Below are 576,716 nucleotides of genomic sequence, written 5' to 3'. Positions count from 1 at the left end.
CATTGATGAAAAGTTGAAGGACCTATGTTGCAATATGTAACTAAGAAAACTGACAGCAGCTTTCAAAGACATAAGAGCCCATGACAAGGATGATTGCAGTCAATAATTAAACCTATTGTAGGACTAGGCATAATCAGGTTAGTTTCCAGGCAGCAGATTGAGGTTGGATTTGAGGAGACAGCTAACTAGATATGTAGGGAAATAAACAGAAATAAGACATTGGAAAGACTTGGATAAACAAGCAACATAGATCATGTCCTAAAGAGGATGCTTTTTCTGGCTCCATTGTGAAGAGGGGAAATTCAACTAAAACATTTTAAATCTTGTCTAACAAAGTTTACAAACATTTTCTATTCTTTTGCGACTTTAAACACTGAAGTAACAGGTAAGGTACTCATCCTCAAACTCTCCTTCCCCCTCCACTGGGTTGCACAGAGAACACACCTGGAAAATGCTTTGTTGCAGAGTGTTTTACGTGCAGCAAAGCAAATGGTAGCACCTGCAATTCTGCCTCCTGCCTTTCCCTCAAAGCTCTGAGCCTTTCACCCGAGCTACTGTGGGAGGGTTTTTCCCAGTGCACAGGTTCTGCCTTGCTCTTATGCTGTTGCTCTCAGGTTGCTATTTTCACAGTCTTGCATCTGCAAAACTCAATATTCTTCTATCAGATTTCCCAGGGGAGGCAATGCATGAAACACATCTTCATTCCCTCTCTTTCCTTCCTACTTTCCTTTGTAGGTTTTAGTTTATATTAGAGGATTACTCCAAGTGGAAGTATGAGTCAAATTGCTAGGGAGAAAGTACAGGGAAAATTCACCATGTCACCTTTATTGTCATCACCTGCTGCACTGTAACTTTCACTGTTACAATTGATGTCTGCCATCAGCCATGGACACCCTCGTAAAGTTTTGTGCATGTAAGCCTGTCTCAGCATCCTTTGTCCAAAATTTTATATTATAGAGAAAGAGAAATTGCTCAGTGTAAGCAGAAAGTGCTACCTGAGATGCTGAAATTTTTATAAGTAGAACCTAGGCCTTTTTTCCTGGTGACAAAACAAGAAAAATATACTATAATGACAAATGGATAATGAAAAACCAAATTTTCTGTTCTTAATAACGATCCTTACCTATAACTGCAAGAGAAATAAACAGTTACAGCAAATTTTCTGTCAGCCCTACTGAAAACCAGAAAAATCTGTGAGCTTTGGCCATTTCAGACAACAGTTGCAGTTCCTTTTCAGTTTACAGCAGTAATACAGAATCTGTCACATTCATGGCTGGGCCAAAACCTGAACCTGTTTAAAAATATATGAAGAGAGAAAGAGTGAGTAAGACAGAGAAAAACAATTTTGAGAAGACTCAGCCAAAGGTGCCAGTGCTCTCAATTCCAGTGTGGTGAAGGAGATTGTGATGGGTGCCCTTCCTCTGCTTCACTGTGATCAGGATGGTGAACTCTTGGTATGAGCACCATGGTCTGATGTCTCTGAAGACAAATAGATTAACAGTCACAAAGGTAAATACTGCTTCCTTCAGCCCAGCTGTTTTCGATAGGAGTATTTTACCAGAATCCCCATAAGGGCTCGGTAGGAGAAAAGGCCCCATTCTTTCACTGTATTTGTTAATGACTTAGATCTGATTTCTGGCACTATATGACTATATTCATGAGCATCAGTTCTATCTGCTTACTGTGCAGACATGAATTATACAGAGTCTTTTCATCCAAGAAATAGATCTTTATGTCTTGACTAATTCACATTCAGGAGATTTGGTAAACATATCTACTGGGAGAGAAATAATGTCAAAAGCTTAGGAGAGTGACTTATAAAGAAAATCAGCCTTAGTTTTGCCAGCAAACCAAAAGTGCAGCAGAAACATGGTAACAGATTTCTTGCTGTGTAAAAATCTTTGATGAGGAAGGCAGTGAATTTTTTTTTCTGTTTATTGTAGATTTGACAAAGAAATAAACCTCTGAATTTCCACATGGTGTTTCAGGTTAGATAATAGAAAAAGATTTCTGTTTACTCCTTGTTGACCAAAACTTTAAAGAACACACACCAGAGTCACTTATCAGGCTTGGGGAAGGGATACTGAGTTCTGTCCGAGCAGGGTTGAATTAGGAGTCCTCTCAAGATCTCCTCCTACACCTATAAAACTTCCATGATGTAAGTTGGAATAGTACCAGCGACTAATAAACCAAATCTTCCCCTTTCACTCCTGCTCTCACTCATGTTCTCTTTCTTGCTCTAGCTCTATGCCTTTCTCATGTATAGCATCTGAAATATATATATATATATATATATATATATATATGTTCAAACTATTCAGCAAAGCCCAGGGGAGAATTAAGAGTCCCTTTCACATCTCCAGTGTAAGAGCATACTGTACAGTCTTTAAAAGAATGATTGGTAGCCTGAAGTTCAAAACATTCAGGAAATATCTGTGATTTACAGAAAAATAATTGCTATATTCTTTTTTTATATTAAAGCATTCTGCATATGCTGTGAGCTGCTCAGATGCTGAGGAAGGGTGAAAAGCTCACAGCTAAAGGGAATCCAAATCTTTTCTGTGAAGCCAACAGCAAGTTTTTTGACAGTAATATGACAGGTTGTTTCATTTAATGTTATTTTTGTATTCTGCTAAAAGATTTGGACATGTACTGGTAGGATTTTTTTAGCTATTAGGTCACGGTGATGCAACTTCATGTCTTTGGCAAAGGCTTATTGTCAGTGATCTTCAAGTATTTCTGTACTGCAACTGCTTCCTATCTTGTAGTTGCTTCTAGAGTATGCAACAGTACTTTAAGTCAGGAACTAAGAAGAATTTAGTGCCCTGTTTATCTCCTTCAAGGCACCATTAGCTTTGTATTAAGGCTATTACACCAGACAAGCAATACTCTGCTGTCACGGAATCAATGCTTGTGTTGACAGCCTGAGGGTATACTCACCACTCTCCTTGGTAATGCTGGCTCATTCCCAAATTATATTTATATAGACTCCTGTCACTTACTTGGTGTTTTCCAGATGCCATTTATAGCTAACAGTACTTCATATGGCACCTGAGGTAATTGTTACTCACTAATCTAATCAGAAAGACACTCACAGTGTACAATTTCACTGTAACATCAATTCTTGATTACAAAAGTGAAATACATTACAGCAGCTTCAATCTACTTGTTTCAGTCCCCTGTCTTTTGCCCAGATTTTTCAGAGGACAAGTGTGAACTACATGTTTAAGGTGATTCACTTAAATGAATTTATGAGTGGTGGAACATAGAATATACCAAGGAAAAAAGACTAAAATGTATTCCTAAGAGGAACTCCATCTTTGAATAGTTCTGTAAGGTTGAACTGGTAGACATAGAGCTGGACATACTGACCAGTAATTGCAATGGACAGAGTTACAATTTATGATGTCTGACAGCTTCCTGGCAGGCAGGAATATATGGAAAGAAGTTAAAGAACTTCTGTCTCTCTTTAGGTAGCCAGCTTTAGTAGATGTGGTCAGTGCAAGGCTTTGATGGCATTAACTGGAGCTAAATTCTAACTTAAATCTGGAGTAAGTGACTGAAAGAAAGAGTCATGCCAATGACTTCTGCTGGGCACCAGGTGGGGATATGTTGTTTAAAGGTTGAATAAAAGCTGAACTGTTTGATTGTTTTTATTCTAAATTAAAGAACATCTTACCATTCATGGTCTTCTCATTACTTTTTTTACCTGTGGGGCAAATAGTTACAAAACTGCCATTCATAGATTTTCTTTTAATACTGAATTATTTAGAAGCTCTGAAAAAATGTCTTCAAGTACAGCAGCCTTTCACTGATTCAGTCCTTTGCTCCTCTTTTTTACTAGAAGAGTCCTGAAAATAAGGGAAACAGCTGACAGCTTGGCTTGTTTTGATGAGTAATTTGTAGACTCTTCTCCAACAGGATCTATTTACCAGCATGTTGTGCTCTTGGCAGTCTATATAGCTATCACATTCTCATCTACTTGGACCACACTGTTGGCATCTTGGTTCAGAGAAACCCCAAGAAAACAAGAAATAGAAGCTTTATTTTTTAAAAAGTTAACATTTTCCACGATGTATTACTGTTTTATGCTGGCTATGCTTCCAGATTTTAGGAATAAGATTTCTGGGCACTGGTTTCACTTCCATCCCTGTGTCTTTAGAATGCTTCAGTTTTGGTTACCCAAGAGGAAGTCCCATACTTTATTTTAAGCATTATTTTAAAGCCCTAAGAATTTTTGGTTACTGCTGATGTCTTCAAAACCTTGAAAAGCCCCCTTCACTTAATCAGATTGCAAGAAATTTTGTGATGTTTTCATAAGTGTCACACTCTACTCTAGCAGTGCTTAACTAGTAATGCCCTACCTTGATAATGTGTGTAAGGATATATTAACTTCCCAATGTGTGTGTGTGTTTGTTCAGCTGTTTTATCATGCAATATTATATGAAGATCAGGCATTTAGCACACTCATTAGAAATTTCCTTCTCTTTTTTTTTTGCTCTTGTATTATAGACTAGTCATTGGTTACCCAAAGTTATGTTAAAGAAGAGTTCTCTCATATAGCTAATATCAGCCTCATAAATGCTGTGACCACATTTGAGGCAGCAGTGGAGGAGGGCAATGAGTGGAAGAGATCCCCAGAAATCTGTCAGCAAGGTTCAATTAAAAGCAAGGTTTTCAGGAAGTTTTCTAAGGCAAAATAACTAAGAACACAGCAGTAGAAGGAGAATTGGACACAAAAAATCCCTAGAGTTTTATCAAAGTTACACTATCCAAAACTGTTCTCTTGCATTTGAAAAAAATATCTACCAAGGCAAAGAAGCTATCTAAATCCCATCTAGCTGAAGCTGAGTAAAACAATTCTTGTCATGATACACTGAAATTGAACTAGGAGTTAGTACAAAACACTGCAAATAACATTAGAGAAAAAAAGAAAAAAAAAATCACATGTTGGGTTAAAGTGAGTCAACAGTACAGTTCTGAGAGGATAAGTCTTGAAAAACTATTGTTGAATTACTTTACTTTTTTATAATAAAGAATAGCCATGAAAATCTACTTTTATAAAGTATTAAGTAAAATTTTCAATTATGAATTTGATAGAGATGTGCTCACAAAACTTGATGATAGAAAAGTTGGGAGGCACTGCCAGTATAGAATTATGCTGCCCATAACAGCACTCTGTGACCTTGCAAACTGAAATAATAATAAAAATAAAAAATCTAATAAGACCAATTGCAAGGTCATTCCCTTATGGACTATTATCTTGAACTTTAGCTTTATAATGAGTTCTCATCAGCTGTAAGTGACAGAGAAAGACTTTAGTATATCTGTTCATCACAAGATGTCCACCTACGAAGGATGTGGTGATCCTGGAAAATATAAATGCATTTGCTGCCTAAGTCAGGTGAAGTATTTCCAAACAGGCAGTAGTCTCTTGTGCAGCTTCTAGGAGTACTATAAGGATAGAATTTCTTCTCCATATCAGTGATATATTCCCAGGGATAGGTTAGTGATGAGTTAATGAGGAAGTTTCATCTGGAAGAGTATGCAAGATGTTCAATAAAGATAAATTCAAATAGGTCAAGGCTAAGACAGGACTTACCAATGCGCAGAGACTGTCTCCTTAGTGAATACTTGACATGCTTGACATGTTTAGGCTAATGGGACAAGGCCTGAACAAGAAAATGAGAACTCTTCATCAATATATCAGGGACATAAAAACTAGAAAAGAACTATGTACATGAAGGCACAATGTTAGCATCAAAAAAAGGTACTAATGGGCTCTGGAAGACTCAAACCAGGGAAAAAAAATGAGACTCTAGAACACCCTTCAAGGAGGACTAGTGAGTGGGTGGAAACAGCCTACCCAATCAGTCTGCAAAAGACTGATAAAATGTTTATTTGAAATAGCAGGGGACTGTGCCTAGCCAGTCCTTTTCCATTCTGTACTCTGATGTAGTCCACTTATGTAGTGAAAGAGAATAAATCTTTCCTTAATAAATAAGGATCAAAAAAACTAATACAGAGATCAAGCTTTCTTTTCAGAACTGAGAGATAATATTTTGCTATTACCCAGTGACAGTACATTTTCTATAATAGGGTTAATTTTTCCATTACCATTGGTTATCATTAACATTAATTATTGATACCAAAGAATCATCATCAAGATATTCCAGCCAAAATCAAAGCTTCACTATTCTCAGAGACTGAGAATAGAAACATCAGAAGACAGTCTGGATTTGTCAGGGGGTTTTTAAGAACTGCAGCCTAACTTCCCAGCTATTTCCTCAGGCTGACCATGGCGTGTGTGTGTGATACCCACCCCAGTAAGGGGCACATTAATTTAATAGTATTGCTCTCATTATGCCAAGTCAGGTGAGGTCTCAGTTCTAGCAGTCAGAAAGGATAGAAAAAACTGTGAGGGAGAAAACTGTTTCAGGATTCCTGTCTCTGAAATTTTATCCCTAAAAAATAATATAGAGACACAAGGACAGGCACAGTAAAACAGACTGGAGTGAATTTGACAGCAGCCAGAAGAAACAAAAGAAATTACGGAGGAAAGAAATATGAGTTGCTTTCCTGCTCTTGTTTCCCAGGTTCTGTTAATCTGTAGTGAGAGAATATATTAAGTCTTAAGACAACCAGTAAATCTGAGCCTAATAGACTTTATTGAACCATAAATTTGTCCAGTCTCTTCTGGACCTCTTGTGAGGTTTGGCCTTCATAATATTTTCTGGCAATTGTTCCTATAGCTTAACTAAATGTTTCCTTTTCCTTATTTTCAAATCTCCTGCCTTTTATTTGAAGTTGTGATTTTCATATTACAAGAAACCCTCGATGGCTATTGCATGTTCATTATCTTCACATGCCTGAGGCTTTACGGATAAATTGAGGTACAGGGAGGCAGTTTGCCCAAAGTCACTGAGAAAGCCTTTAGCAAAGTGAAGGACAGGACACAGATATGTTGTGTCCCAAAGAAAAACCTCCCTGCCATTAAAATCTCCTTCCATACATTACATCCAGATGGCCACAGATGTTGTCCAGAGCCATCACATTTCCTCAAGGATAATGTTAATTGACAGCCTGAAATGGGCAATCTCATAATTCTGTTAGACCAAGTATTTAATAATGTTCCTTTTTAGAAACATCAGTCCAGCTAAAAATCCAAGTAATATCTTTTAAGTTACTTACAGCAGCACAAAAGCTATGCATGAAATTAATGGTCTGAGGTGTGTGAAGAGCCAAATGTGTTTACAGTGAGGCAATGGGTAAAGCCTCCTTGTTGAGTTATACACCACAATAATTTACACCCACATTCCTTTAGGCGTGGGTTCAACCCTGCTTTGAATTACACCTGCCAGCTCACTCTGCTGTGACCCACATTTAAATGCATATGAAGCTGCAAGAATGTCCTTAATGTGCTGTGCTGAATGGGGACCAGTATTGAAATCAAAGCCAAAAGTAGCACATCATAGAGGTGACCAAAAACCCAGTTTTTTGTCCCCAGGCTTATCAGAAAACTAATTAGTGTTTTAAGTTTTTGCCTATTGAACCTAGTGAAACTAATACTGATACAGATACATGGGACTACTTTCCAGTGCAGTTAGGATGTGGAATTCTGAAAGGAAATAAAGCTTAATGAATGTCTACAAAAGGTCTCAAATAAGTACTGCTACATTGTCAAATCAATGTTGTTTCCTTTGGACTGCAGCTGGGAATTTCAGCTTTGTTTGCTCTGCGACAAAGGGTGTCACTGTCAGCCTTCCACACCCAGATACACAGACATACCTGGGCTCACATAGACTGCACATTACATCTCCAGCATAACTAAAGAATGTCTCTGACTGCCTGACAGTTGTACTCATGTGTAATGGGGAGAAGATCTCACTCTCTCAAGTTCATTAAAATGATGAGATTGTTCACTAGGAGAAAGGAAAAACTGGGGAGAAGAAATGGGAAATAGCTAAGAAGCAGTACAAAACACTGATAAACCACCTTTTCTACTGAAAACTTCCCAGTAAGCAGTTTTCCAGCAGTTTTAGATTTGGTTTGCCACATCTGATCAAAACAGTAGATATTTTTTCTAGTAGTGTGGCTTCTTTTCTTATACTTGGTGAACATTAGTGTCCAGAAAGATAGACAGAACAGCCATGGTACACTGAAAATATTTTACAGGAACGTCTGACAACAGCTTTCTCCTAGCCTGAATAAATTTCAGATGTGCCTGCCTCGCAGAAACAAGGGGACAATCACGCAGAAATTGTTCTCTCTGTTTTTTATTGCTTTAACAAATGAAAAGCTGTAGAAGCAGCATTTGGAAGACTTATACAAATCAGGCTGTCTGCAAATGTTGATTAATGTCCTTCTATAAAAATAAAACTCCAACACTGATTAGCCACATCACAGTGCGTTTCACACATGTATTAAGACAAGGTCAGGAGACCCTGTTATGGATGGGATAAACTTTTAGAAGTTGCTGCTGATTGCAGTCACATTCAGTTTAACAATGCTGCTCCTCATAAATATCTTAATGAGTCTCAGGACAGTCTTCTTGCCCTGTGAGATTAGTAATATCCAGAAAGAGCAAGTTCCATGCTCAGCAGTGAAATAGGTTCAAACCTCCATCCAGTTTAATGGGCTGCTTAAAAAGCATCTCCTAGGATGCTCACTTTCTCATGTTGCCACCCCAAAACTGAGTTGGGTCATGAGATAAATAGGAGATTGTAAGGAAGGATGCTGTGTGTGGCAGAGAAGACTGGATTTTCTTAAAAATTAATGCTGAAAATAAAATTGCATTTTAGACTTGCTATATTGTTCAATAAAGACAGCACAAGCAAATATGCTTTATAAAACAAATCCACAGAAATTTAAGAAAAGTATCATATTTGCCAGAAGGAAATTAACATAAAGACTTTGATGAATCTGTTAATTTTGTGCCAAGAGATTCAACATATTCAGGGCAGATAATTTTGAAATTGAGTGGAGTACTGTATCTCTGCCCTGAAAGTCTGGACAGTACTGAAACACAAACACTCTGAGAAACCTCTACAGCTTCCTCTATCCATTTTATAGATAAGAAGCTAAAATAACATGTCAGAAATCAGAAAATGCCCAAGAGACAAGATTTTACCCACATTCTCTTAACCTTACACTTTACCTCAACAACACCAATCTTTCTCACAGGATTTTCTGATGTTCCCTTATAATGTATTTTTAAATACAAACAGAATGGTTGGGGTTGGCAGGGACCTCTGGAGCTCATCTAGTCCAACTCCCTTCTAAAGAGGTTCACCTACACCAGGCTGCACAGGATTCTGTTAAGGCAGGTTTTGAACATCTCCAGAGAAAAAGATTCCACAACCTCTCTGTAAAGCCTGTCCCAATGCTCTGTCACCACCACAGTAAAAATGTTTTTTTCACATATCCAGATGGAGCTTCATGTGTTTCAGTTTCTATCTATTGCCCTTTGTTCTGTGGCTGGATACCACTGAAAAGAGTCTGGCCAGTTAATTTAATACCAGCATCACGAATAGCGCTCCGTGTTTCTGAAACTCCTGACCGTAAATCTGGGATAACATCAAAACTATGAACCATCCAGAAACAAAGATAATAAGTTGTTGACTATGGCTACAAGAAGACTGCTGTAACTAAACATTATGCCTTTTTAAAAGCAGACTGCTGCTAGAATCGTGATATATTATAAAAGGAGAGCAGAATAACTTCATGGACTGCTCTATTTGTCCAACCAAAGTATGGGAAGTGGAAAATTATTTTCTCAGCAGAGAAAAATAAACAGAGATGTCCTTAAACAAGAGCTTTTGTTGGACAGTATGGGAACCTTATTAGCAGGCAGATAGGTTTATTTAATCATAGTTAATAAATTACCAGCAGGTATCAGATACAATGATAAAATTATGATCTTAAAATATATCCAGATTTGTAATGCCTACAAAAGTGAAGTAGCAGATAGCATTTTAAAGTTTAAATATTGTTAATCCTCAATAGATGGTGCTATTATCTAAGTTAATATCTCATCTGATTATGCAAATGAGCATAAAGCAAGTGTCTTCAGCTGTGAGGAAGGTCTTTGTGGTGCCCTTGTTTATGGGTACATGCTTGCAGGAGGACTTCCATTTGCTTTCAACTCCAGGGTAATGACCATAAACATAAGGAGGTATTCCAGTTGCACAACTCCCCCTAAAAGCTGACAGATTTCAAGTATTTTTGTTAAAAGTTGAGCTATTTGAAACAGAATTGTTGTCTGCAGACAATGGCATACCTCTCATAATTTCTTCTCCATAGTTGGAAGTGGTTGATATCTGGAGGTCATTATAAGTGCAAAATTCCTTTTCCCAGCATGACAGAGCATTTCAGGGTGCTCCTACATGGTTCATTGCTATGGAGGCAGGATGTAGCAGCCTTCTCAATGACTTGACTTATTAGAAAGCAGCTGTGTGTTTCCTCTGCCTACAGACTGGAATGAGCAATCATCCCTCCCAAGGCAAATTTTCTAGTAGTTCCAGGATTGCTGCTTTTGGTTACAGTATCCCATCATTTCAGCAATGCTCTTCCAAACACCTCCAGGAAAATAACTCAGAAAGGCACTGTAATCTGAATTTAGGCCTTTTATTTTATTTTTTTTTTGGTTGGTTGGGGTTTTTTGTGTGTGTGTGTGTGTGATTTAAATCTCTCCAATGGAATAATGTAACTATACCATCTAGGTTCCAGGACTTGGAAAACCTGAAAAAGATAAAGAAATAACAGGATGATTCAGGAAGTGAAGCATCAATGAGTAAGCCATCATCAATTTCCCCATTAAAATAGAGTAAATATTTGCTCATTCACTAATGGTTGAAATGTTCTTTCCTTTAATGACAACTCCAGAGTATAAATTAAATTAAACCATTAGCTAATTCCCCATTTTATATCCTATTTCCATCACATTTACTACTATTTGATTGCCTACTCTATGTTATCTGAAATACTATATACATATTGATTTGTGGACTTTAATATAAGATGAAGAGCACACTAAAAATCTAGCTAAATGAAACCACAAAGGAATAATTAGACTGTTAGAAATTGTCCTTCATCTCCTTTGAGTATTTAAGGGAAAACAAATTTTAACTATATTATCAGTAAGCCCTTGAATTTTAGGAAATAGCCATAAGCGAGCTACTGTAATTGTTAATCAATACAATAAGAAATCGCAAACATGGCAACAATTGCTGGTAACAATAATAAGGTGAGGTCTGGTCTTAAGTGAGGTTTGGACTCTGGCCTCCTGGCTCACCCTGAAGGGAACCTTCTGGGAACACCCCCAGAGCATCCTGCGCTGTGTCTGTACCAGGCTGGAGCAGCGATGCTGAGCGTGGCAGAGTCAATGCCATGACCACGACGCCTCACAGATTGCCTGCCCGAAAAATCTGAACTCTCCAGACCAGTGAGGGTCTTTGAGTTGGGCCCCTCACACAGGCTGGGCTTGGACTCACAAAGTCCTGTAACATTTCAGCCAGAATGATGGCTCAGGTATAATTCAGAACGATGACTGAGGAAGCACTGGTCACAATAAGTTGTTTTACTCTTTAGAAGAGGTACTTGGTACTAAGACACTTCCAGCTGCTCCTCACACAGCTTGGCAGGGCGCTGTGGGTTTGAACCCACAAAACCACAGGGAATTCAGCTGGAGTACTCCAAATTATTTCCGGCATCCAGCCCACCATAATTTACATTTTCTAGGGATAAAAGCCAACATTACTGAGTTTTCTACTGAAGTTACTCCTATTTGGTATGCTCAGAGTTTTACTCTTGGAATTAATCCTTTTTGACTATTTTGCCAAAATTATGAGTAGTTTGTGATTCTTGAATGAACTAAGATGAAAATCAGACACTGACAGTGGGGAATATGTTCTGTTTGGTGAGTTTAACTCATAAAAATTAACATCTAAAATATTCCACATATCTATCTAGACAGTTAAATCAGAGTTTTTCAGACCATTTTTCACACCAAAGCAGTGACTTATGTCGGGCTTAAAGCATGGCAAGAAAGCTGCAAGAAAATTAAAGCCTGGATAAAACCCTGTCAGGTGTATTTTATTGAAAGATTTGGGGTCATTTGCAGCTATCCAGTTATGACTGAGCATCCATTAGAACAAATACTCCATTAAAGAAGTTGTGTGCCTATTTGTATTACCAACCACAAGGATTTTAAAGTATCATTTCTGTAAGACTCCATGTGTAAATGTGCTGGTGAAATCAAGAATTTTCTAAAAATAATCCACTTCCAAAGGCCAAAAAAAGTGACAGAAGGACTCCTTAGACAATGAATCTGGCACTGCTCAGCACTGGGTAAAAATTTCCTTTTTCCAAAGCCTAAGGAAACATGAACAAAGCTCTAAAAGATTGAAACCATTGCAACAAACATCAACTGCTTTGAATGTTCTACTAACAGACAAATAGCTAAAGTAATAAACTCCAAAATGGAGAGATATGAGCAGTTTGTGAAAATCTCTGATGTGATAAAAAAGCTACTAAACTATATGGGCAACGGCTGTCAGGGTTTTGTATTTGGAAATTAAGCAGTTTTCTGATCTCCTAGCCATTCCTTTTTTTAACAATCTGAGCTGCATTCAAGAAGTAACCAATTTTATTATTCTTGAACAATATGAGATGATTTTATGCAGCCAAATGTAAGCAATGGATTAAGAAGCATGAAATTTTCTGTTCTTGGGCTGAGGTACTTCATAAGAACTGAAGGAAGGTGAGGCAACAGGAAGACTTCTCATGCAGCCTGCAGAAATTTAAATTACTGCATTGTGGGTACAAGTTGCACATTAGAAAGGAACATTTGTATTAGAAGGGGAGCTAGGCTCTTCCTTGTTTCTCAAGATATTTTTCTTTCCCAGTTAATTCAGGGCAAAAAAAAACAGCTCAAGAAGAGGGAAACTGCAGTGGAAGTCTGAGTGCCTGACTTCCATTTCCTCCCTTGTTATCTTCTGTTTAGTATTGATACTAAACTAAAGTTTTATGGAAGTTAAATTGATTTTTTAATATTTTATGAAATATCTTTTCCATAGGACTTTAAAATGTTATTAGGCTGAACTCTCTTTCACTTCTGACCTTTCAAAGACATCACACCTTGCATTGATTTTTCAGCTCTTTGATACTGGCTGAGCTGCAATAGTTCCAGCAAATAGGGAAAGAGGGGGAATCAAATGCCATTGCAAAAAAAATCTAAGTAAGATTACTAACAATTCAACTTTCCTATCTTTCCCCCTCAGCACACGAGACCTTCAGAGCTAAGTCACCAAGTAAATGTTCTCTTATATTCACCCCAGATTCAGCAGCTTTAACATGCTTCCGTCCCCTTTATCATCCACTATTGGCATTAAAAACATGTATTAAAATACATATCTTAGCTGAGTCAATAGGTAATACTAAACACTCTCTTTCTCATCTAAATGATTTTCTATCAGCTGCCTTGTCAGGCTCCTGAGAGAGCAGCAGGGGATCATTTGTAAATAATTATGTTGCACTAGTGATAAATTAAATCCACTTGAATCAATAGCATTTAGATTTTTAAAAGGATATAGCCAAGACACTATCAATTAGAAGAAATCCTGACTCAGTAGGCTTAGTTTTCATATCAGGTTCTTACTTGAGCCAGTCTCCTTGAAGATGGTGTGGGGTACTTTTATCTCCAACTTTGACAGCTGACTGATGGATACAAATACTTGACGTATTAATTCCTCGCTCTTTTTATGACTGACATGAGGTGCAGCATTTGTTTTCACTGTCCAGAAATAAGATGTCAGTGCTAGCTGAGATCTCAAAAAATGCCTGGGACACACACAAAGTGATGGGAATCTTCCAATTGACTGCCAGATCTGTGCCCTGGCAGAAGATCCTTGCACTTCTCAAGAGGCACTAAGTGTTCCTTATGCTGGCCACTGATTCAACCTGCTCATGCCATCCTAAAATTGAATCTCAAATAGATCTAATGAAAAGAGCTTATAGTAACTCAGACTCTATTCTCAATATTTTGTACCTAAAGTCAGCAATTTGTTTCTTCTACTGTCCAAATTCTCCATCTAAAGCTGTTTTAGCAGTACTGCAGTCTTTGTGGTACTTGGATTAAGAATTTACAGAAGTTACCCAGAAAACTTCCAGTATCATCTATGGGACATGATATAGAACACCACCAAGAGGATTTACAGCTCTGAATCTGGTGATCCAAGTGGGTATTCAGGGTTTTTTTCCCCATGTCTCAAGAGACAAATATTAATTATGTTAATGAAGGCACTAAGGGAGGATTTGTAGATATTGCAATTTGTTTCTTAGTTAATACCCAGGGACTGGGTTTGTTTCTGTTTAGGAAGCCATGTTTTAACACAGACACTCAATTCCAGCAGCCATGTCTTAGAAACAGCCTAAATCATAAACTCGGGCAGAAGCGGTGTCCTGTTGTTTTTATTATCTGATTTCAACTGTTGCCTTATGACTGAGAATTCTGAAAGGATGAGATGGTAGATTAGAGTTGCACTACCTTCAGTTTAGCATCCAGAAGATCTGAAGGGTGACCAAGTCACAAGTAATACCCACTTAATCTTCCACCGGTACATTTTGGGAACCCAGGTGGATGCACACCAGCAGGATTGCCATAAACTGCACGCTGTGCTACCAGTAATCCTTTTATTTATGTTTCCAGATCCCCCATCCTACCCAGTCATGTTAACAGAGGTGAAGAACACAGCTTTTAATCTCCTAGCTTGTGTGCCACTCTAGTATGAGTAAGCAAGCAGCAAAAACCTTCAAGGTTGAATTAATCATATATTTTGAAACCTTTCACAGACTCAGTTCAGGCTGTGTCCAGGAACATGAGATTATTTTGACAATATAATCTCTTAAAGAATAGAGGTCAGCAGCACTTGCTTCTTTCAAGAGGAATTTTGCCCCAGGGAGAAGTTCAGGCTCAAGTCCATTATAATTGCCATGAATATAGAACTTGAATAACATGGTGTCAATAGGATTTTCCTTGTAATGCTATTCACCATCCCCAACCAGGGAAATACTTTACAGAACAAACCTAGTCTGTCAAGCCTACCAGCTGCTCATAGCTTCTTAGCTTACAAATTTTAAAATGTTTAAGTTTGAGACACAACACTGTAAACACATCAGCTGAGAGGAACAGTTCAAATTGTGTTTTTAAACTTCATTTTGAATTTCTTGATTCTTATAAATCTTATTATAACCATAGAAAAATTTAGCTTGGAAGGGACCTTGCAAGCTCATTTGGTCCTATCCCCTGCTCAGAGAAGAAACAGCATCAAAAAATAGATTTGATTTATCAAGGTAAATCCTCCAGAATATTTAATAATATTTGGGCTTGGTTTTTCAGACAGAACATGCACTTTGGTACATATCAAGAACAGACCAGAAATTAATTTATGTCTATACTAGGTCACTTGTTGTAAAATATACTTGACCTGTTTCAGTTTGCATATTTGACCAGTATATTTAATGATGAATTGGAGTGTGCTCACAAGTGTCTCTTCTTAGGAAAGGGAGCCTAGCCCTGGTGTAGCCATCTCCACCTGCTCAGATGGATACAAGCCCAAGATTTGCAACCATTCAGTTACCACAGCAGCAGTTATATCACCTGTGTTAAAAGGGGAATCTAAATGGCAAAATGACACCATCAGCATTTTTCTCCAGCAACTGTTTACCCAAGGAATTGTTTTAAAATACCAAGTAGCTGATAATCTTTTAAAATTCAACTTTGACTATGTGTTTCTTACACTCCTAAATATACTATTGCTCTCTTAAGTACAATGGCCTGAACTATTCATGGTTTCTTTCACATTTATGAAATAGTAGAACAGCAATAACATACTCCTGAACTTCTTATACTTCTTATTGAGACATTGAGATGTGAGGTGGACTCAAGGTAGACAAACATTTATTTAATAAAAAACAAACCCAAAAACAACCAACCAAACAAACAAAAAAAAATCCAAAATAAACAAAATAATAAAAAATAAGCAAATCATGCAGGATGTCCATATGTATGTTTTGTTTCTCAGAGTACACATCACTTCCAAAACATCCACTGGCATAACATACTCTGTTGGCATTAATATAAAACCTAGCAGACCTGAATTCACTGAGCATCATAGATGATCAGACTATTTTTAAATTAGTTTGCCAAATAGACTACAATTAAATGACAAGCATGTTACTCCAGCCCTCAGGAGCAAGGAGTCATTAAATAAAATGTGGGGTTTAGATTTATTTTATTAAATAAATGGTTTTGTTCTGCTGAAAATTAAAATCTGGGTTCCCCTCAAGAAATGTGGTTTGATGTGTTCAGGAAAAGATGAAGGCACTTCAGAAAAGCTGGTACAATGAACTCCATGAGGCACACTGATATAAAACACACACATTCAGCAAAGAGGCACCAAGAAAATTGCAGTCCCACTGAATCTCTTTTTGCATTTCTCAGTCTGGGAAGTCTCTAGGAACTGCAATTCCGATCAAATTCAGTGCAGAGCAGAACTGATTTGCAATCAAGCAGACCTACCATCCCTATGCTTAACTCCAACTGCCTGAAAAAGAAAGGTGAAAGGATGCCTGTTGCCAGCTGGGGTTAAACCATGACAGTGTCTCATTATCATGCTGCCAGAACAGAGTGAAACCAATTGGGCATATTGCCTTGTACGTCCATGTATAACCCCTCACACAATCAGCAAAATTGCCTTACAGGTCTGAATCTCTACACAAATACCATTCAAAATGATTCATTGCAACACATTACAAGCCAGCAAAATAGAAAGATGACCTTGACTCATTATTTTTTTCTTCTTAGAAATTTCCAAGACAATCATAACATGCATTATGACAAATTATAAAGTCCTTAGAGCAGATGTGGAAAGTAAACCTCTGCACTCATGTGTTCGTGTCAGATTTTTACAGTGAAAGACAGCAAAATGCAGACAACTTCCTCTAGTGTCACTATGATTTAAACATTAAGCACACTTTTCTGAATACAACAATTGTCAGTGACTTCAAATAATCTGATTCATTGGTTTATATAATCAGGGGGTCTTAAATAACTTTGAGTTTGAAAGCAAGAAAATATTTATTGCTCAGCAGAATTATTTTAATTCTCCATTAACCTGTAATCTTATATTTTTATGTTACTATTTTTAACAAAATTAAATTAAAAAAAAAAAGAGAGAGAGAGAACCTGCAATCCGCAGTCATCTGTATTACAATATTTCACTGTGGTTTTTTTTGTGTTAAAAGAGTTCTGCATATGGTCCCACAGGACTTGGAACTCTCTGCCCTTGTATTTCGCTGTGATACAGTGGAAAGCATGACATGCTTACATGTTCTTATTACTGATTTGAAGAAGAGATAGACACCTGTAGAAAAAGCTATCAGGCAGAGGCAGAACATGGACAGTTACACAGCACATAAACTTTACAAATCCATCTTTTCTAGGGCTTGTAACAGGGGCATTATTCCTGCTCCCTTATTCTTGTGCAGCCAGAATTGCCCCAGGGCTGCATGTCCCCTGCACTGCCACAGGACACAAATCTTAACCATGCAAGACCTGGAATGCTTCTGTGAGATGATCAAGGTCTTCAGTGTCCAGCCAAATTCCTGTATCTGCAAGACTGACTATTTCCTATTCCTTGCCAAGTTAAAAAACATAATTGCTGGAAAATACTTGGCCTAGGAGGTTTCGCAATAGGCGTTGGTACCCCTTAAACAAGGGTTTGGTAACGTGTTTTGCACACTATCATTTTCCCCCTCCTTCTAGGATATTTCACCAAAAAAATAAAAACAAATCTGATCCTTTTTACATAGTAGAAATAACTCATATTAGAGCTTTTTGTTTGAGCAGAGGCAAAGGACATTAAGGGAAAGGGTAGAAGTGAGTGCTCTTTTCCTTCTTTGTAAAACATGGAGGCAGTTGCTTTCCTCTGTTCCCATCAAATTAATTTCATTACTATCCCAAAATGAAGTATTCTAGTATTTAAACTTACATCAGTTGAAGCTGCCAATATGTGGCAACATTGAGAAAAGAGGCCTGAGGGTACTGTTGAAAAACTTAGTTTCATGCCGCAAAAAACATTTCATTTAGGGAATACCTACATCTCCTATGAACTACTGGAACGATAGTTGGCTTTACAAGTAGTAATTATGGAAATTACTGTAATCAGGAAGCATTGACACAAAATCACAGAATTAATGTATGCAAACATGGTTAGTTGGTGTCACTCAGGACAATTTGTTTGATTAGTCCCAAGTATTTAACAAAAATAATTTGTTTCTGTCCACACATTGCGGTATGTCCATACCAATTGCAGGCTCTGTCATGGACTGGCAAACAAAATCAAATCTAATGATGAGGGACAGGGTATTCTTTGCTCTTCAAAATAACTAATCCTCTATAAGTGCTAGATTGCACTCACAGCTCATCTTCAAGGACCTGTTGAATGAAAGTTGATGCAGCATAATTTCTAAAACATCTGAGCTCCGTGAGCTGCAAATAGTATGAATATAAAATATTCATTTCCCTAGTATATGTTTAGAAAAATTTCAAAGAATACTTCCTTTGCCACACAAAATAAAGCACTAGGTCATTTTTATTGCTTTCTGCTTCAAGAATAGCAGGAGACTGATAGAAAACTACACTAAGTTCCATTTCTGCTCATTCATCTGCAGTTCACAATCTATTGTATGGCTTTTATTTATTGGCATTGTATGTCAATGCCAAATATGTTTGGAGGCTATTTAAACTTTTATTATGCTATGCTTCTATAGGATTAAAAAAAAACAATCTTTGTTTTAACAATGTCTGTATGATTAGTTGATGTGCCAGTGGTAATACTGAGCAGCATCAATGTATGTCCCCAGGTTGAAACAGATGTTTCTGTCTTCTGCTTTCCTTTAGTGTTTATCTAGAACAAATTGAATATTACAAACATTGAAGTATCACTGTTCATGTCTGCATTGTAACAATAAGGGTCTCTCAGCATTTCAACTTCAGGCTTTCACTTAGTCTTAAAAAGACATGGTAAATTTATCTTGGTTTTGTTTTGGTTTTTTGGTTTTTTTTTATTTGGGTACTTAAAAATCAAAGTTAGTTTGCAAGGATGGGAATATTTAGAACAGAATAGAATAGAATAGAATAGAATAGAATAGAATAGAATAGAATAGAATAGAATAGAATAGAATAGAATAGAATAGAATAGAATAGGTCTTCAGTAAAGTCAGAAGGAACCTACAATTATTCAGTCCCACTGCCCGACCAAGTAAATTTAAATCATGTTTTTAAGGGCTTTGTTCAAATGCCTCTTAAGCACTGGCAGGTTTGAGGCATCAACCACCTTTCTGGGAAGCCTGTTCAAGTCTGTGACCATCCTCTTAGGAAATAAAGGTTTCCTGATGCCCACATCTATACTGCTTCCATTGTACAAACACAATTAATACTGTAAGGACTTCTTACTCTATGCAATATATAGCCAGGAGGTAAAAGTTTTTTGAGAAAGGTTCAACTTTGTCTCTCGATTTCATTAAAAAAAAAAAAAATCAGAGAGGATCCACCCTGTTTCCACCCAAATCAATAAAAAACCCACAAAATTTCTAATGAATTTGAAAACTTTGTATAGTATTTTTGGGGGTACACAAAAAAAAAGTTAAAGAGCCATCCTACATAGATTTTTTTTTCCCTTGTGTCTCTCTGATTAGACTAAATTCATTTTGTCTGAGTCAGTTGCATTTAATAAGTAACAGCCTAAGTCCTTCAAGTCAAATGTTCAGACACTGACATGCCTCTAAATGGCACACATAAGGGCATGATTATCTGCGTGAGGTTTAAAGACACAAATACATACTTCAGCATCCAAAATAATTCTGCAAAACAGCAGCAGTTATTATTCAAGCTATTGATTTTAATGAGAAACAAAAGCCTTACAGTCTCTGAAAATCAGGACACTTATTCAGGTGTTATGGTTATTAGCCAACACCTTCAAAATTGGCTGCCTAAATTTAGGAAGAGAAATCAATATTTAAGCATCAGCCTCAGCAGTTAATTCTTTTTTCAGAGGTATTAACCACTTGCAACTGCTAGCAATTCTATTTTTCTGCATCTATAGGCCACTGTGGTTCTTTTGTTTTGGGTTTTTGTTTTTTTTTCAGAAATTGCTGAAGGCTTACTGTGATTTGATGTCCAACTTGATTTGGATGTTGATCCAACAGTTGATTTGGATGTCCAACTTCTGTGATGTGTTGAAGGACCAGATTTCCCAAGAACCATAATTTCTAATCAGGTATATCTAAGCTGTACTGGACTGGACACCTAAAATCTGTCACCTTTTCTTAAAATCTTGGGCCTTTGAATTAGAAATTAGTTTTTTAAAAAAATATTTCAGCATTACAATTGTAACTGTGGTGCTTTTCCCAGCTTTATATGAATGGTGATTTTGCCTTGCACAAGTTTATGAATGTGTTCTGGAAATCCAGGATAAGTTTGTGGGAGCAGCTGTGGGGTGAGGTCAGCCAAGCCTGGGGCCAACAGTGATGGCCCCTCCCAACAGATCATCATCCCACAGCACCCAACCAGAAGAACAGGGAGGGAACAGGGATGGTTCTGGCTACAACCTATCCTGGCTCCAGCCCAGGGATAGACAGAGAAGCTGCAGCTATGGACAGGTCTGAGGGGATGCCTTGGAAGGACAGGGTGGGAATGGAACATGGCCAGGAACAGACATTGCTGTGACTCAGTGTGGGATCAGCAGATCCCAGGATTTGCTGCACTGGTCAGGGCTTCCCTTAAGCACAGCCACTTGTAGGGGAACTTGTAGGATTTGTCAATGTCCTCCAGAGCCTCTGAGCAGCTTCATTTCCTTCCAGTTATTGTACACCCTGTAGATGGAAAGAAAGCACTTCTATGGGGCCATAATGCTGTATTTTAGATGGCTATCTTCCAATCAGACAAGTCTACCCAGATAAATGAAGAATCTTCTATAAATCTAACATTTAGGTACCTAAATAATGAGGCATTAATCTCTTCCCCTATTTACTTTTAGTGGAAGCAGGGGTTTATCTGATCCATAATATTTTGTCTTCAAATTTTCTTACTGTCACCCTTACATGACAGCAGCTACACCTTCTCTTAAATATTAAAAATAAAAAAGCTATTTCTCCATCAAAACTGACTTAATTATCCTATAAACCATTATAATGGGGTGTGTCTAGCCTTCAAATTTGGGTTATTAATCCACAAGGTTTTTATTTTAGCAATTCCTATGAAAATACAATAAAAAATTTGGTGTTATGTAGGCAGCAATGACAGGCTATAATTCAGATCAAATATAGCTGTATAAACCAGCATGAGGGGAGAAAAACTATTATAATTCCACACATACTTTTAACTCAACTGATTTTCACAATGTCAGAATTTGAAAAGAGAAGGAAATAAATGTCTGTTTCATTTTGATTGTGTAAAATTTCCCAGATACAAACTTGAGATATGCATGCTTGCTATCTCAGCACCACAGAGAGACCAAGCAAATTAAGCTACTAAAATAATAATATCAGGATACCTGGTAAAAACTACCTGCTCCAGATGCTTTATTATGTCAGAACAGCTCCAGTGTTGGGAGAAAGTGAACATATACCTCAAGAAAGAAGAGGCAACTTACTGTAACACTTGTCTCAACCATGATCTAAACAATCAGATTTCCCTTTGAGTAGCCATGTGCAGGGCTGATGGACTGCTATGCAAGGTATTAAACTTGTCCCTGGGAAACTTTAGGGCTGCACTAAAGGTCAATTTGACCTGTGGGACTTTTCCCGCACCTGAGATTACAGTGATCAGCATTTCTGTTATTAGTTGATTGTGTCAGCTCTGGAAGCACTATGGGTACTGTAGTCACAAGGCTGAAACAGACAATAAGGAAGGAAACTTCACAACTAATGAAGAACTAATTTAATGAAGGTGCCAAAAAAAAAACAGTGTTGCATATGTAAAGGGCAGGGAGAAGAAGAGATTGCAATGGGTTGTTGCAGACCTCTGCTTTTCATTTATCTCTTTGATGACTTATTTAAAATATTAATTAATACAGATTGTCCCTACATTCACATTTAATACTAAAATTTAATGTAAACTTATTCCATATTTCTCATCTTGTATCATGACACCAAGTCTACCTGTACATATGAAATGCATCTGGCTTTTGGAGCCCTACATAGCCCAGTCCAGCTGAGCAGCACTATCAAGATATCACAGAATATCCTGAGTTGGAAGGGACCCACAAGGATGATTGAGTCCATCCCCTGGCCTTGCTCAGGACATCCCAAAGAACCACACCATGGGCCTGAGAGCATTGCCCAAACATTTCTCGAACTCTGTCAGGCTTGGTGCTGTGACCACTTCCCTGGGGAGCCTGTTCCACGTGTCTGAAAGACAGAAACTTTGTGACAAGTTCTTAGCAATTATTCTGAATTAAAGATGTTCACAACAGCCTGATTTTAAAGATGTTGAGCATTCATGAACACAAGGTAAATATAAGAAGGCTTAATACTGATGGCGACCAGAGAGCTTTTGTTTTCTAGAATATATGAGATGTTTGAACATAAGTGATGAGTTCTGCTTCAGTTCCCCTTAGCAAGTGTCACTCTTATTGTAGCAGAACAGATGGGTAAGTACAGAAAACAGATGACCATGAGCAGGAAGCTCTGGAGAGCACTTTTTCTTGGGAGAGGTAGGAGAAATAACAGTTTGGGGCTGGGATTTGGGAAGCAAAAAAGATCTTAGGGAGCTTTGGGTTGTATGATTAGGGATGCTCTTTAAGTGCTGGTCCAGGTCTTTGGGCAGGTTTGAGTCCTGTCTGCCCAAGATGAGACTGCTTTAATGATTTGCTGTGTGTCTGCTATCCAAAAGAAGGTTAGCAGAGTGCAAGTGGAACTGGGGTGACACTTTTTTTTTTTTCCTGATGAGGAGTCAACCCTTGCCCAGACCCAGGTGAGATTTACAGGGAGTGGCTGATCCGCCAAGGGAATGTTGTGTACAGCAGGGTTTGCTCTTGGGACCTGTGCTGCAGTGAGCACAAGGCGCAGCATGTCACCTTGCTGCTTGTTTGGTAGGGGTTTTTTAGTTGTTTCCTCTCATGTTCTCAAGTATTTCTAAGAAGCTGCTAACTACTTTTACTAAAGTAAAAGGAAATGTAATACTAATTACTTCTTCAAAGGAGAACCTAAACTAATACAAGCTTCCAAAAAAACCTTATTTGCTGTTCCTAGCATAAGTAAATGCGGATTACCTGCCCAAGTGGCAAGTCTCTTTTCTTGAGGTGAGGAGAGTTGGAGTGGAGCAACAAACAGAGCAAAGGGTCCTATTTGAAGTCTATAGAGTTGCCAGATCATTCCCACCTAAGCTGTGTCTGATCACACTCTTTGTGATGATGTGTCTGTGGGAGGGCAACTTTAGCAGATCCCATGAGATTCTCACACGTACATGGGGTGCACAAAATGAAATGTCATTGTCATTATCCATGTTGTTCACATTAATGCAAGGAGGGACAAGGGAGATGTTTTGGCAGCTTAATTTGGGGTGACAGGATTTTACTGAAAGCATTCTCTGAAATACTGCCAGCTCCAGGCATGAAACCAAAGACACAGGCAAAAATCCACCATCTCTGTGAGTGAAAGAGATGATAGGCATTTTAGGAACTGGGAAAACTTGATAAAGAAAAATTAAATGCATTTTTAACATAATACAATCAGGCTGATGTCACTAAAATACACTACATCAGAAAGGAGTGCTTACAGCAGTAGCAGAAGAAAAGCTAACAGCATAAGAGCTCCTCTTTCAGACTTATGTGACCTTTGGGCTGGTTGTTGCTAATGCTCAGTACACCTCTGAGAAATGTGGTAGAATAATTTCAGCATAAGCACAATAAATAAGGAAGGTGAATTAGGCCACTTTCAGTGATATTCCACTGGTTTCATGCCAGTTTCAGGTGACAGGGCGAGGGCAGAACTTGCAAATGTTTCTACAGTAGTTCTAAAAAACCTAAACCCATAAAGATAGAAGAACTAAAATGCTCAGACCAAATGAAAATCTAATAAGTGTCAAGGAGAAGGGAGGTTGGAATTAAATTATCTTTAAGGTTAATTCAAATCCTAATCATACTATGATCTTATAACAGGCATCTCTGACACATGATGGAGAAGAAAAACCAGATGAATACCATGTTATCAAGTAACCAAACTTAGAGGAGAAATATAGTAGGAGGTAAAGGCAGAGAAGCTGCTGTGCAGGATGGGTAATATTAAATGTAAAAATATATAAATACTATGACAAAATTGTCAGGGAACCTAAGAGAAATCCACAGGATTTTTTTTTTTTTTTGTAATATCCTCCAGCACATAGATATTCAGCTTGAATAGATGAAACTATAAAAAAATTAGTTAAGCCAGAAAAGGGATTGAGAGCATAAGAGGGTCAGAGAACAGTCCAAAAAAAAAAAAAAAAGGAGAAAGACCATGACAAGCCTGAGGAATAGAAAAATAGTGCATCAGAAATTAAGATAGAATATATCATGATTAAAAAAGAAACAGAAATTCAAGAAAACAGCTTGCATAGCTCAGTAAGAAAGACACTGTCAAATTGACTGGTATTTAAGAAATAGGACGTTGGTTCAAATAAGGAGAACAGAAAAGCTCATAGAAGAGGGTGGGTCAAATGTAAAGCATAAAAACTGAGAATTTAAAAATTACTTGAAAAATGCTTTGCTCTCCTTACTGTCCTCCTTCAGATACATTAAAATCCAGAATCAGAGCAGTTACAGCAGAATGATGGCAAAGATGTAAAAGGAGCACTTTTGTCAGGACAGTAGGAGGAAGCTTATTGAATTTCCTTGCACTGATTGTCACAGTTGAAGACAATGGGGAGCTTTTGAGACCCGACACCTTTGCAGCAGATTGGTCTGAATTAGTGAGAGGAATTGTAAAGTAAACATCCAGGAGTCTCAGCCCAAGCAGACAGATTTGGTTTCCATAAGTCATTGGGAGCACATGGTGTTCACCCATGAGTCTCAGAGGAGCTCAGACTTTAGTTCTGACTGCATTTGCATTAATACATCCTCTCTAGATGTGTCCTGTAATATGCTTTAGCTTATAAATGGCTTCTGCAGAGTATCCTTAAAGAGAATTTAGTTATGTGGCCTATAGCATTTAGCTGTACAGGTTGTCACTCGTCCCCTTGTCAGACAGCCTAGTTCTGTGCAAGGTCCTTCAAGACCTCATCCTCTCCATACGAGTTTGAAGGAATTAGGAGAAAACCTGCCTCTGAAGGTCCACAGTAAATTCTCCCTTGCCCACACCACTTACATGCAAGATCCAACTTCCTGAGTGCCAGTCCTTCTGTGTTTTACCTTGAACTTAGCAGGAACTCATTAAACTTGGAAAAAATCCATTTTGCTATCTTGTCTCTTGGCTCTAAATGGGAAATGTACATTGACAGGCAATGTCCCATCACATCATTTCTTAGTGGTAGTTATGATTGTTATGCACAACTATGACTGTGTAAAAATACACTTAATATCACTATATTAAGGAGTAGTAATAATACATTACATAAAGTAATTGCATAACACATATATAATGCTGACAAATTCATTTAAGTAAATTAAGAATATTGCAGAGGAGCTATTTTCCAGCTAACTTGGATTAAAATGATCACTGTTGGAAGTCTAATTTAAATTTTTATGATTAGATTATGATAACTATTGTGAACTCAGTACTAAAAGTATATAGCCCTAAAAGTCTATACAAGCACCAATTAATCTATCCTGACATTTTCTGAGCAAGAAAATGTGTTTACCATGGAATATTTTATTAGCTCTTCATTTAAAAAAGGTACTTCCTCACAGGGGAGAGGTTTCTCAGACTGGACAATGAAGAATGCTGATGATGCCACAGACTCCTCACTAATTGGACTCACAAGCAAGAAAATCTTGGTTATTGTTTGTCACTTGGCTATGGAGACCCACAAGCCTCAGCCTAAAAAAGCTGTGGTCATAGATTTCCCACCCCTGATTCCATCTCAGTGACTAATTACCAGTCACTTCCCATTCAGAAGGAAAAAAAAAAACACTCTTCTACTTTTATTTGCTAGCAATGCATCATATATTTAAGTAAATATTGATTTTCTAATCTCAAAGATAAAGTAACACAGAATGGCAATTTTGAAATGGTGGTAGTGCACATAGTGACACACGCTCCATTAACCTGTCCTGCCTCCCCTGTGCCAAGGCTTGTTGTTAGTCTGGGTAGACTTGTTTCCAAATATCTGATTTTTTTCTCTTTATCTGATTGCACTCCAAACCCCACATACTTCTTCACATCATGTGTACCTTCCTTTTGGCATTCTTTGACTTTTGAGACAGACCTTCCCCCCTCTTCATGTCACCTTTTGTGAAATTAAGTAGTAAATTTGTTGTGGAAGAGCAACAGTTTATTCTTATCCATGTCCTGCCTGTGTCAGTATAAACACATCTATGGGCTTTATTATGTGGCTCAGCTTATTTACAGATAGACAATCAACCTATCAGGCAAGTTGTGCTGACAGCAAATAAAACCCGGTTCAAATATTGGTAAATTCCTTCAAAGGTTAGCAAAAATGTTATAGCTTCAACATTAACACAGAAACAGAATACCAAACATTTTCCCAAAGAGGGATTTTGAAGCAGCAACTTTCTATGTCTGGGTCTAAATATGAAACACAACTCCTTTCACAAAATTAAATTCAGAAAGTCAATAATTAGACAACAGAAACTCTCTTCAATTCAGCCATCTCCCCTCTCTCTGGCCCTATAAAGTACTTTTTGAGTGTATTTTCTCATCCTTTTTAATAGGTTAAATTTCATAGCTCCATTCCTCACAACTGAATGAATTTTTACCAGAACAAGTGAAACATTCCCAGTGCATGGTCAGCACCTAAATGAAAGAGGGTTGTAGATTGGACTGCAGCCATCTGTTTCTCTACAGGTAATGGAACAGAAGACCTTTCCTCAACAGTCTGCAGACCACAGGGCTACCTGACTATATCTGTAAAATCACACACACATCTTTTCAACACATTTGCAGATGGAACACACTTAATTGTTCTCCACTGTAGCAATATTTTCATCTATCTTTCACTTACAAATCATTTCACACTTTGCCAGCAGCACCATTAAGGTGCTTCCCTGAGCAGGTTGAATTGGGTTGGTCACTGAAAGGGTTCATAATAATCCAGGCTCCTGTCAAAGCCAACAAGGGCTTACACTGTGACCATGGCAGGTTTATTTAGTGGATAAAGGGCTCCATGTCTCTGTGCTCACCTATGAAAAAGTTGTTTGAGCCAGGACCCTGCTCAGGAGCTATGAGCTAAGACTCCATCTCTGCTTTTCTACAGAGAGGCTTAGAAAGGGAAACATCTGAACCTGCACTTATAGGGCTGATTTTTAACAACTCCCAGCCCAAACATAGGTGCTGCTGGAAGTAGAAAGACAAAAGTAAAGTCAACACTGGCAGATCAAAACCTGTTCTGTTTGATGAACAAACATAAGTAAGGCATTAGCAGAAAGAAACTAGAACCTAAGGATAACATTAGCCATTGAAAAAAAAAAAAAGAAATCCTTCATCTATCTGATAGACAGGGAGGTTAATTCAGCACTGACAATACTGGTACTACATGTTGGCAAAGTCTTTACAGTTGCTTAATTCTCTCAGAGCTTAGTGACCACAGTTTTTTAGGGAAGCCTGAACTCACTCTCCATTTGAAATTCACCCTATTTTCTTTCAGCTGACCCAACTTACTAAAAAAAAAAGCCCCAAACTTAACTTTAAAAATACTAAGACTAAGCAATGATCTAAAACTTGTTCATGACATGTCCTTCCTTCCCTTCCAGAGCACCAGAACATTTTACCTTTTTTTGTTTGTTTGTTTGTTTGTTTGGTGGTGGTTTGTTTGTTTTTTGTTTGGTTGGTTTTTTGTTTTGATTTGGTTTGGTTTGGGTTTTTTTGTTCATTTTAGAGCTTGTAAATCAGTAGGATAGAAAACATCTGTGACTGGATGACATAGAAAGGCAGATACATGAGATGATTATTACCTCTTTTGGGACAGAAGAAGCAATGAGGCTATCATGAAATGCAATTCCATCCACTAGGTAAGTGACGAAAAAATGGGCATCCAAAGCCTGAAGTCAGTCTGAAAAAGTATGCAATTTCTACTTTCTAAAATCTGTAGTCATAATGCAATAAAAAGACCAGTTGAATAAGCACATTCACTAAATGCTTCTGCTCTGATGATGAGCTGCCTGTTGTGTATAAAGTCTATTTAGACAACAGTGCCATTACTTGATGTAGCTGTTAGGCTGCAGAATTTCAAACCCAGTAATGCAGAGAAGGTAGTTCAAGTTCATATGTTCACAGATTCATAGATAATGGTGATAACCTATTCTGATTTCTGTGCAAGAACAACTCACTTCACTGGGGAAATTAAAAGGAGCAGTTGAGAATCAAGGTCCACATTATCATTCTACGAGCACTAACAAGGACATGTAAGTATGATATCACTTTGTCTTAATGTAGCTATGTATCAGCTGGGTGTCAGCTGCACTAAAGCACACAGGAGTTTTATTTTCTAATGATGCCATTGATTTTTGGTAGTAATACCAGTAGCAGTAGTTGTAAAAGGACAGAAGGTCTCATATTTGACCAGGGTCAGACTAGGCCAGACAAAAACAACACAGAAAAGTCAAACCCTTGCCTGAAAGAGTTTTTAGATTAATAAAAGGGGAGAAAGAAGAATGCAATATGAATGCAAGCAAGTTATCAGGAGAATCAGTGCAAATTCACTTTGCAGCAGGGCAGAAGTGGAAGGTGACAAGGACCAGTGAAATCTGGCTGGTGTGATGGATGCTCCACAGCTGGTGAACACTACCAGACCTCTGCCATTACCCACATGCAAATTAAGCTCAGTTCCACTGTGATAGGTACAGGAACAAACACGCTTCTTGCTTTCAGCAAGAGCTAGAGAAGCAGCATGAACTCTACAGGGTCTTGAATAAACCCCTATCTGGGTGAAAGAGACCACCCCCAGCTTCTGCTGGAATAAATTACTATTGCACTGCTTTGCACAGAAAAGGAAAGGATCGTAATTTTTATGACTCTAAGGATTTTTAGATTAAAGATTAAATTATACAATAGGCAGAAAATATTAAAACTACACATGGGGGCCATCTGCTTGGAGAGCAGGTGGATGTCTGACCTCCATAAGGTTTCAGTGATAAAGCTGATATACTACACTCACCACTGATCTCACTGTTGCTGTGTTATTAAAGAGCTGTAATGCAGCAATCATGTCACAGCAGCTAGGAAGCAAACTGGCATCTCATGTGTATAAGGGGTTTCAGAATATACTTGACTGTACACTTGGCTTATAATCTGTTATATGCCTCAGACTTCATCTTGTTAAATTGAGCAGAAAAATTAGAGAGATTCTTGGAAAGGTGTGAGGGACTGAAGACTGGTCTGGTGGCCTTCACCATGCACCTGGGAAAGATATATCTAAACAAATGTTAAAAAAATGTCACAATGTCTACTGGAAGATTCTAACTTAGGTAGGGATATGTAATGCCATGTCATTTTGATGCCTTAAGTTTTAGCGCTTACATTTTATATTTTTCAAATTTTTTACTGCCAGGAAAGGTATTAGAAGGGTAGCACAGCACCTCATGGCTTGTCACCCTGCTTTATAATGAAACAAGAGCCTACCTAAGAGAAGGACTTCTCATTATGAGGACAGAGTTGCTTCTACACAGTGAACCAGTACAAGACACGAAGATATATTTTAGTCTTATCCTTAAAGTACTCCAGTTATCACCACTGTCTTTATAAGCCAAAAACCTGTAATAATCACATTGCTGAAATTAATGTCTGTTCTTACATCCAACTCCCTTACACAGATCAGCCTGAAAGGTGCTAGCCTCCAATCTGGGTTTTCTGATTAGAGATTTTTACTGCTGTAGACTGAGTGATAAATTATGTTTAAAGTGTCGTTAAGTGCTCCTTCTAACAATCGTAGATGACAATACTTAATAGTTACAGGGAAAAAAAAGCTAATCAAAACCCTGCTTTGATCCCAACTAATTCAAGTATAGTAGCTTGCCTTTCCATCACAGCACTTTTCTGGGAGGATTCAGAGCTGAGTTGTAGACATACGTATCTAGCTTCTACAGCCAGCTTTTCCTCAAAGTTACACAGCATTCTAAATAAATCAAAATTCTATTTCCATCCACTTTCCACTTACCATATATATAACCACACTACCTGATCATAATGACAAAATAAACATTTTCACAAATGTTTCTCTATGTCCCTGGTGTTTCATGCATTAAAGATGCTACCAAAATATCCTGCTTCTATTAATTTATTCTTAAATTTACACATTCATTCAATTCTCATCTGTTCATCTCTTCTATGTCATGCATTTCTCCTTTTGAGGCTGAATTGTTCTTGTCATCCATACTAAAGTAATTTGCTTATCCCTGGCAGAGGTGAGGAAATAAGTTGGAGTATGCAATGAGAAGACAGACACTACTAATTAAAATAATTATTAATATATTTTCACTATTTTATATAACGCACAGTACTTATATAACATATAATGAACAATATAAAAAGATGCTTCAGAAAGTGTGAAGAGAAGGTAAGAATGTAAAGGTAAGACCCTAAAATCCACTCAAGAGATGGCTCAAGGGGGTTTGTTCAATTTTCCAAGCCCCTTTATTTATAGTAACTTATTCCCAAACTCTGCTCATCTCATAATGTGAATACAGTCATACTGAAAGTAAAAAAACCCTACAAAAAATAGTATGCAAGACTAATATTCCACTTCTCTCTAGAATGGAGTTGCTAAAGAAATATTTCATTTTCATTAGACCAGGTTTTTAAGATAAGAGTTAATCTATACAGTTTTAATCTATACAGTTTTAGCTGGCATTGAGATACTGAACTTTATTCCATTCACAAAGTATCAATAACTGAAGAGTCCTTAGCTCTATTCATTCGCTTATAGGGGCTGTCAGCTTTACTTAGTGTTTGTATGAGTACATCTACAATAACTGTGTCCTGGAAGAATGCAGAATAATTACAAGCAAAACACAAACCGTAGGAAGAAGGTCGAACATCTACACTTAAACAGAATTCTGATATCCACCAAGCAGAGAAGAGTTCTTGCAAGACCATATAGGGGAAAAAAAATTATTTGCTATGTCTCAGTTAAGGAATAGTTAACAGAGAACAAGGGATTTGTTGTCCTGCTACAAAAGAAATGCCAGTAGAGGGCTTCAATCAAATTAACTTTAAAAACCCAAAATTATTTGTTCAATAATTAATCTGACCCTTTAGCAAGAACTAAACCCTAATATATAATAGATACTTTCTTGAGAATTTTGCCATTAACTTCAAAAGCAGGAAGAGATCTCTTATCCTCCACTGTTTTGCTTAAAGTGACTTTTCTTCGACTCCCCTGGCTGCACTTGTTTTAGCCAAGCTCGTTCCTGTCCACTTTTGCTACAACTGTGGTCACAAGGCCCCCTGACCTAGCGCTCTACAGTATCTTTGTCACTCTATTTCTGATTCCCATAAAGCTGTGGCCATCACCCTGTTTTACCAGTCCTTTCTGCCCTCTGAGCTGACAACATGATGCCTCGCTGAGGGAAGCAGAAAATTCACATGACACTGTAGAATGACTCAGCCAGCATGTTTCCTTCAAGCACCTGCAGCAGCTGGATGCTGAAAGGGACCCAAAGCAACATGCTAAAGATGCAGACCTGCAAGTCACATTAGATGCAGGATATAATGGAACAGGGTGGCTTAGGAGCTCATAAGTAACTGCTATACCTCCTTCACCATTACATTTTGGTTCCACAACCCAGAAGTCTATTAAAGATAAGTAATTATCACCACACCTCCCCAGGAAGCATTCTCCACAAAATGGCCTTCAGACAGATTAATGCTTCCTTTTTCTGCAATAAAGTCTTGATTTTAAGCTTTTTCTATACAATTAAGGGGCACAGTAAAACATTTTTATTATCTTTTTGCTCAGACTGAGGCAATTATTGTGTTGTTTGTATATGCAGCAACCTATTCAAGTATTAGTAATTTTCCTTGTTATTAGCTTCTGTTTTAAATTGCTTGATAAAAAATTATGGCCACATTTGTGATCCCACAGTGTTTGTTTTCTTTTTTTTATGGCATGGCAACACAAATGAAAAGAGACAGCTAATGGCCTGGGGAGGAAGACATGTGGTCTCAACAGGAAGGCTGCAATGACAGGTATGAACACTCATTAAAGAGGTAGGGTGAGAGCACATTGATTTTCCAAAGAAAAAAAACCTTTTTTTTATCCTTCCAAAGATATCTTCCTGTAATTATCTGGTGCTGTGTTCATTCGATACGTGTTAATTGGAACAAGTTTTTATTTGCACAGGTGGCAGCTCAGGCTATCCTCTCACACTGTAACAGCACCTAGTTACACAAAACAGAGAATATGCAGCACAGCTTCTGCCCTTCACAGGACCACAAGTTTATGTAGCAACAGCCAGAGGTGGCCAACTGGCTGACAAGACTGTCACCAGGGTCCCAAATTGCTAAGGACATATTTGTGAACACAACAACCAGGATTGTCTATTCTAGTAAATGAAAGGGGCCAGGGACCATTCCCCAGCCCGGAGGCCCACTGGCATAGCACAACTTCATCCTTTTGGCTAAACTCTCATCTTCAGAAACAGTGACTGCATTCAGGCTGTTCACTGTGAACTGTCCCTTGTTTGTGCTGCCTCCCCAGACTTACCTGAGCATATTCTTGGAAAGCAGTACTTGCAGGTCAAGGCTCTGCTGGGACTGGGCTAACAGCTTGATGGTGAGCACAGCCCTTGCACGCGCCCACAGCCTGACACTGTTTAGTTTACAGGTTATAGGCATAACCATGGAAACTCCTCTGAATAATTGTGCAGAAGAGGCTCATGGATTAAAGATAAACCCAGCACTATAGATTTGCAATGTGAAGCGCACTTACAGAGATTTGTAAGAATTTGATGGATTGTAGCTGTAAAGTGCTGCTTACTCTGTGAATTTGAATTATATCTGTGTTATGCTATCATCAAAACAGTTTTTAGAAATTATAGGTCCTCTTATGTACTGGATAAAAGAACTTAATTGCTTAATGGTGGTTTTTAAGAAATCAAGATGTCTCTCAAGAAATAGTAAACAGCAATAGCCTTGTTTTTATGCCCTCCTTCAGTGATAAGGAGTGAACAGCCTCATAGGTAGGAAGTCAACATGCTTTAGTGCCCAGATTTCTGCTCAGACAGCACAAATTTTTCCAAAACATTGTGTCCGTAGCCTCTGCACACACACATCAGCTATGCCCTCACATCTTCCCACTGACCCTGCCAGCATGGTCAGGGGTTTTATAATGACAGACTAAGCTGAATTTTTGTATTCCAGGAGTCACAGCACTGCCCTGCTTCAGAGCTTGTAGTCAGAGCTCAGTTAGAGCAAATATTTGCATATACAGGTGCCTTTGCTGCAGATTTCTGGTGATGGAGAGTAGCTATGCACTCAGTTGCCAGTTTTGATACACTGCATCTGATAACTAATCACAGATTACTCAGATTCTTTCTGCAGCCACTCATTAGCTCGACATGCTGTACCCAAGCCTGAAATCTTTCTTAGCAATGCTTGGAAAATTGCAAATCTAGCCAGATCAGTTAAACACAGGTTTATTTGCTGATTTCTGCTGATCTTCTTCTCTAACCAGCATTACCTCTATGGGCATCCTCAGTACTTCACACACAGTATTTATGCAATTAGATGTACAACTTTCTCTTTTGATCTTAAGTGTACATATAAATTGATATTCTCATTCACAAATAGTTATATAGGCACAAATAATGTCCTTTTAGTGTGAAAGCCTACTATTACCAAGTTTACTCCTGCTTACATCTGTAAGCTAACTGATGAATCATTAGTCAACGTTTCATACTGAGGGATGTTTTTCTGGGAGTTCCTTTAAACCCCACTTTTGGATCTTTGAACCTCCTTACAGTCAGACAATTTTTTTGTTTTAATAGCAACACCAGAACTACATTAATTCCATACGCAAGATTGGCAGCCAACACCACAGTGCCTCAGAATAATTTAGAGGGGGGGGTCTAGACTAATCTAAAAGTAGGGTCTAGACTGAATTCAGATCAGGCTGCTCAGGGATTTATCCTGTTGGGTCTTGAAAGCCTCCAAGAACATCCTACAGTCTTTAAACCATTACCATGGGGAAAGAACTCTTCCTTCTGTCAGTACCTCCCCGTTCTCTGTCACACTCCCACCTACACCACTACACAAGGAAGGTGGGATGGGATGGGATGGGATGGGATGGGATGGGATGGGATGGGATGGGATGGGATGGGATGGGATGGGATGGGATGGGATGGGACCAACCAATAACCATCATCTAGTTCAGCTACCTGAGCAGTTCGGGGTTGACCTAAAGCTGAAGCATGCTGTTAAGGGCATTATCCAATGCCTTCTAAACTCTGTCAGTCATGGGAAATCCACCACTTCTCTAGGAAGCCTGTTCCAGAGTTTGATCACTCTACTGGCAAATAAATGCTTCCTTCCTAATGTTCAGTGTAAGCATCCCCTGGCACAGCTCTGAAACATTCCCACATGTCCTGTCTCTGGATACCAGGGAGAAAATCATCAGCAAAAATGCCAAGAGCCATCTTCTCATCTCCTCAGCACAGGGAGCTGCTGTTAGGTTTCCCTAAAGCTGTTACTGCTCCACTGCTGGGTTGAATAAATCCAGCTCTCCAGCCTCTCTTCACAGGTCAGGTACTCCATCTTTTATCACATTGGTGGCCCCCCTTGAGGTGATTCACTTTAGTTTACTGATGTTTTTCTTCATTAGAGGGGACAAAAAAGGTCTCACTGTTCTAGGCGTGTTCTAACAAGCACCAAGTAGAAAATAAATAAACACTTCCCTGTGTGCTCTGGCCCTGACCCTGTTCCTACATCCCACTGTGCTGGTGCCCTCCCTGCCTACCAGCCTCCCTACGGTTCAGCTTTACCACCAGCATGAACCACAGGGACCATCCTGTAGAGCTGCTACCAGGCAGGAAGTGCCTGCCCTCTGGTATTGCAGGTACTCATCCTTCCTAGCAGCAGCAGTTGGCAGTTCTTGTAGAGGTTCAGGAAGTCCATGTCAGCCCATATTTCTAAGCCTCTGGGTAGCAAACCTGCTTGAAAACATAACTGTTTATCTCATTTTGTTATCATCCATAAAACTGATCAGATACTGTCTGCCTTCTCTCCCAGATCACTGTCAGACATGTATTTGGTCTGTGTGGCAAGGGTTTGGCTGTGATGGGGCTACATGATTGACTTCTGTCACGAGCTCCTAGAAACTTCCCCCATGTCCAACTGAGCTAATACCAGCAGGCTCCAAGATAAGCCCACTCCTGGACAAGGCAGAAAATCTGCTGCACAACAGCAGCTGGAAGAGAGTTATAACATAGGGTTAAAATGTTTCCAAAATCATGGGAATTGTATAGATTCAGGGGATGGTAAGATAGGTTGGGTCTGGTAGGCCTGGGAATGGGAACTAGGCCCTGGGAAAAAATTAGATCAGGTGAAACTGCACCTGTGTAATAATCATATGATAAATGATACAATTGTTTGATAGTTGACTATAGTTACTGTTTAATTGTAATAAGAATCATGAGAAAAGATGTTTGGGGGACCTGATGAAATCTACAAGAATTCATGCTTGGATAAGATCAATATATACAATAGAACAATATGGGTTTAATAATTAATAAATAGTTATGTAATGAAAAGGGTATAAAAACATGTTCATCTCAAATCCATGTCAGAGTCAGATTTGGGTTTGTACCCCAGCTCCCAGAGCTCTTCAATAAAAGCACCTGCATATAATCATCCTGTGATTATGTGTGTCCACGCTAACAAAAGGAGCGATGATATGTGAGAGGAACAGCCCCACAGACACCAAGGTCAGTGCAGAAGGAAGGGCAGGAGATGCTCCAGGCACCAGAGCTGAGATTCCCCTGCAGCCCCTGGCGCAGCCCCTGGTGAGGCAGCTGTGCCCCTGCAGCCCATGGAGGTCCACACTGAACACAACTCACAAATTACTGAGCCTGATGACCCAGGCAGTGACCCAATCTTGTAGCTCACCTCACCCCCCCACCCCGTAATATCCCAGCTTGGATAGCTGGAAGGAAGGTGCCACAAACAATGCCAAAAACCTTGCTGAACTCAAGGTAGGTATCATCATACCTCTCTCTCATGAGTAATTCTGGGCTTTTATTCTTTAAAGAACCAAAATATTCCCTTCAGCCACAGCATGTTTAGCATGCCATATGCCTTTCAGAGTTCTTGCCCTGAGATTAGATTTCCCCCACAGCCTGTAGCCATGTCATTATTTGATCCTCAGTATAACCTTAATAACTTTATCATTGGCCATGTTTAAAACGTGCATTGCTGTCTGGAACACAATTCATTGAAATATCAAGACCACTGTGTTTCCATGACCTGCTGTTATATTCTTCCTAGCATGTTATGTAGCATTTATTATGGAGCTGCCAATCCAACAAAGAAATGCATTTGTTCACCTTTTTGTCACTGCTATCATCTGCTCTGGATAATGCAGTCTTTACAAGAATCACCAGGAGCTACAACTTAATGAGGTTGTGCTTTAGTTTATCCAGAAGCACATCAGATGCTACGCAATAGCATCACTGAACCTGAATACAACAGGAATGGGAGACTTTCTAGTAAATATGTAGTTCATTCTTTCTGCTAACAGCCTTTCTGTTGGCAGTAGTACCTACTCATATTTTTTTACCTTGTGCTCTGCCTAAAAGTGATGATCTGTGTGAGCTTACTCCTCTCCTACTCCTATAGCTGTGTCCAGCTTGCTTTGTTCACTGTGAAACCAGAAGAGGAGACATTTTCCTTGACTGTAAAAAAAGGAGAGATATTCTGTCTTAAAGAAATGTTTATAAGCAGGATGCTAAAGACAAGTCCTATCTTTTCTTTCTCATTTCCAGTTTAACTGTATGATTTGTATACACACATATATATATACTGTTGACACTGACTAGCAGTAGCTTTTTCATCCCAAACAAAATATGTGATCTGCTAAAAAAGAATTCATCACCCTCCAACTTGGATCTTAGGTCAAGAAGGGTCACTTAATAATCTTTTACATCAAATCAAATGAGAAAGTCAAGAAAAATGTCATTTCAAGAGCAGAACCTATTTTTGTTCATCTGAATCACATTTATAATGCACAATAAAAATATAGTTTCCCATTTCATTTCCCATGAACGTCTTTATCTTCAGCTTTATGAGATTTCTTATGGTTCTGGTTTAGTCTGGGTGGTGTGGACTGACCCCAGCTGGGTCTAAGGTTCCCACCAATGTTCACATTGATGGCATTTTTCTTCTTAAGTCAGCACTGCCTGTGATGGAATCCTGCTCCCCTGGAGCTGGCTGAACACTTGCCTGCCCATGAGAAGAGGTGAATGAATTCCTTGTTTTGCTCTGCTTGTATGTGAGGTTTTTCTTATTAAACAGTCTTTATACTAGTCCAGGAGTTTTCACAATTTTACCCTTCCAAGTCTCCCCTATCTTACCAGTGGGGAATGAGCAAGTGGCTGCATGGGGGTTAGCTGCCTGGCAGGGGTAAACCATGACACTTTTCCATGGTTTCAACTCTATATTCCATTCTAGTTTTTTCTCTAAATCCCACCAAGAACTTTTGTGTCCGGAACAAAATAATGAATTTTTACTTTCCCCCTATGACACCACTGGGGCAGAGGAACTGCTCCTTTCCCTCTCAACAAAATAAAATAAAACCAGAGCACAGAACAGTTTCCAATTCAAAGATATGTCTGAACTTCCTCCATTTTCACATAAGAAACCCGAGTATATGGCTTCACTAATTTAATTCCCACTTGCTTTGCTGTAATATACCCTTTGTAAATGTTAGAAGTCCATCTGCTTGTTTTTCCATCTGAGCCTTGGCATAGTTCCAGCTGCAGATGTGGCAGCTTCAGTGCAAAAGGAGCAACAGTTTAAACAGTCTCATTTCCAGACCAAATGTGAAATCTTTTCCCCTTAAAGGAAAAAAATATATATCCCAAATCAGTGTTTTGTTAACAGGTCCATAAATAAGAGCACTAAACAAGACAGGTCCATCAGAAATGGCCCAAACTCCCAATCTGGGAGCCTTCTTAGTAACTTACAGAATCATATTTCTTCACCTCTAATTCCAGAGATATTTGATGAGAAGAAAACTAAGACTAGATTCCAGATGTGAAAGATTACCCTAACGGTGTGTGTCTGTGGGGGATTGTTTTAGTCACATTTTGCCACATGAAAAAGCAAACTTCACAGTACCCACCCCATTCTGTGGAGAAGTAAATTCCCATTTTACTGAAATAAAATCATTAATGGATCATTTCAGAGAAGGTTGATGTCATTTACAGTACTGTAATATGTGTACATACCCAAACTTATCGTAAAATCAAGCGACTTGCATTTTTTTTGTAGTTGTGCTTTGGAAACCACCAGTGCTGTGGGAAGGAATCCATGCTGTGCAATGTTCTGGGCACACATCTGATCTTCCCAAAGTTTTGGGTTTTTTTTCAATTTAGGTGAAGCTCCACCAATATAAAATCTCTTCCCTCAGCCACCTGGGATGCCATGAAGATGCAGCTGACAATCCAGGTCTGAGCTGCATTCCTCAAGTGCTAGACTCCTTTAAGATGGCATGAATCAAGAAATAACTCTTGCAATCAGTAAAGCTTCACTGATACAAAATTTGAGCCACAAAGACTCCAGAATACACAGACAGGACTATTCAGCCATAATTACATCCACAAAAGCCCCTGGCCCCACTACACTCGCCCTTTCTGACAGGAACATGTTAGTACCTTCCATCTCTCTCCTATCTCAGCCAAGCAATCCATAAAAATGCAAAAGCCTTTTAGGGTGAATGCAGGGTCTTGTGTAGAGCTCTCTCTGCAAAAACCATGGCACAGGGCAGCAGAACAAGAACAAAATAGATTGCATGCGGAGAAGACAGCAGTTTCATGGGAAGAGCATGGTGCCTCTTTGATGTTCAGGTACAAATAACACCCCTGGACAGAAACAGGAACAGAACAGCACTGACCTGCCCTAGGGACAGAATCTTCACTGCCCACTTGGCTGAGTAAAAGATGGGAAAAGTACCATGCACTCCAAAATGGTGTACTAATCCAGAGCACTGTAAAGTGTAAAGTGTAAAGCAGTCTAGGAAATATTAAGGGAAGCAATTTCATCTCGACTTAAACCCTTCTACTCAGTATTTACGGTCGTCACTATCTACGTTGTGTGTTGGTTTCATGTTTCCAGCTGTTACTCCAGGCTTTGTGAAAGCCTGCTTTCCTCCAAAGCTGTGCTTACAGCATTTTTTGAGAATAGCAGCTAAAGCCCCTTCTTGGTGTGCACATTAGAAGAGATATATTCCAAGATTGTTTTTAAGATCATTCTGGTCTTTCACATCTACCTCTACCCCCTCCATCTCTCATTCATCTGGGAAGCCTCAGCCCCACTTCTGAGTATCTAGAGGCTCAGCCATGTTAAGGCCAGTCCCAAAGAACCATCTCTGATACACAACTTTCTCAGAACTCCCACCTGTCATTCTCTATTTAACCTAGGCTAGTTAAAAGTAAAATCTCTGTAACTTTTCCTCTCAAACAGTGTGCACTTCTGTATGCACTGAAAGCACTCAGTTCCTTCACAGCAGAGACTGACCCAAAAGTGCCCTTTCCAGAGACTATCAGATGTTTCAGCTCCATAAGGTGGCTTTATTGGCCACTGAGGGTTTTACAGACCTTCAGCATGGTACATTTTTTACGTTTTTATGTCCCCTTATAAATAAGACAATGCTCAGTTTCTATTGTTTTAGAATGGCTTCCTGTCTGGTAAAGATTAGAGAATAAACTGGGTTGCATTACCTGCAGCTTCTAGAGAATTGCTGGAATGACAGGGCAGGAATACCTGAGGCAGAGACTGCTTGAGCTCTGCCGTGAATAAAAATGGTCTTTAATTCTGGCAGCATACACAAGCATCACTTTTCAAATACAAAATTCCTCCCACTAGATACTGAAAATTGGACAAAGGCCAGCAACATTAAACAGAAGACAGCACTTGTTCTTCCCTCAAAGAAGGTCTGATTTGAAAGAAGTGGAGTACAGCCCTGATAAATCTCCCTTAGCTCTGGAGATGTAATATGTCATCAGCAGAGTGAGAGGGAGCAGGCAGGAGAAACAGCACCTAAAAGAGCCACTAGATATTGTGGTCAGGATCACACAGCTGAAGATCAGACAGTCAATCTGGAAATAGCAAGAGAGAAGAAATGCAAGGGAGCACAGTGAGAGGTGGTGGGCTATTAGAGTTAATAAAAAGAAGTCCTTTGACAGAGCAGGGGGACTTCTGCTAGCTGCAGATTAAAGCCCACCTTGCTGCTCTGAAGAGATGAAGCTGTTTAACTTGATGTACATTCCAGCTGTAACATGCTGATGAACAGCAGACAGACTACATGCCAGGCAGAGAGTTTGACTAGGCAGCAGTATATTTTTTTTTGCTTTCCTTACTGAAATATTGCTGAAAAAGGATATTATAAATATATCCATGTAGGGAAAAAAATATATTTTCATATCTTCTGCATTACTGATATTTTTCCTTGAAGAAAATCCTTACCTACAAAGAAATAGCTAACAACAGCAAGAGGAGAAAGGTGTGCTTCTGGTTTTGTATTTGACACATTCCAATATTGTAAGACAACAGAGAGTTGAGTTGAAAGTCAAATGTGTTCTGAGTGCATTCTGGAGTCTAAAGTGAAGAGGAATAGAGGCTAGCATAGAAAAAAATAGGGTTTTTCAGAGGTAAAGGTGAAAGGCAGGAAGTAACCTGGTAGAGAAGTTTGAGATCAGCTTTGCTGCCAAAGCTTTCCTGTGAAAAAGATCAGACATACAGAGATCTGGATGAACCCTATGGATGTCAAAGGGAAAAAAGCACCCTTTGAAGAAAAAAAGGAAGAATGTAGCATCTACCTCAACAGTATGATTAATATTCAGGTACAAAGTCCTCTCACGTGGAGCTTCCTTGAGGACTATGTTTCATTAGGGTCCATTTCAATATTATCCCTCAAAATATTCTGTGATTTTCCCACCCAAAATGCAGTGCCACCCAAGCACATGATAAAAGAAGCAGACAGAAGCAGGAGGACCCAATGGGTCCTGCAATTCCAGACACACACATGCTCCAGTGAGCCCCAGGTCAGACTGCATCTTCTTCCTTTTGATTGCCATTTCACTATTTCACCATCACTTTCCCCTCCATTTTCCCTTACTCACAGCCAGGAAAAGTACAGTTTTTGTAGGCTTTTATCCCCGTGTTTTCTTACATGGTGATATAATCATATTGCTCACTTTTTCCTTCTTCATCCCTTCAGAGGTTTCCAGAACATTTCTCCTAGACACTTTTGGGCTGCCTTGTGAAATGATCTTTGTATCCAGACTGACAAAGGGAAACAGTGGTTCTGTGACTGCAGGTTACACTGTAAAACAGAAAAGTTCATTAAACCCCATTTAGAAAAGTCAGAAAAGTGGAGCACAAGCCTCTCCTTGGGTCGACAACAGCCCCTGGGATTTTATGATCCGTTGAAAACGAAAAGGACCCCTTTTGTTTGGAATATAGGATTAATGGTTTTTCGTTGCTTACCTCAGGGGAAGCTTGTGTCAGAATACAAATCTGAGCCCATCTTTTGCTGAGACCCATCTCTCCTTGGACCAATCTCCTTTAATGACCTATCCAAGGAATAATTTTTCATGTACATGGCTCTTGATTTCCCTGCCTTCCCTGGGGTCTGCCAAATAAAAAAAATGAAATATTTAACAGCAGACAGGGCAAAAATTTAGACATGGCTGGGATTTATTTTAAAACAGAACTACCTCTTTGTTAAATATCACTTTGAAATCCTCAATTCTTTTTTTTTTCCTACAAGTTTTACCTATCATATACATTTTTAACAATCAGAAAATGCTGTTGTTTTTAGCATATATAATTTAGGTAACATGAGACAGCTTTGTTTTGACCAAGCACCTACCCAGATAATTAGATAAAACACCAGGATTCAGATAAATCCAATTTAAAGGGGGCAACTTAAAAAAAAAATTATCCTGTTTTTAACAGCAATTTTCCCATTTATTATTCAGGATATAATTCAATAAAATATGTACAAAACCAAAATGTAATAACTAGGATGATGTAACACTTTTGTAACAACTAAGCATATACTAAGTATACTTAAACAATTCTCTGCTGGAAAACTACATTTTTTAGGGCAGTTATAATTCTCTAGGCTTTCATTCTGAATAAATGTTAGGGATCATATCACAGTAAATGCCTGAATAAATAAACACAACTAGCACTAAAATATTAATATTATTCAGTCTAATTTCCTTTGATTTTGACATAACAAATTTTGAAAATCACAAAGTAGATCGCAGTTCAGTGTGTCACCTCAGTGCATCTAATATAAATCTAGATAAAAGGTTGTTTCATTTTTAATATATCAACTTACTTAGAATGCTTTCTGGCTGCTGACACATCAGCTAGATTGCAATGATCAATAAAAGCAAAGAAAATGCTGAGATATTAGAATCTTTATAATTCCCCTAGTCAATTTTTCACACAGTACTTAGTACCCAAGTTTTATGTCTAAACTTGCCTAACTAAAAATGTAATTCATATGATAATGAAATGTCAAGTAAGTCTTGAGCTAGAGATCTAGATATTTAAAGTATCTGATTTCATTAGGAAGCCACTTCTTAAAGATATAAGGAATGATCAGATGCTCTACTCATCTTCTGTCAGCATTCAAATAGAAGTGCATTTGTTTAACTAGAATTTAGCTTCCTCTTCATAAGTCACTCTCCAAGAGCACTAACATCTCATTACTGATTTACACTTACACATTATATTATCCTGTAATGAAGATGAAGCCTATTAGAACAGACAGTTCACTGCGAGTTCAGATGTTGAAGAAAAACAGCGATGGATTGCCTGGAAGGAGGAAAAAAACCTGGTTTGCAGATGTTAGGCTTGTTGATTTAGCATCCTGCAAGACCTGGGCAAATTTTTATCAGACAAATTCTCTCATACACCTCTGGTTTTAGCCTGGGATCTGCCTGGAATGCAAACTCTGTTAGAGCTGTCACATGTTGCCAGAGGGAAAATTGGACCTTTTGTACATCAACTGGTAAATCAAATCAAAAAGACACATCTTTATGCCACTAGATATATTAAATACTTCAACAAGTTTTATTTAATTATAATTATTATGGACACTTGAGAAAAAAACAAGTTTTGTTCAAAATAAGAAAGGTGCTGGTACAGCATGTAACCCCACAATGCTCTGATTTACAGCACAGAATACATAAAGCATTTCACAATACCTATGCAACAACAATGAGAAATTAGCATAGTGACAAATACTGCAACAAAAATGCAAGTTCAGTGATAACATCAACGATGTAGAGAACATTTGACACATCCAGGGAATTGTAACCAGACACTTGGAACTTATGGGAGTCCCTTCAGCTAATAATAGTGAGAACGATGACATGATCTGAGATACAATACAAAGATGATCAATACAAAGAAGATGAAACAATAGGAAAAGTCTCTTAAGTAAGATGATGTGGGAACCTGTTTAGACTATAACCTTATAGCTGGAAATTATAGAAACTACTGAGCTAAGTTTGTTTTGCTTTGCATTGTCACCTGAGGCTGCAGCCAGGGTAGCACTGATATGTCCTAAATGCAAACATGTTCAGAACATTTCTGATAATTAAATGGATGTCTCATAGCCTCGCATCTGTTATTTTTTCTGGGTGTTCTCCAATACACCTTTCTTTGAATCCCAGCAAGCTGACATCATGGTTATAATCACAGAGTCCTTTTAATGCCAAAACCCCAAAACATTTCAGACCAGATAAGGGATTATGATGTCTGAGCTCAGGGGCTTTGCTGCAGTTCTGTGTGCTGGTTCCATAACCTGTGATGGTGCACATTTTTTTCTTTTTTTTTTTTTTTTAATAATCACATCCAAGCAGTCACAGAAGATCATTTGATTCATTACCTACATTCTTCCAAGGAGAATATTCAAAGTACAGTCCCTAATTTTAGGCAATCACCTTCTTATATGTTAATCAGCCTCTGGTGCCTTCGTGAGATGGTGCATTTGTAAGTCCTACATGATACATGAGACAACACATATCCTCTTGAAAAACTGACTGAAAAACACACAAACCCTCCCATTTCCAAAAACAAGGGAATTATGCATAACATAATGTCTTTCCTTAGGCTAAATTATTTTCATTGCAAACACATGGATTATGATAGCAATGCTGACCACATAAAATGTCATCTAATTTTAGCATCAAGAAATGAATGTGCATGTTATAAAATGGTCACTCTTCATCTACTGTTTTTTTGTTAACAATCATGACAGAGCAGGAATGTTTTCTTTGCCTATCAAAATAGAGTTTGCATTTAGTGAGAAAAATAATTCTTTCACCTGGAAGGTAACTCGATAACCACTAATTAATAAGAAACAGAAAGATCTGGAGAGCTTAAAAATTCTAAAGTAATTAGGATTCTTTCATTTTGAGAACTTATTCTTTGCCCCCAGCAAACAGAATTGATCCTTCATTCACTTCTCAGCTAATTAGAAATCATCACTGAGCTTCTTACTAATATGATGCTCTTTCTTTTAGATTCTTTGTATAGCCATCTTAATTAGTAGTGGCACAGGAAAACACAGAAACAACTGACACTCCCACTGAAAAATTTGCAGACCAGCTTGGTGGAAGGCAGGCATTTCTCTAGCATATACTTTTCCTGGGAGGACAGATGTGACCATCATTCTGGAGGTAGGTCTCTTTTGATTTTCAGACTTCCTTGTTGCAGAAAAGTATTTGGCATTAGAGAAATTGTCTGACTGTCCATGCTCTATCATCTGCTCCCAACAGGGTTAACACCACAGAGAAAGGAAAGAAAAAGGATGATTGCACCTTGCTCCAGTTGTGTATGGATCAAAGGGGATAAACAGGCAGGCTGTAACACCATTTGTTCACAGGCAGTGCAAACACTACTGATATGGCACCATCTGATCTGCAGCATTCCATCTGCCAGCTGCAAGAACAAAAAAGGGAGAGCAATTAAGAATATTAATCAGGGCTTGAAGTGCTGCATGATTCATGATTCATGTGAAGAAAGACCAAGATATATCAAAAGATAATGTGTTTACTTAAAATAAAATAGAAGCACGATTTCTTTAGTCCTGCATATTTAATGCAATACATTTTTTCCCCTGACTGCACTGAACTTTTCCCTAGATCTCTTGCACTCACTTTGAATAGTCAAGCACTAGGTCTATCTCAATCTAATTCAAGTTGCTGATTACTGATTATTTAGAAGCACTGAGTTAACATTAGAGTATCAGCAGCTAGATTATTTCCCCAGGGATCTTCATTCTGGTATTTAACAATGTCATTTCATCCATTCCAATTAGACTCTTCTACTAACCCAAAAAAAAATAATAATAATAAAAAAAAACTTCTACTACTAGATACCTGGGTAAATGTACAAAGAATGTACAAAGTAAAACTGAGTATTAATCCTCGCTGTGAAATTGCTTGGGAATATTAGGAAAACCAATCTACAAGTTTCATAGAGAAAAATATCCCTTCTGTACAGCAGAGGTATTTCTCTAAAAACTTTTAGTTTCTGCTGAGCAGCTATTTCCTCCATGGATAAGTAAAGAAGAACACTGTAAAGATACTTAAGTGCTTAAAGATGCAGTTTGGTCCCAATTTGGATTTCATAAATCTTTAATAGACCTGTGTGCAAGTAGAAACCACAGTTCAAAATCTAAGGAAATAGAACATCTATTCAGAAATCCACCCAAGAAAACCAGCCTTCTGTTTGTATGAAAGCCCCAGAAAAAAAAATCTTTTTTATTGCTGCTTTCCAGGCTATATGGCTTTCTTGCTTAGACTGACACTTGGCACACAACAGGCACCACCAAATCAAGGCTCTTCTGCACATACATCCCTAAGCTGGACAAAAGAAAGGCTCAGTGCAAGCACTCTGCCTCCTGACCAGCACCACCCCTTGTACATATCAGGAGGAAGTGTTCATCATGGATAACAAACCCACGACACTCATGGAGGTTATTTGCTGCTCCTCAGAAAGCTGACCTCCAGAGATAGGCTGCAATGGCCACAGCCAGAGAACCAAAAAGTAGCTCAAACTAATTAAGGTAATTACTGAAGCTATTCCATTCCAAAACCAAGATCAGATTCCTGAGTCGAAGGTCCACATTATTTTGATTCAGTCTGTTTCCAGAAATAAGCAGGGTGCAAGATTTTAAAAAATCAGGTATTAAAGGAGCTCTCAGTTTGGAGCATAAAAATGACAAAAATTATTTTATTCATTTTTTTAAAGTAGGACTTTTTGAGGGTTTTTTTTTTCCCCTTGGATTTTAGATCACACAACAGTTTTACCTGTCAGGACAAATTAAGACAATGATGTATGTAATTTTCACATTAAAAAAAAAAAATCCTAGCTTTGAAATAGGCAAAAAACAGTCTTTAAAAGGAAATTAAAAAACCTCACAGAGAGGTCTTTAAAAAGATTAACCTATGAAAAGTGCTCAGAAGCTCTGCAGTAGAAGCTTGACAACCCTAGGCTGCCTTTGAAAACCATCCAAACAGAGGCTTTAGATGATTTGGAATCATTTAAAGAAGGTCTGCATGCCATCTTTAGCAATAAAATAAGGACCATGGCACTTGATATCTTCAGTCACTAAAAGCTGGAATATAACATTAAGCAGGTTAAAAGCAGCTGGCACACTAAAATTGAATGTGTAGATGAAAAAAAAAAAAAAAAAGTAGGGCTAGGTGGAGAAAAGCACATAGAATTACAACCTTTTATGAGCAGACAACATAGCAGTGGGAAAAAATACAGAGTATGGTATGCATTTATATGTGCCAGTTTCAAAAATGATCAGAGCTTTTGCCAGAATGAATGAAGTTTAACTGTACAAAATGCAAGGGACAGGTTTGGTATGATGACTCCCTTGTTCAAGTTTTCCTGTCAAGAGGGGTTGAGCACCCAAATGGCCTCTTCTTTGCTGAAAGAAAGAAAACCTACATCAAAGCAACGTTTCTCTTTTTTACTGAAATTCGCATATAAGGGACAACTCTTTGGAAAAGTTCAATAAGGACTGAACAAATAACAAATCTGATACAAAAAGTCTTCAGTGGTGGGATTTCTGAAAACAAGACTTCATTTTAACTTCTCTGGTCGCATTTTGTTTGCTGCACTTCCCACCACTGCATTTCTCACAGCCTCCAATATAGGAGGCTGCATTAACCCCACCTTCAAGCACAGTAAAATATCTCAGAAGTTAAATCATTGTATATTCTCAAAAAGGAGCTGTGTCCAAATGGTTGACATTCATCATCTGCCCTTCATCAGTCAGATATTTCTGTCTGCAACACCAATAGTGTCCAGAGCTTAAATAGCTTAAAGCCATAGGGCTGAGCACACCAGGGTAAAAATCCTGAGTGCATATTTAGACAAAACTGCTGTTCTGAAATACTGAGGGGTCACCTCAGGAAAATGTAAATACCTGTCACACAGAGTGGTGAAGGGACAGGGCTGAGGTTGAGGGAATGGTTTCTGTTCATGCCACATGATCTAGAGCAAGTAATCCAGAACAGCTCGTACAACCCAAAATCACAAGGAGTTTTTCTGTCATGTAAATTTAGACACCACGTTCCTCAGTTTGGAAAGTCCCATGTAATATATGGTACCTCCCACAGTGAAATCTCAATTTCTATACCCATATATATGCCCATGGAGTAATTTGGGCCTAATACTACAGCTGAAAGCAAAATACAGCTTAATTGCTGAGCACAGAACAATGGCAACAAACTCATATTTAGGATTTTAATACTAGTAAGTTCTTATATTTTGAATGCCTTTCTTTTCTTATTTCCCTACAGCTGTTTTGGGTTTTGCTCTTAAAGAGGTTGCAGACTTACAAGAGGATACTGATCTAACAAGCTTTAACAAGCTTTGATTAGAGGACAACATCCTGACTTCCCAGCTGCAAACACCTTAATGGTAGTCTGAGGTAGAAGGAAATTCTTATGCCACTATCAAGATCTTTTCTGTCAGTAGCTTTCATAGTGCTGTCAGATTAGAGTCCCCCTCGTTAACTGTCAGCCACTATCTGTTTTTCAGTGGAAGAGAGAAGGAAGGAATAATAATCCTCATATATATACTGAATGGCCTGTAGGAGAAAAATGTCACTTAATGACATTTGTACAGCAGATAATACCAGACAAAATAAAGGGCAGGAATGTTTTTTTTTTTTTTTTGTTGGTTTTTATTTTCCTTTTTTCTTTTTTTTTTCCTCCAGAACTCCTAGAAGAAATGTTTGTTGCTGTTCTCTCTGAAGCTGGCTTTGCAGGTGACTTGGAGGTTTTATTTCAGAAATTAGTCACAGATCACTGAAGGGATTAAAGAGTCCCTTTTACAATCCCAAGCACACTAGAATATCTTCCTTTGCACTTTGTGACTGACAGCAGTTTTCTTTCATCCTCAGGCAATGGACAAATTAAAAGACAATCCTGGTCCTTGTGTTTTCCCTCCAGTCACCGTGCACGGGCTTGCTCTCAGCTGTGTCAGGCTTTGTCATTACTGAATTCCTGTTGCTTTCCTCTAGATGGGGAAAGCAACTCCCCAGCAACTCTAAAAGTGGGGAGAAAAAGAATTTTCTAAAGGGTTTTGTCTTTCAGAGGATGCTTTTCTTCAAGAAAATTTTGAGCCCCAGTTGGTAAACTTTGAACTTAGAGTATCCTTAGCACCCTGGAAGAAGCATAAGATACCCCTGGCCCTTCAGGAACAGGTGTTTCCTCCTTCCAGGTTTTATTTCCACCATGGAATTCTTGTGTTTCTCTGCCTCAGAAAATAACTAGAAATACAGAATTAAGATTTAAAGAAAATAAGGGAAAAGTGTAAGCAAACTGCGTATCCACAACATCTTTAAAACAGTATACGGACAGCATTTATCATTTAACATTTCAGTGATCTTTAGGATAGCTGAGAAAACTTCCACCTCCCCTCTCCACTCAGCATATGAACAGCTCTAATGCTCATTAAAAAGACATGCAAAGGCCACAGCCAACATCATGGCTTTCTAAAATCACCTTCACTGATTCTACCTAGCCTGGCAGCAGAGATAAGAGGGCAGCTGGAAAGGATAAGAGCAGCGGCCAAAATCTCAAGAAAAGTCACTATGTTCCTAAATCAGAGCTTAAGAAGATTCCAGTAAAAGATTCAATGCTTAAAGGTTGACAAATTAGCATCTTCAGTGGCAAATTCTATGCTGCATCTTTTTTCATTGCTCTTGCCAGAAAACTAACTGGTAATGTCCCTGATATGGTTTGGAAGAACCTTGCTATTCTATACATGGAGTCCAGTAGTCATACAGGTAGCAGGTTTTTGCTTTGTCTATATTCAAAGGCTTTGCAAAAACAGATGTTGCAGTATATCTTTACAAGACAGGCCTTAAATGTAAGCTGTTTTAGCCAAGAGTCTCAAGAAAATATGACATAGATTTTTCTCTTTTTTTTTTTTTTTCTTAGCTTGGACAGCATTTATTCTTCTTTTCCCTCAGCAGTGCTGTCTGAAGCATCTTTTTTATCTTTGTTTTGATCTTCATGGGAAAACTGCCCAAGACATACATGCTCCCAAATAACAGCAGAAATCACCTGTGTTCAAGCAAGAGCAAGAATAACATGAGCTACATCACGGGCCTTCCTTATAATCAGCTTCACTCACTTCCTTGGTTTTCATACGTTCACACAACCCTAGGCTATATCATAGAAAGCCTAACTGTGGCTGCCTAATGAACTTGGGGGGTAAAAAACTGTCATGACACTTTACAAGGTCGTAGAAAATTTCATTAATTACTATGAAACCCTAATAGTAAGGGAGTGGAGGGAGAGATGGGGGGGCAGGAACCATACAAACCACAATATCTTCGGTCTTAGATTACATGAGAAAATAGCTTAATGGACCTCAAACTAAGAGGAAATAAAAGGAAAAAGAGTCACATGAGATGTCCACCTTGCAGCTAACTACCTTGCACATTGCCCACATGTTATATTGCAGTGTGCTCAAAAAAAAAAGAGAACAATGGGAAGTCCAATAGGCAGACAAAACTACCATGGTACATGATTAGGATTGTTTCTAAAGTTGTTGGACAAGCCTAAGTACCATGGGGCTGTGAATGGGATTAAAGACAGCCATGGAGGTAGCTCATCCACAGAGGACCAAGCAAGACCACCATGGTGGTGGTTCCTTGACAATAAAGGCAATAGCTGACCTGAGGATTATGCCACAAGACTGACACCTGGCAGTTTGTGACCTGAAACAGACCTGACCTTGGAGTTAATCCAATACTAAAATAGTTACATGGTTTTCAAATACTTCTGTATATCTGTTTCTAAATATAGTATTCCCTTTTTTAATACTGTTCTAATATATTCCTACCATGCTTGTGCATCCATATTTCTCTACTGTTGAAAGCCATTGCCCATTAACTGGCAAATAACAAAGCATTATACTCCTTCTCTTATCAGTCTTTAAAAACAGTCCTGTACCTTTCTGTGAAACTTTATTCATAAGTTTCATGGATACCTCAAGGGAAGGGAACATCTTTCTCACGGACCAGCATGGTCCTGGGTAGGTGACACCACATGTCAGTTAAGAAGAGAAGTTCTCCTCTGGTAAGTATTGGCCAGTGATGGACAAAAGGTGAACTGGAGCCTTGAGGAACCTGAAGGGTCTCCTGTGAGTTTGTGAATTATCTGAGCCATCATTTTTCTTCCCTTTAGCAGGAAGGAGAATATCATTAATTAATATACCCTTGATGGTGTAAAAACCAGCTCCCAGCAATGCACACAGGCAAGAAGAGCACTCACTTAGGTGCCATTCATATAGTTCAGCATGGGAAAAGATGCTCTGCACCATAAATAGACTCTTAATTGCCATAAACGTACAGCCAGAAGGATTGTGAGGGAAAATTCCTTGAACTCCCTCCAATCAAGATACTACAGTGAGTTCATTATAGAAAAAAAAAAAAATCATATAGAAAAAAAAATCATTAAAAAACCAGTCTTCATGCCTTGATAAAATAGAAGCTTAGCACCTTTGACAACTGATCATCTTCTGAAAAAAATCTGGAGACCTTAAAGAATCTAAAATACATCAAACTGAGGAGCAATTCTCAGAGCACCAAAAGACAGATTTATTTGTCAGAGTAAGTTTTGGAACCTTTAAAATTTAAACAGCATATTTTTTCCCATAGTAGTTGTAAGATGAACAAATCAGGGACGCAAGATAAAATAATATATTGGAAAACAAGTTCTGTTCTTATCAAGAGTCAGCAATTGTAACTATCAAGTTATCCAAATTTAAAAATATGACTGTAAAGATGTGTTACTTTAGCCTTTGAGAAGAAAAAACAAAATTAAAAAGGCTATATTAGAAATGTTAACAGATAACAGCATCCACAGAAACAGGGGTGCTGTAAATCAAGTGACACATCGTAAATCTAAGAAGACAATTTATGAAAGCCTTGCTAAAAATCAGTGTATCATTCCTTTCATTTCAATGTCACCATTACCCCGCAAATACAGAACACTTAGAGATAATATTTTCAGCAAGAAAAAAATCGTGGCCTCAGAACGTTACTAAGAAAAGATAACAGATTGGATTGAATTAGATTAAGGGGAAAAATAAACTCTGGAGGGCAAAACCTATACAAGCTTGTAATAAAAACATGCAAATCTCATGAATTGCACTAGGGCTGAACCCTCACTTCAGAATACCAGTGGTGCTACAACTGAATGTCATGCTTTTGCATTGGCCCAAAGAAGAGACTTCTCTCATTTTATATTTTAGTTTGGTTCCAGTAAAAGAAATGAGCACAGCCCTTTACCCTTTTTGGGAGTATGGGTTTCAGAGAAACCCAGACTCTGTGCCACATGACTGATGTATTCCTCACTTTGTGCATCCCACCACACTGGTCTCTCCACACTCAGAGTCCCTTTTGGATCTAAATTTCCACACTGATTTACTTATGTTGAAAGAGCTGCAGTACTCTGGTTCAGTCCTCTGAACAAGCATATAATGAGCAATGTTTTTTACAAACTTGCTACAACTCCTGTGACCATCTGAAAACCGATTTACAATATCACAGATTGGGCAAAATAATCATGGTAGCTAAAGATAATAAATAATTATTGTTGCCATCTGGATGCTTTGAGAAGTGTCCTTCTGAAGTTTGTACTTCAGTTTCTACTGGAGTAGAGCTGGTACAAAAGCAAAGAACAACAACAAGAAGTTAAATTTACATTAACAGAAGAATAGTTGCTAATTTGTAATCTACAAGGGGAAGCACTAACATTAGTCTAAATGCAATTTACACAGAAATATTCATGAAATTTTGTAGCTATTTTTCAGCTTGTCAAGCATATTGATGCAGCAGAATGGTTTCCTGATTATCAGTATTTTTACTTTCAACAATATACATCACATCCACTGAGAGCCAAAGGTTTGTTCTGATACCTTTTCCCTACCTCTACCAATACAGTTATCCTTAGAACCGACGGTGGCAGTGTGTATTAGTGTACTTGTGTATTTCCCTGCATTGCTGCACGCACTGTGGTTTGCAGGATAGGTTGATAATATCGTAGGAAATGTTTAGACCACCTTTAGCACTGTGCTGCTCCCAGGCATGGCAGGGGAGGGCTCAGCTCTGCCCTGATGCGCAGTGCTGAGCAGCAGCCCGCTGCTATTAGTCACACGCTGCAGCACGGGTGAGCAGAGAAAAGTGCTAGGGGATGACAGCTTTGGAAGCAGGGAGAAGTGGCCTTTTCTTTTGCTGTTCTGTGGCTACCCCTGCAGGCAAGCAAAACACAATCTTCCCAAGACACGGGTGCTTAGGGAGTACATGGCACTCAGATATGTGAGCAGGGATTCACCCAGTGCTCCTCAGAGCCACAGTAGATGTCTCTGGGGCATCAAGTAAGAGAAGGAGTGAATTAGATTATGTGGGAAACTGGAGGTCAAGAGATGAACCCCAGCTATGGGAAGGGACCATGTTACAGTCCCATTTTGAGGGAAATACTGGGTGTGAATATGATTTTTTATCCCTGCCAACAGATTTAAAAAAAGTCATGGGAGAGAAAAAAATGCGTATGGCACACAGAGGATATGCTCTTGTTCCACAAACACAGCAACTCAGTTTTTGTCACCTCACATTGATTTTATGACCACCAGTGCAGTGTCAATTTACTTAGGAGAACTGATCAAAGACCATAACTTCAGAAAATGTTTTTGTGAAGCAGCCTAATTCCATGTTATAGCTGTTTATACCATAGGGGCTCACCAAAACAGTGAGTCATCATTAACCCTCCAATTTATTACAATTACTTGATCAAATGGAGCATAAATAATCCAATTAGTATATTCAGATTCAAGCAGGCCCGCATAATGTTCTTAAAAAGAAAAAGAAAATAAAATAAGAAGAACAGAGAGATTTCTGCCTGAAAGTAGTACTCGTTGAGTGAAGGGCTGTTTGGCTCTGATTTTGCTAGGATGAAAATTGCATTGCTATGAGCTTTCACAAGTAGGACATTGCAAAGTTTAACTTCCCTTAATCCAAAAAAATGCCCTGATACACTCTCAAGTGAGAACATGCCTTCTTCAGGTGCCTGCCAGAACTGACTTTGGACACTCTCTGGCACTCTTAAGTTCTTGGGGCTCTCCTGTGATGGGTCAGGGGATGAACTTTGATGATCTTTGTGGGTCCCTTCCAACTCTGCATATTCTATAGTTCTATAATTTAGGTCCCCTCACAGATTCTTCTGTCCCGTTCACCATGTTCATTTTGCAGACAATATCAGCAGTAGAAAGCGCTCCAACAGGAGCAAGCAGGGAAGAAGCACTGTAATCGTTCGACCATGTTGGGCATAATCAATTTCTTTTGTAAGAAGAAACAGGTTCACACTCCAGTTCTTACTTCATTTTCACATCCCCACAGCCTCTGGACCATGTGTGAAGAAAGAGAGAAGAAACTTTTACCAGAGCAAGCAACAGAGATACCGAGCCAGGCAAAGGCCAGCCCATTGTGGCAACAAGTGATGAGTCTTTCCCTGCAGCTCCCAAGCCAGGGGTCTGAAGCATGTCCCAGGAGGTGCCACATGGCATGTCATGGGGTGTTCACTATGCACAGGTTGTACAAAGGAGATTGTCTTTAAAGAATAATTATAGTGTTGCCCATGACAGAAAAGAAAAGAGATGGGCTAATACAGAAGCAAAATTGGGACCCAACCAAAAAAACTAACAAACCCTGTTCAGCTGAAAGTGAGAGTTGCCGCCCCCCCCCCCCCCCCCCAGTCACCCCTCAGTGTACACTGAGGTGCTCTTTCTTTATTCCTGGCTTTTTAATGTGCAAATCAGATCTTTGGCATCCTTAAGGGCTGCTCAGACCACCCCTAGCTTCCCATACCCATGCTAGCGAGTCTGGAGAGGTTATCCCAGGGGTGCAAAGTGGCAGGCATAGTTTAGCTCTCCCTCGCACTGGGCATGGCATGTCTGCACCCTCTGGCCACTGGTTTCTATAGCTGCAAGCCACAGTGGGGTACTGGTTACATAGTAATGGTAAAATGAGCTCCCTGCCTTTGCCAGCAAAACTGCTCTACCTCTGGTGGTTACTGATAAAAGCCAGTAACACCTGGTATGCTAATGTCCAATATTCACTTTTTAGATAGCTGTTTGACTTGCAGCTTTTCAGGCAAGTTTGTCTACTTCACACTGCTCACTTGGAATCAGGGTTTCATCCTATTTGAGTCAATTACAGTATTTCTACTCATAGCAGGGGGGCAGCATCTCAGTCCAGCATTAGGTCGGCCTCCAAGGAGTATCTCTTAGCTAATTTATGATTAAAAACTTGCACCATATTTACTTGAAGAGAATGATCTGGAAGTCTACAGAGCTATTGGACAGGGTTGCCTCTTAATGTCCTTGATACTGAGTGTAGGTCTACCAGCACAGTGCAATGCAACGCAGAGCTGCCTGAAATAGCTGAGCATCAGAACAAATATACTCACCACCACAGAGATCTCTGCTTCACCTAATTAACGCTGCTGAGAAACAGGGCTGATTAACCTGGGCAGAGTGCCACAAAACCATGGCTATCCTGCTTGCAGCACTTCAACAAACTCATTAGCGCTGTCTTGGGCATCGTTGCACAGAAACAAATTTGTGAATGAAGACCTGAAGAAGGGAAGCCATCTGATAAATGCCCCAGCTCTCAGTGGCCCTGATTAGAAGCCATTAAAAAACTGGGAGGTGGGGGAGCACACCTGAATCACACCCTGCACAGAAGTTTTGTAAAATGGAAGGCTTGTTCCCCCTGCCTCCCCTGGCATAAGAAGTCATCAGGATACTACTGGGAATTATTTGCTGCAAAATGTAGATCCAGGTGCATGGTCCGTGTTCTTTCAGATGAAGGCAAAAAAGATCATCCCTCATGACAGATGTTTGGAAGTACACGATCTTTAAGGTCTCTTCCAATCCCCAACCTATTATTTCCTGTATCACCAGAGGAAAAGCTTCCCTCTGACAGAGCACTTTTCCTTCCTAATGATGAACATGATCTAATACTTATAGCTGACCTAAAAACAGGAACAAAGAAATATTGTGTATGCTCCCACTATAGCCACTGAAGTAGTTATGGTCCCATTTCAAGGAAGGAATGTGTAGGTGATAATAACCTTATGAAAATGAAATGAAATGGTGCTGTCACTAATTCCATTTAATGCTCTAACAACATCCAAATTAGATGTGCTTATTAGTTCATAACATTGCTTGTTATAATTTTTAATCTCAGATAAATCTCTCCACAATCAGAAACTAATATAATGAGCAAGTAAGAAAACAAAATAATTTGGAAATAAATATTCTTAATGGCAATCGCGTGTACCATGGCTGCAGACTGCCCAATGCTCTTGCCCTTTTGTCACTTTTTCCTAGTTTTTTGTGGCATGCTCTCAGATTTCCCTATAAAGGCCATGCCATACCACCATTACTTTATTTTAAAGGAATTTTGGGGAAATTAGCTTCTTTTGACATATTGCGCTATCTCTTATAGATGGTTAAGATGATCTGAAATTTCAGCATGCTGTTATTCCAGATTAGTTCACCTGGACTTCATTTGGTGAAGAAACGGAGATTTAAAAAAACAGTCACATATGAAAATAAATCTCTGCAGTTAAGCAATGCTGTCAAAAAAATTAACAGCTTTCTGTCACACTTTCCCTCGTATGAGTTCAGTTTGATTGGGGAAGGAAGGAGGAAGGAATCAAGCCATGATTCCACCAAAAATAAGTTTTGATTTTCTCCATATTTTTGTAAATAGAAAAGGGTGAATTTAGAAAGAGAAAGTTATCATGCTCAAGGAATGCTCCATTGTATATAAAACAATAAATTAGTAGGAAGGTTAATGCTTCTGACAAATGAGACTCTTTAAAAGCTTGCTGGAAAGGACTCCTTCATAGCTCAGAAAGATAAAGCAAGAGGCTGTTGTTGTAATGTCCTCTGGCTAGTCTCCATCAGTATTGCCAAATGATTTATTCAGATCACTGACAGCATTGAATCTCTAATGATCCATGTAAGTGAGTTAAGATTAGTAGACCGAATAGATTTAAAACAACAGAGAAAGCTTTCCATTGCACATGCTCATCTCAAATCAGCTGTTTCATGTTTCTGGACCTGTGTTTAGTTTGTATTTTGGACTAAAAGAGGACTTGTGTAATTTCTTCAGACTGTATCTGTTGGTGTCTCCACAGATAATGATTTCTTTAATTCTAAAGTCTAAGGAACTTCCTCTTTTCCCCTAACCATGTTTCTGAGCATAATGATCACTTGGTCCATCATGTCCAAACTGGATTACTGTATTTGAATCTGATCACAGTTCACTATCCCAGCTCTGCAGGAAACACCTGCCATCCTTCTTCATAGATGATGTCATGGCAATGACTTCAGTGAGTTTAGATTCTCATTATTTCAGTGTTCCTCCTATCAATATCAGATTAGTAAGGGCAACTACAGACCTGCGAATCACCAGATTTATGTGCAGCTCCAGGAAATTAAGATCACAGAGTTCAAAAAAAAAGGTAAAGTGGCTGTGAGTGTAGTATCTTTGGGAAATAAAACATGAAACATCCTGTATCATACTGATATGCAAGGCTTCCAAAGAATAGTAGACAAGATAATGGAAAAATAAATTGACCAAAGACTATTAAAAATACTTATCACAGAGTCACAGAATAGATTGGGTTGGAGGGAACCTCAAAGATCATCGAGGTCCAATCCTCTTGCCATGGGCAGGGACACCTTCCAGTAGATCAGGTTGCTTAAAACCCCATCCAAGCTGTTCTTGAACACTTCCAGGGATGAGGCACCCACAAGTTCTCTAGGCAACCTGTGTCAGTCTCTTACCACTTTCACAGTAAAGCTTTTTTTTCCCTGAAGTCTCATCTAAACCTATTTCCTTTCACTTTAAAGCCATTCCCCCTTGTGCTGTCACTGTGTGTCCTCGTGAAAGGTCCCTCTCCAGATTTCTTGTAGGCTCCTTTAGATAGTGAAGGGCTCCTCTAAGGTCTCCCCAGAGCCTTCTCTTCTGCAGGCTGAGCAGCCCCAACTCTCTGTCTTCATTGGAGATACTTACGTCATTTAGGTTTTTAGGAGGTTGTATGGCTGCAGGCATCTTATCCTCTTCTATCACTGCTATTGACCACTGTTAAATACAGGATGAGCAGCCAGATTCACCTCTGATCTGACACAGCATCAAGACCTCTATGTCTTAACCTGGAAGAGAAAATGGCACAAATTTGAAATCTGACTCCTTAAGGGGAAGCTGAAAACCACTTTCTTCCTTGCAGCCTTCCAGGAGGAGTGCCATGAACAGCTCCACCTGCCTCAGCTATCCTGTCCAATGTCCTCTCCTCTCCTCTCCTCTCCTCTCCTCTCCTCTCCTCTCCTCTCCTCTCCTCCCCATGGTGTTTTCTTTCACTCCAAAGGCTTTCAAACAACCTGCATGAACTGCAAAGCAAATCAACTACGAGCTGCTTTTTAATGACCATAATTTAAAATAGAAACAAATCAAAAACCTGTCAGTAATATTGCCAAAAAGGGAGAAAAACAGGTAAAGTCTCAGTGAAATTGCCCAGCATCTCCAGTTCAACTCAGGCTCTGTGTTGATGTGCAGCAGGATAATATCCTTGAGTAGGTTTTGAATTGCTCATGACAGAGGTATATTTCTGTCAGTTGGTGCTCTTATTCTTGTCACTTACCCTGTCTCCCTGTTCTCTCTGTGAAGCAAATGATGCCAGTCAATTGTCAGCCTTTTTCACAACAGTTTCTGTGTCCTCTTTCAGACCATACAAAGAGGTTCTTAAACTACTTTCTGATTTTTTATTTTTTTGCATAATTTTCTGCACTTTGGAGACAGGATTTAGGAACCAAGGTACTTTTTTGTCCCTGTGTACCAGTTTATCAGAGCACAGATATACTTCTGTCAAGCTTTATAGTAATGCTCAGAGAGTGGTCAGGAATAAAAAATTGAAATAATAAGGATATAATTTGCATTAAGAGTATGGTTTTGTTCTTTGTATTTCAAACTTTTTTTCTGTTGGCTTTTTTTTTCTTCTGTCTCCATAGGTCATAAACAATCCCATGAAAAAAAGAACTGTCCTTATCAACCTGAATAGCAACTGTCATAGTGAGCTATCACCTGACTGTGGTTTCAATGTCTTCATACCACCTTTTCCCACTGAAGATCTGATTATATAAAAAATTAAAATTATGTCAACATCTATATGAATCTTAGACTGAAAATATTCCCACTTTTTACTATCCACCTAATTTACTAAAAAACCCCCCACCTCTGTATTATAGTCCATTTTTTTTTCTGTGGACTTGAAGCTAGGTATGTGTTTGCATAACATTCTCAATATCACTAGAACCTACAGATTGACTTTTAATGCAATTTAATAACAGTTTGAAAGACAATTAAATTTCTACAAATTTCATGAAAATAAATGGATGGCCAGAAGCAGAGGAAAGATCCCATTCATGCCCTAGCTGAAGGAAAGTACACCAGTTTATAGACAACAGGATATATACCTCGAACAGAGCCCAAAGAGAAAAGGTTCAGATGAAGATCTTTCCCTCCCTTCCCTTCATCAGCCAAGAGATAAAAAAACCAAAGGACACCTCATATTTCCATTGCTTATAAAATTGGTCTTCTGCCCTCTACTTCAGTTAGCATTGCAAAGCCCAGCACTTAGCACCCAGAAGCAGAAGAAGGGAGGGAAGATATTTTGCCTCATGCCTCCCTGTAAATGTATAACATTAAAGCCTAAGGATGATCTACGAATGAGATTTAACATAGATCGTCCAGTGCAGTTACATTATTTACTTCCCTGCTGTTTATGGAAGTGGATCTCGGCTGCCCCCAACCTTCTAACTGCCCTATAATGCGAGCACTAAATTGATGGTGATTACAGTTATGCAGGAAGTTTCAGCACGTTGTTTATAGACTAAGCTGCTGGTATTAAAAAACCACCTTTCTTCTTGTAAGGAGGTGAATGCTTTATGAGTTGCAGATACAGCCCCTTAGCAAGGTCCAGTTGAAGATTCCCAGTCTGATTTATTTAGGTATTAAAGCTTCAGTTTTCCATATATGAAAACTAAAAACTGAATTCCTGCAAGCCAGTACTCATATGAATATCACTTATTTTTCTTCTTTTGTTATTTGAATGACTCACAGGCAATTAGTAATCTGCACCAGAGAAAAGATTCTATATGGCCAGATTGTGCATTATTAATTTATGCAGAGTACCATTTACTCACATAACTAGTCATGCTGATTTCAGGAGGACTACTCACAGGAATAAAAGTTATTTTGCTTATAGAGTTCTAAATTTCTATCCCAGGAGTATCATGTTTCTGGAAGAAACTGTTAATCTTCATTTTTTTCCTTGCTTTAGGCAGAAAACTGAACTGAGAGTGTAAGCTATCTTAATTAAATCTGATCTGAAGCTTTGCTTTTCTAGTTAGCTCATGCATTCTGATGTGTAAGCTATACCCTAATCACTCCTCAACACAGACTTCTGGGCGATGATATCTAAATATAACAATTAGTGCAGAAAGGAAAAAAAATTAGTTCAGACTAGACAATATAAGAGAAAGATAAACTCCAGGTGGCACAGTTATTTTTTGAAAGACAAAAACTGCATTCCTCACTGGAAGTCAGTGCTCATAAATTAGAATTCTATTTAAAATGTGTCAATGACATTTTCATATCTATTTATTTTAATGTCTATCAGCATTTAAAAATTAGTTGAGGTTGTATTGCTATTACAAAGGTTAAATGAAGAGATTATGAGTTGCACAGATGTTTATGGTTTGGGCTGATAGCTCTGGGACATCCCATTCTGGAGGCATTGTGTTCCAGTTCATTTTAACAGTAATTAGAAATACCCCCGTAACGAGGTGCTTGCTGCTGAAAACAACTTCATTAGTTTGGGTGATTTTATTGGTTTCCTTTAGGGTGAGGAATGAGTGCTAATAGTTGTAATTTAATAGGAAAATTACTGAAGCAAGGAAGATTCCACTGAACCTTAAATGAGGCATTAGACAGGCTTTTCTTTTCCAAATAATGAAATACAAAGGAAGAGCAGCGACCTTAAGAATTATCACATGAATGGATTTACCCTAGACCAGATGAGCAATTTTGTTTAAATATTTTAGATATCACTTGGAGCCTATACAGAAAACATCTATTAGCTTAACAAATTCTGAGGACATTTGGCTGCCTGCTTGAGCATTTGTACATGTTTTGAGTCTGAACCAAAAGCCTGCCTGTCAGAAAGGCTGTGTTCCCTTTCACAGAGCAAGAAGGATTTTCTTCCCCTAGCAACGTGATGTAACTCAGCATGGAGAATCTTCTTTAAGGTATCACCAGTTCCCACCAGGCAACCCTGCCCCAGTTATGCTGGATCCCATCCTCTTAGGGTGATGATGCATTGATGGTAAACTTGTTAGGCGGCCTGAGCTGAGCTATGCAAAGTCACATCATTGCCAGATATTTCCTTTCTTTGGAATAGGAAGTGTTGCCTACTCTCAGTCTAGGGAACATTTTCTTTCCTGGGTGGACATGTATGATTGAATTGGGTCTGGCTGAGGTGGAGTTCATTTTCCGCACAGCAGCTCCCACAGTGTTGTGCTTTGCATTGAAAGGAGCTGATAACATCCCACTGATTTGGTCCTGCTGAGCAGTGCTGGCAAAGTGTTGGGGCTGTCAAGTGGGCAAAAGCTTGGGAGGGGACACATCCAGGACAGCTGACGCCAACTGACCAAAGGGATATTCCATACCATATCATATGTGTTCAGCAATTAAGTTAAGAGAAAGTGGGGAGGCAGTGGTATTCATTACTATGATATTTGTCTCCTGGAACACCTGCTACATGTATGGAAGGCCTGCTCCCTGAAGAGTGGCAGGGCATCATCTGCTGATGGGAAGTAAAGAATATATCCTCTGTTTACCTTTGCTTCAGCATACAGTCTTTGCTTTTGCTTTGTTAAACAGCTTTTATCTTGACCTATAAGGTTTTTTTAACATCTTATTCTCTCCCTGCCACTGCCCTGCTAAGGAGAGGAGTGTTGGAGTGGTTTGGTGGGTACCCAGCCAGGTCAACCCACCCCAGTCCTAAATCACACCTTAACCTAGTCTCTGTCTTCCAACTCCTACTGAAAGTCAGTATGCTCTCCAACAGCTTGTTTGGAGGCCTTCTCTGACTCTCCTTTCTGCCTTCCCTCCCTCCTCTCTAGTCTCCCTCCTTCTTCAGCTTCTCAGAGATCTCTAAGGCCTTTCTCATGGAATGCTGCTCTCATTAAGAGCTAGACAGAATGAGGGTGCTCTGTGAAGATGCTGTGTGTGACCTGCTGAATAGCTAATTCAGGGTTCTAGCCAGAGAAAAATATCTTCCTTGATAAATTAATCCAAAGCCACAAAAGCAAACATTCCCTCTGAAGAGATTATCCACTGTATCACAGCCAAGGTCAGGGCAGAGGATGAGCACATGCCCAGTAGGAAGTTGGCTACTAGAGGTCAATGGAAGCAACAAACTGTCGTCAAAACCAGACAGCAACTGCTCAGGTTTCACAACAGCTTTGCCTCTCTTTCTGCCTTCCTGCACTAAATTCCTGCCAGAGCAGCTCCCTTGCCCAGAGTGAAGTTGTATTTCCTTTAGAAATGCCAGCCCCTTATCTACTAAATGAAACAACCTGCATCAGCCCTTTTGACCTTGAGAAACTAAAAAAGAGTGGTTCTGGAAGGAGGAGGGGAACATCATTGGAAGAAAGGTGCTATTATTAATATCTCCATCTGCTTTTAGAAGACTTCAAGTATGTTTGAAGACCACTTATTTCTGCATCTGGACACAAAGTGTGTTAAAGGAGGAGAGGAGAGGAGAGGAGAGGAGAGGAGAGGAGAGGAGAGGAGAGGAGAGGAGAGGAGAGGAGAGGAGAGGAGAGGAGAGGAGAGGAGAGGAGAGGAGAGGAGAGGAGAGGAGAGGAGAGGAGAGGAGAGGAGAGGAGAGGAGAGGAGAGGAGAGGAGAGGAGAGGAGAGGAGAGGAGAGGAGAGGAGAGGAGAGGAGAGGAGAGGAGAGGAGAGGAGAGGAGAGGAGAGGAGAGGAGAGGAGAGGAGAGGGAGCTTTATTTCTTGCAATAGATGCCTCTATAGCAGAATTTGATGTTTTCATAATATGAAGAACTTGATGTTTTCAAGAGTTTTCCAATGATAGCAGAGGTGACTTAAATTGTGTTAAAGTGCACTTTGTATAAGATGACATATACAAAAAATATTTTTAAAAGAGAAGGTACAAAAAAAATAGGTGCAAATAGAAAAGGAAATCAGGTGGAAAACAACCCCTGAGTAGACACTCTGAAGACAAATTCAGATAAAACATTTATAGGCACCAGCAAAAACTACCATGTGATGCAGTAAGAATTTGAGAAGGGACACATGAGGGGTCAAGATATCCCGAGACTATAGACATCCGAAGTAATTCAAAATAAACTCAGAAAGACATCTGATTTAGAAAGTCATAGAGCTCGACTCAGAGCTTTCCCTGTTATAAAACAGCTAAAGGCCAGCCCTGGAAAAGGGGGATGTAACATAGTGCTTACAACACTTTTCAAGAGTTAATGAGTGTAAGAAGATGTCCACAGAATGAACAAAGAGGATGATAACCAGTAAAAACGTATTAATAATGCCTTTTTGTTTTTTTTCTGATAGAGTTAAATTGGTTAAAAGCATGAAAGAAAATACAAAGCCCAGAACTATCACATCTTTGTCACAAACTAGATAACAGGGAAAAAAAAAAAAGCAGTTATCTTGATGGATATGATTCAAAGAGTCATTGAGAAAATGGCTAAAAAGTATTGGCAGAATTTTCTCACACAACCTTTGCTAATATTTCTTCTCTGAAACAGATAAAAAGCAAGTAGCATAAAACTAGAAAAAAAATGAGCAATAAAATATTTCTGTTGCTAATATTTAACATTCTTCAAAGATCACAACAAAGCCATGTTCAACTGTACTCACTGATTATTTTGTTTATAGCAAAGAAAATCTATCTAGTAAATACTTTCCTGGCCTGGAAGTGATCCAGCCACATGTAATCATGTTTGAAATTAAGATCTCTCATTGTGGTGATTGTAGTCTAATGGTACTGCTTATTCTGACAATATTATTAAGTACTAGTAGAGTTCATATCCCTGGATTTCTATTCATTAAAGAGACTTTCAGAGCCTTTCTTCCGTGAAAGCAGGAAGAAAAAAATCAACTCAGTTTTTAACACTCAGAAAATACTTAAAGAAAGAAATCCAAGAAGTGGTCTCAAATTAAGCTTAATTAAAGTTTCCATAAAGAAGCTTTTTTTCCACCTATAAATAACACAGCTAGGGAGGATGAAGTATATGGATATTATCTTTGATCTTTGCTGAAATCAAGAAAGTAAAACCAGATGTGTGCATTACTCTCCTTAGAAAATCCTTCCAGCCTAGACAGGATAAATTCAATAACTCATGTCCAGCATCAAGAAAGGGAAAAAAGAAATTAATCATCCTAATACTGAAATTCACACCAGCCTGATAAGCAGAGAACAAGAATTTACTGGACAGATGCTTATTCTCCCAGCACACACCATCTCTGAAAATCCTAAAGGGCCTGAAGAGACCAGAAAAGCAGACAGCATTCAGCTGAAGGTAAAGCTCTAAGAACAAAACACCTTGTGAGGCTTCCAGGTATGTAAAAATAAGAGCTTTCTCTGTTAAGCAATTCCTAAGTGAAAAAGAAAAAGATTTCTCACTTTCTTTTCTATCCTCCTTCCCTGACTGAGGTATCTGGGCTTGGCAGCAGAACCCTTGGAGTTACACAGAAAGAACCCAAACAGGGCCCAGAAAAAGGGGAGGGTGTCTCATATGGTACCCTCAGCATTGAGCAATCTCAATTTCCCTTGAGCCCACCATATTCTATGAACACTTTATACCGAAGTTTTTGATCACTATTTTGAGGATTTGCTGAAGGCAAAAGATAGGGTCCCATCAAATCTCCAGCACAGATCAGAAAAAACTTGCTGACTACATGACTTTTTCATTTCCTACAATCAGCCACTTCAGTGCCCTCCCATATACTTCCACACCAGAAACCACAGAAATAATCCTCTCCACAGCTCCTGATTTCTGAAACAATGTGTCTGGGTATTTTCCCATCTTCGGAGGTTTACAGAGATTTTCAAAATCTACCTCTAAAATTGCCTTCTGAAAGTTCTTTGAGTCTATGATATAAAGTGAAGAGATTTCAGATAGAAGACTTTCAAATGACAAAGTACAGAGTTTACTAGCACTAGCAAGTTTATTTGACTTCTTATTCATAATCTCCTAGGTGGGTAAAAAAGAATGGTTTCCCAGAACAGTTTGCAGTCTCCATCCTTGGAGTTGTGAAGATACAACCAGATAAAGACCTGAGAAATGTGGTCTGATTTCACAGCTAACCCAGCTTGGAACAGGAGGTCACACCAGAGTCCTCTCAGTCTCTTAAAAAATAAATTAACCTGTGTTCCCATTCTGGATTATTATATATGTCCAAAAAGTGACAATACATAGAAAGGAAAGAATATATATGTTAAAGACCGTTGAATTAAATATTTTACTCCCAAGGTTCCAAAATTATGAAGGTTTGAGTTTAAAGCAGTATTGATAAATTCTTGGCCCGTTTCAGCAGTTTTCCCTAGTCATTTGTCATTTGCCACAGTTAGAAACAAGACACTGGACAAATGGACCTTTGGTCTGACATAGTAGGGTTTTTTGAGATGGCTGACATAAGGGAAAATGAGGCATTGTTTATCTGTCAGACCAGTCAGTAATGTGTTGTCAGAGGTTCCCATGGAAGCAGCACAGCATAGTTCAGTATCAAGTGTGCTGCATAAATAATGCTTTTAGAATACTCAACCTGCAGATTATTAGAAAGACAGAAGAAAGTTCACATCACAAATCACACTGTACGGCAGGGAGGTAATCAAAAGACAAACTGCTGCCTCAATACCAGCAAACTCACAAGGATTTCAAAATGTTAAATGTAAGTTTACGGCTGTAACTAAATTCATCTCTTCAGTGCAGGAGTACAAGAGCAGAAAATGCTCTCAAAAATGTTTGAGAGCATTCCAATTTAACAGTTTCAAAGGTCGCACCTATTCAGTGTTTTAGTCTGGATGAAAATTCATGTTTGAAGCAATCACCTTCACCTCCAAGCTCCAGCAGGCACAGCAGAGTAGCTGGATTCCTTGCCAAGGAAGCCAAGGAGAAGCTGCACCTCCTGCACGCTGACCATAGGTGACTGCCAGGCTCCTGGGGTGGGCCAGTGTAAAACCTCCAAAATGTGCATGCTGTGAACATCAGTACCTCTGCAACAACCCCACAGGCTGACCCCAAATGATTCATGCTTCTGCTCCACACTGTGGCTGATTCAAACACAGCCAGAGATAATGAACTGTTACAATTGAAGCTCAGAAGGAAACGAGGTTCCCCAAATGAGATTCAGGGATTTGTCGTCTTTGGATCCTCAGAAATCTGGGGGACCTGGAGAATTCCCCTTTAGGCTGCTTTCTGAATACAAATTACCCCACGGATGGCCATGCTTCCCATCCTGCTGCAAATCTCTGTGTGGTGACCAGTGACAACAAACCCCACAAGCAGGAGCCTTCTTTGCTAGTAGCTTGCAGACAACTCCTCTTTACAAAGCAGGTGCTCATGATTCAGGGCACATCTCAGAAGAAACCCTATAATTGTCCTTTGTTGGCTTCCTCATACATATATATAAATGCACTGCTTGAGGGAATGAAGTGAAGAAAGAGAAGAGCTGTGATTAATATTAATACAATCACTATAAGTTTCACTCAAATCAGTAAATTGCAGATGCTGAATGTTTGAGAAATTCCTCACCCTTCAATCTCCAATCACCTCTTCAGCTGACTGTATTTATCAAACTCCACAAAACAAAGTACAACAGATCTGGTAAACTCTGACAGCACTGGAGATCTGACAGAGGAAAGCACGATGGCAGGAGGAGAGTCAGGGAAGTAAGACCCACTTGCATATTCCAGGGAGCACTCAGATGTGGTGGTAAGGGAGAACCCTAGAGTAATCAGGAGAAGCCCAAAGCAAAGCCTGGGCCAGCTGACCCAGCAAACCCTCAGAAAGTCCTTTCTACCTCTACCCAAACTGCCAACAAAAACAGAGCAAAACTAATCAACAAAGGATTAGATGAACTGTTTAAGTCAACTGGATTTACCATTTACCATCAACTCAAAGGTCCTGTTTCAATGTTCATTAACTCAGCAGCAGCTGGGGGTGTTTACCATGTCTGACATTACACAAACCTTCATCATAAGTGAAGGTTTAATGTGTGAAATGGTAACCTACAAATGTTTCAAGCAAATAACTTAGAGGTCAGTCATTTCATTCCATCTTGATTTTACCCTTCGGATTATTTGTACTTGTAATAACACCACGCAAAAAGTTGCTCTGAGTAATGTGGAGCAAAATTGCAGCCAAAATATACAATTTAACACATAAAATTTTTAAATTTTGGAGGGAATAGTCGTTAATGGAAAAAAAAAAGCAGTTTCAGGCAAAATTATTTTCTTTTCCTACAGCTGTAAGCGTAAGTTTCATATGCAGCAAAATAGCAAAATATCCCTTAAAAATACTTAGTAAAGCTTCATCTGGGCTGTTTTAGACTAACAGAAGCAATATAAAGTGCTACACTAGTTTACTGCAAGTACCAGTAATGTACTGGTGGCATTTGATGTCACAGACCTCAGTACACCAGAACAAAATATAGTTGAAAAACAAAACATCTTGCTATAATGCTAATTATTGGCAAAATATAATAGCTATGATTTCAGATCAAGAACATGATCATATCATGTTCATGATATGTAAATCCCTGAACCAAATCACAACAGGGACTTGAGCCTGAATCTGTTAGTCCATTCTTGAATTCTCAAATGATCAGTCTAGCAAGTATCCTCAGCTGATCTTCTCTAATATGCTTGAGTTTTCAGGGATACTTGCAGAGAATCTTCATTTCATTCTGTAATGGAAGCAATGTTCTAAAATTCTTATTACTTCTAAAGAACTGGAAATGCTGTCTAACAGTCAGTTTCTTTTTTCCCCAAATAAATATCAGCGAGAGTTTGCTTTTAAGAGAGCTCTGCAGTGTTAGGCATTCAGCTGGAGAAGTTTAAAAGAAATATCATTGGTAGTGCAGAACTTTTTTATGCTGTCATAAAGCCAGGAGAAGTCAATTAGGTCTAGTACTTCATTAACGATGTTCACAAATCACATTTATGGCAAGTCTCATATCTATTGCTCTGTTAGAATATGCCATTTGGAAAGACTGGTTTTGACACCCTTATATGATGGCACTGCAGCTACTGCTGGGGCAATTAATTTTTACTTGTGCTCTGGAGAAACCAAGCAAAACTTTCTAAGGCATTTGGCCAATTACACACTCTTTAGGGCAATGAAGCCTTTGCAAGAAGCTTGGCTTTATATTACCACTATGATCAAAGCTTTAATGGAATTGCTTCATGACAGAAGCCACTGGACTATTGAGAAAAAGCTGCAAAAATAAATTAATGCACAATTGTGAATCTGCAAAAAGACATCTCTTTCAGGTTTCTGACTTTTTATTAATGTGCTCCACCAAGCAGCCTCCCCCGTGTACAGTTCTAGCAGATATTACAAGAACACCTTTTCTTTTTGATAAATGATAAAGGCCATCCATGGGATCTTCATAATGGTAGTGTTGTATTCCCTTTGTTTTATTATAGTATTTCCAGAGGAAAGGTGTTACTCTGTTCTCACGGGGAAAACTTGGAAGATCTGGAGCTCCTTTATGGATGCACTGGCATAAAAATCTACAGAGGAACCTGGGGAATTGCAGGCTGTTCTGCAGCTCTGATACAGCACATCTCCCCCTAATATATGTGTCAGAACATTGTAAAAAAAAATAGCAGTGAAGTTTAAACACAGCAATAAGAATTGTAGTTTAGGAAGAGGCAAAACTTTGAAGATTCTTCCTGACTACGGCTCTGCTGTACACACAGCCCTCACACACGTGTACAGCACACGAAGTAGGGTGCTGAGCTTGCACAATTTCTTGGCTGCAGCCTCATCTGTGAAGTGTTTTCCATCACAGAGGATGTTAATGTGTTTCTTTGAAATGCAAGTAGAGGGAGTAAGGCACCTGCAGCAGACAGACTCACTGCAGCATCACCCCCTGGAGGCCCGTGAGCCTCAGGCTATCCCAGCACAGCAAGAGGTTCCCGATTTTCTCTCATTAACTTGCAGGACCCAAGACACCAAGAGCCAAGCCAGCGAGATACCTTGAGCTACCCACCACAGGTCAAGTCCCTCCCTAAGCAGGGGGCTGTAGTAAGCTTTCAAAGAGGGGATAAACAAAATCTGGGAAGACAAAACCAACAGGGAGTAGAAGGAAGTTCTCTTAACAGAAAGCACATCTTCACTGTTGTCACCTGCTTTTTCTGAATAAATCCCTTTTTTCTTTTTTTTTTTTTAAAAAGATCCTCAAAGACAAAATACAAGGGTAAAATCTTTGTGAAAACATTTCCTCAACAGTACAGACAAGAACCAGGCTCCAGAACAAAGCCTTCACCTGCACTAAATCTCCTGTCCTATGTGCTGTGTGAAGGTACTCAGGTGTGGTATAACTCAGAAAACACTCCAGTGTCTGCACAAGGAGACCGGAGGCACCTTACCCCTTGTTTGACTTTTCTGAGGTCCTGATGGGAACTCTGGATAGGCAAGTTGCTGATCTGGATCTTGATATGAACTTGCACTTTGGTGATAGCAAGAGCCACCTTGCTTGACTGTCAGCACAGATAACAAGTGGAAGAATTAATCATCTTAGAGACTGTAACCCCGTGATAATCACACACAAACGAAAAAATAAATCACAGCTTGTGTGAATCAACACAGACAGGTGATTGAAGGCAACCAAAAAACCACAGGTGAAATGCAAAGACTAAATTCATCCCATTACCTCGCTGCCTGAAGGGTCCCAAAATGTCAGGGTGCAGAGACATGCAACGCAAAGACACAGGTACTGTCAGGTTCCCACAGTTTTTCTCTGAGTCTTGGCATTCCTAGCTGCAAGGTCACATGAGCAATCTACCATCTAACCCCTTCCTCCTAACATAGCTCATGGTCAGTACTAACACAGAAAAGAAATTTCATTTATTTTGGTTTTGGTTTTGTTTGGTTTTTTTTAATATTTCATACAGGATCCAAAATATCCATGTTCTCTTTCAGAGCTGTGTTTTCCTTGTATTTGATTAGTTTGCCTTTACCAAGCAGACTGCAGAAAGGTGTAAGTGAAGATTTCGAAACATTCTTTCTTTTGAAATATCATTTTATGGTAGTTTATTTTAAGAATGACTTACATGTAAGTTCACATTTACTTGTTCCTGTTATGCTTTTCATTTTCAGGCCAGGAGATGAGCGTAAGGAAGAAAGGGCAAGGTGGGATGGCGCAGAAATGGTCGCCAGTGGCAACTCCTGGGGACCTAGCATTTCATCAGGATACCAAGGCTTGTTACAAAGTAGAAATAAGGAATCAGAAGCTCAGTCCTCATGATGGATTATGTTAAAAGATAAAAAGGCTGATTCCTGTACAGCCGAGAGACACAGCAGCCCAGGGATCAGGGAAGAGCTTTTGAAGTCTAGACAGGAGCTCTTATCCCTGCTCCACCACTCTTGGGTGACCCCAGTGAAGTGTTGATTTGCTAATCTTCAGCTGGGCAAGCTTGCTGCAGTATTTACTGTTAAATATCTGTAGACAAAAAGATCACAACAGCTGAAGAGCACAACACAGCAATAAGTGCCAAATTAAACCCTGCAAGATTCACAGGGGTTCATCCCTCAGCTTTGCACTGATTTTCAGAGATGAGTCTGTCCCACGCTAGAGAAGAGATAGAACATGGAGTAGGACTCAGCAACACATACAGCACAGCCTGAGGGATGCTCATCCTATTAACCATGAGCTTTAGCCAAATCAGCCCCATTTTCACGAGGTGCATTTGCTGGAAAAGCACAAGCTGCTGCAGTAGCAAAGCAAGGTCACACATGTTTCAGGGAAGCTACTGCAGTGTCTGGGCTTCCTGGAAGACTCATAAAAACCAGCATCAAGATACAGAAAATAATATTGTTTAATGGAGCAAAAGGTTATTCAGTGGTCCTCAGTGTGCAGTTGATAGGGAACACAGCTTGTTGCAGGCCAGAGAGATGCCCCTGGTGAGTGGACCACTGAGGCTTGGTGGAGGAGGGCTGCTGAAGTGACCACAGAGATCAATTCAGGCTCATCAGCTCCATGGTACCAGCCGCCACTGGGAGAGTAAGAAATCCCTCCCCTTTCTGGAGCTGGATCCTCTCCTAATGGTAATGAGACACTCAGAAAGAAAGCATTTACTTAGACGAACATCATCATCTGTCTAAGCCATGGCAATAATAAAGCTTCTGTTGCCAGAATTCACTTACATTGAGTGATGACTCGTAATGCATTTTTCCCATGAATTCCCTGAGTACCTTAACTTTACGGAGAGAAAATAACTGTCCCATCTCTAAGGAAATGCATATTAATCTTACAAATCTGCAGGACAGAAGAGAGGCAACTACTGCTGCCTCAGCTACAGAGCATGGCCCCATTTCTGCAGACCTTTGCAGTTCCTGTAGACACTGCCACAAAACACCCCCAGGGCAGGCAGCCACCCGCTTTGTGTTGGTGCCAGTTCTCCTCTAGACAAAGCCCCTGAGGCAGGCAGGCAAGCCAAGGAACTGACTTTCAGGATGTGTGAAGCAGGCTGTCGGTTCCACATGCTGTTGCCACAGGCTTACTGATGGCAGTTGAAATGACAGGCTCTTCAATTATTTTCAATGAGGAGTGTAAAATAAAAAAAAATAATAGTAATAATAAAAAAAAAGGAAAATCCACCCAGTGCCTTTAATGTTCTTTTCATGAAACCTAGGCTGATGAATAGCATGGGTAAACAAGTCACAGCATGCCATCTAGCTGGTCAGGTTGTCTGGAATGGCTGAGATAACTAAGTGGTGAAAGGAGGAGCTGCCTCCTGTCCATGGGGCCACAGACTGCATGGTGGCTGCAGGTCTGCAAAGAAGAAAGCTGGTCACCACCTCCTCTTCAGTGTGGCTGAACTAATGGGTATTGTCCTCTTAACCCCAACACCCACTCAAGTCTGTGAGGAACCATCAAGAGGGAAGGAAGCCCCCGTGACAAAAGTTTTAAAAGACCCGCTAGGAGGGGAAGTGTTTTACCTTTACTTGGAAATTCATCTTTTACCACATTTCTAAGACATTTCCTGGGGATAAGAAATGTTATTTTTTGCAGCCAGCTCTACAGAATTAATGAAAACCTTCAACTTCCCAGGACCCTGGGGTCCCCTAGGAGCAATCGTCCCAATTAACATGTTCTTGATTGCTTGTCATTAGGCTTTTAGAGTGTGAAAAAGTGTTGCAGAGAAATCACAGTTCAGCCACCTAGCTAATCCAGTGGAACATTTTTATTGTTGCATCTGAGTGAAGAAGCCATAAAACTGAGAGAGAGAAACTGTGCTGAATCTTTCCAGCTCTTTGAGCAAGTACCCCCCAAAGATTTTGCACGATTTCCCTTCTCCCAGCTGTAATTTAAATAGCCCAAAACCTATGGCTTGTGTAGGAGTTTGTTATATGCCTTATTCTCTTGTAACTTACACTTGAGGCCTGGTGGTGCAGAAAGTGTTGGCGAATTAAAGGCTCAAGGCACACCAAGGAGGCTCTTCCAATAATCCCAGGGTGAATCACGAGCTGAACTCAATTATTAATGGAGATAATAATTGTGAAGATGAGGCACAGTCTCTCTGTCTTTATCCCCTCTGCCTGCAGAGCCTGCACACACAGACTTTGTCTCTGCCCAAGGCCTGCCTTAAGCGTTCCTTAGCATGGATGTGATCATCAAACAGGCTTACAGGAATCTGCAGCACGACCATCCCATTAAAAATCACAAGGTGTTTTGAATCTTCTGTTATGTGGGCATTGGCCCAGCCTCAGCTGTGACTAGCTCTCTCAGTTGAGGTAGACCAGGTGTACAGGCCAAAACAGAAGTCACCTGAGGACTAAATGGATACATTCTGGGTTACTGAGGAGCCCAAAACCAGACACTGCTCCAGGCACCACTCATAAATTCCAAATAGAGGAAAAGAATAATGGTCCTCAACCTGCTGCCTGTGTTTTCATTAAGGCAGTCCAGGATGTGGTTCTGAATCGTTCTTCACCACAAGGGCATGTTGCTGGCTCTTGTTCAACTTGTCCATCAGGACTCTCTGAATGTTCTACAAACAAATCTGTACACACCAGCCAGTCCACACTGTCTGCTTTGTTTTGTAGATATATGCTGGCAGGTTCAGGACTTAATCCTGCCAGGCACAGTGTTAGATAAGCCTCCAAATGAAGCACTTTTTGATATTGTGTCTACCTCTGGGCCCACCAATATAAGAAGGATGTGGATCTCTTAGGCAGGTCCAGAGGAGGGTCATAAATACGAACAAAGGGCTGGTACACCTCTCCTATGAAGAGAGGTTGAGAGAGTTGGGGTAGTTCAGCACAGACAAGGAAAGGCTCCAGGAACACCTTCTAGCACATTCCAGTATCTGAAGGAGCTACAAGAGAGCTGGTGAGACTTTTTACAAGGTGTGGAGTAAAAGAAGAAAGGGGAATGGCTTTAAACTGGATAGAGGGCAGATTTAGATTAGATGTTACTATGAGGATAGACTGACACAGATTGCTCAGAGTAGTAGTGGATGTACCATTCCTGGGAGTGTTCAAGGCCAGGGTGGATGGGGTTTGAACAACCTAGTCTACTGAAATGTGTCCCTGCCCACTGCAGGGGCTTTGGAATTGGATGATGTTCGAGGCTCCTTCCAACCCAAAGCACTCTGTGATGTTATGAGCATATGATTCTGTGATAGATGCTGCTGTCCACTGAAACAATAAGGGCAGGGAGGAAAGCGTGCTTCAAGAGCAAGGCTAACCAGACAGCTTGAGGATACACACTGGAGAGAACTCCAGTGACTAGATGGAGAGGGAGCTTTCACCATGCTGTTGCAGCTGCAGGTCCCCCTGCCATTCGCATTGATCAGAACTGATGAGAAGAATCCTTCTGGATGTCACTGGGACATTGTGAGGGGACTGCATGGAAACATCCATTTCCTGAAATGTTGTGAGGGACCACATCAGGTTCCCATTGCTTGTCTTTTATAAGGACCACTCTATAGATTGGATGAAAGCCAGAAAAGGAGCCAGCAGATTAATTATTTATGTTCCTCTCTCAGTAACTGCTGAACATCCATATTGCATAATGTCAGTCCCTAATACTTCTAAAAATAAACAGCTTGAAGTAAGGCTTATAAGGCAAAATTAAAAACCTGACATAAAGTATCTTGACTCTTTTGTGTGGATACCTCAGCAGGGGAAGAGACTCCCGCCAAGAATGTCTGCATTTCCTTTCCAGTCCCTAGGGTTAACACGGATGAAAAAGAAGCAACCAACCGTGCCAAACTCACTCCATGTTACACCTACCACAAGGAAGCAGCCCTCCTCTGGACCCACTTAAGAGGTCTACATCCTTCTTCTGCTGATGACCACAGAGGCTGGCACAGTGTAAAAAAGTGCTGCATTTGGAGGGTTATTTAATACAGGCAGGCACAGATCACTGTGTCTGGCACTTGCACACAGTGAACAAAATGTCTAAACTGCAGCAGCCCCAGCTGCCCACTGACCCATTGACCCCATGCAGAAAGATGACTTCTCTATGCAGCACAGACCAAGGAAAAGCACACTCTTGTTCCACCTTTCTGCAGCTCTTCAGTCCCAGCAGGTGAAGGGCAACAAAGTCAATGACTTCTGATACTTGCTTATTTTCAACAAAGTTTATCTAGACTGGGTAAAAACCATGGTTGAAATGATCTTAAACTCTCCCAAACAAAACTAAGCATTTATGAACTGTTTCTTTGAGCTTTGCTTTTTTTACACAGGATTTACTAAGCATGACACTGTGCAACTCCCAGTGATTCATATTTACTCATTTGGACACTATGCACACACCCTTTCCTACAATTAACCGTCAAAATGTATGAAGACTTTCATTTGTACCTTTAGATAACTTCCTAATATCATACACCTAGGACTGTTGAATTAAAAAGTGACCATCAACATTCAGCTAGAGCATGACAAGGTTTCAATGTTTAGGCCTCTGGCAAGCTTAAATTTACTTTTACTAGTGTAAACATAGCCTCAGAGCTCCTTGACATGGCATTTCAAATCTGCCTTTAAAATTGCACCTGGAACACAACAATCCTATATAACAAATCAGGCATAGTGAGGACTAGCTGGAAAGTGGTTTTGCAGAAAAGTACTTGAGGGTCCCAGTGGACAACAGCATGAATCAGCAATAAGTCATTGCAGCAACAAAGGTAAAAAATCTCCTGGTCAGATTGAAAAGGGTGATCCTTCTCTATCAGCGCTCATGAGATCACATCTAGAGTATTATGACCAGATTTGTACAAGAAATAATAAACTGAAGGATGTCCAATGAAGGGATGCAGCTCTTGCCTTGTGAGAGAATTAGGTTCATTCAGGCTGGAGAAAAGAAGACTCAGAGGGGAGCTTGTTGTTGCCCATAAAAGAAACACCTAATAAGAGGATGAGAGGAAGCCAGAGGCAGGAACTTCTGAGAGACTGAGGCTGACAGCAAAAGGTCTACAGGTAGCAGTCATGAGACACAGCATAGGGAATTGTGATTAGACAGCAGGTAAATATTTTGAACATGAAAGTGGTCAATTATCAGCACAGGCTGTACAGAGAGGCTGCGGATTATTTGTGTTTACAGATATTCACAACTTGACAAGATCCTGGGCCAGTTGTGAGGAGGGACTTGGACTAGAGCAAGCACCTCCCAGCCTGTATCATTCTACCCTATGATGCTGTGACAAACCTTCCTAAAACTACCATAAAGAAAACTGCTTTAAGTCTAAGTACAACTAAATCATCTTTCATTAAGTATTTAGTGACTTAGAGGTACAACCAGATATTTTTCATCCTTTTAGTTTCCTTATATCATTTCATCTAAAAAGATGTTTCAGTTAGATGCTCCTTTTCTTGTCTGTTCATCTGAAGAAAAATCTTGACTCTACAGCTGGCTTCCAAACAGCAGATTTCAAAACTGAGCCCACAGTTATGACTGTGGACACTTTCAACTTTTGTCTGTTTTTGCCTTGCTTCACAGAGAGTGTGCAGTTACTCTAAGGAAAATAAAAGATGTGCATGACACTTTCTAGTCACTTCCACAGGGACACACAACACTCTAGTAAAGAGCCCATTGATAGGTAGAAAGTTGCATGGATGCAGCATCAGTGCATTTTAATTTCTTCCTTGTATTTTAATTTCTACAAAGTTAGCATAAAGAGACCTAACTTGGTGTAACAGAACTACATGCAGGGAGCTGTTCAGCTTCAGACTTCCCAAACTCCCAGGACTGTTGCATGAGTGTTTCCCCAACCTGTGAAGGCCCCAGGTGTAAATTTCTCACAGGCTCTTCTGAACATAGTGACTAACAACATTTAAACCCATCAACTTTTATGGAAGAGTATACTCATTATATATTACATTTTCTGCATAATGTACATGACAGTCCTATGGGAAAGGAGGGAGTTGTAAGTAGTTGTCAGCTCCTCCAGCTTTTGGACAAGCTCAGCCAGCCTTAGACCACCTCTGAGAAACTAGATCTTTCTTAAATACTGGCAGTGGGACCACACAGACTCCCAAGGCATCTGTTCCAGTGCTTAAATATCTTTATAGTTAGAAAGTTTCTCCTAATATCTAACCTAAATCTCTTTTTCTACAAATTAATCTGATTACTTCTTATCCTCTCCACAGACACAGAGAACCACTGATCACCAGCCTCCTTACACCTTCATTATGATTGAAAACTCCGGTCCTGTTATCCACTTTTCCCTCTCTTTTATAGAAGATATGATTCCTCCAGCTTTTTCTCATAGGCCACATTTATCCCTGTTGGGCATCTTTCAAGTTATTCTGCATTTCCTTAAAATATGATATCCAAAACATTCCTCCAACACAGATTTTGTAAATGTGAGGTAACCTAAATTAGCTAACATCATGTTTAATCTAGGATGTGGCTGTCAATGCATCCAGGAGAGATATAAACACCTTCTAAGCCAACATTACATTGTTGACCCATCTACAGTTTATGGCGTGGTACCGTCACCAAATTGTTTTGCACAGCGTTGTGAAGTCACTCCTTTCCCCTACACTGTACTGGAGCTTTATTCCCTAAAACATACTCTTTAGATTGGTCTTCAGAAAATTTCATTTTTGTGATTTAAACTATATTTATTGTCTGAAGCAGATTCATTCCAGTTTTAAGCCGTTATACCAAAAATGCTTGAGGTCCCTGTCAGATTGTTCTTCTAATACCTATATAGATACTTTTCTTATATTCCTTGCTATCTGCACTGTATTTCACAGTGTTCTCTTATTTTGACCATAATGATGGCAGCACATCAGAAATATTTGTTACAAATTTATGTGAGGTTCTTTGACTTCTGGATCTCTAAGAAGTTCTAATACAGCCACAAGTTTCCTGTTATATATCTACTTTTCTCCCCAGATGCAAAATTGTTTGGTGAGCTCCTTCTTTATCTTCTTTCCTTTAGGATTAGGAATTACAAGATTTTTGGGATAGCTTTCACCAGATACCTTCTGATTTTGATTCATGTTATATTAATAATTCTGCCCATTTCAATCAAAACAAATGCATGAAAAATTGTCCCAGCAGATTTCCAAACCCACAGTTGGACAGTGTGAGTCCAGCTAGGTTGCTTTATCCAGAAGACTTTCATTCCTGACTGACACCATTACTAGTCCTACCCTTGGAGTGCTCCTCATGTTGTTAACACACTTGTCACACTTCATGTGTGACAATCAAGTCATTCCCAGTAAACCTCTTCATGTGTTTACGCGTCCATTATTATTCCCTTCATCCACATGTTTTCAAAAGTCTTATCATCACTTCCTGGACATTCAAGTAAGCATGGAAAGGTCTCCTTTCTGTTTTATTGATATAACTATGATGTAAAGCACAGATTTTACAGACTGTTTGTATCTCATGTTTGTATAAAGCTGTGTGGTTCTACCTGACTCAGTGGAATGAGCTATGAAAATCACCAGCAGATGATGAACCAGTTCTTAAAAAGCATTTCCAGCAAACTACAGCCCTCTTCCACTGCTAGGCTCCTCCTCCTCCTCCTTCTCCTTCTCCTTTCTCCTTTCTCCTTTCTACTTCTTTCTCCTTCTTTCTCCTTCTCCTCCTTCTTTCTCCTCCTCCTTCTCTACCCTGTTTAGCCAAGATCCTCACTGAGAGAATAATTATTATTCTGGCTGAAAAACTATAGCCCAGCAATAGTCATCTTACAGTCTATATGTGGTTTGCAGTTTAAAGTGGAACACACTATTCACAGCAGCCTTCATATACAGTTATGGACTATAGCTTCAATAAACTTATTTTTAATATGTATTTTAACTATGTAGTCATATACTTACAAACAAAATTATTGTGATTTTTCTTCACTGCAAGGGCGCTAAATATGTATTAATCACTGGTAACAGAAGAAGGGAGGGCTGGCTTGTGTTTAGTGCATGTCTCTGCTGATGAAATAAGTTCAGTGAGCTCTACTGGGCTTTCTTATGAAGTTACTGCTGCATGTGAACAAAGGTAGTACAGCCTTTCCTGAAGCAAGAGTAATCAGCTTGTACAGAGCTTTTATCCAAGGAATATCAAATTGGTAACCCAATGCTAATTAACTCTCAGGGTGTTCCTGTGTGATACATTACTGTTATTCACAAACAAAATAAACTTTGCTAGTTTACAAGCTGACTGAAGTAATTAACATCACCCGCATGTATAATGCATGAATACACTCATTCAAAGACTCCCAGCTTTCAAAAAAGTTCAAGATAGTAACATGTTTATGGATTTCTTTTAAGTTAAGAGACAATATTAATTAAAAATATTTGCTGATGACCCTGCCACTCCATCCCACGGTTTAAAACCACAGCCAGAGCTGTGACTTCTCATGTTCAAAGAGCATTTTTCCCATCAGGCAGAGCAGATGCAGATGATCCTTGTAGAGAAAGAAGGCCATGCCCACCAGCGCTGCTGTGGCTGCTGCCAGCACATATAAGTTCATGCTGCTGTAGGCACTAGCATATCTTTCCCATGCTCCCACCCTGCCAAGGCACTGAGAACAACCCAAGGTCAGCAGACCAGGGGACTTGTGGGGTGTCCTGCCTCCCCATGGTTCACAGACCCCAGTTACTCCAGCAGGGTAATCACAAAATGTGTGGCTGTTTGAAACTCAACTGATCCAGCAGTGCCCATATGGACATGCTGAAGCACAAGTGCTAAATAACATTATTTTTGTTTGAAGCATAAATTATGAGCCCCAAGGAAGCTTGTCTCTACTACCAAAGATATGTAATAACTGCTGACAGTCTCACATGATATATAGCTTTATTTTGACATCTAAAGGACTATTTTCAATTATTTCTTCCTGGACAATTATGCTTATTCTAGCCCCATAATGCATTGTGTCAGTCATCTCTGGACATAAAACACTTTAATAGTGTACAGTAAGCTTTTTCCATCCACACAAAATATCTTTCGACTTATAATTACATTTCATAAAACTTCAGTACCATAATTTAGCAGTCCCTTTCCTAATGTTAGGTCTGCATTTATACAAAATTAAAAAAGGCCATATATATGCTTTATCTCTAAAGCTTTAATTTATTTCTTGTCTATACAAAGTGTCAAAAAACTGGTCGAAGTGGTGTGTTATAAGGCAAGAATTAAGCTAATATAATACCTTGACAAGGCTATTCCACAGCTGGCAGCAGCACAGGATTAGCTTGGGTTTGAAATTAGTTAACTTTACCATGTAACTTGCCTCATAGTAGGTCAATAATCTTGTCCTGTATTATCCCCCATTATCCAATGCCAAACTATTTCACAGCATTTTAGAAGAGGAAACAGCTGATAATTATGGCTATGCCAGTATTCTGCCAGTCTGTTCTGATGCAGATTCCTTTTATAAAGACCAGCAAATGACCAGGTGTCTCCAGGAGTGGGATAACAACATGGGGTTTATAAAGGCAGCTATAACAAGGACTGGAGCAGGCTCAGATACCTCAGAAGCGTTCCTATAAAGCAATCAAAGAAGCAGCACTCAAGGCAAGGCCACACAGATAGGGAAGTAGGCTTTTATTTTTGAAGAAACAGATTTGCCTCACCCATACCTATTCTCTCAAAATTCTCTCATTCCTCTATGGCTATAAGAACAGAGATGTCTTTGTATTCAAATACCTTGTCCTCAGTGCCTTATGGTGACATAAAGAGCGAGGGACACCAGCTGGAAAGTTCTTTCCAGTCTTCTGGATTCTTCATGAATGGTGATAAAATGCACGAACATTGGAGCCTTTGCAGCCTCTCTTGACAAAAAAGGCTCATATCCACTGTGAATTGTTTTGCACCAGCTTTGTATCTGTGATGAGGTCTGTGGTCATGGAGCAATTATCACTGCTTCTAACACTTCAAATTTTACTTGCATCACTCCTCTACTTTATCTTCCTTTTCTCAGTCTTTTTGACCCGCCATGACTTTAAAACACCATTACATTAAATATTACTTTGCCACTAATTCCAATGCCTTGGACACGTGTGCTCTAATTCACACTCTGTAGATATGATTTAAAAATTTATACACCTGAGAACATCCTAGTGGCAGTAAGGGTCTCACCTTAACATATAAAGCAAGAGCCCAGTCTCACCCAAATGTCATCATTCACAGCTTTCAGGTACAGGAACTGGAGATGCAGGATATGGAAACCATTCATTGTAAGAACAAGCAAAGCCATACAGGTACAGTGGAATGAGTTTGAGATATATTGCTCTATCCATCACCTCAAAGGAAAAAAATTCATTAATCCATGGCTCACACTGCTGAATAGGGGTTAAATCAGAGATATGAGCCTAAATTTTCTTCCAACAGACAAAATTTCATAGGAAGACAAGTCACACTGGAATTATTGGTTGCACAGGTACATCAGATGTTGAAAAGGAACTTTCAGATGTATGGTTAGGGACTTAAAATGAGCGTGACTTAGTTGATCTTGCTTCTGTTCATTTATTGGCTCCAGATTACACTTTTGGGTACTTGGAAAACACTAATTCTTCTGGTACTCAGGAAATCAAGGGTGTAATTATGATATGAAGTTTGTACAATCACTTTAGAACATTTCAAAGGCGAGCCATTTATAAGAAAAATGCTTCTTCCTGTTTTAAGGAATGTTACTATGCAGTTCAGTCCCCCTTGCTCCACAATTCTCAATTATTCCCATGCACATTGGTAATAAGATTTGAGATCATTAACCTGTAAATCATTGATTCAAATCTTGAAGAGTTCATTAGTGACTAGAAGGCATTAGTATCTAATGACTGGTCTCATTTCAGTGGACAAATAGTTGCTACCACAGCTGGCATTAGTCAATAATTGCAGTTCAAACCTAGGAAAGGTACCAGGTCCAGATTTCACTTCTGCCAATCTGACATCCCTGCCAGTTCAAATTATTAAGCTTTGAAAGTAATTTTTTTTCCTGTATTTTCAAGAGAAGCTCTTGGAACATTTGTTGGGAAATTACAGAACAGTATTAAAAAAAAAAAAAAACAACCAACAAACAAACAAAGAAAAATCTGCAAAGTATCTTTTAATGTTTGCATCTACTAGATACAATACTTTTTGCATACTTTTCTAGAGATTTCTGTCTTATAACTCAATCACTGTGAAAAAATCAGTCTGAAAAACTACAAAAGAATTCCACAGCTGGGACATTTTATAATGTCTCTCTCTCTCCCATGTGTGTATTTCTCTGCTTCATCAAAATTTGGAAATCATAGTGGTTCTGCTAATATGCAGAACCGCTCCACAGAGTATTTACAGCAAGCCTCATCCATCCTGCAGCAAGGCTGTGATGATGGGACCCAGGGGCTGCAAGGACTCTTGTATGCCACAGAGGTCAGACCCTTGTAATCCAGCCTAGTCCAACACAAGTATTTCCAGACAAATAACACTTCCAACAGCATCCAGCAAACTTGAATTGGAAGTCAGGACAGATTTCTGAGAAAAAATGCACCACTATTGCTTAGTTTCTTCTAATTTAAGCATTCGCTACTGGGAGCACAGCACTGTTTTAGAGTAAGTTTTGCTCATTTTCTTTAGCAAGACCAGAAGCACAAAGACCAAAAATTAAAAAAGCTGCGATATAGGAGCAAGGTAGGAGAAATTAAATATATAATGAATGAACCAAAGCACTACCAAGGGCTGTGTGTGGGTGGGGGTGTTTCTAGATGAAAACAAGCAGCAGACCCCAGGTGCCAGACCTTTAAGGCTGCCATCTGACTACACATGTACAGCCACTCTCATGTATTTACAATAAATTATTATATGAGTCATAAGCCACACACTGACCTTTGCGGTCCATTAATTTTATTCTTTCCTCCTGTTCAATTAGTGCAAGACCTTGAATCATTGTGGGTAACCCCAGAAGAATTGTAACTAAAAATTAATATAAAGCCAACGCGTGGTGCGCAAAGCTCTGAACTACTTTTGTCACCACGTGTTTATGATAATGAAATTGTGATGAAGATTTTATCGCTGACTAAAATACTTTTGAATGTACAGTCACTGACCTGCAAAGTATTCATATGGTGAATGTATTAGAACATTTGCCTAAAGATCTCTCTCACAGCTGAGAAATAAGGCAGGCCAGTTTTGAATAGGATTTAACGGACTAATCACCACCTACAAGTTTTGTGAATTGCAAATCCTCACACCTCCTGCTGCAAACAAGGCTTAGATATTCAGCATGCAAAATCCAATTAATAAATAATTTTAGGATGCATGTGTTTTAAGCTACTACATGGCAAAAGCATTAAACCAGGTCCTCATTTCTCCTGCACTTGTAATATAGGTCTGGGTTTGCAGACATTGAAAATACCACTCCAGCAAGGACCAGTTGTAGAAGTAACCAAATGAACTGAAACAGCATTTGCTTTTACCTCTATTACCCATCAACCACAATAACACTGTGCTGGTAAGAACCATGCCGTGCAGCAATGCAAACAGAGAGAGGAAATAATTTAGTGTGGGCTCCATCCTCAAAATCCTCAACACACTCAGTTATGAAGATGCATAATCAAGTCTCACTTATCTTCTGTGCAAAGGTTAAAAACACCTAATAGAATAAAAAGGAAATTATTTAATTATTCATTATTTATCATATGGCTGATCTGGCTCACCTGACAAAACAGCAGCAAGAGAAAAGAGAGCCAGGGTAGAGTCAGAGATGTGTTCTCCTCCTCACCAGGTATCACCCCCAAGGTTGAATTTTGTGGTGTTTATGGGATTTGTCCACTGCCCTTGCAACCCTCCTGCCTGTGTGGTGGGCAAGAACAGTGAAGGCCATGTGCCACTGCACAATGTGCCCTGAGCCTACAGACCAGCCAAAGCTCCTTCTGGATCTGGTCCTATCTGGCTTTGCTCCCTGACATCCTGGCTTAGGCTTTGTGGGCAATATTGCTCTGAACCTAACAGAACTAGGTCCTGAAGGACATAAAAGGCATAAACAGTTGCTGTCCATATTTTACATCACCTGCATAAAAATAGATCACTCCGCTCTCCAAAACAAGCAGTTAATCTTCATAAGCATAGCCTATATTTTCTGAAGGAGGAAGAAAGAATGCACCCTGCAAGTTTGTTATCTTTGGCATATTTTTCCTAAGCTGACTGATTGCATTAATAAGGCATAAGAAGATACATATATTAAAAATCCTGCATTTAAATCTTACTTTGTTTGATCTACCACAAACTGACAAATCCAAAAATTTCAAAGTTACAGATGATACTTTATTTCAGGAAAGAAATAGGAATCTAAGACAGAGACTGAGGGAGCAGAACTGTCTCTAGTTAAAATTCTTAAGTTGCATTAAATCAGGCAATTAACATTACAATCCAGAGGCATGAAGGCCGATTGTTTTCTCTGAATTTGTTTCCTTGGGGCTTGACAGTGACACTCAGACACAGCTCTCAATAGAGGGTAACATTTAGCTATGCCACATTAGGAAGGAGCCTTGGGAAGCAATCATAGGTTCCTATTTTGTCTTGCTCAAAGGGGAAAGCATTTCACTGCATGATTGAAAAACACTAGCTTATTCCTTTTTTCTCCACTTCCACTTCTCCACTCCAGTTGTGTCTAATGTCAGACAGTTAAGCACTTCAGAGGAATGTTCATTCCCCCATCACAACAAGGATGAACTTCTGGGAGGGACCTCGAGATACCCTTTACAGATAGAAAATTATTTCCAGATTTTCTGTTTCTGCTATGAAAAGAAACCAAATGAATGCATTTCTACGTGCCCATCCAAGAGCACGTAGCACAGCCTGTACCTGAGCCACTAAAATAAACCAGGTAAACAGTAGGTCTAGCAAATAAAAACATCAAACTGCTTTTAAAAAGCTATATAGCAATCTTCTGGGGAAAGGTATGCCTGATCACACGGAAAATAAAAGCGGTACATGATGCCAGTAGTGGCTTATCTGCAAAAGATGTAGTCAAAGCAAACCAGACAGACTGTAAAGAGCAGCCAGTTCTTGTCCCTCTGACTTGACTTCAGATTCTCTGTGCAAGCTTATGAACCCTGTATAATGGGACCAGATTAGCTCCGTTTTCCATGCTTTCTCTGGCCTTAAACCTTACAAGACACTACAAGAGAGGAAGAATTGGGCATAATACATATAAAACTCAAACAAGGCATTTTCCCATGCAGCCACCCAATTTTGTGATCTTTTAATGTCATATATTAACTTACATTTCATTCTTTGGTTGAAGCAAGAGCTTTAACCTTTACAGTGGTATTTATAAAGGAGAACAAAGGAAAGCTCCCCTCCCCCAATTTTTTATTCAAGCACACAGTCATACTGATGAAATTGCTTCCCCTGAAGTTAGCAAGAACACTCACAGGTAACAATTTGCAGAATGAGGTCAGAAAAGATGCTAAGTGACATCAAAAATTAATATACACACATCAAAAATGCTGATCTTGAATGGATGGTTCATAAAGACCAAGGGAAGGGAATTCTTTTGCATGTGCTCTGTCCAGGATCCCAGTATGAACAACACAAATCATGCATGCCAAGAAAAATTGATCATTCAAGATCTTTTTTTCAAAGAGGGTAAATGGCCCACTTGAACTCCTAGCAAACTTTGCTGGGGGAAGAAAGGAATGGGAATTTTTAAGTAAGCTATGAAATCATAAAATTTATGACTTGGAGCCCAAAGTTCTTGAGCCAGGAGTCCAAACAGATCTGTTGCTTTAACATTACATGTCCCAATCATATGGAAAGTGCTCACAGCACCTAAGAATATAAGCGACCTCCATGTCAGCTCTTGCTAGGTAATGTCTCTCTAGTGAAGTGTTCACAGCCAATAAAAGTGATAGCTGAATTTCACTTATTTCCCCTATGCATCAGCAGACTTCTACACTTTTATATCTCTGGAATGTATGCATTAGTAGATCCCTCTATGTACCCATCACTGTGGTGCTCAAGTGCTGTTCATTTTGAACCAATGCACACTATCCAAAAATCCCAATATCCAGCTCTAATTTTGCAGTTTCAGTCCATTATTAATTGTGCCATATGCTTCAAAAGTAGCCAGTGAAGCTTTCTTGGCTTTGCTCTCACTCTTCCCCATACTTGGACAAGTTGTTTAGTTATTTTAAATACAATTCAAACGTTTTTCTCAAGGTGGTGGGAAACCCTCTGCGCTTAAGACAATAAAATTAACAGTAACAGGTCTTTCTCATCTCCTTTAGTTATCAGACTATGAATAATTTTGTAACCACTTAAAATTCATGTACACATCTCCCAACAATAGCACACAGCCAGCAACACTACATGGATCTTTCTTGATACAGGTGTGCTACCTGCACTGTGATTTGGGTACATTTTAAAATCTGACTGATTATTCCAAATTCAACCTCTAAGTCAATAGAAACTGCACAGGATGTATGGAAGAGATTTGCCACAGTAATGGAACATTCACAGACCAGAAGCAGGTACAGAATTCAGAATTATGCTCAAAGTGTTTACAAGACTCAGTTTATCAGCCTCATCCGCTCAGCTGACAACTGCTGCCTCTGCCTATATTCTCCAGCTGGTGCTTCTTCCTCTCCTCCTGAAACAACTCCTTACTCCACTGATTGTCCCAGCCATTCACCCCTGCAGAGACAGCAGCTTTTCAGATTTGTCCAGGAGTCTGGCTTTGACCAGTTTTCCCCAAGCAGTCATTTCAGAACACAGCCTTTTCTTTTTGGTAATTCTTTCTTTCTCCTAAGTTGTTAAATAATTTTGTGCAAGCTCCTATCTGCTTTACCCTGAATATCCTTCTTTTCCAAAATAGGTGCCTTTGGCAAGGCACCACAACAGTGAAGGCCCCTATCCACAGAAAAGGTGATTCAGGGCAACAGCAGGGAAAGCTTCCTCCTACTGCTGGAATTTTAATACTGCCCTGAAGAGTTTCCTGATGTTGTTGCACTCTTGTTAAAAACAGCGGTCAGCAGCTGATCACTTTCTAGCACAGATGGACCCCAGGAATCTGTAGCCAAAAGTTATTGCTGAAACCATTCATTTGTACGTCTACAGTTTGCAATTCATGCTCAAACTCTTGCATTCCAGCAGCTTTTGCTCCATATCACTTAGATCAGCTAGTAACAACATCTGGCCTGAAGCTCAAAGCTCAGGTCCAGATGAATCAGTGCAGACTATGGCAATTTCTCTCCTGCACACTGAAGTCTTGAACACTGGACTGAAACGAAACACTTCATCAGTTTGCTTCCAGCATGTAACAGAGTGGATTTGGACGTTATACCAAATTTCTTGTGTACTTGCAGCACTGCCGCTGCAGAGCCTGTCAGGGAGGATCTGCTGAAAGTGCACAATCAGGGACAGACTGGGAAGGACCCTCACAAGTCAGCTGAATGCATGGAGAGAAGGTGGGCTTGCAGGCCCCTGGGGGTGGCAGGCAGCACAAGCTTTCTCCAAAACAGTGTTGGTGAACACACCTACCTGATGTTAGTACAAGAAAGAAACAGCCATCTATCCAATGCTTTCTCACTTAAGATGTTATTGTAAGTTATTATGGAGCAGTTTCTGCTCTGACAAAACAAGTCAGACATCCAACATCTCTTTTTCCACATTAGCTGTACCTATAAGTGAGATCTAAGGAAGATGGTGCCTTGCTGGAACTTGGGACAGCCACTAGTGCTCCAGTGACTGAACAGAGTAAAACTTCCTCGTGCTTATTTTACTTTGTTTACACAAGAAAAAAAGGAAGGGAAGTCTGTTACGTTTCTTAAAGAACAGGTTTATCTGGGTTTGTTTTACTTATACTGCTGTGCATTAGAAATAGTGCCATTTAGCTCTGTGGAGCTACCCCAAGGTAAAACTGCCATGAAATCAAAACCACGGACACGTATCTAGAATAAAGGTATCAAAGATCCCTCTCTTCACAGCAAGTACTGCTGAAAGTGAGGTTTAGCACAAGGCTATATCTGTACCTCTATGCAAATTTCAACAGAAGTCTTAGGAGTATTCTTTCCTTTTTTTCTTCTTGCATATTATGCATGCCATTCATCTATAAGATCCCAAAATAATCTAAAAGTCTAAATACAGGACTAACTAGAATTCTGAATACAAAGCAATAATTAAAACCCAACAAAAGCAGTGCTTAGTCTAAACTGTGAATCCCAGAAATCAGGATGCTCAGTTTAAGCTCCCTTGACAACCCCTTCATGCCTTCATTCATAATGTGTGCATAGAAAAGGTGGATATGAATTTAAAGTTGTCATGACAACTTTGCTTCTAAATTATCTATCTTTTGTAAATTGGCTACTTTGGGCTACATGCTGTTCAGCACAGATCTTGACAGAGGGTGAGTTTTTAGAAGCAGCTTGACAGATCAATAATTTGGCTTTAATTTTAACAAGAATGCATTTATGCATATATATAGCCAGAGAAAATAAAGACTAAACATATGATGAATGCAAGCATCAGCTAAACCAGAATATTTTGTGTCTTCAATCAATACAGTAAAGCTGGAAAGATTTTTTATTTTACTTTTAGCATCGCTGAACCTTCTTCTAGAAAAAGCAATCAGGTAAATGCCTGTACTGTCAAAAATCACATATTCATCATTTCCTGTCTATAGCCAACAACATAATCATTTGTTTTGTTAGAGGGAAAACTGCCTTTTTTGTTGTTGTTGTTGTTACAGAAACTGCCTCCTCCTGGAGGAAACAGGCTCTCAAACACTACATGGAGACTTTGCTGCAGGGGGAACTGCACATCAAACCTCTTTGCATAGCGTTAAATATTATTTCCTCAAATGTGTTTAGCCTCTGGACTTCAAAACAGAACAAGTCTTCCACAGACCACTCTGCTTCTGAGAGCATAGATTTCACTACCTCCACAATCTTTCTAAAGTTACAGAAAGCAAAACACAACACAAAAAAGCCTTCACTTTTTGTTCTGTCTTCTTGAAAGCTCCCACTGAAAAAGAAAGAAGTGCTCATTTGATCTTGTAAAAGATTTCTATTGCAAATTATGATTTCAAGTAGTAAAGTGATCTTTAAAAAAGGTATTTCCTGAAAAATGCTTTCAAAATCATAACTCTGAGTCAGAGAAGAGCTTAAATCCAGCATCTGTGTAGAGTGGAAAGCTTAAATTGTTTTCCAATTTGCCTTTTCCTATCAGCTCCTGAAAATGCCACCAAGACCTGATGATAAAAGAAATTCAGAGAAGAACTGCAAACCTACTATTTTTCCTTCCCTCTCGTTCACTTCAAAAACATAATCTCCATCCAGGAGAGCCTTTCCCAAAATAGGAGCTCAGCTTTAAGACCAGTGTGTGCATCAAGTACAAGTCATAGTGCCCATGACAGTTATGTCTGGGCACTGCAGTAATGCACTTAACAGGGAAATAACAACCACAACAGCACCACAATAATCCCAAACATCAGTAAATTCTACACCCATTCGAGACTTTCTCCTTTAATAGAGAGTTTATTCTTTTCAAGTAGACCCACAGCACAAGGTCTCCACCTGCTTTGTGCCAGACCTTCTGAAGTACACTTTTTCACAGCTCCTTTTTGCTACTAAGTATATGCAGAGCTCCATGGAATCAGAGTGAAGGAGATTTCCCAAGTGCTGCTAAAAGGCTGAATCGCTTCCCCCAGGGGGTCCCTTGTCACTTGACTAATATGTGAGCTGTTAAAAGCTGTTCAAATGACAGTGCTAAAAGACTGAACAAGCACCACGGAGAAAAGGCTGGCTAAAATAACCAAACCATGAAAATAAAATGAATAAAAGAATGGCAAAAAGAAAACCAAATAAAAGCAGGGGAAATATAAAGGCCAAGGATATAGGCAGAGCTGACAGTCATCTGAAATCAGCTTTCCCTTCCCTCTTTACTTTTTCTTCCTCCTTCCCCCTCCCCATTCCCTAACTCCTCCACTCACACAATTCTTTCACCTCTCCTGACAGTTTAGCATTACAAATCCTCATGCTGAATCTCATGAAGTCAAGCGGGCTCAGTGAAGATCACTGGGTTCAGTTTACTCCTGGTATAATCTCATCCAAATCCATGGAGTTACATGAGGAATGAGCTGGAACCGGTGACGTTTTCTGAGTTTTCTGATAGCCAGCTTTGGAGCTCTGTAACTCCAGACTGATGATACACAGTGAAGGGTTCTCTGAACACAGCAAAGGAAAAAGAAAAAAATATTAGTTCCTTGAATGGTTTTCATCATACTAGTTGCATTACATCTGTCATGTATCAGAACTGTTCCTATGTTTCCTGCACAAGATTCATAATAGCTCCAAAACCTGACCATACTTCACCAAGTTAGAAAACTAATTTCCCCATAGATGGAGAAATATATTTTTGAGGCAAAACAGCAAGGAACACAGTGTCCTTTAGAGCAATTTAACAAAAGAAATTATAGTATTCTTGGAAAGCATTTTGCAATCTCTGCTTTTTTTATCTGAAAAATCTCTACGGTTGTTTATTCATGAAGTGATAATCCTCTCTTTGTCTCAGTGAAAACTTCTTCCTGGGAGATAAAAAATAGTTTGTATGAACCTGCTGTACTGCTTTTGAGGAGTAATAACCAACTCACACCAAGGCTGTATTTTTTTTATTATTTGTACTGTAATAATGCTGGGAGCCCCTTGCTGGCACTGGATGTCACTGTGTTGAAATTGAGTATATACAGGATAAGACACCACCCACTGATATGACCAAAGAGATGAGCTGTTTTAAATGGAAAAGGCAGGGAAAAAATAATCAGAAAATAAGACTGCCAAAGACCTCAAGAGGTCATCTGATCCATAGGCAGGTGCACTTATTGCTAATCAGTGATTGCTCTCAGTAATTTCATCCATTTTACAAATGGAAAATAAAAGATTGCATTGTGCCCATGAAGCCAATTGCATGGCTGCAGCATTTAACTGAAAGTTTAGCCCAAAGCTCCCAAATCCTGGTCAACAGAGACCATGAAAATATTTCATCTTACCTGAATTTGGGAGTGTCTAAGGAAAACAATCATTAACCTGCTATCTGTATCTGCTACTATGAAACCATGAATTCAAATAACGAAAATCTGGCTACCAGTTACAAATTTTTTATGTGCTCTTCTGCACTCCGGAATACCTAAATAAAAGAACAAAACTCACAAATAGCCGTATATCCTTGTATCCACACCATTTAGCACACTGTATTAGATATTTACTTTGCCTGCACTATCAGTAAAACACACTATTCTATGTCATATATATGAAAGGTCCACTACACAAAAATTCAGACAAGATAAAATACCAAGATCAAAAGCACTCTCTATCTGACAAAGACTTTTTACATACTGCAATGCATCTCTCCCCATGTATTCTGTGAAGCAGTATACACACGTAACATCAGACAAGCCCATCCTTTCAGTCAGTTATTGCAGATACTGAGTTTTCTGTTTCAATGCAGAAGAAAAAAATAGTTCCAAGTTACAGACAGTTCTTTTTCTATCTCCATGTTATCATCGTTTCTCTTAGGCTGAAGTGTAATCACCCTCTTTGGCAGGTTACTGTTTCTACCTTCGATTTCAAGTAAGTTTCATACATCAATGCAACCAAGGCAAGATTAATATGACTTTCATTTTTAATATAAATCTTTTGATTTGTTGGTGAATGGACTGTTCTCAATATTGCTATCTAACTGCAAGGGACAATGTTGTTTATCATTTCCCCTCAAAAGCAGCCATCCAGATCTAGATATTACAGTACTTTGAATTTAGAAATCATGAAATATAAATGTGTTCCTACCATAGGAATTAAATGGATGTTTATTTTACATCTGAAGTACCTTTTACATTTACTTTTCGTCTATGACATCTGGATAAAAATCTCTACTAAAATAGACAGTTAATGCTGAAAAAAACCTCTGAATAAGATACATAGTAGTTCAAAATTAGTGAAATGCAGATCATAAGAAATAAAAATGTAAGCAATTACATTTAGTTACAAAACTAATGGAGCATTTCACCTCTTTGGAAACTCTGGGGCTTTTTAAGCCCCAACTCTCTGACAAAGTCTATATATTGCTTGGAAGAAGAAAAGAAAAAAAAAAAGGAAATCCTTTATAATATGTTGAAGTATTGTTTGGAATTATTGCTTAAAAACATTTTTACATCACATGAAACTGTAAATCTGAAACAAACAAGCCAATGTGACAGCTTTACTCACATTAAATTTCAGTTTTCAACCATGGGGTTTTTTCCAGTTTGGAAATGAAAAGACATCCCATACTTTTTGAATTTCATAGCAGGTAAGGAAAAGTGGTTCCAGTTTTCAGAGAATACTTACTTTTTTTTCAGCTAAATGGTTCCTTCTGCTAGCTCTCTTCTAGGCATACACTCCCAACAGCAAAGCTGACTATTAAAACACTCAACGTACTTAAACACAGCAGAAGTTAATGAAGGAATGTCCTTTGCTGATGAAAGCACATTGGGAGCATGAAGAACATAAAATCTTTCCCATGCCACAGAACTGAATTATCCCATACTTTTTGCACAGACTGGTATCATCCTAATGACTGAACATTAGGATGATACATTAGGAACAGACTGAACAAGCCTATTTACATCAGCTGAGATGCTGATGCTGTGGACATACCTACTTTAGCTTGAACCAAGCAACACTGCAGTGATGCTCTAAGATGAACTTTCCTCTGCCTTCTTCTTAAAGAGAGGAGACCCACAGGACTTGTAAATATTCAAACCAGATTACATTAGAGCATGCCTCAGAATCCTAAAGCTACTAAAGTGGAAGAGGACATCCAGATTCATTGGGCAACAGAATAAAATAGTGATGAGGCCTCCTCCTTACTGCTTCAGCAGATGTCCTTTAGCTCTACCAGAGATTCTCAAATGTCAAAGAAGTGTCACCTTTGGAACAGGACAGAACAAATAAAAACTTCTACCTACAATCTAAAATCATCCTCACTATAGATCAGGGCCAACTGTGTCCTAGGCTGCTTTCCCAGTAGCCTGGCCAACAGGTCAAGGGAGGGGGTGATTGTCCGCTTCTACTCAGTTCTGCTGAGATCCCGCTTGTAGATCAGATGTTAGGGATGGTTCAGCAAGGGACAGGAAGGGAAGGTTTAGTAAAGGGATAGGGAAGGAGGGTCAGGAAGGGATAGAAGGTTCAATGTCCTGGTGAAAACAGAGCTTGGGTCGCACAAAGGGAGGATGAAGCTGAGGCCTGTGCAGGACAAAGGCAAAGAAGGAGATGCTGGGCCAAGGGAGAAAAGTGGAGGCTGGAGTAGGCAGCACCTCAGTTCAGACCTTGGTCCATCCCACTGATCAGCTGCTGCCCAGTGGTGGCCCCAGAGCCTGGGGCACAGAGTGCTCCCACTCCAGGATGGCTACAAGACAATGCTGAGACTGGTCCTTATCTCAGCACCCAGGGTCACCCCTTGGAGAGGAATCTTCCAGACAGGTGAACCCATCCCTACCATTAGACCAAGTTATCCTGCATGCCATATCCTCCCTCAGCCTCTGATTACTGTGCAATTCCAATTGAAATTACCCCTTTGGGGGTCTCACGTTCCCCCAAGCCCACCTACGAAACCCCAAACTGCTGCCACTACTCCCGAGTGCCTGGCACCTCTGTTCCTGCTGCCCGGGCGAATGGGGCCACACTTTCTCTTTCGGATGAGCTTGGACAGGAGGCCTGCATGACCCCAGCCACGGAAGGGAAAGCGAATCTGCACCACCGCACAGCTCACTTCCATCGTCCTGGGCACCCCTCACCCTGGCACTGGGCATCACTGGCAACAGCCGGGCTCATCCCCTCGCCAGGCTCCCTGCAGGTGTTTGTCCCGCCCAGCCAGCGCCCCTGGCGCCAGCACAGCCGCTGGGATACCAGAGGCTGCCCCAGTTCTGGCGGTACCAGTGGTACCAGCTGGGGCCAGCCCGTCCCCACTGCCGGCGGCCACAGGGGCTCGGGGCTCAGGAAGGGCTGCGGCATCACCACGGGAATCAGGGCTGGCAGCTGGTGGAAACCCGCGGTCTCTGCGGGACGGGGAGACTCACTAGGGCGCTAAGGACGGGAGGGAAGAGGAAGAGGAAAAGGAGGAGGATGATCTTCACCCCCAGCCCGCGGCAGAGCTGCCTTGTACCAGAGCCAGCGGGGCCGGCAGGACCGCGCTCGGTCCCACCCTCATCTCGTCTGCATGGCGGGGTCCTCTCAGCCACCCCAGCCTGGGCAAAGGCCGGGATGCCATGCAAGAGCCTGGGAGCCGAGCAGAGCCCCCTGCGACGGGTGAGCGGCCCCGGCCCCGGCCCCGGCCCTCATGCGCTTCTTCTCCTTCCTGAGGGCGCCACCCAGCGGCTGCGGCGCGTGCGGCACCTCCGGCGGGGGCGCCGGTGGGGCTGGGGGATGCAACTTCCAACTTCTTTGCCACTATTGAATTGGATTTAGCTCCAAGGGAATCGGCACCATCCGTCTGGTTTCAGAATCCTGAAGGTTTTAGCAGGGTAGCCCGGGACGGCGGCCCCTCGAAGGCTCTCAGCCTCCAGGAGCTCCCTCGCGCGGTGTCTCCACCCAAGAGAAGAGCCCCCGACCCAAGGGAAGCGCCCTCGATCCAAGGGGAGAGTACATTAGTCCTCTCTTACTGGGGGCTTTGCCTTCTGCCCCACCACAGGAAAAGTGCCAGGATCTCTATGGAACCTGTATCCATTTTTTTTTTTTTCTGAAGACTCAAGTGTCTTGACTAGGTACAGATTTCTTTTTTCCCAGGGTTTAGAATTACTATTTGAAGGGCTCGTGGCTCTTCGAAAAGCTGGGACAGAGGTAAAAGTGACAGTTTAGCTGTGGGAAATACCTTTTTTAAAAAGGGCTGTTCAACAGCACTTTAAAAAAAATGCTGCTCTTGGAAGCTGTCTAATGTTCCCAAGAAATTCGACTACCACCACCAACTCTCTCATCCCAACCAAATCAGTTTATTTTTTTCGTATTTAAAATATTAAGTGTTCTGAGGTAGACACACTAGTCACATGGATAGCTGATTCTCTCAGACAGGAAGGACTGCACTGTTGTGCAACCATAGAATTATGAATAAGACCTGTACTTTTCAAAAGTTGTTTGCTATTTGATTTAAATACTGTTTTGTCTTGCACCACTTACTAGCTACACATTTTTTGTTAGAGTACTGGAAGGAAGGTGTGATCAAAATCAAAGTGAACTTGCTAAGAATTTCTACTCTATTGACTGAAAATATTTGTGCTGTCCTCACCAATGCTTTGTTTGACAGCTCTCCTAGCAAAACAAATTATGTCTGTCAGCAAAAACATTGGGCGTGCTGGCCCAATTTTATATTTATTTATTTATTTATTTATTTATTTATTTATTTATTTTAAGCATGATGTCTTATTACTCTGCCTGAACCTGTATCTCCCAGTTGATTTAAAAATGTGTATAACTCTGGGAAATCAGTTTCAGCATTGATGAGAAATGGCACTATCCATTTATAGGATGTTCAGTGTTGACATGGATACCTTAGTGAGTGCAAAGGAAAATGAAAAAGAGGCAGAATATCTTCTAACAGTTTGTCTTCCCTGCATCAATTATCCTAAGTTATTAGGCACAAGTATTTCTCTTTTTGTTAGTGTATGAAGTGAGAAATTAATGTTGCAAAACCACCAGCAACTGACAGAGGCCTGGTTTAGTTAGCAAGAAAATTACGGTTTTGATCCCAGATGCTGTAGCTTATGCACATTGCTGGCACAAGTGTCAGCAGCTTCTGACCTCAAAGCTGTATCCAGCAAGCCATCTGGATCAGACTCACAGCCCATTTAACATGAGCTAGGAACATTTATCAGGTCAATAAAGCTTTCAAAGTAGCAGCCATCTCAGAGTATGGAGCTTATTATGGACCCAGTCTCAGCACTGGAAGATGCCAGGAGATATTAGCCCTATTCCTCATGTATCATGAGAAGGAAGCTCTCCTTGGGGTGAAAGGCATGTCAGACAGCACAAGTAAGACGTAAGCAGGTGACTAGGATCAATGAACAGGAATATGTCTGCACCTGATAGAGTTTATTCACTGTTCCAAATGGGGTCTGCCAGCACAGATCAGCACAGGAGACAAGCCAGATGGCAGATGTCATTGCTCAGGCATAAAAGCCCTTACAGGACAACCTTGGTTCCACCTTCATTGATATCATGCATTATCAAACTGCAGAAATTTGACCTGGGTCAGACAAGAGCATGTGACTCTATTTATGTCACATTAGAAAAAAAATTATAAGGTATTTACATCAACTCCTTGCCACTTGGAAAAGATAGTCCACTGTAAAAGCAGAATGACATGAGACTAGTTTCTGCTCTGGAACAGAGTCCACTGGCACAAAGTTATCCCTCCAAAAGGGAAAAGCATTCCATTTGAATTGGCCAGATGAGCTTTGCATCAGTTACGTACTTGTCCCATGTGTCTGTCTCATTTTCATCTGATTTAGCCTCTTAAAATGAAGCTGCATGCTACAACTTCAGTGTCATGTGTGTCCAGCATTTTATAAAAGTCCTTTTTCATCACTGGAAACTCTAGCTAGGAGGTATTGCTTTTAGGATGCCTATAGAATTTATCTCATCCACCTTCAGATATCAATAAAGTAGGTGTCTACATCCAAGCTAGCCATAAGAGCCAAACACGACAGCAAAAAGAAAAAGAAAAAAAAAAAAAAAAAGGAACACGTTGACCAATACTTGCCAGGTTTAGTTTAGAAGCCCTTTTCACAATGTGATTACTCCAACCCTGGGAGCCACCATTCATCTGAAGGAGAACCAGCTGAAATGTAGTCATCCCTACGATATTTATATCGTCCAGTGAATGTCACAAAAGTAAATTAGAACAAAACCACCAGTTCCTTTAGGGTGTATCTGGCTGTTTACTGTCAGGTGGCTGCTACTTTTCCATGGTTGTTGAACTTACCAGAAATATTTCATTACCTGGTCTGGTTTTTAAACACTTCTTAAAACAATCTGCTAGACAGGAAGAAATGAGAGGGGGAGATCATTCAGGGAACTCTATCAGGAGACTAAGTGGACTGTGAAATACTCAAATACATGGTAATTGCCAACTTAATAGAGTATGTATTCTGTTCTGATTGGTAGTTGGGAGTAGTTTAAACGATTAGAAAGATCCCAGTTTGTCAGTACAGTAATCCCACAACTGCATTTTAAAAATGTCATGCCAAGACATTGGAAATTATAATTACTGAAGAAGATCACTGAATGTATCCTTGATTTTTTTTTTCTATTGAATAGCTAGAAGCATAAATAAACATTTTAGGGGATTAGTGATCTGTGTTTCATCAGTTAGCCAATGCCTGCTGAAACCAGTTTCAAGGTGGTCAATGATCAAGGCATTAAATATTGCAAATGCGTTCCAAAAAAGTTGTTCCAAATACCCAGGCATTTAGAATTACTCAGATGGGTTTCTTAAACACTAAGCCATCACTCAAAGAAACAGTTCCAGGATCTTTGTCCTCTTGCTTGCTTGCATTTTTACAAGAGGCAGTCTGTGGAGCTGTCAGTCTGCCTCTAAAGACGGCTGGAGACAGATGGAAGCTCTCTCTGTCCATGTGCTGAGCTGGGCATACACAAGCTAAATGCTGCTCAGCAGTTGTGTAGCTGTATTAGCACAGCAGTGTCAACACAGCTACACGACTTCTGGAGCACAACAGATGAGGCACAGCACTGTGCAAACACAGCCAAACAACTCCTGGATGGTGTAGCCCAGTAAATATTACTTTTTTCGCCATTCCTACTGAAAGGCCACGTTTTTTTATTGACCTGACAGAAAAGGGTGTCAGGGTTTGTTTGGGCTTGTCCTGGCCTAAGCTGATAATGAGCTTGTTTTATTTAACTGGGGGAGGAAATGTCCAGCAGTTGGGTTTGCTTTGATTCAGCTCTAGTTTATAGTGATTACAAGTAGATCTTGTGTGAAGATTAAACTACCTGTGATCCTAGAATAAAATACAGCTTGCAAGAATGCAAACACAGGGTATACTGGAGATCCCAGACTAGAAACACAAATTCCAGTGGCCAGTCAGTGGTCCCTACAGGCAGGCAGTTTTATATCTAAAACCACTTTAGATATAACAAAGGGACTTCAAAATTGAATAATTGAGGACTAAAGAAAATAAAGTCCATGTAATGCAGGCTGTATTAAGAAAATAGTGAAACATAAACCCAAAGTGACCCTAAAATAGATGAAGAAGGAATCTCCAACCATCAAACCCTGCTGGATAAGAACTGAGGACACTGGTGTCTGTTGACATTCCCACCAGCCCTGCTGCTGTCAGTCCCAGGACTGAAAGGTCATCTAGCTTCCCTTTAGATATTTACTGTGTAGACATCTAATTTGATCTAGCCATTCTGGCCTCGCTTACTAGTCACTCGAGTAAACCAGGTACTTTCAGGGCATGAATTATCTAATCTGTTTTGGGTTGACAGGAATTGCACCCTAGAATAATTCATATTCCTACATTGACTATAAAATGGTTCAAGGCAACTAAATCAGAGAGGAAGAGATACCAGGACTTCTACCTGTAAAAATATGATTCTTACCTTCTGTATTCATGCCATTCTGTTCATCCCTGTCTTCTTTATTTACAGATTATTTCACTGAGCAATGACTCACTGGACTGAAATCCCTTAGAAAGCATGGCCCCAGGATTTAATTATAAAACAAGACTGTTGGAAGTACAGATCACTCATTTGGAAGGATCTTGCATTGTACCAATAATAACAACAACAGAACTAATAAACAAAGGCCATAATTTCAAAGGTACTGCTGGAAGAAATAGATGGGAACTATAGAAAAATCAATGCCCTTCCAGGAGGCAATTCAGCATCTTCCTGAATTAGGGTCATATTAGGGAAATAATATTTAAATTAGGGCATGAGGAAGCTCAGCTACAAGCAAAGGTTAAGGCACAACTACATAAATAGAGGGAGAATTTTGGCAGCAAGTCCCACAGGAAATGAGGAGGACTACATGCATCTCATCCCTATTTTACACTAACCAGCACATTACTAGGGCATCATAAAGGACAGGCCCACCCTGAATCTGGGGCTTCCCAGCAGAGAGTTCTTTGCTGATCCCCCAACAGTGTGTTTGCCTCCATCCTGAGAGGAACCGACCATGTGAGGTACACATTACCACACCGGTCTCTGGAGGAGACAGCTTGGCTCTGTGCACTTTTACAGCCCCATAAACGACAATACTAACAATTTACTAACTTCTAATAAAGACCAGCTTCTTGGGAATTGCTGATGCCTCTATTTCTATAGGAAACTAATCTCTCTAGAAGCTTTGCTCTGCTGCTTTCTGAGCACATGAAAGTGCTGCTGAAATTCCTAATTGCAAATTAGACTTTTGACAGGGGAAGGCAGAACAGACGGGTTGAAATAGCCTTAAAGTGCTTTTCTCTTCCTGATGGCAGAAGAGTTCATAATCCAGACAAATTAACTGATTGGAACAAACAGCATTAAGGCAACACTGTGCGATGTTGTGGCTGGCAGCTGGTGGCCAGACACTAGAACATACTTAACCAATTAGCGCTGTCCCCTGCACCAGCCAAAATGCACATTTAGAACAACTGAGATGTGATCTGGGACATTTTGTGGTCCACATACAGCAGCTTTATCAGGTGGGCCAGGAAAGTGAGGTTCTCAGTGGATGAGTTAGCTGGGGTTGTAATAAACCTAAATCTGCTGGAAGTCAGTCTTTGCATATCTTATTGGCTGAAGCATTCCAGGTTTAGCTGAGCTGTCTTTTTTGGCTTTATAACACTTCAAAGAGATTTTCGAGGCATTTTGTGATTACTGATGCCTTTCCATACTTTAAAAAAAATAGGCTGAAGATCTTTCAGAATATTCTTTTTCCGACACTGTAACAGTTACACTTAGAGAATAATTATTCTTGGTACTTATACAGTACCTTCCATCACCTTTCATAACAAGTTCAAAGAACTAACAAACTAGAGGTTAATTTTCAAACTCAGTTTCAGTGACTCAGCAGTCCTAAAAAAACACAGTCATTTGTCTGTGTTTTCTGCCTACAGCTTTAGGTACTAAAGTCACTTATATCTGAAAAAGTGAGCTGTAGAGACTTGAGGGAGAGCTGGGAAGGAATCACAGATCTCATGACACTTAGTCATGTATCTTTGCCAAAAGACTGTGTTTCATCTTAAGCCTCAATGATTTAAGTGAAACTTTTTTTTTTTCCTAATACAGCATGGGAATGCTGGCTTGCTAACACCCTGGCAGCACAGCACACACAGTGGAGAGTCCAGAGATCTGAAAGCAGCATTTTCTCTCCCTAATGGCCCATGGCTTGGGAAAATGATTTGCCTTGGGTTTCTACCTGTCCTCAAGGAAGGAACGCACAATGGCAATGACACTGTTAAAATTAATCTGCCTATTAACTGAGTACATTACTTTAATTTCAGTTCTGAGATTAATGAACCTCATTTTTGATGCACAGACTCATGATTCATTCTGAATGTTTTTGCTGCCTAGATATCCCTATAGTTACCTACCCAGTGTGACCCTACTATCCAAACACTTCAGAATTATTAATGAATTATGCTTTCAACATAGCGCCATAAGGAAGCAGTACTCAAATGTATTCTCTTTGCAGAAAGAAATTAAACTGAAATGCTGAAATCCTAATTTCACACATTCTCAATGCCTTGAACCTGGAACATTTCCTCTTAAATCAAAAGCACTCTACCTGATTTTAGTTGTGTACATTACAGTAAGGTGACTCATGCCCTAGAAATGCCTTTCTCTTGTTTGCATCGACTAGGAAAGGCTGGACAGTTCAGCGGAGGAAAAAAAAATCTCTGCAGGGAAGGTGCTCGAAGTTAGCTTAAAAAAATACCAGTCAGTGAGTAGGAGAGAGGCTGTGGCACTCTGCTGCACATGCACTTGCAGACAGGAAGGAATCAAAAGTGTGAGACATCACAGGTTTCAGGAGAACTCCCAAAAGAAACTCTCCAGAGTATTCTGGCCCATTTACATACTGCACTACCTGAAATTAAGGGGAAAAAAAGGCTCTGGTAACTTCACACGTCATTGAAATTAACTCCCTCAGGAGTTTGGTTTGGCTTTTCAGCAGTCTGAAATCTGTTTTCACTTTCTAAACAAAATATTACAACAAAAATAGAAGTAGAGGCAAAAAAGGAGAAGTTTGTGAGTTTGGAGCTATCCATTTGAATCAGAAGTCTGTACTCAGTGGGTTTGCTAAAAATATATTAATTAAATCTATTTGGCGTTTTTGCTATTTTTGAAGTGTTTATCTATAAAGCAAAATATTTCAAGACTATTTCTAATTTACCTCTTGAGCTAACTTTAAAGCAGTAGAAAACAATACTCAATAAACTGCTTTCCAATAATAAAACAAGTTTACTGATGTTTACCAGATGCCTGTCTCTGACTAAATTCAAGAGAATCCAACATAATCATAGCGTCTACTACTTGTGCTCCAGAGTCCCTTACCACCACTCCCTAGGGTTATGTTACCCTTCTTGGTACTTGTCAGACTGCTCCTGACTGTGCCACATGAAACAACAGCAGTGGGTAATAGTCAGCGTCCTGTACAAAGCTTGGTAGTCTTTCAGTGTCAGTGGCATCCCTAATATGAGCCATCAGTAAGCAGCACACTTTTCCAAAAACTGCCTCAGGTGTCCAGATCGGTGTTTCCACACCTCTTGTCTTTCCAGAATGAGAGGCCCAAAACAGCACACAGGATTTGAGGTGCAGCCTCAGCAGTGCCCAGCACAGGGGGACGGTCACTGCCCTGCTCCTGCTGCCCACACCACTGCTGATCCAGGCCAGGATGACAATGGCCTTCTTGGACACCTGGGCACACCCTGGATCATGTTCAGCTCTGTCATCAGCACCCTCAGGTCCTTTTCTCCCAGGCAGGTTTCCAGCCACTCTACCCCCAGCCTGTGGCACCACCTGGGTTTGTTGTGACCCAGATGCACTTGGCCTTGTTGAACCTCATAAAAATGGCCTCAGTAGTATCAATCCAGCCTGTCCAGATCCTTCTGCCAGAGCCTTCCTGTCCTCCAGCAGATCAACACTCCATCTGCAATGTGACTGAGGTGTCATCTGCAATGTCACTGAGGATGCACTTGAGCCCTTTGTTTACATCCTTGGTATACATATTAAATAGGACTGGCTCCAGTACTGAGACAAATAATTCTATTTCATTTAGCCTCCATCTGATAGACCAGCCATTTGACTGGATTGAGTTAGATTGAGATAGGCATTATCTTACACATATAATGAAAATATTTCCAGTTATTACTGAAACTGCTAAGATCCAAATAATAACTTTAAGTGACTGAGAAGGAACTTTAGCTTACCATGACTCACTCCTCCAACTATCTAGCTGAGCACCTTCACATCCTGTCCACCTCTACCTCTGCACTGTATTCATTACTCTAATGTTTAAAACCATATGTAAAATTTACTGTTAACCTCTGCATATTGTATAGCCTTATCAATTATTCCTTTCCTTTCCTTTCCTTTCCTTTCCTTTCCTTTCCTTTCCTTTCCTTTCCTTTCCTTTCCTTTCCTTTCCTTTCCTTTCCTTTCCTTTCCCCAAGTTCTGCTAGTCCTGACATCTCATCGGGATTTAAGCATATGTGCAGTGTACTTCAGGCTACTGCTTTGCAGATCTGATGATGCAGCCTTCATGTAGGCAGTGGCTGTTTATCCCGAGTGGGCTCAGTGCATGGCTGGGTTTAGGTTTAGGAAAGACAAAGCCTGTGAGTGCCTCAGGAGTTAGTTTCACAGTGTATTCCCTGCTGGGTTTTTTTAATTCTTTCATATGCAGAGGTCAATACTTTTGTAGATATTATTCTTTTAAATCAACATCAGCTGACTTAAACTCAGATCAGCTTACACAAAGTCTGATGGTATTTGAAGCTGCAGGAGGAATGTGTGCAAGCAGGGAATTTCATACTGAAAGTTGGCCATTAGTGTAGATCCAGGCTCTGTTAAAGCATTTTGCAGCTTCTTTAGTGTCTACATACCACATGACAGTGGATTTACAACATGCTGTGACAGCCCCTCCAGCAGGACAGGGCCATTAATCTTCAAGCAGACTACTGAGATCAGCACTGATTTTGTGTTCAGATCCCCAAATCCAGGATCCTGTGCCCAGCAGGACTGTGATGGAATAAGCTTGTTCCAGAGCCACAGGCCTTGATCTCAGCCAGGACTCCCCTACCTCATATTTAATCATAACACTTTTCACTGCTCCTCTGCAGGCTGTGATGTGGTGACTGAAGACGTAGTCAAGCATTTAAGCACATGATTAACCTCAACTGCTTGAAGGGAATTGTTGACTTCAGGAGAGCTGCTTGTATACTAGGAGTTAAAATGCACTCAGGTGCTTTGCAGTTCAGTTAATTATCATTAAATACCTGCAACACAGCAACGTGAAGATGACACAACCAGAGGTGTACTGCAGAATACATCCCCTGGAGCAGTATAGCACAACTTGGCTTTAGGTGCACCTTTAAAGTACCTATTTCAGCATTAAGCTGAGAGGATATTTCACTATTATAGAAGACCACGATAGGCTCAATACGCAAAACAGGAATATGCTTAACCTGCTTCCCACACAATAACATTAAAACAAATAAACTAAATGAAATGAAACAGATGCCGGTAGTTAATTATGGAGTATTGAAAACTTTGTAAGGGAAGGGGACAGTCGTGAAAATAAAATAAAATAAAATAAAATATGCTGGGTTTGGTTTGTTTGGTTTTTTTTCCCTGTGAAGTGTGTGCAGGAACCCATGCTGGGGTCCTGTGTGCGGTGCTGAGGACACTCTCGCAGGCCGCCCTGCCGTTCGCGGGGAGCGGGATGAGGGGGATGCGGAGGATGCGGGGGATGCGGAGGCTCAGCCAGCGGCTCCCGCGGGGCAGCAGCGGCCCCTGCCGGCCCCGAGCCGCAGCCCCCGCCCTCGTCCCAGGGGTCACAAACATCTTTTTGTCAGTAGGAGTCCCCAGGTAAAGCCGGGACTGCGCCAGGGTCCGGCCCTTCCTTCCCCCGCTGATGCTGCACTGACAGCCGTGATTTCCAGGATGGGTTAAATTATGCAGGGAGAGGCAGGAACGGAGGGGAGATGTGAAAATGCAAGAGACACTTTCCGTGATTTGCATTTTAGTTTCTCGTATTGATTACTGCGAGATCCAGGGGGTGAATTAAAAAAAAAAAAAAAAAAAAAAAAAAAAAAAAAAAAAAAGCAGTTAGCAGGTCTCCGACTCCAAATATTTCCAAAATTATTATACGTTTTATTAATCGAGGTTAAAGTAACCTCATTTGGCCAGTCTTAATGAAAACATAGGGTGTGTGTTAACTAAAAATCACTTCAGCATAGCAAATTGAGATACACTGGAATTCAGGGCAAGCGCTTATCAGTGCGCGGGTTCCAGGTGCCATCTACTGGGCACATTCCGTGCTGGAGAGGGACAGAGTTGCCCATCAAAATGCGTTAAAGGTTTAAAGTAAAAACACGCACACACAAAGCTCTCAGTAGACACTAAAGAGAGAAAGGTGTTTTGACATGTAAATACAGCATGATAGAGCATAAGCATCATTCATGTCATGAACACCACTCCCGAGCACCTAAAAACTAAAGGTCACCTTGAAAAAGGATAGACTGTGCAGAAAAGCCAAATAATTCCTTGGTACTATAAAAGAGATACAAACAGAAAACATCAACACCACCCTACCCCACCTCACCTTTCCAGCCCCAAAAGTACAAACCAAAGGAAGCTTAAAGGAAACAGGAATGCATCACAACTTTGGCGCTCAGCATGAGCCATGCAAGGCAAGTGCACTGCAGTCAGCAGGGCTTTCTGTCCACTTCAGGTTTTGGGCTGGAGTCAGTCTAGCAGTCCTGCCTGGCTTTTCTGAGTAAGCATCCTTCATGACTGACGACTCAGAGTCTCTTTTTCAATGACCTTCTTTCAGCACTGCACCAGAACCAGAAGAGATCAACCCCGTAAATTAAGTAAGAGTCCCTGCCAGGGGAACCCACAGCAAACAGCCTGAATTTGAGGAAGCAGGTTCCTTTAGGACAGTGTTAGCAGAGCAGGTTTTTTGGGTCCTGGACTAATAACACCTCAGATTATTTTGCAAATCCAGCAGTCTTTTGTGAGCTACAGAGTTCTGGCTTTCAGGCTCCTTCTAAGATTCTTTGATAAGCTACAAAGCAAAGCTACCATGCATCTTAAATTCATTTATCTCATCAAATTAAGAATACACATATGGTAATTTCCTCTGTCCTTCTCCATCTCTCTCTCTCCCACACACATCTCCCAAGGCTGTAGATATATAGACAAACAATCAGACTTTTTTTGTTGGTTTCTTTCCAGTGTTGTTTCATTTTAATAGGACCAGTGGGAATTGGCTTACTTAATGAGAGAAGCTTTGAAACTTTTGTTTAAATAAATCTTATTCCAAACTGTGAGGAATAGGTAGAACTGGGGGGAAAAAATTACAAACTCCCTTAAATCTAACAAAAAGGTTAACCAAAATGGCACACTGATGCAAGGTACTAACCATTTTATTTGGGTAAATTTAATTGTGTGATTTCTAATATGGACATATGTGTAACTTACAAAAAGTTGTCATTAATTTATAATTCAAAACAAAATTATTTTGAAATACAAGTCAGGGATTTCTTAATTTTGAAAATACTAATATAGTCACAATTTTGAAAAATTATTTGAGCAATCTTTAACTTCAGAGAGTAATTTCATCTAACCCATTTCTATGAGATGTTTTGTATCAAAAAAAACTTCACTTTTTAATAAACCAGTTTCTCAAATAGTTACTAAACCACTACAGCTTTTTAGCAACTACTGATTTTTCATCAGATCAGAATAAAAGCAAACTCAGCAAGAAAGCAATTTCCTGAGACCATACTGGATAAATCCAGAAATCCATCTCTGTCCCAAAATATAATCAGTGTTATATAATCTACAATCACCAGAAAAAGATAAATCAGCACCTGTCAACTAATGAGGAAGGGTTATCATTACATTATTCCATACTAACAGCTCTTTCTCCTTTCCTCAAAAATCACTTTTAAAAATCTACTTTAAATACCCATTTGAAAAGACTGCTGCTATAAGGTATAAATCCCCATGCTAAAAAAATCTCTTCTGATTCTTTCTCTAGAACCACATTCTAACAAGAAAGCAGTAAAACTGCATACTTTATGAAAGAAAAAAATACTTTACTTTGGCAGTTAAGAAAAGGGCTTGTTCTGGGTCAGTTATTCTGGTTTTGTTGACACAGCAGAGGCAGCGTGTCAGATGCTTCTGAACTACTGTCACAGGAGAAGAGGACACATTCCCAAATTTTGAAGTTCACCAGAGATCTGGCCCCAGTCCATGGGTCAATTGTTTATTGCAAGGGCACTTGTCTATTTTGCAACTTTGCTTTCAAGTCAGGCAGCATCATCCTCTACCCTTGACCACACGCTTTTAATCTTAGATAAATGTACAAGGGAGCCATTACATATTCTTCCTTACCATTCTCCATGATTTCTTCTCTGTTTCTTCCTCCACTGCTTCCTTTTGCACCCTGGTTTAGGTGTGAGCAGGTGAGCCCTGTGAGCCTTGCACCTAGAGCAGGCTAGAAGACCTGCAGCACACAGCAAACTTACTCAGCCATATTTCTATAAAATATCCATCATTCCTGCTCCTACCACCACCATTGGTCACCATGATCCCTCTGGAAGGTGCTCCACAGATTTTTGCTGTTTGCTTACGTATATCTTTGGACTACAACAGTGCCATCAATTTTTGACTAAGCAAAATACCCTATGGGTCTAAAGGAGAGCAGAAACTACAGCCAGTTTAGAGTGCAAATCTCTCCAGCTGCAAAAAACTTCTCAGCACTAATCATTTAATCGTGCTCAGGTGGAGAAAGTGGCCACCCTGAGTTTGCCTGAATATGTGAACCAAGGTTTTTTTGCCTGAAATTTTCATTATAAGCACAGTACCAATCTCTGTCTGTATTAAGTTTTAGGTGTTTCTCTCAACTTTTACTTTCTTCGGTTTCCTAGCTAAAATGCTGAGATAACTGCCCATGGTCTTACTTGCCTGGCACTGTCAGAGGAAGAAGCAAGTGATTTAATAACTTAAGCCTACAGAAATGTTTCCAGCAAAATCAACAATCAAATTCCAAAGTTCTGAGATTTGATTCATGGTGTTTATAAAACTGTGGTTCTGTGACCTCCACTTGTCATTGCAATCACAAATAACTGGCTGTCCCCATTCATTCTGGTTTGTTTGTTTCCCATTATCCATCCTCTGTCTCTTACTTCATCCTTAAATCATATGTTCTAAGGAACAGAGACCATCTTTTCACAATAATCAACTGTGCAGAACTGGTAGGTTCTTCACTAACACAAGCAATGACTACTCAGAACAGCAACAGCGAGAGGAAACTGAATCACCCCTTCTGTGCCCCCCCCCCCGAGAGCAGTTAGCATCAGATCACTGTGGTTGGAGCTGCACAAGACACATGGGCAAAACAGAAACCCTCCAATTGTACAACTGCATTCTAGTGTTCTGCTCTGCAGTCTTCTATTTTCAAAGAATATTAAGCAGTTTGCAAATGTGATGCTTGGAATTTAACATGCCATTTTAGCCACCATTTTACCAACATCAAGTGTGGGGTACTTAAGTTTAATGGAACCAAAAAATGAATACTGTAACAAAAGCATAATCGCAAAATATGGTATGCTCTAATATTGAAGAAGGCACTGTATGTGAAGGCAAAAATCCCTCTCATTGCATATTGTTACATCCAAATGTAAGAAATACCAAAGCTTTTGGTATAACCAATCATAGAAAGCTCAAGTAAATTTTTCATTGTGGCCAGTTTTGCTCACAATTGGTTACGTAACCAATATATTGGTAGGACAGAGAGAGCGATTTCAGACAGAAAGAAGTTGCTTAAATCTTTTATTGGAACATATAAAGAGTAATAATCATTTTGTTTTAATAAGCCACATTATACAAAAATCAAGATGCAGAAGGGAATGCAAAAGCCTTTAACCAAATGAAAATCCCAGTCAGCATTAGTTTTAAAGTCAAGCTACTGGCTAACATCCATATCTAATAAAAGCAACTTTACCAACACTCCCCACCAAGAACTTTCTTCCCCTCCCCTAAAATCCCCATGTGCTTAAAAAGTAGCCATGAAAATTCTTAAGCATGTTGTATAGCTAACATATGACACCAGTTAATGAACTATGTACCCCTAGATCTGAATGGGAAAGTATGTCACATATGCTTCGATAACATCAGAAATAGAAATGTCATGGGAAAGGAACTGAGAAACTACATTAGCCTAAGAAATCAAAGACAAAAATCTAGCCCAGACCTCTAAGGGCACAGGTCTTTGAGGTCTTTACATGACCAACTTATTTCATCATTCACAGTGTTCAGGGGCAATTCAATCTGGGACTGCTTACTTAGTAAACAACTTTCTTTTTTTCAGGCCCATTTCACCTTGCTGAAAGTGCTGCTATTCTGCAGTAAGTACCGCTTGGACACGTGGGGAAAGGTGGTAGAGGCTGGAATATTTCTGATCTACAGAATCTCCAAAGAAGTGGATGACCTCAGCAGCTGAGATCCTGTGCTGGCCTCTACCTGTCTGTCTGTGGTTTTGACAATTTCTAGGCAGAATTTCAAAGCAGGAAGTTTGCATAACACTCTGTCATTTGGCTTTTCCGTTCAGCTGACCAAAGACCACATCCCAACCTCAGTACCATGTAAGCTGGGCTCATGTGAACACAAAGGCTATTTCTGGAGGGACAGAACAAGCACAGAGCAGAGGGGATGGTAAACTTTAAATACAGAATCAGAGTGAGGAAAAGCTCCACAGCATCATCTGAAGACCATACCTATGCTAAAGACATTGGATGAACATAGCTTGTTAAGAAAACAAGAAATTATTGTACTTACAAAGAATTTGTGCTTAGGAACTTTGTATCTGATTACTTACCAGGTACCAGCATTTGTGTCTGTCTTGTCAACAGCTTGCTTTTGGGTACTTTGGATACATAATACATGTTGTTAATATTTTGTTTACATATCCCCAATTATGCTGAAAGAATCTCAGATTCTATCCATGAAAGATAAGCCCTCTAAATCCAGTATTGCAGTGCAACAGGCCAGTGGTAAGCAGATACAAAAGAGTATCAGGGAAGGCTGGGAGAATACTGAACCACAGCAGATGTGCAAATTTCACAATAAGAAAAAATAAATTATTTCAGAGATCAATATGTAAAAATCCATCTTTAATTGTTTTAATAATGAAAGAACTCTCCATGTTATCTACATTTTTCATATGGTTGAAATGTGTAAATCTATAATTAAAATTACATTTTAAAATATACATCTGTTTCAAGGCAGGCAGACCTGCCCTCTCTTTTTCTCTTGTGTACCTTTTCACACATTTTTTTTTTCTTGTGTTGGTCTTTCAGGGTCTGAATCTGTGTGGCTAAAGTCAGTTGAACTTCTGTTGTTGGCTCTGTTGGAGCAGGTTAGGACTCCAAACTCTCTCTGTGGGCAATTGTCCTGATACGTGTACCTCTTCTTTTTGCCAGGATCTGAATAGAAACAATACCTTCACATGAAAGGTGCTTTACAAAAAACAGTAAATCTTGGAGAACCACCACGAGCACTGGGATGAAACAATCCTTTATTCTGACTTTGCTGTTATGCAAATAATTTAATAGATTTCTAACCTTTACAGATAAAACACGTAAACTGAAACTCCTTACAAACAGGGTTACGTCACCTTCATTCCCTCAATTAAGTAAGAAATAAATGGCACAACAAGAAATGTAGGGATGTCAGTTTGTGTAGACTTCGGTATCCTCTTTGCAGTACACGCAGGTTGGGTTAACCAGGCAGGTGTTCTCTTCATTATAATTTAAATACTTGCTTTTTGCATCTATAATACAACAAAAACATGAAAGCTATTCATCAAGCCAAGCCAAAAAATCAAGGCTAAGTTAAACCAGAAAGGCTTTGCAGGTACAGAGACTCTGGTATATACCATGGTAAGAAGTTAGTGCACGTACACTAACATGCAGATGAATGCTTTTGCCACTACAATTCATTCTAAGAGTCTCTTGTTTCTGCTGCCACAGATCAAATATATTCAAGAACCTAAGTACAGTTTTGTGGGTGGAACTCCATCCACTCTCAGCAATTTTAACAGCACAGCTATTCCAGTCACACATCATGACTCATCACATTCCTCCTGGCAAAAGACTGTACTCCAGCTAGAGAAATGCTGCCAAGAGGTTATGTTTGATTTTTGACCAAGAGAAAAGAAACCACACAAAAGTTGAAGTAAATTCTCCAGGAAGTATTAAAATGAAGGTAGAAAACTTTGAAAGTAGGATGAAATACCCCTCCCCTCAATGCACAAAATTGCTGAGCTTCACTACACAGTTCTTGGGGATGCTAGCAAGTTATGCCTTGGTTTGCTCTTGCTCAAAATTCAGCACATCAACATGGTCAAGTTACAGCCAGCATTATCTAAATGTTGACATCATTCAAACAGAATCTCCCCAGATTCTCCATGAACCAAAGAGATTGCTCCAGCAGTAGGAATGCCTCACCCTTATACCAGCACCAGATAAATATCAAACCCTATTTATTCCCCAGTCTCTTACTTCAACACAGAAGGTTGCAATTCATACCTTATGTGACTTCAAAAGAACAAGGTATCTTAATCTTAAATCTTAATGCAGTGAAAATAGAATAAAGTGAGTTTTACCAGAGTGAAACTGGATCAAAAGAGAGATGATCTTCAAATAATGATAATGAACCTTAACTACATGCAGCCTCGTACCCTTCTATTAGACTACATATGCTTCAGGCACTGAAGATAAAAGAATTTAACCTATTAATACAAAGGGCAAGGTAAACTACACATTTTATCAACTACTAGATCTTTTAAATAGCAGGGATGAGAGCTCCCAAAGGCACTGCTGACAACATCATGCAAGTCATCTAGTAATCGTGATCCAGCCTACAAGACACACAAAAAACTTTTGTATATGAAACATCACTTCAGAATCTAACAAGACCAGAAAGTTCTCAGTGTTTCAAAAAGAGATTAAATGTTAACTCTGTTAGTCTCTTTTGTCTGAAATCCACTCTATGAAATCCAACACCACACAAAGAGCCAGAATCAGGATTAAGGCTCTCATAAACCCCATTTAATTCCTTAAAAAAGCTTCTGTGCAGAAATGAATTCCAGTCTGTGAGAAAAGTTGTACTATTCATGAAAGCGGGAGAGGGGGCTTTAGAATTACTATGAAAACTCTGTGCTCCAGGAAATTTTTAAAACTTTTTTTTTTTTGAAACATACTTCTTTTAAATGGAGATGTATGTTCTTTAAAATAGGCATTGAAAATGGAATCTTAAAATGCTCTCCCTTAAAAAATTACTCCTATTAAAGTCAATTTCTCTGTTGCTACTGACTACAGAGTGATAACAACAAAATTACAAGAATCAGGTCAAAGTCAGTGAGTAGCTACAAGGGCTTTTGGGCAGGCTAACCATTTGCAGGGATTCTCCCTTAAATTAGGGAAATGGTCTTCCACTGACAAGAAACAGGAGGCAGAGAAATGCAAGATAGTAAGTCCTCTATGAAATGCTCTTCATGTACCCTGCAGGAGGCTGAGTTCTAGGAAGACAGAGAAAAAGAATAAAAGAACAAAAAAATGAAAATTAGATTACCTAATATTAAATTTCTACACTTCAAGTATAGTTTCACTTGGGCACCTCCCTATCAGTGCTAGCAGCCCTTTATGGTGATAAAACTGTTATTGTGTGGTCAATTTATGTCTCTATTTAATGCATGACATGAATGGACTGAGCAGGGCATTTGGTGAAGGGACAGGGAGCCCCTGGTGATGCAAGCACACTGCTGAGCTACTGAAATCTGTTAGAGAGCAAGAGCAATTTCAGTGCCTGTGCCAGTCCCAGCCAGGCTGAACCTCTTCATAAGTTTAAAAGTCAAAAAGAGCTTTTCAAGTTGGTTTTTTTTTTCATTTTGTTTTTTTTTTTTTTTCTTTTTATCCAGTTGGAGTAAATTCCAACACTACTGTTTGGGCACGAGCCAACCTAATGCTCAGTATGCCTGGGAGTCACGGGGCATTTGCAAATGCTGCACGGCTGCAGGAAACTGTCCCTGGGAACTGCGGGCTCTGAGCTTCCCACTGCTTACCTTAGGGAAAGGAGAATACCCCAAGCAGGAAGGGTCTGTTTTGTGGAAGCAATGTTCATATAACCCTGTACATCACTGAACCCCAGAAGAGCTAAAGCTCCAGAGAAACTCCAATGTGAACACAGCAACAGCCGAACAACTAACAGACCAGCTGGGAAACAGCAGAGCAAATACTCAGTGGCTAAAGCAGCCAGCAACAGAAGGGGCTACTGGGGGCTGCCACTTAAATGTTTCAGTATAATCATTTCTCTTATTATCTAAAATCATATGGGACTGGAATACCCCAGTAAAATATAAAACTCTGTACTGGGGAGATGCTGCCACCATCACTCAATAAAACTGCGACGGTACACCAGAAAATCAACTGCATTTATTTTCTATGAGACAAGTGATTTTGCTTAACCTGTACAGAACATATGAAGATACTTAGAGAGTTTTGAGGAAATTTTGTCTGTTTGGAAAAATTCTGTCTTTTGACTGAATTCTGCTACTAAAATCTAAGGTCGCACATGACCCCATGCTCTAGACTACTCTGGGACTGGGGCTCACTTGAAAAAAATCATCAGGAAAAGTCATTATATAAGCATTGTCAATAGTAAAAACTTTCCTTCAGAAGCCAGTATTGATAACTGGAACTCTTCATATCATTGAAGAAGGAAAAAAAAATATTTACTAGGTATTTTCTTTAGTTACATACAGTACTGTCATTGTAACTATGTTATTTCGGTCTGCCGTACTACAGAAGTAAAACTACCAGGATTCCTTCATGCCTTTTGTCACAAGGTGGCGACGTTGAAAGCAAGAAATGTGATGGAAACCAGGGAGAGAGCAGCAACCTGAAATGCTGACTTCCACCACACTTCAGAGAAAATAATAAATCATGGGTAAACGCTGATCCGTATATTTATGTGAAAATTCACGTACTGACTTTAAATAGAAAGCAATTAAATGTCAGCCCAGGACTATAAATCCCCCACTGCAACATAATCTTTGAATTATAACCATTATAACCCTTTCAATATAAACATTCTGCTGGGAATTCAACACACCTGTGCACACCTTTTCACCATACCAAATTCATTATGTAAATAAGATGAGAAATAATTGTCTTACCTTTCCAGGATTTCCTCTCCTTATGATTTTGTTAGAAGCTATTTTTAAAGAAATATATGGAAGCAATTACAAGATCTCATTAAAAAGAGTACAAAAGTATGTCAGCAGAATGAGTTCCAAGGTAACAGCAGCTTTCTGCCACATACCAAGAAAATGAGAGAAAATTTAAGACATGACTCTTGTTATTAAGATGCATCTGTAAGCTTATTAGCTCTGAACAGAATCCAGCATCCTATTCAAAGCCGCTTTTCGCAGAAAGCCAGCAGAAGCTCATTATTCACAGAATCACAGAATCGTTAAGGCTAGAAAAGTCCTTGAAGATCATCCAGCCCAACCACCGGCCCAGCCCCACCACCGCGTTCACCACTAAAACCTGTCCTCAAGTGCTACATCCACACGCCCTTTGAACATTTCCAGGGACGATGACTCCACCGCCTCCCCGGGCAGCCCGTTCCCGTGCTCCACCATCCTTCCAGGGAAGAATATTTTTTCCTAGCGTACGACCTAAACCTCCCCTGGTGCAACTTGAGGCCGTTTCCTCTTGCCCTATCCTGGCTACTCGCTCCCCTCAGGCAGCTGTAGAGAACGATAAGGCCCGAGCCCCGCGGCTCCCTCAGCCGCCCCTCACGGACGCGCTCCCGTGGCGGGGGCGCCTCGCAACAGCGGCGGTCCCTGCCTGCCCCGCTCGGGAGATGACGTACCCCACAGGCAGACTTTTCTTGGGAATGCACCGAGGACAGGCACAAACAATTACACGACGACGCTGCCTGAGACCTCCAGGTGTGGCGCCAGCAGGGCGCCTAGGCAGGACTCGAACCGCCAACCTCCGATTCTCCAGCTACTGCGCACCAAAACAACCCAACCCGCACGGCGGCGTGACTGCACTTCCGTAAACATCGCGGAGGGAAGAGTGACAGGCGCGGTGGCCAATGAGGGCGCGCGGAGCGGCGGAGGGGGCGGGAACCCGCGCTCGGCGGCCGGGGAGGCGCGCGGCGGGAAGAAGCGGCGGCGCGCGGGTAACGGCGGGAAATGGCGGCGCGCGAGCCGGGGCGGCCCCGGGAGTGGCAGATCTTCATCCCTTCAGCGCGGCCACTTGTGCGCGTCTTGAGTAAGGTGTAGCCTCTCGACAAGCTGCTGAGTTTCGTTTGGTGCTGGTTTCCGCGTGAGTCTCTTGATGTTGCTGCTAAGTCATGAGCGCACGGAGCAAAGCGTACTCTTCTCCCCTCTGAAGGGCACGATGCAATAAGTGCTTTGTTCTGCCGGTTTGTATATGTAGGCGTGTTGCTACAGCCTCCCGATGGGGGTAAAACCAGCTGTCAAAAGATACGAAACAAGAAATAAGAGAGCAGGGGCGGAAGTGCCGCCATCCAAATCCCGGGTGGATTGGAGACGCACTAGAAGGGCGCTCGTACTGCTCGACAGCACTGAGGAGGCCTCGTCCAGCTCCGAGGAGCAGGAGGACTCCACCACATCGGAAAGTGAAATAGATGAACAAGACCGAGCGGCTGCGAAGAGCGGCTTTGTTTCAGACGGCGAGGAGAAAGACCGCGCTGGGGAAGTGACAGAAGATGGTGACGATGAGCGCGTCGTGCCCGGGAAGCGGAGGAGGCCGAGCGCTTCTGTCATGTTCGACAGCGATGGAAGCGACGGCAGCGACATCCTTGTTAGAAAGGTTTCTGCCAAGCGCCGCTGTGTGATAATGGGTGACGGGGAGAGTTCTGAAGAAGAGCATCCGGATAACACATGCCCCGCAGAGAGTGTTTCTACGAGTAAGAGACACAACGTGCTTGCGAAATTGAAAGAGCTTGTAAGAAGACAGAGCGCAGCTCGGAGATCCTGCAGCAGTGCAAATTGTGAGGTCGGGGTTTTATCTTTGACATTTAGTTGGAGAAAATACTTAATGTGAGGAACGGTTAAGAGATACAAACCAATGGGATTTTCTGGCTTTGAATGCATGACAAAGTTCTGTAATATTTGAACAGTCACGTTAACTGGATAATAATGACTGCTGAAAATCTATCGAATTATTTTTATCAGGAAGCAGAATACATACTGAAGTGTCTTGGAGATCTCATGTTAGCTTAATTCCTGGAAGTAGACTGAAGAGAGGTACACAGAAATAGCTAATTTAAAGCTGAAAGTAATTGTCATCTGTGGATGATATACAGCTAAGGATGATGTATCCTTTGGAAATGCATGCTTTCTTGTTAATTGACCAAATGGTATTATGAGACAGTCAGAAATCTTAGCTGGTGTATGTAGTATTTTCTTTGTGCAAATACTGAAAATTCTTGTGTTTGAAGTACTTTTTTAATTTTAATTAGGATTCTAATAGTGAAGCATCAGAAGAAGAGGAACTGTTTTGTCAGCTGCCCCTCACACCATCAGAAGGCAGTGAAGCTGACAGTGGCAGCATAAAAGATTTTATAGTAGAGGAAGAGGAAAACGATGATGATGACATTGACAACACAGACCATGTGAAGAGTGAAAATCAGCCACATCAAAAGCAACCAAATCCATCAAACAACGAGCTGCTGGCACACTACATCCCACAGCGTAAGACCAAAATTAGTGATAATTCTTCATGTAAAACTAGCTCGTAGTACTGTAATAAAATTTAGTGGGCTAAATACAAATGCTAAGGAGTAGGATGTGATATTTAAAAGCAGATACCCAAAAGGTTTCAATTTATTATGAAAGCATTCTGATTTCCACAGAAAACTTCTACAGTCCTTCAGTGTCTAACTAAGGAGAGGGTATAAGTTGGGGGGGAAAAAGTGAAACCTTATTGCACAGGGTTTTTTCAGTTTGTTTGATTTAGGATGAAGTAGGCTGCCTGTGATGCGTTCATTCGTGTGGAGACCTGAAAGCATCATCCTTCATCTTGCAATCTTGTGGTTTATGCTAAGAGCAGCTATGTTAATCTGTCCAAATTCTGCTCTCACTATGAGTTTGGGGCTTGGGATTCTATGTTTTGGATTTTTTTTTGTTTGGTTGTTTTTTTGTTTTGGGGTTTTTTAAATGTGTTTTTATTCCGTGGTGGTAAGACTTGGGACCAGAGGTCTAGAGGGGTTTCTGACTTCAGTGGCCAATCTCAGCTGAATTACGCTGAGCAAGAAATCTCTTCAGGTTGTTCTTTTATGAAAAACAGTTTCTGGATGGAGCAGAGAGATTTGAAACAGAACTTCACACAGGTTATTTTTTTCCCACTTTGTTATTCAGAAGTAGGTATGTAGTGACTGGACAGTCAGCGCTACTGTAAGTAGTCACAAGTATTTGTGATATTTCTTCCCCAGTGAAGAACATCAGCAGAATTTGAAAGAAAGAAAAAAATGAACACAAACAAAATGCAAGCAAAAATCCCATGACCACAACAACCTGACCTTCTCTGATTTATATTATTTTCTGCTACTCATAGAACAAATTATTCCCTTCTTTTAGTGTTTGTAGTTCTTACTGTGGACTCTTCTTGCTGGAAGCACATGTGACTTCAGGATGCTAAAATTCTGTAGGATCGCTGGGGTGAGAAGCACAATTTAAAGGCAAAATCCTATGGGTGTGGGTTTTGTGCATTGAAATGATTGCTAAATCTGTTTTAAAATAACTTTAAAATTCAAAACTTGCAATAGAAGAAGAAGAATTCTTACAGGACTTCTAACATGGCTTACTCTTTTTTCAGATTTTTTTTCCTTCTTTTTGTAAATTTTGATTGTGTTGCTTTCTTCCTAGTATCTCGCTGTGATCATTATGTACACTTCAAAAGAATAGTAAAGGCTTTCCTCATAAATGCAATTGATGACTGTTTTCTGAGCTCATTATATGGTAAGTTGCATTAAATATATATATTAATGCATTCAAAGTTATACAAAGCCATTTATTTTAGGGGAGGGTGTTTATCCTGATCACAGTATAGAACTGAAGGTCTTGAAATCTGTGGTTTTCTTGATATATAACTTTTGTGGGGGAGAGCAGAGGGGAGTCTATCTGAAAATGATACATTAATCTTGGAAAAAATGTGTAGACTTAATCCTTGAGCACAGAAGGCTTGAAATGCCTTCTTGAGATGTAGGAATGTGTTTCTGTGTTATTAATCAGTAGTAACCTTTCCAGCATAAAAACCAAATTAGTCTCAAAGCAGATATCTCAATGAAAACATTGCAAGGTCAGCTGGTTTGTCAAAATCTCTTGTGCTTCACAGCTTTTTTTTTTTTCGTAGGAATTTGATGGATAATGAATGCTTTTAGTTATGGAGATGACTCTATATGAGACTTTTTTTTTTCTTTTTTTATTAACACATCAGATAAATAAGCTTCAGCTGCAGTCAGTACTTGTCTTATTCTTTCTGAGGAAATGCTTTTTGGCATTTGGCCCAGTGGGGCTGAATAACAGCCTCACACATAGTTTCATAAGCACTGTAAAGTTTGGATTAAGGAGAGGACTCTCGGTGTCAGATTGTGGAAGGAGTCAGTAAAGTGCCAAGAGTGGAGGTTTTGGTGTCATGAGGAACTAAGAGGGAATGGAGAAACTGAAGTACACCACAGACCTGAGAATAAAGGCTCTTGGAGCTAAAAATGTCTTTCATCTACCACTGCTAGTTCTTTTAGGTGTTTGGTTTGGTTTGGTTTGGTTTGTTTCAACAAGTAAAAACAAGCCTTTGAAAAGTAGTAAGTAAACACTGCCAGATTAATGTTGTAAAAGCTTCCTTCTATTTCATATGGTATCTGCTCAATAAAATGTAACACTTTATTGCCAAGTTGCTAGAAGTAAATGAGCTCTGTGGGTGAGCTGGAGGTTGTACACGAACATTGTATGAACAGAGCCTAGCATTACAAAAATCTATTTTTGTAATGTAGAATGGATTGTTCTGAGTTAATGGAAGTGAATCTCTTCATTAGTTTTGACTCAAGAGCAGCTACTATAGTATTGGAGTTCACAATTGCTTTTTTTTGGGAGGGATTTTGTTTTTTGGTCTGTCAAAGTCTCTACAAGCTCATATGGCAAATGTGTGTGTAAAGTGAATATGGAAAGAGTTAATTGCAATTATGGTGGCTATAACAACAATTAACTACTTTTATATAGAAAGTTAGATAGCCAGTGGTCCTTCTCAGGTCAGCTTTTTTTTGGATAACAACTTTGCTAGAAGGCATGGGGAGGTAGCTGAGTTAAATTTTATGTCTGTACACACTGAAGTCCCAGGGCAGTGTGCATTAGCCTGCTTCTAAGGAAGTCCTGCTCAATTCTTGGAGTCCAGCATGTATTTGGGAAACAGTAATAGTGGTAGTTTTACTCATCCTCATGCTTTTTTATTCATTTTGCCTGAGTAAGTATTTTGAAGTACTTACACTGCCTAACTCAAGGCACCTGACTGTGTTACTGAAGTCAAGGTCCGCTTCACTGTGGTCTTTATAAGTGACAAAGAGATTTGTCAAAATTTCTTCTCTGAAGTAGCTCAGAGCAGTTTGTTTTCAGGGATTCCAACCACTTCCCTTAAACATTTTGAACAACTTAAACAGATTGGTTGAAAAGCATGACATTCCCCCACATGCTTCCTCCTTTTCCATTTCTTTTAAATGGGATTGAGTGAATGGATCTCCCTTTTGGGATGAGAGCTTTTGACTTGTTTGCAGAGTTTATTCATATACCTCTTTTAAATAGTAAAATGTATCCCTTTATCAAGATGCATTAATCATTTTTATGGGTAACAATAGCAAATGTATTCAGTAACAGTTTGGTAAAATCATTCATAGTTCTTAGTATGCAGAAGCATAATGTCCTTGAAAAATTTATCTAAAAAACTTGTACGACATTGGGTGGTCAGCAAATTAGTAATGATTGTCACTGAACAGATGGAACTAGACAAAAGAAGTATGCACAAGATATGCTGCTCTCACTTCATTATTTGGACAACCGCTTCATTCAGCCTCGTCTTGAGAACTTAATCTGTAGAAGTCGCTGGAAAGATCGATACAAGGTGTGTAGACTCTCCTTTAAATGCTGAAATTCTCTGTAAAGGTGCAACAATCACTATAATTATATATCTTTTTAATAGCAACTGTTGATCTTTAACTTAAATATTTTGTTTGGATGCTTGTATAAATATCAGAAATATTTTACAGGCTGATTACCAGACAAACATTCAGGTATCAGAACAGGATGTCCTCAGCTACCTGAATGTGTCTCCTGCTAACTTCAGCAGATGACATTTGAGATTTTTTTTGTCACTTGCTAAATGTTCTAACAAATTTTCTTTCCTCCTCCCACAAGAAGGTAAACAGTATGTTCATCATGAACCTTCTACTACTACAATAAAATCAAGTCAGTGTAGAGCAATTAGTTATTGTATGTATATTACTAGAAGAGTATTAGTGTCATGGGTGTGATGATTTAATAGTCACTGTAATAATGAAATTTGGATCTCTTTCATTTCTCTTGGACTAATTTTGTGTGAGTACAGAGTACTCAGCAGCCTGGTTGAGGCATTGTTCATTTAACAGAGATTCCTGAATGTTATTTGGAATCTGTTTTTCAGGAGCGTGTGGATTGTTACCCAGATGTTCGCATAAGCTTGACAAATACAGAGAATATGTCTTGTCAGGCTTGTGAAATGAAGCGGTGTTGTAAGTTCAGTGTGTTGCTCTCTGGAAGGCTTTATAATAGTGAAACTTTAGAAGTGGATGACTTCATGTCAGACGATAAACAGGTAATTTCAAACCAGTACTCTATTTTTTTTTTCTTTTATCAAGAAAATAAGTCAGAAGTTTTTCTATGACCTTTGATTTTACCTGCATCGCAATGACACATATGCTGTTTCCTCCCCACGTCTACCCCTTAATGAAAATGCCCTTTACCTTTGTGTGTGCTTATAATGCCCTTAAGATTTTCCCAGCAGGAATCTTGCATTGATTAGTGGTCAGAAACACTGTAAAAGTAACTTTCCGTATGAGGGACAATCCTTGCCATTGAACATTTGTTTTCTATTTTGTTGCAAGTAAAATTTGTTCAGCATTTTGCTAGTTTGCTAGTTCCGTGCCTGCTCTGCCTCTAGCACTTAGACTGTCCATGTCCAGCAGTTCTTGTTTACCCTAGGTTCAGACATTGAGTGAAACAGTGCAATGGTCATCCTAGCAGTCCAAGTGTGACCTTGTCAGAATTTACTGCTTCATTCTTCAGATTTTTTCCCACATATGCTATTTCCCACATAGCTGTTCACTCAGGACAAATTATCTTGGCATCTCAGATGCATTAACACTTGAAGTTGCTGATCTCCTTTCAAGAAAACTTGTTCCTACCTACATCAGTACATTTTATTGGAGCCTTTTCCCCATTACTGCACTATCAGAATTACTTGTCCAAACTAGAGAACACTTCCATTTAGGTAGTCTTGTATCTATTTCTCTCCCTTAGTTGTCACTTCTATAACATTTTGGATTTTTTTTTTTTTACTAAAAGGCATCTTTCATGTTGTTACATAATGTTCCATTAGGCAGTCATTTTACGTGACTTGAGAAGTCACCTAAAATAATTTAATAATAGTCTAACACAATTTAATTTCACACCTGAGCCTTTTGAAGAGCCTCTTGAAAACCTTGACTCTCAAGAACCTGCGTGTTTCTGTTATTCAGAGATCTTCCTTCAAATTTACAGCTACACATAATTGTTATAATTAGTTATGTGTATGACCTTCAGTAATGCAATTCATGACCTCTTATGATAAATTCAAAGCACATGATTTGTCAAGAATAAAATATTGCTACAGTTGTTTACCAAGCTAATATCCAAGTCCTGCCTTTCTTCCCTTTCAGGAGACACAGATGGTATTTTATTTGTGAGTGTAAAAGAATTTTTGAACACAGCTGAAGTTCATCACAGTATTTGTTGAAAATAAAAAAGTTTCAGAACAAGGGGTTTTTTCAGTATATTTGGTAATGAGGTATAATAGAATTTCTTAAGCAGAAATAAAGTTAAACCCTCGTCAGACAGGGAGTATACCTTACTGAAGCCCAAACCTGTATTGTTTGGATGTTTGCAAACTCTTTAACTTAGATATTTGAGAGGTGTCACTAAGATTAGCATTTTGTTATACAGGACTCTGCATATAATGCAGGAGCTTGAAAGTCTGTGCCAGAGTTTGCTTATATTACACACCCTTCTGAGCAGCAGTTGCTGATACTCTGTTTTGAAAAGTATGTAAGTGCATGATAGTCAAAAAAGCTAGGCTTTTCCAGCAATGCTTTTCCCCTTTCTAATCCTGTTTATTGGAGGAAAACAGTAAGTCCTCTGCAGTCATCCCAGCACTGATAGTGCAGTCTGTCATAGTCATTCTTCCTGACATACAGATCACTAATTTAAAAATACTGAGTTTTTCATGGGAAGTGTGTACCTTACCTGACCAGAAGTAATTAGTGAACTAGAACAAGAATTTAATCTTTACCTAACTTCCATCTTAACTGTGGAAATAACAGTAGCAGTTCCCTCACTACTGACCAAATGTTGTCCTGCATAAAGTGTTGGCTGTTTTTCACGTTGGAAAAAAAACTTGAAATATCCTATGGAATACTGAACTTGCTAGTTCATTTTTGTCCTCTTCAGCTTAGCAGCAAAACATGAGAGCTTTTTCTACCCTGTGTACACTAGCATCTGGGGAGGTCTACTCTGTGCCTGCTCAGTATAGCTCGGTGGCTGTTAAGCAGACTCTGGAGAGAGAGCACTTGAGCACTTTCCAGTCATTTTTGATAGTGTCTTGTAATGCAACATTTGTGTTCTTATGGTGACCTGCAGTTTAGACTGCTAAAAATACTGTTCTCAACTTGTCCTGCCAATTTAGGAAGAAAGAAAAAAAAGGAAAGAAAAAAGGGCCCATGGAGCTACATAAAACTGCCATTTCACAAGCTTAATTGACTGATAGTGAAGGCAGTTCAGCACTGACAGATCAAACTGAACGTAAACACATAGTTGGACTATTTTCTATAGAGTTTGGAAATATCCAAGAAAAGTAGATGTGAAGAGAACAAAAACATACCTCCAACCTCCTTCTTCTGCATAAAACTTTCCTTTTCTCTCATCTCTGAAGTAGTCTGCTTTGCCAGTAGAAAGAGAAGAGAAACAGCTGTTCCAGTTTTGCTTAGGCTTGCAGTGATTGTTCACTGTGTTGCTGCCAATTCTGATTTCCCCCTGATCTGGGAGAATTGCAATGTCTAGAGATACAGGTGTCCCCCACACTTCCTTGCTCCTTATGTCACCTGGATTGCAAACTGTTTTCTACTCTCATTCTTGGTGATGTGTTTATAAACATGCTTAGAGGACACGGATTCAGTCACTACATGATTTGCTATTGTCCAGCCATGCTCCTACATTCCATACCAAGTGATTTAACACAACTTTGGCTGATAGGGCCAGCTTGAGTAGATAAGTTAAGCATTAACACAGAGGGACTGAGAACTGTGAGGGGGAAAAAATTAAAGTGAGTACAGTAATGAGATTCTTTCCACAGCTACATTCTGAAATAGCATTGTATTTTTTAGACTATCTTTCTTGCTTAAAAACACAATACATGGTTACATTTATATGGTATTTAGCTGTTTGCCTTTGGCATTTCTCCATGTTGCACATAAATAAGCTATGCAACACACTGCCACAGGATATTTTGGAAGGGAAAAATAGTATTGGGTCCCAAAATGGATTAGACAGGTACTTGGGGAAGGTTCTTTCACTTTATGGAACATGAGATTTGGGATGATACAGACATGTTAACTCTTGACTGCCAGAAAATGTGTGGTAATTTTATGATCATTCCAATGTTTGTGCTGGATCTTAACACTAACTTCCTGCATATCTCCTGCTGGCTGTTGTCACAGGGGAGAAAACTGGGCCATCAGTTTGCTGCAAGATGGTATCTCCTATTTTATATCACATAATGTTCCAAATGCCACACCTCATTGCTTGGGATACTTGAAAAGTTGTGCAATGCTCTACGAAACACTGCAGCTCAGTTCTTCATTGCTGCAGTATTTGAAATGGTGCTTCTGGAGATTTGAATTAATCAAGGCTCAGCATTAGCTGGTAGGTCTTGCACTTGAGAAACACATGTAGCACCAAACACAAGACTTAGTTTTTCATTTTTGGGGATGCTAGGAAATGGATCTGTATATAGCTATAATGTACATGATCAGTAGAAAATTAAAATTTAGTAATAGGCATTTTTTTAATCGCAAAATGTTTAAAATTTCAGTTAATAACCATTTACTGTAGGTCAGATCAAAAGTTCTTTTAAGTAAGTGTGTCTCTTTTGACTTAACTGATACTATGCCTGGTGATATCCACTGATAGTTAAGAAAATACATAACTAATACATATGAAATCTGTTTACATAATCCTTAAAAATATGCTTTTCTGTTAGTTTCATTGTGGACAGATAGAGCTAATGCTAGGTTGCACAAGTAGGTCAGGTGTTTTGGGGAACTGCTCACAGATGCAAACATTTGGTGATGCATTCAGAAAAGCTCCCTGAAAATGCAGGTTGTAAGCCTTAATTAAAACTTAACCTTCTTGTAGTTTGAGAGTATTCAGATTACTAGCAATAAAAGGTGTCACTTTTGTGGCTCAGAAGAAATAGTTTTGCAACTTAAAATTCTGTTTACATATATTTTTTTATATATATGTGTATATATATATATGCACATAATGTAAAACAGCAATGCAATTGCAGCTGTGACAAAGACAAGTGACAAGACATTAGTACAAAATAATGTCCTTGGAGGATAAGTTGATGAGGGTTTGGTTGTTTTTTTGTTTTGTTTTGTTTTTTGTGGTTTTTTTGTTTGATTGTTTGTTTTTTGTGGGGTTTTTTGTGTTGTTTTGTTTGGGTTTTTTTTAGAAAAACAAAATCAATTTCTTTACGTACATCTAAATTATGTTGCTTTTTGGAAAACTTGACTTCTGGAAACCAGCCAGATGTAGATTTCTTACCTGATAGGCTTTGTCTCCATGGGTTGAAGTAGTAATCAGTGCACCTGTGGGTCATTTAGAGAGGACAGATGACTCTTCTGATTTGCCATTGCATCTACTGGAGCTACTGTTATGGTGGATGTGGAAGAAAACATTCTCTTGTCAAATGCAGAATGTGCTTAAAGGCAGGTGAAAACTGAGTCCAATGTCACATATTCTTAGTGAACACTTAGGATAGCCAAAGATTCTTGTAACCAATACATTACTCAGTATTTTCACGGTAGTTGGTGATAGAGGATAACAAATCTATTCTAATCCATCCTCTGATTAGGTAGTAACAGGCACATTTTATAATTTGTTTACCTATAAATACTGCTGTGAAAAAACTGCGAAATAAGACAGTTCCATCTTTTCTGCATGGAAATCATAGAAGTAAAGCTGGTAATAGCTGGCAGATTTAGGGCTTTATTTTCTGCAGCATCATAGCTTAACTATTCCTCCCAGACAGTTGCACATTGATATTTGTATTGTATAAAAATTCAAGTTCAGATTTTATTTTTTGAAATTCAACCTTTCCATTTATTAAGTGGTGTGAGGTGTACACATTTCTTGAAGTAATATTGAATATTATTCAGTCTACAAAATGTTAAAACTGGTATTTAATCTCCCTAGGAAGTACTTACATATTAAGCAAAAGTAAGCAAATAATTCCTCTTCCTCTGCTTTCACAATATGATGTTTGTCTAAAGTGTTAGTGATTTTGTAACAAAGTTCCACCAGGAGATAGGAAAGATACAACCAATTACAAACATGATTGTGTTTGCAAGAAGACAGCACTGATAAGCTGCTGTTGCTTGGACTTGCTGGCTGCCTGCTTGCTCAAAAATCCTTCTGCTGTGGCTGTGAAAATTACACGGGTTTGTGCTAATTTTATGCATCTAGTGCCACTCCATTTATTTCATTATTCAAAAAAAATTCCTGGACTGACTGGGTAAATCTTACTAGATTAGCCTATCAGTTCTGTATGTTGTAAAGATAATCATGGTTCTATCCAAGGGAATGATTTGTTCATTCTGGCCTAGGTGTTGAAGGTTGGCATGGTGTGTGCAAATCGTACAAGAGTGTATCACAGCTTGAAACACTTCAAGTACAAGCTATACATGGATTGCAGCTCTCTTGCTGGATTGGATGGTGTTGAGGATGAACCCGTCAAAGACACTGTAGAGCGGCTTTTCAGCCACTTGGAAGAGAGTGGATGGATTCAGAAGGTATGATTGGGTTATTCCCTGTATTCTTTTCCAAGCAGATGAAAGTAAGTTCATATAAAATGTCGGATTTAATGGATCAGTTCTGAGTTATCAGCCATCAGTAATACAACTCAGCTCGACCATTCCCCCATTTCTGCTGATCCAGTGCTTCAGACAATGGTGTGCTGCTGTACTCTCACAGAGTTTGCATCAGCTTTTGGCTTGAAGCTTTTTGACAGCTGCATGATCTCTGGGCTGTGGTGGGCAGGCCCCTGTTTCATTTGAAAGCAGCAACACAACAAACTTGAGCTGTAACTTAGAAAGATGGGAAAGATGTACATGAGGCAAAGCAAGAATATTTCAGAATTCTGTTTACACTGAAGAACTTTGAATTGTTCAGAACCACTTCATGGACTATTTTAAGATAATTTGTAGTACATTTGCATTTAGTATGCTTTTAGATGTAGCTTCTAAAATGTTATTGACATGCTTGGTCATGTGTTGAACAAGAAAAAACAGCCTTTACATAATACAATAAATATTGATGAACTGTACAAATTTTATTTCATTCACAGAGATACAATGATCTTGAAGAATACATGGAAGATGCAGACAATTTTCAAGAAGAGAAAATTGATTAAGAGATCATATAGCTCTTTGAAAAACATATTTGAAAATGTGAATGGCCTACTTCATCCACATGCACTTTATCTGTGCCTGGACTTCAAGATTTCTATGTAGGCTGTTAACCTAAATTAATATGCCTTTAAATTACTGTTTGATAATGTGCTGTATCTTTTTTTCTCATCTGGGTCAATATAAACCCAAAGTTTAACTAAATCAGTCTTTCCAGTCTACTGCATTAAGCACCTTAACTTTCTTACTGTTAAAAATATCAGTTCAGTATCTATTTACTTGTGAAATAAAACTTCCACCTATTTAGATTCAGCTGCATTGTAGAGAACATAGGAGATGCTGAGATCTTTTGAAGTGAGTATATTTGGAAAGGTAAGGGTTTGTTATACAAGAACTTGGGACTTGCGTCTTACTTCCTTATTGCTCATTATGTGCAAGTCCAGTCAGTTAGAATGATAGTTACAACAAACAGGACTCAAATGCAAAGATCTATTTCTCCTCTGAGGAATCAGTATAGACAGTTGCAAGGCAACAGAGGAAATATTCTGCAGTAATGACTGCATTTGCAGCACAGTAGTCATTCCTCTCTTGAGAAAGTAGGTGATGAGTCACAGTATGGGCGTCATACAGACTGAGTCTGGCCTAGCCATCTGAATGAACACATGGGCCCACATTGCTGTCTCTGGTAAGCAGCTGGGGCAATCCACTGATACTTTAAACATCAGGTTACATTATGTAAATATTATGCAAAATAATGGCAGCAACTTGGAGTAACTGCAGTCCTAAGAGAATGGATTAATATGCCCATGCAAGATGAGCAAGAATTCTTCCAGTGTAATTTAACAGAAAACAGGACTTAGTCAGAAACAGGATGCATGGCTTACCAGAATTGCATGAAACCCAAATCAGAGTAGATTTTTCAAGGATTTAGGAAGGATTAAGTGTGGTGCTGTCCATTCTGAAAAATTGGACAAGAACTGCAAATGTGCACTTGCAGCCCAGAAAGCCAACTGTGTCCTGGGCTGCATCCTAAACAGCATGGCCAGAGGGCTGAGGGAGGTGATTCTGCCCCTCTGTTCTCATGAAACCCTACCTGGAGTGCTGCATCCAGCTCTAGGAAAGACTGGACATGCTGGAGCAAGTCTTGTAAGTTGATCAGAGGGCTGGCTGTAGATAGGCTGAGAGCATTGAGGTTGTTCAGTCTGGAGAAGGGAAGGTTCTGGGGACCTTTATTGCAACCTTTTAGTATTTAAGGGGGGCCTACAAGGAAGGTGGAGAGGGACTTTTTACCAAGGCCTGTAGTGATAGGACAATAAGTTTTAAACTCAAAGAAGGTAAGTATAGATTGACATATAGAAGAAATTTTTTACTGTGAGGTTGGTGAGGCACTGTCACAGGTTGCCTAGAGAAGGTGTGGATGCCCCACCCCTGGAAGGGTGTTAAGGTTAGGTCAAGATGGGGCTTTGAGAAATCTGGTGTGCTGGAAGATTTACCTGGCCATTATGATCCTTAAAGGTCCCTTCCAACCCAAATTACTCAGTGTTTCTGTCCCTGTATTTTGGGCTGCATATAAAAAAGAATCAGCTGTAGCCTAAGATAAAATGCCAGGCACAGCTTTTGAATCCTGTATCTTGCTGTATGCACATACTCTATTAGTCTTTTGTGGCTGAAAAACTTAGTGAAAGACTGTTAACACTCTTAATCCTCTTAACAGGTTATTCTGTCAGCAGCAGAACTAATGGAACCTGATTTCTCATAGATTTGTCCATAAGTTACCACATTTATTTTGCCACTTTGCTGAGAACAGATATGCTGATTGGGTAGGCATCTGCTGCCAGGTGTATTGCTTAACAGTGAACATCGGCTGCCTTTTTTATGTAGAAACTGTCCCTTAGATTTATCATTCACTACCCTTTTTCCAGCATTCATTGTGAGACATGAACTGCTTTTATTTTTTTAAGAACCTGAAATTCAGCAATGCTTTAAATGCTATTAAGGTGAGTTAGTAGCATCAGTACTCTTTTGTACCACATACAGATACAAGATATACAAAACCAAGATGAAAATTCACAGTTAAAAGTTTGAGGCTTGCTCTCAAGTAAACTTACATTGAAGATGTTCTTTTAATTCCTTACCTGTGAGTTAGACACATAAAATTCTGAGGTTCTGTATGTCTTGTATCTATCTCCCTGGTTACCAAAGTTGAAGGTTTCCTTCTCTATTCCTTTTCCTTCCTCATCTCTGTTCTTCAGGCAATATTGGTGGGAACACACCCATCAACTTAAAAGCACTCAGGAATCCATCTTGAATATATCCATTTTAGTTATTGATACCTCACTTCTTTCTGTTAACAAAAATCTCAGTAATTTGGTTTGCTTCTCTAGAACATAACATACATTTGGTGTAACTTTATTCTTACAAAGGGAAACCATTTTGAAATTAGTTCTGTACCATGTAATGGAGTATGTCCTCTCAGAGCCTTCCTGACTGGTCCTAATTTTTGCTATCATATGAATTTTCTGAAAACTCTCAAGACTATGACGTTGCTTAAAAATTTTGTTGTCAAAGTGAATGGCTGATCTCTCATTTTGCTACATTAAAACAATTCACTACCAAAGTAAAGAATAAGTTTGTGAAACTCTGGCTTGCTGATTACAGGTAATACTTCAAGAATACATAAAGTTTGACTGAAAATTGAAATGGTCAATTCTACTGATTTTTTGATATCCTAGACCTTGTTTCTCACCTCTTCTTCATTTGCCTAAAAAGCATGTGCTATCTATAGCATTTTTTTTTCCAGATCATTGTTTCTTCTGTTGCTAGCCGGGATACAAAAGTATTCTGATGGAACTTCTTGGTAGAAAGTGCTTCCATAGGTTTAGTAATCTTGGCTGTGGTATCACCAGTGGGACTAAGAAAATGCCTTAAATTGAAATCACTCATTTCTGTTTCAGTAAGAAACAGATACTTGATTTGTCAGGAGCTGATGGTTTTGTGTGTACTGTGTCTCTTAAACTCTGATATTCCCCTCATTGAGATGAGAGGAAGTGATAGTATTTTTGTGGCTGCTGTTCTACATGAAGTGTTTCTAAAAGACAGCAAATGTGAGGTGTCATTACATCACTTTTACATTTGTCTTCACCACAGGAAGTTAAAAATTGTTTAGAAGAGTAAATATGTACAAATTTAGATTAAATTTTCCAGGTCCGTCTGCAAATGGTAGTAGAGCATGAAGCACAAAGAAGACTCTTACCCCTGAGGCTTTCTATATATAGAAAAAATCACTAAGAATATTTCTAGCAGAAAAAAAAAAAATTGTGCAAATATCTAATGATGGGAGAAGTTAGAAACCTGACTAGTCTGTCATGTTTTTTTTTTTCACGTCAGAGAAGCTGAATGGAGTTAGGAGGTGAGAGAATAAAATGTTTTTTCCAGTAAGATATTTTAAATTGTTTTTAGTGTTAATTTTTAAAGCAGTAGCTCTAATTAAGATAAAGTACCTGTCTTAATGGAACAATGAAGAGAGCTCAGTATGCGATTAGACTTCGCATGGGTGATTAATGATCATACTTGGAAATTACTGTAGTTCCTGTGATGTTTTGATAATCTGCTCTAGTTTCAGTTCTGTAACTGGAGACGGTGATAATGATGAAGTTCACACAGGGTATTTGTGCACAGGATCTGGCTACTAACACAATGTTCTTCTGGGACAGGAGGTTCTTTTTGGTCTCTATTCTGTCCAGTTCTTGTAGTGAAGCATGAAAGGAAACAATTTTCTCCCTGTGTCCTTCAGTTTTTGGAAAGAAAGTTGTTTGCTAATAGTAGATAGCTGTTACTGTCACTTTTTCAACAGTGAAGGCTCCTCCAGTTTCCAAAAAGCAGCTATTTTTAGCACTTCAGCAGGCAATTACAGGCAATTCCCATGCTTAACTCTTCCAGTTTGCATTTATTTGGATAAATAAAGACTTCTAGTTTTACCCTTTTTTAAGTCTGGATAAACAGAGTGGGCTAGTGTTCATGTGTGCTACACAAACACTTGTAAATACAATACGGTTCCAAGAGAAATATCCAGCACACACAAAGTAGACTTTAAAAAGTTGCCTTTCTGATTCTCCTTTGAGAAGAAAGAAATACCAATTTCTAATCTGAATTTGCAGATTAGACAAAAGACTGTAAAAGTATTATCTACCAGCCAAGGAATAATATGAGAAATATGTAAAATTATATTAAAGTAATCCCATCAGTGGCTTCACTTCCCTGAATAATTGATGTGAATTTTAGTAGTTGTCTAGGTAGGTAAGTGGTGGCATGGGGTTGTTTGGGGTTTCTTCCCGTTGTTTATTAAATAAGATATAAGAACCATTTCCTTGGATTAATTATTATTAGTTCAGACAAACAAACTGAAGTACTCTGTTCAAGATTGCTTACTTTACAGTTCTAAGAGAGCAGGAATTGCAAGCACCTTGTGCCCACAATTTAAAGACGGGAATAACTGACTCAGGTGCAGTCACACTCTGCTTCGAAGTTAAACAATTTGCCAGGTTAGCAGCATCATACATGAGCCTAGCTGGGAATACCCCAGGAAATCAAAATGGCAAAGAACCCTCGCTGAAAAGTAAATAATGGAAATGGCTGAACATTCAAAGCTCCGAGTTCAGAAAGTCCTCTGTAGGATTGACATTAAGTATATGCCCTTCCAGTGGAGTTAATATAACTTTGAAGCAAATTGATACGTGATTTCTAAACACAGATGAACGAGGCATGTGCTGAGACTGAAGCATGCACTCAAGATTTTAGGCAACACAGGTTCAGCACAGTCTTTTTGTTCCATTTTTGGAAAGTTATTAGCACGATGGGATGTCTATGGTGAGAATTTCTGCCTATGAACCCAGCACAAATAAGTGCTCTTCTTATCTGGAGGGGGGCTGCTGGTTTGGGAAACTCAGAGCTTCAAAAGCAGTAGGGAATTCACACAAAGAAAAATGCTCAAGCATGACAGTTCATGTGAGATTACAATGTCAGGTAAAAAGATCACAAATTAGTGTCAACAGAAGGGATAAAGTAAATAATTGTTATTAATTAAAATTGTTATTAATTAAAAACCTGTTATTTGTTTTATCCCGAGTGTGCTTACAAGAATGCCACTAATCGCAAGGGATGTTGCAACGTGTTAAGAACTATTTTCTTTAAGAAAACTGACAGTCAACCAGTCCAGAACCGATGGCAGGTTCCAAGGGTTGGTGACATTCGCCAGGGTCTTCTGAACAAAACTTGGAAAGCCGAGGGATGGCTGTGAGTATTTCCTGCTCGGAAACACCAGGGGCAGCATTTGCTGCAGATTGAGCGAGCGGGGCTCGCAGCGCAGCCTCTCGCCTCGGAAAGGAGAGATCAAACCACAAACCGAACTCTCGAGATGCTGCTTGGCAAAAAGCGGATCTCAAACGTCTCAAGTTAAAATGAAAAAAATATCTGTTTTTGGAAAGATCACTCTCTGAGTTCTACGAAATCTTTGTGTGTTTGTGTGTGTGTGTTTGTGTGAGAGAGAGAAAGAGACAGAATTCCTGCAGCTGTCTTGGTAGCTTCCTGAGCAGCACCATGGATTTCACATTCCCACAGCCACTTTGAAAACACCAGCCAAGCCGTCATTTAAAACACTCTTGCTTATTCTCCATGAGATTAGTGTGTTATTGTTGCACGTGTGTTCTGTGACTGACCCCCCTTTAACACAGCAATGACATCTGAGCTGCAAAGAACAAATAACAGCCCAAGCAAGGCCTGAAGCAAAGGAAATATTGTCTACTATTTTACAAACATTATAATTTCATTTTATTTTCCAGCTGTGCCAACCTACTGTTTTCAACAGATGCAAGCTACTGTTACGTGTCTCATAACCCACTCTTCCTCAGTTGTTCAAGGTTAACAACAACAACAAAAAAATCTTTTTCCTGTTAGCAATAATGCCTTCCTTTGAAGGAAGCACAACCCCAAACCCTCTCCCCCAGACCTTATCCATCAGCAAAGTCTCAAGGTGTGTGCTGAAACAAACATGGGGCTGAACATGCTGAAGGCTCTAGCTTGGTTCTCACCAAGCCAGAACCTGGAAACCCACATCTTGCAATAAACCTTCATGTTTGTTGCCACATGAAGGAGATGGGGGTTATGAAAGTGATGGCTTTTCTATTTCTCGTATGTCTAATACTGCATATCTTCTGTATTCTGAGGGATTTTCCAGGAATGTGTCACTTCATCACTGGCATTCAAAGTATTTATTTGCACGAGCTTGGAAGGGGATAAAAACACCTGAGAGGGTCATTGGCAGCTCCTCCACATCGTCTGCTTAATGGTCTCAGTTTGCTGAGATGAAATTTGTGTATTTTTCTGATTGGACCCGTTGCAGAACTGAAAGAGATAATGCACTCACATCTACTAAGGGCTGAGCAGTCCCAGAAGACCTTGGAGGTTTTCCATCAGGGATGCGTCTCTGCGTGCTTGGGGGCCATTTTTATTCCCAGAGGTATTTGGGAATTTGGCTAATGCAGCCCCAGTAGTACAACAGCATATTGCTTTAATAAAGCCGGCCAGCTCCCAGCTATTTCTGCATCCTCCTTTGCAGCTCACCTACAACAACACGCGAAACCTGACGGCTGCCGGTCGCAGCAAGGCCAGTTCCAGAGGCCAGATCTCGCAGTCTAAAACTGCCCTGCTCTAAGCAGAGGAGCCGGGAGAGAGAGGCACTAAGCCTGCGGCTTTCCCGGGGAGGAACCACAGTGCAGGCGCTACGTGACTTGCCCCGGACACCCAAGAAGCTCCTGTCAGCGCGCGGAGCTCCCACATCCCGAGCCTGACCTCGTGTCGCGCACTCGTCCCGTGCATGCGAGCGCCCCAGAACGCACTGCTTATTTTTATACCGTCTGTTCCAGAGAAATCCAGCTGGTAGTGGAGCGCAGCGCCGTGATTTATTTGAGAACTCCCTCGTAACTCGCCTGAAGGTCTCGCCGCCGGGGGAGGACGGAGAGCGCGGGAGGCTGCGCTCCTCGGCAGCTGCTCCGCGCCCGGCCCCGCACCCAGGTAGAAGGCGAGTAGGAGAGCGGGGATTTCCTTGGCTCCCTCCCATGCACATACCTCCCGGGGGGCGGCAGCGGCCCCGACTCCTCTCGGCGGCCGCTGGGAGGCTCCGCGCCTCGCCCCGGCCTCCCGGGCGCCGCGTCCCCGGCCGCGCTCCCTGTCGGTGACACCCGCCTCCCGCCTCCGCTCCGCTCCGCGCCGCGCCGCACGGAGGGGCCGCGGGCAGCTCCGGCACCGGCCGCGCCGACAGCCCACCGGCAAACACCCGCCCGCCGGCGCGGGCATGGAATATACAAAACCACAAAGGAAAAGTGGCTGCTGGACTGTTCTGGGGGCAAAATGCTGGAAGTTTGTAAGTGCAACTCTCCGTTTGTGATTACTGTCTGAAGAGGGGCTGGGTTGCTTGTTCGGGTTTATTTTTCCCTCTTCCCCTTCTCCCCCCTCCTCCATGCTTTTCTTGAAACTGTACTTGAAACTGTTCAATATCTGGGAGTAAAAGGGAAAGTACGCGAGAGGAGTTCTTTGCCTGTGTCCGTAGCTTGCTGCTTATTACTAAGGGGGGAGATGAGCACTGAAAGCAATACGGATTTATCCAGTGGCTGAATTAAGTGAAGGCGAAGCGTGGTTTGGAAATCCGCTGACTGACATTGTTCCGGACCGGGGGATCTGTCTCTGTGATTTTTAGAGGAACTACAGTTTAGCGGCAGCCAGCCGGACACAGTCACCACGCCGCAGAGTGGCCAGCAACGAGCGGGCGAGAGAAACGAGAAAGCACAAAGACTGAACTAACCCGACCCTCCTCCTCTTTCTCCTCCTTCCCCGGCTCTTTATTCGCACATTTACTAAAGACTTAAAAGAGAAAGGAAAAAAAAAAAAAAGACCCCAACAAACCCGCTCCAGCTAACCTACGAGATTTTCGGTCTGCCGGGGGTTTCTCCGCGCCGCCGAACGCGGCAATGCCTTAAATTTTCACTTCAAGGAATTACACCCCCCGCTCCCCCGAAATAAAATAAACCAAATAAACCTGCCAAGTCTCACTCATTCCCGAGGGAGAGCTCCTTCGTCCGGGGATTCATTTTGAAGGCAGCGGCTCGCTTTATTTGGCTTTTTTTTTTTTTCCCCGTTCTCCTCCCCCGGCCGGAGCCCCCCCGTCCCCCCTCACCGGGCGCCCCTCAGCCGGGGCTGCCCGGCCCCGACCCCCGCCCCTCCCGCCGGCCGATGCTGGCGCAGCCCTAGCGACCCTCTCCCGCCCCCCGATCTGTCAAGCCCCCGCGGGGCCGTCACCGCCCGGGGGCCGGGCGGGGGTGGGCTGGGGGCGCGGGGCTGACCGCCCTCCGCCCCGTCGCCAGCCCCCGGGCTCGGGCTCCCGCCGCTGCCCCCGCCTCCCCCCCCATCCCCCCCGCCCTCCTCCATGCGGCAGTGAGGACCGACCCATCCGGAGGGCCAGGACCGGCAGCCAGCGATGGGCGACACGGCTCCCCCCCAGGCCGCGGGGCTGGGGGCCGGGCTGCTGGGGGGGGGCCCGGCGGCGCCCCGGGTGCACAGCGCCATCGTGGAGCGGCTGCGGGCCCGCATCGCCGTCTGCCGCCAGCACCACCTCAGCTGCGAGGGGCGCTACGAGCGGGGCCGCGCCGAGAGCTCCGACCGCGAGCGGGAGAGCACCTTGCAGCTCCTCCACCTCGTGCAGCAGGGGCAGGGCGCCCGCAAGGCCGGCAAGCACCCCAAGGCGGCCGCCGCCCCCGCCGCCGCCGCTGCCGCCGGCGCGGCGCCCCCGGACTACCACCAGCACCTCCTCGGCAACGGCGGCATCAACGGGGAGCAGCCGGCGGGGGAGCAGCGCGCCTCGGCGCTCCTGGCGGTGAGTCACAGCGCCCGCTGCCGGCGGGGAGGCGCCGCGCCGGGCCCCCGCTCGCTCCTCGGGGCGCCCGCCCTCCCGCGCCGTCCCGCGGGTGTCCGCGGGTTCGGGGGTGTCCGTGGGCCCGGGGGCGTCCGCGGGTTCGGGGGTGTCCGCGGGCTCTGCCCGGTCCCTGACGGGCGCTGGACCAGCGACGGCATCGAGTGTGTGAGGAGCGGTGGGCAGGAGCCTAGCTCGAGGGGCTGAGGGAGTGTGTGTGCTCTTCGAAGGGGTTTTGGGGCTGCTTGGGGTGTTGTTTTCGGTTTGTTTTGTTTTTGGTTGATTGGGTTGTTTTTTGTTGTTTTTTTTGTGTTTTTTTTTTTTTTTTTTTACATCACGCTGTGCGCCAAAAAACGTGCCGCGCGCCTCTGCCGTCGCGCCTTGCCTGGGCGGTGACAGCGGCATCCCTGAGGAGGGCACCGGCAGCCGACGCTGCCAGCGCGTCCCCGAGCAGGGGTGAAGAGTAGCGCTCGAGTATCACCCGCTCTCAGAACTGTCCCCCCTGCCCCTCTCCATCCCGCTCGCCAGGGCTTCAGCCTCCTATTTTAGGTCATTTCGCGGCCGTGCCCCTGGAACTCGGACAGTGCCGACGGCCGGGGCAGCGGGCACTGCTCCGAGCGCCGGCCTCGCCAGCGATGCTCAGGCTGTTATTGTCACCCAGAGTGGTCCGCGGAGCAGAGCTTACGAGAGTTTTCCAGGCACTGCCGCTCTGTGAATGATATGCTGACCTTCTTCAACTGGAAATTGCTCCGAACGTGTCAGGGAGGCGAAGCCTTGTCTCCTGTTACTTTATTAACGAGCAGTCAGTGCGCCGCATTTTTGAAGGCGTCTGCTCCGCTGTGCTGCCTCCCAACTCTTAATTCTCGGCACACATGCGAAACATTGAGAGGAGTGACTGCGTCCTGGTAGGCCCGCGGCTGCTCTTCGAACAGCTGAAAATAGATCGTTCCCTCTGCTCCAGACATCAGACTTATCTTTGTTAGTGCCTGACGTGTGCTAAAACGGGACCTTTGTGGCACTTTCTGCCTTCTTACCCGTGCGGTGCGTGGATCGACGTTTGGGGCTGCGTTACTCAGCATCATTCGTGAGGGTGATGATGTAAGCGTTAAATGCGATAACATTGTGTCCGAGGGGAGTTTAGGCGCTTTCCACCTGACTCAGTGTTCAGATTAAATCTCCCCACATTCCTCATCACAATCAAGAAAGCCATTATCTTATTTTTCCAGTGTGTATTAATGTAATGCTTTACACTTGCCTTATGGGAAAGAAAAAAAAAAAGGCTTTTGCCTAATAGTGTACGTCCCAGAAAAAATCACTTTCTGGAATCAGGCAACAGGCCTATGTGTGGTTTTTGTTTTGTTTTGTTTGTTTTGAATTTTATTTGTTTGTTAGTTGTTACTATTATTATGAAATAGCTGGAGACAGCTGTTTGGAAATGCTAAATGAAACAACTCCCAAGAAAATACTGAATGATTTTCATCTTTTAAGTGCAGAGAGGTTGTCCTTGTTTCTGAAATACCACTAATGGCTATTAGCCTGCTGCTTGCTGGAGATGCTGTGCACAGCCCTCGCTCTCTGTTGCATTTGCATTACCTCCCAGACAACTCAACACACATGTCCTTTAGAAGCAGAAGGTCTGACAAAGTCCCCATCATTTTTGCACGCTAGCCTTCGGTAATCCTGCTGACAAAGTGTGTGACTTCAGTGAGCATGACATTTGAGGCCCTGAACCATGTTTTGACACTGAGTAAATGCTGGCTCATGAAACAGCATTGTTCTAATGGTGCCACTGCACATCCTCCCACTCTATGCTTGACACTGACATTCCTCATTTGCTGCTCTGATTAAGAAACAGAAAGGCATTAGTTCAAAGTCACATCTTTGTGTAGTGGAGATAGACCTTCTCTTTACCAAGAGCTTCTTAGGTCATTGTTGCAAATATTAACAAGGAATAGCAAAACACAGGCTGTCAGGGTGGGATGAATTCAAGTGGCTGAGGGTGGTGCAGCTTTGAGGTACCACTGCTTTGTGTTCCTGTTCTTGAAAATTCAGAAGGCAGGGATGGACCAGGACAGGAAAGAACAAAGTCTTGCTTTTCCTTCAGCTGTAGCTGGAAAAGGAATTATCTCTGCCAGTTATTCCAAGGATACTTGAAGAGGAAGGATGAGGTAGACTAAGCCTGTTGTCCTGTGGGTTATAAATGAATGGAAAGAGAAAAATCTCTGGGCAGAATTCATCCTCTATGGAGTGATTCTCAAGAGGAAATACAGTGCCTTATATGCACTATTTCTGTAATTCCAGATTTGTTCCTTACAGCAGACGTGAGGTGCACAAGGTCCTGGAGCAAGGGGCAGCTCTGAGTTTCACTTATGGCAGGTACCACTCTGGCACAGGGAAGCACAAGACACTGAGCCTGTGAGACTGGACACATACCTGACTCCAAGGGGAATATAAAGCTCCACGTGCCTTGCTGTAGGTCCACCAGTTTAAAAAATCCCCACAGCTCCACACGGATAAGCGCAAAGGCAGTCATAACTCTCGCTGGGGAGTTCTGGCTACCAGGAGGCTCTTTGTCTGCAAAACCCAGCTGGGTTGTTTCCTCTGCTTTGCAGGTCCCACTTCTCTTGTTACACACACGCCTGCCGCCTGCCGTGTTTAGTGGCATTGGATGGGTCATTTACACAGTTGGACTCAAAAGTAAATATTTGACACTTGGTAACATTTGAAACAATGTTTCCTTGAACATATCAAAGAGCTTGAAGCTATTATCTGGCATTGTTGATAGTATTATTTGATAATTATCTTTTCCCAGTGGGCAGTTTAAAACTGGCAGAAGAGAGAGTTTTCAGAGGAGTTTGGTTTGGCCTTAATTTAACAGTGTTACTTTGATTTTTGAGAAAGTATTTTTGGCAACAGCATTTTCTAATTGGAGGCTGGGGATCAGATTTTTTTAGCTGGACCAATGGATGTGGGTGTGTGTGAATGAGAAATTTATTCTTCGGGACACAGCTAGGGAAGCTTTTGTACTTTCTGCCTTCCTGCATTTCCCAAGAGCTGACATTTGTTTATTTATATGGTGTTGTTACTTTTCATGGTGCAGAGTGGAACAGATAAAATATTCTTTCTCTTATACATACATCTATATGTATGTATATGCCCTCCAGCACTTAGCTGTTTATACTATTTATGTTATATGTAAACAGTTAGCTCTGGAGGGCATTCCTCAGTGGCTTAAGCACTGAACTGGTAATACCAAAGCTCTTGCATTGCCATTTCAAGTCTCCAGCAGCCAATTCATTCCATCGTCCTTCTGACACAGGCTGAGCACTGCTCATTTTGCTCTGTGGGAGCTAGGAACTCTGTCTCATGGGCATTAGTGTATTATTCTGGTAAGGTTCTTTCACTGCAGCCATCATCCCTGTGGTTCTGAGTGTGTTAAGCGATGTTTGTCATCAGTCACAGGTGACTTGTTCGACTTTAGCCCATCTCACAGTTGTGCTGAATTTATCATTGCAAGAATTCATTTAAAATAACTAATAAATACATTAATATTTTCTGTACTTTGAAAAGTGACTGTGAAAGTGGTCTGCTCCCCAGATGTAGTCTACAAACAAGTGAAAAAAGAAAAGGGAACACAATCCCATAAAAGTGATGTATCCAAGGAAGAGGGGAACGTGTTCATTTCTCCTGCTCCCCTAAATTCTTATCAACAGCTGTACAAATCTAGAAGAGTCAATGGGTTTGTCCCAGTTCCCAGAGGACCTCAGTGGAAAACAGGGTTGCCTGACTGGTACCAAGGGCCAAGACTGACTTACAAAACCTTGATTTAGGCAGTTATTTTATGCAGAGATCCTGTATTAATTTCCTTAGCACATTTTTTGTTTAATGATCCACACTGTGTTTGCTGAGGTTTGGCCTCCTCTGTGTTAGTGTTAAAGATCCTTGAGTATTTTAAAAGGAACGATTGTGCTCTGGTATCTTTGCCCAAGCTGATGCTTACCCCCCCATCTCCCAAGTTCTTTGTTTTGTTTGCTGGTTGGCTGCTAAGTTACCCTGCAGAAATACCTGCATTTTTTGGTTGTGGATGTGCATAACATTTGGAAGTGCTTTGAAGCAAGCAGGATGATGTGACCAGCTATGGGGTGAAGTGACATTATGGTGTGGTGAGGATAGATGAATTAAAGCACAAACCATTCTGCAAAGCTAGAGTGCAATCTTTTGACTGACACAAAGTTTGGTGCCAAAGCAATGGAAATGTTCTGTTTGTGAGGTAAAGGACTGCTGTCTGCTCCTTGGGCTTCTGCAGGAGCAAAGCTGTGTTCTGATAATCACAATTTATGTAGCTGAGTCAGGTAAAAGGAGTAAGTCATATTGCCTGTGTGGGTGGAAAACACTGATCTGCTGTTACGGGCCCTCTGACCTGCTGAGAGCCATTTGGTTAGGATGGGCATGGGTACCATTTAAAAATCTTTTTCCCCTACACTGTGAGAACATTTTCCAGGCCATAATCAAGAGGACTCCCTGGAAGCTGCATAGAAGCTGTTTTTAATGAGATTTTCAACAAGTGAATTTGTTAAATTTATGCTAGTATGTAGGAGCCTTTTCAGGCCTAGCTCTCCCATCAAATCACTTGCTCCCTTTAAAGCTTTTTAAGCTTTGAATACATTTAATGAAAGTCTCCATTCTGAAACTGTTTAACAGACTGTTTCCACCACCAAAATTTCTGTAGGCAGTGAGCAGAGGAACAGTGTCTCTGCCTGGACTAGATGTGCTCTCCAAGGCCAACCCGTGGGCTTATTAATGTCTGTGGCTGTTATGGCATGTCCTCTGACAGAGTTCTTGCATCCCCTGCAGTACTCAAATTGAGTCTCTCTTCTGTAGCACCACAACAAAGGAAAGTGATATAGCTTTTGCTTTTTCTGCTTTGAAAAGTGTGACTCCAGCAAAAATGTGAGCTGGAAATCTGAACCTTAGAAAGGTATGTCTGAGTCAGAAAAGCTGTTTTGCCAAAACTTTGACTTGCATCACTATTAGTACTTCTTCCCTCACAAAGAGCACTCCCTGCAGAAGGAGTATGTGGGGTTCAGTTAGGTTGCAGTGACCAAAAAAAGTCCCAGCAGCTACGTTGGTCAGCCAGCTAAGAAAGCCCACAGTGCCTCCCTTCCTCTTCCTAACTGCTATCAACAGCCCCTTCTACAAAGACACTGTCTTCAGAGGCCACTTGTAGACTGCTTTTCTTATTAAGTCTGCTGCCTTATGAAACTGAAACTTCACCACTATCTCATTATTGGAAAAGAATTGCTCCATGCAGGTCCCTTTGATAACTTCGGGAAGGGTGGTATCTCCACTGCTTCATTTATATTGCACTCCCTGTGTGGTGTAGAAGGAGCTGGAAGCTGGTAAGCCTCTCCAGGTAACAAAGCACTGGTGTAGAGGTGCCAGCTCTGCCAGAAAGTATCTCTGTGGTCTTGCGAATGTCTCTTGTTGTGCAACTACTTCCCTTCTATGCTGTAGCATTTCTGGTGGTACAATCTCACTAGCACGTAGGACCTTGGGCTCAACTTTACATGGCAATGACCTGACCCCATCACACCCTGGAATTCAAGTAGATGATTAAAGCAACCACTCTGTGACACTTTAGAGACCGCACAGTCAGCTGCGTGGTGCCTAGAAGAGCTTTGGCCACCTGGCCTCTCTCAAGAGAAGAGGAACAAGGTCTTTGCTGTTTTACTTCTCTCCAGTGTCCACATGTCAGTATTCCCCTGTATGAATTCCCAGTGGCGGTACTCCCAGCAGGAGCAATGGGAGATGTGAGGCTGATGGGATTCTTGACTGGTCTGTATTTTCCACGAATCTCAATTGCCATCTGTAGACCTGAAAAGGGTCTTACCTATATCATGCTGCTTCAATTTGGAACAGCTTTGAGCAGTGAAAGAGGCAGTGGTCTTGGCTGCAGAAAAGAAGGAGTTGGTGGTGAGTGAGATTTGGATCAAATTTTCATCTTAGCAGTACTAAGATACACATCTTTTTCTGTGTTTTTTTTTTCTTTTAAATAAAAGCATAAACTATTTATGCCCTAGATTCCCATTGGAGAGTTCCCTATAGCCACTTGAGAGCCAACTTGTAAATTTGTTATACATTGTCAGGTTCTTCCAAAGTATTTTTAGATGCAGGTAATCAGTCCCTAATTGTACTGTAGTGCCAACACAAATACCTAAACCAAAATACCTACAAGTCTCAAGCAACAGTTTTTAGGTAAGCATGCTGTAAACTAAAATCTAAGTGTTTCCACTCTGACTCTGGGATCTATTCAACAGATTATTCCTGTTATTTCACTTCCATAAACCTCAGTTTCTTCTATGAAAGATACTAATTATTATTTCTGTTAAGTGAATTGAGATGTGATGGAGAGTTTTATGGCTCAGAAGCCAAATTCATTGTTGAGGGAGCCTAAGACAGGAGTTTTGAATATTTGCTTTGACAAAGCCTTTGAGGATCTTAAAATCAAGCCTTTGACCCACCGATCTGAGTATTGGAAATAAAAACCTGAATGAGTCTTTTACATAATCACATGACTCCAGATCTAGGTTTTCATGGCACCATGTTGCCAATATTCGCCATAAAAGTGCAATATGTGGCAGTGACCCTTCTTTTTAGGAGAGAAAAGCATTTATTTAAACTTTCTTTTCATAATCATGAATGTGTATGCTTTATATTTTCTTGATTTACTTCCTCCTGATTCTGTATCAATTTGTGCTCAAATTCATCTTCAATTAAGTCATCTGTGCCCAGATTTCATATACTTGATGCTTCAGCAAACTGGGAGCAGAGTGGAACTGGAACTGAGAGTGTATACACAAGTCTCTCCAAGGCTGCAGCTGCTCCCCAGTGAAAGCAGGTGAGAGCTACCTTGCCGTGCATGGGTTGGTTTCCATCTGTTAATAATGGAGGATGCTTCACATTTGTGGCTCAGGATAAGAAAAACACTGAGAAATATTGCTTAATTGAATAATTTACACAAAATTCCAATGCACTAACTGAAAAATTGTAATTTACTTTAGTTTTAATTTGAAAACACCTCATTCCTGTGGTTTCACCTACAGGTGTTGGCATTTCCCTGGAGAAATTCCTTATATTCAGAAATGGCTCCTGTAGCTATTTTTATCTGTGTCACTCAGTTATAATTCTGATGTGCTTGCAAACCCAGCTGAATCAAGGTGGAGAGAAATTAGTACCAATTAGGAATCAATGTGAAAGTGCTTCTGACAAGTAAGGATGTAGACCTTGCAAACCCATTTACCTGCTGCTGCTTGAGGCTGAAGCTGTCTGAAAGACTTGCTAAGATCCTGGACTAGCATATGAAACCCCAAGAGGGTTCATCTGGCCACTCTGTTTTGAAACAAAACATGTTATTGTGCAAGAGTCATGCTGGTGGTACCCTGGTTTTATTGTAGATCTCTGCAGCCACCTCCCTAGAGTAGGTGTTGTACAAACACCCAGTGAGAACTGTGCCCTTCCTTGCTTAGCTCAGTGCCTCAAGAGACAAGATAGACAAAGAATGGAAGGAGGAACAGAAGCACAGAAAGGTCAAGTGTCTTGCCCAAGGCCAAACAGCAGGTCAGTGGCAGAGCTGGGAACGGAGCCCAGATTTCCTGACTCCTAGTCCAGCACTCTATTAATCATTTCTGCTTTGTGTTCCATGGCCTGTTACTGATCATAGGAAATGTGAGGATTACTTTCCAGCAGCTTCAGAATTGCTTCTCAGTTTTGGAAACTATTGATCATCCGCATGTTATTGAGATAAAGAAGTCATGCACTGGACTTGTGCATGTATATGCACTAGAGGAATCAGAACTAAGTATTCTAGGTGTCGATTTCAATCCAGGACACTGAAAAGTCATATTTCACAATTCTTTCTTCTAAGTCAAAATTTTAAAGTCTTCTCCCCCCCACCCCACCCTCCACCCCCTACATTATGTACAAATTGGTTTGTTTTTATAACATTACCTGTCACAGTTGAGCTCCTGTATTGGTGCTTGCCCTATAAATTATTTCTTCCTTGAAAATGAGTTACAACAGTTGTTTATTTAGCAGGCCTTTTCTTCTCAATGGAATTTACCCATGAAACAGTCAGAAAACCAGTAAGTCAACAGTCCTGAGACACTAGTGATCCTTACTTATTTTCATTCCTCACAGTAGGATGTATTCAGTTTTCAAAGCCTTTCAGTGGATTATCTTGATCGCAAGGTTAATTATACCTGTGAGATTTTTTTCTTCTGAAAAATTTTGACTTGAGGCAAAACTCTGGCTACTGTGATAATGACTTACTGAGAGTCTCTTGTAAACAATAGTATAATCACTTTCTTATAGTCATGGCAACAGTGTTTAAGCAATGAGCTTACTGAACATAATGTGCACTGTCTCCACTGAATAGTATTATTGCAGCACTGAAGTGTATGCTGCTCATTTTCAGAAGACTTATAAATTATTCAGCAAAACAACACTGCTTCAGAAAGCATCTTTGAAATTGTTGCATTCTGTATTAGCCAAAGAAGGACATTCATTGGTGCTGTTGGGGTGTGTTTAGTTACTGCACAACAGTGGAGTCTTTGGTCCAGGCTTGCTCCCATGGAGTTTAAGGGTGTCTGCCTCAAACCACTTGAGGACTGTGCTACCTGACAGCAGGGTCATGTATCCTCTGGTAATGTTTGCTGCTGTGGAGGGCAGAATGGATCAGGAGGATGCATCCTGCCCATATCCATGGTGTGAGATGTGATGACGAGGCACAGAAGGAAGAATTTGGTTTAGCAAACAGGTTTACTCAATCCCTTCCTTGGCCCAGAGCATCACCTGGATGCCTACTCAGTAGGTTGGGGAGAAACCTTGGAGAGTGGGCAACTTCACAGGAAGCTTCAGAGTTGAACCCCAAGACAAGAAGCTGTCCCTGATTTTTCTGTTTATTTTGTTTTTGTATCTCTCTTATTCAAATATCTAGACCTGAAGGAAAGACCTTGTTGGCAACAGTTGTTGTTCTGGGATGAGTCATTCCACCAGATTTTAGAAATACCAGTGACAGTTGGCAAAAATGCTGCATGGGCTGTTCAGTTTATGTTTTTCACTTTGGAAAATCAGACCATTTATTTAGGTCCTGTTGCTTTAGAAACCATCTCCAGACACTCCAGGTTCCTTTCCTTTCCTTTCCTTTCCTTTCCTTTCCTTTCCTTTCCTTTCCTTTCCTTTCCTTTCCTTTCCTTTCCTTTCCTTTCCTTTCCTTTCCTTTCCTTTCCTTTCCTTTCCTTTCCTTTCCTTTCCTTTCCTTTCCTTTCCTTTCCTTTCCTTTCCTTTCCTTTCCTTTCCTTTCCTTTCCTTTCCTTTCCTTTCCTTTCCTTTTTCCTCTCCTCTCCTCTCCTCTCCTCTCCTCTCCTCTCCTCTCCTCTCCTCTCCTCTCTTCTCCTCCCCTCCCCTCCCCTCCCCTCCCCTCCCCTCCCCTCCCCTCCCCTCCCCTCCCCTCCCCTCCCCTCCCCTCCCCTCCCCTTCCCACACCTTCCCTTCCCACACCTTCCCTTCTTTCCCCCCTCTCACTGTGTTTCCCCCTTTTCCTCATTGTTACAATATTTCAACATCTGCAATTTCAGTCTTGATTATGATCTGATTTGCCCCTCCTGAAACCGCCTATGGGAAATATTGTGGATGTGGCACTGTGGAACACCAACCTTATGTAGGATCAGGCTTTTTATTTCTGATCATTATGCTAGTTTATAGTCAATTATTTTGTTTTCCAAAGAAAAGCATTCTCTCTGCTTCTCTGACAGCTTTTGGTTCGACGTCCTTCCAAGCTAGATAGACTTGATGTTCAACATGCGGCCGCTTACCTCCATGGCCCAGTTCCCGGAAACACTTATGCGTGTGCTTAATTGTGCACACATGGGTAATCGCACTGAAATCAAGATGTGTCGAATTAAGCAAGTCAAGAAATATTTGCAGGGTTTGGTCTTTGTTCAACAAACAGGCCTCAGCCTGGCTGAAGTCCACAACATGCTACAAAAAGAATCCAAATTCAGAAGTAAGTCGTGTATTAATTATCAATTGACTTATTTCCTTAAACCAATTAATTCTGTACTTTTAAAAACTTTTGAAAACTCACTTTTTCCTGCAAATCCAATTGCCCTTCCTTTCACACTCATTTTTCCTCCTCACAGCTCAACTCCCAACAGACCTGAGCTGCCAGCCACATGATCCCCTTTTATAATGATTTGAGTTCTGACGTTTCTTTTTTCCTACCAACTTTGTGTATTACCATAATGGTTCCTAGGACATATTTTGGCCAGCTTTTAGGGAGAATGTCACAGTGTTTCATTTCTAAGTGCAGTATTAAATATAATCCTTATAATTATAGCACTGCCACTTGGACCACTGTAGTTCAGGCTATGTCAATATGTCGTCAAAAGCTCTCTTTTTCAGGAGCTGGAACTCAGTCATGTTGATTGAATTGAAATTTGATGGCCAGCAGCTGCAAACACACTCTGGCCCCATTCCCCCCTTCCTCCCTCACCCCTCCCCTTCTCCCTGCTTTCTAACCCCCCCCCCCCCCCCCCCCCCCCGCCCTTTACTACAAAATCTTCTTGCTTTCCATCAAAGTCACAGTTTAGGAAACAGAGCTAATGGCTCATTCCAGGCTCAGATGGTAGCCCAGGTGCAGTGTGACAGCCACCCTCAAACTAGATGACACCCTCCTTCATGGATTTGCTCCTAGGATGCCCTCAGTGCCACCCTCAGCAGCTAAGGAAGCTGTAGATGTGCCTGGGTTGAAGTATGTGGTGCTCCTGTGTAAGCAGACCTGGGAGCACCAGAGCCCTCTCCCCTCTCGTCCCCTTGGTCAATCCCATACAGACCTCGATATTCATCCAGGTGAGAGCACTGGGATGAGGGCAATTGCCAGCAGCAATTTCTACTGCAAGTTTAACACGCAACTTTTTCAGCCGGAGGGGACTGGTGGGAGGAAAACAGCTTTGAACTGGGGGAAAAAATAACTGTATCCAGTAGTTGCATAGCATGATCCCATCATTTTTGGTACTTAGAAACCAAAACAAACCCCCAGCATTCATAACGCAAGGTATCCAGGTTTAAAAGGTGCCACTTGGAAATACACAGTAACTACTTTTCATAAGGCCCTTTAGTCCATGTGTTTACAGGTGGACCAGAATAGCTCTGCAGAAGTTAATCCAGTCCCTTGAGTAAACAGCATGTACTTCTGAAACTTTCTATATAAACCAGCTATATGTAAGGCCTTTGACATACATTTGTACCACACACAATATATCTGAGGGACCCTGCTAGAGCCAGGATGGCTAGTGAGGTCGATAACCCCCTTGCTAGTGTACTGAATGTATGTTCATTCTGCCATGCCTCTGAAGGATGACAGCCTTTGGATGATGGGTGTGCCAAAAGGGCTATTTACTGCAACACTTTATTATGTGGTTCTTGCAGCCCTCTCCCAGGACGTACTGTCTGTGCTTGGGTCTCCCAGGCTGCCATCAAAGCACAGGCTCTTCGACACAGGTCAGAGGGACTCCTCACTCCAGCCTTGCACAGCCACTTTTCGTCGCTGAAGTCACACTCACCCCCTTCCCCTGGTAAAGTTCTTCTCCTCTGTCCCCCTCCTACACTTCCTAAAGCTATAAGCTGTGTCTTCTCCTCCACATTCACCCCCTCTCACCTGGGTTGTTGCCCTCCCATCTCTCCTTTCATGCTCCTGACACTGCTGCTTCGTAATGTTGTTTTTCTAGTTTGGAAAGGCCAGAGGGTCAGGCTAAGAGAGACATGCTGAACACATGTTTTCCACATGTTCTCCTCATCTTCCCTCATACTGCTTCTCTAGCTGTCTTTAGCTTTTTGCTTAAATGGGACATCTAATGACCATGACCATTCTCTTCTCTGACTAGTTTTATAAAGGATGAGCTCAAAGTTCCTGTGTCATTGTCATAAGAGACTTAGAGCAATAACTTCTGTGGGTTGATAAGGCATTTGTAGGTTCTTTGGCCCTTCACCACAGGCCATGAGCACTCACAGACTGGGCATACAGTGGTGAATGCTTAGGCTCCAGTTCAGAAAAATACTAAAAGAATATGTGTGACATTAAACATATGATTAAGTACTTTTCTGCTTGAGTGCTGCTTTGTTGAAGTGGATGCCATTCTGGAGGAGGCGTCTTTATTGGTCTGATTCAGAAAATACTTAAGAGTACACCAAGGTTTTCAGAATAGCAGTTCATCCACTATCTTGTATTTTTAGTAACTCTTAAATAGGGCTGGGTGGCACAGTCAAGGCAGAAAATGTGGAGGCTCTCCTGGTAACCTTTTACATTTTCACTCACTCTGGAAGCTGAGTGTCTCTGAACTGTAAACACGTTTTGGTAGTGCTACTGCATATTTGCAGCTCGAATGTTCGATAATGTTAAGTGTGTTGCATACCCAGGTGCAGATTATTTAAAGAAACTGCCATTAAATGAAGAGCAATTATATCATAGAAAGGAGATCTTTGTACAGATTTAACATAAATTCTATGATTGTGCTTGACAGGGAGTTGGACCCTTGGACTCTCGCATTCTTCTCCTGCATCCCAGTGATCAGTCTGGGAAGAGTTAGGAGTCCAAATCTTTTTGACTTATAGGCATCAAATCTTCTCTGTACTGAACTAAAACCAAGGAGAGCTGGACATCTAATTGTATTTTTGAATCTCAGCCTGAAATCTCTGGAGACTTTTGGAACATTTATCCCTGGGAGATTTTGCTTGAGTCAAGAATATAGACCAGAGTCATGGCTGAAAAAAAAAAAAAGCCAACATGTGACATCAGTGCATCAGCCAATGAGTCATCTGTCAGTGCCAGAGGACAAAGTATTCTTTGTATTTACCTAAGAAGTAGTTACCTATTTACTTTCTGAAACTATGCTTGTAGTACTAACTTGACATTTTGGTTTGCTGTACAGTGAAAACACTATTTTAAATGCCTTGTATAAAGACAGGCTTTCTTATTTCTTCAACAGTTAGATATACTAGAGAACAAATGTAAAAGGCCTGTGTAAATTTCCTTCCTTGCTTGTATGTGTGGTCTAGGAAAAATCCTGAATTGTGCTGGTAAGAGACAGTCCACTCTCTTTTCTTGCCAGTGATATAAGTGTTGGGCCTTTAGAGAAGGCTGAGTTATTATTATCATCCCCTTCTGATCTGTCACTGTTTCTGCTTTCCCTCTGTTTTGGTTTTTCATTCTATAGATATATTACTGAAAATGAATTTTAAAAATTAAAGGCAATAATTTATTGAAAAGGGCTTTACCTGTAAAGGACTCTAGGCATGCCACACACAGGCAGGTCCCAGCTGGGAAATCCAGTATTAAGGCTGAAACTCTGTCTCTCAGACTCACTGTTTCTCACGGTCCTTGCAAGGTGGTGGGATGCCTGGACTTCCCAGCACACATGGTAACCATCGATCTCAGTGTGGTGTCAAGAGGCCAGTGCTAAGAGCTAAAGGCAGAAGAGCTGAAGGGCAAAGGAAGAGAGTGAAATTTTGCTGTCAGTGCTCAATTGTATAGCTCTGTACAATCCTATGACATGTAAAGAAAGGAAGCTTGAAAAAATGACCCTGGGACTAAGAAAGCAAATTGATGCAGAGCAGGATAGCCATTCTTTCAAGAAGCAGTAAAATTATTTTTTGTCATTTTCCAAGGAAAAAAACCCCACTGATCCAATTTGATTGAGTCTCTCCAGCAGTGCAACAGGAGCTAGAGGCCAGATCTCCTATTTTATCAGGCCTATTACAAGACAATTGCAAATCTAAAACTTGTGCTTTTCTGTCCCTTGAAATACTTTGTCTCCTCAGAACAGGTTTTCTCCCTCAGCACTTAATCCCTCTTTAGCCATCACCTTTTCCTGCCTTACACACCACTCTGTGTGTGCACTTTGAAGGTTGTGTGGGCACCTACTTAATGTGAGTGCTTTAGAGGGGAGGCCGGAGCCATTGCCTCTCACAGGAGCAGTGAGCTACATCTTAAGACCTGGCTTCTTCTGAAATGGTTTGTAAAGGTACAATATTACAGGAGCAATGGCTTTGAAAGCAAAACAAAGCTGCTTACAGCCAGAGACATTTAAATCCTGCATGAACAACTCTGCTAGTCTTTTGTAACCATCTCTTATCTATCTGATCTCACCTAACACGTTAGTATCATTACTGCATTTATTATCCTTTTATCAAGGAATGGCAGGAAGGAGATGGGGGCCTTGGTAAAAGTGTGAAGGCAGAGGGGCATTAGACATGATGTCAAGCAAAGGTTAGAAGAGCTATTTTATTTATACAAGCTCTTTTATTAGGCAATGAGCATTGCAAACAGCAGATCTTCTTGTCCTTCTCCCATCCCACTGACTTTAAGGTGGTGAGGACCTGGTGGCAGAGACTTGGTGTGGGCAAAATTCAAATGCAAGGCCATGGATACCTCTGATCAGAAACAATATTAATGAGACAATTTTTCTGAAGAGGTCCTGTAGTTTCTGCACCATCAGATTTCATTTGGTTTCCTTGATGGGAATGAGTTACTGTGAGTGTTTATTTTCCATTAGTTTTACTTGTGGGACTGCTTGGTAATGCATGGTTAGGATGATCCAGTTAATCAATCCTCCTCCTTTCATTTTTTTGTCTGCTCTTGTATCACAGAAACATTTCCAGAAATTCCCTTTACACAACAGTTACTGAGGCAAAGGCTGTCTAGTTATGCTCCAGCAGAAATGCAGAATCCCAAAATGGATAAGGTTGAAAGAAACCACAGTGGGTCATCTGATCCAACCTCCCTGCTCAAGCAGAACTGTCCTAGATGCAGGATTGTGTGTGCTATGGCACAGGATTGCATCCAGTAGTTCTTGAATATCTCCAGTGAGAGAAACTCCACAACCTCTCTGGGCTACCTGTTCCAGTGAGGAGTTCAACTGATAAGAAAGACATACCCTTCAAGAAGTAATTCCCAAACCAAGCACAACAGGGAGGCACCCAGAGGCTCTTATGAGGGCCCACTAAGGCCCTTAGGTTTAGCTAGCATGGGCTGCTTAGCAGAAGACACAGTGAGTGCCTTTCCCACTCACAGAGGGCAGAAGAATGTCTGCTTATTCATGAAAATAGTCCTGAAAAAGAGAAAGCGAAATTAAGCTGGAGTGTTTGGTTCCTATTGGAACACTTGCAGCTTGCACTGGTGATGATGCCCACTGGTGTTTCTAAAGGCTGTCAGCCAGCAGAAGATAGCACACTGATGTGGTAGGGGTGGGGTGGTGCAGGCACAAAAACCAGAGCAACTGTTCCTGGGGCTGCTGTGGCTAATGGCAAGGGACACTTCTGACTGGGCAGGGATGAGCCATAATGTAGGATGGTGATATTAAAGGCTTCACATTTGCTTTCCCAGTGTGGGCTAAGTGATTCCTTGGCCTGAAAGGATCACTGGGCAGATGGTTGAGAACTTCCACCCCATCTGTCTGTAAGGGAAAGGAGTATCTGGTGTTGCAGAATGAAAAGGTCTGATCTACTGACAGACAATGGCTTTGCATGCAGAAAGGCACCTGAGCAGCTGGGTACAAAGCAGAAAATGGCCATGTAGACCCTTGGCTAGGGCAGGACCCTTCAGTTTTATACCCAGTCTCATTACTTTCTTGTGATTAACACCAGTGAGAGAAAGAAGCGAATCTGTACTGATAGCAACAAGGCTGTAATTTCACTTCTGATTAATAAGCTATCTGATCTTTGCTTTACTGGTCTCACTGGAAACCAATCTGAGTTTCTCCAGCTGAGGCTGCCCTATGGGGCTAACATCCTGACACACATCTGCAGCCATCACCAGTGGCACCTGAGGGAGTGACAGAAGGAATGCCATGTTCATCCTAAGGCTCCTCAGCCTTAGGAAATCTTATTTAGGAAATCTTATCACAGCTGAGGCAGACTAGTGCAAAGCTCTAGATTGCTTTCCTGGGTCTGTAGGTTCTGAGACTGCTGTGGCAGTGCATCACAGAATCCCTGGAGGAAGTGTCATTGTTGGGTCTCAGTAGGAACCACTGGGGTTGTGCTAGTGAGCCTGTTCATACAGAAGACAAGTGTTCATGTTTCCACTGAAGAAAAAAGGACTGGCCCCAACCTTAAAGTGGAATGCTATGTTCTTAGGACAAGGAAAAAAATAAAATTAAAAATAATTTTCATAGAAGAACTCAGTTTGGGTTTACTGGCTTTGTTCAGGTCATCCGTACATAATCATAGGGTATCTTCTTTTTTTTTGTGTCGTAGTTCATGTTAACACACAGAGACTTGCATGCTAACCAATGTTTTCACCACCACCAAATTCTAGAGGTCAGGGACCTCTAGAATTAAACTTACAATCCATCATAGTGTGGGTGGACGAACCACCTCTTTTGGGGTAGTAGCTGAGAGACTCATTTCCTTTGTGGATGAGCCACAAAATTTGATGCATAACACACACTGACCAGCACATTTTGCCCTGTACTGTGCAGATGTAACCCAGTGGCCAGGGTGAAGCAATCTTAAAATGACATGGAACATACCATCATTGGAACCTCATCACATTGTGGGTATCAAATGAAGTGCTTTCTCTTGCCAATAAGAGTTCAGCTCAGTGTTAGGGTGTCAAGATTTGTGTTAGTTGCAACAAATCCTGCCTGACCTATGTGTATGTCAATCGTGTAGAAAACTCACTCTCTTTCTTAAGCTATCCACACCAAAATGTCTCTAATGTAAGTTTGAACAAATTATTCTGGCTGGGGGTATGGTTCAGAGCACTAACTTGGACTGGCACACATAAAACCAAAGTGCTGTTAGTCCACCAGAATCCTGGTTTGTACCATTCACCCCAAAAGAAGGATGAATTCTCCCACAGGTTGTACTGGACCAAGACACACTGCAGAGCTCTGTGCAAGGGACTGTGGCCTTGCAGTGCCTTACCTGTGTCAGTGAAGAAAGACTGGTGGTGGCAGGATTTTGCAGTGGGGACTGACACCCTCAGGTCACTTGTCCTGCAGCAGAGGTTCACACCTTCACACAGGCTTACTCCAAGGCCAGGCACATTGAAAGCATGGTGCTACCTCAGCCTACATCTAAGGTTGAATACTTGGAATATTATTTCCATTTTGAACTTTTTCCAAATAAATATTTTTTTTTTCAAATGTTATGAAAATAGTTAAATAATTTTGTAAAGCCTGAAGAACATTCTTTTAAATTGGAAATGGCTGTTTGGGGGCCAATTTGCTTTAAAAATTACTTTGTCCACAAGGAGCTAGTTGGCCTATGGTATTTCCAGCCTACAAAGCTTTTTTGACTTTAACAAGGGCCTAAAAGCTAAACAGAAAAAAATCTCAGTCCAAAGAAATTCCAATATTGCTTATGTCAGGAAAACTGTATCCTTCTTGAGTTTACACTGCTGAGGTTTAGTGGCAGAGAACTGCCCATATGCTTGTCCATGCTGTCACACATACCCTCAAATTATCCAAAAAGCAGGGTAGCTTTTCTTGCACAGAGCAGGTTCTTACTGTGTCTACAGGGGAGTATAAAGTCTGTGGACATACCTGTCAATCTTTTATAAACTACAGATCCTCTAAAAGTTTTCCAATACATATGAAGGTTCATTTACAACTAATTTAAGCCTCATGTCAATTGACTTGCTTTTCTTAGGTTTCACAGACCCTTCAGAAGTAGTCCTCAGACCCTCATGGGTCTGCAGACCACAGCTTGAAAACCACTAGCTCTTAGTTTAAATAAGATACTTTGGGGCCTTTTGGGCCTAATTTTCTATAGCCTTGCAGCTTGTGAGGTCTTATATACCTATGCAAAGCATGAGTAAAATGCTACCAGATGAGGATGGTGGTGTTCAGCTCTGGTGTTGGCTTTTATTTGGACAGGTGTGAAGGATGCCAGTGCAAAGCAGTGACAGATCAGGGCCCCAGCACTGTAACTGCTGGAGCACCAGTAGCTGCTCCCTCCTCCATGAAAATCTTGAGCAGCACTACTCACAGAAGAGCTGGGGAACAATTCTATTTGCAGAACCATCATTCTGCTGTTATTCTCTGAAAGCCAGGCACTGGCCTGGCACATCAATAACCATTGCAAGGATCAGGCCATTACACACCTTGCAGTGGCAGGTGATTCATGCCAAGGGGCTCTACTCAGGGTTAGACTCTTACTTTGTAGTGCTGTTCGCACCCCTGTTCAGCCTCGGTGTGCTTACTCTTTGGTTTTTCATGTCTTGAACATGGAGCAACAATCTTTTCATTTAAGCAAAGTACAGTGGGAAGTGTTAAGTGTTTCAGTGCCTTTTCTTTCCTTTGATCTCATGGAAAGCTCCAAGCAGAGGGTTACACGATCTCCATCACTATCTCCTTTCATGCCCAATAATTAGCACAGGTCCATGGGCTGGGTGCAATGCTATCCTTCCCTGTGCTATGAGGGGAGAAGTAGAAGGGGCTGGAGCAATTGTTTGCTGTGTTGATGACTGTGGTGTTGCCATGGAAAAGCTGGAGACTTCAGGGGAGTTTGTGTTTTGTTGGGCGGGGAGCCAGCCTGCTCTGACTTATTACAACTGTGTGAGTGAGTGAGCCATGCAGAACTTTGTGCCTCTGTAGCAGTTCCAAGGCAGGGAGAAAAAGAAAAGGACAGGACTGCTCTAATAAGGAGTGCAGTGCACTTTGCTAAGGCTGATTGCATGAAATACAGAGATGCAGAAAAAAATACTTTGCTATTTTCCACCTTTTTTTTTCCTTTTTTTTTTTTTTTGGCAGAATGTGTCCACTCTCTTCTATGGACTGAATTTAGAGCAGTGCAAATAATAAAATCTCAAGTAATCCTCCTGGAAGCGAACAGAGCCATTTAATTGGCTGTATCTGTACAGAAAGGAGCATTTGGAGTTCTGCTGAGTCTGAGTCCATTAAAGTCTTTGATCTGTTCCAGAAACAAAAGTGGAAGCAGACTATACTGTTTTCATTACCTATTCTGAATGAAGTGAAAAAAGTAAATACACAATGTAAAGAGGGAAAAAAAATTAATCAAGGCCTAGATCCAGCAAAAAGCTATCTTCATACTGAGCTTCCCGTACTCTGAGTAGTGCCATTATTCCCTGGAGGTGGAATTAAAAGCGATGCATGCTTTCTACAGATCACTTTCTAAGGGCAGTTCTCAAAGCAATTTAAAAAACCAGCCAGTTCCATTACTCCCACATTAGAGAATGAATAACTGGGGCTACAGGGCTTATGCAGGAGAGCAGACCCTGCCTGAATCCCTGGTTAGCCACTGCCTTCTCACCATGCTCCCTCTGAGTGTACAGAAACTAGGTGTGGGATGTCAGGGTTATCCTGAAGCATTAAAATACCACTGCATAGTATATTTGTTGTAACTGACTATTCTCTACAATCCTGGCTGCCATGTCATGTTCTTGTACTATATTTAATTGAGATAGAGGCAACTTACTCTTCCTGAAACATATTTGAGAAGGTGGGAAATAACAGGATTTTTTTATGGACTCTTTTTGCTTTCAGGACTTCTGGATGTTTAAAAAAATATATATTTTTTTTAATAGGAAAGAACTGTTGCAGGGGTAATTTTCTGATCTTCTTTTTTGAATTAGAATTTCCTACCTGATTGTTCAGTGGTATAATAGATGGACCTAGGTATCCTATTTTAACGTACACTTCTCGGGGAAAGGTGTTCTAAATGTTCATCATAAATTGTCATCCAGCAAAGCTCTGGTTTCTAAAAGAACAGAAGGAAGCAAAATTACTTCCTATAGGGTTTGGCCAGGGAACATACAGGGAAATCTTGACTCTGCATGAGTCAGTGACAAACTTCTGGAGCTTGCAGCCCTCCTGTGATCATACTCAGAAGGTGAATCCTGCAAAACCTCTTGCCATGTGAGACTCCCATGAACTGCAGCCAACTGCATCACCACCTGCTTATTTCCAAAGGTAAAAAACTGCCTGGGTACCATCACACTCTCTTCTGTTAGGCTGGCTTGCAGTGTTCTGTGATTGAGTTGGGAGCTCCAGCTGAGAAGCTGGGGACGGATCTTGCCAACATGGGAGGTGAGAGAAACTTCTTTTGGTTTCACTGTGATTTAGGTAAGGTCTAAAGGTTAGGTATTACCACAAGATCCACCCACGGTTTGTCAGTGAGGCCATTGTCTCTTTTTTTGTATCTCATTGCACTTCACAGGATTTGTCTTGGGAGATGATTTTCTGGTTACTTGGTATAACAAGAAGTTACAACACAAAGTAGATTAACTTTGTGTTCCAAATACAGCAGGACAAATGAACTAGTGTAAATAATATGGCTTGATGAAATGTGACAGCTTACACCAACAGAGGACTTAGCCAGGGAGATGAGGAGTTGCTGCTTTAAAACTAAATGTCTGCTCAAAAAAGTTTATTTTTGTTCTGCAATTTTTTTTTTATTTATTTCTGTGACATTGCTGTTTCAGTATGGAAATTGCTGTCATCCCCACAGAGTTGTAGTAGCTACACATTCAGGGACACTCCAGAATAATGGCATCTGTAACTTTAATCTTTCCTCACAGCATGCTGTGCTTGGGATGCAGTGTGTGAGAAAGACCAAAAGTGAGGGATGCGAGAAATGTAGTCACACAGGAAACTGAAACTGCACTGTCATTCATTCCTGTAGTACAAAAAAACCTTTCTGTAACCTCAGTTTCCTGATTCTCGTGTGGATGGGGCCAGATTTGCCACTGGTGCAAACTGGTACAGCACTACTGACATCAGCTGACAATACACTGGTTTACTCCAGGAGATAACTTGTTCCAAGTCTTTTCAGCAACAAAACCAAGAGGACGACAGATGTGGATGAATCCAAAAGCAGTGAGGTCTTATGAAATGAAGGGATTGTTTTTAATAATTGGTGAGCGTGAAGGCTGGGCTTCTTAATGACACTTGAACCCATTTCTACCAATGTTTTTCCAAAGGAAAAGCTACTACTGAGTGCACAGTGAAAGTATCCACAAAGTTGTTTATCATTCAGGGAGTCATCCTTAAACTGAACCATGTCTTCAGAATGAATGTTTTTTTGTGTGATGCTCCATCTGAGGAGCTACTGAAGTTTCCTTCCTTAAGGCTCCTAATGTTTCTCAACTTTTTCTCCATTAGCCAGAGAGGAGTTGGCTGATATGAACTGCAGCAGCAATTTTCTGGGATCGTGCATGCTGTGGTGTCACAGAAATCTGGGAAGTCAGCTTCTGGAGTTCCTGTTTTATTTTCCTCCCCTGAGGCAAAAATGGTCTTAATAGTATTGAGTAAGACCCAGCTAAGGATATGTCCTACGGCAGGTCTTGGTGTGTTAGTTTTTAACATTTTCAGGCCCCCAGATATGGGTGTCAGTGGTGCTTATGTTCTTCTACAAGTATCTGGGAAGTTAAACTGGCAGAACTGGGGTGAGGTGGGAAGAAAAGGGAAGGAAACCTCTGCACACTCCTTCCTCTGGCCCCAGGGTATTTGTTCTGTTTGCATTGGGCTTGTCTGAGCCTCAGGGCAGTGGGCAGAGAGGAAGCTGGAGTGAAGCTGTTAGCTCACCTCAAACCTTACTGCATCCTCATCCTGATGCCTCTTTTTATTAGGCAGTGGTGTATAAAGCTTCTCTGTCTACAGTGAAGTACCCTCCACTTGGCTTACTGTTGTCTTCTTGCTAAAGTCATAACTTTTACCAGCTATCAGCATTTCAGGCTAGCCAAATGAGAAGGCAAGGCCGTGGTTTGGCAGAGGCTAATTAGTGACTAATCAAGGGTGCTGGCAGTTGTGTGGACAGCCCGGTAAAAAGAGGGATGAGAAGATACCCATGTTCCCCAGCCTCCCACTAAGAGAGCCTTGCTGCTTCTCATGGCCACTACAAACTTATGCAAGGGCTGTGAATTCCTATGGTGTTTCTTTACCTCTGTTTCAGCCAGGTGGAAGCTCTGTGGAGGCAGAATAGCTCATGCTACACATCAGCACAGCTGCAAGAGGTCACCTTCCTTCTCCTACACATCAAGCTGACCAAGGCATATTTTTTGCCTACTTGATAATACCTAAATCACTCTAATGGGGAGGAGATAGCAAAGATAAGCTTGTGAAGTGAATATGATGAAGTTTCTGGATGCCTTGGAACTTCTTTGTGCTATTTGGAAGTGCTACTTCTTAGAGGTTGACCCATATAAACCGAATCTCTTTGGATCCTGCCAAATTCTTCACTCAGGGTATTGCAGAGTGCTGAATTCAGGGATAGCAACAGCAGTCCTGCATTTCTTTATGCCATTTTAAAACAGGACATCAACCCAAAAGCATAATCTTAAATTTAATCTAGAAAGGATTTTGAGCTGTGCTGAAAGCTCAGTTCGGTTGGGATAGCTCACAGCCATTTACCCCAAATGGGTTACTTTTTGTTAAGGGATGGGTGCAGCAGCTGGCTGAGGGGCAAGGGACAAGAGATGCTGCATGTAGGACTGCAGCCACATGTCACATAGTGCAAGTGTGCATGGTGCACACAGCTGTATGTGAGTGGGAGTGGAGAGGGGAAGGAGAAAAGATCAGACCACTAGAGCACCCTGGGCTTCCCTGGCAAAATTGTAGACAACTTAAAAGGAGTAATAGACTAGGTGGAAACAGCATTAAAAATAATTGCATCCTGCTGCTTTGGTTATAACGTGTTCCTTGTTCATAACTCCATCCGTGACTCAAGTGCCCTGCAGAAGTCTGGACATGTGACAGCTAATAAATTCATTTATTGCGAGAGCTGTTTGTTTCAAATTCAGAACTGAAAGTTCATCTGCAGGTGCAGCAGGGCTGTGCAGAGAAGCAAACGCAGATTTACAGTTGTTGTGGCTTACTGCACTCTTCTATAACAAATCATTTTGTTCAGGAAAGAGGCTCTGCTGCTGGCCAACGAAGACATGGTCAGAAATTTGAAATACTGCTATGTTAGTTGAAATGGAAACATTGCTGGACATGTTAGGGTGGGCATTTTTTTGACATTTAGTGAAATCTGTCATAAATCAAAGATTCATTGAAACTGATCAGAATGTGCCTTGCTTTCCACTGTCATTTGCTATCTTCATCCCTTGCCATTGTGAGGGTGAATCAAGATCAGGATTTTAAAGTGTTCAGCTCCAAAGGCCAGTTATTACTTCCTCCTGTGATCCTGTTTGATTTTATGAAAATGAGTCAGTCATTTTCTGCTAGAATTTGGTGCAAGCTGAGCCTTTTTTCTGAGCTCCACTCTGCAAGACAAAAAAACATATTGCTTCACAGGCAAAGCAAGTCTGCACAATAGAAGACTTCCTTACAACTGGGCTCTGCCAAGTCTGCTCTTAGCCCTGCAAGGAGTCATGTTACTCCTCAGCAAGGTCATACAGGCCTAAAATAATCACCGATGTTTATCTTTCCCAGAGGATATTAAGCACCCCCAAACACCACCACAAGAACATAAATTAAAAAAAAAAAAGAGAAAAGAATTAAAAATAGTTTGCACCTCAGCTATCAGTAGAAAAGCATTATGCCTTTGCCTTTTCCGATTATTATTTTGTGATCTCACATCTGAAGTGCTGAATTAAACCAATAGTGGAGGAGAATCAGCTTTGCTGTTTTTCACTGATGTTATATCTCCTTGTTTACTTTGAAGCAGGCTGTGTACTTTTCTCATAATTTTATTGTTGTGCCTTGGCTCTCTGCTGTTTTTACACTACTTTTGCCATAGGGAGAACTAGAGGATGGCTTAGGGCAGTGCTGAGGCTGTGTTACAGCCTGGATGCTTGCCTGAAGGTGCACTAGCTGAATGCTTCATGGACCTAGATCTTTGCAACAGCCTTGAAAAGGAGCAAAGTCACGTCAGCCTGTTTCCACAGACAGAGAAGGAGGAGGCTTGGGAGGAGTGTGAACTGGCAGCTGAACTCTGCTCTCTTCCCAGCACCGGTGGCTGTCACACCGGAGCTCCGTCACCTCACCACTGCCTTGTGTGCTCCCAAGGGGTCTGGAGCAGCTCCAGATGAGCAGAAAGGCTGCAGGGTGGGCTGGTGATGAAGAAGGGAAGGGTTAGCAGGCTGTGCCTTGAGTCAGGCTTCAAGAGAAGAAGCAGGGACTGCTGGATACACAGGATCTAAGCCTGTATCACTGAGGCTTCCAAATCATAGGGATTTTATCCCAGTCAAGGGTGTCCAGTACTACTGTTAATGATTTGTAGTGCAGGAAAGCAAATATACAAATGTTTTGCAGGCCATATTCCCCTGCCTTTCATGTCTGTATCTCTGAACACCCATTTACTTCAGTCTTCCCTTCAACACTGTGTATTTGGCACATCCTCTCATGCCTACATCCCCAAATTCACAAGCCTCCTCTGGCTGACTGGGGAGCGAGAGACATTTCCTCGCCGCAGTGGTGTTCGTGGGAAGATGTGTGCTCAGGGGGATGCAAAAAGCTTCAGGCAAGTTCTTTGTGTTTTGACAGACTTTGCTGAAGGATTTTGCTCTGACTTGAGCCAGACATGGTACTGGCAGATGCCGTGCAAGATTCCCACGCAGCACTGGCAGTGCCTCTCGTATCTGACCCACGACCACTGCCCCTCCCTGACCCCCTTGCTTCTCCCCTCTCAGCCCAGGCCAGCGTTTATCTTGAGCAGAGAGAGCCCTTCCTGCCAGATTGCGTGGTGGTTCTCTGATGTGAACAGATGGGACTAGGGGGGCCGGCTACATCTGTTCCCTGAATTCTTCCACCTTCGCAATTGTTTGTAAATGGGTGAGAGCTCTGGGAGGCTGGTAAGCTATGGGTTTGGGCTCAAAATATTCTTTTCCTGTAATGTGCTCAAAAGTGAACCTGTGCTGTGTAATTAAGTTTGACACTGACGAGGAAAACACCTGCTGGTGCAAGCAGCTTGCCTCTCTACCCACAGAAGCACAGATTCTTTGCAGGACTAGTGCTAACACTTTTCTTCAGTCCAGTTTGGAAAGGCCAAGTGAAGAAGCATGCCTCGGGATACAGCACAGCTGTATCCACAGCTTCACAGCATCAGGGTGTCTTTTTTTGAGATTCAGAATGGATTTAATTCCTGTTTCAATTTCTCATTATGTAACTGATTTTCAGAAGGCTGCAGCTCTCGTTTCTTTGCAAGTACTAGTCATAGACAGATGTAAATAGCCAAAGAAGACTGAATCCTTTGTGGAAAATGGGCCATAAACTCTTACCTTTCTTATTTTTACATCCTTTAAGCATTTTCAGATTGTTATCATCCATGTTTGCTTCTCCTGTTTATTTCTTGCCAGATTCTCCATACAGTGCATGAGTTATCATCATAAATCATGCTGTCTTGCCTCCTGGACACAATTGCTTCTGTCCATCCTGTTCTTGCCAGGGAATGAGCTGCCCCCATCTCTCTCACCCTGTCTTCTGTCCAACACAGCATCACCTTATGGGTCACCCAAAGCCTTGAGGGCTGGAGCCACACATGCTGAGCCCTAGCAAACCCACTGACACCAGCTCTGAGCAGGGCAGCCCTGTTGGCATGCTGTCAGCTGAGAATGCCCTTCCAGACACCTGACATCAGGGGGACTTGGCCACTTGACCACTGCTGTGTGTCCATGCTCAAGTCCCCTTATGCCTGTCTCCTCCCAGCACAGCAATGCCAGGACATGGAAGCCCGTGTTCCGTGTGTTGAGCTGACACACCTGCAGACTCCCACCCTCTGGTTGCTGATGCTGTGCCGTGGGACTGATTTCTCAGAAGGATGGAGGTATCTACTTCCTGTAGAAAAGTGTGAAATGAGAGTGTGTATACCACTGAGGCTCTGGCTGTGCATGTTTATGGAACTCATCTGCTCTTCCTCTGTACTCTCATCTGCACTTGGACTCCACCTTGCTGAACGTGTGTGAGCCAAGCAAGTATTTTCCACAGGCAAGAAGTTGCCATTTTTGTACTCGAATTGAACTTCAGCTTCTTACACTTTTTAAGTGCAGGTTTCTTTCCATTTACAATATTCTGCTATTTTCATTGTTTCTTGATTTTTCTCCAGTTCTGTCAGCAGTTGGTGATTTCATTCCTGAACTGTTTATTTCTTCTTTCAGATTATTTGTAAGTACTAAAAAATATTCCACTTTAATACACTGATTCATGCATTGCCTCACAGGGCAGAACTCATTACATTTACATGCGAATTAGCCTTTGGTTATGAACCTTCAGCCAGTTTTCAAACCACATCACAGTGGCCCTATTCTGGCATACTGAATTATTCCTCTTTTAAGATTTTATCCATTGGTAATAGTGTGTGTTTTAAAATAAAAGGAAACACTAATTTTAAATCTATGCTGCCTATTATTTGGGTTTCCTTTTCCCTCTGGATGTTTAGCAAATTATTATGTCTTGATATAGTTTTCATTATTTTACTATGATGAGCGGCTAGATGTAAAAGGTTACAATTACTACAATCACTCCAGGATCAAAAAGCACTACTATGCTTGCTTTTCTTTGGTCTTTCACTTCCTTCCCACCAAGCAGGGCAGTCGGCTCTGCGGTCAAGCCCAGTGTTAGGGGACTCAGAACAACTGCCTTTCATTCAAAGGCGTAGTGTTCCCGGCTTAATGTTCTCCATGAGAATCGTGTTAGCTCCCTCTCTCAGGAAAACAGGAGTATCTGTATTTTGATCTTCCTGGTGATACAGATTCCAGTTTTGGCCCCATGAGAATAATTACTTACTCTTCATGTCGGAGTTAACCATTGTGTTTGTTCCTAGACCTGAAGGGGGCTGAGTTGCAGAGGAAGGCAAGGTTATATTCTGGAGTGAAATGGGTTCATTAGGTTTCAAATGCATCTTCAAAAATACTATTTCTAGTGAGTATCAACAACCTTTCACTGAGCTCACTGTTGTTACATGTGACCAGATTGGACAGAAGTCACTTTTGTGAAGTGTCTTCTCAGGTATAACACACATTGCTTATTTCTGTAGAGAACTCCTATAAACCTTTACAAAATGCCCAGGACAGCAAGAAGCAGAGACTATGATTAAACATGTTTTTGTCTTTCCATTAGGAAACAAACTATGGACCCATAATTCACACAGCTGTTGCTAAATTCTCACTGGCTTTTGTCAAATCTGGCTAAAAAAATGGCCAGTGATAGTGTTTTTCGTGTTGTCCAAAGAATCCAATAAGAAACCTATGATGCTATAAATTACATTTTAGGTATAGTGTTGGTTTTTTGAGCACAGAAACAGTGTATATCTGAGCTGAATGCAAAACCTGCTTTGTTGGTGGTTACAGGCTTGATTTTCCCAGTGGTCTGGGGGAGACTGGAGGGTTTGAATGGTGATCTGGGAATTGGTTATCCCTTCCTGTCTCTTAATAAGGCAGATGTCTGTCCTTTCATAAAACCTTGCAGGAGCTTTGGTTTTAATAAGGAAATCCTATTTTACATGCATCCATTGAGTTCTCCAGTATCTTCCTCCAAAACAAATCTTAGACATCTATAGCATAACTGATCTTCCTGGACCCTGTTGTGTCCATGGAGTAAAATAAGAACACCTTGGGTAGTATTTGATCTATAAACATCAAAAATAGGTCAGAAAAATTATACCTTAAAAAAGTGCTTATTCTTTTCCATTGAATGAAACCAAAAATCTTTAGAGTGAATGACTCCTTCCTAGAGCTCTACAAATAGGTGAAATATGGCCTGCCTATTAGTGTTTGCCACAGGAGGAGAAAGATAAACATGACCATTTAAGACAGAAGTGAAAGCTTTCAGAGTACTTCTAGAATATAAGTCAAACAGGCCTTGGAGGCAGCACTTGAGGGCTCCCTGTGGCTCAGCAAGCCACCAGGTGTGGCCAGACAGGCTGTGTGCCAGCCGAAGGGTCAGGAGGTGGTTGTGGAGCACAGCACGGAGCTCTTGGCACTACAAAGTGTGGTGCCAACATCCGAGACTGCGTGGAAGCACAGCCTGGAGCTAGCGGTCTGAACTGCTGCTGGCCACAGGGAGAGGGGGCAGCGGTAGGGACTGACTTGTCTGGTTCAAGGATATATATGTGCCTTTTTCTGCACCCACATGGCAGGTCTTGCACTTGGGATTTATCCCACTGCCTTGGTCTCGGGACTTGAACGCCCTCATGTCACAGTGACACTTCTATAAGGACACCAAAGATTTCATAAATGAAGGTCTCCAGCGTAGCTCTTGCTGTAGATGCCTATGCTAGTCAGCAGTAATGGTTTGATAAAAAGAATTTGATCCCTATCAAATTTAATGCACAGAACAGAAATTGAAGAAAAGGTACATTTTGATATGCAAAAGCAGAGTTTGTTTAGAGCCTTTTGAACATCTTAGTGTTCTTTACTTCCTTGCCAGGCTTTTAATGGTAGGAGAAAAGTATCACACTAGCAGCATTGCAAGCTTTATGATTTTGCCATGAGACAGTGTTTTCTATTTTGCTTAAAACCCCAGCTCTTAGAAACAATGGATTATGTGAAAATCCCTCTGCTCTGTTTGAAAAGCAAAGAAAATTTCTAGTGCTTTTTTTGTCAGAAAAATGATTGAAACATGACCCCAATTATATACTAAGAAATCCAAAAGCATGTTTGGAATTGATTACACTTCATATGTGCATGGTTTAAAGTAAATGGTGTGATTTTTCTTTTGAAGGGAGACATCTGACTCATGATTTCTGAATGCTTGGGGAGTGGTGCTATTACATTGGAGGATACCACTGGTGTTTCAAATCTGTTGAATGATTTCTGACACAAAGTGCTTTAGCTCCTTGAAGCAAAGAAATGTTTTTATTTGTTAAGATGTATAGGACAGATCCTGCTTTAAAAATATATGCAACATGCTTTTGTTTTGTTTTTGCTGAGCAGCAGAAACACTGAGCAGATACCATGCAAATCCCTAAAGATGAATCGTATGCCTTTTGGTATGCACAGAGAGTATCTGAGTTCACCGCAGCACAGACTTGACCAAAAGGTCCAATCCTGTGCATTTTCAGTTCCTTTAGGGATACTGAGCTCGTGGAACTTTCGTGCTTCCTAAAAAGCCCCCTCTGCCCCTTTCAGAATTAGAGCGGCTCATAAAGACTGTGTAAATGCTCCTTTTGGGCAGCATAATTCAGTGTCTGGGTCAGGCAGCAGTGCTGCCTGGGGAAGAAGCTTTGGTGTGAATTGCCACAATAGGATGCACTGGCTCACGTCTCCGTAGCTGAGTTCTAACCGAGGCTGTGAGCTAAGCCTTTCCCTTTGGACCCTTGCCTCCAGAAGTCTGTGGCCAGCCCAGAGGAGGCTCTGTGAGCACAGTCTGTGTGGGACATGGGAAGAGCTGAGCATGTTGTGGTGGGTCAGGTGTTAGAAAGCAAAGGCTGGTTGATGCCTTGGAGGGCAGTAGTAACTATTCTTTGTTAGGGCATCATTTTTTCAGTCTCTGGGTTTAAACAAAGGCAGATGATAGCAATAGGAGACATGGCTAATGAACCTGCTCCCTCTGGGAGCCCTGTAACACACAGCGTCAGCACCTGGTAGATGATGCCATTCACTGTGATGCCAGTATTTGTCCAGAACACATGGTAGGTCTGGCATTGTATGCTATGCATGCAAGCAATACTAAAATATCTTCTGTCTTTTCTTTGTTGTAAAAATATTGTATATTTTTACTAGAGAAAACTCCCTTCAGAATTACCTGTGAAATGGAATTAAGGAGTATTTTTCTTGCTGAGGGCTCCACAAGCCTTTCAGATTTTTTTTGATGAACCAAGCATTTGCAAAAACACATCCTGCATGCTTGCCAGCAATAAGGTGAAAAATCACACACAGGCTTTAGCTGTTCCAAAGGCCTAATGTGACTGGTGCTTGGTATAAAATTCATTGCACTGTTGGAACGATTATATCTAGGGGGAGTTTGAATTATGTTTTCCAGACTCACTCCCTTCTTCGTGTGCTTTCTTGTAACTCCTTTTTAGCTTCATTGTTTTGGATCAAAATTATCAGAAGCTAATCAGAGCCACAAATTAGAAGCAAGATTGCATAATCCAGGATTGTGAGATTTGGGATGTTTAAATTTTGCTGTGTTGCTAACAGTTGAGGTGCTGGTTGCTTAGCACACAGCAAAAGCAGATTTGCTGAGAGGTGCAGGAAATAAGTGCCTGAAGACAGTATGAGATGGATGAGGGTCCCAGCATGGTGTGAGGTACCTTTTCCTCCTCCACAGGAGGATCAGAAGAGGGGTGTGAGAGGGGCCAAGGCAAAAAGCCCCTGCCCTTGATTGATGTAGTAGGCTCACAGGTGTCACCTTTTAGGACCAGATTAATACTGAAACAGTAGATGCAAGGGAAGCATACCCTTGAAACACATCTTGTTCTGTGGACTGGGAACAAGTGAGTCCTGGCTGCCTTGAGTGGATTCACTAATGTCTACTAAGGAGTAAATAATCCTGCATCTTTGCCTCAGTGAGATAATGAATACACTTCTGTTTTCTCTGTCTATTGTCAATAGTCATGTACTTACCTAAAACGTTTTCAAATTCTTTTATATGTTCTTTTACATCTCAATGTTTGGTAAATTGGTACAGGTAAATGCAAGTTTTTTTGACTAACCTGATCTCCTTTTGTGATAAGGAGACCCACTTAGTTGATGAGGGAAAGGCTATGGATGTTTTCTACCTATGCAAAGCCTTTGACACCATTACCCATAATATTCTCCTGGAGAAACTGACTGCTCATACTTGGATGCATGCAGCGTCAAATGGGTGGACCCTGAGAGTGGTGCTAATGGAGTGATGAACTGGAGTGAACTCCAGCTGGTGGCTGGTCATACATGGTGTTCCCCAGGGCTTAGTGTTAGGACCAGTTCTGTTTAATGTCTTTATCCATAATATGGGAGAGGGGATCAAGTGCAGCCTCAGTCAGTTTGCAAACAATACCAATTTGGGCAGGAGTGTCAATCTGCTGAAGGGTAGAAAGGCTCTGCAGAGGGATTGAGCAGGCTGGATCAGTGAGCCAAGGCTATTTGTATGAGGTTCAGTGATACCAGGTGCTGGGTCCTGCACTTGGGTCACAACACCCCCAGGCAGTGCTACAGATTGGGTGAAGGGGCTAGAAAGCTGCCTGGTGGAAAAGGGCCTGGGGGTGCTGGTCAGCAGAAGCTGAACATGATCCAGGGTGTGCCCAGGTGTCCAAGAAGGCCAATGGCATCCTGGCCTGGATCAGCAGTGGTGTGGGCAGCAGGAGCAGGGCAGTGACCGTCCCCCTGTGCTGGGCACTGCTGAGGCCACAGCTCCAATCCTGTGCTCAGTTCTGGGCCCCTCACTGCAAGGAAGACATTGAGGGGCTGGAGCGTGTCCAGAGAAGGGCAACGGAGCTGGGGAAGGGTCTGGAGCACAAGTCCTGTGAGGAGCAGCTGAGGGAGCTGGGGGTGTTCAGCCTGGAGAAAAGGAGGCTCAGGGGGGACCTCATCACTCTAAAGTGCCTGAAAGGAGGGGGTAGCCAAGTGGATTTTGGTCTCTTCACCCAAAGAACAAGGGTGAAGGACAAGAAGAAACTGCCTCAAACTGCACCAAGTTGCACTTAGACAATACATTAGGAAACATTTCTTCCCTGAAAGGATCATCAAGCATTAGAACTGGCTGCCCAGGGAAGTGCTGGAGTCATCGTCCCTGCAGGTATTTAAAAGACATGCAGATGTGACACTAAATGACATGGTTTAAGTGGTGAATTTGGCAGCGTAGGTTAATGGTAGGCTTGATGATCTTAGAGGTTTTTCCCCAACCTAAAAAGTTCTGTGATTCTATGACTCACATATGAGTACACATGGGGTCTCATGTACTTCTTTTCCTTAGAAAACCAAGCAAGAAAAAATCTACCCTAGTAAGACAGGAGGCCAAGGAAAACTATAATGCCCTGTGTTAAGGAGAGCTTTGTGGTGGGTCTTCCTGGTTCCAGGGTGCATGAGGGCCTCATCCTGACTTTCTCCACACAGCATAATCCCATAGAAGACCAGCAGTGACTCAGCTCCTTTACCACTCACTGTGGGTACTACCTGTGGTGAATCCTCCCCACCAGGGTTTTTTAAAATTGCATTTTTCTTCCTTAGCATTTGGTGCAATGGAGTACAGCAGACACTTTGGTACAGTGCCCATTTTGAAATATGCCCAAGACCTCTTGAATACTACATTCCCTCACTAATACAGTTTTTATTAATTTAATAACCCTAAGTCACATTTTTACCTGATGTAGCTTGAATAGTTCTTTAGCAAGAATGCTGCTTCCACATTACTGCTGATGGCTGATATTGGTAGTATAGCTTCTCTCATTTCGATACCCAAGAAGGAAATTGTACATGTGTTTAGGACTGCAGTTAACCTTTTTGTAGGTATCAATTCAAAGCCTCTTTGATTGCTGAATCTGAGCCAGTGTTTAAGAAGACAAGCTACCTGAAAGGACTTTGTGCAGCAAAAACTATGGTCTTCAGTTTGCAAGTGAGTGCCAGCACTAATGAAAAGACCATGTTATTTATCTTCACTGATTTCTGCCTTGAGATAGAAAAAAATATTTAATATAGATCCTGCAATACGATCAGGTAGGTAGAGTAGATTGGCATCCCATCTAAAACAGAACATCCCTTCTTTTTTAGTATATATTTAAGTCAGTTTTAAAGATTTTGCTGCTTAAGAGTGGTTTTTGCTGAATCAGAGACTGGATCCTTTAAGAGTGCTGTCTTTGTGTGAGGAGCATATTCAAAACTGTAAATGAGAAAACTCTTTCTCTTGCTACTGTTTTTTGTCCTATTCTGACAATTGTTTGCTAATTAACTGACAATTAGCAGCCCTATAATTTATTGTTTATCATTTTGCCTTATTTTCCCTTTTGTTAAACAAATGATCTGAAGTCAAGCTTTATGGATCACACCTCTTTGTTTGCCATTGTTGACGGATCATTTTCCACTCAGAATGGAAATGATTAAACCATATAAGAAAGGATCATGCTTGCCGCCTATTCTCTGGCATCATATATGGAAAAATATTGCAGCTGGTGGAATTGTCTAGTTGAAATTAGCCTTTAAAGGAAAACAAAACAGAAGGGAATTGTGCAAGTGGGTTCATTAGGGCTTTATCATAACAAGGAGTGAGTGGTGAAGAGGGAGAAAAGATGATGGAGTTCATGTTCCTGCAGATTAATTTATCAGTCTTTATGGGCACATGAAAAGAAAATTATGGCTACCTATAAAGGTCTAATTAGAACATCTAGTGTAAATTCTCTGCAGCTAGTCTGGTACAGTTCATAAAAAGCTAACAATAAAAACATAATGATGTGTTGCATTAAATGGGCAATCTTCAGCAAATGGGGCTAAATTAAAAAAGGTCTATTAGAAAAGTAGGCCCTTTATAGACGTTAAATTGAGGATAACTCAATAAATACACAGGGTGTTTTGCTGTTTAGTCCTATAGTGACTAATGTACCATGGATGTGTCCTCCTGGGAATGTTTCTGGTCTTGGGAGTAAGTCAGAACTTCTGGTAAAATCTTTGTAAGTATCACCTTGAGCACTTGGGGATTATTTGCATTTTTTAGTGCTTCTTCACAGTTCTGACCTCCATTATATAGCCCAGTCCTGTTGGTGAGCATTTCTTGGTGGAAGCAATCAAAACTGGGACAACTTCTCTGGCCCAGCCTTCATATCCATGCCTGAAATGTGGACATATGAGAGCTTGGCAAAGGCATGAGTTAAAAACCTCATGTAAAACCTCAGTTCTGTCTGAAAGGAGTAATTCACAATTATTGTAATTTGAGAGTGCTGAGAGTGCACTATGAAAACTCATCTCTAGAAAGCCTCCAAATGTTAAGGCAGTGACAATAGAAAGGCAAATGAATTTATTCAAAATTATGTCAAAATGAGAATTTTTCTCAGGGATTGCTTTGAGTACACTATTGTCTTTCTGCCTTATGACTGATTTCCCCTTCTCACCTGCTCCAGACACAAGCTACCTGTCTTTGCTTTGTGGACTCTCTGGTCAGTCCCTATGTGCTCTGGTTTTGCTGCCACTAATTGATTTTTATAGAGGCCCCTTGGCAACTAACTTAGGTTTTGAGAAAGTCTTTCTGCACATTTGAAGGGAAATTGTTCAAATGAACCAAATATCAAGCAATTTTTCTCTCTTTATCTTCAAGCTCTCTGTAAACCGTCATGGACAGATCCTTAAATGCAGTTCAACAAACATGAAGGAGCCAAGACAGTTTCCCTTTTATTTTTGGGCGAATGGTGGTCTCCTTGTCTGGTGGTTTCCTTTGCTGTCTGTTTTAGACAGTCTACCATCAACAGAGAGGAATGACTTTTGGGAGGCTGCTGCTTTGCCATCATCTTTCTTATATGGTACCATAACATTAAAAAAAAATTAAAAATATATAAAGAAAGTCAAGAGTTGTGAGGGTTGGTGATGTTCACAGGATGAGTAAGAACTGTGAATTCTAGGGTCTTACCAAAATACTCTGCAGAATGTGGAGCTCCAGTGACCACTTCCTAGAAGTGCCTTTGAGAGAAGCAGCTCTATTCCCATGTCCCTGAGCAACAGAGAAAGAAAGTAAAAAACTGCAGAGGCCAAGCAGACCATAGAAATCATCGTTTTCTCCCTAAAGCTTTCAGTGCCTACACAAATACAGCAATCAGATGTGCTATAAAAATCTATGTGAGTGTACTTAAGGGGGAAAAAAAGACAAAGTAATAGAGTTTTGTGCATAAATTATCCTTTTTCTATGTTAATAAATAAATAAATAAATAAAACCAGACCTAGCCTTTATGTTTACCTCCACATCTTCGGAGGCCATTTTAGCAGAGGTCTCTACTTCCCCGGTGTGTTTGCCAACTTTGAGAATTTTTAGGTTGTGGATGATTGGTCTAATTGGTTGTAAAATAAACTATTTCAAAGAACTGGCACTCCTCACATCTGCCACTCTTGGCCTAATGTGTTTGTGATGTATTTGCTGCTATAGAAAAATGTTGCTGGACATGTGAGCACTGGAAAGCTGCAAATTGTTTTGCCTTTCTTTTGTTTCTGTTTATCTTGGTTTGCAAATATTAAGCAGACGTAGTTCTCAGTATGGATAAATGTGCTGCAAAATGCCACTCAGCTGAGGAGATCATAGATGTTTTTCAATTATTAAAAGCACATGCAGAAGAATAAACTCAGAGCTAATTTCAGAATGAAGGTTTGCAGCAGATGCATAACCCTTGTGAGGAAAGGTTTAGGTAACAGAAATGCTGATGTGTTTTAATTTATGTAGCAAAATCCCCAGAGACAAGGAGGATTGTACATTGGAACAAGTACCACATACAAGCTATACCTGCATGTCTGAGGGAGTGCCTGTTAAATGTCACATAGCCCAATTCTTCCACTTACAATGCCGAACATGCATTGGAGTTTCTTGTGTGTTTAGGTTGGTCTGAAGAGAGAATATGTCTCTACAGGTCACAGATGAGCAAAAGGTCTGGCCTTTTTGGTAAAAAGAGTCGTTGTTCTTTCTCACTGCATACTCTTGAAAGGGCTGGGGGGGTTTTCTTTTTTTTTTTTTTTTTGGTTGTTGTTCGTTTGTTTATTTGTTTTCAGTTGAGGTTTTTTGTTGTTTGGTTTGGTTTTTTAGGGTTTTTTTGTGTTGTTTGTTTTTGGGGGGTTTTGTTGGTTTTTGTTTTGTTTTATTTGATATTTTATTTTATTCTGTTTTATTTTTTAAAGCCTCAGGAAATGCAAGCAATTTTGAACACAAGGTACATCCATCAAAACAAAGTTCTGAAAGAGGGGCAGAGATAAGGGAGTGAGGAAAGATGTGACTGCATTGCCACTTTCCATCCCAACAATTTCTATTTAACAGCCTTCCTTTGAGAAGGGAATGGGATAAACTTTGATAAACTATCTGACTCAAGCCCTACATATCCAGGAGCCCTTACCAAGGGGATACAGGTTAAGACAAAATTTTAGCCATGACTTGGGATGATGTTCAGAGCAGTTTACCCTGCTCCCTCTGTTCAGCATGAAAATCCTGGCCTCAAGCCCAGGAGAATCTCACAGGTTCCACTGTGCAATGCGAACCCATGAGACACTTACCCATCCTCCTCCCAAGTCCTGCTTGGTGGTACAAGATGGCCAGGCTGTTCTTCCCACTGCAAAGGAGCAGCTGGACCACACACTTGGATGGAAAACCTGCCCCTCTGTGTACATGCCGGCACGCCACGGTTTGCTCATCAGCAGGCACTGGGAGTCTGAGGGCAGGGAGTTTGGGTTGTTTTGTTGTTTTCGGAATCAAAATATGCAAGTGACCTCCTTCAGCAGCATGTCACAGAGGACATGTTTGGGTTGGCTTTATGGTGCAGCAATATCTATAAATTTTCTTTCTTTTGTCAGTTTGTGTCGCAACTTTCATCTTGTTTGAGTGTTCAGGAGGGACCGCTGGTGTCTACCAGAGCCATTTGGAAGATTACCTTTTTTTCCCCTCTATCCTGTCAAAAGCAAAACAGTTAAAGTACAGCCAAATATACAAAACCTCTGACACTATGCAATGTATAAAATAAATATTTCTGGACTTTATGAAATCAAGGGAGTCTCAGATCCTTCGTAACTGACTACATAGTGGTATTTCCTTTTGTGTGCTTTCTGCTTGTTTGTAAATGTGTCACCTTCAAGAAATATTTCCAATACAGATCTCAAGGCTTACTGTAGGGGCAAAATCTTTTCTTTAGCTTGTATGACTTTGTGTTCTCCTCTCATACTGTGGAGGGGGAGGATGAACAGTCCTCTGCGAGCTGCCCTTGGATAGCATCCCTTCTTTGAGTCCAGACCTCCTGCTTACTTGCTGAGGACTGAGCACATTTGCTCCAGACAGACCTGGGCCAGACTTGCCTTCTGCTTGCTCTTCAGCCTTTCCAGAAAGGCTTACAAAGCCTTGTTCGTTCAGGGCTACAGCACCCTCAGGGGAGCTACACAACCATCATCTCATGGCCTAGAAAAAAAGATTATTTAGATGTATTGTTCTTTAAACATTTTGAGTCCCAACCAGACATTTAGGGCCAAATGCTGCTCAGAAGTTTATACAGGCACCACTGCAAGTATGCTAGTCAGTATTTCTCTCAGCGAGCACAAATCTTTTCCCTCTTTATCCATCTTTAAATGCCAATTGTACCAAAGATCTGGTGGAGGCTTGAAGATCAAGTTTGACATGAAAATAATCAGAATCAATAACAAAATGGTCATCTTATGTCTTTCTGCAACGGGCATCTTCTAGATGTGTGGAGGATAAGAGCTTCCTGATACATGGACTAGTGTTTTTGTTCAGCCCAATGAGAATTTATAGCAAATATCATGCGTGTTTCTGGGTTGTGACAAGGTAGGGTTGACTTCCTCCTTGTACAGTCTGCAGAAAGAGCAGGATAGCAGAAGACCAGTTGTGGTTTGTGCCTTGCTTAAATGTCCCAATGACTTGTGGGCAGCTTTAAAGTAGTCCTTGTAATGGATATGCCATGTGAAAACACCCAAAGCTGCTTGCCTTTCCCAGAGGAACCACTGGAAGCTCTTGACTGTGCTATTCCACTTCCAGAAGTGAACAGGATTTGGTCAGCACAGTCCCCAGCAGACTGTGGTGTTCCCAAAGGCACCCTGCCCCCACACAGTGCTGCCTCACAGCTGCATTTGTATGGGATGCTCCTTTGCTCTCCCTTATCATTCTGAATCATCTTCACCAAAGACCTTTCTTTCACAGACCAAAGTTATTCCAGTAAAGCTGTGTTTTACTGTCTCACTTGCAGACTTTGTGGACAATTATTCACAGGGAAAATATTTATCTTGTTTTTCCCAATCTCATTTCTACACCTGCCAAATCGCCTCACCCTTTCCAACTCCTTCTAATGCCCATGAAGATCCCATTGTATCATTTTGGTCCATTTCGTAAGCTAAAGAATGCATTGGATTGGGCAGTCTGGATTTACTGCCAATTATGACAGCTAATTTGAATGTCTGTTAGTATCTCTGGGACAATATAATGTTCTAATCTTAACCAAAATGGCATCAGACTTCTGGCATGGCTCCGTCATAGTTAGTGTCATTATTGGGAAAAATATTTACTCCACAATGACCAACTTCATTTGTTTTTTGCAGCGAATTCATACATTTATGATGGCAAGTTCCAATAATACTATTTCTCTATTAAACCAGCAGTCCTGAAAGAAAGTGAGAAAGTAGAAATCTCAAGTTTGTTAAAAAATATTTGGCCCCATCATGTCTGAGAGGAAAAAAATATTGTGAACATTTAGTCAGCATGTAATATACATTCAGAAACGTGGTAGTGAATGAATGTTGGATTCTTTTAATTATTTTCTTTCTTAAATCTCCTGGATTGTTTGGGGTTTTTAAGCCAGTCTTATGATTTTGTGGTCCAACACTTGCATTTTAAACTCTGGATATTTACAATAATATATGTAATTAATTTTATGGCTTATTTTAAAACAAGTTTTATAAACTGTGGATCTTAGACTGGCTGCCAGATATTAGGAATATATGGGTCTTCTTGATAAAAACTTGCTGTCACTGAAAAATATTGCAACAAATATGAACTGATAGGGGTTTAAGTCCAGCCTCTGCAATAAAATAATTTATGTGCAGTTTCCTCCTCTTTAATCAGTGATTAGAGTAGGAATGTGATGCATTTGAGGCAGTTGGTGCAAACTGTGCTTGTGGGAGTTACTTATTTGACATGACTAGGACTGGTTATGACCTTCACCTAAAGATTTCAGCTCATTACCCTGGGAATTGAATGAGCCCCTATGGTCTAATCTGTCCCCTCGGTTGGGGTGCTACTGCTTCCCACATGGCTGGTTGTAATGCCTAGGGATACTGAACCTCTTGTTACCCACTGACTCTGACATGAGTTTCCAGTGCTCTGAGAAGTCAGGCCCCACAGGGATTTGGTACATGAAAGCACCCTGTACTAGGGCATACTTTGATTATCCTAAGGGTACAGAGCAGTTTGGGTTGTTGCCTGTGGTTCTCTGAAGTAGCTGCTGTTCCCAGAACAGCTGGTAGGCTGGGAGGGAAAGGAGCTGAGCCAACCAGAGTGGAAAAGCCAAGAGAGCTCTACAGGGAAGGGTCCAGGTCCCAAGCCCTTGACTGGGACAGTGGTATGAAAAATCTGGGCCTGCTGCCCCAGGAGGCTGGTCTGAAGGAAAGACTGAATGGCAAAATTTACACATGATCCAGCATTATAATACATGGGGTGAATTCACAGGAGAAGCTCACAAAACAAAAACTGTGAATGGATAGAAGTGAAGCCTTGCCTTATTTACAGAAAGAGTTGATGAGTATGTTGAAAACGCATGAAAGTGAGAGTAAAATCAAACCAAAAAAGGGGGGATATGCTGGCACAGCAGCCTAGCCCAGAGTCTGTTTGTGCCTTGTGGCTTGTACAAAGCAAGGCAGCCAGGGGGAGAGGAAAAGAAAATTGCAAGAAGGACATCTCTGGAGGGATGTGTGTGAGCCAAAGGAGGTAGTGATCTTTCTTCTCAGTTGACTCCCAAAGTGTGTTGGTGGAAAGGCAGGGATAGCCATTATTACTCCATATTCTAGATTACAGTTTGGTGTACAGCTATACATCAACAGTGCAAACTAGAGACTTCCTAAGCAGTGTTCTGAAAACCAAATTACCCTTTTACTATCTTTAGTTTTTTTCCCTTCTGTTACACTTATCTCCTATTCCTCTCTATCCTGTTACTGATTCCACAAGAAAGAGACTCAGAGTGCATTATTCACAGCTGGGCGAATCTGGTGGCTCCCTGCTCCTGTTGTCCCATCCAGATGAAGAAGAAGGATTTTGATGGCAAGGAGAACAAGTGGAAGGGAGGGGTAGAACAGAAAGCTGCATCTGGAAGGTGGGAAAGGTCCAGGAAAGCACAGTCATATAAAGAGAATATTTTGTCTTTAGCACAGAGTATAATGGAAAAGGAAATCTCTGAGCAACATTATAAACATATCTTCCAGCCCTGGTTAAGCACACACATATAAATGGCTCAAGTTTCACTCCTGTGGATTATTATTGTATCAGCACAACCTTGAACTATATTTATAGTCTTGTAAGCTGCCAAGTTGCAACCTGCTTCTTGTTTTTTCCTGGTGGCAGCCAGCATGGCCTAAAGAGAAGATTGCAGCTGAGAGTGTCAGAGGAAGAGATTGGAGTCTGGCCACTCACTCTCTGTGTGGCCATGAGCAATTCCCTGCTTCTCTGTACCTCAGTTTCACAATTGGTAATAGGAAGGGTTATTATTCCCAAGGCACTTTAATTTGAAGCACTTTATTAGAGCTTCTTGTACCTTTACTGTTGAACACCTGGTTGAAACCTGGTGGTTACAGTAGATGACTGTGTGTGATAGCAACAGCTTCTTGTGAGACAAGAAGCCCTTGCTGACTGTGAGACAGAGCTGCAGAGGACTCTGGTGTTAGGTGCCTGTGTCTCCACGAAACCACCACGGCCCCGTGTTCACTGGGATTTTTGAAGGGCAGACACATAGGCTTAAAAGGTTCCACCATTTACAAAATGACAGATAGGATGCCATATCTACATACTGGAGGAAAACTAATTTTCATTCAGAGACAGGCACTAGAAAAGACTAATTACATTAACATTTTCTTTTCTAACACAGTTTATACATAGATAGGAAAGGCAAGAATTTACCAAAAAGGAGAGCAAAGGTCTCTCAGTGTCAGATCTGTGGGTATCAACAAACAGAAGTGCTGGTCTGAGGAGGTGGTGGCAGATGCCAGAGCTTGCCCTGGGGTGGGAAGCTGTGCTGATGAGGCCAGCTGCAGAGTTCACTGATTCTTATTTGTCCAGTACAGAATTTTCTCACATCTCATGTGACATGACCCTGTTGCCATTGTGCCTGGCCCTCTGGACAGAGTCTTGTTTTGCCAGGGTTCACTTGAAGTCTGAGGCCTGAAAGGTCACAACGTCACATAGTTATAACTTCCAGTTCTCAGACTCTCCTTTTTATTGCTAGCTCCCCTCTCTCGTTTCTAGGTTTCCTCTCTCCAAATGTGAAGCCTACAGAAACCCGCACTTCCTGTTTCCTGTAACAATTTTTGTCAGGTTTGTGATGTGCAGTAGTATCCACTTTGCAACTTCTATCTGATGGCAACAGAAAAGAGTTCACAAAATTAGTTGATTATATGTGGTTATATTATTTTTTAAAAAACAAATAGCTAGCTCTTTTTCTATTTTCATTCCCCTTAAAGCTTCAGTCACATCTCTAACCTTAGGGGCTACTCAGATATAGAGAGGGCTTTCCTTTTTCAGCACATTCCTATCCTCCACTGTGTAAATCTACAAGCCAAAAGATGATGCAATCCTGACAGCACAGCTTTTGTGTCGAAAGTGTGCTTTGTGCTAAGGCTCTTCCCCCTGGAGTCTTCTTTGTGCGCTCTTCAAAATTATGAAATCAGGGATCATAACTCAGCAGCTAATTAGAATGATGATAACACCTTATCCTTGGCAGCTTGCCAGCTTGCCTGCCTGCAGCAGTGGTCTTGCCTTGGAGTTTGGTCTCATTTCAATCTCCAGGCCCTTGAGCACTGTGACCTACTCCAAAGGTGTAGATCCCCCACCATGGCCCATTCCAACCCTGCAGCTGGGGTGCTGTGACCTCCCTCTCTGAGATCCCAATATCAAATTCAGCTTGCCTCTGCTCCATGGCACACTAAGGGAACACAGGCAAGAAGAGAAATAGTAAGAGGGAGTGCTTTAGGAGACACACTGACTGTACAGCCCTTTCCCATCACTGGGGGTACTGTGGCTCCTGCTAGGTCACATCCTATACTTTACATCTAGATCTGCATCAAGAGGAAATAAAAATCAGGAGCCAAGAAGAGCTAGGAAAGATGAACAGTCTCTTTAAACCTAGGAGTCCAATGAAATACTTCCCTTCTCCATTACTACTCATAAAAAAAAGGGCACTATTTGAGCCAGTTCCTGATTGTAGTTTTTTTGGGGTGGGACAAGAGAGAGGAAAGGCTGAGTCACAATTTCTGAGGAGTCAGCTCTTCCATAATGCTTCATCATGAAGGATTTTAAAGTGGTTTTGACATATGAATGAGTTAAACTTTACCACTTCCTAGTCAGGCCAGGAAAACCTTTGCTGAGTTCATTTACAGATGAAATGGAGCAAGTCTTTAGGTCAGAGTTTTCCAAGCTGGATACTTCATGTTAGACACCAAAGTCAGAAATAACTTTAAAATGTAGTGGCTTTTAAGTTTGTTTATCCATGCTTCTAATGCCACAGTAACAAAGAAGTATCTGGATTTATTTTGGATTTAATCAGATTGTGAAATTCAGTAGACTACTACTGATCTGATAACACCAGATACCTCCTCTGCCTCCACCAGAATTATTTATGAAAGGCTGAAGAGGAGGCAGATTTGCTATTTTCTACTGAAGGGAGGGTTTCTTACTCTACAGAGTAGTAGCATCCTCCCTTCTTCCCTCTCAGCTTCCCTCCCTCTGGTTTTCTGTGTCCAGGACCATGGTAAAAGCATTAGAGATATTGGAGCTTTCCACACCTCTAGCTCCAGACATGCCTTCCATCAGGTTTTCACTCCTTCTGCTTCTCAGAGCTCTTGCATTGAAGAAGCCAGTCCTGTCCAGTCACCATCTGCACACAGAGGACAAGAAAATTGCCATGAATCTGCACAACAAAACAATGGCTTGGACACAGTTAAGTCAGGGGAATTCTATGCAAAACCAGCCAAAGTTAAGTGAGTTACCTTGGAACTGTTCTGGGCCATGAGCCCTGATTGAGACTTCAAGGAACTAGAGCACTCCTTGAGCTGCCTGTGTGCAAGGCTGGGGTCTGCTAACCACCTGATCTTCACTGATCTGTCAAGGCTGCTCACCTGGGCTGGAGTTCTCCAGAGAACCGTCCCCTTTTATCCACCTCCAGTTTCCTTGCCTGGACCTTCCCCAGGTCCTTGCCAGCTGGACCTTGCCAGCTTGTACTGGCACAAGCTAAGGTACCCCCATCAAAATCTGTTCTCAGTAGCTTCTGAGTAGTCACTCTGGGGTGTACAGGACCAGGCACAAACCTTTGGCAGAGTACAAGACCTGCTGAGATGTCTATGTTCTCTTCTTCAAGAGTGTGTCCTGCAGGCAGTGCTGCGCTAAGGGGACTTTTGTGACAGTGGCATATTGCAAGGCACTATGAGTATCCTTAAAGCTCGGGGCTAAAGTTTATTTTGCCTCTGTATCCTGACTGTCTGAGCAGAAAGGCTGGCTTAGCTTGTAAATGTGACTTCACAGAAACATGGCAAAAGACAGAGATACCTTAAGCCAGTAAATGCTTCCAGATGGGGGCATTTCTGGTGAACTTTTTACTTCTGCCTCTAAATGAGGCACTGTTAGTTTTTTTACAAAGATTGAAAAGATTTGAGCCTTAGGTAGAGTGAAGTGTGGTGGGACTTTCTTTCTTTCTTTCTTTCTTTCTTTCTTTCTTTCTTTCTTTCTTTCTTTCTTTCTTTCTCTCTTTCTTTCTCTCTTTCTCTCTTTCTCTCTTTCTCTCTTTCTTTCTCTCTTTTTTTCTCTTTCTCTCTCACTAGCTTTCTGTCTTACTCTCTTTTTTCTTTCCTTTTTTGCTTTCAGAGTATTTTAAGTTTTCCTCCTTTCTCTTTTTCTTGGTGCAAAACAAAGCAGGTAAGAAGAAGGAAACACTGCTGTTTCAAAAAATGCAGCTTAATATATTCCTAGAAGCCTGTAAATAGAGAAAAAACAGGCAAAAGAGGGAGAGCAAGCAAGTTTTGACAGTAATAGCAGTGAGCCAGTGGAACATCTTGAAAGGAACTAGCCTTGTCCTAGGAAATTAAAAAGACATGTGTGTAGCTGTTAAGAAGCCTGAGAAAAGTGTCTGATTCTCAAGCAAGGCAGTCCTGCAGGAGGAAGTTTACAAGATCTAGGAGTAGTAGTATCCGTGACTTTAATCTGGTCTTGGAAATTATTAGTTCTAAGCATGCTGGAAGGAATTAAAACCAAACAAGGGGTTTCAGTTTAGAATCTGAGTCTTTGATGCTTCAGGAAAGTAATTTGATTGCATCAAATGGGACCCAGGGATAGGAACCTTAGTCCATAAATATCACCGATCCACATCATTAAAAAAATCTTCAATCTGAACTTTTTTTTCCCTTCTTCTTTTTGCAGTGCTAATATTCTTTGGACATAAGAGGCCCACAGCTGAATCAGCAGGGAGATTGATTTCTCTCTCTCCCTTTTAAAGAGGGAAAGAAGGTCCCTTTGGGTCAGGGTTAAGGGCTTGGAAGGGGCCTAATGGGAAAGTTCATCTCACAGCTGCCAGCAGTATATAGTACCAGGCCCATGGATAACAACAGGATGTGGGTTTTGAGCACTGTCAGCTCCTTCATGATATATTTCTTTTTAATTTTCTCCTTTTAAAATAATACACCGGCTAAGAACATTCTTTGTTATCATAACAAAATCTCTGCTCCAGTGACTCTGAGACGTTCCTAATTGTTTTCAATCTGTCAGGAGCACTTTCTGTTTGCATTTCTGCAACCACTCAAGAGATTGCTGTAAAGAAAACAAACAAAAAAAATGTCCTGGGCTAACTGAGGGGTTGGGTAATGGGTTACAGCACTTTCACCTCGCTCAGCGCCACTGAGCAGGAACCAAAACCTGAATTGGTTGGTAGTAACAGGAGTATCAGCTTCGTAACAGCCAATTTCGAACTGCTGTTAGCAGTTCTAGTCACCAAACAGGCACAGTGACAACGAGTGATTTAAAAATAAGCTCTGGTTATGGTGGAAGGCACAGGGAAAACACCCCATTCACCCAAGTGGAGATGGAAAGTGAAGGGGAAGAGTACACGTAGCTCTTTGCACCGTCATCCTGTGAATGACAAATCGAAGTGTATTTCCCATGGTGAAAAACACATCTGATCTAACCTTTCATGCTGTTTTCTAAAGAGTGATCTCATTGATGTGAGAGCAGAGTGATTTCTGGGAACAGCCGTGTTCTGAGTGGTTGCTGCTGACCCTACAGGAGCCAGTGATGCAGGGCGGCCTCATCCCTCCATAGGCACATCCTCAGCAGCACGGCGTGCTGGCCTTGCTGGCTGATGGAGGGAGGGTGGGAGCACAGGGCTGCAGGGAAGGCAATGCACAGGCAGCCCAGGGCCCCCTGCAGATATCTGCCAGAAGAGCTGGGACACATGGGCCATGGGAGGAGCACGGAGGAATTTTCCCAGCATCGTTCCCTGTGTGTGTGGGTGTTGCCTCCCACCATGGAGGCAGCGTCCTGTTATGAGTCTCAGCATTACATTACAGCAGGAATGATGGGCCCCCAGCCCAGGGGGAGTCCCTGGTGTACCACAGGCTGTGGGAGAGAGGTGCTACCTGGAAAAGCTGCAGAACTAAGATGGAAGAGCTGAGCAAGTGAGCTGAGAACGGAAGGCAGCGTCCACGTTTCCTTCTAGAAATGCTTGTGAGATGTCAAGCCCGTCCCTCGCCATTAGTGGTACAGGGACCAGTGGTCCCTCTGCAGACAGCATGGATCTCTTCTTGGGCTTGGTGTTAGGATGTAATGGTCATGATGACAGGGGCCCATAGCCAGAGAGAAACCTGAATTCAAACCTGGTAGACTTTGAAGGCAACAACAGAAAACAGAGGAGATGTGGATCAAGTCCATTGAGATTTATTCAGGATAACCCAGAAAGGTGAAGAATTGGTCACTGAGCTCCTCAATCACAGCTTGGGGCTGTAATTACACATTCTGCCAGAACTGTCCTCCCGTAGCTCTTTATCAGAGTTCCATATGTCCCTCAGCGCAGGAGTAGCTGAAGAAGAGTCGGGGCTGGTTTTGCACACATTAACAAAAAAGCAGAACCACAGGAACTGTCAGTCAGTATGTTTGGAAGGAACTCATCACCCTGGCATCTGGGGTATGCCCTGAGCTGCTCTCAGCTGACACTGAGAAGTTCACACAAAAACCCAGGAGCTCTGACCACCCCTGAGAAAGGCCTGAGTGAAGTGGGTCAGTGCAGAGGACCCAGAGCCATGAGCCTGAGTCAGGCTTTTGTTATGAAGGATGGGAGGAAGGACCTATGTCAGAAAGGACTTATCCTGTTGGCTTGGAAGTCATGACTCCTTTTGCTCTGCCACAGATTTCCCACATGTGCTTTAAACACATCTTTCAGCTCTCTTTGGCTGCCTATGTAAGATGGAAGGTGTTGCCTTACTCTCTCTCACCAGAGAGTTGTAAAACATGGTCTATTCCAATTTTCAGGGGGTCTCGTAGTCACTTACCCAAGTAACTTAAAAAACTTCAGCTTAAAGCAAGCCATCTTTAGGACCCCTGCTTGGTGTAAGTACTTGGGAGGAGCGCACAGTAAGAAAAAGACATGAGGTTCCTGTTCCCCACTGCTGCTCAGGCATTGCTGAGAAGTCTTTTAGTGGAATAGGTTTTCCCACCTGTTTTGAACCAGCATAAAAGGTTCTGCTCAATGCAGGGCAGCAGTTGGGTTCATGCTTTTCCACAGGAAATGCTGGACACAGAGATAAGCTTGTCCAAGTTAACACTGGGATAACAGCAAATCTTTAGCAAGTAGGAATGTGAAGCATGGCAGCCACTGTAGCCATGGGGTGTGTGAAGGCTCTGTCACATTTTTTATGGAGAAGCAAAATTGTTTTTCCTCTCACCTTCCTGGGAAAGAGGAGACAGATGGTTAGTTTGACTTGTCAGGAGTGTTGTTGCTACTTCTTCTTGTCCTCCCTGTGCCCTTTGGCTGCCTTTGCTCTCTGCAGCAGTGTACAGACATACACAGAGTGGCTGTGGGCAAAGGAGGAGAAAACAAGCTCTAGAACAAAACAGAAAGTCTGTTCTCATGCAGACTTAATTAATAATGGAGAGCTAGTGAAGTGAAATGGTATTAAAAACAAGATATTTCTTGTTGGAAAGAGTGGGAACATGCTGCAAAGAGGGAATGTGAAAGGTGAAGCCTTTCAGAGTTTACATCACTCTCCATAAAACAAACTTCAGGCTATATCACAGTTACTGCAACATTTAGTCAGGCAGTGGGATGACAAACATCACTTAAAAATAAACAAATAAATCATTTTAAGTCAAGATTTTTACCATCTCACATTATTTTGGTTTTTGGGTTTTTTTCCCTATTTCAGTTCAACATTTCAAATTTTCTTCCTTACTGCTGGTTCTCCAGAGAATTCAAATTCATACTGAAATGATAAGCCCTTTTCTCAAGTAAAGCAAATAAGGCCCATATAGCACTGCTCAGCAAATGCATGTCTCTTGGAGACATACTGCAGCAGGGACCGTGGCTTAGCAAGTCATTCATTATTCAGGGCCATCACACTACTTTCTGGCCCTGTGGTCCAGATAGGTGCTTTAAAGATGCAGTAACTCTGTATCTGTAACTCTGCCCAAAAGTTTCTGCCATAGTATTACATACAGTCCTCCTAAGACTGTGGTCCAAGACTTCCTTCTCTTTTATGCTGGTCATTACTCTCAGAAATGCATATGAAATTGATTTCCTTTTCATGACATTGTTTTCAAGTGACTCTTCTGTTTTCTTCTGCTTTGTTTTTGGCAATCTCAGTGGCTTGGGAGCTACATGAAATAAAATTCAGAGTGACTCCAAATGTTTCACTAACAAAGTTGTCAGTGCTTGCTTCTCCCTGTGTTTTATTGGGTTTGGATGTAGCAAGGAAACTGAAAAGAATAGGGGCATCAGGGTGGTAAAATTTAAATGCAAGAATGTAGTAATCAGAAGAAATGAGATCCTTTTGAGCTTACAGAAGTAGAACTAAGAGCAGAACCTAGTAGTCATTTGGGATATTGGGTGTTTTAACTGCAAAGTTCAGAAAGAGAACACAGAAGAGTCAGTTGCTTCCATATGCACTGCACTTCTGAACAGCAAAGTTGCCAAATAGTACAAGTCTCCCAACAGCTCTCCCCAGGCCTGCAAACAGCAAGCTTACATGCAGGGAGGGGGAAAAATGCAGTCACATTCCTTTCGCACTCCTACTCGCCTCTGAGGTTCTTCCACTTCCTTCCTATGGCTTTTTTTAGAACTGTAGTGTTTTTCTCACGTCCGGCAACAAAGGATGTTTTGTGCTGCTCCTGAGGTTGTTGGGGTTTTTTTGTTTTTTTTTTGGTTTTTTTTTTTTGAGTTTAGATACATGTTTGAAAATATCACTCTTGTTTGTGTGGAAGCAAAACTTTTCTCTCTGGTACTTTACATATTTGGTCAATTGCTGAGGACTTGTTTAGTAGGTAGAATCCTCTCACCAGAGTCAACATCTGTATTTTCCTGCAACCTTCTTATTTACTTGTGGAAACCACCATGCTGCAACCCTAAATGTAGAATGATACTGGAGAGTCAGTGATACTGCAGTGATTTTTCTGCCCTGTTAGTGAACAAGAAACTGAATCACTCCAGAATTACCAGGGTGAAGATGAGAGAAGAGCAGGGTGCAAAAATCAGTTCAGAAAGTGCATAGCTTACAAAATCCACAAAGGTCTTGTGTTTTTCCCAGTAAAAAATCCAGCGAGGAGACAAGAAGGAGCAGGTCAACAATAGAATCACAGTCTCCAGCCTGTAGAGTCAGCTCTGGCATTTTACAATAATGTAACATCATGAAATAAGAGTGGAGATACGTATCCAGGATTAAATCTTTGGGGTTTGTTACATTCTTGTCCCCAATCACTATAGTAGGGTCTTTGTCACAGTGATAAACTGACTGTGTTCACACATGTTGACATTATTCACTTTGAGAAGTAAAACTCCAAACATTAGTCATTGCTGTGTCAGAGACCCTAGATATTGGATATTCAAGCATTCAGTGTTTCCAATTTATTATAATTTGTAGGCAACTAGACAAGGTGGGGAGAAAGCCCATAGACAGCCTGGAATTATATAACAAATCTCCAAAAGCCCTAACATAATCTTTAAAACTACCTTCAGTTCCTCAGACAGGGAACATGAGTGATACAGTGAACCTGATTTTGACCTTTTGCCCAGCAGTGCTGCACAGGTATTATTACACTGTCGGCTTCTGTGGGACTCTTGTGCATAAGTGTCTGGGAAGGGAAGTATTCGGTGAAAAAACATAAGGACTGCTATCTCAGTGCCTGCTTAATTTTGATAGTCAGGGTGAAGCAAAGAGAAAATGAGAGGCTGTGAGTCTCCACTGCCTGGTGTGGGAATTGCTCCTAGGCTGTGTAGATGAGGCTAGAGAGAGGTACTGCCACTTGCAGACATCCTTCGTACTGTACATAAATAAAGAAATACCCATACCCGTGTTACTTGCTGGATGTTTTCTCCAGATTCCTGAGAAACACCAATACCAGCTCTCCAAAACAGTCAGCAAAATGCAGGAACCTGCTGGAGCTCTTACAAAGTGAGCCCTGATTAAGAAAACTATTTGACTGCTGCTTTTGTGGTGTGTCTGCCTTCCTATGCCTGCTGCCAAGTTTTCCAGGGTGGAAGGAGGAATTTTCCCCTATTATATTGCCAAAGCCTTGCAATAGTTTTGGAGCCTGCTTTGGTTGGTGTGAGCCATTGGGCATGTGCTGGGGGGTCATAATGCCTCATGCACAAAGTGGAGGAACCTGTACAGACCATGGATGTCCCTGTGACTTCCTGAAAGCTCAGCTAGGCTCTATTCCCTATCTTCTCCCCTAACACTAGACTGAATGGAGGGTGAAATGTCAGGTCTGAGTAACTTGCCCCTTGAATACCACCCTCACTATGAAAGACTAGCTCTAGGAATTTGTGCTGTGGTGCCATCAGTCCCCACTTTTCTGGTGGATTATTTCTCCCCAGCCTTCCAGAAAGCAACACATATCCGAGCCACAGGCATCCCAGCAGCCCAAGGCCGAGACAGACACATGGAGGCTGCTTCACACTGAGATGCCAGGCAGTGAACTGAGATGCCCGAGGCGTGTTTGCTTGTTTTATCCACCAGTTTGGCTAAGGGCAGTGACTCTGACAAACACTCAGCATGGTAAATATCTCAAACAAACACATCTGTTTACCAAAAGTGAGTCTGTCTTCCATTGGGCTTGGCTGACATGAGCTAGCAAACCTGATTTAACCCCAGCTTTTTATTTAGGGTAGGCACAGCAACTTGCTGCTTCTTCTGGAGAGGCGTTTTCTCTAAATGGCTGGGTGAGGCTATCCCTGGTGAAAGGTGGTGTCATATGGCTGTCCATGGCAAGACCTGGCTTGCACTATAACACCTTACCAGGAGAAGCTGGTTTTGTCACTGCAGTGGAATGTGCCAAAACAGCCCTATGAAAAGTCCTGTCTGGCTTTTCTGTGACCCAAACAGATCCCCAAGCCATCAGGTGATGGTTTCTAACCCAGCAAGCACCATGGCTTATGCCAGCCCCACACCTCAATGGGAGCAGGTGGTACCCTGTGGCCATAGCCAGTGTGCTGCAGTCCAGCAAGGTCAGTGCTTATCCAGAGAAACAGTCAAGGTAGCCTGGTTAAACAGCCTGCTAGTCTATGGTCAACTCACTTTGCAATTCAAGATGAATATAAAAAAATAGTAAACTTCACTATTTTTTAAATTTATACAGCAGGAATACCCTTACTTGTCCAAGTAACACTTTCAATAAACAACAGGGAACAGGGAAGCAACAGGGAAGGAGGTGATGTGAAGGCTTCATCTTGCTCCTATGCTGTCCTCCTCACCTCTGTTGCAGCCTCCTGTCAACCCAGGTCACACTGGCAGCCTGGTGTTGTTGTTCCTATTACTTCAAAGTTACTGGCATATATTTGTTTGGATCCCATTAGAAAAAATAAAAAGCTGCAGTTTAAACCACTGTCCCTGGAGGCAACTATGATCCTGCTTCAGTAAAGACAAGCAGGTGTTGCTATGACTCCAGCTGACACCTGTGCTGCTTCTCCACCACTGGGACATTTCCTAGATCAGGATGATGATGCTTTCATGGCCCTCAAGTATAGTCTGGCACAAAGAGATGAAATACACCTACTTTGCTTTTTCCAGAAAATATTATTTATGATCAGGAAGGATCCACCTTTCAAGGTAGGCAAGCATTGCAGGACAGACCTCCAGCAAGCTCAGCCAAGGCAGCACCTAGGGCTGTGGTGCTCCATCCCAGCCCTAATTCTGCAGGGAAAGGGAGTGTGAAACTGTGTGAGACTTGGCAAGTCTTCATGAAGCCATGGAGGAACTGTACTCAGGAGAGAAATGCAGCCCCTAGATCTACTCTACAAATCCCAAACAACCTCTGGATAAATTTCAGCTGAAAACTGGCTCTTTCATGCCTGCGATAACTGCACATGACAGCCAAACAGAGACCCTTTCATATTTAAAAATAGAAAAAGCAATTAATTATCGGAGTCAATATAAGCCAGGAGCTGGCAGAGTAGCAGAGCAGTGTCTGCAGTGATCTGACTGTAGCAGAGACCATAGTGGCTTTAGAGCTCATGCGCGCGTCAGCCCAGGGGGACACACCAGCATTCAGAATGCAAAGCTGCTCAAATACAGGCACAAAACAGAGTCATGCCCTAAAGCGGCAGGGTTGGTAAGCAGCAAAAACAGAAGGCAGCTTCTGAACCCCCTAAAGAGCTTAATGGAGTCAGTGCTACTTTGTCAAACTCAGCCTTGCTCAGATTTGGGCAACTCGAGCTGAAATGCTTGCTTGTCTGGCTTACTGTTCTCCAGTGGCTGTGTGCAGCAAGTGCCAGTGTGTCAGAGGAAAGCCTTGGAGCTCAGTGGGCAAGCCCTGAGAGCCAGAGCCACTGATTTCTCTTTCTCATAGCTGGATAGTCTGGTTCAGCAAGGAATGAAGCATTGTGCACCAAATCCATGCTCAGTTTTTTCTGTATCAGTATTTACCTGGTGCTGATGGGACTTAGGGACTCCTGGCTTTGTTGCCAGCAGTTGCCAGGACTTGGTAGCATTTGACCTTCTGTTGACTCTGAGTCCTTTGGACGTCTAATTCCCCACAAGGGAGCTTTCCTTATCCTCCAGGAAAATCCTATTTTTTTTTTTTTTTTTTACTAGAAAGCCCAGTTCTTGACACTTGCTAGCTACAAGCTGTCCTCATGGATTAGCAACCCAGTGAGGTAATTAAAGTCAGCTGCCTTAGACACTTCATTTTCTGCTGCGAAATGCTTGCACATGACTGAGGTCACTGATGTTTGGTAAGCCCAAACCATGTGGAGAATTGCAGGTCCTGAGCTGGAGGAGACTGTGGCTAGGAAACCAAGGTGGTGGTGCTGCAATGAGAGTCGAGGAGGGACCTTTGAAGTACAATCTTTGGGCAGCTACCTGGGCCAAAAGCAAACCCTGTGCAGAACTTCTACTTTGCTAACAATAATGAAAGCAGTTCCTGGAATGATTTGCTTGTCCTGACAGCAGCACAGTTTGGTTGAAATATGTACAAATAAAGAAAAAAAAAAAAGAATAAAAGACGAATTTGTAAGAGAGGCTCTTCCTTGGACTGGTTGTTCTTACAGCCTCGTTTCCCTGTTCAAATTGGTAATTCCCAGCAAAGCCATGATTCAAGTGCACGGTGACTGCTCTTTTAACATGATCAAAGGAATAATTATATGCAGTGGAATTCTCCAAACACAACTATTGCGTGTGATCCACCCGGCATGAGGAACCAGCTGCATGTCTGCAGAAAGCTCCCATTTGCTCTGCAGGCAGGCTGTCCCAGGTTGCAGCCAGGGACTCTCCCTGCCTGCCACCGCAGAGCTCTTCCTCAGCTGCCTTCCACTGTGTAAGCTCACTCCCTGCATTTGGGCTGCCTGAGTGGCAGGGGGATGTGGAGGTTCTTTGTTTCACTGTGTATTCGGGGGATATTTTCCTAAAAATCAACTACTGCTTGCTTAGTTTATCCTGGAATGGAAACTTTATTTATCTAAGCAGCAGCAGCAACAGGCACCCTGGGCCCTAGCAACAGTAAAGTGAGCTCTACAGGTGCTGATGGGAAATACTGCAAGGTGCTGTGCTTCAGCAGCAGATTTTGCTCATGGTCTCCCATTTTGCACCTGTCCCACCTCTTCTAGGAGCTGCAAATGAAAAATCAGCCTTTTCTTCATCCACTGAATTGCTTTTTCCTCCCCCTCACAGCATAGTGTAGTGTGTCCAGGGAAGGGAGGGCTTGCAGCGACACATGGAGGTGGGACCTCTCCTGGAGTGGAAGAGGTTTCTCTGGTGGCCTGAAGTGGGTCAGCACCAGGCCACCAGGGTGTTTGAGCAATATGGGCTGAGCTGAAAGTCACTGAGCCCCTTGACTCCAACACTCTTCTGCTACATCCCTCCCATCCCTCCAACACATTCTGCTACATACAGAAGCTTTGGGCTGTTGTTCAAGCCCAAAGCTTCCAACCTGCAGGATTACTGCTGGGGCATTCAGCCACTCCATTGCAATCTACCTGCATCTGCTTCACCCAGACCACACAAGCTCTGTAGGAAGTCTCTGGAGCTGTTCATGCTTTCCCTATTGATAAGGCTCACCTGAAATCCCTGCTGATGTGCATGCCTGAGAGGCAGCAGTGCAGATGCTGGTTCAGTTTGCATTTCATCGTGCATGTGTCTCGTCTCATCCAAACTATTCCTGGCATGGTCTTGTCTCTTTACAGTTAGGCACTTAGAATGAGTATCTAAAGCCAAGATTGTCCATGTCATTGATGCCTGGACATGGAGTTTTGGAGTGGTCTAACTCAAATCACGCCCTACACCTTGCGAAATGGAGTTTCACTTTGTTGATGTACATAGTTGGCTTCTTTCAATTATTCCTTAAACTAGCCACCAGGTCAGATGGGTACTGTTAAGATGCTGTTGACTGCTTGGTGGTCTACACTGTATCACATCCATCAGTTTTTCATATCTTTTTCCACATGAGACTGTAGATTATCTAGGTTGCTTTTATTAATAGGAGACAGATGGGAATTGGTTGTTAAGTTGCAATCCTGAAGCGTAGGAGCTTCATAGCCTTTTTAAAAACGCATGGTATTAAAGATAATTTGAAACAAAATTAGTTTCTGGCATTTAACAATTAGTGAGGCAAAATAGATACTTAATAGAGAGGGAGAGTAATTCTTTAGTCTGAAGAGTCACCTCTGAACTCCAGGCTGACATTCTTACGTGTGGTACAAAAAGCCAGACTCTTGCATGCTCTAAATTTGCCATGTTTGCCCTGGCACTGCACAGCTCTCATTCCAGTGGATTGCATTGCCTTTTTTAATCAAATGATATACTGCACAGGAACAACATGGGAGGAGAAATACTGGAATCACTGATATATCTAGGACCTTGTGCATTAGACAAATCAGATTTTGGAGGGCTTACTTTGCCTATGTCTGTTAGTTGAACCTTCAAAATTAAAAGCCAGAGGCACTTTTCAGAGCACACACAATTGTAAAATGAGCTGCACACACAACTCTAAAATGAGGACTTTTACACATAGCTGAAGAAGAACTATACTGGGTCTGAAATGAGTCCATCAACTCCAGGATCCTGTCCTAGTTCTGGCCAGGAGTGGATGCTGGAGGAAAAACATATGAAAACAGACAAATATGGCACTGTCCTTTACCTGATGCAGTTGTAAGGATGGGAGTTCGAGGAATTCTGTCGCAGACAGTACCTTTCTGTTTAGTAATTCCAATGGACTTTCTTTCCCTCCACAAGTTTAACTTCTGGCCTCAGCTACAGCTGATGGCAATGAGTCCCACTGATTAATTTGCATTGGATGAAAACCTGCTTACTTTGTTTTGATCGAAACCTGATGCCTGCTAATTGTATCTAATGTCCTCCTTTGGAAAAAAAAAAAAAAAAAAAGAAAAAAAAGAAGAGGAGGGATGGGAAGCTCCCAACTCACCAGGTGACAGGTGCCCCATTACAAGGCATCCACAACTGGCTCATGCTTCACCTCATGTAGTCACTGAGTGGCTCAGCCTCCTGCCCTAGCACTGTCTGGTGAACTCTGATCTTCTCACCAGCGGCTTCCAGCAGGCAAAGCCCCTGTGCAAGCCTGTTTGATGCAGTTCAGCGGGTGAAGGGACAGTGACCCGGGCTCCCCTCTTGCTCCATTATGTCTTTTATCATTTCTAGCTCAGAGGCAGGTTGATATTGTCTGGAATTTCTTCATATGCAAGCCTTGCACTCAGGCAGCTATCCCACACTCCTTGGACACCAAATAATGCAGAGGGTGGGAAAATGGGATGCTCAAGTGCCCCAGCGTGGGTCAACTGGAACAGAAAGCTTACACAGATCTGAAGTAGCCAGTTTTCAGATGCCATCCAAGTAGCATCACAGAAATCTTAGTATGGCCATGTGGGGATGTGCACCAGAAGCTCTCACACCATCTGCTTATTTACTTACGGAGAATAATTCATGCTCCAAAGGTCTCTTGTCAGCTCCATTTTTTTCTTTCTTAATTTATATCTGTGGAGAAGCTCTTTTCTCATTGACTAATAGAAATTGCCCTCCTGATTTAAACCTCAAGCCAAGGTTAAATATTACAAGTTATACAGTACTGTGATGCCTCCCTATTTAAACTGCCTCCCTCCTTTGCAAGGGATGCACTTCACCCCCAGGTTTCATATACTGGGTCTGAAGGATGCTTGTAAACCATGAGAGGTTTTTTTTTTTCCTTTTTATTGGTACAAAAATATTGTGAGCTTAATCTGGCAAAGTACTCCTAGTGTGGACACATCTGGCAATGCTGTACTGGTAGTGGAAATCCTTTTCACAATCTCTTTTCACTATCAAGTTCAACCAGTACAAATGTGGGTTTGTCACTGAGATGAGGGGAGAAATAGCTCAGGGCAGGACTGAAGATCTTATCTCCCATGATCTGGAAAAGAGGGTGGATAGTGAGGTGGCAGTGTTTGCTATTGATAGCTATTAAGGGTAATAAAAATGAAAGTTGACTGCAAAGACTTGCAAAAGGCATTCACTGTAGTGAGGCAATAAAAAAGCAGATAATTTAGATAAACACAGGGTGTTGTGCATGGGAAAAACTCCTAACTGTAGATGCCTGTTGTGATAAACTGTGAGTTAGCTGTGTGTGTTCAGGAATGAGATCCTGAAGTTGTAATATCTGTGAGAAAACAGCCTCTTGTTCCTTGACAGCAGTGCAAAACAAATCAAACACCAGGAGTTCTCAGGAAAAAGAGAAAAACCAGGACTATAAAAATTTGCTAGTTCTTCCTTCCATCTCAGAAAGGGTGTATGAGAAATAAAAAGGCACCAAAGTTGTGAGGATAACCCAAAGTATAGGACAATTTCTACATATTTGGGACTCCCTTGTCAGAAAAGGGAGTGAAAGAATAGTATAGAGGAGATGACAACCACTAATGCCCTCCAGTGGGTCTACTGGAAATTATTTGGGGTTTTTCTTGTCACACAAGACCTGTGGGACATCCAGTATGGTGATGGTGGTGCTGGGTTTGGGATGAACAGAAGGAACAGTTGCAGTTAAACTGTAGAACTCCCTCCCACGTGGTTCTGTGTTGCTAAAAATTTGCAAGGTAAAAAGCAATTAGACGTATCTGAGGAAAAATAAAAGAATGACAGCCATGAAGTGTAAACACCCCAGCTCTGTCTCAGGAGATCCCTAAACTAGAAACATCTGGCAATGGATGGAAAATACAAAGGACTTACTCCTATGTGTTTACCTCATTCCCATGCTCTTCCCCATGTACCTTCTGTCAGTCCAAGACAGAGATAGGACATTGAGACAGATTGACCTTTGGGCTGACTCTTGACTAAAATTCTTACGTTTGTCATAACATTTATACCACTATTATTGAGATCATGAGATGAGTCTTAAAGAATCAGAGTGAAAGTGAGATTCTCCTGCAAGAAAAGTAATCTATGCTTCAGAAGGATTACATTAAAATCATTTTGTGGAAGAAGAATCCAGTGAGAAATTGGAAATTTAAAAAGTAGTCATTGTTAGGGTGTGATTGTTTTTTTCTAAAGAGCTGAGCAGTTATTAGTTGCTATAAAGCTGTTTATTGCAAAGGCACATCAGTCTTGAAAGGCAAAGAGTCACAAGCGTTAAAGTTCGTGCTAAAGTTTTTTGGTATAGAGTTCTAAATAGAAGTAAAGTTTTAATTAGAAGTAGAAGCTGCTCCTCTCGAAGGTCCAGCAGGGCCAATAATGCTGTGGCAGATCTTATTTTCTCTGGGCAGTGATGATAGTGGTGAGGGGAGAGAAGAAAGAGAGAGCAAGAGCAAGTAAGGGTGAATCTTTCCTTAATGCATAGATTCTTATACATAAATTAATTAATAAGCTAAAAACACAAACATTAACCGTTTCTTCTTAACCTATTAATATTTTAATTTCTTTGTACACCAGGTTACCTATAAACTATGCATATGGTCTATCTTGTTCTACCTAAAAAATATAAGTAATATTCTTACTATAGTTTTATTATGTCTAAAACTATGTTCTTGGAGCCTTCATGGAGACTTGATTTCAACACTAGTATCCAGGACTATGTTTTTCAGCCTTTACTAGTACCAGCTGATCTCTCACTGAGGAACTCAGAGAGGCTTCTGTTTTCAGACTCGAACATCTCTCCTTCCTCTTTTAAACCATATAGATTGTCTTAATAACTTTATTAATTATTTGTTAAATGTATTGAAGGAAACAAATCACCATGATTAGTACTACTATTATGACTAAAATGTATATATTTTTTTTTAACTTATGATGCTAAATTCTATCTATCAAACAAACCATTCACCCTCAACTGTTTTGTGACTTATAGTACTTGCAGGCTACTTGGCTTAATTTCTTTTTCTGGATGGCTTTCTGGTAGCAGAGAAGGCTTCTTTTTTTATCGAGTTTTGGCATGGCATGTGTCACCTATTCCCACCCCTCACAACGATATCTACTCTAACAGGCATTTGAGCACTGGAAGAGCATCATGTGAGTCTCCCTAATAATTCTCTGCTCCTGTCTGTTGTCAGCCTATTCCACATACAATCTTAGTTTTCAGTCATGTCTCACATTTTGAAAGTTCACATGATGCAAAAAGCAATGAAAATATGTTGATTTGACTGGCTTGGTTTTTCCAGCTCCTGAGAAAGGGGAAGAACACTTCAACTGCACTTCCCACAGACAGCCATCTGTCCCTACTCTCCCCACTGCAGTCACTCAGGGCATCCTTCCTTGGATAGCTTTAGGAAGAGGCACAGGGCTGGCACACAGGACGAGCCATCTTGCAGGCTGACCCTTGTAGATTCTTTTTATTCTAATACAGCTGCTTCTTCTCCAGCCCTAAACTTTCCAGCCTGATGCCTTCACAGACCAGTTTTCTGGCTGCTATTAAGGTTTGTTAGACAACTCCTAGGCTTTACCACAGATTTAGTTTCATTTTGGTGCTGGGCAAATGGATTATCAAGTTTAGAAGTGAGCACACAGAGTGCTTTCAGAAGAGCTGCTGGAAGTAGGTAATTAATTATTAAGAAGTAATTAGTACAGAAAGAGATTTGCGTCAAAGTAGGGATTTAAAACTTATCTGGAAGACTAGTGTTCTTCCTTGTAGATGCTTGTAAAGAACTTTGGAGCTGCTGATAGTGCCAAATATTCACATAAACCCCAGTGCGTTGATTGTGGGTTTGGAGACACTTAAGGACAACCAGAGGGCACTGCACAACTGATGCTATCACTTGCACAAATATCTCACTAAAGAGCCATGGTCCAAGCAATCACTGCAAGGACTGGAAATGGAAAATTAAGGAAGGAGTTGCTCTGTGTTTCTCTTCTAGCCTGACCCTCTGACCAGGAGGGGCTGTGATGCTCTGGTGACTGGTAAGAAAGGACTGGTGACACCTTCCACAAGTGTATGCTCCTCCCAGCTGCAGCTTCACATGAGTGGAACAGCAAGTACCTTGGAGAAACACCTATCCCTGGGACATTAGATAGCTAATTGTCCTTCTCAGGGAGGAAGTAGCTTCCATTTAAGGAGCTGGAGAGGTTCTTGGCAGGGAATGCAGCAAAGCAAACCAAACTCTGGGTCCCGTTGGCAGAAAAGCCAGGGGCAGCTTGAGCTCACCCTTTGGAAGTGCCATCTTTTGTCAGCTTGAGATTTTCTAGAATTTCAAAGCAGAAAGAAAGAGAGGGGTATGAGGAAGCTATTAAAAATAAATAGAATAAACTTGGAGCGGGGAGGAAAGCATGTTTCACTGAGGAGCCGCACACTTTATTTGAGAGAAGGATCAGTAAATGCTTATTATTTTAACAAAGACTTTTTCTGTCGTGAACAAGAGAAGCAGATGTTTAAAAGACGGACAGGAAGCGGCTGTGATAAATGAAAGGATTTTTGATTGAATTCATGAGCTGTGTTTCCTGCCAGTAATTCATTCAGCTGTAAGCTAGATCAAAACATAATATTATAGTTTAATCAACACGCTTTTTAACACGAAGCCAGGATATACAAGTTCTTGGTGCTACAGGTAAAAAGCCATTAGTACACTTGGCTCAGAAGTTTCTTTTTAAAGCATTATTCATTCTTTTTCTTTTAAGCAAATACTTTGTCTATCAGCAAACACCTGAGAACTCCTAGAGAGCCATGTTTTGGAGTATGCACAAGCAGGTGTAGAAAGGATAAAGCACTTTCAGGGCATGGCAGATGAAATAAGCTGCCTGAAAATGCAGTGCCACTTGCACTGCGGTCAGAGAAAACTCAATTTCCTACCAATTGCAGGGAGCATTAGATCAAGAGCGTGTGTTTGTGTGTGTGTGTGTGTGTGTGTGTGTGTGTGTGTGTGTGTGTGTATGTACACTACAACTGTTAATGTTGATGTTTCCTGCTTCTCTCCCATCCTCCTAATGAATTCTATTTGTTTACGGCCTCAAAGAAAGCTTGTCACTAGAAATTTCCTTTTGAGTTTTCAGCTCAAGATTTCACAACCACAGAACCATTGCAACACAGTGATAAACAAGCTGAGGGAGGCAACTCTGGAGAATTGAGGCTTCTCTTTTTCACCATTTAGTTAAGTAAATAGTTACCAAATGTGCTGAGAGATAGAGAACTTTATCCCTAACTGTAATGAGTATTAGCAAAAGTGGATTTTTTTCCTATCCAAAAAATTAGAGTAGGCACAGGAACTGCTTATCCTCACAACACTCCTTGTCAGAAAGTGTCAGATGCTGGGATGTACTTCTGGGACACAGCACTTGGCTGTAGGCTGTAGGAGAGCAGGGAGAATGGAAAAAGAGGGGTTGCAAAAGCTGCCTAAAGCTTAGGGTCACAAAATGGATTTACATTTCTCTGGGCAAAAACAGGACCTGACTGAAGCTGAGAAATAATAACCAAGATTTTCCCCATGCACAGATACCAGCTGCCCTCCATCCCCCTTGGCCAGGCTCTCAGAGGAGGGATGAGGACACAAAAGCAGCCTCTGCCAGGTTTCCTCCCCTGCAGGGGTGCAGTCATCATGGCTTGATTGCTGGGTGGGTCAGGGCCTCATCCTGCACCCAGTGTGTCCTGTGCAGGCCTTAGTCCTTGGCTGAGAAGCACAATATCCATAGGTCTGCTGTGATTACCAGGCAGGCTTTCTCTGCCCCATTTAATCCTCTGTAAAGTTTCTACAGGTGACCCTCTCATTATATCAATGTATGGGGGGAAGCCCTGCAGTTATGACTTCCAGGGTGCTCTGGGATAATGTCAGTAAAGGCTGCTTTCTGGAGGTTAGGAAGAAATTACACAGCACAGATTATTTTTCTTGCTGAAAAAAAAAAGAAAAAGTGCTTTGGATCAACCAAAACTTTTTAACAATACATGTGAAATTTAGCAAGTGGTTTTAGTTATGGCAGAACAGGCATATCTTGGCATTTTTGAAATAACTAGTTTGTTTTTTTGCTGGGAAACAAAGTTTTGTTTTGCAGTTTGTCTCAGCTTTGCAATAATAGAGCACAGTAAGAGAGAAAAATAATTCCAGATAAACTAAATTCAACTTCAAAATTTCAGTTAAAGTTGAATGTATATTTTTCTGTTCAACCCCAGCTGAATAGATCTTTTCATTTATTTGAGTATTAACAAAAGTGGATTTTTCTACTGCCCAAGGAGTGGAAAGTAATAATTATTATTAATTTATAATAATAATAATTGTAAGTATTAAAAGTAATAATTTTTTAAATATTTCCTGATTTCTGTCTAATTCAATGTGCAGTATAATTACTGATAGGAGAAAGCAGAGTAGAGGTAGAGGACAAGGTCTCTTACTCATTCAGAGAAGACACAACATACATTTTTGGATTTACATACTAAACCAGTTGAGCTAATAAATAAAGACAGGGGAACTAAATTAACCTTTCCTGTCTTCCAGTAGCAGAAAACAGAGGAGCTGCCTCAACTTTCAGTGCACAACCTGATCCCACAACAGGGGAGCTGAAGAAGGTGTGGTGGGATCTGCTGCCAGCCAGCTGTTTGAAGCCACTCAAATCATAGAAGCATAGAATTATTTTGGTTGGAAGGGACTTTTGAACATCATATAGTCCCAAATCGATGGCAAAAAGCAGGGACATTTTTCACTTGACCAGGCTGCTCAGAGCCCTGTCCAACCTGGCCTTGAAGGTCTCCAGGGATGGGGCATCCAGAACTTCTCTGGGGAACCTGTGCCGGCGTTTTACTACTCTCATAATAAAACATTTCTTCTTTATAGCTGGTGGTCTGAGAATGGTTTGAGGTTTCCATTCTCCCAGCAGAGGCACAGCATGCACTAATCCTCTCTGTGGTGTAGCTGGGGAGGAAGGTCCCTAGGTCCTTCTGTCCCATAAAACATCTTCACTGTCAGAATTACACCCAGTAAGTGGTGGCTCCTTGGCAAACAGTACAATCGTTAAATGTCAGCTACTGCTTACAGTTTAATTGCTTTTGAATTTTAGCAAGCAGCTCCTCATTCATACCAAATTGGCATTTTGTACATTCAGGATTGTGCTATTAGCTGCACAATAGAGAGGCTGATTCTCTGTAAATATTGAGATTTGGTAATTATAACCCGACAGTTATTAACACTCCATGGCAGATAAATGCTTCAGCTGCTGAATCTGCTGTGAGCAAACCTCCTTCCGGAAGGAGCATCTTATCAGTGAGTGGAGGAAGGCTCTAGCTGCCATTCTCCATTAACACCATGTTAATGAGCCAAGAGCCCACGCACCACAATGAAAACATACCCTGAAGTGTAGCAGATGGGCTCAGAAGCCAAAGCCACACAATGGGGAAACCTAGAAAATCATAGCTAAATTTGATAGAAAACAAAAGCTGGGCAGCTTGGCCCTCTTTGTAGTAAATACCCTGGAGTAACAGACATTCCTGGGTCTTACTGGGTGAAATTGTAGCCGTGCAGGACCTTCCAATGATTTCAGGAGGACTTGGGTCTCAGCTGGTTATGGGCAGTATGTCAGAACCCATCTAGAAACCACTGCTGATTGCCTGAGCTCTGCACCCGCGTCTCCAGTGAAATCTCTCAGTGATGCTTACAGAGGACTTGTGATTCAGTCCTTCAGATAACTGTGCTGCTTCACACATCTTGTTGCAAGAGCTGCTTAAAATAAAATAAACAAAAGCAAGTTGACAAATGTGACTGAATCAGTGTGGGGGGAAGCACTAACACATTAATCGTGTAAATGATTAACAACTGTCTATTAGTCATATGTGATTGACACTTCCCCGCATACCAGTAAAAGTGCTGAAGCATCATTTGTAATCTTAATGAAATCATAGCAGAAAAAGCCCTCACTCTTTGCTGGGAGACAACGGCTGTTGTTTATGGTTCTAAAGAATTTGTTCTTTTATAGATTAGTATAAGTCTGTTTGCCTCTCCACCAGCGCTACATCACTGTACCTCACTGTGATTAGGGAGGGTGTTATGTACATGAAGCACAAAATTAGAAATTAGTAGCTTTCAGTTGTATATCCCAGAGCAAATGCATCTTTGAAGCCCTTTGATGAAGCTGTGTGCAGCTACTGTTCTTCCAGTGCCGTGGTTGGTAGGCAGCAGTGCTGGTATCAATACGAGTGTTCTGCACACCAGCCTGGCAAAACTTCTCCTGCTTGCAAATGCAGAATGATCTCAAGTGGAGGAAGCCACTGCCTGTTTTCCACGAGCTTTGATGTGTTCTAGAATTTTTGGACAAAATTGCTTACCTAGAATGTTGTGATACAGCGGCTCTTGGGAAAGACTTCTTGGTCAAAAATGCCATTTCCAGTCATCCAGAGGGAATCTATTTACATATTACATCCCTGCTGTGGTCTCTGGTGTCAGGTTGCCCAGGGAAGAGGCAACTGAGGCACTGCAGCTTTTACTGGTCAGTGATCTTCGCAATGTGGAGATCCTTGACTCCATGTGTGCCTATTCAGAAAGGGAGCAGGAACCGGGGAGCAGTCATACAAAAAATGGTAGGTTTTTTTTTTTGTTGTTGTTGTTGTTGTTGTTTTGGTTTTGTTTTGTTTTGGCTTTTTGGGTTTTTTGGTTTTTTTTTTAAATTAAAAACAGGGTAGGGAAGAGGTCAGGACTCCAATGTACACCTGACCCTCCAAAGGGGCCTCTTGCTCAGGGTTGGTCTGGAAAGTGCGGCACTTGGTAGAGCAGAACTTTGCCAGAGTTCATGGTGCCAGGTCTGGCGAGGTAGGAGGACAGCCTCAAACACATGCTTCTGGTTTCCAGTGGCCAAAAAGAGATTTTGGTTTAGAATGCAGATGCCTGTATTAAGGTGATAGTTAATTTTGTGATCTTCCACATCAGATCTGCAGAGAGCAAAGACTTAGCACAGCTTCATCATGCTCTTCTGATACAGGATTCTTACCAGGTCCATTTTTCCATTAACAAATGTTTTCTTTCCCTCCCTCTGCTACAAACAGGGCTTGTCACCTGTTTCCCATCTATTTTCATTATAGAGGAGAAGTAATTGGTGCATCTAGGTGTTATTGGAGAAATGGCTTGGCTGAAGCCATAATATGGTATTAATAGACTGAATGGAGACATGCCAATGCATTGTAAATGCATTTGCCTCTGAATGTGTGATATTGTCACATGTCCTTTCAGATTGATGGCTTTTGAAAGAACAGGGAGGAGAGAAAGGGACAGTGTGGGAAGCTGACCAAATCTGACCTATGTTGTGCAAGTGTGGTAAGCCTCAAAGATACAAAACCACTGCTGTCACAGCAGAAAAACAGCAGCGTGTCCCACTGTAAAATGGACCAGTGGCTTGTGATCCAAGTGGCTTGTTTTCCTGGGGAATCAGTTATCCCATGCATGACACTTACTTCTGGTCTTTCATAACTGCAAGGAGCCACCAAGCCAAAATAGCTAATTTTCACTGTTTTTGTGATGTTTTCTGCTAAATAGCAACACGTGACTGCTGGTCCACCACAAAAGCCAGTAATCTAATGCAAAGTGGGACAGCAGGCTCTGGCAGCAGCCTGCTCTGCCTGAAGAATGGGGAACCAGAAACCTCCAACGGCCCTGTCTGTGTCTGTGCTTTCACAGGGCATCCCAGATACATCTCTGCAAACTCCCAGCACTTCTTCCCATATGCGACCCCTTCAATACAGGAGAAAGTGTTGGAAGTCTCAGTGGTGTTTTGCACTGTTGGTTCATGGCACACCACAGAGCCACATAATCACAGAGTAGCTGAGGCCAGCAGGCATCTCTGGAGGTCACCTGGTCCAACCATCCTGCTCAAGCAGGGCCACCTGCAGCCAGCTGCCTAGGATAATGGCCAGGGGAATGGACCAAGTCCCATTGCACCAAGCTGGTATCATCTGTTTTGGGCCTTGGGGTTTGGGTGCAGTTCTGCATAGCATGTTAAAGCTCAGAGGGTTTTGCTTTGAGGGAGATACCAGAATAAGATGCTGCTGCAGTAAGTCAACCAGCTCCATGCAAAGCTGGATGGGTAATGAGGTGTGGATCTTTGGCAGTCTCCTGACATGTCATTGGTATGCTTTGGGTTTAGAGAGGTATAGGATTTCAGAGTACAGGGAAAGATAAGCCTTCTGCAGTCAGGCTTGTTTCTGTAGTCACTCTTGCCTCCCATCTGTGGTATTTCCATAGCTCAGTGTATGGCCTTCAGAGGGAGATACCACCATGAAGGGAGCTTTTCCATAGGGAGGCTAATTCTCTGCACCTCATGGGTGCTAACACACTGCAATTTCTCCATATATAAAAAACTTGCGTGCGTATTTTAGGGTAGCGACAGCTTGTGTTTATATTCTTTCCTGTTTTCATTTCTCACATTAAATTGTCATACCTCTGATCTGTAGTGAGCAAAATATTATCAAAAATATCAAAATAGATGTGTTTAATCTTATCCTGTATATATGGAAAAAATCCTGAATTTCCAGAAAAATCCAGCTCCAGGGTAGAGCCAGCTGTGACCCAAGTGACAGTGTCATTTTCAGACAGCAGAAGACAGAGAAGAGCAGGGGGGCTTTGCTTCTGGACCACTGCAAGCTCCACACCAGTTGACTGTCCAGGCAAAGACTGGGCAGATAATTTTTATTTCTTTCTCTTACCTTTTTCTCCAATCAGGGAAAAATCATGTCCTTTTGGGCTAGGCTAAAATAGAGCAATCTGTTCATTTAGCTTCTGAGAAGGGAAATTAACTTCATTCTTATCCATCTAGCTTATTAGCACAAATATTGCAGCTGCATTATTCCTATCCCACATAAAACCCTGTACTGTAGAGCCTTTTAATTGTCTGGCTAATTGTTTGGCCTCAGAGCTGTCTATTTCCGATTGTCTAATTCTCATTAGAATGCCAGCTGACACTGAGTCCTCCAAAGCTGCCTTTAGCTGCTTTTAACCACTTCTGGACTAATTTGGTGGTGTTGAAAGCACTTACAGAAAAGCAACCAACAATAAGAAACACAGTGCAAACGTTTCTCTTCTGTAACGTATTCAACGTTTTAAATCCTGCCCATAAAGGAGTTTTGATGCTGGTTTAAATGAGTGTATCCCGACAGAGTCACAGCATTGTTGTTAGTGTTCAGAAGTGTGTAAAATACGTGGACTGAAAATCTAGGCACAAATGCTTCAGTCTTTGATCTGAAGCATCTTCTGAAACCAATGGATGTTTTTCACCCTATGAATAAGAAATAAATCAGGATGGCAAGGTGCAGGCCCCCAGTAAGAGAAAGGATTGGTCTGTATTTCCGTGCTCTTTGTTAACTCTGTGCTATGCATTTCTGAGGATAGTCAACGAAACCTGAATGAGACAAAATTGTGGGTTCACATTATGAATTTACTGTCATATTTTATTGCTGCGTAGCCCTTTTTTCACGTTGTGGTATTTTAGCATACATTTCAGAGTCTTAGTCTGTTGCCATAGTTAGAAAATTTTCACGTTGTCTGTTCCTTCAGTTGCTTTCTTTGAACAGCTCTCAGCAATCTAGTTAGAGGGACATGGGACTGGCCAAAGCTTCTTCCATGTTGCTACAAAACTGAACAAATGCAGGCAGATAGGAAAACTCAGTGAGGCAGGACTCCCTCATATTCCCTACCACCTCACTGCCCTGAGAGAAGACAGGGAAAAATGTTTTGACCGGTTTCATGTGAAATTTGCTAACCTGAAACCTAGAGAGGAATTAAAATGTGTCCAGCTACTGAAACTGAAGCCTAGAGGTCTCCTGTGGGTTTATTGACAGATTTGACACTGTATCTCTTGATCAGAAATGCAGAAGAGTAGCAAAGGTGTCAGTGCTTCACTGGTGATGGATTTGCTGGCTTCCTGCTGATGGGGCGCCTCTTGCCTGACTACAGAGCCTTCGCCCCTGGGAGCCCCAAGGCTGCTTTTTGCTGCATCCTTCCAACTTGTTGGGCAGAATGAAAGGTTTCAGGGAATGTTAAAGCTTGGGAAGCTGTCCACGAGCTTTTCCAGCTTCTCCCTCCAATGCAGTGAGCAGGTGGGCAGAGATGAGGGAAGCCCCAGCAGGGAACACGTAACAGCAGTCATGACACCTCTCAGCCAGGGCACCCGGGACACCCATCCCCAGCAGCCACGCCGTGTGCTTTGGAGGCATTGCATTTGACAGCTGTCAAAAGGAAAGGCTGCAAGATTTATAAAAATGTGTTCTTTGGTGAATTTCCTCCATAATTCCTCCATAATGTAGAATAGAGCTTGGAAGGGTCATGTATAAAGTTGATGGCACCCCTGCATTTATTCCAGCCTGTCCCAGGACTCGCCTTGTGTTTTTCTCCTGAAACTCTCAGCACTGCCATCCCCCCAGCTGTGTTAACCTGCCTACTGCATCACTATCTGCAGCCAGAGAGGTTAATGATATCTCCTGCCAGCAAGGGCAGCTGAGCCCTTATGTTTGTTATATATAACTTCTGTTTGTCTCTTGTTGCAAACATGTAGCAGCAAAATTTTACAACCAATTTCTTCTTACCTGAAAGATAAAAGGGGAAGGAGAGTGAAGCTTCTCCCATCTTGTAACTTGCTGGTGCCTGTTCCAAAAGCAGGTCCTGGACACTACATCCAGAGTTGTCATGGTTTAAGGAGCAATACAAGGACATGGATTCAACCTCACAGCTCTTCCTCCCTTCCTGAGATGGGGCATTTCCTACATTTTTCAATGAAGTTCCACTACCTTGACAGGCTTCATTTCCCAGGCATCCTTTCATAAAAATACCTGAACTGCTCCTGCCATGTATTTCTCTTCCTCATTTTCTTGCTTTCTAGAAAATCACAGTATTCTTCTCTGACATCTTCTCCTGTCTTATAGAAGAGGAAGTGGAGTAACTGGTGTCTTCTTCAGCTGTGAACACAGATGGAATTTATGGCTTTTGTAGTTGTATTTATAACTGTTTTAAAAACATAGCAAATGCCATCTACAAAGACTCCTGTTAGGCTGTTTCTTCCCCAGAAGGCACCATGCACTTCACAACTACTGCAGCACTCAAGGCAGGGATCCCGGACCTGCTGTGAATTACTGCTTTTGTAGCTACTTCTGCATGTTGCTCAGAGATTTACCTGCATGTGACACACTCTTGAATTGTACATTTCATGTGAGCCACATGCTCTCCACCTAGAAGAGCCACAAACACCACCGTTCTCACCTAGGTCACAGAGGGACAAGTTAAAATGGAAGAAAATGCCACATATTGCCTATTCTATGCCTTTTTTTCAGGTTTGTGTCTGCATTTAGACTTCTAATTGCCATCAGGTCTCACAGCCTTATTAACTTTTTTGGCTTTGTCTTTTGTAGGTTTTTTTAATTTTTTATTGCCTATAACTCATTTCTCTAGCCTGAAATTTTTCAGATATCCACAAGTATCTGATTAATTTTTCCTTTTAGCCTACATTCCTAAGGAAACAAATCTCATCCAGTTGTGTTTCTTGTCCGTAATAAGTTCTGGGCAATTTTTCAACCAAATTTGATAGAAGGTTAAAGGTCTGCAACATATAAGTTCCTGCAGTTTCCATGAAAATTAGTCTGGTTAGAAGAAAGAGGTAGAAATTAAGCTGGTACTGGAGGAAAGGCAGCTGTCACTCAGTTTTCAATGGCAGCAGCCAACTGCACAGCCATCAGGATCTGGCCACGGGAGTTTGTCCCACTAAACGGTCTGGCAGGATTAGAGGGAATTGTGCAGACTGTCTTTTGGCGGTGGGATTTTGAGGACACTGGGCACCATTCCTCAAGAAACTGGAGTTTACCAGATCCATTGCTCATGGAACTGCTTTATTAAATAGGAAGGCTAAACAAACATTTTCCTTCCTCCTGATTGTGTGTCATTTCTTTTCAAGCCAATGCTTTTGAAAACAAGATTCTAATGTTAGCACAGCTTCCCTAGAAGAGTTTTCCAAGACTCTCTGCTCCCAGCAGCTCTTACTGAAATTAATGGGAGCTGCTGGGGCTCAGTGCTTCCAAAAATAAAAACGCTTTGCCAGTGATACAGATGCAGATGTCTAAATTTAAGTTCTAGTTTTTGAGCATCTGAGGCCTGAATCCATGTCTGAGTACTTCAAAACAAGTGGTCTGATTCTTTTATAGGTACTGAACACGCTTATTGAAATCAAAACTTACAGGCCGTATAGCTCAACCTATATTTGGAAGTCAAGGGGCAGACACAGGTAGCTGAAATTTAGGCACACAAATTGGAGCACATGGACCCTGCACCAGAGAGTAGGGGTTTTCAAAGCAGGCAGCCTTGGCACGAGTGGTCTTATTGAAATCGCTAGAGGCCAGAGGGAAAGAGTTAAATCAACACAGAGCACTTCTGAAGGGTCCTGGCTCAGCATGTACATCTGTGTTTAAGAAAGATGGTGGAATAAAATATACTTTGCAGGTGCAACACAGCCAAATTAGCACAGTAGAAGAAACCATAGGTTTTTAAAATCCTTGGACTGGAGCAGCAGCTCTTGCAGCTTAATGTACGCACATACTGGGGGCTTTTTGTACTTATTTTCCCTGTGTGCGGGGCTTTTTGTATTTATTTTCCCTGTGTGCCCTGTTGTTTTAAGAAAAAGGAACAAACAGGGAGCAGTTGGCTGGCAGAGCCTGCGAACTCGGCGGGAGCTGCCAACGGGGCTTGCTGGGTCTTTGCAGTGAAAAGAAGGGGCTTGTGGAGTTACAACTGCTCTGCACACCCCTCCTGCCCCATCCTGCCCCGGCTCAATGGGGCTTTGTGTACAGGCAGGGGCTGCCCGGCAGAGCAGCCTCCTTTTTCCCTCCCTGAGATGTAGACAGGCTGCTTTTAACCCTTTCCTAACTCTAGGGAAGGATTTTGATGCAAGAATGTCTTTTAGGATTCTTTTCCTTCTTCCAAGAGTATGAAAACAACAAAAACAAGAACAGAAAACCCAACCAAGAGCCTCATAACCACTCAAAAAGCTCCACAAAACACCCTTCAAAAAACCCAGAGAAACTAAATAAAGCAAATCTCACTTTCTTCAGGCCATGATTCAGCACAGATTAAGCAAACAGGGATTAGATGTTGCTGATGAGAGATGATTTTTAAGTTGAAAAGTTTACTCCATAGCTTAGTCCATAGCCAGAGCCCAGTCCAACACTCCATCCTCAGTAATGTGGGAGAAGTTTAATGGTTGAATGAAAAGAGGCAGGATTTATTTGATCAGAGGTAGATGATTTATCACCTTTTGTTTGACAGCTGCAGGATTAAATGTACTATTTATTGAGTCAGAGGAGGCTGCCTATACAGAGATTTACCTGTGAATGTGCCCCCTGAGTGAAACAGTCTGGATTTACTAAAGATGCCAGATTTACCATAAGCAAATGAGAGGTTATAGAGGCCCACGTGATTAAGTGACAAAATGGAGATGGAAACTCAGAGGACATTAGGTGAAACACAAGGGAATGACAGATCAAAAATATGGATTGAAAAGCAGAAGATAAAGCATTTGAGCAGGAGACTTGAGAGGCTCTCAGGTACAAAGAGGCAAAAGAAACACTGTTCAGATACCCTTATATAGCACTGGCCTTGAGTCTTTGCCTGTCCTCCACTGGAAAAATGTGGCAAAACATTGCCAAAGGTTCCTTGTGCTATTTATGGAAATGAGATAAAATTGAAGCCAGGTTTGGGGTAAGCAAAACCTCCTTATTCCAGAGCTGTAAAACAAAAACCCTGGTTTGGATTAAGGACCTGCTGGATCTGCATCTTCTGAGCTGGTGAGAGGGGAGCTGGTGGACAAGGAATCCCATCAGTGTGTTGCTCTGCCTCAGAGAGCTGCCGGGAGCTGGCTGTCATGGTAATGCAATACTGCAGAGCTCTGGTGCTCTACATATTTGTTTAAACTTGACAAAAATTCAGGACCGTAATCTGCAATAGTTTATTTGGACAGGCTGGGAAGACAGGGTTATTGTTGTACTTTGAAAGACCTGTAATTTGTTTTACTTTGAAAGACCTGTAATTTAAAAGTTTGTACTAATGATTTGTGGATATATGCCCACCAAAGTATGTAAGGATCTGTGTGTGGAATATCCAATGCTGGGAAGTAAAAACTGTGTTCGTACAGGGAAGAGATGGTGCCAAAGTCAGAGTTCTGGAGGCAGACTCTGAGGGGTCACCTGGAAGGGCTCTAAATGAGCACACCAAACACAAAGCCCACAGGACATGTCCATCCCTGTGTCCTGCATGTATGTGTCCATTTACCCAGCCTCTCTGCAGGTTTGGAGTGGTCTGTCCCTTTATTTGAGTTCACGAGCATGCATGTTGAAGGGACACATCTTTGGTGCTGCCTTCTAAAATCTGGCTCTAATTTCAGACCAATTTACTATTCCAGTGAAATGAACCTGCAAAACATATGGCCCAAATAGTGTTTGCCTAAGTGGCCTGCACTGCTCAGGTTTGATTTGTGACTTCTCTTTACATTCCCATTCACGTGGGAGTCCATGATAGTTCCTTAAACAGAATAAACCAAAATCTGTCCACAGCTGCCTCTCATCAGGGTGAGGGCTGCACACAGGCTCCAGGGTCCAGCCTTTGTCTGGGGCAATTGCTGCTACTGCTGTGGAGGATGTTTCACACACACCATGGGCCACAGGAGAGGCAGGCACTTATTCAGCTTGTACCTGTTTGTCCCCCAGACAGACATTGCAGCCACTTACAGAAATCCACTCCGGGGGCAGGGGGAAAGAAGGGAGAGAGAGCAGAAAAAAAGAAATCATAAAAAAAAAAAAAAGAAAAAAAAAACAAAACCAAAAAAAACCACCATGATGGAGATTTGGTAGTGGTTTTAAAATCACATTTAGACATAAATCCTTTGAGTTCACAATTTCCATAGATTAGTGGCATCTGTGAACCCCAGATAGACTGTAATCACTAAGATTGTTCTAATCTTCCTATGGGAGTTTTTTCAAAGGAAGTATTGAATTACACCAATTCTTAGTAGAGCTGGGTTTTAACTTGCAAGAAAGTGCTTTAAATCCAAATGCATACATTAGTGCCAGATCTATAAAGTCAGGGTATAATGCTTGTGACTTTCATACATCCTGATGTGTAATTTGTTATCCAGACAATAAAACTTCATAAGACACGCACACATGCTCAGCTGCACCCACTGGTAAGTATATTACAGACCATCAGGCCCATGTTGTCACCTTTGGACTTTCTGTGTGACAGTCTTTTGAAGCACATCTCTGCCCTTTGAAGAGAGCAGTGCTTGACTCAGGCACCAAGTTGCCCTAACTGAATCTTGCTGCAATTTAGTGTTTCATGTCATTGTCTTGTACATCTACTCCCAGCCTTGCTCTCATCACACTCTGAAAGTAAGTGGAGTTGAAAACTATGTTGTTGAAAAGAGATCTATTTTGTCTGGAAAACTGTGTACAGAGACAGCAAAGCTGTGGTCCCTGCTTATTACCAGAGCATGCAGGGGAGCATCAGAGAACACCAGCAGAGCAAACCTAATTCTGCTCACACATGTATAAATGCAAGATGGAATCCCTTCTACTGAACACACTAGAGGGATGTGGGAAGCTGCTGTGAGATAGAAATACTGATTGCTGCGTCAGATTCATCACTGGTACATGAAAATGAAATGGAATTACACCAGAGACTATATTGTCCCCATATGGGTTTTTATGCCTGGTAAATTCTCAGTTTCAATGGGTATCAAATTTGCGCCTGCTGTACTGGGTTGCACAGCTGAATGCTTTTGCCCCAGTGCTAAGGGATTAAATAGACAATTGAGGTTTCTCAGAAAGGATGTAGAAAATGTAAATCATAAAGAGTGTCCCTGGAACTGGTTGCAGTGCTGACAGCCCTTACAATGCATACTGCCTCCAACTGCTTGCAGTGACTGGCTGCAGCAGCACCCGCACTGATACAGAACAGCATCAGGACTGTACTCAAGGGGAATGGAACATGGCACTGAGAGCCCACAGGTCCCCAGCAGCCTGCTCCAAGGGGTGCCATCTGCGAGCTGGAGAGCTGAATCTGATCTTCCCATGTAGCCAGGAGAGCTGGAGTGTAGCTGGTGTGGGGAGCTGCCAGGGGATATCCTTGCTCTGAAGATGGGGCTGTGTTCTGCAGGACTGTGCCCCTCAGCTCAGTGCCTGCTTTGTTTACCATGCCAGACACCAGCGTGAGAAGTGTTTGCCTTTGCATTACATTCACATAACTGAAATATTAGGGTGCCCATCAGGAAAGTCTGGAGGAGTCTGCAGCAATACTGTGCTTGCCCTGAGCAGAAATATGCTGGAGGGATCTGACCTTGAGAACAAGTTCATGCTGTGCTGTATTTCTCTATGATCAAAACGATTTGCTTTACCAGAGAGTAAACATTTCTGTTACCTTCTTGGGAGCCAGTCAGCACTTCTTTTATGACAATGCAAGTTTCCAGTTTGGGGTTTACTTAGGGGTAAAAAACATCTTTTTGGTTTCATTTGGTTTGAGGTTTTTGTTTGTTTTGGAAGAACACTGCTTCCTTACAAGGGACCACAGAAATTCATTCTCCACAGCTGTGTGAAAGCCAAGCTGTGCAGGGAAAACCTGTTCCAAGCAGTTGTTGATGTTCATGCAGGCTCCACTTTGTGCGATGGGACAAGCAGTGATTATGGCAGATGACTGTAATGACAACTTCTTCCATCAGTGTGATGTTGTCATCACCATGAGGTAGAGCTGGTTGCCTTAAGTAGATGAAAAGGAGATAAGGAGTTGGGCAAGACAATGCCAAGCTTCACCACACTGTGCTTAGCGTTAGTAACCATTTTCTGTCTACCATGCCATGTGGTGTGAAATTAATCCCTGAATGGAGCTGTGGAGTGCAGAGAGTGGATTTAATCCGCACAACCTGCAGTGATGCCAAGGGTGTTAAGAGAAGGGTGTGGTTTCATGAGCCAAAGCTGCAATTACACAGTTTTGGCAGCCACACTTAGTTGTTTTACTTTCCTGTGTGATGTTAACAAGGTTACCACTCAATTGTGCCCCTATGTTGGATTCCCCAAGGTACTGCAGAGTTTGGTGTGGACTTTCTGTCCACCCTCCTACCTGAGGATCTGAGTATTGGTGTGTGTCTGAACAGGGAAAGGCAGCTGTTGATCGCATTGTAGACCTTGTGCTTGTCAGTTTACTGTCCCCTCTGTCTCCCAAGGGAAGCTTGTCTTGATTTTGTGTGCAGAGCTTATCCTGGTTTCAGTGACAGTAAGACATTTCCCAGAGTCCATTAAACTGCTTTGGCTCTGAGTGGACTTTCTCCAGTGTTCAACTTCTTGTTCATCATAGATTTCATCTCGCACATACATCTTGGCTTAAGTGACTTGCCGTGATATAGCCCTTGCTGTAATGCACATTTGGAACAGTTGTCTGTGTTCCCTCCTAGCTGAAGCAGTGTGACTTCTGTACACGGGCCAGCCCTCCTGGGAGCTTCCAAAGTGATCTCTTGGAGTGATGGTGAGCACAGGGCTTCTTAAAAAGCAATGAAACATTTGAGGAGTCATTGCACATCCTGGTTGCCTTCGGGTGGTACCAGCTTGGAGGGCTGGTGGTGTGTTCTGTGCCTCAGATAGCTGGATCTCCACAGCTGTGCTACAGAAAAGCAGTGTGCTGCTTTTTCTGCACAAATGCTTGACATGTGGCTACTTCGCTTCCACCTGTTATCAGGCTGTCTGACAGCAACTGGACAAACCTAAGTGTGTAGGAACAGACAAGCTCTGTCCAGGTATTTTATGTGGCTTGAGGAGAGACTCAGTTCTCCACACATGTGTAACCAGTCTCAGAGGTTCAAATCCTTCTCCAAGGCCTCCTTGCTCTGTGGGTCTTCTGTTTGTCACATCTTGTTTATTTCCTCCTTGCTGTCAGCAGATCAGAAGGACACATTATCTGAAGTGTAATTCTGGACTAGAGCTGGCTCCCATCCACTGGTTTGGACTGGCCTCACTTCACACACCCATATATACATGTACAAAAATATTCTTCAACTTCAGCAAAGACATATGGAAGAGCAAAATATATTCATGCAATAAGAGTAGCAATAAGGCTGACTGAGTTGTCTGAGTTGTCACAGGCTTTGTACAGACCTCTGTCTCTCAGGTGGAGCTGCATTCACCACTTATATGCATGCTTTACCTTGATTTCCTGGGAATTCATTTACAAAAACAATATGATTACAAAATACAGGTATCCTCATGTGGATTATTTATCACAGAGGGGTTGTTTGTCTCTTACCTTTCTGAGCCTAACACCAATGAATTGGTAGCTGAGAACTATCAGGAGAAACAGTGCTCCTGTTATTAATCTGACATTATGCTATGGTCAATTAGAAATAAATCTGTGGAAGGCAATTAAGTGGTAATTAATATGATAAGTCTTGGTGAGGTAAGAAGCATGTGATTGCAAGGCACATTTCATATTTCACAGCACTTAGGCAAAAACTTTACCCTTTGTAGTTTCTAATTGGATCTAATTCAAAAGATGCTATGGTCAGATTTAGGCCCAAATTAGCATGTTTGAAGCCACAACACCTTAGCTAAGCTGTGGAGTTTTCCGTGTGCATACAAGCTCTTAGCCTGAGGCCAGAGTAAAAGACTAATCTCAACCCCAGCTAATTACAGGCTAAAATATGATAAATTACCTTGCTTCAGTGTTCCAGTAAGTACAAGGTGAATTACCATGGCTCAACTGACCCATGCAGTAGGATCCAGCTCCAGACTGTAAAGACATTGTTGTAGTATCTAAATTCCTTCTTCACACAATGGAGACCTAGGTGGTTATTATTCAGGAGCATTTCAGCTGATGTAACATTGCCTTTTCCTAAATATGAATAAGCCTATGTTCATCCATGTTAGTACATTGAGCATGTTAGAGCCTGTCCACTCTCTGTCAGTTCATATCACTTGATTGCCATTGGGACCATTTTTGGAACAAGGCTCTGTAGATCCTGGGTTAGAGTATGAAATGTACTGAAATAGTGAGATGCAGGGTACATTCATCTTGGATCTGTCTCCAAAGAGCTGCATTATCAGTGCTTTGCATCATTGGGGTCAAAACTTTGAGCAGCCTTTGTTGATTCACTGGACAAAATAAATCAAAGGCATATTGGAAGAATACAACTTTTTGTAAGATTATACTCACATTGATCTTTCCTACCTGTGATCATTTCTGTTACAGAGAGATGATGTATTATTCATCTTAACTCCATGTCATAGGGACAGAACTGATGTTATCCTTCATTGATAGATGGAGTGCAGAGAGCTATGGACCAAGCACCACAAAAAGTGAGGCAAGCTAGTGGGACATGATTGCCTGTACAAACAGGATCACCTGTTTAAATGGCCTGTGGTTGATTTCTGTCTCAAACCAACTCAAATGTTTCACTGACACAGCTCACCATCCCCAACAGACAATTTGAGCACATAATCAAACCCTACTTTTGAAGGGTTTAATTTACTTACACTTTTCTAGTGTAAGGATTTTAATGTGGTTTGTGGTGTGTTGGCAGTGGTGAACAGTGGAGAATTACCCCAGTGGTATTCAATATCCCAGCAGAGACACAATTATATCGGTTCTCCATAAAGTTGCATGTGAATTAGCACAGAGCAAGTAAATGAACTCAGATCTTGTGCCCTCTAAAACCTTGATTTAACAGCAGTTTAACATACTTGGCAACCAGATGAGAAGAAAGCAATGGCTTGTAAGGAGTTGGAAAACACTACAGCACTTTCTTCTCTTGGAGAAGATTGCAGCAGTGGTGCCCAGGCTGTGGTGATCTCTGCTGGTGAGTCTGCACAGCACAGCATGGAACAATGCTGGGAGCCACCTGGGAGCCGTAAGAGTGTCAAGAGAAGCTAGTATGGAAAATGTGGTGGTTGAATCTTTCCATACATTATTTTCTAATTGAACCTTATCGTTTTGTTTGCTGCCCTACAGCCTTGATGCCCACAGACTTTTTCCTAGGATTTAGTGATGTGGGATAGTTCTCTGAACTTGTAATTTGTTTACCCACAGACAATTTATAACATTTCCCTATTTAATCTGAAGAAATTCAGCTAATATGTAATATGTACATCTCCATAGAACCATGGTACTTCCTCACGTTTGACTATGAGCAGAGTTCCTTAAATCTTATCCTTTTTAGTGTCAGTTGGCTGTGTGACAACTCCACTCTCTCGTGGGATGAGTAAATATCAGTCTGTTCCCAGGAAGATTAACCAGCAAAATGATTTAGGAGAAACAAAAAAACCAACACAACAAACAACTTTTCAGCATGTTGTACTTCTGACTGCCCTCCAGACTTCCCTTAGACTTGGTAGCCTTTATTTTTAAGGTGCCTTAATTTGACTACATTCATAAAATCTTGGAGTGTCTAAAAAAAATAGGGTATTTTCCTCACCAAAACAGTGAGAATTTGAGGAAGGGTTTAGCACTTTGAATAAAAATCCTTGGTCTTCTAAGGAAAGAAATGGGTAAAAATGCAGTCAATCTTTGCCTGCAACAACACAGAATAAATCTTGATTGAAGTCAAGCTCACTACACTTGAACAGTAACGAAGTGTGCACCACCAGATAGGGATGAAAGCAATTCCTGTCCACTGTAACTCTGTGAACTTCAGTGAAGTCAGATTTCCCCTCAGCATTCCTGGAAGGAGGGATTTACTTAATTTTAGGGATTGGAAACTTGGGCCGTTTGTCTCAGCTGCTTTTCTAGACTATCTCTGCAGTCAGAGAGACTATGCATTCATGAAGTGCCTGAATTGCCCTTGGGAGGTTGCTCCTCTCCCCACTGGCTGAAGGATTATAGTCCCAGGGCAACGATGGGGTTTCAGTCCCATGCTCAACATCGCACAATCTGCAGAACTGTTTAATTATGGAAAGAGAACTGGGGAGCAGCAAAGGCAGGGTGCCCAGGTGGCAGAGCTAAGCATAAGTGTTGCCACTACTCCTCTTTTTGCAGCCTTTTCAAGGGTTCTTTGGAGCATGTCTCTTCCACACTGAACGTTGCTTCTCCCTGTGTCACAGCGAGGCCCATATTTTCCACTTCTGCTGAGGGAACACTGGCCATTCTCTTCCTCCATGATCTGCTTTGCAAAAAAGAGCTTGGGCAACACTGGTCCTCAGGCTCAGGCAGGGAGAGACTGTGACAGTCAGGGACCTCTTGCACACAGAAACTTTTCAGTGACTTGGTCAGCTTAATGTTGTCTCACCAGTCAGGTCTCTGCTCATATGGTCCATCCAAAATATCCTGTGTGTTTAGAAATGTGAGTCTTGGGTAGGTGCTTCACTTGGCTTTAAAACCCAGATCACTGTTGCTGATTCTAAGGAAACATGAAGCACTAGCAAGGTGGAGGGCTTCATTTTACAGATACTTGGCTTTCCTTTTACACTTGCAGCAAAGACTCAGGATCCAGCCTTTTAAATTGAGTTTCCTAACTGCATTTCATTGTACATGAACTAAAATAGACATCTCAAATACAGTGAAGTGATCAATGGCATCTGACTCTACAGGCTTCTGAGATCCAATTTGTATAAAAATTGTTCTACATACACCAGCTAATTCCTGCCATTGACACCAGCTGAGGACTTCTACTTTATTAAGTAAACATGATAATGACATGCTCCCACTTCCCCAGTCATTTTATCCAAGGAATACAAAGATCTCTCCTTATGTTAATGAGTTTATCAGCATGACACCCTCAGAGCAAGTTTGTCAAAATGTAAAATGAGGCATGGAGAAGCTAAATCTACCCACATTCACCCTGTGCCTACTGGGATTGAACTGGAAATGCCACCTACCTTGTCCATAGTTGTTAGGAACTACCTCACCTAAAGTAACACAGCTACACACGAAAGTATAGATCTTTGGGGTTTTTTTATTTGTTTGTATTTGGTTAGTTGGTTAGTTTTTAGGGATGTGGTTAATTTTTTTGTTTGTTTTGTCTGTTTGTTTGTTTTCATGGCAGTGCTACTAATGTTTAGAAGAATCACTTTTCAGCTACTAGGTCACGTCTTTTGCAGTTGCAGCTAGGAAGGAGTTGGCACACTGGAACACCAAGCTGAGTCATTTCTTCTTAGGTTTTTTCTCAGGATGACACATGTAGTTTTGCTCCTGAAATGCGTAAACCAACCTGGGACTCAAGGGAGTGCTGGGCTTTGAAATAAAACAGAGGAGAGAGAGGACTTGGTCTTTCCTTTGGGATCTAAGCTTTGTGTCAGGTAGGAAACGATTTGTATGACTTCAGGAAATGCCTCAGTTTGAAAAAGAAATGTTCAGGAGTTACATCTGTACTTTTTGTTAATTAAATGGAGTGTGCACATCTGACTTTGCAAGAGGGTCAGGAACATGGATGCTACCTCTCTAGTGCAACTGATGGTTAAAACTGTACAGTCTAAAGAAAACCACTCATTAGGAAATCACTCAGGTGATTTCCTTCTGGTCACAGCAAACATTTCCAACTCAGACTGGGAGAAAGTCCATGCAATAGACGTAAACATCTCTGTTCATTGCCCCTCCTGCAAGGGATAGCCCTGTCTTATCTCAAGGCAAGATCAGCAACTTCTGAATCAGATACTTGTATAGCCTGTTCCTGCAAACCTCCAACAAGGTTCCTAATCTTCTGAAGGCAACCTGTCCTATGGTACTTAACTGTCTTTCAGTTTCCTTTGGTGGCTTGGGACCAGACTAAAAGAAATTATAGGATATTACATTTCAGAGAGTAGGTTTGTGAGCAGTTTTACTCATTCCCCTACTTCACATGGAAACAAGACTCAGTACTGGTGATTCCAAATCATTAAGGTGTAAGGGTGCTTTTTCTGGGTATATGCATTTACCTTTATCAGAACGTTAGAAAAATTTGCATTGATATCCAAAGTGATTATGATAAATATAGGTGTAAACTTTGTAATGAGGTCTCTCCATGTCTGGTAATTTTCCACTTGCAGATTTCCTTGTCTGTACTGTGAACTTAAGTAAATTTGAGGTAATTTTAAAAATGGATGTGTTTAGTAAGAGGATATCTAATGTTTTTCAATAAGTCTTTCATGCAATATATATATATTAATTTTGAAATTAAACAATTATGTGGAGAAAGTAGCAAATGCCATTTAAGGAGAAAGGGGTGTAATTTACTTCAAGTGAAATACTTTTCACATTACTCTGCTGCATTACCCAGTTAGTGTGAGACACCCAAAAAATAACCAGTATTTGCAAGAAAACATCTTCACACTGAGTTAGACTTGGAGTTAATTATTGATTGGAAATAACAGGAGGAAGACTGTGACCCCCCCCCCCCCAGGCAGGACATAAGCATCTGCAGATCTCTATCTGTCTTCAGGAATCCTCTCTGGCATGTGATGGTGGAGAGCCAAAGCCAAGTCTCTGTCCTGTCTCTTCCCTTCAGTAGGGCAGCGAGGCTTGAGGAGCACAGATGACCTGTATCTGTGCCGCCTAAAAATGCCCAAATTCTCATCTGTGAAGATGAGATGGCTGACCCTTGGTGCCATCACAGTTGATGGGACCAGTGCCTTTTTTAGGGGATTTAGCCCTTCCTGAAATGGTTTAGGGTTACATCTCCCCTCTTCAGGCTGAGCAAGGACACCAAGCAGTTGGTTTCACTTCAGCTTCAAGTCACTCTCGCACCTGGGTGGCCTGGATTTGGCTGACTGTAGACTCACAAGAGGCAAATTTAACCCTTGCATGCTCAAGGATGCAGTGTTCATTTAAATGAAGAGCTCTGTGCTGTCCTTCCTTAAGATTTTGGAGCAAACTTTCTGTTGGGAGGTGGTGGATGCCAATGCAGAAAGACCTTGAAAGGACACTGACAGGGTGGTACCAGGATGCTGTCCCACATAAGTGTTGTCTTGCTGGTGAGGACCACTCCAGTCCTGGTCCTCCTGACCAGAGGAGCAGGTCTGGCATGTAAGGTCCAGGGAGCACAGCTGGTTGGGTTTATTGACTTCATTTAGGCTGTGGTGAGGCATAGGAATCACCAGAGGGACCTCCAGATAGCATTGCTCATGCAGCTTGCATGCCTTATGAAGCCTTTTCCTGTTTCTTGGCTCTCCTTTTTATCACTGTTTCTCATCCCTTTTCTTTTCCCAAGTAAATCACCCAACCCTAGTCATTTGTCCCCCTTCTTGGTTGCATCCCACAGGGGCAGATGGGCCTTGCAGGCAGCATAAATCTGGAAACGGTATCAAGCTGCCAGTTGAGGAATAAAGCATCACCATTTTTTGATGTATGAAGCCAGACTTTGCTCTCTTCAGTATTTGTCCAAGCATCTAGAAAATGATTCATTTTTTTTTTCCAGCTCTCTACAGAAGCCACTGTTGGACTACATCCCTGTATCAAGTATTGGCCAGATCTTTAACAATATTGTTTACAGCTCATTTTTTAGACTTGTTTCGTGTAGTGAATCCTTGTGTTATTTCAGACAGCAGTAGGTGAAGTACAGAAGAGAGAAAAAGATTAAAACTTCCGGAGAAGCACTCTGCTGCATTGTTGCTCAGCCGTGCATGTGGTACAGCTAAAAATAACAGCTAATGGAAAGGGAAGCCAAGACAATCTGTTGATTTATAATGGATTTTTTCCCTGGTTTATTGCTTGAGTGCCTTGCCCACTGAAATTTGACATTGTGGCCCAACTGCCATTAGAAAATCAAAGAATACTCTTCCTTACTGTACAGGCCTCTCAATTTTCTTGGCAACTCACATTATTTTCTACTATCATTCAGGCAAATTAGAAAGATGACTTCTAAACTAATCAAAGCATTTAATTCTCTTCCAGTGATAGTTACAAGATTATGTATATAGGCTAAGGACCAGTGTACGGGATACACATTCTAATCTGACCTGGATCTAAGAAATTTAATTTGTCTGGATTTATAGTTCTTTTTTGATTTGAGTTTGTATTGTTGGTCTGTATCAAGAAACTTGGAGATAATAAATGTAGGTATTCAGGCTTGCTTGCTTTCTTTCTAGATTCAGAATTAATCCTTAAGTCCGCTTTAGAAAAGGATTTGGTACTAGTAAAAGGAAAAAAAAAAAGTAAGACTATTGATCTCTTTGTATATTTTTTACTTTTAAAAGCACAGTAGATCGTACACTGAGAAAGTAATATTTTACATGGCTTGTAGAAAATAAATCTGTCTTATCACTACAATAAAAAAGGAGCCAGATGTTTAGAGGAACATGTTCCATATGGAAGAGACTTAAAATTGTGGAACTTGCTAAAACCATGCAAAGCTGCAATTACGGAGAAAACAGGAAGGCAGCTTCCTCCCTGAATGTACACCATTTCCCAAGGAGGAAGCAAGCCTTTTTTCTCTGTTCTTTGTTGATTTTGAAGCAGAGAGACAACTACTAAGTCATGACCATAAAAGGCTTATGCTGGCAGTGACATCAGTGGTAAAACCACCCTTCTTCCCTCCCCACAATGACTCTTAACTACACTTTTGAGAGACTTCTGCTTGCCCTATAAAAGGGTGGAGGATGCATGGATTTCTTTGTTTCATGGCCAGGATGCTATCTAATGTAGGGGTATTGGCACTGTCACTTTTATGAATATATTTCCAGATTTGCAGAAAGATGAGGTGCCTCCTAAATTTTCATAAAACAAAACAAAGAAACTCCTTAATTAGCTAGTTTGATTTCTCTTTATGACCCAAACCCATTGCACTGAGGTGTGGCCTGCTGAATCTCCAAGCATGCCTTGCTGCCAGCTCATCTAAGTGGAGGTGTGCTGGCAGGCTATAACTCAGTGAGCACCACAGGTTTTTTATTGCTTTAAATGTTGTTTAAGAGGTGGAACAACAACATGACACTATACTATGGAGAGCCTATGATAGCGTTTACTTTTTAATGGGGTCTGAAAACAGCCTAAGTGCTGCTAGAGGAGACCAGTGGTGATCCTTTGCTTTCAGAGGGCCTGCATGCTTCTCTGCTGAGCACTCCTGAGTGAGGCTTGATGCTTGATGTTGTCAGCAGCATTTAATCCAAAAGCCCACAGCATTTTGCTCCAGTCCCTAGGCAGATTCCATGAGAAATTGAGGCTTTGAATTCCCAAAATGCACTGAACAGATCATCAGCTGTGCCGGGTGGTGTAACGTGGGCAGTGCTGCATCTTCATCTTACCTGTAGAATCAGACTCTTCTTAGCATAGTCTGCTGTTATCTATTTTGGTAGGTGTGAGGTGAGAAGGAAACCCACTAAATCCTGACTGTAAACCAGAGTCAAATCTTGCATTTACCACAAAGCATTTGATTTCTGCTTGGCATTGTATTTTTATGTTTTGAGCAGGAGGCCAAATATGATGGAAAGTTGATCTTTGTGCAAATATATCCCCGGGGACCAGTAAAAAAAATAAAACCTGAATTGGTTGTATTGCAGCTACCTTTGGTCTTTGGTTTTCTCTATATCTTTCTAACTTTGGGGATTTTATCCTTTGTCCTGCATTTCCTCTATGACATTCTTGCTGGGCAGTTCTGACTACGGTGTTTGGAAGAGGGAATGTTTTCCCACTTTTACCCTGTGCAATGGGTATCTTTCCTTGTGATGGGTTCTCTCATCTTACTTCCAGGCACTGCTTGTTCTTGATTGCATGTTTTATTTCTAACCCTGAGTTTTACCTGTCTGCTTGATGGGTGTGTTCCTGAGTGCTACAGGGACCACCTTGCAAACTGGTGACCATAAAGGAGGGTATGTGACTTTATAGCAGACATGGGGAGATGGATGAAAGAAAGACTTCATGCTCATGCTTGAGGAAGTGTAAGTGGCTTTTTGAATCATGCAGTCATGAGGCAAGACGTCATTTCATGAGTCACCACCAGCAGCATTCTTCTGTCCTCCACCTGGGGCACCCGCTGGTCTCTCCTCAGGACACCAGTGAACTTAAATCTTTGGGGTCAGTGTAGGAGGATTTGGGCAAGGATAAACCAGAAGATACAATTAGGTGATTCAAGAGTCATCTTTCTAATCACTAGTGCTTGAAGGAAAGGGTGGTCTGGTTGTGGAAAGGGGACATTTTGAAGCATCATCAACCTCAGCTTGATTTAACTAACTGCATTTCTGTTTCTAGCTTGTTTTGTCACACCAAACCATCTACATTTATGGGATTTGGAGAATGTGCTGCTGCACTGCACTGGAAGTTTTGACAGTCCTTTTAGTGCCCATTAACAGGCTTAAGAGATAGGCCAGCAAAGAAGCAGGATGACATCCTCTGGAGAACAGGGCTTCAAAGCGAATGGCCTCCCCCTCCCTCCTCCCCCTTGCCCCTCAAAGGGCAGCGCCTCAATGATTTTGGAGTTATAGATTTTGCAGCTGCAGTGAAAAAAAAAAGTGTTGCAAGTTGTAAGGAAGCAAGAGGTATTTGTGAGATCAGAGAGGAGTGATTTATGATACAGTGAAAGGAAAAGATGTAGCAGCTTGAAATTCTCATGCATACATTTCTAGATGATGAAGTTTTTTGGTGGGGAAATAGTTTTTAAAGTCCCCACCATTACTTCTTCCTTTGTGAGTTGTCTCTCTATTCCATGCAAAAGAAGCAAAGGTCACGTAAACCCTTTTTTCCCTTACCCCAGCATTTCTGCCTTTCCCAAATGCACATGAAAACATTATTTTCCCCGCTTCACCGTTTTCATTTTTGAATATTTAATAAAGAATTAACGATACAATTTTTATTCTTCATATTTGTTCTAGTATTAACAAAAATTCATTCTTTCTAGGATTTCTTTCATAGCCAGTAGTAGAAAGAAAGACACAACAATTCTGAGCTTGTCTTGTTAGGGTTTTTTATAAATTCTGTCTTATGTATCTGCTGGTTGCACTAGAAATTTCTCCTCTTTTATAAGCTAAAGGTTTGCCAACATTAATGTATATATGTTAGACAGAATGAATTAAAGTGCTAGTCACAATTGTTATTTAAATCAGCAAGTAAAAACTTTTAATTTGAATAATCCTTTTTTAAGTCTTGGTTTGCTTTGTCTAATTTAGATTTTTCCCAAATGAAAAATTGAAGTCTTTGTTTCACAACAGCTAAAATAAATTGAAGCTAAAAATGGATTTTGCACTCAAACTGAGAGGGTTTTAACAATTTAGAGGATGTATAATACAGAGATTGAAGCCATAGAATACTTTACCACACACATATTCAGATTTCAATACCACCTATAACACTTTGAAATAAAGCCACTTTTATTATTGACAGTTTTAAGGTACTTTGTATCAAATGGCACACTCACAGAGTCAGAATACAAAAATACATTTAGAGAACCTTAATAAGCTTCCTGTTAGTAAGAGAATATTATAGGTATTTAAAAAGTAAGTGTGTCAAAACTAATCTATTTTTTTAAAAAAAACGGTTAATGTATTAAATAACATAAAACTTTTCTTTAGGGATGGGATTGGACAGATTATTTCAGGCTGTCCTGTCCTTCAGTTTTGAACTCATGGGTGAAAATATCTTGTATATAGTTTTTATTCCTAGACTAGAGAGGGAAAATTGGTTTGCTGGGATTTTTTTATTTCTCAAGTGGTATCTTAGCATTGAGTGAAGTAATTACTGAACTGAACTAAGCTGAAGGAACTGAGAGGAAAAAATGCTTTCTGCACCTGCAGAACAAGTTGCAGCTGTCAAGTGCTGGTTTATCACTTCAGCAAATTCTTGTTCCAGGTGCTAAGCAAGTGACTTCCCCGAAGCCTGTTTTACTTTCTTAAAACTTCACTAACAGCATGCACTGCCTGAACGCTATTTGTGTTTAATTTAAATTATAGAAATAGATTGCTGCAGTGTCACATAAAAGATTTCAAGATTTTTAAATGCAACATAAACATGTTTATTCTTAAAGAAAAGCACACTGATTTAAATTGGATTAAAAGAGCAACACTATCTGAATAAAGTGAGTGATAAAGGTACAAAAATACCCAATAACTCACACATTCCCTTTAAAAAAGAGAATGAAATGACATTTTTCTTGAAAATAATCTTTAAAATGCAGCTTAAGTCAATAGAAGGAATTACAGAAATAATTTTGTATCTCCTTTACTAAGTTTACTAATATATTATTAAAATTTTAAATCAGTTTTTTAAGTATCCAGAGGCCTCTTGGCTATGACTTATAGAAAAAAAAAATTGAAATACTCTTATTTTAGGGAAACATATTGAGGGAATTCAGATGATAGTTTGAAGAACACCCCCCTCACTACATCTGCTGGAAGTAAGCCCTAATTTCAGATTTTTCTTTGAGTCTTTTTTTCATGTAAGAAGTCATGAACTCATCTGACTAAAACAACATTCTACACACAAGGAAGCTTGCTACCATGAGAGGTAGCAGGCAAAGTGTATCTAACCTGGTCCCTGTGTCGAGTAATGGCCAGGAGTGAATATTTAGACCAGAGTGCAGGAAATCAGATGATCATTGCCTTGGTGAACATTGCCAGTTTGCACTATTCACCAAGGTGTCAAGACCACCTGTGGACACCACCAAGTCAGTCCTGTGTGAACCTGCCTGTTTGCTTTTTGAACTTACTTCTTCTTTTGGTGGTAAGTTCCCATTCAGCTTGTGAGCGAGATGGCTTAAACAGTGTAAAATAAACACTCTACATTTCTGCTTTTCGCAATGTCACTGAGAGATTTTTGGATGCCACTGAAAAACTTGCATTAATTTTGATAGAAACCACAATACATAGACTGAGAAGGGAGCTTGACTGTGAAGACAAGTATGTAAGCTTTGGTCACTTCGAGATCGTTGCATAGGTGATGCCCTTCTCTGAGTCTGGCTGGCAATTTTCCAGCATTATAGCAGCCTTCAGAAGCACTAATTGGCATGTGGAGCACAGGGCGTGCTTTCAGAAGGACTGAAGGGTGAATTTCCCACTTTGTCATATATGAAAGAATTATGGTGAATGAACTCTTATTTCCCAGTGCTGTGAAACATACAGACTACAGAGCAGCTCAAAGCACAAAGTTTTGGACTGCAGTCTGTAATTTCCTAAAATCTGAACCCTAACCAGAGCTTTTGGTTTAGTTTTACACTCAAAGTGTGAGTCTCTTGCTCCAAGTACTGTCAACACCCAACCCAGTAAGCAAAGGCAGCAAGGAATTAGGAATCACCCAGTATTTGTAGCACAGTTAATTACTTGTATAACATATAACGACTTCCTGAGATCTAGTGAGAAGGCCAAGAGTAGTGACGACGGCGAGGCTCCCTGTAAATCCAGCTGAGTAGAGAAATGCATTCTCCTCCCTAGGATTGCTGGAGCAAACAGAATTTTATCAGAGCTGACGGACGAGATAAAACCAAAGCAACTGGAGATGTTGAAGTTATATTTGATCATATTTTCTAAAGCACCTGAGGAGGCAACCTGCAGTCCTGGCTCTCCAGCCATCTGCTGGGGGTCCTCTCTGGGGACAGCCTGTGGCCCTTGCAGTGAAATCAGGGGATCAGCAGCAAAGTGGGGAGTGCTGTGTGCCTGGGCTTTATCTTTGTGCATTGTTAGGAGGGGCCATGATGGTCATTCTCAGGGGCTTGGAAACCCTCTTAGAGCTTCAGCTGTGACCTCTGAGACTCCTGCCTCCCACTAAAGACATTATCCCAGCATTCTAAAACTCGTGGAAGGGATGAGAAGGCAATTTGTCAGGCAGGTGAGGACACAGTCATATAAACATCATTGCAGTGGAAGACCAGGCTCAAAAAGTGGGCTTTGGATGTCCTTGACTTAGATGCACCAACTACATATGCATGAGGACTAGCAGGAGTAAATGTTGAAAACAAAACAAAAAACAACAACTACAACAAAAAAAAAAAAAACAGCTAATATAAGAGTGAAAGGTGAGACCAAAAATCCCAGGTACTCACATGAAAAGACAAAGCACAAAGGAAGATCAGCCTCAGAAAAAGGGAGTATATTTTCTTAAAGAATCGCTGTTCTTTCTGCTGAAAGGTAGAATGTATTTTTCCAAAGGATCCAAAAATTTGCTTTTGCTGTTGTATAGCAGTGAACATTGGGAATAAATATGAAATGGGAGTTGGTGCTGGCCAGCTGAAGTCTGAAGGCCTTTTTTTTTTTTTTCAGCTGAGGAAATTAAGTTTTACATTCCAGGGACAGCTCAACAGTTCCCAGTTCTTTCTCTAAAGCATAAAACATTCCCAGGAACCAGTGGGGTTCCTTGCTGAGACAGGAGTGGAATTCATGGTTGAGCTTGTAGCCCCATGCAACACTGTAGCGTGTAACATGCTGCAGTTGGGCAGGTGAGGCCATGGATGGACCTCATGGTTCCCATACAGATCCTGGAACCATGGGATGTGGTGGCCTGTACAGACTAATGCTGTTGCACTTGGTCTGGACATGCATTCCCACACTGCTGCCCCATGGATCTGTCCACTGAAGAGCACTGACTGATGGAAGAGCTGAGAGGTAGCCTATTGACTCAAAAATGATTTACCATCCATGTTTGCCCATGGAGGGACACACAGATTTCAGGCACAGCCACAGGTGCTCGCACACTGACCCAAAAGAGCCTGAAGAGCAAATCCTCCCTCTGCCTGCTTGAGGAGGGGAAGGTGTCCAACCCATGTGCTGCTCTTGGCATCAAGCCTGCTTTTATGGGGAGCAATGAGAACTCCTTCCACCTTTAGCATCAGACAACCAATCAAAGGCAGTGAACATTGATTTGGAAAGGAGGAAGGAAACTAAAGAATAGACAGACTGACAGTGAACACTGAGGAGGCTCACTGGATTTAGGGAGAGTATTTGCCCCAGCTTCTAGGGAGATGGAGGGAATTTCATGGTACCAAAAGGCACCATGGGAGGTCCTGCATGGTGCATGCTGTAGGATGCAAGGATGTGGCTGGGTTCCAAAAGGAGCTTGCTTTGCGGCTGTCAATGCAATCCCTTGATTCACAACTCACTTTTGTTTCTCTCTTGACTTGTTGTTTGAAACACATGTGCAAACTGGCCAGAGTTTTGCTTTTCATACTGTTCAAAGATGATAGGAGCACAAAGTGCTGTCTCATGAGTTTTGTCGACCCAATTCCCTTCCAGAAATTTGCTCACATCTGATTTTGTTTCCTCTGCCCACTCTCTATAGACACTGAGTTTCCAGTGTCATTTGCCTCCTACACACACTCATTAACCCATTTCCCTCCACCTCCGATCCTACAATGCCCATTTTATCCAATTAATGGTAGGAAATAAGTGGGGGTTTTATGACAAGGGTGTGAAGTTCCGTCTGACACTCTGCATCTTTCCAAAGAACAATGCTTTCTCAATAATTATGTTCAGATGACCATTAAGTTGGTGCTGCCACAGTTCTCCCTTCAGTTTTAATGAATATAATAAACAGGAATGAACTTCTGCTATCTGCAGCTGCTGCCATTGTCTGTGAACTGCACGTTGCTTCAGAGAAGTTTATTTTAGCTTTAAACCCTCTTTCAAACAATGTGCGAGTGAAAAAAAAAAAGTTGGTGCATTTTTGTCAGCTCTTGACTTTCACAGATGTTTTTGGCATGAGAAATGCTGCAGGATAATTATAAAGAAGCTTCATTTTCAGAAATACTTGGGAAGCAAGACTCCAATGAAGTCCCAGGGCTCTGAGAGAGAGCTCAGAAATTCATCAGCTCTGGGGTGCAAAGTCTCTCCCTGGCTGTACAACCATGCAAATCCCAGAGTAGGAGAGTATTGAGGTAATGGAGTGCAGGTTTTCAGTTATATTCAGATAAGGAGAAAATCCTGGCCTGATGATCTCCTTGTTTGGGAAAAAACTCTTAAGCTTTTTAAAATATCAGTCTACCTCAGTAATACTTTGCACCTAGGACCCTTCAAAGAGGAGTTTAAGAGAATTTTATAATAATTTCCAGCACTAAGAACAGACCTATACGAGAGAAAGACCCCAAGAGTCATGGTACACAGTCCTTGCTCTGAGCACTAACATTTAGCTGACAGCATTACGAATGGACAAATATTTATTCTCATCTCATCAGAACCGAATGCTTAGTCTGTGTATTTTGACCTTTGGTTTGATGTTTGTTTGTTTGTTTGTTTGTTTTTTAATTTAAGCAGATGTGGGGGTTTTTTTATTCAAACAGATACACAAAACCATTGTTGCATATACTACCTTTAGTCACCATAGCCAAGTTAAATTGCTCTTCCTCGAATATTTTATTTCAGATACTGGTATCTTTGTGAGTTCTGAAAAGTTCTGAACACTAGAAACATGTAGTTTAAAACTATTATTATTGTCATTATTATGTACATACAGCTTTTGCAGCATTGTGATTAAGGTTGTGTCAGCAAGTAACATTTAAAAGCCAAGTTTAGGGACTTATAACTCGCTGAAGAAATTCACTTGGGGCTGAAAGCTGGCTTTGCAAGCAGTTCTGTGGGAGTTAGCCAATATCTTTGAATTTTTTGGCTTCTCTTGGCTTTGAGTCACAATGTGACTGAAACATGAGTTTCTTATTTTCTCTGTTTAAAAACTGATCTGTTGTCTTCCCTAATATAAGGTAGCCCCAATTGTTAATGCTTGACCTAAAAGTAGTTATATGCTTCTTATTCAGGGGCAGAAAATTGGTGAATTGCAGCCAGATTAATGGAATAACCAAATCCACATTGTGCACTGTTACTTACTATTGTTTTTCATGAAGGTGGCTGACACATCCCTTTGTTTGACAGTTTGTAATACCATTTCTGCAGGACTGACCATGAGCACTGTAAGGTGTTTTGAGATTTAATAAATAATTCTCAAATAACTGATTTTTATGAAACACACATTGATATTGTATTATACTGATATTATACCATCAGCAGGTAGCTGTTCACTGTCATGCTACATACATTATTGTAGGGCTGTACATACAGCCAGGTTGCCATTGTGGTGTTGTCATTTGGAAACCTCACACCTTTTTTGTTTAGCACTACCATGAAAGCAGGTACTGATTAGGAATATATAAAGATACTTAATTTTCCTTCATGGAGGTATTTGAAATATCTTTGTATTTTGATGTGAAGGTGTTCAGAGGAGGTTCAGAGAGGTGTTCATTGTGGTTACAATGAGATTTCAGATTTACCCAAAATCCCTGCAGCATCCTCTGCCAGCTTCTACAGTTTCTTACCGTTCTCGGACTCACCCCCAGCTCTGCTATGGCAGTAAGCTTGGGATTGAACAGTCTACTTTTCAGGAAACCACTAGCTATGTGCTCAGGAAACTGAGGACACATCCTCAGTTGTGGCTGTCCTTCATTAGGATCCCATGAAAATTGCTTTTGGTTTCCGTGAGTTCTGTGATAGTTAACTCTTCCTACTTTTCATAGGCCAAGGTTTTAGTGATCCAAAGTGTAAGTCTGGCATTGGGAAGAAGTCTCTTGAGGGGAGAGCTTGTCTTTAGGGAGCAACTTGTCATTTGTTTGTGAGAAGCAGTAGAGATTGGAAGGAGATTTGGAGGACGTGGCTGGAGGAGGGGATTAATTAGGAAGGCTACACTTCCCAAAGAGGAAGATGCCAGGAAAGCTGCTGCAGTAAGAGGTGCTCACTTGGTTGTTCAGAATCAACTCCAGAAGTTTTAGCCTGTAGTGAGATCAGATGAAGTTTCAGCAGTTGTCAGGCCCTGGAAGGAACACTTTCTGCTGCTTTTAGATTTTACTTAAGTGAAAATACATCTTAAAGATTAATAGCCTTTATGCTCTAGCACTATCTATGGTATCGAATCCCAGCATTCTAGGAATGACCTGATCTGCCTTCCCCAGCTCCATTTGCTGACATTGTTGGTAGACCCATCCCCTAGTCCCCTCTTCCTAAGCTGAAGAACACCACAATTCTTCATTTCTATCCACTTCATTGCTCTTTGTGTATATGCACATCTGTTGGTGCAGGGGGTTGAGAGGGAACAGCTGAGGTAGCTTATGAAAACCTAAATTTATCCTGTGCTGTTTGGTGAAACATTTACCCGTGGCTGTTTCCTGGACTTTTAAGAGAAGGCGGGCAGCAGTATTTGGTACCCACTAATTAAATGCAGTTTGAACTGTGTTGTTTGTGGTAATGTAGTGAAAATACGGCCCCTGCTGTGACATCTGCAGCTAGACAAGTGACACCACCCAGCCTCTGGTCAAAGCAATGTTTTCAATTCAGCAAATAACAGCTAAAACACTGTAAAGACCTCAGAAAGACAGAGACAAGTGAAAGACCAATTCCTATTATTTCCATAAGCTTTTAAACAGAGCTGAAAAATGTTTGTTTGTTGTTTTTTTTTTTCTTCCAGAAAGATGTTTTATGGACATTAAAAATTCTTTGGGATTTCTTTATATTATGTTTTTTGAGAGAAAGGATTTTGCTATTCTGTTGAGTTGTTCAAAGGTTTACAAAGGGAGAAGAAGCTTCCTTATGGAAATTAGCAGATGCAAAGATTTGCAAGTCATTTGTTTTGTGGTATATGAGGTCTTCTTCCTAGTGTACATGTTGCTTAGTTTAAAAAGCCAGCATAAGCTTTGCACATAATTCACCAAGATATAAGAAAATGTAATTGAGGCTCACAAGTTAATTTTTAGTTTTTTCAAGGGGCAATGGTGCCACCTCCAAAAGCACAGCTGAGGCAGTGTCAGGTTCCTACACTCCCAAAAAGGAGGACAATGTTGAAAAGAATAAAGAACTCATGAATGTTGCAAAAATATCAGAGGAAATGGAATGAACTTCCCCACTGCTCAAGCTTAGATGAGTTTCTCCATGAGGGTTTAGAACTGTAAAACAGCTGTACATGTCTGGCTGAGAATGGTAATGCAACAAAATGGAGGCTATGCCATGTAGTGAAATCATACATTTGGTAAATGGGAGATCTATAAATAGTTTTTTAAGGACTAAGAATTATTAAAGGAGAACTTATACCTGGATATGTGCTCCTTCAAGAGCTCCAGCTGCTCAATAGCTTTTTTTGGACTATAGCACAGAACAAGAAGCAGTACATTTTACAGATGTGATTCCACCCTTTGCAAACACACTACTAGAGGTCATTGAAGAATGTTGCCAGCATACTGCCAGGATGCTGTGTAGGTTTCCATATGAGACTGCTGCCAAGACAAGACACTCAGTCTGTTGGCTTACAGCAAAACTACCTCCCAGGTTCATCCACGGAGGTCTGGCAAGGTGGCAGCTGCCACAGAAAACGCCTGTTACCCAGTCAGGTAACAGGCTGACCACTTTTGCTAACATGAACATTAATGTGCCTCTCTCCCAGCCCAGTGTATGATGTGGGGCAGAGCAGTGGTTCTGTCACGCAGCCGCTACAGTGGAGAGTGTTCCAGCATTGTTCAGTGCTGAAAGCTGCCTCCAATTAGCCCAGCTGCACCTCCTTGTTAGGAGCCAAGAGCCAGATGCCAGTCAACGTATGCTAACCACAGCATCCCACCTGCCACCAGCCGGAGAATTTGGTGTGTCCTGGCCACATCAGCTCCACGGCCAATTGGAACCCCCTTCCATGAGATTTAACCTCGTCCAGTCTACCTCTGCAATGAGGTTTAATTTCCTAAAGGTGTAGAGAGCTGCTAGGATTTAAGAGGTTTTTAGTCAAATGTTGTTGACGCCAACGAGTTCTAGGTGCCAGTTGGCACAGAGCTTTTGTAAAGACCCAGTCTGAAGGAGCCAGTGCAGTCCAGACTAGAAGAGTAAAACACCTCTTAGGCTGCAGTTGCCTATTTACACTGCAGATTCCCAGAACTTTTTGAAGGCTGACCCTATGTACCAGAGGAATATCATTCATGACACCTGTCTGACCTACCAAAAATAGTTGGAGAGCAGCAAAGCTGGGCATGGTTGATCCATTCATGTTAAGCCCAACCTGGACTGTGCACCAGAACCACTAGATCCCTGTCCTTACATCAGTGTCAAATGAAGTCCAGGGTAGCTGAACGCCCTGCGCTGAGCAGGAAGAAGGGTCTGGTTGTAGGGCAGGCACACCAGTGCTGCTCCAGAGCCACAGCCATTGACTCTGGGTCTCTGCACACAGCTGGCTGTGTTCTATCACCCCTGCACAAATTATCAGAATTATCAGTCAAAGCTGAAAGGTCCTTTTGCAAACAGAACCTTAGCTCCTACAGCACTCGGTAGCTTTTGTAATGTCAAACTCAGGCTGCTTGGCTGGGTCTCACAAAAGGGGCCTTGCTCCCCTTACACACAAGCTGGCTTCCTCCCGGCGCACAGCAAGCAGGGATGCTCCCATCACAGCAAGCATTGACAGCTCCCTCACTGGAAAACTCATCTGACAGCAAGAGCAAAATGCTGCTGGCAGGTACTGCTGGAGAAATAGCTCAGTTGTGCACCTCCACTAGGCTTTAGCCAGACCCTTTCAAGAAAATAAAAGTTAGCAGCAGCATTCAATTTATGGGTTCCTTACCTAGAAAGTTCCTGCCACAAGACTGTCCCGTAGCCTGGCTTCATCTTCTGCAAGAGCCATGCTAAGTCTCTGAAGAGGTACTCAGGGGTTCAGCATTCAGGCAGGGCTCAGCATCCAAATCTACTGCATGCTGGAAAGCACATGAAACCAAATTACTCAGATTTTCCCATCTCTGCACATGTGCTTAGCTGGTTTTAAATTATCAGTGTAAAGGCCTAGTAGCTTCATAATGTACACACAGAAAGATTCCCACAGATTTTTTTCCTTTCTTTTTCTTTTTTTTTTAATTGAAGCCAGCTGAGTAAATTCATAGGAAGTTGTAACGGGACAAGTGAAATGTATACCCACATTCCCTGGGAATCCAAATGCCTTTAACACATACTGTATTTCATGTGAAATTTATTTTAGAAGACACCAGAGCAGCGTAACTTTTTCATCACTGTGTTTTAAAGCTATCACTTTTGAATGAAATAAGGTGACAAGAGAAAAAAGAAAATGTGAAAATCCCAGAACTTGATACCCCTCCTGCACATTCCAAGAGAAGAGATTAATTTCTCCATTTTTCTGGGTCACTTTCAAATTTTTATCTAATTACAGAATAGCTTTAAAATGCAGCCCAAATTTAAACTACCATGAGTAAGAAGCAGCTGGAAGGACACTCAGCTGTGGAGTTGAGTATTGTCTTCTGCTTATTCTCTAGTTTGTCTCAGAAGTTTTTGCAATCCCCTATCAATTAAATGAAAACTATTTCTGCTGTGGCGGGAAAGTGATACTTGAGCACCACATGAGCAGGGACCATGCAGGTAGCTGGGGAATCCCTCTGGTAACCTGTGGGGGGTTGAAGCCACTGAAGAACAATGTCCATGCCAGTTCCTTGGGCTGAGCAGACCTGCTGTTGGTCCCAGCAAATATGTCCATCTGCATGGTCACACTGGTGAGCAGCCTGGTGGTCAGCAGCAGCTTGCCAGTCCCAGCATTGGAGAGGCAATGGTACCAGGGCATCCTTCACCCAATTCCTGCCCTGGCTCCACTCCCTTTTATATTTAGCCTTATAAAAATCTGGGAGCCTCACCTCCAGCTCACTTGAGTCAGGGGCTGATTTATGCTGTCTGAGGGATCTGAACATCTTCACAGCCAGCTCCATTTTTGTAAAATAAACTGAGCTGAGCTTAATGAGATTTTGTGCAGTGACTTTGGTCCGCATTGAAAACAGTAACATTGGAGCCCTTCCTCCACTAACTGGAGCAGGAATGAACTTTAGCAGAGCTGAGTTCAGGCTTTGAGCCCTGGATCTCTTCAGCAAACATAGTTTTAGTTGGCATGTTCAGCAAACACAGATCTGACCCCTTCTCCCACACCTTGTTCCTCATCAATGCTGTTGCTTATTGCGGAGTCTGATTTTGAAATGAGCCCTGACTTCCAAATGAGCTCAGTCCCAGCATGCTGACCATCACACACACACACACAGAAGTATTCCCTGCTGCCTTCTGAAAATAAATACACTTAAATGAAGGAAAGGCAAGGTAATGGCACAAAGGCTTTTATTTACAAAACTATTTCTTTGCAGTAGTTGGAGACCATTTCTTTTTTGTGATTGCAGTTAAGAGTTCAAGTTGTGGGGATCTGCCCCACAGACATGTGCTCTGGTGTTGTATGGCTGTGAGTTTCTCAGAAACTGGGGGAATTGGTCATGCTGCTTCTACAGAGGTTCCCATGCTTTGGTTGTTCAGCAGAGTGGGGTCTCCCTGCATGGCCACACTCATGGCTGTGCATGGAGTAACACTTTGCTGTTAATTTAATTATGAGGTTTTCTCACTTAGGCAATTTGTGGTGGTCACTAGCATTGGTTGTGTTCCATTTGTAGGGAAAGGATGAAGACATGAATCAGGAGTGAGGCTTGCAGTAATCTGATTTTTCCAGCAGTACCACTCCTCTGTTCTCTTTGGCTTTACCCCCATGACAACTCTGCACAACACCCATGCCCTCTTCTTTTCACACTCCCTACTGCTTGGGTTTGCTACACTATATTCCTGGCTCCAAGATCTGTGTGGGACTTTCATTTTGGGTGAGGGGGCTCAGCACCAGGCCAGGTCAGAAGAAAACACAGGAAATGGTGCTTTTATGTTGGAATTTGCTGACTCAGCAAAGCTGAGCAGCCTCAAAGAGACGCTTTGATTTCGACATGGTTCTTTTGGAATGTGGTGGACTCAGTGCCTTCTCCCCTTTCATTCCCCTGCTTCACCAGCAGGACTCACAGAACCAGCTCTCCCAGGCTATCTGAGGCCATGAATCCCAGCCGGCCCCACAGCCCAGCTGCAGCTCCTGGAGCTTCTAAATCCCTTATGAAAGTTTGGAGAGTGAAATCCTGCCCGAGGCCGCCGAGCTCCTCTCCATGCACTGCAGGATGAGCCCTTTCCCCTCAGACAGAGCATGAGCTCAGCCCAGCTTTCAGAGGCTCTGTGCCCTGGAGGGGCCAAGGTTTGGCAGAACTGGCACACTGCTCAGCACCTCTGGCTCTCACACAGCCAAGGTGACAGCCCTGATCACACTGAGGGTCTGACGGGGGCTGAGACCTCCCCAAAGGGGGACAGCTGTAGGTACAGTCAGGGGATGCTGGCTCCTTCCTCCCCCCACTTCTTCTGCTGATTCCTCAGCCACCTTTGCAAGCAGTACTCCAGTGGTCTTTTTCCTCTCCTCATGGAAATTATGGTGGCTGCAGTCTCTCCCTGTTGGAAATAACACAAGTTTGGGAGTTGGAAGCATGTGCCCTTCCTGTACTCTGCAAGGGAGCCCTGAATCTTGGAAGAAGTTCCTCTCCCCGCTGTCTCCCTAAGCAAGGGGAGACGCTCATTATCTTTCAGGAGCAGTGTAGTGGTCTAAGTGACCTCAGTTTGGTGGCTATTGTCCCTTCTTTTCTTTTCTTTTCTTTTCTTTTCTTTTTTTCTTTTCTTTTCTTTTCTTTTCTTTTCTTTTCTTTTCTTTTCTTTTCTTTTCTTTTCTTTTCTTTTCTTTTCTTTTCTTTTCTTTTCTCTTCTCTTTTCCTTTCCTTTCCTTTCCTTTCCTTTCCTTTCCTTTCCTTTCCTTTCCTTTCCTTTCCTTTCCTTTCCTTTCCTTTCCTTTCCTTTCCTTTCCTTTCCTTTCCTTTCCTTTCCTTTCCTTTCCTTTCCTTTCCTTTCCTTTCCTTTCCTTTCCTTTCCTTTCCTTTCCTTTCCTTTCCTTTCCTTTCCTTTCCTTTCCTTTCCTTTCCTTTCCTTTTCTATCACTCATCACCCCAGTGTCTGAGTGTGCATCCTTGAGAGAAACCATCTGGGGTGCCTGCTATCCCACCAAACTGAAGCACATGGTTATGTCTACCCCAAGAAGAGAGTACTGGGTTTTGCTTTTTTGCTTTTAGAGGTTTGCTTTTCATGCAGTACTTTCATCCTCTTGTCAAATGCTCAGAACTGAGAAGGTCACAGGGCTTATTATATTGGCTACATGCAGGCAGCATGCAGGCTTCCCAGCAGAGCTCTGTCAGTGCAGTTCAGGCCTGACCATAACTCCCCTGAGCTAAATCTGTCATTTACGCTTAGTTTTCTATCCATGAAAAATATTTATTGGGGCTTGAGTTAAAGTTGCCAGATGAAGCCTTTGTCTGGTAGTTAAGGGAGCTTTCTAGGATGCAAACAGAGGTATTCATCCTTATACACTCATGGCATTCAATAAAATAAAATCTCTCCTAATACTGTAGAGGAGCTGAAATCCTCAGGTGCTCCCTGTCTAGTTTAATAACATCATCACTGAGTTTTCTTGGCTTGTCTTCTTGAAGTGAAACATGCCAAAATGCTAATGACAAGGGATTTTTAAAAAGTCAGTCATTTGTTATGCTGGAAAATGGATGAGTGTGGAAAACAATGCTTTTGGAAAGCTCACACAGATTGCCAACCTCCCTCAAAGTTTTAGCTGAGACCTTGTAAAAATGGACTGTCAAGGTTATCAGCTCATGGACAATAAACAGTTCAGGAATGCAAAGTTTTGTGGGGAAGATACAGCTCTAAAATATTTGCTGGAAAGGCACTGGAGGAGGTTAGGTTTGGAACCTTCCAAAGATAAGCAGCCATAGCAATATTTATTGTTTACATTTAACTACCATCCTTCTGTCTTTTACAAGGGAGAAATCACTTTGCAAGAATTTGAAATAAAAAGCTCATACATAGATGGTTCTGTTTAGCAACTCACACCTCGCAGAAAATGCTCCACATTTAAGGTTACAGCCAAAATCTGGTCCAAACCATGATAGTCCAGTGTGTTTGTTTCTCTAATGGTATTAATCTTTGGTGAACCTTGCTGGGCTGGGAAGTTGTTGCTGCCTCAGCCATCCACCCCACTGCTCTGGGGAGGTTGTCCTGCCTGGGAGACAAGTCTGCAGAAGGGAGGGTCTTCTCCCACTCCTGCCCCCAATACCCTGATGAAGGTGAGCTCAGCCCACAATAACAGACAGTGAGGTAACTGGCTAAGGAAGGCACTGATCCACATTCCCCTCCATCAGCTGCTAGAGGGAAGGGATGGGGTGCCAGCAAGTTCCTTCTCTTGCACCACCCCAGCAAGATTGTCCAGAGCCCATCTGCCAAAGTCCTTGATGCCTGAGTTTTACTGTATAAAAAGGATTATAGAGATTTCTACCTTAAAACAATTTTATTTCAAGCCTTGTAAACCTACACTTTGTATATCAAAACCCCTTTAAGAATATCCAGAGATTTTGGGGTGTTTTTTCTCCTTTCTGTCTTTTGCTTTGTGACATGTTTGTTCTGAGATCACCTTCTAGGCATCTTCTATTAAAATATATGTGACAAGCACCAGATCCACTTTCATGCAGCTGTGCAGTATGTTATTTTTCATGCTAATGCACTGTTACAATTCTACTGAGTGCAGTTATCTACAGATCAAATTCGCCACATGTGCTCTGTGTTCTTTGGCTACCAGGTCAAGAGCAACAGGGAGAAGGAAACGATGCTTGTGTGTTAACTGTTCGTGTTGCCTTCATGAAACATGGGCTTAATATTCAGGCAGTCAGAGGAACTTTTGCTTTGCCCCACCTGCCCTCTTGGTGTTTTGTTTTTTTCTGTCAGCACAGCTGACTGCTTCATTGAGATTTAAGACCAAACAGACTGTTATTACATGAGACAGAGTCACTGTCTGCCACCAGGAGATGATTTAATGTTATGTGATACACAACCTTACTCTATGCCCCCCTACTGTTTTCCACACAAAAATCATTCTCCAACTTGCTTTGCTGTCAGGTTTCACCTAGGAGAAAATTTGAGTCACTGACTACAGCAATGACAGCAACCAGAAGTAATGATTAAAGACCTCCTTGTCATCATTGTGCCAGATAGTTGTGGGTGAAAGGGGTTTATGGAGACACATCCAAACTTATTTACCCCAAGCCCAGCAGCTGAATTCTTCCTTAGATAAAGTGCATGCAGTACACAACAGGACTGCATGCAGAAGTTGTTAGCACAGCTTGAATCTCAAGCTATGCTATTAAAACAAGGAGGAAATAGTAGCTTTGGTGAAATGCTAGATATCAGCATGGTTGGAGTAACACCTCCAAATTGCTCCTAGAAATGCAGAGGGAGCTTTTCAGGTTCCAAAAAGGACTCCAATCAACAGCATATAAGTAATGCAGACTATCTCATATCAAATCTCTCTAACATTCACTGCTTTTTTTGCTGCTGTCTGTGCTAAGATGTACCACTATGTCCAATGTCCTTGCTCCACTGCAGACTACTTACATAGCCCACCTAAATATGAATAAAGTAGCACTTCCTTAGGGTGAGAGGTTAGAAGTATTGTTCATCAGTTTTGGCCTTTAAAACAAGACCATTTCTTCCCAGAGTCTGTTACATTGCTTTCTTCAAGGAAAAGGGTATCTACAAACCATCTCCATCTTCTGGAGAGAGATTTATCTTTTGCAGCTATCATTGCTCTGTTATTTCTTCAGGTACCAGGAGAGACTTTGCCTCTTTCTGTTTCCTCATTTTCTCATGGTCTCAGATTGATACACCAAAGCAGTGGAAGCTATTTCCCAGACTTTTCTATGACTATGGATTGCTGAGTGTACAAGAAGATGTCTTTTCAGTTTACACTCGATAAAAAATCATGTCTCATCCATAAGTTAATTATTTGAGAATGTCACAATAATAAACTTTGACTCCTTAACCTTTTCTAGAAATGATGCCAAGACTAAATCCTGAGGCTGCTTTCTAGCTACTGATTAGTAGCTAGAAATCTGACCTTTTCTGTCTGTGCAGAAAACAGGCATTGATGCAGCTCTCCATGCTGCTAAAGTCAGCTTGATTACAGCTCCATCTTTCTTTCCAAGCAACATTAGCCCTTGGGTGTTTTGGTCTGTCTCCCTTTTGTTTTGAAGAAAGATACCGACCTGAGCTAGACTTGGGAAAACTTCAGAACATCACTACTGCTAACAAATTAATTAAGCTTCATCTTTGCCTCTGCTCACTTCTTACTGGTTGCCTGCTCACTGCTGTTATATCTGACCACCTTTGAGTAGCGTGTTGTGCAACAGGGACTGTACCTTGGACACACACTGTTCTGCCAGCCTCTTCCAAGAGAGAAACATCAGTTTTTGAGAGCTTAGAAGGGAGTTTAATTGCATGTTTGTTAAATGAACATGCCAACACATACTTAAACATCCTTTCAAGATAAGGTTGAAGAGTGGCATTATGCCTGTGGAGCAGACAGTGGTGAGGTCTTTGATATTCAGTGATTATTGGGGAGGTTTGTACCACCCTATGGACTGGACCTGAAGTACATGCTGTCTCCTGCTCAGATGTCTAAGGAGCCATGTCTTGCAGATGATTAATGTTGTCAGAAGGACTCGGTTTCACCCCAAGATGCACACTCCATGTGAAACTGCTCTTCAGTGCAGAGCTGGCAGCTGCAACTGCACTGAAAAGCTTTATTTATCATATTGTTGTGCTCTAATGATTACTCACCCTCAAAATTATGTGTTCTTCAGGAGTGATGGGGTTTGGGACTGTCAGTCAAAATTTATAAGTGATGTTGTTTTTATCTCACTTCAGATAATGCTAGTAAGAATGTTCCAAAAATTGTTGTTTGTCATCTATGTTTTACAGTTTAAAGGTGATCTCTTTAAGCTATTATTGCCCTGCCACTGTTGCAGAAATAGTGTCTTCTTTCTAAGGTGTTCAGAGTAATCTGCTTAGCACAGAGATGATGACAGCCTTGTATTAGTTGGAGGTTGTATTATTGGAGGTTGCCTGGAAATTAACCCTTCCCTGTTTAGCTTGTCCTGAGCCTTGTCAAAGCCTCTTCTGGGAGGTGGTGAGGTGATGCAGTGGTGCTTGGTGGGCCTCTGCTGGGGAGGATGAAACATCAGGGCTGTCTTGCCCAACATCAGCTATTTCTGTAGGCTGATGTTTGCAAAAATCAAGGTGCTGACAGAAAAAGTCCTGATGAAATTCACTGCCAAAATGAAAGCATCTCCCTCTTGCAGCTCTCTGCTGACTCTTGTCTCAGGATTACCAACCAACCTTGGCTCAAACATTGGCAGGAGCCAGCCCCGGAGCCTCTGGCTTGGCCTCTGCCACGGGCTGCTCAGCAGCTGCATAAGACCAGCTTTGCTCTGTCCTTTGGGCTGAATGCTTCTCCTGTGGTCCTGTCTGCAGCTTTGGGCCTGAGACAGTAGTTTGTGGCTGAGGAATAAGAAAAGTTGATGGCAACATCTTGAAACTCCTGCTACCATGTACTGAGTGGCTGTGACTAAAAGCCTCTTGGCTCTGGAGTTGCACTCAACTGCTCCTTGGGGAAAAGCACAATCTCTCAGAATGCTGAGCAGCAACCCCTGACATCCGTGGAAACCTGTGGGGTTAGCATTTATCTGCACTAAAACAGAAGGGAACAGAGGCTGGTCTCTGAGTGCCACAAATGTGAAATTATTCACCAGTTTTGAGAATGGAATTCTCAGTTAATCAAGACCCTTGAAAAGGCTCTGAACACTTCTTACAGGCATAGCTAGTGAAGTGATTTTTGTGTTAACAACATTTATTTTGGTCTTTAACATGTTTAGATTATGAGTAAACCCTTATATGCTATGCAAAATGACAGCAATTTATGACAAACCTTTGGAATTAGGACCCAAACCAGTTTTGCACTACAGGCATGATGGATTAAGCACTATTTGGTTCTGCATATAAGCAAAAAGTCTTTTAAGTCAGTTCTGTGCTGCAGAGGAAGTCGGTGGAGCTTTGCCTGTAATGTGAGTAATGAATCTTGGCTGGGATGAGCATTTTGGAGCCACAGTACTGCAAAAATTCAAATCCCTGTAGGAAGTACGGCAGCATGAAGACCTGCAAATAATGGATTACAGTAATCCCACCAGGAAGTGATAATGGCATGTATAAATATTTGCCTTAGTTGATTGCAAATTATATCCTCCTAAAAGATGTTTGTCACTGTCATTAGTCATTAGCATTTTCTAAATGCTTTACCAGCTGTTGGGTCATGCATAATGAGGACTCCATCTCTACCAAGCATGACCGAAGTGTCTGGATGGGATGGGATGGGATTAGTTTATCTACGTGTTTTTATTCTACTGATTATCATATAATCATATAATTGTTTGGATTGGAAGGTCCTTAAAGACCATTTAGTTCCAACCCCAATGCCATGGGCAGTGACATCTTCCACTAGAGCAGGTTGCTCAAAGTTGCATCCAACAACCCAAAAGCCTGTGGTGTCAATCTGGAGTATTTTGCACAGTGTGCAAACCATGCGACCATGGAGGGAAATCGTGACCATATAGAAGTCTGCATCTAACCAGAAAAATGAAATGAGATTGGATTCATATGCAAAAGAGGGGGAATCTGTTGCCCCATGCACCACCACCCTCACAATTTTTAATCGCCTCAGCTCTGCGGAGTTCTGGCTGAAGGTGGGGATGGCTCTGATGAATAGGAACAACCTGTACCAGCAAAAAGCACTGGCAATTTCCCAGTCAGAGTCCTATCAAGCCTGGCTAACTCACAGCCTTTTACATCTTGCAGATTCCAAGAGGGATTAAGTCTTCATTGTCAGTCTAGTGAAGTAAGTTGAAACTCAGCTGAAGTTTTAAATCAAAAAAGAAAGATCCAACAGTCTTCAACAGAGGCAGCAGACTAGGAGAGAATGGGATTTAGAACAGAAGCACAGCCAGAAATCAATGAAGCTTTTATGCCATCCCTCCTCATTTATCTATAAATCCCATTCTTTCAGCTGTTTAGACCTTATCTCCACACAGTAGCTGAATTAGATTTATTTTGTAAGCCAGTTTAGGAAAGCTAATGCAAACCCCTGTAGAGATACCCATATTTTGGTTTAAGAGTGGCTGCAGTGGCTGGCACCTGAGACAAAACCTGAGTTAAAGTGGTACTGCTTGGGCTTATCTGCATGGAAGATATAGTGAAACAACTAAATGTAAATTTAAGGTGTTTCAGGTAAAAACCTATTAAACCCATGGGTACATACTGTTATTCATCCACGAAGGAGCTTTTAGTTTGTTTAATTTAGTGTTAAAACAAATTACAGTTACTTTATTTCAGAATTAAACCTTCCATGTTAGTATTTAATGTGCTTTAACTGATCTACTTGAAATCCATGTCTGTAATTTGGCTTTGTTTCCAGTGTATGCAAACCATTTGTGTGTAGTCCAGTTCAGGTTTGCTGGGAAAGGAAGGCAGAAAAATATCCTCACTAAGCTATGTGAAAATTAGTTATAAATTTTTCAGTAAAAGGTAGTATAAGCCCCAGGTAGCCTTAAAGCATCAGTCAGCTGGGTTCTCTCAACCCTATCAGTTTATATCACTTGCAGATCAATCCCTTTGCCTGTGCTTTATATTGCTGGTTTTGCATTATTCCCTGCTGGGGATGGGTTCCAAGCATCAGAAAAGCATTTCTGTTGTGCTAAGTATGCAGCATTTCTTGTCTTTTCCCACGTTCGAGGGAAGTCGAGGGCAGATTTGCCATCAAGGTAGCAACTTGTAACCTGCCTCATGCTCCTGAGAGGACTGTGTTTTTTCCTGCTGCCTCTCAGGCAGGAGCTGGGTCAGATTCCTGCTCAGAGCTGTTAATGGTTGCACAGGGGCTCTTCTGCTCAGCGGACTTTTGCTTTCACCAGGTTCTCAATGACAGGATGTGGTTTGCTTTGTAAATGTAAAGGAGAGAGGAGGATCTGGCCCTGTAGGCTTTGAACTCACTTCTGAAATACTCCAGGGTCTTTGGCTGTGTAGTTTATCTGGCTTTTTTTGCTACTGTCATTTGTTAGTGTGGTGATGACTGAATGCTCATCAGAACATTTCCTACTGCCTAGAAATTAACTTGCTAATTCAGGGGAACATGCATTTACCGAAATATCCTCTCCATGACAGTGACTATTGGAGGTATTACAGGAAAAGGTGCAAACAAACAAGCTGACTAACTTTCAGAGTATACAGTTATGAGTAAGCCTCCCAAAAATCCTTGTGTTGAATGCTTAAACACATATCCACATTTTTTCACATTGTAGTGCCACAGCAGAATTAAACCACTGAATCAGCAGCTATAGAAGATGCCACATTCAGAGGTACAAAACTCTGATTTTTCTTCTTCTTTAGAATTCAGAGGAGCAAGAATTAAAAGATAAGATATAAAAGCTGTTTGAGAGGGGATTCAGGTCAGCATTTGATGTTCTTGTTCTTGTGACAGGCATCAAAACTTGTTTGAAGACCACAAATGAAAACTGATGCTGATATTCCTGATTTCTTTTCCCTCCTGTGGGCTGCAATTTTATGGCTGCATTTGTCTCAAGATTATCAGCACAAAAATGGGTATAATTTTAAAATCTCCAAAGTATATAAAAATAGTCAGGTTTTGGCTTTCTTTACCTCTCTCCTTCACTGCTTCCTTTGTCCATCTCAGGTATTCATGCTCTACTGTCGTCGTGGTACTCTGAGCACCTTAAGCCATGGCATTAGCCCATGGAAGAGGTGACTGTTTTCCTCCTTGAGCAATTAGTTATTCCAGCTGTTCTGCATTTTTGGAGGTATGGTTTTGCAGCTCGTTTTGCACCCTTATTGTGTGAAAGAGTAATGTGACAAAGCCTTGGATTTCAGAGTCGTTCCAGAGAGCCCACTCCATAGACATGTTCTGTACCATATCATGCCCTGTGCCTGGTTTCAACAGGCCTTACCTTTGCCCCTGCTGAGCATGTGTTGATTTGCTCATCTCTTCAAAAGCTTAAAACATACTCTTTTCTTTTCTTTTCTTTTCTTTTCTTTTCTTTTCTTTTCTTTTCTTTTCTTTTCTTTTCTTTTCTTTTCTTTTCTTTTCTTTTCTTTTCTTTTCTTTTCTTTTCTTTTCTTTTCTTTTTTCTTTTCTTTTCTTTTCTTTTCTTTTCTTTTCTTTTCTTTTCTTTTCTTTTCTTTTCTTTTCTTTTCTTTTCTTTTCTTTTCTTTTCTTTTCTTTTCTTTTCTTTTCTTTTTTCTTTTTTCCTTCCTTCCTTCCTTCCTTCCTTCCTTCCTTCCTTCCTTCCTTCCTTCCTTCCTTCCTTCCTTCCTTCCTTCCTTCCTTCCTCTTTCTTTCTATTTCTTTCTCATTCTTGACTCCCACGGTGTGTCTTCATGACATCTCTGACAACTTCTTGCTGTAGCAAACATAGTCAGTCCTCTACATTTTTTAAGATAGCGAAAAGGTCACGTGAATCTGACTGCCAGTGCAGTGTAGATGGGTGCTGCAGAAGGTGTGAGCCTAAGTGTGATCTCTGTAGTGACCCGCCCAAGTCTGATCTGGGGGAATGGATTTGAGCTCTTTCAAAGACTACAGTGAAGTTTCATATAACATTGCAAGATACATGGCAAATGCTGCTGTTTGTATATGTACACATCAGGAGAATCCATCAGATCAAAGTTTATGCCCAAAGCTTTGACATGTGGGTATTGTCTCAGGGAAGAGCAGTGATGAAAGGTATGTTTGCAGTGGTGTTCCACAGTGGGAACATGCTGATTTGTCACCGTCTGTCCTGGTCTGTACTGCACAGGTAATGTAGACATCTCCTTCCCACTGCCTGTGCGTGGTACATCACTCTTCAGGCATTTTGGATTGATGCCCTGTTTCACCACTGGAAAAATGAGCGAAACTCTTGTTTTCCACTCTCTAGTTCACTTGTATGGAGAGGAGGGGCTGAGGTACAGGATCTGCAAAGCGGATTTCATTTTCAGAGAAAGCTTCCCCAGTTTCCCTAGTCCACCTGGACCCAGGGAGGGGGGAACTCCCATTGAGATCTGGGGAGGGATCAAAGAGCAGGGGTTTTGCCCGAGGGGAGCCGTGGGGCAGCACTGCCGTGGGTGATCCAACACCTGCACATTCCCAGAGCTGGCAATCAAAGGCTGCACGGCCTGGAGCTGAGAGTGTCTACTTTTGTTGTCAAACTTACAAGTTCAATTAGAATTGAGGGGTTTCTCAGATTTTTCTATTGATAACTTTTCTGTTCTGTTCGTCTCAGTCACATGGATCATGACTTTTTCACCGCATGGATCATGACTTTTTCATCCGCTAATTAAATTCAAGTGATAAAGAGTTTATTGGGCAGCACTTGCAGGTGGTCTGTATCAGGATAAACCCATAGAGACAAGGAGCAGATCAGCCCTATCATATTTTAAAGAGTCAGATGCTTTCATATCAGGAAGTAAAACCTAAAATAAAACCTTATTTCCCATTTCCCTAGCTTTAAACCAGTGCACTTACACTGGAATCCTGTGTAACTAAATCACCACACTGTCATGAAGTTAATAAGATGGATGTAAAACAGTTTTCTTGCCCATTGTTCTAAGTGTACTGATATTTTGGGCATTGTGGTTTGAGCCAAAAAAAGCACTCTTTTCATATATTCTTTAGTCAATGCAAGTTTTCAACATCCTAGTCTTTATATTGCAATATTTTTATTATTGTTTACTTTATTTAATCGCTCTTTTCCTAAATATACATATTTTCTCTCCACTTCAAGGCTTTTGGAATTTTTCCAATCAGTCCAGTATCAAAGAACACTTACAGTCTTGTGTTTAAACTTCTCATGCTTGTAAACTAAAACCTGTGCAAGCCCCAAGGCTTTGGCTGTAGGTTGTTCACAGCTGATTATTTTTTTAAATGTATATGCTAATTTTTTAGGGAAAAGGTCTCTTGGAAAAGTAAGAATCTTATTGGAAAGTTGATGTTTGCATTTTCAGATTGGGATGGAAAGATAAAAAGTGAAAAATCTGAAACTGATAAATTAAGTTTCTTCATCCTGTTTTCCCCCTTTCCACCCCCTCTTTGTTCTTTTTTTTTTCCTCATGTCATCTCTGTGAAAGGGTTGTGAGAAAAAAATACTTTGAAGACCAAAAGCCTTTCTATTTCTCATTGAACAAAAAAAAGTTATTTTTCTGAACTTAAGAACATTTGGGATATCACAGTTTCCTTTTGGAATTACGTGTGTGTGTGTATATATATATATATATACAAAAAATCATGAGACGAGGCCCAAGCACTGAGGCACTTTAGTACTGATTGAAGCCTTTCTGTAATATTTTGCAAGATGTCTTTTGTTTGAAGAGCTCAAGGCACTTTCCAGGAAGGTGATCTTTAAGAGTGTATCTGGTGGGGATGCACCACGCTCAGTGAAGTCCATGAAGTAAGACAGAGAGGGGTAACATCACCAAGATGCTTGCAGGAGTAGAAATGCAAGGGATCAGGTTCTTAGCAAGGATTAGAAAATGCTATGGTGAGACAGGGGATTCTGTGGGTGCCAAGGACCCCAGCCTTCACCTGTATGAGTTATGTGTGGTTTAGCTTTGGTCCAAGTCCTTGCTATTCTTGCAATTGCTCAATCCTGTGCCATGCGCTCTGGGATGACCCTGCTTGAGCAGGGAGCTTGGACCAGATGACCCACTGTGATCCACTCCAACCTGACCTGTCCTGTGATCCTGTGAAATCTCATGCAGTTGGATGGGCTAAACCATGGGCTTCTATGCAGGGAGGGCAGAGCAGGACTGACAGATCTTCTGATCTGCTTGTTCCCTGCACAGAGCTCCCCACTGCCTTCCGGGGAAGAGCTCCCGCATCTCACATCCACACTGACAGTGCCCATCCGCCTCAATTATTGCAATTACTCCTAATTGCAGTATATCTACCTGTTTTCATGGTAGTTATACCTGAAACTGCAGTGGTCAGTGACAGACAGCTTTCAGGAGAAGCAAAGTTCTTCTTTGCTCAGAAGTCAGTTTTGGCAGCAGTGTAGCATTGAGCAGAGCACTGAAAGATGGGGCTGGAAATCTCTTGATAATAAACTTTCTCACGAGATTTTTAGCAACCTTTGTGTCTTGTCCCAGCTGGAAATGCCATGAGAACGTTTTTTCTTGGGGTATTTTGTCACTCTCAGTTTCATCTAGAAAATGGGAAAACATTTATTCTAACATCAGAGAGGTTGAAAAAATGGTCTAGTAAACTGAATCCTGGAACAAAAGGGAAATTGAGAGGCTTTGGTTCTATTTAGACTCTTTCCCTCAGTACTCCACAGAAAGAAATCTGACAATTGCAGAAATAGGACATGAAGAAAGCTGCCCAGACTTTTGGGACATCTAACTATTCTCCTTGCGGGTTCAGTTATTCCTTGTAGTACACTGTCTTTTATTTTGTCAGTTTTACTTTTAGGCAACCCAAGTAATAAGCCTTCCCCTTCTTCCTGAAGACACAAAATAAAGTCAGTAGATCTCAGAGTTAAGAATTTTTTTCCTGACGCCCAAAATATTTATTTTTCTTTTGTCCTTAGCACTTGGCTTCATGAACAAGTTATCCCAGCTGAGCTCAGCTCTGGTGGTAGCTTTGTTCTCCCTTGTAGCACTCAAAAATTTCAACCTGCTCTAACCTATTTCAGGGCAGTTTAGTGCAAATGATTTTTTGGGCTAAAAGTGCACAGGTAAAGAGTTACCATGGTTCTGCTTACACACAGTAACTTGTCAAATTGATGTATGCCTTACATGTGTCCAAGTTTTTAAATCCATTCCTGATGTTCCCTGGCTTAACTGGTTGGCCCAGTTCTCTTCAACACCTTCATTAATGACCTGAATGTAAGACTTAAGGAAATACTTAAGTTTGCTGACAACACTAAATTGGGAGGAACTGTTAATTCCCTTGAGGGCAGAGAGATCCTGCAGAGAGAACCTCAAAAAATCAGAGGCCTGGGCAATCACTAACCATACTAAGTTTAACAAGGACACATGCTGGAGTCTGCACCTGGGACAGGGCAATCCTAGCTGTATGCACAGACTGGGGAATGAAATGCTGGAAACCAATGCCACAGAAAGGGACCTGGGGGTCCTGGTCAGTGGCAGGTTGGACATGATCCAGCAGTGCCCTGGGAGCCAGGAGGGCCAGCCCTGTCCTGGGGGGCATCAGGGACAGCATCACAGCTGGGCAAGGGAGGGGATTGTCCTGCTCTGCTCTGAGCTGGGGCAGCCTCACCTCCAGTGCTGGGGGCAGTTTGGGGTGCTGCAATGTAAAAACGACATTGAACTATTAGAGAGTGTCCAAAGGAGGACATGGGGATGGTGAGGGGCCTTGAGGAGAAGCTGCATGAGGAGTGGGTGAGGGCACTTGGTGTGTTCAGCCTGGAGGAGACTGAGGGGACACCTCAGTGCAGTTACAGCTTCCTGGTGAAGAGGAGGGGCAGGCACTTTCTGAGCACATCATGAACAGCAGTTTAGTTTTAGGTATGAGCACAGCTTTGAGTGACCAAAACGGTGCACTTTCCATACACCTCATACCAGTCCTGCTATGAGCAGCTGTTAATTTCTAGACCAATATATTGTGTATTGTTCTCCTAAGGTTTCCTCTTATTCTTTTTAAGAAGTGTGTTTTCCAGAAAGATCCGCATCTAGAGCTCTGTTTTTGTGCCTCAGTTATCTACAGATTATATATGATAAATGAAAAGCTCCTCTCTTTGCCCTGCCAGCTCTGCAAGCCTAACCTGGAATCTCACAATGAAACTAGGATCTTTCTTTGGTTATACATGATTCCCAGGAATTCTGTTTCAGCCTGAGCCTGAGCTCTATTATCAATACAATTAAGGTGAATTTGAGCTGCCGTGCAAAGTTTTCAAAAGAGCTTACATGACCTTAGAGGCTGAGGCTTATTTTCAAAAGTGACTTGGTGCACTCAGAAACCTAAGTGAATTAGTTCTCTATTAAATTGGTCCTCTTGTATAATTTAAATGCTTTTGAAAAGGGAATTTAGGGTTCCTTCAGCATTTCAGGGATTTCTGACAAGATTCCTAATGTTATTTAGGTGCAAGTGTATCAGACCTCAGCTAGCGGAGAAAAACTGGGAAGTACCAAGTTTTATTTTCAAACTAAAGTTTGAGTTTAAGGCTGTAATGCCCAGAAAAGTTATGCTGGAAACAAAGACAATTCAATCCTTAAAGTAGTGAGAATAAATATAAAACCCTTCAGTCCTGGCTTAAATGTAGTCAAAGTAACTAGACACACTGTGGTGGCTGCTGTAAATCCCCATTCAGGGACACTCAGTACAGCTGAAAAAGTGACAGGACACAGGAACAAATAAGACACTCCATTATATTAAAGAACGTTTTATTTGAGACTCTGGCATTTTTACTTTGTATTTGCCTTCTGTAATGGGTTAGTTCTCGTTGTGGTTCTTAATGTTTTGTAAATATTCTGGTAAATACATTTAAAATAGGCACATATTTTAAAATATTAAAAATATGCAAAAAATGCACCATAGACATGAAACATCAATATTGCTTATTGCTGTAAGTATGGCTGAACCAATTTACTCCTGTTTGTCTGAGTTTTGCCAGGGAATATTATTAAATGTCCTGAAATTGAGGTCAAGAGAATTTTCTGCTCAAAAGTTTTATACTATGTCAACTAAATGGACTATGTTCCTCAATCAAAATGAAATTTTTCATAATTTTCCATTTCTGTCGTGCTCACTGTGGTTCTTCTTTGCTTATATATTCCTGTCAGACAATGTTGCTCGCAAATAGCTACTGAAATGCTGATGGATGCAAGGTACATTAGAAATAACCTTTAGCCCAAGTGGGCAAATTAATCTCCCACAGAACAGTACTAATTCCATTGGAATTGGAATAGAGTTCACCAGTGTTACTGATGCCTACACATAGTTGTCATGGAATGAGATTCACATCTGAACTCAAAGTGCACACTATCCTACATTCTTAGAGAAAAGAAACAAGTCTGTTAGTGATCCAGTCTTATGTAGGAGCAAGATATAAAGAGCTACTTCACTTTAAACTTTAATATTTTCATTTAGTTTCATGGTTTTTATTACACCCTCAACTCTGCATCATTTCACACCAACAGAGAGAAAGTAGCAGAGATAACTAAAGAAAAAACACTGCCATACTTTTGCAGGCAAACAGTCAGTTCACTGAATTTGTGGTTCAAGATGAGAAATTTGTTTTCAGATTTCTGCCTTTGTGTGCTTAAACTCAGTTCTGATCTTGCAGGATGCTCATCTTGGCATGGTTAGATGGCTCCGAAGGGCCAGTGTGACTGCAGGAGCAGAATCAGGCTGTCTTATGGCAGTAGATCATTGCATTCTGAGGAAGGGCTTGATGGGGTCTGTTGGGTGCAATGGGATTGCATAAGGCATAAACCAAGTGGGATCTTGTCTCTAGGTTTTTGCATTTATATATTTTATTCTGTGAGATTCGATGGCATTGGGATGCCAGCCCCTCAGTTGTGATGCAGAGATCATTTGATTTTTCAGCGATGTGCATACTTCACAGTGGTTCTCGGTGTGTTTTTGTAATTAGGCATATTTAACTGTGCTTTGTTTTACTGCCGGAGGAAGAATCTCATTTGTCAGCAGTTTTAAGCTTTGCCAAATAAAGGCTTATTGGCAAACTGCATTGAGTACTCTGATAATAACCCAACTTTAGAAAACACACACCCTGCTGTGTTGTATTCAAGCCATGGTGCTGTTGAAATTAAAAGGGGAGACAATGCCTGCTTTCAAAAACTGGAGGTTCTTTGTATTCTAATAAAAGCTTAAATTAATGTTTTAAAAGGTTATTGCTATTTTTTACCAGCTAGCTGGCACTGTGTATAAATCTTATTTAGGCAAGGTCCTACGTTATTTCACTGTTTTTAACACGTCAGCCGGTATCATACTGCCATGGATAATCGGTTCCTGAAATTCATTAGTCAAACCAGTTAAATCCCTTTTGTTTAGCTTTAATAGCAGGGGATTTCTGTGTATTCGGGAATCTAATATATGATGTACATTCTGACAACACCAGCAGGGACCACAAATATTTCTTACATAATCTAAAGGACATATGTTTGGCTTATGGCAAAAATAACCTCATCATTCCTGTGTTTTAGGTTGAGGTGTCCATGTGAGGTCCTTTTATAAGAGCAAAGTAATAGGAACTATGTATAATTTAATCTTGTTGGCTTTTAATACATTTCCTTCAGCTTTTAAAGAGTGCTCTAGGAAATGGAAAAACACACAGTCAGCTATGAAATTCTATGACACTGATGCAGTCAGGCTATAAAATATTCTTTGCATCTTAATTGCATTTTATATAGCTGTATAACCTTGTGTAATTCTTAACTCTATAAATCCTAGCTCTGCATCCCGCTCTGGCAGCTCGGCAAGAGAGGCAGAGGAATGTTTCCCACAGTTCATTGTTCAGTTTGGTTGTGTGGGCAGCGCACAAACGTCAGGACTAAGCAGGAAACTTGCACTGAACTTTGCAAACTGCTTTTTGCAGACAAAGGAATCTCCTCATCCCTGTGGATGAACCTGATCTCGCACGATGAGATCCATATCTGAGCTCTTTCCAAAACCAGCCTTGATTTGACAGCCGGGTGAATGACAGAGCCTGTTTTATGTAGCTGGTTTTCTTAAAGGTTTGGAGGACAGTTTAGAGGAGAAGAGAAGGTAGTTTTATTGGTGTATAACTGTGGGAACAAAGCAGGGCAGGACAGAAGATAAATACCTATCAGGTGAGAGATCAAGCCAAAGCCAGAGTAATCTTTCAGGCACCACCGACCATGTGAAGCGCTGACATAATGCAAGTGTGCCCGCAGTGATGCTGGATGCATCAACACAGCAGATGCACTTACCAGTATTTTCTGCCCTCTGATCGTCCTCTTCCAGTATGAGCTGCATCCACAGCTTGTGTCATGCTCACAGCCTTGCACTTGCTTCCCCACTGTAAAACAGAGGCTGAAGAAAGAACACCCCTATGCAGAGACAGGAGACTGTGGTTTGAAAGTGAGGAATACAGTGGGAGGATCACAGAGCAATGATGGATGTGATCTGTTCAACTCTGTAGCATATTTCTAATAATAGAAGGTCTTTAGAATGGATAGACAGAGGCATAACAGGATCCAGTGGCTGAAAATTGAAGCTGGATAAATTTAGATGAGAAATAATGCTCTGTCTACTCTGCAGATTACAGTGCAGTGTTGAGATACATGAAGATTAAATGAGCTAATTCAGAGAGCAAAAGCTATGCAGCAGCAGTGGCAGGGAGATCCCAGATTAATATTGTTCAAGGGAATAAAAGAGCCTGCTCAGAGGTCTGTGCCACTGCAGCCCAGTCATTTTCAGCTCTCCAGAGAGCATTTAGCCTCACCAGGTACCCCAGATCTTGGCCTGTGATCTGCACCAGAGGCGTTGCCCATGTCACAGAATCACAGAAATGGTTTGGGTTGGAAGGGACCTTAAAGAAGACCTAGCTCCAATCCCCCTGCCATGGTCAGGGATATCTTCCACTGGACCCAATTATTCAGAGCCCCATCCAGCCCAGCATTGTCAAGAGCAAGTGTAGCAAATACTGCAACATCTCATCAAGGAATGCTGAAATCAGTGAGTGGCATGCTGTGTCTTGCTTTGCACATAAGATGTAGACAGATTTTACATGAAGAGCCCTTTATGGTTTTGGGAATTCTGCATGGTTGCATAAAATGGGTACTGTTGAGCACCTGTTCAGAAGGTACTCAAGAGCTGGAGGTCAAGCTGTTTGCATAGTTGAAAATTTCTGCTACACCAACTGAAAATAGAATTTCCATGTCATGGTGAATTTTTATATTTTGGCATTTGGCTTCATGTTACTTCAGAATTATTTTATTTTTTTTGTTTCCTGCAGTGCTAAAATTCTGTAATTATTTTTTTCTTTGGAATTACTTTCCACAAAATATAGTGCTTTTAACATAGCATCATTTCTGCAATGGAAAACCCTTTCTGGCTGAAAAATTTCAAAGTCCCCACCACACAGTTGAAACTCATGGGTTAATCTCCATGAAGTTCCACAGGACCACCGTCTGCAGGAGGGACTTTTACAGCCTCTGCTAGAGAACAAAAATAAAGAGGAACTGACTTTAGCCCAAAGGGATTAATTGGTACCCTTATTTCATTACGTTATTTAAAGCAAAGATCTCATTAAACTTTCATTGGAATAACGTTAGAAAAAGTCTGTAAGCTGCAGCTGTTGGGAAGAATTGAGAGGTCAGCAAATTACCAGTTGATAACAAAAAATTGTATTATAATCTGACAGAGGGAGAATAAAGGTGCAGAGTGGAGATTTGGGACCTTTTAATTCTCTGGTTTTATATTTGTTGGCTATGTAGACGCTGATGTGCCACTTGCTCCATGTAAAGTCTATTGAGCTGAGAAGGCTCAACAGAAGCTGAGGAGACCTCACAAGCCTGGAGTGTCAAAATAAGACAAAGTTGTTCGTGTGGTTCTTCACTGAGGTTGTTTGACTCACTCTGGCCTAATTAGCTTCTGTGTTAGGGATGATTTATGTTCTTTTAGTTTGCCCTGTTGAAACCACTCCACATGCACCATGCAGCACAAATGGAATAGTCTTGGCACCCCCAAAGTGACCACGTGCACACTGGGGTGAGACCAGGACAGCATGGTAGGGTGGGAAAAAGAGCAGCGTTAAACCTCAGCTCCAGATGCCTTACCTCACTTACAGCCTTTTTGTTTCTGAAGCTGGAATATTATATTTATTTTGTTTTAGATATATGGAAATTCAATTAGAAATCCTTTCCACTGGGTTAGCTTGAGAAAGGGGTGAGTGATGCTAACTACCTGGTTGGGTTTGGTTAATTTTGGCCCACTTTCTGTGCTGCTTGGACCTGTGTAAAGCAGTGTTTGAGCTGAGGGGGCCAGACCCCATACAAACAGCTTTCTGAGGTCACTGTTGCCATGAGATGACTGGTCCACAGCACAGCCCGTCTGCATTCCAAAGCCATTGGACAACTTGGCCAGGCCAAGTTGCCTGCAGTCAGGATGCCTGAGTTCCCATCTCAGCCCTTTGACCTCACACCTCCCTTTCCCTGTGTTCTCCCTCCCCTCCGTGTTCTTCTCTGTGGCAGTTTGGGCTATGCTGCTTATCTCAGAGGGTCAACAAAGCCTGAGCCCACCTGCCCCAAGGAGGACCGAGGCACCCACGTGGATCCACATGTGCATCCATGGCTGGTCTCTTCTCTATAACACTGTTCCCAGAGAACTTGCCTAAATAAAACCAGGAATAGTTTGTATTTGTGATGATTTGGAGAAAATAAAGGTTCAAAATGCTGTCCTGCTGCAGCATCATCTGCCAGTTCTATTTGCAGTAAGCAATGGGAAGTTGCGTACAATCAAGCAAACTATTTGCTAGAAAAATCAGATTTGAAGGCCTAAGAAGTGGAGTTGAATTGATTGTTCTTCCTTTATGGGACAGGAATGCTAATGGTGTCATACTTAGATGCCACTAAATGGACTTAGTGCTCAAGTGCTGCAGCCAAGGAGGGCTCTGCTTCTCTCCCTTCCCCTGCTGGTCCCTTCACCATTCCCCTTCTGCTGGCACTGAGTGTTCTGCCCCTACCAGCAAACGTGTTCAGAAAGCCAGAGAAGCAGAAAACTAGCCCTAGAGAAAGGAGCAGAGAGCTGTCAGCTGGCTCAGATCTCCAACCCAGCTCATCTGAGGCCAGAAAAATGCCAGTGCACAAGGAAAAGTGGGAGGAGAGGAGCAGGGACCACTTTCAGTGGTGGTTATTGTTTTAATCAGAATAGTTTCCCTACAGAGCCACAACCTAAGATTTGAAAATGCTGGAATGGGTACCCCGCCTTTATTAAGTCTGCCAGCCTGTCTGTCTCTTCCAGCTCCAAGAGTTCAGACATCCTACATGCTCTTCTGCAAGCCCCTTGCCTGCAGCTGCCAGCACATCAGCAGATCCAGCCTGGAAGAATTCTTGGCTGCAGGAATATTCCTATTTCTACTTGCTTTTTTGTATACTTACATTGCATTGCAAATGCTGATTGTATTTTACCCTGGGGATTATAAATCCTAACAAAGTACACTGAAATCATTGAACTATTTCAGTTAGCAGTTCCTGGCCAAAAGAATTTTGGGTTTTTTTTTCTTTTCTGTAAGTGAGGTTGCAATCAGTGCTTGAAATTTGGCAGATACTGAAGACCTGTGTAGTATCACTGAAAAAGTAATAAAGTAGTTCTCAAGACAGGGAAATTTGACTTATATCATCAAGCACGTCTTCCATGGTCTGTACCTATTAAGAATTTAGGCTCTCAAGTAGTAAAACTTCAGTAACTGTGCTCCTCTGGTTGCCAGTGGCAACAGTCCATGTGCTGGAACTCCCAGTTCCTGACAGATCCATGGAAATGTGACTTAGCATAACTCACTGCCATTGAAGTATAACTTAGTTTACAATTGCTTGAGTTATACCCTGTTTGTGAGGGGCTGTGAACACGAGCATACATGCAAACATGCATGTGCAGAGTGGCCTCAGTGTGGCTGAGGTGATACATACCAATGTGTCACGCTGCAAGAGCTGTTATAACTCTAAATTCATATGGACATGTGCTACTGGAGGAGAACCAGTATATCCATGCTAGGTATGAGAAAATTGAAGCAACTGCTCCTGAATTGAATTTTGGTGTCTTACTCTGTTTCTATTATGAAAGAGAAGGGTGAGTACTGACTTCCTTAGTCCTGTGTGTGGCTGCATGAGGTACCACGAATGGGTAGAAAGCCCTGCAGCCACACAGGCAGAACAAGAACGGTCTGTAATGGATGGAAGCTGAATTGAGACAGATCCGTCTCCAGGGTGAGTGTGATTTAGCATGTGTACACATATACTGATCTTTATGAATCTGCCATTGAACTTGCATTGACAAAGGGTCAAATTCTTAGTTTATTTATAATGAAGTGTGATTCCATTAATTTCAGCTACTCCCTGGCATATCTGCATTTCTCTCACTGTTGTTAATATCTTGATCCTTCAAGAACAGGCTTGCTTACTCTATTGGCATTGAAGAACAAGCCTTGTCCGAGATGTTAGCTCTGTTTCACCTAGAGTGAAGCAGTGGCGTTTGCAGGCTAATATACACTGTGTTCCCAGAAACGCATATGCACAGTGAATATGTGTGTTTAAGGCTCACACAGCTCTCTCAAATAACTTCTTACCAATGAATCTCACATGATCAATACTTGCATCTCTTCCAGATTTTCACATTATGCAGAGTGGTAGTAAGAGATATTTTTAGCATGTTTGAATAAATAGAGCTTGTTTCTCTTTTCACAGTTTGGGTTTTATCTCAGAGGACTTGTGCATGAGACTTGAGATTGTCCAGCAGACAAGTGAGAATTCCTTTCTCCAGAGTTCCTTCATTTTTGCTCCTCCAGTGGTTGCACAGCCAGAGTTATCATGTGGTCGAGGCACACGCACAGACTTCAGTTTCCAGCTAGACAGTGAGTTGTCAGTTCTTTAGGGCCACATGTGTGCTGCAGGACCAGTGAGCTCCCTGGACTGCTCACTCCTGATCCCCCATGCACCACACAGTGGGATGGCAGGGGGCTCTGCCCACTGTGGGGAATGCAACCAAAGGGCAGCTCTGACATTTCCCACAGCTTCTTTTTTCCTTGATGAAGAAAGCAGAGTATTCATGAGTCAATTCCTTAGTGTGGCCAACCTCCATCGCTCAAAAGTCGTTAATTGGGCATGCAAAATCATGTCATTTGGGGCTTTTAGGACTGTTGTGTTTTTTAACTCTGTATCTTTTTCCTCCTAGGTTGCAGGAGCTTAGAGTGTCTTTTTTTAAAACCTTCTTTTGTAGTTCCCAGTTTAAGCAGGTAGCAGTTCCATGTTCAGCAGCAGTCTCAGCCAGACTGTGTCTTCAAATATAAGGCAACAAACTGGGGTATATATATGTAGGCTGAGCTGTGGGGTTTCCCCAGCCACTGTTTGATCTCTTGACTACATTTCAGCTCCCAAGTCTGGCCTTTGAAATGTTTGGGTTTATAAGAAACCAGTAAGCATTATAGAAAGACATCCTGAGCAGAGTTTATGTGGTCTCTTGTGTATTACGGTAAGCCAGAATTTCAAATACACCAGAAAACCCTATTCACTGTGGTCTGAAATAGCATTAGAATTGCTGTTTTGCCATTCTGCTACTATGAATCATTAGGCTCCAGCAATGTAATGCCCATTGTATCATCCAGTTCAGCTCCCAATCCTTGTAAGATTGTTCACTACAAATATTTTCCTCATACGAGGTCTTGCATTCAGTTTACTACTCTGTAGACTTTCCACTGCTTCCCTTGGAAACGAGTGGATCAAGAATACTAGGAAACATCAAATCACATTGAATATGTAATTTCAGATTGTAAACAAACAAAGCTAAAAATAATTTCAGGACTATGTACAGTGGAAACCTTTCACTTCCAAAAAAACTACTGAACAGCTACTCTAAGAGAGCCCTTGCATATCTTTGTATAGTTGTAGGTTTTCCTTTGTCAGATATTTTTATTTAAAATATAAGATAAGAAAGAATATACTAGAACCTCAAAACAGTGGTTTCTCTTGGAGAGATAGAAAATTAAGCAGACTTGTGGTTCTGCTGCTTGTTTACTTGTCATCCTCCCTTAATGGTAAATAATTATAAGCAGAATCAAATGATAGATATCTGCTGTGATGAATTCCACTGTTCTGATTTAGTTACACTAAGCATGGGGGTTTTGAGTCTGATTTTTAGAACTGTAAGGCGCCAAATGGCATGCTTCACATTAGCCTGCAGTTCTGTACCTAATTTGCATTCAGTTATGCAAATTAAACATTTGACTTGAGTAATCACACACAAATCAGCGTGTCTGATCATTTGCACACATGCTTATTCACTTCATTTGCTCAAATAAAACATATACTCAAGCAAAGTAGACAGCTTAGTCTGTAACCATTTTAGTAACCAGCTTCAGAATTTCTGAGGCTGATAATGTTGTTCCTTAGTAGGGCAGCTGCAAGCAATTAATAGTATAGTCATCTTTTAATAAAATTTCCCTTGTGTATTTTTGCATGCCTTTAGAATCTGTTAGTGATGGACATAGGGTTGCCTGAATACATGGAAAGTCAAATGCATGGAAGTTTCTTAAAGCTGACCTTTATTTGTATTTTTGTCTGTTGGTATGCTAAAAGCAAGTAGGAGAAAATAACCCTGAGAACTAGTTAGAACATAACCTGGTTTGGGCAGCTTAAGCAAGAAGTACATCTACACATGTTCTAGATAGGAATGTACAAATTTAGCCTTTTCCTGCACTGAAGGAAGCAAAAAATAAAAGTACTTCTGCACCCAAATATTCATTCTGTCAGTAGCATTCCACTGTTCCAGGAAGCTACAATAATATGGATTGCTATCTGATGAAAGAATATCAGCTTTTGGAAGAAATGTGAAATTATTTAGCAAATGAAGCAGAAAGTGGGGGTTCAAAATATTTCAAATACATTCAGTTCTTGAGGGAAAAGTGGCTGTTGGCACAGGCACAGAAAACTGCCTTGATACGCTAATGCTGAACAAATCTATGAAAAAATGCATTTGATAAGCAAGATCTTTTGAAATTAAGACGGTTTTATTATTTCTTTGTACACAAATTGGAATACAACCAGTTCTTGTAAATTAGATAAATAAGCAGTTTAGGAATTAATCATAAAAAAAGATTCAAAGAAAATAATATTCCTCTGAGACTGCTGTAGGACTCCCTGCAGGGTGGTGCAGTACCAGAGCTGCCTGCCTGCATGGTGAACTCTGAAGGCTGTTTGCCATGTCTTGTACAGCATTCAGAACTGATCAGGCCAGTGAGGAAGGCCTGGACACATGAACTGAAGGGAACTCTGCAGTGAATTACAGAAAGCTGAAGTCTCTCTGAAATCATTCTGGTGCTGAGAGCTCTGCTTCTATGTTGTATGCCCTTGGATTCTTTGGGACATACTCACTGAGCCTTTGGTACCCAAGGAAATGCACTCTCAGAAGCATCAGCTGCTGCTCTTAGGCATCATCGTGAGTCACACGTCACTTTAGTTAACCCATCTGCATCCGTCTTTGTCAGGTACATTAAGTCCATGGTGGTCAAGCAATCTTTGGCCTGATTCATGCCAAAGTAACTCATGGTCAGGAGAGGAGCTGCTGATGCCTATGTAAGGCATCTTTATTTAAACATGGACTTGCCCAAAAGGTCCAAGGTTGTCATGGCAGAGGCCGGCAGTCCAAGAAACAGTGCTGTCTCCCCACCATCCACCCATGCTCTGCCACACACCTGCACACACAGCTGTAGAGAGTATCTAGAAGACCTCCAGTGATAAAAAGATAATGTAGTGTATGAAATAAAGCTGCAAGGCAGTTTTGGTTGACAGGGTCACACAGGCCTGAGCAGGGCTTGACTTTGGGGGAGGCTGGGAAGCTGCCTGGCCAGAGGAAGGCTCCGTGACCTCAGACTAAACAGCCCCTTTACAAACAATGGAGGTGAGAGATAAGTTTTGCTTTGTTTTGGTCTCCATATTAATTGTGATTAAAAATAGAGCCCTCAGCAGTGGCAGAGAGCAAAACAAGTGTGGCATTGTTGGTTTTATCAGGAGAAGCAGGGAGCATGAAACATGAGGCAAGAAGAGAGACCAAGGACTGTGTCAATCTGGACCACCCTCTCCCCCCTGACTCAATCTACCCGTTCATTTTTAGTGCAGAACAACAATATATTTTTCTCCATGGTTTGTGCTTAAATGACAGTTTTAGCCTGTCAGTGGTTAGTGCCTGGAGATGACTATCCTGTTCTTAGTTCTACTATTCCCTGCCTCTAGTTCAGGATTACACAACTACAACTAAGAACTTGGTGTTCTCAAGATTGTAGCACTAAAGTAAAATCTCAGCCCCATTGGGATTTCCAATAACATCATATCCATCAGTTTCAACAGATTTCACCCAAGGGAGATAACATTCCAGCTTATTCTGAAAGTCCTGGTCAAGTTGATCTCTAGAAAGTGAAGACTGCAACACCGTAGACTCAGCCTCAGAACTGTGTAGGGGGATGTTTCTGACAGATCATGCTTACATTTTCTAGTGATTTGTTTTCTGTGTGGATGAATTTGGGCTTAGTGATAAGAGAGGAGTTCAGAAACTTCATTTGAAACAGTATGGGACAGAAATACCCAGAAACAGATCCCATCAGCATTCATTAGTGTTTATTACACCGGCAGACAATGATACCTACCACATGAAAGCACTATTTTCATGGCTGTTATATGAACATAACTATAACAAATGACATTTGCAGACCGGAAGACATGAGATCTTAAAAAACTTTTTGTATTCCTTCAAAATGTATTTCTTAAAAGTCCACCCCCAAACCAAGAGCAGTTTGAGATGAACAGAGCAAGTGAAAAAAAGTGCAACTTTTAATCTCATTTCATAAACAGCACAGATTTTAACTGGGTGAGACCAGACTGTCTGATACTGTATGTGATCAGTCCTAGTTGTCATTATTATGACTAGAGAAGCAAACACTAGCCTTCCCTACAATGTGGTTCCAGCCTCCATCTTTGGCTAAGCATCAATAAATGGAGTATTTACATTCAATAACTTGGATGAATTTTTTGTCAATTAATTTATCCAGTTGCTTTCTGAGTCCATTTAAATTTACAGCCTGAATGATATCCTTCTAAAATAGTTCTGTACTTGTGTCTCACATCAGGACCTCCTTGTCTGCTTTTACATTGCCATGTGCCCATTTGACAGGATGTCCTCCAAATCCTGAATTGGAAGAGTCATTGATTTCTGTTCATAGTGCTCGCTTAAATTTTCCTTTCCTGGTCTGAGAAAATCTTAGTCTATTTAACTTGTTCCTCTATGGACAGTGTTGTTTTTTGTTGTATTTTTTTTTTTGTTTGGGTTTTTTGTTTTGTTTTGTTTTTGTTTTGTTTTTGTTTTGGTTTTTTTGTTGTTGTTTTAGTTTGGTTTTTAGTTAGTTTGTTTGTTTAATTGATTGATTTTTTGGGGGGTTTTTTTTGTTGTTTTTTTTTCCCCTTTGATAGTCATTTTTGCCCTTTTCTGTATATTTTTCTTTCGTTTATACATATAGGTTTTTGGGGTTTTTTGTGATGGGGGTGGTTTTAGACACTGCCAGCGTGATGTGTCTTTGCTTTGCTCTTTGTTCCTTTGCTGGCATTCATCTTGCTGTCTGAGCACTTGCATTTCTGAGCATTGAGATGGTGTTCTAGCACAGTCTATTCTGACCTTTGGATCTCATTCCCAAGGACTGAGTTTAGGTCCCATCACTGGAGGTAGAGTAAGGACTGTTTTGTATGTGCTGGATTTAATATTTGTCTATATTGAACTTTGCTTTTCTATCACCTAGATGCTGGTAATCTTCTTCACCTGTGAGTTTTCACTCACAATTTGCTCCTACCATTCTATTCTGCCTTTTAAGCAATGTGAAGAGTTTCCCTCTTACCCACAACAACCTAATTTCTTTAAGCATCTCTAGCAAGTGATCTTGTTGAGTGCCTTTGGGAAGAAGCTTTCCAGTTAAACTATGTCACATTAATACCTCTTGTTCATATGCTTTTTATCTACTTCAAAATTCTTAGTAGAGTTGTGAAGTACAATTTTCCTTTGCAAAAGCTGAGTTGGACCTGTCCAGTACATCTTGTTTATCCCGCTGTCACCTAAAGCTATTCTTTTTTTAAAAAAATATACATACATTTTGCTTGGTTTAAGCATCTTCCCTTGAACCTTTGTAAAAATGGTGCCATATTTGCCAGTTTCCAGTGTTCTGATGCCAAGATCATCTTCAGCCAACAGCTGCACATTATAGTTAGCAGTTCAGCTAAATAAAGATGGAAGCAGAAAAAATAGGTTGGGGGGGGGGGGGGTTAATTATTTTTAGCTTCCTGGAAAAGAGTTTACTTTTGCAAGTTTCTGAATGACCTGGCATTTTAGTTTGCTGCTAATGTCAACCCATAACATTTAGTGATTATCTGCTAGTTTATCTTTTCATTATTTGACAAATATTGTGATAAAGGACACTCGGCCAGTCAGAGAGTAGAGAAGCTGACCTGTGCTGCAACCACTGAGAAACCAAAAATTAAATGACAAACACAAAAAACTAAGTCATCTGGAAACAAAGCAAAGCAAAACTCACATACAATAGAAAACTTGAAAAGAGGCAAAATTAAGCAGTCAATTTTATTTTGAGTTGTTCTCAATATTTTTCCCTTTCAAAGGGGTTGCTGTTCTCAGTGAAAACCCAACTTTGCTGTAAATGTTTCTACCACTGTTAGAACTGAGCTTGGAGGAAAGCAGCTTGTTCAGCAGTATCTGTTACTCATCAGGGATGTTGTATATTTAAACTGACGTAGGACTGTGCTACAGAGGCTGGAAACATTAAATAACGTGCAAGTTTGTGTTTCCTTGTGAACATAATTGCCTGACCTCTACAGCAGATGCAATTTGCCAAGATTTTCTTAACAAAGGCAGTGACCTTAGTTTACTACATAGTATGAATGTGTTCAAGCTTTGGCACTGGTGTATACCACATTCCCTTTCTTTCCTTTGCAGTTTCCCCTATTGTTCAACTCCCTCTATTTACTTGAGGCCCAAAAGAACCGGCACAAACTACCTGCTCTACCACATGTATTGATTAGGCTGATATTGAATTACAGTTCCTTATTTTAAGAAGTTTTGTCAATGTGCAGTCCTGCAGAGCGTTGTTTATGAAATAAGGCTGTTACAAGGTCAGAGGACTAGCAACCCCGTGGGATGGTAAATGGCATTGCAAACTATATACTGTTAATTATTTAACATGCCTTCAGATGAGTGATTTGAACTGAACTGTCTCATCTTTCACAGCTAAATACTGAAAATGACTCAAAAGCTTTTATGGCCTAAATCATCCAGGGTAATTTACCTCTGAAAATTGAGATGGTAAAGAAACAGGAAAAGAAAGCTGGGTATCTTACAGATTTGAGCCATGTTCCCTTTGCATTCCTTCTTTTTACCAATCACAACACACCCAGTTCTTTCTCCTGTGTTCTATAACATCTTCACCAGGCAAAAGACATGAGATGCCAGCTGGGTCACTTTGTACCTGTGCCAGCCTCTGGTGAACAAATTTGTGTGGGTTCCCTTACCTACTGGATGTTCTCATCCCAGCCACTAATTTTAATGAAATCTTAAGAGTTTTGCTTTGCTGAGACTCCTGCTGTCTGTCAAATCTGACTGGAGTGCACTCAGTGTTGGCAGGGAGAGGAGGAAAATGCAAAGACCCTCAGTATCCGAAATTCCAATGGTGTGGTGCTCTTTTATGCTTATTGTCTCTGGAAATCAAATACCCTGTGCCAATCACCCACCCAAGAACATGCTATTTGAATATAACCATCTATTTTAAAGTAGATCATAATATGGGTGCATCCTGCAAAAGTTCACTAATGACAAGCTACTTCACATATGAGCTGCCCCTTAAAGGTCCACAATAGAGAGAAAAAAAAACATCCCTACTTCTTTGCTTCATTTCCTCCTTCTTTAGTTCACCAGCATCTTGCTGATGAAGGGCAGATTGAGTTCTGTCATCCACTGTTCTTCAGACTAAATCATACACTGTCAGTCTTCCCTCCTCAATTTCTGAGATGGGTCATTCCCTTCGTTTTTTTATGTCCTCTGTGTTATTCCTTTTCCTTCCATGTCCACCTTTGCCATCACCTCCTCTTTCCTCTCTTCTCTTCTACCCCTGTCATGTTTCCTTCTCATCCTTATTTCCCTGCCTCATAATTTACTCTTTTATTCTCTGTCCCCTGATCCACTTTGCTATCTTCTACTTGAATTGCATCATGCCTGCATGAACTCATGCTTTCTAAAATGCATTTCATCCATTTTGGTCAGAAAGGGGAGTTGAGGCGAGCAGGACTACTTGACTGGGCATCATATTAACTTGGGCTCAAGTTTTCCAGAGGAGTTTAAACAGCTGCTCAGCTTTGACACTTAATCCCCATTAATTTTGAGTAGGATTAAGGGGTCTAAATCCCTCTGAGCCTCTGGTCCCAGGTCAGCAACATTATCCATCCCACGTTGCGGCACCTTAGCAAGACCCTCACAAAACTTACGCTGCAAGTAATAGAAGTGGCCAATATATGTGGCCACTTCTTGCTGTGCTTACATCATCTCACCTGCTTCCTAATTAAAGTGCAGTTATGCTGATTGATGGTGATGTACTTGTGCCTGAAACCATGATAAAAAGCTGCTTGGGGAAGAAGCTGAGAGGGGAAAAGGTCAGAGAAATATGGAAACCTGGGCACTGTGGGGATGTAAGAGTGCCAGTTTGTGGATTGCCTGTTTTCAGCAGGCTCTCAGGAGAATCATGTCTTTTGCACATGCTTCTCCCTTTTACTCACTCCAGCACTACAACAAGGAGAACTGAAGGAAACTGTGAGTAGGAAGGCAGCTTTTCCAGTTCCCATTGTAGGAATGACCCACTTAACAGATGATACAATCAGGCTATTGGCTCTTTTTTTGCCGTTTCCAGTAAGGGATGTTCAAAAGCAGAATTCCCATTCATTGGGATGTCCAGTGTCCAAATTGGCTTGCACAAAGGAGCTAATCTTGTCCTCAGCAATCCTGTTTGTTCAGGTGCAAAACAAGTGTCTGCAGGAGCTAGCAATCTCAATACAGATACTGGTGCCTGAAAACAAAGAAAAAAACAAAAAACAAAACAAAAAAAAAATGAAAGAAAAGGGGAAAAATAAAAAGAAAAAGAAAGAAAGAAGACCATTTCAGACAAGGCATAGTGAACACAAGCAAATTTCAAGTAAATTAATTGTGGAACAACACAGTGTATGATTTTGGCATCCTAAAATGGAACATATTCCTTATAAAATGGGCACACTGTGCAGCTCTCTGACATTTCCAAATGAAACAATAGGACCACTAGAATGGAAAGTCTGCAGGAATGGCAGACAAGGAAAGGAAGTTAAGGTTGAACAAAGGTTTTGTTCATTTTTACAGCCCCTAGAGGAGAGTAGTGCTATACAGAAGCTGTTAATGATGGGCTGGATTGGATGGCTGAAACCAGTGCCAAGATCTAAATGTGTTTTTACTCCAAACTCCTCCCCAGCTGTCCAGATACCCTGCAGAATTTCCAGCTGGTGTGAACCCCATGGGCTTCTGGATAAGCACAAAAAGAAGGGGTGGGGGGACAATCCTATCCGTGGTTTGCACATCACCTTCTCGTTTGATAAATGCCATTCACTTGCATGAAATAGCAAATCATTAAGCTTTGTCTGACAAACTTGCAAGTTGACCTAAAGTCTTGGGTTGTAGGAAGGAACTGTGCTGTGCTGAGGGCTTGCTCAGGTAACTATGGCAACTCTGCTTCTCCGTTAGGCTTTGAAAGAATTGTCCTTAAGTGAAAACAGCTCCAGCCTACCATCGCTGTTTAATAAATAATCTGCCAGTGGAGGAGGATTCAGGTTCAGAGAAGCTGTGCTTCCTTTCAACTAGGCTGGAAAATAGAAAAGTAAAATTCAGCAAAACCTTTTTCAGAATTTCCATGACATGACTTTGTTCCCCAGGCATGTAAACAAATCCCTCCCTCACTCCCGGGGCTCATCAGAGGGGTACAGGCTTTGGGACCTGATCCTCACAGCAGGTAAATGCAGAATTAGAGCTCATGAACTGCTTTTGCTCATAATCTCCCTGCTGTACTTGAAGTAATTTTTTAGTTATATGTCATCATTTTAGATCTACATGAGCAAAATGAGATGTTTCTTTGTATTAGGCACTGAGGGAAAGAAAAGGAGAGAAACCTTTTGAAATTTTTCATTCAAAACCGTCAGAGGGGGATTCAACCTGTGTAGTTCTGCAATATGTCAAAGTGTATCGAGGTCAGAAAATAACACTGCACAGTTCCTGAGTGGGAATGATGTTTACAGGTTTTTCTTTTACAAGTTTGGATTCTGCCAGGGACATTACATGAGAACTTACAATTTGTTCTTTATAACTAAGAGCCGTTTTGAATAGTAGCCAGGCAGTCCAGGCCAGGTTCTTCTTTTAGGCTCTGATGCAGCAAGGATGGGCCTTAGGGCCTGCTACAAGATTTCTGTTGGCTTCAGTCAGGATTGGGTCACTTGGGCATGTCAGAGGCATAAAGGTGGGACATCTTGGTCAGCAGCAGACTCACTTCTCCTGCCTCTCCCCGCAGTAGAGTGAAGGAGGAATGGCCAGAGCAGCTCTGCTTTGACCTGCTGCTTGGGCATTTTCATGTATCTTGAAGCCTGAGGTCTGTCTGTTCCAGCACACATTTTGTACTTGGCTGTATGACATCTTCTTCACGAGACGGGGCGGGCAGCACGGTGTATTCAGAAGTGTTGTCAGGTAAATAGAAGGAAGCTTCTGGGGCCAGCTGAGCGACTTCCACAAAGAGGGTCTTACAGGTCTTACAGACACCTGATGAGATCTAAGGTACCTTTGAGATCTAAGCATTTTAAAACCTATCCAGTCTCCTGACCAGCTAGGAGAGCTTTCACCCCACCTGTGACCTCCCTTCCCTCTGCCCATGGACATGCTCTCTGCAAGGAGGGCAAAGGCACTGAGGGCCACAGTGTGCCCTTTCTTCCCTCCCTGCCCTCTCACTGTGTGAATCCCATCCATGTTTGCCTGCCAATATCTACTGGTCTCTGCCAGCATAAACAGTGGCAGAGGGCCACAGTGGCTGCAATTCCACTTATGAGGAGAGGAACAATAAGAGATCAGTTTGGTCCAGAAAATATACGGAAGTGGACAAAATGGAGGCATGACAAAAGCGAAGAGAAAATCTACAGAAATGGTACCCTTATGACCTCTCCAAAATACTGCAGAACCGTGGTAGGGTCCCCTCTGTCTTCCCCAGCTCCATAGCCTGGTGGGAGGACGGCAGTTCAGACCCTCTGAATGTGGTCCCACAAGGATGCAGGGTCCAGTGTCATCAAGCAAAGGCACGTGCCTCAGCTTTGTCCATTGGGTGTCAAGATAATGAAGCCATTAGCAGCACCAGACAGGAACAGGACCTGGTCACCACCCCAGGACAATGCAGGGGAAATGCCATGGACAATGCCAGGATGACTGGAATGACTGAGGAAATGAAAGGAAATGTGTTCCCTGCTGAAACCTCCAAATTTGGATGATGCCTTCCGCCCTGTCATATTGCTGTTTTCTCAGGATCTGTTAGTTCCTGAGCTGAAGATGAAGGCTTGCAGGCTCATAGACACTCTCTGGTTATTGTCTATGAGACCAAGATGTGAAGTAATCAAAAATAACTCCTCTTGCCACTACCCAAATAACTCAGTAAGGTCGAGTGACTGTAACCCAGTTTGACCTTTTGTCACTCTAAGTACTGCTATTGTAAGGCTGCAGTTTCATGATTTGTGGAGAGCAAATTCCCCTCCAAACAAAGGCCAAACCAGAGCCAGGGTGTTGTGCACATCTCTAGTAGAGCAGATGGAGTGGCCATGCCCAAGATCTCTCTGAGCTGAGGCAGCCCCAAAATCACCATGCTTCAGGGGAGGGCCTGTCACAGGGTACGGCTGAGAGCCTTCCATACTCATCTGGAGTGAAGGTTTATCACTGCATTCTATCAAGATTTGCACAAAGTGTGCTTTTGTAGGTGAGATAAAGTTTCCACTCCTGACTGAAAAAAGGAGGGAGAGGAAAGGGAGAGAGGCTCAGAGCCTAAGAATCCCAACACTTAGATGTCTTAATTAAAGGTAAACTTTTCCTTTAGGGCAGCTGTGGTTAGAGCAGCAGGCAGAGAGACCTGACAGCACAGGCTAAATAGAGAGAAAAAAAGACTCTTTCTTTTCTTCTTTTTTTTTTCTTTTTTTCCCAAACATTCACTTTGGCCTCAGTCTGAAATGACTTTGAAACTGCAGACACCTTCATGTAAATGTTCTTCATAAAGGAAAAAAAAGGTCTGCTGCAGGACATTTGTAATCCTTCTGATTTAGATGTTTTAATAATGTGTGAGTTTATCTTGGAGGATGGTGGCTGACCTGGAATTAATGTCTCTACCAATGTAAGGCTAAAAGCTCAGACAGAAGGCTTAAATGTATTAATATAATATGTGTCTGTGTGTATGTGTATATATATATATACACACACACACACATATATATAGACATATATATGCATATGCTATATAAACACATCTTTAAGCAATCATAAACACCCTTTAAAATTATTTCAGCACAAATTAAGGTATAGACAGCGTCTGATTGGCTCAGTCGCTACAGAGTGGTGCCTCATGATATATTCATTTCCTATTCTGGTGTGGTTAATTGGATATTTCAATTTAATTACTGCAGTCAATAGCACTTTCGGTTGAGTGTCTTAAGTGTTCATTTAATTTACTGTAGATTTAATAAGGCAGCGGTTGTATGTAAAGCTGTTAACCATCTGGATGGGCTGCAAAGCCCATCTTTTCTCTTGGGTAGCTGGAGCCTGATCCAAGACACACTGATGTCTACAGCAGTCTTTCTGTTGAATTCAGGAGCTCAAAACCTAGGCTCCTTGGGGAGCAAGGAGGTGGGCAAATGCCTCTGGCTGTGGGCTTCCTGGCTGGCCTGTGTGAGGGAGGGTTTTTAAGGCGCCGTTTCTCTTCTGCAGGCAATTTCATATAGCAGTAATGGTAGGTAGAGCAACCCATGACTCAGGGTTTGATAATTGTGAGCTATGAGACTCAGCCTTAGAGTTTTAAGCAAAATTTCAAGTGGTTTCTCACAGCCTGGGTAAGGAGGTGATGAGTTGGGTCACACCTAGGAAAATTTAAAATAAACATGCCAATTTGACAAACATCATACAACTGAATGATCTCTTTTACCCCAGTCACAAGGTCTGGCAGAGCTGTTCATCCTCTCTCCACCTCCTATGAGTGAGTCATTAGCTCATGCTGTGGGTCAGGAAATATGCAGGTCTGCAGATTTTCAGAGCACTAACCTTCTGGGAGAGAAGAGAGGCAACCACTAGATACAAGCATTGCCTCTTGTGATTTCAGGGCCTCTCTTAAATGGGAACATGATTTGTTTAGGCAAAAGATGATATAGCATAGGGCTATAGCATATCTTACAGGGTCTGGACTTCATGGCCATCTTCCTGCACAGCTCTACTTAAAAATCAGGCCCTGGTAAAACTGTAAAATACCACAGTAGTAGAGATATACTGGTGCTTAATGATGCTGGCAAGTTCCTGACAGAATTTCCAGGAAGACCTGGGTTAGGAGCAGCCAGACATTACATATGCCAATATCCCCTCCACACAGACCTCATAACTTAGATAGATAAGAGGAGGAAAGAAGTGGGGGTTCTAGGCAGAGGAGATAAGTAGCCAGATTCCACATTTCTGCCATGGGACAAGCAGAGGGAAGGTGTTTTGGTGTATCCTAGAATAGCCCATCAGTGGAGGCCATGGTGACCCCACTGGTTGCCTCTCCCTGCAGCCAATGACTGGGTTTACCCAGCAATCCCCACTCACATAGTGCCAGTTTTAGGATGTTGCCCTGGCCCAAAGCCATAGCTGGCTGGGTGGCAAGCTGCGCATGACACAGGAGCCCCAGGTTCTTCAGGGCTGAGGGCTTCCTCCATGCTCCCCAGGCTTGTAGCCAGCCTGGGTTTAAAAACAAGCAGCAGGAACATAGGCAGGAACAGGAATCCAGCACATGAAATCCAGTGAAGAGAATTTTTTCTGCTGCAGAAAGTAGGCAAAAGGCAACTGGAGATGAATAGGCTGCCTGACAGCTGGCAGACACACAGCCTGTCTGCCATAGATGGTAATATAGGCACTGCAACTATTATGGCATCTAAAGGCAAAAAAAAGTAATAAAAAGCTTTAACCTCTGCTACCCAGGAAAACTAGCAGTGGTTTCAGATGCTGTCAGTGGAGAGGAGCCTTTGTGATGCTTGTGACAGGCAAATGGTCTAGAAAGCTCTACTGTGCTGTGTTTGGGATTAAGGGCCAGGAGTGCCTGGGTTCGTGCTCTATTTGTACTAGTTACACTGCCAGTTTAAAAAATTGTATCACTGCTGTTATTATAATGATATTGCTATCACTACTGTTATTTTCTTTACACATCAATGGAGCCTCGACAGCTTTAATTTCTTACGTGAATGCAAATGGCATTTAGATTTTTGTGGAGATCAGACACCCAGACACATTCCTACATTCTTGTCCAATGTTCAATATTTTTCCATGAGTCAAAGAGAACAAGAATGGGCATATTGTGTAAATGCAAAACTCTGCCTTTTTAAACTGACACGATGAATTTCAGCCCTGCCTCTGCCTCTTTGTCTCTCTCCTTGGAGCAGGGGCTTTTCAGCCTGCCAGATTTTGTTACTTACTATCCTTGAAAACAGAGGGAGGGAAAAGTCAGTCCTTGTTAATTCATTGTCCCAGTTACCTAGCAGTGCTGTATCCTTAAGGACTGCTGGACTTTTTTTTCCTTTTCTTTTTTTTTTTTATTCTTTTCTGAGATGCTGAAGAGCTATGGCTTTCCTGCCAGCTCCATTGTGTTCCCTCAGTAAAAGCCTGCAACACTAGAGGCACTTTAAAAAGGAGTGAGGAGTCTCTTGCAATAGGCATCCAACAAAAGTTCCTTCTGCAATCTGCACTTCCAGTAAATGCTGGTCCGTAATCCAGATTTCAGTCTTCAGGGCTGGTTCTTAATAGAACATTGATGCAGGTCAGTGTAGCTGCATCTATTTACAGCAACAGAATATTTGTCTCCCTGTTGTGTTGGGCTTCAGTACAGTCACAAACAAGGCTGTGTATGCAGACAAATATCAGCAATTAACGGGTCCCTGGAATTTGAATTTCACTTGGGGAATGTACCTCTGTATTTAATATTGTGTGTGAAATGTGCCTGATGGATGACTTAAAGACTGAACTCATCCGTGCCTTCCTGAGCAAGAGCTGCTCTGATTTGCTGTGTATCCCAATCAAGACTACATGGCCTTTCCAAAGGCTTCTCCCAAGTACAGACCACCATAGACGGAAGTCTTTGTGAGAACAAAGACTTTATTTCTAGACAGAAATACCTTTGATTCTTTTTTCAGATATTTTAATAGGCTATAAAATGCTTATTTCCATGCCATAAATGAGAATAAATATGTATCTACCAAAGCCAGCCTAGTATAAGTAATATGCAAGGAAAGTTTCACTGAAGTGCTTTGATAACCCTGAGTTTTTGGTTGCTCTTTCTGAGAGTGGAAAGTTGGTGAGTGCCCTCTGAGCACATTTGACCCAGGGCTTCCTAGCTAAGGTTTATGAAGGAAAGAAAAGCACACAAAGGGAAAAAGGAACTAATTATCTTGAAGAATGATATGGCCATTTGTCCACTAGGAACCAGTCTGCTACCTCCAGAGTTTCAAATATAGCAGCTTGCTGTACAACTTTTCATTTGTAATGATTTCTAGTCACCATTAAATGGTACCATAAAGGTGAAAGGTTTCACATTAGTTATAAAATGGAAAATTATATTTATTCTGGATAGTATTTTCAAAAGTATGCTGGGATCCATATTTTGACACATGAAGAGATGTCTGCTTTTCAGAGGCGCTGAATGTGCATCGGTGTCTTTTGGAATTTAGCTGGAAAATAGGGCTTGTTATTAATGTGTTTGACAGTGTCTAAATGCATGAAGAGTATTTTTCAAAAAAATATATAAAGTCCTTGTCATGGAATCTTATAATCAGGAACAGAGAAACAAAGTCCAGCAAAGTCCTTTTAAAGACCTGTATACCTCCATGAACTTTAGATCAGGCTTAAGCAAAAGCATTATTTAGCAACTCACATTCGTCTGATGGAGCATCAGTTTGCTCAGTCAACCCTTTGATTGTTTATGTCATTTAAAAACTACTGATTTGATGCCTTCCCTGAAGGAATCTGTGTAGAAACAGAGACTGACATTTCTCACGTACATTGTCATTTATTGCTTTCATCTCCTCCTCCTCCTCCCTCATCATATATGTCATTAACTTGGAGACAAGTCAAATTCATGTATTCCCTCCACTTGCTCTACATTCAAAATTTTCTAGTTACATACCAGATATATCCTAGAAGTGAACAACAAAAGGATGAGAGGGAAGGAACACAAATTGCTGACTAGAGGTAAAGAAAACCAGGGGAACTGGAAGGGGGCCCAGGTAGGTTGTGGGGTCTTCATCCTTCCAAGCATTCAACACTTGCCTGGACAATGTCCTGAAAAACCTTATGTAACTTTGTTGGTAGCTCTGCTGAAAGCAGAGCATGCAGTGGCAGGACAAGAGGGAATAGCTTCAAGTTGAAAAGCAGTGGATTTACATCAGAAATTAGGAAAAAATTCCTTACTGTGAGGGTGGTGAGGCACTGGAACAGGTTGCTGAGAGAAGCTGTGGGTGCCCCATCCCTGAAAGTTTTTAAAGCCAGGTTGGGTGGAGCTCTAAACAGCATGATCTAGTGAAAGGTGTCCCTGCCCATGGCAGGGGAGTTAGAATTAGATGATCTCCAAGGTCCCTTCCAACCCAAGCCATGATTCTCTGATTCTATGTCCAGAGGTCCCTTCACAGCTGCACCATTTTATGAACCCAAAGGTCTCCTAGGAAACTCTCCACTAAGGAGAGTTTTTCTTTTCTTTCTTTCTGTGAGTAACATGGTAAATGGACTAGTAGCTAGTGAACTCTTTACTGTGTTAGCGGCCTGCAGAAATGAAGTTTAAGGGACACAGCATTGGAGCTAAAAAACTACAGAGGGTTTCCACTGCTTGACTCTTGGTGGGGACTTACTCCAGGTGCCTGGACTCCCTTATCCAAGCCAGCAGAGCAGTGGAAGAGTTTGGCTTGTGGCCACACCTGATGCATCATAGGTGGGTAGGCTACAAAAGCGATGCAGCTCTGATGCAACAAATCTTGGTTGTAGCTTAGAGATCCTTACAGTCCTCGGCTGAGATATTTTCACTGCATAGCCAAAAGAATGGTGTTTCTTGGGATGATTGTGGTACCTGTGTCCATTCTTGTAGGCGTGTTTCCCCTTGTCACAGTGTGTTGTGTCAGGAAGGAGATGCTATTCCACTCAGTCGTTTCCAAACAAGGAATTTTTCTCTTTGGATTTTCAAAGTCAACAATCACAATTGACTCTAGAAACAGATTTAAGGCTGCTGTGGAGGAAAATATGACTTTGAGATAGGCTGTTACATTTGAGAGGCCTAGAACTACTAATTTTTCAGTGCTGTTTCTATTTGCATGAGTTCACTCAACAAGTGATTGGTGCACATAGGAAAATAAGCCATATAGGAAGCATCAGTTGCAATTAATCAACTCATGTTCCTTTCACCAAAAACTATCATAGCAGCCAAAAACTACCTGAAAGTTTTGTGGTGACCCTTTATCATTTATTGTCACAGCTAGTGGGGATGGGCTGCTGACTGTGGCTACCCAGAGCACTGACAGTCACTGGCATTGCTGCTCCAAGCCACAGACCATGGTGTGTGCTCAGCAGCTGGATTTGCCTCAGAGGGGCAGGACAAAGGACCTGAGGGCTGCAGTGTACAAACAGCAACACCCCATCCCTGAGAAGGTTTGAAAGTCCTGCCAAGATGCAATCTCCTTGAACCATTTTTGCCAAAGCAAATATTTTTGGAAAAGCCAGGCTTTTGCCAGATGATCTGCACTATAAAATATTCTCTTTGCTAACCAAAGAGAAAACTAGAAAGCTTATTTTCGCTTTCTTCAGAGATGCCTCTGTGCATTTGACTTGTCTACTTATGCAATCATCATCTCATCCTCCTGTGCAAATTCATCCTCTCCACTCTGCTTGTCATCTCTCACGTTCCTTTTAAGCATGAACTTGTAAGCTTTTCAGTACCTGAACTGCTGGGTTTCCTTTTAGTTTGTAGGTGCCTTTTCTTACCCTGGACTGCTCCTGGTCCCCTCTTTTCACACTGACTTTTTCCAGATCCTGAAGCATTCTGTCCCACATGATTCCTTGTTTCCAAATCTTTCCATTCAGTTTCTCTGTCCATTTTCATGGGTTTGGACTCTTTCAACCTTCTTATCAAGATGGTACTCAAAGAAAGACCAAATAATAAAAATTCACCTGAACATGTGCCAGTCCAAGACAACAGAGTATTTGGGCTTCCTATAACTTGCTAATGACTTCCCAATAATGATCACAATTCCATATTGATTTTTGTATTCCAGAATGACCTAGATACTGGTCAAATTAATCCCATTTTTACAGTTTTCCTCCAGATTCCTTAAGTGTTGGAAATACAGGAGCTGTGAAACATGTCCAGACTTGTATCCTTACTATCAATAGGTAGTAAGGTATCAATATCAATAACAAATATATTGGGGTAAGATACATGATCACCTTGACATGCCTGCAGAAACCACCATTCCACCCCCTTACCTCTTTTTCCCCTCACCACCAGTCCCCAGGAACCACAAACTAGTCTGAACCATGATGTTTAAGATTTTTCATCCCCTTCTAGATATGTTATCATCACCTTTCATAAGTCAGAATCTTCCCATTTCCTAACAAATGCTCAGTCCCTCTTTGGACCTTGATGAGCTCTGAATCTCTCATGCAGTTCCTCAGGCTCTATCCACTTTGGAAGAAAAAGTGTATCATTTCACTGGGATTGAATTTATTGCTGCTCAAGTTTGCTAAATAATCTCTTGATCAGCAATTAATCAGTTAGAATCTTAATATATGAACTTCGATAATTGTCTCTTTTATTTGTCCTTTCTGTTGTCCATTCTATTCATAGGAGTATCTTCAAAGCTCTTTAATTGTTGCTTAAAAATCCTCAAAAGGCCTCAAAATTTCTGCCTGTTTTGCTCAAATAGGTCCAAATCTCGGTGGGGTGTACTCGGCCTGTCCTGACACTGCATGTTTAAACCAAAGATTTTGAAAAAGGCTCTTAAGTAGTTAATGTTCTTACTTAATGTTCTGAATGGGGTGATTATGCATGATGGGTGAGAGCCAGGAGGAAGATGCTAATACAGGTCAAACCCCACCATCAAGTAACTGCAGCAATCTTGTAGGAGACCTCTTGCCACAGGCCTAGTTTGATCCTTAATATCACTTCTCCACTAAAGTTTTTGGCGAAGGGTCAGGGCTCCTTCCTCCTAATAAGAAGCCATTTTGCCCGTTGCTCATTAAGTTTGTTAGTTGATGCATGATGGAAGGCAGCTCTCATTGATGTGGGCCCTCCTTGTGTTGGCTGATAGAGTCTGAGGCTGGAAGCATGACTGGGTAATAAGCTGAAGGGATCTTTCTTTTCCAATTGACAAGTGGTGACTGTATCTCCTGTGAACTGTAACGTACCCTGAAGAAGACCTCAAGGCCAAACAGTTTGATTTGCAGGAGCAGAGAAACAGTCTAAGTATTTCCTTATTTTCCAAGTCTGGATGGAAGGCTACTGTCTTTCTCCAACGATTGAACTTTTGATAACAAAGTGTTGCAGAGGGGAGGAGTGCTTAGGCAAGTAATGAAAGCCCACATGTGGGCATGGATATGTGCTCTAATGAGCCTACAGAGCGACAATTTGGAAGCAATGCTGAGCAGAATACCAGGACCAAACTGCTCTCAGCAGTCTTTCCTTAGGTGAAATCTGCTGTGCTATTGATCTCTAAAAGGCAAATCAAATAACAGCAGCCACATTTTTAAGGATTATGAGTTTCCTGTGCAAGACAGTATGTGTTTTTAATACCTTAAGCTGACTTACGAAACTGGTAAACAATGGGGAGGGTGGTATTGGATGACCTCTTTTACATGCCTGATCATCCTGTCAGCATTTATAATGCATTTGATATTTCCTTCTCATCAGGCTAGGATCAGTTAAGCAGTCCTATTTCCCAAAGCTCAGGTTGCATTATGCTTTGTTCCACATTTCATGGTAATAAACTTTGACATAAATTTCTGTAGGTTTCACACAAAGTGATTGTTAATTTATTCATGGTTTAAAAGGATCAGAAAGAAAGAAAGAACAGAAAAGACTCCTCCAGAAGACAAATACACAGCTTGCATGATAAAAAAACACAGATCTTTTATGCCTATTTGTTTTGCACACAGTAATGACTGCTACACTCTGATTAGCAATCTTGACCTAGTTAAAATGCTATTGTTTTTCTGTGTTCCTATTTTTCTAAAAGACTGTGACTAGCCATGATATTTTATAATCCATTGGATGTAAAATCTGCATAAAAAATATAATTATTGTGCTTCAGCAACCTGGACCAAAGCCCTGACATTATGTTTCTAGGCACTACACTGTGAATAATATGAATTCATTTTTAGGTTGGTATGTTCAGTTGGGAAGATACATAATTTTTCTATAAGCAAAGGTAAATTTTGGGATTCCTAACATACTGATTGTTATTCCAGTCTTGTCTCAGCTAATGAAAATTAAGTGGATACTTGTCAGCCAAGAAACATCCTTATTTGTTGCTATAAATTCAGTTTTAGTGGCACTAAGCATTACCGTAAACAGGGAGGGTAAGTTGTGTTGCCTCTCAGGAAGCTTTATAATTGCCAGTGGTACTTATGTTGATGCCTTGGGTTGATCCCCAAGGATCAACCAGAGTCAGGATGCCACTGCAAGAGGCCGGACACCCAGATCAGAAGAACAGGCACGGGCAGTGGGGAGATTTGGGATGGGTAGAGCAAAGTTCTCATGGCAGTAAAACCTTGGTCATCCAAGTGGTCCCTGGAGCCGGTTAGCTAAATAGGAGGGGAGTGAGACAAAGTGGAGGTGTGCTGTCTCAAGCTGCCGTGCTCACTGACAGTGTGGGGCTGAAGGCACCTGTGCCTCTTCTTCCCCACGTTCAGAAAGAACAGTTGGTCCCCTTCTTATGAACACAGGGTGGGCAACAGAGGACAACTGGAGTCGAGCCTCTGCACTCTGACTGGAGCAAGAAACAGCTTCTACTGCCCCTGCACAGCTCTTTGCACCCATGGAGGAGCCACCTTGTCCCAGCCATGGTGCTGTGAGGACACACCAGCTCTCAGGGCTGCTTGCCATTGGGTTCAGTGCCCAGGGCTTCCACTCTGTCACTCAGTCCTGCATGAAAAATTAATGCTGCTTACCAGACCAGCATCATGCAGCAGATTGGACTTTGTCAACTCAGAGTGCTAAAATCTCTCTGAAGACAACTGTCATGCTTGCATCCTTAGCCACATCAGGTAGATGCTGCAGTTGAAGACAAAAGATTAAAAATAAATATACTTGTGCAGTGCAGAGAAAGTAAAGACTAGAAGGGCCAGGAAGAGGTTCTTAGAAGAGGATCACACTACTGAGATTTTCAGGAGAGACATCAGGGTGAACCTGATTCTCCTGGGTGTGGGAAGGAGGGGGAACAATCAGAGCCAATGGTTTTCAGATGGGTAGAAATAGTGGTAATGGGAACCCTCAAAATTGAGTCTGTAGTCAGAAATGGGTCTTGAGGGTGCCTGTGTGATTGTGGCATTAGGTCCTGTGGTAGCCCCAGAGACAGCATCCCAGAGATGGCCCCTTGTTATCCCTGTGGCAGCTCCAGGGTGCCTCTGTGGCTCCGAAGCTGGCCCTGGTGTGAGTCCCCACGACCATCCTGTCTGGCTAAAGGGGTAAGAAAAAATGGAGAGTGGCATCTGATCCTCCTGTGTGCTGGGAGATGCCTGCAACAGGCAGGCTTTGCACTGGTGAGCCCTGGTCCCTGCCTGGAAAGGTGCTCCCCAGCTTGGCACAGCTCTGAACACTATAGGAGGTGACACTGCTGGCAGCAAACACTAGGAACCACTATTTTGAAATTGAGAGTTGCTGTCATTCAGAATCAGCCTCTAAGCCTCAAGGCTGGCTGGCTAGGTCCAGCCCCGCAATGCAAAGGTGCTTTCACAGCATAAATAAGTATAATTCAGCATCTTTTCCTCCTTTGGAAGGATTTTTTTTCCAATTTTCATTATTTGAATATTTTTTCATATTTTTCCTGTAATTCCTTTACCTTTTTGCTTCCCCAGCTACATATGGAGTATTTTGTTTACAGTGCAGCCATAGAAACAGTTGACACATATTGTGAGAAAGTCTAGGTAATCTAAAATGGACCTTTTAAAGTGGATTTCTTTGCTGCTTCTACATTAAAAGCACAAAATCTAGAGCTGCTTTTTCTATAATCAGAAGTCTCACTCCAGAGGAACTGCTAACACTGCCACACTGCTTGCTTCACAGTATGGGATTTCAGTCTGTAGCACCTTGGGAGTTTCATCCCTGTTGTTCCATCACACAATGTAAGAACCGCTGCAGACCTTTGTAGGAAATTGTGAGAGTCGGGAGAACAAAGGTGGGAGGAATCTTCCTTTTATGCCTTCCTTTAAAAGGCTTAGTGGGGACTTGAGACTATCAAACTGTGCTATTTTCTCTGTAGTTTCTTGGGGTATTTTGGTGTTTTGGCCCAGTCTTAAGTGTCCAGCTAGAAACATTTCAAAATGACAGTCAGATACAGCACTAACATCTCTGTACAAGAAGGCATTGATCTTCAGGCACTATGGAGTTACTTGGGCCAGTCAGAGGGACAGCCTGTGTTTTACTTGTCCTGAGAGCTGTAAAACTCAGAGTGCTGCATGGTTAGTCCAGGAGCTCTGTCGAGCACTATGCTCCTTCCTACACAGTGTTAAAAGGCATAAAGAGCGATTTCTAAAGGAAGTCAAACTGCAGAAGCTATACAAAATGCACAAAAAATAAGACTTTCATTGAAAGTTAAACCTGATGGACTGTATTATTTCTTGCTGACACAGACAATTCTTTTCTTGGCTATATCGGATAGACCCTGTGGAAAGAAATATAAGAATACACATGAGTAATGTCAGAAATGCATCAGTGATGTGACAAAAATATTGTTTGATATGGATATTTTAGAGAAAACAATCCCTAAAAATTCTCATTTAGAAGCTGTGCTTTTGCACCTTTTTTTTTTTTTTTTTTTGTTTCCATTTTCTGGGGAGAAAAAATTGAGCTAGGAAAAAAAAATCAGCTAAATCCTTACATTTAGTAAAAAAATTCAACTGAAAGAAAGGTGAAGCAAAAACCTTTCTGTTTTTCCTAAAGACAAATTATTTGATATATGATTTGTTGAGCTCTAATTATTAGCTCAGTGGATCATGTGCTGATTTAGCTTGGTGTCAGAGAGCATTAGAGAAAAAGCTGCCTCTCTTAAATTCCTTTAAGACTCTGAATAACTTTTAACTATAGAACTTATAAATATTATACATGTCCCTCTGCACAGGACACAGTATCACACCAGGTCATTTAGATCAAGTCACCTCTAGAGTTTGCCCTGTGCTGTCCCCAAGCATTTTATCCAGGAGCAGTGCTGGGCCGTCTGGCAGAAATGATCTCCAGAGGCTCAGTTTTAACTTCAGAAGATCAATCATCCAGCACTGCCTTGCTCTGAGTGTGTGAACTCACACTGACTCACCAGAGCCTGCTCAGCAAAAGGTCTCACAACAGCACATGCTGCCAGGAAATGCTTGTACTCCGTGGTGGTTCACCCAGTGCTGCCCACCTACCTGTGGGATGGAGCTGGGCATGGAGGGTCCCTCCTCTCCCACTTACTGGCATGTCACTCGTTTCCCATCACAGGACCTTTCAGTATTACACAGTTCAAGCAGTTTGAGATGTGTAATTGCAAGCCTTTTTGATCTGAGGAATGTGCCTCTGTGTGTTATAGGCACTTGTGCTTTATGTTTCCTGACCCAAATCAATCCTAACTTGCAAAATGAAAGAGATGAAGCCTGAAATCTGGCAAGGGCTTTTTGTTGTTGTTGTTGTTGTTGTTGTTTTGTTTTTTTTGGTTTTTTTTGTCCTTCTGAAGAGTCTGTGCTTTGCAAAATGGGCTTGAGCACTGACTTTTAGTCAGTAACTGAAAAATGTGATTGCTAGAACAATGCAAAGATTTCAGTGATGGAACCCTGTTCCCTTCCCTTCTGCAAACAAGAAGAGTCATAATGCTGGGGCAGCAGTGGCCTGCAAAAGACAGTGTTCAGAGAGGCTTGTGATGGATGCTGCTCATCTTCCTGAACAAACACAGACCAGTTCCCTGAAGCCCTTCCCCCTGACATATAATTGGTAATAGCTCAGTGCAAGAAGGTAGAGGAGGCTTCATCCCTGGGCTGCTCACATCTTTCCCATACCCTCTCCCTCCATATCCTGAACTCATGGATGAGGTGAAATCAGGACCTTTCAGCAGCCTCAGTGAAGTCCCCTGAGTTCCCTGCACCTTTGCAGCCTCACATGCTCCCATTTCTGCCTGGACATCTATTGACTGATGGTGTTTTCAGCTTCCAAGGGCTGTGTTTGCAGGGTTTTGGGGAGATGTGATAAGTTAACGCTTGTTATTCTTTAGAAATGTACAGTGCCCTTTTTAGTAGGTGCTTGAGCAGATGTCATGAAACCAGGAGCCCTCCAGGCCACATTAAGGGAGGGCGTGCTTGGTTAAGAGATGAGTCTGGAGATCATGGTTCTCTGGCTGGCTCTGCTTCTGACTTGTGTGTGGCAAACCACTTCCCAGCTCACCCCCATCTGCTCACCCACCTCACCCTGCTCTCTGCTAGAAGTTACTTCAAAGGCAGGAGAAAAGCAGATACTACACACAGCACAATGTAACACCTGCGTTTTTATTTGTGTCAAGAAAGCTTGGTGCAGGTGCCCTGAAAATGTGGGATTTTTTTGAACAGCTCCCTCTGCTTCAAAATATCAAGCAAACCCAAATTAACTCAGAAAGTCATATTAACCACATGAAAAAAATATAGACATGCAGGGAATGTACTCTTCATTATCTGTTCAGCCTTTCTGTCAGCAACACATCTGAAAGCAAAATGTGCTGCCAAGTCATGTATTCTAATGACCTGTGGACTTCCCCATTTCCCAGGAAGATGAATTTGGGTGTATGAGCATGGTTTCTAATAAACACACTGACAGCAAAGATGATGGTAAAAGGAAGTGCAACTTACCTTTTTTTTTTTTGTTCCAAAGGAAAGTACAGTGACTCATGTGTCAGAAGGAACATGCTAACTCAAGACAGTCTGTGCTCTTTGCAGTGACCACCCAAACCTCTCCCCAGTGAGGAACACCCAATGACAATTAATTACTTTATAAGTAATTAATAATTAGTAATTAATAAGTAATAAGTCTGTGGACTTATACAAGTAGGCATCAACATGCTTGTCCTAATGAAAACATGAATCTGTGATTTCAAAGCAATGCTGGAAAGTTAACTTGAAATTTGAAATTGTATTTTCAGTGTCAGAGAAATTACAAACTTTATTTTTAAGGGCTAAACTCAGTGACCTGATGATGCAATGGAAGAATAAGTGGGTTTGGAGGAAACATGTATTTCTCAGTTAAGCTCTTTTCAAGCTATTAATTGGTATTCACAACAGAATAAAATTTTTCACATCTGGAGTTTTCTGGAAAGAGCTTTTACCTATAGGTAAGCCTGAAACTAAGGGGCCTAGAGGCCACAATAGAGTAGGTGCATGCCCATGGATTTCTGTACATGAAACAGCATGATAAAAATAATGTCACTGGAAGGTCTCATAAATCATCCTTCCTCACTTAACTGGAAAATTATACTTCTTAGCTCTCTCTGCCCTTCGCAGCTTCCCAAGGTATCAGAATTTGTACAGGCATTATTTTCTCACTGGCACACCCCAGTATTTCTCAGATGTCATTGTCCTGATGCCTCCGAGGTCATGGCACTTCTGCCCAAGTGCAGAAAGGCAGAAGATGAGCTGTGTTTCACTGCTCAGTTTCCTGGCATTGAAACAGGAACAGTGTGTGTGGGCTCTGCAAGGGCTGCATGTGCACATGTCTGCTCCTTGCTGCATGCCCCTTTGGTCATGGAATCATTGAGGTTGGAAAAGACCTCTAAGATCAAATGTACAGGGCTAAATATAGGACAACTGCCCTTGTTTAAAAGTGGTCTGTTTTTTTATGAACTGTGTTCAAAGCAACTCTTCTTGAGGGCATCTGCATCTTACTTGAGGGTGTATGTACCAAGTCCAGACTGTTCAGCTCATGGGACTGACATCTCTGCTTTTTTTGTGCATGGGGTGGGAATTTGTGTGTACAACTACAGCAGATGAGTAGATCAGGCAGGCAGAGCCATGAACCTTTTTTTCCTTCAGCAGGCCCACAGGGCTGGCGAGCAAATGGAAGTATCACTGTAAATATTCAAGGAAAAGGAAACAGAGTTACAATTCTCAGAGCAGTGTTGAGTGGACTGTATGTTTTATAAGAGATGTTTCAGGACATAAAAAACAAGGGCTTAATGTATTAACATACATCTTTGGGAAATAATCTGGCAGTATATCATGGGCCAGACTCTTGGCTGATACAACCTAACATGGCTCCCATGAATTCATTCCCAGTTTTCAACCAGTTAACATCTAACATTTTTAATTATACACGTCTCTGGCCAGTATAAACCTACATGAGCTTAGGATGCCTGGACCTTGTGTGTGCCATTATAATGTGTTCAAGGACTTTTGGACTCTGCAGGTGTCAAAAATGTTCTTTTTGATCACATACCAGAATCAGGGGAATGAAAACCTGAAGTGCCGGATAGCCACAAGGGCCTATTTCATGACTGCATTTGTCTCTGTCGTCTAAAAGTACTTTGGGTTTGTCTGGCACAGCTATATAGGAGTAGATCCAGAGCAAAGAGGCTTTACCAGCTACAGCTCTGGCTACCCCCTCCCTCATCGCACCTGTGAGGGAAGGGTGTCTGTGATCAACACAAGGCAGCAGTGCTTGAAAAATGCTGATGGCAAGGGTGGTGATGGCAGGGAGATTCACCACTTAAAGCCTCTCTGCTTGCAGTTCTGCACATTGACTAAAAGTTCATTGACTAAAAAAAGCCCAGAGAAGCTTTCTAAACTAAGCAATGCTTACCTATCTGTTGCCTGTTGCCTTTCAAGCAATTAAATTATTTCTTTGGTATCATCTAATGATATTTTTTTGTCTCTGCTTCTTTCAGCTCCAAGGCTCCTTGAAGAGAAAGTTGGTGGTAAATCTGTCGCCTGTCAACAAGAGGCCCAATGGTGTTTCAGAGAGCTCTTTCCTTGACATGAAGAGGGTAAGAGTGGGTAACAATATCTCAGTGGGACAAGGTGGACAACTTGTTAACAATTGTCAAAGCCAGTCAATGTCAGGAACTATGGCTGTGGGGCAAGGATCACAAAGAAAGGCCAGCAATCTATCAAACAATACCCATGCTAGTGGGAATGACATGTTTAATATGACTTTGAAAGAGGTAAAGAAGGAACCGGGAGAAACGATGTCCTGCAGCAAACACTTAGACGGCCAGACATCCCATGAGAACATGTTCCCTAACAGATATGGGGAAGAGTCATGGGACCAAATGGATCTTGAACTTCAGGAACTGTTTAATGAACTGACTAACATATCAGTGCCACCCATGAGTGATGTTGAGCTAGAGAATATGATAAACGCCACGATAAAACAAGATGAGCCATTCAACATTGACCTTGGGCAGCAGAGCCAGAGGGGCCCTGTGAGATCTCTGCAGATGGATAAGATGGTGATAAAAAGTGAGTATGCAGCAGGCATGAATCAGGCTCCTGTGGGCTCCCCACAGATGAGGCCTTCTTCTACAGGTCCAGCCTTCACTATGGCTACCACTGCCATGTCTGCCTCTTCACCCATCCCCTCGGTGCCTCAAACACAGGTGTCACAGGTTTCTTCTGCGTCCAGTCGGCCATTGCCTAACTGGCAGGAGGTGTCTCATGCACAGCAGCTCAAACAGATCGCAGCCAATCGGCAGCAGCATGCTTTGATTCAGCAGCAGCAGAACCAGACAGCCAGCTGGTCCACTCTGTCTCCATCAGGACCTTCCCCTGGACCCTTTGTGCAAGAGAAAATCCCCAGTCCCTCTTTCCGCCAGCAGCAGTTCAGCCCACAAAGCTCAGCAATGCTTGGGGTGCCAGTGAATGGAAACCAGACAAAAGGGATGAACAACTATGTTTATAAACCTACCACTCCCCAGAGCAATCCCATGGACATAATCATGCAGCAGAAGCCTCAGGACCTCAACAGAAACTTTATCAACAGTGCTCAGCCACCTCTAGAGCAGCATCATGGCAACACAAAGCCTTTGTTTCACTTTAACTCAGAGCAAACAAACCAGCAGATGCCTTCAGTTTTGGGTTCCCAAAACAAGCCTGCCCTTCTGCACTACACCCAGCAGGCACAGGGTTCAGCTCCCGTGCAGCAGCCACAGCAACAGCAGCAACAACAGCCGCAGCCGCAAACTGCTCAGCCTCTCCCAAACCAGTCTCTCCAGAGGCCACCTAATGTAACCCTAGCAATGCAGCAAAAAATGATGCTTCAGAAAATGCAGCAAAGCCAGCAAATCTCAGGTTTGCAGTATCCAGTCTCTCAGCAGCACAGACAGGTAAGACAAATTCCTCCTCCTTTGTTACAGAATCATTCTGGTCCGAGTAATAAGAAGGCTTTTCCAGCCTGGCCTCATTCCTGCAGGAGATGTGTCCTGGTGGCACTTAATAACCTCCTCAGCATGCATTTCTGCAGAGCTGGTGATGGCACCTATTTAGAATAGGTGGTTTAGCACCTCTTCAGGTGTATCATGGATGCACATTTAGAAGAATTTCAAGAAGCACATGCTCATAACATTTCTCATTAAATGGAATGAATATGTCACTGCTATATATTATGTAGATACTTGCCAGAAAGGTGAGATAGTAGGTCATATGTATTTTGGACTCCTGTCTACGTTTTCTAGCTTACAAAAATCTAGGCTCTTGTGAAAGTCAAAATTTTAATGAATTCCTATGTTATCTTAGATAATTTGTTTTACAATGTTAGTTTTTATGCCATCATTTTCCCCTGGGAGGCAGGGTTAGGAAATTCTGTTTTTAGATATCTTTTGACTGATATGACAAAAAATACTGTTTGCACATTTGCTATCACTCTGGCAAAGAAAAATTAACATTTATCTGTGAGCTTTATAAACACCCATCACACTTCTGGGAATATTCTGTGGATAAAATGCATGCTTAGAGATGAAGGAGAAGGTTGTCACAGATATGTCTACAATTATATTTCACGTGACCAGCTCCCACTGTGTTATCATGAGACAGTATAAGATCTGCTGTTGTAGCTTAGTTGAGCTATGCCAAGTCTCTGTGCACCCAGGTCTCACATCCCAAATTTCAGACCTGCCAATCTTAGTGAGAATGTGCAGGCTCACCATACCCCAGAGTCTGGAAACCAGGTGCAAAACAAGTAAGACATATTTGGAATGTTTAGGCAGCCCTGAGTAGTTTAGTTGGGATTTCATCTCAACCTGTTTGAAGATATGGAATTGCAGTATAGGTGTGGAGATCGTCTGTATATGTGAACAAAGGTATGAGAAGCTACTTAAAAATGAAAGCCTAAGTCTACCGTGGATTCCCAGAAAATAGCACTGTGAACGAATCATTCTGAGCTGGAGTTTCTTCACCAAACTGGGTGAACAGGCTGATGCTTTAAAAAGAGTAAATACAGTTGTATGCCTTTCTCCTTTTAATTCTTTTAAATTTCCTGACTGCCTAACCTGACTTACTGACTTACTCCAGCAAGTCCCTTAGCAAGAGGTACCAGGTGAAATATATGGGCAGGTGTGAGAAATTGCTTTGTTGAAAGATGCTGTAGAACTAGCGTTTGCAGGATGCAAGCACAGTTTTGCTGTTTTACAGGAGGTGTCTGCAAGCTGTTCCTCTTCTTCTTGAGCCACCATGTGCTCTCTTCTTAGGTGCATTTCCCCATTCTCTTAATAGACTGGCACACAGATGAATTTTAACAGTTCCTTCTTTCAGCCATGATGGACCTTCCAGCAATCTGTCATCACAGGGGAGACAGGCAAGACTTCTGCAAACACTACTGTTTTTCTGAAGAAATCTGCAAGGTCACATTCTGGAATGGCACAGAAGTAGGAAAGCAACTCTGCTTGAGGTCAAATTAACTACTAGCTCTGTGTCCTCCTGGGCTCCTGCTCAGGGAGGCCAGCCAACAAGATGGGACTTGGCACTTTGGCCCTAGCAGTACTTGTAAGATTTACCATGAGTGTAGCGGGATTTCTCACCTGTGCAACCACAAGGTCTTTGGTTTAAGAAACCTGTCCCAAGTGAACTTTGCTGACTGCCAAACTTTAGATACTACACCAAGGAAGAGGTTTTGCCTGTCATCACAGATTTCTTTCTGCAAACTAGTTTTCCAAAGTTTCTTGTCATCTGACCACTTCCCACAGCTGTTTCTGCAAGATGTGGCTGCCTGGCCTACAGCACAGTTGGGAAGCTTGGAAGCTTTTTAGACACAGGTTACAGGGTTTTTGCAGTAAGGACGCTGTTTTTTCTATGCTCTAGAGAGATAACTGAATTTTTTTAGAGATCCTTAGCAGTTGTTCCTAAGTGCTAATGAAGTTCAGAGCATCAATTATGTCTCAATTAGAGTATTTTGTAGTTGCTGGGACAATACTTAGAAATACAATTGGTCCATAAATTACAGGGTTTTAAAACTGTTTGAATGTAACTGTTTATCTGACAGTATTTATGAGTTCTGTGGACCCTTTAGCACCTGCCTGCACTGCTGCAAGAGCCCACCAACCCCTTGGACAGGGTCTGCTTGCCACATAAATCTGGATATTACATCAGAGGGGGACGAGACACCACTAGTATTATCTTCCAGTAAAGACAACAAAGGTCAAAGTGACCTTGTGGGTTGACTGCTGTTCATTTTAGCAATAGGGACGTCACCTCATTTAGGCTGCACGGTCTGCTTTCCTGAAGGATCATCTCCCACCTCTGAGGATTTCTAAACATCATTAAAAGTAATGCATGATTAATTACCAGCAGTTACTAATTAACTTCATGATTAATATTTATTTTACTCATGCTCTATTTCTGCATGAGATTTGATTCTGCTTGGTATCATTCAACTCCTCAGATCATTATAGGACCATCTCACAGCTCGCTACAATGCTTTGTAGCTGGAAATGTGAGGGCACATTCATAAAGGACTACTGTGACACTGCCATCAGAAATCACTGACTGGAACACTGTAAACTCACATTTTTGCCACAACTAGCTCACCCTCTGGATTTTTGCTCCCCAAGCTTTAAGATCAACAAAGCCCATCTGAGCTTGGTTTTATCACTCCAAGCTGGCTAACTGGAATGTAAGGTTTATAATTTCCCTGCTTGTCATATTCCCTTTGTGTCAAATAGAAACAAATTTACAGAGGGATTTGCTAATTAGATGTCTTTTGCCTCTAGGGAAAAATCATAAAAATGATGGAAATCATCTTGGTTTCCTAGAAGGTTGATCTGAATGAAGGGTTTATTTGCCTCTCTCCTTCATTCTCCATTGTTCTGGGAAGGATTCCTTTCTATTGTCTATCTGAATGCAACATACACATAGTCATGAAAAAACTCATAGAAATTAAACACTCTCTTTGTTTAGGAAATAATTAAAAGCTCCAAACTCTATACAGGTTTAATCAGGTTTATAATACTTCTATAGAACCTCAGCTGAAAATCTGTAACTGGGCCTGGGTAGAAGCCTAACTTCTCCCTTTTGAAGGAATGTAGTCCAGTCAGTGAAAAATGCTTCTGAGGTAAGACTTACGATTTTTGAACTGAAGAATTGATATAAATTTCACACACATGTTCAAAGTTTTTGATCAGCCATTATATTTGCTCAATAAGATCTATTAGTTTTCTGTGAAGAAGTAAAAAAAAACAAAAAACCCCAAAACAACAACAAAAAAGCAAGTATAAAATATTATTCGTCCTCTTCTGGTTTTTGACTTAAAGCCAAATTAAACTCAAGGATTTCAAGCTGAATTTTTCTTCAATTGTTTTTATTGAACTTCATTTGCTCAAGGGAAGGGAGAATAGAAGGCTGAGCTCATGAGAACAGGAGCCCTAACAGAGCAAGGCACTCCATCTGCTACATGTAGGCATGTGTCCTATTTAGTCTTGGCTTTGGAGGCAAGGACAACACAAAGGATCGTGAGAGCTTCACCCCCCACTTTACATGAACAACTAGTAGTCCATATTTTTAAGGCTTTGGAAACATCAGTGTAGACACAACCCACAACAGTGTTTGCTTGTGGAGAACTCAGGGCCTTGTTAGTCCTTGTCCCTTAAGAATTGCTTTGAGGATGGGATCACCTTCTTCTTCGTATCTCTACACCCTTTTTCAATAACCCAAGAATTGTGATTAGTTGCAGTTTAAGGGGTGGTGCTGGTATTTGCCCTTACTTCTCCTAACTGGAGCATGCCTTAAATCATTTTCTTTACCAGATCTTAACAGGCTCCTTTTAAGTCCAACCAGTCTTCCTTCCTAGTGAATACTGAGCAGTCCCTTCTCCAGTACCAGCTCCTAGCATGTTTTCCCTGTAGGGTCACTGATCAGCACTGCACCAAGGGATGTGCCACTGCAGAGGAGCTCCGGGTGCTGATGTGACCCCCTCCCCCCCTCCTCCCCTTGCAAACCATTCCATTACAGCAGTCCTTCCAGTGCCCAGAGCTTAATGAGCATTCATCATCTGAAATATCTCCAAGGGACAGAGATGGTATTTCAACTAACCTGGCAGCTCTGCAGAGATCCTGAAACAGATTCTCCTTTCATTTTCTCCAGTGTAAACCCAAGGAAATTTAATTTATTTTCAGGAGAGTGTAATTGAACTCACAGCAGCATAGTAAGAAGCAGGATATGGCCTTCTAGCTGTTTTTTGGTTGTTTTGGTTTTTTTTTTAAAGCATGGGCACCGTGTGGATTCAATTAAAAGTATATGTTAAACTCTCAGATGATTAGGGTGCTACGTGGGGAAGAAGCACCAGGACCAAAAGAACTAATATCTTTTCTGAAAGTGTAGATATAAAAAAACCCTCTTATTACCATTCACTGCTGAGTAGTAACTTATATTTCTAATTTAGCCCCTGAAATTTCTCAAAGAAAATGTATCTTCTTTATTAAAATAGTATTTTCTTAAACCTCTGTGTTTACCACTATGGAAGAAAAGAACATATTTTGGTGAGACAACCTCTCTCTTTTAAAGTGTGAAGGTAGTATTTTACTAACATTTGTGAAATGAAGAGAAAAAACCTAGAGTAGCTTTTGGTAATCGGTACAAACCAGGACTTGAATCTGACTTAGATCATAAATAACAACGATTCCAGGCTTTTGGAATCTGTAATAATAGAAACTGTTCCATAGTGTAAGAAAATAACAATGTGACCTTTCTCTCAATGCTCTCTATAAAAATAATATTTGGATGACAGCTTTTCTTGATAGCTTCATTTTGGTCACATTCCCTTGTACAAGGACTTCTGAATTAAATATTCTGGATACAAACTTGAGTATGTCCCAATAACCACCATCAATTGCAGGGTCATAGCTGATTTATGAGCATGAAACCAGAGAGAAAATACCTTAAGTTCCTGTATTGTCATTATGGACAGTTTTCTTGGTGGTGCCTTATATCATTCATGCTAGTTTGCTGAACAAAATACATACACAGTCCCACTGCAGACAGTCAGTCCCTGAGGATATTGTAATTCAGAATCTCAGAAACACTCCAAGTTCCATAAGGTTTCTTGAACTCTTTACATAAAGCATTTACACTGGAAGAATAGTAGATTATTTTCCATGGTTGAATGCTTCTTGGTTGGGTTATTTGGGAGCTAGATGAGATAGTTCCTGAGGTCTCTTTCGAACTGCTTTTTGAAGCTACTTCCATGAAAGTACCAATGGAAAGAATTTGATAGATAGGAACTTTTCCCTACCTGCAGGTCCCAAGATGTTGGTTTGAGAACTGCAGTGGTCCAAGAGACCCTTCATAACTCTGTCTGTTCTCTCAGTTGTGGGGGGAAAAAAACTGCTGAGAGCACAGTAAGATTGTTAGCTGCTTCAGCCCTCTGATTATACCCCACCACCACCTGGAAGACATGGGCTAGGGAAGGAAAGCAAAGGGACAGCCAAAGTACTGAGTGTGTACATAGAAGATGATGATGGCTGCAAGGAACAAATGGCAACTAAGAAGACCCACAGTGCTGGTGGCTGAGATTGCAGTTAACAGGCCTGGGGTGGTAAGGTAAAGTGAGGAATCATCATCAAAAACAAGACATGAGTTTTTGCCTATTAGATTAACTGGAAAGGAAGTGTAACAGGACAAATCTGAGATAAGGAACTGTGAAGATGTCATGCTGTCCAGAAGAAAAGGGGCTAAGGATGCTTCAGGTGTGGTTCTCTGCTAAGGAGCGAACTAGTCTATCCTGACCTGTGAACTTGTCCATAAATTTATGATGCCCACAAGGGCTACTTACCTGGTTGAAGTAAGGATTCCTGCTATTGCTGTGTGTGCATCTGAGGCCAGAGTCAAGCCCTGAGTCAACTTCCTGAAAGGATTTTGGAAAGGCAGCCTGGAAAAACAATATAATTCCACAACCATTTGGAGCTGGCATGGTGAAAAACCCTTTCCTGTAAGTTTTTACTTGTTTGTAGGCAATTTATGAATACCTCAAGAAGTCAAAGAAAAAAAAAATTAACAAGCCCCAGTTCTCCCTAGAGTTTTCCTATTATTTTAATTCCCCAAAGTGCTCAAGAGTGCTTAGACCCAGTAATTTGTCTCTCTAGGGGTTCAAAATGAAGGAATATTTTAATGGCAAATATTTATTCCTCTATTCAGCCACTTTTACTGCTGGTGTTTTTATGGTGGAGACCTGCCCCAGGCCACAGATGACTATTGTTAAGACAGCAACAGACCTAGTAATGTTCCTTTAATGTGAGTTTTCACGGGTGCATTTACCATTTGAATGTGAGGCTGTTCCAGAAAATCAGCCAGATGCTCCAACAGAACTATTCCAGAACCATCTGCCTGCTTCATTTGCTGCATGCCTGTTTCTGGTAATGTACACACACAGTGTAAGAGACTGTTTTTGCCCTGAAGAATTTATAATCTAAATAAGCAAGCCAGCCAAACCTTGAGATGAAGGAAATGTTATTGTATATTTTATATATTCTTGTGTATTTGGGGAAAGAGAGAAAGAAAGAGAAAGAAAGAAAGAAAAAGAAAGAGAGAGAGAGAGAGAGAGAGAAAGAGAGAGAGAGAAAGAAAGATGGATGTCCTTCAAAGCCCTTACAATCAATCCTCTGGAGTTGTTGGATATGCTTACCATTGCAGAAAAATCCTCTGACAGAGCCTGGAGTTGAACCAGACCCAGTGAATCAGTAGAAAATACAAGAACTGAGTAAAAGGAGGGCTATTTATCCCTCCCTCTCTTTCACACCAGATATCTGTATTTCATGTGAACCCCCTAAGCCTCCTATGTAAACCGTGAGGAAGGCACACTCAGAGTACCCAAGCGATGCACAGAGTGGGGAATAACCTCTCTTCACAAGACTCAGCACCCATGAGCCCAGCTCTGCTGCTCTGCTGAAAGATGAGTGCAGACTGAAACTTGCTTTCAGGCATTGAGCTGTGTGGAAATATGTCAAAAGAAGGGGAGGACAGAGGCTTTGGACTCTCTTACGTGACGTTTCACATGGTGGAAGAGCTGAACTAAAGACCAGAAGCTTCAGAAAAGGGCAAGAAGTCCTTCAACACCCTTGTGTCCACTTCTTCCTCTGGCACCAGCTCTGGTACTTGTCCGAGCTCTCATAAAACCAGCAGAGAACTATCCTTTTTCTGTCTATGTAGGTTTTCTTCAGCTTGTGGGCTCAGGCAAAGCCAACGCCAGCACAAGGGAAGTGGCAGGAGCACACGGGTGGAGGCCAGAGGCAGAGATGGGATTTCTTCTGCCAGCAACAGTGAGCTGTTAAACTCACCTCAGGTGGCTGGTGGTGGGGAACCTCACCTAAGGGGGTGTCTGGAGAAGGAGTAGGAGGTGAACAGCTGCCTGCAAGAGGGAGACTGGGCATGGAAGGACAGGACAGGGAGAGTCAGGGAGCAGAAAGTTTAGTGCAAGGGAAAGAAACAGCCACTGGGACTGGATCCAGAGTAGGGCATTTGGATGGGATGGACAGAGTAGTAAGAGGGAGGGGTTGGTGAGGGAGTGAAGTGCAGGAAGAGGGAGGACCTGAGGGTAGGAAGAAGCCTGGAAGGGGGTAATACAGACAGCAAATTGGGCTTGGCTGAGAGGGAATGAGTGAGAAGGATTGGGAGCTTGAGAGGAGAAAGCTGAGAGTGAGTCTGGGTGCAGGTGGAGGAAGACAGGGCATCCTAGGGAAATAGTGTGGGAGACAGTGGAGCAGGATAGGAGCTACTGATACACAGGGGACAAGAACCTACAGTCTTTGCAATGGGGAAGTGGAAGATTGGTAACACTTAAAAACTGTTTCTGTATCCTATGCCAGGAATAAGTGAAGTAGCATTAGGGCTTTGTGCACAGGAGCTCCCAAAGCATCTGCAGGAAGTCTTCAGGACAGGGCAGGAAATGCAGCCCTGAGCACTTCAAATTGCCAGCTGGAAGGACACACTACACATTTCAGGCCGTGCTGTTCATCCTGTCAGTCTCCATCAGTCAAGGAAACAGAAAAAGCAGCATATTTGCCCCACTGGGAAGCAACTAATAAAAAGAAAACCTTTCTCTGGTTCTCTTCCTTCAGGGGACCCTGCAGCTCCTCCACCATCTCCAGCTGCAAGTGCAGCCATTGCATAACCAACTTGCAGAACAGAATAGAATATACAGAACAGTTTAGTTGGAAGGGAGCTACAGTGGTCACATAGTCCAATTGCCTCACCAAATCAGGGCTGACCAAAAATTTTATAAGGTTCAAATGCCTATTAAACAGTGACACGATAGGGGCATTGACCACCTCTCTGAGAAGGCTGTTTCAGGGTTTGCCAAAGATATACATGAGGAAGAATCATGGAGATTGGACTTCTGAGGACTTCATAAGAAGCTGTGTAATCCACCTTGGTTGAAAAGTTCCCCATGATTGACTGATGCCAAAATATTTGCAATAACCAAGGTGTGAAAATGAGGAAAGATGGTATTTTTGTGGATCCAATTTGTTATGTAAGAGGGAGAGGGACTGTGAGGGCTTTCTGTAATTCTGTGAAGATGGTTTAGATGTACTCTCACAGACTTTTCTTTTTCCAGCCTTTTCTATAATTTGCAGTGGTTGCAAGCGGGGCCACAGCCTGGCTCCAACTGAGTGATGAATTACTAAAGGATTTTAGTGCTTTGGTTCTAGTTAGAAAAGCATCCAAGTTTATCCACTGCAGAACTAGATTTCTCTGAAGGACTGTTAACTGCAATCCCAGCTAAAGCAGGTTTTGCTGGGGTGACTCCAGTCTTGTCTGGTTTCAGCTAGAATGGGGGGAAAAAAAGAATTACTTTTTTCTTTCCTACTGGAACTGGTAAAAGACATGGGAAGACAGAGGGTTTAGCAGAAGTATTGGGAGCTTCACAGCCTAAGTGCAAAACAGAGTAGGAGGAGGGAGGGTGGGAGCAAATTCTGGCTATCCATCCTTAATCCAAAGCCGCCTGCTCCTTCCCAGGCTGTACTTCACTGTCATACACTTGCAAATTCACTCCAGGAATGAAAACAGACTAACTTTAAGCTTGTTCCCAAAGCTGCAAATTTGTCCCTGCTGGGTGTTAATTTAACTGCTTCCAGGGCACCAGGATGTCTACTGGTGTTCACTGGGCTTGCTTTCTTCTTTTTTTTTTCACACATCTGGTGTTGTGAAAACTTCCAAGGCACCACACAGAAGAGTGATGAACTGACCACTTTTAACCCTTTCTGCAGCATTCAAAGTATGCTGTCTCTCTTCACTGTTTTCTCCCTACAACAGATTCCATGGGCCTCGTTGTTCAAGGGATCCATGAACATTAAAGTGGGTCTTATGAGTATTTCACAGGCTGAGAATTGACATTTTCGTTAGCTCCATCATTCTCTGTTTTTCCTGTGAATAAACCTGGCTTAACAGGTTTTTATTAACAGTAATAACTGGACTTCAAAAATTTCCAGCAGGAAGAAATGTATTTGGGGCAGGGAGAGGTTTTTTCCAAAATACTTCTTTTTTCCATTTACTTTTATCTAGTGTTGCCACCTCCCAGCAGGGAGGGTGTTCAGTGCAATAATTTCACTCACATTATGGCAAGTGGTGGCCTTTTCCTGTTGGTTTTTGATCGCTGCCATTTGTTCACTAATGGCATTAACTGTTTATCTGCTGCATCAACTGGACCAGAGCAAATCCAGAACAATCTGGGTATCTCATTTCCAGGCTTAGCTGTTGAACTCTTCCTCTACCTAGCTTTTGCCACTTGGTTTGCTTTCTGTTGAACAAGTTGTTTGCATGACCAGCTCACTTGTTTCACTAACATAATCCTAGCAACAGCATACAAACTGACAAACTGGTTTTTCTTATCTCTGGTGAGGGGTTTCTCAGAAAAAAAAAAAAAGAATATATGTATATAGACAAAGGTACTCTTCTATTTTGGCCTGTTGTCCAATGCCAGCCTTATGGCACAAGGTACATGCAAAGTTCTCTTTTGCTGTCTTCCTCTCAGCCCTGTCATTACTGTGAATCCTGCAGCTCTCATCCTGTTTTTCCAGCCCACTTACTGTCCCTTCTCAGCCCTGTTTCCTCTTCAGCACCCAACTCTAGGGAGCTGAAACAGCGTCGAGAAATATCTCACAGCCATGTGGGCTGCTGAACACAGTGAGAAAGCAGCAGCATCCATCACATCTATGCAGAAGACCCAAGTGTGCCACAGTTCTTGATTTTGGCATCTTCTTCACATAGGGGTTTCACTGTTGAGTTTATTTTTAAGAGAAGTAAATAACTCTTAGTCCACAAATTACAGTTTTCCTTGGTAAACACGAAAGCTAGTTCATGGGCTAAGTACAGCTGTGTTGTTGAATCTTGTTTCGTATTTGAAGTGCTATCAAGGCCACCCATCCTTTTCAGAAGCACTTCTTGGCGGGCCACACTCCAGGGCCCCAGGCAGCCCTGGAGCCATTCTTCATAAATGTTTTCTATAGACATATATATACACACTTTTTTTTTTTTTTTTTTTTTTAAAAAGACAAAACACCAAACTAAAACAGCATTTTAATCCTCCAGAAATGCTACCTGGAGTGTTGGACTCACCATCTGAAAATACTAAGGAAATTGGGTTTTTGGAGGTACAAACATTAATCTCCCTATTAAAGCCTGATATTTTTAAAGCTTCAAAGTAGGACTTAGGTGTCCACAGCCAAATTATTTATGCAGATCTAGAGAACGTTCATCCAAAAACCATATAGCTTTAACATATCCACCTCTGTTTTTCTTCTGACAAGTTTTCCAACCAGTTCACCTAGTAACCACTTTTGATATTGGCCATAAGTAAATTCAGGCTGGAAATGAATGGCACATTCCCAATTGGTTGGCTTTCCTGAGGACAATGTTGGTGGCCAAAAATCTTACTGCTTTTAAGATAAAATTTAGAATAAATGTTACATATGTCATAGCAAGGCACTCAGTTTAAAAATGGGATTATTTTCTACTCCTCTGCTTTCACAGCAAAATACAAACGAATCTTCTGACTGGCACCTCATATGTCCCTTTCTTTGTTGGAGCCAAGTAGGGATCTATGGAAACCACCTCTAAGTGGAGTAGGTGTCCCATGGCTAGGGACACTAGATAGGCTTACAGGCATTCATTTAAATATATGGTCTGTTGTGAGGATATCTTCCCTCTCCTCCTCCAAAAGAATCCAAATCAAATTGAAAGCTAGTCAGTTGGAACAGTAATTGTATATAAGTTTGCACATGAAACATTAATTAAAGTCAAGCTGTGGAAAAGTTAAAAAAAACTAAAAGAACTTTGGACATTAGTGTGAAGATCACTGCACTTGGTACCAGGGAATACAGAAATGTTTGGACTATTTGCTCAAATGGGCACAACGTTAATGAATCATTTTAATCACCTTCATTATGTTCTTTCAAACAGATGACACTACTATACAAAACCAATCCTGACAAAAACAACACGTAAAACCCAGAGGCAGTTGGGAGGCTGCTAATTTGATAACTTTGTCTTGATATTTGCATTTGAGCCTATGGATCTGGACAACATAATGTGTTACTCTGAGGGCAAGAAGCAAACAAATGGCTGCTGCCCCATGTCCTCTCAAATGATGTTTCCAAGGTGCCTTTTGGTCTCTCTCACCCCCAGGGCAAATATTTGGGATAGTCATTATTATGCTTTTCACAAATTTTTCTTACATCTCTGTTTTTTTTGTGTTAACAAAACAATGCAGAAGCCAGTATGCTATAAATGTTACTTAAAAACAAACAAACAACAACAACAAAAAAAACACAGAATGCCCAGATTTGGTATTATTTTAGCCATGTAAATGCTACAAGCAAAAGCTAAACCAAATTGAGTTCATGCACAAATATCAGTAGGAACAGAGATAATAGTGATAGCAGAAGTAATGAAAGTATGTAATATATGCTAATTGTTTTGTACATACAAATTCATCCATAAAGCTTCTGTGAAGTGAATAACTATTAACTGTTCTTTAAAGGTTAAAAACTGAGATGGTAAGATCAACACTTTTTTCAGACACAGCTGGTAAAGTGAAAGTGTTTGCTATACACGTGGTGCTTCTATAAGGGTGTCTTCATACAAGGTGGTTGAGTTGAGGAGAGATGAAGTAGACCAGTATTTGTGAAAACCAGACATCAATTTAAATGCATAAGTATGGCTTTAATTTTAGCCTTCAAAATAGGGTTGAATTCAGAATTCACATAAACTTTGCAGGTTTGTAAAAATTTTTCAATTTGAAATGTTTTGACCAAGCACTCCCCTGTTAAAACTTCAGACAGTCAAAGATTTCTACAAATGTCAAAGTATTTTAAGGAAACTTCCTTTTAATGATTTAGAGGTTTCAGCAGCCAGTGGTCAGAATTTAATTTCATTAATGTTTAAATATGTATGGCTTAAACCATTTTAAAAATTCATTGGTTTGCATTCTGTGCTGAGGGAGGCTGTATCTGTTGATATTTTTATGATGGAAATGAGCTCGTGTACACTACAGTAGAACCTTAGCACTTCACAAAATGGCAAAGAGATGCAAGGTAAGAGCTATACTTCAAATCTAGAGCACAGTAGAAATTGATTTCACACCAAGGCTTCTGAATTTGCATCTCAACTACTTTATATATATCTGTTTACACAAAGGTGAATATATTTTCATGATGAAGAAGGCAACTCTGTCCTTATTTAAATGTTAATCAAAATATTGTTCATAACTGTTATATTCCATAAGCAACAGTTTAAAACAAAAGATATATTTAAATATTTTAATATGCTAGCCACTGCTCTTAAATATTGGGAGGAAATCAGATTTTTGTTCCTTGTTCAGACTCAGGTCTGCCTTTTTTTTGCCATAGGTTCAGGGTGTTACTAAGTTCCTGTGAGAAACTAGTGAATGAGAAGGTAGTAGTGAATGAGAAGGAAATAAAATCTGTGCTCACCTCAAATTCCCTCCCCAGTTTTGCTCAAAGAACAGCAATGTAAAGGGCAGGAGTCAGTGTGGTGGAAGTGGGAAGTGTGCACACATGTACATACATATACATTTAGGATAATACCTCCTGCACCTCTAGGTGTTTGCATCCCAATCAACCTGTGTGTCCATCTCAGGCAACGTGGCAGGGAAGAAACATCTTCCTGCAATTAATTTGGGACTTTTCAGTCAATGAGTATGAGGGAGGACATAAGGACAGAGATCATGAGTGACATATGGAAGACAAACTAGGAAGAAATAATCACTGTGTCCCAGCAGGAAAGTTGTAGACACCTATTGATATCATCAAGCAGCAAAGAAGCAGGAGGAAGGCATCCCTAATGTTTGGGAGCACATCCTGCAGGCATCTTTGCTACACAACATTGTGGATACCAAAAGTCAGCATGCATTGAAACATGCTGGGGTTGGGCAAATTCAGAAGAAATATTTGCAGAGGGCAGTCAGACAGACAATGTAGAGGCAGAGCTGTACTCAAAATGTCTGCGTGGCAGAATCTGGAAGATATATTGGACAAGGTCCCAGCATATAGTGGCTCTGTTCCTATAGTCCCAACTTTGAACATCTCTTGACCACTCTGAGGGTGACTGCTGTAACACACAGTTCTATTTGGAGCCACAGAAATAAGGCTGCTTGATCATAGCAGAAAAGATTATTGATACAAAGTATGCAAGAAATGCTGCCTAGTTTGGGGCAAATTCATCTTAGCCATGTCTCCCCCCAAAGAAGTTTACAATCACCTGACCTACAGACCCTCATTGTGGCAGTATTTTTTTCACTTGATTAGTCTCAAGTTGCCCTGGCCCATTTTGGCCCAGTGAAAGTGGATGTACTGTTTGCTTTGCAGCCCTGGAGCAGGCACAGTGGTGTGAACGGGAGCGGCGCCTCTTGGAAAGTTTTTTCAAAGATGGCAGCTCTAGGACAGCTTAGCACTCCCCAGAAGTTTCTACTGCCATATGTGCTCTTTCTGCTGCTGTCTTCAGGGCAAGTTTAATGGCTTTCACAGGGTGACACAAATATCCTAAGGAGCACAAGCAACAGAAGGGAAATGGTGGTTTTCAGCCATTTATGCCTTATCCAAACTGGAATGGCATTTCGTGGAGAAGCCAAAAGCAACACTGTCAAAGCCTTGCTCACTTCCAAATGTTTCTTGCAAGAAATGAAGTAAATTAGATTTATAAACAAATTATTGCAGGATCCTCTTCAATGAGAGTATGTAAAGCCACCATAATACTAATGTCTGCTTTTTTGCATTATGTTCAAAAGACTTCTGTTGATCACTAGGGTCATCTGGGGAAATAGTGACCACAAAACCATTTCCTCCTCCCTGCCATCGCAAGTTCCTAAGCAAAAATTTTGTCTCTGAATCTGATTCAGGTGGAGATCCCTTTTCTATCATTATGACCATAGGAAAGAATTTTTAATAGAAGAAAACTTTAATTACATCTTCGGACCGCTTTGGTGTAACAAGGACTCAGTGTTAATAAGAATCAAGCTTTAGGTGTTCCAAATGCTCTTTAAAAATAACATAACAATGTGCAAAGTAAACTCCAAGTTATTAATTCAAGAGTAGTATGAGCAGCAGCAGCAGTAAAGAAACCCAATATATCCATCAATCAACACTGTGGAAGCCTGTTTGTTTGCACTAGTTAGAGAGTGATGAATAGGTCCTCTGTGTAAAACATTCAGCTACAGTGTGAGAGGGCAATAAATTATGTTCGTTAATTTTATATGCCATACGTATAAAAATCACTAAAAATTGTCACTACACTGTGATGGTGACAGAAAGGTTTGGTGCTGTAGAACCTTTTACCCAGTGCTTTTTCATCTCCACAAGAGAAGGTCTCTGGCATTTGCTGCATTTCAGGGAATATGATATAAAAGGCCTGGAGGAAGAATTTTACCTGCTAATCACTGAGGTTCCCAGCTGCCTCACTGAACTATACTTACCTAAATATGATGCTTCTCATTTACGCTCATATTCCCCGTTGCCTCAGCAGTCATAGGAGAGAGAGGGAGCTCCAGAGAATGAGTGACTGTCCCCCAGGAGGTGCCAAGAGGGGTGGTGAGATGTGTGGTGATAACAGAGGCAGGAGGGAAATTATGCCGTGGCTCACCCTGCTCTAGAGAGCTGAGGCAGATGAGGTGGATGCCCCCGTCAGGGTGGTGAACAGAGTTCAGCTGTGGAGCCATTCTGTGAGCACAGTCCTGGCCTCTGAGCAACCAGAAAGGAGCCTCGAGAGTTTGGGCCCTGGCTGAGGTGAAGAAGAAATTTAGACCTGGGCAGCCAGCATAGGCTATGCAACCACATCTGCCTGGTGGTATTTCACAGGCTGCTTTTCAAACTGCTTTCAAACCCAGGGTCAGAGGGCACAGTCTTTTAAGCCCAGATTAGACCCCTACAGTTTGGTTTGTCTTTATCCATGTGAGCTCTTTCCACTTTTGGCTGTGCTCTTTGGCCAGGACAAAACTTTGCACACGCACACCTCTGCTCCCCAGAAATTTTTCCCCTCTAGTTAAGCTGGTTGACTTTGTGCAGCGTATTTTGAAGAAAGGTGCAAAGTCTGCAGTAGCACTAAACAGTGCAGGCAGAAGTATGTTTGAGTGTTTTTTAAACCATTGTCACAGAGGAGAAGGCAAGTTTGATAAACCACTCCGCTCTTTGGAAGCTTGCTTTGCAGCAGTGTACATTTCTCAAGTCATGGCAGCAAGAAAGTGAGTCTAATGCATGAGATTGTTGCCATGTTATTAAACGGCAGTGTAAAAACCGTGCTTACTTTCATGGGAATGAGGTTCTTTGCCAAAAATGAGATGCCTCAGCTCCCCTGTGGGACTTCATCCTAGTATGGAAGGAATGGAGGGAGCTGCTGTGAGCAGATAGCAGGAATGATCATACGAATTTCAGCAGCCTGTCTGTAAGGATGGAGAGGCAGCTCCACCCTTGGCAGCAAATGCAGCGAGCCTGGCACAAGGTGAGGCTGACAGATCTGCCTGGTGTCCCTGCCATCACGTGCCAGCAAAGATTCCCCAAACCACTGCTTGCTCCTTCCAGCACTTGGGTGTTCCTCCCGGTTATACCTGGGTGCAGATCCGAAGTAATCGCACTGAAACTCGCTCTCACTTGCAGTTTGCAGGCTGCTGTGACAGGGCAGAGTTCAGCCTGCACACACAAGGCAGCACAGCACAGCATGGCAAACTGGACAGTCCCTAGAGGGGGAAATCAGGAAGGCTTCACTGATGGCAGCACTGAGCTTCATCCCCCAAGCTACACAGTAGAAATTAATGTAAAAATAAAACTAGTTTTGTTTGATTTGTTAAACACAATTCATTTCAACCCCTCTCAGCAAAAAGTATTTTTTTCCCTAGCTAGTTTCATTGTATCAGAAATGGGGAGAACTCATTAACACTAGCGTTTTGAACTGTAGTTTAATAGAAGGCAGACTAACACAGTTCATTAAAATATGCATGTTTGATGTTTGAGGCAATGTTTGCAGAAATCCTCGGGGAAAGGATTCTGTGGAGCTAAAATGATGTTTTTCATAGCCAAATGGCACAATTTCATTACCAAAGTTTAGTAATGAACATGAAAGGTATACTTAGTAATTGCAAGGGATAAACAGTTTTCTCTCCTCAACTGCCCTTATTACTCACAGGTAACAGATCTGTTACATTTCCTCCTCTCCTCTCCTCTCCTCTCCTCTCCTCTCCTCTCCTCTCCTCTCCTCTCCTCTCCTCTCCTCTCCTCTCCTCTCCTCTCCTCTCCTCTCCTCTCCTCTCCTCTCCTCTCCTCTCCTCTCCTCTCCTCTCCTCTCCTCTCCTCTCCTCTCCTCTCCTCTCCTCTCCTCTCCTCTCCTCTCCTCTCCTTTCTTTCCTTTACCACCCACTTCTCTTACAATTCACCAACAGTTTCTATGGACTGGATGTAAAAATTTCTGTTCCCCTCTTTCATGGCAGAGGAATACCCCAAACAGATACATTTGCAAACATTTAGCCTGATGATGCAGATGTTGCTCAGGGGGGATAAAATTTTAAAAACTGAAATTGTTTTCCATGACTTTTCCCTCACAGCTTTCTGTCAGGCTGCTGAGCACTCTGCTCTGCAACCCCTTCCAGCTGGTGAGCCCACATTATTTCAAGGAAATCCACTGACCCAGTACAGCAAATAGAAACCTTGTTTTCCTTAGTTACCTTCTGACCCTCAGAAGTAAAATGTGGCCTCCCAGGCGTCTGATCTTATGCTGAAAACAGGATTTAGGAGATCTGAAGGAGAAAGGGTACATCTGCCAGAAAAGTACAGCTCTTCCAAAATTTCTCTGACCACATTGTCTTTGGAGAGAAAAAAAAGGGTCCTTACCTTGCTTGCAGGATATGGGGAAAATCCTTTTTTGCCTTTAGTTCAGTGCTGCTGTACCAGCAGTTGGAGTGGCCTTTGGGCTGTGTTCTTAACAGTGAACTGAAATGAAACCACATAGTCAAAGCACTGGACCCAAGTGTGATCTGGCAGAGATGAATTTTACACGTTCTGGTGGACATTTTGTTGGGTACCTACTGACAGCTTTGGTTCAGAGAGATTGCATCATGGAGTTTTTCCTGCTACTTTACAGCTAGCTTGTCATATCTGTAACTGAGGCCCTTAAATCAGGAACTGACACCATTCCCATGTCCTAAATGATTATATGACTCTGTAGGATTGAGTGGTGTGTTAATCTTTTCTAATTATGCTATAGTGTATCTCTTGTGTTCAAACATGGTCAGGAACAGGGCTGTTCCTGCTCCCATGGATGTAGATGACAGAAAGCCAGCTGGAGCTGCACCAGGTCCCATTTGCAGCCCAATGACCGTGTGTTTGGGGGGAAACTGAAGAGCTTAGGTTCATAGAAGATACAAGAAAAAGGATGCTAGAGCAGGATGAAATCTAAAATGATGTTTTGAATGTTCTGTCTCTTTTGCAATATGATTCCTCATTCATAATGCAAATTTATAATTTTCATGCAATTAAAAATATTTTTATTGTAAAAATGTGTTTGATTAGCTTGTGCAGTTGACAGCTAATAAAGCTGTGTGAAATACTCTCACACACAAAACCTCTCCTAGTGGGAAATTTCACTTTTTCCTGGAGAAAAGGCATATTTGCCTTATCATAACCGGAGAGGGAGGATGAGAATTTGTTCTTGTTCATCTCAGTACTGGCCGTAACCCAAGAACTTCACATAGGTGATCCAAATATGTTGTGTCATGACATAAAGCCATGGCTCAGAAATGTGCCCAGCTGTATCCTCACTGATGCTGCCAACGTGACCATGTACAAGGGTATTAAATTGGTTGTACAAATCACAGTCACTTCTCCTTTTAGAGCTGTTGATGCTCCCAGAGGGATACGAGAGTGCCATAGGGTAAATAAAGAACCTAGACCCATGGAATCCAAATTCAAAGTGGCCTGCCCTACAGTTCCATGTGGACCAGCACAGCAGTCCCAGCTGCAGGAGTGAGTGAGTGAGTGAGTGAGTGGCTGCTGCCATTCCTTCTTGCTGGTCACAGAGCTGGCTAATGCCCTGGTGTGGACACATCTCTGCTGTCAGACAAGAACTATTATCAGCTCAGTTTCTGTCGTTCAGCAGCAGTAATTCTGCCATAGGAATGACTCCTGTCAGTACACAGCGAGTCTCCACTGGAGGCAACACTGGAGTGTCTGCTGCAAGAGAAACATCCTGCTGTGGGCAAGCCTGGGTGTCCTCCTGCCATCCTGAAGGGGCTTTGGGGCATTCCCTGGTTGTATCACCCCCTCCTTTACACAATAGAGGGATTTGAAGGTACCTCAACTCAAGCCAGGAAAAGCACAGCTAGTCTTCCCAAACTCTCAGCATGCGTGGTGGTAGCCAGATCTGCAGAAGCGATAGCAGCTTTTGAGGTTGTGCAGTGGAACTGACAAATGCCTATCCAGGACCTAATCCTGCTCAGATCCACAGGACTCCTCATTGGAACAATGCAGGCCACTAGGTCACAGCATCTACAGCATCATCATCAGTGTCACAGAGATGCCCAAATTTAGCCCTCACTACTCTCATGAGCTTCTGTGTCATGCCTTCCTGGAGGCAGACCTCCATTTCAGGGACTGTGGTGGCCTCTGCCATACCTTAGTAGAGCCCATGCCTGGCAGAGTTTCTTGAGTGGATTTGTGATCCCTCAAGGTCTGTCTTGTGTAAGAACACAAGCCCCAGGGAAGCTGTGCTGCTCAGGATGCACCACACCATGTGCTTGCCTGCTCCAGCAGTCTGTCAGAGGCCATGCCATGGCTGTGAGCCATTTCTGTGGCCTGGGTCACTGCTTGGAGCCACCTCCCTCCGTGTGACTCAGGCACATGCCCGATACACCGAATGAGTCCTGTATGATTCAGCTCGGTAGAGCTGCTAATGATGGAAGGGGCACGGCATGAGAGCTGTTGCATGTTAAAAGGTTGCAAAAATGAGAACTCAGACAGTACATTTTTTTCATGAAGTTGCTTAGGCAAGCTGGAGGTCAGGTATTCTAGAGCTCTTCATTGACAGCTGTCTGTCAGATGCATGTAAGTTGATTTTAGCAGTTAGCATGCACCTACCATCTCCACCTTTTCTGAAGACTTTGGTGCCAAATGTCAAAAATGGGGGATTTTGACAATCTGATCCAGAGCTGCTGGTGGCTGTCATCCCAGGTTTGATGCTGAGTAGCTACAGTTTGAAAGGGTGGTTGAATGATTGGTTCATGTATCCGAGAGCTGCTACAGAGGCGTTGGCTAGACTACTTGCTGCTGCCTAAGCACCCAGTTTAGACTGCACTGAAGTCCCTTCAGAGAGGGGTTTGGGCTATTGACTGATTCCTTCAGCTAGAAAAGTTCTGTGATCCAAGCTGACAGGAATCTTGAAGTTGAAACATAAATCAATTCCAGCCCTTGGCAGCAGGTCTCTATCAAAACATTATACGGTCACCTCTGAAAGGAGGAGTGGCTCTATCCCTTCTACTGAGACTGAGATGTGTCAGACGCATAGGGGGAGAAAAGTAGGTAAAATAATGGAGCAGGGGAATAAAATTAGCCTCTGATCTGTCTAAATTTCCATTTGCTTTCCAACTTCTAAAGTTTTTGGGGAAAAACATCAAAGATAAGCCTTTGGCTCTATGTAGCATTATTGTGATAATCATTCTGAAGCCAAAGTGTCACTGGTTATGAAGAGAAAAGAAGGGAATGAGAAAGATACTTTCTTACTCAACTGATCAGTCCCTGGTGTGCATTGAGTCATAGCTGCTTATTTCACTGACAGAAACAAGTTTTTGCTCTTTTTTCCCCCTTCCTGTTAGCAACACACAGCACTGACAGCGAAGGGAGGACTGGACGGCTCACACTCTGGCTCTCAGGTCACTAACAGCAGAGTTAACTACATTTTTATTGCTGAATGATGCACAGGCTAGAAAAACACAGCCTGACTTTCAGGCCACAGGTAGTGTTCACATTTCTGGCAGCTGGAAGAAACAAATGAGATATCTTGCAATGGAAAGAAAATGTGAGCCCAGCCCTCTGAGTGTCCATGTTCACAGCAAATACTATACAAAAGCATGGCACTAAAAAACCCCATGGACAGATCAGCAGACTATTTGGAAAAAGAAAGCAGTGGAACAAGTCTGACTCTTAGTAAACCCTAAGCCAGCCCAAGCCCTATTTGAGAACAGAGATGTGGTCTTGGGGGACAGAAATAAAGCTGAAAGGGAAGGCAGTGGAGCACAGCAAGAAAACAGGGATCCCAGTGCCCCAAAGCCCAGTGCTCATTCACCACACCAGGCACCACTAGCTGGGACGTGCTGTGGGGGGATGCCCTATGCTCCCTTCCCGAGAAAATCTCCGTGGCTGGATTTGGGTTGTGTAAATGGTTTTGTTGATAATAAAATAACTGGTTGGTTGATTTGTCAGTTGAGGAAGTTCATGCCAAGGAAATCCTGTTCAGTCTCCTACATGTGCCATGACTCTCCATTAAAAGCCTAAGGACTAAATACTCCAGTCTGTTTCCAGTGTCAAAAAACAAGATTTAACCCAACAGCCTTGCTAAACTGGGATTATGGCAATGCATTTCACACTGTTGTAGCTGTCCATTCTGTTTGTTGCTAACCAAAACAGATTTCATTTAACCAGGGAATTAAGCTGGGCTAGTAGGTGCCAATTTTGCATTAACCTTTTATACTTCTAGACTAATTTTCCTACTTCTATCATTTCATCTTTCTGTAAGTTTATTACATGTGGATGGATACTGGTGCCAGCAGTCTTTGTTCCCTCCAGTTTCTGCAGAGGTTTTCACGTGCATGCAATGTACACTTACTCACACACACAAGGAAGCACTCCCAGTGGAGTTGCTCTGAGTATGCTGCCAGCACATAGCAGAGGTGAAACCACCAGGCTGCAAAAAAAAAGTTTTGCCCTTGAGGCGAAAACAGGGATGGAGACAAAAAGCATTTATCATTTCCTGTCACTGTTATTGTCTCATGGTTCCTGCTCAGCTAATGCCAGACCTCTGGCAGTGGAGTGGGGAGGGATGGGAGAGCTCATGCTGTGCATCCATTGAATTAACAGTTTGAAGGAAGAGGCTTCCAGTAGCTCCTTAAAGAGTCAGTTGGAAGTGAAGCTCAGGCAAATCTACTCTTTAGGTAGGTCCCTTTACAGGATAGGATTTTACTTGTGAGTTATTTAATTTAGTTTAACAAAAAGGTTTTAATTCATTCAATTAAATGCACTTAAATCTGCATTATAATCCTACAGATCCATTGGAGTCAATTGGAGCCCTTACAGTGACTCCAGGATTTTGGTTCTATAAAATAAATTTTCTAATTATATTTATTTAATTTATTTAGTTGTAGTAAAGATTTCTGGCTCAGGAAAAGAAAATTCTTATGCTTTCTGAATTTAAATCTAATACTCACTCTTCTCCTAAAAGTCATATTTCAATGAAAGACTCCATTCTATCATCAAACCAAATGAAACTTCCATGATGTCTGAAATCTTCTAATGGTTATCAAATGTGGATTCAATCTGAATAAGCAATAAAATTAAAATAAAAATTCCTTTCTATCAGGGCTAGAATTTAAGTTTCTCTCTGCATTTTTTCTGCATTTCAGTGATAAGCATTTAATTTAGTCCTACCAAAACTACTAAAGAAAAACCCCAACAAAAAAACAACACTTTGAAATATCAGTGTCTCCACAAAACATTGATAATTTGAAAACAATATGCTTGACCCTTTCAAAATGTGCAACCTCACTCCTACGCTTTTATTTTTGTAGCAGCCCAAAATCTGGCAAGACACTTATCTCTCCCATTGACATCACTGAATCATGGATCAGTGCACATAGGCTGGAAGCTTGTGATTAATATCTTCATGCAAGTATTTTTACACTTAGCTAACTTCTCCCTAAATATAATCCAACTATTATCAGAATTTTTTGGTTCACAGTATAAATTGAAGTATTTATTGCAGGTTATTTCACACTTCCTTTGTAAAAGCAGGTATGGGCAAGCCAGACCACAGATGTGTTGTCCTCAGTGCACTCAATGACAAAGTAAAAGGCAGTCTGTACCTAAAAATGGTACATGTTTTTTTCTCTTTTTTTAAACTCTTTTTTTAAACTGTGACATGCTATTGTGATATTTCGTATGTATGTAATAACCAGAACTATTCATGCATATATTTCTTTAGTGGAAAGTGCCTCAAAAACACTTGTTTGGGGCAAAAAGAAATTGATGTTACTTTTTACCTATAGAAAGCTACAAAACAATGCAAGACAGTTCCAAAGATTGCTCTTCATCAACTTTAACTTAGTTGTTCTTCAACCAGATTTCAAGGCTGATATCTTCTCCATTTTGAAATAGCACTTTTACATTTTCAGCCTGACCTCTTGGCTCATATTTAGCAACCACAGGAGTCCAGGATCTCTACTTGGAGACTGCAATGCCAAATAGAATCCCCTTGTTAAAATCAATATTGAGGTGGCATCATGTTGAGGGGACAAAAATTTCTTAAATAGCACCAAGTTGAACTCTTGCTGCCCGTTGTCTGCCCATGGCATGACCAGATGCTCTTGTAGGGCACTGCTCTGCTATTGCCATGCCCTCTCTGGCATCTGAGTGTTTCCCAAGCTACGGGAGATAGCTTAAATGACTTGATTTTTCTTACTCTCATTTTGCACTCCTGCTTTTAGTAGCAGAACTGGTCCCAAGCACTCTGCAGCTGTCAGCATTTTTCATTTTTTTACTTCTGTTCTTTTATATTCTTGCTGTGATGAGGGAGCAGGGTCTACCTGCCAGCCATGTATGCCTAAGCAAAACTATTTTAGGCTTTGAAGGTTGAGCCAAAGACAAAGCATTCCCAGTAATATCTGTTTCATATATATCATCTCCTAAGTATCCTTTAAATGCTTCATTAATTCTGAGGCATTAGTACAACAAGGAATAACTTTTCACTTAATCATTCATGACCAAGAGGTTTTAAGTAAACTGGACTCACCCTCTCATTTCCAGACTTTTTATTCTTCCTATCTCGCTCCTCATTTGAAGTAGCAATCTGCTACTTATCCTGAAAACAGCTCTTTCCAGGCCAAAGGAAATGGTGTGAAGCTGCTTTTTCCTTCTCCTCAGCCTGCAGCCAGGACAAGCAAGTCCAGAAACTTACTAGTGAGTATCAGACACAGAGTCCCAGCAGGGACAGATGTGTTCAAGTCCATGTCAAGAACTGAGGAGATGAAGTCTTTCCCAGGCTGCAAATATCTTGTTGCTTAAGAAGAAGTATTGGTCTCCCCTTTTACTGTCAAAACAGAAAAGAAATATGGTGAATTATTTTCCATAAAGTTTGTTTTATTACTTAGTTTGCTGGCTGGGTGAAAATTCGTATGAAGCTCAGAACTTTTATTATTTTCAGTTGCTATTCGGGGTGATGGGACCCCATTGAGTCAGTAGAACTCCTTCATCACCCTTGAGCTAGAAATGCAAGGAAGAAAAGAAAGAATTAAAATTCTGTACAAAGGTCAGAGAAAGCTTAAAGCCTGCAACTTGAAACCACTGGCACAAAGCTGCCTCACTTCATATTTCTGCTGGGAAGGGATCCTGCTCATGGAATCAGAATAAAAGGAGTTCTTGTGAATCTCACCAGTGAATGCAGTGAAACGTAGGGGCAAAAGTATATGTGTATGTGTTATTCATGCATATTTGTTACATATATGTACATGTATATAAAGAGGAAAATCTTCAGGGGCAGTTTTCATTTGAAATCCTTGCTTACTCCTGGATTATTAGAAAGGATAATAATAACAACAACAAAAAAAACCCCCCTCAAATAGGGATTAAATCCACAAGAGAAGAAGTGTTCCATTTATTGGAGCCTTGCTTATCTCACACAGAGTAAGGGGATTATGCGATTGCTTTTGTGTTCTGGACGATTGTGGCTAGACAGTTTCTGACATAATAGACTTGCCTACTGAAATAGAAACATTACTGTGAGATGGGTTTGCAGCTGGCTGGAGAAATGTGTTTGTCTGAACAGAAATGTCCCTTGTGATGTTCTGAAACACTTGCTCTGAGAGTGGAAGTCAGGCCTTTTGAGGAAGACATACACTGACATACTTGTGTTGGGATCACAAGACACCAGAGCCTCTGGAGACACTGGGGTGGTGTACTTGGAGAAGAGACCTGTGTTCATGAGCTCTTTTGAATTGTCAATGCAGTCCCACTCTCATGGGCTGGAGGCAGGGTGTGTGAGGAAAGCTGCCTTTTGGGACATGCTGCTAACTGAGGCAACGGGCACTGAGCAAGGAGCTGGATTTGCAGCAGCACAGGGGAGTTATGTGGTCAGCTGGCCCCGAGAACAGGCTTTGGAAATATTCCTATGCCAGGCCTCCATCTCTGTGGACACACAGAGTACAGACTCCTTTCTGATAACCATCATTAGCTTCAAATATTGCTTGGAATGCTTAGGGCTGCAGGGCTCCCTGAAGACCCTACAGTTTTGCTCTGCTTATTCAGACTGACTGGTGTGCTGTCCTCCAGGGCTGCTGTCTGCATTTTTGGAATGTTCTTTGGAAGTGTTCAGTCCTGCTTTACTCTGGTGTAATGATCACAAAGGGCTTTTGAATGTTGGATACAACTTTTAGCACAGCAGAAGAGAGTCTTTGAAACCTTTTCCAACCAAGGACAGAACTTCCCTAGGCGATACTGGAGAAATCAGAGCAGGGATCAGTTCCTCTTCCTCTATGCCTCTGCTTTTCCTTGGGCTGCTTCTTTCCCCACTTTGGTAGCTCAGCAAATCCCATGTGACAGAGGAGGTGCTCCCAGCCAGAATGGCTGGGCAACAAGAGAACTGAAAGCCCAAGTTGGGGCTTTTGAAGCTCTCAGTGTGGGCTGGGGGCAGTTGGCTTCAGAGGAGCAGCACAAAGCCAGTGCAGAGCACATGGGAAAAATCCTCCCCCTCTAAATCTGAAACACTGCACCAAGGCACAGTGCCAAGTCAGATCTTTGGGCTGTGCTTTGCTATCCCTCCCACCAAATCTCCGTATGTCCTTTCTAAATGTTTCACCAAAATAAAGCACAATCCCAGGGCCTCCTGTGTGTTAATGGCTGGCAGTCCCCAAGAAAGAGACAGCCTTGGAGGGATGTGCTCCAGGATGTAGCTCCTGGGGGGGGTGATTGAGCCTGTCTATGCTTTGCATAGATGGGGTGCATTCATGGGTCAGACCATTTTGTTAGGCAAGGCAGCCCAAGCCACAGGAGTGTCAGAAAGGGACAACAAAGGGTTAAGGTGTTCAGGCCATTGCAGCCACATCAGAGTTACTCTCCTTTCCTGTTTTCATTCATCTCTGGCCACTTCCACCAACCCACCCACTCCCTTCCCCTAACCTGGTCACTCTGTTTGGGGAAGACATTAACTTTTTGCAGTGTTGCTCTTAGTGTGGTGTGGGGCTTTTTTCCCCATTAAGATTATGTCACTTTAAAATCATTTCACTTCTAAAAATGACAATAAACTTTACACTTTCCTGCTGTAAAACAGGCCAGTGCTGTCATTAGTTTGCCCGTTCTGGGGGATTTATGGCCCCAAGTCTGATGTGATGCAATCCTCTCAAATAAAAAATCATCACGACTGAGCCTGTAGCACAAAGAGACGATTTAAGAGGAACAGGAATAATTAAGGCTGCCCCTTACAAGCCCAGCACAAAGGCATTTCTCAGAGCAGCCTGTACTCTTAGTGAATAGGCAGAAGGGGATCTTAGTAGTCCAAGACTGAAATCCCCCATGGTCTCCACCACATCTGCGAATGAAGGCGAACCTGTGTCTTTGGATTTCAGCCAATGCCTGGGGGGGAAAGAGACTGAGATTCTGGTGGCTTTCTTCCTTCCTGAGCCCTCCAGACCTTGCCAGCCCTGTCTTGGTGATGGGAGGATGCTGAACCTATGCTGGTAGCAGCAGACACACCCCCACACCCCTCTGTATTACCCTGCTTTCAGTTGTTTCCTCAGGAAGGAACCGAGAGCCACACATATTTGCATAAATAGCAGGTAGGACTTCAGTTCGGCCAGCTCAGCAACTGCTGTCTCACATGAGCCCCTGCCTTGAGCTTGGCATCCCTTGGATTTAGGGTCTCCCGCTGCCATGTCTCCTGCATGAGCCGCTCCGCTTTGTGCCAGCGTAGGCAGGAGTCCTCTCGATGTCACAGAACAGTCCAAACCAAGGGCTGCTGAAAACCTGTTTCCCGGCATCCTGGGGACTGCAGCCTTCTGTGTTAACCCCCCCAGACAACTCTCTTCCCAAAGGTCCCTGCTGCAGCCTGCCTTTCCCTCCGAGACCCAGGCGCCAGGTCACCACCTCCTGCTGTGCTGCTGGGGGATGAAAAAGGGTCCTGTGGTGCTCTAATCTTCCCTTCTGTCTTCTGCCTAAGGCACAAAACTGCCTATGGAGGGGGTGAGGGGGGGGGGGATTGCCCAGCAAATGAATTTTGTCCCAACCATTTACTATTGGCTTGAAAATTTGAGATCAGTTAGAATTCAAACAGGGCATTTAAGAAAGAGGAAAAGGCATGTTTTAGCTAAAATAATAATTTAAGTTATGTTTTAGAAGTCACCACCAAGACAGTTTCCCCAGAAATTCAGGGGATTTTAGACTACTGCTTTAAATGAGGGGGCTTTGAAACTGGCACGTGTTGCATTAGCAGCCCTTGCCGCTGGGCTGCTCTCTCTTTGAGAATGAAATTCATGTCCAAAATGTTAAAGGAAATTGCCACTCCAGCTAAGTGACAAAGTGGTAGTTTCAAAAATACTGAACTTCAGTTTATCTGCCCCCTTTCAACTAAAAAAAATGATCAGTGATTGCAACAGGAACAGGTTCTGGCTGTTTCAAGCTTTTATTAAATCTCACTTGTTACCTAGAAATGTGACTGAACAGAAAACCAACAAGCATGCTGTAGAAACTCAGTTTTTATTTTCACAGGATTTTGAACTAAATAATACATGTAATTTTCATCTTCGGTTTCTGTCTTGACTCTGTCTGCCTTTCCAAGAAGGAGATTTCTGGTTATAAAACCCTTTGGTCACCTTGCAGCTGAAAGCACTCTAGAATCACCATCTTTGCAGCATTGTGAACTCAAGTGGTATAGTTTATTAACAGTAACAAATATAAAAAATACAACAAGTGTGCCAGGGTTAATCATATATCATATGAGAAGGCTTCTTAAGCCTTAATGCAGAGAAAAAAAATGTCTTTGATTCAGCTCCTCATTTACTATAATTTCTGTATTTGTTGTTTTATTTACTTCTTAAGTCCATTTCTGAATGTGACTCACTAGTATTCTCAGCAGACTACATTCAGGGGGACCATCTTGTCAAAAGTTAGATCTGAGAAAGTGGACCATTTGCTCTACGTATTTATCTCATGTTTGCAGGGCATCGATGCAAATCCTGATATCAGATAATTGCCGTGATTTATTTTACCTGGAGGCATGCATTTGAACTTTGGACTATTAATGCAGAATTCTCAGCATTTCACAGCTAAGTTGGGATAGCTAATTCATGTGTGGTCACAGGAACCCAGCATAATTTCTGTTTGTTCATTCGGTAGCCACTTCAGCATACTGGTTTTTACTGGTTGGTGAAGCAATGCCAAGAAGAGACAGAATAGAGCTGGACTTAGCCAGAATGGTGTCCTAAATTCTTCTTGCAGTACATCCTTCAAATTTTTCCTGAAAGCCTCTCCCACCATCCTCTTCCAGACCTCTCCTCCTCAACTTTCTGTCACCTGTCCCTCCCTGTTTATTTCACAACCTACAATGGAATTGGGCTCTGAGGAGTGTTTGGAGCTGGACTTGCAGGTGTGCGGAGGTGACAATGCTGCTATGGCTGTGCCAGTCAAAGCTTTATCCAAATCCTGCCTGTCTAAACTTACCAAACCATTGGGACAAAGGTATTGGTGTCGCTCACATATGCTCACGTTGTCCTCAGAGGTGAAATGGAAAGACTTTATACAGCTGTATAGGGAAGGACAAAGAAGTGTTCTGTGTTCATGCAGTGTCTGGCTGAGGGTTGAGGGTTGCAATCATTCCAGTTTTCTAGCAGCTGCTTAAGAAGGGAAGGTCTTGTACATCAGCCTCATTGCCCTTGTTATTGCAGCTTCCATTGGGCTTTGCCAACTAATAGATCACACTCCATTTTAGAGTTCCTGTTATAATAGATGCTAATTATTTGCACTCTTTGGTTGCTTTTTAGAGCTGGTCTAAAAATAAACACTGGGACTTCTCCAGCAGTGAAAAACCCATAATTGTCTGAACTTTGAGAGAAATATAAGTAGCTGGAACTGCAAAATAAACATGTAATGGTGTGGATTCGTTCCTGCTTGTACTTCCCCTGGGCATGTTTCCTGCCCAGACAGAATGTACAACTGGTTGTTTCAAAAGAAAGCGGGTGCAAGCTCTGTCTTTGGGCACATGGTGAGCTCAGGTAGAAGTTAGGAGGAGATGCCATCTGCTGGGAAGTTCGGACATTGTCAGAAGGAAAAGCCGCGTTGGAAGCAGCTGGGAGCAAATGATATGGAAGATTAAATTAATGCTCTATGTCTAGCCACTAGCTGGGGGTGAATCCCACCTCCCACTTTCTCTGCAGCCTGGAACACTGAAGCAGCTTCTTTCCTCCTGGGAAATGCTGGGATGGTTGTCCAGCCCTCATTGGCCAAGCAGCCTCTGAGTCAGGGCCACCACCACTGTTCGTGGCTGGGAAGGAGCATGTGGAGGGGAAGAGAGAAAGAGGTCAAACAGGAAGATTTAAGGCAATCAGTAGGAGTTGGTATAAAGGAAAATAGTAGGTTAAAAATCTAGAAATTTAAGTAAGTGGAAAGATAAATGAGCCTAAAGAAGCTTTGGAAGGGAAAGCTTTTAATAGCAGGAACCACAATAACAATAATTGTCATCACTGGGGACTGAAAAATGTGTGTCTCTAATCCAGCAAAATGTTGAACTTCCCTGAGTAATGCTACTAACACCTTAGTTAAGCAGTTATGCAAATGCTTGAATGATAAAAATAAATTTAAACCAAAAGCAGGAAATAGCATGTCAAGAACAAAACTGTTAATTGGGTTTTTTTTTTATTTATTTATTCCACTGATTCTCATTACTGCTTCACTCTACAACCCACTGCGTTTTCACTGTAACTTTCAAACTTTCAAGGTGGTTGTAGAAAAGAAGGTAGAGTTTAGTGCTTTTTTTCATTTCCCCCCAGTGCGTGATTGCACTAAATGTGTTTTTAATATTGCTTTTTACCACTTTGCTTTTTTTTTGTTGTTGTTGTTGTTGTTCACATCAGAAAACCACAAGACAGACATTAGATATGATTTATCAGGAAGTGTCTGGGGCTATGCCAGGTGATAAGAAAAAGGAAAAGGAAAAGGAAAAGGAAAAGGAAAAGGAAAAGGAAAAGGAAAAGGAAAAGGAAAAGGAAAAGGAAAAGAAAAGAAAAGAAAAAGAAAAAACAAGTGCAACACACATGGGGGCCCATCTAAATAAGAGTCATTGAGCTGCAGTCGTTAAAGAGAAGTTCTCTGTAAACTGGAATTGGATGAGCTTTGTTATTGACAATAACAAAGATATCTGTATTATTTTGTCATAGGAAAGGAGAAATGCACATATTGACGGGGATTCCTTCAGGTATCTGAAGAGGGCCTACAAGGAATCCAGTCAGGGACTTAGTAAATATTTGCAACACAATGAATCATTAGAGACTTGCACGATTCAAGTTCTTTAAAGATCATTTCTCAAAGATCTAGGGGAGATAAGGGGATAAAAAATAACAGGCAGTCACAGAGGTGGCTGGGTAAATGGATGCATGGATGGCTAACCCATGTTGGCCAGGGATTCAAGAATGTGACCTCTGGATGACCTACTCTTCATTTGCTTGAAAGTTCAAATCTATTCTCCTTTACCTGGGTCCTGAAACTGGCCACTGAAGGATTTGCAGCTTGCTGGGGCTTTTATGCTGGTCTCCATGAGGGGTCACTCCATGAAGAACCTCACCCTTGGGCATGGGCACACTTACTCCTCTGCTTGAGGTGAGGGGATTGACCTGCTCCTGTGGAGGGAATCCATGCTAATAGAAGCATCAGCTCCTCTCAAAAACAATTAAACATTGTTTGGGTGATTTTTTTCCAAAAATATGAAGATGTGAAAGCAAGATAATTTACACTATCCTTGCCACCATAAATCTCACATGAGCTCCAGATGGCAGAACTCCGGGAAACCAAGGGATTTTTCCAGTTCAGAGAAAGGAAGTGGATTTCTGGGAAGAAGAGGGAGGACAAATTTGAGTCTCTTGAGATTTAACTACTACTGAAATTCAGAGCTCTCTAAGCTTCCTGCACTTAGTTTTCATATATGTAAAGCTTTCTTGGTGCTTGTCCCAATACTTTTAACACCATACAAGACAAAAACACTCAAGGACTTACTTGTCAGAGTGCAATAATACACCTATTGTAATTAAATGAATCTATTACAATACTGATTACAACTCAAATAATAACAGTAGCCAGAAGAAGAAGAAGAAAGGTTGTAAATGCTATTGTTTCAAGAATTCTGCATGTACTCAGAGCCCATGATCAATATTGCTGTTTTCAGTGCTGCAACGCTTCATCACCCTCCTACTGAAAAATAAGGTATCCTCTACAAAATGTGCAAGTGACATGTGAGTCAGTTCAAGAGCTCTGAAATCCTGTCTGGAATGCCAGGGGGGTAGCTAAGCAGCTGCCTTCTTATTGTCATAAAACTTGATAGCTTTTTGCAAATACGTACAAATAATGTTTCATTTACTTTCACTGTGAACACACATACTGCCAAAAAGCTCTAACAAAGTCCGGTGCTAATTCTTGCCCTTCTTCATTTAATTGCTCGTCGATTTGGCAGGAGAAGGAATAGACAGGATTTAAGACAAAACAAAAGTAGTCACCATCTCATTGTCAAACTTGATAGTTTTTAAAAATAACGAAGGGTCAACATCTGAAAGCAAAAAATGGGATTCTGTGGGACTGGAATAAAAAAGGGAGAAAGGTACTGAAATACCTTCATTCACTGTTTAAAACAATAGTTCCAAGCAGGAAACTTGGCACTAGATTATTTTATTAAATAAGTTCAGAGGGATCTGTTTTCAACAAATGAGATAAATGTCAAGTCAAAGTCTTTAGGCACTCAAAGTGCATCACATTTTCCTTCCCCAAGAAAGCAGAACAAAAATGTGCACAAATGAAATTACTTACATATGTAAAAATCACATTCAGTTTAAATAATCTTTTCTTCCTGCCTGAATGTGTCAACAGTGTATCAGAGCTTAATATAATCTTTTAAGAGTGTGATTATTTCAGAATGTTTTGATCTCCTCTGCTCCTTATTGTTAACCTACATCACAACAAACATGTAAACATGTATTTATCTGTATAGCATCTTTATTTTGGTCACTGTGGTTCTGGGTGCTTCCCACGTGTATATGGACAGGGACATTAGGGAAATCAATAGTAATCCTTTGCAATTTTTTTTTTTTTGTCCATTTAGCAACCTCTCTCTTTTTGCTCAGTCTCTCATCTTCCATTATGTGCTTTTCCACTTCTTGGATATCTGTTTTTGTGCTGCCTACTCTCTGTTAGTGCAGCCTAATGCTGCCATGTGCGTTCATTGTGGTGGCATGAGGAAGGACCTGGCATGGAGACAAGGGCATGCTGCTTTCATCTGCAGCTATCAAACTTCCATTGTTGGTTAGTCCAGGGGTTTTCTGGCAATTCAGTCCTTTGCATTTTAGTAGAAATGTGGCAACAATTTTAGGAGCATATATTCTCTTTTCTTGGAGAAAACAGACTGAGGAGTTGCAGTTTTAGAAAATGCTAAAACACTTCTGAGTTTTGTGAGGTCAGAAACTGTGGGATAACATTGATTTCTTCATGCTGACTTTGTTCCCTGAGGATCCCAAAGTGATGCCTAAGCAGCCACAGGAAATTAGGAAGTTTTTATTTCCACTGTTTTATTGGTATACTACCTGATTATGGCTTTGCAAGACGAGGGAGGCAGGGTATAAACAACTTAAAGAGGCGGAAGGGTGCTGAGGGAATCTTTCAATCCCAAAGCACTGAGATTTGTAATCTTTACTCGAACTAGGGAAGGCTACTGTCAATAGTCCCTTGATATTTAAGCTCTCCAAGCCACTGAGTCACTGGGCCTACTCATCTGAGTCATTACAGAAAGGAGGGAGTGCTGCTGTTGCACAGAAAACTTTAGCAAAGGCCAGTTTTCAGGGAATATCCCACAGAACAAATTCTCTCCCATCTAAATGTGAAGAATGTTCAAAACTCAACAGGGTAGAAGAAGAGAGAATTGGGGAGGGGATGGCAGGTAGGTGGTGATGGAAGGCAAGGGTGAGCACAGTGGGTCAGATGACTTCTGTCTTCTCCAAGGGATGCTCAGCCAGTTTTCCATTCTTGCTTCATATGACTCACATTTTGTTCTCCCAGCATTACTGATGGGAATCTGAAAATATCAAAGAATGGATGAAAAGAAATCTTGTCCCTTGCCAGGTGAAAACAACAGCCAGGGACAACACAAATCCAGGAAAAGCCATGGAAGAGTATAGTTCTGGTAACTTGCATTCCTGATTACAGAATTTGATGGGGCCATTTAGCAAATCTTCCCAAATGAGCTATCTGGCAACCAGCAAAGAGGCCCAAAAGGCAGTGGTCCTGCACACTTTCATGCTGGGAATGTGTGGCACAGGTGTTTGTTAGGTTGACTTTGCCCTCTGGTACAACAATGCTGGGTCTTGTGATGGCCTTGAAATATGGAACTCTGCCTTTTGAGGAAAAGCTCATGGAGGTTTTAGAAAGCAAATCAAGAAGTTTTCCTTTCTATTGCTGCCACTGAATGCTTTATTTGAAAGATTATTTCTCCAAGAGGCAGAACCTTGCCTTCCAGATTCTTCCATTTCTCCTATAAATCTGTAATCTCTATTTTCACCTCTTCGTCTGAATGTAATGATGCTCCAGCCTGATATATGTAGGGAGGGAAAAAAGCCTGTATCAGTCTACCTTTTCTGAGCTTAGGAAAGAGACCCTGCTTCAGTCTCCAGTCCATGTCTTCCTTGAATAGATACCAGCTGTATGCTTGGTTTGGTCCCCTGAAGATCGCAGGGAAGGTCATGATGACAGGAATTTCTCTATGATTCTTTTATTTTCCTCTCTTTTTAAAATATGCCTGTGATAATATGGAACCTTAAGGTATTAATCTAAGCCTTAAGGTAATAAATAATTCAGGTGTGATAGCTTTGTTTCTGCCCAAGATACGAACATTAGGATGGTGTCCATTGTGTCAGCACCTCACATGCTGGCTTCCAAGTAGAAGATGAGGATAGTGAGTATTGAATGTTTTGCTCCAATCCTATGAAAGCTATGGACATTTGTTCTCAAAGGGCAGCTGAGATTTTTCAAGTACAGGCATCCCCAAGTAGACAGAAAGCCAGCAAAATCAGGTTTATACTTTCTGCTGTTGTGAACAGGGCTGGTTCATGGACACAGTTCGTGGACAGAGCCGGGACAGAGCCTGCGGGAACATTCTGGCTGGCATAGGATTGTTTTGGCATTTCTAAATACCAGAACATAGGGTACTAGCATCCTTGGGTCTTTTGCCTGTGTTTTGGATGTGGTCTACTGGTTGGTTAGGAAAGGTACAGCCAGGAATGTTAGTTGGAAATGTCGGTGTGGACGGATTTTGGGTCTGTTTTAGCATACACCAGTTTTCTGCTTCCCATCTCACTTAAAAGGAACTTCCATTTCCTTTTGGTTGCTATATGAATATAGAAATGCGAAGACCCTTATCCAAAAAAGTTCAAACTATCAATGGACTAAGAGACAGCCAAATCAAGTTAGGAAAAAAACCTGTGTGAATAAATGGTCAGTTTCTTATTAAACGAGTTTTGTCATTGGGATTAAAGCCAATTTTTGACGTGTAATAGACAAATACATCTATTAAAAGGGGTAACAGAGTAAAAAGGTTTGCTTATAGAAGAAATTACTCAGTGTAAAACTAAAAGCCAGATAAATTACTATGAAATGCTGAATGTGTAGAAATACAGAGGAACAGACAAGGTTAAAAGAAACAATCATGTGTCTACGTACAAAATCATGAGCTCTGTCTTAACTGCCACTGTTCAGAGATATATTGAGTTGTTATGAGTAGTTCTCTGAAAATACCAGGGTCAACAGTTAGTGAAAAGGCAAATAGCAGGTACAACATATTGGCAAGGGAATAGAAAGCAGACTACAAAACATCATTACCCCAGTGTTTCAATCCATGATTCACAGTTCGCTCCCATTTTGACTGCTGCAGTGCAGTTCCAGTCTCTCTAGAAGAGGATCAGAGAAAGGCAGCCAAGGTCATCAAGAGAAATCTGGGAGGGCCTGATGAAAGCATGCAGGTGTGATTGATATGAAGAAGTTATATGAGGGAGAGAAGCACTCTATTTGCCCTCTCTTTCCTGTACTCCAGGTATTTATTGCCCATTGCCATTAGAAACAGGATACTCAGGTAACTGGAGCTGTTTGCTATCTCTTATGTTGAGAAGAGAAGAGAAGAGGAGAGGAGAGGAGAGGAGAGGAGAGGAGAGGAGAGGAGAGGAGAGGAGAGGAGAGGAGAGGAGAGGAGAGGAGAGGAGAGGAGAGGAGAGGAGAGGAGAGGAGAGGAGAGGAGAGGAGAGGAGAGGAGAGGAGAGGAGAGGAGAGGAGAGGAGAGGAGAGGAGAGGAGAGGAGAGGAGAGGAGAGGAGAGGAGAGGAGAGGAGAGGAGAGGAGAGGAGAGGAGAGGAGAGGAGAGGAGAGGAGAGGAGAGGAGAGGAGAGGAGAGGAGAGAAGAGAATCTGGGATAGGAGAAAGCTGTTGCAACCTACTGTTACTCATAAGGGGAAGCTTGTACTAGATCTTGCTGTGTTGTGGATGTACCACTGATTTTTGCACAGAATGAAGGGCAGCAGAATAGGTCAGACCAGGGTTTCTGCTGAGGCATCAGTTGCAATGAAGAGAAACAATATGAAGTTTAGCTTGTGGGCAGAAATTTCCCAGAATACATTGGCAACTGGGCAGAATCAGTGCTTTGGCTTGGCTCTCAAGCACACTGGCTCTCCATTCCAGCAAAGGAACAAACCTAGACTGTGTTTCGTAAGATGGAACAAATTCCTTAAAATGGACCTGGTTCAAAAGTATCTGCTAGTCTTTGACTGTGCCACATCTCAGGATTGTAGCACCTCTCCTGGGCAGGAGTACAGGGAATCACATTCTGATGCTTAGTGAAGGCAATTCAGTTTTGTAAAATTGTCAGCTACCTATCAGTAATTCAGAGAAATGCAGAATTTACAGCACTGTTCTTGTAACTATTGGTGCCCATTATTTGTCACCGTCAGTGACAACACTCTAGCAGAGTTAAGGAGCATCATGAATAACTGTTTTGTCACACCAGTATTACTAATGAAAACTAACAGATTTTGGATAATTACAAGCATTGTTGAGCCATGTCCTCAGCTGAGTGTTTCAGGTGTCTTATCTGCAATTGCTGTGATCACCAAAGACATGTGATCATGAGGGACATCAGTGGAAATGAGGATCCCACTTTGTTATCCCTGTACCTCGACACTGAGAGGCCTCTCTGTACTGGGGCATCATGGTTACCATGCAAGGGAAAGTGGTAGGATGAGACAAGATGTGCACAGCAAGGCTTAATTGGTGTTGGTCTTGGATTTGGGGTAGATCTGCTCAGCCACAGCACAAGAACACTGCAGGAGTGGCTCTGATGCTGGTGGGTGTGGTTTGCTAAGCAGGGAGGTTCAACTCTGGGCACCTTAGAGTTAACTTGTGGCACCACTTGAGGCTGGCAGCCTCAGAGAAACTCAGGAAGAAACTGAGAAGTTAATCTACATACTAGAAATGGTTCTGGGAACATTATCTCTACCCAAACTAATTTTCCTTGTTTCTGAGCTTCCTCAGAGGTACCATAGCATCTCTCAAAGGCATAACATTGTGTAGCTCTCTTATAGTACCTCCAGAAATCATATGGATGTTCTCTGTAAAAAAAATGGGAAGAAACTAAAGGTCCTTGCCAACACACTTTAGAACTATATCTTAATTTATCCATGACAGAGTGTCTTACTCAGTAGGTGAGAATTTAGCTATGAGTATATTGAGCGGCAGCCAGCTTGGAGCATGAGTCTAATTTACTGTAACTCTTGCTACATTCTGTCTGATCATTATCATGCTGAACAAAATGTTTTTAAAGTGCTTTTATAGGGTTGAGTGACTTGTTCAATAATTTATACCATTTTGGAGGGATTAGAGGATGAATTTAAGTCATCAAATAATGCCATTATGGCTCAATGACTACATTCTTTATCAGGGAAAGAAAATCAGTTGTAATTATGCTCAAAAAGACAGAGACCCTTTATTCAGCAGTTCCCACAAGAACAATGATATCAAAGATGCTGATAGGTCTCTCAGCTGTAAAGAGGGCTGTCCTTCTGTTTTAGGACGGAATAGATCAGCTGCTGTCTGCTTATCTATGTATCCATTGTGCCATTTATGCCACAGATTTTCAGTATGCCATGCCTTTAAATGTCTGCTCTTTGCAGAAGCCAGTTATCCTTTTGCATGCAGAGCTGTGCAAACTCTTGGGGAGCCCATGGCCCTACTTAAGCTGCTGGGAGTTTTGCCCCTATTTCAGCAGGGAATTTCTGTCCAAATTCATGGAGCAAAGAAAAGGCAAAGTCCTTTTGGTGGCTCTCTGAGGACCTTTACTTACAGCAGATTGCAAGGTGTCTGCCTGACCCTTATGATTAATTTAATGTTTCTTTTCCATTTTGTTTGTTTTTATTTATTTAAACTGATAGCTGCCCTGGCTAGGGAACCACTGATATCTCAAGAAGTTGTGCTTACACCAGTAGAGAGAGCATGGCAACATTTCACTGGACCCAGCTTATGTCTAATGCTGTCAGACTAGCTGTGTAATACAAAGTTTTCATTTTCTCCTTAAAGATATACAGTGAAATGATGAAATCCTGCTCACTTGACCTCTGAGCTGGCTTTTCAGACAAGCTTTTAGCAGCTTAGGAAGACTTATCTCAGAGAGGAGAATCGGGTCATGCAGTGTGGGTGGACAAAGACTAGATAACTGATTGGAGCAAGGGAGGAGAATACATTAAATCATCCCTTATCCTTGCAAAATGACTCTGTGTACAAGGTGAGCACTGGTTGGAGTAATTCCCCCAGAGGATTTGAGAGGTGCAGGCCAGAAGTAAATATGTCTAACCATGAGGGTGTTTGGATTTGTCCTTGTCTGCACGTTGCTCTCCATGTCCCACACTTATTAACTTGTGTGAATGACAGACCCTGGTCCAAAGCCCAGTGGGATTTTTCCAATGCATTTGCATTTGTCTCCTAACTCTGTTACTACAGACTTGGTGCCCATGTGGTTTCTTAGTCAGATTTCTTACCATCAGATGAGAATTGTCTCGTTTCAGTGCATAGTCTCATGCCCAAGTTAGCCCTCCACACTCTTCCAGTCAGCAGGAGAAGAGAGGCACCTCCAGACTCATCCCATTCACTGCAGAGGCCAGACTTGGCCAGTAACCTTCTGGAGACAATGCTTTGCTTTCACTCCATGAACAGCCAGGAGAGCCCTGGTGACCAGATTAGGTACCGAACTTTCTAATGGCATGAAACAAGCCTTTGTCTGGCTCCTAGATGGGATAGTACAGTAAGTCCTGTCCACTACATCTCTAGGAAAGCAAGGGCTGCTGGGCCCAGCTGTAAAGGTGGCTGTCAGAATCACTCAGCACTGAATTCAGATGCCATAGTAGTTGCGACACCTAATTATCCATGTATAGTAGGTGGTCCAAATAGGAGCACACAGCAGACCAGCAGATGGGGGTTGCTGCTGTCAGATTAGATTGAGATTAGATAAAGTTTAATTAACAGTTCATTTTTGTAAGATTCAACTCTGATTAGTCACACAAAAAATATTACAGAGAAGCAGGGCAGAAATCAAGAGGCATAACTAACATCATTAAAAATCAAGGAAGCATTTTTACAGAGCGAGACCTTGCTAGTAAGGGGTTATTCCCTGAATTTGACGCCTCTTTGGTCTGGAGAACAGGATGTACATGGAAAGAGTTCTTTAACCCACCAACCAGCTACTGTGTAAATCTGCCCTTTCTAGCTCAAGCGATGTGATTTACATAACCATACATATTTCAACACCCATTTGAGGTGCTTTATGTCATTGATTAAAACTCCCATTATTTTCCATCACTACTAGATTTGTAATAACAAGAGGGACACAGTAATTTAAAGGTGTTTTGTCAAGACCCCTAGTATCCTCAGTACAAGTTTTGGTGTCAAACCCCACAAATGTCATATAACAACTCCTTGCCATTCTGTATCAAACTTCTATCATGATATTTTGAATATTCAGAACCCATGACTTGACCCATCATAAGATTTTTGCCCTTCTCCTAATTAGCAAAAGTATGTCAAGTCTTCTGTGTCAGAGTCTCCTTCTATTGTTTGAATCCACATAATCTCCTGGTAGGTTTCTCCTGCCTGTGAGTTCTAAAAATTTTGCAGGAAGTTTTGTATGACCCAGGGAAGGTCACTTGCAGGAATAGCCTGCAAAGCAGTCATTGGATAAAATGTTTTCCTGTGCCAGATAGTACAAACCAGTAAGCCAAGTAAATCCCATTTAAACCTTCTTTTTAACTTAAAGGAGACATGTGTTGTCTATGGCCCAAGAATGAATCCAGCTTTTGCTTTTTAGGATAGGAAAAGGATGTCACAGATTAAGATCATTTTGCTGTAGAGCAAATATGCAGGTTTAGATTATTGAAAATCCAAAATAATCCAATCTTGCAGTAAATGAATGCTTCTCCCTTGCCCTCTGTTGTAGTCCAACTGCCAGGACTATGAAGAGATGATCTCTAAGGGAATTCAAATCAAACCAAGCCAATTCCTTTGGGGGTTTTCTTACCTCTGTGGTGTCCAACCAATTATGTGCAGAATGTAGTACAACTCATGTAATTAATTTAGTTCAGCTGGTTTATCCTTTTGCTTTCTCTCCTTGTAAGCACAGTTAAGTGGTCAGCTGGATGCTTCTATTTCACTGTTTTGTCTGAGCTGTCTGGTCCAACACAGCTCAATGGGCATTGCAGATGGCAGTGAAAGCTCCTTACTGTACTTTTTATCACCTCAGGTCTGCCACCAGACAGTGAGAAGGATACACTCTGGCCCCTAAAATGTCTGATACCAATAAACAGGGTCTTTTCTTAGTCTATGTGTTTATTAAACTGTGTGGTTGTGACCAACTATGTGAAGATGGGCACAGAACTTGCATCTCCCCAGTGTCTCTTCAAAGACATTGCCAGAAGACAGCACTGTGTCCCCCCAGCAAAGCCCATGGCTTGTCTGTCAGGGCAGGCAGTGTGAATATAAAAGGCTATCCAGAGCCCCCTACTCCTTGGTCGGTGGGTTATTTACCTTTGCTGTATCCCAAATGTGGGAAATACCACAACAAAATAGGAGAGTGATTTGACAAAGGCAATTGCATTTGTGCTTTCCCTTGCTCAGAGAAAGAAAACAGTGATACTCTGTCCACCTGTTCTTTCTCATAAGAGAGTAAGTCTATTTAAAACCAGGGATGCAAAACAGGTTTTTACTGTTCTTGCACAAGAGTAATACAAAATGAGCAAAAGTCGTCCAAGAAAGCTTTTGTTGGCACCAACCTTCCCATTCTCCAGAGCCACACGTTATCTGATAGCTGGCATACGGCAGGCTCTGGATAGTCTGTTATTCTTTCCCACGCTGCAAGATTTGGGCAGTAAATAGCTTAAATAAATACCAGAAGTATAATTCACTTTTTACTTCATCTGATTTAAGGAAGACTTTCCTGAGATAATTCCTCCCAGGCATGTTATCCAAAGCAGGACTGGTCCTTCGTGGATCGAGCTATTCTGACCTCTCTAGCTGGCTCCATTTCATCTTTTTAAAGGCTGGAGATAAAGAATAGAAGAAACAACTCCCTACATTCAAGCACTTGCACTTTTCTTTGAGCTCAGTGCTCCTTGAAGGGCCTGTGCTGTTATACAGCATTAGTAGCCCTATGTCACCTTTGAAATAACCTTTTATTCTTGCAGCAGATAGCCACCATGCCTGGTAATGCTACCAGAGTGGCAATGAGGCATTAGACCAATTCCCATAATGGGGATTGTGGCCAGGGAAAGAGCTAGACTCTGCAGGGCTGAAAGCAGAAGTGGATGAGCTCTAACTCTGTTACCCCTCCAAGAAAAAGAGTCTCAGTATCATAAAATCGTTTGATTTGGAAGGTACCTTTAAAGATCATCTAGTCCAGCTCCCCTGCAATGGGCAGGGACACCTTCCACTAGATCACATTTCTCAGAGTCTCATCCAACCTGACTGTTAACATTTCCAGGGCTGGGGCATTCACAACTTCTCTGGGGAACCTGTTCCAGTGTTTCACCAATCTCATTACATTTTTTTTCATTATATTTTGACTGTATCTACACTCTTTTAGTTTAAGACTAGAAGTGGGAATAGAGGTTGCCAGTGAAGACTGAGGCAAAAGGTTGTTTAGTATCTCATCATCCATTCTTACCAGTTTTCTAGTCATGTTCATTGAGGGGGTACATCTTTCCTTATCTTTCCTTTTCTGGCTAACATAGCTGTACAAGCCCTTCTTGTTACTCTATGTATCCCTTGCCAAGTTCAGCTCCAGCCACATTTACCTTCCTGACCCCATCCCTACACAGCTGGGAGCCATTCCTGTAGTTTTCCTGGGATCCCTGTTCTTGCTTCCACTACCTGTATAGTTCTTTCTTGCTGTAAGAATGAATTTGACCAGCAGATCATGACTCATCCATGTTGGTCTCTTGCCTCCCTTTCCTGATTTCTTACATCTGGAGATTGAGAACTCTTGTACTCTATGAAAAGCATTCTTAAAGATCTGCTGGCTCTCTGTTGTGCTCCCTTATCCCTGAGGGCAGTTTATCATGGGATCCTATTGACTAACCCTTTGAATGGCTGGAATTTTGCTTTCCTAAAATTCAGGGTCCTGACTTTACTCTTTGCCTGACCCAGAGAATTTGGAACTGCTGGGATACTTGAGAAAACCACATTGCTTCCTACATCTTGAGATCATAATTAAAAATTAGTCAAATCCCAGGAGTGCTTTTTAGGAAACCTAGTATTTTCACATTTTAATGAAAATGCTGTTGGCACAGACAGATGAGGGATAGGTAGATTTGTCAAACCCTCAGGCTGCTGCAACCACTGGCACCATTTTATCCCACTCATCAAGGCATTGCGAGGGGATGGCAGGATCTTAGGTTTATGTCAATTCCTGCAAATTAACTCCCATCGAATTAAGTTGTTTTGTGACAAAAACAGTGGTTGTTATCAAGGAAGGAGAGGGAAGACCACAGTTGGGGTTGTGTGATAAGGACTCATTTGAAACTCTTTTTACTGATGGGCAGTCAAAGCTGCTCCGTTGAACCATGTGTTGTACATTTGCACGAGTGTCATGGGCTGTCCCAGTTGGAAACCGTTTGTTTTTGTCCCATTCCCTGCTTCTCTGCACAGTGACACTTGGCTATCAGCCCCAGATGCTGATTTTGGTTAGCACTAGTCATTGTCCTGGGACAGGTAACTGGGAATAAGGAGATCCAGTCCCACCTGAGGCATGTCCCTTCTGCAGCTTTGATCAGTGCAGGGAGACCCAGGTCAGAGCCATTCTTCACACACTGCTTTTCAGTGCTGGCCACTGTTTGCCATCAGAGTTGGGAGCTGTTGGTGTTACAAGGCTGATCCCAGGAGGCTCCAGTTTAAGGATGCTCATGTTCTTGCTCTGTATTCTCACCAGGAGAGCTTTGATCTTAGTATGTGTCTCTGACAGTCTTGTCACCCATGTTGTGCTCATTTGAATTGAAGTGTTTGGCTCCATTGATGTGGTTTTTCTGTTGTTGTTATTGTTCTGCATGGTTAATTATTTTTTTCTTTCTTCATTAAATATTTTGTTCAGGTTGCCTGTTCCCTTCTCCTGTAGAAAAGTTGGTATTTATGGTATTTGTTTTGCTTTATTTCCATATTATATATAATCTCTTTTTTTCCTTTTCTTTTTTGTACTTGTTGATTAGAAGTGACACAAATTTGTTTAAACTGCAGACAATCAATAGGGAGGGTGAATCATATACTATATACTTCATTCGCTTGGCCCCATGGAATCCTAGCAGCCCAGGTGTCCAAAGCAACCTCTGGAGCACACCTCCCTGTACAGTGCCCACATACCCTTTGGCTTACTGTGACTGCCAGAGTCGCTACCAGGGGGAAACACGAGGATAAGGCAAGATGACAAAAAAAGATACATTATACGTAAGCCTGCTACCAGTGTCTTTCTTAGCACTACTTTGTAAACTGAACATTGAAATATAAACAAGTGTGTATAAGAGAGTCACCTCTTACTGAATCACCCGGCACTCCCCTTTGCAAGACTCTTGTTTCTATTGATTATGGCTTTTCTAAGTGGGCTGAAATTTTCTGTATCGACCTCAGGCTAGATAATTTTTGTGAAAGATAACAAACATATGGCAGTGAGACAAGAACATTTATCCGATGAATAAGGTGTATATATACACAGATAATATATACTCATACTAAAGATACAGACAGATAATCACAAGTGTCCAATTCAACCAGTTTAGGAAGTTTTCACTGCCTCAGTTGGAAATTACCACTCCTTAGTGGAAGCACAGAGCCTGCAAGTATGCACGTACCTTGTCCTGTAGTACTAGGCAAAACAGGTCCCCTCACACCAGCTCTTGTTCCAGCTAGAGGAGGGGCAATTTCTTAAACCTCCCTCATCTGGTTTCCTTCAATTGTGTGATGATAAACTGAAGGGCTTGGCTTGTTGTAGTGTAGATATTGCATATTGAAGCCATTGCAAATGGTAATGCTGAAGCAGAACAAATTGTTATGTGTTTGGTTTTGTCCAAAATAGGAGTCTTCATCATTCATGTCTATTGGCAAACTTATTTCAGAATAAGAGCTCATGAAGCATTTAAAAATAGAGCTCCATACAGAGCACAGGATAGTCTTTGCACAAGTACATCAATGGAGGCTGTCTGCTGGTCTCTCTGAACCAGGTATTTTGTCCAAAAGGAGTAAGATGAGGTCATTGCAAGCCAGGAGTGCCACTGTGCCCCTGTGGCTGGATGGAGATCTGGGAGGAAATTCTAGCCCTGTTGAAGTCAGCTGGAGTTTTGCCATTGAGACTGATGGAGCCAACATTCCTCTTCTGATGCAGACATTTCACAATAACCTCCTCTGTTGAACTTTCAACACATGCATGTTATTTTCATTACAAATAAACAAAATCTTTCTAAAATGGATGCCATACATTATGGCAGAAGATGACATTAAAAGTTCATCATGGTGCACATGGTAAAATGCTAATAATCCATCCTTGATGTCTCTGGGAAAAATTCTGACATGAACAAATCTCCTTTAGGTCATTTTGCCTGAATATACAGCAACCAAATTTACAGCTGAGGGTTTATTATTTTTGCAGAATGCACACGCATTCCGAATTTGCTGTGCTCAGAAATGGAGACAAGACATTCATCTGTATGCTTGGCTTTGGGAAAAGACATCCCTGTGTGTCCGGACACAGGCCTTGGTATAGAGCAGACAGGAAATCTGCCAGACTGCCTCGGCAGGAGACTGCCTTCAACACGTGCAGCAAGGAACAAGAAATGTCTTAATGATTAATCACTGTCAACCTTTGTTCTCATTAAAGACTTGATTGTCAGACAAGGCTGGTAATGAGGCGCTGTTCCTGGGTCTGTTGCTATGTGATTGTGGAGGGGCTGAATCTGAGCCTTGCACCCTGCAAGATGCAGCTCCCAATTTGGCCAAGTTTAAGGAGTTGGGGTTGGGAACATTGTTCTGAGAGTGCCTGCTAGTGGCTAGGGGGTTGTGCAGCTCTCTGGGAAGTGATTATGGCAGGGCTGCGAATAAGTCTGAAAATACATTCACAAGGATCTTGGGTGTGAGTAGCTTCCCTATTGGTGTTGAACAGGCCAAGTGCTATAATAGGTTTCTATTAAGAATTGCACAAATAACTAAGTGAGGATTGGCTCCTTTCAGGGATTTGCTCACCCATTTTTATGTTTGAGATTTGCACAGTGTTACCTATTTCTGAAAATAGTTATGGGGTGAACTTAAATTTCAGTGTGTCCAAAATACATGTCTTTTTAAAAAGCCTGTACTCCCTGGATCTTCCAGTGAGAGGTGCAGCAGTTGGGTTTGCTGAAATACTTGTCCCTCTGCATGCTGAGCACCTGCTGCATCACTTGATGTCCAAACATATCACTTCAGTGGGTGACTTACACCATGAGGATGCAAAAATCAGGTGTGTGCTCCCTACTGTCAGGAGCATTTCCAATTTCAGTGTCTGAAGTGTCTCATCTACATTTCCTCTTCGGGCTCCACCACTCAGTTTGTTGAAGGAGTGACACAGCATTTGCTTCTTTTCACTGGCTGGATGGAGGCACAAGTATTTCTGGCAGACAGCCTGGGCTTGTGAAATTGCAATGCTAGTGTCCATGTTTCCTTGTGTATGTGCCTTGGAAACATGGTTGGGCCTGAAATTTTTGTCCTGAAAGCTCAGATGTTCTCAGGAGAAAAACACAGAAAATAGTTCCGTGTGGCTGAGCCAACTTCTTATAAACACTCCACAAAATTACTGAAAGGAACTATTTTGCAGCCCTCACCCAGCTGTATCTCTGGATATTAGACACAGCAAAACCAGCTCTTGGGATCTTGCAATATTCAGGTTTTTCAAATGCTGTTTATTATACTTATAAGAGCGATCTTCCTGGAATGCATAAAAATATTCTCTGACAGGTATTAGGGGAAATTCAACCTATGATAATATCTGCTGCCTGGTTAATTTGGGAGGCTTTTAGGTCATTCTGTATAACACCCTTAGAAAGTCATCCACTTTTACTTGACAAATCACAGGGTGTTCACACTCTTCCTGGCATCTTACTGCAGTGTGACTAGAAGCATCCCAGGTGAGGAGTGCAAGGGAATGTTCCTATCATCAAATATGGGTTCCTAACTCAGTTGTCTAAATTAAACATCTGAAGCCTAATTATACAGCCCCATCTCCCTGCGTAGTGAAAGCAGAACTGCATCAGGCAGTTTAGAGAGAATCTGCTTTAAGTTTTTTTTTTTAGAGACCCAAACTTCTAGGAGACTCACTTTTATGCTGTGTATTCCAGATATGAAAAAAGGTTGAATGAGTTTGAGTTGCTCAGGAAGATACTCTTTTCCAGTCCCATCAAGCTGAACAAGCAGTAAGGCAAGGGAGAATCTGCTTGGCTTTGTTTCTCCCCAGTCTGTCTTATTTCCTTACACACAGACCAGATCCTCAGCTGTTGCAGATGAGTCTAACCTCAGGAACTTCTTGGTGCTCTCACAGTATACACTGGCACAGAAAGCAGCCCTCTGTACTCCAGTCAAGAGTGGGAGTTATTCCTAAAAATATGAAAACTCTTTAGCTTTTTTGCTAGAGCTGAAAGAGTTCTTACTTGACAGGCACTCTGCTGTGCTCCTGCTAGAGTTTTGTTTTCTTGTCTGAGGCAAGGACACAAGCAGGCAGTGCTTGGAGTTCAGATGACCATGGAAAGCCCAGTATTTAGCAGAAAGGGGTGTATCTGCTTCCATCAACTGCAGCAAGAAGGAGGTAGCTCAGAAGAGGGCTGGTACTAAGACTGGCTGTTCAGCAAAGCACCCTGTGCTCAGCTTCCTAAAGTTGTACGAGTCAGAGCAGCTCTTCTCAATAAGCTTAAGTGCTTGGCCCAGCAGCTGCAGGAGAGCCTCAGTTTGTGGCTGTGGCAAGGAGCATTCCAGCTGAGGCTGTGGAGGCTCACATCAGGGGCTCACAGGTGCCTGGGCTTTGCTACCAGCCTGGCACTACTCTGAAACAGTGAAAGACTTGGTTGAACCATTCCCCTTCTCCTTCTCCTCCCCGTCTTTCTCATCTTCCTCTTTCTCCTTCTCCTTTTCCAATTGCTCAGATGTCCAGGGTAGTTTGCTGTCAAACCAGAAAGCCCCTAAGAAGCTCACACTGTCAGGACAGCCACTGGTCCCTTGAAAGAATCCACAGAGGAGCCTTTTCCTTCACCATCCTCACTCTAAGCCTGCAGTGAAGAGCTGCACAAGCCCATGATGCCAAATAACACAACTGAATCAAGCTGCTTGTGAGTGAGGACATCATGCATAGGTTCGGTCACCAGATGAACATGACTTTGCACATCCTTTCCCCTGGAAGCAGCTTTTTGTAAGGCAGGCATCTGTCACTGAGAAAACTTCCATAAATGGATCTGAAGACTTTTTTCTTTTAATTCTTTGTTTCTTTAAGCCAGAACTGATGCAAAAGAAGAGCAAAAGTCAGAGCTGTCACTCCCCATCTGATGCAGGGCACAGAATGAGTTGCCCCATAGAGAAACAGAAAGGTTCAAAGATTCCCCATCTCCTTTTGAGGGAAAATCTGCAAGAAGCAGAAGCTCATCTTGTGGCACAGATGTCGGGGCTGGGAAGCAAACAGCCTCTGTGGACATTGTGGTTTTGCACAAAATTGACCATTGTTTCCCTTCTGTCCCATCAAAATTATTCATCAATTCAAAGCATTTCCAGGAGAAAGAGGGGAAAGGTTTGCACATCCTTTTCCAGCCAACTGTTCTTAAACCACTTCTGAACTAAGAATGCAGAGACATTACCTTGCAAAAGGCTTTCAGCACTCCTGACAAGTTTTGTAGGGGGGGAGGGGAGGGGAGGGGAGGGGAGGGGAGGGGAGGGGAGGGGAGGGGAGGGGAGGGGAGAGGAGAGGAGAGGAGAGGAGAGGAGAGGAGAGGAGAGGAGAGGAGAGGAGAGGAGAGGAGAGGAGAGGAGAGGAGAGGAGAGGAGAGGAGAGGAGAGGAGAGGAGAGGAGAGGAGAGGAGAGGAGAGGAGAGGAGAAATGAAAAGCCTATTTTAGAAAGTTCATAAATGTGCTAGAAGCCAAAACATCTCTTCATTTGTATGAACACAAATCAGCTGCAGCAGGGATAGTGAAAGACCAACTTGGTCTTAAATGCTTTGTTTTACTGCTAATTTAAACATTTGAACGTAATGTTCTTTATGATGCTTGTGAACAAAACCACAGTTGTGCTACCAGATCTGAGGAGCTCTCACTGTCTGTCTTTCTGCATCTCATAGGTTTTATATGTCACTCTAACATCAGATAATGTGGTACAACACATCTGTTTTGTACGCCAAGCATCACCATTTTGAAGCTTCAGCCCTGCAGTGCAGATGGTGGTTGGTGAACACTAACCCAGCCCCAGCTGCCACCAGGAATGGCCCTAAAAGGGCTGTAGGTCATTTGCAGGGCTGCAGGAATGTGGAACAAGCAAGAGCAGTGCCAACAAGTGGGGCAGAAACTGGGGGTAAACCCGGGTGGACATTTGTACCTGTTGGAGGCGTGATGCTTCCAGCCTGTGCCTGACACCTGGTTGGCTGCAGGGATGTGCTCCCCATCATGTCACCTCTTTGGGGGCAAAGTGTACAGGTTACCTTCCTCACGCAGGGAAACAGCATGGTAACACCATGCAGGTAAGCACTCGGGGCTCCCCAGCAGGAGGGATGCTAGGCTGCTTCTGCAGCCTGCTGGGCAAGGCTGCCCCTGGACAAGCGGACAGGCACGTCCCACCCCAGACTTTCTTTGGTCAGGGCTTTCTAAAGTAAAACTATAGCATGGGAACCCGGGAATGACATTTAAGAGCAGCAGCTCTAGATGTGTGGAGTTGCAGTAAAGTTGCTGCAGTAAAGCCAGGCTTAAAGCAGGGCAACTCCAACCCAATCCTGCCCTTCCTCACAGGATGTCAGAAGGTGTGCTTTGTCCTAGGGCAGGGGCAGAGCCCCAGGTCCCTGACAGCAGCATACCCCTTCGGCTGTCTGATTTGCAGTGATGAAAGCGCAGGGTGAGAGCAAGACTCAATAGCACTGGTTCATGAAGGGTCAAACTGCTGTGCAGCTAGTCCTCTGATTTATTAGGAAACTGTTCTTCCTTCTCCCATTGCAAGGGGAAGATCAGCAGGCAGGAGAAGTAACACATCATAGATTCATAGGCTCACACTGACGTTTCATGAACAGCAGAGAAAGGACCAAATGCAAAAAACCCCCATCCTGGCTTCAAGTTGATGATTTACGCTGTTTTCTCAGGGTCTGTTTGCCAAGCAGCTGGTGTTTTGTGCCAGTAGCCATTACAGAAGAGCTTTCTTTGATAGGTACTGTGAATGAACACTACACAGCTTATCTTAAAACAAAATCCCCTCCACTGCTTACATGGGCTGGTAGGGAATGAGGGAAAGAAAAACTTTGGCTTTGTTGGTTTTTTTACATAGGACAGAAAGCACATTCAGGGGAGCCTGCACTATCTGAGCAAAACACAACAGATGAATTCTATTAACGGATGGAACATGTGGCTGGGTTCAAGCTAGAGTTGTCATTTGAATATAGAAGTCAAAGCCAATTTATTGTAACATATTTTTCTTTTCAAAATATTTTAGGAAAGACAAAAAAGTTTGCGCAACTACTTGGCAAGCAGGTCTGTTGAGAGGAGGTATTTTCTATCTTGCAGCTAACATAAGGCCTGAAAAATGTGGCAGTGCCGAGCAAGCCTAGATTCCTTCTGGAACTGAAAGAAAGTGTGCAGGATATAATTGTGTAAGAGCCCAATAAATTTGAAGGGTGGGTTTGCAACACTGCCTTGGGGGCTGCAGGTGGCTCCAGAAGAAAGTAATAGCTTTTATTTCAGTAACAGTCTTCAAATGCTTTATCTGACTAGCTGCACACTCATGTGGCCCCATCTAGAAGCCACTGAATTATTTTAAAATAGAAATACCCATAACAATCATTGTGCTTCTTCCATGCCAGATGGTGGAAAGATAAGTGGGATTAGTCTGTACTGAGTGTGTGTGTTACTGGGGAGGGGAGGAATGAGCTTTCCTGTAGTTTGCAAAGTGCTGAACATCAGTGCTTCATGGTCTTCAGGGCATGGGCAGGCTATGTTGACCAATCCTTGTTTCAATGTCAGTCAGCCTGTATATTTGCCCAAGTGCCATGGGGGACAATGGCCATGGAGCAGTGTTTTACTGGGATAGCAGCCCAGACCCTGGCTTTACAGCTTGGTATTGAGAGAACCACTCTGTAATGGGGACTCTCCCACTGTGGAGTCTTGTGTTGCAAGGCAAAAATCCTGCTCCCTCTTAGGTTATACAGAGTGGTGTGGTTGTTTCTTACTGTGAATTGCAGCCAAGTGGGGTCAGAGAATGGATGTATCTCCTGACTGTTGTGACCTCTTCAGTGTACCCCGTTTTCTTTGTAGCTGTGTGGCTAAAAAATACATGGGTCTCCAGTGATCCAACATAGGCTGAGTATTTTTGTGTGTGTACTGAGAAAGCTACTTCCTACATTTGGTAAAGGCCCAAGTACCAAACACTGCTGGAGCAAGTAGGCAGAAAACATATTGCTGCTGAGGGAAATAATGCCAAGAGAAAAGGAGCAGCATATAGTCATTCCATGTGCATTCTCATCTTGTATGAGCATGGTTAGAGTTCTTATGTACCTTTCCCATTGCCCTCTAAGATGACTTTTTGCCATCCCTTCATTATGGAGCTGCACACTGCGAAGAGGAAGCAGACCTAGATCCCTCGCAAAGACCAGAGAGACCCTAAAACACTCTTCAAGGTCATTCCCAGTTACACATTTATTTTACTGAGTAAGTTGATACACTCTTAGCCTATTTAATTATGTTGCTAATGGGATTCAATTAGCAGTCTCTCAGAGATTGCTCTTGTCAGGGAGATGACTGGAGGAATGAAAGCAGTGCCATCCTCACCACTGTGAAGTATTAACTTACACCTCTGTATTTCCTAAGAATAGATGCCACTTCTAACAATAAGTCTGCAGCTTCTCGCTGCTGTGCACCAGATGGTAGGAACCAGCAGACGCAGAGTTTGTTCCCTTGTGGTCAAACAAACTGCTGTACAGCCCAATGCATGTTTCCTGAAAGATCCCCAGGACAGCTCTGCTACTTCTGTTAATGTTTCCCAAGCTCCCAGCACAATATTGAGGTTTTCCACTGGAACCACCTGGCACATTTTCAGAGTCTTTCCTGAGGGATGAAGTTACTCTATCCTCTTCTTACTTTGTCAATGCCTTTGTATCGGTCACTTATCCTGAGAGTCTGTGGGCTGTGTCCTGAACTTCAGCTAATTATATAAAAGGGATAATTTCCTTTTCTTGATACTTATTATTTTCATCCTTCATGAGCCATTTCTTCTGTTTCAGGAGCAACACTCTGTGGTAGGCCAGGGAGCTGGCCCCACTCCAAGCTCCAGTTCTTGCTCAAATCCAAACACTGGAAGTGGTTACATGAACTCATCCCAGCAATCATTGTTGAATCAGCAGCTGATGGAAAAGAAACAGGCTCTGCAACGGCAAATGATGGAGCAAAAACAACTCCTTCTGCAGCAGCAGATGTTGGCAGAAGCTGTAAGTTTACTAATTTCTTATTCTACATGAAAAATATTGTCATAAAAACAATAGAAAAGAAAGCTAAGACAGGGAGAAGAAAGCCCCCTAAAACATCAAGGTTGTTTTGGAAGAGTGCACACTGTATTTTTCAGCACTTTTCCAAGCCTTTTTGAAACCTTCCTCAATCTATACGAAACAACTCAAGTGTCTAAGCTACTGAAGTTTCATTACAAGAACAGTCCAAGCATATGCTTGGTTTTGAGGCATATGAATATTGATCTGTGGTTTTCTTTGCAAGATAAACCAAGGTGAACTGCTATGCTACTTTGACCTCAGAGGAAAGTTTACTCCCAGGGTCTGTCACCCAGGCAGCATAGTGTAAAATGCCTGTGTGTAAACAAGGATCAGGTACCTTGATTTTGGGGTTCAGCACAAGCTCGTGTGCTAGGCTGGGGTCATATATGAGTCCTACTTTCTCCGGTTTTATTTTTGCATTTCTGGGTATCTGTAGCCAGTTGTGTCTCCTTCGGTATCTGAAAGACTAGGTGGGAGTTTCTGGTCATTTTAGGAGACATGGGGGATTCCATAAAGGAAATATTTCTTGACTTTTTGATTTATGAAGAAGAAAAAAGAAGTTTCAAGTCAGCTCTCTGTGCTGCAATTTTCTGTCAGAATTCTAGCAGAAAAAAAAAAAAACTTAATTGCTCAAATAGCTTCTCATAAATAAAATAGAAATTTAATCAGCTTGGCTTTGCTTTTGTATTGTGTACACAGAAACACACATAAAGCTTGCCTACAGTTTTTACATGAATTGCAGGGATTTCCTGGGAGTCTATCTTCTTCACAAGGATTCAGGTTGAGCAGGATCACTTAAAAATCTTAATCAGACCCCTCACTCCCATCATGAATTGTGGAAATGCCTAAGTAACACAAAAAAGGCTCTTCTCCCAGTGTTTTTAAGTGCTCCTGGGAGAAGAAAATACAGATTTTTCACTAGAAGGTCCATATGCATGCTGTTTTCAGGCAGATTATCCCCAAAATATGCCAATGGACTTGCATCATCAGCTACGGCCTGACTCTTTCTCAATGACAAGCTGGAATGCCATTCTAGCAGCTGAGCCAGAAAACCCGTGCATATTGCAGAAAAGGTGTGATGCTGTCACAGCAGCTGTCCAGTAAAGGCACACGTGCACCAAACTCACCATTTCCTGCTAAGGGGGCACAAATCCCAACGAGCCATGTCACATGAGTGAGCAGTGGCACTCTGGAGTAATCAAATCACACTGATGCTGATGAGAGATTTGGCATTGACTCTGGTGCCTGCTCTTTCCAGATCTTTGTGTGCACAGGCCAGTTAGTCAGATTTAAGTTCCAGGACTTGGATTTTTATCTTTCTCACATCAGAGACATGAATCTTGCAAACTCAGAATTAAAAAAAAAAATCTGTCTCCCCAGCTAGTATTTTTTCCTGCAATCTTTCCCTGCTGTCCTTGCCCCAGTTCTCGTACTCCTGATATAAAGGGAAAGACAGCACCTTGTACACGTACAGGGAAGCACAGGGCAATGATGAGTGGCATGAAAACAACAAGCCCAGCACCATCCTTGCCAATCCATGTGTCCTGCTGGTATCCCTGCTGAGGAGAGCTGGAGGGAGTAAAAAGCAAGGATTTTGCTGGGTTTTGTGGTTACCCGTCCAGTGTAGGAAGACAGGGTGAGGGGAGGAATGGGCATGGTTGTGGATGGGGATGACAAGCTGAAATTGGAATACACTTTGTACTGCAGTGCAGACATGGCCATTTTTCTCAGAGGCTGAGAGGAAAGTTGAACCAGACTCAAACACAATGCAACCATCAGAAAGATTTCCATATAGACTTCAGTAGGTGATTGCAGTCACAAGTGACTCTTCTGTGGACTAGACAGGGTGAAAGGAAGAAATACTTCCATTTTTTACATACTGAGAAAAGAAAGAGATTGGCAAAACACAGAGCCAGGAAAGCATAAAAAATAGCAAATTAATGTACTTCTACTCTAATCCTCTAGGAGAAAATAACTCCACAAGACCAGCTGAACAGACACTTGACAAGACCACCACCAGATTATAAAGACCAAAGAAGGAATGTGGTCAACATGCAACAATCAAACCAATATCCTGGTAAGTACCCACAGTCTCAGTGCAACTTCCTTCCGTCCTTCCTTCCTCCCTTCCTTCCTTCCTCCCTTACTTCCTTCCTCCCTTCCTTCCTCCTTTCCTTCCTCCTTTCCTTCCTTCCTTCTTTCCAGCTGGAAGGCATGCATAGGATGACAGGAACATGATTTTCTGGCTATCTGCTTCCACCACTGCAGAGGCAGTAGATGGTGGCTGTGATTTTTGCCTTACTGTCCTGCACCACTGAGAAGTGGTTGTGTGTGATCTGCTGCTTCATCCAGGCTGATACCACCTGTCTCAGACATGGCAGTTGGTACCCTTCCCATTAGCACTATCTGGGGCAAATGTGCACCCAAATACTTGATGTAGCGATGTCCTCTTGACTATGCACCCTCATTGTGTTCGGATGCTTCTCTCATGTATGTAGTGCATCTTGGTTCAGAAACCGAGATGAGAACCATCCCTCCCTTTAAATGGCAGTTCATGTATAGTGTGAGGACCCTCATATGGATTTTGAAGTACCCCACAGGGCACCGTCATGGGTGGTACTTTTGGTCTGTTTAATAGGCCATGGCTGTGGCCTTAGTGCTGCTCTACAAGCAGCATTTCAACAGATCAGTCAAACAGTAGAGTAAAAGCCCTTGCTTTCTGCCAAAACTGCCCAGGGTAGGAAATGCCCAACACTTTAGGACTAGTACTTTGCTTCAGCTCTTGTGCCCCGATCTCCTTGGAGAGTCTAGTTTTTGAAGCACAGGATTGCTTGTTTGGCTTTTCACCTTGCTGATTGGCAGAAGGCAATTCAGAGAGCAACGGCACAGTAGGGAAAAAATGCTGAGGAGAGAGGAGGTGGGGGAAATGCAGCAGATGGGACCAAAGGAAATTCTTTATACTGCAGAAGTGTCTGTACATGTAAGTATAAAAAGGATCCTTTGCCTTCTAGTATATTTTTGTATGCAACATTCTAAGGAAAAAGAAGAGAGGTTTTTTTGTTGTTGTTTTTCTGTAACTGTTGTCTCTGCAGGTTCTGCTGGTGATCTGAGTCTTTCCTTCTTATCTGTCCTTTGTAGCAAAACTTTTTCAGCTTCTATTATTATTTTAACGAGCTCTGAAGTGGAGCTTGCTCACATGCCACCCCTCTGCCCAATCTTCTGGCTATGTGGGACCCACAGCCCAGCTCTGTAGGGATGGGCCAGGTTGGGCTGCTCAAGCAGTATTCATGCACTCCTTTGCTCTGCTTACAAGTTCTAGCAGTAATAAGTTTACTGCAACCTGGAAACTGCTGCTTTCTAATGGACCTGGGTGTTAATCTTCTCCAGTAAACTGGCTCAAGCATCCCAATATAATAGCCCGTGGTGAGGGCCCTGCTCACTGGCTTAGTACCTCCTGTACTCCCAAAATAAATGCTTTGGCAACCCCAGCATTTTGCTGAAGAATCATGTGATTTGGTGTGTTGTTTAAAGGTTTGTTCTTGGAATCAAATGATTAACTGAGACTCCTGGCTTTTACATAAAAACAATCCATTTCTAGTCTGAGAGAGAAAATGGAAGTGAGTGCAGCCACATGTGTGAAAGGCTGCAAAGTGAGTAGATCACTATTGTTATGTGGCAGCTCTTGTTGTTAATCTGATGGACTCTTTGCCAGTCTTGTGGTATTTGGAGTCCCATCTCCTCGGTTTGAAACATGTGGGAATGGCAGCACTTGTCCATTCAAACCTCAAGTCCCTGCTGAGTGAGCCCCGGGATGACAGAGGCTTTTCAGGCAAGCCTGGGAGAAAGGGCTGTTCTGGGAGCTTCCAGCAAAGCTACCAGATGGAACGATTAGGAAACTCTTGCATAAGGGAGTAACAGTAGGGAAACTGTTCCCTTTTTCTGGGAATAGCTTTGCTCAGATCAGGGAAGAAGAAACAAAAAGCTAAATAAAATCTCACAGGCTGGAGAGAATTGGTTAAGTACTTTATTTCTCTATACTTTTCCCCACAGTGCCATGCCATGCCATGGCAACAAACCCCCAAGAAAAGAGCAGGTGAATTGGGTAAGGAAGCTGTTTCTCCAAATTGCTGTAGCCTGGGGTGCCCAGCTGCTGTACACAGTGCTTCTGGGGAAGGAATTTCTTCCCATCTGGAAGATATAAGAATGGAAAATACTTGCGTTAAAAATAAAAGCATAAAAATAGCAAAACAAAGAAAGAGGAAGCTTTGTCTTTTGGCAACAAGTACAAAACCTTCCCAAACACTTGTGTTCTTTAAAAAGTGTAGCATTTGCAGGAGCAGTGTGATGTGTAGCCCTGGGGTCTGCTCAACAGCTGGCTTGGTCACCCCAGGAGGGGCTTCATCCCAGTGGCAATGAAGTGACTCTACAAACTTGTAGTTCAGCTGGAGGGAGAGAACCATCTCTCCCCAGCTTGCTGCTCCAGAAATTCATTCTTTGGAAATGCCACTGAATTCTGTACCATTCTTCCTCTTTAATATGGGCTCAAGGGAGCAAAAAAATCAGGGCTCCATCCCTATCACCCCTGCAAAAAGATCACAAAATCACAGAAAGGTTTGGGTTGGAAGGAACCTTAAAGATCATCTAGTTCCAAACCTTCTGCCATGGGCAGGGACACCTGTCACTAGACCAGGTTAGTCAGAGCCCATCCAACCTGGCCTTGAACACTTTCAGGGATAGGACGTTCACAACTCTTTCACTAGTCCAGTGTTTCACCACCCTTGAGTAAATTTCTTCCCCACGTCTAATCTAAACCTCTCCCCTGTCAATTTAGAGTCACTCCCCCTTGTCCTGTCACTGGATATCCTTGTAAAAAATCCCCCCCCCCCCCCCCTCTCTCTCGTAGCCTCCTTCAGGTACTGGAAAGTACTAAGTCACCTCAGAGCCTTCTCTTCTCCCAGCTTAACATCCCCAACTCTCTCAGCCTGTCTTCATAGGAGATGTTACAGTAGTTCCAAAAATGCACAACCCACCAGCAAAGCCAAAGATGGGGCTAAACATGTGGTTACCTGCTGAGCACTGATTGTGGGAATGGGATTGTCCTAGTTGGGCTAAAACCAGTTGGAGTCCCCATAGCATATCCTGTCCAAGGGGCTGCCCAGCTCAGGGACTTAATTTAGGTGCTTAAGTTAGAAGAACACAATTCTTAGGATAATTAGATCCTCTACAGTCAAGTGTCTCTGACTTAGAGCCTGTTTTGTGGAACAGGCTGCCTTCAGGATAGGTGGAGCTTCTTAATTTAGGTATCTATGTTTATATTGATTTGGTACAAGCACTCTGATTGTGGAGTCATGCTCAGTGTTAATAGTGATTTGGGAATAGTTATTTTTTAAGTCCTTAAGGAAAAAAAAAAGAATATTTTGCCTCCATTGCTAAATGGAAATAGCGTATGTATAAAAATAATGCAGAAAAGGCAGACATATATAATTTTTTCTTTGGTTCCAGTCTGTGGGAGCTGAACATAATTATGGTGAAATTTCAACAGGAACAGTATATTAAACAGCTGTTCCTAAACATAGACTTTTAAAATATGTATGTGCATGATTTGTCTTAAGGAGTTTTAAAAGAGATGGCTGAGAGGTTCTCCAAATTCTTAGTGTCACTTTTTATTTAGTCTTGAAACATCAGGGGAGACTACTAATGTCATGATAAGAATTAAAAGGCTGAGTAGGTAATTGCAGCCTAGTAGCCTAATGCAGAGCTCAGCAAAACTACTGGGGAGCACATACAGCCCAGATAATAAAGAATTGAGGAAGGGAAAGATGTAATTAATTTCAAGCAACATGGGCTGATTCTAGAGGAATCTTTTCAAACTTGCGTGGAATCTCTTTCAATGAAACCACAACTTAAAGGGAATAGTTACTCAGATTATGTCCATTAAAGCATCTGACTTCTTATTATCTATCTTGTTTAAAAAACAGAGTGACACAAAATTAACATAGCTCAAAAGGAAATGGATGACAGGTCTCCAGATATCATTGTGAGAAGCCACGTGACTGAAACTGGATATACAAACATTGTCTGAGATGATGCTGAACTGGAAAAATAGAGCTTACTTTGCATCCACATTGGAGAGGTGCAAAAGTTATTACTGTGACCAGCTATGATGTACAGCTCTGAAACTGAACACCAAAAACTGTCAAGTTCTGAAAGGAGCTCCAAAGGACCAAAGGACTGGAAAACATGCCACACACTGAGACTGAAGTACTTGGATAATGCTGCAAGCATGACACAGTCTTGATGCACCTGTGTAGTAGGAAGGAATTTATGATGGACCAACTAATAAAATTAATCACACAGACCAATATATAATAAGATTTGGTGATGAAGCTGAAGTTAGTCAAATTCCATCTGGTTTTGCCATACGTACAAAGAATCAAACCAAGGCAATGTCTCATGCCCAACAATTGCTATTAGTTGCACCCTATGAAATAGAAAATCTCCTCGATTGTGCTCTGGGAAAGGCTCAGAGAATTCCCAAAATGCAGTGGTACCTTGGTAGCAAGCTCATTTGACAGCTTTTCTCACACTTTAGGGGCCACCAAAAGAGGTGTGAGGATTTAGCTTGTACTGTGCAGTGTGGCACAGATTTCCTCAGCTGACCCACACATTGTGTGAAGAAACATCTTTCATTTGCCTTGAGCTGGACTTTTTCAAGCTGTGCTTCTTGTAGGGTTTGTACTGGAAGCAAGAGTAGCAAAGGGAATTACACTATGGAGCAGCTAATTGTGTGCAAGAGGGTTCTCCACAGTACCATCTACACTAGCTGTGTTTAAAAAGTGATTGGTCTTTTTCAACCAGTCTCTCAGGGATTAATTCAGTCTTGCACTGCATAAGCACTCAGCCTTCATGGTATAAATGACCTACAGTGGCTTCAAAATAGAGGTTATGTAGCTGAAGAAGTGAGCTTGTTTTGAGGTTTGGCTGTTGAAGGGAAGAAAATCCTCTCTTCTTGTCATCCACTGGCAGATGTCAAGTGCAGGAAAATCCTCCATCAGGCAGAATCAGCCAAGAGTGATAAATTCATGCCAACTCATAACTTGCAGATTCCTGGTGCACAAAATGGGATGTTCAGGTGCAGCAAGCACTGGCACATCATGTGTAGTTCCCTCACGGGCAAGTCAGTTTCTGCAGGGGCAAATAGCCACAGCCCATCTAGGAAAGGAGTTTAGAAGGGGCATGTGTGAGGCTCACCAGGCACAGCTTCAAGTCATGTCCTCCCTCCTGCTTCGCCACCACTTGGGAGCACAGGCACGTCCCAGACTGGGCTGAGCTCTTGTCCCTACAAATGTGTGAGATGCAGTCTTGTCTCCTGCTGGCATCTGGGACGGACATTCCCAAAAAAGGGTGGGTACTGCTGCTGTAGGTGTCTAAGAAAGGTAGAAAAGGAGCCTGGTGAAAGTGCCTCTCACTCCCCATTGCCCCTAGAGGGAACCAGGATGAGCCATGCCCTGTAAGGAAGAAAAGTTCTTGATCTCTGATCATTTAGAGAGGCTTTGTCCTGTCTGAAGTGTCTAGTGCTTCTGTAAAGAAAGCAGGAAAGTCTTATCTCCTGCCCAGTGGTTCTCTCTGTCCTTCCCTGCTTCAATATTTCTCTTACAATGAATGCCAGTTTTGGCTCATGTGCTCTCCTCTGAAGGGATGGAAATACCACAGGTGGCTTAGTATAGACCAAACCACCCTTTGGATTATAGGCATCTTCAAGGCCTTGAGCAAGTTCTTGTAAGTCCTCTTAAGAGCAAAGAAAGAAAACTGGATTTTTGAATGTCACCACACATTGATGCACTCATGCTTGTTTTAACACTTATGTTTTTTTCCTTTCCAGGTGGTTCACCAGCTGTGAGCATGAGCTCCAACAACATGTCCTTATCCAACCCAATTTCAACTCACAGCATCATGCCCCAGAGCTCCAGCCTCATGTCCACCCCTGCTGGAACCCGAATGCCTTCTGTTCCTGCTGCTCGGAGCATGGGCTGCTATGGGAACCTTCCTTGCAACCAACCAAGCACATACAATGTGACTTCAGGAATGAACCAAATGCAGCCACACAGAAACCAAAATCAAGTTCTGCCCAGTCAGAATAACCCCATGGTGTCCCGACAGCAAACCATGACACAGGGGAACAACGGGGCAGCTTTTGGGACGGGGACAGTGGTCAACTCTCAGCAAATAAGGCCAAGCTTGACCCATGGAGCGACAGGTATCCCTGCTCAACGGCCGGCCAATGTGATGATCACAGCTACTGCCAGTGCCCAGAACTGGGCCCCACAAGAGGCTACAGTGAAGCAGCAGGATGCACTGAAACCTGCAGGGGTCCGTTTCCCCACCGGCACTCCATATCCTAACCAGTCTTTGCAGCGCAACATAGGCAACCAGCATTTTCCTCAGCGTGCACTGGCACCTCCTAACCCGTTAGCGGCGGGAGTCCAGATGAAGCCCCCTCTAAACCAAATGCACCAGACTCTAAATGGACAATCTGCTGGCTCACTACGAGGGCTCAGCATAAGACCCAGTCAGCTGAGAGGACAGACTGTGCCTACCTTGAATCAGCCAGGAACAAGTATGACACCGCCGTCATCTCTGCCATCAACAGGTTTCACAACTACCAACCAAACCTCCCGGGCTTACCAAGGAAGTGACCATGGTAATGACCTAGCGTTTGACTTTCTGAACCAGCAAGGTGACAGTATAGGACCTGCGCTCAACAGTGACTCGGATTTTATAGATTCTTTACTGAAAACAGAGCCTGGTAATGATGACTGGATGAAAGACATCAACCTCGACGAAATTTTAGGGAACCACTCGTAAGTGACAGTACCAAGAGGGAACCAGATGAAGAGGCAGCAAGGACATTAGCTTTCTCTTTAGATGCCAACAACCTGCTTTATTGATTTACACTCCAGTAACTGGGCTGTCCTTTAAAATACAACACAGGGCAACTGCCCTGTTTGAAGAGTAGCTCTAGGAACAAAACTGAAGTGACAGTGTAAGTGATATTCCTGCCTGCCACAAAGGAGTGAAAACATGTGAAGGGTCTGTTCCCCACACCTGTGCCCAGCCCATTGCAAACTCATTGGTTCTTCTCAGAGCGGCTCTGGGAAAAAAACGTGTTCAGCTTCCCACACACGGAAGCACCAGACAGTGCTGTGGGCTGTGGAACATATTTTCTCTGAGTGCAAGTAAGACCCCAAGTGGTCCACAGCTCTTCAGTCATCGTGTTCACAGCCCTTAACTTCCTTGGGACTGCTCAGCCCTGACAGCATCAAGCCCTGTGTAAATCTCATGGCATTACAAAAACTGTTTACTTCTGCACAGTACAAACTTACATTTGCTTTCCCAATGATTTGGTTATAAACCCTCTACCTTTTGTAGCACACAACAGGGTAAGTGGTCTCATCTAAAGGAAAAAGGAAAAAGATCATCCAGCATGTTAGTCGGTGTGCTCCAGCATTTGTGATCTCCCTTTCATCAGTGTTTGCAGTGAGTATTAGAGGATGCTGCTGCTCTGCCAGCACACAGTCATTCTGGGCATTGAGGGAAACATGAGATGAACTACTACCAAAGCTCAGGATCCTCACTTCAATACCTTGCCCTTTCCCAGGGACTCCAGTGACTTAATAGAAATTTGAGTGAGAAGGCTGCTGATGATTTGACCCTGACTACTCTCCCAGTCCAGCTTAGAGGAGGGCAAATAACTAAAGTGGCTCAGTTAAGCCCTTGTTTTCATCTCAAATCATGGCAAGTATCAATCAGTAGTTCAGCCTGATCTTCTCTCAAACAGGTTTAGCCCAGATGAAATGCCATCATCCACCTGCCTGAGGGAAGCTGCCATTTTTATTGCACAGCATTTTGGTTCCATCCTGGTTTCTCCTTTGCTGTATTGGGGGTGGGTTGAAATAGTTCTGGTGATGGCCCAGATTCCCACAGCCTCAGTCTGGAGTACAAGAGGCTCTGCTCCTGAAACTAGCATGCACATCAATTATAACTCACAGCAGGAGGCTCCATCAGCCACATCTATGCTTGTACATGAAACAGTTGTGGGGATTATTTCTGGGCACTGGACTCAATCATCTGTTCTGGGTTTGGGGATGAACCGGCTAATATTGCCCTAAGCAGTTTCTGTGAATCACTAGGAAGATATCCCGGGGCAAGGACCATTCCCATGAGCAGTTTGCAGCCACCTTGCCTTGAAGGCTAACAGCAGAGCAGCGTCCCACACCTGCCAGGGAATAGTCTTGACTATATTCAATTTTTTGCTGTATACTTGGTCAATAATGGCAACAAAAGGATATGTTATGTCACTATAAAGCAGCTCCACAGTGATTCAGACAGGATTCATGGATGGGAACAGGTCTTGCAATTCAAATGGAAATGCAGTTCTTTCAAATGATGTGGTGCAATGTGTTTCACAGCCTCCTCTGAATTAGCTAAAACTAGATGTGGCAAAGGAATACAATGCCTACGTTTGCATGCCTTGGTGCCAAGAGGCATTGCTCAGCCCGTGCAAGTGCTTTATTCATCCTTGTTAGTGGCAGTGGGATGAGTAGGCTATTTGACAATAGCCTCTGCACTTATCTGACCTACTTCTTGTGAGAGGTTTTAATAAGGCTTTTCCAGTCATTTCACTCTGTCATTTCAAATGGGCACAATTTTTTGGGATGTTTCAAGAAGCATCGTCACACAAATGAGCACCAGCACCTCCACAAAAGGTGTAATGTGGGCATTTAGTTAGATGTGCCAGGTAAGGCTGTTCATTACCAGAGAAATAAGAGGGACAAGAAAGCCTGCTGAAGAGTCCCTTCTGCCAGCCCAGCTAGGGATCACTTCACACCCCTGCATTGTGTAACGTGGTGACTCAGCTGCCCAGAAAGCTCCCTCTCCTTCCCAGTTTTGGCCAGGGTGCATGCAGTCCCTCTGATACAAGTTTTTCCAAGCCTTTGAAGACCATTTCAGCTCAGGCCACTGGGGTCCCACCTAAGCTTGGAGAGATACAGATGCAAGGTAGCAAATGTGTCCTGTATAAATCGTGCAAAACTAGACTGAAGTAGTAGCTGCATGAGTCTGAAGTAAAAGGAAGATTGGCTTATCAGCCTCACCCCCTCCCTGTCCACGGGCAGCTCAGCAGTGACTGCCAGCGCTCTGGTAGGAACAGACGGCTGCGATGGATGCCACTGAGGCCAAGACTGAGTTATTATCACCATGAGCAATAGGCACTGTAGTCTGGTAACTTCAACTACCCTCATATGCCATCGAAAAAGCCACCACTGGTTTCTGTATTCAGGCCACACTGATTTCCAATTCCTCAAATGAAGTAAAAAATATTGCTCAGCTGAGGAGCTGCTCCCAAGGAGTCAGGAGTTGGACTCAATGATTCTTGTGGGTCTCTTCCAACTCAGGATATTCTATGATTCTATGGTTCTATGATATCGTGCAGTGGTGGACCCAATGCTGAGTGTTGTCCTGTTGGCCTCAGCCTGGAGTGCAAAAGGCACTGGGCTGTGTGTGCCACCCCTGGAGCAAAATTACATCCTGTTTTAAGTAAATTCAAAAAGGGTAGAGGCCATTTCCAGTCCTGTATGTATATGCCTGATGCATTTGAAATGTGAGCTTGTGAAAGACTCTTGCAACCAAAACTTGAATCCAGTATCATTTCTTCAGAACACTTGTATCTGAATGGAGCTAGTGTCTTTTTTTTTTTTCTTTCTTTGCAATGGCTAAGTGCACTACCCTTAAAGTCTATTTTTCATCATTGACTGGGCACTCTTCACAGTATTGGGTTGTAAATATAAAGAATTATTTGTTTTGTAAACTTTTGTAAAAACAACAACAAAAAGTAATAATATTTTGGTAGGAATAATAAAAATCATATTATTTGGGTTATATTTATACATATGTGAAATAAATATACTATCAAAAAGTTGTATTTTATACAAAAAGTCAACTGTTACCTTTTGTATTCTATATACAAAGTTTTGTATGATATGATTGTTTATTTTTATCTGCAGATTTCAACTTTGGGTTTTGGGGAGGGCAGAACGGGATCATGGTTAAATAGCTGGGTCTGACCCCAAGCTCACTGAAACCAATGGAGTTTTTCCATTGCCTTCACAGGGCTTTGAACCAAGCCTTTAAATCTCCTTCAGATATGTTTTATATCTGAAGCTCTCTGGAAACCTCAACATAAAAACATTCCAGGTTTCAATTTTTTTCCCCAAGAAAGGCTTTTATTATTATAATTATTGTTATTATTGTTATTTCAGCTATTGGGAGGCAGGTGGGACCTATGTAACTGTCATGTCCTTGTTGCATGTATGTCTGCTTTATATTTTCCCCATATTATAAACCAGTGTTTCTCTATACAGACTGAAAAGAAAAGCTGCTGTACAGAAATGTTTGTGTTTATGCATTTTTACATGTGGCTGTATATACCTCCTAGTACTATGCAGTGACACTTATTTGACTCCATTTATTTTTCACCTAAACCTGAATAGTATGTTTTTCAGTAGCTATCAAAACTCTGCCAAGTAAATCAATCAAAATTATCCCAAGTGTCTCTTTTCTTACTATGAATTTTATATTGAATGTCTGTTTAGTCAACTGCTCATTCATTTGAGTAAATTAAAATTACAGTGATATTTTAGGAGGGAGGGGGTTGAGAAAAATTAACATCTGGCAGCTTCCAGGAGCTCAGCCTGTCTCTTTGCCAGAGAGCTGTGATCCTACTGATTGAAGACTGAGTGAAGGTTTCACTACCAGAAAGGGTTAACAAATAATGCTTAACAAAAAATATGCTATTTTAGCTCCTGGTGAATGGGTTGACAGGATCTTGCAGCAGAGCAATTTGCTCTGGGATCCTGCAAAAATTAAAGCTGAGAACTGTGTTAGTTACGCCAAGAGGGCTGGCTAGGTCCCGAAGCCTGTGCCCTGCCCTGGGTCATACCCTGGAGATATTTGCTCCACTCCCCTCACTATCAAAGACCCCTAATGAGAAGCCAGAAATCTGACAACTGGCTTCTCCTTTCCTCCTTGCCTCCTTCACACTGCACTTCATTCTAGCCTAAAGAGATACCAGCCTATAGAGATTCCAGCATGTACAACATCACATTGGGTTGTGGGCTGTTTCACACAAGTATTCATCCCTACCAGGCTATTTTTAGAAGGTCAGCCCTGAGGAAGTGCCCCGTTCCTCGAGAGGCTTTCCGGGCTCCATCTCCAAGTGGGCGGCTCTTCCTGCCCCATGAACTGAGCAGAAGGGGTGGTGGAGGGGATGTTTCCAAGGGACAAATGTCAGCACATCACTGCCTGTGCTCAAAGCCTGCCTTGTGCTATTTTGAGATGTAGGGGAAAAAAAGGGCTCCCCACATCTTAACTGCTTCACTGCTGGTGGTGATGATGAGGGACTGCCATGCAGCACATTCAGCCTTTTAGTCCCTCTGTGCTCACTTTCCCCTACAGGGAAAGGGGGAAGGCACTTCCCTTGGCTGCCCCTCTCAACACCAGCTCAACTGGCTGCTGCCCTCGTGGGGTTTTTTGCTTATGTTTCTCACTCCCTCCATTGTATCTGGCTCCTACCCACAAATGGCTCCTTTGTCCTGCCCTGGCATCTGGTGCTTTCACAGGAGGGATGGAGGAGGATGCTGGCAGGTGCCTGGTGTCCCAGCGCAGTGGCTGTGCCCATAGTCCCAATCCTGGGTGGACATGCTGAAGTGAGGAGGTGCCCAGGAGGTGTGTGGCTCTCTCCTCACATAGCATTTCCAGCACAGGTGATAGAAAGTGCTTCCCTTGCACTCAAGAGAGAAAATAAAGCACAGTCCCACTCACCCAAAGGTAAATCTGAAATAGATCAAGAAACTCATGTCCTAAAGGTGTGTCTTTGTCCATCTCAGCTGTAAAGGCAAAAGGCAAGGCAGGCAGGATGTGGGTGCCTCAGGCAGGGCGGCTGCCCACCTGCAGAAGGTACACATTTGTCAATGAGCTGAAAAACAGCTTGGGACTCCTCCCTGTCCCTGGAGTGTGGTTGTCTGTGCCACCAGTGCCACCACTCTTGAGTCCTTGGTAGTGCTTGGGGGCCATGACCACCCTCCTACAGGTCTCACGATCAAAAGCCATTCCCACCGTGGGTGCAGGACAAAGAGGAATAGGACAGCATAAAATACAAGTCACGTTGTGTCATATTTTGTGCCAGAAAATGTCCCCAGGTCTGTCTCCTGTGCCCAGAGAGATGCAGCCATGAGGACACGTGGAGGGGGGTGGGAAACATGAATGGCAGTGAATATTTTCCCTGCCTGGCCAGATGCAGCACAGCAGGAACTGCACCAGGCCTGGGCAAGGGCTGACCTTTCCCACTGCATCCAAATCACTTGGTGGGAACCACTACCAGCTCTGGCAGCACAGCCAAGAGCGCTGCTCCCTCCCACGGCAGCATGGAGGTCTGGCAGCTGCAGCAACAGGGATGACATGGACAGCATTCCTCCGCCTCAATAAAAGTTCCAACCATGGTGAGAGCTTACTTCATCCTAATTTTTAAATTAGGCATTCTGGATCCAGAAAAGGTCAGGAAAGCTGAAAAATACAGGTTGATTAGGACTTAGAAATTTTGTCTTAAAAAAAACCCCCAAAAACTAAGCCAAACCAAACAAAAACAAAGCAAAACAAACAAACAAACAAAAACCCTTCAAAACAAAACAAAACAAAGCAAAACAAAACCAAGCCAAAACCAAACCAAACAAAAGGAACTCAACATGAAATAGCATTTGGCAAACTGGCATTTTCATTGCAAGGAGCTCCTTTAAAAAAGCCGAAGCTTTAATTATTGTTTCTCCTGTGATGACCCAGCCTCCTGTGTGCTGAAGAGTGAGCGCCCAGCAAGGGACGCCTTTATGGGTGGACACGTGTGGATCTTCGTGTTGCTGGTATGCTGTGTGCCTGGGTACCAAGGCTGGATGAGCTGCTCCAGCCCCGTCAGGACAAGCACTGGCAGAGGCAGCCTGAGCCTCCCAGAGCAGCAGGGATAAAGCCCTGCTTGGCTGCGCTGCCATGTGCCTGTTGAGCAGCTTGCTCTCCCCACGCTTGTTGTGCGTTACTGTACACAGCTTCAGACAACAAAGATGCTCTATCTACACTTTTTCTGGAGGGCTGCCTGATGTGTTTTCACTCTGGCTGACTGGTCTGCCTTGTTTTACAGGACACGGTTGCTCCGTTTTATCCTTCTTGCCCAGGAACATGGGGAAAAGCCCGTGGTCCTGTTAAGTGTTTGGGTGAAATGCTGAGTATAGGTGCATCCATGCGGTCCTGTTGAAGTTAACAGATCTGATGGCAAAACCTATTCCTCAATGTCAATTTGAGATGAAAAGTGAAGTTCCTCGTTGTTATGAAGGTCTATGAATGTCATGTAAGGGCAGGATTTGTCCTTGATCCTGATACTGTCCTTGATATCAGAATGCCATGGCAAAAATAAAACCAGGGAATGTATTCAAATCACCTTTTGTGCTTACCTGGCCACTAAGTACAGCAGGGAAGTTGAAATCTAGAGATCTAAAATTTTTTTTAAAAAATTAAATTGGTTCCTGAAGAGGTCCTAGAGCACCAGCTGCTGAGAAATATTTATTAGAAATTATTGTATTGTTTAAGGATCTGATATGGAAAGCTCCTTCTTGTAGATGTGGCCTATAGGGTTAGTTCCATAAGCTGATTTCATGAACAAGTGGGCACACATAACAGTCAGGTTAATATATGGGTATAATTTGTATATCAATGAAATTTCCATCAGTGAAAGACATCTAAATTTTTCAGGGAAAAATGTATATGGGGACTCAGTAATTTGGCTGCATCTCTTCAAATTTATTTGAGAAGGAAGCTGATGAGTTTTCCCAAAGTTCAGTTTTTAGAAAGAGAAATGTGTCAGAACACACATGCCATATTATTTGATTCCTCAAACTTAGCAATGTCTTTAAGGTAAATACTGAAGAATATCTAAGAATACATGTATTGGGCAAGATAACCCTTTGTGAATCTACACAACAGCTTTGCCAATTAATGTTTATTCCTTTTTTTTAGTTCCTTCTTCTCTTAAGGATGGTGGGTTTTTTTCCATGTTACTTGTCCTTCAGTAAGACTTCTAGCTAGCATAACATTATTCATAGTACCTTTATGAATAGCCTAACTCTACAGCAATTTAAAATTGGTGTAAAGAAATCCGTTGTACTCTCACTGATTTCCTTAGTGTGAACATGTTAGCCTTGGACTGTTGGGTAACCAGGCTCACAGGATGTCTACAGCAGAGGTAGAAACCCCATATGTGTTTCCAAAAGCCTGATCAAAGCTGCTATGTGGTATCCCTATTCACATGTGAGCAGCAAGTTAACTGCATTACTACAGCTAAAGTCAGAATTTCATGCATAACACTCCCTGAAAGCCAACCTTTCCCTTCATTTAAGTAACAAATGCACTAAACAAAGAGCTTGCCCATAGTTACATGGCATCTTTATGTTATTATAGCCACACAGGTCTTGATTATTTGTGTGTATCATGCTAGAGTAAAGCCATCACATGATAATCTTATTCATTATCCCTCCAGTGCCAAAGACTTAATCTAGTGCGTTTTACCATATAAACTGCTAGCTTCTAACATACAAATACCAATAGACCATCTGTTTATACTGGGGAGTTTTAAACCTTCTCACAGAAAATATCTGGAGTGCTCTAGAAGGTTACAAAGAGCAGCTTTCAACAGATAACAAGATAGTGCTGTTTAAAGAAGTAAATCATTTTAAAAATGGAATGTAAAAAACCCGTGAAGAACATTTCATTAGTTTTTCAACATTGAATATAGTCTTTTTATAAGTGACTCAAGTGCACAAAACAGCACAAAACCTCTGAAATATTCTTTTGTTACATCTGTCTTTCTAACCCTCAGTAGAGGCCTATTTTGGCTTCCCCTTTCAGTTTTCTTTTACAAAATTTAGAATTGAGTCTTTTTATACACTTTACTGTGCCTCCAAAGCCTCCTGCTATTAGATCGGTTTTAGCTTTCAGCAAGTGAGAGTGTGCAATAAAGAAAAATTTCCCAATGGCCACCAACACTGCAGCACAGCGTAGCTTTGCACTTGGATGACAGATTAGCTCCAGAAATGCTACTTTTTATTAAATTATCTAAGCTTTCATTAGAGAATGCTTTCACCAGGCTTTTACAGCCTTTGATAAAAGGCAAGATTTTCGATAAGGAGCCCAAAGCCCAGCTCCCATGCTCTCATTGATCTAAATGACGATGTCTGGCCCTCAGATTTTAGCTTGTAGAATAGTGCCACCCTGGTAATATGATGTAGTCCAGTTTATTTGCAAGCAATGCAAATAAACAGAAGTCTAAAAAATAAATAGAGAAGAATGAAGGCTCTTTAGCCTGAAGAAGAGGAGATTTGAGTGGGAATAGGAAATCTTTGAACAAACAGATCATTGCTGCCAGGGGAAAAGATTGGGTATTTTCCATAATGATCTCTACAGGCCAATAAATCATGGCTTCAGGTTAGATGCCAGGTAGAATTTTTTAACAGGAAGGACAATATGAGGATGGACTGTCTGAGGATGGTATGGGGTCTGAAAATCCTCAGGACCTGCTTAGGCAGCTGTCAGAAATTATACTGGTGTGCTTATCTGTCTTCAGCCAGCGGAACAGAATAAATGTTTTTGTGGGTCCTCACAGAAGGGCAGCAAAACTATTGAAAACAACTGAAAAGTTTTCATGTTGAGGAAGAAAAGGGTAAAAAAAATTGTTTTGTGGGGCTTAAGCCAATCAATACTTACCAATTCATATGAACAGCAATGCATCCCAGCCCACTTCCCATCGTGTAAGGCAGCTATTCAAATCCCACTCTGCTTCTACACCATAAAAAAACAGCAGGAGGCTTGAAGGAGATGGGTTTGTCCCATGTCTGCTCCTTCAGATGTTTTCCTGGGGAGTGAAGTTAAAGAAATCTTCTATTTCAGCTCCCTTTCCTGAAGAAAAAGATTTTGCTCCTATGCTTGCACTTTTGTGTTAAAGTTACCAGATCAGGCTGGCTAATCACAGGAACGATCAGAAGCTCTCAGAGATATCCAAATCCAGGCCGGAGCATGTCTAAGTTGATGTCTTTGTTCACTTCACAAAACTAAACAGGAGTACCTTGTGAGAGGATTAGGTATCTGCAATTCAATCCAGATGATTGCTTTATTACGGAAAGCCATCCCTCTCCATACCAGCCAGAAGGACAGCCACCACGGGATGAGGGTACCACGGGCTCCGGTTCCACCCCAGCTGAAGCTGCAGGCTTTAGAGGCAGAGTTAAAAGAAGATGTAGGGCTGCTACAGGAGAGGGGCTTAACAGCGTGTGAAAGCCATGTGCTTATAAAGGTATTTAAAGGATTAGGGGAGAATTAAATGTTTGTCTGTCTTTGTTGTTCAGCACAGCTTCAAAGCTCACAGAAGCTAGATATTAAAGAAGATATTTCCTGTCTTTGAACACCGGAAGGAGACTCCTAAAACAATAGCAGGGAAATGCAGGCATGACCTAAGAGATTTTTACACAAAGATGCTGGACAATTCTTATCGGATGGGTGGAGAGCATGCTATTCCGCAGTATTAAACAGTGATATAAAGTTCAGAATTTCAAATACTGGTGAACAATCCCTAAAATGGACAAAAGAGCTGGCTCAGGATTCCTCTCTGGGAAACAGAAGGCAAGAACCTTGGCTGGTGAGCTCAATTCACCCCTCTACACTGGGCCATGGGTTAACTGGCCAATAGCAGAGAGGTGCTTCCCATAGCCTCTCCTCAAAGCAGTTCTCTTGGGCAGCCAGGGGTGGTCACCAGTTCTTCTGCTGCTGCTAAATTTGCCTTGTACCAGGAATCAGAGTTCTTAAGTTCCCCAGACAGGGAACTCTCTCTGTAATCTTTTAGAAAAAGGCAAGCCTGAAACATAAACACCTTGAAGAGATTCTCAGGCCAGCAGGTGTTTTCTGGAGAGAAGCTTAATTAAGGATTCAAGTAAATTCAGTGCCTTAGCTGGCAAGGGAAGAAATAGTGTTTCTCAGATAGGTTATGACATTAAAGCAGATTTTTACTGAATTGAGAAACTTGCAGCTCCACAAATAGGGGTAAAGGGGTCTTAAGATACCTTGGCATGCCCCTGATACTGAGCTATTCTGCACAGCTTAGACAGCTTTGGGGACATGGGCTAAGCTGTGGCTCACAGCCTGCAGGAACTGCCCTCAGACACCAGAGCTCTGCCCAGGGCATCCACTCTGCTCTGTGCTGTGGCTGCACGCTGGCTCCAGGCCCTTCTGTCTCCAGCATCATCCTCTCAAAATACCAGGTCCAATGCTTCTGAAAGCATCCTTAGAAGGCAGACCAATGGCTGTTTTCTGCATGAGGGAGCATCTCTTCCAGCTGCATTTGGGAGTTTTATGGATTATTCTTCTTCACTACTTGTTCTTATTTTATTCATTATGGAAAGGGCAGAGCAAAGGCGAAAACCTCACTCATTATATATTTCCCCTCTCCTGTTCCAGCCTATTTCTCTGAAAGATGTCATCACTGAAACAGTTAATTGGGCCTAGTAGCAATTTATATCATCCTTAGAGAATAAAAGAAAATTCTTTGTAGCAGCAAACTTCATTCTGAGCAAACACAGCCCTGACTTCCTAGGCTGCCCATCACCTAAAACATCTGCATTATTTGTGACTTCACAGGCCCCACAGTGAGGAAAATAACTTTATTCATCTTCACTGTCATCATAGTATAAATTTGAAATGTATTCGGGTTTGTGTTAGGTCTAACGAGAGTGAGAATGTGCTCCCTAGAATATTGTACAAGTATTTTTACAATGTGCACTGAGCTAAGAGACATTCAGGTTATTGAGCAACATGTTCATACAGCTTTATATCTTATTCATGGAGAATGCTGGAGCAGAACAAGGACGTTTCTCTCTTTTCCTTATTTTCCTTTTTAAGAGTGAATTAACATCTCTTACTGGGGACACTGGTCCATCCTACATTAGGGTTACTTAACCCTTCCCTTTACAAAGGACCCAATGATCCTCTTCTAGGATGGGATCAGACCTCCATTTTTTTGGAAGCACATATTCATACTCTGCACAGGGAATGTCCTTGGGGTAAAAAAGTATCTTTGACTTGGAAATTCCTCTCTGCTTTGGTTGAGACATTGATTGTTAAACCTCTGTTATTTAACTTCTCAGTTTCTTTAGGTTGAAAAACATGTTGGCAACACTCCAGAATGACTGAAGCATTGAGGGAGCTATGAGGCACATGCTGATGGTTCAAGTCAGGGCTCATTCTGAATTCCTGCTGACTTCAGGCACTGCCAACACCACAAAGCACCTCTGCTCTCTGCAGTTGCTTTTGTAGCAGAGTTGGCCAAAGCAAACGTGTCCCAGCCAAAGCATCAGCCCCCAAACTGTCTCTGCTCCTGAACCACCTGAGCTTGTCTGTCAGCAGCACTGAGGATGGGCTGAACCTGTTGGCAGAGCAGCAGCAGACATTGCACAGAGACACAGCTGAGATGCCAGAGCAGTTGCAGCTGGGAGATGATGGAGGATTGTGCCTCATGTCACCATCCTGTCACACCACCCTGGGGCCCCCATGACGGACTGAGAGATGCCATCCCTGAGCAGGGGAAAAAAAAGAACAGTTGCCTTGGGCTTCTTTGTTCTCCCTTCACAGCAGTGCCAGCATATCCAGCACTAAAACTCACTTCTCCTTCTCCTTCCTTGTTAGGGTCAAAAATTTACCAGTTAATAAATCAGGGCTAGCATCCTCCTTCATACACTCACCACCAGCAGTGTATGTCCCTCTTAATCTCCCAAACTACAGGGACCTGAGGCCCTTGTCCTCCAAGGGCAGGAAAGAGGATACTGGATTGTGCTCTCTCCGTATCTTTTAAGCCAAATACATGAGACAGCAATCCTTTTCAAACATCCCAGACCCCAATCATACAGATGTGCACAAGCAGAATGAGGGTATCAAGATCACCAAAGTCTCTGAGTTACCGTACTGCAGGTTCAGAGGTGATTCACTGTAGATAACAATAACTTATACATATATACCTGTACATAACTTATTACACTTATGTAAGATAAATAATGCTTAATCTTTGGCCTTCAAAAACTGCAAAAACTTGTATTTCAGCACAGGGCAAAAGCAGCTGATATCCAAATGCTGCACTTTGACCAGAAGTAGCATATTTGGTGTTGCTTCTGAAGCCTGCAGTTATGTGCAGGCATAAAATTGGTTTCTAATTGCACAGTTCCTTTATGCTTTTTGTCCTGAACTTTCCCTGTATCCAGCACTGAGATGGGATGTCTGAGTGGGATCCCTTTAGGTTATACTGGGAAATTTGAGAATCAGGCATTTCCTAACTTTTGGTACACATGGCATTGCATCCTAAATATTTCTTTCATGCATTACTTCGATGCATACAACACAGATTTATGTATTCATCAATTAAACAGGTGGCAGAATGGCTAAAAGCTGGCTGTTCCCTTCATGATCTAAAGACAGCTTCAAAAGGAGGGCAGTGCTGTTCATGCCTAGGAGAACAGTAACGGCAACTAGGGCTTTCAGCTTATGTTAAAATTAGAGTCTGAGATCACTTGTAGGACACTGCAGCCTCCTGCAGTTGTGCACTTCCCTGACTAGCCACCCACTACCACCTTCCTGGGAGAGGCACACATTCCCCTTTCCTAGAAGATTGCCCAGCATCCTCATACTGGGAGTAATGGTCCTGGAGTCAAAGAGAAACAACTCCATGGGTAGGTCCACATTGTTAAAATAAAAAGTAGTCAGTGGAATGCTGGCCGTGGAGCCAGGTAGAGCAAATTGTCTTCTGCTCACAGCAGAACCAGTCCCTTCTGGAGTAGTCTTGCCTCATCTCTGCAATATTTAGCCTGGTTCTCCTCTGGCCCCCTTAAGGCACTGTGATCTGCCTTTTCCAAATTTTATTTCCATTGGAAGTGGCAATAAGCTTCTTCCCTCACTGTATCCATGGGCTTAATGTGTCTTCAGTAGCTTCCTGAACATTTTCTGCAGGTCACACACTGCAGACAGGTAACTTACACAGAGCAGACAATCAAACACTCTCAAATATTTCATTTTTATTGTACTCACTGTTAAGCTTGCAACTCCCCAGCCTTTTCATCACTAGATCACAACACCCTGTTGCTTTTAAAAGAAAGTGTGAGCTTTCCACATGGAAATTTGAGCCATCAAGGTAAATAAAAGGGAAAACAAAATGAATTAATTTCTACTGTGTTTTATATTCTATAAGTGTCCTTCTCATTTTTAGTATAATCTCCAGATTTTACCATCAACATTTTATTGTGTTTCATTAAAATACTACCACAAATGTACATCTTCCTTAACAGAAAAGGAAGTATAAATGCAGTAAAATCAAGTATTCTTAACAATTTCCATAATTGTAGCTATTAAACATAGCAGAAGCAGATTAAAATCTTACTTTAAGTAGTCTGCATGCACACAGGCAATACACACAGTACTATTTCAGACAATGTAGGCATAAAATTACTTAATTTAAAATGAACGTTTGCTTGAAAATTGGTGTATAAATCAGGACTCTAAAACACAAATTTGAGATCCAAGAGGTACAAAGGCTTTTCTCCTCCATATGAACACCTTTTCCCATCTCAGAGACTGCAAGTGCTGAGACTTCAGACACCCTCCTAATGTCTGACAGTACCAAACCAATTCTTACCCCCACATCCTTCCTTGCTGCCTGATCACCCTACAACTTGTGGAAATGCGTTGATTTCCAGCAGTAGTGGCTTAACAAGTGTCATAAATTTCAAATTTAAATCCTATGAGCAATCCTTTCTTACTTCATGTTTGCCAGATTGAAGACCATTACACAGATGCCAAGGAGCTGCTGGAGTGCAACAGCCCAAACCTGTAGACTGCCAAACAGCCACTGTGATGCATTTAGTCCTTCAGGAGAAAAGATGCTTTGTTTGAATTGATACAAAAAATTGATCTGTGTGCTCTGCAGCATGCAGAGGAAGTCCTGCCCCTAGAGCCCGAGACCTGCAGCTCTCCAGGGGCCCACAGCCCTCAGTACCATGTCCTGGTACCATCACGCAGCTGTAAGCAAACACAGGCTACAGAACACTGCAGTAATGCACAGGCCATCAAGAATTAAAAGCATCAGGCAGTTAAAATCCAGGTGAATTGCCTGACTCCAGCAGACTGTGCACACTGAGCACACACTGGGATGGAACCTGATGTACTCATTAGCCTGTGGCATATATAATGCCTGATTGTTCTGTGGTGGGAGTGAGGACAAGGAAGCAGTACACAGACAGAGCAGCAGGAAGAACAAAACAGTGCGCCCATCAAAAGTGCTTCCTGAACAGGTAACAAACTATAGTGTACAGGATTAGGTCCAGGTTGAGTCCAGAGCCCCACGACTGTAGCACCTTGCATCAATATGTGCATGACTGCTTAAAAAATAAAAAACAACTGAAAAAAAGAAAAGTGTTAAAGGGTCAATGATCATTAGTTTCTGCTTCTGTCAAACACAGAGGGGCTGCAAGATAAAAGCACTGTCAGGGTGCCATCATAGCCAGTAAAGAACCTCACTGTGGGTGAGCTGAGATGACCACTCTGATCAGGTTAACCAGGAGTATAGTTACCTTGGAGGCACAGTGACAATTATTTGAGTGTAGCTGTAAGTCCTAAGTCCCTCTCTTTGTTTTGACTTGTTTCCAACTTCAGCAGCACAGGCATTATGCATCAGCAGGACCAAATCTGTGCATGTACCCTATGACCATCTTGTAACAGATGTTCTTGCAACCACAAGCAGCTCTAGCTCCAAATCACAGCCACAGCGAGTTGTTCTTCTTCAACCTCTCTGCCTGTGCCAAAGCTCTTGCTGTTTCTGACCTCATACTTTATCAGCTGATGGGGCTTGACAAAAGGAACACATGCCACCTCCAGTGAGATTTGATGATCATACATCACAGTGGGATCTCACCAGTGACAATCCACTCTTCCCAAGGCACTGCAAATCTTTTATCAGCTGCCCACTGCCCTTAAGCTGTAGATCAAGAAGACAAGAAAATGTAATAAATCTCAGAACCATTTTAGTGAATCAAAGGAGAGACAAGGGTGTCTCTGGCTGTGTGGTTTTCAGAACAATTATGGGATTGAGTCATGCTGCAAATTTTTTGGACTCGTTGATGGGGACTAGACTAGAGAAGGCACAGTGTGTGAAGCTGCCTTTGCCATTAACCATTTAATGTGCTGTCTAAGAGGGCACGGGAATATATGAGTATAGTGGCAAAAATATGGGACAGCCATAGAGCTGCAGCAAAGAGAGCTAGCTAGTTTTAGGATGGATAAGACTTTAATGTTGTGATTGGAGTAAAAGGGACAAGGCGATCATTTTCAGAAGGGATAAGGGCTCTGATTCCCTTATTATTTATAGGCCTTTCAACCATGGGATGAGTTGTGTGATGGGAGGAGGGGGAGGGAGGGGAATGTCTGATGAGCCGTACCATGTAAAGACAGGTTATGACAAAGACTGCAGCAGGGGAGCAAGCTTTCCCAGAGCGGATTATTTCAGTGCATGATCCTGCTTCATGGTCTACCCTTTGACCACTGTAGATGCATGATTCCTCCTCTGTTCCAGGGATATTTAGCCAAGCAGTCACAGAACATGGCCAAACACCCCCACGAGACCCCTGCAAAAGGTTGTGTCAGGATGTTTGGGATCTGTGACTGTCCCTAGCTTTGGTGAGCCCCATGCTCACAGTGTGAGACACAACAGACCTGTGTTTGGCTGTACAGCAGCAAAACTGAGGAGCTAATCCACGAATGAGAACATCTGGATTCATAACATCTGGCACATTGATATAGCAGATGTAGGGACCACATGTACTTACAGAGCTGGAAAGCCCTCAATTCAACAAATACATAGTTTAAGTACAATGGATTCAAATAGTATCTCACTTTCACCCAGAAGGACTGAAGCAAAAGTCATACTTCCTCTCACCTAATCATGTTTTACATGGTACATAAAATTATCCTCTTTGTGCTGTGCTCACCACAGCTTTGACAGCCTCTAAACACCTAAGAAAGCCTGGGGCTATGTATTTTTCACTTTGTATATGCTACAACCACATGCAATTTCAGGAAATATAGGAGGATATCTGCTTGCCTTTTACTTGGAATTAATCTTTTACACCTTTGATTCAAGGAAGTTCCTTGTCATTCTCTCTTTCAGATATCACTCAGCTGTGTCAGTCACACGGCATTAAAGATGAACACAGATAATTTTATTACTTATCCACGATGTTAGTTTTATTTTACTGTTTCCTGTGTTGAAATCACAGAACGACAGAACATTCCCTCATTAAAAAAACAACCAACCCCAAATGATGATACTTGTAAAATAATGATAGGGGATGTGGCAAGCAAAAGTAGGTTAACAGACTGAACTACACTTATTTTGCATCAGTTATACAATAGTCCTGTGAATTGTCCTTAATTGGTTTTGGTTATGTCAGGCCTTTATCTAATTCTTCTTCACTTTTAAGAGCCCTGAGGTAAGGCATTTCACAGAGAGAATATTCTGACTGACTTTGAAAGTGTGGTATTGTTGAGCAGAGAGGCTCACTGAGCAGACTGCTAGTTTCTTTCAGCAGCAGGAGAGATGCAGGAGGTGATTAGCTTTGTTCTCATTTACAAAGCACCAGTGCGAATTTCTAAAGGGTTTCACAGGCCCTGGGGATAAGGCTAAGAACAAAACAGGGCAGTGAAAAGCAAATAGAGCACTTCATCAATAAACTACTTAGAGATGCCACATCAATAGCAAATTAGGAAGAAAGGAAGGCACTCTAATACTTGCACACAGCAATGGAGGTTTATATATTGTTTTTATTCCTACTTGACTTTTTTTTTTAACAACCACGCCTCTATCAAACTAAGCTTAGCAGAGGGAATAGAGGCAATACCAACTCACCACAAGGCTATTTGGTAAGATTCGAAAGGGAGACTTCCACTGCTTTGTGCTAGTTCTACAGCGCTGACCTCTCACAAGGGTTACTACTGCCAGGAACTCCATCCCCGGAAAGACTGGGAAGAGAGTGCACCAGTGGGAAAAGGCTACCAGGAACTGCCTGACCACTTAGCAAAGATGCTGAAGTACTGCTGCCACAGCACCCCCTGCCCTCACATCCCCACAGAGGACACCATCTGCTCGCTGGACACAGGTGTGGATGGAAAGCTAAACAGAAGAGGCAGAGAGACAGTATGCTATTCGTACCTCGGTTTTTATTAATAAACAGTGCTTCTAAAACGTTCATTGCCCCCAACCAGAGGGGAGGAAAAACGATGAACATTTAAAATAATTTCATAGCTGGAACAAAATCAGCACAGGTCTACGGATCTTCCAGTTGTAATGGCTTTGAGGCATTTTGTTTGGATTTTAACACTGCAATAAACCACTAGCAGTTAGCTTATTTTTCAAACAAGGATCTCACTTTTAACCAAAAAAAACCAGACTTTTCATTTTAGAAAAGCCTCCACAAAGTCAATTTTCCAGGCTGAAACCCTCCAAAACTCATTTGCCAATCTGGTAACTTTTTACTCAGAAGATCAAATGAAGAATACAAAAATAAACCCTGATAGAGGGGTTTAGATAGAGACTAAAGGAAAGAGCAACTGAGGCAGTTTCATGGTTGGATCATGCAGTCTCAGGCAGGGATGCTGCAAACCTGCTTCAGCATCCTGCATGACTTCTGACGACAGGAAAAAAATGGGAAACAACAGCGAGAAACACATCAACTAATTTACTCCTTGGAGCACGAAGTGGGATGATGTTCTGGTAACCATTCTAAAGCCACAGAGTACACAAATATTTAGAAAATACAGGGCTTATCCTGCTTTGAGGTAGTATTTTAAACAGGAAGACCTATCTGGATGGGTGCTCCTGACATCAGATGCCCTTTACCAACATGCAGGCCTTTCTGGAAACCCACCCCACCCCTAACACATCCCCGATGGTTCAATCGTTTTGCTTCATGAGATTCTTGCCAAAACAGCTAAAGATTTGAAACACATCTCCATCCTTGATATGGGAGGCTGGAGATGCAGTCCCTCAGTCTTTGTAAGGAATGCCAAGAGCTTTTCACCCACTCTTCGACTGCTTCAAGGAACTGGGCGTACCACAGCTCTCCCTTGCAGAACACTCGAAACCGAACTGTGCGTGCAAAGCCCCCAGGACCCAAGATCGCCATGGATGCATTGGAGCTTTCCGTCGGGACACTCCACAGGGGCTCCGTGCCAGCGCCCTGCAGCCTCGACTCGTGTGACTGTGACCTTCCACATCCCCTGCTCCACCAGCTGAGCGACATTCTCAGGGAGGATTCTCGAGCCACAGGAGCAATGACGGATGTGAGGGGCACAGCTCTTTTACACAACCCAACTGGAAAGCCTGACGCAGGTGAGCTGGAACGACCACCACGCTCCGCGGATGGAAGCCGAGAGCTGCCACCTTCCCTTGTATCTCAAGAGGACAAAAAGGCAGACCGCGGCCCACAGGACCCACCCGCGGGGGGGGCCCCAGCCCGGAGGGCGGCAGCGACCCTCAGCCCGCTGCCCGCGGCGGCTCGGCCCCCTCAGCGCCCCGCCTCGGCCCGCCCCCCGCGCGGCACGCCGGGCCAGCATGGCCGCCTGCCGGCCCGCCGGGCGCCGGGCGCGGGGCTGAGGGACGCGGGGACACCGCTCGCCATGGAGGGGAGCTCCAGCTGCGAGAGCCTCGGCGCCGGGCGGGCGGCGGCGGCCGCGCGGCCGCCCAGCGGTGACTCCCTGTCCAGGTACCGCCCGCCGCAGAGCCATCGCCCCCGCCCGCGGGGCTCGGCGGCCGGCACACCGCGGGGCGTGGGGCAGAGGGAGGGAGCGGGGAGGGGCAGCCAGGGAAAAGGAAACCGAAGGGAAGGGGCTGGTGCTGTTCTCTCTCTCCGCGGGCAGGAGGCTCTCCGTGGTGGGGTCTCTCCTGCTGGGGTGTCCCTGCGCTGGGGGTGGCCGTGGTCTGACGGAGCAGGAGGGCAGGTGTGCGCTCTGCTCGGCTGCGGCACAGCAGCTCTCTCTTTTCAGGCCTTTGAGCAGAGCAGGGGATGCTATTTCCGCCAGGCTCTCGGTAAATCCCTGCATAGGCAAAGCAGTGCCCCTGCCCTAGGTACCCGCGGTGGAGGGATTTGGGAGATGGGCAGCGCAGGTGAGCCTCGCTGGAAGGGCAGGCGCGGCTCCCGCTTGGGAGCTGCCTTTCAGCACGCTGCTGTGCCCGCGCCAGGCCTTGTCCTCTTCGGGAGCAAATTTCCTGTGGCGTGTTGAGCATCTGTGGTTTTGCCATCATGGTTTGTTCTGGAAGCTGGACTTTGCGGTCTGAACGGCTTGTAATGCCATGTGGGTAATATTTAAGGTCCTTAAGCCACAGAAGCCCAAAGGAGACTTTTGTGTCCTTCCCACCGTCCATGAGCTACCAGTGAAACTTGAATTTTGTGACTGAAGGCACATCCTGCTTGGGCCTTATGTTAGATGGAGAAGGTTGCAGTAGAGTAGCAAGGGCAGTCGCTGAGAGACTGATAGGGCTGGTGGTGTGGGAAGCCCTGGTGTTGTGCTAGAGCCCAGGAGCAGACTATCCTCACGGCTGCTGAAGGTTGCTCTGTCCTGTTCTGGCTGCCCTTGCCATGCCAAATTTATACGATCACTGGATAACTCAGGCTGAAGAGATCTCTGCATCCCTGAGTCCAGCCTCCTGCTCATATCAGAGCTTTAAGATCAGTTAAGGCTACTTCTGGCTTTTACTTAGTTTGGTCTTGGAAACCTACAAAGATGAAGTGCACACAGCCTCTCTGGACAGCCCATTGACATCTCCTGTGTATCTTCTGCTGGCACTGGGGCTGCTTTTTTGGTCCCCCAATGTAGTCTCTACCCAGTCTCTCCACACAGGCAGGGTGCTGTGCTCCAGACCCAATATCCCAGTGGTGCTTCCCTGTACTCCCTCTAGCTCCCTAGTGATTTTCCTGTGCTGTGGGGCTGCTGCCTGGATCCAGTGTTCCAGAAATGCTCTACTGGAAGCTGAGTAGAGGGGATCCTTCCCTGGATCTCCTGGCTCTGCCTCTGTTCTTAGAACCCAAGATACCAGTGGCCACTTTGTTGCCAGCATCTCAAAACTCCCATGCTTGGCTATTACCCATCTGCTCCTCAGACAGGGAGCGCCCAGTTTGCATTCGAGTTTCTTCACTCTTGAGTCCTTCATGACTCCTGACCCTCATTTCACCCTTCTTCATCAAATTCTTCTGTTCCTGCTCTCTGTACTGGTTTCCTTGTGCAGTTCTACCAGTGCCCTGCCAGGTGCCTGCAGGCTTCTTTCTCCCTTGCCCAACTGACCAGATATATTCTTCTTTTTATCTCTGCATCAGCTCAGGCAGCTTGGACCCATCTGGAGGTCATTCACTGTAAGAGGCCTATGGACACTAAAGAGAGCTTAACTCAGAAGAGCCAGTGTCTACAAGGAAGCTCCTGTTGAGCCTCTCGGCAGCATGCCCTACACAAATGGAACCATGGGGAAACTGAGATGATAAATCTGCTTCTGTTGAGCATTCACAAAGCTGTGTCCTCCAAGCTGTGGAAAGGCCCAGACTCTAACAGATTTCTTGGGATGTAAAAAAAGTTTATTCAAAAGCTTTCGCAATCTCAACTCTCTGCTTGAACATCTAGAACCCACAGAAAAAAGTTAGCCAGCTGGAGGGGTTTTAATGTACTCCAAACAAGATATAGGTATTTGAAATAGATTAATGTTTTTCATCTGTAATTATTAATAAAAATACCCTCATCTTGATTTGGTGTATGCTGTGAAACTTTTTAGTTGAAATGGTTCAAGGTTAGGGCAGAATTACAAGAAAATAAAACTAGATTCTTGTAATGAGAGATGCCTGGTGACCTTCAGAATGTGTATTATCAGCTTCCCTTGCCAATCTTGAGATGCATATGCACAAATAAATAATTGTCCATGAATTGGACAGTAGATTGATTATCATCAGGGTATTTTTTCATTAAAACTGTATTACAGTTTGATTTTATACATCAGAATAATTCTCTGAAGCTAATTGGACTATTTGTATACATTGAAATATAGTTATTTTATCTCTGTGATTGTGATCTAACAGCTAGACCAGCTTCAAATTGTAACCTATGACACATTTTCACCAAATGATTTTGTTTAAAAAGAAGTTGTTAGCTTTGGGGATGATGTGAGTAACACAATGAATCATGAGGATGCTGTCATCAGTTTTGATAATCCATTTTATTTAAAAGGCACAAAACCAAAAAAATGACTCAAAGGTCACTCATCCCAGAATCACCATCACCTAGCCATGTGAAGCCTTATTGAGTTGTAGTTACTGAACTGTTTTATGCAAAATTTAGAAGACTTGGAAAGACTGTGCATACAGCAGTGCTTTCTTTGGGTTCTCTCAGCTCCTGGTTGGAAGTGTTATTATTTCTACAGGCATGTAAGATCTAGCTCCTCAAGTAGACATACTCGATAAAGTTTTCTTATACATAAGGCTGCTCACATTTGTGTGTCTTGAAGAACATTATAGGTTTGTCTTTTAATAAAACATGTGAGATATGGCAATAAGGACATTTGACAGTGAAAGTTGCTTTGATATTTTAGTAGACCTTAGTAATGTGCAATACCTGTGGTCCTTGAGGAAGCTGTAGGAATAATTAAACAAATGTTACCTACTTTCTGTGCCAACAAGGAAAAGATTTGAAAAACTCCTAGTGAGACTTACAGTGTAATTGTTTGTGTAGGGTAAAAAATGGCCAGCTCTCTGTGAAAGTACCGAGTTAGTTTCAGATGAGCAGGTCACAGCTAATTAACTCAGCTGCCTTCATAGTTGTGCTGAAACAGCTGTTCTGCTTTTAGTCTCAGCTGTCTCACCCAGTGCTGGCTTTGTGTGGCACAGCACCGGGTTCTGCAGCTCTCTGTGGTTTCCAAAGGTCAGTACTTAGGATGGACTTTCCCCTTCCATCCTGTTCACATGGAAGACACATGACCATGTGCCAGCTGCTCATAAAGAGCTGTGGCAGTATTTGACTTGCAGCTTGCAAGAAGTGCTCGTGTGTCTGCAGTGTCTGTCCAGGAGCAACCCTTGAGACAGAAGGAGGAGTGAGGTAAAGCACTGATTCAAATGTTTGATGAGCTGCAATATGGTTATGTCTAGAAGGGCGAGTTTTTCTCAATGTTATGGAGTACTTTTATATTTCTAGAATGACCTGAGGATCCTAGGTGAGTGAGTGATAAACACAGTTCAGCTGTGCTGGTTATTCAGACTTCTTCCAAGAACATTCTTAAAATGAATTTCTGGGTGGGTTTGTTGCATTGTTGTTTTTTCAGATTTGAGGTCGCATACAGACCCTCTGATCTCTGGAATTCAAAGGAACGGCCAACAAAATTCTACCATAATCGTTTCCTTTTGTGAAAGGAAAGCCAGATAGAGTTGTGTATGATTTCAGCAGAACACGTGACTTTAGGGAGAAAAGTGGTGGCAAACTTAACATATTTACTTTCCACGAGAAGTGATCAGGAATTTTATTCATGCAGTCTATGTGGTTATGTTCTGTAGTTCCTGAATGAGCATACTCTTCTCTGTATTCCTCAGAAAAGCATGTCACAGTTCAGTCTGAACAATGGTCCGGTAAGATACCTAAGAGGCTTTCTTTTTGGTCTGCTGAAGATAAATTTGTATTGCTTGTGCAAAAGTGTGGAGATGATTGTACTGTAAAAACACTGCTATAGGAGATGTCAGTGATATTTCAACATCAGTGTAAAATGTGAGAAAGATAAGGCAGTGGATAGATGTTTCCCATCAGCATGACTGTAGCGTGCTTTCTTGGTTGCTTGTTATCACCTTTGTTCTGGTGTTTATCATCCACAGAGGTCTGCAGACACGGTGGATCCTATGCACTGTACTTTTACTGAAGCATATGAGAGCAATCATGCTCCTTGTCTTCATGTTTGCAGGGATAAGTCTGAAAACATAAACTCGGTGTAAATCACTGCAGCAAGGTCTGTTGAACCAGTAACTCCACGAGGTATGAACTCCCCACCTTGTCTCAAATAAGGTCCTGTCAATACCTGGTCTGATTTAAGGCTGTGTTGAAGGAATTCTTTCCCCATGGGTGAGAGCAATGCTGGAAGGAGTTGGGTCTGTGAGCTGTTGGCTGAAGAGGGCTTTAGCTGTAGCAGCTCATTGCTACCAGATGTATGAGCTTTGCTGATTGAGTTGTTTTGTGATGAGTCATTGAAGTTCGAGTTTGAAAGGGAAGTTTTTTGCCAGTTCTGGTGTTCTGTGAAGTCCGAGTAGCTGTCATTTTCCTCATGGGCTTTGAGAACATTTCTTGCACTTGGTTTCTTGTTAGTGCAAAGCAAGACTTCTCTAGAGTTGTTACCATTAAAGACATTGCTTGCTGAGTGTTGATAATGAACTGGTTTTGCATCTCAGGAACTTGACACTATGCCTACAACCAATTAGCAACTCCAGATGGGCTCATTATCATTGATTTTAATAAATGAGTGATAATTTCTCGCACTTACTTGCAACTGAAGTCCATTCTGAGACAGGGGTGTTTTTTCTGGTGTACTGTGTATTGTGAAGATATATAGCAGTTCTGCCTGCATATGGATTTGCAAAATGAGGAGAATCTTTTTAATGGTCTCAGGGTTTCGAACAGAAAAATAATGAAAATAATATTTAGTGTAAAAGACTTTAGAGCTTTTCATTTATGGAAGTGAAGAGAAACCCTTGCCTCTAAAGAATTCACAAATTATTTTTACTAGCAGTCTTTGCCACGTACATTTCTGCTCCTGCATTCAGCAGAAACCATTTCTACTTGTCCCAGAGTGCTAGACCTTCGGCTTAAAAGTTTTCCTCTGTCAGGCACATGCACATCTCTTGGCCCCAGTTCTGCCTGTTCAATAAAATGTTTTTTACTGATGACAAAAATATTTGGTTTAAGCATATTTTCCATTTGAGAACGTAAATACAATTGACACTCACCTGTTCATTGTATTGTAATCAAGGTTACACTGATGTTTAAAAGCCTCACAGGAATTTGCAGTATTGTAGTTCTAGCTGCTGTACAGATGGTGATGCTTTCTGTGTTGAAGAGATGGGGACCAGCTATGCCAGGACTACTCTATTTTTAATAATGCCTGGTGGGTAATTTTATTAAACTCTTGGAAGTGCAGTTGAGTACTGAGTACTCCATGCTGAGAGATTGGACACAGAGTGAGAAAGTCTAAGGATGAGATGAGAGACTGCAGTGGAGACATGAGGCAAGATCTGAAAACTGGCAAGGAGTGAAGCTAGGCTCAGAACACGACTCTCTTGGGTCCCATCAAGCACTGCCTTCTCTGAAGAGAGATGGTAATGCTGTGTTGACTAGCGGTCTGTTTGCTAGACAGTGCTAAGTTGTACTTGTAGTTCTTTAACAGCAGGCTATTTACAGCATGGGTGCAATTACAGAACCTGGATTTTTAAGATTGTGGATGATCTGACAATCTCAAATTACACAACTCCTATCTGTTGCATGATTGTACTCCTGATAGGTTAGCACCAGTCTCAGACATGTTTTGTTACCTATTTCGGATGTTTTAGCATCTCCTTTCCTTTTCTAATTCTTTTACACCTCGTGTACAGGCAAGAACTGCTTTTGGAAAGGTTGTAATACCTCTTTAATGGCTCAGCAGATCAACTGTACACATTTTCTTTTTCATTTATCTTTTCCTGATGACCTTCTTCACTGTTGCTGGTTTTTCAGTGCTGAGGGTATCAGCAGTGTAAAAAGAGACCTGATCCATACACACCAAAGGGCTTTTGTTGACTCAGGAGTTGTACTCAGTGATCCTTGTGGGTCCCTTTCAGTTCAGGATATTCTGTGTTACCAGAAAGTTTAGTCAAGGAAAACAAATAACAGGCCTTCATTAGAAATGAAGGAAACAGTCCAGCAGTCACCTTGATATATGGATGTTATGTGCAAGTGTAGTTGTAATACAGCGCATGAAAAAGTCTTTTTATTTGTCCATGGGAAGCCCATTCCACCATGAGGGAAGAGTGTGACAGGAAGGGAATTAAGTGCTTGGTTTGTAGAGATGTCTGGGATAACCCAGGGAAGTGACAATACAGGGGAGACACTGGCACAATAATTACTCCATCTTCATTTTTAACTGAAATAACATCTGGCTTTTTTATTGCCCCAGTAACTGAGAGCTAATTGAAAAAAAAAAAAATCAGTGAAAGACAACAAAAAAATCAGTGGAACTTTTCAAGTATTTGCTTTTCCCTTTCCTACCATCTGTAGTTACTTTTGCCAGGGAATGTTCTCACTCAGTAATTTTCCAATGATTTCAAGGTAGCTTTTTTTGTTTCTTTCTTGCTTCTCTTCTATGTGAATTCTTTGCCATTGCTTTCTAAACCATGATATATTTAATGAAGAGAAAGTGTTAGCAATTTTTGAGCCCTTCAAGGTGGTTTTCTATTAATTTTGTTAGCTCCGTACAAATTCTCCCATTTTAGATGTGGCTTCTATAGTCTTCTGGCCATGGCTCCAGAATCATTAATGCTGGGTCACCCAATGATTCAAATTTGATCTGAGTCAGGTATGGGTGTGTGATCATATTTCTGCTGAACTGTTTGGAAAAACAAGGGTCTATGGGTTTTTTAAAATTTTTATTCTGGGAAGACTGGCAACACCTGTTTAGAATAAAACAACATTTTTATCTGTATTTATTTACTGTGATGTGGAGACTGCATGTCCAGACAAAGTGTTAGACTCAAAACCTTGTTCACGGCCCAAAAGGCAGCACGTTTTTATATAGCAAACAATTTATTCTTAGTGTAACTGAATTTTTGGAAGTCTAATAATTATTAGTCCAGATGCAATTATTACAGAAAAATAAAGGATAACAATGCAGTTAAAACTGTCATACCTTTAGTTCTTGGTTTCTGTCCCTCTTCCTGTTGTTAGGTTCACCCATCTTCTGCTCCTGTGGCTTCCAAGGTTGCTGCTTTTATTCTGGTAGTGGTAGGTGTTAGAGCAAATTGTCAGCATCTGGAGTCCTTTCCTGGGAGAGGTATGAGGTTCATCATGTTGATTTCTTTATTTCTTTACTGTAGGATCCATCTGGGGTCATTTCAGTGTGTTTGGAAAACATACTACCTATTACACCTATCTCTTTTCTTCATTGGTCTCCAGTTCCACATTGCATCTGAGTTTTTGCCATATATAGTTGTTTCATGGTATTAGATAATATTTCTTTGGTCTCTTTGTTCTCTCTGAAGCCAGTTTTGTCCAGCTCCAGGTCTGCATTTCTTTGGTTGACCATTGGTGATGTTTATGGCCATGGTCTCAGGTGCCAATCCTATGCCCCATTTCTCATCCTGTGCCTCTACTCTTCCATGCCACATTCTGTGTCTCCACTTTTCCAGTCCTCTGCTGTGGTACCAGGCTGTTGTATTTCTCTCTACAAAGTTGCTACGTTAGTGGTAAATATTCTCTGTAGAATAGCTGCTTTTTACTGCTGTCTGTGCAAAACTGTGGTTGTCCTACATACAAACAAAAATAAAACAGAGGGGATATACATACCTGAGTAGTTACAGAAATTGTAGTCACACCCAAACCAGTTAAACCAAAGCTACAAGTAGGCCAAGAAAAGTTAAGGCAAAACAAAAGTAACACATCCCAAGGCCTTGAAAGTTCACTACAAAGCCTATGGCCTATGAGAAACAATGGCAGTATTGAATGATGGGGCTAAAGGTTAACCCAGCTATTTTTTTCTGTACAAAATATAACTGCTGGAGTGAGTATACTCCTGCTCATAGCTTGGTGTTTTGTAATCAAAGTGTTTGTAGCATTTTTACCCAGGTACAAAGTGAACTTAATTATGAATTACTGAGCTGAGCTACAGCCTCATTCATACCTTCTGCCTTCAGTGAAAATAAAGCATTTGTGCTGTTTTTAATGCCGTTTTAATAAATCCTATTGCTGACTTCAGTTAATATCTCTGCTCAGTGGTCTTGAAGAGAAGGATTGCACACATTGGTAGTAGAATTGCCTTCATGAGCAGATTCAGCTAAATCTACCCAGGAAAGGGCTGGAGGCTGGGAATGAGTCTGGTGCAGTTGTGAGATTGAAGGGCCTGTCTGTCTGCCGTGGAGAGCAGATGATGAAGGTGAGGGCAGCTCACTGGGATCTGTAGTACCAGAGATGAGCTGCTGAAGGATGACTGCCTAAATCAGTTGATTTAATCAGCAGATGATACCTTTAACAAATCAGAATTGATCAGCATCTCACTTGTAAGTAGAATCTCTCTGAAAAGAAATCAAAAATGTGGGCTCTTCTGCTCATATTTTACCCAAGCTGACTTTTGGACTAGACTGTTCTTGAAAATTCAGGCTATGTTTCCAGTCTTAGAATTGATATCTCACTTCCACATTGAAAATGAACCCCCACACTTTGAGGGACTACTTCCCAAGTCTTTTTCCTCAGAGGTGAAGCAACATGCTAACAGAGTAGTCATTAAACACTGGGGTGTGAGGAGGAGGATATGGGGGGACTGCTAGTGGATGTGCTCAGGATTTGTGTCCTAGCAGAGCAGTCTTGGGCCTTCACTATTCACACTTGTTTGGGTACAGCTTCTGCTGATCTCTGCTGTCTCCAGCACCACAGAAAGACAGAGTTGACCTTTTTTTGTTAAAACATAACATTGATTCTAGATTCCACTTCTGATTCCACTATCTGCTTCTACTTTTCATACAGAAAGATACAGGCATCTTGCATGAGATTTTTCTCATCTGATTGGATTGATACAGAATTCTGGTAGTCTCTGAGCTGGTGGGTTTGCTTTTTTTTAAATTATTTTTTTATTTTTATTTTTGTAGACAATGAGGAAGAATGAGTCATCTCAATTTCTCCACAGTGACTCTAAGTAGAGCCTACAGTGAGTAATTCAGATGTGACCACCTACACAGAATTCCCTCCCATCACTGGGTAAGGGCTAAGAGAGTATTGAATTAGGTTGTTCTCAACTCCAAAAAAGGAAGGAACTATTTCTTAACTCACAGCATTCCTCTTTTTTACATGTTAACTAAATATATTTGTAACTGAGAAGAGAGCAGAGATTTGTAGTCTAGTTTTCTAAGCCCCATTTCTCCATGTATGTGTGTATATCTGTCTAGTTTGTCCACTAATAATTTTTTCTAGCATAGTTTTAGCTGTGTTTGACAGAGGAGTGAAAATAGTAACTTGTTACAGTTTTGCATTTAAGCAAAAATAGAGATAAGAAGGGAGGGCACAGCAGTTCTTCATTTACAGCAAAAGTTTTATTTTCAGCAGAAGAGAATATCTAGATGAGGAAGATGTCATGAATATGTGCAGATTGTTTTGAACAAGGATTCTCTCAAGTTGAAAATACATTATATTCTCTCCTTTTCCCATTTCCTTCATTCCCTTTGCTTTCTCTGGGGTCTGCAAAAGCCTGTGTTCAGTTAAACAATTTAGGCCTAAATACAAACTACTGTCCACAAGACACTGGTCTTCAGGAAACCAGGGTAGGATCCTGGTTCAGATTGCTATATCTCCATGGGAAATAGGTACCTGAAACCTCTCTATTCTCAGCAGAATCAATACACTCCACAAGTAATTCAATAGTGCAAAGACAAGGGTCCACTCTGGGAAGGCTGAATAGTTGTCTGAACTCCACTGCTTGGGTTTCCCTTGGCTAAGTAGAAGCAAAGACATCTGTGTTGTCCACCATGGATAAACCATTCTGACCTCATTGATCCTACTCCTTCCTTTTTGAGTTACTTGGATTTTCACATACACTGATTTCTGCTTGAGGAAGCAGAAGTGGCAGGAGGAAGCAGCTGTGGGTGATCTTAGATTAGCCCTCATTTCAGATGAGTGAGAATTTGTGAATAGAAAATCCTCAGATGAGCTTGCATAGTTTGTATTCCTCATTTCACTGCAAGGCAGAAGAATTTGAAAGACCTTTGTTTTCAACATGAACCCCAGAAGTTCTTCCTCATGTTGAGAGGAACTTGTATCTTAGCTTATGGCCATTGCTCCTCATCCTGTCACTTGGCACTACCAAAATGAGTCTGGTGCCATCCTCCCAGCATCTACCTTGGAGATAGTGATGAGATAGATCCCTTCTCAATCTTTGCTTCTCACAGAAGTGCTCTGTGTTTCTGGAAACATCTTGCATGGAATTTCTGGAAATAAACCCCCTAAATTATTGAATACTTGTCTGACTTGAGCCTTGGGATTTTGCTAAGGACCAATTTCATGTAGGGGCTGAACTGTCAACTGAATGGAGGTGTTCCCAGTCTTTTCTGAGCTGAATGTGAGCACATGGCTGTGTAGTGTCTGTGAAAGCTTAGCAAGGTGTTACAGTTTTGGTAGGTGATACAAGACTCTCCACACTGGCTGTATTTATACATCCTTTCCTCCTTCTTTTGATTTTCCCCAGGATGGAACAAGTAATGTCATTGATGAGTAAATGACTGGTATTTTTAATTCCCGTGGGTGTTAGGTTTACTGGGGTGAGGGGGTTGTTTGGTATGTGTTTTAAGGAAAATCAGAAAGTTTAACAATATGTGTTACGTTCTAACTAAGGTGTTTCTTAAATAGAGACATAGGAAGGAAGCTGAAGAAAAACCAAGACAGCACCTGAACTGTGACAAGTACATGTATATTTGGTTAATCTAAAAACAACTAGTTCTTAGTAGATAACTAGAAATTGAGACACTGCCAGAATACAAATTATAAAAGAGAAGTTATATCTATCTTTTTATTCTGTTCTTATTTCCGTCCTAGGGTGAGTACTTACTAATATAATTCTTGTTTCTCTTTTCTTTCCTTGACTGAGTTAATAGATTTTTCCTAAAAAATAAAAATTAACAAGCAAATGAAAGATTTGATGTTCTGTGTTTCCGTTTTTTAAATTTCTCATTCTCTCCAGTTTTGGACTAATTTTTGCAACTTGGTGTGGGAATGTCTGAATTTACATCAAAATCTTGATAATTTTAACTTGTATGGCTTTCTCTGACTTGATAAGTTTATAAAGGAAGAGTGTCAGTGTTTATATGGTAGATGTAAATATTGATTAATTGCAAGGGTGATCTTGAATTGTATGTAGTATTTCCGTCATGGCTTTTGCTTTTATTCAAATACTTGTGGAGACAGTTAGGTGTTGGCAGCTCTCTTTCTCCTCTGGGATGTAGTGGGAAATCCAAGTTTCCTCTGATGTAGGAGATAGCAGCACCACCCAGGTGTCTTAATTCTCTGCCGCAGGACATCCTAAGCCCTGGAATCAGCATTTTCCACAGGCAGGGCTAGGAGACAATGGATGTTCTTGTAGCACCAGGAGACACTTGAAGTTGGATTCATGATTTCCCATTTTGCCAGAGCAGTCATGCAGCATGGAGATTCCCTTGGCTGAGGCGGCTGTCTGGGGGAGAAGGCTGCAGGTCAGGACATGTGCTGGTTTGTCACAGCCCAGGAGATCTCTTGCCAGATGTCTTGTCAATCAGCAGTCTTCCTGATGGCATTCTATCTGTCCCTGTGCAGCTCTGCTTCAGCCATCTGAAGCCTGAGGTGCTGGAATGTCTATGCCTCAGCCATGTTTTTTTGACCTAGAAATAGTTTTCTCTGGGCAGGCAAGATCATCTTCACTTCTAGTTTACTCCTGCCCTCTGTAGCAGGTATTTGAAACTTATTTGTATCTGATACTTGAAAACATCTGATATTGAAAACAAAGGCTCTAGCTTCTTCTGAATGATACCAGAGATGCCAAAAGGCATAGCAATAACCCAGGGTGTAGGAGGGCACAGACAAGAGCAGGTGGGAGCACTGTTGTAGCAGACAACCTTGTTTATGTTGGCAGTAAACAGGGTTGTGTATTGAACCTCTCTTCATCTTATAGTCTTGATTTCTTTTCAGTGCTAAGGGCCTGTGCTGGTCATTTGAAACCCCTAAACTTAGGAGGACAGATGTGTGCACCTTCTCTAGGAGGTCTGTCAAACCTTTCTCCCAAGGCCTAGGGCAGAGCCAGATGGACAGGGCTGCCTTTCCACTGTGTGTCACCTGGGGAAGGCAGGATGCCTGCCTTGCTCACTACTCCCTGCCCAAACTCCTAATGCTGCAAGCAAAAGGGCTCGTGCTGGGGTGGATTTTGCAATGCAAACATTTCCATTAGAAACTGGAATCAGACCAAAGTTCTGGATTATCAGCCTGATAATTAAGTTGGCTGAAATTAAATAGGTGGAGCAGAGTCAAAATGTCAGTTCCCTGCAGAAGTCTAACAGCTTCTTGAATTTTTTTTTTCTTCTTTTCTCTTGTAGCTGAGCATCATCCCATACTAGCTGGGAGCTTGTTAGAAACTGAACTTGTCTTTTATTCTTCTCATGAATACAGATAATTTTGTAGTTATCTTTCTTGTGTTGATCAGAGAATATTGGTTCAGGGGTGTCATAGCTCCTGTCCTTCCTGGTTTTAACCTTCTGGATCATTGACTCACAAGAGCCACTCACTGTGGCTCCTCGCTGTTATTAATTACAGGATGCATATCGGTTTGTCTTTGGGTGTTGGTCTTTATCTTTGGAATCTTGCAAATATTTTAAACAATCGGCCTATTGTTTAGCAAGTGCTCCACACACACTGTAGGCCTTTTGTGAATTTCAGTTAAAAAAAATAATGAAAGAATGACTAATGGAGCACGAACGGTGCTTGTGACACTATAGTCCATTGTGTAACTATTGAGAGCAAAATTTGCATTCCTAGAAAAGCTTGTTCACAGTCAAAGTATAGGACATTCTCTTTATGGCTCATGGGAAAAGATGTACTGTATATTCAGCTCAGGATGCTACTTGGAAGGATCAACTTTTAAAAAATGTCATTTTCCCCCCCTGGAACATTGAAGTCAGACTGAGACCCAGCTTTCCTTGGCAACAGAAGTGACTTTTTCATTCAGGCAAGTGGCACTGGGGGGGGGGGGGGGGGCTATTTTAGGTCTGTCACATACATGCATCACGATTTGTTTGCTCAAATGGCTCTGCTTTTAGATGATGGTAAACTTTGACATTGATGGCCCTTTTGAATAGTGAGAGTACATATTTATAAATATATAAATATTTATAATTATATAAATGTCTGCCTTCTCTGAATGCTGGAGGCAGCCTGGCAGTCTGTGCTTTTCTTTCCTTCAAAAGCAGGAAAGCAGTTCTTTCCCTCTGAGGTTGTCACAGGTCAAACAGAGCTTAAACTGGGATCTTTAAATGTTTGGAAAAATTGTGAGTTCCAGTCAACTTACCTGAAACTAATAGCTGTCTCTCCTGCATGTGCCTTAAAAGATGGTACTGGGTGCTCAGAGGGGTAGGGCTGCATCTTATATATGCTATAGTTTCCTGTGGCATTTGCTGTCTAGGTATAATTAGTCTGTTTTGACTTTTTATTTTGCTGTGAAGAATTAAGATCCAGTCACTGCTCACTGGAGAAATCCATCCTTTGTCTGTCGGTGAAATCTCTTTGGGGAAGGCTTTGCCTGTTATAATAGATAAACGTGGTGCCAATCATTGTGGGATTTCTGTACGGGGAGGGATGGTGTTAAAATGCTAAAACTTAATTTAAAGCAGCAGAGCCTGTTGTGGCCCCATGGCAGAGTGGAAGCCAGCACAGAGTGCCCAGCTCCTGCTGCAAGGCCCTGGTTCCGGCAAGATGCCAACTGAGCTTTCAGATGCTTGCCTGGAGAGGGGTGTATGAGGGACCTCTGAGGACCCCAAGGACTATGTGTGTATGCACAGATAAGGACTGTGGGGACCACTTAGCCTTAGCACAGATCCACAGAGAGCTGCTGCAAATGAGGGAGTCTGATGTGGGCAACAGCTGGGTGTCCCAGGCCAGTTCAGCCAGTACTGGCTAGGACAGAGTCATATTCATGGGGAACAACTGCCTGTTTGTCTCCATCCCATCTGCTCTGATGTGACCCAGGAGGTTTTTCAGTATTACCTTTTTCTTCTGAAGAAACAGGAGTGTTGGAAGTATTGAGGAGGGAGTGTAGTCAGTCTGAGTTTGGGAAGTGAGCAGGGAATGCTCAATACCTCTGCAGCATTATACTTGTAACAGAACTGCCCAAGTACTACAAGTGCTTCTATTCATGGTCCTGCTGTAAATTCAGATCAATTGGACCCAGCTCTCTTGGTATCCGATGCTTCCAAATTACATTGTATTTGCCACTCGTTGTTATTAATTTGCAGTTTTCACCTTGATTAATTTTTAGGAATGTACATAATAAGAAACTTTAAAATAAGCAGGAAGAGAGGAAATGGAAGTTTGGCCTCTACGGTGTTTCTCATTTATGACCTCTGTGTCTGAAACTGTATTGCTCAGTGGTGCATTTTGTCACCTGTTTTCTGTGTCAGTTCAGTGACTATTGAAACAAAATATTCTATTTGATACAGAAGAAATGGTGTGAGCAGCTCATGCCAATTAGTGTCTGAGTAATTGGCACATCTTTGTGAGCAATGAAGCAGCTGCTTGTTTTACTGACAGGGAAAGAATATTCATAAAGAAGGTGCTGGAAAGGTGGCCTTATCATCACTGATTACTGATTTTGGATGTGTTACTTATAGGAGTGAGCCAGGTTAATAGTGTAAGACAAAAATAGGTGTCCTCAAGCCCTATGCATGTACTGCAACTCAAAGTGGGCATATTTTCCAGAGGTGTGTTCCCCTTCTGTTCCATAAATTTTTTTTGTAGAGTTCTGGGTGTTGAATTCATGTGCATATTCCTGCTTCTGGATTTAGGAGGTGAACTTTAGGGATCAGAGCTTAATCTTTTCATCTTCCTTTTTATGGTTGCTGGGTTTTAAATTTTTTGTTGTTGTTGTTTGTTCTGTGTTTTGGTTTTTCTTTTTTATTTTGTTTTGGTTTTTTGTTTGCATGTTTTTTAGACAGTATCTTATTTTGAAGCAAGACAAAAGTCCCTTTTTAACTTTTCAGTCTGAACAAGTGTCATAGAACCACAGAATGGTTTGGGTTGAAAGAGACCTTAAAGATCCTTTAGTTACAATTCCCCTGCCATGGGCAGAGACACCTTCCACAAGACCAGGTTGCTCAAAGCCCCATCCAGCCTGGCCTTGCACACTTTCAGGAGTAAGACATCCACAACTTTCTGGGCAACCTGTGCCAGTGTCTCACCACCCTCATCATACCCAGTCCCTTTCTTCATAGGATTTACTTGTCTTTGGGAAGGTGTATATAATTTCTGTTCTTCCTGATCAGAAGTATAGTAGTACAGAAGTATACTTTATTTAAATATATATATATATGTATATGCATACTTATACATATATATAAAGTATACTTTATGTTTTTGCTGTGCAGAATGAGACACATTTCACTGGGAAACGACCATTCTCAGTAATTACTGAGCTGGTTTAACCAGATCACACCTCCTATTAATTTTGTGACTGCTGTCTGATTTTGCCAGAAGTTGTTGTTTGGTTTTAAGTGATACATGAAATTGGTTGTTGTGACTTTTTTCTTGAGTCACATTATCTTAAGAGAAGAGGTGTTACGGAGTGGTCATCCTTAGGCCTGATGTTCGCAGAAAGCTTTTCATAGAGATCTAATAGTTTTTCTTTCCTTCGGAATGTGGGGACAGCAAAGTAAAATGTCCTGGCTTTGAAGTATGAAGAATGTTGTATTAAGTTCTCAACAACAGGGATAAGGATACAGGGAGGAGAGCTCAGTCCTGCAGAAGTGGTGTGTTTGTCTGCATCAGGTTAAAACTTCAGGGCTTCAAGGTTTGACTCTGGCATTTTCTTTGTATCTTTGTGCTCATCTTCTACCTGATTTGGGTTCACTGTCATGATCAGATCCTCACAAAGGTCAAATTGCCCTCTTCAGAAGCTTGTACTTGGGCTTTCTACTTCCAGGGACAACTGTTGCTTCTCTATGCTAGGAAAGAATGAACTTCATAGTCAAACTCTTAGTGTAACAGTTGCCAAAACAAATGGCAACTATGAGTTTTGTTTATCTTCCTGGACTTTCTTATACATCACATTTTTTTACACTGCAGGGAGATTGCCTTGTATCGTTAATGGCCAAAGCCATTTCATGATACTTTTTCAAGTGGCTTAAGACTTTATCACTGATTTACCCCAAAATATTTCCCCTGCATGTTCACAGTTTAACAGGTGAAGTTTGTGCATCACGGACACGTCTGCTTGCAGATTCTTGCCATCTTTGTTGGCAGTTTAAGCTCAGCATGCTTGCATACCTTCAACTGCTCACGGTGCAGGAATACCTTTCAATTGCCTGAACAGGAACCACCGGAGGGCATCTGTCTGAGTCTGAGTTATGTTTGAAAACCATCTGGCATATTGTGGGATAGTCCTAATAATAACAATGAGCACTTTATCAGGAGTTGAGTCACTGTGCTCAGTTTCCACTGTGTAATACTCTTAGTGGTTGCATGTATGCATTCCATATAGCCAAAGGGTTACTACTGTGTGTAGATATTGTATAAGACCATTGTGCTGACAGCTCACATTTGGACTTATTTATCATTCAAAATCTGGCTATAAAGAAAAACATTTAAATAATAAAAATAATTACCAAGATGAAAGACACAAATCAGTGTTAGTTGCATCCTAGACCTGTTTCCTGCGTCTGTGTGGGGGAGGAATGAGGATAGGTGTAAATAGGGATGGCAGTCACAGGAGTAAGGTGCTTTCCCTGAAGGTGCTTTTGACCTGTTGAAGTGGTCTCTCTTTGTACTTAACACAGACATCCATCAACAAGGACAATGAAGAGCTGCCTGGGCCTGAAGCATGGGGAAGAGAAAAGCTCCAGGAGGTCCTTGGTCTTCCCTGGTTCCTCATAGGAGCTCACTTATTTACCTGTAGGCAAAGCTCAAAGTATTTTGTGAAACTGAGTATATGTTGTTTCCCAGAACCTTCACAAAGTTCAGACACAATATCGTAATTTTGCATGTTTAAATAATATTGCAGCTGGTAGTGACTGGCACAGCTCTAGTGATTTTTGCCTCTGGTTGAGATCTGTCTAAACATACCTGTGTTCTCAGATGTTTGTCACATGTCCCCCAACCCAGCACTTACATGTGCCCTGGCCATCCCTCAGGTCTGCTCTGTGCTGCCTTACTGGTGAAATGCAGCTGTTGCGGGTTTGTCCCTGTGAGAACAGAATGTCCTCAGTGGGGTCCTCAGCACATTAAACTGATGCCAGACGTACCTGTCAGGCTGCCAAAAGTGCTGCACAAGACAGCTTTAATGTTACATTGGCAAAAGCTGGAGTAATGTGCAGAGGCCGTGACAGAAGCACAAGTAAATGATTTGACTGAGATGATGCAGAAGGGCTGGTGGCAAAGCATGGAGGGAGCTCTGGTGTCCTTACTCTGAGTTTATGTGCTGGTCCCAGGATGCTCTCCTGCTCTTCCCCACCCAAAGCCATATGAAACTGTGGTTTGAAGATCTTTGCTGTTGTATTGGCAGCAAAAGGGAGCTAAGACTGACTAAACCACTGAAACTAATAAACTTCTTATGTGCATGCAGGGACAGCAGATTAATTAGTTTGCTAAGCAGTGGAGCTGGAGCTGTGCAGCTGCCTGACAAGGAGAGTCCTGCAAACCAGCGGCCTTTCTGCTGTCTGCTTCTTCCTTCCATCTCAGCTCCCTGGAAATAGTAGATGAGGAGACCAGAGGTAGTGAACCAAACATGCAACCTATGCATACTGTGCTGAGCTGCATAATCCAGGGCTATTGTTCACTGTGTCTGCAGGCATGGCTTCCCAAATGCTCCCACTGCTGTCGCTGGAGGGAGGCTTTGCTGGTGGTTTCTGCAGGAGTACAGGAACATTGGTGCAGGGAGCTTCTGAAAATCCCTTTCTAAAATGCAAATGTTTTCCTTCTTTAGCAGCCACTTGAATCCAAGTGATCAGCAAACACAAAACATTTTCAAAGCTCAAACAGCTCAAAAAGGTTCTCCGCCCTTTTTCCTTTTCCCCTTCATAATGCTGTTTGCCCCTTAGTTTGGCAAAGTGCAGTCAATTCACAATTTCATAAAAGTCTTTGGTCTACAATGATTAGATAATTGCTGCTTGTGTATTAACCAGACACTGGGAATGTACACGGGCAGACAAGTTGTGTCAGCAGAAAACCTGGTGAAATTTTGATCCTTTTGTTAGCACTCTCCCTCCATGGCAGCTGTTCAGAGCAGGTTAGACAGACAGCTCTTGGGAGTAGTTTGGGTCTATCTTGTCCTCCTACCTTCGGGACAGAGTGACTAGCACGCTCCACTAAACCTGTCCAGTCTTCCAAGCTCCCTTTTCTGTCTCTAAAGGACGTTAAAATTTTTGATGCAAATGCTTCTGCCAAGAAGTTACTGTGATTTTGCAGTGGTTGCTTGGTTGAGTAAGCTGTCCTGCATGGGGTACAGGGCCAGGTCAGCTGCTGCTGTGCCCTGGCTTAGGTACATATACCTGTGCTAAAGGATTTGTAAACTCAGCAGAGCTGCTGACCTTTAAAATGCATTTAAATATACAAAAGTGTGGGCCCTGAAAGGGGAGGGTGCTAGAAGCATGGCTTCTGGAGGCTTACCCTCAGCCTCTGGCTCCCCCAGCTGGACCTGGTGTGGGAGAAGGCACAGTGGGGTCCCAGGGGCAGGAGTCGGGCTTGTCTCCCAAGGATAAAGGCATCTACAGTGTCTCCTTGCTCTTCACTGATAACTGTAAGTACCTTTGAGTTCCTCAAAGTACACTCTAAGTACCATCTCCTTACAGGTTGCTGTATAGTAAGTGGGTGCTGTTCTGTGGAATGATTAAATTAAGTGGGTTTTTTTGTTTTGATTTTTTTTAACCTGCTTTTAAAACTCAAGTTAATTAAATGGGTGCAAACACGAGGGTGAACACTTGGAAAACGAAGACTGACCGTGCAGAAACCAGGCTGAAGAAAGTTTCAAGGGAGCACATAATGGGTCTGAGCTCATTTAAATAAAGTAATGTAAAAATGTGGTTTAGTGCTAAGCCTAATTTAGCATGCCTGCAGGCTGCTGTGTGCAAAGTGTTCTCAGCCTTCTTCATCATCTCCAGATACAGATTCCTTCCCTCTCTGTGTGCTGCATCTGATGATTTATATAGCCATGTAATGAATCCAATCAGCCTTGTTACCCAACAGAAGACTCTCTTCATGTTTATTAATAGTTTACTGCCCTGTCAGCTCAGCAGATTGAACCATGCATCCCATGATACCCGTCCAGCACAATGGAGATGGCAGCAGTGTGCAGTCTGGGTTGAGAGGAGAGTGGAATGTGAGCAGCCCAGCAGCAGTGACAACTTTATATCACTTTTGTTGTAATGTGAAGCTGTACACAAATAACAGTGCTTGTATGAGGCCTTTTCATTCGCTAGAATGGGAGGTTTTGCAGATTCCATTCTTGCTGTTTTAGTGTAAGATAATTTTTTGCCTCAACAGAGATTGTAGCGTGGCTGTGGTATGAGTTGTATGCACAAGTGCCCCTGCCCATCCAGAATTATATGAGTTTACCTGGCAACACGACAGGAGTTGAGCTTGTTAGAAAGCTGAGTGTTTGGCTCTTGAACCTTGTACAGCAAGTGCATTCAGTGGAATTGTGCTAATCGATTGGCACACCGGTGTCATTTATTTTAAATAACTTTTTACTGTTCCTAAAGGTTCCATTTTGAAGTTTCTACTTCATAGGATGGAAGTGGTTCCAGTGCTCTTTAATTCTTGAACAGACAGGACTAACTCCCCGCAAGAGCCAAATTTTTCTGTAGTCCTTTTTGTTTTTAACACTCCCTGTGCAATACTTTTCCAAACTCCAAAGAGTAGAAATAAAAGTGGAACATGTTGGCCTTTCGGTGGCTGTTTATCAGCAGCAAAACAATTTTCAGACAATTACCAAATCTCCAGGCCCTTTGGAAGCTCGGATACAGCTATTTCTAGGTTGTCACATGTCTAATTAGCGTAAGTAGCAACAGTAATACTCCTGCTGGTATTCTGCTTCAGCCAAGGCTAGGCTTCCAAGCTGATCCTTATGAGTGTCTTTACACCCAGCTAAAACATTTCTGGGGTAGGTAAGACTGTGGGAATTAATTGGCACAGGTAGCATTTCTCTCTGTACAGTGACTTCAGGGAGTAACATTGTACCACATAGGATCTTTCTTTATAGTCATCTGGGGTTTTAAAAGCCTTAGTTTCAAATGCTAATTTTAAGCAATTAGGGTTCTAGGAGAGGTTGCAGCATAAAAATTCTGCAAAATATAAACTTATTTTAATTGTTTACAGCTATATTAGGGAAACTGTGTAGAAAATGAACATTTTTGTTTTGCTTTGTTATTTAACGAATTGCATTTTATATCACCGGAGACATATGCTGGGAGAGTCTTTTTAATTCTTCTCAGATTTGTACATATCCTTGAAGAAGAAGAGTTGTGTGCGATGCAAAGAGTTTTAATTCTGAATTTCTTCCACCACTGCACAGCTGTGGTTGGAGCTGTGCTGGCATGCGTTCAGGAGTCTGTCTGTTTTCATCCCCTTGCAGCGCACTAATATCTCCCATCTGAAGGGCTGAAATGGAGGCCCTTCGTTTCTGTAATCTAGGATTTGATCCAGTGCTAAGGAAACTTCCCCATCCAACCATCCAGGAGCCAGTCTGACAGTGGCTCTCTCACCACCTGAACTGGGACCAAAGCCCCTTTGCAGCTGCACACCCCACACTCACAGCCAGACCAAGTTTCGGTGCTGTTTCGACCCCTGGTTTCCCATAGCAGAGTCTTAGACTTCCCAGTCCTTCAAATAATTTTATCATGGTACAATAACTAATTAGCAAAATATCATCTTGAGCTGGTGTCTTCAAGGAGGGACTCCAAAGGAACCCCTGGGCTTTTATATGCTGAGAGTCTAAATGCAGGGAGGTCTGGGGATCACTGGCTGTTCTGGCCTCTTGGCTCAGGCTCTCACCACACACAGCTCAACCTGCAGCTCCTCTGGGTGCAGCTTTGGGCACTGAGTGTGTTCCTCAGCACAAGCTGGTGGTTGTGTTAATGTTGGCTCAGTCTGAGCTGAGTTATTTAGTAATGAGTTGTGTAGGCTTTGGTAATCCCTGGTAATGGCAAGTAGAACAGGTTCTCTTAAAGCACTACTGAGGGCTGAATAGCTGGGAGTGGAAAGGGTAGGAATAGTGAAAAATGCTTGATATGACTGTAAGTGAGTGGTTGGAGCTGTGAGCTTTTGAACTTTCTTGAGTACAGTTTTGATATGCTCTGGTGTTTCTCTTTACAGTGCTTCCACGTCGCAGTCAGACCATTCCACTCACACCAAATCTGCTTCTGCTTTGTCGTCTGACTCCATCTCCACCTCAGCAGACAATTTCTCTCCAGATTTAAGGGTATGTTTTGTCTTAAAAAAGAAAAAAATGCAAAAATGTGACCTCCTTCAGAGAACATCTTGCTTCTGTGAGTTGGCTATGGTAAAATGTCAGCTTTCAGTAATGCCAAAATATATTTAGCCAAATTACTGAAAGGACCTGAAGTCAAACAGGTGAAATTGAAGTTTAGTCTCTACCATATGATGTCTTTCTTTAAAAAGTTCTTTAATCTTTAAGAAGTTGACTCTGCAATCATCATTTAGAGATGAATTTTCAAAGCTGCTCCATTTTCTTTTAGGTGCTTTAAGTAAGTGAAATCCTCAACCTGTCAGTTGTATATACTTTTTCTTCCTGTTCTGTCTTTAGAGCTTCTGATTGTTTGTAAACACTGAGTCCTTGGAAGTATCTTCATTAAGAGAAAGATTGCAATCTCCAAGCTGATAAAAATAATCTTCTGTCACAATGAACTGTTCTGATAGAAAAGGGTTCAAACAGGGCTCTTTTAAGTCTGCTATTAGATTAGTTAATTATAAATTCAGAGTTCTGTTTCGGTGTCACAGGAGTTTTGAAAGCTATTCCTCTTATGAAGCTAAGGGGTTTGTTGATATATATTAGCTTTAAAAAAAAAACACTGTCTGTGAAGCTGTTGGTACTGGTACATTCTAGTAACAACTTCAGCATTTCTCAGCAGTGGTTGAGAATCTTTGTAAAATGTAAACACAGTAAAATTGCATAAAAATCTGGGTACAAAGCTAATTCCTTTGACAACCATGATGATTTTTCATCCCATGAGTGTTGTCTCAGTTAATAACAGAGAGTCCACCTGTTGGTAAGTGACAAAATTTTGGATGTTTCTTTATAAAGGCAGCTTATTAGCCAATTTTAAGCTAAGATTTGGAAACTAATCAGTAGTTTATATGCATTCTATGATAGTTTGCACCTTTTGCCTGTGGATACAAGAAGTCACCTTCTGAACATGCCTGGGTATGGAAATTTGTAATATGTCTGCAGTTTTTCCCTGTGAAGTCATAGTGTTCAGTCACTCTAATGTACAGAAAACATCATTTTTAGGCTGAGACTAAGTGGCTTATTGATGCAAATAAGACTGCAAATCCTCCTACAGCTCTAACTGTATAATATTATATGTAGAAAATATTATTTTAAAAGTTAAACTTATTTAATTTTTTACTGAAGTTTGCATTTGTGGAATTCCTTTTTCAGTTTTGATGCGCGATTCCTCAGTTTTTGTGACACTTGAGGACTACCTTTAGAAGTAGAGGACAAGCTAGTATTTCCTTTACAGAACTGAAGTTATCTTTCCCTTCTGGTGGTTAAGATGGCTCAGCATGTTTTCTTTGCAGTCCAGATTGTGTCTTGTGACTCTTTCCTCCCTTTTGTCACCTTATCTGTGTGAGCTTTAAGCTGTCTGGGCAGGGATTCCAGCTCTCCTCAGCTTGTCTGGTTTCCTATTCAACAGGGCCTCTGTACTCGCTAGCAATCAAAAAGTGTCCACAGAGGAATGTTCACTTAGCTGCATGAGAGATTTTTTTCAAGCAGAAGATGCCTGTGTGTTCATGGAGGCCATTAGGAACCCATAATTTCATGCTGTGCCACAGTTCCTGTAATATGCAGGAGTGATTTCTTTACAGCCCGCCAGCTTTTATTACTTCTAAGCAATCTAAAATTCTGCCTTGGTTGGAACAAATGCTGCTCCTCTTTCATTTTAGAATAGTGTTTCAGGAAAGATGGTAAAGCAGAAGATTACTTATTTACAATAAAGTCACTGCAGGCTAAGTGTGAGCACCTGCAAGTGTGAGCCTTAAATGGCTTCTTGCTCTTCACCTGCATCAACTCTGTGTGAACACAATTTGGCACATACCTTCTGTGCTTCACCTAAAGCTTACTCTTGCAGAGGTGGTGTGAGTGGCTGCAGTGCAGCTGTGCGTGGGTGTAAAGCTGGGCCATTCCTTTACTCTCGAGTGGCTGCTTGTCAGTGGTAGGCAGACCTGGAGAAAATGCATTCCCATGCTCCTGCTTGTATTAGAGTATAGGGAGAAAGAGACAGTTTCCATTGCTACAGGTTGACTTAATTCTTCTAGAGGAACTCATGTGTTCATCATTTCACTACTCATTCCTGAGAGTGTTCCTATGCTGGGGAGCAGTTCTTGGGGAACATCTTCAGATGCTCTGTTCTGCACCTGTGTACAGCCTCTCATGTTGGTATTGCCAGTGCAGCTGCATACCCATCATCTGTCCTCAAATCATCACTGTCAGTGCTGGTGTGTTACTGTTTGCTCCCTGGGCTTCCTCTTGCAGCCTGATGCCAGCTCCCAAAGGGAACAGTTATTATGAGTGGTGGTCAATTAATGCTGATTTCTTTCAGCTACAATGATTTCTTTCAGGGACAAGGGATGTTCTTTCCCAGGGCTTGTCATTCTTTGTCTGGTGTTCTTTGAGTTGACATCTCTGTCATGTGATAAGTTTTCCACAAGTTTTGAAAGTCAGTTCTGTGAGAGATTTTTGTAAGGTCCTGATCGTTTTTGCTATTTTCTTTGAACTTTCTGAGATGTGGTCTTGCCTTGGGTATTGCAGATGAGGCAGTACCATTAACTGATACAGTGGCATGAGCATGTTCCGTGCTCTAGCTCTTTCCTTACACGCCTGAGCGTCTTGTGCAGCTTTCATTGGCACAAGACAGCAGGAACTCCCAAGTGTTACTAGGTCCTGAGATTTGAGCTAAGCATCTCACTACTATGGGACAAAAAGAAGTCCCACGTTGTTCCTGAAAGAATAGGAGAGCCCTGAAAACAGCAAGCCCTGAAGAGGGAACTGATGCATTTTGTGGTAACTCTGTGGTATGGGTGGCAAGTGCCTGGGCTATTCGATGTTCTCAGGAAGGTGTTGCATCAGTTAGCTTTAAGAGGCTGAAAATAAGCTTTTCAAGATTTTGATGTGGATATGCCAGTTATGGGATTATGATCTTGTTGCATGTTTAAATTTTTCCTGCTAGGGCGAATTGCCACATGGATTCATCATCACTCCTACCTCTATTTGGTCTCTGCCTCTGCGTGTGCATTGGCTCAAATTTAGGAATTAAATTCCTGTGACGATGGAAAAACACTTTGTGATAGCTACAATTAGCACTCTCTTTTTCTGTGGGGAATTTTTAGAAGAATAGTAGGCGTCCATTGGGAGGAGGGAACCAGGGGGAAGGACCCACCTAATTTCTTGCAGTCTGTGCCTGCAGTTTTCTTTTGGAGTGCAATTAACACTCTGTGTGTGTGCGCGCATGTGTGTAATGAGGTAAATGAGACGACCACTGGGGATTACTACTGAATGCATGTGCAGTATTTTTCCTAAATCTTTCTCCAAAGTATTTAATAATAACCTTTATGAAGGTTTGGGGGTTTTTTTTTAATGTATATTGAGCATGTCAGTATCTGGAACTGAGATTAAATTGCCTTTCCAGTAGAAAGTTTACAGACTTTTCACTTCATAAACTAACTCTAAATAACTTTTGGCTGCTTCAGTTAGTTTCATGGGGGGAAAAAAAAGAAGAAAAAAACCCAACAAACCAAAACCCCAACAGAAAAACACCAAAGCACTCTTAGCTTCTCCTTCCACCCCCTTCCCAATCTCAAATCCGAAGCTGTTTAGAATTGGTTTAGGATATATATCTTGGAGGGTTTTTTTAGCAAATACACTGCCGTATGTTTTAACGTAAGTTATAGGTCAGGCAAGAACAGAATTGAAGTAGTTGGAAGTGAAAATGGAGTTGGAAATTCATAGATCCTTTGTAATTTGAGTTGAGATATTAAAAACACCTTAAAGCCAACTTTGCCAAAGGGATTGGAGTGTATTAATAGCTGTTACAGATCTGGGAAGTTGGTGGTTAATAAAATACAGTAAGTTTCTTGTTCTAAATTCTGTAGGCAGTATTTTCTCCTGTGCATGTGAGGAGATGTGTCTGTGCATTTTATGGTACTTAAGTCTCCTTGCTGATGCTCTAACTTTTATCAGTAGGGATTTTCATTTTTAGGTAGTTGTTGCTTTATAGAATAATTCCTGAAGTTTGGTATGTACAAAGCTTATGTAAAAGGAGTAGCCCTTTTAAAAGGGTTGGATACTGTTCATTTGCAGTTGAGAAGCAGTGGGTATGACCAGCAGAGCCTGCTGCCACTTCCCTTAAGAACAGTACTGTTGCCTGATAATTTGTTAAGGCCTATTGTGTTTGCTTTTGGATTGTATGCAGCAAAAGTTTAAACCAGAGGATGGAAACTCATGTGCTGTTTTCTTTCTATTGTTTCTTGCACCTAGAAAGAAGGAAACTAGAGCAGATCCATATGTCACCTGCTTAGCTGTGAAGCCTTCAGAAAAAGTGGTTCAAATCTTTGTTGTTAGCATTGCTGTTGTGTCCACTAAACCATTCTCTCCTTTGAGGGCAACAGTAAGATCCACAATTCCTATTACTTCTCTGAAGTCCAGACAAATTACTGTACAAGCATATGACCTGTCCTTCATGACTGTTTGTTCCCTGCATAGTGATTTTCTTCTTTAATATATGAGGAATTTTTGGATTTACAGTAGGTTTATGCATGAGATGCAGGAATATTATTGTAGCATTCCCAGGACTTGAAGGTTAGAAATGGGAAGAAACAGAGTGCCTTGTGTAACCTTAATTTGTCATCTATTACGTCTATGGTCAGAGACTGTAGACAAGCCCATGTGGTTTATTTTGTAAGATACATAACTGGTGCATGACAAAAGGTATATGAAGGACTTATTTCCTTCCAAGACAGTAAATGGATACTGTTGCTGTCTCCTTAGGTTTCCTGGATTAAATTTGTTTGGGCAAGCCTGCATTCAAGCTAGCCAAACACAATTCCTTTGCGCTCACTGGAAGGACATAGATTATTTATGATCTGATCTATCTCAGCTTTAAGGATATGCCCATGTTAGGTGAGAATGTCGTGCAGCTGAGCTAGAGAAGTCCTTGGTGCAGATGTTGGGAACATAACTTTGAGGGGCAGCAAGTGATTTCTGTGGATCCCAGCTTCAACTGGGCTCGAGTAAAAGTGCAGTTTTATCTGTTTTGAGAACCTAATGTGTTTCTCTTCTGACTGTGGAGAGAGTGCAGAGTAATATATCCAGAAACAGACTTCTAAAATTGAGGTAAATCCTGTCCCTCAGGTGATATATTGGGCAGGATTACTTGAAATGCCAGTCACTGACGTTGCCACCTTTGTCTTGCTTTATCCTAGCTTTAGTGCAAAGTAGCATAGACTAGTTTTATGTAGAGCACGTATATTGTTAGTAGAGAAACATATTGAAGAAAGATGTGATTCGCCCCCCTCCATCCTTTGCTGTAAATCACTAAAACTAGCCTCAGTGAGCTTTTCCATTACTATCTCCCTGCCAATGCAGGAAGTGTGTCAGGCTTTGGTTATGTGTAACACATGTTCAACAAGAGCTGGGTTTAGAGAGTGACATAACGTTTTAAACTCTAAGCACTCATTTAAGCAATGTTTTTCAGTTTTGATTTTAAGGGACTTTTCAGTCAGTGAGTGATGCTACCTTGGAAGCACTAAATCATGACAATACCTCTGCCTAAGCTCCGCCATGGAGTTGAAGACTTTCTGCCCTGCCGGTTGGCTCCGTGATAATATATAAAGATAAATATTCCTGTTTCAGACTAGCCCTTGACTGTTTGCATGGGACTGCCTGCAAGCAGCCTAGTCCATAGCAAATGCTAAGCTGTCTTCTGTGTTGGGAGCTTTCCTTCCGGGTGCACTGGACTGTGACTGCTATTAAATTACAGACTGTATTGCACAAGCCACCAGATGGTGAAGATAATTGACCTGTGGTCACAAAATACTTGGCTAGATGTGAGTTGGTGATGCAGCAGTGAAATCGAATAAACTGTTCATCTTTTTGCTGTCACTGTGTGAGGACTTGACCATATATTTCTATGCATCATTGCGTGGTTCTGTTCTCACATGGAGGTGCGTTTCATGTTTTTGTGTGGCTGTACAGGAGCAGAAGCTATGCAGGCAGAAGTGGCCTTTCCCTGACCTGCCAGTAGTATTTCCATAGGTCCCTTTGTACACAGGGATGAAGTCCAAGGGCCAAATCCAAGAACAGGCAGTGCTTTATGTTATCAAAGGTGTCAGAGGGACTTAAAGAGCAGCAGAAGAGAAGTAAGGAAGTCTTACAGGGAAACATATTTTAACTATCTTGAAATTCTGATTTTGACCATACAAATTGCGTGTGTGTGCCCGGGGGAAATGGGCTTCCTTTCCTTGGAGCATTAAGCTGTTGATGAACAAAGGCACAAAGGACTGGTTTTGGAGAATGAATGATGCTCTTGTCCATAACCATGGTCATACCAGGACAGCCCTGTCAATGACTGGAATTTAACCCCTGTCATTGCCACATTTTTCAAGGACTCCAGTTTATACTAAATGCTGCATATTTTGTAAGAATTATAGTAATTTTCATTTTAAAATATCCCAAGAGATGGAAAATCTTGGTCCCTTGGTTCCTTATACCTCTCCCCAGTAAGTCCTTTTCTGCACCTCGCCCTTTCAATGAATCAAACCCACAGAGTAGCCAACCTCTGGGTCAAAAAATATTGATTTCATGCAAATTAGATAGGGGAAAAAGCCAGATGCAGTCAGTTTTCTGTCTCCTTTACATGCCTCCTAAGTGCCCATCTAGTTAAAAAGCAGCAAAGACAGCAAACATTGCTAATTTTTCTTATATAGAGATACATAAATGCTTGAATATGGAGTAACGCGCAGTGCAAGAAATCTCTGGAAGCATTTATGATTGCCATCTATTAGGAATGGAAAGCTAAGGAGAATGAGTAAATGGCCTTCATATGTTCTCAAAACTATTTTCATCTCTTCCTAATCGACTGCCATATTTTTCCTATCTACAAAGTGGAAGAATTTTCTTTTTGTTGAGTAAAACCAGGTAAGAGGTGGCTTTCCCCCCCCCCCCCCCCCCCCCCCGTTAGTTACAGTTTTGTAAACTGAAGGACAGATCAGGCAGGAATGAACAAGCCTGGTATTTAAAGGGAGTGCATGGATTTGTGATTGCATACAGTACCTGCCAAGATTTGATTTTCTGTAGATGTTTTTGCACAGAATGGAACATCTTTGTTCTCCTCTGTAGGATTGTTTGCTCATTATAAATATATAATTATCTGTATCAAACTCAAAAGTGAAATTCTCGGTAACGGAGGCAGTATTCTGTGACTTACTTTAGTTGGTAGAATTTACAACTCCGTTTGTGGTCAGAGTGTTTTTCTGTCACTTAAGACTGTTGATATGAAATTCCCTGAACTACTTTAATGGTTTCCTTGAAGCTTTTCATCTTCTTTTCACATGTAAGTTGTTTGCTAAACAAAATTCAGTAAAAATAAAGGATAGAGTCAAGCTAATGGGCTGTCCAGAGTTTTTGAGCTGCCCATGGAGAACAGAGGCATTGTGGTTTGAGTCATATGTGAAACCCTTGGCAGTGAAGAAGGTTCTGTATTAAAAAATGTTGGACTTCTCTGAATAGATAATATCTGCAACCTTCTGTGCCAGGGAGCGTTGCTGAGTTGAGTCAATGACGACTTTCTGTTGGGGCCTAATGAGAGAATTGTCTTGAGGCACCAAGCCATACAAACTTGAAGAGACAAGCCAGCCGTGGTTGAAAGAGTGGCCGTCAACAATGTGTTCCTTTGAGCTTCTGAGTTTTGCCTTGCAGTTGGTGCAGTGAGGGCCCAGGAGATTCACCAGCCCAGGGAACCCAGAGAGGCTGTTCTTTGTCACTGGACATTGGGGTCTGAGTGGAGAAGAACATAGTGGAAAAAACAAAGCAGAAAACCTCAGGGAAACACTGCGTGGTGGCTGCTTCCTCCTGCAGAGGAGTCCCTTTATATTACTTTGGGGACTGTGTTTCTTTTTTTTTTTTTTTTTTTTTTATGCAATAATCTTCAGCTTCTTTTTAAAGATTTTCAGGACAGTGGTAAGTAAACAAGTGATTTCTCAAGCACTTTTATGCTTTCTCAAAACATATATGGTATGTAGAGATCACTGTGTGTGATTTGTTTTTTTAGTTGTGTTGGGAAGGTGTAGTTAAAAGGCAGTTGCAGTGTACTTAGTATGTTACTACTGTCTTCAGAGTAGTGCAATACATGATCTGTTGTCAGAACATTTTTTGATAACTTAAGTACTTTTTGTGTTTTTTGGGTTTGTTTTTTTTTTTAACTAGGCTAGGAGGTTGCCTTTGGCCAAGTGCTCTCTTAGGAACTGAATGGGCTTGATGTGGTCTTTGGACAGTGTATTTGATTCTTTGTGTACTCTTCTGAAACGATCCATGTGTCCATGGTGTTTTGTCTTTTCCCCTTTGAACTTCTAATATCCCAAAGGAATAAGACATAAAACATTTCCCTGCAATTAATATCTTGCAGTTCTGAATGCCTCTAACATACTTTTTCAAGCCATCTGGTCATAACCCTCAGAAAAGTCCCTGTGCCTCAGTCAGGCAGAGATACTTCTGTTTTTTCCAGTAGTCCTTCTGCTGTGATATTCTTAATGATTCAAAAATAATCAACAAGGTCCATTTATTTGCTCAATTTATGTTTTATTGCATTTCCAGTAGGATTCTTAGCACACAAATCTTCTCCAAGTACACTTGAAATAGCCATAAATGGCAGCTGAAATTGTCCTCAAAGCAGTGCAGTCTTTGCAGTCAAGTAAGCATGGCTTTTGTTCCACAGTCCCGGTGGCTGAGCACTGAGAGGACAGAAGCCCCTTAGCAGTAAAATGCTAAGAAAAATGTGCCCTTTTTCCTGTTGTAAGAAATGTTTCATTTAGAGAAGAAACCCATTGCACCTGTGAAAAACTGTCCTAAAGTAGCATACTCACCTTGTTTTTGCAAAGATTTGTGTCAGTTTTGCAGCTTCTGTCAATGTCAAACAGACAGAATTAGACCACTGTGGGGATTTTTCTTCTGGCATGAATGGAAAGACCTTCTCTATCTATTTTGTTTCAGGCATTTTTGCACCATCATTGGAGTAATGATAAACCTTGATGCACCTGCCACAGTGGCACTGTCCTTCATTGATTGACTGATGGAAACAGCCACAAAAGAGGAGAGGGATGGAGTGGTAGGGCAATTCAGGGGAAGTAATAGGTGAACATGGTTTGAGACCCCCAAAAGGCATTTAAACCTATTAATTCACAAAGTTAATAAATTAATCAAGTATGTAAAAGTAACCCTATATCTAAGTCTGCAGGAAGGCTGACTTCCCTTATGTGGTTCTTTGTGGCAGCAGACAAGGGTCAGCTCTGACACAAAAGCTATCTTTTATACCTCAGCTAAGACAACCTGTCCTACTAGCTTTGGAATCATGCCTTTTTAAATAAAATCCATGTAGTATTTGTATGTGACTTGGCTGATTCCCTGCTGCCTCTCTGCACACAGTGCATTTGTACTTTTCTGAAAAGCATAGGATATGACTGCTCAGTTGTTTGTGGATGTCCAGGAGACTGGGTTTCGCTATGCTGACCACGAAGAAAGACCAGAATTGGGATTTATCCTTCCAGATCTGCACTGACATTCCTTTATCCTAGCTCACTTCAGTGGGAAGAAAGGTACTCATCCTAGAGGTGCATCTTCTAGATATCCTGCTTTCCACTGAACTCGTACAGAGTGCCTGGAGGGACCAGTGCAGATGTGAATCTCCAGTTTCAAGTGAAATGGGTATTCCTGCAGCTTACTGACTGCCCTGCCTGCAAAGTGGCAAAAAAGGTGATTAAGGAGGACATTTAATAGTTTTCCAGTTCTTGAGACAAAGACATTAAATAAAAAGGGGGAGCAAAGGAAAGTTTAGATATGTTAAGTACAACCAGAATATTCCCAGGTAGTCTTTTAACTGTGGAGTATCAAAGAGAAATTTTCATATAGGAGATTAAACCTCTCACTTCGCTGTTGAGTTTCAATCCCATATTTCACACATGATTTAGAAAGATATTTTTAAACTCTGCTCATTCTCTCTGTATGTTTTTGTAAACATAAAACATGCACGTTCTTGTCACTGCAGCATATCTTCACCTGTTGCTGCTGAGCAGTACATGCTCACAAGGTGGCAGAGACATGCTCAATCTGAGCTCAGGGGCTGCAGAAGCAAGGAGGCTTTGTGCGTGTGCAATGCTTGTCTGTGCAGGCAGGTTATAGATATTTATGTCAAGGGACCAGTTAAGCGACCACCTTCCTGCTGTAGGAAACACAAAAGAAGACTGTGTAGCTGGAACAAAAGCAGTTCCCAGCTTGGAGAACTTGTCTTCTCAGTAGATGGAGCAGACATGGTTTTGGGGAAAGGAGTAATACAGGAGCAAGGTGTTCATGCTGTTGGGTTGAACGTGTCGTACTAGCGCTGTGGCTTTCTGCACAAAAACTCTGTTCAAAATGTGCAAAGTGACTTGGAGTGTGTAGGAGGTTACCAAGGAGAGATTAACTTAGAGGAAAGGCAAAAAATTGCAAAAAGGGTATGTATTAATATTGTCTAAGCCAAAAAAGATTCCTTTTGCTCATTTTTATTGTGATTCAAGAAGATTCTCTGCAGACTTGGGAAAACTGTTACACAACAATTTGTTAACACAAACCTGTCTTCCCTTAAGTTGCATGAAGCTAAACAATCTGACCTTTGTGGGTTTCAGGACTCACATATTCAGGAGAAAGTAAGAAGAGAATAGCTGGTAAGTGGCTAGGAGAAACTTCAGGTGCTCTCCTAGTTTTCAGGAGGCTTGTGCAGGGTCCAGGGATAAAATTATTCTCTCCCTGGTTGGTTCAAACTGCAACTTCTCTCTTGCCCAGGTTTTGCCCACCGTCTCTCCTGCAGTTGCACCCTAAGCCAAACCTAAGTCCTGCCAAAATGATCCAGGTTATGAAAAAACTTCCATTAAAAAAGCCATAAAGTGGACCTGGGCATCTTGACTGAACTAGTCACAGGAGTAGTGACAGCACTGGCAGGGTGGGTAGAGGAGGCAGTCCTGGCTTGGCCTCAGCCAGTGCAGGATGGGGTTGTCAGCCAGGCTGTGCAGCATCGCTGGTAGGCAAGCGCCTCACCAGGCAGTACAACAGGGAAACACATCAGCTGTTCTGTTCACAGTCAGAAAGTAAACCCTGAATTTAGAGTGTCAGGTACCTTCTCAGGTCCTTCTGGAACAGTGTTCAATGGTGCACAGACCTCTAAAACCCTGTGCATAGAGTGTGCTTGCAATTCAACTCTGTACTACCCCGGCTTGGCCGCAGATGCTCAGGATGAGCTGTGTGCATGAATTGTGCAGGAACATCATCCAGGAGAGGGATTTTTTTGTAGCAGCATGCTGGCTGCTGTGTTAGGAGGCAGCATGAACATGTGGCTGGAGAGACTTGCCAGAACTGCAGTACCCTGAATTGCAGCAGTCTTACCTCTTTGGCAGGACCTAAATCTCTTGCCCTGATCCCATACATGCAAGCAAAGGAGATGATGATTTTGTTGCTCAGATCTGGAGGCTGCCTCAACAAAACAGCAGTTTCCCTGTCTTGGGGGCAGTAGTTAGGAGGGCATGAGAGAGCTCTGCACCTTCAGCTGGGAGTGAAGCTGGAGTTTACACTAGGTGGGATCCTGGAGTAGAGAACTGGTTGTGGAGTGTAGCAGTGTGGGTTTGTTCTGCCAAGTCACTGCTTGAGCAGAGGACAAAGGTAGGTGGTGGCACGAAGTCCTCGCACCCTCTGAGCTGAGCCAGGACTTGTGTTTAGGTTCTAAGGTACTCCCATTCTCAGAGTCTGAGAGCTGTTTCTTGTAGAGGGAGAGCTGCTGACAGGTGGGATGGGTACATGATGTGACTTGGTAAAAGAAGACAGAAATAAAGGCTGTTCTGGTGTGTAGCAGGACTTCATTACTCCAGAGATTCAGTTACCAAGCATAACATTTTTGTGGGGAAAAGATAATGAAGACCTTGTTCAACTTAGAGGCAAGGGAGAGTATTCTGCCAAGGTTTTTGGTCATCGTACCTGTTTCCTACAGAAACCATCTTAGTGATGATTGTGACAGAGAGAGCAGTGTGTGACTCTATGTCATTGTGGTCCTATTCCTAAGTAATAATGATTCACCCAGCTCTGGATGTGTTCTTCATTGCAGATCTCTAAGAATTGTTTGGTTTTATTCCCGCTGAACAATTTAAAAGGCTGAGGCACATGGAGGTGGCTCATTTCAGCTGCAGGCATATGTGGTACCTGCCTCAGTAGCATTTCTCTATCAGCAGCTCCTGTCCCCCCCTGCAGCCAGGCTGCTGCAGTCATGTCCCTGGCTCCCTTCCCTGCTTCCTCGCCTTACTGGTGTTCTTAATTTAATTTTGTAAGGTTTGCAGAGGGCTAAATTTGGACACAAGAGCTATTTTTAGAGTCTTGAAAATAGGCTAATGTACAAAAAAAGATTTTTCTCACAGTTTAATGAACCATTTTTGGATTTTGAGGGGGAGAGGAGGATTAGCAGCAAGATGGAAGGGCTTTTCATTTCATCTCCTTAGTCATATAAGGAGCAAACAGCCCCCATTTATGACACTGACGTCATCTCAGAGCTTCATGTGCATTGTCCCATACCATTCTTTCTCCTTGATCTGTTTCCAAAACTCCTCTTATCCACCCACTTTTCTTACCTGCTGCCAGCCCCGGTCCTTCAGTGGAGCTTCAGATGTCTTCTTCTGCCCGCTGCCTTAGTTTTCAGCCCCACACAGATTGCATTTCTCTGAATCAATTTTAAGGAGCCATTGATGGGGGTGCATTTCAGGAAAATGCCTACCATTCATTTCTTGGTTTCTGCCAGGATGGGTTTCAAGTGCCCATGTTGCAACTAGAGGCTCAGTCAAAATCTAGTGCTGATCAGATAGTGCATAGACTGGCACAACAGAGAAGTGTTTGTCCTGGGCTTTATGACGATGTCTGTGTCAGCCTCGTGGGAGGGATGACTGTTGTCCAGGGCTTGTGTGCTTGCACCAGCTTTGAAATCATCGTGGAGTCAGTGCTTTACCTGAGATAGGTACTGTGCTGAAGTCACTTGAAGGGTAGTGAAAATGAGTTTAGTCCTCAAGACTGTAGCTAAATAAATAAATAAATCAATCAATACATAAATAAGAGGGGAGGCAAGGAGACTGACCTTGATGTGCTGTGCTTCCAGGAAGCCAGCCATCTGCTGCCCTGTGTTGAAGTGAGTACAGGTTTGGATTGCTAATCTTTTCCTCTGATCCTGGGGATATTTCAGAGAAGTGTGAGTGAGCAGATGGATTTTATTAGACTTAGAAGACACACTTTTTAAATTGAAAAGGCTTCCAACCTTGTCTTTGGAGGATGCTGTTGACATGGAGGTCCTTGTCTTTCATACTGCTTGCCTATTCCCTCCTCTCCCCCACTTGCAGGGCAGGATTTAAAACCCACCTGAGCACTACCCACCTCTGCCACCTCAGCAGATGTTTGTCATACCAAGTGCTTTCTATGTGTCTTACCTCATATTTCTTTTGGCTTAAGATGCAACCCAGTCCCCCAAATGTTTACTTCTGGACGTGCTCCCACTGACATCTGCAGGAGAGCAGCGAGTCCAGCTGTTGACCGAAGTGATCCTGGCAGCAGCTGCTGCCCGTGTGGGGTACGGACCTTCTCAAAGAAGCTGTGATCATGTTCGGAATGCACACTGTATTTTCACTCATGTCCTTCCAAGATAAAAGGCCAAAAAGATGACCACCGCTTACAGGCTAATTAGCCAGAAGCCTCCATCTCATTTATCATAATCCAGATGTTATCCTGCTAATTTCAGGGCTGTTACTCAAGCACAGAATTGGACACACAGGAGTTGAGAATGGGTCTACATCAGAGGCTTTTGTCAGGGAGGCCCTCAGTCAAGGCTTTGATGGGGTGTGTGATCTTTGGCCAACACAGCTGTGCTGACAAGAAGTCCTCAACGTTGATTTCTGCTCGTTATACCAGCAAAACCTTATTGTCACTGATATTGTTGATGTGGGGGAAGAGAAGCTTCCCAGCATGTTGCTGCCAGTGTGAGTTCTGTTAATGGTGACCTCTTCTTACTCATCCTGTGGACCCCAGCCCAGCTGCTCTTGCAGCCTCCCTTGGTAAGACCTGATGGAAGTGGGTGTAGTTATGAGGTTTCTGTTAGCAAGCCGGGGCTGTACTTGCTTTTATTATTGATTTTTTTTCTAAGAGTCTTTTGAATGCATTTTTTAAAATGTACATCTTGTTCTCAAGAAGGCTTTGATCTTGTTAATCTTTTCATCTATGCATCAATCTGTTGTGTGAAAATGCTGGAATGTGCTCTTATTGTGGCAAGGGCTTTCTTTGGGTTTGTTTCTAATTTTTTTCACATAGTTTAGGGAATTTTTCTTCCCTGAGGCTCTCCCTCTGGCTTGATCCTACATGAAAGATGACCACAGACGTGTCAGGTTCTAGAATGCCACTTTAGGCTATGTCTTTGAATTTTCTTTGCAGGGATTTCCTGATACTAAATTGAAGCAATTATTTTTCTCTTTCCTTGCATTATGATAAAGAAAACAGTTTGGGCAAGCCTGCACATTCAGCTGTGAGCAGCAATGAGCTCCCTCTGCCTGTCTTCACCAGGTGGGACACATGCAAGCCTTGAACTCAAAGTTTTATGGCTGCTATAGCATGAGGCAGAGTCTGAACTAACTTACCTGCTCTCTGTCTGTGTTAAGAGGTTGAGCAAACTGTACTGCTGAAGTTGTGGTCATTTGTCCAGTTCGAGGCATGGACAACATGATTAAATCCATCTGCATTTGACCACATAGACTTAGCCTTAATCTTGATCACTTATATTTGCTTTTCTCTCCCAGTTCTTCTAGGTTTAGACCTCAGCTTATGCTTTCCTAGTTACAGCCATGCTTTTCTAAAACATCCATCTGCCCATGATAGCAGCTATTCTTGTGAAAACCCTTGTGTAAATGCAATCATAGGTCTGAGAAGTCTTGCCCTGTGGTATAACATTAACCCCAAGGAAAGTGAAGAAGGTATCATTTGGCAGCCAAAAAAAAACCAAACCAAAAACAACAAACTAACAAAAAAACCCCACATCAGAACTGTACCTCCTATAAAAGCCTGTCAAAATAGTACCTTTGTGACTGAGTCAAGTCAGGACCTTTGCAGCTGTGGGACCCTCACTGAGCACGGTGGAGTGACCAAGATGTCCTTTTCGACTTTCCTCAGTGTAAACTAGGAATTGCTCTGCTGAATAGTTGATGTCATCATGGTAGTCACCGAGCACTTCAGCTGGGAAAGGAACTGATTGCTTTGGCTCTGTCCTTAACTGTGAGAGAATTTGTCTTGTGAAGGTGGCCTGGGCAAGAGAAGGTTGGAACATGAAAGGACACCTGAGAAATGTGCTGCCAAAGCACAGAGCCTGGTGTTGACCTCTGAGGAGACCCTAGGCAGTTCTTCAAGATCTTTGGATATTTGTTGTCCTTGATAGTGTTGACCTGTAAGTGTAAATTTCTTGGTTTATGAAAACATAATGAATTTCTGTTTGTGCTTGTATCTTTTGCCTAGGTCCTACGGGAGGCTAATAAATTGGCTGAAATGGAGGAGCCACCTTTGCTGCCTGGGGAAACCATTAAAGACATGGGTACGTGAAGAGGAAATTCCTTATTGTTTGCTGACAAACAGTAGAATACCCATAGAGCAAAGTATCTTGGTGGTCACTGACCAACAACAGCAAATTGCAGTTGTTTTGAGAACCACGATCAGGTTTCATTACTTGAGCTATTTCACATCACATGGGTCAAGGTAACTGTGTCTTCTTTTAGCACATAGCAAGTACAAAACAGTTCAGTGCTCTTACCATGAGTGATGGGGTGAGTTGTACCGCTCTGCATTTGCTGCCTCCTGAGAGGACATGGATCAACTGTTTCAGCTTGTCCTTGCCACAGGGTAACTTCCTAGGCTGACACAGGACAATTATGTGTCAAATCTCTGTCACGGGCTCTAGGAAAGGATACAGTGCTTTTGAAGGGAACTCTACTGTGATGGGGCATGTTTTTTTTTTCTTTTTTCATCCACATATTGACATGCATCAGATTTGCTGATGCTCTCCATTCTGAAGGCTTGAGTAAGTTTCTTGATTAATTTTCTCTGACAGATTTTGCGTTCAATTTTTTAACATGTTTAACAAGGAAGAGTGCAACTTCATAAAAACATAAAAAATCAAAAAGTGAAAACTGAAAATGCTTCACGAAAAGAAAATGTACCCATCAACAACAATATAAAAACAAGCAAGAAAACCTCTAAACAACCCACCTCAAATGATTAATGTTTTTTCTCTACCTCTTTCCTAGGGGCTTTGAACTCATACTCCAACCCTACACTGCAGGCTGGTATCTAACTCACTCCACAGATGCAATTAGCCCTGACAGTGAGGCAGGATTTTGAAGGGTTCCTAGGGAGTGGTTTAAGAGATGAGAATTATACCAGTCTTTTATCTGTTGGCAAATGGCGTGATGAGCCACATAAATATATAAGACTGGGTGGCTTTTGGTGTAGCCTGGACAGCAGCTGCCTGTTCCAGCAAGAAGCTAAAGGCAGCAAAAAGGAAATCTTTGTTATTCACCAGCAATAATTGTTTCCTGTTAAAAGTGTGAAGAAAGGCAAATGTAATTCTCCTTGTATTTTATAGGGAAGAGAAGAAAAAATATTTTCAGCCAACCCAATAATCTAGGGTAAGATTGGCCTGTAAAAGACAGGAATTCCACAAGCAGGGGAATTAGTAAATCTGGTTTCCAGTTTCTTTCTCCCATATGTATTCTCTTATACATACCAGAGGCTGAGCTCATTAGGCTTTGCCGTGGTGATAGCACCACTACAACCTCTCCATTATACCTGGCATTCGTTCTCACAAACAGTGAAGCACTTTAATGCCTTGGAGATCCGTGTTTATCAAGCAGAGACTGCTGAAATCATACAGCTGTGGCAGGGTTAAGGTCAGACAAACCATCTGTGTAGGTACGTTTGTACATGCGCAGTGTAATTAAGTAAAATTGTTTCCGTAGGAAACCAGGCTAATAAAATGCAAATGTGAAAGGTGGTGTGGCTTACAAGCTGGCAAGAGTAGTGTTTGAGATCGTGCCTGGGGTTCCTTACCTGGAAAACATTTTTCTAGCACCTTTCCTCTTTACCCAGAAATCCTGTTCCTTTTCAGATGTAAATGCACGCTTTTCTTATTAGTGGATTTTGCTGGGGTTTTTTTAAGCGTTTCAAAATTACATTTTGAATAATGGGAACTCCAGTGGAAAAACTAGGCAGTCTGCCCTCACCCTTGTTATGCTTCCTGAGTCTGCTTTCAAACCTCTCTCAAACTACTCTGTGCAAAGAAGTGATTAATAATCAGACGCTAATGAAACACTTGGTTTAATTAGAAACGGCTATAAGCATTTTGTGTTTAATTGTCCTTCAAACAACTACATGTAAATTTATATAAATAAATAATAGAATTACTAGCATGCTTTTTATAGATATTTATATTTTATTTCTTTTTAACCAGATATTGTGTGCTACATATTTTGTTCTGAATTAGTTACTTCTGATACTTTAAGGATCTTTCTCCACATCCAAATCTCAAGAGTCAATGAAAACAATGCAGAAGCAGAGCTGATTTGAGAATGATTTAGTTATATGAGCTACCAGTGCCCTGGAATAAGGCAGACTTCTCTCTCCCCCTCTGGGCTAAATCTCATGGGATTAAGATGGAAGAAATACAGGTTCCTATTCTGATGCTTCAGTAGCCTCACACCTCATGTCTCCTGGGTGAGGAGGTGAGCCATCCTCCTGACACAGCCCTTGCAAAATGGGTCTCCTAGGGCTTGTAGGTTTGAGGTTATTAAGATGATCCAGGGAGCTTTTTCATGGATCTGGCAGCTCTGGTCAGTGGGTCTCCTCTGTGTTTTTGAGGGGTGTCATTACTTGTGGGTGACAGTGTAAACCATTGCCATATCACATCCAGGCAACTGCTTCAGTGGCAGAAGACGTGATAGGTGGCAGAGGTGGGCAGGCAACAACTTAAATCCTGACATTTTTGGTTGATGTAAAACAGAAGGGCAGTTAGGAGAGGTGTTTGCTGTGGAAAGCCAGCAGCACCTCTTGCCTTTTGCTGGAGCAAGTGAGAAACGTTTAAGGCCTTTTAAGAAGGGGACTGTTTTGAGTCACCATCACTCAGGCTCAAAAATAATTGAATTGTGCAGAGTAACTTGATCACTGACTTCAGATTTAAGATCACCGGCAGCTGAGTGTTACACAGATTCATGGTTCCTGCAAATCACTGTAGTTCTGCTGGCTTTTAGCAGGAGGGCCTTCATCCCAGGGCTGACTACATGTGCAAAGGTGTACAGAAGGACCCAAGCATTCTAAAAACCACATGTTCGAGAGCTGCCTTCTGCCCCTGGCACAAACCATCTTGGGCACAATCCGTAGCTTTTATGCAAACTGTTGTCAGCTTCAAATGTGTGCATCCAGGCAAGAGTGGTCTCCTCTTTTTCAGGCATGATGTTCTTAGCTACTGGCAGTAAGAGCAAACAGTTTGCACCAAACACTGGCCTGTTGACAGAAGTAGCAGTTTTGTGCAAATGTAGGATTCTGGGTGATGGTACTAGCTCTACCCAAACTCTTACCTTCTCTACAGGAATGAAACTGGCAAGTTGGCTCTAGGCTAGAACCACAGATTAAGCTTGTTTTAATTTCATGATCTGCAAGGTAGAGCTCACAAATGTTGTTGCTGGCATATTTCTTCCTCCCAAAAATTAACTGTGAAATTAACAACTTCTTATTTTCTTCTTTTTTTTTTATTCTTAAGCCAAGGATGTTACTTACATCTGTCCCTTCACTGGAGCAATCAGAGGAACCCTTACTGTTACCAATTATAGACTGTATTTTAAAAGCATGGAACGGGTAAGCTTTTGAAATAATCTGCTTTTGCTACCTTTTCAATCTTTAGACCTATGTGTTGTTTTAGAGTATTTCTGTGTAAAATGTGGCTCTGTGTTTGGGAATGTAGACATAAGGGAGCAGGAGCTGGGGATTTTTCCCCCTCCACTTTTTAAACTCACAAATTTCAACTGTCTACAGGACCCTCCTTTTGTCCTAGATGCATCTTTAGGTGTAATCAACAGAGTGGAGAAAATTGGAGGTGCTTCCAGTCGCGGTGAAAATTCATATGGGCTGGAGATTGTATGCAAGGTAAACTTTTATCTGTATTTTACAACAGGGGAAGGGGAATATGCATTTTAAAACATTTTCTCTGTAGTGCCATAGGAAATTCTGCAAAATGTTTCAGTTAGTATGACTTCAAAGGTATCAAAAAACATGATTTTAAAAGTAATTTTCAGTATTCTCCAGCTCCACTAGTTTGGGAAGAGGTCCAAACCTTTTGTCAGACTTTGTGCTGGGCAATGGCTTTTCTTCATCATGGGGGTGTAGGCCTGCATCCTCAGTTCTCAGGGTTGCCCCACCAGACTTATTCTAGTTAGACTCCAATTGCTGTGGAATTCAGTAGGCCTTTCACTCATTTGCATTTCAAGAGCAAGAAAGGGGAATGTTTTCCTCTTAAATCATTAGCTCATGTCCACCTGCTGCTGTGCTTTGCTGTGAGTGACTGGTGAGTAGCCTTCAGTCCTCATCAGGGCTGTTTCATATTTTCCAAGGCAGTACATATTTCACATGCACCTCTCATGAGCCCTTGGGATAACTAGAAATACAGACTGCAGTAAAAATTAACAATTTGCCTCCTCATGTCTGCTTACTGTAGACCCACAAAGTAGATAAAGCCACCATCTCCCCTCCTAAATCCATATCTCTGGATGGTATGGTCCTTCTGCTTCCCTCAGTGACCACAAAGGAAGAGCTGGATTCAGAACCTTGTAGGTCTTGGACTGCTTAGAGCTTGTCAGAGCCCCTCAATGCTGAAAGGATGCCACTTGCTAGATAAGAGCAGATGGAAGAATGAAAAAGAATCCCAAACTGCTCTGGTCACTGCTGTGAATTTCAGGCACCAGGAAGCTGAGCAGACTGTCAAGCTGTGGGTGTGCTGAGTCAAGAGCAGTTACTTCAATCTGTACCAAATCATCCAGCTGCATACCCTTGTCCTGTGACAGTCATAATCCACCCTGGCTAATGTAGGATGGGGTGCTTGTCCTGGCAAGCTAATTTGTTCTCTGTTTTGATCTGGATTCCTAGTCCTCAGTTGTTTTGTCAGTAAGCACACTGTGTCAGATTTGGAGTGAACTGTATCATTTCCCTGTATAGGGAACTCGGGCACAAACTATAGGATGGGTGTTTTGGCCCTTTATAGCATATTTATATATGTTGGCCTGCTTTACCAGGATATGTACAGCAGCTTAGTGCAGTAACAGAGTGGTACAGTTACATCTTATGGATCCTGAAAAGTTCTTTGTCTGAGACCTGTCATGTAATCCATGTGAGGAAGCAAAGTCTTCAGCTGTTTATCTCTTTCTCTGACTTGCTCTACCATCTTCATGTACTTGAACTTGATAGCTCATTTCCTGTTGATGGGTTTTAGACTCTTTACTGCAAGCATTTTAGTTGCAGGCTCGGCTGGAAAAATGCAGACATGCTTTATTTACTTTCCAAGTTTGCTTTTGTAGATGACTATGGAAAGGAGGTCCTGAATGACCACTTTTTGTCTAAACTGTGCTGCTGTGCAAAGGGGAGGACTTCTTGGTTTCAAGACATCCTCTTGAGTGCTCTGAGAGATCGAAGGTTTAAAGGGAGATGGCACTGGATGCTTTGCACCCAACTGGCTCTCTTTGGGCCCCCTACATGCAGGAGCTCTGTGGAGATACTATGTTAGACTATCCCTTCCAGGGGTCTTATGGCACTGTTTGGTGTGAGAGCTCAGTGAGAGCCAAGGAGGTCTGTCTCACAAAATCCTGCAGGTGAAACATAGCTTCTTCCTGAGCAGGGCTTTCCTCAAGACTTTCAGCAGGTAGAGAGCTTCATGTGAAGGCAGGATGCTGTGGTCAAGCACAGCTGTGCCCTCCCTCGGCTGCTCTGCTGCTGTCAGAGGCTGTACACAACCCTGGAATCATGCCCAACGTTGCAATACAACATTATTCAAAGTACAGTATTAAATCAGTGGTAGAAAGAGCATTGTCATGTGACCCTGTTTTGAATTCTGGCTTTTGGGTTTTCCTTGGATTGTGGAGTGGTTCGGAAATTTTCAACTTGATTTCCCTCTTTTTTTCCTCTAGGATATTCGAAACTTGCGGTTTGCTCATAAGCCTGAAGGGAGAACTAGACGATCCATATTTGAGAACCTAATGAAATATGCTTTTCCAGTTTCAAATAATCTGGTAAGTGTTTTCTCTTCAGCTTTTGCCAAAAGACACAGAGTAGTAGTACACTGTTCTGTTCTGTCCCATCTACTTAATACGGCATTCAGTGGGGTGCATTTTCTTGAAGGATGAGAAGTGCTGGTTTTCAAATCTGTTTTAAATTTAATTCTGTAGGAGTTTAGATCATATAGGAAAAACAGGAAAAGTCTATTACAGTGCCTTCTTTCATGCATGGGGAATGACTTGTAAGGCCTTGTAACGAAGGGAAAGTACTCAAATCACAGTGACATCCATCAGAGGTTTAGAGCTAATGGTGACTGCACTGCCTCAAATCTGGGATGCAGCCCCCCCTGTTCTCTAATGTTATGACACTGCAATTGTTGTTTCAAATGCTGGTTGTTAAGGATCTGGTTGTTAATCTGTAAGCACATTCTTTCCTAAGTAGTTTTATCTTCTCTCTTTAATAACAAACTCCTTTTGTCCATGAAGTACTAGGTAATATCAAAGGGAGATCAGGGACATTTTGGAAAGTATATTGTTGTACTAATTACCTGCTACAGTGAGAGTGTTAATCTTTTTTATAAAGCCCTGAAAAAAAAGTGATGTGGTGGGGAAAAAGAAGGGTCAGTCATGAATTACCCTTTGATACGTCAGACATGCTGTAAATGGGCTCTGAGTGGGCTCTTAATGGTAAATTTTCTTTCTTTCAGCCACTTTTTGCCTTTGAGTACAAAGAGGTTTTCCCAGAAAATGGATGGAAAGTGTATGACCCAACTTGGGAGTACAGAAGACAGGTGGGTATTGTACCACATCCTTCCTCATCATCTACTCTTCAGGAACAAACATCTATGCAGTAATATAATTGCAGGTTACAGGGAACAGAGAATGATTCTGCTGACAAATGCCATGCAGGCTTGGTTAGGGTGTTGTTCTCCATGTTGCAGTGCTTGTTGGGAGCAGTACAGCTTCTGAAATAGAGGCATCCACTGATGGACATTAGCTCAGGTGGCAGAGAGCTGACTTTAGGCTCTGCTAGAAATAACTAATGCTCTGGCTTGGTGATTGGGTGCTGCTGCCAGTGGGGAATGGAGCGTGTATGTTCCAGGTACAGGCATCCCATTGTTGAGTTTCACATCTCAGTGCTTCCTTGGATTAGTTTTAATTCTTTCAACGTTTTCCTGTCTTAAACAGCAATTTGGAGGGAAAAAAAAATTAAGTGTAGAATGCCTTCACTATCTTAAGGCGTGGTTTCTCAGCATAGGGATCAACCTAGAGAGTACTGTGATTTACCAGTTTAGAACACAGTTGCAGTTTGTTCAGAGTAGATCATACCTGATCAAAGGTATTAATGATTATGAAGTGACAGGCTGTTGATTAGGAATACTGTGGTATAAACTTGAGTAGTCCTCTCTAGAGTAAAAGATGGGAAAATTTTGGTTTTTCCTGCCATAAAATTCTTCCTGTCATAAAATTCTGAAGTAGAAGGAGCATGATTTGGTGACACATTTGCCCTGGACACAATAAGCTTCTGTCTCCTCCAGATTCGTCAAAATAAAACCAATTTTCCATTGTAAAATTAAGAAATGTTAAGCCATGCAATTTGAAGATTTATTTGGGTCTTTCTCATCAAGTCAAACAAAACTAGACCTCTATCCCAGCCTAGCTGCTCATCTGATTTCTGGAGTCCAAAACCTAAGGATTCATTTTTCTAGTTCTAGTCTTCTAAAAGCTGGGCATGCCTTCTAAATTGGTTATCTAGGCCTGTCATTAACAGATGGGAGTGAGCGCTTCACTGTTGGGGGTGATGTGTTCTCTCCTAAAATAGCTGCCTAAGATAGAATGCTGCCTTCTACGCTGCTAATGGGAAGTGAGATGTGTCTTACTGTATCTCACTGTATGCTGCCTTCATTGCAAAGAAGTGTGTGTTTTGAAATGAGATGCCATAGTCTAAAATCCTGGTCGAGACAAACTTGTAATCACTTTGTGTCTAAGGTCATCTTCACCGTAAGATCAGATAATGTAGGGGTTATTGTTTGTTTAGAATTTACCTCCTTCTTGGTAGTTATTTTATGGGAAGATCTGCTTGTAGAGATGGATTTGCAGCCCAAGTTATTTGAGCAAGATACTTCTTTGTAGGGCTGAGAATTTTGGAGTAGCAACTAAAGAGTACCTGTGCTATCAAAATAATCTCCACTGGAAAGCACAGCATTCACTCAGCCAAGCATCAGTCAAGACAGGTGAAGTGCAAAAGACATTTTTACAGCACCTGGAAAGAAGAAAGGGTGACCTTAGGTAATTTCAGTGTAGATGACTCCATTTTCTAAATCCTGGCATGTGAGTTTTTATGATAGCAGCTTTTCTGTCCATATTAGTTTTTATACGTGATTTTTATATGTGATTTGGTGCACCTTAATTTTGTCAGGAATTTGGTTACATGGTGTAAGGATACATGTGTTTGCATGCCTGTGATTAGCAGCTCTTCATGGCCCTTCTGTAAAGAGAATGGGTGTAAAACATGACACATCTGAGGCATTGCTGCAGTGTGTACTTGTGCTGTGGCCTGCTTTTGTGTTGTTTGTGAGTGGGAAGGACAAACTTGCCTGACTGCTTCTATGCCAAGAAACCAAACTAATGTCCACATGCTGAAGCCCACAGTCATTTCTTTACACTGGCAAGTGCAAAAGCGAATCCAAACCAGTATTTTTGCAGCCACAGCCTTTCTGAGTTTTACCCGTGATGGGCCACACTCACTACCATTCCAGATCACACAATCCATCTGTTCCAGTTCCTTATCTCCAGAAGTGACCAACACCAGCTGCTGAGGAAGCAGCAAACCCTACTCCAGTAGATGTTTATGTTGTGATCTGGCCAGGAGGAGAGTTTCATCCCTTTTGTTAGATTGATTTAGGTCCTGCAGCATGATGCTTTACGTCCCCTCCAAAACTTTAGGTATTTCAGTCTGTTTATTTAATTCCAGCATTTGTAACTATGGATGTTCAATTTATCTGTGTGAATGTCATAGCCTTTTTTCTTAATCCAACCAGGTTCTGCTAAAGCAATAACAAATACTACAGTAAATCAGGATTATGTCTTGGAATGGCAGCGGGGATTCGTTAACAGTGAAACAAAACTGGCATCATCAAATCAGATAATGGGATTACCTGTCTCTGACTGTATGAATTGTGATCAGAAATAGAAAAGCAGGACATATGCAATGTCAGCAGGACCTTCTGGAATTGGCTTAAAAAAACTGTTGGAGAAGAGCTGGCCTAGGGCAGCCCAGCAGGATGGCCAGGCATTAACTTGTCATATCTTAGGCCAGGTCAGTCTTTTCCCTGTGGGAGCAGGGACACACATGGAGAGGGGAGTGAAGCAAAAGTAAACTCCCAACTGCTGGGCATCCAGAAAAGTCTTTTAGACCAGGATCCATGGTAAGATCCATGTCCACACTGGTAGACATGTGTAGATGCAAGTTTAAGTGTGGTATTATTTATTTATTATATTTTTTATTAAGATTAATAGAAATATGTCACAATGATAACAATTGTAGCAATTTGGAAAGATACTCAGTAAACCCCTAACTTCCCTGTTAGCATTCTTGGGAAGGATGGAAATATGCAACTTATTAAAAATCTGTGATTGTGTAAAACTATGGGGAGTAATAAACAACCTGTAGAGAACAAAAAGATCTCAGAGAGGTTTGAGATTTAGTTGGTAAATGGAATCACATGTAGCAAATGAAATTTAAAACTGAAATTGCTCCCTGATTTTTATTACACATGGGCTGGCAGAATATAAAACAGAATTGCAAAGTGAATAAGACCTCACTTGAAACGTAAAGTCCTTAAGATGCCTTTGGAGTAACTTAAAGTTTATTTTCCTTAATAAGGTGAGGAGCATTTGGAAAATATTACAAGAGGTTGTGAAGTTGTGATGTTTTCCTACAAAAGTCATTCTTGTCTAATATCCTTTGCTCTAGTTGTATCTACTGGGGAGCCACAGTGTAGGGCTGTGATTGCTGCTTTCAGAGAAAACATGTAGAAACTAATAATTCAGAAGAACTGACATGTTTTTAGGATTAAAGAAGTGCCCAGCATTAGTATACAAGCAGAATTGGAAAGGTAGAGCTTAATAACATCATTCTCCAGAGGATTGTTGGGTGTAGCTTAAGGGAGCATAGTGAGGATTGAACTGTTAAATGTCCCATGGTTTAACTGAGGTCCTGCTTATGCTGGGTATGTCTCTACTACAGAACAGATCACAGCTCTCTGGTGCTGAGTGGACTCAGCCTGGGCTCAGTAAGTGGCAGAGGGACCATCTTGGCTCTGCAGCTGTATCCTGTGCTGCCTGCTGCAGATCAAGGTGCACTGACATGTCTAAGCTCAGAGTGGATCTGCCTGATCCCATAGAGAGGCATGACTGCATGTAACTACAGCAAGGAAATTATTTTTTTCCTGTCAGTGAATGATCCTCATGTGCTGAACTTTCACCATGTGCTTTGCAAGGTGGTGGTGTCGGTGCTGTGCTGGTGTGGCTTCAACAAGTTTTCCTTGCAAACAAAGAAACTCCATCTTCCACAACATCAAGTGATAACCAAACCCAAGTCATTACAGTAAGGCATGAATGTCTATCTAGAGGGAAGCCAAGGCTAGTTTATGTGTGGAGAGGACACAAAGGCTGTGTCTCTGTGGTTAGATGATATAGATGTAAGGAGTGTTCCCAAGCACAGGGGCAAGCTTCAGGCATAGCTACAGTCCAGGCTGTTACCATCCATCTCTTGAGTGAGTGTGTTCGAGCATCTTTAGCCACGCACAAAGGTGCTGTGATGCAAGTCAGGGATCACCAGTGTCAGTTTGGACAAAATGTCCTGTTTGGAGGATAAATGAGTTTATGAGTACAGATGTGAGGTGCATTGCATCAGCTGGGCTCACTGAGAATGGTCATGGGTATATTTAATTTATGACTATACATGTGGCTTTGCTGCCTTCCTTAGTTTGCCCTCTGGCAGCCACCAGAGATATTAATTCCCTTAGAATCAGGGACTGCTAGCAGCATTTATTTACCTGTAGAAGGCAGACCTGTGCAGAAGTCTCTGGTCACTAATGTGGACATGCCACATGCCCTGGCAGCTTCAGGATGATCACAAGCTGCTTTTAGTGAGGCATGCCTGAGCTCCTCCTGCAGGTGCACAGGCAGGCAGCACCCAGAGCCACTCCTTAGCCTGCAGAGTTTTATTGAATTACATCTGTAACAGTTTGGTTTTTATAGGCTTTTGGGTGCTTACAACTCACTGGGAAGCAGTGAAATGCATCTTAGATGAGGAAATACCAGTGTGCTTTATATCACGTTTAGCATTTTCTATTGATTCCAGCTGGAGAAAGGGCAAATCTGAAGGAGCACGAATAAATGCAGAAGCTACACTGCATTATGGCAAATGTCCAGGGAAGATGCAAATTCAGCTTCTCTTCTAGCCCACTTGGCTTATTTCGGTTTGCTTCCAGTCCTTAGAGAAAGTCACGATCCAAATCCAAAGTGTTCTGGGTGGTGCTGTGATTCAAGGCTCCTGGGCCAGGGAAAAGCAGACATTCCCCATGAGTCAAAAAAAAAATTTGAATGTTGACACACAACATCTTTTCTTTCTCTGGGGGCTCGTCATGGATTTTTCTGGTCTGGGCTATTTCTGAGGAAAGATTTCCTTTAGGTTTGTCAGTGTAGCAGCTGAAAGAGCTTTGGAGAGCTTTAGATCTCAGTGTGTTCTGAAGCCACTCTGCCCAGCACTGTGAAGAGGGTGCTTTCCAGTGCCTGCTCCTTGGTCTTCTCCATGAGCATTGGTAGAGTTGCTAGGTAAAATGAAAAGGAGCTTTTCTTCCATGTAGCTGTTTGTTAGCTCTAATTTTTCTTGCCAAGACTGTGCTGACCGTGTAATTTTCACTCAGATTTGGGGGAGGTGCAATTTTCCAGAATTGCTTATGGATCCATTGCATATGCTTATTAGGACAGGACTGAGAACTAATTTGCCATCAGTCCACTTCCAGGTAGTGAACAGATTGGTCACTGGCAGGAGTCTAGCTATTCCCTGGCTGGCAGCAGAGCTGGTGGGCCCAGCAGATTCCATAAGTAAGTTTGAGCTGTGTATACACATTGCTTGATGTTTGGTTCTGCCAATTCTTCAGCTTCAGACAGTGCCAAAAATAGCTTTCCTTCAGGCTTTTGGGGTGATCCTTGTAGTAACATTTCCATCCCAGGGAGGGCCAAAGGACAGCAGTGGCTCACAAAGCAGAGTTGTGTGACTGATATTAGACAGAAGGTCTGGCATCCCCTCAGATTTCTAACCATGACCTCTTTTGACAGCGTGACTCACCACTGGGATGGGGAAGGCTGAAGTCTGTGTGGGTCAGCTGTAATTATCACAGCTCGTCTGACTCGTGTTAGATGTGTCATTTATTTCCTGTGGGAGCCACGACAGTGGTAATCAATGTCCCACCACCCTCCTTTGAAATGAAGTAATGTTCTTTAGAACAGAGGCGTGTATTGTGTAAAGAGTTGATGTTCCCCTAAAACACACTCGGTGCTTCACAGCCTGGCCATGTTTGCTGCAGCAGATGTGTCTTCCCCACAGAGATGCTTTGTGTCAGTGCTCACCCCTGCTGCAGTGGGAGTCTGTTTAAATCTCTCCTTGCAGGCAGCTGCTCCCTGTTGGTCTGTTCTCTCCCAGCATCAGCCAGACCAAGTCTGCAGGTTGTCAGGGTTTTGTGCTTCAGGTGTTACTTGGAGATTGTTGTCTGGGAAGCTCTTGAGTGGCTTCCCCATCATCACAGCATACTGAGCTCTATGGTGTGTGTGTGTGTGTGTGTGTGTGTGTGTATGGAGATTGCCTGTTCTCTCAGCCCAAGTCCTTTGTACAGTCAGAGAGCTTAGCGCAATGGAAACGTGTAAGTTGCACATCACATACAGTCCTGCAAACAGAGACAAACAGTTGTTAAGTTTTTGGTGGTTTTAGAGGTTTTCACAGGTGTGCCACAAACACTGAACTAAACCCAAATCAGGATGATTTTTTGGGGTGTTTTACTGTCTGTTCTCTCTTCTCCCCCTCCCCTCCATCCTGTCTGGTAACTCCACTTTGTATCTCCAGTATTCCACCCAACATATTTAACCTATGTGACGTGAGGGGGTCTGAGTTGGTCACTCATTCTGTCCTGCTCCTGGCTCTCCTGCAAGCCCATGATGAGACCAGGAGGTAACTTAAAGATGGACTCAGGGGGACCACCTGTGTTGCTACATGTGTGGCCTCCACAGTTCCTTTGCCATGGGTGACCCTGACTGAAGCTCAGTTTCCCTGCCCTTCAGTGACTTGAGCAAAACATCCACCTCTCTGGGAAGAGACATGAAATGCAAGTTACCAAGATAACGCATTTCCAGGTGCCAGCCCTAAATGTCCTTCATTAACAAACGTTGCCTTGAATTTCAGGTCTGGGGATTTGTCTGTGCTGAAGTCTTAGAGCAACTCATTTGCTAACCTGCAGTTTCCTCTTTAGGGAATTCCCAATGAAAGCTGGAGGCTGACCAAGATTAATGAGCGCTATGAGCTGTGTGATACATACCCTGCCATTCTAGCTGTGCCTGTAAACATTCCCGATGAGGAGTTAAAGAGAGTGGCATCCTTCAGATCCAGAGGACGCATACCAGTGAGTGGGACAGAAGAAGCCACTTTGATGTGGTTTTGTTACACATACCTTTGGACAATAAGTAATACCAATATCAGGCTGGGTGAATTCCAGGGAGCAAATAATTGGTCAGCGGATAATAAAAGCGACAACATGTTTGAGTACATAGAAAACAACAGTGTCTGCTGTAACTACTGTTGTGAAAGAGATGTAGACTAAACCAAAACTAGAAGATAAGATAATTTAGCACAACTCAGACCAAGTGTCAATTCAGTTCCTGAATGGGAAACACAAGGCAGCCCTGCTTGGCTGTTTACAATTGTCTGGGACAATTTTCAGGACAGAGAAGTACGTAGTGATAGTCTTGATGAGAGCACTTATTTAATGAAATTAAGACAAAGCACATTGTTATGATGATTATTTCAGAGGTAACTGAAAAGTTACTCCTCAGGTTTATAGGGGTTTACTCCTCAAGTCTGTAGAAAATTCAGTCTGTTCTTAAAGTGCTTAACTTTTACATGATGTAACATAAAGTAAGACAGCCCATATACTGACTCACACAACAGCCAGAAAAACAGTCTGCATCATATTTAAAAGTCAGACTTAAACAATTTGATCACCTTTTGTTTGTTCAAACTTTGGAAATGCCACCAGAATGAATAAGGACAGAAGAGTGAGTTCTTTCATTCAGCTGTGATTTAATAGAATCCAGCCTTCTGGAACCCACTGATACAGTATCCCAGAGCAAGCCATTACAGGTAATTCACTTCACTGGTTTAATGAATCCAATTTTTCCTTTATTTATTTCCCATTTGTTTCTGAAGGTCTTGTCATGGATTCACCCAGAAAGTCAAGCAACGATCACTCGCTGTAGCCAGCCCATGGTGGGAGTGAGTGGCAAGCGGAGCAAGGAAGATGAAAAGTACCTTCAAGCCATCATGGATTCTAATGCCCAGTCCCATAAAATCTTCATATTTGATGCAAGGCCTAGCGTGAATGCTGTTGCCAATAAGGTTGGGTACTTTGTCTAAAACTGGGAATGTAATGATTTAGAGCACATTTCCCAACACCATTTCATATTATTCTTAAGGATCACAAAAGGGTTTTCCACTGCAGAAGTCTGCATGCAGTGATCTGATTCTCTAGATAGACTTTTATACCTGACTGCTGACAATCCTTTATATTAATTTACAATGAAAAATGAGATTGGAAGGGGGAAAAAAATTGACGTAGTACTGAGGTCAGACTCTAGCACCCTGTACCTTGTGTATCACCATTTTTTCAATTCACGTGGCTGAAGGACTGCTTCCTGTAACAGGGCTCAGAGCCCTGTCCAACCTGACCTTGAATGTTTTCAAGAGTGAGGCATCTACCGCTGTTCTGGAAATACTATTCCAGTGTTTTACCACCCTTACTGTGAAAAATTTTGTCTTTATGTCTAGTCTGGATCTACCCTCTATTGCTTTCAAAGCATTACCCCTTATCCTGTTACAACAGGCCCAACTAAAACATCTATCCCCATCTTTCTTATAAGCCTCCTTTAAGTACTGGAAGGCTGCTGTAAGGTCTCTCCAGGGGCTTCCCTTCTCAGCCTTTCCTCACAGGAGAGGTGCTCCAGACCTCTGATCATCTCTGTGGATTTGATCCAACAGGTCCATGTCCTTCTTGTGCTGGGACCCCAGGGGTGGACCCAGCACTGCTGGTGGGGCCTGAGCAGAGCAGAGGGGCAGAATCCCCTCCCTGGCCCTGCTGCCCACGCTGCTCTGGATGCAGCCTAGGACAAGACTGGCTGCCAGCTAATGATGAGCTTTTCATCCACCCCACCCCCAACTCCTTCTCAGCAGGGCTGCTCTGATCAGTTCATCACCCAACCTGTGCTGATACAAGGGGTTGCCCCAACCCAGGTGCAGCACCTGGCACCCACTCTTGTAAAACCTCATAGCGTTCCCATGGGCCCACTTCCTGAGCTTGTCCAGATCCCTCTGGATGGCATCCCATCCTTCAGGAGTGTCAGCTGTACCACTCAGCTTGGTGTTGTCTGCACACCCGATGAGGGTGCACTTGATCCTCTGTTTGTGTCATTGATGAAGATATTAAATAGCACTAGTCCTAATATGGACTCCTCAGGGACACCACTTGTCACTGCCTGGACATTGAGCAATTTGCCCCTACCCTCTAGCTGTGACTATCCAACTTCTTATCCATCAAACTCTCTGCCCACCATCTCCAGTCTACAGAGAAGGATGTTGTGGGAAACTGTCTCAAAGGCTTTACACAAGTCCGGGTAGATGGCACCCATAGCCCTTCCCTTATCTGCTGCTGTAGTCTCTCCATCCTAGAAGGCCACTGGGCTGGTCAGGCAGGATTTGCCCTTGATGAAGCTGTGCTGGCTATCCTGAATAACCTCCCTGTCCTCCACATGCCCTAGCATATCTTCTAGAAGGATCTGTTCCATGATCCTACCAGGCACAGAGGTGAGAATGACAGGCCAGTTCCCAGAGTCCATCATTCTACCCTTTTAAAAATTGTGTTCCATGCTATCACTTTAAGCTTTGTTTTAATGGTGGAACTGTTTTGTTGCAGTAAAGATTTTTTTTTTTTAGTCTGCCTTTCCCACTACTTAGGAAATGCAATTAGTGTGTGGGTTCTCCTCCTCTGTAATAGTATGGTAAATTTTTAAATGATAGATTGGCGAATGTAATGAGTTAACAGCTTGAATGGGGATAAATTATAATTACAGAGGAAAAGAAGGCTTGTAATGTGATATTCTTTGGTAAAAATTATAGCATTCATTAGGTACTGCAGAAGAGAGACACAAAGTGTGTGCCCATACATGTTTGCTCCCAGCTGTAAGATAAAGCCAATGGTTTTTGCCTGCTGTAGATAGCCCAGCCACTGTCGTATTTTGTCAGCTGCTATTTGCTCAGGACAAATGACTGGGATAAACTACAAAATATGGTATTTCTTAATGATTTGTATGTGAATTTTGTTCTTCAGGCTAAAGGAGGGGGCTATGAGAGCGAGGATGCCTATCAGAATGCAGAACTAGTGTTCCTGGATATTCACAATATTCATGTTATGAGAGAGTCGCTGAGAAAACTGAAAGAAATTGTGTATCCCAATATCGAGGAGACTCATTGGCTGTCTAATTTAGAGTCAACTCACTGGCTAGAGCATATCAAGGTATGCATGTCTGCATCCACTGCGTTTGGCTGAGTAACCACAAGTCCCTACCAGTCTGGGGAAAATATCCAGAGCTAACTCCAGGATTTTCAATTCCTTGTAAATGTAAAGACTTATAATTTGTTTTCTATTTATAAGTAATAAAACCATAGTTTCTTGGAGTGAGGAATATTAAGGAGATGAGGAAAGGGACAAGAGAGGGGGCTGAAGTACTGAAAGATGGTGTTTTGGAAGTGAAGGGTGTCCCTGGGTGATGTATAACTGTGAAAGCTCTGCTTAGAACTCAGGAGACACAGAGTTGCCAAGTTCTTGACTTGGCTCCTTAACATGGTGGCATTATTGCCTGGTCCAGACAAGCAAATGTTGGGAGTTTGGGCCCTCTCAGCCGCTCTGGAATCCAAGCAGAGTCAGAATAAGGCGGCAAAATGTTTTGGCTTCTCCTGATGCTGGTTTTCAAATAATGTTCTTTCTGTCCTAAAAACGTCCAGCTTACATTGTTGCTCTGCTGAGGGGCAGACCTGGTCGTGGGGCAGCTGCAAGGTGATGGCCATTCCTATCAGACACAAAATGCTCCTGCATTTAAATCTTGACTTGTCCAAGGGCTGAGCTTTGTGCAATGGCTCCTCTAGAGTTGTGCCTACACTACAGTTTAGGTGTGTCGTCATCTTGCTGGAACAGAAAATGTGTTCACCAGTTTGCTGTCCTAGTTATAAAAGTAGTTTGAATTGATTTACTATTCTCCTTGAGGCAAGCAGAGCCCTTGGTTTGTCCTGTGCTGTCACTAGCCATATTTCATTTATAGTTTCTGTTCCAAAGAGATTTTGTAATTTGTTTTTTCCCTTGTCCTAGCTCATTCTTGCTGGAGCCCTTCGGATTGCTGACAAAGTGGAATCAGGGAAGACATCTGTGGTTGTGCACTGCAGTGATGGCTGGGACCGGACAGCCCAGCTCACCTCTCTCGCCCTGCTCATGTTGGATGGCTACTACCGAACCATCAGGGGGTTTGAAGTGCTCGTGGAGAAGGAGTGGCTGAGCTTTGGCCACAGATTTCAGCTGGTGAGTCACTAGCCCACGGAAGGCAGTGAACAGAAAGTTCAGGGGAGTTTAACATTTCCTATGAGAACTTCCCTGGCTGAACTCACACATGAGAGGTGAATGCTGCTGTTATTGTTTTCTACCTATAATTCCATTCATCTCTTAACCTACTTGGGACTGGACTGGTCAGATACAAAGAACAGGTGGCGTTTAAATGTCTCAGATGTCTGACTGATAATGTCATGTTCCCATGCTTAGGCTTAAACTAGCAATGTGCTTTGGGTTCAGTGCTGGCATTTCTGCTGGGAGTTGGCAGAGACCACTGGGGTATTTTTTTGTCTTTGTTCCCAGTTCAGTCCATTTTCTCAGACTGCTTGGGCACGATCATCTAAGAAATGCTTTGGAATTGAAGAGGTTGGGGAATTTGTTTATAGCCTTGACCTCACATTTTCTTCAGGCACACTTTATTTTTGGAGAGGCTTCTAATTATTTAGGTGAAAGAGCAGCAGTTTGAGTCTGGACCAAGAGCAGTTTGTTGTTGTGCCCTTGCAGTTGGCAGAGAGGCAGCTTTGTGGGCTTGTGACACAGCAGTTTGTTATGGGAATTGAGAGAGCCTTTCAGTAGTATCCTTTCAGTCTTTGTTCCTATGGTGTTTTGCTCCTAGCTGTTTTGTAGTGGTTGTTAATTTTGCATGGGCTAGAACAAGATCTGTGTACAGCACTTTCAGTTGTGGGTTGCACAGTCAAATGCTTTGAGGAAGGTGGGGAAACTGAGGCACTAAAGCAACTGAGGTTCTGCTGCAGCAAAACTTGTTATCTAGTATTTGAACAATGAGTGTTTTAGCTTCCTCACTGTCTAGATGAGGAAAATACTGACAATGACTTCCTTTGGTGAGGGGAGAACAGTATTAGGGATCTCTTGCTCTCGTGCTATCTTGGTACAGTACTTGGGGCTCCCGGGTAATATATAACCATTAATGTACTCCGCTAGTTCTGCAGAGTTGTGCCTCACATGTGTTGGCCACACAGCACGGCCAGGGTTGGAGGCCTGCTTCTGGGAATACTGTCACTGCTGCCTCTCTGGAGGTGGCAGGAGATGGGCTGGGCTGGTGTTTGTACAGCTCTTGGAAGCCGCGAGGTGTTGCGTGACGGTTATCGCCGCATGCCGTGCCTGTAGGTAGTGTTTGCATCTATCACCCTCTACTACTGAAGTAGCCAGGACAACAGCTGCAACTGAAGAAAAAAGCATTCTCTTTTTTTTCCTTCTGAACTTTAGCTATTAACTGAAATCAGTGCCAGCATAGCATCTGGAGCCTCTACTCAAACAACTCTTGTTTTAACTTAGCATGAAAATATCCCCATAAAAAATTTTCACTTCAAAGACAAAGAGAGTAGCTGTCCTTTACTCCTTTACTCACTGATATGGACAAAGGAGTATCAGGACCCATTTGAAGTTTTTTAAAGCTGTTGGTAAAGGTTTAGGTGACTGAGAGCAGACCCCAGCAGTTTCCCCATGAAGCCCTGTGTGACTCGTGTTCTTTGTCCTGCTGTTTCAGAGAGTTGGCCATGGGGACAAGAATCACGCAGATGCAGATCGCTCTCCCGTCTTCCTGCAGTTCATCGACTGTGTCTGGCAAATGACAAGACAGGTAAACTGCTGGGTGGCACCTGTGTCCACACAGCCAGTGCACCCAGACATGGCACAGTGTCTGGACACAGGAATGCTTTCCAGTGTGCAGGCTCTCCTTCCTGGGCTTGTACTCTTGCTTTGATTCTGGCAGCAGGCTTGTTGGGAATCTGTTTAGCAAAGAGTCTGAAAGCACTTGCTAATGTAAGTCCCTAGCATGGTGAGTGCAACAGATCCCTGTTGCCTCTGCCCAAGATGATCTTGTTACATGCTCCATTTTAACTTCTTTTGAAGGCAAATGTACTGCTCCCATTTCAAAATGTGAGGTACAGAGCTTAGTGCCTCACTTCAGACCAGGCATGGCAGCGGTACAGTCCAGGAAAGATACCCTATGTCTGTGAGGTTTTTCCCCAGGCACATGGTTCCCATGGAACCCGGAAGGTTTTTTGTATCTTCTGTGGCACACAGGTCAGCTATGGTCAGCAGTTCATGGGGAAAAAAGCTAGGCTCACCCTGGGTTAAGCCAGGAGAAATGGAAGAGAAGGATGGCACTATATATCACACTGTACCACATCCATGCAGAGAGAAGAGGAGGCTTTGCCATCATCAAAAGTCACTTTCATTGTGGTCTCCTTCGATTGCTCCTACAGGTGGGCATCCTGACCTGCAGCTGGTGATGTCATGATGTCACAACTGGGGCAGCCTGGGAAGAGGAGGGTGGTTGTGAAGGAGGAAGGTCTCCCTCTCTCCTCTCCATCACCCCTGCATGTCTTTGCAGTTCACTGCATTTTTCTTATTGACCCTTTCTGGAGCTTCAGTTGCCCCTGTCTCAGCTCAGATTGTTTATACACAGAACTCAGCAACAAACATGGCCTGTGCCCATAGACCTTTTGCTCCTGCTGACCTCTGTCACAAGGTGCCTCCCTGCTGTTCCCTCTGGGAAGTGCTGTGTTAGACACCCAGGTTATTTCCATTTGGCCCTGGGAATTTTCCACTTTTTTAATGTGTTTATTTCACGTGTGCCTTTTGTTTCACAGTCTGGCTGCATGGCTTGCCATGCGGGACAGGCATAGCAGAGCAAGCTACAATTTGAAGCAGCACTGAGTATACATAAACACAGTGCTCTAACCCCTCAGACCTCTGGCTTTTGCTCAGAATTCCTCTCTGAACATGCAAAACAGCTTTCCAAGAGGGAAACTCTTGCTCCTGGAAGGAGCAAATATGGCCCCGAATAGCCAGCCAGGCAGGGAACAGGGACAGATCCTGTTCTAGAAATCAAGAGGCCAACTCCTTACAAAGACCACAGTGTGGGAGAAAGTTCCTTTTCCTGTTTTAAAATCCCAAACTAATTTTCAGTTTCTGCCTGAAGTTTCCCACAGCATTTGAGTTCAATGAGTACTTCCTCATCACCATCCTGGATCACCTGTACAGCTGTTTATTTGGGACCTTCCTGTGCAGCAGTGAGCAGCAGAGAATGAAGGAGGTAAGACAGCTTCTCTCTGATGTAAAAGCCTGTTCCTGATTGCTTTAGTTGGCCAGATGTCACTACAGAAGCTGGTTCCTCACGCAGAGATAGTTGTAGATGTGAATCTGGGAAATGCCAAGCCCCCTTCTCAACAGCTTGGACTTGGGGGACTTTCCTTTTTGCATAAACTGCTGTCTGTTGGAGGCTTCATGTTTCAGAGCAACACCATCTCCCTTCTGGACACTCTGTCTACTTCCAGTTAGTCACTAGTGGTTGAATGCTCCTGGTGTTTCCCAGGTAGTGGTAATGCAGTTTTGCTTTGAATTTCAGTTTACTGTAACCTTCTCTCTGGGAACTGGTACTTTTTTGTCATGCCTTTTCTTTGAAGTGGTCCATTTAGGGTGCTTTAAACTACCTGGTGTGTGCTGTGCATTCTGCACACACAGGTAACAGCAAGTAACTGGTTTTTATGTGTGCTCTTGCTGTTCCTGCATCTTCCCAGGAGAGGACAAATCTCCTGCTATTATTAAGGACATGCCTCTGTGTCCTGCCACAAGCCAGCTCTGCCCTGCAGTCTGACTGAGGTTTGTTTGCCCAGGGAGGAGTGTAGGGATGTGTACATCCAGACCCAGTCTGGAATTAGGAGGAAAACAGTGCCACTCATTCTGTCTTACTTACCTGAAGATGAAGCATTCTGTCACCAAAGGCTGCAGCCTAACAGCACAGAGGTACACGAGGGCAGTACTGCGTGGACCTGATGTGATTATATTTGCTAGAACATCAGTTTAAAATAGTACTAAAAACTAGCTGGAAAATAAAAGTGACAGCATTTTCCTATAGTGAAATCGGTGTCCTTGTTTCTCTGGAGTCCACAGTGATTGGTAATTGTCATTTCCAGGGAAGAAATCTGCATGCTATTTGCACATGGTTTGGGATTTTCTTTTTTTAAAGGCCTCAGCCTAGTGAAATACTCAAACTAGCAAATACTTCAGCACTGGTTTTAGTGGGAGTATCCACAGGCATAATTACTCCACTAGATCAGGGCCTAAGTCAAATGTTTTCTTCCTTTGCAATGAAATACTCCAGCAAGTCCTCCAGGAGCACTTCAGAGAAGTGAAGTTTGACTAAAACACTAAAGGGAGTTCACATGGCAGTGTCCCCTCGCTGTAGCAATGGTGATTCCTGGTCTGTGTTGGCAACTGGGTGGGTCAGAGGGGTCCTTCCGTGCCAGGACATGTGTGCCTGCTTGCATCCATGTGCTTTGAGTACAATAACTACATCAAAAGAACAGTTTGGGGTTTTTTTTAAGCTACAAAGAACAACCAGCTCTGTATTAATGACAGGCATACGTCTATGCTGCTATAGTTTGTAGATAGCTGGGATTCGTATGGCAAATAAAGCCTCCTCCACCCCCTTCCCTTACAGAGCCTTCCAAAAAAGACTGTATCACTTTGGTCTTACATCAACAGCCAACTGGAGGAGTTTACTAACCCCTTGTACGTGAGCTACTCCAACCACGTCCTGTATCCCGTGGCCAGCATGCGCCACCTTGAGCTGTGGGTCGGCTACTACATCCGCTGGAACCCCAGGATGAAGCCTCAGGTACGCCTCTTCCTGCTCCTGCTTCCCTCTCTTCTAGTACAAATACTGCTGCTTCGGAGGTCGAGACCTTTAGGTAATGATACCGCCACTGCTTAAATCTGAAAACAAGCGTCTAAATTCCAATGCCAGCAAGAGCAAGCAGCACCTACAGCTGCCCAGTGCAGGTGCCCAGCTGGGTATCGCCACCTTGTGAAATCTGCAGGAGCTGAAGGTTCTCAGCAATCTGGGAAATTTCTTACTTAGAATATGGGGGAAATTATCTTAATTCCTGTTACAGAAGATCTTAAAACCCTTAAGACTTCTCTGGTTCTAGATAGGAATTTTGGGGCTGTACTTAAATTACTGGTGATGGGAACCTGCTGCTTGCTTTGGCTGCCTCTGGGGCACAGGAGTCTCACCCTCGCCAGCAGGGAAGCTGGCTTACCCAGGGCAGGCACCTCAGACAAGCAGTCTGAACGTGACCCTGAATGCTGACATAACGTTTTAGTAGGAAGGGACAAAAATTCCCAATTGCCTCCATGCCTGTCTGCAGGTACGTTTTGCAGCTCTGCAGTGTTAGAGACAGCAAACACTTTGCAGTACTTCAGTCTCCCCCAGAAATGTCAGAGATCAGCGTTTGGCAATTGCCATCTTTCAAAATATGTACAGGCTGTTTTGTTTAGCTACCATTGCACTGTGCATGTTGGATCCAAATGAGCAGCTGAGAGCCAGAGCAGCTACTCAGGTACCTGTGGGCTGGAGACTGAGGACACTCAAGTACCTCCTTCCCTCATAGCTCTCCGTAAGGTCAGCAGCAGTTTTGTGCCTCGGGTTCCCACTTCCACGCTGACCTCCCAGTGCTCAGCTACAACTTTCCTTGCAGGAACCTGTTCACAATCGCTACAAGGAGCTTCTAGCCAAGCGGGCTGAGCTGCAGAAGAAAGTGGAGGAACTGCAGAGAGAAATCACCAACCGTTCCACCTCATCCTCGGAGCGAGCCGGCTCTCCCGCACAGTGCATCGCTCCTGTACAGACAGTTGTATAATACGGACTTTGTCTTTCTTTTTTTTATTTGCTGACTACCTTCCCAGGACCGGGGGGGAAGGTTTTCTGAAACCTTCTGGATTTCCAGCATGGTGCCTGGGAGATGCCAACCTCTATTTATTTATTTCTCTCCAGGGTAATTTATTAGTACTGTAGCACTAGAGAAAGCTTAAAGCAAAAACCAACACAGAGGGCCCCCTATGCAATTACCCTTCTCAGTGGCTAGCTTACAATACAAGCCAATTGCACTTGCCACCTGTAAGAAGCCTGGAGCTTGCTCATTGTTCATTGATGTGCTGGAAATCACTTGGTTTGAGTCTGTGCATGAAGTACTGTGGAGGAAAAACGTCTGCTCGGAAGTTTGAAAGGCCAAACCTGACTTTGTATTGGCATCTCGGATGCAGCTGTGCCATCACACACCCTCCTGCACAGCAGAGTGAATGAGGGCCTTTGCCAGCACAACTGAAAACAAGCAACAGCAGTGTCTGAAACAAGTCATTCCCTTCACCTCGACCTAGATCATAGGAAGCCATGGAAATGATGCCTTATTTAAAGAAAGGGCAGCTTCTCCCAATAAAACATGGCGGTAGAGGAGCAACACTACAGGACTTGACTGTGTAGGACAATGTTAACTTCCATCTCTGCAACTTTAGAATATCACTTACGGTTTACAGTGGGTGTGCTATACTGCAACTTAAGCACCTTTATTTCAGAGGGGGGAGCAGAGTGTGGCTCCCCTGGGCTTTCTACAGCTCCTCTGGCCTCTAGTGCCTCATAGTCATCAGGGGAAAGGGTAGTGGAATACCAAGGGGCACGTATGAACTGCTAGGATCAGCCATTACATTTTGCTTGGGTGAGCATAATCAGCAATTTTAATGCTTCTGTGCAGGGTTATAGTGGTGTACTTATGGTATTTCAGCTTTCTGCTAACTAATGGAAGCAAATGTGCATCAACCAAAGACGCCTTTCTGCCTGCATTGCAACTGCTGCTTTAGGTTTTCCTGGCAGACTGAACAGCTTAGCCATTTTCTAAACCTTACCTTCTTCCTCATAGTCTGCTTCAAGAACTGGTGTCACTCTACACTCAAGCTGAAATTTGATTTTAATACAAAACTTTACTATAGGAGATATAACACAAGCTTGGTGAAACCATGACTGCCCCCTTGCTCTTCCAAACAGGTAAGCACAGCGTTGCAGATGGGTCTTAGAGCAAAGGCAGTTAAGTATGTGAAAGGTCTTCAGTCTGCTTCTCTGCCTCTCTGTTGAGGAGAAGGGGTCCTGCTTGGTGTGGGTTCCTGTGTTACTCTTTTAGGACTGGATCCTAGACTGTGGCCACCTGTTTAATATACCTGTCAGTTGCTTCACTCAGCTGCTATTCCACTAGAGAAGGATGTTTGGAGGGAGCTTAAGAGCAGGCCCATTTCCACCTAAGAAACAGCCTTTCAAAAGCTACATTCCTTTCCAAGGTAGTTAGCAGTCATTTCCTCCAGTCTCCACTTCTGCCTGCTCTACTGCTGCAATCACCACACCGTGCTTACAGAGAAATCCACAGCCACCTTCCAGCAGGATGGGTAACAGCCTGCACAGCATCACCATGTTTGTTATTAGGGTGGCCTGACACATTATAGTTCAACAGTGCAAAGAATCCACACAAATTACTTTCTAAGGACATGGATTTGCAGGTCTGCTCTTAAACACAATCACTATATAAGATGGTTTAAAGCATTATTCTGTATTAGCAAATTGATTCTCTGTGTATATTTTGTTTCTTGATGAAGGCTGTTTGGTTTCCTAAACCTTAATAAAAATGGATAAGTGGATAAAGTTACTGTGCTCTTATTTTAAACTATGTGGTTTTCCAAAGGACTTACAGGACATGCAGACACTAAATAAATAGCACTGCAAATTCAGGGTGTGAAATCCAAATCTCTCTCATTCTTCTACAGCGGGTCTTTCAAGTTTCTAATGTTGAAACTCTTAAGTCTAGAATGACAGAAAACCAAGCTTCATCTTTGGACAAGTTTCATTTGTCCTGTACAGACCAGTATTAACACAGATACAGTGCTTAGCTGCTCAGTATGGTAGAAACAGAATCACAAAAGGGACTTTTAAAGCTCATCCAGTTCCAACCGCCCTGACTGGCAGAGGCACTTTCCACTAGACCAAGTTGTTCGAAGCCCCATCCAACCTGGCCTTGAATGCTGCCAGGGGTGGGGCATCCCAACTCCTCTGGGCAATCTGTGCCAGTGTCTCATCACCCTCACAGCAAAGAATTTCTTCCTGACACCTAATCTAAATCTGCCATCTTTCAGTTTGAAGCCATCCCCCATTGTCCTATCACTGTATGCCCTCTCCAGCTTTCTTTATAACCCCTTCAGGTGCTAAGTCTCCCCAGAGCTGCCTCCCCTCCAGGCTAAACAACCCCAACTCTCACAGAAGCTACTGTCTAATGAACTGTGCAGAATTTTCTTTTTAACTGCGAAAGTATTTCACTCAAAGTATTCTGAAATATGTTCATGACTAAAAATAATTCCACAATTTCTGCACGATACAGTGCACTGGCACAGTAACTTCGATATAGGAGGAAGACTCACATTTTTACATGTAAGTTATGCCTAAATTCACTGGGAGGATTTGTTATGAACTCTGTGGACGGTCCCTGATGCTCTCAGCCCCACTGAGCTTAATTCTGTCTTGAGCACCTCATTCACTCATTGCAGGCAGCATGGATGGAGCCTAAAATAGTCCTAAGCCCTCCACCATTAAGGACCTGCATGAGGACAGCCTGAGGTCATGCTGAAGTGAACCCATCTTCGAGCAAGCTTATCTCCACAGGTCCTTCCCAAGCTAAATGACCAAGTGTAAGTTTTGGCTACTGATTTTTCAGGACCCTGGCATGAACTGCCCCCTAAGGGTCACTCCCACTACACCTGGTTAGCACCATCTAACAGCAGCTAACACCTTATGTGCCTCCTGTGCAAGGAGACAAGCTGGGTGCATCACCTACAGGCAAACTCAACCCCCTTCTGGCTGCAGAGTTCCCTGTCTGCTCAGCTACAGGTAAGGGTGGACTACTCTGACTCTAACCTTACCTGCAGCTCTCATTCATCACCCTGACCAGGGAGAAGTCACCCTGCCATGAAAAGCCCACTGGCTGTGGCACAGTGCTGCAGCAAACAGACAACTAATATAGAGGAAGTGCAGCTTTCCCACAATTCATTCAACAGGCAAGCTGGCTTTATTATTTTTCAACTGTATATACATGTAATCTGTGTCTTCTACACAGTCCATAAACAAAAAATTATTTAAGTTATTAACATTATAAATAACATTTAATCAGCTGTGCAAGTCAGAGCACAAACTTAATTGCACTACTAACAAAGCTGATAGCTCATCGAAGCACATACTTCAAGTTAAAAGCAAGATGCCAGGACCAAATGGCACTTGCAGTTTAAAATACTTGTGGTTTCGCTCCTTTACCACCCACAGCTGTCAGCTAGAGACAGGCTATTACCCCCTACCCTACAGCTTTTTCCTAAAGCAGGATTGCTGTAGAAAAATTTCACCTGATCATTAAACAACAAAATTCCTAAGTTACTTTGCCCCTTTTCTGAGTACTCAAGCATCCACTGCCACTGATGCTGACAAATGCAACGTAGCAGAACAAGAACCAAGGACACCTTTTGAAGAGAGCCCCACAGAACACCTTTGAATGGGTTTACCTGCTCTCCCTCAGATGGAGTCATTGCAGCTGGACACAGAACAAAATTGACAAAAGCCCCCACGACCCTGGGCTGCAGCACTGTACTCACACAAGATGCATCCTGAGAGGCCTCCCAGGTCAACAGCATGAAATGGCACTGACACATCACACACACACCAATCCACGTAAATGTGCAGTGCTTGGTGTGCTGGAACAACACAGAGGGACTGCTGGAACCATAACATAGGGAACTGGGGGAGCCCTATTGTTAAGATTCACTGGCCATGTACCTTGAAAAGGGAATGTGATTTAAGCTAGACCATAATACGTACAATCAAATGCAGGAATGGAAAAACAAGAGCCTGTAAGCCTGTATTTCAAAAGTGCACTTAGCATACAGTAGTCTCTTCCACACAGCAAGAAAGGCAGCTGCTTTAGATCCAGAACTAAGTTTGGCCAGGATGGTTCAAGAACATCTCCTGCAGCAAAGTCAGTAGTCCCAGCTGATATCATCTTTCTGTAGTGAAGTCTGTATGGTCTGCATGTCTCTCAGCAACTGAAGGTTTTTCCGACTCTTCTCTCCAGGTTTCACTTTGATGGGACCTGCATTCTTTCCTCTTGTGGTTACTGTAGTGGTTACTTTAACCTCACTCACAGGGAACCTGTTGTCTTTGATTTGTTTAGCAGAAGTCTTTCTGGACTTGCATTCTCTCTTAAGTCTCTCTAGCTGAAAGAGAAGCCCAAAGAAAAACAATAAGAAATTATCTTGTTTCAGTTTTAGGTTCAGCAATTCTTCCTATCAGCTGAAATAGCCCACCACTTATCTCACCCAGGTAAGCAAATGGTTGTTTCCAAGGCACACTGAAGAATAAATACTTTATTTTCCTTGCAAACCATTTTTAGAGCTGTGTTTAGCTTACAGTGATCCTCTCTAAAACCTGAGAAGTTCATTATGGGGGAACATTGCCATCAGGAATGCAACATAAAAAGATGCAGATAAAAAAAGTTGATTTTATCACTGTTAACCAGCCAGTGATTAAAAAAACCAACAAAACAAAAGGGTTTTTAAAATACATACTAGTAAATTTAATAGCTAGTCACTGTCAGAGATGTAGCTTTGAAAGAATACCAGAGCTCTGCTGGGGTAAAAAGGTAGTATCCACACACAGCTCCGTGAAATCACAGCATGTGAGTCTCAGTACTCCCCAGCAAAGACTGAATGGGGAACTGGACAGTCTGAGGTTCAGACACATTCATATGCCCAAACCACAACATGGGTGGCTTCTGTAGCTCCTCTCTCTGCAGGTGGTGGTGCTCCTTCCTCCTAGCTGACAGCATGCAGCAATTTTCTTAAGCCCCGACTCCTAAAATTTTTGCCAACAGCAAATGCAGCATCATTACAGCTGGGAACTACAGCACATCTGCTTCTCTGCAGCAGTTCCTCTGAAGATCATATCAAAAGTGAGTGATGCTTCTAACAGCAAGCATTTGACAGGTCCATTCTGGATGTCTCAGCATGTGTTTTGTGTCTAAGTTACATCAGGTGAGGGTGAATCATGGTTTGTATGAACCGAACCAGATTAAACACATGGGGTTAAGCTCTTTGAAAGAAATTCACTAAAATTAATGAAGACAAAAGAAAACAGGAAATCAGTATGTTCTACAGCTTTGAATGAAAACGCTACACTATCCAAAACATTTCAAAAGTTATAAAATAAGCGAAACAGGTATTTTGAGTCTTAAAAACACAAATCAAAACATAAATAGGTCCTTTACTCCACGTAAAGTTCAACAATGTTCAAGGGACAAGAGAAGTGTAAATTGCAATATGTGAACAGATGTGAAAGCTCTGTCCAGGACAGGGTGAAGAGTGGGCACAAGGGTGACAGGAAGTATGTTTCTGCAAAAATACTGGGATAGATGGAGGTATGCAGACTAACTTTGGCATATCAAAGGTAAAATCAGACAACGCTACTCTAGTTATCTCTGTTTTACACATTTGCTGCTAGAATAGGATATAACATAAAAAAATCACTGCTTAAGTCAGCAACTCTAAATGAGCATGACCACAGGCAAAAGAAACTCACCTTCAAACGATGCCTCTGAACTTTGCCAATTTGGTCTGCCTTTGCTTCCATCTTTCCCACCAGTGCCTCAAGTTCTCTCTCCAGATCTTCCCTCACTGCAACAGTTGGGGCTTCCTGGATGAGCTTTGACAGCTGCTGGTGATCACTAGCACACAGTTCAGACAGAACAAGGCTTGCATCAGGCCCCATTGGCTTCTACATCTTGTACCCAGTTCAGAAACAACACTTCTAGGAAATCATAGCATCAGCAGCCAGACGTGTTAAACACACCATAACAAATCAGTAAGAACAGTATTGCTAGTTTGCAGCATTATTGCAGTAGCACATCATGGTGGCAGGCTGCTGCAACATTGAGTCTCAACAATCTAAGAAGCTTCCAACTTCAGAACACACATTCAAAATGACCAAATAACCCCCTGAGAGCTTGATCTCATCACTCATCCAGTTAATATTTTGTGTATCTGTACCTACTGCAGCTGGGCAGTACAGTAACAATTCCAGTTCTGTTAACCTGGACAAGCAAAACACCCAGAAAAGCTGTCCTTTAATGGACTATTTGTCCAGATCCTGCTTTTGGCCAGGACAGAGTTTTCATTTTTAGTAGCTGTTACACTGCTGCATTTTGGATTCAGTACAAAAATAATGTTGATAACATTGATGTTTTCATTGTTGCTCAGCAGTACTTACCCTAAGCCAAGGGCTTTTCAGGGTCTCCTGCTATGCCAGCGAGCAGGGGCACAAGAAGCTGGGACAGGGAGACATCTGGGATAGCTGATTCAAGTTGGCCAAAGGGATATTCCATACCATAGAACATCATGCCCAGTATATGAACTAGGGGGAGCTAGCCATGAGGGGACAATTGCTGCTGGGGACAGGCATCGATCAGCACATGGTCAGTAACTGTACTGTGCATCATGCTTTTTTACCTTGCATTTTATCTCTCTCCCTTTTTCAGTACTATTACCATTACATTTTACCTTATTTCAGCCCATGGGTTTTTCCTTTTCCCTGATTTCCCTCCCCATTCCACCAGAGCAGAGGAGCAGGAAAGCAGCGGTGTGGTGCTTAGCCCCCAGCTGGGGTTAAACCAAGACAGCATTTTCTGGCACCCAACGTGGGCCGTGAGGGTTTAATGACAGGCCTGAACAGAGTGTGTGAAGACCAATCTTTTCTAGGCATGGTTGTATGGGTTTAGTAGTGGCCGCTCGCAATGCCGGTTTATGGTGTCAGGGAATCCCCGACCACGAAATTCCTGGGGAGAACCGGCGTCCTCCGCGCACTGCGGGAGCCACCTACTGGGGAATCGGTGTCATTACACCTTCCTCCTTCCCCGCTCGGCCAGCCAGCCTACAGAGCACACATGGTCCCACACCTTCCCCTTCTGCTCCAGGCTAATTGCAACAGCCTTTGAGAACTCGCTGTATCCCACAGGGGTTAAAACCAGCGTGGCACCAGTGCTAGGATCCAGCACGGTGCTAAACCGGTTCAGGTCAGGGGAGGATGTGTGTCTGTGGCAGTGAGCGAGCAGCTAGCTAGCTGCGTGGGACTGAGTTGCTGGTTAAACCACAACAGAGTAAGCTACCCTCTGCACAAAAGACAGGATACAGAGGGTGCACACCACCGGGAATCCCCAGTTTCACCTGTGGGACCACAGGGAGAGCATGAAGTGGGCCCGAAAGCCTATACCTAACCCAAAAGGCGCAGGTATGTGAACTGCAGGAAAAAGGCAAGCAAAAGTAGGAATTCCTCCAGGAAAGTTGCTGCTTAAGTCTGCAGTGGGCAGTTCAGTGGGCAGAGTGGCAGGGCTGATCTTATTCCTGAACCTATGGGAAGGAATTCTAGTTGTTTTTTGTTTTTTTTTTACAGGAAATGGAGAATCTTAGGACCAGTATTAGAGGAGCCCTGTCTCCAGCCAGGTGCAGGAGAGGGACAACCAGGTTTACTGGACTGTGTGGATCAGATGGCCTGGACACATCAGCCCCACAGGAGTACAAGGCTTCAGCAGACCCTGGTGCACAGTGTACCCTAATGCCATCAAGCTGTACAGGGGCAGCACCCATTCATATTTCTGGAGTGACAAGGGCATCCCAACAGCCGATGGTCTTGGAGGCAGAAACCAACCTGACAAAATGGCTGGCAAAAGCAATCCACTGTGACTGGCCCAGAAGCTCTGTGCACCCTTGGCAGAGACTGTCTTGGGCAAGGGCGTTTTAAGGACTCAAAAGGGTGCTGGTGGACTTTCCACATAACAGCCTGAGACAAAGGAAATGGAACATCTGTCTACCCTGCCTTGTCTCTCAGAGGACCCTTCTGATGAGGGGCTGCTGGAAGGTGAAAGAACAGGAGGCGACAGAATGATTTGAGTTGGAAGGGATCTTAAAAATCAGAGTTGCAAACTCACCACTGTAGGCAGGGACACTTTCAACTAGAACAGGCTATCCAGAGTACCATCCAACCTGACCTTGAATGTTTCCAGGAATGGGCATCCACACCTTCCCTGGACAACCTGTTCCAGTGCCTCACCATCCTCACAGTAAATTTTCTTCCTAATATCTAATTTAGGTCTGCCCTCTTTCAGTTTAAAGCCATTACCCCCAAGCAAACACTAAACATTCTTGTAAGAAGTCCCTCTCCAGCTCTCTTGTAGCCTCCTTTGAGCCCTGGAAGGCCACAATGAGGTCTCCCCGTAGCCTTCTCCAGGCTGAACAACCCCAGCTCTCAACCTGTCTTCAAAGGAGAGGTGCTCCAGCCCTCTAACTGTCTTTGTTGGCCGCCTCGGGACTCAGTCAAGCAGGCTCACATCCTTCTTATGTTGGGGGTTCCAGAGCTAGACCCAGCACTGCAGGTGGGGTCTGAGCAGAGCAGAGGAGAGGGGCAGAATCCCCTCCCTGGCCCTGCTGCCCACGCTGCTCTGGATGCAGCCCAGGAAACATCTGGCTTTCTGAGCTGTGAGTGCCCATGGCTGGGTCATGTCCAGCCTCTTTCCCATCCACCAGTACCCCCAAGTCACTTCAGCCATTCAGCTATCCTACCATTTTTTCCTGCCCTGAAAGACAGTTCCAACAGCTAAGTCCAAATTCATGGACTAAATTAACTCAATGGACTAGCAGAGGGATAGTCCATAGACTACAGGAACGATATCTGCATGCATCTACATCAAAAGACTGGAAAGGTGATGGTGGTTAACTGGGACATACTGGAAAGCGTGGGGCCAGGGCAGCATGTAAATGGTACAGTCTAAGGGATGAACACGGGGGAGGGATGGGTGTGGGGTGTGTGAGCGGCACCAGTGTCCTGTGCTGGCTGGGTCCACACCTCAACAGTCCTCTGCACTGCGGCTGTGATCACACTTCTCCCTTACCTCTTCTGAAATTAATACTGCTGCACATAAGCACAGGTCTGGTGTCCAGAGCTCAGCAGAGCCTCTGACTGCAAGGACAATTAACTGCCTCTGCAGCCAGCAAGACAAAGATTACATTCTAGAGATTTCCCAAACTAAGAACTTTCTGAGGCAAAATCTTCCAAGTTCAGAGCAACAAGACAAAAATATTCAACACCTACATTCATAATCTGCAGAAGAAAATATACCACACTCACAAATTCATCTGTCCAAATTCATCTTGTAAAGTGAGCAACACTTCTGAGAGCTCTTCCTGAGACGAGGACGAGTCCATGGGCAGGGATGGCATTCTGCTTTTGCTGGCAGGATGACCAGTACTGGTGGGTTTTGCTAGTGGAGTGTCGTTTACCACGTGTCTGTTACACAAAGCTTTCGTGTGATGTTTCATCAGGTGTAGCACGTGTTGCACGTTGGCAGCGACCGAATGACTGGGACTGGTAGACTGAAAGGAGAAGAGACTTCTTTTAAATGGCATTACCAACAACTCTGTAATACTGGAGAGCATTTAAAAACAGTGCCACTTTTGTTTTGCTAACAAGAATGCAATTTTTGTTCGAATTAATATGCACTAACAAGAACATCCTGCCAAGCAGCATAGTACAGGCCCATTTTTGGAAATACCAGCTCAACTAGTTATCAATATCCAGCAAGTATGTCAAAGAATCTGTATGAAAAGTGCTGAAGAAAATTAAGTGATCTGACCGCTGGGTGTCAGGAGTGCACCAAACCAACGTCCCTTAAGGAGCTGCAGCTACTGAGCTCTAAGATCTGGAATTAATCAGCTCACCTTCCCAGCCACAAAGGGTACATCACCCAGACACAATCTGTAATGGGGCTGCACAGTGGGATGTCTTACAAGAGAGCATTTCTGGAAAGAAATAAAGAAGAGACAAGCATTTAGCAAAAATTATACTACAGCAAACCCACTTTCCCTTTACTTTGTAGTAAAAGAGGTAACCTGCTCCCTGATCACATGCACACAACCTTATTTAACTCTTCAGTAATTGCCCTTCTCTTCGCCACATCTTACCTTCGCTGGTTGCTTTGCTTTTTTCCTGGATTGTCTTGCTTTTGGAGAAAGCAGTGGTGATGCTGCTTGAATCAGTAGTCTATTGGTTTCCAGGCCTGTCTGAAGCTACAATTGAGGGAATAAGGGGAGTTACTGAAATTCTATTTATAAATAATCAGAGACAGTGCAAGCAGAGAACTGCAAGAATTGTTAAAACAAGCTCTCCAGAAGCAAGACCTGCAAATTTTTAGGATATTTTTGCAGTCTAATGTCAACTTAACATTAAATACTTCCTCTGTTAACACTACTCATCAGTAATCCTAGTAAATTAGAGAATTAGCCTTGGTCCATTAGTCCCATGGAGGCAAGTGCCAAAACATCAGCTGTGCTTTATACTTGGCAAGGTATTGGGGAGCTCAAGCCACCCAACCATGATCGACTGATCCCATGACATATAGCTACTAGGCAACTACTCCTTCTGTTCCATTATATTTGGCAGAAAAAAATCCCCTCCAAACAAACAAAAAAACTAACCACCAAACCATCTATTGAAAGAGTTGAGGTCAGAACTTCCTGTCAGCAGTGAGAATCCTAACACGCTTTGCTGTTCAAGGGGAAGATACAGCATGGCTTTAAAAATCATGTCCTGAAGAAGCATCCACAGCACAACTTTTCATTAATAATTTGAGATACCTCTTTCCCCATCACACCAAACGCATGGCAAAGGTTATGTTAGAGGCTAACACATTACTTCCATAATTCTCCAGCATACAATGAACACTTAATGAACACCATGCTTTCAGGTTGGAAGACCAGCCAGCATCTTAAGGGCTCATAATCAGGAGTATGTTTCCTCTTTCTCTGCTTCCTTCTACAATATTTTAATTACAATTATGAACAAGGGAGATCGGGAGACCATTTGTTGACTTTGATATATTGAGAGGTTCCCATGCATACTCAGTTACGGATTAGTCTGAATTTCTACTCCTCTTTCCCAACTTTTAGTAAAGAAATCAAAAGCTTCAGTGCATGTGTGGTGATAGAAGAAGGTTTCCAAAAAGCTCAGATAACTTGAGAACATTTAGTACCTCAGGCAGGAGGAAAAACAAAAAAGAAAAAAAAAAAAGACCTAAGACCAGGATTTCATTATTCTGTGAGGTATATGGGGGGCACTTTCAGTAAGCTTAGCTGAAAAGTTGAGAAAAAGGAAGAGCTAATTACAGTTCATAACAGTACAAAAGAAATTTCCTGTTGGTTACCTCGGCTGCTTTTTCCTGAACAAGCTTCCTTGCATGTTCTTCCTCATGAAGCTTTTGTTCCAGCTCTTTCATTTTTTTCTAGTCAAAGTTGAATAAAAATAATAGCGTCACTAATGAAACAAATTTTTTTTCTTCCTGAACCCTACAATACTAAAGAGCTTGCACAAAACAGAGTTCATCTTACAACTGAAGGATAAACGAAGACTTGAGCATTAGAATGATTGCTGATGCTCTGCCTGTACAGGCATAAATACAGAAGTCACAAGCTTATGCTTAACATTTAAATTGATTTTTCTATTCTCACTTTCACAATTGGTATCTGAAGTTAAGTCAGAGCCAAATACACACAGAGCAATACACAAGGCTCTTTCTCTTCAGTTGTAAAATCACTGTAGACAGTAGGCTGTTTTGTGTACATTATCCTCCAAGATTCTGTACTACAAAAGAACTAACAAAAACATGTCATTATATGGCAAGAGAAGACTTGCTTTATTTAGACCACTAATGGTATTTTTACTAAAATCTGTAACTTACACTCCTACACTCTCTTATAAGAAAAGAATTTTTGGACATCTAGCCACCTGCTTAAAAAAAGAGGGAGGAAAGGTTGTATGATACCCCTGAGATACCTTTAAATAAAGTGAAGTAATTTCATCTTTTTATCACAAAAGCATGTAAGAACTCTTTTAAAACTTTTTCAAAGGAAAATGTTAAGGGGGAAAGCACACACTTCTTTGTAAACCTCCAACAAGATGAAAACATTGTTTAAACAAGATACATTGAAATTCCCAGTGTGAAAGTTATCAAAAAACTTTCTGGCTTCATACTGCAGTGAAGAAACAATCCAGGGCTCCAGTACCCAAAACAATTTCCCTTCTCTTCCCCCAAAGACTGATCATTCACAGAGCCACTAATCAAACTTGAGGCAGAAAAGCATGCTATACAGAGTGACAGCTATATTTGTAAACTTGTTTGTTCATAAACCCACTACATTGAGGTACTAAATATTTAAGTTCTGCTTTACTTAAGCACCAAGTGCAAAAATAATGTAATGAGCTGTTACACAAAGGTGTTAAAAAGCAAAAGCCTGGACAAAAATTGAGGACAAAGGCACTCTATAAAGGAACCAACCATTTCCTTTGAATGAAAGAATAATTCTGATGATTTTTTTTAATTCAAAACAAAGGTATTCCAGGTAACTTAAAATCATCTTCTGCCCTTTTACAGTTATTGGCATAACTCTTGATATCCATTTTATTTTATGAGGTTTTATTAACCTCTTAAGTCTGATAGAATTTTTAGTATGAAAATATTGAGGAAAATATTCTGTTTATTCTGACATGAAGCTGGGCCAAGGTTTTTATTCTGAAATGAATGAGTATTCCCTCAGCTACCTGTTCAGCTGCAGCATGCAGCTCAAACTACACATCAAGAACATATCTTACTGTATCTGTGACAGAGCCAGTTAGAAATTATATACCCAACTTAGATTCCCTAAATATTTTTTTTCTTGTTTATAGATTAAGGTATTATGCAGATTACTGGATTGTCACTAAGAGAGAGGGCACAGAACCAAGCAAACAGACCCTGCCCATCATGTAAGACATCACTGCAAGCAGCAGCAAGCAGACTGCAGGTCAGCACTGGGCTGTCCAAACATCCACTCAATTACCAGGAGCCACTGCAAAAAACTTTAATGACAAAATAGAAATAAAATATTTCAGTGTCTATTTCTGACCTGTTTTATAATGGAAAATTAATTTCATGCAACCACCTACTCAAAGAATGCCAGAATCATAGGATGGTTTAGGTTGAAAGGGACCTTTAAAGGTCACCTAAGTCCAAGGGAAACTTTCCACTAAACCAGGTGGTTGCCTAGAGCCTTGTCCAAACTCATCTTGAATGTTTCCAGGGATAGGGCAGATTGTCAGTGGACAATCTGTTCCAGTATTTTGCCCACCCCACAGAATTAGGGGAGGTGGAGGTGTAGTTATAAATCTCATTGTTAGCATTAAGATCAATTACTATGAACTACAGCTGTTGAAAACATCGTCCACACACACATTTGAATTCTGGCCATCTGGCTACACACAAGAGCACAGCCCAAGCTGCACTGTTAGGGAACAGCCACATTTCTTTACTCCATCTTCAGACACAGACATGTTCAGATCTTCCCAGTCAACTGTCCAGATAGCACACTGCAGGACTACAGTTGAAATAAAGATGCCTCAAAAGCACTTCCAAGGTAAGTACTCCACATAAATAGGAATTTCAGCACTCCTTTTCACAACCACTACTGACATGAGTGAATTACTTGAAGACAATACTTACAGGGCCAGGTAGTGGCTCTGGGGAGATTAAATGCTCTCAGTAAGACCCCCATACAATTTGTGCTCTGGCAGTATCTGAACTCAGGGGCAGATACATCACTGCTCACTCATGAGCCACACCTCACCATTTTCCATCCATTTCAGCACATCATGTGCCAAGCAGTCTGTTATTTCCCACTTCAAATTCAACTTGAAAATATTCCTACAATCTTGCCACAAGTACAGCAGAGATCAAAGAGAGAACAGATGTAATGCTTCTGTGTAGAGAGTGCAGTGACTCTTTGAAGATATTCAGGTAATACCTATCACATAGATGCTCACATACAAACATAGCCTATAACCACAGAGGCAGGCAGACCTGTCAACCAGAAAATGTCTCATGACTTCAAAACGATCACAAGAAAAACAACTTTTCATTACAGCTAAATACAGATTTATTTCAGGTCCTAGAATTGCTTCAAAATGGTGTGAATTTAACAACCAATTCCTCTAAAGCATATTTAACTGTGACAGCTACTGATTCCTAAAGATAAACAAAGACCTCTGGTTTGATCTAGAAAAGAACACTAAAAGAACCACAAAAAGGCAAACAACCCAGTCTCACCAAACTTCAGCTACTACCAGTCAAAATCTTGGTAAAAACCTTCCAGAGGGAATGCCAGTTGCTGAACAGGTTATTTCAACTCTAACCCTGGAGGAAACTACTGCTACTTTCAGAATACAAGACCCAGGAGACTCCTATTTTCCTTTGAAAGTGTTTGGACTAAGTAAACAATGCAACCACTTGTACTCTACAACTGCAGCTCACCATAACAGGGTGTGAAGATCTTAAAAAGCTTGTTGCAGGTGCTTTGGCTCAGGGACTTACAAGAATAGTTGTAACATTTAAGTGTCCTGTAGCAAGCCAGGCAGCTGAAGATTTACTACCAAACATCTCCTTATGTACTTTTGGAGAAACAGTCATCTACTTTGCCACCTGAGGTAAGGGCTGGCGCGCAGGGCGGCAAGCCTATGATTTTGATAGAATCCAGAGCTGCTATCCACAATACCACAATCTAATAATGTACTATCTGGTCCTTCTGGGGGAACAGGGAAAAAAATTGCAGAAGGAAGCCTCTCCCTGGTTAAGCTCTCTGCAGTTTCCAGGCTTGGGAGACTTGTGGTCTCTCTCACTGCAGCAGAGAGAAGTATGTGGCTGGGACATCAAAGGCCAACACCACAAAGGGCACACAGAGATGTATGGGGTTTGTGTGGTAAGGCGTTGGTAAGCCATGGGGCTTCCTTCTCTGAGGAGCTGCCAGAAACTTCCCCATGTCAACAGAACCAATGCCAACAGAACCAATGCCAGCTGGCTCAAAGACAGACCCACTACCGGCCAAGGCTGAGCCCAACAGCACTGGTGGTAGCACCTCTGGGATTAAAGAAGAAAGAAACCTGCTGGGGAATGGCATCCAGAAGCAAGGAGTGAGAACATTTGAAAGCAGAAGCCTTGCAGACCCTAAGGTCAACAAGGGAGGGGGAGAAGGTACTCCAGGTACCAGAGCAGAGATTCCCCTGCAGCCCATGGTGAGACTGAGTTTTATTTCTCACCACAAAAGAATATGACCAAACACAGTCATGTTGAGTTTGTAGAAGCTACTGATTCAAATAGAGTCCTGAAAAGGCAGACTGACTCAAACCCACAGGGAGTCACCTAGTGCTAAAGGCCTTGCAACACAAGGCCATAGAATTCTGCACACAAAATAACTAGCAATAACTGTGTTTCTTAATAAGGAGGGCTAAAAGAAAAAAAATACATAAAATTCATACAAGTCAGGGTGAATCTAGGTAATGACAGAAAACAGCTGCTAGCATTCAGTAACAGGGAAAGCCAGTCAAGATCTTAGGAATGGATGCAATCTTACAATGCCTAGGCATCAACTCAGCACAAAACAGGAACATCAACAGACTGTTAAGGCATAATAAATCTCCGACTCTTGCAGTGTACAGTGACCCAAAGCTTACCTGGACATGCAGACTTTCAGCAATAACTCCAAGTTTTCATAACATGTCAGTTTAAAATGAAGTTTAGCTGCTGTCTTACGCTAAAGCACAAAGTTTTGCTCAGCTCTGCTATACTGCCATATAGCTATGTAGTACAGATTATAATAAAAAACACAAATCTGATACAGTATTCAAGACAAATGACAGACCTCTGCTATGGACTGCATTGTAGTAAGTCTGCTATACTCCTTTTCCAGTATATCCAGCTTTTCCAATTTAGATTGAACGTGTGATTGGTCAAGAAGCCGATCTCTCTCCAAGGAGCCCTTGAAGGGAAAAGTGAAAAGGAAAACAATTATAAGCACAAGAAAACAAGACCATCTATAGTAAGCCTTGTGTCTGGAGCACAAAGGAGGTCCATAAACAGTCCAAAGGAACTTCAACTTCTTCTGTGCAATTTTAGATGGTGCCACAATCAGTGAACAATCTGAACCACTGGTCCACCACTGCTGGGAAACCAGACATTTAACCACATCTGAGAGAGGATTCTGCACTCTCTCCTTCCTTGCAACCCAAAACACACAAAAAAAAAAAATTCGCAGAAATTAGAAATAGCTTTCTAGTTTTGGTTTGTTGTTTTTTTTCCCCCCCTTCAATAAATATTTAACAGATTGAAATAGAATAGCCACAGAGACCAAACAGCCCTAGGTGTCCCATATGCCTATAAAGTGGAATTCAAGTTCATTTTAGATACAGGCCAAATCCCAAACACTGATGATGGGAAATCGTAATTTTACTGCTATTTCTACAGAATCAGTATTTCAGCCCAAATTTAGCAAGAGCAGTGCTAGTAAAAAAATCCCCAAAGGCCTGAAGACTGTAAACACAAAAGGGAGGTTTTTTTCCCAGTGGCACACAGGTGTAACACTGGAGGATAAGGATGAGCTACTGCACTAAACCAATCATGCAGAAGCAAGCAATTCACATTAATACCAGAGAGCTTGCTATTGCCTTAGAAACAGGTTCACAAAGAAAATACCAGAGTCATGAGAAGACTGGGAAATTTAAGTAGGGAAGCTATCCATACCTGAGTATGTGAAGGCCAGCTGAAGTAGACATCCATATTTAAAGGTATGGATTGTAATTAATTAAAATTACAGTAACTATGAAAAATCATTACATAATTAATGACTTCTATGATTTAACCCTGAGATAGTTTTGGGAACTGACCTGTTTCTCCAAGAGATGTGACTTCTCACTTTCTGCATGCTGGATCATTTTTTTCATGTAGCCCAGCTGTTTTTCTAGAAGAGTGCATCGAGATTCAGCAGCTGCCAGCTGAGAAGACAGTTCTAAAGATCACAGAAGGAAGAAAGTAGAAATCACGCATTGCTTGTTCCTGGGATTTTTTTGTTTGTTTGTTTTCAGGACAATTTCAAAACAAACAAGAAACACACCTATGTAAGAAACTTACATATTATGCCTAATGAACTTTAATATGCATAAAAAGCCCTAAAAGGAAGAATATCTTAAAATTATTTCTTTGTAACGCCCCATGTCATTGCAAATTAAAAGATGCTGAACAAAGTAAATTGGTTTGTGCATTGACAGGAATCAAGTTTCATCCACATCAATGATCTATAGTATCTATATATGGTTTGCAAACAACCTTGATTTTTCTTTGACACTTCAGTCTTGTCATGTTCTTTGTGTTGCATTTGTTCACTCAGTACTTTTTTATAGTCTGCTGTTTCCCTGCTGAGGTGTTTTACATTCTCCTCTGCCTGAAACCGTTCCAACTCCAATCGATGAATTTTTTCCTGGAGGTTCTTCAGAGCAGAAAATATTGCTGCAATTGAACAAGTATCTTTTGTTAGACTCCATTAAATCAGCATTTCAAGACAACACTGAACCTGAAAAGTTCCGGTTATTTAAGAAGGTCAGAGCATGTTCCTTACCAGCATTCAAGAGTCCTTCCAGGAATTAAGTCCTGTTTCCCTTTAAGCCATAACTGATTCTAAAACGGGTCTTAAACAAATAGATGCCTCCAGGGCACACCCTTCACCTGACACATTTGGGAAAGATACAACTATTTCCCACAACAAGGCATATAAATGTTGTGTAATTAAGAACAAACAGTGCCTCCTCTGACCCTTTATCAAAAGGAAATGAAAAGTCACAACTAGATAGTTAAACAGTGGCAATTCTCCATATTAATATTATTCCTACCACAACAAATACACAAACACAGTGTTCCCATGAACTGCCACACAGCACAGTAAAGGTTAACTGTGATAAGGTCTATAAAAGTGCTTATAAGTAAGTGGACTTCTCTTTTAATTCTTCTGGATTTGCATTTGTGTTCCCCTCCTCCACCTAAAAACATACATCTCCTTTGTGCTGAACCATTTGCTCTTTCTGCTGCATTCCCAGCTTTAGCAGTTACTAAACAAAGCCTTTCTATATTCTTCACCACAAAAAGAAAAGCAGTTGCAATAGAACTCACATCACCTTGCAATTAAACCATCTGCTGGTAATCTGATGTATTACGTCTCTTAGCTGTGCTGTTTAAGTCTGTAAAAGGAACCATAACCATAAGCCCTTTCCCCTATACAGTGCTGCTGAGGTTAAACATAAGAATATCTGTACACAGCTCATATAGCAGACTAATCTGCAAGGTCACATTAGCCCACTCCTTTATGCTTAAATCCACTCCAGAGAAAGAACGTACCTGTAATAAAGCATGCTTGAGCACTAGGAGAGTTGAGACTGCATATTGGTTTGTGCATCAGATAACCACAGGAAAAAAAAACCAACAAAAAACACAACAACAACAAAAACCCCTAAAAAATATCAAATCTTGAAATAAGGGCACATGACAGTATCACATCAATGCAAACCTGTTAATTACATAAGAAGTAGAAACAGCAGTCACATTTAAGAGGAAGTTATTGATAATTTGGCCCTATTTGCAATATCAGAATCACCAATTGCACCCTCTTCTCTATTTACATGAGTGTTCCTAGGATTCAGTTGAAATGGGCATAGCTGAAACAATAAACAATTTGTTACTACTATCGTTAAAACCTACATTGACATCTCTGTATATGCACAATAATGACTAACAAAATACAGCAATGAAGCAACTCAAGCAGTGAACAGATACAGGTGAAACTAAACAGGCCAAATGTCATTCAGTCTTTCTTGTTAGAATATTAAAGCCAACTGTGCATGCTGACACACATATACAACACAAAGATGTTAAACCCACAATAAAGAGAATTTATTACACTCAATTTCAGGACTTTTCAAAAATATTTATTTAATATGGGGAAAGGGAAGAGCAATAAGGACCCTCAAGAACAATCAAATCAATTTTGCCATTCGAAATTAATTCCCATATCCTTAAATTTACTAATACACACACTCCAGAATATTTCTGCATTTTTAAAAGCTATGCAACAAGACAAACAAACTGGATCATCCATGTGTTTGACTTAATTTTTAGTACATGTTCACATTCACTTGCACTTCATTTAAACGTTTTTTTGAAAATAAAAATATTTGCTAGTTTTTAAAAAGGGATATAATTTATCCAATTGTCTTCCACCACCTACCCTTATTTCAGAGTTGGCAGAGTCACCAAAAGAAAAAAAATTCCCTTGAAGTCAAAACACTATTGCTAATGGAACATGCAGCACACTCTACAAAAATACAACTGCATCAGTAATTCATAAGGAAGCTCCTTCCTGCACATCAAATTTTTCATCTGCAGAGATTGTTTTAGTTTTGTGTCAACAGCACTCTCAAAATTGATGGCCTTGAGAGTATATATGGCATTTTAAATACCACTGCAAGAACTGAGATTTCATCTTCTAGGTCATTAACACACAAGTCCCTAGTAATTCAGACATGGATTGTGTTATTGGAATAGGGACTTGAAGCTATCATCCTCATTTTTTATTTAGTTTGGGTTATATTAGGATTAATCCTAAACATTTCTCGCTTTTCTCCACATAAGGAAAAAAAATATCAAGTAGTTCATACCTTTAGACCTCCATGCCACTCCAGTCTTAAAGGGAACATTTCTGCAAAGACCCTGAGCCCAAAGAGCTCCTCAGAGGATCACTCCTGCTCTGGTCTCCCAACTCCTAATGATGCACCCTGTATGTACCCCACGACAGCTCTGGAGTAAGTCTCACTACATGACAAGTTAGTTCACAAACAACAGAAAAACCAACCAAGAATAGGTTTTTTTGTTCATGTCCAGTCATGCAAGACAAATCTGTTTATACGGAGAGGAACATCAGGACCAGAGCGGGAAAGGAGGGACAAGGAACAGCCTAGAAACAAGAATAATAAATGGGGAGTAAAACTGCCTCCCTTTCTAGTGTTGTGAGAGCTCAGTTCAGCAAAGTGCTGAAATCTTCTCTGTATCCTTTAAGTCTTCACTGATATGATAAATACTCACAACACAACCTTCAATCATAACAAACTTTCCAATTTTAACAGGACTAAACTTCTTCCTTTGCTTCAAACCATTCTGGGGACTAAAGTCTCCTCATTTCTAACTCAGCTATCAACTACGGAGAGGAAAGGTTGAAGGAGAGGAAGACTGAAAAAGGCACAAAGAAAACATATCAATACAATTTCACAAAATACTCCAAGAATTTTACAATTCTGTATTACTGAAGAGGACCATCTTTCTCCATCTGTAAGATGACTTTTATCATCAGGTGTCCTTTGGAAAGAGAAGTGCCAAGGACCTACAAAACAGGTGACCTGGACATCACTGGGAATTGATAAAAGGATAAAAAGATTGCAACATTCATAGATGTGGAACTATTTTATCACAATTTGGAGACATGTAAGAAAACAACTTTGCTGAACTATTACCTCTGCTGTTGCTTTCAGGATATGGAATAACTGGTTTCCATGGGGAACGCTGCAAATCTGAATTAATAAATGGCCTGTGCCTTGGATATTCTATAAATGACGCTGAAGAGAGTCCATCTGTGGCTGATGCGGAATTTTGAGTTTTGTGCAGGTCATCCTGAAAACAAAATAAAGCTGTTATTCAGCACACTTGTTTCTCTGTCACAACAACAAAAATAAGGCAAGATTCTACCAGATTACGTGCAGAAGTACTGCTACGGGAGACTTGTATCCCAAAAGATGTACTTCCTTCTTTACAGATGTGTCATTTTTACATCCAACTCCCCATCCATTAAAAACAGCAAACAGAAGAACGTGTTTCCCATGCTAGTTTCTGATTTACACTTTCGTTTTCCATTTACTTGTTCTGGCTACTTCTTATTGGTAGAAGGCAACCCGCAATCAGTTGGAAAACACACCCACCTTAATTACTGGTTACATTTACTGCACATGAGATACTGCATTAAGGTGGCCAAACCTGATAAGGTACACCCAGGACCAAGAGTTTTACACTCCCTAATCCAACACAAGAGCTCACTGACTGCACAAAGGGCACAGGACACACTGCAGCTGGCAAGGGGAGGTGAGAGTCCCAAACCCTCCAACTCCACTCACTCCAATTCATCCTCCTTATCTTTCCATTAGTAGATGGAACTTCACAAGACGCATCCAGATGACTTTACACTACACCTGATTGGGGGTATCAGCACAGGAAAACCAGCAGAACACATCCAGGAAAGTACTTGTGCCTCTAAGCAGTAATGTACTCTTAAATCACCTTCAGACACTTCTGGAAAATGTGGCAATAGAGATCATGCATGTCCTAGCAGTTTGCTGGGAATTTCGCAAGCCAATTTTGCAAACACCTGCTGTGCTTTGGATGTTGCAATGACCTGAAAGGTCACTGACCTAGCTGAGAAGATGCTCTTCTAAATAGAGGAGACAGGGCAGAATAGTGTGTTTATGGTTTCAACTCAAAAACCATCTACCTGGCCTAAGCTTTACAATCTGTATATACAAATTATATTAAATGCTTATTTTTAACTTCTCTCAACTGCACCCATCACTACACATTTCAGTGACAGAATCTGAAGGCAACTTAAAAGGGGGCGGGGGCTGCAGGCAGATGCAAAGCTCTTACAGCTTCCCCCTTCATCAGTAAGCAAAATGAGAAATTGCTGATTTTGGCAGGGTGTTTTTATACTTCTGTAGACCAGTCATTGGGAGCATACCATGACCAAAATTAAAATACAGAAAGTATTAAGTATCTCACAGCAAATTACACAACTGTCCAAAATACAGTACGAGGAACCAAATACGGGGAAAAAATTTAAGAAAATTTTAAAGTTATTTAAAGCCCATACACACTGATTTCCTCTAATAATCACTCTTCCTACAGTGCTTCACTGTGGGCAAGAAAATTAGGACCCTAACTACTCTGAGTGTATCAGCTGATGTTCTAAGCACAGTTTTATGACTGCTTTGCAGTTTGCGTTTCAAACATTTTCCTACACAACGATTTTTTCTCAAAATAACTGCATTGGCACACACATTTGCTACTACAGAAAGTGAATTAAAACACTAATCCCTAATTAAGAACATTTTAATAAAACTATTTTGAACAGGTGTTTTATGCATAAACACACTGTTTTACACTCAGCAGCCACCCATATCTAACCAGAACATGTCACTCCATCTGATCGAAAGCCTGTCAGATGCTAACATCAAAAATGCCATTACAGGATATGGCATCGATGAGCACAGAATACTAAGACCAAATGATGGAACAATAATGAACCAAGCAAAACACAGTACTTCTGCAGCAGCAGTACAGGAACAGCAACATAAGCCTCAGTAGCCCAAACAGTAACTATTAATTCAAATATCAATATCCTGTCTGCTATTGATTCAAACTAAAGGTACCCCATGAAACTGTCAAAAGAAAAAGGGAATCAGGCTGAAGCCAAAGTAGGGCTGACAGCACCACAATCCTTCTAGATGTCACTATTGTCTTATGTCTTTACAGGTGAAGTCTTGTCTGAGAACTAAAAGTAACTACATAAAAGCACCAAAGCAAAGGAATTGTTCTGTTCGTTTTTAATGACATTAGTAACAGTTTTCTAGCCAACAGCAGACTAACTGAAAGAAAAAGCTGGTGTACTCAAAACCCTGGAGCACTAAAGTCACATAAAGCAAAGCAAATTGAGGCTTTTGACTAGTTACAGGCCTTCTAAACTCCACCTGGAAGCAGGGAATAGGCAGTAATTTAAATAGTCAGTAATAGTAACTTGCAACAGTAATAGTAATTTGAATAGTGTAATAGTGAGTACAGATATCTGCTTCAAATAGCTACTGAAAAAATTTGGGTTACCATCTATTACATAGGCAACTGGGGTTTTTTCAGTCTAAATAATAATTTGCTACCACGTATATTTTTCTTACCTATTTTTAAGCAAAAGAGTGGCTTATATTCAGTTTCATAAATAATATTTTGCTTAAATACTTCACATTATTTAAATTACTTTAAATAATTTGACTGAATACTTTGAGAAAGTTTATGAAACAGCATGAAAGAATTTCCCATCACAAAGCTCAAACATCACAGCAATTCTCTGCTGTTCTCCCTTATCTCCAAAGTACTTAAAAACCATTTATATTTGTTCCAGCTCTTTGACAGCCTCACAGGGAGTATCATGCTCTGATGCTTAGGAAAACTGTGAAAAACAAAAAACCCAACAAGCAGGGAACTCCACCTAATTTGTTCTGAATCTCAGCTACCTCATGTTTGCTAACCACATCTCCCTTTCAAGGTACTCCTCAGTCTTTCCTTCCTTAAGTCAAACTAAAGCCTCAAAGTAGTAAATGAAGAAGCTTAAGTGGAGCCAAGGAGACAAGTGCACCCTATTACTTAACAGTGAGCTGAGCACATTTTATCCCAACAGGTCTGAGAACACTGCCTTCCAAAATTCATGGCTTTCACCACTGCACATCAGCTGCCTACTCAAGCAGAAAGAAGGGAATATTAAAAATACGAGATAACACATCACCAGCACACAGGCACCTCCCAAAGCTCTCAAAGCTTGAACACAGCAGAGAAAAAAAAAAAGACACAAACTCATACAAGAGTTTATTTAAAAGGGATTAAATTAGAATGGGTGCTATTGCAAGCTCTCATCTGGGTGCTCACAACCAAAAAAGAAACAGAAAAAAAAAACTGATACCTGGCATTGCTTTAAGTGGTCTTGGCACTTGGTTTAAAAACAAACAAACAAACAAAAAAAAAAAAACAAGCAAGCAAACACAGGGAAATTACATAGGCAATGAGAAAAAAGAAACCCAAAATAATGAGATAATGAATGTAGTGATTATAAAACATCCAAGTACCCAGTTATTCAAACTTTCATAGTAATGTTGGAGGGACAACCTCAATTAGAACCTTACCCTGCCTCATTAGGAAAATGGGGAAGAAAGGACAGCCCCTATCACCCACAGGCCAAGTTAAGTGCTGGCTGTGCCTCCCTGATAAAGACAGTGTCAGGAGCACTCTACATTTCAGCGACATCTCTAATTAAAAGCAGACATAAAAAAAAGTTAACTTCAGCAATTACATCAAATCGGGAGGCAACAATGTCGGCACAATACAGTAATTTTTTTCAACTATTTCCTGTAGAGTGCCAGATGTATTAAAAACAACTACTTTCAAAGTTTAGAAAAACCAAGTTAGGGTTTATTTCTTTTTTGAACACGTACAGAAAGTCTACAGTGGGCAAAATTTTTCACCAAAAGTTCTGTCTGGCTAACTAAGCAACCTACATTTACCTACTGATGACTGAAATGAGTATTCTGACATCCTACTCCAGGCATGCTAGAAACAGTCAGGAAAGAGATAGGAGTCCTCAAATTCCTCTTTCTGGCCCAAGTGTAAGTCTGGGAGCACACTGCAGGGCAGGAGACACAAGAGAGCACTACGGTGGGTGCTCACCACCCAGCCAGCAAGACTCCAAACCATGAATCCCCGCAGGAGTGACTTCACACTTCCTGCAGACCAGGGCACTGCAGCCTTTTCACCACCTCTGCTCCTCCAAAGCACAAGGAAGATGGTTTATCACAGGAAAAAAAACAACCCCCCCCAAAAAAACCCAAAACAAACAAACAAACAAACAAAACAAAAAAACCCAAAACAAACAAAAAACCACCAAACAAGGAAAAGCAACTAAAAACACAGCTAATTCCACAAAGCGACAGACATCACGCCAAAACTTCCAACAAGAACCCCAGCTGGGAATCTGGGAATCTCTTTTAGGTGTCAGCCTGGTGGAGGCAGAGCTCAGCACAGGCTCCTTCCTCGTGTCACCTGTCACCAGGTGAGCCACGTGTCCCGCGGCTCCTCCACACCCAGCGCCCGGGGAGCAATGCGGACACGGGAATTCTGGTCCCCAGCGTGTAGGTGGATACCTGTCCCAATCCGCTAGGTGCTCCACACACGCCTAAGGGCACGGCTATCTACTAAAGCTAAACCCCAGCTGAAGGCAGCTGACAAAGAGAAACACCCAGCCGTGCAATCCAGCTCCGCACTGGGAACTCCGCACAGGCAGCGCGCAGGGAGCGCCGCCGGCCCGCGGAGCAGGAGCGGGAGCCTCCAGAGGCACCGCCCCGGGCCATTTCGGAGAACAAACCAAACATCTTATTCCCGTTCGCTTACAAACAGCACCTCCCGACGCCGCTACGGGCACCGCAAGAAGGCTGGTATCTTCCATAGAAGAGTATCTTTTTTCCCCCGTCGCTTTAGAAAACACGTTTGCATGCATCCCGGGTTTGCACGTACATGTATATGTAGATATCTGCACACGTATACACACACACACACATAAACACATACATATATACACACAAACACGTATAGACATGTGCAGATATGCACAGACACGCGCATACAAACATACATATGCATAATATATACAGCCATATATAACAGATATACACATACACGCATCATTTAACAGACAAGCCAGCTTCCACAGCCCGCACGGCTCCCGGCACACTGGGGGCCAGCAAGCCGCCGGCCTCACAGTTGCCCGGCCGCCACCCCTCAGATTTCACAAGCCTCCTGCCCGTCCTGCCCCTCACCGTGTGCTGATGGCCGCGCTCAGCCGCTGCCATCGCTATGTCGGCCATAAGAGAGCCCGCGCCAGCCCATGTCACTTTAAGGCACGGCACCCGCGCGGCAGCTCGCCTGACTGCCAAACCAGCCTGCCAATGAGAAGGGAGGATCGGGCGTAAGTCCCGCCCCTTGTTCCTCTCAGAATTAAGTGACACGGTTGGTATCCAATAAACGAAGAGCGAGGGCGCCGCTCAGCCAATCGAGAGGGACGGGCGGCGGGCGGGCCACTGAAGCCAGGCGCGCGGGCGGGGGGCGGCGCGTGGGCACGCGCGGAGGGAGGAGGGCGGAAGAGGCCGGCCTTTGTCAGAGGGAGACCCCGCGCCTCGGCCAATCGCAGAGCAGCGGCGCCGCCACCGCCCGGCGCAGGGCAGGGCGCCCGTGGCGGGATTGGCGGCGGCGGGGCCGGCGGGGGCGGCGATTGGGCGGCGGCGTTCGAAGGCAGGTTTGGCGCGGGGCGGCGATTGGCTGCGCGGGCGCAGCGCGAGCCCGGGCCCGGGGCGGAGGGAGGGAGGGAAGGAGGGAAGGGCGGGGGGCGCGCGCGGGGTGACGCCGCTGCCGCCGACACAAGGGGGACGCGGGCGGGCGGGCGGCGCGCGGGGCCCAGGGCGGCACCGGCGGGAGCGGCACCGGGACGGGGGCGGCGGCGGCCGCGGCGGCTCCTCCTCGGCGGCCCCGGCGGCCGCTCCGTCCCTCGCCCCGGCGGCACCTCCCCATTCCCCTCCCTCGGCCCGCCCGTGTCCGCCCCGCCGGATGGCGGCGGCGGGCGCGGCGGCCGCCCCGGCGCTTTATGCCTGCACCAAGTGTAATCAGCGGTACCCGTTCGAGGAGCTCTCCCAGGGCCAGCAGCTGTGCAAGGTGCGGCGGCGGCGGGCCGGCCCCGGCCGGGGCTGCTGGTGGGGCGGCGGGCGGGGGCGGAGCGCGGGCCGGGGCTCGGCCGGGCAGTAACGCGGCGCTTCCCCCGCAGGAGTGCCGCATCGCCCACCCCATCGTGAAGTGCACCTACTGCCGCTCCGAGTTCCAGCAGGAGAGGTACGGCGGGCTCGGGGACAGAGCTCGGGGGCCAGCGCGTTTGCAGGAGCTGGGCCTGGCTGGCCCGGAGAAGAGCAGGCTGAGAGGGGATCTCAGCAGTGCATGCAAGTATCTCCACGGCGGGTGCCAAGAGGATGGTGCCCAGCCACAGGACGGAGAGCTGTGGCCATAAACTAAAACACGAGAAGTTAAACCTCCACGTGGGGAAGAACTTATTTGCACTGAGGGTGGCAGAGCCCTGGAGCAGGGAGGTGGTGGGGTCTCCTTCTCCGGAGACACTCGGGATCTGCTTGGATGCGTTCCTGTGTCACCTGCTCTAGGTGACTCTGCCTCTGCAGGGGGACTAGACTGGAGGTCCCTTGCAACCCAGCTCTTCTTTGATTCTGTTCGCGAGTAATTGCATGGGGAAGAACGTCAAAGTGGATGTTTGTCACCTAATTCAATGTTGTGCCATTTTATCTCTAGCAAAACCAACACAATATGCAAGAAATGTGCCCAAAACGTGAAGCAATTCGGAACGGTGAGTAGTTACTTGGTTCATAATGCTGAAGTTGAGCTCGTTTGTGCTTCAAACTGAAAGCAAAGTTCTCTTGCAACTAATCTTCTTATTTTCTTTTGAGAAAAAAAAAAACACAGAAAAAACCCAGAAAGCAAACCCATACTAGAGATTGGCATCCAGAAGGGTAATGGAAAAGACTGACATCTCTTGATTTCCTCTGTGGGTTTCCATTGCTTTTCCCAAATTGAAGTCCATTTGGGTTATATGTAGCTTAACAGTTAAGAATCATTTCAGTGTAGCTATTTGTAACAAAGCAATGTTATTTCATGCTGCTAAGTTACTCCCTTCATATTCTCATAAGTGCACGCTTCATGGCAGGAAGACCATTAGCCCTCATTGTTCCTTACGAGTCGTAAATGTGAAAATCTAGTAATGCCACGTACTCTCTATTATGTAAGTTGTAAAAAAATGCGTATTAATCATGTTAAGCTAATAAGTAGAAAAAATTTTGAGTATCTGAATTCATGTTACTTTGCATTTTCTCATATTGAATTTTAGCTTCAGTTCTGTTGGAAAAACGAATTTTCCTATTATGTGAATGCACACATTGTATCTGAGCCGCCCTGCAGATACGAGTTTTTAGGAGGTATCAAGATAATCTTATTGTGAAACAAAAAGGCATAACTTCCCAATACTTGACATAAACCATATTGTTTGAGAAACATAATAGCTGTTGGTATGTAGTCGGGCACTGTGTGGATATATGTATAAACTGAACAAAGAAATGCTTTCAAAAGCTTAAAACGCAGCAAAATGTATTGCAGGACAGATCCAGCAACGATTTTATCATTAGTTTATTCATAAACAGGACTGCACTGAAGATAATCAGCCACTTCTACCCTGTGAAAACTGATGTCAATTTTATTTTTCAGCACTGTATTAGTCTAGTTGAGCATATGATATAAAAGTTGATAACGTGACCTGATAGCTCAGATCAGATAGATCTGAACTTGTTTTTTGTTTGGTAGTGGGGCTTTTTTCATTTGTTTTGTTTTTTAAGTTTCCTGCAGAATTGCAGGGATTAGGATACTAATCTTGGAACTGTAGGGCTATTGAATCCCTGAGCTGTGCAAAGGAGAGGGATGCCATCAGAAGCTTCCAGCCTAAAAAAAAAAAACAAAAAAAACCCACTTGGTTACTCTTCTTTTAAAGTTCTGTAAGTAATTTCTTAAGTAGTGTACTAAAACTGAGACAAAATGTCAACATTTAAAAAAAACCCTGTAGGTGTAGAGGTTAGTAACCAGATAGATGTGTGTGTTTATTTTATTGTGTCTGGGTTTTCATGGAGAGTCCAGACTGGTCTTAACCCCTAAAGACGCATCATCTTAGAGGAAAAGTTTACTACTGAAGATAAATACAGTAGGAAAAAGGTTCTTTAAGGTAGGGTATTTGAAGCCCTACTAGTTTTGAAGCATCATTGTGCATATTGAGATACCCGTGTTCATTACTGAAAGCAGAAATGTATTGACTTCAACTTGGTTTTTTTTCAGCCCAAGCCTTGTCAGTATTGTAACATTATTGCAGCATTTATTGGCACAAAATGCCAGCGTTGCACCAACTCAGAGAAGAAGTATGGCCCGCCTCAGACCTGTGAGCAGTGCAAACAGCAATGTGCTTTTGATCGAAAAGAGGAGGGGAGAAGGAAGGTAGGCTTTGTTCCACATCTCTCATGGCTTAGGCTGACAATAGTGTTCCTCATTCAGAAGGGAAATATTACCAGGAATGCATGTTAAGTTCTCTAATACTAGATTAAAGTTGCTCATCTGTGCTTTAAAATGTTTGAATTAAATTTTGTAGCTTGTAGTTGTTATTTTTAGCTACTGCATTAACTTTTAATTAAATTGCCCTTTCTAAAAAAAAGGGGTAAGTGTTAGCAGACAGTTCTAGCTGGGGAACAAAAGCAGTGCAGCAATTCTCGTGTTTTGATATTTTTTGTACTTTATTTTCCTATCCACTGGAACCTTGTCTATGTTCATAACTTGAACCTGTCACTTTACTCTTCTTATTGGCCTGCCTTGCCTGTAAATAGAGCACTAGAGAGGTAGACTGCTCGGAGCAGCCCTTTGTGTTCTGTTCTGTTAAATAGCTTTGGTGAGGGCCACTTTCTCATTCCAGAAGGTGCTGAGAAAATGACCTCAAAAGCCTCTTGACGGAATCCAAGAATAATGCTTGTTTTTACAGAAAAATTTACTTGGTACAAGTAACACGTTGGCTGGACATCTTGATTCTTCCTGCAGTATGATAGGTTGTAAGAGGGCACATGGTGTCTGTGCTGGAAAAGACTCGTCCTTTTAAAAAGTTAATGTTATTTCTGCAATGTAAAGCAGGTCCAGAAATTGCTAGGACTCTTTGTAGCATAACTTTGATGACAAGTGGAATAAGATTCACTTCACTAGATAAAACTTGAATATGTTGGAGATACAATAGTGATGCTTCATACCAAGGATGTCTGTTTTCCCCAAAGATAATCAGTGAAGTGAAACAAGATTTCCTTGCAAATATTGAGTACATCACTCTAGTGCAATGTACTTGGGAATAAAACTTGAATTATTTCTCGAAAGGTTGATGGGAAGTTGTTGTGTTGGCTCTGTACGCTGTCCTACAAGAGAGTGCTACAGAAGACAAAAGAACAGAGGAAGAGCCTGGGATCTTCACATTCTAACTCCTCATCCTCATCTCTTACTGAGAAAGACCAGCATCATTCAAAACACCACCACCATCACCACCATCATCATCGTCACAGCAGCAGTCATCATAAGTAAGTATTTCAAAAATTGAAATGCAGCTCTTCATCTTCTGTGTTCTGTTTGTACTGAGGTAGTAAGAAAAACTATTTAAAACACGATGTCAAAAGCAGTAGCAGGGCATTATTCTTCATGGTCTGTCAAAATCCTTGGATTCTTAGAGTTTGAATGAAGGTGTTTCATAAAAATAAAGGAATTCTTGGTGATCATCAAACTAGTTGGTGTTAAAATTAATAACAAGTCTAGGAAAAAGGCTCATGGAATGGGCTGCAGAAACAAGTTGAGGGTAAACTTCTTTTTGGGTTTCTGCACAGCAACTGCTCTGTGGTACCTACATTTGCCAGAGGTGTGTATTAGCAGTGAGAATCCTCATCCTGAGTTGCTTCACCCTGACTTGTTTGCAAATACAATTAAGAGGAGAAGCAGAAACAACAGTGTGGATTGCCTTCAGTGTAGGATCAGTTTGTACCTCTTTGCTAATTTTTATAACCAAGTCTTGCTGGAGTAGACAGTTTGGGAGTGCCTGTGATACAGCCAGAGTGACGTAAGACTGTTGGTTCAGTTACTCTCAATCTAATAACATTTCACATAGTTTTGTCCCATTTTCTGCAAATTTTCTCAGCACATGATCTCTGGCCAAGGCATAAATAGTGTACCGACCTTAATGTAGATACCAAATTTATTTAGTCATAAACCCCAGAATTCATGTGGGATTTTGTGCTGCTATGATAGTAGTCATGATCCTTATTTTCACTGATAAATTTGTGGCAGCGTAACTTCAGAACTATTTATTTTTTGTGTTTGATAGTAAGCACTGTGTCTGCAATGGTGATGACCATGGTCCCAGACACAGACACTTTCCTTCTAAACTTCAAATTTTTAGTGCTTAGAATTTTTCATCTTGTCTGAAACTTTCTTGTCTAAGTGTGATTTAAAGATAATATCAAAATAAGAGGAAATTATATTGGTAACGAGTAAAAGAGAAAGGCCCATATTTTCACTTTAAAAAAGAGAAAAGTAAGATTTGGTGTTTTAGGCGTTTGAAGAAAAAAAATAGTCTTGTCATGCATAGGGTTATTGTACTGTTCCTGTTCTTTTAAATCTCTGCTGAAAATTGAATTACAGAAAGTTAAATCTAATTTAATGCATTTGGCACAGGTGCAGTAAGGATTAAATAAAAAAAAAAGCTCTTTACTGCAGAACAGAGCTTCTGATATACTCAAGATTTATAACAGTACGCATATTGATACAGATCAGTGTTCCTCATTTCCCACCTTTTTTTTTTCTGCAGACTTCCATGGGTCCATTGCTTCTTTTTGCTGTCCATTTCAGTTATTATTAAAAGCAGACAATAGAGACAATGAGGTAGAAATAAAGATTCTTTGAACTATTTCACTCAGTACAATCTTCTACATTCTGCCATTCCTGTATCAGTGTTCTTTATTAGTTCCTTTGAAATGATTGAAAGCAAATGGTCACACCTAAGAAGCAGTTATTTTCATGGATCCAAAACTTAACTTTACTCTTATGGCACCAGATGAGCACCACTTCAGGTGGTGTTCACATGGCAGTATGGGAATCCCAGGAGAGCTGCTTTAGGCCAGCTTGCTGAGTACAAGATTAGCAAGACAAAGTTCACAAAAATTGGGAGGTATCAGCAGAAAGGTTTGGCCATCAGTCTTGAGGTCTACCATCTGTGACTTGTAATAGTGTAGGTATTTAGCCAAAAATACTTTTACCCTGACGTACTAAAGCATGATCGGAATCTTCAGTGTCCAACTGAAAATTCATAATTGCTCACTGTATTAGGAAAAAAAGGGGGGGAAGGATTTTTCTCAAGTACAGGTACCATTCACTAGACTTACAAGTAATGGCGTGTTTGATCAGTTACCAAGTACATTTCACATATTTCAGAATCAGCAGTCTGAGTCCAGAACAAGATCAGGGACTATGGAAACAGAGGTAAATACAATATTATTTATTAATTTTCTTTTAGTTTATCTTGCAGTTTTCATTTAAAGAATTTCTTTTTTTCTTGCATTTCTGGCTAGTGTCTAGCATTCCACCTAGGAGCATGAGTTAGTTTTTTTACATGTACCAAATGGTGATATTAGAGAGTTGCATAGTATGAGGCTTTAGGTTTACATTTTGTTTGATTTCAGCCATAAATCCTCTGCAGCTATTCAGAATGAAACTCCAAAGAAAAAACCCAAACTGGAATCCAAGCCATCAAATGGAGATAGGTAAAGTTACATCTTTGTAAAGCTGAGCCATTTCAACCAAAGAGAGCGCTGATTTGTGGCCAGTTGCCATTCTTTGTTTGTCTGGAGAATAAGGGATGTGAAACTTGTGTCTTGCCAGAGAGATTGGGTGGCATCTGAGTGCTGTCAGTCAATTAAATTACTTTATTGGCAGAAAACTAGCATACTATTTTCCTGCTTTTAACCTGTTTGGGATAAAATTAAACAAAGCTTATGTGCAAGGTGACAGTTACCAACACAGTGGTGTTCCTTCACATCGGGAATTGTTTTATCAGTTAGATGAAGGGTAGAACCTGCTGCTTTAAGCTGACCCAGTAGCTAGAAAATTCTTTTGAACCTTAATGTGGGAGACTGAATCTTTTTTCTGTCTGTGGCCAAATGGTCAGAATAAAAGTTAAAAAGTGGCTGCTTCAGTCAAAAGGTATTTGTCCCCCTCAAAGCTAATACTGAATTATATTTCTGCAGGTGTATGTAATGTGTGCCATTAGTAAGGTAATTTGCCAGTTGCATCCATTTCTGTCAGGTACATACTTTTTTTGCATTAGTCCTTAAGGATGTTTATGGAATTATTAATTATCAAATTTGATTTTTAAAGTGTTTTTATTTTTTCTTTTGATACTGTAACTAAGTACTGTTTTTCATTTTTAGTAGCTCTATAAATCAGTCTGCAGACAGTGGAGGAACTGACAACTTCGTCCTCATAAGTCAGCTGAAAGAAGAAGTAATGTCACTTAAACGTCTTCTGCAGCAAAGAGATCAGACTATTTTAGAGAAAGATAAAAAGGTAAAAATTACACCTGCTTAATAAGAACTTTGTAATTTTGTTTTGTGTTTTGTAGTCTCCTAAAAATGTCAAAACAATAAGATAAAGCAAAAGCAGATGCAATTGTTTTATATAGCAGTTTATCAGATCTTAACAATTAAAGGAAAACTTTGGACTCTTGTATCATGAATATATTTTGTCTGTAAGTCAAAGAAGTAATTCATCTTACCTCACTTCAGCCATGAAGAAGTTAGCCTGTTTCTCAGGCTGCATGCTACAGGTCATGGATAAAGTGCCAGACAGCAGTTTGCATGTTTTACATGCTCTTAACTAAATCATGGCAAAGAGCAGTGATCATTCTGAGTTTAGCATAGTTTTTATTTTAGTTTAAACTGAAGCAACTCTAGCCATAGTAAGTCAATGTCCAAATTTATATTTGTAGTCTATGAAAATTAAGTGGTTTGTTTTTATAGGACTGATAAGCATGTGTACTGTGGGTTGTCAAGTCTTTGTGGGTAGTCAGAGACCAGAAGAAAAGCTTGGATTAAGTGGCTGTCAGTCAACAAAAGTTAAGTGAAATCAGGCCCAAGTGGCTGCAGCAGAGCTCTTACAGAAGATTCACCCTTCAAACAAACTAATGACTAACAAGAAAAAAGAAATAACAACAAATACACATTTTGATTTGCAGTTACTTTATTTCTCTGCCGTCTGAAAAACTAGAAGCTTTTAGGACACTGTAGCATGGCTCTAAAATGTAGGTTAGGGAATTGTATTCCAAACGAATTTATTATATTTTCAAGTAAAATTTTGATTGTGAATGCATGGTGTCCTACCTAATATTGATGGTTAACAAAGACTCATTCATACTGAAAGGAAAATGCTTCCACTTTTAAACCATAGTTCAGTATTTTCATTTCTACACAGCTGCATTTTGTAAAGGATATTGACTCTATTTTCATTTATGTCACTGTTAAAATATGTGTAAAATAAAATACCTAGTGTTGGAAGTACTTGCTATTTCAAGCCTTTAAGTGTTTAATGTGAAAGAGCTGAACAGTCTGTCATGGATTCTCTTTAGGTATTTTCTTCAAAGGACGGACATTAGGCCCTGATCTCTCTATTATAAAGCCAGGAGAAGATCATGAGTCAGTAGGAAATTCACTTATCTCTTTTTATTTTTAATCTACTGGGCAAAGCTAACAAAAGTGGTAGGTAAGGAAATGTCACCTACTTCTGCATAACCACTGCAGTGACTTGTTTTGCGCTGTTTCTGTAGGGAGAGCATCTAGGGATTTTAATATCCTCACTGCTAAAACTATTGGACTAAAGAGTTCTTCGAACTTAGTCTCCTTCAGGCATGAAGTCCTCACTTTCAGAATGTCACTTACTTTCTTAGCTGCTGCAGGGAGGAGAAAAGCTGAACACATTATACAGTGTTTGCATAGCTGAAAAAGTTACAACAAATGAACATACTGCGGGGTTTTGTTTGGTTTTTTTTTTTTTTTTGTTTTGTTTGTTTGGTTTTTGTTTTACTATGAGATAGTAAAAGACATGTACTGGGTGAAAAGCCTGAGCCATACCTGTGGGAGATTGCTGTTAAGGTCATGTCTCAAGATTTGTGAAGGGACAGCATTTGAACAGTTTTGAATGCTCCAAAAGTAAAACCTCTGAATTGTATAGCATGGCAACAAAAACAGCTCAGTACACCAGCTTTACAGATAATACTCATTCATCACTTTTTGTTATGAGTCAGGGTACCAGCCATGTCGTTATCAGTGCTTATTGTTTGCAGTACTCGCCTTGTTTGTCTTTCTACAAAATAGTAGTGAGCAACCACAGCGTTACTGTGGGGCCCTGAGACTTCATTATTAGGAGAGGGCCACAGTTTGCTGAATGTTCACAGGTAGTGTGTTTGCTTGTTTAGTTGCATACTTCACTGTGGTGCATCACTACCATAGTTTGTTTTATTTTCAGCACGAGTTGTGTGGGTTTGCACCGGATGCCCTATAGTCTGCAACAGCCATAAGTACATGCCTTGAGCAGCAGTGTGTGTTCAGTGAGTTGTGTACCATTGTAACAACATACCTGCACCTGGCCAGTTGATAGGCTGTTTTATGACCAATATCTGTTTCAGTACATGTGATTTGACACTTAGTGAGGTTGGCAATAGCAGTCTTGGTAGTCACTTCAGGAGGGTATGCTCTGGTTTGTTACGGAAGGAGGCTTAATGTCTTAATAAATCTGGAATGTATACATTGTATACATTTATCCTTCTGCTTATGACAAAATGTAGCATAAAAGGACACTAATCCTTTTTATTGTCTTTGTAGGGAAGATTTTTTGGGTGTTAAGGCACCATATAATTGAGAGATGTAACTGAAGATTGTGATAAGCATCTCAGAGCTGAAAAACAGCAAACATTATAAATCACCAGTCCTGTGTTTGAATTTTTTTTTTTTGAGGTTTAGCCTTTTTTTTTACAAAAAAATCCGGAGCAAATAGTATGGTTATATGGCTACAGTTACTTTCTGCATATAAAATAGGTATACAGACTTTTCAAACTGCTTCTCAAGTGCTGAGCTGTCAATACTGCAGTAGTAAATAAATACAGTGTTCCCTGAGATTCCTGAGCCTTCACTAAAGATTTCACGTGTTGACTAGAAGATGTGTCCTGTTGCAGTTCAAGGAATCTTCATAGAATATGTGTTTTTCAGTTGACAGAGTTGAAGGCAGACTTCCAGTACCAAGAGTCTAACTTGAGGACAAAGATGAACAGTATGGAGAAAGCTCACAAGGAAACTGTGGAACAGTTGCAGGTGCGTAGTTGCTTATCAGTACTTGGGAAATACTTCAGATGGACTCATATACTCAGGCTGTTCATGAGTGGTCATTGCCATGCCTAACTTTGGGTGCATTGTACAGCAGCTCTGCAGTTAACAGTCTCCATGTGAGTTAAAACTGACCCTTTTAACTTCAAAAGGTAAAGCCTTACCTCAAATGCTTTCTCAAAGTTGGGTTTTTTTTGTGTCTGTTTTCTGAAAATTTATTACTTGTCGTGGGCTATGGATCTGATTTAAGGACTCAGCATTAACACATTGATAGCTATATGTCTCTTGTTAAAGTATGCTTTGTAAGGAGGAAAGCCTGAATTAGTTGTAAATCACAGACTGAACAGACACCTAGTGCAGTAGTGGATATATTCAATTTTTTAATATGGGTGTGGTTACTTTCTCTGTTGAAGACAGAACATGCATATCAAAAAACATACACAGTTCTTTGAAAAGTGATCATTACCTTCTCTGAATATTCTTAGCATGTGCATTTTGAGAATTTGTTCATAAATGCAAAGTGCTTGACACTACTATCTCAGTAACTCATACCTTTTTTAATCTGTATTGCAGGCGAAAAACAGAGAACTGCTCAAACAGGTCGCAGCATTGTCAAAGGGTAAAAAGTTTGATAAAAGTGGGAGTATCCTCACATCTCCTTGAGGAACTGGTTCTTTGTGGGGTTTGCTACTCAATGTACATTTGAGTAATTCTGTGAAGCCCTTAAAATCCTGTGTAGTGGAAAAAATATTTTTGCACACCAGATTAGTTGGCATGTTTCCTACATGTTTTTATAATTAATATGCAGCTTTTTTTAGTTACTGTTCAGATGAAATACTTCAACTGGCTTGAAGAATGTTTTTATTTTTTTGATATTGGAAACCTTTTGCCAGCAATAGTATTAAACAATTGCATAGAGAACATAGCAGTGCTCTCTCTGAAAGGACAACATGCAATAAGAAACTAGGTGTACTTTTTAAAAAGTAGCAACTGAGTCTTTTAAACTACACTGATGTCAGCCAAAAGTTTATGAATCTGCAGTGACACTGAACACTGGTTTCTGGCAACTGTTCTTTTCCTTAGTATGAAAATATAAATTTGGAATGGAAATCATGGTGCTCTCAAGTGGAACTAAAAAGAGGCATATATGTATGTGTAAATACGACTGTAACAGTTATATTCTTAGTTATAACAAGTAATTAGTGTTTTACATTCTTGTGATAGGGACTGACTGAAAGATTATCTATTGTACAGTAACGGAGGCAGTGTGGTTTTTGTAAGATTTACTGTAGACTTTTCTTGCAAGTGCCTTTCTCCAACTGTTTATTTATAGGAATGTTGGTATTTTGTACATAAGGTTTTTATGTTTTAAAATCATGTTTAATAAATGTTTTATGTAAATATAAATGTGTGTACAGAGGAATCTGAAACAATGATCAAAGTGGCTAGTGCAGTGCTCGAGGCAGCATTAAGAGCTGGCTAGCTGATTGATGGACAGTGAGTATTGGCTTTAGATGACCTTTGTAGCTTGTGTCTGTGAGGTGTAGAATTTTATTAGTGCTGCTCATGCCAAACAAAATGGTTTTTTACCACACTGGAGTTTCGTGGGTTTTTTATACATTTTTCCCATTTGGCACAGCGCTAATTTTAATTCCATAGCAGGCATTGTACTCCAATGTTTCATCCTTAGTTAGTGATACGCACTCAAAGTTTTAAATGCATTTATTCCCCATTGTCTGATTTAATGTACTTGGTTGTAACTTATGGTGATTCTTCTTAATGATTTGCAACATTCACGTCCCCCACTGAAGGTGCACACTGAGAAAAGAGCAGCCAAAACTAATGGTCTTGAAATGAGCTAAGGGAATGGATGTGGTGTCATAGGGTGGGTTTTAATGTTCTGGGTGGATTTTCATTCTAAATTACATCAGTTTAAGTTTAGCTCTGCTCCTAATGGACATGAGTCACATTCAGAAATTTCCATTAAACAATAATTTAGTATACCCCAAGGTATCTATTCATGAAGGTAAGTTACGAATTAGCATAAAAGGAAGTAGACTTACATGGGTAAAATTTTAAGTCAGCTCTGGATACTGACGGGTAACAGGGTAGCTGTTGATATTTCAGCAGACTTGTGTAGAAACAGCTACACATTTTTAATTAAAGAACAAAAGTATACACCCTTGGCTGTTCACCCAGGTACTGAACTATGAACACCTTCTCAATAGTTCAAAGGAGTTCCAGCAGCAACAGACTACTGAAAAAAATACAAAAAACTTGAGCTATCTCGTTTCATATCATAGATGTATATTTTTATACCCAAAAATCAACTTTGTAAGTTTATAAAAGCTCCTCTTTAAACATATTGAACTAGCATAGAGAATGCTGCTATCTTTGGGGTTGTTATTCGTTTTTTAGTATACAAATTTATGACTTCTATTAATTCAGAATTAGTATTTGGGTCATTTTTTTTTTTCCAGTTTGATGGTGACCATATTCAGTGAAATGAGTTTTAAAATACAGAAATGCATAGTAAAATGAAATATTTGAATTGAGATCACTTAATGATATCAGTTCAAGCTGCAGTCAGCATATTTTAAAGAAACAAGCTGAAGTTCTGTATTAGAACTGATTGACTTTATAAATCCCAGTCAAAAGAATTTTTAGGGGTTTCCCAGTGTTCAGTTCTAATTAAACACCTGTGGATTTTCTTATATTATCTCATTTTTAACATTATTTTTTTAAAGTTCTTAACTAGCCAACTGAATCACAGTCCTGAGAATTGTGTCCTGGAGCTGTAGATTATTGACATAATAAACTGATGTTCTTTAAACGTGGATCTGCGAGGAGATTGTTGTACTGTATTGTGCTTTTTTAGCCTGTTTCCAGATGTTGATTAGCATTGACCAGTAATGGCCATTTTGGCTCAAGTTATTTATGTATTTTAAGCCTGTGAATATCGCAACCCCCTTTTAGATAGTTTGTCCAAATCCACGTTCTGCAGTGAAGCTGTTCAGCTGTCCACATGTATAGATTATTGAAATGCTGTACTGGCACACATCTGACCGTTGACATTTTGTACCTTTTCTAAATCCAATGTTTCACAATAAAATCTTGTCAAAACATTAATCTGTTCTTCAAAAATTATTCAAAAATCCATATTTTGTGTTAATCTTTCATGTTATGTTACTCGCTAAAAGTCTGTGGCAAAAAAAATGGGCATATATATATATATTTCAATTTCTGTTAAGATTAGACACTTTGGGCTGTCTGTGGATTGTAGCAAACTAGAGCTACAGATTACTTTGTCTCACGAAAATATTTTTGTTTTCCACAACATATTTATAATAGAAATATTTTCCTATTGGGAAGAGAAACACATGAAGTGACATGGATTAATTTCTTTGTTCCCTTTCTTGTGTCAGGAGGAGTTAGGTGCCCACACCAGGTTCCTGGTGGCTGTCCATCACAGTGGCTCCTAGTGTGTAGAGCACTGGTGCTGCAAATTGTGAATCTCACTTTGTTTTTCTCAGCAATTGATCTTCATCTTTCCACAATCCAGAGTGCTTCTCATTCAAGAATTAAAGTACAAAATTAAAAAAAAAAAAAAAAAAGAAAAACCCCAACAACCCAAAACAAACAACACCACAAAAAACATAATTTAAAAAAATCCAAACAAAACAAATAACCCGAGTCTAACAAGAGAGTTAAGATTCTGTATCTGGTCAAGGCAGTTGCTGAGAAGGGGAGAATCTGTGAGTTTCAGAACATCTCAAAACTGGTGATGTACTTTGTGTTAGGTATAGTAATGAGCAATATGCTGTTCTAATACTGGGTTGTTCTCGGTCTCTTTTTAAGGCAAACTTGCAACAGCAGCTTTGAAGCCATACTTATTTTAGGTGTGGCTTCCGTGTGACACATGCAAAATGTGTGCAACTGGCCATGTAACCAACTGACTCCTGAGTAGAGATTTGCATCATTTGAAGGAAATTTCCTTTAAGAATATTTAAATTCATATAACCTGTGTATTTATTCAGGCAGTTTTTAATGGTCTTGAGTACCTTCGGAAGTTCAGAATCCACACTGGTTTTTATAAAAACACATTTATGATTATAAACTGTAGCTATTGAAATGGAGTAAAAGATTTTCATGTCATTTTTATTCATTCAAATCATTACTAAAATATTGGTACTGCAATAGAAGATACATTTTCTGATATATTATGTGCAAATGGTTTAGATTTCCTCATGGAAGAGGTACTGATACATGAAGTTTGTTCTGTTGAATCCTACAGAACAAGTAGGGGGTGTTAGACAAGGGGATTATTGAGGTGAAAGGATATTTGTGGTGCTCCTGGAGAAAAAAGAAGGGTGGTGGAGGTGTCAGGACTAATGAGGAAGAGACACCTCTGAGATACCATGTTACTTATGTAATGTACTGAATCACACAGCTGGGTTTTTTTAAGGGATCCATATTTTCTGTATCTGTAAAATGCAGCATTGCTTAAGGGAGATTTTTGGTTTTGTTGGGGGTTGTTTGTTTTCAGCAATACTAGAGCCCAGATTTTAGAAAGTAAAACAGAATAAATCACTCGATTAAATTAAAATACAAAGGTGTACAGTGTAACATCCACCTCATAAACAGTTAGTCAAAACTGTGTAAGTTGAAAAAAAACCAGGTAAAACTGCAACAGCCAACTGCGCCCCATAACCCCAGCCAGGTAATGGTGCAAGTTTCACTGTATGACTCCAAGTGACTATTCTTACACATTAGACAGAAATTGTCCTTGAAGGTATGTCACTCAGCAGCACATGAATCATTGACATTTTCCTTTGTTTTAACCTAAACAGAAAACAAGTCTAGATTTGTCTGTTTGCCTTTGAAAATGTTCATTGTAGTACATCGGCACTGTTCGAACTTGTTGCTCCTGGCAATTTCTCTTCAGTATATCTCCTGGTGGGTAAAGTTCATTTTACATTTTGACTGAAGGAGGCTTAAGTGCCATGGATGCTGATGGGCTAGGCAAGTCATTGGAAAGTAGAGATTTGTTTGTGAAGCGTCCATTTTCCTTCTGCTAAGGATTTCTGACTTTGGAGTACTTGAGTAAGTACATTAATTTTCAGTTGGAAAACAGGCATTCCAGCTTATGGAGAATACTGATGGCTAAAGTTAAACCCACATCACCTTTGCTTACAGAAGGTCAGTATCAGGTGTAAGCAGAAGATTACTTTTATAGGGTCTTCTTTTGACTGCAGAAGGTGTGTGAACAAACTAAAATAGATTGGACTAACTAACAGGTGAGAGTTTAGACCCAAATCTTACTATGGGTTGGGTCAGAGGAGTGTGATGTATTCCTCCTCTGGCTTTTGTGGGTATTAGAATTTGCAAATAGGTTTTTCCCAAATTGATTTTTACCTCTTGTAACACCTGTCCCACTTTTTCAGTACCTTAGAACAATTTATTTTGAACTGAGTGCTGAAAACCCTAAGATGTTCTCCCTTATTTGAATCAACAGATAAATGTGTTTTGTTTTATTTCAATAAAAGGTGTAGAGCATTCACAATTTGTCCTTCATCAGGTGCATCAACTCATGTCTTCAGTTTTATTTATAGAGGTTCCTTGAGAAACTTTTACAAACTTCCAAAAAGGGGAAGAGCTGTAAAGCTGTATTTGCTGTAATAACTTAAACCACTGCTGAAAGGCAAACACATCAATTCAAGCTGACTCCCCTGAAGCAGTCTAGTGGTTCTCATACAAACTGTTGCAGTGCTGTAGTTGCAGAGCATGTTACAACCAGGAGCAGTAATTTCAATCACTCCTTCGAGATCTACAAGGATTTGCTAGCTTGTCACTTACCTGACAGGGTGCAGCATTCAATAAAGTTACTAAAAGTCTTTTTGCTTAATCATACATTCATGGAGGTTAAGTTGCAAAAGATCATGGAGATCCAGCCATTAACCCAGCTAAGTCCACCCACAATCCATGTCCCTAAGTACAGAACCTACACATTTTCTGACCTCTTTCAGGGGTGGTGATTTCACCACTCGCCTGGGTAGCCTGTTCCAATGCTTGACAACCCTTTCCAGGAGGAAATATTTCTTAATAACCAATATAAACCTCCCCTGTACAATTGGAGGCTATTTCCTTTTGTCCTATCACTTGTTATCTGGGAGAAGGGAGTGACTCAACTCACTATAACCTCCTTTCAGGTGGTTGTAGAGAGGAATATTCCCCACCAATCCTTTTCTCCAGGCTAAACACCCCCAGCTCCCTCAGCCACTCCACATCAGACTTGTGCTCCAGACCCTTCCCCAGTTCCGTTTCCCTTCTCTGGACACGCTCCAGCCTCTCAATGACTTTCCTGCAGTGAGGGGCCCAGAATTGAACACAGGATTTGAGGTGTTGAACCTTGTATAATTGGCCTCAACCCATCAATCTAGTCTGTTCAGCTCCCTCTGCGAACCCTTCCTGCCCTCCAGCAGATCAACAATCACACTCAATGTCACCTCCAAGCTGACTGAGGGCACTCAATGCCTTTCCCCAAATCACTGATAAAGACATTAAACAGGAGTGGCCCCAGTACTGATCCCTGGGGAACCCCACTTATGACCAGCTGCCAGCTGGATGTAACTGCATTCATCACCTCTCTCTGAACCTGGCCATCCAGCCAGTTTTTATCCAGTGAGCATTGCACCTCTCCAAGCCCATGAACAACCAGCTTGTCCAGAACAATGCTGTGGGAAATGGTGTCAAAATAGTCCAGACAGACAATATCCACAGCCTTTCCCTTATCTACTTAGTGGGTCAGCATATAAGGAGATCAGGTTGGTCAAGCAGGACCTGCCTTTCCTGAATCCATGCTTCTTGGGCCTGATCCCCTGGTTGTCCTGCGTGTGCCTTATGATGCACACAGGATGACCTGCTCCATGACCTTCCCCATCACTGAGGTACATTTAATGATTGCTGTGCACAAGTTGGCCTCCAACTATCTTATAACATCTGCAAAAGTACAGAGAGTGCTTGATACCTCCTCTTACTGGAATGGCATGATGCTATTTTGCATAAGAACCAAATTGAAATCTGCATAAGAACCAAGCCTTGTAAGATGCATTTGAAAATTATTTCTTCATTCTTTCATTGAAAATAATTCAGTCTTGCTCCAGTGATAAATATGTTCCACTTTTTAGCATGTGATTAGTACAGTGGTTTTTTTTCCTCTTAGTTTGCTCAAAGGTAGTGATATGTAAATATTTTTTAAAGCAAGCACACTTTTGGATCATATTTATCAAAACTAATGGAATGCAACCATTTCCTTACCTCCTGATGCTAAATATATTAAGGGAAAATAGAGCGAAGTAGGATGGCTGCCTACCTAAGATTAGCCACTAGATGCTGCTTAAACCCCACAGTGAATGGCTCTGCTTTCTGTGCAGCAGCCAGCACCACAGTGAATAGCTGTTCCTGTTCAAATACAGCACTGTCCAGGCTAAAATGAGAATATCCTGAATGCTGAACATGGTACTTTGGAATGCTTTTTCTGCATGAGGATGACTGTGCAGTGGAACAAGTTGCCCAGCTGGTGGTAAAGTCTCCATCCATGGAGATACTCAAAAGCTACCCAGTCATGGTCCTGGGCAACTGGCTCCCAGGTGGTCCTGCTTGAGTAACAGGGTTGGACCAGATGACATCAGGAAGAGACTCCCAACCTCAACTGCCCTGTAACTCTGATACCTAAGCAGGGCAATAATTCTTTTTCTTAGTCTATTAAAATACAGCATTTTTAATGAAAAAAAATAGGTAACCAGTGTTTTGATGTGTTCAGTTTTTCCCTCACAGTGTTCAGTTCATTTGAATAGAACAGGAAAAAAAACCCAAGTTTTTTTTTGTAATAGCCATTCATCTGCTAGGCAGAGTGCTGCACTAGGGAAACATATCCAGTTATATGTATGATTGTTATAAGACCATCAGGATAGTTTGCTGAGCTTGTAAAAGAGAGAGCTTTGCATATTGAAGTATTTCTAAAAGCTATTTTTGGTAGCAAATTTCAAGTAAACAGAGCAAGGAGAAGTAACTTCCCATCTATTTCTTTCCTGTTAATCTGTTGCCAGCATGATATAATTCTTATACTACACAAAGTCAGAAACAAGTCTGTTTGAAAATAGTTAAGTTCCCAAGAGTACTTATCTTGCTGTCCAGATCTCTAATGCCCTTTTGCACTGTTTTGTTTTATGTGTAGCGACAGTGTTCTAAGTAAGTTTGGTGTGAAGCATGTAGGACCTCAAGAATATGTGTAGCACTCCTTTCCCTTTATCCACAGATTTTTGCACATTTATATTATTATATATTTTTAGTTTGTTAATTCAGTTGAAAAAACACACAGTACAGAGTAGCTCTTCACATCTTTCCTTGTATCAGGTGAATAGTGTTCCATTTGAATAAGGAATGTAACTTTCTTCTTGTCTTGGTATCATGAGGACAGGTGCATTTATTTTCCTGAAAAGTATCCATGCAACCACTCACTGAATATTGTTCCTGAGGCATACAGAAATCACATAAAAATCAGATACCATCTTAATCCATTCATAAGTCTGTCATAGTTATCATTTAAGTTGAGTAAACTTAGGTGATAGTGTGGGGAAAAAAAAACTATAAGCAATTGGGATAATTCTAAAAAGCAGTAAATATTAATTTTATAGTGATTCAGAATGCACTTATAAACTTGATTCTACTGTCAAGATTGCTATCAGGCTGATAAACATGCTTTATCTTATAAAGACAAAAATGAGTGTGCTTTAGAAAACAGAACAAAAACATGCTTTTCATTCTTCAGCTATAGTTAGGAACACAGATATTGATATATTATTTGCTAAAATAGAATCGAGCTTATAAAAACAATAATTTATGTGGTCTAAAAATATTTCTGCTTCTTCAGTAGAACATGAGAGGATTTTTTTTGGTAGTTGACAGAAAATGATTTCTTGAGAAGTAAGTTTTCTTTCTAAACCCATTGGAAGTTTCCTCTAGCTTAAATTCTGCTTCTTAAATCTCATTAGCATTGTAACCGTAGTTGCATTTTCTGACAAAAAGGTCCATAAATTGATCTATTTCATCACAATTTCTGTGATGGTTTTTCTTTGTTAATACATTCATTGGCTTAGGATTTAAAGACTGCGACTCTGCCCTCAAGGATCAGTGTATTCAGATTTTCAGATTCTCCTGGCACTTTTATTCAATTATACCACTTTGTTGCTAATTAGCACCATTGACTTTTCCTATTCGCATTAAGATTTGTTCTTCCAGGAGTCAATAAGTTAGTCACCGTACATCTGGGGGGGTGGGGGGGGGAAGGACCGTCAGTTCCTTAATGTAGAATTAACATTTCTAGCTGTTGTTCTAGCGCTATTTTTTACCAACAGTAAAAATGCCCAGTTTTTGGGTGCTGGCACTAGTGAAAGAGCTGCTCTGGCCCACCCTGGAGTGACTCTGTTCTCCAGTTCATCCCACGCACTGGGATGGCTGAGGTCCATCCCATGACGTCCACTTACAGCCATTCTCCAGGACCTGGCAGAGGTGGTGCACACCAAGTCCCCACGTTACCTTGTAGTGGAGAGTCTAAGTCTTCATGCACTGCACATCCCAGGAAGCTCAGCACAGTGCTACAGCAAGGGCTCTCTTCTCTTGAACAAGAGAGAGGGAGGTAGAATTGCTGGGTGCTCATCCTGCTGAGGATTTTCTCTCAGTCCCTTTGAAGAGGTCTTGGAAAGTGTGCTGCCAGCCTCACAACAACCATCACTGGTGGCCAGTCAGAAGATGGAAGCCTTGACAGGGAAAATACATGAGGCTCATTGGAGAAAGAAGAGACATTGCAGATGGTGGACCCCTGAGGGGTAGACCAGAACTTGCTCAAATTACACCTTTGTTAGCTTAAGTTAAGTTGGTTAAGATCAAGCTGAGATGTTTTCAATGACCAGTTCCACCAGAATAAACATCTCTGGTGCTTGGGGCCATTCACACTGCCCATGATGGGGACAGGTAGTCCAGGCTTCCCATCAAGTCACCAGAGAGCAACTTAGAGTAAAAATAAGAGTTTTCATTTTCTTCCTCTGGATGAGCCTATTTTACATCATTGTATATGGTTCTTAACTTCTTAACAGAGGAAGTGTGAATGCTTTTAGAGTAACTTCCCCTAAAGAGGCCTCTGTTTGACTTATTTCTCAGGGTTTTGCTGCACATGCAAATTTTGGCCAGAGTATGTTCACGTATGTTACCTCCTGTATCCTGTAAGTGGGAAATGCTTACTTCTTTTCATTTTCCCAGACTTTCAAGATGCAATTGCACTCATTGATGCAATTTTGAAGCTTAAAGGCAGAATTCTACGCCTAGCTGACCCTACAATAATGTTGCTAAACCGACCTTAGAGGGGAAAATAAAGAAAGAAGAAATGAGTAGCTCTAATTTGTACAAATTATATATATCATCTATATAAAACATAATTATGTGTAATATACTATAATAGTATACAATACAATGTATTGTATAATATTTTTATTTAGAATATAAATATATTTTTATATCTATAAAAAATGCCTTGTTACTTGCCTTTTCTCTTGCCTAGTACAAAGCTGCTGGGATCAGTAGCGTGGGTCCTAGTCATGCCTTCTCTCCTTTTATAGACTTATTTTCTCTTAAAACCAGGGTGTCTCTTTCCATTCAGCCCACCTTGAATCAGTTGGTAGACATCAGTAGGATTGTTCTTTCGTTTGAAACATAAATGAGGGGGAATAGGGAGTGGTTTGTGGTTTGGTTTTGAAGTTGTTGTTTTAGATTTATTTTGTAAATACCTCTTTTCCAAATACAAACCTGTCATCCAATGCCAGGTCTCTGTTTCTTTGCATGGGTGGGAAGAGCTGCAACTTGTTTATTTCCCTGACCTCTCCAACAAACCTCACATTTATGACAGTTCCCACTCAGCCCTTCCAAAGCAGCCCCTTGATAAGCCTCTCCAGGACACCTCCATCTCCAGTTAGGGTGAAAACTGGCAAATCCTGTGAGGGCTGATATCTCAATGCACCAGAGACTGCTTAGGCAAAGTGACAAATAGTTTATCTAGGAGAATGAGCACTCCTCAAATTAACATTTTACTGTCAGCAGCAGCCCAAACCAATCTCAGAACTGCAGTATGGCAAAAAATCGACAAGGCAACCCCAAAATGGAAGAGAGAATGCAGGCTAACCACTCTGGCACATGTAGTGAAGAGATTTCATTTCCTAAGTGCTCTAAGCATGGCGGTTCCACAGTTAACTCATACCTTTGTTTTTAATGGGGCTTTTACTGAGTGTATCATGCTGTTTTCCACTTGGTCTCTTCTCCTTACCTCTGCATACTTTCCATTATTTCATTACCTTGTTTTCAATCTAAGGAACAGAAGTGAGCAACTTTTTGTTGCTGATCTGCAGCTTCTGAGTGTGATGCTGTGGTCCTAAATAACACAAATTCAGAATCGTGGTATTAGCTAGTAGCCAAGCTTGGTACTTCAGAGCATTTCTGCTTTCTGCTCTGCTATACAAAACATCATATGTGTTCTACAGTAGTAGCATATTTTCAGCCATCTGTAATTGCCTCCTACTTGCATATGCTTAGTCACTGCATACAAACACACACCTTCTGCTGAACTTTAGTAAAGCTCATTATGTTTAGCCATATGGTGTTCTACAAAGGCTCTTTCTGACAATACTAGAACTCAGCGATCCTAAATTACCCATAAGGAGGACAGAGGCGATAATTTAACCAAATCATTATTGTAAGTATTTACTTTCTCATGTGATCCAGTGACAGATTTTGACAGAACTTTTGTTGTCATCACTTTTGATAAGTAAATGGAAACATACTAGTATGGAAAACAAATAACAAATTTATTAATGTTAAAGCTAAAATAACATCACAGGTATACTCTAAAACAACACAATTTAATAGCTCTTTTACTTCCCCAGTGTTTTTAATATGTCTTAAATGACCCTTCATGCTATTGGTAAGTTAATACTTATCAAAATCAAGGAGTACTCAAAGGTGTAATTAACCCTTCCATCGTATCACCAGCTGGAACCCAAACTGGTTGTCTGTTGTTATCTTGTCTCTGAGTCTGGGATGGAGCTAAATGACAGGTTGGTGCACTTTGGGAAACCTATGTCTCCTTAACAGATGGCTTCCTGGGATTCCAACCAACACCTAGAAGTGGGCAGTCTTGTCCTGGAGCAGGCATGAAATGGGGATGATATTAATCTTCTAACAAAAATTAATTGTATTTTGGCAGGGAGAATATGTCATGGAAGGTTTTCTTACTTCCTGCTAAGAAAGGATCCCAGAAGAGGAACCAGATACTGATAGCCAAAGTATTTTTCCTTAATCACAACTGTCTGGAAATCCCAGAGTAGTGAAAAATGTCGGGCTGCAGACCATCTTAAGGATTTAAGGATCTTTTCTCTCTCACTATTTGATAGCATGAAGCTTTTTAAAAGAACTTTATTTCACCCTAAATTATTTTTTTATCGTTTCCATATTTTTCCAACCTATGCCATTTTATAATAGCTGAACTATTCCTGACATTTCAATCTGTGCTGCTGATAAGCTCTTCCAGTCCCATTCCTGTAGGGCTGAGATTACAGAGGGCTGAAGAACCAGCTACACAATCAGAACTGCTGTCCTGGGGCATCCTGAAAGGACCTCATGAGGTCACTACTGTGTAATCCTGCTCCTCTTTCCTGCTTCTGGCAATAGAATAAATAGCCAAGTCCACTACTGGCTCTTCCAAAGAGTGCAAAGATGCTTAGTAACCTGATTAAGAATTTATAGTACATTTTAATGACAAAGAGGAGATCTATTGCTGCTTGCTGTTCCTGGTTAATCTGCATCTTGGCTTTGTGAGAAAGATCCGGCTTGTTGCCAATATCCGAAATGATTTGGCAGACTTCTCCAGAAGAGAACCATGCATCGTTCTAGAAAAGGAATATTATTGCATGCCGCATCTTGTAGGCTGAACTAAATTCTATAGAAAAAAAATAACAACAAACCAATGCCTGTCAAATTACAACCACTTCACAAGACAGAATTTTAGAAGTTGTTTTCATAGAATCATTTGGGTTGGAGAGGACCTTAAAGATCATCTAGTTCCAGATCCCTGCCATGGGCAGGGAGGGACACCTTTGAGTAGATCAGACTGCTCAAAGTCCCATCCATGCTTTATGTGACAAAAGGGTTTGCCAGGCAGAAGTATGTGGCCCTGACGCCTGGAGAAGAGCAGCTGTAATTCAGTGGCTGGTGAGCCTGGCTGGCTGCACAGTGTTGGAGCTGGTGCTGGCACAAGGAGCCTGGGAGCGTCCTGGGCTGGGTGTGTGGGGAGACAAGCTCAGCCCCCCACCAGTAGTGCAAATCTGGATCTGTTTGTTCTTTTGATGAACTCTCCAACTTTGCTTCAGTTCTCTACCCAGGAAAATAGCTCTGCCGTATGAAAATACCTTAAGCAACATTAGATGGTCAAACACGAAAGTATTGGGGAACTCTGAAGCACTTAACTGGATAAATGAGGAATGTTTTAATTAAGATCTAGGTTTTGTGTTGGTATTAATATAAACCACCATAATTATGTTGTGAATTGATTAAAATGCAAGCCCTTCAGGAAGAACAAGAACAAAACATCTTGTCTCTATACTGAGGCTGTAAAAATATTCTTAAGATGAAAAATAATAAATGCCTTTTATAAAGCAACAATATAATCAGTTGGATAAAATAATGAGCTGTTTTGATAAACTATCAATGGACAAAGCAATCCTAAGGGAAAAGAGGCCTTAATTAACGGAGAAATTAATGTCATGCATGACAGCAGAGGGAGTTTCTGCTTATCCTTCTCTAGGTTTGTATTCATGAATTGCACCTCATGTTGGCTGTGGATATTAATTTTGGTTTTGCTTTCACATAGTGAGACTGGAAAAGCGTAAGGATAAAACAAAGAGAACAGACCATATTGGAAAAAACCTCAGTAATTACAGATATTTTAGTAAAATACAGGTCCTTATACTTGATAGATAAATGGACTGAAAAGCATAGGAAGGAAAATAAATAGATCTCAGTAAATATCTGACATTAGTTGTGGGAAATCTGATGAAAGAAGGAAATTAGAGAGGCTTTTAAAAAATGGCTGGACTACCTGCTGAATACTGGTTATTAGACACATACTTAATTTCTTTGTATTAAATCTAAAATGCTGGAAATAAGATTTGAGCTTGGTACTGCATCACTTTTAGGAGAGATGGATTGTTTTTCTGGTTCCTCTGACAGACTTGAGACTTCGCCTCTGCTTTTAGTTTCCCATTTGCAGATGGAGTTCAGATTACTTTTTCCCAAGCTCTTTTTTGTCTTCCTCGACTGTTTAGACTAGAGATGTTCACACTTCCTCATGTTCTCCTTTTCCTTTTGGTTTTCTCCTGTTCATTGTGGACAGTAAGAGTAGGATGTTTATCCCCTCTTTTCCCAGTGTAGATTGTGAAGGAGATGTTTCCAAACAGCCTCTAGGAGCAGGGTAGCAGGTGCAGGCTGAAAGGTCCTGTGGAGGCAGCATTATGGCTGTGGGAAGGATCAATGGTTACAAAGGAGCTAGGGTAGAAAGAAGAGAAGCAGCAGAAGGAAGCTTGTGCTTTCCAGAATGTGTCAGTGTCTCCATAGGAGTGGGGGGTATCAAGGGTCCTCTGGTCTCCTTTTCTGCACAGATTTCTCAGTGTGCCTCTGTCCTATGGTCTCACTTCTGCCCTTCCCAGTGCCTCCCATCCTGGCTTTCGTTGACCTGAATGGCTGAGAGACTGGGTTTGATTTTCTTAAAAGGCATATTTGGCCCACATTTGCCTACTTCCCTAATTATAGCCCTAAATGATTAGAGTTTACTGCAGGGATCACTAACATCATGCCCTGGAGTCTGTGACAGAGGTAAGATTTGCGTGTACAGAAGACCTTTCCTGTTCTTAGTAAATGTCTATGCGTAAATGTTGGTCTTACACAAAATGGTGGTGGGTAGTAAGAGTAATTCTGGAATCTGCTTCATGTCCCACTGGCTAAGGGCATGCTAATTTCATTTCAAATGAAATGCACTTTCTCTGTGCTAGTCTTCTGTGGTCTTTTGAATTAGCTGGTGTCTATTCTTCTCTTGCCTGTAAACATTGCACAACAGATCTGCTATCATCCTTGATTTCCTGATTCCAAAGCACTGGCATCATTTAAGTTAGCACAGTGATATATTACAAGGGATAAGCTGAGCACATAATCTGTGTGCATAAGATGTGTCCATCACTAGAAGTAGGTCAACAAGATCAGAACAGAATGGAGGCACCAACACAACTTTCCTTCAAAGTGTTTATAATCTCTTTTTCTCTATCTCATAATATTGTACTATTTTTTGCAAAGCAGTTATTTGATATTTCTTTTTACTTACAAGTGTGCAGAGTTAATTTTGCTTGGGTATTCATGCTTTGAGTCTGTGCTGCCAGTTTATATTATGTGCATCTATGCTAATACCGCTAATGGCTCATAGTTTCCAGCATTTCAGTGACTACACACAGGACACTCTTTTTCCCAGATAAGCCAAGGATTTGCATGTTTCTATGCCTTCTGGGCACTTGAAGATGTTATGTACAGTTTGGAAAATTGAAGTTTATTTTCATTTCAGAGACTGGGATAAAAGACAGGGAAAATATTTCAAACTTTCCAAAATGTCCATGAAACCAAGAATTGTAGAATACCCTGAGCTGGAAGGGGTCCACAAAGATCACGAAGTTCAAAACCAGCCTCTGGCCCAGAAGCTTATTTGAAAAAAGTCTCTAAATTAACTCAGCATGCCTTTTCTTACTCCAAACATTCTATTTCTGCTTCTAGTCATTAGGGTAGGCACAGAAGGCTAAATTCAGTCCATTGAGATAAGCCCTTATAAGGCTTTTCTATTATTTTTGTCCTACTCAAGTCTTCAAAACAAACTGGCCTTTTCTTCGAAAGAAGATTTTACCCAGCAAGAGTCACTGTCTCATCCCACTGTGCAACCATGGGTTGCTCACACAGCCAGGTCCCCATAACAATATTTATAAGCTCTTCCACCTCTAACATAATAGTTTGCTCTCCACATTTTCCTGGGTTGTTGTCCCTCTGTTCCTTTATATCTGTGCTGCTGAGTAAGTTGCCTTAGACACTTGAGTGCCTGAGGCATCTTGCACAGCTGGCAGTTCTGATGGATGGCTTTGGAACCTGGTGGCCTCCCAAGCCTTGTCCAGATGTTGCTCTTTTTCCTGGGAAGTGTTACTGCTGAGGCCTCCTAGGTATTTGCTGTTCAGTTTTGGCAAAGCAAGGTTTGTGCTTCTTTGTCCTTTTCATTTTCAGTTTTCTCTGAAATTTTCTAATTCACATTTGATGTAGACCTCAACTTTCCCACATATCACGTAATTGTTTTTAATTATGTTAATGTGTATGGAAGTTACAGCAGTTTCTATTGCAAGACTTTGAGTCATGCATGTGTTTTCCAGTATGTAGTTTATTGTTCTTTTTTGTTTCCTGCTTCTCTTAAATTTGAAATCTGATCTTAAATCTTCAAAAATCTTTTCATCTTCAAGATAATAGATTTTGCAATTAGTCATTAAATTACCAACATAATGCACTTATTGGAACTCTGTGGAAATTATGTTCTGTTATTTGAGCATTTTCCTCGTAGCTATCTCAAAGTTATGATGATCTCATTTGTATCTGCTTAAATACAGAAAGACTATGCTGAGTGTGGAGGAGACACTCTCTTTTTAAATTTATGTGTTTAGGATAAGAATCTGGGCCCACCTTGTTTTAACTTTAGTCTTCTTTTTTTTATAGTGGAAGAAGTCACTTCCCTGTACAGTGATGATTAATAATTCATATATCCCAAACAGAAAATACATTTGAATAGGAACAGTAACATAGCTCTTTCTATTATGTTTTTTAGAGGTGATAATTTGTTTCAAATTTATTTCTTTCTCATAATACGTGTCTGCCATGGGAGCCATAATAGAAAGAACTTTGTTACTGCAAAATAACATGATCAGATGCTGATATTTACTGAGCACTTTGTTTGCATATGAAAAAAAAGGTTGACTTTCACTACAAACCTGCACGCTCCACACTGATGTGGAAAATGATGTTTGTTTCCTTGGAAAAGTACATTGTCATTAGAGCCATTTTAGAGGTAATCTCTGTCTTCCTGACACTCCTATCAGAAAGTGCCGAAGAATCTTCCAATCAGTGCCTTATCCCTCTGTTATCTTGAGACTTCAGCTTTCATGGAACTACAGTCCTGTAAGTGTTTTTAAATGCCTGTCTTTTATTTGGAAAAACACTTCAAAAACTCTTGTGATAATAGCATCGCAGGCTGGGTTGATAGGCTAAATAATCCATTTTGAAACAACAGATAGAAGCACAGAATTTAGAAATATCCCTGTGTATGGAAATGGAGCAAAATGTCTCTTCATATATGCTCACAAATGGTGTGGAGATGATCATGTTGATTAGGTGAGCTGTGGAAGAGGATGGAGGCAGAGTGCTCTCAATCACTGCTAGTATGACAGCATATTTATGTCAAACCATGCTTATAGCAAGTCAAATCAGAAGGGTCACATGTAATTAATTGTTCATAGGTCTTTGTTCTTCCACTCTGTGCTGTTTAAAGCTTCTCCTTCTACCAGTATTGTACTTCTGCTTCATCCATGCCTCTCATCTTCTTACAGCAACCATCCTTTATAGTTTGCTAGCGGCATCAGCCTTGACATGGCATTTGTCTTCATCTCCCAGAAATCTCCTTTGCCTGCTCCTACACTCTTTCTATCCATGTGGCCTCTGCCTGTTTTTCATGGATGTCCTTCCGTGGTTACAGGCTGCCTACAAGGCTGCAGATAGGTCTTGACTAGTAAAATAATTTTATTTTTTATTTAAATTCATGCTTCATTACATCACTAAGACTGTATATTATCTGAAGCAGAGGTAGTTTTTTTCCTTTTGTCAGCCCTGCACTTCCTTCTCTGTGGGTCAGACCTCTGGAAGCAGTCACTGTGTAGAGTTCTGAGTTCAGTAAAGTACTTGGTCATATGATTAACTTAAAGCATCTACTTAAGACATATGCTTATGTGCTTTGATGGTTGCTTTGCCAATTTCTGTGTCTTGCTGGGAAAAATTACAACAATAATGTGCCAAGAATTTGACTATTAGACAGTCATTAATGAAAATACCAACCTGTAACATTTGCTTTTTTAAATAAACTTTTGCTATACCTTCTCTTTTTTTTTTTTTCATGGTACTTCATAACAAGGAAATTTAAGTGATTATTAACTGCTGAACTTAGTTATGCTAGCTAATAATCATGTAGCAGATCTCTATATAATTGCAAAGGAATAAACTGCAGAGAAAGACAAGGAGGGAGCAATAATAAAGTGAGATGACTTTTCCACTTTGATTGACATCACTCCAGCATAGCCAGTGCCAAACCTGTGTAACTGAGGAGAATCCAAATAACATTATTTAGAATTTTGGAGTCCAAACTGAAAAAACGTGCAGATTTTGTTCCAGCAAAGACTTTTACAATGCAAGTATTTCCATCAGAAGATACTGTGGGAAAAGAGAGAAATTAATTTTATCCACTTGCTTACAGAGAGGAAGAAACTGAGATGAAACTTCCATTTTTTTCCCCTTGCATGGGTTACCTGTGGGGTTAAGCTGGTGGGAGTGTTGTGCTCTTGATGAAAAGCTGGATTCTCACTCCAGCGCTGCTCCTGCTAAATTCACATCCACATGAGAATATTGATGATGCTTCCCCACTTTCTCCCATGAACCAGCCCATGGAACAAAGCAATGATAAAGAACAGGCATGTAACTTTCTTCAGTCTGGACTGTCTACTACTTGTCACTGTTGTGGGACGAGGGAGAAGTCGGAGTCAGCTGGGCCCTGGGAAGAGCCTCGTGCCACAGCTGTTTCTGGGACCATTCCTCCAGCTCAGACTCCGTGTTCCAGTGCCGTGCAGAGGAGCATGGATATTTTTGTCTTTCACCAACAAGCAATGCTTTAAATGAGCGGCACATATAAAATGCTCATCTCAAGATTATGTTCTCCACAGTGCACGGGAAAGAAATCAACAAAAGGGAAGTAGTGCAATGTCACTGAGAATATTACCCTCCCCAGAATATCAGATGGAAAACGGAATCTCCCGGGCGTACAAACTAAGGCAAGCAACTACAAACTTCAAATGCAGGAGTAAAAAAGGAATTATGTCATCATGACAGACCTGAACCCTAGCAGACACTCTTCCATGGTGGTGATTGCCTCAAGCAATATATGGTGGTGTGATAGGAGTGGTGGAAGTACTGGCAGCACATTTACAGAAGCAATGCAATGAGTCTCTTGGTGTTACAAGTGCCTGCAGACCCTAGAAGAAATCTGTGGACAAGAAATAAACCACTGGATGTCTAGATTTTATTACTTAGGAATTACTTATTACTTTATTACTCAGTTTTTCCTATGGGTCTTTAAATTTTATTTTGGTAGGAAATGTGAGGAAATTAGGTGCAAAAGGTCTTGCAACACAGGTAACTAAGCAGCTTTAGGTCACAGAAATGGTGAAAGAGACATGCAAGATAAGATTAAATTATAAAATTCAACAAAGGTACAGAACTTGACATTAAATCTATGAAAATGTATTTTTTCTAATTCTCTCATACAAAAGTGCTAATCCTGAGAGGTCCTCTGAGGTGACATTCAACCTCCTCCATATGGTGTACAGATTTAGGAGTGCTGGGGAGGTCTGTATCAGAAATTGGTGTGGTGATTCACTCAAGTTGGAAAACTGTTCTTTTCTTTAGGATGCACAGAGCATGCCACTGCTACAATTTCTCTCCAGACCTTTGACCCAATACAGACCTTCCCGAAGACATGATGCAGTTTAGTTTCTCAGGGCAGGTCAGAAAACAAATGTGAAAGGTCTGAAATACTTAATATGATAAAGAGTTGGGGTCAAGGCAAGATAGCCAATCTGCATCCCCAGACTGACCTGGTTTGACTCTGGGCATCTGAAGGTTCCTTTCCAGGTGCGGCCAGTTAATGGAGAAGACTTGCCCTCATGAGAACATCTTTTCTCTTCTTAATTTTCAATATGTCTCTGAGCTCTTTATGAAAAGCCTGCTCAGGCCATCTGCTGATTCAAAGGGCAACAGGAGAAGACCCAGGAAATACTGGAGTATGTTTCTCATCAATGAGTGGAAAGCTTGAAAGCCCTCTTCTATTCAGGGTGTTTGAGTCCTTGATGTTTCTGCATGGCAAGTATCTGGCATGTAGAAGGCTTTTTGGGATATCAGGTGGTCTGCAAGATGTGAATCCAAGATGTGAACCCTGAAACCAAACCTAGGTTTCTCAGATGTTTGCTCAATAAATGAGAAAGAGATCAGAATAGCAGGATGAATGCTGGCAGAAACACAGCTGAGCTGCTTGAAAAGCAGACTGGCCAGCAGGCTGGAGGAGGAGGTTCTCCTCCTCTGCTCTGGTGAGACCCCACCTGGAGTGCTGTGTCCAGATCTGGGGTCCCTAGCACAAGAAGGATGTGGACCTGCTGCAGTGAATCCAGAGGAGGTCACAGAATTGATCAAAGGGCTGAAGCACCTCTCCTGTGAGGACAGGCTGAAAGAGTTTGGTTTGTTCAACCTGAAGAATGGAAGGATCCAGGGAGAGAAAAAATTGGGCCTTTCCAATACTTAAGGGTGGCCTATAAGAAAGATGGGGATGAAAGAGAGTATTTTCACTCTAATTACGAAATTTATCTGCAGGAAGAGTAGGGAGCAGGGTTTTCCTCCCTTGGAGATTGGTGATGCTTTCACAGGCTACACAAGAAACTCATGCTGCTGCCACTACTCCCTGAACATCTTCATAGCTTCTTCTTGTCCAGGAAGACAGCAGTATAGTACATCTATATAGAGACATCTGTAGAGACATCTGTATAGTACAAAGCTCACATTGGAAACCTGAGTAAGCAAAATAAATATTTCCTAGGGAAGAGATTTCTCTGGAAGTCTTCTGACAGAGAAATATGAAGGTAAAATCCTGGAGTCATACATTTGCTGAAAAATAATCTTGACTGGTGGTGATATCTGCATAAACCTATTTAAATTAGAGAACAGTGAAGCATCTTTATTTTTCTCTCTTTCATAACAGAACATTTAGCCCCCCATAATTTCCAAATGAGTCACTGGAATAGAGCAGCTTTCAAAGGAACCACCATGAAGTTTGCAGCACATGAAAGCAGCCAAAAATGAGATAAGGGTGAGGCATTTTGTGCTCATAACACAGTCAAGCACTCAGTCCAGTCAGCTCATGTTCATGCTGTGTTCATGTGGGAGATTATAAAACATAGTGCAGTTTTATGGATTGAATGGAACAGGAGGCTTCAGAATTATACATAGGCTCTAAGCCTCTTAGCTCATAACTATTTCCTTCAAAAATATTTCTTCTTAAACATACACAGTTATTAGGTGGTTTTGTCAAAATATACATTACCAGTCTGCACAAATTTAAGAAGACACTGATAATTTTTTACAGTTTGAATAAATAACTGAATGAAGTGTGGTAAATACTTCATCCTTGCACTTTTTGTATCAAAACTGTACATCTCCTTAAAACAAATTATCTAATTACTCCAATAAAGATTTATACCACAACATCATAATAATAATAATAATAATAATAATAATAATAATAATAATAAATAAAAAGCTGATTGCCATGTTTTAGCCTGCAGCTCAGATTTGATAGTTTTACTTTGCCTTTTAAATCCTATAGTCTTTACAGCAAGACAGGACTCCTTAGCATGCTTTGAATGCCAACCTGTGAGAGACCACATACAAATCTCACTTAAATTAGCATGAGCAATTTCACTAACTCTGGTATTCTAGGGAAGAGACCCTCACACTAAAAATATGGTGCTCGGTCTATTTAATCTTGCATGTCTTTATAGAGATAAAGGCTTGATTAGCAACAAGGAATCTTACTCAGGCTAGTGCTGGCACCAGCTCTGTGAGTGCCCTGAGAAAGCCACAGTCTCATTGCCTACCTGCCAGAAAGAGCATGGGTTGAGGGAAATGCTGCAAAGGCTCTGGTGAGAGATGTTAACAGCATCATCCACCTCCTGATTGCTATTGAAAGCTTAAGTGTATCCTTATGCTGGTTGGGCTGATTGCTGTTTTTTGAAGAATGTCAAGTGAGCAGAGTTAAAGAAGCCCTTTGAAATGTCCAAACCAGAGCCTTACCACCATAAAATGAGACAACTGCAACAACTATACATCTCATGGTCACCAAAAATAGCATCCTGTCTCTTTTTTTGATCTTCTCCCTTGTTTCTCTACCTATGGCACCAAGTGTCACCCTGCAAGGAGCCAAATCAGATTGTTGACCCACCCCAAAACATCCACTGCTCTTTGTTGGATTAGTTCTCCACCAGTTTCCTGAGCTGGTTTAACTCACAGAGGATTTGTATGAATGCTCACAAAAAGAGATGGGATTGTGAGGTTGGAGGCGTGAACCTGTGGAGCACATCAGTTTACCTCTAGAGAAAAAAGGAAAGACTCATGCTTGAAGACTCATAGCTTTTTCCAGCTATATTGATTAGTCTTGATACAAGATGATACCTCTCCCTACAAACTTGTGTGCTTTATCCTTAGACCATCACAACTGCAATATCACTGCTCAATAATGCAGTGATCTCTTTAGTGATTAAAGGAAATCCCCAGGAGCCATCCTGGACTGAATAACCTCTGTGAAGCCCTCTGGAAAGGCTAGTTATTACGTGGAGTGGACAATAAAGGGAAATGAGGTTTATGTTTGCTTATCCAAAAGGCCAGGGAGAGTTCATAGATTATTCTTTGCACAGATAAGCTAGACCTAATGTAAACATTCCTCACTGGAAAGTATCTGCTGCTTGTTTTCCTAACTTTAACCATGTGGCTAGCAAAAGCAGAGTAAATGAAATAAAAGACAGGCATTTTGATAATAAAAAAGCCACTGTCTTTGAAAACTCATGTTACTGTTCCCTGAAAATAAAAAAAGAAATCAGAATTGTCTTTTATACTCAGTGCATGAAACACGTACTGATGTGACTGCAAACCTTTCTTGTAAGTGAAAAGAGATGAGATTTCAAGCCTATCCCAACAGATATTCTTCATTATACTAGAGCAGAGCAACCTGCTCATTTTAGTTAAAACACAGCTTAATGTCCTTTATTTGGACAATACTGAAGTTATAATAGATTTTCAATGAAAGTAACAGATATTTGTCGATAGGGGAGCTGGAGGACTGGAGGGAAATGTTCTAATGCTTTCCAATTCTGCTATAGAAAATGCAAAAAGCCCTGAAGAATATAAATTAGCATAAGGTATCTCTTAAAAATCTCACCCACTAGCCATCTGTATCTCTAGATTCATAAATATTTGAGGAAAAAAATTCACTGTCCTTTCTGCCAAAGCTGTTTACATATTATTTCAAATCAACTTGTGATTAATTAGTTTTCTCTCCACTGTCTTTTAAATGTGAGTAAACTTAAGGATTTATGTCACCAAAGTCTCAACTCTCCATAGTCTCATGCCCACCTCTGCCTATTTGAGAGCTAACAAGTGAGGGTTTTTACAATTAATCCTCCTTGATAAAACTCTCTACTCCCAAGAATAAAACTTAATTTTCTCTTTGTTCATCAAAAATTGCAGCATGTTGTAGAAGAGCTGGAAACACAGGGCTGGATGAGGGATAAGAGGACTGGCCCCAGAGTGAAGACCTGGCTGTTGGAGATGCTCTGATGCTGCCATGTAGTGATATTTGTGATAGCTGCTGTTTCTATGGCAATGTGACAGCATGATTTACTGCAGCAACAGGGAAAGAAAAGGCAAAGCTTTTGTTTAACTCCAATGCCATGAGCTATTTGTTGATACTGGGGAGGAGGGAGGGAGAAGTCCTATGGCTTCCAGTTAAGCGCATTACTAACATGTCTTAAATACAAAGTCAGTGAAGGTGACCACGGTGCTCAGATCTCCCTTCTGTGCTTCTGGAGCTTGCACACACATGCAGACATGGCACTCAGTTCCCTACAATCAGAACATGGGAGGTTTCTCTGAGCAGACCATGATGGCCATCATCAGCCAGCTCAGGAGAGCAGATGGCTCAGCCCAGGGCACTGAGTCAGGGGCAGCTGCTCCCTCAGGCTTCACACTGGGCTGGCTCTCTGGACAGTGGCTGCAGATTGAAGGTCAAGTGGCCTAGGGTGTCTTCTGGAGTGTGTTGGCAGAGGAGTGTCCAGGAATGCCAGTGAGCAGGAGGAACGACAGAATTCTCAGGAAGTCCAATAACAAACTTTTACTTTCAAACTTTAAAACATTAAGGAAGAACAAGGTTCTTGGCAAATTTTAAAATGTAGATATTTTGGTTAGAAATGCAACAGCATAAAAGCACCAGAAAAACCCCAAAAAATCACGTAAGCAAACATATAAGGGAAAAGAAACAAAGGATAAGAGTGGAAAGGTACATAGTCACCACCCATGGATCACACAGCCAGAATTAATTGGTTGAAACTATGGTCTTGATCCATCAGGGATCCATGGCCTTTCTCCAGGCAGAAAGACAAAACAAATTCCAGAGATCCAAGCCTTGGGGGATACAGGGCCCCTGTGCTATCTTGGTTCTTCCAGGCTACCAAGGTTGAAAGCAGCTCTTCGAGATACATTTGCATGAACAAAGTACAGCTACTGCCAAGTCTTGATCCATCAGAGTGGGGGAATCCCACAAAACACCAAGTCTGGTGGCTTTATACTATGTTCAGGCTCAGTGGGAAAGCCAAGTTACCTCTTCTAGGGAGTTTTACACTGGATTATGTGGATCACAGGACACTTCAGGAGCCTTTGACACCTTCTAAGACAACACAGCTGCCTGTCACACGCAGTTGAGTCAATTTTGGCCCACCAGAAGGGATGAACACCTTCAGGCTGAATGTCCTGGTTCTTCTCTGGAGGGGAGTCTTCACAGCTGAGGCACTCATGTAAGGACTTTTGGCATGATAAAAAGCACTACCTCACTTTGCAGGATTTCCTCTTCCCTTATCTTTTTCAACACCCAGCTGTAGCCTCTGGTGGTGGGTGTTCATTAGCAAAGCACCCTGCTGGTTGTTTGAGCCATTAGCCATTAACAGTCTAGTCTCTCAGAAGATCTGATGCCTTAATCATTTTTTTCTGTGTAAATAACATATATATCAGCAATAAATAGCTTTGTTGGAATGACAGAAAGCTTGGGGATAATGACAGGGAAAAACTTTCATCTTTACCTTCTTTCTACTTTGCAATTATGGAAAAGTATTTATCTATTCTTCTTTAAATCTGCACCAGCTCTTATTCCACAAGACCCTTTTGTGGTGTGTGCTGCTGGAGTGCATTTGTAAAACCAAATTAGCAAAGAGGACACAGATGTTGCTTTCCATTCTCTTTTTAGCCATACAAATTATAAACAATGTCTCTTTATATTAAGATGCACTTTTCTGTCTCATATTGGTTTTTTGAGTTGATTCTTTCAGTATGTTTTCTGCTCGGAGCAGCCTGTTCTTGTTTAAGTATCCCAACAACTGTATTCCATCTGAAAACAATGTTGCTCTCACATTCAGCGCACATATCTCAAATCCATATGCGTGTTACTGAACCGCTGTGAGGACAGAAGAATTAATAACATTGTACAGGGTCACAAGAAATGAGCAGCACATTTCTCATTAAAGTTTACACTGAATCATCAAATGTACTTTGACTTTTGTATAATGAGGTAACAGGTAGCAGCCCCCAGAGCAAAAGTGCCTTCACTGCTGTGACCTTATTTTGTTCACATTAATGGAGAGTCCGAGAGCTGATGGTGGTGGAGGTTGGGTTGTTTTTCTCTAACAATTTATTGCAAGGCATTCTCTTGCACTGGAATACGTGGTGTTCAAAAGACTTAATGCAGATTTCATAGTGCAGAGATTGTAAACATTTTTTCTGTCCAAGATCAAAATAGATTTTCCGTATTTCTGCTATGATCTTACATAACATGGATATGGCATTCTGACTTCTGTCAAATTTTGATTTGGTTGACTGTGGCTGATTAGCAGATAAGAAAATGTATTTAAGGTGAGTGCTTTTTTTCCTTTAAAAAAATATCTGTAACTAGTTCACATTGGTATTAATTTAACACAGCTCCCACCGAACATATGTTTTAAGACAAATATATTATTTTAAGATAAACTATGTTAAGATCGTTCCTCTCAGCTTCAGAGTAGACATCAACAAATAACAGCACAAGAGTGTGTGTACATCAGGGATGGGGGTGCTATAATTGTCCCAAACTGGAAGAAGTTTATCATGAAGCTGTGAACAGCTGTTGTTAGGACTCATTCTGAGCAGAAGAATGCACCTCCTGATGTTTCTGTTCATTCAGAACATTTCTGTGCCACATGGGGTCCATCACGCTGAATGCTCTGCCTATGGGCTGTGAGGCTAATAAAACAGAGCAAGCTTTATGTTGAACAGTGAGATGTCTTGAGTCAGCATGTCATATGCAATAAAAAATTATGGACTTGAGTGGCGAAAATTAATTTAAGGTACTACAGATTTCCGGCAAAAATTTTTTTCAGCAGTTACCATCATAAAAAAAAATTATCGTCCTGCTTGATCATTTACTTGTTGGTTGTTGTTGCTGTTTCAATCTGGGGAATAGGATATTATCTGGGACTTTGATACGTTATATTGTAGGACTTGAACTGGATTTTTTAGGCTTTATGGGGAAATTAAATTGCAGTTTGGGTTTTTAGTGAGGGCATCAGCCTGTAACAGATCTCTGGAGCTGTGAGTCCAGTCTCATGTTTGGAAAACTGAAGAGATTGGATGAGAATAGGCCAGAGGCAAACAATTGATGGGCTGTGATGAATTTATCTGTGCTATCAATGTTGAAGTTACTGCAACTGAAAAAACTGCAACTACGAAAAATTTTGGAGAAAAATTTAATTTTACCTTTGCACTTGGAAGCAGCACACTTCAGTTGTAAAACTGCAGAAAACACTTTAAAGGAGATCATAACCCAGGAGTACTTTCAACTTCATTTTCTGAAGTAGAAGACTTTTTTTGTCTGCACGCCCTATGATTTCTCTCCAAGTTTGGCAAGACAAAGACCCAAAGCAGCCATTTTATAACCAACAGCTGCCTCTTCCTAGTCCAGCTGGCAAGCACCTTCACCTCTGCCTTTCTATTTTTTTATTGCTGATAGGTTTTGTCTCATTATGTCTCCTGAAAACAATTAGAGAGTCATCAAATGGCAGCCCTTCCAGTTTGTGTTGGGGCTGGACTCTGGTGAAAGGTCAAACCGTTTCAAATCATCTCCTCTCACATACATCCTTCCTTTAAAACAGATCTAAAAGAATAATCCAATGCAAACAAGACATTTGCAGCTGGCTTATATGAAGGGGCATTCATCACATGTGTGTGAGAGAGAGTTTATATAGCTCTCTTCATGAGAAGAGAACAGGAGCTGGAAGAGGTCCAGTTGGTGCATCTTGTCACGGCTTAGTCAGTTCCTTCCCCTGGGTCTTCCTCCTGTCTCTCTTTTACTTCATTTCAGCCTCTAAGCATTATGCTTTTCCAGCTCACTATCATTCAATCCCCTCACTGCCAGCCTTTGGATGAGATGTGTTGTCACCTATCCTTCTACCATCGACTCTCTAGATAGCTGAAATGTCTGACTCCCACATGTACATCTATCCTGGAGCCATCTGGAGACAGGAGAGCGATGGCACCAGCCACAGCTCTCTGAATGTGATGGATTCGTAGACAAGGGCACTGAAAGCAACAGAATGGCACAGGCTTACAAACATTTCATCACAGCACAGCATGAGGTACTGCTCTCCTTTGTAAAGACCAGGCATTTGTCACTTGCTTAGAACAGTTTATCAAAGAACCAGCAACTGAGCTTTTTTCATTGCATAGCTCAGCCCAATATCACAGCCAGGCTTTTATTGCCCCTTATATTTTTTTAGCATCAGGAGTTAGCAACCAAAAGGTCGGGATTTAATGTACAAATATGGGACCCAAGAAACATGTTCAGTGCCTGCCTCTGTGTGGATTTCATCAAGCTTTTTAAGGAGATAAGTGTCCATAAAATGTCCTTAACATTTTTTTCATGTTTTGTTTCAGCAGCTGGGATAAAATCTGCTGTCTTACTGAGGCTTCAGCATTGACTTCAGGACAGAGAGGATTTCATTTTCTGTGTGCCTAAACCACAGCTGAACATCTGGAAAATAGGGGACTTTTCATTCCTATTTTGTTTTTTAGATCATCAACTATTGAAGGCATTTTCTTACTTACTGATACAACAAAAGCCTGCCCCAGTTCAGCCCAGAAGGCAAGAGATTGTTATTTATACTACTTCTGACAGCCTGAATAAGAGAACACTTAACACTTCAGGTAATGAAGAGGTGACAACAGGTGGGTATTTCAACTTGCTCCACGCTGAAATTTTCAAAAACTGGAGAAGAATCGTTCCCTAAATACTCATTTTGTTTACTTGTTGGAAGGAAAAGAGCAAACTCTGACCTGTGTGTGTGGGCATACAGGCACGCACACACACACATGGACATTCGTGCCTTGGAATCTGTTTGCAGTTCCATAATGAAGCAGCCTCCTGGAGCTGAGCTTTCCTGAAATCCTCAGGGGAAATACTGACTCTGCCCTTTCCAATCTGCTGAGAAGAAACATTTCATTTTTAAGTCTGACTCAGTGAAAAGGCTGATAGCAGCTGTACTGAAGAGCCTGTCTTTTGAATAAACACTGACTTGCTTATCCAAAAGACAGTAAAATCACCTTTGGTTTGATGGGTTCAGCTGCAACATTGAGTAATGAGTTGAAAAATAACATTGCACAGACCTGTCAAGGCACCTCTGCATGATCAGACTCAGCATTACACAAGTTGACAGCAGTCTGTGGTGGGAAGGTACCCACTGACAAACTTTTTCAAACCAAGTCAGCTGCTGGCTCATATAATACAAGTTGCAATTGTCTGCCTTAATCCTCTCTGAGAGCGGTTTATCTGTAAACCATTGGAAGCGCTTGTTGAACCTTTTCAGCTTTGATCTCCGCGTTATGACAGCTGTGACCTGGGCTGTGTGGAAACTGTGGCTTACAGAGGTGCAGAGATGCTCAGCACAGCCCATCTGTCCTGGCTGGGAGATGCTGGTTGAGGCTCAGGGACAATGCTGAGCTTGCTGCTGCAGTAGCACCCAGTGTGGGCTGAGGCCACTCTAACCACACCATGTGCACAACGCTGGTACTTCAAACAACACTTGACGCTTATTTTTGACTTGCCCTTCTCTCCAGGGTGGTAAATGTGGTAAATGGCTGCCTCTCTCTACAGCCAAAACCAGAAAGCCCAGAAGCAGGACAGCATTTGCACAACTCTCATACGCCAACATGAAATGCTGCTCTTGGTGTGCTGCAGTTCACATACACAGGTGAGCTACTTGCTGCTGCTGTGTTGCAGAATAACATTAACCCAAAGCCCTTCTGGGCTCTGGGCAGCACTGGATCCTGGTGTGCTGAGACTGCTGAGCTGGGGCAGCCCAGCGCAGGGAAGGGCCAATGCTCTCAGGGCTGCCAGAGCATCAGGAACTTGTGGTCGTGTTTCCACCAGCAGCAAGCAGCCAGGGACAGACATTGCTGGGCTGTGCCCCGCTGGTCACCATCCCCAGCCTTGCTCTGCTCTTCTGGCTGGGTGCTGCAGGGCACTGCCCTGTCCCTCACTACTGCCTTTGGACCTGGCTGGCCTGTCCACTGCTCTCAAGGTGCAGTTTGGTGGAAACACTCTGCCGTTTCCTTTTTTAAAACACAGGGCAGTTCCTTATGAGGCTGCCAAGCAGGTGTGGGTAAAAAGAAATGCTGTGCTGTAGACAGGACTGGAGTGTGGACCCAAGCTCCTGGCAACATGCCCTGGCATGTGTCCTGACCAGAGGAGCAAAGCAAACAGGGACTTGGAGAAAGGCCTGTGTGCCTGCCTGTGAGCTGGTCTCCTTTTCCAACTGCAGAAAAAATGTAAAGACCAGAAAGTTGACTCAATAAAAAAGTATTGCCTCTGTCTATAAAACATGCCTTGTCTAGGTCCTTAAGCTATCAAGGCTGCAACAATATTATCAATAAATGCACCTGTATTTCACTGCATAGACATTTTATTAAAAACCCCATTTCATTTTGTGAGAGTTTCCTCCCTACAGTACAAGAAAAATAATTCAAAACAGAGTCAGGAATAATAGGATACAGTCTCTGCAGAAAAGCCAAGGTGACCCTTTATAGAATCTTTAAAACCTCAGAAAATTAGACAACTCTTTTGCCCTGTGAGGACTGAAGCCCTGAAGACCTGATCCCTAACACAGATAACACACATGGAAAGGGTGAACATGACTTAAATTGATGATGGCACTCCACATTAGGCTGTGCTCAAACATGCTAGGGCCCTGTGCACTTGTAGTTTATAGAAGCTTATGTGATGATTATTGTCTGTTATAAACATATCTGAACATGTTAAATGTTTTACACGTTACAGATAGTATCATAGATAGATGCAAACCATTGCTGCAGGTAACCTATTGATCTATTAGTCTCTGTAAAAAAACACCAGTAGCAGCTTGTTAGAAGTGAACACACCATGAGGGATGACCCAGCCTGCCCTAGGATGGGGATGCTCTCACTGTACTTGTTTCAGATTAATTCTCTGTATCAGTCAGCATATTTCAATGCTTGCTCACCAGTTGTCCTGTTAGCAGCCACCTAAACCTTTTGTGCTTACCTACTTGCTTTTGAGGGGGAGGAAAATTTCCACTTGGCTTTACTGCAGTGTCCCAAAAATACCCCCACTATCTATGTGCAGTCACACAGAGCTGGTCTGCAGGGCTGTGTGTATGGAGCAGGAGGCAGCCCAGGGCAGAAACCTCCAGCCACTTCTGGGCAAGGTGGAGCAGAGCTCTCTGCAGGCAGTGTGACAGCAGGCAGAGGAGCACCAGCAGGAAAAGCACTGTGACTGTCCTTCATCCAGCTCCCAGGCACTGCTCGTGCACAGGCTCTCTTGTACTGACTGAGGAGCACTTCCTAGACTCTACTTTCCTGAGAAATCCCACCTCTCTCCAGCCCGTTGTTGGTCTGCATTCTTGGGCTCCTTCTGATTTATTCCTGGTCTGGTCCCAGCATCCTGGGTGGCCTCCCCCAGTGGAGTGCACCATATGATGTGAGAGCTGTGGGTTCAAGACCCCCAGGCATTCTAGAATTTACATCTCCTCCTTCCTGGGGTTGTTTTGTAACTCATGCTGTGAAAAAAAGCCTGTCTCCATACTCTCAGATGGGCTACAGGAAATGAAGAGGCACAGCCTCATCAACAAATCCGAAGAAAGGTCAGATTTCAGAGCCAACTCACTGCTTAGCAGTGCTGCCTGCCTGCATCTTTGTTCAGTGTGTCAACTCTCATTTGGAGTTGCTGAACTTTAGTATCTCCCTCTCATGCAGGGGCAAGAGACATGATTATACATCCATACACAGTATCAGCTCTAGACATCTCTTGAGTGCTTAAAGCTCTAATGCTGCCATAAGAATTTATCTTGAATGACTTTTATATAAGAATTTACTTGAATGAAGAGAAAACAGAGATCTACCCACAGTCTCACCTCCGTCCCCATCAGCCTGTTTCCTCACTGAATAGAGAACTCAGGACAATATTTTGTATTCCCTTGGGATCCTCTTAAACACTGGTGAGCTCTTCCTTGGAGCCCAGCTAAAGCATCTCAGTTGTTGACATATGAGCACAGTACAGTCCAGTCCAGGTTCTGAAGCTAGCCCTGCCTCAGGTGAGGCCAGAATAGCTCCCATGGTCCCTACCAAGATGCATTTTACCCTTCTGATCAATGAAGAAACACCTGTAGGCTGATTTAGTTGCAGATATGATGCTGGGGACACACTGTGACCTACACTGTAATGTCAAAGAAAAGCCCAGATAAAAGTTCATCTGCGCTCCTGAGATTGAGATCCAAGTTCTTTTTTTATTGTTACAAAACCCAAGAGCACTGTCAGACAAATCCTGGTATGTAGGATATCAACATTATCACTGACAATAATGTTACAAAGGCACAACTGATAAGGAAATGTCCAACTTCCACTCAAGTATTGATTACCATTTATTCATTCTGGAGAGGCCGGTATATTTGGAATAACTTAGTTTTTCTGGTTACCTGATAGACAATAAAACCCCCACCACTCTATTTTCTCTACTTTTAAAGTATTTGTAATCAAAATCTGCAGAAAGTAAAATAGCCCTCAGGTATGAGGAGATCTGTACACATGCAAAGCTTGAGAAATAAATGTTTTGCAAAGTGCACCATGCATCCCAGATGTGGGCTGAGAGAAGGGGTAGGATCAGCACCAAATTTAACTTGTCCTGCCTCCTCTCTGGGAAATATCTGTCAGGGACTCACACACATATGTGGTTTCATAGTGCTCACTGACATATCTCTGTCAAAGTTGCAGCAAGGTGGCAGAGTAGATGTGATCGCTCCAGCCATTCCAAGGTTCAGAGATGAGCAGCCACACCTTGAAATACCATCTTCTCATGAGCCAGGCAGCCAGTGAGGATCCTGGAGCATGCTTTCATGTGTGGTCAGCATGCTACTCTGATTTATGAGTGAGGGCTGCATTTTGATCACAGATGCCTGCCTGGTATTAACAGCATGCTCTCATTGCTGTTTAAGTGAAAGGTGGCTGCTATGCTATACTGCTGGTAACCAGGAAAACCGTGGTAGAATGTGAAATGATCAAGAGACAGAAGTTATCCTCCGCTGCACAGTCCTGTCTGGCAGGCTCGTGGGATGCTACCATCTACCAGAGATGTAATTCCAACATCATACTGGGGCAGGAGCCAGTACTGAGATCCCTCTGGGAAGCAGAGGGCAAAGCAAGCAGGCAGCCTGGCAGCCTTTCCTGAATGAGCACAAGGAAACAGGTTGTAGAGATGTTTTTTAACAAAGAGAGAGTGAGAGATCTGAGACAGGAAAGCCAAGTTTTGCAAAGCAGTACAGTGTGTCCTAAAAAGCAGTAAACATCATTAAGATGACTTAATGGTTTTGTATGTATACATGCTACCTTCCTTCTGGCCAGACTGTAACTGTGTGACTCCCATGTTCCTACAAGAAACTGGGCACTGTTTTGTCTTTTGCATCCATCCTTCTCATGTTTTTGTTTTGGTTTTTTTTTTTTTCCCCTACAGTTTCCAGCCAGCATGCACTTTCTTCCCCCTCCCTCTAAAAAAGTCTGCATAAGAGCTTTCTGGCTCTACAGCAACAAGCATAAAAGTAAGAGATGGTCTCACAGTAGAGATATGGGGTCCCACAGAATGCTCCAGCTCTAGCAAAGTTATAAACAGTTATCCTGCCAAAGATGTTCCCAAAGACTTACTCAGTATGATAACACAAGGCTGAAAGCCAAGGGTGAGATAATACAGTAATTACTTTACCAACACAATAGCTGAGCCAAATGCAGAATGCAAAGCAAAACTCTTAAAATTAAAACTTTTAATGGAACTTCAGAGGGCTCTGATCACGATGTGAAGATGTGTTTTGCCTCACTATACTTCCATCATGATGACCCTCTTCTCATCAGGGAGGCAGGTTTACTAAAGGCCTGGGAGAGCCACCTCAGCATCAGGGAGGGGAAGGAAAAGCTGGTTCAACTCTCACCCCCATGTAAGTCTTTGAGTCCTTAGCATTGATACCCTTGGGACAGCAGGAACATGGTACCTGGATTGTGTCTTAGGGCTGATGGTGCTGTGCCTTTCCAGGGTTTGTTTTGGTTTTTCTTCTTCCTCATATTTCTACTGGTGTGTTGGAGACAGTCACCACTTTGAAGTGGGTTTGGGTGCAATGAGCAGGAGGATCATTCCATACTCTTGTGTACGGAGTTCATATCCTCATGAGGTGAAGATTTTCATTCTCTGGTTATATAACCTCAAGTAAATAGAATTATGCCAACTGATAGCACCTGCTGATATGATCCAAGGCTTACACCTAACATTAGTGTTTGGAAAAGTAGGATCTAGATGGACTCTTCTGGATTTCTAATTCTTCTCCAGCAGATAATGGCCAATCTTCTCTGTTGTCTGTATTCTTAAGAGTTCTAGTATGAAAGATCAGATAGGAAGAGAAAATATAAATTAAATTATGGACCTGCACAGGGTTTATTTTTTTTTAAATTTGAGATTCACCTCAGTTGGGCATCAAGGAAGTTGTAATTTCATTAAGACCATCAACTTATATATTCCCTTGTCTGAGTCCTCTGCAAACATGAACCTCTAGATGTGCTTCCAGAAGGGCCAGGTTGAAGAGGCTGGATTGGCCTGGGGTGTTACCGCATTCCTGTGCTTCAGGACTGGGATTTGAGACAGTGGTCCCAGAGGTGGGAAGCACAGGTTTGAGGCTGTATGTTTCCACTCACACCCCAGCATGCCCAAGCTGCCCAGGGACAGACTGGGAGAAGCTGAGGGATGCACATGGATTCCAGTCTCCTTTGGAATCTGTGTACTGGGAAGTACACACTGCTTTTGTATGTACCCCCTGTGTTTCCATATTTTTCTCAGTGTTGTTTACTGGAAGAATGGCTTTGGTTAGGGCATCATCACTCAAAAATCCTCAGTGGCTGATGAGGCATTTCCAGGTATAATGTTACTTGCTGTTCAAGTTTTAGCACTCAAATGACCAGCAATGTGGGAAGGATTAAAAAAAAAGAAAAGCAAAAATTGAACATGTTTCTCTGTTTGCTTTAAAGAGGTTTTCACTAATGGGGTGTGGGAGTTATTTTGCTCAGACTGAGTGGGTGCTGAAAAATGGTGCCAACAGCTGAATTTTGAAAGACATCTGAGAAAGACCAAAGGGGTCATTGGCCAAATCAGCAAGGAAGAGCCAGCAGTGAGGAAAGTGTGAGTGGGAGAGAGTCTGAAGGCACTGCAGGCATTTCATTGTGCTGTGCAGGAAAGCAGGACCTGGATGTGACACAGCTGCTGGGAGGAAAAGAAAATGAAGAATCAACCAAGCCTAAACTCAGGTCTGAATGCAGGCTTTGGAATAACAAGAGGAAAGAAGGGACAGGATGAGACTAAACAGGGAAGGTGCTGCTTGCAGTGGGTAACAGCAGTACAAAATATTCCTTATGCCTTACACCTATCTTGCACATCTCTTATGGACTGGTACATGAAGGTGTTCATGGCAGTCTGGTTCCCAATTCCCACCCTGCTTTGAAGCAACATGGATGCTCAGCTGCCACAAAGTGACCTTGGGAAATCTCATCTAGTGTGTGGGGATAAAAATCCCAACCTCTTCCAACTGCATATTCAATGGATGTGCAAGCTCACTGGCACCAGCCTGAGAGCTGACTCAAGAAGGAGATTACCTCCTCCTGTATGACTTCACAGCTTCAAGAAGCCTCCAGGTGTTTCTTGAAAGACTCACATCCACCTAACCAAGGGTGGTGGGAAGACAGAATGGGGAAGATCACTGGGCAAATTATCTACTTGCCAAAATTGATCTCTATGACACACGGTGGGTAGAAACATCTCTGAAACATGCTCTCTTCAGATGAATCAGAGGAAAATTCAAACCAAAACAACACAGAAGAGACAAGGCAGGGATTTATTTTTTAACAGTGTTTATAATTCAGAAGTATCTAGTAGTTCTAGGGGCTTCATCTCACACTGAACTGCATACAGAAATTCACACAGTTAGTTACCCTGTAGTTTATAAAGTACAAGGCAGACACTCATGGAAAAGAGTGGGATTTGCAGATGGTCTTTAAAGTTATAAAGCAGAGCTTCCCCTGTTTCAGCAGGACACAAGTCCTTGGGTGACACAAGTGTTGTGTAAGGATCCTGTCCTAAGTGATTTCTGCGGAGAGATTCTTAAGTTATATGAGAGCTTGGGTTTAGTCTTCCCCAGCCCTTCCATTCCCATTAAGGGCCTTATCCATTACAGTCTAAACAAGTCTTGTCCATGAAGTGTCAGTCACAGCCTTCTTGAAGATCACCAAAAACCTGTACAGGCTGTCAGAATCTTAGAAAAAAGTAAAAGAATAAGTCAAGTTTCCAAAATTCTCACAAATGCTCAGGCAATCCAGTGCCTTACAGCAAGACAGTTGTGACAAAGCGGCACCTTGTATTTTCAAAGCATTGACAACCTGGTCGAAATCCAATCCATGTGAATGTTTTATGAGGAGTATTGCACTGGTAAAATGCACAGATATGATGTAAATCTAAAACTGGACCTTGCTTGGAGGCTGTGTAACATCACTGCTGGCATCTCATCAGGTCTGATGTGGGAGCAGGGCTTCTTCACTATGGCCTCCACCCTTCCCTTTACCTGATAAATAGCCTTTTCCCAGGCATTGCTCAGCCTGTGAAGTGGGGCTGCAGTGAATGCATGGCATGTTTACATGCTTTGCCTCTCGGTCAGATGAAACGCCCATGGGAAGGTGCTGTGTGCCCAGTAATCTTGAACCTTGCTGAATGGACTGAGGCAAACAGCCTGCATCCATCAGCACAGAGGGCTGCAGGCAAGCATGAGACTCTTCATACAGTGTGGTCCTGACCTGCATCCTGAGCCCTGTGTTAATGTACAGCTTCTCCCTGACAGGCAATTTCAGCGTTTCAGCTTTCACCATCCCCAATAAAATTCTTGTTTCAGAGGCTGAGAGCCTATTTTGGCAGGCAGCACAGCTACAGACTGTACCTGTCAGCTCATCCAGACCCTGTCCTGGCCTGCTTAATGAGCATAGTGGCAGATGAAGATACACTCTGGCTCTAGAGAGGAGAGCCTTTCTCCTTTGTTCATCAGCTAATGTTCTTCTGGAATAAGGGATCTACATGTAATAAGGGGGTAATAAGGACCAGCTCTGCACAGGAACAAACCTTCCCCACAAAGTGGGGAAATCCATCCTTAACACAGAAGTGGCCTCCAATGAACTGCAGTGTGTATGACCAAAAACCAAAACAGAGTTCTCTCCTGCTGGTGCCAGAGAGTTTTAAGGGAAGTGCAGCTGTGCTCAGATGAACACTCTGTGCTTGAATTTTCTTGTAGAATTTCATCAGAGTGCCAGTGACAAATGGGCTGGTTTCTGGTGGACCCCTTGACCCAGATCAAGGACTGACCCCTTTCAAGAAGCATGAGTTTGTGAGAGGGCATTTCAGAGGTTGCCCAGCTCTTCAAGTATCATCACAGAAGGAAACTCATGCCATCCTTTCTTCAAAATTGCAGGACTTCTTTCATCCGTGCTGGTGCCCCATTCCTCCAGGGAGGTTACACAAAAGGCAGAGGTGAGTTTTCACTTCAGGTCCATCTAAAGGGTAAGAGCCAAAATCAAGTGCCTGCTGCAAAATTTGGAAATGCAGTTAGCACAACTTGCCATGCATCCAGCATCCTGCAGAAGAGATTTTGCAGACACAAGAGAGGAAATTAAAGGGAATGTATTAAAGCTTACAGTGTGAATGGACAGGATTCAGGATCAAGCAATTTTAGCACTCAGAAACTGCAGGAGGAAACATTCCTCATGCTATTCTTTCCTTCCTGCTTACTGATCATATTCATTTGGGGCTGGCTCAGTAAATAAAAGCTGTGAAGCATGAGTCCAATGTTGCCTGAGGTGTCTGCAGTTCCTTGTCACACTGACACTTAACAGCCACCTCTGGTTTTAGTCTTACTTCTCTTAAATAACCATAAATTTCAGAAAGGCACCATTAATCTGCCTCTGGCCTCTCACTGTCCCAGTCCCACACCCTCATCTTCACCAGGCCATCAGGAGCAAGTAAACATAGGACAGGGGGTTGGGAAGCAGCAACTTATAAAATAAAGGCATGGAAACACTGTTGTGTAGTAGTTAATCTTTTTAAATTTTCCCTTTAATTGAAGCCTAAATGATGCTGGGTTTTGCTTGGGGAGGTAGTTAAAATATCCACAGCTTCTAACAAGCATGACGCCCAGCCGGAAGGGCTCAGCCCTTCTAAGCAAGGAAGGTTTGGTGTCAGTGTTTGTTGAACCATCATTAGGAACAAAAGGTGTCTTCTTTGCCATACATTAAGCAAACCAGTATTAGTGCTACATGATCTTTCAGCATCAGAAAGCAGAAATGGAAAAGGATCATTAAATCATATAGTCTGGCAGAGGAAAGTTGACAAAACAGCAGCTTTGTGAGGGATGTGCAATGACTGGATCTGTAAGGAGAGAAAACACAAAATGAACCTGAAGAGATGTGCCAGAGCATCCGCACACAGGCAAGTAGAGCTGTTTGGGATGCTCCTGAAGGCTGTCAGATGTAGCACAGGATCTGGACACCTGTGCCCTTTTGGAGCAGTACCCTAGAGATGAGATGGGGATGCCCTATAGCATCTCAAATGGGTTTAGAATCAAAGGAATCCTTGGCCTCCAGCAATTCGAATGGAATCCTTGATATCAAGATTGGAAATAAACAGCATTATGGTAGAGGCTTGAGGTTTCACCCTAAATATCAGAGAATCGTAGAATATCTTGAGTTGGAAGAGACCCACAAGAATCATGAAGTCCAAATCCTGGCTCTGCATAGGACAACCCCAAAAGTCACACCACATGCCTGAGAATGCTGTTGAAGCACTTGTTGAATTCTGGCAGGTTCAATACCATGACTAGGGATCCTGTCCCTGATGACCCTCTGGGTGAAGAAACTTTTCTTAATATCCAACACAAACCTCCCCTGACATAATGTCATAAACATGTTTAGCTCCTAATCCATAATCTCTCTCTGATATTTGTACAGACACTCACTGCTGCATGCCGAATGTGCCTTTTGCCAAGAAAGACTAGAATATTCTCTGGTGTAAAAGACATTGTGTAATTGGTATAAATGAAATTCAAAGTGTTTGAATTTTGCATACTTCTGGTATATTGATGTATATTTGGCACGCTTCTTAAGGAAGTAAAGCAAACATGTCCTTGTCTACCACAACCTCTGTGCTTACCCAGCACTGAATCTGACAGCACAGTCAGACACTCACTGTGCTGAAGTATTTCCTTTTTGAATGGATGGCAGAGGAAGTCCACCCTTAATCTGCTCTGTGATGTGAGCTGAGACACGTGCTGGTCTGCAAGGTCTGAGCCTGAGTACAGCATATTTCTCCACTGCAGCCTGAAAACTCAGATTTCCTTGGTGAAAATAAATGGGGAGAAAAGGGGGATTCTCACCTTGATACAATTTCAGAATAAAATCAGAGCAGGGACCTAGACCCAGGAGTATGAAAGCACTGCCATCTTCAAACAATGCATGTACAAACCTTCTAAGACAGTCACCTGCACTGTGCCTGCACCCATTGGATCGACCCTATTCCCATCTGCCAGCTATGGGCACTGCCAGGCTGCAAAAAAGGCCAGGTCTCATACCCTTCTTCTCACCCAAAGGAGGAGCTGTGCTCTCTAATGTCTTAGGAAATCTGATTTTTCCTTCTCTGGCATAACTCCTGACCCACTGTATGATATTTGCTGAGCTATATAGGTGCTCCAGAGCTCACTTCAAAAATATTCAAAATTTTCTCACTTCAAAAAATAAGATTAAAATAGCTACCATGTACATTTGAAGAGAGCTGAAGAAGCTGGAGCTTCTTCTGCACCACAGACTTGTGCTCAGAAGTACAATTTTGGACACATTTCTGTGAGCTAGAAACTCAAGTCAGTGCACCCAGTTCTGTAGTTCCCAATCCTGGCTATGAAAACTACAAATCTTCATCTTGCAAAAAACAGTATAGCCAAAGGGAAGAGTTGTTTGATTAAGCAGCCCCTGTCTCAAGCACCAAATATATCACACATGCAAACAGACCCTGAGTCCAGACCTTGGGAGCCAGTTGCCCAGATGCCTTTGAGGATCTGGGCCTAAGGGCTCATTCCAACCAGCTGAAGTCAATGGGACTGTCCCTATATTTAAGTTTTTGCTGGATGACAGCCAAAGGCTCAGCATCTTGCAGAACTGGCTCTCATGATGCTGCATTCCTTAATAGCTGGGAAAGAGAGCAAAGCAATGTATAGCAGAAAGTGTCCATCCGTATTAGTGGGTATTAGTAACCACTTTTAAAGGACTAATCTATGTAGAAATACTTTCACCCCACCATCCTCAACTTCCCAGCGCAGGCAGGGGTTTCCCACGGCTGACATGCCCTGAGCAAACAGAAGGGCTGAAACAAAGAGCTGGATAATTAGCTGGGAGGGCAGGCAGGCATTCCTGCGCGGGGCAACTGCCTTGCACAGCAGCCATGGGGCTTCATGGAGCGACCTGGAAAACAGACCTGCCTTTAAAAGTGCAGAGGGTGAAGGTTTTACTCGTGCCTTTTTAATTTTAAACAGTGATGCCTGTGGCTTTACAGCTTCATGCAAAGGCAGGCAGACAAACTGAAGTATGAAAGGAGCCTTATTAAAACACTCCATACATTATGTATGAACTTGAACTCTTCCTGACCTCTGTAGTCCTGGATCCGCCCCAATCCATAAACAGCTTGGTCCAAATTTTATGCTGTTGCAGTAATTTGAATAAAATCACAGGCTGTTTTTTTTTTTTCCAAGGCAATATACTCAGTCAAGAAAGCTCAGGGTGTTACTTTTTAAAAGGTGCCTGTCTCAGAAAAGTACCTAGCTGAGTACCCTAGCGGGATGTTAGCCCACTGTAAACCAAAGCACAGCCCCCTTCCAAGCAAGCTGTTAAAATTTTTTCATTGCCACTCACTAGAAAAATTATATTTAGAATGTCAAATGTATAATTACAGTTAGAGCTGGCTGAGATATTCAGCATGAATGCATGATCTGGTACATTAAGCTCTTTCTTGAACCACGGGTTCTTTAATCTGATCTCGATTATTGTAAAATGCCCGCATCTCATATTTTGCGGGGTTGGTTTGGTTCTTTTGCTGAACAACGCATGAGCAGACTGAGCCACATGGTTGTTTGCATGCTCCTCAGCTCAGCTCTTTGCTTCTCCTGGCATAGGCCAGGTCACCCTGCCCACAAATTGCTGCTTTTCTTCCTTGATTCTCAGCCTTACATGTTTCATGTCTGAAATGGTATTCTGGTTTCAGTGCAAAGTATCTTCATTAATATGCATATAGACATTTGGTGGAAGGGAGGCACCTGGCTTCTCCTTGGAGTTGCTCAGGGCCCCCGCAGCCGCTGGTGCCAAATTCCTGGACATCCCTTCTGCAGGCAAGCAAGTGGCTGTGAACACACTAAATATAAGCCTCGTCTTTTCCCCACCAGCACGGTGTTGTGGACTCTCTGATGATTCTCTTCAGCCATAAACATTTCTCTGAAGGGCAAATGTTTGCTGGATGTTGGCCTCACTTAAATGAGGCTGGGTGAACAGGGATGGATTTCCCAGGTAGCTTGCAAAACCTTCCCAGTGAGTCCCAAGCCAGCCAACAAAGCCATGTCATCAGTGCAGAAGCAGTTTTTGCCCCAGTCCTTGTCCCCAGATGAGAGGTTGTGACTACAAAGTGAAAAAGAAATTCTGCCTTGTGCTACCCAGAGACAAAGAGACAAAGCCTCCAAGACAACTCTGAAAATTCAATTAAATTGGAGGCATCTCTCACGCAGAAATACTTCGAATGCAAATTAAGTCTCTTTGGCAAGTTCTAAACTTCTGAGATACTGATTGATTCTTTAATTTTTTTAGCAAATTAATAACATTTCAGTGGTGAAGCGTAAAAGGTAATTTTCATGTTTGTGTGTTATGAAGTGGAGCCTGCAAAAACAAAATATAAAGTGTCTCTGGAAATAACTATCACAACTGTGATAATTGCTAGCAGTGGCTGTAATTCCCAGTAGCTGTCTGCACTCAGCTTTAGACGAAATTGATTTGACTTTGCATTTACTTTTTGACCAGGGCTCAGGTGATTTAAATCCAGGTTCAAATTAAATATGGTTTCCCCAGTTAAGATGAAGCAATGTATCAAATGCCTATGGGAAAAGAACACACGAGAATTGGAAAGCACTTTGTTCAAACTTTTAATTATTTTACCTCATTCACAGTCTGAGTGGCATAAGGATATGTTTTCATTTGATCACATCAAACTTTCAGTGCACTAGTCCTTTTCTGCTACAGCTAGCACACTGCTTACACAGCATGGAGCTTTTTTTTCCCCTGACATTCACAGATGTGAGCTCTGATCCCCACACTTCAGAGCTAGAAGCTGAAAACAAAGGAAAAAAATCCCCAAGTGCTCATTTCTTTGCCTGCAGGCCCAGGTGCTGAAGCACCACCTCTGGTCTCTGGTCCCTGTGAGGAGAGCAATGCTGAAGCAGAGTGAGAAGGTCAAAGACAGCCACCCCACCACAGGCATCCTCTACCCCTCTGCATCTGGCAACAAAGATGGGGAACAGACCACTTTCCAAAACTGCCTCTGTCAGAGGAACTTCTCAATGTGGCTCTTTCCTTGCTGGTGGCAAAATTACACCTTGACCACACAGCATCATCCTTTTCTGGCACAGGGAAGAGGGGTCTTTCACTCTGGCTAAGCTGGACCTCAGTGCCAACCTCCCTGAGCTTTGCCCACTTGTGCATAAAGCAGGAGTGAAGCCAGAGCTTCTATTCACGGAAGACAATACACACAGGCCCTCCATGGGTAGGAAGAGTCCTAATCATCAGAACTATTTTTGGAGGGATCATTTAACTTTATCCCCCTTACCCCTCTGAATCTGGAGAACAGAGCCAAAGACCCAGAGAGAGAAAAGACGATAAAAGGATTTTTCTTTCTAAGGGGCGGAGGGACCATTATCAGAGTCACGGAAAGAAGATTGAAAAGAGCTACACAATGCAGAGGGGCAGGCTCTTTCAGTCCAGAGGAATTAATTGTGAGCCAGCAAAATACCTTAATAGCAAATTTCTGAGCCCCATATATATGTAAATTATATCCCACCAAATTAATATTGCATCAGCCTGTCTGGTCAATGCATTAAAAATCAGAGATGCACCTTCAGATTTTGGGGATCTGTGATAAATTGGGTGAAAAAAAACTGAGCTGTGCCAGGGGACTCATTAGGTGTCCTAGGTGTAGTGGCAAAATGATCTGAGCAAGGGACAGAACCACTAGTGCCACCTTCCCTCACCCAGGAGAGTGCTGGTGAGAAGCTGAGTGCAAAATCTGCTCAGCTTGTAACTCTTGTGCACGTCTCCTGTGTGCACATGCAGCCAGTCCACGAGGATGTCAGCCCTGCAATCAGTATGGTTTTCATCAACAGGAACAAAGACATGTGAACAGCTGCTGGCAAGCAGCCAAAACTTTCTCCCATCACATTTTTCACAGTCATTTTGAATATGACCTCAAGAAGACCTGTTTGTTTTGCCATAAAAGGCAAAGGGTCTAATCCTAGGCAGTTTTGTGCTGATACTTCTAGTTTTTTGCAGGCATAAAAACTTCTGCTTGAAGGCATGAGTAGAGAAAAGGGAGTCAAGATTGGCTATGTCCTGGTTCTTCACAGGATAAGGAGAAAATTACACATAGACCCAAGAAGGAGGTGTGGTACTTAACACATCAGCACTTGCTAATAAATGCAACCCAGTCTTAGATATTAGAAATACGTGTGTGAGAGAGCATGTCTGGTGACAAGAGAAACACAGTGTAATTTATTAGTGGTGATTGGCACAAGTGATTGCTCTTTGCCACTGGAGAAAGGAAGAAATTACTCCAGTTACAGTTCTTGCCATTTGACACATGGAATAAGCTTGGAAACTCCCTCCCAGTCAAGAGGTACGCATTGTTCCTGAAACAATGGTGCTTAATAGCTAACACACAGTTCAGGACCACTTAAATTTATTACATTGGGTCTACAGGCCTTGTCCTGCAGTCAAGAGGGACTGGCCCTCAAAGGACTTCAAAGCCTCTAAAATTGCAAGTGAGGATTCATAACATGCATTTTTTGCCAGCTCCATCCCGTAATAGCTGTGTATCCTGAAGAATTTTGATTCACTTGAACATGGTTTTTCTTTTTCCTTCCTTTTCCACTCCTTTATCATTATTTTCAAAATGTAAGCTCCTTGGAATTTATGTCTAACACAAGATACATCTGCGAACTTCTAAGAGAGAAATAAGTCTTCTGCTCAGTGCCAAGCAAGAAGTCCCTCCCATAAAGGGAAGTTCTCCAATATTGCAAAACTCAATTTTGTAAAGACATCACAGGCTACATCAGAAAAATGTTTGCCTGACAGTGATACTGGGATAAACATGAACTAACTACAGATTATCTGCACAATGGGATAAAGTATATTCTGCTATGGATTCACACGATTGTCTTGCACATGAGCTGGTCAAGTCAAAGATTTTCTGAGTAGGACTCATTTGAAAAATTGTTCTTATGGTGTTGAGTGACATGTGAAGATGAGTACCAAGAACGCAAAAGCAGCCTTGTAGAGAGTTGTTAAAAGGCCTTCAAAGCGAGAAAGTGCAAGTGGGCGAAGCCAGTATCCAAGGGTTGGTGTTGGAAAGCAGTCCCACATATTGGATTCATTGTCCAGGAAAAGTACATTCTTGTGAATGTATTTCCTCCTTTCAGCGCCAAGACCAAGTAAAGCTGGAGTTACTGGTTGCAGAAGTTCCAGTAGACCTTGATGGAGGCTTGTTTCAACTGGCACAGTCTCCTTTTTGAAAGATGTTCCTTCCACTTTCTTGCTTTCATTAATTGCTATTTGGTTGGGCAGGTCCTGTTTATCCACTGCAGGTACTTGCTCTTTTCATGATCTCTGCTGTTCTTAAGTCTCTCAAGGGATGCTTAGTTTTCACCTGGGCTGAATGACTACAAACTGTCATCAGAGGTATTTAAATAGGTGAAAAGATAATACAGTGACAAAACTGAAAACACTGCTGCCATGCCAAAAACCAAATGTACTTTCTTTTAGTACCCTTTAAGAAATGCTTTTGTTTAGATAATAACTAATGCAGAAAATTAACTTACACAGGATTATGCTGGACAAGAAGTATCCTGCTCCTTTATTTTCTATTATTGCATATTCAATTTTAATTTTTGAGGTCTTTGGAATGATAAAGTTCCTGAAATACTCTATTTATCTTTATTTAACTCTTGAAGGGGCAAACAGAAAGGCCTAGTTAAAACTGAATCAGTTGCCCTGACTTTCACTGGAGGGAAACAGAGCACTACTGCTATAGGGCTTTACTATGAGGAACTAAAGCAGTTTAATACAGATTATGTCCATCAATTAAGAAGAGTAGGTCAACAGTACTAGTGTGGTATTTAAGAATTTCCAAAGGTAGATGGTAAGAGTAACTCCATAAGTATAGTACAGGCTTGCAATTCCATAAAATATTTGATTCACCACACACTTCCTAGCCATGAAACTACAGTGATAGAAAGCCCATAAGATACACATTAAGAGGAGAAATCCCAGCAAAGTCTCAACATATAATGGAAGATAACTGGAGACTGATTGTTAAGTAGCGCTTTCTTTAAAAATCTTGAGATGTCTGGTACACGTGCCCCTCAGTAGGATTTAAAGATGTTGGTCTATTTGTCTTAAGTACAAGGAGGACCTTTTCACTGTTTAAAAGCATGTGCTTAAGGAAGAATAATTCAATAACATAGAAATGTTGTACCCTTATAGACATATGCATAACCAGATCCAATTCTGGAAGGTGCAGCTGGGGAAATCTGTATTTGAAATAAATCATGATATGTCAACTTTGAGAAATACCAGTCACTGAATTCACTCGCTGAGATTTCTGATGGAAAATCCATTAGTTACTAATTTCTTTGAAGCCAACACCAGTATTTCAAAACAGGACATCCTCCAAGCTAAGCATGGTTTATGGACCTGTAGCAGATGCTAACTGAGAAGCAAGGGCTAAGCAGGTCATCTAAGCCATGGAACAATTCTCTTCTGATCTCAAAACATAATGACCATTACATGTTGGAGCTCTGTGTTCCAGAGATGCCCTCACTACTGTATGGGTTTATGTGGCTCATCTACATCCTGCTCCTTCATCTCCTTCTCCTAAACTAATTTAGATTGACCATTTCATTTGCACAAATTTTCCTGGCCCTTGCCCTTGCTTTTTGTTCTTCTATACCCTAGCCACTATGAGTGTATTTTTCTGCTTTCAATGAAATGAAATGAACTGTATTCATGTAGAAATCAGAAGAGAATAGACACACAGAACCAAAAATCCCAGCAGTTAAATTTGGACCATTGTATAAATAACTGCAAACAGGGATATGTAAAGTAAACATCACAGTAGTGATGCCCAGACAGCCTGATGATAGACAGGAACCCAGTGACCTCTGAAATGCCAGAACAACTTTGCATCTTGCTACAGCTTCACTGGTTTATAGACCGCAGTTATTCTAACCAAAGAGGGAATTTTATTACATTACATTACATTTTATTATATTATATTAATTCTGTTAGGGATTGTTTGGATGCTCAAAAGAAGAACAAAGTCTCGCAAAAACCTCAGTCCCTTGCAGAGGGAGCCACATGAAAATCACCTGATAAATAACAGTTGCTGAGAGCAATTGCTCAGCCCACACGCTGCCTTGCAAAGAAATGATCATCGACAGAAAGGCTCTAAGAAATCAGGAGAGTGCCTCAGAAAAAGCTGCAGGAGGGATGGAGGAGTGGGGGAAATGGTGTACGGAGGCTGGAAATTTGTGCCAAGCATTGCTGTGCAACTGCTTGCCTGAGTCAAGTGGGTTTTCTTTAAATATTTGCAGCATCAGGGCCTGGGCTGGTAACTTGAATATTAATGTAGTACATCAGCACCTTCTAAACGAGTGCCTGAAAGTTCCCAGGTCTCTTTCTGCCTGTGATCCTTCTGCTTCCCAGCCATCCCCGCTCCATACTGTGGTACCAGGTCATTTTAAGCGGGAGGGAGAAGCTCATCTGGAAAACTGCTGCATATTTATAATAAGACCGTCTATTACACCAGTTCAGGATGGAATTGAAAACACATGGTTCCCTGGGAGCAGCTGTTTCTTTTTTTAGGTCTCTTATGCCCTTCAGAAATGTCATGATAGAGAAACGAAAATGTCAGGAAACTGCAATATGCTTACTCTAAAGGCCTCCCGTTGGTGACGTATTTATAAAGCTGTTGGAAATTTGATTCACACCGAGCACAAGAGACGAGGTTTTAAAGACCCCATTACCAGAGAGGTCTGCTAAAACCAATCCTCCTGATATGCATCTCAGGGGGAGCTTCTGCTGATTTGACACAGATGCCCAAGCATCTCTGGAGAATGCTCCCACTCCTGTAGTGGTGGCTCCATTCTTCTTGCTTGTAGGGGTCTAGAGAATGTCCCCATACCTTTGCAGCTGTGTCCAGAGAGCCAGGTGTCAGGCTTGTGGTGATCTTCTGCAGTGGATGGTGATGGTGGACCTGGATGGGATAGTTCAGTAGGACTCACGTACAGAGAGGGGTCTCTGTTCTGTTTAAAAGGCAACAGAAGTGATCAAATCAGTCACCTGGCAGGCTGTGCCCATGCTGTGCCAGCACTGGGACAGTGATCTGGGACCATTTCAGTTAACTTGTGAACATGTAGCCACAGGGACCAGTTAGAGGGGTCTCAGAAATCCTCCTTACATTTTGTTGAGGTTTAGCTGGAGCTCCCTTACAGCTGGTCACTTTTTAAAGGCTCAAATCAAAACATCAGTGTGGCACCATATAGGTATGTCAGGTGCCCTGGAATAAGTGGGGCAAGCAGGAGAGGGACAACTAAGCCTCATTCCCTCCCAGGGCTACAAAACCCTCTTACATGCAGAGCTGACTGAGAGATTGATCTCCTACATGCACAGAGCAGGGCTCTGAAGGCAGCTGACAGGAGCTGCCAGTGGAACAGAACTGTCTCCAGTACAAGGCAGACTAAATCTGCAGAGATGCTTTTGCAACCGATTGCAAATATGACCTGCTGCTGTTTCAGATGCAAAGCCTTGGCTGTGCTCTAGCAGCAGTGATTCATGCTGGGCTGTACTGTGTCCAAGGTCCCCTCTGGGGATCTCTTCCCAATTCTCTTCCAACTTCATGGAAATCAGAACCCTCAAGTCATCAGCTGGCAGCTTTAAAATTCCCAGGCAAGCCCCAGTGGAAGAAACATCAGAGTTGGGATTATGGTGCCCTCCCAGTTTGAGGAGGACAGGAGCACACACCCAGGTGGCTGTGCTGGACTGCCCATGCCATGGGACAGCAGCAGCATCTCTGTTTCCTTACTCATGGCAAGCAACACAGCCCAAGAGAGAGATGAGAAAGAGGCTTCCAGAAGTATTCTGGAAGAGGTCGTGGAAATATTTGAGTCAAGCTTCTCAGGGTTTTGAATAAATTAGACTTATCAAATACTGTGGTTTGGTTGGGTTTTTTGTCATTTTTGGCAAAAATTTCTGGCGAGGAGCACAGAGCTGTGACCATATTGTAATACTTTCTATGGGCTGTATTAGAGGAAAAGCATGTGGGAGGTCTTGGAATAGAGAAAATCTCAAGGAAACAGCTATGCCCTGTTTCTGAGCCCAGAGTCTGGGATGTGGGGTGGAAAAATGGTGAAGTATGGACAGATGATAGAGATCCAAATTGCTGGACCACTTCCAGAGCAGGACTGAGGGAGAAGAAAAAGGATGAGTCAAGAAGCTTGCCCCTTAAGCAAGAAGTTCAGCACCTTTGACATTCTGGCAGGATGGGCTGAGCAGATTACCTTCTCTCTGCAGCACACACACACACACACACACACACACACGAGATAACTTATTTCTACTTAAGTTCATGATGTTGAGGAAAACAGTCCTGAGAAAGGCACTTTTCCCAGAGCAAGTGGATTTGAGTAGCTCATTTGCAGGTGGGAATTGAGGCTGTACCTCCAGTGGGAATGAAGCAATGGAGGCCCCATTAAAGGCCCTCTTCTAGAGAAAGAGGCAGAAAACACCACTATGGAGCACAGGGCATGAGATACAGGGCAGGGCACAAGCAGCCCTATGGGAGGGGACAGCAGGTCTAGACAGTTTTGGCTCTGCCTCTAAACCCTGGTGTTCAGCTCCCACTGATCCTCAGTGTTTTCATCCTTTCTGTACGCCCCTGCTAGCAGCAGGAAAGACCAGGCTGGAAGTCCTGTGGCAGAAGTGGGTAATAAATTGAACACCAGTTTATGCACAGCAGGGAGCAGAGAACAAAAAAACTGATAGAAACACAATGTTAAAGATAGATAAAGGAGACCTGCAGTGCAAGAGGGGATATCGCAAACTCCTGGAGGAGACCAGCATCTGAGCAATGGGACATAAAAATACAAACAACTTACACTTCTGCTGTCAGGAATAGTCTCTGCTGGTCTTTCACATATTTGTGTCTCTTCTTCCACCTCAGAACCACTCTGCACATTTCCAAATGCAGAAATACCTTCTGCTGTCTGTAGGAGGAAGGTAATGAGCTTTATTTCCAGCACTTGGACTCCACTTGGTTGTCTGAGAGAGGGGAAGAAAAGATGATGGGGAAGATAGACGGTCGTGGCTGAGACTGAAGAGACTAATGCTGGAGATGAGGAATAATAAAGTAAGGAAAGAAGGACACAGAGACAAGAATTGTCTGGAATCCAGTCAGTTCTTGTGCAAGCTCAGATTTCTATGGATCTGCATGGGTGCTGGGTAACATATAGATTTGAGCATGGGAAGTACCAATGAGAAATGCAGTGATCAATGTCTCTGTGTTCTGTAGCCCAGGCAAGGGATGAAGCAGCTCCTGTGCCTATCAAATGGTTTGATCAAATCCCTCTGTGTTTGTGCTGCTGCTTGCTTGCTTCAGACAGATAAAACTGTAATTCATCTCCCCATTGCAACTCCAGGCTCCACCAGCAATCCAAGTCAGATGTTATGAGGCTTCACTGGCACAGATTTCTGAGCATGAGGATTAGAAATTTGGCCCATGATTTGTGGATAACATGGTTTGGAGTGGGGGTGGGGGAATGGTGGGTTTTACTCTTCACTTTGCTGTTGGTTTGTAGCCAGATGGCCATTACCCCTCCAAGAAACCTTCTCCCTTTCCACTGAAACTTCATCTGGGTGGGTTGCACTGGCAGGAAGCCCATGGCAAATCATTCCAGGGTGAAATTTTTTAAATCGGTACAGAGAAGTAGGATTTTGTGTCCCATTTCAGCAGAGAATTTTGTTGTTGCAGTGAGAGACCCTCCTTCTCAAAGGAGGTGCATCTTGTCTGCTGGCTTGGGGGCCAGACGTCTCACAAGGCAATTGTGGGGGAGATGGAACCACCAACTGTGAATCTTTGTCCTGGGAGTGCTTTCCTGGAGTGAGGAGGGTGCTGCCAGCCAGCGGGGGGGCACTGCTGAGGTGGCTCCACACCTCAGCACTTCCTTTGGCATTGGGCAGCCATGACAGGAGCTGAGAGGAAGCAGTCTTCCCTATAAACCCTGAGCAAATCATCACCAGGCAGTTCCCATCATTCTGGCAGTGACAGCAAGAGGAACTTGGTCATCTTCAGGTGGGGGTAGAGGTGCTTCTCCTGAACCAAGCTCCTGCTTGTAGGGGTGGCAGGTGTTGCATTAGGGGAGCTCACCTCAACAGTGGTAAAACCACCTGGGCCACTGAAGCCCTTGGGAAAACGTGACCCTTGGCCTTTCTCCCTTAATTTCCCCCCTTGGTGTGCTGGAGATAACTGTGCTTATCTTCCTCTGTCAAGCACGTTGAGATTTGCAGAAGAGGAGCACTTGGGTGCATGACTAACACCAGAATCATCCTCATCATCCCTTTGCTGAACCCCATCCGGCTGAGGTTGCTGAGAGTCAACTTTGCACCAGTTTAACTGTCTGTGCAAGGAAGAGTAATTTCAGTCTCCCCAGTTTGGGAAGGGGCCTCCAAAAACCTTATTTGGGGGATTCAAGCTCTCCAGCACAGTTTTCTAAGAAAAGTCAAAGGTACCAGCAGAAGTAGGTAAAACCATGCACAGAAAAAAAGAACACAGGGAAGTTAGTATTTCACAGTTAGTATACAGCCCATGTGAAACGTGATCATGAGTGGGAAATGCGGGTTTATATTTTTTTCCTAAATTAAAATAAAAGCAAGGCCAGAACTCCAGCAAAATATGGAAGCAGGGAGTTCTGGTTTAGCATTGCAGCAAAGTTCGTCTTTAATACTAATTAAATCTTTTGCTGTTGTTCAAGGAAAAGTATCAGCCAAAAGACTGTCTCTGCCTCCAGAGCTTTTGATGTGGTTAATTTTTGGAACAAAGAATTTGGGACTCAGATTTTGCAGTGCTTCACTCCACTATCCTGGCCTGTAATAAATACAAAAGCCCATGCCAAGAAGTAACAACGAGAAAAATATTTTTGTGGGTTTGTGCCGCAAAGCTGAGATGAGGATAGATGGATTGATTTGGGGCAGGTGATGAGTCTTCAGGATGCAGGGCACAGCCACCACAAAGGATAGGGCAGTAAGCCTTGCCCTTGTTAACTTTGAGGAGATGCCATCCAGAAAAAGGTAAAAAGGTGCTGGTGCTGACATGGCAGAGTGCTTTTGCAATTGAGCCCTTTAAATAAAAATATTTCTTGGATACAGTTCTCAGTTTACTTGGACTAAGAAGGGGACTGGAAGGAGGATAAAATTCAGAATTAGAAGGAGTTAATGCATTTCAAGAGCTAAAACCTGCACCACTGGGATAAAAGCAAACTTAGTGACTTCATTGCAGCTCAGCAGTAAATCCAGAGTCACTATTTTCTGTGGAGTGCAGATGTCTGAATACCATCCCTGGATGGGAATAAAAGGATATGCTGTTTACTGTGAACAAAAAGCATTATGAACAAACTCTGACACACCCTAAACCAACTTTCTTTTGAAAGCAAGCAAGGGTTTCATTAAAAGCAAAATTTGTGAAAAGAGATTTACAGGATATGTGGGAACTTGCTTGAATGATTAAAAATTAATTATAGCAAGGGGGAGGATGTACAAACACATTATGTTAGGATGCCACTGCACAGCCCAGACAAATCTGTTCCTGAGATTGTAAATTCAGTCCCTTTTCTCCCCTTCCCCCTCTTCCATCTGCTTCTCCTGGGCTGGATGGACACTGGAGCAGATGCACCTACGTGTGAAAAGCACAGATGATTCAGTGGTGCAGTGTTTCCCATTAAAAATAGATCTTCGCTGTCACCCAACACACTTGTACCATCACAGAGCCAAATGCTGAGCTTGCTGCACCTAAGAGAAGGGGAAAAACTCCTACCAAAAATGGGCTGCTGGTGTCAAAGCCACAGGACTGGGGATTGACTCTGCCCCCACCTATGTGCCCCACTCCTGTCTGCAAGAGAGCATTTCTCCCCCTTTCTTTTGGTATGCTTCCGTGGTCTCACACCATTCTACCTTGTCCAGATAACCACTTGGACATAAACCAGTAATGGAGTAGACTTTTTTCTGCTCTATCCTCTTATATTTTATCTGGTCTTTCTCATCTGCAGTAACATTATTGTCACCCAGCATTTGCAGCCATCTCTGCAGCACGTCTGAGGCTTACCAGATGTACAGTAGAGCTGCAAGACATTTCTCCTGCAATTCCGTTCCCATTAATATCCAACTATTTCATTTTCTCCAGCCCCAGAGCTGTTTATCCTTGCTGTGAGCTCCTCAGAGGGCTGATTCACCCCTTGGGCAGTGCCAGCTTGTGTGAGGGAGCCAGGTGCTCGCCAGCTGGCAGCCCCTCCAGAAGCAGATGAGCTGGCCAGGAGAAGGACTGAGGTCAGGCTAGCTGGAAGAGCTACCCAGTTACCATTTCTCCAGGGTTTTCCTCAGTTGTGGGGCTGGACAAGAATTTGGAGAGAATTTGACGCACTTCTGCAAGAAATCCAGGAGAGGAAGGGTAGTTTGTTGGGGAAAGTGCTAACTTTGGATTAAAGTGCTTCACTTTGAGCTAAATTCAGTCCCTTGCAGTGATGTTTAGCCCCTCTGTACTTCATTTATAGCACTTATCCAGGGGCAATGCTACTCCTAGGAATTAAAGGCAGTGCTCGACTTGGCATAGATACGGTGTAAGTCCCCAAATACAGCCTAATGCTGGGCAAGGCTGTGGTGTTCTGCATGTCAGAAAAGTCTGTCAAAAGCAAGTCGCCAGTTGCAAGATCCCTGCTGACCTGGGGAAGGGCCAGCCATGGGCCCATTTCTTTTTACCTCTGCATTCCTCCCTGCCTTGTGTTTGCACTGCACTCCAGCTTTGTGGTGGTAGGAATGAAGCCAGGATCAAAAACAACTTGTTACACAGATTTTCTCATCAATATTTCCTTTTGGGAGGCAGAATTGTTGACTGGAAGGAACTACAGGGCAGTGGCAATCTTGCCCCTAACATGTGGTATACCCAGCTGTTACACAATACAGAAAATTCAATCAATGAAGGTATTCTTCTCCTTACAAGTCATGGGAATTTGAATCCCTGAAGTTCATGTTTTCCCTCTAGAACCTCCTTCTATCTGTATAATTCACCTTCCACACCTCTTGCTTTTTCCATTCACCCTCAGTAGCACTCACCCAACACCCTTTTGAAAAATATGTCTGTGCTGCAGATATACTTTACTTGGAGTGAAGCCATCACGTGGAGGGGACAGCAGTGATCACCTTTAAGATTTTTGCTTTTATACGACAGTTCAATGGCAAGAGAGCTGGAGCCTGTGTGAGGACTTGGAGAGAGGCAGCTTGTTTTTTCCTCCAGCGTATGTCTGTGTGGGAAGGAGGGCACTGATCCACAAACACTCTGCTCGCGGCTTTGTCTGCTCCAGGCAGGGTTTGCAGGCTGCACTGAGGACTTCCAGCCCAAACTGTGTCTCCTAAGAGGCTGACATGGGTGCTGTGGCAGACTCTGCCATTGTTTCATTCACAGTGCATGTAGGAGAGTAGCCAACTCACCCTCTGGTCCTGTTCAGGACTTACCCCCTTCTCCAAATATGCAGACCTGCACGGCATCCCAAGTTTGGCATCCCACATCCAGCACGGCATCCCAGGACCAGTGTATTTGTCAGATCAAGCCTGGAGCCTTTGAGCTGCTAGGGGAGCATGGCTGGGAGGGAATCCCAGGTGCAGTAAATGGGGTCCTTTCCCTCCAGGGGTCAGGGTGTTAGTGCTGAGTACAGAAACACATGAGACATAGGATGCACTCGGGAGAGAGTTGGCAGGGCCACCTCCAAGGAGGTTAACAGCCTCTGTCAATGCCAACTGCCCTTAGTTCTAGAAAACATCCATCAGAGTCAGGGGAAGTTCACTGACTCAGTGAATGGTGCTGCTGCCAGGTTGATATTGCAACTGAGACCCACATCTGTGCACCTGTAGTCAAGTTATCTCAATTTTCCTCTTCATGTGATATTAATTTCAGTTTTAGACAGAGGTCAAAGATGTTTCCATCCATCTCTTTCCAGGGAAGTCCCTCTTATTGAGAACCAGGATAACGTTCTTGTGTCTGGGAGCTGTATAATTCCTCATACCATAGGATAAAAACAATTACCTTCTTTGCTGTCTCTCAACTGGTCTTTCCTTACTTTCTTCCTATCTGAGTTGCTCAATCCTATCTCAAAAACATCAGGCAGCTCTTACCACTACTAATACTACGGTCCCCGTTGTAGAGACCTCCCCCTTTCCCTCAACGTTTTGTTCACTGTTTTTCTCTAGTCCTTGCTGCACCAAATGTATGCCCAGGTTTCCCCCAGGACACTCCATTGCTGATAGTAGTTAGTATGTCACTTGTCAGTCAGTCAAGTCAGTATTGGCATGTCTTCATCTCTGGAAGTGTTCAAGGCCAGGTTGGATGAGCTTCTGAGCAACCCAGTACTGTGGAAGGTGTCCCTGTCCATGGCAGGGGGGCTTGACTAGATAATGCTTAAAATTACCCCCCAAGCCAAACTATCCTATGATTCTGCGATTACATTATGCCCACATTGTTCTTAAGGGATTTTTCAGTCTCCTGGTATTATATGCCTTTGAATTTAACTCACTTAGCTTCACAGCTCCTCTATGAAAGGTAGCAAGGTAACAAACAATCACTTTTCTTTCTTTTTTCTTCTTTTTTCTTTTTGAAGCTCCCATTGTATTTGTTCTTTTTCATGCAAGATATGCATAAGCAGTTAACAAGAAGAGTTATTAAAAGATCCTGGATGCAAGGTTTCTTCTGAGTGGCCAAAAATGGGATTTTTTTCCTCCTCTACAGAAGATTTTTACTTTTTTCTTCTAAATGAGCTTGTATGAAATGGGCTTCCTTATCCCTTATGTCTCTACATGGCAGTGTCCCTCAAGATCATCCCAAAAATGCTACTGCTAAATTTCTTTAATCTATAGAAAAGAAATCTGAAGGGATTGCACTGCACTGGGGGACATAACAAAGCCTTTTTCACATCCTCAGAAGACAGGAAAGACAGCAATCAGATGAGGTGCATAGATCCTGGTGAAAGATTTTCTGTCCTTTGAGGCTCTGCAAACAGGTCAGGCACACTCCTGTCAGGGATGACTTGGGAGATAATCCCACTCGTTAGTAAGGCAGCGCAGCAGCCAAACTCCTGAGGTTTGTTCCAGTCCTGATTTTTATGGTTGTATTGTACAGCCTCACTGGAGAGCTCTCAGGGCATGCTGGAAGGTCTGTGAATGCTGAAAGGCTTTCCCTTCAGGGGTATGTCTCTCCAGCAGTGTTCTGGTGTGGTGTATCTTTTAAAATGCATTTTTAAATGAGTTGAGTGTGATGGTCAGGCTCACAGAGTATGGATTTTTAAAATCTTGAGTCCCTAATGAGATGTGCTATTATTGCTAGAGTTAAGTAATAGAATGGTAGCAAAATAGAAAGTTGCCTCTTGCTGCAAAATCACTGGCAACTGGGATAAATAATTTATAGCTGCTTTGCATTTCTTGAATTCATTCTCAGTGACTGGGAACAGTACGGAGTTCTCAAACACCAAGTATGCAAGAAAATTTTCAACTATTTCATCACCTTTACACCTTTTTTCCCTATGTAGCTGGAACAGTGTTCTGCAGATTTCTCAATGGCCACCATATGTTCTGTCCTGCAGATGCGACCAACAGGGTGTTTAGTGCCCAGATCAGGGCTGTTTCTCATCACACATGGCTTCACCCAAAGGCATGGTCCTTGGCCACCCCAGTGTCATGGTGGGGAGCCCAGATTCCTGTGCTCACTCTGAGCAGCTATTTCTGCCCCACGCACTCAGGAGGAGTTCAGCTTCAGCTCCTTTGCTGGGTGGCAGTGCAAGCTTTCCAACATTGAGTAACACCAGAATACATCTTATCCAGGCGGCTAGCTGAGGCCAGAGATAATTTTCCTCAAGTATTCACACATGTTCTGCTGTACAGCTGGGATGTCTGGGGAAGGTAAAAAGAAAAGCTCACAAACATGACTGAGTCAATATTTGTTTTTTGAATGTTAATGAACGTCTGCGGGGCAATGCTCCTGCTTTATGCTCTGCAGCTGCTGCTTTGCTGAAGGAGTTCTCCTTTCCCTGGCTGCTGCCATGAGCAGCAGCTCCAGGACATCAGCTTGCCCTGAGAGCCACCACCAAGGGCATCTTACTTTCCTGACGGTGTGGAGAAATCACAGGGACAATTGATTGCTGTAGTAATTTGGTGCCTAGAAAACTTTGGTTACCAGCCTGAGTGAAGTAGCTAGTTCCAATTTAGCAATGCCAGAACTGGGCTGGTGCTGTTAATTGTGCAGCATTGCATTGGCAGTCCCTGGAAAAACATCAGCATTCTTATTGCAAGTGAGATATTTAAAAAATGCACATGGTCAGCTGAAAGCTCTGGAGGTAAAAATGCATGAACTTAATGTGGAAAATGTCTATTTTCTATTTGTTCTTGGATCTTTGAGATTTTACAGTGCAGGATATTTTGGAGTTTTCCATGACAATTTGGAAATCATAGTAGGGTTTGGTAAGCAAAACCTGGGATTCTTCTATACACACTAAAAGTCATGCCCTTAAGATCAGAATCTCCTCTGATGAGTCTTGCCATGAAACCTGTATCTGTGGCATGTAGGCAATGAGGTGTCCATCAGCTCAGGAATCTTTAGGCTGGCAAGATGCAGATTTCTACAGCCAGGCCTGCAGTGACCTGTGGGCAGCATCACCCTGGTCTGCTGGACCACAGGGATGTGCCAGCCTTCAAACCAGCTGACAACACAAATGCTGCAGATGCTGATGGCTGGAGGTGGAATGCAATCAAACCCTTCAATTACACCTTGGTGATTTAATAATCTCCCTGCCAAATGCTACTTGTGTGTCCTGTGGTACTATCCAAATACAGTAATTACTGCTGTGTGCTATTTCAAAATAAAATGTAATTTACCTGGGTTAGAAAACATCATTCTGCTGTCAGCAGTCTGCAGCCCATTGAGAGACACTGCAGACCCGTGCATGCAAGGTGTTTCTTTGAGGCTGCCACTGCTTCACTTTAACAAAACTGGTTTTGTTCTGTAGTATTAAGTAATTTCTTTCTTGTTTATGATATTAGGAAGCATTGGGAGCAGCTTTCTCGATAAAGCTCTGGCTGAACTGAGCCCTTATACACCAGAGGATCTGATTTGAAGAGGCAATAAAAAGAACCATACAAATGGCCAACACACAAAACTGAAAACAAGAGCTGACTAAGGCAGTTTTTGCTGCACACAGCCCTGGAAACACAGATGCGTTTCAATGAGTTTGATTTGAGAGGGAATGAACTCATCTGGAAGCCTTGTTTGTTCCTTTCTGCTCCTCCACCCACCCGTCACCCCAGGAAAACAGAGGCTGCTGCGTTCTGCCCCTGCAAGCACTCCAGAACTTGCCTTGCCTCGCCTTGCATTGTCCTGCCTTGCTTTGCCTTCCTCCTGCGGACTGTCTACAAGGACACAAGCCTTTTTGGTTTCTGACTGCATTTCCAAGGCCAGTGGGATGGGGATGGTGAGGTGCCATGACCCCAGCCTACTTGAGTTGCCCCCAAACAACTGGTATGCAGCTAAGGTCCTTGCCGTTGGTTTCATGTGGCTGATGCTGGCTGGAGAAAAAGCTTGATTCAAACCCAGGAACAAGGTCTTGTTCCTGCTTTCTCCTCCAGCAGCAGCAGCAGCAGCCAAGCAGCACTTTGACAGGAAAGCAGGGAGAAGCAGGGGAGGGTATCGCACCCTCCTCTGGCAGCACAAGGACCCTGTTTGCTGCAATATCTTGGAAATATTTTCTCCTCCAGTTATGGTTATCCAGTTATGGTAGAGCAGTATTCTGGGGTGGTTTTTTTTACATTGGAGCATGAACAGGACATACATGCAGCCACAAACAACATGATTGTTTCATTTGAACGGTGGATCATTTCCTTAGGAAACCAGGCTAAAATTGCAAAGCAGAGTAAACATGAAGTAAGAAATGTGACACACTGGAGAAGTAAGGACAAAATAGGAGAAGTACTGAAAATTAAAGCAATCTGGAAATACTAAGGGCAGAAGTGACAAGATTCAGCACAGAAAGGAGTCCATTTTCTTTAAGGAAGAGGAAATCTGGTACTGTACTAGGAAAGTACCTTCTGCTGCCGTTGGAGTGGGTATCACAGACACTGCACACCAGCACTGCAAGGACACCCTGGATTGCCTTGGGCTCTGTATGAGGATGGAGGGCCAACTACTTTTCTCATCTCACCCCACAACTTGTCTCTGAAGTTAGGAACTGCTCCATAAAAATTGTCCCACTGCCAGTGCAAGGATGGCAAGGTCAGGCCGTGGGAGGATGGAAGGGAGGGTTTGAGTTTACCACTGAAAGCATTTCATACACATTTGCACTAAACACAATGCATTTTTATTTTTATGTCTTCCCCTGGAAATAGGTAAGATCTGTCACACTCACTAAACCTGGAGAGGGATCTGCTCACTGCCCTTGTGTTACCCTCCTGCAGCATCAAGAGCACTCTTGGCACAGCCAGACACGTGAGGAGCAAGTGGGTCAGAAAAAAGGGAAAAACATCTAAATCCTCCTACAGATTTATTCGTGACAATGGATTTCATTATTACATTATGTCCTCGACTTTCCACCCCCCCCGCCTCCTCCACAAACGCGTAATCACATCTCAGATCTTGGTAATAATTGCTTCGCCACGCTGACAAACACAGCAAAGAAACAGCATTTGTTGAGGTCTAAGAAAGCTTTGCAAACAACACTGATTAGCCAGATCTCCCAACTTGGGAATGAGGGGCAAGTTCAACTGGAGGTGATGGGGAAATATCCATGGGGAAAAAAACAATTAAAAGTAAGATCAGACTTCTTAATATGCTTTTTTGTCACCGTGCTGATGTTTGAGACACACTGCTGCTGCTTGCCTTGATGGGATTCACCAAGTGTATTCTTCACATTTGCACGAAGGAGTTTGACTTTGCCTGTTTGGAGCAGCAAACGGTGCAGGCGTGCCTGGGGATGATGGAAGCTCAGTGCAGGGCTTCGAGCACGGGGTTCTGCGGCACAAGGCACATGTTTCTCCCGGAGGGCAACACCTCCCACGCTTCAGCTGCCTTCACGCTCCCGTGGAACACAACACGCTCACACCAACAAAATGGTGCTTTCACAAAACAGAATGGTGCTTTTACTAAAACTGCCTCTGTGTGCATGTGGTGCAGCCGTGCTGCTGGCACCCTGTCCCAGGCTCCCAGGGAGACAGGGAATGCCGTGTTGCCAGCCCTGGCTCCACCAGGGAGCTTGCACCTAAGGAACGTACATTGCCATGCACAGCCGCACCAGGGGCCAGAGTTGAAGTTAAAAAGCAGGCACTGTGTGGGTCCAGACACTTCCTGAGCTTCAGTGGGGTCATTTTGTTGTCACTTGCCACTCAATGGCTGTTATTTCCTCATCCCATTCCTTGCACCCTAATTTTTAACATCCTGCAGCATCCCTCTGACTTTTGCTCCCTTGTTCCTCCCATCCCCTCAACTCTGGTGCTTCAGACTTCTTGAGATACTGTTTTTCATGCTGCAAAAAGAGCAAAGAATATGAGCAAACCAACCATCTACAGATCACTACACCCCAAAACCTGATGGCTTTCAAGGGATTTATCTTCTTGCCTAAACTACACAGGTGGCTCCTGCCAGCCCTGCCATGTCATCTTCTCCTGCAGCCTCATGCAGCAACTCCTCTTGACTGCTTCTCCAAGCAATGGGATGAATGTGGGGGGACTCACCAGCTTTATGGTGCTTGAGCACTTGATGATGCTGGATTCTCCTGAAAGCCTTCAGTAGGGCTGTGGGGAAGTCTGTTTCTTTATGAAGGGGCTATCTGACATTACATATACCTGCTCAAACCACAAATCCATCCTTACGTGTATCTGCATCAGGAAGATAGTATAACTGATCTGGGAAAGGGCTGGTTTACAGCTGACTGCATATGATTATCCTTTCCAAATTAAGGAATAAAAACCAGAATTTTTCACTGATGGACCAATTCAGTATAGCTGGCTTGGTCAAGAAGTATGCTGCAGACTAAGGGTTTGTGATAAGATGTCACCCATTTTTTTAATCAAATATTTTTTTCCAAATAAAATTCATGTTTTCAGTTCAACAGTAGCTTTCACAGAAAGTGCCTGCTTAAAAATTGCATTTTTTTCCCTTAAAAGGGGTCTGCCTGCTCAGGCTGTGGCCCTTTGTGACACCCCCTCCTTCCCAAAGCAGGGTGGGCACCAGGATAGGTATTTATTGATCTTCAATGGCAAATCAATGAGTCCCAGGACCTGAGTGCACTGAGTTAAGAATGGTATAATCTTTATGCTATCATAAATCTCTTTCTCAGGCCCAGGGTTGTCACACATATCTCAAAACATTTAATTCACATGGGAGAGAACATTAAAAAGGGAGATGGTTTTCTCTGACCTTTGTGTAGAAGGTTTTGAGGGTGCCATGGCCACTGCTGTTGACCTGAGCAGAACAGTCACCTTTCCTGTGCTTGCCTGCACATCTCTGCCCTCCACTGGGTCTTGGCACATGCACTGTCCCTCTGAGGACGGGAACACACTCCTTTTCCATACAAACCCCAACACAAGAGGATCCATGCATGTGAGCAAACATTCATGAAAAAAATAACTCTCACATCTGCTGCAGAGTGGGGGGTAACAATCTTTGTATTTCAGATCTTTAAATAGAACACTACCTGAACATTAAGACTTCAGAAGACTATTTTATGAATTTATCCTCTACTCCTAAAAATGTCCTTCTACACATCATATTCCCCTTTGAAACAAATGGTCAGCAGCAATAAATTTTTTTACTGAAGGAGCAAACCTCCACACAAGGTCGGAACAATGTCTGTGTTATTTACTCCAGCGTGAGTTATGATCTGCCTACTCCATACACTGTTTTCTGTGTTTCCCATTGATGCAAATGAAAAGCCTGTATTGTCCTTTTGCTGATTTAGTGCTTCATACACTCATTACACCAGGACTCATTTATTCTTTTTTTATATATGTGTGTATTTCAATGTCACAAAAGAACCCATTTCTGAGCAAAAGATCTGACACTGTTTGTGGCTGAGAGCTCTGCTCTGTTCTGTCCAGCTCCTGTACTGTGCAATAAGTGCATTTCAGTGGAAATAAACAAATTCATCACACCCATGAAATGGGAGTAGCAAGTCCAGGAGGTACAGTAGGCTTGAAAGCTGAGCAGCAGGATGTTAGCAGGCCCTGGGAGGAATGGTAGCAGTGAGAAATGCTGAAGCAAGCCCCATGTAGGACAAGGCACATGGTCAGTGGCCACTGTGCTGGTGCAGGTGCCATCACACAGGAGACCTGTTCTCATAGAACCATAGTACAATTTGGGTTGGAAGGGGCCTTAGACATAATTTAATTCCAACCTCCCTGCCATGGGCAGGGGTGCCACCCACAAGACCAAGTTGCTCTGTTCATGTCAGCTTTTTTTGCTTCTTGTCTCTTTCTCCAGCCAGGAGCTCCTGGACAGACTCAGGGAGGAGCAGGGAGGCAGTGGGACCTTGGGGACAGATAGCAATGATGCAAGGACAGGGTAGGAGGCACAGCACTGAGCCCAGTAGCTTCTGCCCAGGCACAGACATTGGGAAACAGCTCTTGGGACTTCTCTGCTGACAGGGTGATACAATGCACAGAGATCACTATTGCTTCAGTCAGAAAAGTCTTATGGGGGAAATTTCCCAAGGCATGTTTATGGAGCTGCCTAACTCCCATCGGAAGTAAACTGATCCTTCAGGCACCGGCAGGTCTGTGGCAGTTGCTTGAAAGAGTTTTCAAGAAAGGGGGATTAATTCACTAATTATGTAATTTTCTATTACACGATTCCAGTGGGACTGTGTCCATGCACCGCGAGCGAAGGCAGGCTCACACCCAGCAGGGTGACTGATGTAAATCTCTGCTTTGGTTCCATGTGCCCCAGACTGCTTGAAAGCTCTCATATCTTAAATGAGTTGAATGATGGAGTGTTCTATGTGCAGCATGACTCAGTGCTGCAGGTCTGTCTCAGAGCAGTCCAGCACACCTGTAACACTACAGAGCAGAAGAAACAGTGGGTTTACCTCAACAAAGCACTAAGGAACTTCATCTCTATGTGCTTATGAGTCTAACCTACCCACAAGAGTCCTTTTAATTTGTCATCCACCCACCACCAAACACAGATCTCTTGACTTTTTCTTCTCCAGCCTGTATCTTGACAGTACAGACTGCAGTAGTCATCCTGGTTTTTTGTCCATTAGTAATTTCAAATGACTGAGAAATCCATCAAAGGCCCAGGCATCTACCCGCATTCTCAGCGGAACACAAAAAGTGTTTCCCACTGGTAATATGAATCAGTTTCCAGTTGTTTGGTAACAATAACATTAGAAACAAAGAATTTTGGAAAATAGTAGAGAGATTAATACTACCAGGATTGCTTGTGTTATGTGAAATTTTCCCTTTTTGCACACTCATATAAATGGAAGAATTAATGCTAGTAGTAATGGGGGTGTCTGGGTATTCCAGGGAGTGAGAACCATCTGGGTTCTTTTAATGGCATAATCATTGAATGGAACAAAGAAATGGCTATTTTAGCTTTTCTCTTGCTAAATGGTCACAGAAATCTTAGTCCATAAATGCTCTCTTGGATAGAATAAAACCAGAGGCCTTATCTGAACTTCATGCAAAAGAAAAAGGAAACTAAAGGTAACATAAAATTTGCAATTTTTAAAGGGCAAATTAATTTCAAAGGAAACAAATTAATTCTCTGAAGGACTTGAACATCAATGAAGCCTGAAATGTCTTTACATAAAAGGTGCAAGACAATTCTCTGGAGTACTGAAAATATATGTTAGTGTTAGAAAGGAAAAAGGGGAGTTTACAAGAAAAATAGTTGATTTAGAACTTGCAGAGGTTATTAAAAAAATAGGCAAGTTCTTCAAATGAAAAGATAATTGAAACCTGATGGTGATAAGACAAATGGACCTGTGTAAAAGTAATATTATAGCTACACAATGAAATTAATAATATGCCGTAGTTTTAAAAAGACTGTCATTTAATATAGGAGGAAAAAAAGGGTAACACAGGAGTGTGAGAACAGAAATGTTCATACCTGATCTAGAAAAAAGTTTTAAAACCTATTAGGTACTCAAAATCTATGGTGTGCTGTCTGTATCTAAAGGATAGAAGAGCCAGCATATGAAACTGCACAGACAAAGCAAAGGAGGCAAATTGGACAAGCTGAGAGTAAGAGCAAATTAGTGCCTACTCTCAAGAGGGAAAAGCAAAGTAATAAAGGCAACTGCAATCATCTTGCTTCACAGCAATATTGTATCAGGCAGGAAAATAAACTACAAGGAAAGAACAATTTTTAAAAGGGACATAGAAGGAAAATGGATTAAAAAGCATTCAGATTTTTAAAAGTCATGCCATATTAACTTGATCTCTTTCTCTGATGCAACTGTTTTCTACAAAGGAATATGCAGTATTATCCAGCATGATGCCACAGGAGAATTCATTATTTGGACTGAGAAAAATGGGGATTAGGCAAAGAATAGTAAAGTGGGAAGAGAGCTGATCAAAAAGAGGGCAAATCCGGGCAGAGAGTTGTCCTGTTAAGACCCAGCATCTGAAGGGAGGAAGGTCATTACAAGGGTTCATCACAGAAGATCCTTTGAACTGCTCTGACAGAATATTTCATCAATAACTTCAACAAAAATGAAGGAAAGCGTTGGTGAAATAACCTGATGTTGCAATGTCAAAGAACAGTGTTGATCAATAAGAGAAGATGAGTATCATTTAGAAAGACTGAAATCACCATGAGAACAGGAGCAAGAGAGGCAGAAATATGATTATACACAATTGGAGGTCCTACACTCAGAGTAAGGAAAGATCTTTGCAGACTTCTACAAATTTTCTCCGAATCAGCTGAAAATCCTGTAGTAAGGGAAAAGCATGGGTGTACTAATCAACTGGAATAGGTGATAAATATAGTAAGGCTTTGAACAAGAGAAATAAGGCTTGGATGCTGCTGGTGGGGCACTTCCAGTAGAAGGGGAGAGGTATTATTACTATCTGGGAAACAGTGTAGACTTCTGGCAAGTCATGTTCAAGAAAATGAAGTCAAATATGTGGAGGTGTAGAGGACTACTGCTGGGAAGAAGAACCAGTTTTATGAGATGAGATCAAAAATGTAACCTTAGGCTGATTAGCAGTACAAAAACTTGCTACAGATTTGAAGTAAATGTAGGCAGGGGCCAGAAAGATCCACTGAATTTGGAAGAGAATACTGGCATAAGAACATATGGGAACAAAATAACTGCAGGGCTGGAAGTGAGGTTTCTCCTCAGAGTCATGAAGTTTTGGAACAGCCTTCCAGGAGAAGGACTGAGTTCAAAAACACAGCTACTTTCAGGGCAGGGTTAGTCCAGCCTCAGGAAGGGGTTATAGGCTGGTTATGGCTGCTCCTGGTAGCAGAGGGATGGTAGGGGTTAAATTTGGTGAGGCAGAAAACCTACTCTGCTGCTGCAGAACTTGTTAGCAACCATTGCAGCGGTAACACCTCGGTTTCAGCAAATCCCAATCGTGCCCCATAGCAATAGGAATACACTCAGCAAAGGGGAAAACCTTTACTGAGTGTATGTGTCAGCATGGTAAAAGTGCCCCTCTGTGTGTGTCTGTCATATCTGATCCCAAGCAGCAGGGTGATTTGTAAGGTTTCAAAGATTCTGGCCAAAAAAAAAAAGAAAAGGTGTCTAATAACCACCAAAAAGTGTTGCAAAATCACTGAAAAGAGCTGGTTTTAGTGGGTCTTCCTTAAAATGCAGGTCACCAAAAAAGCCATCGTAAAGATGTGATAAAGGAAGTATAATTAGACATAAGAAAGGATCACAAGTGTTACTGGTACAGATTCAGCTAGGCATGAACATTCAAAAATAGTTATTTCACAACAAGAAGAGTTAACATTGCAGACTGGGGACCTTTACTCACAGAAATAGTGACGGGACTTTACAGATCAGGGCTCTCAGCCCAGCATGCCTACTTGGCATGATCATACTGAGAGAGCCACCACCGGGAGCAGTTCATCTACAAACAGCTCTGTCAATTCTACTCACCTTTGGAATACAATTTAAAGCACTGACCATGTGTAACAGCAAGGTTTGATTCAGACTGAAGACATGTAAGCATAATGCCTCCCTCTTGTCAGCTGAGCAGCTCTCCAGACTCTACTGATCTCATCAGTTCAGTTACCTCTCAACCTGGAAACCTGTTTGCTGGTGGCAAGTGCCTGCTGAGATACCCAAATACAGTGTCAGAACATATGGGCAAGGAGAGACCTAAAGGAAGAGTGTTGCCTTCTGGATAGATTGTAATGGTTTCGGTGGGAAATTCTTTACTGAGAGCAGTAAGACATTGGATCAGGCTGCCCAGAGAAGTTGTGGGTGTTCCGTTCCAGGAAGAGTCCAAGGCCAGGTTGGCTGGGGCTCTGAGCAACCTGGTCAAACAGGTGTCCCTGGCCATGGCAGGGGGACTGGAACTAGATGTTCTTTATGGACTAGATGGCCTTTTTCAACTCAAACCATTCTGTGATTCTATGACATGGCTACTCAAAGCACCTCAGTTGCTGTGTGTGGGCCACTGACTCGAACCCCTGTTTCCACCACCTGCAGCAGGACCTTAGAGACCCACCTTGCTTAGAGGTACCTTCTGTTAGAAGGGGTCAAACTATCTTCACCTAAACAAAGTTGTCCACTAATCTGGATCTGGCATCTATCCAAAATTTTACTGCGCAGAGCAGACAGGTACTCTTTCTGCTTTGGAGGGAGAAATAAAGCTTGAAAAAGTGCAACATGACTCTAAATAAAAAGAATTAGGCTTATTTAATAGGTTTGGTAATACTCAGAGATAGACTGAGTCCACTGATCAAAAAGGTTTAAAACCAAATTAAAGCCAGAGTAATGATATTCCTGGCAATCAGTTTCTACCATACTGTTAATTCAACGGTCCCAGCTCTTGCAGTTTTATAGTGATTATTGAATTCCAGTTTCATAAGTCCCAGCTCCCTGAGTCTTGGGAATCAGCTCCTGAGAGTGCCAGCTTCTGTTTTTAACAGTTACAGGAGAAAAGCTTGAAAGTGTGACTTGAGCATATGCCAAAGATTGAAAAACAAAAAGTAAATAAAATGAATGCCAAATTTTAATGCTTGTTTTTTTATAAAAACCCAAACCACTCTCTATTTTAAAGCTAATCTCATGACTTTGGGGGCCTGGCTCCTTATTCCTGAAAGCTTGATACTGGCACGCTGTTAACTCAGACACTCTTTCAAGAGGATTTGTGGAAACAGGCTGAAAGAGCTACAGTGTTCTGGAATAATGGATCCCTGAGGAAAACCCAAGGAATGCTTATGCTCTGTAGAAAAGCTGGTAAATGGATAATTCTTGATCTCCTTCTTCCCAGATTAAAATAGCAGAGGAGGGAAAACAAATCTATCAGGAAGATGTGCCTGGACATGTGAGATGCAGAGCACAAGTAAACAGCCTAGCTGTTTTGAACTGTCTTTACAGCAGTTCAGAATATTGACACCACGCAAGCAGAAGCAGTGTTCCTGGTTGTTGGTCTCCCAAGGGGGCTGCCATTTGAGAGGAGGTGTGTGGAGCAGGGATGCAGGCAGAAAGCCTTCAGTAGTGAAGCATCCTTCCTTGTTTTCCCTGCAAGCTTGAGTTTGACACAGACGTGAGGCAGAGACCACCAGAAAAGTAGAAATTCGTGTCCCCATCAGTCTCCACTTTCCTTTTTCTTTGCCAGGCAGCTCTGTGAATCTCAAGACAATATGCCTTCAGAAGAGATTTCTGTCTCAGGCATGTTATGACAAGAGCTCAGTAGAGACTGTATAAAACTCTGAACAAATTCTTTTCCAGTGCAGCAGATAGCCCTGGGACCCGTCATGGACTGAGGGACATATTCCACCTGTTGGGTCATATGGAGCCACAGCAACCATTCAAGGAATGGCCCACTCTCAGGGCTCCCTTTCAGCCTAATGACCCGGCTGTAACTTGTCCCTACCAACTACTTTCTTCTGCTCTGAAAGCCCACATTCCAGATGCCCCTTGTCGTCTGCCAAACCAGCTGCGGAGCAGATGGAGCCACAGAGCAAGAGAAAGGTTCCAGCACTCTGCGAGAGGTTCCAGCACTGTGCTCCAAACGCAAGAGCGAGCCCCTCTGAGAGAGAAATTGAGGAAGGAGACAGCAGCACGAGTCTCACACCGAGTGAGACTGAACAGCTATAGTCCTTGGAGGGTAGAAGGTGGAAGTTCGTGCCAGACCTGGAGGTGATTGCTGCCACTGAAAACGAGGAGGAGGCTCAGGACCCTATCTCCAACTCACATAAGCATCCCAGGTTGCTTAATATGGATCAGATGGGGAACAGGGCTTGGATTTGTTCCTTGGAGCAGTCAAGCCATGGCACATAGCAGGAAGCCTTCTCAACATGCCTGTGCAGAGGATGAACTTGACAGTTTTGAGTTTGTAGCTGAGCATTAAATGGAAAACAGAGGCTGGGGAAAGGCTTTTTCCCACCTCTGGTTTTGTGGGGGAGAAAACTAAAATCTTGTTCAAAAGCAGTTTTGTGCCTGCAAACAGGATTTATTTTTAGAAGATTTTATACTACTTATTTTTAATTTCATCCAGATGTTTATTTATAAAATAATTTAAGACTTATATCCAAACAGACATCAAAGAAACCTTTTGAGAGAAGCACTGTCAGTAGCAAAGGGTTTTAATGATCCACGAGGAGAGTGAATGGGTTTGAGGAGTGTCAGAGTGCCCTGGGGGAGCACAGGCATGGATCCAATTAGGAACCCATTCCGAGGTCACTCAGACAAGACAGGAAAGGTGATTCCTTTGGGAGCAAGCTGCCAACTATTGCACACGGTGTCATGTGGGGAATTGTAGAGCACACACACTTCTCCAAGGACCATACCAGGAGAACTTCTGTCTTAAAGAGTGCCACGTAAGATTCCCACCTTGTCAATTGCCTGGGGTCATCTCCAAGCCCTGGAGGAGGTGTATGTCCTGGGCAGAGCACACAAGGCACAGCTGCTGCCCCACGAGGGCAGCTGTCAGAGTCCCCATGCCAACATGAAGCCAGGGCTGTGTCCTGCTGGTGGGATCTGGAAAGGGACAGATATTCTCAAATCTTTCCATTATTTCCTTAATTCCCTCTCATGTAACATGAAAATTACACCTGTTCTCACAAGAAGTGACATCAATGGCTGTGTCCCAACCTGAAGATTCACGGACAAGTCCTATTATCCCTCTACAAATTTAATGGGACAAGTACTGATGCACTTGTACTGAGCACCTGTTCATGTCACATCTACATTAAAATGTGTAATGGTTTGCTTGTTTTTTTGTTGTTTTTTTTTTCCTTTTCTCTTTTTAAATGTTTATTTACAGTGTTTAAACTTTGCACTTTTCTGAAACTGGTTTCTATCCATTCTGTCTATTTTTGTATCCTCATTGGTTCAGGTAAGTCAATATAAATAAAACCTTAGTTGCACAAGGTGTCTACTCCAGCTTGACAACATACAATTAGATAGATGCTTTATCAAATCTGTGCAAATTTGCTCTCTGTGTCTCTATCATTGACATCAAATTGAGTTAAATGGTGGAGTCAGAAGCTTCCACTCAGAATTGTGCCTCTGCAGTTAAGACTTTGGCTTTTGATGAAAAGTCACAGCTTTTTAGGACTTTTTGTGTCCTCCAGTGCTGTGCTCCATGGTGTGGAGCAGGCATGATACAGGAATGGGCCAGATTCCTCACTGATGGGATCTTGTTTTCTGTGAGTGGGAGGCAGGAAGAGGTGGAATTGCTTTAAAGGAAAACAAGGGACACCCCAAGCTGGAGCAGAACTCCTCAGGAGCATTTGGTTTTCCTCTGAAAATCTGCATCCCCCAGGGCAATTCTAGCCAGCACGGGATGGCATGGACAATGTGACAGCTTCCAGGATAGACTTTCTGCTGCCAGGGGACCAGGACCTCCCCTGCACCACATCCTCAGGGGCACAGCCAAGCATGTGGCATCTGCTGGCTCATCTTAGCTTCATGGTGCTGCAGGAGCCTGGACAAGCTGTCTGGGACCTCACAAATAACTTTTTGCCTGGCTGGCCCTGAACTTGTGGGGGAAAAAATACAGTTTGGAAGAATGCACTGCTTTTGAAACGGGGCTGCTGGCAGTGCTGGGCACTGCAGTGCTGAGAGCAGCAGCAGGAAGTGTGGTTGCATGTGAAAACAAGCAGATTTGAAACAGTATTCACTCCGAGGGATTACACAAATAATACCCCAGTGACAATGGAGCTATTTACTCAGTTGACAGTAGAAGAAAGCATCTCCTTTTATCTACTTATGGTGGTTAGTGGGTTCATCTCTCTTACAGCCTCTGTTGCTACTTGCTGCTTCCCTTGATGCTTCTCTCTGGTAGTTTTGTTCCAGCTTTCTTTAAAAAGCTGTTTATTTGAGGAGGGTGTGGGCTTTGTGCCACAGAAGGGCAGCTGCAGAGACGCACAGAGAGCAGCCCCACGGATGCCTGAGCCTGTGCCTGATGCCTGGCTGCACAACGACCAAGGAAAGCTCACTCTGTCAGCCCACACTGCACAAAGGTGAACATTCCATCTTAAATTTGCAATACAGGAAGAGCTGGGAGTATCTTCTCACTAACAGTTGTCTGTCCCCTGCCTTGGTGTCTGGGATGACCATGCCAGCTATGACTCAGAAGGTTTCTGAAACAGCTTCTTCTACAGTGAAAGAAACAGCATTGTGCAAGGCCAAGAATGCATGTCCTCAGCATATAGGGCACAGGCAGGAGTATCTGAGCACATGGTAGGGATGGGACTGAGGTGAAAGGCTGTGGCTGAGCAGTTTGCAGAAACTTGGGTACCTGCAAGTGATGCTTCCTTTGGCTGCAGTGTAGACCCATACCCTGTCCCTGCTCTGCCAGACTCAGCCAGATGCAAGTCACCCAAGAGTGCTGCCTTGGGTGCAGGATGCTGTCCCAGGGCTGAGGCATTACTGGCACTGGGAGGGGATGATGACCCCACAAGCTTCTTGTGAGATGTGAGAGCAAAACTGAAGGTGAATCTTCCTCAAAGGGCTGAAATGTCCAGCACACAGGCTTTCTCACACCTTCAGGAGATATTTTGGCTTCTTTTGCTTGCACATGTCTGTACTTGTCCATCCCTTATAAAAGTGTCACATATTGCCCATGGTACCCCACCAAGGCAAGGCCATGGAATGGTGTATGAGCAACCACAGCAACAGACTAGGCTTCGAAATCCATACTTGGGGGATCACTGCACAGCACACAGTTCTGACACAAGCACCCTACAGCTGTGTTTATAGAGGGGTTATCAGATCATTCACAGCATCAGAGCTGCAAACAAAAGTAGACAAAACCACCAGACTGGAGCATCTTCCTCTCTTCAGGGGAGGTGCAAGGTAGAAGTATCTGGAAGCTCTTATATTCAGTGGTAAAAATTATCCCACCATCTTTACAGAACACAGACATTACTGAAGTGTGCAGACACTGGCCATATCTATCCACTTCAAAGGTTCACCCCAAGCAACTAATCCTGACCACTGACCAGCTGGTGTGCCTGTTTTGCATCTCTGCTCCCTGGACCACACTGTTCCATTCACAGACAAAGAGCTAGTTCTGTGTCCATGCAGCTCAGATGGGACCAGCAGCCAAGAAGGATTTCTATGGTATGATCCATGATCCACTGCAATGCCAATTCAAAGCCACCAAATCGGTTGTAAGGCAACAGAAACTTTGGCAGCTACAGGTCTGGGTAGTATGAATAGGATTTATTGCACTTAATTTAAGCCATCTAAGAACTAAAGATCAAGGTTAGACTAAGAATTTTGGATTCTTCTCTAGACAATTTGTAGTTTCCTTTGGAGAGAAGCTTGAGTATGCTGTGTGATATCCAGGCTGAATAACATCCAGGCTGAATTGTCCTTCCAGAGTACCTTTCTCTGTTACCCAGAAGCAGAATTTTTATGCCAAACTTCTAATTTTCAAATAGTCAGAGGTAGATAAAATGAATTCCAGTGACTTCCAATGGAACATAATGAAACATAAAACAATCAACCATCCATTTACTGACTGCAGCTTCATGCAGTTAATTTTGTCTCTCTGAGGTAAAAGACAACTTCTTTGCAATTGACTTTCTTGTTGAAATTATCTTCCACTATCTTCAAACTCTACTTCTAGGAGCTTTTTTATACTTTATTGTTGATTTTTAATTAATGACAAAGGAGAAAGGAAATGGCTAGAAGCACCAAAATTAAAAAGGAGGGTCATTATGGTTGTCCCACCAAACTTACATGAAGCCAAGACAGATTTTGCTGAAGCATCTTCTTGTCCTTCTGCATTGCTGAAAGGATTCATTGAATGTTCTCTGACAAGGAATGACCTTCTCTCACCCACTCTCAGTCAGAGTCCTGGAGCCAGTTATAGGTTATATTAGGGAGCTGTAGACACAAAGTGCTGCTCTTTCAGCTACTAGAGACCAAAAAAATAAGTAGATCTTATGGCTCCCCGCTAATGGAAAGGAACATGTGTTTTCTATCTGCTGATAAAGAACCCAGTAATACCAAGCCTTGCTGGAGGAACATCTGTGTTTTTGAATGGAGACTTAAAACCTTCTCTTCGTGACCCAAAATTAATTTCACATCTAATATGTAATTCCACCAGTCTGCAGAGAATTCTTCTGTGGCTCACTGAATATTTGGTATGTATTTTTCAATTCCAAAAGACAGATCAAGAAATGAAAAATTTCTATTCCCCAATCCATTCTTCAGCTACTCATGAGTAGTTAGGGGAGAAGTGAATATGGAGGAGGAAAGAGGTGGGCCACTGAGCATCATGGAGACATGGAGCAGCAAATGGAGAATCCTCCAAGAGCTGAGATGAAAAAGCATAAGTAAAAGGGAATGAAAGGGTGGGGCCCTGCCTGGGGTAAGAGAGAAGAAAATCTCCATCCTTAATATTGGGGTAATTTGTCAGGTAGAGGAAAGGAGCTGAGAACCCATCCTGTTCTGGCACTCATCCAGAACTACCCTGCTAAAGATAATTGAAGATGGTTCCTGGAGAAGAGAACAGTATATTTTGAAGTTCCATAAATGCTTGGACAACACTCTCAGGCACATAGTATAATTCTTGGGGTTGTTCCCTGCAGGATCAGGATTTTAAATTTGTGATCCTTATGGGCCCCTTCCTATCCAGGATATTCTATGATTCCACAATATCTAGGAGAGTGCAGCTCAGAGGGATTTGACTAGACATGTATGCTTGGCAGTAACTTAAGTTGGACCCATGACTGGGGTAAAGTTTCTGGGATAAGAAATGCATACTGATATGAGAAATCCTTTCTCAAAATGGGAGTGACTGACCAGAAGTAGTGAAATGATGAGGAGATGACTAATAATATGAGATGAGCCCAAACCACAAGTATTAGACCTAAATTCAGATCTGGATCTGAGAGCAGTGGCAAGAAGAGCCAGCTCGTACTAGGGCAGGACTGAACTGTGAAGGCTGGATACAAATGAGGTCTTCTACAGTTTCAGCCCAGAGATTTAGGATTGGCTTCTACTTCTTTTTACTGAAAGTCACATTTATTAATAAATGGTGACTGAATCTCCAAAGGTTTGAGGCTGAAATCTGTTCCCACTACTGGTATGTTTACCTTCAACAAAACTGAATACCTGAACTTGAAGCACAGCTCAAGAATCCCAAAGGAAAAGAAAACTTTCAGTAAGGAGTAGAAATATGCAGGAAGCACAGCTTCTTTGACAGAAACAGGCTCTTTCATGACGAATCCTATCCAAAACCGCTATACAAAGGCAAGTATGTAAGGGCAGAGACTCTTTTGAAGTTCACCTCAGGGTCAGCACTCAAAATGGTGAAAGGGTGGAGGAAGAGACACCCCATTTTAGCTAAAAATTTTATTCTTTAATAATTACCTTACATTATATATTTTCAGTGTCAGATACAGGAAAAACATCCCCTATATGTTTCCATATATTGAGTTACAGCTCATTATGTGGAGGAGAGGAGCTGCTAGCCTGCAGCAGTCTCCAACTATCCATACTGTAGTGGTGAATGAATTAGGTGGCCTCTTTCTGTGACTCTCTAACCCTGGGAGGCATGTTGTCATGAAAGAACAAGAGGCATTCTTCAGTTAAATAGTTGATACAGTTATAATTAAAGAGAGGTCCATATGGAAGCATCTCAATCAAGCCCTGAGCCTTCTGGAAGCTCAAAGAAATTGGATAATCTGGAATTTGCCTTTGAAAGCAACTGTCTGTGTTTCCTTGAGTATCTATAGGAAACGGCTGCCTTCTGCACAACCAGGCAGATATTCATTTCATTGCACGTTATTTTTATTGCCAACTTCATAGCTTTTGATTGCACAAGGCAATAGTGATAACAACACTGCAGGGCAGCAGGATGACTCATTAGGCATTAGTGCTCACTGTTAGCAAAGCTTTTTCTATTTACCTAGGTGCTTATGTGGCCGTCATCTCCATGGTGTTTGAGTGCTTCCCAAACAAATAAAACTCTGTCTCTGCCCCTGCTCCCTCTGCAGACCCAGCTGCAGTTTTAGGCTGCCTCACAGCAGTGTGGAGAGATGTGGGGTGACTTGAGACCCATTGCTGTGCCCCAGGGTGTTGAGACTTGTACAGCATAATGCATGTCCTGTCCCTACTAGACATTTACCAGCTGTGAGATGGAGACTGTGAGTAGTCCCCCAGCAGAGAGGTAAATAGAGAATTCACATGGTGCCTGTTGGTGGCACTCACAAACATAAACAGCCTGTCTCCTTACTTTTTTTTTAGACTAATAAACCCAATGTGCTCAGATAAATCTTCCCTTGGCACAGATTTTACAAAGGGGAAGAGCCAAACTTAGCTCACTGGACATTAAGTACACCTTGCACCTCATCCCAGGGAAACAGCAGAGAAAGCAGTGCATTTTCAGCTTTGTTCTGCATTGGGATGCTCCTGGAATGTAGGTCTACAAGGGAAAAGGAGGGTGGGCAGCAAATGGAATTACCCCCACCTTGTCCCTTGGGAACTGGCAGGAAACAGCCACCTGCTGACTGCTGAAAATAAGGACAAGTTCTCTGGAGTGCAGTCAAAGGAGAGGACAGTCCTTCTCGAACCCAGGCCCACCTGAGCCCTGACAGCTCAAGCGAAGATCAGGTCATGGTGCTCATCCCTTGGCCCTTAGCTTGTAAAATCAACACTAAATCTAAGCTGCAGTTTTCAGGCAGTTTGGAGCAGTGAATTTAAATCCCCACTGCAGTCATGTCCAAGCACAGGCTATTGCAGCTTGGCCTGAAGCAGGAAATGTTGGCACAGAGGCCAATCTGTCCCTGTGCAGCTCAGGCAGACCAGTGCTGAGGACTGATCCAACCCTGAGCTATCCTACAACCCTGGGCATTTGAGACAGGGCTCAGTTCAGGCATGGCAGGGAACATATGAAATCTGCGATATAGTCTTCCTAAAAGGCCAGATCATCCAGATGACACCCACCTCTGATGAAATGATGGCCCAAAACTCCTGATGATACCTACGTGTGCCACTAGGGCTGATTTGGACAGCCTAGGACCTGCTTTGTCTTCTCAGTCTCCTTCAGATCTGTATGCAGGAATGTGACAGTGCCAGGATGTGGCCCGTAGTGGTCCTTTGCCCTTTTCAGTGTAAATCCATCACCCTTTGTCCCATCACTACATGCCCTTGTCAAAAGTTGGCAAGATCTTCATAGCTGTGAGGCAAGGATTAATAGCTTGAAGTTTCTAACCAAATTTTATGCCTCCCAAGCATCTGCCCTTGAATTGCACAGGGTCAGGATTGTGTCTGGCCATGTCATATCTGGCTCTGCAATGGACTGGAGCCGTCTCATGAGTCTGGCCTTAGCATGGGGCTCCATTTGAGTCCTGGCAGAGGAAAGTGGGCAGTGACAGTCAGTAATGTCAGCTCTGCAAGACCCCATAGACCTGCACAAGGACTGATGTCACCCCAATCCTGCTGCTGAGCCACTGATGAATTCCTTCCTGACACAGACATCAAAGGAAAATACAGCTTCCTAATTTGTAGAAGGAAGAAGATGCTGAGATGCCCATGTCCTCTGCAGAGAGGCAATAGTCTACACTAACTTATGAAGCTCAGGAAAGAACTCTTTTGGTTTGTTTTTAAGAGAAAATCAAGTTTGAGGTTATGGGAATTCCGTAAGGGACAATGTCTCACAGTAGTAAAAGATTATAAAAGAGAATTACAGTTCAAACCAGTAAGTGTTACATTATGCACGGAGACACGTAGACTGTAAGGCTTAACAATACACCAAAGCCGCCAGCACCAGAGCAAGGCAAAGGGCCTCCTTTTAAAATTCAGTTTAACAGAGCCTGACACAGAATGAGTAACAATGTTAAGCAATGCAGAATGGACCATAAAACACTGCTATATGCAATAGCTATTATCCTGTGCTAATCTTCGTATCACATTATTTCCTCAAATAATCATAATATTGTGCCAACAGCCCCCTTATTCTTGCTCATTATTTCTCAGGCTGGCTTCCTTCACAAGGAATAGGGCTTGCACTAACAATGCCCTTGGGGTTTGCAAGCGAAGCCGCACTCGGCATAACCCAGAACAGAGGAAGTCTTTTCTTGGTCCATTTCTTCAGCTGTCTCTGTTTTTTCCTTCATGCGATTACAATGTAGTAGGAGAGATTTTCATGGAACAGAATAAAGAAATCCCTTATCATTACAGGTCTTCCAGGCACCGACCATTCTTCCGGTTTGTCCCCACCACATGTTTATTCCCCCTGTTCTCACTTCTTGTCAGTCGGGTTCTTATGTTTGCATCTCTCTTGGTGCAGTCTCTGCTCTAACATTGTACAGCGTGTTCCCACTGAGAACTATCAGCTTTGACTTTCTACAAATAAAAAACCCCCTTGTCATTATTTTGTCACACTTTCAGCTTCTTCTAAGTAACCAATTCACAACAATAAACCTCCTTTTTCCATCACAGGCTGGCTGCCAAGCAGTTTAGATGCAATCTTGTGTTACGTTGTTTTTATAAAGGTTTCCCAAAATCCAACGGGACTTGGAGTTTGTGACTTAAAGTAAAACATTTGCATAATTTTATATTCAAAATGTTACTATCCAGAGTAGTATTAATGTGAATGTGATGATTTGAGGCTCCTATGCCAGCGCAAACAAACTTCTTGTGGAGCTCATACACAAAACTCAAATGTCTTTTGTCTACACGGAGTAAGTTAAAATAAATAAGATCATCCAGTTCTTAGTGTCTCCCCATTTACCCATGCATGTTCCCTGCTCTGTGGCCTTACATTACAATTCCTAGCACAGGATCTGGGGGTGATTTTTACAGCACCTAGGACAACAGGAGGGGAAAGCAAACATGAGTGAAGTGGCAATTTGAGACCATGATGGGCATGTGCGTGTTCCCTGTGGCCCGTGTTGGGGCAAATGCATCATTTCTGCCATGCAGAAAACAAAGCCCTGGATGTCGATCAGACATGAGGGCCAAGCATAACACTGATAAGTCAGAGGGAGGAGGGGAGCCCAGGGTGGGAGCTGAGCAGCCTCTGGCTGGGTTGAAGGAACTAAAATGGTTCTGAGCAATGCCAGCAGCAGAATGCAAGCTGTGCTTTGGAAAGCACTTGCTTGAAGTGGCCTCAGAGGGCAAAAAAACCCTTACGTTTTCCTTCACCCCTGTTTATGGCTTCCATCACAACACTGTCCCATGAATGAAGAAAGAATGGTTCTAGCAAGATTTTTCTTCCATTTGTGCACTAACCAATTTATTGACTCATGCCTGTTCCATCCATCTAATGACAACTCCTTAGGTCTTTGCAGATTCCATGCAATAAATGTGTCAGCCATTAACTTTCCCTCCTGTTGGGCTCTTGAGAAAATAAAAACCCCACTTTCTACAGTAAATTTCTGCTATAAATCCACAGATGTAATTGCACACAATCTAATTTCTGGCTCCTGGGCTTACATTCATCCTTGTCCAACTATTCCTCTTGACTGAGTTGATTAGATTATGGGCAAGGACAGGCGCTCTAAATGCAAGGCCATGTAGCTGAAATTAAATCTAAAGGAGCTGCAGTAACACATGTATAATAGAACTTCGACATCTTTACTGCTAAAGAGGTGGGGACATGGAGCTCAGGTGTCTCCACTCTGGTATCACTTGGCCTTGAGAAGGGTAAGGGGTCTTATATCTCCTTTGGCAATCCCTAGGGACCTGGTTCATGCTATGGTTGCTCCCACAAGTCAGGTTTCTGGAGCCCTTGATGTTACCACAGGTGCTGTGTAACCCATGGGTGACATGTTGTCCCCACCAGTGCCACTGAACAGCCATGCAGAAGGAAAGGGAGTGCCTGAGGAGCAGGCAATAATGCTGCCCTCTGTAAGGCACACTGCCCCTCACAGGACACTGTGGCTGGGCTGCCAGGTACAGTATCGTATAGGGTATCACACTGGATGAAGAACAGGTAAACTTGGGCCAAAATCCAGAGGTTTATTCCGCACACTGAGGTCCTTGCCTACTGCAAAACACGTTTAAACTTGTTACATTTTAAAAGGCTTGTTAGCTTGGTGTACCATGCAGTTATCTTATGCTACAGACAAAGCAGCTTGCAATTTTCTATTGTCTTTTTTTTTTCCCTTTAGAACAAATGGATGATGGAGTTACACAGTGTGACACACGCTGCTTATTTACCAGGAACAAAAAGGGCCCCTATTTCCCAACACACAGAAGAAATTGAACTAGCTTCTGTTTCCAGCTATGGTTTGGCCAGCCATCAGCCCAAAAGTGCATTCTCACAAGTGCTTCTCTAGCTCCTCTTCACTGCATTGTTTGCCCTCCTCACTGGTGTTTCTTCTTCTTCTCACCTCCCTGCATCTAGCTTTATCCAGCCAACGATTTTCACTTGGATCCAAACAATATTGTCCCTGTTAACAAAAACTAGAAGCAAAAAAACCTGAGATTCATGGAAATTAGAATGAAGATGAAGTGATTTGGCAGAACTAGAACAGGGCTTCATCAGAAAAGCCAACCTGACAAAGCCAGGGGAACAGGGCAAGAATGGTATGGAAAGGGTAGCTAAGCTGCATTTTTCTAATCTGATCTAGTCAAAGAGCCAGGAGAAACAGCTCCTCAAGCAGAATGAATGCTGAATGCTCAGGCATTTTTTAAATGTCCTGTCATCATCTTACAGCTCAAAACCAGAACAGTTCTGAGTATTTAACTAGAAGCAACTACAATTCTAGAGCTGAGTATGAAATTCTGCATCCAGGTAAGAACTGAGGAAGAATTAGTGCTGGCCTGCTGCATGAGGAGTAGAATAAGATCTGTAACAGCTTTGTTGCTAAAATAAACTGCATCAGTGCTGGAGGCTTGCAGCCTTGCCAGGCTCTGCCCTGGCTCAGCTTTCACCCCAAACCAGCCTGTTTTGGACAGCTATTGCCACTATTCAACTGCACAGAGCGACTTCACCACCAGTCAGGGTAGGGTGATTCAGCAAATGAACAAAAGCTACCTGACACTTAAATCCTGAGAAGAAGCTAGGACCTTCTCTTTCTGAACTGAGCTCTTCCTCCAAAAGAACAAGTGCAGATAAAGCTGCATGGCCTTTTACAGAGTGGGAAAGCGGTGAGCAGTAGCAGACAGGCTGGAGTTAAAAACTGAGGCTCCTCTCTAAAGAATTTGAGCTGAAGCAGAAAACATTTAAGCGTGTGTTGCCATGGGATACGGGATGCTAGAGCAGGACCCTGTGGAGTTAGAGGCACTGGTCTCCCTTGGCAGAAGTCCCAGGGTCTCACTAGAGCTATTTGTGGGAAGGCAGAGCAGTACCAGGCATCAGGGCAGTGTCCTGGTGTTTCACCAGCCACCTGGGCCTGAACAAGTCCAGCAGGCACAAATGCATTGATAGAAATGGTGGAGTGATGCTCTTCAAAGCAGAAAGCAGGAGGGCAAACAGGGAATATGAGGTAGGGAGGAAAACTTCAAAGACAAGGGACAGAGAAATGACTAATGAGAAGAACTGAGGAAGAGTGGAGAAAAGCTGACACACACAGAGAAACAAAGGAAACATGATATGAAAACTAACAAAAGAGACAGGGAAAACCTGCCTTACAGGTTGGGAGGGAGCCTTTTCTTCCCTTTCACCTGAATGTGTCTTTTGACTACCACTGTTGGTCAAGATCAAGATTTAAAAGTCACAAAATTTGCAGAGGAACATGTCTGGGTTTTTGTTCAAAGTTCACTTAGTCAGATCAGCAAAAATCCTGATCAATAAGTTAATTTGACCCAGGTGTAAAGGTCAGCTTGAATCAGAGCCCAGGTCAATCAAAGGACACAGCACAACACTGCCAAAAGGAGCATATTCATCCCAGGTGACTCATGCACAAGGCAGCTCTTTATTATTATTATTATTATTATTATTATTATTATTATTATTATTATTATTATTGATTGTTATTTTTCACACCCTTTATGGGATAAGACGCATATTCTGTCTTGGGAACAGCTGGTGGCTGCTGATACATTGCTTAATGCCATGTCCCCACATCATCATCATCATCATGCCAGTTCCAGCCCAGCCAGCTCAACTCCCACCCCACAGATGCAACTTTCACACAGCATCAAAGTTCTTTCCTCAGACACACTCTTTATGCCTGTGGAGATAGGCCCTGAATGGTCCTATTCATTTTTCAGGAATTCTCAAAGTTCATCCAATACATGCATTTTATCACACACCAAACCCATCAGTGTGACTGCTGGGAGCATTTGTTTGCAGGAGTTTGACTGCTGTCATCCATGTGAGCAGAGTATGGCGGAGATGCCTCAGCTTAGGACACCCTGGCAAATCTTGATGTCCTCATAACTCTCTGATGATGGCTCTGCTCATGGAGCCAACTTTCACAGGAATTGCAGGGTGAGAAGGAGGAGTGTAAGGACCAGCAGAACTCCATAGAACTGGGCTGGACAAGGTCCTGGAGAACTCGTGTGGAAGCCCAGCTGAGTGTGAGAAGTCAGGGGCCGAGGGAGGGTTTGTGGCCCCCAGGAGGGGCACAGGGACTGGACTTGCCAGAGCAGATACTTCTGGGGTCAGGACTTGTCCGCCACAGGAGGTGACTGTCAGCCTCCAGAAAGGGGTAATGGTTTGGGTGTGAAGAGCAAGAGCAGAGATTGTGTTCTACAGCAAACAAGCAAAAAAAAAAAAACAAAACCCAAAACCCTAGGTGTGAAAAGAGTCAATACAGCTGTAAATGCTCTGCCGAGCAACAGATGCCTGTGGAAATTCTAAACAGCCTGGTGGGAAGGGGCTGAAGTTCAGTCCCACACAGGGGATACAGTTAGGGACTGCGCTCCTGAACCCTTTCTCACAGGATGTGAAAAGAAAACTTGGCACCACCAGAGGAGAAGTAACCTGTAACAGTCTGGAACAAAACCTCTGTGTTTTCAGTACAGGGAGTAACTGGAAATGTGACCACCTAAACTGAGGAATGCAAGGCAGATCCAATGGAGGAACACGGGGGATTTGTTGGCACTTATTTTTTTTCTCACACAAAGAGCATAGACATGCTTCCTACCCACTACAGACCTGGGTGCCAAGCACCAAAGGGCTGAGTCCCTCATGGTCTCTGCACACCATGCAGGCTGTGTGTGCCTGTTCTGGGGGGCTCTGGGCCATCCCCAGCCACACCCCAACAATCCCCTGCCAGTGGTCTGGCATGGGCATCCAGAGTATGCAGCACCTACAAGTCCCTAAAATGCAGTTCTTCTCCAGACCCTTCCCTGCTGGGATTGTCCTGGTGAAAACAGCCTCAGAAGTGTTCCTGTTTGCAGCTTGATCATCTGCAAAACAAGATGAATTGGCTCTCTTGTGCAAAACTGTGCCCCTCATGTGGCAGGTCCTCCTCCTTCTGTCACCCCCCAGCACTCACTCATCTTAATTCAGGTTAAGGCTGGTGGGAAATGACAAATCCTTTCCACATTAATCTTAACACTGGCTTGAGTTTGTCGAGAAACGGTGGTGATTTATGGGGGATTAGCAGATCAGAGTAGAGGAATGTAAAGAGGTTTAGGCTAACTAAGTGGAACGCTTAGAGCTGGGTCACAGAGATTTTGATGCAGACTTAGGCCTCTATAATGGTGTGCAATAAAATGTAGAAGAGGGAAGCATGCATTTCTAAGGCTCCTCATAGCATGGGAAGTTGTTTTCCTGTGTTGCAATCCGGAGAAAAAGTTTGGCAGCCTTCTGTGTATTGCAATATTGCAGATTCCTGGTACCTAAAGGCTAGCATAAACAAAACACTAAAACTGCCTTTTTTCTCTTTTCTTTCTTTTCTTTTTTTTTTTTCCTGTGTGTGTGTGTGTATTTATTGCTTGCAATTATACACTTCCAGCAAATGGAGGGCTAGTATGGTAGAAAAGGTAGCAAAATCAGAAGGCAGAAAATCTCTATGAGATTTTAAAGGCAATGCAGTCAAAAAAGAGTTAATAGGTCTTTTCTGTGGGATAAGAAATTGGGAAAAAAAAAAGAACAAATAAGAAAAATATCCTTTTTTTTGAGTTAGGGTGGGTAAAGTGAGCAACAACCACCTTGTGCCTTGCTTTGATTTTTTTTCTCCCTTGATTTGTGGTTCTTGTAATTTTTACAGAGCACTGCATTGTAAGTAAGCACATGACACATCCTGAAGCTTAGAGCATAATTTCAAATCCCCAGACTGTTAAACCAGCAGCTCCTCGCTGAGCTGTCAACAGCTGCCTTCTACTTTTGGCTCAGCCCAAAACTTCCAGGCACATCACTGACCCTGTCCATCACCTGCACGTCCCATCCCTCATGGAAGCAAAGTCCTGGCCTATCCCTGCACAGGACAGGAGAGAACAAGTGGTGAGTATCAGACAGGCGATCAAATGCTGAGGTTCAGCAGGCCAGGTGAATAATTACAAATCGGCCAGCTCGAGTAAAAGTGTTCGGAATGACGCAAGTTGGTACAAAATAACATTCTTGTTAGAAGCCCTGACAAAGCCAGTGGTCTCACTGCAATTACTCATGGGAATTACATTACGCAAAACAAGACCCTACTTATTGCAAAACATTTATATATTTGCTTCCCTGTATTAAAACAATCTATTTATCCAACTAGAGATGAATATTTCTTATGCATTTTGCAATAAAACTTCAGAGCACTGCCAGACGGTCCTCTTCCTGAATTACCCTCTTTGTTTTTTTCGTAAAGCCAAAATTTCCTTTAATTTCACCAACTGCAATACAAGAAGAAGAGTAATTAAGTTTAACCGTATAAGCTTTTTAATGTGGTTTTAGGGGATGCTTTAATGTTCATATGGTAGCAGATAAGCCATGCATCCACCCATCCACTTAATTACAGGCCTGGTACCTCCAGTCGCCGTGCTTTTGAATTTAATTTGCTGCCCAGTTAGAATCTGAAGAAACCTTTGCCATAACATGTCTACCACCTGCAACTTCTGCCATCTTTGTTATAAAGTTCCAAAATGAGCAGTCCTATACCACTGTGAGACACTTTGAGAAGGTTTATTTTACAGCATGTCATCCTTCTTCCTAATCTAGAGAGCAAGAAACAACATTTTAGGGTTCATTTTTGTATTCTCCAAGCAGAGATAGATACAGAGAGTTAAATGATCACCTTTCACCTCCACTAAATGCAATCTGTACTTTCAAAAGTGACCAGTGATTCTCATTTGACCTTGCTTCCAGGTGCACAACTCAAGACAATTTCAGAGGACCTATTTTTCGAGAATGGGGTGAGAACAAGGAACTCTGAACTTCTCAACCTGGATACCTTGCTGATTCACACTCATCTGAAAATAAAAGTAAACCCAAAATAGACACAGAAGAGCCAAGCAATCTTCCTGAAGGAAGCCCCTCCTGCCTAACCAGGCAGGGTAGTCCTTCTCATTCCAGCCCTTTGGATCATTAATTGCAAATAATTCAGTCAAACTTCACTGGCTACAGTATTTCAAGTCATCCTTCAGTGACAGAGCAATGTGTGCTTGCATAATAATCTTTAAATTACCAGGGACTTTAACTGAGCAAGGCTTCCATAAGTGGACATTAGAAAAATCTTGAGCTCAGTGTAACGGGGCGAGACATTCACCAGCTCCATGTGAAGGTTAGTGGCTGCAGCACAGCCAGAATACTAAAAAAGAAACAGATCTAATTAACATGTGGCTCTTGTGCTCACTTATTGGGTCACTGCTAGAAACGTCAGGGATCACTTATCTGACCCCAAAGGGGGCAAACGCGACTTGTTAAAATGCATTTCAGTTTGCAAAAAAAATAATTATATTAACACAAGTCATTAAAAACCAATAGGGCTCGAACGCGGTCCCTTAAAGTAGCTGCTGAACGCTCATCTGTGATACCCCGCTCAATAAACTGTGTGTCCACCACACAATGGGAATTTCCGCCATTTGACACCAGTGTCAGTAGAACCATGGCAAAGATGGGAAACTGGCCTTTGGCCCCTTGGATGCTGAAGACCTGTGCCATGCTGAAGCAGGTACTGAAAGCTTTTTTTATCCCCCTCTGCATCAGAGAACAAATACAAAACTGGCTAAACACAAAATCCATCTGGGGAAATCCATACGGCTTAGCGCTTCAGACCCAGAGTCTGCACTGCCAGTGACACCTGTATAAACCTCAAAGCGGGCGTCACTGAAGCTTATGTTTGGCCTGTTGGGACAAAGCTCTGTGCAGGAAGGATTAAGCACAGAACTGGATCAGGCAAGCAGCGATGTAAACCTCAGTTTGGCCATGGAGAGGATGGGGCGGAATTGCTGCAAGCGGTATGTCTTTGTAACAAACTGCAGCTGGTGTCACTGCTGGAACATGCAGAAGGGCTTGCAAGATGGACACTCCTACGCTTGGGGTGGCTTGCTCTAGCCAGAAACCACCTTCCTCCTGGGATCTGGACTGGGGGAAAAGTAAGGCCTTCATAGTGTTTGGGCATGATCCTCAGGGAACAGCAGCCCAGACTGAGTAAGAGGTGCTTTGCCTTAGGAAAGGCGAATGGTAACGATGTGGTGAACACAGGGAGGGCAGTCCTAGCCCCGGACCCGCTGCTAACACTGGCAAATGATATCACCTCACAGGATGTGTTCTTCCCAAAAAGCTCATTTGAACATGTGGAACCAGGACAGAGCTGGCGGGAGAAAAAAGACTGGTATCCTCTCACTGGGTTAAGTTTCCACGTGCCAGAAATGCTTTCACTTTCAGGCTTTCCCTACCACTGTGCATGTCCAGTTGTGGTATTTTCTGTGTAAGGTTTCAGTGTTAATACATTCCTACAGAGATGATTTTGAGGCACATCTAAGCCAAAAGTCATCCTTCACAGGTATTCAGAAGCCCAACACCTATGGACAACTTATTCAAGGTCCCACAGGGAATATGTGGCAAGAGAGATGGGGACTTTGACCAGTACCAGCCGAGCCCTAGTTTTGTAGTGACCAGCCAAATTACTGCCCTACATGATGACTCTCGGCTAACAGATACAACTGTTGCAAGTCTTAATTAATCAATATCTGTTAAGACTCTTGCGTGGAAGTTTCTCTAGATGTAGATAGTCCCAAATCAATCCAACACTTTCTCATGAGGGCAAGGACTAAGGTAAGATGAATGCGTTTGCACAGCACTTAGTGACTAGAACCTCAACTCCAACCTGGGATCAGGGTCCTATGGCAATATGAACACAGAAGAGTTATGATTACCAGGAGAGGGTTCCTTGAAAGGCTCCATCTCTCACAGCAGAGGTTTTTGACAGTCAGTGACTCAATGTTCTGTCTTGCACAACCATAATGACTCACAACCCCAGGACAGAGAATGAGCGCAATACAGCGAGTACTATTGTCCCAGACCCCATCAAAATAAGCAAGGTCATTTTCAGCATTTGAAAGAAAATGACAAGCTGCTGGATTAATGTGTGGTGGGGGAAAAAATGCACAGAATAAAATAAGAAGAGGTATGAGTAAATTTCCAGATTACAGAGTTCAAAAGGATTTGCAAACTCAAATTTTATAACCACAAGCAAAACAAATCAGAAGCTTGGCTTTGATACCATTTGCTGTGCTATAAATCAAGATTAACCCCATGTGGATATATAACAGGGCAAGCCTGGCATACAACAAGAGAAGGATTAGGCTTTGAGTGCCAAGTGCATCTGGGTACCTTCTGCATTGCCTAACACTGTGGGGAGAAAAGAGACTCTGCCTCACCACTGTGCTGCTGTACAGCTTAGAGACATTTTAGGATAAGTAAATTATTTCTGAACATGTAGGAAGGATGACTTGGACACAGGAGGCAGCTAGAAGCTGTAATAATCTGTGGGTTATGTCCTAAAAGATCTGCAGCTCTTCAAATCAGGTGTCAGGGTTAGGGGTTGAGATGGCTGATGAAACGCAGTCTTGAATTAGCAAGGTGGCGCTTACATAGCTGGAGTGATATGCTGATTTCTGAACAAGGTGTACTGTGGTTTTTTTATTTCTTCCAAAACCAGAAACCCGCTTGGCTAAGGGATTTCTCAGAACTCTTGAGTGTCTGCCAGGAGGTCACTGGGTACTCAGTACACCTGAAAATCAGATCATTCAAACAATGCCATTAGGAATAAGACCCTCTTTAGTGGGACTAATTGTGTGGTCTTGTCTGAATCACAAGATTCCTGAAAATAACTCCCACAAGAATAAGTTTTATGCATGGATGTTACACACAAGTGAGTCTCATCCTCCTCTTTCACAGAGTTCCAGCACACCACTTGGTTACTGTCTTTCACGTGGTAAGTCACAGCAGAAAGGACAATTGATCCATCTCATCTGATTGACAACTGGACAACATTTCTATCCTTCCTAAGAGGACACATGATACCCTTTCCCATCAGAGAAGCGTTTCAGCCAGTAGCATGCCAAGATTAGTTTCCTAGATCAGAGGGAAGCTGTTCCCTCATGTTGGTGTCATGTGGCCTGATCCTGGCTGCCCCTGCTCAGGCAAAATGCCACTGGTGGATACTCCACAGTGCTGGGGCTCCTCAGGGGACAGGGTCTGCTTTGGAGCATGGTGACAAGTGCTTAGGAGTGCATGCTGGCTGCAGCTTTCCAGCCTGTCTGGAAGTGCAAGCATAGCCTGTCATGCCCCAGAGGAATCTGTGATTTGGTGAGAGGAAGCTCCCACCCAGACCCCAGCCACTGGAGAAGGCTTGTTTGGCATCCTGCTTGCAGAGGGGGCACTCTGATATCTCAGAGAGAAGACCACAAAAAGCTATGAAATGTAGCCTGCACAGTCATTGATGTGTGATGCCTTTTGATGTCCCCTGGTGCTGCATGTAGAACCATGAGACTTTGGCATCACCCTTGGGAAGGGGAAATAGCACCTACAAACCTTAAGCCTGAAGAAGAACAAGGGGCAAGTTTGACATTTGACTCTTAGTGATAGGCAGTACCTTGGCAAATATTTGTAAAAGATAGCTCTGGCTCTTCGAACAAGGAAGGGAAGTGGAGGGGCAGGGACTTGCCCAAGGTCAGCCAAGCAATCTGCAGCAGATCCAGAGACCTTTGGGTCCCAACCCAACCCCCACACTCCAGACAGGGCTGCATTTCACCAATAACCAGCAGCTTCACGCCTCACTTTGCCTGTCTTATGTTTTCTTCCTCTTCTGTGCTTGGAAGAAGCTTGCTTTGAAATCCTGGATGTAATCCAAATTTCTTAGATCATGTTTCTGTTGTCGTGAGCAGTGTTCTGGGTGTAGTTGCTTGGATCACTGAGTCCAAAGAATTTGAGATCTGGGCATAAAGTCGTCCTTCAAAACATTTAATCAGCAATTCATTCCCCTCACCTATAGAAAAAGCCATGAAGTTTATACAGTCTTTTGCTACTAATTCACAGACCACCATACAAGTAAGTATTTAATGAAAACCAGAAGTTACTTCTCCATAACATTGGATTAGGTCACTGGGACTTCCAAGACATAGTGTTCTACCTGGAATAAAAGGAGGGGTGCACATTAATACGTGATATATTGTTGACTGCAGCTTTCCATACACCAGAAAAAAGAATGAAGCTAACTAACATATGGTTAAAAAGAAAGTAAACCATACCTTTCCCATGGATAAGTTCTGGTCACAGGTCTAATATGACTTAACACAGTGCTTGCTGACAGTCAAGGACAATTTTCATTGTCCTCTCTGGTCTTTGGGCAGGCACAGAGTCTGGAAGGACCAAAATGGCCCCAGTTTCACAGGGACATTTCAAGACCCCACCTGGGAGATTTCACCTTTGGTTTTCAGTGTTTTCTTAGTGGGAACCAGGTGCTACAGTAACAGTACAGAAACCTCATAAAATCCCACATCAAACCTCTGTTATCTAAATATGAAAAACAGCTCCTGCTATGTGATACTTTCTGATCTACATTTTACCTGAAGCCTGCAGATAATTTGCAATGATGTTCTCAGTCTGCACACCAGTCACCCACGCTCACCTTCCCACTCCCTTACACACAGGAACAATGATCAGCAGAGAGAGAGAGCAGGGGGAACTCCATTCTGCTGGGAGAAGCTCTCAGAAACCAGTCTTCTATTACTAAAATAATGGCTGCTTAGCACAAGCCTCCTGGTCCCAGCAAGTCCTCTTTTTTTCCAAATCTGAGGTGAAGAACATCAGCCGTGTTGAATTAGCTGATACACCCAGAGAGCTTCACATCATCCTTGGGGTTTTACTCTATCCCTGGCATGCTCACTTTGTCTCCTGCTTGGCCTGGAAGGCTCCTTGAGGCACAGAGCATATCTGGCAGCTTGCAGGGCTCCTCCCCTTCCTACCATCTAAGGAGGGCTGTGAGAAGTTGTCTGCATGCTGTGTTTCTGTGGTCCAGAGCCTGGCCAAGAAGCCAGCCACAGCTCCTGTACCTGTGATGGTGCTGCCGGGAGCTGCCAGGGGGTTTTCCACAGGTCCTGGGCACAATCCACTCTGACAAACACAACACTGATGCAAATAGCAGGGACAAGGGCATTTCTTCTCAAAACTTAGGTCAGATTTAGCCTCTCCATATTTGGAGAGCCTTAATCTGCAGGCATATGTGCCTTTTCTGACTGTATTTCACTGGAAATCAATAAAAACAGTCAACACACTTAATGTTTTCAGGGTGCAAATTCAACACTGGGAAGGGTTTTGGATTTTTGAAGCAAGAAGTTTTCAGTGTTGGGATGGAAGAGCCTAGGGGAATGAGAAAATTTTGCACACCCCTTCTCAAAGGGTGTAAGCCTCTGAATTAATGTGGAGAGGTTCATTAGTGAGATGGCTCTGCTGGTAACATCAGTGGCTTTATCCAAGTGTGTCAACAGCTAGACACCACCAAGACAGCAGGATGGATGTTCAGCTAGTGACCCAGTAGGGGCATCAGCTGTCTGGAATGAGCCTTGGAGGCACTGCTGATATGGCATGTGGGTGGTCCAATACAACCAGGATAGTAAATAATGAGACTGTTACACAAAGCAATTAGGGTCCATTCGAACAAATATTATTTAACAAGGCCTGATTTGTATCTTCTGGTGTACTGAGCAAAGCTCAGATGATTCAGATCATTTAGGACCAGAAAAGAGAAGCATCACTCCAAAGCGTGTAGCAAGAGAGGTTAAATGATCTTTGGATATTTAAGCAAGAGAACGGTGATTACAATAGGGACGGTGATTTTACCTCTTCATATGAATATGATAAGTACTATAAAACTGTATTAGCATTAAATGTCAGAGTTTTTGAAGGGCTTTTGAAAAAAAATTGTAGAGGTGGCAAATGATACTAGCATAAACAATGTGAGGGTAAGGAGAAAATCCTGCAGGAGAATTACGTGAGTATTGCACTGCCCAATTTGTCAAGAAGAAAACTGAGAGGTAGCTCTGACTGGAATGAGTAAGGAGTCTTGCCAAGAAAAATGGAGGGGGGTCTCAGCTGGCTATTGTGCTCAGAAGGACCTGAAAAGACATAAAAAATTGGAAACTTCTGCTCAGAAGAAATTAAGAAGGAGTCAAAACACGTGAGGTGTGCTTTATCCAGATGTAAGTAACTGGCCTCAACATGGAGATAGCAAGGTGATTGCTCAGTGGCCTGGGATACATGACAGACCAGACTATTTGAAAAAATGCCAGAGAAGGTTTTATCCCAATTATCCGACTTGCATCTCAGAACCTTACACCAGGGGTTGCTCCATGCATCAACAGGTGCTGCTGCAGTCTGTGGAAAGGGAGGAGGAAGGTGTGGAGCAGGGTCAGATAGGACCTCAGGAGAACAGCTTCACATCTGAGACCCACAGTATTAGTTGTCCCAGTCTTGCAAATGCAAATAGCAACATCTGGGAAGCAATTAGCAGTGCTTTTTATTTTTGGTTTAATCCTTGAAAAAATGATAAATGTATTTTATATCAAGTATCTAAAGTTACTTACCTGGGAAGAAGATGCCTTACTCGTGCTCTGGTGGAAAGGGAACCTCAGTAGCAAGGGCAGAAGAGGAATTTTTCTTCTGCCTGCAATGGGAAGTACAGGCATCTGTGGCTCCTCCAGTATGCCCTGCACTGCTCTTCTGGATCACTTCTAGCATAGTCTCACAGTAACAAACCTCTGAAGAATTGTTAGACAAAAATCAGATCATGAATGTAGATGGAGCTGTTGGTGTGACCTGAGTGGTACAACAGGACTTTGGGGTTCCTTCAGTGGAGAAAAACCTAGGCTGATTCTGAGATGGCACCCTACATCTCAGAATACGGGGAGTTATAACCCAAGGGCAAAAGCAGCACTGACAATAGCTTGGGGAGTTTTTTCACCTATTAAGCTAAGATTTTGCTGTGTACTCCTGTGAACAACTTCATACACCCAATCTGGGAGATGCCCAAGTTCTTGAACAAGGATTGTTTGCTGTGTTTACTATGCAAAAAAACCCTCACTGGTATAAAACCCAGTGTATATCTGAAAATATCTGAAACAGCTAAACTGAGGCATATTTTTTTCCTGCCCACAAGGAAACTCCATTTTGCCTGGAGCTGATGGCAATGCACAGTGTATGTTCTGCTTTGAGAGTTTAGGAGGACCACAGTTCAAAAAGTATTTAAGGGTTGACAGAACTCAGAGTTCACAAACTCCAAGCAATCGGTGAGGACAGCAACAGCCTCCTCCCTCACACACAGCACTTTTGGGGCTCCAGATCCAAACTACTGGCCCACAGGTTAGGAGCCAGTTCCTCTTGCTCCAGTTGAGTACATCTCCTGCCATGCTGTGTTCCACCTGAGCGCCTCAGAAGCTGGGCACAGCTCCGAACTGATCCTTCACCACAATTGGCTGAATTTTATCTTTAAACGTGGGATGTTTAGGTCCCTGCCTAGACCTCACTGGTTACAGCAAGCCATCAAGTCTGAAACTGCGCAGGAATGAGACAAATATTTGAAGGACAAGTTAGTCCTGTTTCTACAAGAAAACAATGGTTTCTTTCAAAGTTCATCACATACGCATGCAGGTTTGGTCAAGAAGCAGTAACACTTATCAAAACTAAAGTAACTAGCTTGGAAAGACAGCCATCCTGCACCCTATCAAAATTCCTTTATGTTCTATGTAGCAGAACACCCTGCCAGGAGAATGGGGTCTACTCTAGGCTAACTGCCTGGTAAAAACAAACAGTGCCTTCACACTACTTAAAAATCTGCCTCCAGTGCATGCTGATCCCCAGTGTGGCTGCTACCCCTTTCCCAGGCACTGAATGACTTTATTTACTTTGGTTCCCCTTTCCTCAACTGTTGGTCTTTGATTCCTTATGTCTGCTCCTAAATAGAATCACTGCTGGATCTCCTTCTTTGCTGTGAACCCAGGTGCTATTCAGCAGGAAGCAGGAATTTTGCTGTGGTAGTTCCCAGGAAGCTGAGTTCAGAGCAGGTCCCAGTCAGTATCCGGCAATACTGCAGTCTAGGACTGTTTGCATTATCCTCACAAAGGCCATCTGCAGATGGAGATCAGTTTCTTGCTCTCTTATCCTGCATCCTGCAGAACAGGACTACAGACTGATGTTTTTCCTCCAGTCTAGAGGTACTTTTATCCAAATTTAGCCAGCGTCATCTGCACTGGGATCTTGCCTAAACTAGATGGCTTTGGCACTGGTGGTTTTTACTTGATCCATTCCTCAGGATCTTTTCACAACTTCCATGGACATAAAGAAGTGACAGATTCAGTGAGTGGGCTTAGGAAGCTTCAGCTTTCTTAACAGATCACATCAGTGATGTGGTCCTACTCATATCTTCCCTGCTTGCCTCCAGTTCCTCTACTCTGTCTGTCAGACTTAAGCCACTTCTGTGGCTGACTTTTTTCTTTTTCACCATAAATCAATTAATGCAAAACCAGCACAAGATGGGAGCTGCTGTGAAGGAGCTCCAGGGAAAGAGGAGATGGAACCATGGAGTGGTTTCGTGCCTTTCCCCAAAGTTCCGCTCTGCAGACTCTTCCTTGCCAAGTGACTCGGTGTGAGGTGGTTCCTATCCCTCCAGGAGTATAGAAACTCACCTCTTTCCTTCTTACTAGGGCTGCCTCCCTCTAACAAGAGGGAGGTCAAACAAGACCTTTTCACCTTTCACCCTGTGCCTTCAACAGAGTCAGACTGGCAAGTGTAACCACAGCATGGTTAGCTGCTAAATGTAAGCTTTTGACTCTTTCATATTTCACATTCACCAAAAAGCACCAGCATGCCCCAGAGCAGAACTGGTAAAGAGAATGTCCTTCCAGAACTGTCCTTGACCCATCTGCCTCTGTATTATCCACTATTTATGGCAAACAGACACCTGCCATTCTGTCTGAAGCGGAGATAAAGATCTCTGTGAGGAAACGAGTAAGAGTAAGAGCCCACCTGCATGATGCCTTCTTTACCAGAGGGATTTGGGGCTTTGGAGGAGCACAAGGTGAAGTTCCTCTTGCTCAGGACAGTGCACCAGCATAAGGCAATGAGCCAGTCTCTGTAATCTATATGTTTTCACTTCTAAATGGTTCCTGTCCTTTGTCCCAGGGCTACAAGCTCAGTCCTTCATCTTGGTTTGTAGCTGTACCACAGAGTCTGGACTGAACAGTCCAGTGCTGATGGACAAGCTGGTAACACTCTTGAGGTGCCAACATGTCTCCACCACATTAACTCATTAACCTTCTAGGCTTCGGATATCCCTTTGACCAATCAGACAGTTGGTATAAACATACTGCCTCAGAAAGTTTAGAAATAAACTTTTCTCACACTCAGTTTGACCCAACAGAATTTCTTATACCTTCTTCTGAAGCAGCTTAAGTTGGTCTTTCACTGTTGTTCCCTCATCTGTGCCAAAACCCCAAAAGGAGAGAGACCAAGGATTTATACAAATGGCAAGTGGGACTACCCAAAACGGGTGATGCTAATAACCTGCAGCCCCTTCTCACCTTTAAACTGCCATGTCAGTGATTGCTGCCTCTTGACTGCTGTCACCCCACTGATGTCCTGAGGGCTTAGCAGAGGACCTAATGGAGGACCCAAAAGTACCACGATCACCTGAGTCAGTAGGATGAGGCACCCATCCAGACACCCTCAGATCAAAGATGATCCAGGAAAGACCTCACATTTCTTGTGCTTCCCCCCAAGGCTGCTGGACCACTCTGTTCATCCTGCAGAGTGGAAGAATACACCAAGATCAAATCTAATTCCAAATATTTCACCACTTAAATAGTCTTAAAAGCAAATAGTAACAGCTAAGCACTAAGCACCAGATCCTCTGTGGTGATTTAGCTGAAGGAATAGCAGACATGTAACAGGATCTCTAAGTGCAGTCTGAAAAAACATTGGCACTCTATGCTCAGATCCTTGATTCCTGTTCTCAGATTGCCACAATATAATAATATAATACACTCTTTTTTTTTTTTTCCCCCAGTAGTGGAGAGGTAAACCCTGTTTGTAAGAGTTGTTATTCCCACTTAGGTTTGCACAGTGGCGATGAAACCAAGTGGGAGCACATAGGGCTGCAAGCACTCTTAATTTCTTGAGCCAAACCTGAGCTCCATAAAATCAAACTTGGACTGGCAGTGTTTATGTAGGACAGCACATGGTCCTTCTGCTCTGGAGTGTGAGGTAAGAATCAATACTTCTCAGGTCTGTAGAGAGGAAATAGGAAATACCTTAACTGTATGCATCTTTAATTTCCTTTATTTTTTGGATTATTATGTGGCTCAAACCCACTACAAGCCACAAAGTTTTACGTTTGTTACAGCCTGCCACTTCTCGCAGAGATCTAGGCTTTCAGTGTTCTGCAAACATTTCTTGAAATATTTTGGTTTTCTAATGGGTGTCTCATCCTGCAGGTGAAATTTAAGCACATATCTTTGGTGGCTTCACAGGGGCTCAGAACTGCATCTTGCTCTCTGTGTCTCATTTGGCGCCACAACTATACGGCTATAGCAAGTACCCCAAGGTCAACACACCTTTGGTGGAACTGGCATCAATATCTCTCCTTCATATACACCTTCCACTTTCTGCTGAAAAGTTCTTTATGGACTGCCAGGGTCTTTTCACTGGTGGGCTGGCTTTAAAATGTTTCCTTCTTGGTAGTAAACTGCCTTTTCCAATTTTTCCTCTGGTAATATCTAGGTTTTGTAGGCTACCTTCATAGGTGGTCTAATTTAGGCCAGATGCACACAGTTGTTAACAAATCCATGATGATGTATAAAAGCACTACATTTAGAAACACCTAATAAGGTATTTGAATAGTAAAAATTAAAAAGGAAAAAAAAAAAAGGAAAAGTAAAATGAAGCTCTGTTCTGCATGTTTTTGCAATTCCAGTAAAATAACTCGGGAAAAGGCGGCTTTTGCTGACTGCTGAAACCAGCATCAGGATTTAGGTACAACAAAGTGGGAAGTAATCCTGATAGTAAATCACCCCAAACACAGATGCCCAGCTGAATGCTATACAAGCTCAGAGGCACTTTGAGATCCAGGCTCAACAAATCACTCCAGATTCAGTTGTCATATTCATTGGGATAACACCTTAGGAAACCTAGGGAAACAGAGCAATGGATTTTTTCAATCCCATTTGAAGCATTCCAGCTGTAATCCTAAAACTCATTTTCAGACAAGCATTTGCTGACCTCAAGAAAATACTTACTGCAATTGCTGAAAATGCTCAGTACTCTTCCTGAGTCTGCATCCCCTGGGATGATGGACTATTAAGCCTCAGCTTTAATAAGGAAAGAGTTTGTGACTGCTGACTAGCAAGCTCACCTTCACATACCTGTTGAGGCTAGCTGTCTAAAGATACTGTTCCTTACGGTGGGACAGGAGGTGAAGTGCACAGCTTTTCAGGAAATGCACAAAGTTGATTAAGCAGCAAATACTTCCCAAGCTACTCCCACCTAAGCCCAAACACACACACCTAGAAGGTGAAGGCTGACATTCTATAATACCAGAACTGAAGCATTTCCCTAAACTGTCTTAAAATCTTGGAAAATTTGAGTAGCCTTTCACAATACAAAGTTCATTGTGAATGTACTTGAAAGAAGCCAGAAGAAGGGCAGTACACAGGGTCACAGCCCACTTTAACATACTAGGTTTTTTTTCCTTAAAGGACATAGAGACTGAAACCCAAAATCTAGGTAAGGATATCCCAGGGTATGCAATAGTTGAAATTCTTGTAAACTTTGCCAATTAATTCTTTCCTTCTAAAATCAGGAAATAAATCACCAGCCTTAGAACCACCCTTTTTTACCTTACCCCACCTCAAATGGGGTAGTCTAAACTTTTATCTGGAAAAAGCAAATAGGTGGTTTACAAATAGACTTCTTTTTCTTGCCACAGGTCTATCGGTACTTGTAGAGAGCTAGAAACAAAACCAGAATACAACCATTAACCTAATCCAGATTTCTCAGCTAAACAAAACAAATGGATGAAAATACCACCTGGCTGGCTACTCAGCAGGGACTCTCTGAGCTAACCTTCATGAGCTCTCAGCATATGCTTTTTCCTTAAAGTGGTCTTGAGCTGCCATAGATTGGGGTAGCACTATCTTAATTTACCCCAGATGGAGATCTTCATTTCCACCCCTCCTCCTTTCTCTTTTCTCTGCACCACAAATTTTAAGCAAGTCCAGACTTTGAGAGCCTCTGGCACCATTCCTATAAGCCTGCAAAATTTACAATATTCAGAAGCTGCAGTAAACAGAAGCTGGAGATAGTGATGTTCACTGCTGATCCAGCGAGGATTCGCAAAATAGCAGGAGCCTTATGACAAAACCATGTGAGTACAAGCAGATGACTGTAACAGCACTGCATTCTGATACTATCTATGATTTGTTAAGTACCCAGTTGCCCAGATGGCTCACAGAACCAAAAATACATTTTCAGGATTTTAAACCTTACCATGAATTTTATGCATGTAGTAATCAATTGCACTAATAATATATATACCTTTGATTTTTCTTGTCCTCCTTCCAGGTCCTAGTAATTTACTGTACATATGGTACATTACTGTTATTTTAACCAATGTTCTTTGTCAAATGAAGCTTGATATCATTCCCTCAACTTGAGTGATTTTGCTGCCTGTGTGCTGAAACGGTGCAGGGCGGTAATATAATAATGCGAATATTCTGTAACCTTTCAGTCCCACATATTCCATAATCCTGCAATTATTCAAACTGCATGCCCAAAGTGCTACTATGTCTCAAGTCCTAAAGACTGAGTGTACACCTGAAGTCCAGCTCCTCTTGTGCTGGTCTTTTTCACACCTTTTAGCACAGAGCTGTAAATCTAACCAGAGCTGTGGAGTAGCACTGATTTAATGGCGATAACACTTGATGCCTTTACAATGCTCTGCATTTCCAAAGGACTGCCTAAGCAATAATTAACTTAGTGCAGCATCAGAGTACAGCAGGTGGGTCTGTATTTGCTGTGGTTACCTGACAGAAGGGGAGAGTGCAGCACTGGGGCTAAGTGAGCTGTAGCAGTGCCCCCTGGCCCAGCTCCCATGGGCAGGGTATGGTTCCACTGAGCTGCTGAGCTGAGCTGTGTTTCAGCAACATTCCTTGGGAAGCAAGAAGAGCAAGCAACGCCAGCAAAGCCCTGTGAGGATGAAGCTCTCCACTGCCACCCAATTCAGCTTGTGCATGACAAGGTGTTGGGCCACTGCTGTCTTCTGTGTGCCCTTCCTCCAGAACACAAGGAACAAGACTGTTCTTATTGAAAAGGAAAAGGTACTGCAAAGAGAAGGGATTCTTTTTCTCAGGATACTGGTACATGAAATATTATTACAAGGTATAACTTGCTAACTTTTCTTGATGGAATCACAGGTTGAGTTGATAAAGACTGTAACACTCATCCAAGACATCCCAGAAAGCATCAGAATGGTTTTATACATGGCACTTTGACTCACAGGCTCTAACAATGGTAAAAACAGAACAGCACATGGTTGGACAAGGGTTAAATGCTAGCGATGACAAATTTCAGATCCAAGGGTAACCAGGGAAACATCCTCAGACCAATCCCATGAGACTTTACTGTTATTTAACTTTTTGACTATGATGCGGAAAAGAGTTACTTAATAAAGTTGATAGCATAAATATATGCACAGTAGCAACTAATGAGAACAGTATATCACTGACAGAGTAAATATATAACAACAAAGACTGTTGGTTTCATGTAAAAGCAGAGAATGTTAAGGAATTATTAAGGCCACGTGTGGGTAAACAAAAACTTGCAGCCAAAAGCAAATGAAGCCAAAGTGATTGAACAAACATAAAAATGCTGAGTGCCTCATGCAGGTATTGAAACAGCGAAGTGTTGGCTACTCTCCTGGGCAAACCTACAACATGATCCAATTTCTATAAACTGGTGTTTGGCACACCCAGAATAGAAATATTTAATAGTGAAAGGGTTAATCAACAGATTAAGTCACTAATTGCTATGGAGAATTCTTTGTCAAAAGAAAGTTTACATTTAGGGCTCATGTTTTTCCACAGGAGTCATGCCTTAGTTCTGGTTGGTTCATGGAAGTCACAGATTTAAATGTTCTGGCTTCAGTGAGTGACCAGAACTTGTAATACGCCCTGTGTTATGCAAGAGATTAGACACTTGATATGATTTCTAAACTTTGCAGACTCTTAATTGAGAAAATCATCATATGAGTGTTCTCCAATTAAGTGAGCACTGGGTTTGGAACTGTGTCCTGAATTGGAGCTAACTCCCAAGGTAAGACCTGGCTGATAACGAAATAAATCTTTTCCTTCTCAAAGCCCTAAAAAGAATGAGAAGTTAGAAATTCAGCAGATTCTGTGAAACTAGCATGAGGTCTTTAGGGTAAAGATCCTTTCTGAAAGTGGAATAAATTTCTTATTTTTACACCTAAAAGTCAGAAGTGAGAGGAGTGGCAGACTGAGACAGCTTTATGAGGATGTCTGCCACATAAGGTGCACATGTGAGCTGTGTGTCAAAATTCCTCCAGACCCATTGAGATCTAGAGACTTGATTCACATGGCGAAAGTATTTGATACGTCCCAAGTTTTCCTGCCTATCTCCATCTTCTTCTCCAGGTTCTGGGTAAAGCTCCAATCTACCCACCCTGTATGGGTATCTTCACAGTGCAAATCATCTGACATAGCACTACATGTCACGAGGAGACAACCAAGTCTTACCTCAGCCAATGGAGACTAGAGACTAATTCACATTTCCTGTAAGTAACTACCTGTATGTGCCCACCTGAATCTCTCTCTAGGCTTCATTGATTACAGGGATTAGGTCTTCCCTGATTTACAGTGAGAGTTTGGACACCCAACTCATGTAGCCAGTATCTAAAAGCAGACGTCTGAATCAGCACCTGCACCCCACCCTCAAGGCTGAGTTTCACTGCCCATCATAAATATCTCATGCCCTGTGATGTGCCCCTGAGTGTCCTGCCTGCCTTCCAGCCATCACTCACTGGGACACTCATATCCACCAGCCTCATGCAGGTGTCTCACATGCCCTCAAGGGTCTCAAATGGCACAAAATGCTGGTTTCAGGTAACCTAATGATGACTTGGTACTCAGTGTAAAGTTCTAGTCTTCTGGGCCATTTCTGGCTGATAAAAAACAAGAAGTAAAATCAGAAAGTGATCACCCCCATCTGCTTTAGGCATCTTTCTTGGCATAACTTGTTTTACAGTCCACCATCTTCACAATATGCTATTCTTTTAACCTAATCTTGAACATCACATGCAAAACCTTTTGTACAGCTGCATTTTCCTCAATTCCTATCCATGTCTTCTTGTCCAAGAACCTGCCTCACATTGACAGAACAGTTTCGTGTAGTCCAACAGTCAGCCAAATCAGTCAAATAGGAGCTGACATTTGAAGCTTTCTTCCTTTTCCTTTTCAGCTGTTGGGAATTATTTGCTGATCACACAGAAATGGATCCAAACATCCTATAAAGGAGGTATGAAAAAGGGAAACTACTCAATTAAAGGCAAGCATTTGGGGAAATATCCATTTCTGTGGTTAAGCCAAAGCCCTCCTCCTAAAAGCAACAAAATACAAGAAATAATGCTTCGTCAAAACAAAATGGAAAAGGACCCCTATAGTAGATTCCTTCATCTCATGATGGGCCTTCACACAGAAATTTCCCAGTGCTACAGATGCCTCTGAGCCATGCCCAGCATGACACATGCAGAGGGAAGGGTGCCGCCATGGCAATGCCATCCTGTCCCAGGAGCCATCCATTAGCACAGCCAGTCATCACCCTGATCATCCGGACCCCCATCCAGGGCTGGGCTGGGTGTGCTGAGCCTGCACACAGCTGAAGCCTTCACTAGCTCATCTCAGAGCACAGACATGCCCTATGCATTCAGTCCTGGCCCTAGCACACAGAAATAATGCTGACAGCAGTTCCATGGCTCTCATCCAGGAGTTACATCATTCCATTATTTTTAATAGGAAACGTATGTCTTTCTTCATTCACTTGCTGGCATCCAAGATTTTAGAGCTCCTCACTTTGATTGCAAGCTTCATCTTCAACTTTAAAAATCAGACGTTCTCTTAAAAGGCAATGGTTGATATTAATGCAAGATTGCTTGTCTCCTGGACAAAAAGCTTTAATGCTTTAAAACAGCAGATCCTCAAGAATAACCAGCAGATTGACCTTTGTCTGCCAAGCACCCACAGGTGTCGTTGTGGAGGAAGGATGAAGACAACTTGGTCCACAGTCCTAAATCCAGTCATGGGTTCCATGTAAACAGCATGTCCATCTGTGAACAGTAATTCTCCTGTCCTGTGTTACCTTTCGAGCTAATGACAAGTTGAACCTGTTTTGGCTTTAAACATTTCTAAAGATCTTACACCAAAGCAGGATTGTGTTGGAAATGACATTTGTACTCGTTACTTTCTTAGTTACTCTCTGTGTGTATAAGTACTTGAAACACATACACATATTTATGGAAGAGAAAGGGAAAAACAAAATTTCCCTCCTGCCCTGTTGCTTGAGACTAGTTTTTCAGGATTAGCAAAACAAGGTCTCGATGAACTACAAAATGCAAAATGATTTGGACTATGATAACCTGTATGCTGAAAGCTGCACACAAAGCTATAAATACAGAATGGGAAAAACCAGTGATCTCAGCAAGGCAATTGCCAGTAGGTGAAGCAGACACAATATTAACATCAGTTCTGCAGTCCTGTCTGAGTGCTGGTTGAAATAGGAAAGGCCATTATCACATTGACATCATCTCAGTCCTTGCAAGCACACTTCTAGAGAAAAATTAGCCAGAAGGGTCTGCCAAGCTTAATGGATCTTTGTTCAGGAGCCTTTTTGGTGTTTAGATTAACTGCTTTCTAAATTATGGGGGTTAAAAGTTGGCAATTCTGTGAACACAGCTCTGAGGAGCCTTTCAAACCTGTGCTCAGACACTACTTGAAATCCTCTCCACCTGCAGCATAAGGCACAGCATAAAGACTTTACCACACAAATGCTTGATGCCATGTATCATGCATGGCAGAGGAATGCTTGGATCCAAAGTCCCCATAAATCTGAGTAAACTCTTGGTTAACGCAATAACCAAGATCACTCCTATGAGGAGCAGCTGAGGGAGCTGGGGATGTTTGACCTGGAGAAAAGGAGGCTTGGGGGGGATCTTATTGCTGTCTACATCTGCCTGAAAGGTGGTGTGGGTCAGTCTCTTCTCCCAGGTAACAAGTGACAGGACAAGAGGAAACGGCCTCAAGTTCTGCCAGGGGAGGCTTAGGTTGGATATTAGGAAAAATTTTCTTCACTGAAAGAATGGTAAGACATCGAAATAGACTGTTCAGATAAGTGGTGGAATTGCCATGCATGGAAGTATTCCAAAGGTGTACAGATAGGGCATTTGGGGACATGGTTTAGTGGTGAACATGGTGGTGCTGGATTAATCGTTGGACTTGATGAACTTAGTAGTATTTTCCAACACTGATGATTCTATGATAAACTAATTGTGGAAAGAAACCTAAAAGGGGCCAAAAAAACTTTATGTCACCCAACTCTTGACATGCATTCTGTACATCTTCCTTTAAAAAGAAAATCCCTAGTGCAGTTGGAGAAGGTGATATTGACATAAAATATTCCTTACAGGCCATTTTTGTTAAGTTAAATCTTTCTTTCCCTAGTTCAACTGTCCAGGACTAACAGAGGAAAACATCCAATTAATGAATTTTCAACATCTCTAGTAATAATGTAAATTACATTTGCTGGAGCTAAAAACATCATGACTTGAAGGTCTGCTGTATCTCAATTTGACAGTCAAAGATTATGTCAGTGGTCCTTGAAGAAGGCTGAGAATTTACCTTTTCCTGTAATATAAAATTCCCTTTGTTCTGTCCTGCATGGTCAAACAAAATTTGGACTTCAACCTCATTTTTGGTCCAGAATTCATAATATTGTCTAGTCTGCTTTTCTATGTGTAATTCTGTGGGGTGGGTGGGAGAGGAATTTCCCAGTGTGGGGTAAGGAGTGAAGCAGTTTTGTGTTAGGTTGATTTTACTTCACTGACTGTTTCCTGCTGATAGCCTCATGGGGGTTTAGGAGTGAGAGGAGCACCCTTAGGAAATGAAATAGTGTGACTGAGCAGAGCAACAGTGATAAAAGGTACCCAATCAATTTGTCAGAATCACTGCCACTGATTTTGTGTTTATGTAGGTGTATTTTTTTATATCCATACACTGTGTAATACATGCACATTGATGGTTAAAAGGATCATTGCCATGAAGCCAAATATTTCATAATTTTTTAAGGTCCTCTCAGCCTTGGATCAGCAGATACATCAAAACATACCAGTAAGTGCTGTCTAATAGATTGCAGACCTCTGTGAAAACCACTATCAGTGTTTCAGCTGAGCATGGTACATGTGTCAGAGAAGTGCACTGTCAGCAGGACAGCATCTGGGCATCTATCCACATTTTTCTTAGTTTTAAAAGAGCCAGAAACCTTTTAGAGGCCTTGATCAAAATAGGATGGATAAAAACTAGGTTCGGCATTGTAGTTCTCAGTGCAGCTTCTTTCATTGTGCATAAAATGGTCTGTATATCTATTTGCAGGCATGGAGAATGAGTCTGATCACTTCTTGAGCACTTAGTGGGAATTCATCCCCCCAGTCTCCTACCCTGCTGCCAAGAGCAAACAGTATCTCCTGTGACCAACTTCAAGGAAAGGATCTGCAAAGATATAAAACAAACAAGTGAAAAATAAAACACACCTCTAAAATACAATACTCTTCCCATATATCCAGATTGCTTTTCACTTTTGTTTCCAGCTCTCTTCACTCTCCTGCAGCCTTATTATGCAAAGGTATGGGCAGAATCTGCCTACTGCTACATTTCAGGTGTATTTAGAGCCAACCCGCTTCCACAAGACATAAAAAGTACACAGGTTCTTACATAAAAAGTTCCACAAGGCATAAAAAGCACAGGAGAAGAGGCAGGAAGTTGAACAAGAAGGAGACTGAGGAGATGCAAAGTAAGGTTAGATGTACCCTAGATACCTGGCATTGGGTGCTTCTTCCCAGAACTGGGTATACGGCCAGTCAACAGCTGCCAAAACCATGTTATCAGCACTCTGAGGGACTAGATATGCTGGGGCCAGAGGGAGGCAGGACAGAAAACAGACCATGAAACAATCCTTTGAGGTCTGAAGTTCTTCAGAACCAATGGAAATTCTGTCACTGACTTCTCTGACCTTTGGATTAGGATTTCCATCCACAGAGGAGTACCAGCAGCTTCAAAGTTGAAACAAAAGTTGTAAGATTTCTCATTAAGCTCAGTTGGACAGATTGCTGTACCAGAGTGGACCTCCCAGCTCCACCAGGACTGGCTGAACTTCTCAAATTGGCCTATATATTTGTCCAAGTTTTTCCCAAGTGGTAATGACTCAGGGATCACCAGGGACCAGAAAGGCTGATCAACATTAAAAATCCTGTTACTGTCTGGGCATAGAAACTGGTTCCAGCTACACTTGGTGAGAGAGGAAGTATCAGAACTTAAATCTCTTGCTTCTTGGTCTCATATCTTGCATCTGGATCTCTCTTGTGTTTGTTCTCACAGGGTCAGCAGCTCTGCCTGTATTCCAGCTTGGGAAGGAGGCTCAACCACCCCATCCTGCTATGGTAACTCATACTCTGACCTGCTGCTGAGCCTATCAAATATCTGGATAGTGACCGACCCTCTGGTGAAAATCCAAACAACAGACCTAACTGCTTCCTGCATCGTGTTCCCTTGCTGCTTTTGTGGCTTCTGTCCTGCCCTGTGACACATGCCAGGCATCAACTGGATCTTGGACCCCCTCTGGTGTCTCAGCATGGGTGCCAGGGACAAGCAGGGAGCATGTAATCTTCTGTGGCATCACACGCAGTGATCCTTGCTCAAAGGCATCCTCCACATCCTAGCATTGTGGCCTTTTCTCAAGGCATGGTTTGGAGCAGCAATCCACATGGGGATCAGTGAGAGAGTCCATGCAACACCAGACCACTTCATACCCCCTTCAGTGGCTTTCTGCAGGGCACAGACTCCTTGGTGGCTGCAGGGAGGAACAGAAGCAGAGGGAAAGATCTGCAAATGGCTCAAAGGGATGTATTGCAGCCAAAACTGAAAAGATTCCTAGATTTTTATAGGAGGCAGACCATGCTCAAAGAAGACATGGGATAAGAGGTTCTTTGCTTTGGAGAATCTCATCGTATTGTTGAAACACAGATGATAAATGCAGCTTGCAGAGCTTTTTAATGAAGTTGGAAGCATGGGAACATAGCACATTGCAGGGTTTAAATTACATTTCACCAGTTAGTCCCAAGGCTCTTCAGGACAATAATCGCCACTCACAGATAGGGAAATTGAGACAGGGACAGAGACAGCTCACAGCTACTCTGCAGGGTGGTGAGCACAAGGAGGGGATGCAGGGGACTGCCACACTCAAGCCTTCTGCTAGTATTTATGATAGCAAAAATAGGCAATCCTAATCTGTCCCATTCTAAAAGGGAAAGCACCCCCTTGGATTTAAACACTAAGATTAAACAGATCCTTCCTGCTCACTGAATCCCAGGGCAGAAAAGCAGTACTCCTTTCCTAAAGCCATTAGCTCCAGAGGCTGCAGCAATAAAATGATAAATGTAGCTGAATTGCTGACACTAACACCATGAGCTGCCCAGGCTCCCTGAGGCATCAGAATTACTTGCAGTCCCCAAGGAAAAGCTGAAGGTGCAACTGAAATGAAATCACCTGACAGGGTATGGTGACACACATGGCTGCAAGGAAAGGAAATTCAGAAACAGTGACTTAGGCTGCAGGTATTGTACCACCCAGATTGCTTGGTGCCCTTTAAAGCACTCTCTGTAAGAATACAGCAAGGAGAAAATAAAGGCAGAAGGGTCAGAGGTTCTCCCAGAGCAGGAGAGGATGAATCACTGGTCAGTAATGAGTGGTGCAGAGCACGTTCCCAAATGCTCTTTCCTGTGTATTGTCAGAGCCTATGATTCCTGTGCCCCAGTGGGACAGGCATCACTCCAAAATGGGTTATGTACTCCCAGAGGTATCAACACTGCCTGCTGAGCTCCGTTGGGCTGGTCAGCTAATGGACAATTCTAGCAGATCCAGGAGCAAAGGAAATTGGTTGAAATAAAGAAGATGGACGTTTTTCAAAGGAATTGATTTTTTACAATGGCTAAGAAGCCTGAAGAACTTAGAGATACCATTCCATCAATAAGCTTAGCAGAATTAAAAATCACAAAGCCGTTGTATTGATAAGTGCTCCATCTGCAATAGCAGAACAACTGCAATTACTAACAGGCACAAACAGCCTTCACTTCAGGATATTGCAGCCAAGTTAAGGTAGACTTGGAAGGAGCAGTATTTCTTCTGCTGCAGAAATTACTAAAATATTGTAAGACTGTTTTTCTCAGACTGATACAAAAGATCAAAATCTCAAATGCATGTGCATCTGAACAACTCATCCAGACCACCTCAATGGAAAAACTTGCATCAAGCCACCCTGCAAAGTTATTTCTTTAATATTGATCATGATTATATTTCTGTGCTGAAGCATACCAGCATAAATATAGCTTCCCTCCAGATGCTGGGGAGCTTTTATAGGACTGTACTAAATAATATGGAAGATATTCCATGGACTGGACTCAGCAAAAGAAAAAAAAAATTACTTCAGTGTATACCTTGGCAAATCAACTTGGAAAAGGAGGTCCAAACTCCCTGGAGAGACACCATTCACCACTGATGTCCACTGGGACTCTGAGCTGTTGACCACAGTCCTGTGGACGCATCCATCCAATCAATTCCTCCACTGTACAGTTCACCAATCAAATCCTTCTCTCTCCTATTTAGAGAGAGGATGTTGTGGGGGATTGTGTCAAAGCCTATGCAGAAGTCCAGGTAAATGACACCTCTAGCCCTTCCCTTGTTCACTGTTGTAATCATTCTATCATAGAAGACCACTAGGTTGGTCAGGCAGGTACTGACCTTGATAAAACCATGAAGAAGAAGAAGATCTTGAAAATCTAACAAAGTCTTTCAAATTACATTTTTAGCGGAAAATCATGCTTTCTACTCTCAAACATATCTCAATAACCCTTTGAAAAATATCTCATCACATCCTCATCAGAGGCCACCACCACACAGCCTCTGCTGCTGTCTCACCTTTCCATTCTTCTATCCTTCTCTTGGTGTCTTCTCCTCGCTTCTCAATCTCTGGGGTCACACAAGTGTCCCTGCCCTGCCTTGGCCATTACTTGGTCATACTCTCTCCATTCTGTCCCTCTTGGGTGTTACCACCTTCTGCTACTCAGCCCTGCTTGAATCTTCTTGAATATTGCTGGAGTCCAGCTAGCATTAGCTTCTCCCAGTGGTGGGGTTCTGGGCACACTGGGAGGGCTCTCTGACTCACTGGGTTGGTGTGTACCTCTCCTGGGCACTGGGCCCTGCTGCCCATCCCTTACAGGGGATACCAGTGTGATACTCAAGGGCAAAACAGGATACTATAACATGAAAACCACAAAAAAGAAATCAAGAGGTATTTTTGCCACTGCCTTCTGCAGGGTAGGGCTAGGCCTGTCACATTTGAGCTGATTTAGCTCTGTTTCCTTGGAATGCTGCTTTTCAGGCAATTCTATATTCTGGCTGTAAACCTATGGCAACAGGTCTGGAAAGACAACCGAGGTACGTGCTCCTGCAGAGCTCAGCGATGCCAGGAATCTCTCCATCTTGCAGAGTTTATTTCAGTTTCTGTCTGACAGGCAGAGTGCCATTTGCTCTTTTTCAGTGAAAGAGGCTTAGAGGTAAGTTATCCTTTCCTGACAGCATACTCTCCTTCTTCCTCCATGCTCCCCCTTACCCCTGTCAAACTGGATGAACTGGATACCTTCCCAAGATACACCCCAACTTTTAAAGCACTGTACTGCTGACATGCTGTAATTCAGGTCTCCCTTCAGCTCCTCCATGGGCAGGGACACAAACTCTCATGGACTTCCAGGAGGGTGGGCATCCTGGCTGGCCTGAGGTTTTGCACAGCCTGAAGGCAGGCTGTGTGCCACCAGGGGCAGCTGGGCAGAGCCAGGTAGATGTTTCTGTCTGAGGGATGAGCCAGCAGTAGTGCTGGAGGCAGCACTGCCCCTCTGCAGGCTTGTGCATTCTCCACGGGAAGCCCATTCAGGCTATCAGTCATGCTCTTCTATACTCACAGTTTCCACCAGCATCATGAGAGGTTTAGGACACATTGCCAGAGGAAGCTGGGGGCTGGGAATTTCTGTAGCAGCAAGAGTGGCCCGTATCCTTTCAGGATGGGTTTGGTGCCCTTGACTGGGAGAAGAGGGTTGCTTTATATTGGTGTGGGAGAAAATTGATTCAAACTTGAATAGGGAGGTCATAGGGACCAAAGACAAGCTGCTTCAAAGTATCTGCCCTTCCTCCCACTGGGGTCTGGAGAGAGGCCTTCTTTGCCCTCATCCTTGGAAACCCTTGTCCCATGCACCCAAACCTCCCCAAGGACAGGACTGCAGCACCTTGGATTTTGAGGCCCTGCACAGGCATTGGTCTCTGGACACTCAAATATATCAGAGCTATTTTTTGTCAAACAACCTCAGTATTAACCTACTCAACTGATGTGGAAAGAAATTGAGTCATATTTTGAGAATGTGTGTCCATATAACAGCTCTGAAAATCTCATTTTTTCTTTTAGCTTTTACTCTATTTGATCTGTGATATGCCAGTACCTAGTCTGAACTTTAAAACAAATGAGTAGGTGTACTTTTTCATCCAACATATAATTAAATTGTGGGACTTGGTGGCATAAATGTTGGAGGCCAATAGTTCAGACAAGTTCATAAAGGACATAGCTACCAAGGCCTGCTGAAAGTCATGTTCTCGGTACAACCTCCAGATCAAGAAGATCTTGGCTTTGCTTTATCTCTTTGCTTTTATCTCTTTGCTTAAATTCCTGTTATGGACCAGTCTGAGTGTGGACTGAGCTGTGCAGACTTTTGCTCTGGCTGCAAAAGGTGGTTCTTCCCTCCACACACAGCATCTCTGCCATGAACATAAAGCTCATTTTTCTCCAGTACACCTTACCCTGTAGAGCTGCACTTTAGGTCGGACATCAGCTTGTTCTGGAGGGGTATTTGTTTGCTTGGGTTTGGTTTGGTTTTTATTTAACTGATGTGGTTAAATAAAAAGGAGTGCAGGCTGGACTCCCATTATTCATCAGAGTTAAGCAATCCCAAACAAAAGCCAGGTTGGTATTAGTGTAAGTTTCAGGTGTTACTTGTTCCTCAAGGAGATCTGCTCCAACAGAACTAATCTGTAGCCTCAACACCAGGAGCCCATGTCTCTGTCTTGGACTTTCCCAGGGTATGATGACATGGAAGTCACCTGTGGCTGCTTCAGCCACCATCCAGCATGCACTCGCCTCTGCCATGGGCTCAAGGTGGGGGATGCAGGAATAATGAGACAGATAACCTGGGCACAGCATGAGAGGGTCTGCCAGGCTGCAAGAAAAAGGAGAGGAAGGTCAGATGGAAAAGTGAAATCAGAATAGGAAATGGTACATTAGGCTGGATTTGCTCTTCACAAACAGTGACACACAGCAAAATGTGCAGGGACACAGGGATGGTGATAGCCCAGCAGAGAGCCCTTGGAGCCAGTGGAGATGTGCTCAGCTGTGCCAGTGACATGCTGATGTGTGATGCACCCTGGGGCTGACTCATGCTCATGCTACTTTGGTGGATCCCCTTTGTTGTCAGGGGAGCAGCATCAGCACAAAACAAGGAATCATACAGCAGTGATTTTGGGAGCTGGGGAGCAGTGTTTCCACTAGAATTGACCCGTTTGCTATGGTCTTTGCTGTGAAGAATACATAAGATTGTGGCATGTATTGAACTCTTTAACCCGACCCTTTAAGCAGGTTTGAAATTAGGACTGTCTTAATTAAAAATGAAAGGCTATTTACAGCATTAAGCTACCCTTTGATACAGTCAAAGTTTTAAGAAGGGAGACAAACCAGAACCTGAGCTGAAGTTTGGAGATGTAGTTGTTTCACCTAAGTGAAACACAAGTTGTTTACAAAACTAATATTTACAATAGGAACAAAGTGCCCTCAGATAAAGGCAGAAAACCCCATTTTACCTGTGTAGAGAACTGGTAACAGGATGCTTGAGTTAAAATCCCTCTTTCAGCAGGGCATACCACAATGAGTTATTTTGTGCTGCTTTCTGTTGATTTAAAATGAGATGACACAGAGACAGATTAGCTCAAACCACAGACATTATAAATTGCAATTTGGTCTCAAAAGCTGAAATGCTTTGATCTGTGATTCAGTGGGGGCCAAACTGAAGAGCATTTAAAGAGGGGGCAACACATACAAGGGAAAAAGAGCTTGGACATAAACAACTTTTTCTCAAATTACAGTAGCTAACCTGAATAAGTCTTTGCCATTATTTTTACCGGATTTTAATCATGTCCACCAGGGAAGTTGTATAGCAGCATCCCCACAGGGAGATTCTAAGACAAAACATGGCAGTCTCTAGTATGTTCATTAACTACAAGTCTAGAAAGAATTTCATCTTTGCTGCCCAGTTGGAGGCACATATTTGGTCTGGTCTTTCTGTGAGAAGTATGGTAAGAGATTTTGTAGCTGATACATAAGCTTTTTTTTTTTTTTTAATAAAGCAAGAAGATCTAGGATTCATCAGCATGGACAGACCTCAAGGGTTAAAAATATGATTAAAGTTAAGTAGATGAGTTGATGTATGCTGAAGCAAGACAGAATCTCTCCTGCTCTCTGGAGAAAAAGATTATCCATTTCTCCTTCGCTCCCTTTGGAATGGTTTGTACTCCAGACAGCCCTCCCCAATCCACACAGCATGTTGTGGGGTAAAAATCTGTCTCATTTTCTCAGTGATGCGAGTTCCTCTCACTGCTCTTTATGCAATCTTCTGATCTTACTAAGTCTTTTGCAACATCTGTCTTTTAAAATAATGTTTTGTTTTCACCTTGTGAGCAGACCACCTTTGTGCTCCCAATTGCCTCACTTCTGCCTAGCAAGCATTAGCACAGCCATGTGGAGAACCTTCCCAGATCCACCAGTGCTACTTTTTCCATTATTGGAGGTACAGTCATACCTGTATTTGTTTGTACTGCTTTTCAGAGGCTTATCAGCACAGTGTTGCAAATATTGCCTTTCACCACAAGAATGTCCTTTCAGCTGAGAGAGGAGCCCTGGATTGGCTGGGATTATCCTGGACTGGAGGCAGGAGGTTTTTTGCTGATGTTTCTGGTGGCGGCATTTTGTGATCCAGCGGTCTGGTCCCGTGTCTGTCATGGTACTGAGTCGACACACATTATAACTCACTTGGTTGCTTTGTCTCAGCTTCCCTTTGGCAAGAAACCAGCATTCACATATCCCAGGATAATTGCACTGTTTAATGAGACATGGCCTTTGTATTGCTCCTCTTTCTTTAATTGCTCCTACTGAGGACAGACTTGCCTTAGAGTAGGATGAGCAGGATTTAATGCAGTATTTGCACAGACCTGTGGTATGAAATGCTGGTATCAAAGTGTTCGGGTGGGAGAGTAAAGATGAACTACTTTGAAAAAGGTTCAATTTGGAGAGATTGATAATTTAAATTTGGGTACCAATTCAACATATTGCTGAACTAAATACCACTCTTTTGTGTGCAATTCCACTCTTACCACTCATGTGCTTAAAATTAAGCATATGCTTAAATGCTTTGCCAGAGGAGGTCTTCAGAGCTCCATTAGCGCTGTATGTTTTTGCTCTAAATTCACTGTAATTGTTTCTCATTGAATAGATGCTCACTGAGTAAGATATAAAAAGAGCATGGGAACAAAGGGGCCCTCAATCTGAGACTTTGATCCACATATTATTCAAATAGATAATGACTGCTTTGATTTATGGATTTATAATTCTATTGAGGCATTCCGGAGATTACCCAAAACATTCCAGCTCCAGTCTATGCTGGAGGGCGATACCAGAGCCCCTGCCTGGATTAGATGGATAAAATTTAGTTGCTTGTTCACTGCTGAGATTACATCACAGATTGCAGGATAAGAGCAAGCTGCATGGCCGTGAACTACCTTATATTTGGTGCTAATTCCAAAGGTTTTTTTCCCCCTGTCACCTAAGAAAAGCATCTGAATGTAGAGACTATTCTACCGACAGTATATAGAGTTTTGGCAGTATAACAAGACAGCAGACTACATAGTGGGTGTTTTGAAAGAAAGAGCAGATGGTGGATTGCTAGCACAAGGACTTAGCAGTGCATTTAGAAAACAGATTATTTTGGAAGATGAGAAATTATGAGTATGATTAGCCCCCTCCCTCCCCTTTACTCCCACTCTCCTCCCCAAACATAACTCCACAAGATGTTAGTTTGGCCATGCACTGTAGGAGTGACTCAGCTCTGACACTGAGTAAGACTTTTGCAAAAATTCAAATGTATGACAGCTGTTAAGAAAAAAACTCCCTGCTTTTCATTTGCATCAATAGCAGTTTGGATTTTTGACTTCATTTCACCTTGCACAGCAGATCCACCTTGCTGGTAACAGAGAGGATTGCTGCTAAAGGGACCTGGCCTGCAAGAGGGGCTCTTCCCAGACAGTGGGGAAGTACCACACAGCTTTGCTGCTGTTGCTTTGCCTTGCTGCTTGCTCCCTGCCTACCAGCACTCTAGTGGGTAGAGGAGTTTCTCAGACAGTGGGAGCTCAGATCTAGGATGAGGACTTACCTTCATACCTCCCTGGCAATAAAATTTCCTTTCTTAGATCGTTAAGTATTGGTTATATTGACTGACACAGGTGTGAGATAGAGTGTGATGGTTCTGCTGTGTGAGCAAGAGGAAAGACTTAATTAAGTTCTGAATCTCTAATGCAATCCATACAGTTTTGCTTCTGTGAGAGAACGAACAGCATCAGAAATAGTGGTAACTGTTCCTGATAGACTCAAGGGAACCTTCTAGTTACATAAGGAGTGCTCACTTTCTTTAAAGGTTGTCTTGTCATGGGGAGAGGAGTGAAGGGCTTGTACTGCAAAAGAGCAAAACCCCTGGCAGTGTGAAACAAACCAGTTTTGAATTCCTCCCCACTTCTGGGACTCTGACAGCAGGACTTAGGGGCTGGCCAGAGACCAGCCTAAGGGGTGAGTGCATTCACATTTACCTCTGTTTCACCACAGTGACAAAAGGGGACTTTAAAAGGGCATAAGAGGGGCAGTAGAATAATGCCTGGAAAGCCCTGCAGTGTGAGACAAGGAGCAGGAGCTGGGCAGAAAATATGAGTTTTTTGGTGGCGGAAGGTCACTCTTGTTATCAACTTCTTTGCTTGTCAGCTGACTTCTGTCAGAGGCTGCTGTCACACTGTCACAGGGACCCAAGAAGAGCATCAGCAATGGAGTCTTGTGTCCTCAGTCCCAGAGGCACCTTGAAACAACATAAGGGAAACCACAGAGAAAATGCACCCTGCATGAAGAGTTTAATTTTGGTTCTTTACAGTTCATCCTCTCAGGATCTTAAATCCTGATACAAGGGAGGAATTCACCTGGAGACATAGAGATCACTTTGGATTGTTTCAATCCTAAACAAGAATTTTTAAGTAAAACAGGTACATTGTATTCTGAAGGTGCCTGTTTCTTCCAACAACCATCAAAAGATTCCCAGAAAAATCAGCTCAGATATAGACTACTACCTCAGACTTTTAAGTGGGGTGAGATAAATGCCACCCAAAAATCCTCATTGACTACAGGAAATGTTCTCTTGGTGGAAAAATCAGCAACCTGCAATCCAAAAATAAAAGTAGTGTGTTACCTATACACAAGAATGGTATTGAACATGCCTGTCATTTAGCAGTAGACCAGGATTTAAGACCATTAGGGAGAAGAAGAGGCTGTACTGATAGCTGAAGGGAGATTGTCCTCAGAGATGAAAATGTCTACTTCAGCATGAAATAACTCTGGATTTAGTGTGTTGTTTCCCCAGGTGTACCATCATCTTAGTTCATATCACTTCACAACTTAAATTAATTCTTTGGTGCACTGGCACTGGACATGGTCACTTGGGGCAGTGTCCACCTGCCTGGACATGACAGATGTGGGAAGGCAGATGTGAATTTTCTGTTCCTCAAAGCAGCTATGCATCAGTGATTACCAGCACCTGAATATTTGGATCTCATTTTCAAGTGGGGAGTGGAGTGCAGTAAATTAGATCTTCCATTGAGCATCTACCACTACCTCAGCATTTCAGAGGGGAGGCACATCTCTCCCAGAAAAACCTATTTTTCATTCACACTATGGCTTTGTCCTTTTCCCTATCCAGAATTCTGACAGAGGTTTCTTCCGGTCTTAGATAGACTGGTAAGTCTGGATGGTCTTGCTCTCACAGCAAAGCCAGGTTCTTATAATGAGGAAGGGAATTGTTTTTTTGTGGATAGGACTGATTTGGTGGTGGAACAAACTCACAACGTAACACAGCACTCATCTTCTCCTGTAAAGTGTGGACCACAGGTAGTCCTTAAGTAGTATAGATATTAGGAAAAAAAAAATATATTGCATCTGTATCATCTGTGGCAGACAAAATCTGGTGGAGAACATCAGGTCCTTGACTTAGAAATGGTCATCATTGCTTTTGAGAAAGAAAGACTGATTTTGCTTCGAAGGAGTCAATAAAGTGGTTTTTGCTCAAGAAGTCATTGCTGAGTGTTTGTAATCCTGGTCACACTCAGCTACAGCATTTTCTTTTTGAGATCAAACTGTAGAGAAGCAGGTCTCAGAGGAGCCAAGTGCCTCTGATCTCCTTCACCCTCCTCAGTCTCACTGTGGCCCTGTGTAAAATGGAGAGTTGGCTTAGAAACCTCTTTTTGGAGACTTGTGAACACCAAAAATATACAGCCATTGCACTGATTGCTGGTTGGAAACTTTCCAACTTTTTTTTGTTGTTTTCCTTGGGATTTTTTTTTTTGTTTGTTTGGATTTTTTTACCCTGAAAATGCTGACCTGACAAAAAAAAACCATACTTTGAGGATGGGATGATTTTGACAATACTTTGACAGAAACCAGGCAATTTTCCAATACAGTCTCACTTGCCAGGTGGGTTTCCAAACCCTCCCTGTTTCTTGTCAGCTCATGCACAGCACCCCTGGCAGGCTGCCCTGCTGAATCCCAGGCACAAGGATCATGGGCACACAAAGCTCTTGGAGCTTCCTTCTGCTGCATAGAAAGGCCGTGGCAAAGGTGACTCATCTCAAGGCTGCCATGCTAAGAAATCCATCCTCCCTGAGCCTTGTCTCTGAGACTCTTGGGAATACTTGTAAATGGTTGACACACAAAATACTGTCTAAAAATTTTCTCAAAGGACATTTGGAATTTCACCATCACAAATGTTTATTTATTTTGGAGTAAACTTTTTTTTTTTTTGGTCTCATCTGTGTAGCTGAACGTGGAATAAAATGTAGATCCATCTGTTCAAATTACTGGTTATTTCTAACTCTATTAACAGCAAGGTGTGGTTGCACTGCCTGCAAGTGCTGCTGGGAGTAGACACAACCTCTTCTCAGCAACTTCATTCCTTCCCCCTGGAGATCGCCACAAATGGCCCCACTCCCCACACATCCTCCCAAAGGGCTCTTGACTGTGGGACATCACAAGGTGTTAATCCTGACAATCTCCCTGTGACCAAAAGGAAAAGCTGTTCAGCAAGATGCAGCATTCTTTTCTTTTCACCAGGTCTACAGTGGCCAAAGTCAAGATGCTGTATCCTCTGATCTGGAGAGCACAGGTCTTCTATTACATGGGACCCACTGGTGCACTGCCAAGGATAACCCAAAGGGAGCCCAGTGGAAGCAAGGTGAGGGTGATTATGGCAACATGGAGTTGTAGTGAAAGCTATGCCAGGTCTTTTCACTACTCTATTACACACTCTCATAATTCAGGGAAAACATGCAATTCAGAACTGATTTTAGACTACCTGTTTTTCCCTTGGTGGTTTGAATACACCTGAAACACAGCCAGATCTGCAGTTAGGGTCTGCCCAGAAGGCTGTGAAAAGAGGCAGACCATCTTTTCCCATTCTTTTCTCACCTGTGATCAGGTGACTGCAATGCCCCACAATGTTTGATGTATGCTGCTGTCAGAGCCCTGCAAGAGCTTGACTCTGCTGCACAGCAGCTTCTCTCTCACCGAGTGTGTGAAACACACTGGTTCCCAAGGGGAATTTGGGGGGGGGGGGGGGGGGGGAAGGGAATAAAATAGAAAAAATATAAAACCGACCCAAAAGCACTTAAACAAACAAAAAAACAAACCCCCCATAAAAACAAACAAACAAACAATAAAAATAAAATAAAAAACAAAAACAAAAAAAACCTTAAGCCAGTCTGATGTTTTTGTACTGAGGGATAAGGGTCTTGGGGTTTTCATATGCTGCAATGAGCAGGCAGGAGCCCCTCACTGCTACAGGGCTGGGCTGGCAACTGATTGAAACCACTTGGTTCACTCTTTAAAGAAAAATTTGAAAGGCACCACCACGGGGGAAGAAAAACACAAAAGCAGTGGTATGAGGAGCTGGCTGAAGGGACAGAGATGGGCTGCAAGCTGGAGTTTAGCAGGTGAAGCTTATTAAATGGGCAGATCAATCAATATCCCTTTCAATGGGAGGGAAAAATCAATCTTTTTCTCTGCAAGACCAATGAAGCTGTTGAAGTTTATAGAGCACAGCTCTGATGAGGAGTGGCTGAGGGAACTGGGGTTGTTTTACATGGAGAAAACATGGCTGAGGGTTGACCTTATTGATCTATGAAAGGAGGTTGTACTGAGGTAGGGGTCAGTCTCTTTTCTCGAGGAACAAGCTGTAGGACAAGGGGAAATAGCCTCAACATGCACCAGGGGAGGTTTAGTTTGGATATTAGGAAGAATTTCTTGACCAAAACTGTTGTCAAGCACCAGATCAGGCTGCCTGGGGAAGTGGTGGATTCACCACCCCTGGAGATATTTAAATGATGTGTAGATGTGGCATTGGGGATGAGTGTAGTAGTGGAACTGGGGCAAAGAATTCTATGTTTCTACGATTGTGTGGCTTACTCCTACCACAGAAAACTTGCACTGGAGCAGTATCCTGTAGGGCTGTGCTGGATGTGGCAGGGGTCCCCACTCCATCCCAGTCTAGCCAGCTGGTACCTACCAGCCCCTAGCACAGAACCTAGGGCTGTGCAATGTCCACGTTATTTGGGACAGGGAGAAGGAAAGTTGGTGTCAGCCATACTGGCGTAACTTGTTAAAAAGTTGTGCTGTTAGACAACAGGGTTAGCTACAACATCTGGTTTTCATCAAAATCAAGTGAAAGTGAGACATCCTTATGATTTATACCTGAATTTGAGGAGGTCACTCTCCTGTTTCCCACAAGAGTCAAGAACTTCTTTCAGTAAGCAGATGTGGCCTCTCCTAGTTGGAGATTAGCTCCAACCCTACCATGTTGCTTCAGAAATGTTCCTAATGGTGGTTTGTACGGATCCTTGTCCAGGGGCAAGCAGAAAGCCCACAAGCCTCAAGAGACTGGCCTTCAACAGTGGCTCATCCTCTACCTACTTAACTTGGAAAGCTCCCAGGCACAGGCCAGTGTGCCCGCCTGCTTGCACAGCCCCCACGGAAATGTGCAGTGCTCTAGACATGATTTTTATTCAGACTCATGAAAATAGCCCATCCAGTCAGACAGGCACAGTTTTGTATTGTTAGGAGCTGGTTCCACTGGGGAATTTTTGAATTCAGATTGCCCAACTCTAGCTCGGCAGGGCTGGGTGCCAAGGTATTTGGGCACAAAACGGCCAAGTGAGGTTTCATTCTTTTTTTGTAGACAGACAATATTTTTATGCCCCGTCATGGCTGGGCAATCAAAACAGCAATTAGGTTGCATCAGCAGATGTGCTTGCTTTTAGTGACTGTTGGTCTCAGCAGTGCACAAGCTTTATTCTGTTTGGTACAAAGATATTTTCATTTCCAAATAAAACTTGGACCTTTACAGTGCTTTGTCAACCCTCTGAAAAGCTGAGCAGGGGTGGCATTTGCTTTTAGCACTCTCAGCCTATTGAAGTGCATCTGTTTATCTTTAGAACTCCTGTAAGGTGAGCAGAAAATGGAGATCTTGAACCTGCTCAGTGAAGGCAGAGCACAGCGTGTGCCCTTGCTCACAGCCCTGGATGGGAACAATGCAGCAGATTCTGTTTTCACATCAGCAGAATGTGAAAACCAGCTCAGCTTCCTAAGTCTGGCCAGCACAGCTCTGTTTTGTTACTCTCTCCCCTGGTGTGGTCTGGCCCAAATTTAAGCAGCTGTTCTGAGAGTCACCTAATATGCCTTTGTCACTGGGGACAGTGATGGTGCTGCCATGAGCCCTCCAAATCCACAGAGAGAAACACTGACTCACATGGACCTGAGCATCTGAAACAGAAGGATAAAGCATCTGCTGAGGACTCCTGCTTCTGCAGGTGACTGGAGGAGATGGACCACCAAAATGCATTACTTGGCTTACAGATGACCCAGATTAGATGCCATGAATCTTATCTTCTACCTATACAGAACATCTGCACCCATAATTTCCCAATCACCAAGCAGCAATGAAAGTTGCCAGTACCTGTCACTTTGGAAAGCTAATCTCAGCCATGCCTCAAGCTTCACAGGAATTTTTGCAGGTTGGAGCAACTAGGGGATTAAGTGCAATAATACACATTAATTTCACTCAAAATAGCTGACATGCAGCAATGAAGAAGTCTAGGAGAGAGATTTGTCTCCTGTTGGCTCAGGCCATCATAGGTGCAGCCACATGCTCATCCTGGTGCCAAGGGAGCACAGGAACATGCACCAAGCAACACAGGCACCTTGTTTTAAAACTCACCACCCTGGAAACATGGTGCAAGGAGGCCGTGCAGGAAAAACCTTGGCTTTGGAAAGCACATAGGAAAATGGGGCTCCATTTTCATTTGACCTTCTTTGGCATTATTAGAACATGAACAGATTTAACAGCATGGTCATCTTTGGGTTGCCTGCAGGTTTCCCATGAGGGAAACAGTTTCACCTCTTCATGTTATGTCATTTTATGTAATTTCTAATAATGTTTGAAATTAAGATTGAACCCTTATTTCTTTTTCACATTGATTTACTTCTGTTACATTCACTTTATTATTTTTTCTACCTCTCTCTCCTCCCAGGTCTGTATTTGAGGTGAGGATGGTCAGCTTGTATCCTTCATTGGATGTTGATGGGACTGGCTCAAAAATTAATTTCACATCTGAGATCTGAACCAAGGCAAGGTAAGCTCACCTGAAAGTTTCTTACTGACCTTAGAAGAATGTTGGACACTTCTTATATGTAAGAAATGAAATTCTGAGCCCTCCAGTTCTGGCCTTGGCCCATGAGTTAGTCACTGCCTGTTGCAGTGGCTAAAGCACCAGCTTTGTGGTGAACGTGGGATGAGCTGGAGAAAGGGTTCATTAATGGTGAGAGGGCAGGGACTTCTCCATGTGAAGATGAGGGTCCTAAGATAGGGATTACAGAATGTCTGTGATGTATGAGCCCAACACTGAGAGCCAAAAAGCTCCAAGGGAGCCAAGGGGACTTTCTCACCCATGTGGCCATTGTGGCAGATTTCATCAGATGTAATTTAAAAGACATCAAGCTCTTTCTTAATATCACTCATCTTTATAAATAACTACTGCAGTTGACGAAGGGTTGTTCTGGCATCTCAGAAAGGACAGGAACTAGAATTCAGAGCTGGAAATGGGAGGACAGACTTGAGTCAGTGGTCAGGTTGGCTGTCTGGGACACCCCTCAAGCTTCTGCAGCACCCTGAATCCTCATCACCTCCTGCAGAGTTGGGGCAGTCGGGCCAAGTGCAGGGGGTTGGCTGAAGATCTTCCATTTATTAAATGGATGGAGGAATTCAGCTGTTCAGCCTCCTTTGGGTAGAGTGGTGTTTGGGACTCACTGCTATTCATCCCAGGTTAGTGTGCTATATATCTGTTAAAACCCATACCACTCACCTCCCCTTCACTAGCCTCCGTGACTTCCTGCTGAAGTAAGGCCACCAAGGCTCAGGCCAGTTAGTGACAGCCAGTACAGTCTGCACTGCACTGTGGCTCCTGATTTCTCCTACCTATACCAAGGCAAGACTCACCAACACCAAGACTTGGGTTGCCTTCCTGCCCTGGACCCAGGGCTGGAGCATGGCTACCAGTGATGACCTTAAGTGTCTACTGAGCTTGGGTGAGCTGGATAATGCCCAAGAGCTGTCCATGAACCTGTGCAAACACACACTGAACTCCTGAGAGGAAAATGTTTGCTCATTCCTTGAACCCTTATCTGCTGCGTTGTGAACGTTAACACAGGCCAAGGAATTTGGCTCAAGAACAGTGATGGACAAGGAAAGGAGATCAGCTTTGTGTGCCAAACAGGGGTCCTTGATGCAGTAGCATTTTGAAACACGTGGCAAAAGGAGGTTATGAACTACAAAGGAAGATGCAGTTTGGTTTGGAAAAAAAAAAGCCTGAGGGTTTTTTGGTTTTTTGTTTTTTTCAATATAAATTCAGTTTTGAAGTTGCCTAAGCATATTTTTTTTTAATCCTACCTCATTCTTGTGTGATGGACAAAGGCAGAGAATAAGCAGGGGAACTGCAGCACCCTCTAAGTACTTTGTAAGTCATTTGTGTCCCTCACCATCCTCTATGTATCAATAGCTACAGCAGAAGTGACCAGACACCAACCAGAGCAGCTGGTAG

The 576,716-nt window shown here is 42.2% G+C and overlaps 5 protein-coding genes and 1 long non-coding RNA gene across 10 annotated transcripts; 4 read left to right on the top strand and 2 right to left on the bottom strand.

Moving 5' to 3' along the window:
- Positions 1-107,840: 107,840 nt before the first annotated feature.
- On the bottom strand, positions 107,841-114,145 carry LOC134041184 (uncharacterized). Of its 2 annotated transcripts, XR_009932956.1 has the most exons (3): positions 113,963-114,145; positions 113,262-113,299; positions 107,841-111,605 (listed from the first exon to the last, which is right to left on the bottom strand). It is a non-coding gene; the product is annotated as an uncharacterized LOC134041184 (long non-coding RNA). The 2 variants fall into 2 exon arrangements; XR_009932955.1 differs by lacking the exon at positions 113,963-114,145 and having other exon boundaries at positions 113,262-113,943.
- A 155-nt stretch (positions 114,146-114,300) lies between these two features.
- On the top strand, positions 114,301-126,521 carry CCDC82 (coiled-coil domain containing 82). Its single transcript, XM_062514448.1, has 7 exons — positions 114,301-115,119; positions 115,586-115,817; positions 116,991-117,083; positions 119,108-119,232; positions 119,791-119,961; positions 125,288-125,473; positions 126,028-126,521. The coding sequence occupies exons 1-7, from the start codon at positions 114,559-114,561 to the stop codon at positions 126,091-126,093; spliced, it is 1,434 nt and encodes a 477-aa protein (XP_062370432.1). The 5' UTR covers positions 114,301-114,558; the 3' UTR covers positions 126,094-126,521.
- Positions 126,522-134,615: 8,094 nt separating this feature from the next.
- MAML2 (mastermind like transcriptional coactivator 2) lies at positions 134,616-341,475 on the top strand. Its single transcript, XM_062514439.1, has 5 exons — positions 134,616-135,011; positions 279,776-281,212; positions 332,350-332,553; positions 334,576-334,687; positions 340,493-341,475. Exons 1-5 carry the CDS (start codon positions 134,616-134,618, stop codon positions 341,473-341,475), a joined length of 3,132 nt encoding a protein of 1,043 aa, XP_062370423.1.
- Positions 341,476-382,114: 40,639 nt separating this feature from the next.
- MTMR2 (myotubularin related protein 2) lies at positions 382,115-421,195 on the top strand. Of its 2 annotated transcripts, none has more exons than XM_062514424.1 (14): positions 382,115-382,225; positions 397,808-397,883; positions 401,100-401,194; positions 401,372-401,482; positions 403,513-403,614; positions 404,307-404,390; positions 411,132-411,281; positions 412,085-412,273; positions 414,258-414,443; positions 415,293-415,499; positions 417,034-417,126; positions 418,474-418,587; positions 419,995-420,171; positions 421,034-421,195. In XM_062514424.1, the coding sequence occupies exons 2-14, from the start codon at positions 397,838-397,840 to the stop codon at positions 421,193-421,195; spliced, it is 1,716 nt and encodes a 571-aa protein (XP_062370408.1). In that variant the 5' UTR covers positions 382,115-382,225; positions 397,808-397,837. The 2 variants fall into 2 exon arrangements, with proteins under 2 accessions (XP_062370408.1, XP_062370416.1); XM_062514432.1 differs by lacking the exon at positions 382,115-382,225 and adding an exon at positions 393,355-393,393.
- Positions 421,196-424,413: 3,218 nt separating this feature from the next.
- CEP57 (centrosomal protein 57) lies at positions 424,414-447,145 on the bottom strand. Of its 3 annotated transcripts, none has more exons than XM_062487565.1 (11): positions 447,028-447,145; positions 441,862-442,018; positions 438,635-438,814; positions 438,196-438,317; positions 437,175-437,291; positions 432,653-432,730; positions 431,415-431,519; positions 431,172-431,252; positions 430,582-430,826; positions 426,985-427,129; positions 424,414-425,624 (listed from the first exon to the last, which is right to left on the bottom strand). In XM_062487565.1, the coding sequence occupies exons 1-11, from the start codon at positions 447,073-447,075 to the stop codon at positions 425,388-425,390; spliced, it is 1,515 nt and encodes a 504-aa protein (XP_062343549.1). In that variant the 5' UTR covers positions 447,076-447,145; the 3' UTR covers positions 424,414-425,387. The 3 variants fall into 3 exon arrangements, with proteins under 3 accessions (XP_062343549.1, XP_062343550.1, XP_062343551.1); XM_062487567.1 differs by having other exon boundaries at positions 425,402-425,620; XM_062487566.1 differs by lacking the exon at positions 432,653-432,730.
- Positions 447,146-447,811: 666 nt separating this feature from the next.
- Positions 447,812-460,921, top strand: FAM76B (family with sequence similarity 76 member B). Its single transcript, XM_062487564.1, has 10 exons — positions 447,812-447,916; positions 448,026-448,090; positions 448,556-448,610; positions 450,140-450,295; positions 451,211-451,407; positions 453,308-453,355; positions 453,556-453,636; positions 454,303-454,438; positions 457,132-457,233; positions 457,819-460,921. Exons 1-10 carry the CDS (start codon positions 447,812-447,814, stop codon positions 457,906-457,908), a joined length of 1,035 nt encoding a protein of 344 aa, XP_062343548.1. The 3' UTR covers positions 457,909-460,921.
- Positions 460,922-576,716: the final 115,795 nt, after the last annotated feature.

The sequence above is a fragment of the Cinclus cinclus genome, chromosome 2 (genome assembly GCF_963662255.1).
Source record: "Cinclus cinclus chromosome 2, bCinCin1.1, whole genome shotgun sequence".
NCBI lineage: Eukaryota > Metazoa > Chordata > Aves > Passeriformes > Cinclidae > Cinclus > Cinclus cinclus.
This window is presented reverse-complemented; position numbering and strand designations above follow the sequence as displayed.

What these genes read in the sequence shown, in the direction of transcription:
- CCDC82 (XM_062514448.1), top strand. Translation starts at nt 114,559, where the DNA reads ATGGGGGTAAAACCAGCTGTCAAAAGATACGAAACAAGAAATAAGAGA. An exon ending in GCAGCAGTGCAAATTGTGAG is followed by an intron (nt 115,120 to 115,585) that starts GTCGGGGTTTTA and finishes AATTTTAATTAG; the next exon opens with GATTCTAATAGTGAAGCATC. An exon ending in TCATGTCAGACGATAAACAG is followed by an intron (nt 119,962 to 125,287) that starts GTAATTTCAAAC and finishes ATTCTGGCCTAG; the next exon opens with GTGTTGAAGGTTGGCATGGT.
- MAML2 (XM_062514439.1), top strand. Translation starts at nt 134,616, where the DNA reads ATGGGCGACACGGCTCCCCCCCAGGCCGCGGGGCTGGGGGCCGGGCTG. An exon ending in TCTCTCAGCAGCACAGACAG is followed by an intron (nt 281,213 to 332,349) that starts GTAAGACAAATT and finishes CTTCTGTTTCAG; the next exon opens with GAGCAACACTCTGTGGTAGG. An exon ending in ACAATCAAACCAATATCCTG is followed by an intron (nt 334,688 to 340,492) that starts GTAAGTACCCAC and finishes TTTCCTTTCCAG; the next exon opens with GTGGTTCACCAGCTGTGAGC.
- MTMR2 (XM_062514424.1), top strand. Translation starts at nt 397,838, where the DNA reads ATGGAGGAGCCACCTTTGCTGCCTGGGGAAACCATTAAAGACATGG. An exon ending in TTGGCCACAGATTTCAGCTG is followed by an intron (nt 415,500 to 417,033) that starts GTGAGTCACTAG and finishes CTGCTGTTTCAG; the next exon opens with AGAGTTGGCCATGGGGACAA. An exon ending in AGCAGCAGAGAATGAAGGAG is followed by an intron (nt 418,588 to 419,994) that starts GTAAGACAGCTT and finishes CTTCCCTTACAG; the next exon opens with AGCCTTCCAAAAAAGACTGT.
- CEP57 (XM_062487565.1), bottom strand. Translation starts at nt 447,075, where the DNA reads ATGGCCGACATAGCGATGGCAGCGGCTGAGCGCGGCCATCAGCACACG. An exon ending in TTCAGGAAAAAGCAGCCGAG is followed by an intron (nt 431,520 to 432,652) that starts GTAACCAACAGG and finishes CCTCAATTGTAG; the next exon opens with CTTCAGACAGGCCTGGAAAC. An exon ending in AAGCAAAGCAACCAGCGAAG is followed by an intron (nt 431,253 to 431,414) that starts GTAAGATGTGGC and finishes ATTTCTTTCCAG; the next exon opens with AAATGCTCTCTTGTAAGACA.
- FAM76B (XM_062487564.1), top strand. Translation starts at nt 447,812, where the DNA reads ATGGCGGCGGCGGGCGCGGCGGCCGCCCCGGCGCTTTATGCCTGCACC. An exon ending in AAGAGGAGGGGAGAAGGAAG is followed by an intron (nt 450,296 to 451,210) that starts GTAGGCTTTGTT and finishes ATTTCTCGAAAG; the next exon opens with GTTGATGGGAAGTTGTTGTG. An exon ending in AAGCCATCAAATGGAGATAG is followed by an intron (nt 453,637 to 454,302) that starts GTAAAGTTACAT and finishes TTTCATTTTTAG; the next exon opens with TAGCTCTATAAATCAGTCTG.